Here is a 576,716-nt window from a genome sequence, read left to right as displayed (position 1 = left end):
GAGCAGGCCAGCACGTTTTCCCCGCTTCCTCACAGGTTTCTTACATTTGAGTAGCCCGGTGGTCTGGTGGAATGAATTGTGACAGCTTCCAGTTAAGTGATCCTTTCTAGGACTCTTTGGAGCATAGGATGCAGTTTGCAGTTTATGTACTTTTGCAAAGAGAGTCTGCTTAGGACCCAGTGTATCAGGTAATTTACTGTGTGGTTTTGTTTACCGGGCAGTGTTTGCTTCAGACCCAGTGGAGAAGTTCCTGGTTTCAGTTGCTGCCGATTTGCTGCTCCAGGTCCAACCATGGTTTTGCAGACCTGCTGTGTTTTTTACAGCTTCACGCTTTATCCATCCTACTTACCCTTGTTCCCCATCCCTAATTACCCATGAGAAAATGGTTTGTGTTCTTGAAATGATGTGGCCTGCGTGCTGAAGGCACAAAAATGATGCAGATAGAAAGTGAGTTCTAGATTTTTAACCCACCACCAGTTAAGGCAAAACAGTTCTCACTCTGGGGTGGTCTCTGACTCTGAGGGGTATTGGAAATAATGATGTTGCCAAATATCTGTGATTGTACTCGACTGAAGTAACTCAAGGCAGACTTTCATTGTCCGGAAAGCTCTATGGGACATTCTGAGACTAATCTAAGAAGGGCATTGTAACTAACAGTTATAATCATGGAAAAGTGGAGTGATTGCAACAAGGTCAACCATGTGGACATTAGAGAACATGAGTTCCCTGACTGGGGCTGTTAATCTGGTCCAAACAGGGAGCCCTGGCTGACAGATAAGAACAGAAACATCAGGGGTTCTGTTCACTCTAACAGTCAGCTCTGAGCTAGCTGGTTCAATGTCATATATAATGCATGCGTAAAGAAAGGGTGATTTGGTGACAATATACTGACCTGGAGTTATTCTTAAAAGGACAGCAGGGACAAACATTCGCTTTTGTCTTCAGCCTCTGAGTGCCACCAACCCAATTGGACGAATACAGTTTTCAGTTCAATACATTTATGCTGTCTGTTCAATTGGCCTTCCCTGATAATTTATTCCACAACCCTACCATCATTCACATTCCCCCTCCAAATGTTCCTTTGCATTTTTAAGTTACATCCTGGTATTTGAACCCTTGAGCAGAAATGTGCTTGGATTAACTTTAGGTACATGATGTGCACTGCTTACAAATGCATTCTTCAATGGAAAGATGTAGACAAGTCAGTTATTCATACCATTGGGACAACAAAATGGTTGCTCATTAATCCATGAAGTGTGTCTCAAATCAATGGGGTAGGTAGATGGATTACTTCAGAGTCTCTTAATGACAACATGATAAGCTGCAGTCTTAAGGATGGATTAATAGGAATGATTTCTCACAATCGTCAAGGTTAGAAATTCCCAACAGTGCAGAGTGTCATTAGGAGCAAGTGAAAGAAATATAAATTTAGTTCAAATGATTGATTAGCACACATGTGCAGTGAACCTGAATCACTGAAACACTTGTCATGACAGCTATAAATAAGATAGGAGGTCAGAGAGAAATATGAGGCGAACTTTGCAGAGCGACACATTCCTGTACTGGCTGTTTATTGCTTCGCTAAGCTTGTGTCATACTTTTTTTTTCATTGTAAGCAGTTACAGATCAGATTTACTTGGATTTTACAGCATAAACAACATGGTCTCACCTTTCTGAGGATTTCTGAACAGCTTTAAATGACAATGGTCAGTTGATTAATGTGCAGTCAATTTGGAAATATGTTTTTCGTTTAGTTTATCTGAATTTCACTGAGCATGTATCCAGTTGTTTTACCCGAAGGGGTGGAGCATGTATCTTTTCTTGCAGTCCTTGGAAACCACATAAATTGTGCTATTGCACAGCAGTCATTGCAACATTGCACAATGAATTACGTATCCCTAATAGGTCAGCCTCTGAATCAAAATCGAGATGTGTTCTGAATAGTTGAAGATAATAGAAGCCATCCCATCTTTAAATCTCAGTTCCATGCAAAAATGTAGTTCAAATTTCAGTGGCCTTCCATGCTGTTGCACATCTTCTGCTGGTAAGAAAAAGCTCCTTTGCTTTTCAGAGCATTGAGAGCCCAATTTCTGGTCTCTTAATTCAAACCAAACCCCCATGGAAATGATTAATCCAATGTTATTAACAAGATATAGACTGTATGAAAATAGATGGTGACATCTTGCAAAATGTCCAGATTACAGAGGAGGAAGTGCTGGATGTCTTGAAATGGTTAAAGGTGGATAAATCCCCAGGACCTGATCAGGTGTACCCGAGAACTCTGTGGGAAGCTAGAGAAGTGATTTCTGGGCCTCTTGCTGAGATATTTGTATCATCGATAGTCACAGGTGAGGTGCCGGAAGACTGGAGGTTGGCTAACGTGGTGCCACTGTTTAAGAAGGGAAGTAAGGACAAGCCAGGGAACTATAGACCAGTGAGCCTGACCTCGGTGGTGGGCAAGTTGTTGGAGGGAATCCTGAGGGACAGGATGTACATGTATTTGGAAAGGCAAGGACTGTTTTGGGATAGTCAACATGGCTTTGTGCGTGGGAAATCATGTCTCACAAACTTGATTGAGTTTTTTGAGGAAGCAACAAAGAAGATTGATGAGGGCAGAGCGGTAGATGTGATCTATATGGACTTCAGTAAGGCATTCGACAAGGTTCCCCATGGGAGACTGGTTAGCAAGGTTAGATCTCACGGAATACAGGGAGAGCTACCTATTTGGATACAGAACTGGTAGAAGACAGAGGATGGTGGTGGAGGATTGTTTTTCAGACTGGAGGCCTGTGACCAGTGGAGTGCCACAAGGATCAGTGCTGGGCCCTCTACTTTTTGTCATTTACATAAATGATTTGGATGCGAGCATAAGAGGTACAGCTGGTAAGTTTGCAGATGACACCAAAATTGGAGGTGTAGTGGACAGCAAAGAAGGTTACCTCAGATTACAACAGGATCTGGACCAGATGGGCCAATGGGCTGAGAAGTGGCTGATGGAGTTGAATTCAGATAAATGAAAGGTGTGCATTTTGGGAAAGCAAATCTTAGCAGGACTTATACACTTAATGGTAAGGTCCTAGAGAGTGTTGCTGAACAAAGAGACCTTGGAGTGCAGGTTCATAGCTCCTTGAAGGTGGAGCCGCAGGTAGATAGGATAGTGAAGAAGGCGTTTAGTATGCTTTCCTTTATTGGTCAGAGTATTGAGTACAGGAGTTGGGAGGTCATGTTGCGGCTGTACAGGACATTGGTTTGGCCACTGTTGGAATATTGCGTGCAATTCTGGTCTCCTTCTTATTGGAAAGATGTTGTGAAACTTGAAAAGGTTCAGAAAAGATTTCCAAGAATGTTACCAGGGTTGGAGGATCTGAGCTATGGGGAGAGGCTGAACAGGCTGGGGCTGTTTTCTCTGGAGCGTCGGAGGCTGAGGGGAGACCTTATAGAGGTTTACAAAATTATGAGGGGCATGGATAGAATAAATAGACAAAGTCTTTTCCCTGGGATGGGGGAGTCCAGAACCAGAGGGCATAGGTTTAGGGTGAGAGGGGAAAGATATAAAAGAGACCTAAGGGGCAACTTTTTCACTCAGAGGGTGGTACGTGTATGGAATGAGCTGCCAGAGGATGTGGTGGAGGCTAGTACAATTGCAACATTTAAGAGGCATTTGGATGGGTATATGAATAGGAAGGGTTTGGAGGGATATGGGCCAGGCGCTGGCAGGTGGGACTAGATTGGGTTGGGATATCTGGTCGGCATGGACTGGTTGGACCGAAGGGTCTGTTTCCATGCTCTGCATCTCTATGACTCTATAAGTATTCCACCCAACAATCACAAGGTGATGTTTTAATTACTTACCTAGGAACTTCAGTCATTTATTCTCACCCAACCAGCATTGTCTGTCCAACTTCAACCCCTGTCAACTTGAGATGTGTCACCCAAGTGTTTGCCCTCTTGTCTAATGATGGTATGTTGTCAGAAAAAACCTCAAACTATTCAACTGTTCTCCAACACACTAAATGTTGGCACTCTCACCCAAGTGGGAATGCTGTGGAATCAAGGCCAGTTCCAAAGACTGTGGCATAAAATTAAGACTGACACTTCAATGCAGTCGTGACTTCAATGCACTATCACACAGATGAGATGTCACATCAAAATTCATCCAATCGTGCAAAATGCATTCTTTGAAGACTGTTGTGGCAGCCAATATCATCCTTCACAATACATTCTCCAAAATAAGTTAATATGTCATTAATATGCCATTGATCAGACTTTTCTTAGCACAAATTGGTGTCCCAGAGCAGTCTTCATTTCAGTAAAAGAAATATAAAAGCACAGGGAAGAAGTGAAAAAAAGGATTTTCAGGTCCAGGTATGATGCCAAAACTGAGGGATTATTTTTTGCAGGCTCAGTTGATTGAAACGAAGAATGAGATGTGACTTGACAGAGGGAAACAATACAATGTTTGATCCCCGTTTCAGCCAGAGTAGATTTAACACCTGCCTCTCTGCCCTCCCCATGATGAAAGAGCAGTACTATGGATTACACCTGCCTTCACGCAGAGTACTGATGTCAGGGTCACTTTAGACTTCCCCCAATCATTGCCCAGTCTGTCCTCACCTCTCTGCATCTACCAAGAAAACTCTTGTTCAATATTTCATTACAGTTGACTCAACTTCTGCAACTGTTCTTTTCATTCACAAATTACAAGCCATTCAAGTGCTGCAACTTGCATCCTCGGGCCATGAGACAGCCTATATCTCCTCAGGCAGTTTTTTCAGAAAGCTTCGCTCAAGAAGTATCTTCATCTTTGAGATTGTTATCTCTATCCTCAAGTCCATCCACCCACTGCAAGCAAGCCCTTTCCAACATCCCTGTGCAGAACCTTTACTCCTCCAAACCTAGTCGACTTCTTGTTCCATGCTCCAGTTGCTCCTCCAACTGATACTATTTCAACTACAATACCATCAGTCCCAGAGTGTCTGGGATCCCAAACCAATCCCAGTGATTCCCCAGAGTCAATGGCAGGCAGGCACATACTGGAGAGATTGTGATTAAGAAAGTACTAAAAAAAGGAAAATATCCCAAAAGAAACAATTTTTCTAACATTTCAATTGTGTCTCCAGACTACTGTTTATTTCCACTTCTGGGAGGTCACAAGGTTATCACTTCAACAATCAAATGTCACTGACTGCAGCCTGCTGAACTGCACATACTTCCCTTTCACACAAGCAAAGTTCAGTCAGATGGAAAATCTGCACTGTTTTCGTTTTTCACTTCATCTTCTGATGGCTATTGTGTTACTGTCAAATGCAAGCATTTCAAAAGAATTTCACCCTTTTTCTTTGGACCTGGAATCACAAACATTTACAGAGAACTCAGACAGACATGCGATCATACTCAATTGGTTGGGAACGCTGGACTATCGTGCGACAGATGAAGAGTGTTCTCTTTTGCCTTCATAAGTGAGATGAAACAATGAATGCCAGCTGCATTACAGTGAGGACACCAACCCTGAGTGGTTGTCTTGGCATCTCCAGGAATGTATCTCCTGGACAGTGCTGCAATGAGCCCAGGTGAAGAATCACATGAATATTCAAGTACATTATGTGCCCTTTTTCCTTTTCTTTCAATTTACAGTGGCACGGTGGCACAGTGGTTAGCACTGCTGCCTCACAGCGCCTGAGACCCGGGTTCAATTCCCGCCTCAGGCGACTAACTGTGTGGAGTTTGCACGTTCTCCCCGTGTCTGCGTGGGTTTCCTCCGGGTGCTCCGGTTTCCTCCCACAGTCCAAAGATGTGCAGGCCAGGTGAATTGGTCATGCTAAATTGCCCATAGTGTTAGGTAAGAGGTAGATGTAGATGTAGATGTAGGGGTATGGGTGGGTTACGCTTCGGCGAGGCGGGGTGGACTTGTTGGGCCGAAGGGCCTGTTTCCACACTGTAAGTAATCTAATCTAATCTAATCTAAAAAAAATATTGGAGTTAGGCTAAATGGCATGTATGACTTGATAAGACATTCAGAAGTGGACAGTTGTGTGTTGAAACCACGAAAGCATATGTCCAACCAGAGGTGGAAATCCAAATCACAGCCAGTCCCAATCCTAACCTTCTGTCTGTTCACATCGCATTGTCAAAATGTTTATTGAGTAACAATCGGAGATTCGGATTGATTTTCCTGTTCCAACACAAAAGTTGAAGGGAACTTGTCACGTTTATTGATCACTGCCTTAATCAACCTCAGTGCAGACCATAGATACAACCAGGAACCTTCCATTCTGCAATTCTAAATCACTGACTTTGTTTCGTGTGTTCACTCAGCCACGAGGGAGTCAACCTTGTATTCATTACGATTTCTCTGATTACCTTAGTTTGCGCTACACTTCAGAACAACTTGTCACATCTTGATGCTGTTTAATTGTTGAACTGGAGATGTGCTTCTATGATACATGTTCAGCACACTGCAGACAAAAGTACATTTTAAACACAACGTACTGGGACGTACACAGAATCTGGATTAATCACCCTCCTTCATACACCTCAAAACCATATCGCCAAGAGAAAAGTTTGCTGGAAATGTAGTTCCATCAGAATCTGACAAGGGAAGTCAAAACTAAGTATTTTAGCTGAGCCTCTTTATCAGTGTGCAACCCAGACATTCATTTACTGTAGGTTGCCATCTTTGACAAAGTGAGTTACACTCTCACCTCTCCGTAAAGTTCCACAACAGAAAACATGTCAGTCAGGCTGATACTTCCTTGCATGGCTGAGGGAGTTGCATTGTGAGAGATGTTATGTTTCAAATTAGACATTAAACTGAGGGCCCAGCTGCCCCAGTAAGCACATGTACAGGATTCCCTGACACATTTTAATGAAGATGGGGAGAGTTCTACCAGTACCCTGCCAATATTTATCCCTCAATCAACATCACTGAGTAGCATGTCCAGTAATATATATAGGTACATGGGAACTCACTGTGCAGAAATTAGCTGTTCCGCCTTGTCATGAACGCTGAACTTTCCAAGATGATTATACTTCCAAATGTCCCTTTTCCTTGAAGTGAGAGAGAGAACACTGAATTCCCTACGTTGGCAAAGTGTCATTTTTGTCAAGTTTCACAGAGATTTTTTTCTTGATGATGTCTCGCAAACTTTCTTATACTATCCTATCCAAACTCACTACATTAACTAACAACCATACTTGGATTGTGCCCCTCTCATCTGCTGTGAGCCAATCCTTCCCTTTCCTATAGCTGGAAGTACTTGGTTCCCTGGCATTGTCACCAGTTTTAATAGAAGGAAGTGAGGACTGCAGATAGTGGAGATCAGAGTTGTAAAGTGTGGTGCTGGAAAAGCAGAGCAGGTCAGGCACCATTTTTAATAAGCCATTGTACATCTGGTCAAGCGCTGCCGGTCTGGAGTTGCCCTACAAGATTCATGGTTTTTGCTCAGACCTGGTAGATAAGGGAAAATTTGTGGGCAAAGACATAGAGGTGTTGGTGGATAGGGTGATATAGAATAGAGGACTGGCAAAGGCGGCCGTGAGGCCCGACACTGCCAGCTTGGTCCAAGGTTGCCATCAGTTGAGTGTGGTCTCAACCATTTCGAGGGCATCCATCAGTGTAGGAAGAAGATCACCACTTCACCAAGGAAATTGCCACCATCTTCTCTCTGCTATCTCACACTCACTCAATTTCTGCCCCCACCCAAAACTTATGCTCCAACTTGCTCACTACTCCTTGAAACATCTTTTCTTCCTTTCTCTTCTCCACTCAACTCCCTCATACCACTAGTCCTGCATGGTCTCTGCACTGTCTACTCACTCACCCGCGATACCTCAAAACCCTTCTCCCCAGCTGCATCAGCATGAACAACTGTACCACCCACTTATATCTCACTCAATCCTCTCTTTCTCTCATTCCAGGGGAAAACAGGCCGCAATAGGGACAAAGGAGACAAGGCAGATGGACGGTTGCCTGACATTTGGCTTGTCACTCTGCCCACCCTGAGTGGCTGAATGACCGTTTGCCAAGTTCACTGCTGGCACATGGTGCAGGTGTGAGATTGACTTCGCCTCATAGCATAGAGCAATCTGTCCACCTCCTTGATTAATGACTGCTGACAACCATGACAGGCTTCCTGATTTTTCATAAGAGCAAATTACTACAGATGCTGGAGATCACAGAGGGTCAGACAGCATCTGTGGAGAGAGAGCAAGTTAACATTTAGAATCTAGAAGACTCTTCAGCAGAACTCAAAACATTAGCTTGCTCTCTTTCCATGGATGCTGTCTGACCAGTTGTGATTTCCAGCATGTGTTCTTTGCTGACTTTTTGTCTGTCCTAAATGGCAAGGAAAGACAGAAGCACTGTGAACCTGTTCGCTCTGGCTGTGGCAGCAAACTGCAAACAGGCAAGACAATGTAATCTGAGATGGATAATCGTTTTGTTCAGCAATGATATTGAAGAATGTGTGCCAAGGGCAGTTATATGAGGTGGGCCACAGATCAGCCATGATCTCGTTGAATAGCGGAACAGGCTTGAGGGACTGAATGGTCTTCTCCTATTCACATGTTCCTATTTTCCAATGCTGTCAGCATCCAAGTCGGCACAAAGCAAGTTAGCAGCCCTGCAGTGCCACCTGTGGGCTGGATGACTGTCCCAGTGCGCAAAATGTTCTTGCAGCAGCATTCCAATGATAGTTGCCAGTGCACCCCAAAGTTCAACATTAAAGTGCAAAGCATTGTAAAAGTGGATCAGAGATATGCCATGTTGGTGCTGCATGCATTGGATACCAGTGCCCGTGGATGTACAGCCATTACACAATCAGCATGCCATGAGACATTGGAACCAGGTGTCCATACTGTTAGAAGAAGTGAGTTGCACTTTGGAGCTGGTAGTGTTGAAGCAGAATAGGTGACTCCAAGCAGAACAAGTAATGCCGTTAGCAGACTCCAAGAAGTTTGGGGTCAAGGAAAGCAGTGGAGTAAAAGATTGCACTACCAAAATGTGAGTAGTCACAGAGGCAATCCCATTTTGACAGTCTATGAGAGTGCCCAGGGAGATTTCTTCAGGAGGATAGTAGAGAAATTCCTTGTGCAGGAGACAGAGATTCAACAAGGTTTTATGACCCACAACATCATTGACTTTCAGCTGGGATCTATGTCAATCACACTGGACATTTAAAGTGTAGTCTGCTGGGTATTAACCATAGTTTTTCTGTTCACTCATACTAAACTGATGTTAATCCTGAATCTAAGTTGTATGTCTGGTGTAACTGGTTTGAATAATTAAGTGTCCCTTAATTAATAATTAAGCCATTCAGTGTACCTTTTTAGTCATACAGTATAGACTCATAGAGATGTATATGATGGAAACAGACCCTTTGGTACAACCCGTCCATGCCGACCAGATATCCTAAATTAATCTAGTCCCATTTGTCAGCATTTGGCCCATATCTTCTAAACCCTTCCTGATCACATACTAATTCAAATGCTTCTAAAATATTGTTAATGTCCCGGCCTCCACCACCTTCTCCTACTGTTCATTTTGTTTATTTTGTTCAAGTTTATGTCATAGAAATGTTGTTTGGCATTGCAACTCAATCCTCACAATTCTTCGACACATTGTATTCTTTAATAAACAATGGTTTCTCAAGCCATATTTTAACAAAGGTCCAGCTTGTCCAGTATTATCACAACTGAGGTTGTTCATGGGAATCTATTCTGGCTTGTCAGGACTTTTCGTGACCTTAGGGAAAGGAACACATGTCAAACTGAGCCTTGCCACAATAATTGTTTCACGATAATAAGTTCATCTGAAAAAAATCGGTCTCTCATTACAAGAGTCACAATAATTCAAATGAACTGGGTTGGCTGAAAAGCAGTTTGATCATTTTGACATTGTGAAATGGTCTTGTAAAATGGAAGTCTTTCTATTTCCACCCTGACCAAACTGCTATCTATTTCTGGTGTTTCCCATTTTAATTTCCGCTTTCCAAAATTGCTGCTTTTCCTGTTCTTGTAGATTGTGTTCTGATTATGAAGTCTATCTCTTGAAGGTGAGCAGATGATCTTTTAATAAAAGGGAACTGTCCTGTTTAATGCAGGCTACAGCTGGATTAATTGCCGCTAAGGAAGAAACTGCTGCAATGCGACAACAACATGACACATGTCCGAAGCATGCCTGGCCTGTTTACAGTGTTGACCTCTCTCCTTTTAAAAGACCTCTGATGTCAGGTTTGAATTTTTCCTATCCTAATTTCCAGGAGGGTATCATTAACGAGTTTATTTTAATCAGCCCAGCAGGAGCGTTCCTGTCATCACTTTCACACCTCATTATGGTGAGCTACAGTCCTGCTGTGACATATTGAAAAAAACAAGAGCAGCATATAATTTAGCCTTTTGATCTTCCAATGCACCCTATCCCACAGCATGTGGTCTTCTTATTCAGCATTCTCTTCATACCATTTCCTTCTTATCCAGCTTATATGGTATTTTTCCAGTTAGTCCATGCTACACTGACTGTCCATATATGAGTCTGCACCTGGTGAAGTGATTGCTTCAAATAACTGGAGTTTCTTGAATGAAATGTTCCGATATCATTTAGCCCACAGCAATTCACTTCCAGTGATGCAGGTCACATGGGCATTTTTCGCAGTTGGGCCAAGAAAATTAGCAGAACCTGCATGAAATCTGCTTTTCTTTACAGACTCATAGCTGTGCAATAAAGATGTACATTTATGTAGTATCTGTAGACGCCCCACCACCCTTGAAAGTGGACAAAAGGAAAAGATGCTGAGTCATTATGAGGTATTGGAAAGTGTGGTCAAAGGCACAATTCATGATATGGATTTTGAGAGCTTTAACAAGCAGAGAGGCAGAACGTTTCTCTGGAACGTTCCAAAGTGTTAAACCCAAGATAATTAAAAGATGAGCCTTCAGTGTTTGGCCTGTTGGAAGAAAGATGTACAGACAGCCATTCCCAGAGAGCCAGATTTCTGAGCAGGAGAAATAATGCTGAGGAGAATAAATATTGGACGAAGTTTATTTTGACTCAGCCTCAATTATACTGAACTGCTCAGAAAGATAGATAGATTGTGTACTTTTAGCATTTGACATGTTCGAACACAATTCTGTTGAGTTAGGATATTTTATTGTGTTCAGGGTGCAAGAGTTATTGTTTGGTAAGGTTTTTTTTGTTGCAAGTACTTGCTTTTAACAATGGCAGCACCGGTCCTTAGATTTGACGATGATACGTAATCAGGACTGGCAGTTCCTGCCATAGGTTTTCTGTTGGCCGAACAGGAATTGCTTCTTTTTTAGTTCCTTATAGAGGTTACCACTGAACAGAAACTGACATGGACCAGCCAGGTAAACACTGTGGAGATGAGCCTAGGTCAGAGGAATCCTGCAGCAAGTTACACACCTCCCAACTCCCCAAAACCTGTCCACAATCTATAAGCTTCAAGTCAGGAGTGCAATGAAAAACCCTCCGCTTGGCTGGATAAATGCATTTCCAAGAACACCAACAAAGCTAGATATCATCCAGAGCAGGACATCCAATTACTTACAGATTTACAGATTACTTACAGTGTGGAAACAGGCCCTTTGGCTCAACAAGTCCATACCGACCCGCCGAAGCGCAACCCACCCAGACCCATTTCCCTTCACCTAACACTACGGGCAATTTAGCATAGCCAATTCACCTAACCTGCACGTTTTTGGACTGTGGGAGCACCCGGAGGAAACCCACGCAGACACGGAGAGAATGTGCAAACTCCACACAGTCAGTCGCCTGAGGGGGGAATTGAACCCGGGTCTCTGGCGCTGTGAGGCAGCAGTGTTAACCACTGTGCCACCGTGCAATTGATTGACATTCTGTCCACAAATTAAACATTTACTCCCTCCATCAATGCCACATGGTGGCAGAAGTATATACATAAATGAAATATACTGCAGTGATTTCCCAAAGTTCTTTCAAATGGCACCTTCCAGACATGTGATCCCTATCACCCAGAAGACAAGACAATAGACAATAGATGCAGGAGTAGGCCATTCAGCCCTTCGAGCCTGCACCGCCATTCAATATGATCATGGCTGATCATTCCCAATCAGTATCCTGTTCCAGCCTTATCTCCATAACCCTTGACTCCACTATCTTTAAGAGCTCTATCCAACTCTTTCTTAAATGAATCCAGAGACTGGGCCTCCACTGCCCTCTGGGGCAGAGCATTCCACACAGCCACCACTCTCTGGGTGAAGTAGTTTCTCCTCATCTCTGTCCTAAATGGTCTACCCCGTATTTTTAAGTTGTGTCCTCTGGTTCGGCACTCCCCCATCAGCGGAAATATGTTTCCTCCTGCCAGAGTGTCCAATCCTTTCATAATCCTATACGTTTCAATCAGATCCCCTCTCAGTCTTCTAAACTCAAGGGTATACAAGCCCAGTCGCTTCAGTCTTTCAGCGTAAGGCAATCCTGCCATTTCAGGAATTGACCTCGTGAACCTACGCTGCACTCCCTCAATCGCCAGAATGCCTTTCCTCCAATTTGGAGACCAGAACTGTACACAGTACTCCAGGTGTGGTCTAACCAGGGCCCTGTACAGCTGCAGAAGCACCTCTTTGCTTCTATACTCAATTCCTCTTGTTATGAAGGCCAGCATGCTATTAGCCTTCTTCACGACCTGCTGTACCTGCATGCTTGCCTTCATTGACTGGTGGACAAGAACACCCAGATCTCTCTGAACAGCCCCTTTACCTAATTTAATACCATTGAGGTAGTAATCTGCCTTCCTGTTCTTGCCACCAAAGTGGATAACCAGACATTTATCCATTTATCACAAGGGCAGCAGGTGGATGGGAACACTATCACCTGTAAGATCCCCTTCAAGACAATTCAGTCCTGAGTTGCCACTACATTGCTGTTCCTTCATTGTGGCTGAATCATCATCCTGGGATGCCTCTTGCTCATTGAACTGTCAGTGTTCCTGCAAGAGGTGAACTGCAATGGTTCAAGAAAGTGTCTCACCATTGCCTTCTCAAGGGCTTCTTTAGATAGGGAATAAACGTTGGCCCTGCCAGTTACACCCATATGAAAGAAAACATTGACAAAATGCTCAGCTTTATTCATCAGCTCATGTGTCAACTTCATTTTGACCATCTATCCTCATCCCACACACGACACAAACCAAAGACAGAGTAATTATTTGGAGATGATTCAGTGGCTACTTCTGAATGAGCCTTTACTAACTTCTGGGAGGGATGATAGGTTAAATGGCACTTAGTTCACTTTGATAAATTATGTATGTATACAAAATAAGTATGTCTCTAAAGATCTTTGTCCCAATGTATTAACATCAGGGTGAAGAAAGCTCGACAGTGATGATTACATGAAAGGAAAGGTCACATTTAAACATACCAACAGAGTTATAATGATACATATATAATCTTGCACAAAAGATTAATGAACTATTTGTGCACACAGGCTGGAACACAGTCTGTTTGACACTTATCTGATTATTTATATCTTGGAAACATTCAATGTTAAAATAATAAAGGGAGCACAAGATTTTTTTGTTTCCCGGGGTTGCAAGTATCTACACAACAATTTGATGACAAATGTAAGGACTACGATTTTACCTAGTTACTACATGCAGCAACAATATCCATAAATAAATGAAAAGGCCTTGTCTTAAATATCCCTCACAAGATCTTGCTGAGCCATTTCAGAGGGCAGTTAGGATCAGCTGCATTGCTGTCTCAGTCACATGCAGGCCAGACCAGAGAAGTATGGCAGTTTTCCTTCCCTCAAGAACATCAATTAACCAGGTGGGTTTTTACAACAATTGACAATTGTTTTATGGTTACCATTTGACTTGTAATTACAGAGTTTTAAATAGCAAATTCGACAATCTGCCATGGTGGGATTCAAACCCCAAATAATTATGTGTGTCACAGGATCACTAGTCTAGCAGCAATACCTCTCAGCCACTGCCTACCCCAGAAAAATTTGCTGAACAATAATTAATTGTCTGCAAACACATTGAGATATCTTGACAATGTGTCCTATCTGGTCTCCCAGATTATACACTTTGCAAATCTGGCACTATCCAGAATTCTGTTGCCCATATTTACATTGCAGATTATCCCTGTGCCTGCTGACTTACACTGCTCCTTACCCAGTCATGCCTCTATTTTAAAATTCCTTTAATTGTGTCAAATTCCTCCATGTTGTTGGCCCTTCTCCTTTCTGTCATTTCATTCAGCTTGGCAACCTTCTAATATATCTGCATTCAGACAATTCTGGTTTCTCAAACATCCTGCAATTTAATCATTCCATTGTTGATGCCATTCCTTCAACTGTCCAGGTCCTAAGCTCTGGACCTCCTTCCCTAATACTCCCTATTATGCTTTATTTCCATGAATGCATGTTTTAAAATCAATCTCTTGGACAAAGCATTGGTTATCTGACCTAATAACTCCTTATGTGGTTTGTTGTCATACTTTGTTCAATAATGCTTCTTAGAAGTGCCTTGGGGTGTTTTGTTCCATCATGAAATATTCATGTTGGCAAAGGAAGCTAGGTAAATTCACTTTGCTTCTTTTCTCTGTATGTCCTTATCTTTATATCATGCAATTGAAAGAGGAAGTCTCTATCAACAGGAGAGAATCATGTACTAATTCAAAAGCACACTCATTCCCTGACGTTAATACAATGCAATCAATGAACTAATTTCCAATGTTCTCCTAAGGTGATGGAAAGCCATTCCACTCTCAACTCATTAGAGGAGATCCTTTCAGCTTCACTGTCAGATACCTGTGATTCGTCACAGGTGTACCATTTGTATGTAATGGCAGACAATAAAAGTCATGTGAACACAAGACGTATTTGATTTTCCATGTGGTGACAACAAAACATGCAACATTTAAAACGGGAAAAGTAGTTAAAATGAATATACACTAAATATCAGTTGAACTCTGTTTGTTCTGGAATAGCATGAGTCAGAGCTATTCCAAATTGCTCTGAATTAAATCTTTTACTGACACTAAGAACATACTTGAATTGGATTTCAGATTGTCTGGGCAAACTTTGCAATTTCAGATCCCTTTCAATGACAGCAGTCTATTGTAATTTAGTTACAACAAAAAATTACAGACTGTTAACCTGTTTAATTGACTGTTCTTCAATGAATCCTTCAGGTTGCTTGAATTTTGCAATGTGAAAAATGTGTCAATATTTACGGTTCAGCATAAGTTTAAATTATTAGTTGTGAAGCCAGTTTCGTCAATAAAACAAAACTTACAAGACAGCACCAGTTTTGAAGGCTTTCGACTTCAGACTGAGCCGAAAGAAATTATAGAAGTGTAAATATTGGTCACAGCAACAGCAACAACTTGAATTTATGCACCACCTTTGTCATATCAAATAGAGCCCTGCACCTCACAACTGTGATTCGGCGCCCTGGGGCACTGTTGATGGAGAGTCGGGACGTTTAAAGCAATACACCTTTGCGGACAGCAAAGAAGGTGACGATTTGGCCAGTGTTTTCAAACTAACTCTTGTCGAATAAGCTCTGGAAACTAAATATCTGAAAAATATCAAGCCCACGGCTCAAGATAAATACTAGATGTTCTCATTCATGTTACTCCATCTTTTCATTGCACGTGTTTGAATGATAACCGAGCGAAACGTGCAATAAGTGCTCTGATATGTCCTTGGACATCCAGGAGATGTGACACACAATGGGCAGAAATGAGACACGGGATCCAGGGAACCACTTCTGAAATTCAGCTCAATTGATAGCACCCATGCTGTGCGTGTGTATCTTCAAAACGTCAACCCTAAAAACTCTATCGAGACGATGACAAATATATTAATCAGGGAGTTGAGTAACTTGCCCCACCCCTCTGCCATCTGAAAGGTAGACTACAGTAAATACTTGAACAGATAGAGGCAGTTTGTGGACAGATGGAAATGCTGTGCCTTTATGCACTCCTCGGGCAGAGCAAGAAACCACAAACAGCTGCTAAGCAACGATTGACAGCGGCAGCTGAGAGAATCACTTCTTTCCCTTGGATTTGCAAAGGCAAACCATTAAGTTACGAGATTTCATAACTCCTTGCTTCCTGCCGTTCACACACTGGCTGCAGTTCATTTGAAAACATGATCAGCTTGCTTTGTTTGTGAGCAGCCGGTTCCGCGAGATCAATTTTGCGCAGTGTCAAAATGATAAAAATCCGATGACGATTTGGGTGGCAAAAAAAAACTCACAGAAGTGTTAGAGTTCTCTGTTTCCGATGTATCCCGAACCTCTAAACGGATTTATTTGTATTCACATTTACAATTTCACAAAAACAGTGGAGAGGGAATTAGAGTCCCAAATAATAGGTTCAATCATCAAACTTTGTTTTGAAAAGTGTCCATCTTTTTTTCATCATTTTCTCTTCATTTGTGTGGTTGAACCTATTTTCATAATGCTAAATGAGTGCAAAATTTGCCATTCACCAGCTCAATCAGGGAATATTTCAGGTTGATTTTGTTTTTAAGAAAAAGCTCACATATCATTCATTTGAAAGAAATAGAATCGGGAATGAGACCGTCCATCTCTTCAGTCTGTTCAGCAATTTAATCAGATCATGGCTGACTTTTTGTGTCCTTGACTGCACTTCCTTACCTCAATAAAAATGAAATGGATATCAGAAACAGAAATAGAAATTGCTGGAGAAACTCAGCAGGTCGGGTAACATCTGTGGAGAGAAAGTAGTGTGAATGTTTCAGGTTCATTAACCCTTCTTCAGAAGGTTCAGACCCCTAAACATTAACTCTGATTCCTCTCCACATGCACTGCCAGACCTGCTGTGCTTTCCCAGCAATTTCTGCTATTGAACCTGTACTCAATGATGGATTAAAAATCTCTTCAGCTCAGCCTTGAGTAAATTCAGTGACAGTGCCTCCACTGGTCTCTGTGAAAGATAATTCCAAAAATGAATGTGGCTTGAGGCTGGCCCATCGCCATGAAGTGTTCACAAGAGCTGCCTCCATGCTAAAGGCTGGTCACCTCAGGCAGTGACAGTGTCTTGAGCAAGGACAATCTGTGCCTGAACAATAAGCTGGATGTCCAGGGGTTGCACACCCGATTGGAGCTGACCTCTGGAGCTGCCTCCAATTCTGCAGAGACGATATGTCCATGGACATCAATCTGAGAAACAATGCCCTCACCCTGCCCCTTTCCACGTGCACATCATTTACCTTTGTCCAGAATTTATGACAAAACAATCCAACATAACTTTTAGAAGCTCCTGGAAGGCATATAAATGAGAATAATGAGGTAAAACTCACTATGGTGGTTAATTTATCCTGGGAGTATGACCAGTTCTGTATATTAGGCCTATTTCTAACATGCATTGTTGTTTAAACTAGTGTTAACAAATTGGAATTGTCCTCAATATAATTCACACTAAAATTCCACAAGTTGTTGAGTAGATTACACTGATAAAATTGTTGCTTCCAAGTGGAAACTCCAGTTAAGAGAATCTTTCCCCATTCCATAGCTCAGACTTTCAGAGCAGGAGACTGATTTCAGGAGAAGGACTCTGACTGAAGTGGGTTATGAGGAGTTTTATATGGAGCACCACCAAAAGCATGGATCTGCAGGGTTAATTGGTTAACCTATTTAGTTAATGGGTTAAATGGCCTGTTTCCATGCTCTAAGTCCAATGTAATACCACATATTTTTATGAGATGGACAAAATTTAGAAAACGAGGATGAGAATTAGAGAGGTGAGTGAAGTTCGAAAAATTTCAAATATAAAGTCACTATGTTGAGAACTAGATCTTTGCACTCCAATGATCTGTGGTCAAATATCTTCATTGGTTCAGGCACTCATCCAAAAAAGCCATTCAGTGATCCAAATGCAATTTTTGTACTTTTCATGTATCAGTTAATCTAATTAGTTGGAAGGAGAAATAGGGCTTTTACCTGAACCTGGGTGAGGAAAATCTGCTCCAATGGCCAGTGCTGGACAGTGAGCTTGAGTGATGGTTGGATTCAAACAATACAAGGCTGGAGTGGGACATGTTGCTATCATTATTTCTATTGACAGAAAAGACTTTACATTACATCTCATGAAGCACTTCACACAGAAATAAAAAGTGGGGGGGCACCTTATTTTGATGCCTGGAGCTAGCAGCTCCTCAATGTAATTAATGTATTGGAAGAAGATCCTTTAATATGTAGAGCTTTTAGGTACTCTAATCAGAGATTTCCTCCACTCCCGTTCTCAATGTACATGTGCACTGAAGACACCAGTACAATGATGTTGACTCCAATTACAAGCAGAAGTGTCTTCAATAAAAGAATTCATTCAATTACTGGGAGAAGATTTTCACAAGATGCAGAACCAAACTCTGTTTGTAGTTTTCCATTGCTAGATATATAGATTGTGGTATGGTGATTCTAAATACTTTGGAGGTTTCTGAACATTCCTTCAAGATGAGACGCCCTTCTTTGGCCATTTCTTATCAAATTGCAAGTATTTCAGTATATATCTTGTTCCTGCAACTCAACAACTCATCTTTGGAAAGTCATTGGTTTGGTGAATGAGTTAATTGATCTGTTTCTGCCTGTGATGGAGCTTTGCATAAATAGATCTTAAAACAATGATGTTGTATGAAATCTGATCAGTTGTATTATGGATAAAGTGTCATGGGGGTGTGTGAATATTAATCTGTTGCCTTTTTTAATAGTGGAGCAACAGTAAATGATTCAAGGCCTGTAGCACTGTAAATAAGCAAGCAGCTCTGGAAATGTTTCAGTCATGGCAAGCGATGATCAAAGATTCTCAACTACATCAAACATATGGGTTTTCTTCGACATCGGACCATGATTTTCACCGTTCCACTTTGGGTGGTCACGCCTTTAGCTGACTGAATCCTAAACTCTAGAATTACCTTCATAATTGTCTCCGTACTTCAAATTCTTACTCCTTCCCTTTCAGTTTCTTGAAACCTACATCTATGGCCAAGTGTTTGGTCTTTTGCCTGAAAATCCTTTTCCTTGGTTTGGTGTGAAAATTAGTCTGATAATGCATCTATGAAGCATCTTGAGATGTTTGACTTCGTTAAACGCATTATATAAATGCACGTTTTGTCTCTGGATTTGTTCCATAAGCTTGAATCACTTTACTGACACATTTTAAAATTTTTTGGACAGCTGTTTTTGCTTTCAATCAGTTATCATGGTTTTGGCCTGAACCTACTGTGTGCGACACCCTCCTGTTAGCTAATGCTTTGCAGATTATCTTCACTGTAAATCATGTTCTTGGGTCTGGCAATCCATGCTGGATACCACCAAATGACTGCACAGCAGCTGCATTGATTCATCTCAGCTTCGCTTAAATCACTACTGACCCATGCAAACTGCTCAAACTGAAATATTTAAAACCATGATTTTTGTTCTCATTTGCACTTTGCAAGATAGTTAGCAAACATATTGAACTGACAGCATTTGGCACATCAGTCAGCCTTTAATGCTGTATGCGTTAATGATATCAGGGTCAATAGCTGTAAACAGCCTGGATTAACCTCTCATTAAAAACTTCAAAATACCAGTTTCCATTTTCGCTGTCAACCAAGTTAGCTAGCTCATTCAGAACAGTGCTTCTACTTCTGGAACATTGCCTGATTCAGTACCCTCCCCCTCAGCTCATTTGTTACTTAAATCTTCATCCATGGCTTTGTGACCTCTAGACTTGACAATTCCAATGTTTGCCTGGCCACTTGTTATCTCCCTCTTCACGAAATTCGTCTTCATCCAAGATTATGTGCTCCTACGACATCAAATGATTGGCCTGCGCCGCCCCTTGGTTTGGGAAATCAAAACTTACATTGGATAGGGTCTAGAAATTGACATAAAGCCACATCAAGATCAGATATGACTGGGATTGTTCTTGTTGTCAATTATGTCTCTGAAACTTGCTTTACAGGTTGAGGTGACTAGAGAAGCTATTTGAGTAAAACACTGGTCGTGGCTGGTCATGTAACAATACTGCATCAAGAAGCAATGTCACTGGGCAAGGAAAGAATTACATTCGACCAAACAGTATGACAAAATATAATGCACAGAAAGAATTTCTTGATCATCTGCAGTCCTTACCTGGATAATCTCAAAATGCTTTGTTCCCTTTTTTAATTCCTTTTCATGACACTGTGGGCCAATTCTAACCCTTCTTTCATTGTGTCAGTTTCATCAAGTTTCCTGGGGGGTTTCTCTCTTCAGGGCCGAGCAAAGTTTCTCACTGTATGTTAACCAAACTTGCCTGTGACAATCCACCTCACTCCAGTGCCATCCCTCTCGTTCCATTTTACCATTTATTGTTTCAAGAAAAAGCAAACACTGCCAGAATTTTCTGGGAACGACCAGTCTCCCTGGTGCTGGTGCCATCTTTAAAAGGCCTTTGTTCAGCCAGACAAGTGCAGTCCAAAGCTGCCCTGCACACTTCCTGACATTTTCCACAAACATGACGGAGAAATGCAAATGACCTTTTCACTTTGCAGGTAGAGAGCTGGCAGTTCTGCTGGAGGGGTACTGCAGAGGTTAGATGTCCTGCTCACCCAGAACCAGCAGTGGTGACACCAGCCCATGTCAGCCTGGTTTGAGGTTGCCATCTGGGTCAATTTAATCTCAACCAACTGGATGAATGCACAATAACGTTGGAAGATGGATGTTTACTTTCTTATTACACCAGCATCAGTGTCACGATCGTTTTCCTGATACCTCACACTCAATGATGTCTTTGTTACTGTATCCACAAAGGCTCATGCTCTACCACTGTCATTTTTGGCTGTAACATCATCCCCTACTCACTGTCACCCACCCCAATCCCTGACACCATGAATCCAGCATGCCCTCTGCACTGCCAACTCAACTCACTCAGGACACTTCCTCACCTGCAGCAGAAGTAACAGTTGTGCCACCCACTTCAATCTGTCGTATTACCTGTCTGTCTCTCATTCCAGGAGGAAAACTACAACTACAACAGAAGCCAACTACAACAGAAAGAGTCAAAACAGGTGGTGGACTGTCTGATGTTTCCCTCCTCACCCCATATAAGGAAAGGACCCCAACTCTGACGGATGTGAAAACCTGACCGACCTTGTCCAAGCCACTGGACCAGTATCAGAGCTACTTTTGACTTAGTGTGTTAGGATTCCCTGTCTGAACACTAATTCCCTTGAATTGACTGAGGACTAGAGACAACAATGACAAGCTGCCTGGCTTTGTGTCTCCACTAATCAGCATAGCAATACAACAATACTGTGAGCATCTCTGACTGAGGGGCAAGTTGCCAAAAGGCAAGGTGCCAAAAGGCAAGGCACAGCAAGGATGCCGTGATCATCTACGTTGGCTTAAAATGAGGCAGTGCTCATACAGCAGGTCAACAGCCTGAAGATGCAACCTGGTTCAGTCCATGAGCTGGCTGCATGTCCCACCAGAGTGGCCTTGCTCCAACATTATAATGATAGTTACTGGTTCACTCCAAAATTCAGCACTGAAGTGAAAAAGTGTCCTGCAAGTGGATCAGAGATGTACAGTGAGGGTTCTTAGAAGCTGGCAAACATTCGTCATTGGAACTGGGATGCATATGGTCATTGCCCATGAAATTTGTTCTGAGAAGATGATGTCACATATCCAATGTAGAGATCCTCTGAAGCAATGACGAGCTGAAGTCACCAGGTACCCATTCTGTCGTCCATGTTCAGAGTTCTCCACATCGAGAGATGATCAAACTATTAAAAAACTGCATATCAATCAGGCAAGATCTGCAGTTGTCATTAACAAGCAATAATCCCCCTTAACTCACCAATGCTGATTATCATCACGATGTCCAGAACTTAGTTAGAAGATACAGAGAGATGTCCCTGACATCGAGATTGACCTCGCTGTACTTCTCATGCAATTCTGCCATATTTCTCATCGTAGCCTGTATTATTCTGGCCCCTATATAAAATGCGAGTCAAACCTATCTTATGTGGCTCCCAGTCAAGTATATATGAGTTCATTCAAAATTCTACAGCATGAATGTTAGCATCAGGTCTCATTTTCACTTACAGCCCTGGCTTGCCAACCAACATTGGCTTCTGGTAAAGCAATCCATTGACTTTAAAATTCTCATTCCTGTTTTCATATCTCTGCACAACCTCATCCTCCCTGTTTTCATAACCTCTTCTGGTTCTAAAACTCGCAGATGTCGGTGCTCATCAAATTCTGGCCTATTGAGCATCTTTGATTTTAATTGCTCCATCATAATTGGCAGTATCTTCAGTTGGTGATGCTGCTGCTCCTTTAACAAGATTATGTTGTCTTTGGTTTCTTTTCAGGAGGTCGTAAAGACACAGACTCCAAAATGTCTGGGATTGATCTACATGAAAATGTTTTCAGGTTTTAAAAAAACACTTGTACAATGAAAGGGGAGTGGCCAGCTCTTCAAGCTCAGCTTTACTCTGGTTTGGTTTGGTTTGGTTTTCGCAGTCTGGCTGTTCACAGAAACGAGTCAGTTCGGTTTGAATCTGCTGGTCCAAGAAACACCTACATGAAAGGTGTTCCATGCTGAGTCCCTCTGCCATCTCTCTCTCTCCTGTAAGACCCTGTGTTTGATTTTTCATTTTTTACCAAGGGGTATCTATGGGGATTGTTGCAGGAATTTGGATCAGCATCATTAAGCTGGGATTGTTTGTTGCGTTTTTGGATAGGTTAAGTTATTCGGTATACTGGATTAGTGGTGCTGGTAGAGCACAGCAGTTCAGGCAGCATCCAACGAGCAGCGAAATCAACGTTTCGGGCAAAAGCCCTTCATCAGGAATAAAGGCAGTAAGCCTGAAGCGTGGAGAGATAAGCTAGAGGAGGGTATGGGTGGGGAGAGAGTAGCATAGAGTACAATGGGTGAGTGGGGGAGGAGATGAAGGTGATAGGTCAAGGAGGAGATGGGTGGAGTGGATAGGTGGAAATGAAGATAGGCAGGTCGGACAAGTCCGGACAAGTCAAGGAGACAGTTAGTTTGAAGTTTGAGCTGGAAGTTTGAAACTAGGATGAGGTGGGGGAAGGGGAAATGAGGAAGCTGTTGAAGTCCACATTGATGCCCTGGGGTTGAAGTGTTCCGAGGCGGAAGATGAGGCGTTCTTCCTCCAGGCGTCTGGTGGTGAGGGAGCGGCGGTGAAGGAGGCCCAGGACCTCCATGTCCTCGGCAGAGTGGGAGGGGGAGTTGAAATGTTGGTCCACGGGGCGGTTTGGTTGATTGGTGCGGGTGTCTCGGAGATGTTCCCTAAAGCGCTCTGCTGGGAGGCGCCCAGTCTCCCCAATGTAGAGGAGACCACATCGGGAGCAACGGATACAATAAATGATATTGGTGGATGTGCAGGTGAAACTTTGGATGTGGAAGGCTCCTTTTGGGCCTTGGATAGAGGTGAGGGAGGAGGTGTGGGCACAGGTTTTACAGTTCCTGCGGTGGCAGGGGAAAGTGCCAGAATGGGAGGGTGGGTCGTAGGGGGGTGTGGACCTGACCAGGTAGTCACGGAGGGAACGGTCTTTGCGGAAGGTGGAAAGGGGTGGGGAGGGAAATATATCCCTGGTGGTGGGGTCTTTTTGGAGGTGGCGGAAATGTCGGTGGATGATTTGGTTGATGCGAAAGTTTGTAGGGTGGAAGGTGAGCACCAGGGGCGTTCTGTCCTTGTTACGGTTGGAGGGGTGGGGTCTGAGAATGGGAGGGTGGGTCGTAGGGGGGTGTGGACCTGACCAGGTAGTCACGGAGGGAACGGTCTTTGCGGAAGGTGGAAAGGGGTGGGGAGGGAAATATATCTCTGGTGGTGGGGTCTTTTTGGAGGTGGCGGAAATGTCGGTGGATGATTTGGTTGATGCGAAAGTTTGTAGGGTGGAAGGTGAGCACCAGGGGCGTTCTGTCCTTGTTACGGTTAGAGGGGTGGGGTCTGAGGGCGGAGGTGCGGGATGTGGACGAGATGCGTTGGAGGGCATCTTTAACCACGTGGGAAGGGAATTGCGGTCTCTAAAGAAGGAGGCCATCTGGTGTGTCCTATGACGGAACTGGTCCTCCTGGGAGCAGATACGGCGGAGGTGGAGAAATTGGGAATACGGGATGGCATTTTTGCAAGAGATAGGGTGGGAAGAGGTGAAATCCAGGTAGCTGTGGGAGTCGGTCAGTTTGTAAAAAATGTCGGTGTCAAGTTGGTTGTCATTAATGGAGATGGAGAGGTCCAGGAAGGGGAGCGAGGTGTCAGAGATAGTCCAGGTAAATTTAAGGTCAGGGTGGAATGTGTTGGCGAAGTTGATGAATTGCTCAACCTCCTCGCGGGAGCACGAGATGGCACCAATGCAGTCATCAATGTAGCGGAGGAAGAGGTGGGGAGTGGTGCCGACCTCTTCCTCCGCTACATTGATCACTGCATTGGCGCCACCTCATGCTCCCGTGAGGAGGTTGAGCAATTCATCAACTTCACCAACACATTCCAACCCTGACCTTAAATTTACCTGGACTATCTCTGACACCTCGCTCCCCTTCCTGGACCTCTCCATCTCCATTAATGACAACCAACTTTACACCGACATTTTTTACAAACTGACCGACTCCCATAGCTACCTGGATTACACCTCTTCCCACCCTATCTCTTGCAAAAATGCCATCCCGTATTCCCAATTTCTCCACCTCCGCCGTATCTGCTCCCAGGAGGACCAGTTCCGCCATAGGACACATGAGATGGCCTCCTTCTTTAGAGACCGCAATTCCCTTCCCACATATTTAAAGATGCCCTCCAACGCATCTCGTCCACATCCCGCACCTCCGCCCTCAGACCCCACCCCTCCAACCGTAACAAGGACAGAACGCCCCTGGTGCTCACCTTCCACCCTACAAACTTTCGCATCAACCAAATCATCCACCGACATTTCCGCCACCTCCAAAAAGACCCCACCACCAGGGATATATTTCCCTCCCCACCCCTTTCCGCCTTCCGCAAAGACCGTTCCCTCCGTGACTACCTGGTCAGGTCCACACCCCCCTACGACCCACCCTCCCATTCTGGCACTTTCCCCTGCCACCGCAGGAACTGTAAACCCTGTGCCCACACCTCCTCCCTCACCTCTATCCAAGGCCCAAAAGGAGCCTTCCACATCCATCAAAGTTTCACCTGCACATCCACCAATATCATTTATTGTATCCGTTGCTCCCGATGTGGTCTCCTCTACATTGGGGAGACAGGGCGCCTCCTAGCAGAGCGCTTTAGGGAACATCTCCGAGACACCCGCACCAATCAACCAAACCGCCCCGTGGACCAACATTTCAACTCCCCCTCCCACTCTGCCGAGGACATGGAGGTCCTGGGCCTCCTTCACCGCCGCTCCCTCACCACCAGACGCCTGGAGGAAGAACGCCTCATCTTCCGCCTCGGAACACTTCAACCCCAGGGCATCAATGTGGACTTCAACAGCTTCCTCATTTCCCCTTCCCCCACCTCATCCTAGTTTCAAACTTCCAGCTCAAACTTCAAACTAACTGTCTCCTTGACTTGTCCGGACTTGTCCGACCTGCCTATCTTCTTTTCCACCTATCCACTCCACCCTCTCCTCCTTGACCTATCACCTTCATCTCCTCCCCCACTCACCCATTGTACTCTATGCTACTCTCTCCCCACCCCCACCCTCCTCTAGCTTATCTCTCCACGCTTCAGGCTTACTGCCTTTATTCCTGATGAAGGGCTTTTGCCCGAAACGTCGATTTCGCTGCTCGTTGGATGTTGACTGAACTGCTGTGCTCTTCCAGCACCACTAATCCAGTATTTGGTTTTCAGCATCTGCAGTCATTGTTTTTACCTAAGTTATTCAGTATTCTGTGCTCTTTTGTTTGTGTTTCACTCAGTAACCTTGTACATAAATTCCGTTTTGTTTAAATTAAGTGGTTTGACCAGATGCATCCCTCCTGGAATATCCACTGTACACCTCTTAAAACAACTTGCAAAGATAGGGTCGGGGCTACTTTCTTGAAATGTTGGAGGGGGTCTGGCCTAGTCCATAACAAGCTGGGCAGGTTCTGAGCCTTGGAATGTCCTCCTTGCACTTATCTTCCTCTCAAATTTTACTTGCTTCTTTGAAGACTTTCCTTAAAATCAATCTCTTGCTTTTAGTCATCTGACATCACATTTTTCTGCCATAAAAATGTAAGTTGTTGTTAAGTCCAAAACCGCTTTGGAAAAAGCCAATCCATTTCTGCTGCTTTCTCTTTCTTTAACAATGTAATGACTACCAAGAGGGGGATATCAAAGACTTTCAAGTAGCAGCTGAGTAATCAAAACTTCCCTCAGCAATGAAGATCACAATTCACGTCACAATTTGCCTCTCCAGGAAGTACCTTTAAAGCAACAGATCAAATTAAAAAGCAATTCAATTTGGAAGTGTGTATCAGAGCCAAGACTAAATCTGAAAAATGTCAAGCTTGATCAACAACAGCCATTTGCCATTTTGACCAAGAAAATGTTTCCAGGTGCTTTCTGCATTGGGGGCAATTGATATATAAGTTACTTTCAACCTGCAGTATTGAGGGAAGATTCCATGGAATGATAGCTGCTTGTAAGTTCCTGGCCTTTGGTGAGAAGCCAAAATATCATGGTCAAAAACAGCAGGAAATGTCTGCCTTCTGTAGTATTTTTCATATTTTTGATATTTTGAAAGGGAATGTGCATTTTTTGTCTGAGTTCCCAAATAATTCAATTATCCCGCTTCCAAAACTGAAGAAACAAATGCTTTTTTTGTCAAGGTCAGCATCTTTTGCCCACTCTTAATTGTCCTTGAGAGAATGGTGATGAACTTGCTACTGGAGTTTGACCCAGTGTCAACCAAAGAGCAATGATATATTCCAAGTCAAGTTGATTGGTAACTTGGAAAGGAACTTGGACACTTGCATGCTCCTATTGTCCTTGTCCTTCCAGTTGGCAGAGGTTTCATGTTTGTCAAAGAATTGCTTTCCAGGTCTTTCGATACTTCAATAATTTTGACGAAAAACAGGAACAAAGAAGCATTGCAAAATTAAGAACTTTCCCCAGTAAGCATTACAGGGCATTTTATAAAATAGACCTTAACTGATGAGCTCAGATGAACTTTTTGAAATCTCTCAGCAAATCACATGAGGATACCATTAAATATTATTTTATTCATCGTGAGACCAGTTCATTCCTGTCTCTTGTTGCTTTTAACTTTCAACAAATCCATCATATTTGTTTAGCATTATTCATGCTTATGCGGTGCAATGATTTTCAATTGCATTGCTGCCAAGAGGTTTCCACACAAGCAGTGTACAAGCAAAGGACTTGACAAAGTGAATTCCAGTTGAACGAACTTTGAAATGCAAATCAGCCAGAGTTCCCTGATTGAACCAGATTAACAGCCCTAATCAGGGAACTCAGATTATATGAGGTCCATCTGGCTGACCTTATGGTTTCCATGTTAGCTGGGTATAACATTAAAAGTTTCAATTTGTTTCGGTTCTTAATTGAGGCCATGTTTGCTCGTGGTACAGTGTAGGGTTGTATGTGGTTTATGGAGTTAATCCATAAAATCATTCGCTGTTCAAAAATGAAACTGTTTTATTAAGAAAACTATAATAGGCATCAGGTTGCGGCCACCTGAATTTAGGAATGTTAACCGTTAATTTTAAACATCAAAATCCAGGCTTGAGAAACAAAATAAGGCTTTGTGCTGTATAACACTGTGGATGATTCATTTTGACATATGTTTTCAATAAATGCACCATTTATTATTTGTTTGATCCTAACAAAACAATGATAGAGTAACATAAACAATTTAGCAAATGACAGGAGTCTGGCTGAGCCCCAGAGAGTTTGACTCATTCATTTTGCAAATTTTCCCTTCGTCTTTGCATGAATCGCTTTCATAGTCCAATAGAGGCAATAATCGTTTAAATCAACTTTCCTAGCTTAGATTTAGCACACAACATGAAAACAAAACATCTCCAAAACAAAATTTAAATTTGTAGTCACAGTCAGAAAGTCATAGAGTCAAACAGCACAGAAGAGGTCCTGGAGCCCATTACGTCTGTACCAACTGATCAACATTAATTCCACTTTCCAGCACTTGGCCCATAGCCTTGAATGTTTGTTTATGACATCTCAAGTGCTCACCTACATATATTTTAGAAGTTGTGAGGTTTCTTGCCTATATAATAGACAGAAATATAAGGTAGGAATTCAATCCGAGGATCCCTGTGCAATGCAGAAATCAGTTCTGATCAGTAAATCCCTCAAGGTTGAATTTCTATGTTCAATGTAATGCTGAAGCTTTGTTATTCTTTATAAGAAGCATCTCAGCTGACATCTCGCTGCTTATTTATTTATACTTTGGTTTGTCTGAACCCCGACCTTTTTCTATGGTCACTCTTCTCGTCCCTTTTTATCATTTTATTGTGATTATTGCTCATCTGAAACTTAACCTTGAATTCTCCTGAAGCTCAAAATGTGTTGTCCCTCACATGTTTCATTGTATCATTCTTTAATTTTTATTTCATTTGAAATTAAGGTGCATTTATGATCAACAATTCTATTTCATCACTTCAAAGCTGTGGGACTGTGCTGATTCCTTCAGTGTAAGTTCCTCCTGGAGTCCACAGATTTCTAAATTGAAAGCTTACTGTCGCAAAGTCAATACTTTGGTTGACCTTAACAGTAACTCTCTCAATTCCTCTTTTGCATTTGTGTGTTCTACTTGTCTACCACACTGCCCTGAACAAGGTGAAATTTCCTCCAGTTAAACACATTGAGATTGAGTCCATTACCTTCTACACTGCAGTCCATGTGCTGATGAAACTCTCAACCATCTTTTTATTCCAACCAGTTTTGAGATTCCAATGCTCTACTGAATGGCTTCCCACCTTCCAGACACCATAAATTTATCAAAATGGACTGCCTATACTCTAACCTGCACCATTTCTCATTCATCCATCAGTCCTTACATTGACTGACATTGGTGAACAGTCCAGCAATTACTAGATTGAAAAATTCACATCCTTGAGTTCAAATTCTCACTCTTCCTTACATCTGTTTCTTTTTCTTGCCCTATAATACTCTGTGATTACAAGTCATTCTTAATAAATATTCTAAAGTTTTTGGAGATCAATGTGATGAAGATGCAGCTTAACTGTTGGTCCCTTCCAAAAAAAAAGGAATGCCAAACATTTTTTTAAATTGGAAGAGGAGCATAATGAGAAATGTACTATACATCACATTAAGCTCAGTTACGATGGATATAGATCATTCAGATTGTCCAAAACTGGATGTTACATATGCCTCTTTCAAGTTACGAGAGATCTGGATTCTCACACTGGAGAATAATTGAGAATGCGAAGTGGCCATGGACAGCAGCTAACATCTCATCCAAGTAATGATTCTTGAGGACCGTTGACAAGTAATTTCAATTCAGCAGCATCAGACATAAGCCAATCCTGTGTTTATCTAACATCTACAGATACAACGGCCTTCTTTGAGAGTGGGTATATCACTGGACAAAAGGCCAGAATGTATGAGCCAGACAATGCAGTTTTAAGTTCTTACAAGGACAGTTTGAGAAATATGAAATAAGCAGTTGCATTTATAAAAGCAACCATGAAGTTGTCAGCTTCTCATTACAACATATTCCTTCCAAATTCAGTTTGGATTTTATGTGACTCCAAGGTCCACTTCAACATTGTTGTGAATGAACTGATCTCTGAAATGACCAAGCAAATTAATGAATGAGCCCAAACTGCAAAAGTTGCTCAAGGAGGCACCCACTGCATGAGTACCTTTGTAGTGCAACTGAGGATGGTCAAAAAGTTAATAACACTTACATTCCATGGGGTCAAGCTATGGGGAAAGATTAACTGAACCGGGTTGGATGTTTTCAATTTATAAGGTTCAGGCATAATTTCAAGATATTAAGGGGAGCTGATGTGTTGAATAGAAGCTATTTCCTCCAGTTAGGGAAACCAAATCAGATTTGATTTGATTTATTGTAGTCACATGTACCCAGATACAGTGCAAAGCTTTGTTTTGCGAGTAGTACGTGCTGATCATAGCTAATAAGGACCTACCGATCATTGGGTGCTTAGACAGAGCGAGGCATATAGGCTACACTTGACAGGAGGTGCGCAGAGCAAGATAAACATTAACAAAGTCACCATTATTTAGAGTTAGACAGTCCATTCATTAGTCTAATAACAGCAGACAAAAAGCTGTTCTTGAACCTGTTGCTGCATATGCTCAGTTTCTGTACCCTCTGCCTGACAGAAAAGGTTGTAGGAGAGCATTACCGAGGTGGGAGAGGTCTTTGATGATATTGGCAGCCTTTCAGTGGCAGTGAAAACTGTAAATGGAGTCCATGACTGGGAAGTTGGTTTCCATGATGGTCTGGGCTGTGCACACCACCTTCTGTAGTTTCTTATGGTCCTGAGCAGAATAGTTGCCATGTTAGGCCATTTTGCACTCAGATAGGATGCTTTCTATGGTGCATCTGTAGAGGTGGGTGAGGGTCCTTATGGACATGCCAAATTTCCTAAACCACCTGAGGAAAAAGAGGCATTCCGTGCCTTCTTGACCGTTGGATCTAACCGGGAAGTCCAGGATAGGTTGTTGGTTATTGTCACTCCTAGGAACTTGTTGCTCTCAACCCTGTCCACCTCAACTCCAATGATGTAGATGGGGCATGGCTATCAGGACAAATGACACTGCGCCGCTGGCATGCTGCTTGAACCGAGCATAGAAGGCATTAATCTCACCAGGGGAAGATCTGTTTTGTCCGCTTTCTTGCTCTGTTTCCCTTTGTATTCCATTATGTTGTATAGGCCTTGCACCCGCACAGTGGGTGGGTGTCTCTATGGTTGGCTTTGGGCCTCTAATTTGGTCCGATATTGCCTCGTGGCATCGTCCAACAATAAAAACCAGATTTCAGGAGTGAAATAACCTCTTCACAAACATGGTGGTCGAAATTTGAAACTCTATTCCACAAATGGCAATTAATGTTACATCAATTGTTCATTTTAAAATAAAGATTGATAGATATTTTGTTAGCCAAGGTAGAAAGCAAAGGAATTAGTTCTCAGATCAGCTATAGTTTTCTTAAGTAGTAATACAACTTCAAGTTGTTGCATTCCCTAGAAATCTTTTCTTCTTGTGTTCCCAGAAATGTCAGCTTAAGAAACGATTACCATATCCCAAAATGAATTCATGAAAACCTTCTGGCACGATCACCACAGCTTTGGCCCAAAAAAATTCATTGCAGTTAGTTATAGAACCCAGACCTTTGCATCTGTGATATTGACTAACTTAGCACAGATTGAGGATACAAATCAAGTACTTTGCTGCTGTAGACTGTGCGTTTAGGAACAGCACAATCCAATCACTTTAATCAATTATTAAAGCCACACATGATAAAATGTCAGTGTGTCAAATTTCAGATAGAATGCTAGCAAAGCATTTCCATTGATAGTCTAACTTCCTTCAGTTTCTGAATTTGCTGTTTCAAGATTAGTTGAATCATTTCTGTTTGAGAATCTGAAGTGAATACCTGAAGAGTTTTAGCCCATTTTCCACTCTCTGCACTTCACAAATATTTAAATCACTGAAACATGCATGTGGGCACCTAATGGTGGAGGCTGCTGGCGTCCTCAATAACTGAAGACCCAACACAGAGGCTTGAAGTGAATCTTACAATTTTTTTATTTTGGGACACCTTCAGAATTACTGTAGCACAACATACCACATCAGTGTGAGTTCTGTCTGAATAGCATATATTCCCCAATTCAATCATCTCACAGTTGCCAAGTGGAGACCACAAACCTTCCCTTCAGAATTAAATACCAGTTTCAATGCAGAAGTAAGCTGCTGTTCTGAACAATTTACTAGGATGTTTATCTTTCACAGAAGTTGTTGTCCTCATCCCATTTCTCCACAATTATTTTTTCATGTGTCTTTTATTCAATCACCTATTTAACCTATTCTTCAATATTGATGCAGCAACTGCTGTCATCTGTAATACCACTTTTACAATCCATAGCCTCACAAACTTGTATAACTAAAAAAAACTCCTACTGTCTGTCATAATTCTCTTAGATTTAATCTTGTGTTGATTTCCTCACATTTTTAATGCTTCAACAATGAAAAAGTAGTCTGTTTCTATCTATTCTATTTCATCCTTTCTTAATTTAAGCCCTTCTTTTGCACAGCAATTTACCTGTTCTGTTCTGAGAGAAAGACTGTAGTTGCATATAGTATTTCACCACCTCGAAGTGTCCCAAATCACTTTTAGTCAATTCAGTATGTTTTGAAGCAGAGTCTCTGTTGTCATGTAGGAAATATCAAGACAATTTTTGCTTGACAAGTTCTGGAAAATAACAAAGTGGTAATGACCAAATAACTTCATGATATGGACTGAGGAACTGGAGTAGAGCTCCCCTAGACGTCTTTGAAATAATTTCAATGATCTTTTGCAATCTCATGAGAGGGCACACAAGATCCCCATTTGGCGAGAGGTACGAGGGAGGAGCAAAGGACTTCTGGGAAGGTTTTAAGTGGGTGAGATCTAAATCTGAGACCCTACACCGTACGGCCTCCCTCCCACCCATCTCCTCTAACCTTACTAAGAGTCTGTAAACTAGGTAAGTTTTCAGATTTCTCTTTTTTTTTCTTCTCTTCCTTTATTTAGTTCTGTGCAAGCTTTCAGAGTAGCGGGACATGGATGTTAGGAGAGTTGCATGTTCCTCCTGCAGAATGTGGCAGGTGAGAGACACTTCACATGTCTCTGCCGAATACATCTGCGGGAAGTGCACCCAACTCCAGCTCCTCGAAAACCGAGTTAAGGAACTGGAGCTGGAGCTGGATGAACTACGGATCATCTGGGATGCTGAGGGGGAAATTGAGAGGATGTTCAGGGAGGTGGTCACTCCCCAGACACAAGATAAGGACAGCTGGGTTACTGTCAGGGGGAAAAAAGGGAACCGACGGTCAGAGCAGGGATCCCTATGGCCGTTCCCCTCAGCCATAAGTATGCCATTTTTGATACTGCTGGTGGGGACACCCTACCAGGGGAAAGCCATTGTTGTCAGGTCTCTGGCACTGAGCTTGGCACGTGGCTCAGAAGGGAAGGGAGGAAAATAGAAAAGCGCTAGTGGTAGGGGACTCAATAGTTAGACAGATTGACAGGAGATTTTGTGGTCAAGAACGGGACTCCCGAAAGGTATGTTGCCTCCCTAGTGCCAATGTCGCCGATCAGGTTAACAAGATTCTGAAGGGGGAGGAGCAGCAGCCAGAAATTGTGGTATATGTTGGCACCAATGATATAGCCAGGAAAGGGATTGAGGATCTGAAAAGTGACTACAGAGAGTTAGGATGGAAGCTGAAGAGCAGGACGAGTAGAGTAGTGATCTCAGGTTTGCGACCAGTGCCACAAGATAGTGAGATGAGGAACAGTCAGCGAATGCAGCTTAACACGTGGCTGCAAGGCTGGTACAGGAGCAAGGGCTTCAGATACCTAGACCATTGGGATACCTTCTGGGGAAGGTGGGACCTGTACATGAAGGATGGGTTGGACCTGAACTGGAGGGACACAAATGTCTTGGGTGGGAGATTTGCTCGTGTGATTCGGGAGAGTTTAAACTAGTTTCGCAGGGGGGTGGGAATCAGAGTCACATGTCTGAGAGGAAGTCAGTTGCAGACGGGACAGTGACAGGATATATTGAATCTATCAGGAAGGTTTCTCAAGCGATGAAACAAAGGGACCGGTTAAAGTGTGTCTGCTTTAATGCAAGGAGTGTCTGAAATAAGAGTGACAAACTTAGAGCATGGATCAGTACTTAGGACTACAATGTTGTGGCCATAATGGAGATGTGAGTTTCACAGGGGCAGGAATGGTTGCTTGATGTTCCAGGATTTAGAACATTTAGAAAGAACAGGGAGGGTGGAAAAAGAGGAGGGGGTGTAGCATTGCTAATCAGAGAGTGCATCACAGCTACAGAAACGAAGGTTATTGAGGAAGGTTTGTCTACTGAGTCAGTATGGGTGGAAGTTAGGAACAGCAAGGGAACAGCCACCGCATTGGGGGTTTTCTACAGACCACCTAATAGCAGCAGAGAGATTGAAGATTTCATAGGCGGGCAGATTCTGGAAAAATGCAAAAGTAGCAGGGTTGTTGTTATGGGTGATTTCAACTTTCCCAATATCGATTGGAACCTCCTTAGTGCAGATGGTTTGGATGGAGCTGTTTTTGTCAGGTGTGTTCAGGAGGGTTTCCTTACTCAGTATGTAGACAGGCCATCAAGGGTGGGGCTCGGCAATGAGCCAGGACAAGTGTCAGATTTCACGGTGGGAGAACACTTTGGTGACAGTGATCACAACTGCCTCACATTTACCATAGCCTTGGAGAGTGAAAGGAGCGGTTACCGAGGGAAGATATTTAATTGGAGAAAAGGAAATTATGACGCAATCAGACAGGAGTTTGGGAGTACAGACTGGGAGCAATTGTTTCACAGAAAGGGCACAGCAGACATGTGGAGACTATTTAAGGAGCAGTTGTGGCGAGTGATGCACAAATTTGTTCCTCTGAGTCAGGTAAGAAGGGGTAAGATTAGAAGGAAGAAGGCAGCTTACAGAAGGTGGAGGAAGCAAGGATCTAGCACAGTTTTAGAGGATTACAGGCTTGCTAGAAAGGAGCTCAGAAATGGACTGAGGAGAGCCAAGAGGGCACGAAAAAGGCTTGGCAAGGATTAGGGAGAACCCAAAGGCATTTTACTAATGCATGAGGAATAAGAGAATGATCAGGAAGAAGGTAGGGCCAATCAGGCATAACGGAGGGAACTTGTGCGTGGAGTCTGAGCAGATGGCGAAGCCCTTAAATAGTTTTTTGATTCGGTTTTCACCAAGGAAAGGGAACTTGTTGTAAATGAGAACTTAGAGGATCTGAGGACTTAGAGGACTTAGAGGACCAGATCAAGATTGATGAAGTTGATGTGCGAGAAATTTTGGAAAACATTAAGATTGATAAGTCCCCAGGGCCAGACTAGATTTATCCTAGGCTGCTCCGGGAAGCGAGAAAGGAGGTTGCTAAGCCGCTGGCGAGGATATCTGCCTACTCACTCTTCACAGGAGTCGTACTGGAGGATTGCCCGGAGGAGAATGTTGTTACTCTTTTCAAGAAGCGTGATAGGGAAATCCCTGGCAATTACAGACCAGTCAGTCTTATGTCTGTGGTCAGCAAAGTTTTGGAAAGAATTCTGAGGGATAGGATTTTTGACTATTTGGCAAAGCATAGTGTCATTAAAGGCAGTCAGCATGGTTTTGTGAGGGGCAGGTCATGCCTCACAAATCTTATTAAGTTCATTGAGGAGGTATCAAGACAGGTCGACGACAGTCGAGCAGTGGATGTGGTATATATGGACTTCAGCAAGGCATTTGATAAGGTTCCCCATGGTAGGCTCATTCATAAAGTCAGGAAGTATGGGATACAGGGAGGTTTGGCTGTCTGGATTCAGAATCGGTTGGCTGACAGAAGGCAGAGAGTGGTTGGAGATGGAAAGTATTCTGCCTGGAGGTCAGTGTTGAGTGGGGCCCCGCAGAGCTCTGTTCTTGGGCCTCTGCTCTTTTATAAATGACTTGGATGAGGAGGTTGAGGGGTGGGTTAGTAAATTTGCAGATGACACAAAGGTTGGAGGTGTCGTCGATAATATAGAGGGCTACTGCAGGCTGCAGCGTGATTTCAACAGGATGCAGAGCTGGGCTGAGAAATGGCAGATGGAGTTCAACCTGGATAAATGCGAGGTGATGCATTTCGGAAGGTCGAACCCAAATGCTGAATATAGGATTAAAGACAGGATTCTTGGCAGTGTGGAGGAACAGAGGGATCTGGGTGTGCAAGTACATAGATCCCTCAAAGTTGTCAACCAAGTGGATAGGGTTGTTAAGAAAGCATATGGTGTTTTGGCTTTCATTAACAGGGGGATCCAGTTTAAGAGCAACAAGGTTTTGCTGCAGCTCTGCAAGTCCCTGGTGAGACCACACTTGGAACATTGTGTTCAGTTCTTGTCACCCTACTATAGGAAAGATACAGAGGCTTTGGAGAGGGTACAAAGAAAGTTTACCAGGATGCTGCCTGGACTGGAGGGCTTGCCTTATGAAGAAAGGTTGAATAAGCTCAGACTTTTCTCTCTGGAGAGAAGGAGGAAGAAAGGAGACCTGATTAAGGTGTACAAAATAATGAGAGGAATAGATAGAGTCAATAGCCAGAGACTTTTCCCCAGGGCAGGATTGACTGGTACTAGAAGTCATAGTTTGAAGATATTAGGAGGAAGGTATAAAGGAGACGTCAGAGGTAGGTTCTTTACGCAGAGAGTTGTGAATGCATGGAATGCATTGCCAGGTGTGGTGGTGGAAGCAGAGTCACTGGGGACATTTCAGCGACTGCTGGACATGCACATGGATAGCAGGGAGTTGAGGGGTGCATAAGTTAAGCTCATATATTTTACATTTGGATTAAATCTTGGCACAACATCGTGGGCCAAAGGGCCTGTTCTGTGCTATACTTTTCTATGTTCTATGTTCTATGAACACCTAACCTAGAACAACACCTCCAACAATACATGGAATTTTTTTTTTGCATCGATATTAGCTTCAATTGTTCTGACCGGTTGAGAAGGTTCGACGACTCACCTCTCTTTTAAGCCCCTCTCAATTTGTCAGAAGTTCTGTTATTTCTTATTTTTTATCACATAGCTGATACAATTAAACCCGCTAACTGGATCAAAACTTAGAGAAGAACTAATTCCATGGTTTATCTGTATGAAAAAGAATATATTTTATCATCTCTTACCCTCATAAAGATAATAAATTGTAACATCAAACATGCCGACAAATAAAGAGTTTACAAGGTCGGTTGGAGGGGTGTATTTACAGACAGGAAGAAAATGAAGGTGCAGTTCCAACTCTTAAGAGGTCCCTTGAGTTGTCAGAATGAAAAGACTTACGTCCGACTGTTCAGCTACTTTCATGTTCTTCCATCATGTTGAAGCTGCAGGTGTAATTCCAAATTTCTTTTCATCGGCTAGTTTCTGAGTTTGAGGTAGATTGAGAAATAGAGAGAGAAAGAAGTTTCTGGTAGCCTTGCTGTTATCAGTCTATGTTGCTTGCTCCCTCTTCTTTGTTGCTCAAATCAAGTGAGGTTGAGAATGTGGTGCTGGAAAGGCACTGGTCAGGCAGCATCGGAGGAGCAGGAGAATCGACATTGCTAGCATAAGCCCTTCATCAGGAATGTGGGCAGGGGCGCTGAGAGATAAATGGGAGGGAGGTGGGGTTGGGGGAAAGGTAGCTGAGAATGCTATAGGGAGATGAAAGTGGGTAAGAAGGTGATAGGTCGGAAAGGAGGGTGGAGCGGATGAGAAAGGAAAGGTGATGGACTGGTCAGGAGGGCGGTGCTGAGTTGCAGGCTTAGGACTGAGATAATGTGGGGGGAGGGGAAATGAGGAAAGTGGTGAAATCCACATTGATCCCATGTGGTTGCAGGGTCTCATGGCGGAATGTGAGGCATTCTTCCTCCAGGCATCGGGTGGTAAGGGTTTGGTGATGGAGGAGGTCCAGGACCTTCATGCCCTTGGCGGAGTGGGAGGGGAAGTTGAAGTGTTCTGCCACGGGGCAGTGGGGTTGGTTCATGTGGGTGTCTCAAAGATGTTCTCTGAAATGATCCGCAAGTTGGCGTCTTGTCTCCCTGATGTACAGCACACCACATTGGCTGCAACGGATACAGTAGATTACATTGGTTGAGGTTCAGGTAGGTTTCTGTCAGATATGGAAGGATCATTTTGGGTCTTGGATAGAGGTGAGGGGGGAGGTGCGGGCGCAAGTTTTGTATTTCCTGCAGTGGCAGGGGAAAGTGTGGGGAGTGGGGTGTGGTCTGGTGGGGTGGGGTGAATCTGATGAGGGAGTCACAGATGGAATGGTCCCTCCAGAACACTGATAGGGGTGGGGTCCATTTATGGTGGTGAAAGTGGCGGAGGATAATGTGATGTATGCGGAGGTTGGTGGGCTGGAAGGTGAGGACTGGGGGGGTGTGCCCTTGTTGCATTGGGAGGGGTGGGGTTCCAGGGCGGAGGTGCGGGAAGTGGAGGAAATACGCTGGAGGGCATCGTTGACCACATGGGAAGGGAAGTTGCGACCTTGGAAGGAGGAGGCCATCTGGGATTTTCTAAGGTGGAATTGGTCATCCTGGGAACAGATGCGGCAGAGGTGGAGGTATTGGGGATAAGGGATGGTGTTTTTACAGGAGATAGGATGGAAGGTGTAGTCTCAGTCGCTGTAGGAGTTGGTAGGCTTGCATTCGATGTCCATGGTTAGTCAGTCACCGAGATGGAGGTGGAGAGGTCCAGGAAGGGGAGGGAGGTGTCCGAGATGGTGCCAGTGAATTCAAGGTCAGGATGAAAGATGTTAGTGAAGTTGGTGAACTGTTCAACCTCCTCATGGGAGCACAAGGTAATGCTGATACAGTCATCGATGTAGTGGAGGAACAAGTGGGGTATGATGCCAGTGTAGCTGCAGAAAATGGATTGTTCCACGTACCCGACAAAGAGATAGGCATAACTGGATCCCATGCGGGTGCCCATGGCTACCTCTTTGGTTTGGAGAAAGTGAGAGGATTGGAAGGAGAAGATGTTTAGAGCAAGTCAGCCAGGTGGATGAAGGTGTCAGTGAAAGGTTACTCATTGAAACGGTGTGAGAGGAAGAAACGGAGGGATTGGAGGCCTTCGTTGTGGCAGATGCATGTGTACAGGGACAGGTGAAGATGAAGAGTTGGGGGGCAGGGAAACAAAACTCTTGGAGAAGGTGAATGGCGTGGGTGGTGTCTGAATATCGTTGGGGAGTATCTGGACTAAGAGATGAGTTCAGTGGAACAGGAGCAAGCTGAGACAATGGGTCAACCGAGGAAGTCGGGTTTGTGACTCTTCGGTCGGAGGTAGAATCGGGCAGTGTGGGGTTCATGGATGATGAAGTTGGAGGCTGTGGATGAAGTGATGAGGTTGTGGATGGTCTGGGAGATGATGGTTTGGTGATGGGAAGTGAGATCGTGGTCAAGGGAGCAGTGGAAGAGGTGCCTGCGAGTTGGCGCCTGGCCTCAGCAGTGTAGAGGTTGGTGCACCAAACCACCACATCACCCCCCCAACTCCCGTCTGTCTGCTGGTTTGATGGTGAGGTTGGAGTTGGAGCAGCAGGTGTGGAGGATTGCATATTGTGACGGCGGGAGGTTGGAGTGGGTGAGGGAGGTGGACAGGTTGAGGCGGTTGATGTCACGGCAGCAGTTAGAACTGAAGAGATCAAGTGCGGGTAACAGGCCAGTACTGTGGTGTCCAAGTGGACGGGGTGTGTTGAACGACAGAACCGGTCCTTGGTGGGTAAGTGGGAGCCTTGATTGAAAAATTGGGCCCGGAGGCAGAGAAAGCGGAAGAAATGTTCGAGGTTGCGATGTGTGTCAAACCAGAAGCGTAGAAGGATGAAGGTGAGGCCTTTGCTGAGGACTAAACGTTCATCCTCAGTGACGGTGTGATATGGGGAAATAGTAAAGACACAGCAGGGCTGGGAGTCAGGACCTGGGGTGGGGCTGGAGCTGGGCATGGTGGGGGGGTGGGGGGGCAGAGACAGTCATATGTGTGTGTGTGATTATAGGATCAGGGTGACATCACCAATGGAAGTGATGCTCACAATGGGGACAGAAGTGGGGCCGACAGCAGTGTCCACGGGAGCAAAAGTGATGCAAATAAGGTTTGTTCCAAGTCAAGCACCATTGTCTTTTTCAAAGTGAACACTCCACAAATAAGCTCTCATTTCCAATAATGTGAAGCTATTGCGTCATTGGGGGTAAAAGAAGAGATTCAAATTTCTTGATACCTTGCTTACTTTTACTTGCTCTTGATTAAAAATGGTAATTTCTTTTTTTTATATTATATTTTTATTCAGAAAAAATAGATTTTTAAATATTACAACAAATACAAAACAATGCAATTCAAAACAGTACAAAAATAGTACAAAGCTAAACCCAAATAATAAAAAAAATTCCCCAACCCAACCTCCTATACAAATGTATAAACATATATAGAGAAGTACAAAATTTTAAAAAACCCTAAACTAGCTATTTAACTAAATAAATAAATACCTAACAACAAACAAATAAATTGTAATAACTCAGCCCAGCCAAACAAAACACTCATATATTCACAGTTCCTCCTTCCTGGATATTGGACTCATGAAACACAATTGTTACGGCTATATAAAAGCCCTTGTTCGTGTTGCAGATAAATCTGTGTCCAGGTATTTCAAAAAGGGTTGCCATGTCTTGTAAAAATTCTCAGTTTTGTGGTGTACCATATTTGTGAGAAAATCCAGGGGAATATGCTCCATAACAATCTTCCGCCAACCCAACAGGCCTGGGGGGGTTTCGGATATCCAACCTAGCAAGATATTCTTCCTTGCACAGAACGTAAGAATATTGAAAAGTTTTTTCTTATGCGCTTCTGCAGGAAATACATGGGGTTGGCTCAAAAGTAGAGAAATAGGGTCCTTCTCCAATCCCCCTACACTTAAAATCCACTCCATTGCACCCGCCACAGCACTCCAATATGTTTGAAGCATGTCACAAGACCAAAGACAATGGGTAAGAGTGCCCGTGCAGATCTTGCACTTGGAACGTGCAGAAGATACCCCTGGTTTAAATTTTGACAAACGGTCTGGGGCTAAGTGGACCCTGTGGAGAATCTTCAACTGTTAAGCATGGGTCCTGTTGCAAATTGAAAACATCCTTGCATTCTCCCAATATCCTCCCATGCCTCTGAAGAAGCTTCAACACCCAGCTCCCTTTCCCACATCTTGCAGAGTCGATCAGACTCATCTGAGGTGGCACCCCCCCCCCCCCCCCCCCCCCCCACCACCAATTGGCGATATAAAGTACTGACAGAGAGTGCACTCTTAACCCTTAGAACCCCTCTTTCTATGTCAGATTTGTAGGGATCAGTCAAAAGTGTGGTCTTTTTTTGAATAAAATCCCTAACTTGAAAAAAACGAAAGAGATCTCTATTAGGTAACTCGTACTTCCATACTAACTGATCAAAGGACATCATTACTTCTCCCTCAAATAAATCACCTATGCAAGATTTACCCCTAACTGCCCAACATTTAAATCCTGAATCTATCATACCCGGTTGAAAACCCAGCATACCCACAAACGGTGTAAACAAAGATGTTTTGCCGATATTACCTTCCCTCTGCTGAATTGCCCTCCATGCTTTAACAGTATTGATGACTCTTGGGTTATGGCAATTTTCCCTAACTGCCCTCACCTTGTCCAAAAACAGCAAACTGGTCAGGGGGCACCTTGCCTGGGAGACTTCGATATCTAGCCATATTGAAAGAGGGTCCCCACAAACCCAATCACCCACGTTGGTCAACAGCGAGCTTAATTGGTAATTTTTAATGTCCGGAAGGTCTATTCTCCCCAATCTGTAAGACAACTGCAGTTTGGCTAATTTAATGAGGGGCCGTTTACGATGCCAGATAAAGAAGCTGAACCAACCATTCAGTCTCCTGAGTGTTTGTTTATTGAAAACCATGGGGAGCATCCGTAAAGGGTATAGCAAACGAGGGAGAGTATTCACCTTAATAAGCGCTATCCGACCCAACCACGAGACTGGAAGTGCCTCCTATCTTTGGAGATCTTGTTTAATTTTTTCAAATAATTGAGTAAAATTGGCTTTGAACAGCCAATTCATTGAGTAATGAATTTGCCCAAATTCACAAAACCCCCCTGTGACCACCTAAATGTGAATCTATAGTCACTCTCAAGAGCCAACTCTTTCGTAAGACCACCCATAGACATAGCCTCTGATTTATCTAAATTAATCTTATACGCTGAATAAGCGCCAAACGCGTGAATGCATTGTATTAGGCAAGGCACTGAAACTGCTGGATTTGTCAAGAAAATTAGAATATCGTCTGTATACAGCGAGATCTTATGTAATTTTGACCCTACTTCTGGAGCTGATATATTGAGATCCCCACAAATGGCCTTTGCCAACGGTTCAATCACCAACGTCAAAAGTAATGGTGAAAGGGGACAGCCCTGCCGGCTGCCCCTGGAAATATTAAAATTGCCTGATCGTACCCCGTTGGTAATGACCGCCGCAAGAGGTACACTGTAGAGAACCTTTACCCATCTTATGAAAACTTCGCCCAGATCAAACCGGTCTAGAGTATCGAAAAGGTACGGCCACTCAACTCGGTCAAATGCCGTCTCTGCATCTGAAGAAATCACCAATCCCTGTATTGACTGCTGTTGACATACTTGAATTACGTTAAGCAGCCTCGTAACATTATTGGAGGATGTGTGACCCTTTATGAAGCCCATCTGATCCTCTTTAATAATAGTGGGTAACACAGTCTCCAGCTTTAACACGAGAGCCTTAGAGAGGATCTTAAAGTCCACATTTAAGAGCGAGATGGGCCTGTATGAAGCATAGTCTTCCAGATCCTTCCCTTTTTTAAGGATAAGTGAAATATTGGCCTCTCTCAGAGATGGTGGGAGACAATCATGACTGTATGAACCATTAAACATATTCAGCATCGAGGTAAAAACAATGACTGCAGATGCTGGAAACCAAATTCTGATTAGTGGTGCTGGAAGAGCACAGCAGTTCAGGCAGCATCCAAGTAGCTTCGAAATTGACATTTTGGGCAAAAGCCCATTCCTGATGAAGGGCTTTTGCCCGAAACGTCGATTTCGAAGCTACTTGGATGCTGCCTGAACTGCTGTGCTCTTCCAGCACCACTAATCCAGATATTCAGCATCGAGTCTGACAGTGTACTTACAAATTCCTTATAGAATTCACTGGGAAGTCCATCAGGACTGGGCACCTTTCCACTCTGAAGCTGCCTTACAGCTTCCTGCACTTCTTGCTCTGATAATGGGGCATTGAGAAAGGACTGCTGTTCGGGAGTCACACCCGGGAGTTTCAGATCTCTAAAAAAGAATTCCATTTTGGCCTGCCCCTCCTCACAATTCTCAGACTGATATAACTTAGAGTAGAATCTCTGGAACGCCACATTAATCTTTTTAGAATCACATGTTAGGTTCCCAGACCGTTCCCTAATAGCTGTAATGGTTTGTGGGGCACTTCTCTTTCTGGCAAGGTATGCTAAGTATTTGCCTGGCTTGTCACCATGCTCGTATAACCTTGGCTCCTTCTTTGCCATCTACGTGAGCATGGAATTTAGTGCAGACAGCAGTGCCGTAATCCTGTGTAGTTTGACCAACGAGGGTCTGTCAAAATAGGCCTTCTCGGCTACTTCAAGGAGACGTTGCTGCTCATCCTTCTGCCGCTTCCTACTGGTGGAATATGAAATAACTAACCCCCTAGCATAAGCTTTGGCAGTTTCAACCGATGAGCTATCAACTGAGCCAATGTTGATGTCGAGGAATGCCCAAAATTCCCCAGAGAAATACTCCACAAACTTACTGTCCATGAGAATAAAGGGGTCCATTCGCCAGTATCTTGAATCCACTGTAATATCCTTAATCTTAACCATGAGGTAGACTGGAGCATGATCAGAGATGGCAAAAATACCAATCGTACAAGATGCCACCAGATCCAGGGTTACCGCAGGGGTCAGAAAAAAACAATCCTCGTGTGACATCTATGCGGATTGGAGAAAAACGTGAAATCCCTACCTGTAGGGTGGAGACACCTCCAGACGTCCACCAACCCTAATTCCCCACACAGACCCAATAACTGTTTAGTTTGTGCAGAGGGTATCGAGGGACCTTTAGGCAACCTGTCTACTGTGGGGTCCATGAGGCAGTTAAAATCTCCCCCTATAATGATGTGCCGAGACTTGAAACTTTCCGTTAAACGAGGAGACTAGGACCCGTGGACACAGCCTTAGAATTAGAGGGGGTCATTTCAGAACAGAAATGCGGAGACATTTCTTCAGCCAGAGAGTGGTGGGCCTGTGGAATTCATTGCCGCAGAGTGCAGTGGAAGCCGGGACGCTAAATGTCTTCAAGGCCGAGATTGATAGATTCTTGTTGTCTAGAGGAATTAAGGGCTACGGGGAGAACGCTGGTAAGTGGAGCTGAAATGCACATCAGCCATGATTGAATGGCGGAGTGGACTTGATGGGCCGAATGGCCTTACTTCCACTCCTATGTCTTATGGTCTTATGGTCTAAACTTATCGGTTTAGAAAAAGCATCTACCAAGAATTTAAGAGGATGAGCTGGGGGAACAATAAACTTTTAAAACACCATATTCTTCCCCATTTATCAAGGCTTTAAGAATTACAAACCTCCCGTATGTGTCTTTAACACATGCCAACAATTTAAATGAGAGATTTTTCCTAACCAATAAAGCCACTCCCCTACTTCTGGTATTAAATGATGAAAAATAAACTCGGTCAAAGCCATTCTGCTGTAATTTCAGATGCTCTTTGTCATCCAAATGTGTCTCCTGTAACAAAGCAATATCCACCTTCTCCTTTCTAAGACTCAAGAATACCTTCTTCCTCTTAATTGGTGAGTGACTTCCCTTGATATTCCAGGTACACCATTTAATCTTCTGCAATCACATTTAAATTCCAGAGAGGAGGAACCCAAACCACAAATTGCTGAGCCTTAGTGTCGCATGACCCACCAAATATAAAAACTACATAAACTAAAACCACTCCATTTCACAAACATACAAAATTATTAAAAATAAAAAAAACAAACACCAGAAAACAAACCAACATATAAAGTGCCAATAGCGCTGAGTAGGGGAACTCACCCCCTGCCCGGAGGGGGCAACTACCCATCCCGAACTGCCCATAAATAGGCATCTAACCATCTCAACCTCCTTCACTTCTCCCCCAGCTAGAGCCGCATCGCAAGCACAAGCTAAAAAGAATAAAAACCCCATAGAATATCAATATGAATAAAAAAAATTATTTTCTAAAAAAAGGGGGAGTAAATATCTCATCCATCCTTTGGTGTCTCCTAACTTAGAAATGTAAAATGTATATATTAATTACCGCCAGACATAGTTTCAACCAAATTATAGTCAACAGAGGCAAAAAAAGAGGGAAAAACAAAGCTCCAACCAGATTTCCTCCATTTCTTTTACAGAATGATAAACGCATACCCAAGCAACAATATTTATACAAACTGCAAATGCTTAAATTAGGTTAGTTTGTCCACAAAGTCTCTTGCCTGCTCCAATGTGTTAAAGAGATGCATGGATCTATCCAAGGTGATCCAAAGCACTCCCGGATATCTCAGGAAGTGCTGATTCCCAAGCTCCTACAGTCTTCTCTTGACACCATCATACGATTTTCGTTTCTGGATTACCACAACTGAAAAGTCCTGAAAACATATGATCTTAGACCCCTCGTTAATTAGGGCCTTTGGATCCTTCCCCTGGAGTCTGGAAGCCTCCATGACTCTCTCCTTATCCCGGTAATGATGGAACCACACCAGGAAAGGAAGAGGGCGTTGACCCAGACCCGACCTCCGTGCTGCAACCCGGTGAGCTGTCTCTATCTTCGATCCTCTCATGCCAGCCTCCAAGTCAAGGAATTTCGGAAGCCAATCTTCAACAACTTCTGCAGGCTGCTCACCTTCCTTACCCTCAGGCAGATCGATGATCCGAATGTTTTTTCTCCTGCCCCTGTTTTCAAGACCATCCACTTGGTCATGCAAATTACAAACCTGCATCTTCAGGGCTTGGATCTCATCCTTGAATGAACTGGCATCAGCTTCCACCACTGTGACCCTGTGCTCCACCTCATCCATCCTCTTCTCCAGGTCTCCCAGCTGCTGCTCATGCTTCTGCAGCATGAGAGAGACTGGAGCCAGCCTCTCTTCAATCTGTTTCCCCAGCATCTCGCGAGATTTCAAGAGCTGGTTCACCAGGTCCTGGAGAGTAATCGGCTCCGAGGCTGCTGCAGGCTGAGCTGCAGACCCAGCTTTGGATGCTCCTCCTCCCTCTTTAGGCATTTTTGGACAGTTGAAAATACAGGTAAGTCAATTTTTAAATGTTTCTTGGGGTTCCACAATCTTACCAACACCCCAAGAAATCCTGATGACCTGGGTTGGGCAGGTTAAAGGACTGTCCAGCTCCTGCTGCGATGCGAAGCTCTGCAGTGCGATCTTCTCAGATCGCCGCCATCTTAAATCCCCCAAAAATGGTAATTTCAAGGCAACCAGTTTTGGATATTCCATGTGAGTTGCAGGTGCTTGTCAGGTGATCACACCAACCATCTTATGTCAGCAGCATCCATTATAAAACCATTTTAGTCCACGATAGTCTCAGGCATCAAAGGCAAATGATGAAAGTTGAACATTTTGACCATGATTGTAACAATATCAAGCTGTAACCTAATGTAAATGCACTACAAACTGCTGTTTCAATATTTTACTATGTGAACCCAGAAAGGAAGAATGTTTGTGAATTGTTTTTAATCGGTCTCTTGCATTTGTTACTTCAACATTCCCTACATTTCTTATTCTTGCTGAAATGGTTAGCATTCCATAATCAGAAATCCATGATTGCAGGCCTTAGAGTGCATGGAGCAACAATATTTACCAAGGAATGTAAGTGAACTACTGCTGCATTATGACTCTCTGTGAAGCACTGCATCCTGCCACAGTTGAATGATTGGGCATCGTTGTAGTTTAAATGTGGATCAGCATGACAGATTTAATTGTGACCCTCTAAAACCCAGCCTCATGGATGCCACAAAATCTTGACAGAAGTCAGAGGAAAAAACTGCTGCATGATTCTATGGCGGAATTTTGAGAGTGATAGAAGGGCAGGATCCTTCTGAGGGATTACAGCATCCATTAAACAGAACTTCTGGCCAAAAATTTATGATGTCAGCTTAACCTTTCAAGGTTTTGTTGCTTTCTAATAAGACTGTGGCTCAGTCTTTTGAGACCCATAGTTCACAAGCAGCACAATAATGAGACTGTATGTAATGCCTTGTTGAAACCCTCCACCTTGTCTGTTTGTGTGAAGAATGTGCTTTATATCTTAGCCATAACCTTTCATCCCAATATTAATACACAATTCACACCATGCAACCCTCCATCTTGGAAATTATCTCTATGACTAACACGTCTCGAATGATGTGCAAACCTGTGTTCAACATGTGCAAACTTGTGTGGTATCCTGCAACTGCTATACTTCAGCTAGCATGTGCACTGTCAGCACATCATATCCTCTCACCTGTATGCACCGCTGCACCGCCAGTATCATTGGCAAGTTGTGGATTTGTTTCAAATCTACAAGCCTAGTTCCAAAAGTAATTTGTTGTTGAATGCAAAGAAAAGTACTTTGAAATACAATACAATCATTCTGAGTATTGGATATTCATCCATCCTTGTCAGAATTGGAGTGATGTGGGACTTACAGCATCCAGGAGCTTATGAATCCTTCCACTACATATAAATAATTTCAGATCTTGAAACTATTTTCAGTGACCTCAGGGCTGGCGGATGGAAATTATAGATGTGGTTCTCTGATGAGAAAGGATTGTACTCTGTTCATGCACATGATCATGCTGTTGAACAGATTCTGTTAAGCAACAGCTGAAGATCACATTTTTAAAATACTGACAGGAGTTAACAGGACAATTAATTTTCTCTTACACAAGAGATGAAAGGCAGGACAACCTCCTAAAAAATACAATTGATTTGTGGTCAATTGACACTCTTTAAAAGATTTGTGCGTATGGCGAACAGAAAGTAAAAGCAATATTGTGCAGAACTGATACTAACCTGACCTATCATTCAGGAAATAAACTAGTGCCCCTTGAAGTAAGCACTGAACATATGGCAATGGAGCGGAGGGCTAGTGTTGGGGGGAAAGCAAGACTGCATCTGGAGCAGTGTATAGTATAGGTTGTTATGGATGAGGCCAGACCACTCAAAACATTCTTTTTTTATATAGATATTTTTATTGTAAATTAAACATATTTTGACAAGTTTACAAAAAACCCCAAGTATAAACATTGATATACAATTAAATCTTAAATAAATAATAACCAAAATTTATCAAACAGAAAAAAAAGATACCAAGAAAAAAAACAAAACTCAACTAACTACTAATCTAATGTACAACTAACCAGAGTATATAATTAAGTCTCTTACATTATTCAAAGAAGAGAAAAAAAAACCGACGGATAACACAGAAATTGAGCAGTGAGATAGATGCTCGGAATGTATTAACATCAAATCGTAACAAAATCCGTATTCATGTGGGATTCCTCTCCCAAGGGGCCCCAGACCAGCCAGGTTCGCCATCTCAATTAAATAAAAGCCCTTGTTAGGATGGCCGAAATATCTGTATTTATGTAATTCAAGAAGGGCTGTCATATTTTATGGAATAATGCGGTCTTTTGGTGCACCATATTTGAAAGGAAATCAAGGGAATATATTCCATGATTAATCTGTGCCAATTCAAAAGTCCGGGGGGCCCTTAGCCACCCAGTTTACCAAAATATTTTTCCTTGCACAGAAAGAGAGAATAGAAAATAATCTCTTCCCCTGCATATCCAGGGAGGGTAAGTTCGAAAAGTCCAAAAGGAGAAATACAGGGTCCACTCTAATTTCCGTTCCTAAGATTTCTGTCAGAGCACTTACTACTTTAGTCCAATATCTATGGATCTTATGACAGGTCCATAAGCAATGTACAAGAGTGCCCACCTCTATTTTACATTTGGGACAAATTGGAAATGCTCCTGCCTTAAATTTTGCCAATGGGTCCGATACTATATGGGCCCTATGAAGTATCTTCAACAGAATGGCCTGAGTTCTGTTGCAGATGGTGATTCTCCTGGCATTTTCCCAAATGTCATTCTACACGTCTCTGGAGATTTCCAGCCCCAGATCCTGATCCCATGTTTTAAGCAGATTGTCCATATCTCCCGATACTTCATCATGTAATAAATGATAAATAATGCTGACAGAAGATACCCCTATTGGACATAACACTCTGTGTTCTCTATCTGATTTATAAAGACTATCTAATAACGTAGTCTTCTTCTGTATGTAATCTCGAATTTGGAAGTATCGAAAGAGGTCACCATTAGGTAATCCAAATTTCTGACGCAGCTGTTCAAAAGACATCAGGATCCCTTCTTTAAACAGATCCCTTAAACAGGAGATACCCCTGGATCTCCAGAGTTTGAAAGTGGCATCTGTAAGCCCTGGTTGAAATCCCCATGCTCCCACTATCAGAGTGTAGGGGGATGTTTTATGTGAGTTGCCCTCATTTTGCTGCATTATATTCCAAGCTTTCATTGTGTTTAGAATTATAGGGTTTTTAAATTGATCCGTGATGATTTTCCTCTTGTCTAAAAATAAGATGTTAATAAGTGGGCATTTTACTTGAGAAGCCTCGATGTCCAGCCAGATTGATTGCAGGTCAGACAAGACCCAATCGGCTATGTAACTTCACAGGGAACTTAACTGATATTTCCTAAAATCTGGGAAATCCAATCCTCCCCTTGCCTGTGGAAGCTGTAGCTTCTTCAGCTTTTTGAGGGGCCGTCTATGATTCCAGATAAAGAAACCCAACCAGCCATATAATTTATGTAGTGCCAGCCTCGGCAGCATCACCGGAAGCATTCTCATAGGGTATAGGAGGCGAGGCAGGATATTCATTTTAATTAGTGCTATTCTACCTAGCCAGGAAATTGGAAGGTCTCTCCATTGCTGGAGGTCCTGCCTTATCCTTTCCAGTAAATGCACAAAGTTAGCCTTGTATAACTGACCAAATACTGGGGTAATAAAAATGCCTAAATATAAGAAACCCTCCAGGGACCACCAAAAGGGAAAGTGGGATCTGTCCAATACTAGCAGGGCCACCCATTGGCATAGCCTCTGATTTTGAGAAATTAATTTTATAGCCTGAAAATACACTACATGTATTAATAACTTTGATTAAGCGAGGCACGGACATCAAAGGATTACTGAGAAATAGAAGAACATCATCTGCATAAAGAGTAATTTTATGTTTACCTGTACCAATCCTCGGGGCCGTTATATTAGAGTCAGCCTGTATAGCTTCTGCTAGTGGCTCAATTATTAGCATAAATAGCAATGGCAAAAGTGAACATCCCTGACGGCAGCCCCTATCCACACTGAAGCTATCCGAACATAATCCATTGGTAACCACAACTTTGGGATCACTATACAGTGTTGATACCCATTTGGTAAACACCTTTCCAACGCCAAACCTTTCCAATGTGTAAAACAAATATGACCATTCAACCCTGTTGAATGCCTTTTCCACATCTAATGAGACTACTATTCCTGGTATCTTTCCCTGATGGCAAGCTTGAATCACATTCAAAACCCTTCTAACATTATTGGATGATCTATGGCCCTTAATAAACCTCCTTTATGATGTATGGTAATACCCTTTCTAGCCACAATGCTAATGTTTTAGAAAGGATTTTACAATGTACATTAAGCAAGGATATTGGTCTGTATGACGCGCAATCTTCTGGGTCCTTTCCTTTTTTGAGAATAAGGGAGATATTTGCGTCTTTCAGCGAAGGCGGGAGACATCCCTGACTGTATGAATAGTTATACATGTCCATAAGTGGATCAGCCAATATTCCTGTAAATTATTTGTCGAATTCAGCTTGAAAACCATCTGGGTCAGGCACCTTACCGCTCTGAAGTTGCCTGATTGCATCAGGTATTTCTTGAATTGTTAGGGGAACATTCAAGACTGATACCTGTTCCGGAGTTAGGTCCAGAAAGGTCAGGTTTTTAAAAAATGACTGCATCCTCCTAGTTCTGTATTCGCAATCCTGCGATTTATATAAATCAGAATAAAATTTGCTAAAGATTGCGTTAATCCTTTTATGATCATGAGTCAGAATACCCATACTTTCCTTGAAAGACATGATAGTTTGAGGGGCCTTCTTTATCTTTGCGAGAAATGCAAAGTATCTACCAGGTTTATCGCCAAATTTATAGAACCTTTGTTTTGCAAATAATATTTCCCTCTTAGCTGTTTGGGTAAGCATGGTGTTTAGAGCTATCCCAAGTGCTGTAATCTTTTGTAATTTGATAATAGAAAGTCTGTCAGCATATGCTGTTTCAGCCGCTTTTAAGCGAGCTTCGAGCAGATGCTGTTGTTCTTCCTTTAATTTTTTTCTGGGTCGCTGAGTATGAAATGACCAAACCTCGAGCGTAAGCATTGATGGTCTCCCACATCATTGATGGGTTGCTAGCCGTACCTGAATTAATTTCTAAAAATGTTTTAAATTCTTGAGAGAAGTACTTTACAAATTTACTATCGTTCATCAGAAAGGGGTCAATACGCCAATGCCGGGGGGATGTATCATTATTCCTCACCTTGATTTCCATATATACAGCAGTGTGATCAGAAATTGCTATACTACCTATTTTACAGGATGATATGGAATTTTAAAAAATCGAGGGGGCAAAAAACATATCAATTCTGGTATGACATTTATGTGGATTGGAGTAAAAAGAAAAATCTCTGCCCTGTGGATGAAGGCATCTCCATACATCTACGAGTCCAAATTCTTTGTTCAAATCCACCATTGTCTAGATCTGGGAAATATTCCTGCAGTACTCTTGGGAATCCTATCCATTTCTGGATACATAATACAATTAAAATCTCCCCTTATAATTGTATGACGAGCACCGAGAGCCATCAATTTTGAGAAGGCTTCCGTCATAAATTTAAAAGGGTGTGCCGGGTGGCAATACAAATTTGAGATCCCATATTCCTCTCCATTTATAAGGGCTTTAATTTGAACATATCGTCCAGATTCATCTTTTATCTGATTTAGGATTTTGAAAGGGAAATTCTTCCGAATAAGAACAACAACTCCCCTACGTTTTGAGCTGAAGGAAGAAAAAAAGGCCTGATCAAATCCACTCTGTCGTAATTTCAAGTGTTCTTTATCCAATAAGTGTGTCTCCTGTAGGAGAGCTATATCAACCCTTTCTTTCTTGAGGTTTGATCATATTTCCTTCCTTTTGACTGGTGAATTACTCCCCTTGACATTGCAGGTGCACCACTTAACTGACTGATCAACCATAATCTTCTGGGCAAGTCCGAGACCCCTCGGGAGGGGTAACCCTATCCAGAACATCCCGAGCATAGAGCATATAAAATTCACAAAAATAGAGGTTCTTTAATACACTCACATCAATATATAAAAAAACTATTTCAAAATTTAAAAAAACGTATTTAAATGGAGATTTTCCCCCTTGTTCCCAGGGGGTATCACTTCCTTCAAAAAGTCCATCATATCCTCTCCCAACCAGTGCCCCACCCTTGACCCAGGCACCCCTCGATAGGATGAAGAAAATTCAAATACACTGCACCCTACCGCCACCCACGCCATCCACACCAACACCTGGGTATATTTGGTCATGTTATTACCATGTATAAACATATATAACTATAAAATTACAGCCTCAACAAGTAATAATTAAATATAATAATACAAAATAACAGGGGAAAACAACCCCGCTCCTAAAGACAGTAATAAAATAGGATAAGGTAACCACCTCCCCCCACCAACATTAACTAGACCCCCCCCCCCCACCAGCCTACATATATATATAAAAAATGGGGTCGAAAATCGCTAAGTCGAGAACAAATAAATAAGTCCCTTTCCCCACCCCCCGAAGATAAGTTTAAACAGTAAGGTAAAAAAGGGATTATTTATTTTAAAAAGGAGGGATGTAAACCGGAGTGGGGGGGGGGGAGCAAAACAACATCAATTAACTCTAACAATTTATCTAAAAGAGTCCAAAAATTCCTTGGCCTTTTCCAGCGATCCAAAGCTATACACAGACCCTTCATGGTTAAAGCGTAGCGTCACTGGGTAGCGCAAGGAGTACTGAATATTTAAGTCCCTTAAACACTTCTTCGCTTCGTCAAACGCCTTCCTCTTTTGGACCAGAGCTGGGGAAAAGTCCTGGAATAACATAATCTTGGATCCTTTAGAAATCATTATTTGGGGATCTTTCCCAAGATTTCTGGAAGCTTCTAAGAGCATCTGCCTCTCCTTATAGCTCTGCAACTGGAACAGGACTGGGCGGGGGTGCTAGTTCGAGCCGGGCCCGCATATTGCAACCCGGTAGGCCCATTCCACCCTTACCTGGCCTGATCCAGCCTCCAGATTTAAAAGGTGTGGAAGCCACTGTTCGAGAAATGCTGTAAGCTGGCCTTCCTCTTCCCATTCGGGAAGGCCCAGCAAACGAATATTTTTCGACAACTTCGATTCGCGAGGTCGTCAATGTGATTCTCTAAGGTCCAGACTCACTGTTCGAGAGTCCGGACCTGATCCACTGCCGATTCTGCTATAGTTTCGGAGGTCACGGCCTTTAGCTCCGCCCTTCCGACTCAGCGCTCAATTTCCTTGATGTCTCGGTCGTGCTTTTGTAGCACGGCCGAGAGTGAATCCATCGGCTCCGGGATGCTTCGATGAAGGCGTCGATCTTTGCATCGAGTTTAGAGCTTATTTCCACGAGGCTCACCACTGTAGGTAAGTCCCCCGGGGTGGCTGCGGACGCCTCTGCTGCAGCTGGAGAGAGTGGGGGAGGGGTTCCTGCCTGCTGAGAACTGCGGGCTCCCTTCCCTTTAGTCATTTTTACAAGAGATTAAATTGTTTAAATCCAGTACTGAGCAACTAATTTACATTAAGTAAAAACTATTTTAAATGATTTGGTAGGTGTGGTGGAGGCGGGCGGCCCACTTTGCCCAAGGAGGAGGAGGAGCACTGTAGACTCAGACTTACTGAGTCGCCGCCATCTTGGATCCCCCCACTCAAAACATTCTTAAGCTGCAGCCCAGACTATAACTTAACAATTTTTTTTGCTAAGTGTACAGTGAAAATTACCCGGAGTAAGTTAGCTAGGTTGACCACCGGGTTTTAAAACAGACAAAAAAATGTATTCACTAAATTACACAATGAAATGCAAAGAACAGAATAATGAAGCCCTCCAGAACTCAGTCTATCCAAACTAGACTTAATTATGCTGTCCCGAATATACACATCAGTTCCAATAAACAAACCCCTTCAGCACAGTAATAATGAAACAAAGGCTTACAGGTCGAAGTTAGAAGCACAGAAAGAGAGAGAGTCCAGCAGCCTGTTTCCACACAGCTCCACAGCTGAACTCCCTAACTAGTTCAGGTCTGGACTGCTCAGTAAGAGAGCTGGCCACACCCCCTTGACTTATACAGGTTAATTCTAAAAACATAAAAGCTTTGGCCTAAAGACTCATCTGTTTATGTATAAACGAAAAGGGCTTTCATCTCAGTACCAAACCCAGCTGTTTTGAAGCCATGCCTGTTTACGACCCCTCTGAAAAGAAAACAAGGACACAGGCTGCTTGAGAAAAGAAACAGCTTGTGGGAAAAAAGGACCAGCTTTGTGACAGGGTTACCAAACTTATGGAAGAATGTTAATGCAATAGAAGAATTCAGATAAGGTTTAGTAATACCTGGCATGAATGAATGCCAAATGAGGAAAGGCTAGACAGGCTAGATTTTTATCCTCTGGAGTTTAAAAGAGTCAGAAGTGACTTAACTGACATGTAAGATTCTGAAGAGACTTGATCAGAAAGGAGGCTTTCTCTCTTGGGAGAATCTGGTACTCGGTATCACCATTTAAAACAGGGTTGAGAAAACATTTTTACCTCGGAGGGTGGATAGACTTTGGAATTCCTCAAAAGGCAACTTCTAAATATTTTTTAAGGGAGAGGTAGACAGATTCTTGATTACCAAGAGGATGAAAGATTATCAGGTATGTGTAGGAATGTAGAGCTGAGGTTAAAATGAAATCAGCCACAATGTTCTTGAATGGTGGAGCAGGCTCGAAGGGCCAAGTGGCCTACTCTTTTTCCTTGTTCACGTGTTTATATATCTGTACAAACCCACCTCAGGAAGTGATCATCACAGAGGTGTGTCATATCAGTCACCTTAAATACCACCATGCAACATAGAAACAATCAATCAATCCCAGATGGTGGTTTCTATTTCCGATAGTTTACTGTATGTTTTACAGAGTGTTACAGTAACATACTGGTGCCATAAGGCTTGGCAAAGTTTGACAATTATTATGTCTTACTCAAATTGTTTTAAAACAAAATCAAAGCTTTTGAGCAATATTCTCAGACTGTGCCAAGTGTTTAATGTACTCAATTCATGACATCACTGGGAATTTTCTGCATGAATTCCTGGTAGCAGCAACCCACAACCCCAGCCACAAAAATATGCAAAGTGATGATGTTGTGATTTTGTACATACCTGTACAGTGCTACTGTTATGATTCCAGCTGATATTATTGCAGGATAAGTCAGATTCCAGACTGAAATCTGCTTGATCGATCATGCTTTGTTTTGCTTTGCTTTAGTTTTAACAAGATGAGTGCTCACTGAAATATGAGCACGCTGTATTGCAGGTGTGGTTTTAACAATAAAACTAACATTTACTGAGCAAGAGAAACTAATATAAAATAGGAAAAACCAAACTTTTTATAGATAATATAGTTTTAAAGAGTTTGAAACTCACAATAGAAATATAATCCCATTAATTCAAAAACTTCCCTCAAAATCACTCCTTGTACAGTAGTCAAGCCAATGAAAAGTCTTAATTGTGAATTCAGCAGCCAGTTAGGAACATCTAATGGCCTTTTCTGAAATTTCCATACACAGGAGTTTAAACATTCTTCCATGAAATAAACTCATTAGGGTTTTGATCAAAACACTTCTGGTTTGGGACTGTCACTAAACTTCTCACTCTAAGATACTCTATTTTCACTATGTTCTACGCTTGTCAGGAACACTGTTTCAGACATCAATTTTCATTCATGGATATTTATTGAAGTGTCTAAAACCAAAAACCAGTTTACAAAAAGCTGAAACTTAACAAAAAGAACCCAAAATTTTCTAACAGAAACTGTGATGCACAATTATTTACTTTGTTCAATCATAAACTCTCTGAATGTAAATAAAATTAATGATAATTCTCAAAGCTTTTCCAGCAAGCTGTTTTAAAAGAAATAATCAAAGCTACAGAAACGCCGACAAGGTAATCATTAATTCTCCAAGAACACAAAAAAAATTATAAATCACCCAATCTGCATCTCACGACACTCAGCGTTGGCACTGCCCACAAACACAGTCTTGTGAATAAAAGCTATAAATTGTATACAACTAGACTTCAGCTATATCCTTCTCCACACAACGTTCAGGAATAGAACACTTCTGAGTCAGGTGGTTATGCATTCAAGCTTCGATAGAGATACTCGAAACCAAAAATCAAGACTCGGATGCGTGTACAGGACTGAGGGAGCCCTGCAGTCTGAGGAGCAGGCTTTCAGATAAAATATTAAACTGGGGTCCTGAAAGATCTCTCTGTGCCATGACAACTATTTTAAAGAATTGGTCTTGTCTGTCAACCAACTTAATTGAAACAAATTATCTGGTCATTATTACATTGCTATCTTGTGAGAGTTTGCTGTGTTCAGGTTGGCTGTCATGTCTCCTACATTGCAGTTGTGACTGCACTTTTAAAGTAATTTGTCATCTGTAAAGTTCTTTAAATCGGTAGAACATTCTAAACTTGTGAAAACCATATGGATATCAATATTGTGCTTCTTCCTTTTCAATGAGACTGCCTTGATCTCTTGGATACCTAAGCACAGGTCTGTCTTGCTGATTTTTTTTTCACCTCTTTATTTGCCTTGTCTACTCTCTGATTGTTCTCAACTACATAGATCTTGTCTTTCTTTCCTAACCATTTTCAAACATAGGAGCAGGAATTCTCATGGCTTGTTTTCAGGATACTCAAGGAAATGATGTAAATTTGATGCAATTAAGCTAATCAATGTACAGAAAATCTAACTATTTATTGCATCACCTTATTTGTGACTGTGAAAGTTTTGATTATGGCAGCACCTTCATGGGAAATAGCAATCATAGGGATGCTTCATGATTTAGTATCTTGTGACCATAAGAATGACAGTGATATCTGATCATTTTACTCCTTTTATTGTAGGTCTGCATACATGGATTCAAGTCAGAGTCATCAACTTGTGTAAAAAAATGATTTTTTATATCACTTGTCATCTTCAAAGAACAGACAATCCCAGATCTCTCTCATTGTTACCTCTCACTTCTTGATTTGCATTGTCTTCCTTTCTATTGCTCTCAACCAAGCAGTTTAATTATAAATAACAAACACTGAAATGTCAATCCATTCAAAATGTAAGTTTTGCAATATTCTATCATCTTTTTTGTTGTGACTAACACAAAAATGTGTTAAAGCCAGGTAGCAGGCTGCAAGAATAAATTTGCTTCATCTCATGTAAATTAAATTGAATAGTGGTAAATACTTACCCAGTCAGCAGACTAACTGTGCTGTGGAAAAATCCTGGTTATGGGATGCACTGTAGTCTTAGGGAACCGAGGAACTGCAAGAACTTGGCCTGGAGGAACAAAACCCACATCATATGAATGAGAGTAAAAATGAATTTTATTTTATTATTTTGATGAAGAACAGAAGAGTTCTCCTGAGTGTCCTAGATGCTATTAAGCCCTCAACCTCTTCAAAACAGGTTATCTGGCTGTCTCTTTCACCATGCACATGTTTGTTGCTTTCCATTTCACTGCTGGGGTTTGGTGAACTTGAAACATCCCTTCTCCCTCAGCACTCCAACACCCCGTTTCGCACCCTCCCACCAACCCCGCCACCTCCATTCTTGCATAAATGCTGCGCTCTCCACACTTCACCAGCTCTGATGAAGAGTCATCTAGCGTCTTTCTTACTTTTTAGAAATCTAAAAATAATTCTTGCAATTTTTTAAATAGTACTTGCTAGCTTATTCCCCTATTTCATCTTCCCCACCTGATTTTTTTCCCCCAGTTATTGTCTGTTAGCTTTTAAAGATTTCCCAATCCTCTGATTTCCCAGTGTACACTTTTTCTTTTTGCTTTTATGCTGTCCCTGACTTTGCTTGTCAGCCATGGTTACCTCGTCCTCTCTTTAGCATGAAAATACATCGAAAATACATCACATCTCTCTACTTCTTGATGAATTCCAAATGTTCCCAAGCAGCAAAAGATACCTTACCAATTCTGTATTGCACAACTGTAAAAACCCAGCCTTCCCCACCATATTAACATTGCAGACTTCCGCCATAACTACGAGACACGCAAATTCATTTGTTTTAAGTTGCAAAAACATGTAATCTCTGAAAATTCACAACCCAAAACAAGCAGTAAAATACTTCTATTTATGCAAACATTGGAGTTAGGAGAGTCTATAGCAGCTAAAGAAAGTTTGCTCTCCTGAATCGGAATTCCATTCACAACACTGCAAATAGCTGCCAAAAATTCAAATAGTTATCTTAATTGCTTCACCATGATCAACTGCATGGCATTACATTTCAGCAAAAAGAATTCCAACAATAGGGCACTATTATGACACTGGTATTCTCCACATTTTGAGTACCTCATGGTGAGTTGACTTCTTAAACTGTGCAACCCTCGGGATGTCAGGATACCCACAATACTGTTGCAAACAAAGTCCCAAGATTTTGAATGAAGAGGTCACAGTACAGTTCCAAGTCAGAAAGGTTATGGCTAGGAGAGGAACCTCCAGGTGGTCGAGGGGGTTAATACAACGGTGTCACTGTGCATTTGCTGCCTTTATCGTTCTGGTGGATAAAGGTTGTAGGTTTGGAAGGTACTGTGTTTCACCTATTAAAACAGTGGCTACACTTCAGAAGTTCAACATTGGGAGTGAAGCATCTTTAGATGGTGACACATGTTAAAGGATAGCAGGCCTTTTGTGTTTCTTTCAGAGGGAACTGGATCTCATGAGTTCAGTTGCTTGAGAGGATGGCAGCTTATCGACTGCATTTCCCTCCAGTAATGGTATCCTTGATGCATGACTCCTTCTCTGAACTCCTCGGGGGTCGCGGGCTGTTCAGAGCCCTCCTCTACCACCCTCTCCCCCACCCCCGTATCATCCACCCACTGAACTGCTGTCAGATTTCTATCATGTGAAATCCAATTTGTACTGCACATCCTCTATATTCCCCTTTTTAAAAAAACCCGTGCGAGAACGTTGATAATAAGCATGATTCGGAGATGCCGGTGTTGGACTGGGGTGTACAAAGTTAAAAATCACACAACACCAGGTTATAGTCCAACAGGTTTAATTGGAAGCACACTAGCTTCCGGAGCGACGCTCACAATCACCTGATGAAGGAGCGTCGCTCCGAAAGCTCGTGTGCTTCCAATTAAACCTGTTGGACTATAACCTGGTGTTGTGTGATTTTTAACGTTGATAATAAGGTGGAACAAAGTATGAAAGGAGTATTCCCAGTTAGATCGGTGAAATTGCGACCAAACATTGATGTCCCACTTCCGCCAGTGCCTGATGCTTGTACCAACCGGAACCTGCGAACCATTATTTTCCCCCTGCTGTTTTTGGAGGTGAAAACTACCCTTAGCAGAGGAGCGGTCAAAGGTGGAATGTTTGACGGGTTGCAGGCACGACGGGCCCAATCACCTCCTTCTGCGCCCTGACAATTCTGATTTACATTGGACCGCCGAACGAGAATTTTAAACCGTGAGAAACTGGTCTGGGGGAGCTGATGGTTCACCTCGAGAGTTGGAGGAGACTGCGTGCAGTGTATGTGAATCTCTCGGGCCAAAGTGAGGGCTAGGGTTCTGTCAGTGGCTATTCCCTTTTTCTTCCCACAATTCTCGCCCCTAAACGAATTCTCAAAGAATATTTTCAGCCAAGACCCCCATTGTGCAGATCAGAAATGATTATTGCGTGGCAAGTGAATTGAGGGCAAGCGGAAAGCGGTGTGAAATCAAACCATTTGGTGAGAGTCGGGTGGTTGCCCCTTGACACTGGAAGAGAAGCTTGGCCTTCAGATGGTTGGGGGTGGGGGGGGGGGGGTGGTATGAGTGCGAATAGGGGAAGTTGGACGAGACGAGTGACAATGAGGAGGCGGGGGAGGAAAACCGTCGCCACCTCCCCCTCCTCCCCCACCCCACACTCCGAAAGAAAGCGATCCCGTGTTTCAAATGCACGTGTCGCCATTGACAGGAAGGTGGTATCACTTGACGACTTTCGAAAATCTCGATGGGGCTGAGACCGCGAGCTGAGAAGTGAAAAATTTAAGAAATAACTCTCAGAATTGGTGCGCTGTCCGAAAGAACAGAGAGCTTTGACCGAAAAGAAAAGACCGATTGCTGAGCACTTTGATCCGGTGCCCCTTCCCGGTGTGCGAGATCAATCCGTATTTTGAAAGTTTTCTTTGTATTCCTTTATGGGATGCCGCTGCCCGGACCCAGCATTTATTGCCAGTCCCGAGTTGCACCTTGAGAAGGTGGTGGTGAGCTGCCTTCTTTAACGGCTGCAGTCCATGTGTGGTTAACCAGCAATGCCCCTTAGGGAGGAAGGGAATTCCAGGATATTGACCCAGTGAAACTGAAGGAGCGGCGATATATTTCCAAGTCAGGATAGTAGTGTTCCCCGTGTCTGCTGTTGGAATTCTTCAATTTTCTTGACCAAAGTTGGGAAGCCAGATCTCTCCAAGAGAACCAGCAGTTCACATTTTGGACGAATATGCCAATGTGGATATCCAGTCGGTCTGAGAGAGTCGTGATGTTCACCTCTTGGCGGATTGTGTTTCTTGTCAAAAGTACTTGAAATAAGACGTGGGAGGAGAAACAGGCATTCCGCCCATTGAGTCTGCTCGGCGACTTAATAAGATCATGACTGATCTGATCATCCTCAATTCGACTTTCCTGCCTTTTCCCATACCACTTGATTTTCTTACCAGTTAAAAATCCATCTCAGTTTTGAACATACTAAATGACGAGCCGAGGCAGCTTTCTGTGGGAAAGAATTCCATAGATTCACGAATCCTCTGAGAGAAGAAATCACTCCTGGGCAGCACGGTCCCACCTCGGACGACTGTCTGTGTGGAGTTTGCACATTCTCCCCGTGTCTGCGTGGGTTTCCTCCGGGTGCTCCGGTTTCCTCCCACAGTCCAAAAATGTGCAGGTTAGGTGAATTCGCCATGCTAAATTGCCCATTGTGTTAGGTGAAGGGGTCCACACCGTTTCCACACTGTAAGTAGTCTAATCTGTAAAAGATTTATGTTGTAACTGGATGATCTTTACTCTGGGATTATACCCACAAGGGGAAACAACCTTACCACATCCATCCTGTCAAGCCCACTAAGAATCTTGTGTGTTTCAACAAAGTTACGACCCTAAGACATCGGAGTGGAAGTAACTTCATTTGGCCCATCGAGTCCACTCCGCTATTCAATCATGGCTGATGGACATTTCAATGCCACTTATCTGCACTCTCCCTGTATCCCTCAATTCCTTGCGAGATTAAGAATTTATCAATCTCTGCCTTGAAGACATTTAACGTCCCAGCCTCCACTGTGCTCCATGGCAATGAGTTCCACAGGCCTACCATTCTATGGCTGAAGAAATGTCTCCTCATTTCTGTTTAAAATTGACCCCCTCTAATTCCAAGGCTGTGTCCATGGGTCCGAGTATCCCCGCCTGATGGAAACAAATTCCCAGCATCCACCCTTTCTAAGCCATGCATTATCTTGTGAGTTTCTATTAGATCTCCCCTCAACTTTCTAAACTCTAATGAATACAATTCCAGGATCCTCAGCCGTTCATTGTATGTTAAGCCTACCATTCCAGGAATCATCCGTGTGAATCTCCGCTGGACATGCTCCAGTGCCAGTATGTCCTTCCTGAGTTGTGGGGCCTAAAACTGGGCACAGTATTCTAAAAGGGGCCGAACCAGAGCTTTATAAAGTCTCAGTAGCAAATTGCTGCTTTTGCATTTCAACCCTCTTGAGATAAATGACAACATTACATTTGCTTTTTAACCATGGACTCAAGCTGCAAGTCAACCGTTAGAAAATCCTGGACTAGCACTCCCAGATCCCTTTGTACTTTGGCTTTATGAATTTTCTCACCATTTGGAAAATAGTCAATGCCTGTATTCTTTTTTCCAAAGTGCAAGACCCTGCATTTGCTCACATTGAATTTCATCAGCCATTTCTTAGACCACTCTCCGAAACTGTCTAAATCTTTCTGCAGCCTCCCCACCTCCTCAGAACTGCCTGCCTGTCCACCTAACTTCGTATCATTGGCAAACTTCACCAGAATGCCACCAGCCCCTTCATCCAGATCATTAAATATAAAGTGAACAGCTGCAGCCCCATCAGTGAACCCTGCAGGACACCACTTGTCGCTAGCTGCCATTCTGAAAAAGAACTTTTCATCCCAACTCTCTGCCTTCTGTCAGACAGCCAATCCTCAGTCCATGCCAGCAGCTCACCTTGAACACCATGGGCCCTCACCTTACTCAGCAGCCTCCCGTGTGGCACCTTATCAAAGGCCTTTTGGCAGTCTTGGAAGATAACACCCACTGGGTTTCCCTGGCCTAACCTACTTATTACCTCTTCAAAGAATTCTAACAGGTTTGTCAGGCACGCCCTCCCCTGACAAAATCCATGCTGACTTGTTCTAATCTCACCCTGCACTTCCAAGAATTTAGCAATCTCATCCTTAATGATGGATTCTAGAATTTTACCTACAACCAGGTGAGGCTAATCGGCCTAAAATTTTCTATCGTTTGTCCTGATCCTTTCTTGAGCAAGGGGATACAAAAGTGATTTTCCAATCATCTGAGACTTTCCCTGATTCCAGTGATTTTTGAAAGATTGCAACCAACGTCTCCGCTATTTCTTCAGCCACCTGCCTCAGAACTCAAGGATGTGGCATATTGGGGCCAGGAGATTTATCAATTTTTAGACCTTTTAGCTTTTTTAGCACTTTGTCTTTTGTAATGGCTACTCAACTTTGCCCCTTGACTCACCTTAATTGTTGGAATATTACTCATGTCTTCCACTGTGAAGACTGGCACAAAGTATTTATTAAGTTCTTCAGCTACTTCCTTATCTCCCATCCCAGGCCTTCCTGCATCAATTTGGAGCGGTCCAATTTCTACTTTTGCCTCTCATTTGTTTCTTATTTATTGAAAGAAATTTATACTATCATTTCTAATATTACTGGTTAGCTTACCTTCATTTTTTTTTCGATTTCTTACAGTGTGGAAACAGGCCCTTTGGCCCAACAAGTCCACACTGACCCTCTGAAGAGCAACCCACCCAGACCCATTCCCCTACACCTAACACGATGGGCAATTTAGCATGGCCAATTCATCTAACTGGCACATTTTTGAACTGTGGGAGGAAACCAGAGCACCCGGAGGGAACCCACACAGACACAGGGAGAATGTACAAACTCCACACAGACAGTTGCCTGAGGTGGGAATTGAACCCAGCTCTCTGGCGCTGTGAGGCAGCAGTGCTAACCACTGTGCCACCGTGCAGCACGCTCTCCTTCCTTATTTCTCTCTTTGCTATCCTCTGTTTGTTTTTGTAGTCTTCCCAACCTTCTGATTTGCCAGTGCTCTTGACCACTTTATCGGCTCTCTTGTTTTCTATGATACATTTCCTGACTTTCTTTGTCAGACATGGCTGTCTAATTCCCTGCCACCACCAACCACCGCCCACCCCCCCCCTTATAAAGTCTGGCTCATTACATAACACTAAGTTCAGAATAGCCTGCTCCCTTGTGGGCTCCATCACAAGCTGTACCAAAAAGCCATCCTGTAAGCATTCCATGAATTCCCTTTCTTTAGATCCACCAGCAACATTATTCACCCAGTCCATTTGCTTATTGAAGTCCCCCATGATCACCATGACCTTGCCTTGCTGACATGCCCTAGGAAAAAGTGAGGACTGCAGATGCTGGAGATCAGAGCTGAAAAATGGGTTGCTGTAAAAGCGCAGCAGGTTAGGCAGCAATAAAAGGAGCAGGAGATTCTCCTGCTCCTTTGATGCTGCCTGACCTGCTGCTCTTTTCCAGCAACACATTTTTCATTTCTGACATTCCCTGTCTATTTCCTGGTTCATCTTGCGCCCCTCGTCCTGGACACTGCTGGGAGGTCTGTACATAACTCTCATTATAGTTTTTTTACCTTTGTGGTTCCTCAACTCCACCCACACAGACTCCACATCATCTGACACTATGTCATTCAGTGCCATAGATTTAATTTCATTCTTAACTAACAAAGCAAACCTGCCCCCTCTACCCACCTCCCTGTCTTTTCGATAAGTTATATATCCTTGGATGTTTAACTGCCAGTCCTGAACCCCCTGCAATCACATCTCTGTGATGCAGACCACATCATAATCATTCATGATGATTTGTGTTGTTAATTCATCTACTTTGTTACAAATACTACAAGCATTCAGGTAAAGCACCTTAATGCTGATTTCCTTATCCTCATGATTTCTATTACCACAAGTAGTTTGTCCTAAGACATCCTTCATTTTTGCTTCATTCCTAGTCTGCCTCGAACCTAAAACCTGCAGACAAGCTAACTTGCTGCTTATCTTTCTAATTGGCTTGAAACTCCCTGTTGCTTTCTCTTTCCCTCCCCCACTCCGACTCACAAGTTTAAAGTCCTAGTGACCACCCTATTTATCCTTTTCACCAGAACACTGTTTCCAGATCAGTTCAGGTGGAGATCATCCCATCAGTACAGATCTTCCTGGTTCCGAAACTGATGCCAATGTCCCATGAAATGGAATCCCTCTTTCCTACACCCATCTCTTAGACACGTGTTTACTTCCCTAATTTTCTTATCCCTATGCCAATTAGCACATGGCTCAGGCAGTATTCTAGAGATTATGACCCTCAAGGACCTGTTCTTCAATTTCCTTCCTAGTGCTTGATAATCCCCACCCAGGTTCTCCTTCTTAGCCTTGCCTATGTTGTTTATGTCAACATGGACCACAACAACTGGATCCTCTCCCTCCTGCTCCAATATCTTTTCAAGCTGGTCGGAGATGTCCTGCACCCTGGCACCATGCAGGTAACACACCATGTGGGACTCTTGATTCAGCTCACAAAGGATACTATCTGTCCCCCTAATTATGGAATCCCCTATATTATATAACAAGTACTTGTCTTTTTGCTCACCCCTCTTGAATGGACTTCTGCACCATGGTGCCGTGGTCAGCTGGCTCATCCTGTCCCCAGTCCTTTTCCTCATCCAGACAGGGAGCAAAAATCTCATACCTGTCAGACAAGGTCAAGGGCTGAGGTTCCTCCACTCCTGAACTCAGAATACCCTTACCTGCCTCACTTACAGTCACACCCTGTTTTTCCTGATCACTAACTGAATTTGAATTATTTAATCTAGTGGGTGTGACTGACATTTGCTGCATATTTGACTTAATTCCAGTGAATGCAGGCTCAGCCTACCCAATCTCTCCTCATAAAACAATCCATCCTTACCCGGAATTGACCCAGTAAATATTTTCTCATCTTCCTCCAATACTGGTATATCTTTCCTTAGATTAAACTACCTACCATATATGTAATGGAGGAAAATGTTAAATTATGACTTTGATCAGAAAATTAGAAGCAAAGACTGCTTTCTAAATTAGAAAAGGAATCAGAAATCTCAAGCACAAAGGGACTTGTGAGTCCTGGCTCAGGACTCACTTAAGGCTTAAATGCAAGTTCATTTGGCAGTTAGGAAGACAAATGCTATGTTGGCATTCATTTCAAGAATGCAAGAGCAGAGATCTACTGCTGAGGCTGCAGAAGGCACTGATCAGACCACTTGTGGAACATTGTGAGCCATTTTGAGCCCCATATCTAAGGAAGGATGTCCTGGCATTGGAGGAACCCCAAAGGAGATTTACAAAGATGATCCAAAGGGTGAAGGACTTGTCATGTGAGGAGCAGTTGAGGGCTCTGGGTCTATTGCAGGTAGAGTTTAGAAGAGTAAGCAGGATCTTATTGAAACCTACAGAGTACTGAGAGGCCTGGACAGAATAGATATGGAGAAGACATTTCCATTAATTGGAGAGACAAGAACCCAAGAATACAGTATCAAAGTGAAGGGACAATCCTTCAGAACTGAGACTAGGGGGAATTTCTTCAGCCAGATGGTGGTCAATCTATGAAACTCACTGCTTGAGAAGGCAGTGGAGGCCAAATCATTGAGTGTATTTAGAAAATGATAGACGGGCTCTTGAATAATAAAATGGTCAAGGGTTACAGAGATAAGGCAGAAAAATGGGGTTGAGAAACATGATCGAAAGGTGAAGCAGACTCGATGGGCTGAATGCCCCAATTCTGCTTTTATATCTTCTCATCTTATGGTGGGAACTAACGAGTGCCTTGATAGGTTTTAGCAAGACATCCCTACTTTTAAACTTCATTCCCTATGAAATATGACCAATATTCCATTTTCCTCAAAGTAAAACGCAGAATTGTCAATCCTGGAAATGTGAAACAAAAACAGAAATTGCTGGAGAAACTTAACTGAAGAAGGATCACTGTCTCAAAATGTTCACATGACTTTCTCTCCTCGGACGCTGTCAGATTTGCGCTGTTTCTCCAGCAATTTCTATTTTTATTCCAATTGCTTTCACTATTACATAGAGTCATAGAGATGTACAGCATGGAAACAGACCCTTCGGTCCAAGCCGTCCATGCCGACCAGATATCCCAACCCAATCTGGTCCCACCTGCCAGCACCCGGCCCATATCCCTCCAAACCCTTGCTATTCATATACCCATCCAAATGCCTCTTAAATGTTGCAATTGTACCAGCCACCACCACCTCCTCTGGCAGCTCATTCCATACACGTACCACCCTTTGCGTGAAAAAGTTGCCCTGTAGGTCTCTTTTATATCTTTCCACTCTCACCCTAAACCTATGCCCTCTAGTTCTGGACTCCCCGACACGAGGTAAAAGACTTTGCCTATTTATCCTATCCATGCCCCTCATAATTTTGTAAACCTCTATAAGGTCACCCCTTAGCCTCCGCGCTCCAGGGAAAACAGCCCCAGCCTGTTCAGCCTCTCCCTGTAGCTCAGATCCTCCAACCTTGGCAACATCCTTGTAAATCTTTTCAAGTTTCACAACATCTTTCCAATATGAAGGAGACCAGAATTGCATGCAATATTCCAACAGTGGCCTAACCAATGTCCTGTACAGCCACAACATGACCTCCCAACTCCTGTACTCTATACTCTGACCAATAAAGGAAAGCATACCAAACGCCTTCTTCACTATCTCATCTTCCTGCGACTCCACTTTCAAGGAGCTATGAACCTGCACTCCAAGGTCTCTTTGTTCAGCAACACTCCCTAGGACCTTACCATTAAGTGTATAAGTCCTGCTAAGATTTGCTTTCCCAAAATGCAGCACATTGCATGTGTCTGAATTCAACTCCATCTGCCACATCTCAGCCCATTGGTCCAGATCCTGTTATAATAATCTGAGATAACCATCTTCGCTGTCCACTACACCTCCAATTTTGATGTCATCCACAAACTTACTAACTGTACCTCTTATGCTCCCATCCAAATCATTTTTGTAAATGACAAAAAGTAGAGGACCCAGCACTGATCCTTGTGGCACTCCACTGGTCACAGGCCTCCAGTCTGAAAAACAACCCTCCACCACCACCCTCTGTCTTCTACCTTTGAGCCAGTTCTGTCTCCAAATGGCTAGTTCTCCCTGTATTCCATGAGGTCTAACCTTGCTAACCAGTCTCCCATGGGGAACCTTGTCGAATGCCTTACTGAAGTCCATATGGATCAATCTACTGCTCTGCCCTTATCAATCTTCTTTGTTACTTCATCAAAAAACTTAATCAAGTTTGTGAGACATGATTTCCCACGCACAAAGCCATGTTGACTATCCCGAATTGGTCCTTGCCTTTCCAAATACATGTACATCCTGTCCCTCAGGATTCCCTCCAACAACTTGCCCACCACCGAGGTCAGGCTCACTGATCTATAGTTCCCTGGCTTGTCCTTACCACCCTTCTTAAACAGTGGCATCATGTTAGTCAACCTCCAGTCTTCCGGCACCTCACCTGTGACTATCGATGATACAAATATCTCAGCTAGAGGCCCAGCAATCACTTCTCTAGCTTCCCACAGAGTTCTAGGGTACACCTGATCAGGTCCTGGGGATTTATCCACCTTTAACCATTTCAAGTCATCCAGCACTTCCTCTTCTGTAATCTGGACATTTTGCAAGATGTCACCATCTATTTCCCTGCAGTCTATATCTTCCATATCCTTTTCCACAGTAAATACTGATGCAAAATATTCATTTAGTATCTCCCCCATTTTCTGTGGCTCCACACAAAGGCTGCCTTGCTGATCTTTGAGGGGCCCTATTCTCTACCTCGTTAGCCTCTTGTCCTTAATATATTTGTAAAAACACTTTGGATTCTCCTTAATTCTATTTGCCAAAGCTATCTCATGTCCCCATTTTGCCCTCCTGATTTCCCTCTTAAGTATATTCCTATTTTCTTTATACTCTTCTCAGGATTCACTCGATTTATCCTGTCTATACCTGACATATGCTTCCTTCTTTTTCTGAACCAAACCCTCAATTTCTTTCGTCATCCAGCATTCCCTCTACCTACCAGCTTTCCCTTTCACCCTGACAGGAATATACTTTCTCTGGATTCTTGTTATCTCATTTCTGAAGGCTTTCCATTTTCCAGCCATCCCTTTACCTGCGAACATCTGCCTCCAATCAGCTTTTGAAAGTTCTTGCCTAATACCGTCAAAATTGGCCTTTCTCTAATTTAGAACTTCAACTTTTAGATCTGGTTTATCCTTTTCCATCACTATTTTAAAACAAATAGAATTATGATCGCTGGCCGCAAAATGCTCCCCCACTGACACTCAGTCACCTGCCCTGCCTTATTTCCCAAGAGTAGGTCAAGTTTTGCACCTTCTGTAGTAGGTACATCCACATACTGAATCAGAAAATTGTCTTGTACACACTTAAGAAATTCCTCTCCATCTAAACCTTTAACACTATGGCAGTCCCAGTCAATGTTTGGAAAGTTAAAATCCCCTTCCATAACCACCCTATTATTCTTCCAGATAGCTGAGATCTCCTTATAAGTTTGTTTCTCAATTTCCCTCTGACTATTGCATGTTGAACTTGTGAGCCCTTTTTTTTGTGATTCATGCATGAGGATTTCCAAATCCCTTTCTGCTGCAGCTTTCTGCATTGAAATAATATTCAGCTCCTCTATTCCTCCTGTCACAGAGCGTAACCTCACATTTTCCCACATTGTACTCCATCTGCCAAATCTTTGCCTATTTGCTTAGCCTGTCGATGTGAGGTCTGCAGATTCTTTGTGTCAGCCTTCCCACTTGTTTTCCCACCTATTTTGTTTCATCAGCAAACCTGGTTATAGTATATTAATCTCCCTTACCCAAGTCATGAATACATATTGAAAATAATTTGCCCCGAGCAGTGACTTCTATGGCATTCCACCAGGTTGCTATCCTGAAAACGCTCCCTTTATTTCAATTCTGTCTTCTTTTAGTTAGTCAATCTTCTATTCGTGCTAATATACGCCCCCAACACCATGGGCTCTTAATAAGTAGCCTGTTGCAGATGGAAAACTTGCAACATCCGTGTTAAGCTTCTTTTGAAAAGCACAAAATGCTGCCATGATACAGAAACATCCAGCTTTGCTGTCGCAATGTTACTTTGAAACGGCTTGTTGAGGCTGCTGAACAAGTTCTTACAGAAATCACATCTTGTTCAAGTCGCTGAAGCTTTCGGAGCGCTGTTCCATCCGATGAATGAGCAGTGCTCCGAAAACTAGTGCTTCCGATTCAACCTGTTGGACTATAACTTGGTGTTGTGTGATGTTTAACTTTGTCCACCCCATTCCAACACCGGCATCTCCAAATCATGTCCAAGTCGCGGTCTTCCTTGCTCAGACTTGCCGGGAGACTTTTGTTTTCCGATTGCCTGCTGCAATGAAGGCGCAACCGTCGTATCTTGAGTAGGATTAAAATGTTTGACAGGCCGTGGATTTGAAACGTTAACGCCGTTTTTACCTCGTCTTTGATGCCTGACTTGCTGAGGATTCTTTACGTGATGAGAGAGGTTCTTTTCGTTCAGATGGAATGAGGAAGAAACCAGATTGAAAGACGAAGACGCCTTAAGATGGAAGGAGGGAATTTCTGCTCACTGCGTCCGAGATACAATTAAATTTCAACCTCTTACGAACATGTTGATCTGAAATACTTCTCTGTTCTGTTTGTTGAGAGTTTTACGAGGTTGAGATCAATGGCCAAGACCCCAGAGTCAAGCGGGGCCTGGGGCGAAGGGTTCAACAATTGTATTTCCCAACTGGGCTTCCCCGTGATGTTAGGCTTATTACTTTTTAAATCAAGTTTATTGTATTATGGCACTGGTCGTGGAGTGGAGTGAGGTCTTGGATGGAGATCATTACTCCAGCCGCTTTGAGTCCAAGTACGATTCGACCGGGAAGAGAACGGACGCAATTCTTCAAGTCTTGAAGAGCTTGGCGCTTGGCCACTGAGCGTCACGAGGACTTAGCCCCCGTCGTTTTCCCTCAGTCCATCTGATTGGGAACTGGTTTTTGCTTTCCAGTTTGTTTCTGTGAGACATAATAGACCGGCGACTGAACAAGCACCTTTGTCCAAATGTAAGAAAAACAGCAAGTGCTGGAGAAAGAAACTTACTAAGTCTGGCAGTTTCTGGGGAGAGAGAAACAGATTTTAACATTTCGAGTCTGGTCAGCAGTGGAGCCACAAGTCTCATGACATTAGCTCCGTTTCTCTCTGTCGAAGCTGCCAAACTGGCTGAGTGTCTCCAACATTTTGTTTCTGTTTTGACTCATATTTTCAGCATCCTCAGTTTCTTGTTTCATTTTGATTCAGACGTCAGATGTTTCAGGACTATTTAAACCTTGTACTGCCTGGGCACCCACAGATAGAAGGAGTGAGCTATACTCCTGTAACAATTGCAGTTGATATTTTCTCAACATCTCTCGAAAACACACACCTCCTGCATCTTCGCTGTCCTGACCCTCCCATATACAACTGCGTTCGGGTTGCCCCGTCATGGATTGTCGCGAAAGGTGAGGAAATGGTCAGTAACATTTATCACAGTACTGTATATGATCAGGACAGGTGTCCCAAACAACAGCCCCATTGGCTCAGTATGTATATGAGCTCAGATCCGCTTCGTTCGCCTGGAGAATTCGGTTTCTCTCATTTGGGATAGAATTGAGACTCCCCGAGGTTAGATCAGCTCCCCGCCCGCAAGTTGGAGCAGAGGGCGCCCCCAATAGAAAAAGCCTTGGTCGCAGGCACCCTTTGGCATAAGGTTTTGATTGGTCCGGGCTTGTGGATTCTCATTGTGAACTCACAGAGAGGGAGCAGAGTCTGCCACCAGGAATTTCACATGAGCTCTCAGATTCTTTCTCAGTTGGGGAGATGTTCGTCTGCAGCGAAGAAAAGAAGAACAAAAAAAACTCTGTAATTAATATTTACATTTCGGTGATCGAAAATCCCTTTCATTTCTTTAATCAGAAATTTTCATCGCCGGGTAGCACGAATTTGGATGGGATATTTCCAAGTGTTTTTTTTTCCCTGTATTTTCCCAAATGGTACTATTTCAATCGAATTCGCCGTTGCTCGCTTTATGTAAGTGAGAAGGCGGATAGAGCAGATATACAAAGCTGAAAACAAATAGATTCATCATTATTTTCAATATCCTCTGCAAGTCATCACCACCAAACCCAGCCCCTGCCAAAGACCTGTGCATTCTGGATGAGATAAAGCCTGGGTCCCTCATTGCTCCTTCTGAGGAGAAAGAACAGTTTTTTCGACAACCGATCCATTAGTGTGTGGGGCACCGTCGCAAAACAAAAAGGTTACGGTAGTTGTTCGACACGAATTCAGAAGTATTGACATGGGACGACTTCATCAGCTTCATTAATATTCATACTGCTCTATGCAACCAATGTGGCTTGAAAATGAAAGGAAGCTGGTAATATATCCTCGACCCCCTTATTAGGAAACACGGTGGCAGTTCAAAGTTATTTTTAAATGAGGGAGAAAGGCACTTGACAGATGCCATATATGCAAATCCGGGACTGAAAGCACAAATTATCATCTGCAAACATTGAACAGTAATTCCATCTGGCCCAGCACTAGCCTCTTGGCTCCAAGTCCCATAATGAGTTTTCTGAATTGCGAACTGACAGACATCTTAATCAAGTCAAATCCTCAAAATTAATTCTGATGCGCGATGCAAATGTGTATTTCAGTCCCCTCCCCATTCAGGTCTCCACCTTTTCTGTTTGCTAACTAGTCCAATCATCTGGTAAATATACAGGGTCTTATATTGTAGAAACCCAACCTGCGTCAGAAGTCATCCCGACAGCAAATGTGACTTTAATAATTGATACACGCCTTTAAAAGGCATTTTTCTTTGAAATTACATTATAACGTTGCAAGTCTTTGCATGTTAAAAAAAGGTTCAGAATATACAGTTCTACTGATTCAGTTGTGGGGTCGGGTTGATACAGGTAAATTACATTCTTTCTCTTGGTATTTATTGCAGCGCGAACCGAAAAGCTTGAACGGGGGTGTTGAACAACAAAATACTTTTTCAAAACAATTGTGCATGTTCAAATTTGCTGTCCTCCTTCTCTGCGGAAGGTGGTGATTCCTTGCTGAGAATGGGGTCTCCAAGACAATATCTGACTGAATTGAGCACGAGGCGAAAGTGCTGACCTGCGTGCAAGTGTAGAGGGACTCCTGTTACTCTGGCCCTTAACGTGGGCCCACACATTGAAAGTCCACAATCGGGCGACTGGCTGGACAGGCAATCCGAGGGAAATGAAACAGAAACTGCTGGCCTGACTTGTTCCCCCTTTTGTACTGTACTTGGTAATTTCGCTGAACCACTTGGCTCCTCGATTTACTTAACACTTCTTGGTCATCTCCCGCCGATTCAGTGTTGTTAAACTCGACGGGGTGCGAGTCGTGGGGGTGGGTTGGGGGTGGTGGTTGGGGGGGTGGTGGTGGGGGGGGAGTTGGAGGACATCTGTGTTGGTAATGACCCCTTCCACGGAGCCGGCGGTGCTCATATCTTGCAAAAAGAACACGGTTTCAAAAGTTGTCCGAAACTTTCTCCTGGTAACTGATTTGAAAAGACTCCCTCTTTCGAGTTTAGATAAGGAAACTGTTAAGCGATCCCAATCGGTCAATAAGCAGCGTGGAATGTTACCATTTCGCAGGATTGTGTAAAATACACATTGAATTGGGAAGCCGGCAAACAGACAGGTGCCAGCATTGGTGCTCATGGCTCAGTCAAAAACTGAGCTGGATCGTGGCTTTCTGCAAAATTGTAGACATGCGTTCGTCTTCGATGTAAATAACAGCAAAGGCGGAATAGCTGTTCTCTGACATTAACTGGCAGGTAGCTACTGGTCTTGCAGGAAATGTGACGCTGATTTGTTGCTGTAGTCATTCCAATAAAGAAGATTTACAACGCAGGAACGAGAGAGACCTTGCCTTGTGTGCGCAGTTGTGGTTGCCGACCTTCTCAGTTAAAATATTACCAATCTGAAAACATAAACTATCAGCCAGGCAAATCCCACAGCGTGCAGCAGTGAGGTCACATTCTGACAGTATCCTGATGATGTGTGAGTTGTTCTCAAGTCTGAGGTTATGTCTTTGAGCAGGGCTGCGAATTAGAGCAGATATTTTCGGAGCCGGTACAAACTTGCAAACAATCGAATTTCTTCGATATGAAGCAGCGTGCAAGTGTCGTTTATTACGATCGCACCAGTTCACACCAGAACAAGATATGGACCCGTGTGACTATTTCGAGACATTTAACTGGTATTGGTGACAGAACAGTTAACGTATTTTATGCGTATATTATTTATGTGCTAATATTTATATATGCATAATACAAATAGAATGAAAACAATATAAATAATGACATATTATCTATAATTTGTCCAAAGAAATTATTCGTGTCACCGTGAGCTGTGTCACACCAGCTGCTTATGTTCTCGCCGCTTTTAACACTGCTCTGTACTGTTTGCAGGATCAACTTCTTCGAATGGAATTTGCATTTGGCACAGTTGAACTTACCGACTCAGGATGTCCAACGCAGAAGCCGAGCAGTTCAGGAGGAGCGACGGGTTCGAGGACGGTCAACTGTTCCAGCCATCAGGAAAAGTGCGGTAAGGTGATGAAGAAACTCGCGGAAACGCAGGAAAAGGGTCATTCACACATCCTGTCCCAAAGTCGATGGCAAGTCAACCCTCCCACCAACAAAAGGAATCTTGTTAAATCCCAATACACGGCAGATTCCTTACTGCACATTAATTCGACTTTTTGCTGTGTTGCTTTTGACGTGAACAAACGAAATGCGACGGGTTTAGTTGTCGGGGCTTTGTGCATTTAACATCTACGAGATCAGTCAACTGCTGAATGTACATTATCTACATTGAGTTGCATCCGGCTTGTAGGCCGGGTTGGCATTCTGGCCTGCTTCAGCTCAGAAATGTTTGAAAATCACAAAGAAAAGCGTTATCCCCTATTTTGATCGGTTAATGTAACACTGGTTCGAAAGGTATGATTCTGTTTAGTTTCAGACTGAAATGTTGCTTTTACGCGTCTCTGTGCAACTGAACCTTAAATATTCCCGAGCAGGCTGACCACTAGGATAAAACGGAATCAGAAACTACACTCGTAGCTGTTAACAGGCCAGTTCATAAACAAGCGCCTGGTTATGGAAATGAGGGACGTCCAGACAAAATTACACAGGATTGTAGAATTGTAGGACCAAAGTAGAGACGAAACGAGAAGAAACGATGCACATTATTCTCAAAAATGCATTAACCGTTTCCCATCCAACAGCGTGTCGTGTCAAAAATGCACTGCACATGCTTTGTGCTATAAATCTTTTCAGAACGGGGAATGGACAGAAGCGGGGACGGACACTTTATTTTAGCAAGGCTCCTCATAAATATTAAGGGTCTTTATTTTGAGTAGACACCGAGCTGTCCTGTCGCAATTATCATCAAGAGGGTTGGATTACTAATGTGACTGGATTTACTGGCTGCTGATTTTTCCCCCCCGCAAGCTTCTAATAAATTAAACGGACAGATGTGAGTCCTGGTCGCTTGCAGTCCAGTAAAACACCACTCGTTGAACTGGTGTCAGTTGATAGACCTGGCAAAGACTGCACGGCGCCCAGATGTAATATAATATGTTGCACCAACAAGTAAATCTGCCGGTACATCCGACAATTAAATGCGATGATTACCATGTCAGAATTTTTGTTATACGGTTCGCCTAACAATGAATGCAAAAAGGTTCGGGGCTCCATTCCTAAGAGTTTAATACACCCTGTGTTGACCGGTATAAACTATGTAAAGACCATGACTGCAGATGCTGGAAACCAGATTCTGGATGAGCGGTGCTGGAAGAGCACAGCAGTTCAGGCAGCATCCGAGGAGCAGTAAAATCGACGTCTCGGGCAAAAGCCCTTCATCCGGAATAAAAAAGACCCGATGCAATTTCTCCTGTTGTCGTGAAGCAAGGGAGTATCTTTACTTCGAGGTGTTCTGTAAAATAAAGGACTTGATTATTAATTAAATAGAACAAGCAAGCGCCAGACACTTGGTAATGTAATCGTGTTTTTTATTTGAAATAGTGAATTTTGCGTACTAAATTCTGAGTGCGCTCGGTAAATGTCTCCCTTTAGGTTACAGTAATTGCCAATTTCCACGGTCACCTGAGTTCAGGAATAATGGAGAGAAATCCGCCTCAGTGGAGGTTTATGATTTCTCACGGCAGCTTTTTTTTAATACATAGCAGAGTAAAATCCCAGATCTGATCATGAAATTATGCATTTTCACGACACTGTTTCCCTTTGGCAGCAAGTCATTGACTCTCACCGTCCTTGACTTCACGCACCGCACCAATCCATCAGTGGGTTTGATCCAAATGAGAATTTTAAGGTAGAAAACATGTGCTTCTGCAGGGGCGCGGGGGAGGGTGGGGGTTAGATACGGTCCTGGGTCTGATGGCAAACAGAAGCCAGGGCGCGTGAACATCGGAGGTGAGAGGGGTTTTAGTTTCGAAAAAAAAATGACTGTCTCAAAATAAAAAGCGGTGAGGCGAATATTGCAAGGCCTTGAGGCTGAAAAGCCCGCTGGCAGCGGACATTTTTCTGAAATATATTTCACATTCAAAAGGGGCAAAGACCACGGTCAGGATGCACATCGTTTTACCCCCAGACAGAGGAAGCGGCCGGTCATGTAACACTATGAGTCCGGGACGCTTCAGTTTTCGTTATTCCCGATATCGCTTCCCCCATACATTCTGATGTCGGGGGTGGGGGGGCTTCTGCTGACTGCGTCTGCACAATTTGGTGAACTCCCGAGGAGGCAAAAAGGCAAACATCATCTGCAAGTTTGTGAGCAACACACTAACTAACTGGTTGGGTTGCGGGCTGAGCCGCCGGCAAGAGACTGTTGCCGCAGATGCAGGCTTAGCTGTTGAACGGAACGATGCCGGATGAATGGGAGGACCTGGTAGAAAAGTTCACCCATCAATTCGACAAACCGTGCGGGGCACGGGGCAAGGCGGCTTCCCGATCGGCGGCAGAACGGATACAAAGTGTACCCATGTCAAATCAGGCGTTGAGAATCCATGCAGGAGGGCAGATTAACGAATCGTTTCTCTCATCTGTTATGAAAGCCCACTCCGAGAACTGAGGGGATTTGTCTTTGTGTGTATGTGTATGTATGTGTGTGGCAGGGAAGACGAATGGCTTGAATTGCTCTCAACAGCAACGGACGCTCCGACAAAGTGGTTCTAAAAATACAAAGCCCGAATAGGACACGTCAGACTCTGTCGTTGAGTTGCGGGCTGGAAGACGGAGAAGGAATTCGGTGCAGTTATCAATCTGTTCTGAGGGGAAGCGAGAGTTCTGCACCGATACTCCGACCCAAATCGGAGAGGCAAGAGGTATCACGGTGCTCAGATATGGAAATATACTGCATCGATTTCGTTCTGTGTTTTTACCGACTGTTTGATTACGTGGCTGCATTTCGATATTTAAATCAATCCTGCTTAGAGTGGGAAAACAGTTATATATGGGCACTGGTTTTCAGCATCATATGGGCCTAGGCCGCTCAACGCCAAGCCAAATAATATTTCTAAATACTACAAGGCCGAATAAGTGGGTGTCCCTTCGCCCTTTTTGGGCAAAATTCACCCCAGTGCGCCCCATGATTAAATGCATCCTTCGATTCACTCCTTGAAGGTACCCACGTCTCTTCCGTGCACAATCGCAGCTCTCTGCCTCGTTTAAATCATAGCATAGTCAGCACTGCAACATAGTCAGACTTTGGGGTGAAAGATTGCTGAGGAAGATGGCCTTGGCTCAGGTCTGAGGGCTGAGAACACTGCTGTGAAAGAGCCGATTCTACCTTGCCCTTGGAATACTTTCTTGAACGGCGGTGAAACGAGTAATAGAGCTGGAAATCAGAGGAACACCCAAACGCGGTGTGAAAAAGCAAACATTTATGTGAAAAAACCCTGCTTTTATACGTATAGGTCCAAAGAAAGGGGAATTGATGAGATTCACCAGAATTTCTACCGCAAGAACTCAAATATCAACGAATAATCGAAGGAGAGAAGACGAGAAGTTTTTTTTAAACTCCGCGTTGTTTCCATTTGGACTGCACAGCCTGAAAGGCTAGTGGAAGCAGATTCAAAATAGTTTTCTACAAAGAAAGGCAATGTAGACCTGTAAAGCCGAAATGTTCGCAGAGCTGAAGAGAGTGGGACTAAGTCAACTATTCTTCCAAAGATGGTAAAATGTGTCCGATTGGCCCGCGGCTATGCTCCATATGATTCGACCATGGTGCAGCACTTCATCACTTGTCCAAACTCGAAAAGCCTTTAAGTTTTAGAGCAGGACGACCATGTCCGCAAGACGTTTGGAAGCAGAAGGATTCGCTTGATTCATTGAAACGAACGAACATGTTCTTGATACTTGCTGGCCACGATAAAATGTGACACGTTGCCGCTAAGAATAACTCAAAGCCCGCCGGCATTAGCCGCCATGGAGCGAGGAGCAAGCCGGCTTTCTGCCGCGACGGTCAGCCACTGTTTGCTCATCCCCTCCTGAGCGGCTGGTTTCTGACTCACGCTTGAGTTTTGGTACTTTTTTTTTGCTTCAGAGCATTGCGGAGAGTATAACGAGCACGAGATGGCCACCATTCAGGAATGGCCTCCCTCGTGAACAGCACTTCTCGTTAGTGCTACCTATCAATGTCCCTCCTGAAAGAAAGACTCTGGCGCCTGAATGGCGGGAAGCGAGCCCTCGTGAACCTCCTCACCTGTTTTGACACCTTTTCCCTCTCCCAGCAACCAGGCTGTATCAGCGGAACTAGAGAGGGCTTCTGTACTTTGGAGAACTGACTTGGCGACCTGACAACACTAACAAGGCATTCCTTCCCAACAATTGTCTGGTTAAATTGAGAAACCCAAATGAACAGATTGTATTCTTCAATCATTCCAAAGGTTCAGGAGCATGACATCACCGTTTTGAAGGCGAAACTATTCCCAGCAATTCTCCGCCTCCGAGAATAAACCTTACAGCAGCTGTACATTGTTGACATCTGCACATCAGCCTGGTGAGGAGAGCTTATCTTTCCACATCCGAGGCTCCAGTTGTATGTTTACAACGAGCGTATAATAAACGAAACGAGCTACAATATCATGGTGGTTTGGCCCAGAGTATAAAGTCACACCAAACTTCTCATTCCAAGTGAGATTTGTTGAACTTTGTCCCGTTTAAGCAAAATCGATTGGATTAATGAGGTTGTACACAAAGTTTATGGCAGCACTGGCGTCACTGTGTGTACACAAATCAACCACAAAATGTGATTAACTTATCAGTGGCAAGACGCACGCTGCAAACCAGTGCGATTAAGGCGAGCTCTTCGGCCCTGGCGCTACATTTCTAGTTTAGTTGCCTGAGGCGCAGTTATTCTTACACCAGTTTCAACCGGGGCAAGGTCTCCGACATATACACTAAACAAAACGCAGCCTTGAAATGCTCCGCAGATATCTCTCCTTTTAAAAAAAGGATATTCCCCTCCCCCCACCACCACTTTTGCCGCCTGTACACAGTCCTAATCTGTTTTAGATTCACCGTTGACAAAAATTGTGGGACAGGAATAAGTTGCAAGTTGCAACTAAATTCAAATAGTTGTCTGGAGAAGCATTCAGGTATTTGTGTGGGAGAGAGCTACTGTTGTGGCTGTTGGGATATTGAGCTTCCGAGAGCCGCTCCGACAGCTGCTTACCCGCTTGGCTACAAAGCGTCACCCATCAATCATTTCTGGCAGATGATGGAACCAATCGACGATTTCGCTGCCCGGCAGCTCGGTGGCCAACTGCCTGAAATCACCAATCGACACGCTGGTTGGGATACATAGGCGGGATTTCCTCTGCTTACTTCCCTGGCTTCTACCTCCTCTACACCCCCAACCCCCACTTATCCAGCTCGCTTTATTCCGGACCCGACTACTGTCTGTCCAAATGGACAGCAAAAAGAAACAGACGTCCCATCGAACCGGCCAGGAAAAAGTCTAGTCTTTGGAATTAGCAACTGGGAGTAAGAGGACCTGAGGTGCAAGTCGTTTCAGGTAGAATAAGAAGTTGGAGTCAAGAAAAGAAAAATATTGTCTGTTCAAAAAAGAAATCTGCATGGACCATTTGAAGTCTGCTTTTTGATCGGAATCTTTGCCCCTGGTTGAAACTGGTGCGGGGACAGCAATGGCAGCGACGTCTCTGAAGTCTTTGCAAAACTCATCATCTGGAAATCATAGTACTTTCGGGATCAGGCATTTAGCCGGGACGCCGAACAGTGAGAGTGGAGGTAAGATTGGGGAGAGACCTAACAAGTGCCCAAGTTTCAACTGTCCTTTTGCCAAATTGCCTGAATTATTTTAAACGCCGAATTCCTTGTTTGAAATTCCACAATGATACCGACGCCATTAGAAACTGTTGACACAGTGCTTCGGAATCCATTGACTCGGCTGCTCCCATTCTGCAGCTTCTCCGAACTTGAACGAACGGATTGATTCGGAAAATATATATTCTAAATTAACCTGAGTCGTGAAATTAATTGTGTGGTTGGACGGGAGGGGGTGGTGGTTGGGGCGGAAGCGGGGACGACAGGGTCGCTGTTTGGAGTTAATTCCTTTTGGTTTGGGAGCCAACAATATTTACACCCACGGGAAGTACTGCACATTTAAATCCCAAGTCGTAAACTCTGTTCATTCACCAGAAACATAAAGTTGGCACACCCACGAAATAGCCATTTAAACAACGGTTTGTCTGCACTCCGGGGCAGTTCCTCGATTATTTTGCAGTTAATTTGAATGATTTTCACAACAAACACATCAGAAACACACCCTGGTCACAATCAGGGTAACCCTGTCTATCAATAACTTGCTGTGATTTCAATACACTACGTCTTGTGAGAATGAATTAAGCCCGAGTCACAAGATACAACCATAATCTTAGTTTAAAGATATGAATTCAAGTCTCGAGATAATTAAAAGCTGCGGCCACATTAACGGCAACCTTTGGCACAAGTTCTGGCTCCAGTTAGAATATACTAACCCGAGCTGTACGTTGTTTAAAAACACAGTCGAAACACATTCGAAAATTATGGGAAGTGCTAGAGTGACAAAATAACATTTTACAAGGCACACGAACAGTATTTTTTTCAAACTGGCGCCGGCGTGTAGATGAGAGAAATTGCCAACAATGTCATTTCGGTACGGGCTCCTCACCGATCTGACATGTCAACTCCCGACACACAAGGCGAGACAATCTGACAATGCGGCCACGCGAACGTTGCAATACTTCCGACACAATGAGTAACCTCAATAACTTTAACTCGAAAGTAACACACACTAGTGCTCGCCCTTCCAAAGCGTCCAGGTGACAAAATCAGGGAGAATTTTCAGTGTGCAAGAAGCGAAGGCAGACACTATTAGACGCAGTAGCCCGTCTGTGAACAGTAACACTTCTCATATTCAGGTAATTTGAAGAGACGGACCGGAGTTTATACATTGCAGCAGTCTTAACATAAATATAAATATTTGAATTAATAAGTTAGACTGATCATGTCAAATTACCCCTTCCAAATTACCAAACATGAAACGGCTTTCATCAACAAGATACCATTTTTGAAAAACCATGCATTTAAAAAAACAATATTTTACTCTTGGTTTTACTCAGTGTCCCTTGCTATGGATTACTAGATGTTGAGAAGGTACGGGGGTTATTTTTCAGAAACAGAGCAGACCATACTCTGGGTTCATTGCAAGATTTGCAAATATATGTAAAAGAGAGGGGAAATGTAAAACATTACACATTTTCCCAATCGAAATATTCTCGGGAAGCGGCCTCGGAAACGCCACCAGTGCCGATTATTCTGTGATTTAAAAAAGTGTTTCTGTGTTGTTTTTAACCTTTTAAGAAAATATACGCCAGAAGACCGACCGAAGTTTACAAAACATTTATTTCTTTTGTGTGCTGATCCATGTTACTGTTTGCCACCAAAAGTGAGCAAATCATTGGTGCCAATATCGAAAATGGCGACGTCCTTTAAATGTATTTGTCGAAACGAAGGTTGTAATCTGAGTCATAAATTGCACGTCTAATACAGTGTTTAATACTGATTAAACGAGTTGTCTGCAAATATCGAGGGAAAAAATGGAGAAGCGAGTTTCCAACCTTGTAGACAATGATATTTTTTCCAAAAAATCAATATCAGTGACGAGGTAAAATTGTAGGCCTTGAACAGGTTGGAAGAAGGTGAAAAATATGTCCCAGTCAGTGATAGTTTCGCCCTTGTTCTGGCCTGAGGAAGTTTGTGTCGCGGCGCAGTGAGGAAGGGACAGTAATTTCTCATTCCGTCTGTTGTGTTGCTTACCCCACCCCGGCAGGAGAGAGCGAGCAGCTTCGGCGATGTAAGTCCGACGACTCGGGTTCCGAAGACAGTTCGGCTAAAAAGAAACAGCGGAGGCAGAGGACTCACTTTACCAGCCAACAGCTGCAGGAACTGGAGGCGACTTTCCAGAGGAACCGCTACCCAGACATGTCCACCCGGGAAGAAATAGCAGTGTGGACAAACCTCACCGAGGCCAGGATCAGGGTAAATATTGCAGGTCGGCGAGAGAAAGAAAACGTTCCAATGTTAAATGCAGATTAATTTTTCGACCCCCAAATGAAGAGAACCGGCGCAAATGCGAAGCTGGTTCGAATTTAAGATTTTAAATCTCCTTACTTAATTAACAGCGAGATGCTTTTTTTTAGCTTCGCATCTTGAATGGATAAAATTGTTTTCAAAACAAGGAAACTTTACTCGAATAAAAGTAAATGCGTTTTGGCAGGAATTTCCAACACAAGTGAGCAGCCAGGTAGTAACGGTAACTACCATTTCAGGGACCAGTGTTGTAAAATACAGTCAGTTAAGACAGGAGAGTTCAGGATAGCTCGGACTCTAGTACTCAGATCTCATTCCCGCGAAATGTGTATTTATCTCACTCAGAGGCATTCAGGGGTGGGGATGTCTGGACGCCTTGAATTGCAGATTTGTATCGAACCCGACATCAGGTTCACCTCTAGTTTTCCCGTTCAGTCGGCGAATGAACATAAGATGGTTCCGGCAATCGGAAAGGTGGAACTGCTCGGGCACAAATCAGCCCGGTGTATATTCACGACATGCTGATATGCGGGTTTGCATGTATCTTTGGGCGTATACACAAGTACAATTGCACATTCTCCCACAGAGCATGCAGGACGAGAGGAATCTGAGCGAGTATGTGCACAAATTATTGAAGGTCGAGGAAAAGGGTTAATGAGACATATGGGATCCTCCAGGCTTTATTAAATGTTATTGCTTGTGTTTGTGTTGGAACACTCACTCGTTTTTATAGAGTGTTTTGAGTTCTTGTGTCACAAGTTAGGTTATAAATATACTAGGCAGCAAACCGTCAATCGGAATCCCGCTGCCTACATTATAGAGAAAAAACAAGTTTGGTTTCTCAGATGGACCCTATTTGATGCTACCAGTTTGTTTTGTATATATGTATATATGTAAAAAGAACCACAAACTTGCATTCCATCTTCTCGTCATCCAATACTTGCCAGCTAAGAATTAAACTGTTATACTTTTCGGTTTGGTTAGGTGTGGTTCAAAAATCGCAGGGCGAAATGGAGGAAACGGGAACGCCACCAGCAAGCAGAACTCTGCAAGGGAGGTTTTGGAGCGCCCTTCAATGGGCTTGTGCAGCCCTATGAGGACGTGTACTCCGGCTATTCATACAATAACTGGGCCACCAAAGGACTCGCCACCACCCCGATTTCGGCCAAGAGCTTCTCTTTCTTCAATTCCATGAACGTCAACTCTCTATCGTCGCAAAGCATGTTCTCCACGCCCAGCTCACTGCCTTCAATGACTATGGTCCCTTCCGCTTTACCGGGCTCAAGCTTGAATAATTTGAACAGCCTGGGCAGCCCTTCGTTGAATTCGGCGGTGTCTGCCACTCCCTGCCCTTACGGGTCGAGCTCCAGCCCGTACGTGTACCGGGATAACTGCAACACCAGCTTGGCCAGCCTCAGACTTAGAGCCAAGCATCACTCTTCTACCTTCAGCTATGGGCCCATGCAGAATCCAGCTTCCAATCTCAGTCCCTGTCAATATGCGGTGGATCGGCCGGTATAAAATGGACTTGATATTGTACACCGTCGCTTGAAGGCGGACAATTTGGGAAGGAGTGTGGGGCGGGTGGTGGAGGGGGAATGCCGACTCCAACACACAAAAGTTATGATAGTCGCTCTCTCCCCTTCAGTTTATTAAGACCAAAAGTTTCAGCGACTCGCTGCAAAATGTATCTCTCGAGCGAAAGCACGCTTAGCACTTCTCGACATATCCCACTGAACAAGGTTCTTTACAATCAATCCGTGTGCACTTCGGCTCGTGCAGAAGTAATCTTTGAATTACCCAAATATGGTGAGGAAATGAGTGGTTAAAAATCCGAATCAATTCTCTTTTTTTCCCAGAAAAATAAATTCTGCACAACTTTTAAATTGGCAGATGCTTCAAACAGAATGTTCAAAATATATTTTTACGTAGCTTCTTTCCGAATTTGGCAAATAGAACTCGATATAAGCGTTAATGAGTTAAAGCAGACTGAGGGTGGGTGGAGGGGGCTGTTACTTGCTGCCTGCGAGAAATCCTTCACAGATTCTCGCAAAGGCGAGGACAGTTCCCACTCGCTTTTCCCACCACCATCCATGCCCGCCACCTCCTCTCCCACCCTCATCAGGTTTTCCATCTGGGAGGGCAGATTCTGAAATGATCATTTAGAAAATGGCCAACTTGCCGGTTTCAGTTCATGTCCCTCCGCATCACCACAACAGCCACAAGTATATCACTCTAAGGTGGTTGGCGCCTTTGGTCCAGGCCATCAACCAAAATGTCTTTTTTTTGCCTTGAGAAAGCGTCAGTGGAAATGATCTTTTTTTGGGGGGGAGGGTCTTTCAGTATTGATAGTTTGGAATATATTTTAAAATATGAATAATCTTGTAGTGTTCGATTGTTTCCCTATAAATAGGACAGTACGAAAATGAAACGGAGTCTTCTTTTCTTTACGTTACGATTTAGAGATGCCGGTGTTGGACTGGGGTGTACTAAGTTAAAATTGTTTAACTTTCCTTAAGTTACGTTTGTACACTTTCCTTTAATCGGGATCGTCTTGCTTTTGGAAAGTTTACACTTTGGTTGTGCTGTTTGTACGAGTTTACTTGAGCTCTATATCACGAGTATGCCTGTTGATGAGAGGATTCCCCTCTTATTAAACCAAGAGAGACGCGGAAGAGCAGCAAATGCCGTTTTCTCGCCCCATGAGATTGGGCGGTTCATGGGTCAATGCACAACTGATCAGTAACGGAAGGATTTGCGCCAAGGTTCGAGTGGTTTTCGGTTTGTTGATATTGAACAGGCAGTACCAAATTAAGATTTGTTTCTAAGACTTGTGCCCAATGGAAAACGAACTGGCAGAGAGATTGATGTCCATGTAAATATTAATTGAAAGTGTTGGGCTTCGAGACAATGTAGAGATCAGTCAAGAGTGTCGTCGCTGCATTCCAGCACCTCCCCGCTCCCCTCGGCACCGCCACCCCCCTGAAACGTTTTTAAAGGTTTTGGGACGGTCAAATCGGGCCAGTTTTGTTTGAAGGTCGCTGCTTTGCTTGTTCTTGCCGCGTCTGCAGATAGGGAGGGCGAGACAGTGGAATGAGGCAGGGAGCTCTGTGAGGACAGGTCTAAATCAAAGAGGGGCATGTGAGCCCAACTAGCAGCGGCATGTGTATCTCCCCTGGGCTGGCAGGACTCCTCTCAAAAGTAGGAAACGGGAGACAAGTTCAAAGTTCCTTCGGGGCTGGTGGATAACCACCTCAATCTGATTTGCGGCTAAAATAAATCAAAGTATTGAGAAACACTTTTTAAGCTAAAACGACGACTTCGGCTGCACCCATATCGTGTCAGAAGACGCCAACACTAACTTTTTTTTTGCTGCCGTGTATTTTTAACTCTTTTTCAAACGCCAAAATAAATGGATGGCAGGTCCACTTTACGGTGGGATCACTTTATGAGATTTCCGCTGACTGATTGATAAGTACATCACGGTTCTGAGAGATTTACTGCTCGAAATTGTTTCCATTTAGAGCTTAGACTTTTAATTTTTTTAAAATTCTGTGAATACACCACAAAAAGGCCTAGTAGGATTATTCAACAAATGAACTGTATTAAATCCGTATTCTGCTCAAATCAACCTCTCCCTCTCCCGTTTCTCACACCCCACGACCAACACCAACATAAATCCTCTGTCTGAAATTATTAGTTCGCTTGAATTATTGAAATCGCTTATCGTCTGCGAAGAAGCAGAGAGGTAACAATTCCTTCCAACTATGGTCCGAGAAAGACAACAGGAATGGAGAGTTTGATATTCAATTGTCGGAGTCCCCAGTAACATATGAGATGTTTAAATATATTTTTAAGAGAGAATCATTTCGTTTGAAATTCAGTCACAGTTTATTTTTTGTTTGCATGGAGAACTGCACTCAAATATTGAACCGGATATATGGCATGCTCCAAAACGTCAGCTGCAGAATGGTTGTACCGAGCACGATTGGAATGAAGGCTGGCGTACCTATTCTGGCGATGTTCATCGGAAGGGTAACGGAACGCGCAAGCAGTTTGAGCCAAGTTGCAGTGTTTGTGTGCGCCAAGTTCAAGTTGAGTGTGTGGCTGGAGCGGGAAAATTCGCCGGTGCCGAGTGACCGCGACAGCCCATTCCCTCAATCTCTTAGGACAAGTGGGGGCATAGGAGTACACCGGTCTGTTTTGATCAAATCCACACTCTCTCTCCTGAACATCTTTTCCAAAAACATAATTCGACAGAGAGCACCGTACATTTTACAAACGTATGGAAGCGCCGCGTCACGGTTCCACATGTGTATGACGGTGCCCTGTCGGTTAATTCCTTTTCTTGATGTCAAGTTTTTTTATATAAACCGCCTTCGTACTTTTTACGACTGAAAAGCAAGTTCTCGTTACCCTAACTCAACACGAAGTCCGATTATTTGCCGATGAATATTTATTTAGAGTTGGCCTGCTTCCAACACCCCCCGTCCCCCTCCCAAAATCATGAACCAACAGGCTAGTTGAATTTACCGGTAAATATCAAACGAGGGAGGGACAGTAAAGGGGAAACTCAATTTTCGGACGAATATTGACCAACGCGCTGACGGGTGACTCAATGACAGAAAGCACAGGCAACGCTGCCCCAGCGCCGCTCATAACAAACCGTGACATCATCATTTCGAGATTGACCGCACTCGGGACACCCTGGCGGTACAAAGTTCGCAGCGCACCTTCTTCCAGAGGGGAACAGGAGTCCCATCATGGTGTGAGGCTGCGAACTCAAAACAACCGGGACAAACATGAATGAACGGGGGGGGGAGCGGAAATCAAACAAGCATGCTAATTGGAGTTGCAGCTGCTTCATCCCACCTGACTGTCAAAAATCACAGTGTGGGCATTATGTCCCCTCCCCCACCCTGTCCCCAACTTTCATTCAAGAGAGAAATGCACCCAGAAAAAACGAAGGGTCGCATACTGCAATAAGCGACTGGTGTTGTAAAAGTAGAATTTCCAGAGTCCATTCTCTTTTCTGCGCAGATACTGAGAGCTTGTTAAAAATCAAATTTCCAGCACATTTTGCTCCCGCTGCCGACTTTATTCCCGGTTACAAATGTCAGATGTATGCAGATGACTCCTCGTCACATTAGTATTTCAAAAAAGGCAAGGATTGAGAGTTGGAGAAACAGAAATATGGATCTCTCGAGCTTCTAAGTTGTTCACATGCAACTTGACAGAGATTAAATAAGGGATCAACGCGTGAATTCCCTACTGCCAACTCCATTGTGACTGCAGGCACCGAGCGAACCGTTTGTCACTGTGAACGGAACGAGCCGGAAGCCTCGATCCAACTCTGGCTCGTCATCCCCTTCCTGACTTTCCCGGCGCAGGCAAATCCGCAGCAACGCGGGACGTAAATAAAGTTACACCGCTGCACTGCAAATAAAAAAAACTTCCCGGCGCACATGTTCCCGCATAAGTTTACGTCTTTCAATTTGCATGACAAAACAGTTCCGACTGAGAGTCATGTGCAGTTCGGATTACCTTTCAACCTGAGTCGATGTTCTGTGATTGCTGCAGTTCACTCTCCTGGACAGTGTGTTTTTTTAAAAAACCGAACCTGCTCTGCTTCTCCGTACACCGACGGGGTCTGAAAACTGGATGAGTTTGGCTACATTCACTGCGAGGTGTCATGGGTTTGGATGAACGGTCGGTTGGAGGAGACGGAACACCTTGCATTCTGAAGCCATCAACACATTGCATCCTGTTTCACAAGACGGGAGTGAATTCTTCAAAAGGTGTGCGTGGTGGTGTGGAATTCAGAGTCCACATTGGTTCTATGTTTCAGGGAGCGGGCAACTGGAAGTAACCAACACAGTATTGGACAATTAACAGGAAATGAACACAGTGTCAAAGGCAACTTTAACAAGTTGGAAAAAGTGAATGCTCCCTGCTTTGTATGATTGATTATCAGTTCCCGGAGAATCTTTCCACTCTTGGCCGGTGCTGGACGGAAAATGCATGCAAAAAGAAACACAGCTTCCCTGATCTCAACAAATCTAGTCAACTCAAGGTCGTTTAGACCAGGAACTTAAAAGAACCGTCCCTTTGCAGGTGCCTGTAGTTCATTTGATTGAGCCAGTTCGAGGGCAAGTGAGCGGATCCAGGTACATCATTCGTGAATGGAAAAAAACGAGGGATTATTGCTCAGATCCACTCAGAAACTGACCAGTTCATCCCTCCACTTTGGGACACAAGCATTGTGCAGTCAAGTTTGGAGATTTAGAGTCATAAAGATGTACAGCACTGAAACAGACCATTCGGTCTAAGTTGTCCATGCCAACCAGATATCCGAACCTAATTGAGTCCAATTTGCCAGCACTTGGCCCATACTCCCCTGAACCCTTCCTGTTTATATACAGGGGCGGTACGGTGGCTCAGCAGTTAGCACTGCTGTCTCACAGCACCAGGGACCCCAGTTCAATTCCAATCGACTGGACAACCGTCTGTGTGGAGTTTGCACATTCTCCCAGTGTTCTGGTGGGTTTCCTCCCACAGTCCAAAGATGTGCAGGTTAGGTGAATTGGCTGTGATAAATTTAGGTTGGCTAAATGTAGGTTAGGTGCATTAGTCAAGGGTAAATGGGTCTAGGTGGGTTACTTTTTGGAGGTTCGGTGTAGACTTAGATATCTTAATGTCATAGAATCCCTCCAGTGTGGAAACAGGCTTTTGGCCCAACAAGTCCACACTGACCCCCTCAACAGTAACCCAGATCCATTCCCCTGACTAATGTACCTAACCTATGTATTCCTGAACACTGTGGGCAATTTAGCATGGCCAATTCACCTAACCTGCACATCTTTGGATGATGGGAGTCAACCCATGCAGACACAGGGACAATGTGCAAACTCCACAAAGACAGTCAACCAAGAATTCGGGTCACCCAGGAATCGAACCCGGGTCCCTGCGCTGTGAGGCAGCAGTGCTAACCACTGAGCCACTATGCCACCCCTTGTCAGGCTGAAGGGCCTGTTTCCACACTGTAGGGATTCTATGACCCATCCAGATGCCTTTTAAATGTTGTCATTGTACCAGCCTCCACCACTCCCTCTGACAGCTCATTCCAAACAGACACACAAGGGATTTGTTGATTTATTGACCTTCCTCTCAGTTAATCAAACACTCACCTGCATTATTGTGTCAGGTCTCTTCAAGTCTCTACGCTGATCTGTCATACAATCTTGCCTGCAAAACATAAGTGAAGACGGTTCTTTAAACATTGAGTAAATTAGAAATTAAAGTCGAATTAATTATGTCTAAATCCTTAATAAGTCCTTACACAAGTAAAGGCTTTGATATCAGAGCTGAAAGATTGACACCAGGAGTGGCTATTTCTTAACACCACAGACACAAGGCTGGGGTTAATTTCCATGCAGTAAAGATCTACATAATCCTCTGTCATCTCTTGTTAGGTGCCTCTGTCGCTATCTTCTCCCAACATTTATGTGAATCCTAAAAACTTCCCTTTTTCACAATTCGTTCAGTTGTCTCCCATAGCTTACCATGATTATTTACCATAGTTATCTTCTTTGGTGAAACACCTCAGATTGTCTTTTGCTTTAATGGAATTGTAGGAGAATGCAAGCTGTTGTTGACTGGCAGAGTTAGTTCTTCACCAGACTGTACAGGTTTTTGAAGAGACATATATTTGACAATGTGAATCAATTATCACTTTTGAGATCCGACCGATTGCTGTGCAGCCATTTCCATGCCACAAAGATACTTCAGAGTTCAGTCATTGAGGCATACAGTCATACAGCATGGAATCATACCCTTTGGTCCAATTCATCTGTGCAGACCAGAAATCCCAATCCAATAAAGCCCTATTTGCCAGTATTTGGCTCATACTCCTCCAAAACTTTCCTATTCATGTACTCATCCAGATGCCTTTTAAATGTTGTAGTTGTACACACCTCCACCACTTTTTCTGGCAACTAGTTCCAGACACACACCACCCTTTGCATGAAATAGGTACTGCTCAGATCTTTTTGAAATCTTTCGTGATCACCTTAAAACTATGCCCTCGAGTTTTGGACTCCCCAACCCGAGGAAAAACACCATGGCTATTCACCCTATCCTCGCCACATGATGTTATAAACTTCTGTAAGGTCACCCCTCAACCTCTGACACTCCAGTGAAAAAGAAACAGCCTATTCAGCCTCTTCCTATAATGCAAATCCTTCAGACCTGGCAATATCCTTGTCAATCTTTTCTGCACACTCTCAAGTTTAACAATGTCCTTCCTTTTGAAGGGCGATCAGAATTATAAGCTGTACTCTAAAAGTGGCCTCACCAATGTCCTGTACAGCCCCAACATAACGTCTCACATTTTATACTCAATGTTCTGACCAATAAAGGCAAATCATAAGCATGATATTGCAAATCTGGAAACAGATTTCACAGATTATAATCCCAAAAAGTATCAATGAAACCTTTAAAAAATTCTTGCTGTATATTGAACTGAAGGAAATATCAGAAGTGAGCATAAGGACAGGCTTTCAGAGGCAGAAGCAAACTGGACTCCCTGAGTGTAATTTATAACCATGCAATATAATTAGGTGTTTCAGGGTCTCTGTAGGTTGCTGTTGATCAAGGAAGCCACAGTCATAGAAATGCAATGCGTAAAATACCCTGTGGAAAAAATAATGCAAAGGGGAGGGAAGAAGAAACAGACAAAAATAGGATGAACACACAAGAACCGGGGCCACAGTCAAAGGACCTAGCATAGGCCATTTCAGACCAGGATGAGGTGATATGAGGAGAAATGCCTTCATCCTGAAAATGGTGAGCCTATGGAATTCTCAATCACAGAAAGTGGTTGATGCCAAAATATATAATACGACTTTCAAGAAGGAGCAAGAGTAATTCTTTCGATTAAAGGAATCAAAGGCAATGGGATGAAAGCAAAGTCTGCGTACTGAATCAAATGATGAGCCAAGATCAAATTGAAAGGCAGACCAGGTTCAAAGGACTGAGTAACGTACTCCTATTCCTATTTTCCTTATTTCCACGAGGGAGATCCAACAAGCCACTTATCACTGTACATAACTGTTTCTTGATTAAATTCAGGTTTTTAGTCTTAATTATCCAGAACAAAAAAAAATTCTGAAAGGAGTCACTTAGTAGAAGAAAAGCTTTCTAACATTCTACTGTCTTATGTTCACAGTTTCACTTTAAATAGTGCTCAGGATCAACTGGTCCTTTTCCATGCATTCTTGCAAGTACTTGTCAAGATCACTTCTGAACCATGCGCAAATCCATCTTTTTCCCAAGATTGGTAGACAGCAGTAATTGGAACCTATTCACAATATATATTGAGTTGAGGCAAAAAGGGCAAATAAAAGCAGATGCATGGTTTTATTTTATGTCTTTTAAAGTTGATTTATGTTGTATGCTGCAGGGTCTGACATACATAATTATAATGGTTTAACTCGTCAGGTTTAATATCTCCAAGTCTGTCACACAATGACTTACTATCTACACAGAAAGAAAATTTTGGTTTCACTGAAAAAGCAACAAATGTTTTCAATAGAAAACACAAAAGTATTTTCAAGAATAAATGCATTCCACAATTACCACTGACAAATCTGGATTTTCTATCAGACTTCATGCGAACTATTTTTCATGTGCAAGTCACAACAAACTGGAGTATCTTTTGCTTCCATTTACAACATAAACTGGCATTGGTTGTGTGCAGACTGATCAGAACATAATTTGTTCTAGTTTTAGTTTAAAACTTGAGTATCTCTGATATAAAAAAAATACATTTTGTCAAACACGGTGCTGTCCTCCCAAGTGTTCAAGATAAAACGTGATTCAGTTTTGACAATATTTGTGACAGAATTGTATCCACGCAAAGAATAATGCTGACAGCCAATTTGGGATTGTCAGCCAGTCTCACATTGTGGTGCATTTGTCCACACTGGAAGCCATATGTATTATTAATACACTGGGCCCTGTTCTTTGGAGACAGAAAGAACATGTGCACACTGCATCTGTTTCAATGTAAGACAGCAGTTGACAACCATTCTCTGGTTCATTTCACAGGACACTAATCAAAGTCAATCTGCTTTGTTTAAAATTTAAATGTAGCTTCACAGTAACTTGTCAGTCATAATTAAGTACCCAATGAAGGAGCAGAACTCCGAAAGCTAGTACTTCCAAATAAACCTGTTGGATTATAACTTGGTGTTGTGTAATTTTTAACATCATTAACTGGCGCATTCTTCATAGCAACACCTCTGCAAATTGAAGTCTATTTGCCAACCAATCAACATTGTCCTCTCAACCATTAAAAATTATGTTTTTCCTTTATTTTCATATTTCTTGCAAATTATTCTATGACTGAAAAATGAAAGGCTTTCACAAAATGTATTTTTTTACTCAGCAATTCTTTTAAAACATTGTGAAGTTTCACAGTTCAGTCCCATGGTTCTATTGAAAAGAAAACTTGATGAAACAAATGTGCTTTTCATTAGTTCACCATTTGTTTTACATCCCTAACGGTCATTCAAAGGTTTATGGTGCTACAGTCCATGTGGTGTCAGTACGCCCACAATGCTGTCAGGATTTTCACCAGCAACAGTGAAGGAACTGGCAATATCGTTCCAAGTCAGGATGGTGTGTGATTTAGAGGGGAAGTTGCAATTACTCCCATCCACCTGCTGTTTCCACCCCATTAGAGATTGAAGGTTTACAGCTGCAGTCATAGGACCTGGGTGAGTTAATTCTTAATAGCAGTTGCCATAACTCATCATTGGTCATGAGAAGGTATTTCTGATGGTGAATGGGGAGCTGATCAATTGGGTTGCTTTGTCCTGGATGGTGTTGAACCTTATTCAATCATGTTGGGCACGCTCATCTTGGCAACTGAGAAGTACTCCATCACACTTGTCCCTTGAAGATGGTGGACAGGTTTTGGGAAGTGAGGAGATGAGTTACTTTCTGCAGAACCCTCAGCTTTTGACATTCTTTTGTCATCATTTAAAAAGCCTCATAAAAACAATCAATTTCAGATCATGGGGGTTTCAATGATTATGATGCCTTTTTGTATCAGTTAAAAAAAACACAACATCAAAGTTATATTCCATCTGGTTTACTTGGAAGTACGAGCTTTCAGAACGCTGCTCCTTCAACAGGTAACTAGATGAAGGAGCAGCGCTCTGAAGGCTAGCACTTCCAAATAAACCTATTGGACTACAACCTGTTGTGTGATTTTTAAACTTTATCCATCCAGTCCAACACCAGCACCTCCACATCATTTTTATATCAGGGAAGATGATTAGATTCTCTTTTGTTGTAGATGGTCATTTCCTGATACATATGTAGTGTGAACGCTGCCTGCCACGTATCAGTCAAGCAGGAAATTTCCAAATCTCGCTGAATGTGAATATAGTTTGCTTTATGATCTGAGGAGTTGTAAATGGTACTGAATGTTGTCCAGGCAAGTAAAAATCCCCAATTCTGATTACATGACTGCTTCTGAAAAACTCATTTGATGCACAGTTAAAGAAGTGACTGATCATATTAAATGATATGACAAGATCAGAAACTTACCACTATTTATAATGGCGATTTTGCACATACAAACACTTCCTAAGCTCCTGAACATCAAACATGACACTTTACAACTTTCTATGGCTTTCCAAATGTTGATTAACACATTCAGTTTCTGGTTTTCAAAGTGAGGTCTTGAAGTGGGTCTCAAGAGGTACCCAATTTTATATTTTACCGTATGTTTAAACCTATTAATATTGTATTTTTGTTCCTATTCACATTAATAAAAATGATGATCCACAAATAATCACACTGTCTCCTTTTTTACAGCTTACATACTTATCAGAAGTTTGGAAAATGCCTTCAAATGTGTGTCACAGCAGATCTCCAAACCCTGGTGAGCATTTGAAGAGATTTTTCAACAATGTGTCATTGGTTACTGTGGTTCCTTGCACAAAACAGTTTGGAAGCATGGATAAGTGAGTCACTGGAGCTGTGAAGAGAGATTAAAGAATGGGGATCATTTTCCTTTGAGCAGAGAATATGATTGGGACATTTAAATTCCATTAGTAGATTTATGAGTTGATAGCTAGACTGAGAGGAAGTCCTTTCTCATGCAGGATGATTGAAATCCAGAGGACATAGAATCAAGATGATTGGCAAAAGAATGAGAGGTGAAATGATAAGATTTGTTACATGGTGAGTAATGATCTGGAATGAACTGCCCAGAGAATGTGGATGCATCAGCAACTATGAAAACACACTTGCCTATATCCTTAAATAGAAAGTTAGGGAATGGAAAAAACACAGAGAAGACAAAGGAAATCTCTGTCAAACAGCCATCACAGGAATGATGGATCAAATAGTTTCCTTCCATGCAATTTAATTCAAAGATGGTGAAGGTAATTCCCCAACTGAACTTCTTAAGGAAGTATTTTGGAAATGGGAACACCACTGGAAGATTCAGAGAACTCAAGCAGATCACAAACTGCATGGATAGGTATGTAATACCCTGTAGTACTGTCAGCCAAAATATTTCCTTGTCACAAAATTCTACTATGCTTTTAGTACAATTTTCACGTAAGATTACTGCCAGGTGCAATAAGCCATTCTAGTTGGGGATGTTTTCCAAAAGATAAGTCAAACAAAGCCAGACAAAATTGAACTGAAAGAATCACATCTATGAGCTGATATTCTAGACACCTCCATCATATTCCCTTGTATATGTGTTCTGTTACACAGGCAGGACTGGGCCACAAAGAATGGGTGGCACATTCAGTTGATTAATAGTGGCTTTAGAAATCCTGAATATTAATTTGAAATCCCAAGAAATTTCTTGTTTCAGGTCAAGTATGGTGAAGGTGCTGATTAATTACAATCTACTGGATGCCATGAGTTGATCAATACTTTCTCTTCCACGTGAAGACCAATTCAAACATACATTGATGGTGCAATCAAACATTGAAATAGAGGACTTCACTGTGAATGATGAAGAATGGATGTAGGTTTGCTTGCTGAGTTGGAAGGTTCATTTTCAGATGTTTCATCACCATACAAGGTCACATCTTCAGTAAGCCGCCGAATGAAGCAATGGTGGTGTAGCCCACTTTCTATTTATATGTTTGGGTTTCCTGGGTTGGTGTTGTCATTTTCTGTGGTGACATCATTTCCTATGGTGATGTCATTTCCTGTTCTTTTTTTCCAGGGGGGTGGTAAATGGGATCCAAGTCAATATGTTTGTTGATAGAGTTCTGATTGGAAAGCCATGCTTCTAGGAATTCTTGTGCATGTCTCTGGCTTGTTCTAGGATGGATGTGTTGTCCCAGTCAAAATGGTGTCCTTCCTCATCCATATGTAAGGATACTAGTAAGAGTGGCACCTGTTGTTTTGTGGCTAGTTGATGTTCATGTATCCTGGTGGTTAGGTTTCTGCCTGTTTGTTCAATGTAGTATTTGTTCCAGTTTTTGCAAGGTATTCTGTAGATGACATTAGTTTTACTTGTGTGTATAGGGTCTTTCAAGTTCATTAGCTGCTGTTTTAGTGTGTTAGTGAGTTTATGGGCTATGATGATGCAAAGGGGGGTCTGAATAGTCTGGCAGTCAATTCCGAGATTCTTTGACGTATGGGAGAGTGGCTTGGGTTTCTGGACATGTTTTGTCTGCTTGTTTGGGTTTGTTGCTCAGAAATCAGAAATGAAAGACAACCGACTCACAGAAGAAATCCAGCAAACCATCAGACAGGCAGTCGCACCAACGTTAAGCAGGAAAAAGGAAGGAAACATACTCAAAACACAACAAAGGAAAGCACTGAAAAGACTTAAAAAAGATAAAAACATTGTTGTCCTATCTGCAGACAAAGGACACTTGACAGTCATCTTAAATCAAAGAGACTACATTGAGAAAGCAAATACACTACTTGCAGGTGCACGGACCCAACCCCACAATGAGAGAACCAAATCATAGACCTACTCAAAAAACTTCAGAAATCTGGAGAAATAAATAAGACCCAGCCTCCCAAAAAATGAAACCAGATGAATCCAACACACCACACTTCTATGAATTACCCAAACTTCACAAGCCAGGAGCCCTCCTCAGACTCAGTCTCGCAACCTGGAACACCAATGTACAGATTGGCCAAGGAGCTACACCAAAGACTAAAACACTTAGTAAAAGCCTCACACCACTCCATCCACTCCACCCAAGAATTCCTGAAGACCAAAAACACCAAGGTAGAAGAAGATGAAATAATGGTCTCCTATAATGTAACAGCCCTGTTCACACCTGTCAACATCAACCTGGCCAAGGAAACACTGACTACATTATTAGACGATCCAAAGACACATACACCAAACATTAACAACTTCATCAACAAGGACAGTATCGTCAAGCTTGTGGACCTATGCCCTACCACCCACTGCACCTTCAACAACAAAACCTACAAACAAACCAACGGAACACCCATGGGATCTCAGATATCAGGGTTCTTAGCAGAGGCAGTAATGCAGAGACTCGAACAAACAGCTCTGCCAACCATCCAACCCAAACTTTGGGTCCGCTATGTGGATGACACCTTTGTCATCACTAGAGTCATACAGTCACAGAGATGTACAGCATGGAAACAGACCCTTCGGTCAAAGCTGTCAATGCTGACCAGATTTCCCAACCCAATCTAGTCCCACCTGTCAGCACCCAGCCCATATCCCTCCAAACCCTTCCTATTCATATACCCATCTAAATGCTTCTTAAATGTTGCAATTGTACCAGCCTCCACCACTTCCTCTGGCAGCTCATTCCATACACGCAACCGCCCTCTGCATGAAGAAGTTGCCTCATAGGTATCTTTTATACCTTTCCCCTCTCACCCTAAACCAATGCCCTCTAGTTCTGGACTCCCCGACCCCAGGGAAAAGACTTTGCCTATTTATCCTATCCATGCCCCTCATAATTTTGTAAACCTCTATAAGGTCACCCAAATTACAGTAAACCTTCAAGACCATCTGTACTACCCTTACTGGCATAAGATTCACTAAAGAGGAGGAAAACAAGAACAAACTGCCATTCCTAGATGTTGCAGTACAGTGAACAGCCAATGGGGAACTTCAAACCAGCATCTACCGGAAAACAACACATACAGACCAAATATTGAGCTACAGAAGCAATTATCCCGACATCCACAAACAAAGCTGCATTGGAACATTATTTCAATGAGCCAACACACACTGCAACAGAGAGGAAAATCACCTATATAGTGTAATCAAAAAGAAAGGGTACCCAATGAATACAGCCCGCCGATTTTTGAACTCTAAACCCAGACAAGCAGATAATACACGTCCAGAAACCCTTGCCACTCTCTCTTACATCAAAGACATCTTGGAAGTGACTGCCAGACAACTCAGACCCCTTGGCATCATGGTAGCCCACAAACCCACCAACACACTAAAACAGCAGCTAATTAACTTGAAAGACCCTATACAAACAAGCAAAATTATCATCACAAACTTGATTGATGAGAGCAGAGCAGTAGATATGATCTATATGGACTTCAGTAAGGCATTCAACAGGGAGACTGATTAGCAAGGTTAGATCTCACGGAATTCAGGAAGAATTAGCTATTTGGATACAGAATTGGCTCGAAGGTAGAAGACAGTGGGTGGCGGTGGAAGGTCAATTATATAAATGATTTGGATGTGAGCACAAGAGGTATAGTTATTAAGTTTGCAGATGACACCAAAATTGGCGGTCTAGTGGACAGTGAAGAAGGTTACCTCAGATTACAACAGTATCTTGATCAGATGGGCCAATGGGACGAGAAGTGGCAGATGGACTTTAATTCGGATAAATGCAAGGTGCTGCATTTTGGGGAAACAATTCTTATCAGGACTTATACACTTCATGGTAAGGTCCGAGGGAGTGTTGCTGAACAAAAAGACCTTGGAGTGCAGGTTCATAGCTCCTTGAAAATGGAGTCGCAGGTAGATAGGATAGTGAAGAAGGCGTTCGGTATGCTTTCCTTTATTGGTCAGAATATTGAGTACAGGAGTTGGGAGGTCATGTTGCTGCTGTATGGGACATTGGTTAGGCCACTGTTGGAAGACTGCGTGCAATTCTGGTCTCCTTCCTATTGGAAAGATGTTGTGAAATTTGAAAGGGTTCAGAAAAGATTTACAAGATGGTGCCTTATGAACATCCAACTTCAGAACACTTGTAATGACAAATGCGATCCCTTATAGGGGTGCAATTTTAATTAAGAACACTTCTTATACTTATGAATTGCTGCTTTATACTGACCTGCATTGTGTTCCAACTTGTGTTTAAGTCAATTTGGGAATGCAGTTAGGAATGAAACCCATTCACAACCCTAGGACTGCCTGTATTGACTTTATTTTTTGCTTTGAAAAGGTCCATAGAACCTCACTTCAATGGCTCACCAGACAGATCTCAATACTAGTGTGTTGTCTCCAGTGAAATCATTTTGAACGGTAGTCTTTTTATCATAGAACATAGTACAGGCCCTTTGGCCCTTGATGTTGTGGAACCAATCTAAGGCCCATCTCACCTACACTATTCCATTCTTGTCCATATGCCTATCCAATGACCATTTAAATGTCCTTAAAGTTGGCAAGTCTACTACTGTTGCAGGCAGTGTGTTCCATGCACCTACTATTCACTGAGTAAATAAACTACCTCTAACATCTGTCCTATATCTGTCATCCCTCAATTTAAATCTATGTCCCCTTGTGCTAGCCATCACCATCTGAGGAAAAAGGTCTCACTGCCCAACCTATCTAACCCTCTGATTATCTTATGTGTCTCAATTATGTCACCTCTCAACCTTCTTTTCTCTAAGGAAAACAGTCTCAAGTCCCTCAGCCTTTCCTCATAAAACCTTTCCTCCATATCACGCAACATCCTAGTAAATCTCCTCTGAAGCCTTTTCAAAGCTTCCACATCCTTCCTATAATGTGGTGACCAGAACTGCATGCAATACTTCAAGTGTGGCTGCACCAGAGTTTGTACAGCTGCAGCATCATCTCATGGGTCCAAAACTCAATCCTTCTACCAATAAAGGCTATGGAAGACCGCAAAGACCGTTCCCTCCGTGACTACCTGGTCAGGTCCACGCCCGCTTACAACCCACCCTCCCATGCCACCGCAGGAACTGCAAAACCTACGCTCACACCTCCTCCCTCACATCCGTCCAAAGCCCTAAAGGAGCCTTCCACATCCAAAGTTTTATCTGCACATCCACTAATGTCATTTATTGTAACAGTTGCTCCCGATGCGGTCTCCTCTACATTGGGGAGACTGGACGCCTCCTCGCAGAGCACTTTAGGGAACATCTTCAGGACACCTGCACCAATCAATCACACCGCTCTGTGGCCCAACATTACAACTCCCCCTCCCACTCTGCCGAGGACATGGCGGTCCTGGGCCTCCTTCACCACCACTCCCTCACCACCAGACGCCTGGAGGAAGAACGCCTCATCTTCCGCCTCGGAACACTTCAACCGCAGGGCATCAATGTGGACTTCAACAGCTTCCTCATTTCCCCTTCCCCCTCCTCACCCTAGTTCTGAACTTCCAGCTCAGTAACTGTCCCCTTGACTTGTCCTACCTGCCTATGTTCTTTTACACCTACCCACTCAACCCTCTCCCCGCCCCCGACTTATCACCTTCATCCCCTCCCCCACTCACCTATACTACTCTATGCTACTTTCTCCCCACCCCCACCCTCCTCTAGCTTATCTCTCCACGCTTCAGGCTCTCTGCCTTTATTCCTGATGAAGGGCTTTTGCCCGAAACGTCGATTTTAATGCTCCTCGGATGCTGCCTGAACTGCTGTGCTCTTCCAGCACTACTAATCCAGAATGCCTTCTTAACAACCCCATCAACCCTGGGTGGCAACTTTCAGGAAATTGTGTACACGGATACCGAGATCTCTCAGTTAATCCACACTACCGAGAATCCCACCATTCGCCCAGTACTCTGCGTTCCTGTTACTCCTTCCAAAGTGAATCACCTCACACTTTTCTGCATTAATTTCCATTTGCCACCTCTTGGCCCAGCTCTGCAGCTTATCTATGTCCCTCTGTAACCTGCAACATCCTTCAGCACTATCCGCAACTCCACCGACCTTAGTGTCATCTGCAAATTTGCTAACCCATCCTTCTACACCCTCATTTAGGTCATTTATAAAAATTACAAACAGCAGTGGCCGCAAAACAGATCCTTGCAGTACACCACTAGAAACTGAACTCCAGAATGAATATTTCCCATCAACAATCATCCTCTGTCTTCTTTCAGCTCGCCAATTTCTGATCCAAACCACTAAATCACCTTCAATCCCATGTCTCCTCATTTTGTGCAATAGCCTACCATGAGGAACCTTATCAAAAGCCCGACTGAAATTCATGTACACCACATCAACTGCTTTACCCTCATTCACCTGTTTGGTCACCATCTCAAAGAACTCTAAGTTTTGTGAGGCACGACCTACCCTTCACAAAACCGTGTTGACTATCCCTAATCAACTTATTCCTCTCTAGATGGTTAAAAGTCCTATCTCTTTTAACCTTTTCCAACACTTCACCAAAACCGGAGTAAGGCTCACTGGTCTCTAATTACCAGGGTTGTCTCTGCTCTCATACTTGAACAAGGGGACATTTGCGATTCTCCAGTCTTTTGGCACTATTCCTATAGTCAACAATGACGTAAGGATCAAAGTCAAAGGCTTTGCAATCTCCTCCCTGCCTTCCCAGAGTATCCTCGGATAAATCCCATCCAGCCCTGGGGACTTATCTATTTTCACACTTCCCAGTATTGCTCACACCTCTTCCTTGTGAAACTCAATGCCATCTAGCCTAGTTTTCATTGTTTTTTTCACAATTTCAAATGGTTTCTCTTTTCTTCCTCTTAATTGGACAGATTTATCAGAAATTAAACTGTATTACTTCAGTGAAAGAGGCCTAACAGGGAAGGCAGGTGATCTCAGGGAATGGTTTGGAACATGGGACTGGGATATCATAGCAATTACAGAAACATGGCTCAACAATGGACAGGACTGGTGGCTTAATGTTTCAGGATATAAATGTGAGAGGAAGGATAGAAAGGGGGCCAAGAGAGGAGAGGGAGTGGTATTTTTGATAAGGGATAGTATTACAGTTGTAGTTAAGGAGGATATTCCTAGGAATACATCCAGGCAAGTTATTTGGGTGGAACTGAGAAATAAGAAAGGGATGATCACCTTATTTGGGATTGTATTATTGACCCCCTAATTGTCAGTGGAAAATTGAGAAATAAATATGTAAGGAGATTTCAGTTACCTGTAAGAATAATAGGGTGGTTATGGTCGGGGATTTTAGTGTTCCAAACATAGACTGGTACTGTCATCGTATTAAGGGTTTACAAGAACACTTTCTTAATCAGTATGTGGATGTACCCACGAGAGATGGTGTAAAACTTGACCTATTCTTGGGAAATAAGGCAGAGCAAGTGACCGAGATGTCAGTGGGGAAGCACTTTGGGGCCAGTGACCATAATTCTATTAGTTTTTAAATATCGATGGAAAAGGATAGACCAGATATAAAAGTTGTGTTTCTCAACTGGAGGAAAGCTAATTTTGACGGTATTCAGTAAGAACTTTCAAAAGCTGACTGGATGCAGATGTTCGCAGATAAAGGGATGGCTGGAAAATGGGAAGTCTTCAAAAATGAGAGAATGAGGTTCCAGAGACTGTATATTCCTGTTGGGGTGAAACGAAAGGCTGTTAGGTATAAGGAGTGCGAGATGACTAAAGAAACTGAGGGTTTGGTTCAGAAAAAGAAGGAAGCATGTATAGACAGGAGAGATCAAGTGAATCCTCCGAAGAGAATAAAGGCAGGAGGAGTATACTTAAGAGGGAAATGAGGAGAGAAGAAAGGGGACAAGAGATAGCTTTGGCAAATAGGGCAAAGGAGAATCCAAAGGGCTTTTATAAACACATTAACGCCAAAAGGGTAAATAGGGAGAGAATAGGGCCCCTCAAAGATCAGCAAGGCAGCCTACGTGAGGAGCCGCAGGTGATGGGTGAGATACTAAATGAGCATTTTGTGTCAGTGTTTACAGTGGATAAGGACATGGAAGACATAGAATGTGGAGAAATAGATGGTGACATCTTGAAAAATTTCCATCTCACAGAGGAAGTGGTACTGGAAATCTTGAAACACATAAGAGTGCACAAATCTCCAGGACCTGATCAGGTGTATGCTAGAACGCTGTGGAAAGCTAGAGAAGTGATTGCTGGCTTCTTGCTGAGATATTTGTATCATCGATAGTCACAGGTGAGGTGCCGGAAGACTGGAGGTTGGCTAATGTAGTGCCACTATTTAAGAAGAGAGGTAAGGAAAAGCGAGTGAACCATAGATCGATGAGCCTGGTGTAAGTGGTGGGCAAGCTGTTAGAGGAAATCCTGACAGACAGGATTTACATGTATTTGGAAAGGCAAGGACTGATTAAGGATAGTCAGCATGGCTTTGTGCGTGGGAAATCATGTCTCACAAACTTGATTGAGTTTTTTTTAAGAAGTAACAAAGTGGATTGCTGAGGGCAGAGCGGTGTACATGATCTATATGGACTTCAGTTAAGCGTTCGACAAGGTTCCCCATGGGAGACTGGTTAGCAAGGTTAGATCTCATGGAATACACGGAGAACTGGCCATTTGGATACAGAATTAGCTCGATGGTAGAAGACAGTGGGTAGTGGTGGAGGGTTGCTTTTCAGACTGGAGGCCTGTGACCAGTGGTATGCTGCAAGGATCAGTGCTGGGTCCGTACTTTTCATAATATAAATGATTTGGATGTGAACAGAGGAGGTATAGTTAGGAAGTTTGCAGATGACACCAAAATTGAGGTATAGTAGACAGCAAAGAAGGTTACCTCAGAGTATGATGGGATCTTGATCAGATGTGCCAATGGGCTGAGGAATGGCAGATGGAGTTTAAAACTAGATAATGTGAGGTGCTGCATTTTGGAAAAGCAAATCAGAGCAGGACTTATACACTTAATGGTAAGGTCTGAGGCAGTGTTGCTGAACAAAGAGACCTTGGAGTGCAGGTTCATAGCTTCTTGAAAGTGAAGTTGCAGGTAGATAGGATAGTGAAGGCGGCATTTGGTATGCTTTCCTTTGTTGGTCAGAGTATTGAGTACAGGAGTTGGGAGGCCATGTTGCGCTGTACAGGACATTGGTTAAGCCACTTTTGGAATATTGCATGCAATTGTGGTCTCCTTCCTATCAGAAGGATGTTGTGAAACTTGAAAGGGTTTAGAAAAGAGTTATAAGGATGTTGCCAGGGTTGGAGGATTTGAGCTGCAGGGAGAGGCTGAACAGGCTGGGGCTGTTTTCCCTGGAGTGTTGGAGGCTGAGGGGTGACCTTATAGAGCTTTATAAAATCATGAAAAGCACGGATAGGATAAATTGACAAGGTCTTTTCCCTGGGGTAGGAGGGTTCAGAACTCGAGGGCATAGGGTTAGGGCGAGGGGGGGAAAGATATAAAAGAGACCTCAGGGGCAACTGTTTCCACGCAGAGGTTGGTTGTACATATGGAATGAGCGGCCAGAGGAAGTGTAGGAGGCTGATACAATTACAGAATTTATAAGGCATCTGGATATGTCTATGAATAGATTAGATTAGATTCCCTGCAGTATGGAAACAGGCAATTTGGCCCAACAAGTCCACACTGACCCTCTGAAGAGTAACCCACCCAGACCCATTCCCCTACATTTACCCTGACTAATGTACCTTACACTATGGGCAATTTAGCATGGCCAATTCACCTGATTTGCACATCTTTTGGATTGTGGGAGGAAACTGGAGCACCCAGAGGAAACCCATGCAGATCAAGGGGAGAATGTGCAAACTCCACACAGACAGTCATCCAAGGTGGGAATCAAACCTGGGTCCCTAGTGCTGAGGTGGCAGTGCTAACCACTGAGCCACCATGCTGCCCTATCATGTCACAACATGGTCAGGAAATAATCACCTGTCATTTCTCAGTTTTTTTCATTTCCATTGATTGGTCCAACACCCTTGGTGAGTTAAATATTTTTGAACCAGCTAGGTCATTCGCCAAATTAAAATAAATTATATTTATTGTTATTTCTGTACTACTACACTTCCATTTCTCCACTTACTAAGTTACTGTTTAATCTAACTCTAAATAATGTAATCAGTTGATCACCTTGTGTCTTCCACTGATGAATATTTTTATTCCTTCATTAGCTTCTTTGAAAGTCAAATTGTATCATTAGTCAGTATTGGTCACGAGTGGCTTGTTCCAGTGTCTTCCAATGTTTCAGTTGCTTGCCTTCTCTATTAGAAGAATAAGAGGAGCCTCTCCTCCAGAAATAAAATATTTAAGCTTTCCACGAAAGGTTTACTTTTTTTCAGAAGAAGGTAATACTTTTCTCTTCCAGATAAAATATCCAGAACACGATTTCATTAAAATTGACAAAGAATTCTCTGAACTATCCTGCTTCCTTTTTAAGCAGGTTCCAATGGAACACACTTCACTTGCAGCACTGCTATAGTTTTTCTTTCTGAACTCTCAGCTTTTATTTCGTCAAGTTAGATTGTCTGATTCTCTGTCTGTGGAGTTCACCCTCTCAATTTTCCATTTCCTCTCTTGCTAATTCAAGCTTTTTTTTGGTTTTTATATTTCTCTTGCCCTCTCTTTGCAATTCATTTATTTTCATTTTTTCCTTCAAATAAAGTGGATGAGTTGGACTGAAGGGTCTGTTTCCGTGCTGTACATTTCTATGACCCTGTGACTCTCAGTCTTTCATTTGCAAGTGACTTCGCTAATTCTAACTGTGATAGATCTATTTCATGTGTCTTTCCTTTTAATTCTCAATGTTAGGTAATCACTTTAACTATGTCATTCTTAATAATGTCAATCTGTATTTATTGCATTCAATTTATCTGTTAAGCCTCAGTCAAAGACTTAAAATCATCCATTGTTAAATCTTCTACTTTCAGAAGAGTGCTCGCAACAGTATAAAACTATTTTATACTTTGAACCAATGTAACACATTTCACAAAGTGCCTGTTCCTATGCCCAGTGCCTCCATTTCTTGTAGATTAATAAATCCCTTTTAAATTCTAGGATTTTTGATCCCAGTCAATGCCACCACTTCATTTTGTTCCCACTGGATATTAAGATGAGACAAATCAGATGCCATCGTGAAAATTGTGCTGATTGACCTTAATTTCACTCCAGTTTAATCGTGGAGGTGTGATGCATACTTAGTGAGGCAAGCTGCAAAGAAATGCATGAGATATCTTGCTGGAGCTCATGGAGCGAAGCCCTTCATGCAACTGGCCAAAATTGACATACAGGAGATTTTTCATAAAATTCAGCCATATATACCTTGGCTTCAGTTTCACCAACTGTCTTGGACTCTATTAAATTTGATAAGACTGAAGCCTCTTTAGGGTGATGGAAGCTTCTAATAAAATAATTTATATTTTCAGCCTCATGACAGAGTATCTTCCAGGAAATGGAAATCCTCAAGGAGAAACTACATAACTGGAAGAATGTTGAGTTAAAATTGCAAGTTGGAGGTATGCGCTCCACTGAATTCCCTTTTCACTCACTGTCACTGGATCAGAATTCTGCCTTTCATGAGCCAAACATATATCAAGTCCACCTTCACAACAAAGACCCCCACGACAGTTCAGGAAAGTTGACAAATCCTTTTATCAAAGACAATGAGGTATGCCAGTGACAGACACACTTCAACTGATGATGTAAAAAGAAAATTCATTTTGTTGTCTTTCCAAAGTGTTTGTATGGATGGGATTGAGCATCGGGATCTGCATGGTTTCATTTTGACAGCATGGATTGGGCCTGGTTGTCCATTGTTAGCATATAGTCATATGACAAGACTGAACACCACTCGAATTTTTTAACTGTGGACTGAGATTGAAACTGGGTTGTTGCACTGTAATCTTATATTATTATTTTTATATCTTCAGTGATTTGCATTAATTTACAATAAATGTGTCATTTTACAACAGGGGATGTCCCTTATGCCTCTGCATGTTGCCACAAAATATTCTGTTTGAGGAGAAAGCTGGTTTTTCAGAATGGCAAGCACCTCATCTTGAAAATAAATGGACCAGAAAAACTCTGAAACGAAACCTCATTTTGATAAAATAATGTCGGGAAAATACTTGAAGACAAGAGCAAACATAGAACTGTAAGGTATCTCAATCAGTTCAGGCACAAAGTTAATAATAGCATTGTAAAACCACTTGCTTTCTTGGAGCACTGTTAATGGAGAAAATGGTCACAAGGACCTTAAGTGAAGTACAATCTTACAAAAATAGACACAAATAATCCATAATTATGCAGAGAGGTGTAATAAGGACATTCCACACTTGAAGTCAACGTAACTGAAGACACTGTCACCAATTGTGGAGAAATTAAAAGTGGAGGCACATGACAGGCTTGAATTAGAAGGGTGCAGATTTCCAGGAGGGTTGTGGAGGCAAGAGGAGATGGGAAAGAATGAGACTATTTGTACAGGGAATTGAAAACAAAGATGAGAACTCTAAAATCAAAGTGTTGCTTAATCTGGAGTCCATGTAAACTGGCGAGCATGGGTCTAATAGCAAATGGGATTTGGTATCAGTTCACAGACAGGCAGCAGTGTCTTGGATGTGAAATGTGGAAGACCAAACTTTTCAGCAGCAGCTGAGGGAGGGGCAAAGTCAGACAATGTTACAGATGTAGAAGCAGGTGGTCTTAGTGATTGTAAAAATATACAAAAGACAATGATCTGTGATTATGTTCGTGCTCGGTGACCTTGGAAAAGGAACACACAGTGTCCATCAATGCTCTTGATGCCTTTTGAGAAAGGTGGGCGCTGTGAGAGGTGCAATGTTTTACTTGCCTCTCCAACTCTTTTGATTTAGTCCCTTCCTGTTTCCTTTAACAGGCATCGCATGTAAATATTTAATTGGCTGTCCTGGTGTTTTACTGGTGGCAGTGACGAGTTTGTAAAACACAAAAGAAATGGTGATTTTGGCATTGGGAAGGTGCTCAGTTGTGTGCAGTAACACTTCTGTGTAGATAAAAAACAAACAAGGAACAAATATGGGAGATGGACGTTCAGAAACATTTGAGAATGGATCGTGAAAGCTGAAATCATTGATGGCACAGCCACTAAAAAGTAAATTATGGATTTGGAATGAAGATATCTCCATTTCCAAGGTTGTCCATCACTTATTAAATCCAAAAAAGGAATTCAAGGAAACATCTTTGCACAGAGTGAAACTTGCTGACGCGTTGAGGTTAGCAATGCAAATGCCTTGAAATAAAGCTTGGTGAATACATGGGGGAGATGGAATAGAATAGAATAGTAATTTGTCATTTACAAAAAGATTCAGTGAAAAGCGGTTAAGTCGCCATACTCTGGCACCGATATGAATGACAGAAATGGAATATAAAAAGATATATTAGACATAAGATATGTCAATGTAATGGGGAAAAGTATTGTAAAAGGAAGCCCAGAAATATGACACTGACTGGTTGGATCGAATGGCTGTGTTTTTTTTGTAATCCTGGAAGGGTAATATTTGATCAGGACAAATGGCAAAGTGCTTGCATTGAGAGCCCTCTGCTGGCAGATTTGCTCACTGTACCGTCAGGAGGTTTTGGACCAAAAGTGAACAAGCGCGAAACTTGAAAAGGACACCAGCGTCCCAACAGTAATTCATCAATCTGCAATCTACAGTTACTGTACCTTGTGAATTCTTAAAATTAATCATTATGTAATTTCGGTAAATTTGAGTTGCTGAATGTTTTATATATTATACATATATATATATAAAATATATACACACACATTATATATATATAATTTCATTGAGCTCCTGACACATGGGCATGATTCTGAACATTGACAGCAAACTCAAATCATGGACAGGAAACGTGAAATGACATGATGGAGAAAGCAAAATATGGGGATAGCAAAGAAACAGTATCTTGTAGAGAATCTGTCTTTGCGTTAAAATGAATTTACAATTCTAAATATCTGTAGTCCAAGAAATACTGCTTTTGAAATGTTAATATATTGTGCATCTTGATGAATAAGGAGTTGTAAAACAACGAGAAATTACTGGGATATGGAAATGATGTACATGTACAAATGTAGTATATGCCAGTAATCCCAAGCCCTGGCTGCCAAGTTTCCATGTTCTATTTTATGACTGAGGGAGTACTGGGCTTTTACGTGAGTGAGGTAATAAATTGAGAGCTGATCTGGCTGCTTCAGGTTGATAAGAAGAATTCCCAGAAATGCAGGAAATATTTTCACACAGCTGTTGAATTTGTGATTTCTGGTTCTTTCCAAAGTGACTCTTTGGTTGGTCTTAAGTGACAATCGAAGTCACTGTGATACTGTTTTAAAATTGGTACGTCTCTTGCGTGTCTGCTTTCGGAATACTGACATGTGGAATCATCTGAACTGTAGTTTTTACGGAGGAGAGGCAATCGCAAGAACAGCTTTTAGTGGGATCTGTGTGTTCCACAACGGAGATTACCTTTGACAGTGCGGCTGTCAACTCATTGCAAAGGCATTAAGGTTGACATCATAGAAACAGGGCAGTCGGCCCAACTTGTCGATGATGCTCAGTTTTCACAATTAGTCTAGTCCCATTTGTCTGCGTTTGGTTCATATCCCTCCATACCTATCCTATTCATTTACCGACCCAAATATTTTTTTAAAAGGACAAATCTGTATTCGCTTCCACCACTACCTCTGGCAGCTGATTTCATACACTAAATTACCCTTCGAGACGTTTGTCTATCTGCCCCCTCTCACCATCGACCTGTGCCCGCTCGTTTTACACCTTGTTGGTTATCTGCCACTCATGTTTTTATAGACCCCTATAAGGTCACCCCTCAATATCCAATGCTCCAGGGCAAAGTCCCAGACTATCCTTTTCCTTTCAGTCCATAGCATCCTGGTAAATCTTTTCACTTTCTGGAATTCAAGCAGTACTCCAAACATCTTGTACATCTGCAACAAGACGTCCCCACTCCTATACTCAGTGCCCTGACCAACTAAAGCAAGCATGCCGAAAACCTTCTTCACCACCCTATTTTCCTGTGACTCCGCTTCCAAGGAGCTGTGAATCTGTATCCCTATTTGTCTTCATTGTATCATATTACCTTGGACCCTATGTCAATCCTACCCTGGTTTTACCCAGCAAATACAACACCTTGCATTTGTCTATGTATTACAACTTTGCCAAAGCACTCACCTGTGCTGTTTAATCTACAATTCTACAAAAAGGCATACACAAAACAAAATGTGTGAAATACTCTTTTCAGCAAAATTGGTTGCATTACTTCAGCATAAATGTATTTCTTGGTGAGAAACTGTTCACCTATTTAAAGAAGCAATAAGGGTTCTTCATCACAAAGTGGCTATCTGAACTGATCCAACATGTACCTCTGTTAATTAGGTGCTCATGCCCAAACTAGATCCAAGTACAAGATTGGTTGTATTGTCTCAAGCACCTTTTCAGTGTTGATTAAAACCATTCTTGTCATTTTGCGAGGTGCTGCATTTTGGAAAAGCAAATCAGAGCAGGACTTATACACTTACTGGTAAGTTCCTAGGGTGCATTGCTGAACAAATGCAGGTTCAAAGTTCCTTGAAAGTAGAGTCACATATAGATTGGATAGTGAAGAAGGCATTTGGTATGCTTTCCTTTATTGTTCATAGTGTTGAGTACAGGAGTTGGGAGGTCATGTTGTGGCGATACAGGACATTGGTTAGGCCACTTTTGGAATATTGCATGCAATTTAGGTATTCTTCCTACAGAAGGATGTTGTGAAACTTGAAAGAGTTCAGAAAAGATTAACAAGGATGTTGCCAGGGTTGGAAGATTTGAACTAAAGGGAGAGGGTGAATAGGCTGGGGCTGTTTTCCCTGGAGCTTTGGAGGCTGAGGGGTAACCTTATAGAGGTTTATTAAATCATGAGGAGCATGGAATGGAAAGGATAAATAGACTAGATCCTTTTCCTGGGGTGGGGGAGTCAGAACTAGAGGGCATAGGTTTAGGGTGAGAGGGGAAAGATATAAAAGGGACCTAAGGGGCAACTTTTTCATGCATTGTGGTGCAGGTATGGAATGAGCTGCCAGAGGAAGTGGTGAGGGCTGGTACAATTACAACATTAAAAGGCATCAGGATAGATATATGAATAGGAAGGGTTTGGAGGGATATGGGCCAAGTGCTAGCAAATGGGACTCGATTAGGTTCGGAGAACTGGTCATAATGGATGAGTTGGACCAAAGGGTCTGTCTCCATGCTGTACACCTTTATGACTCTATTGTTAGCCCAGCTTCCTTGCAGACTCTAGAATTTCTTGCAATAATTGGAACTGGCCTTTACATGGCATTCACTGCATTAGTGGCTGAGAATTATCTTGTTATTGTATAGCAACCTGCATTCACATATTGTCAAGACTGAGAAAGTAAGGAGAGTTTCCTGCTGCCAGGCAAAAATGCAAAGAAAAATAAGGCCTTGGCACAGAAGAGACATTGTTCATGTCTATAAATGAACATTCGAAGGGTTCAATGTGGAAATGGCAGCTTGATATATTTGTATCAGGTGTCCTTACTGAGAAGTTTGATTTGATTTTTATTCAAGAGACTGTGTGGTTATCCGTGAACATTGTTAAAGTGAAATCAGAAAGTAGGAATCAGCCACAATTACAACTTTGGTGGATAAAGAAAGTCTTAAAAATTGTCCAAACAGGAGTTTTTCTGTAGCAATAAATGAAATTAAGTTATAATTTTGATTGGTACATTAAGAGATAAGAGTTTCTTGGAACCTGTTTACATATTCACAGGAAATAGTTATCAGATAAAATCTCCCCATGACATCAATGACATTGTTGACACATAGTTGGTAAAAATTTCAGCCATAATTATCTGTCAATCTTGCAGCATGAAGAGCGTATTTACAAAAAGGTGATTGTCTGAAAACATGACTTATTCAACAAATTTGGAGGGATCGACCTGAAGGCAAATATGATTTGGTGAATAAAGCAGTTCTATCTAGAGTTTAGGTTGTTTTCGATATCGACAGAAATGCTGACATGCAAGGGATCAAAAACAAAGCTATCATCATCATCCAGTTTTTACTGAGGCAGTTATTGTCATAATTAGTCATGTTAATAGCGCAAGGGAGAGGTCAAACAAATCAATTCAAATGTAAACAGTTGGCAATAAACATTAAAATAAGAATTTTGAATTTAACAGTCATTGAAATTCACTATGTTGACTGAAGAAATTGATTGGCTGACTTTGTTAAATCAGGAAATTGATCTAGAACCTTGGAGATGAATTAGTCTGGTCAGATGTTGACCAATTGAGAAAAAAACAGAATTGAATTAAATGACAGGATAACGCAGTGGTTTTGAGCTAATTATTTTTAGCTATCAATTGTTAGCTGTGCTCAGTAAATCTTGTTCCTGCTTCTCATTTATCCTCTTGTTGTTTTATACATTTGTTTGTCTGTTAAAAGCCAAACATAACATTGAGCATCATGTTTATTCCCTTTTCATTGCAGGAGGAGAAGGCGGTATTTGATACAAGCTGTTAAAATCATCAGGTGTTCACTAGTCTAAATGTTATCAATGGTAATAGAGTCAATAGCCAGATGGCACCAGATTTAAGGTGTTTGGGCAATAAACCAGAAACCACATGAGCAGGGTTTGGAGAGATATGGCCAGGTGCTGGCAGGTGGGACAAGATTGGGTTGGGATATCTGGTCAGCATGGACAGGTTGGACCTTAGAGTCTGTTTCCATGCTGTCCATATCTATGACTCTGTGACTCTTTGTAAACAGAAGCATTGATTGATGGAGACAGTGGATTTGGTTTATTTGGACTTATAGGTTTTCAACAAAATCTCAACTAAGAGAAGATTGCATGAAATTAAAGCACATGGGATCATGGGTAGTGCATTGAAATGGATAGAAAATTGGTTTGTAGACAGGAATCAAAAAGTAGAAATAAAATGGGTTGTTTCTGAATGGTAGGCAGTGACCTGTGAGTTTCCACAAGGATTGGTACTTGGACCCCAGCTATTCACAGTATTCATTCATGATTTATGTGAGGGAACTAAATGTACTACCCCAGAATTTGCAGATGACAGAGCTGGGTGGTTGGGAAAACTGTGAGGGGGATGCAGCGATGTTGCAGTGTGATTTGTACAGACTGAGTGAATGGGCAAATGCATAGCAGATGGAGCATACTGTGGATAAATATCGGGTCATTCACTTTGGCACCAAAAGTAGGAAGACAGATTATGATTTGAATGGCTGTAAAGTGAGACAGGAAAATGTTCAGTGAGACCTGGGAGTCCTCATGCACCACCCACTAAGTGCTCAGGCACAACAGGCAGTAAAAATGGCAAACTCTTTGTTGATCTTCACAGTGAGACGATTCGAATTCAGGGATAAGGATTTCTTGTTGTAATTATACAGGGCATTGGTTAAGCCACACCTGGAATGATGTGTGCAGTTCTAGTCGGAGGAAGGATGTTCTTTCTGTCAAAGGAGTGCAACAAAGGTTTAACAAATTGATTCTAAAAATCCAGGACTGATACGAAAAGAAATCGAGTCCGTTAAGATTATATTCACTGGATTTCAGAAGAATGAGGGGGGATGGGGATAAGGGGGAGGGAAGGGTGGGAATCTCATAGAAACCTATAAAATCCTAACATGACTGGACAAGTTAGATGTCAGAAGGAGGTTCTGAATGGTGGGGAAGTCCAGAGCTGGGAGTCATAGTTCAAGGATAAGGGGGAAACCTTTTCAGACGGAGATGAAGAGAAATACCTTCACCAAACAGTGATGAGCCTGTGGAATTCACTGTAACAGAAAATGGTTGAGGCAAAACATTATGTGTTTTAACACATCACTCTTGTCGCAAAAAGGATTAAGGGGTTTGAATTCTGGGGTTTGAATTAAGGGGAGGGGGGGTAGAGAATTAGGGCATTGAGTTCAACAATCTGCCATGATTATACTGAATGGTGGAGCAGGCTGAGGAGTCAAGTGACATACTCCTGCTCTGATCTTCTCAGCATCTATGTGCGTGGATAGGGCCCATTTATAACGTTCAATTCCCTTTCCAAGTGAACAGCTCAGCAGCACAACAAGAGTAGCTCAATGGAACAAAAAAAAAGTAATCCTTGCACAATTTATGCTTATTGCATATACATTTCAGTTCAGTGGGTCCTCACTTTCAACAAGCAGGATGGCACTCTTGCCTAGTAAGTCAGGAGTGCATGTAATCATGTAATTTGTCATGCTGTTGTGTTTTCACAGCTGATGCTCGTCCTCCATCCCACACTATCACCTCATGTATGCGTTTGGGCTGACAATCGGCAAGTAACAGTCATGCAATGACCAACTTCAACAAGAGAGAATCTAAGCATCTCCCCTAGGAGGTTAGTGGCATTAACAATGCTCAAATTAGACCATCAACATTCAGTCGGTTTGACCAGGAACTGAAGTACACTAACCATATAAATACTGCAGGTACAAGAACAGCTCAAAGGTGAGGAATTGCGCAGCGACTATCTCATCTCTTGACAACCCAAAGGCTATCCATCTTTACATGGCACAAGGTAGAGATATGATGGAATCCTCTCCACCTGCCTGGCATCAATTCACCACTGCCATAAAGTGGCAGCAACGTGAATATAGGTTGCACAGCAGCAACTCACCACTCCCCTAAGACCTTCCAAACTTAAGACACTACCATGCCTGGAACCACCAGCCTCTTTTTTAATTTGTTCATGGGGTGTGGCTGTCACTGTCGAGGCAAGCCGTCCATCGTTGCACAGTGAGAAACTGAAAGTTAACCACATTGCTGTGGGTGTCACACATTAGGTGAACCAAGTAAGGAAGGCAGTTCCTTGCCAAAAGGACATTTGTGAAACAGATGGGGTTTTTTTTCCTGACATTTGACAACAGTTTCATGGTCATCATGAGACTCTTAATGTCAGATTTTTATTGCATTCAAATTGCATCAACCGCCACAGCAGGATTCAAACTCCTTCATGAGAAGCGTCTCTAAATTAATAGTGATAATACCACCATACCATCTCTTCTCCAAGTCACACAGCATCCTAATCCTTCATTGTCACTGCATTCAATCCTGGAACTCCCTCTCCAGTCGCACTGTGAGTGCACCGACACCCACTTGGACTGCTGTGGTTTGGGAAGTCAGCACAGCACCTCCTGAATCAGGGTGGACAACTCATGGCTGAGTCTGCAATTTGCACAAAGAATTATGAAAATTCCAGTGTGACAAAAATGAAGTAACTTCACATTCATGTCACAAAAAAATCCATGATAGTCAATGACCTGAAGGAGCTTTATACAACTGTTACCCAACAGAATGGATGTCAAGCCAAGAGCATCTTAAAAGGAGGAAACAAGTGTAGAAAAGGAATTGTAGAATTTAGGACCTTAGTAGTTGAAAGCATGGCTGTTGACAGTGGAGTTATTAAATTGAGGATACTCAACAGATCAGAATTGGAGGAACGTTGGAAAACTCGGAGTGTTGGAGGATATGGATGTAAAATGAGGGTATGTTATTGAATACTTTGAAAACACAAAAAGGAACTTAAAAACTAAGGAGCCAAGATAAGTCAATGAGCACAAGTGTACTGGGTGACATCGCTTGCTGCAAAATTATAAATTTTAGATTACATTACATTACCACAGTGTGGAAACAGGCTCTTTGGCCCAACAAGTCCACACTGACCCTCCAAAGAGTAACCCACCCAGACCCATTTGCCTCTAACTAATGCACCTCACACTATGGACAATTCAGCATTGCCAATTCACCTGACCTGCACATCTTTGGACTGTGGGAGGAAACCGGAGCACCTGGAGGAAACCCACGCAGACACACGGGGAATGTGCAAACTCCACACAGATGGTCACCCGAGCTGGAATCAAACCTGGGACCCTGGTGCTGTGAGGCAGCAGTGCTAACCACTGAGCCCCTTGCTGCCCCTATAAGACGAGAGATGCGTCCCAATTTATTGGCGGGGGGGGGGGGGGGGAGGGGGGGGTGGTGAAAGACTTAAGACTGTGCAGGCGAGGAATGAAACAAAGGCAAGGAGTTGCGTTTGAGCAGCAGCTGAAATGAAATGGGTAGAGTGAACAACATTGTGGAGGTGATTGGAGGCAACCAGGTTTTGGAACATGTATATGGTCAGACGCCCAACTTAGAGATAAGCAAGACACCAAATTTCTGAGTGACCTTGGCTTCGCATCAAGGGAGCTTCCATGGTGAGGGATGGATGCAGTGACTAGTTTGGAGGGATTGCATATGAAGACTTGGGACGTACCAGTACTTCCTTGGAAAAAATATTTGCTCTTTTTATCATGTATGTCCCAGAAGCGGTCTGGCAATTTGAGGGGGAGTGGAAGAGTGACTCAAGCATACGTGGATAGCAGTGAATGGTGCTACCCTTGAAGTTCTAAAAGCATCCAAACAGAAATAATCTGCAGTTTTGTTACCTCCTGTACCAGCAGTGCCCATTATTTTAGACTTTCTCCTGATGATTTCAAGGGTTTTGACTTTACTTCCTTCCTTTAATAGTGTTGCCTGCCTGGTGGTGGCAGAGGTCCCAGCTGTCATGGTCTTTGCTGGAATCAATGACCAAGGGAGCACAAAGGAGGAGATTTGGCATAGCCATGATTATTAAGACCAGAATCAGGTTAGGTTTCCAATATATTATGGTTCCAGATAGGATAACCTAAATTGTCAGACTCTCAGGTGAGGTGCAATGAATTGGCTTCTCTTCTTCTCCTCAATCCCCTTGACTGATCATGCAATTTTTGCTATTCTGTGCAGGCCTCTGAAGTTGGTGTGGTTGCAGCTTCTACAGCTGCAAATCAAAACACCACCACACTGCACACTGACTTCCTTGGTCAAAATAAGGTTACTTTTCAGAGAATCCCCTCCCCTGTGAATATCCTTCTCCCCCACCCAAGTGAGCATATACTTTACAAGTAGCTAATTTAATGAGATTTTTCTTAATAAACAAAGAATCGCATAGTTCCAGAAAAAGTAAAAATGCAACATGCATACACTCAGAGGAATGCTCTTCGAACTGTTTGTGAAGAGTGAAAAGTTGAACAATGCAGCTGTTGAGGTGAAGGCTACACTTGACAGCTAAACAGGTGACTTTGAGCTTCTTTGCTTTGTAGGTTGAAAGGAACTCCCTATCCAAACTCCTTTCAGTAGTGGCTGACTGAGAGGATTCAGACTGTTTAAGAGCCTTGTCCCTGGCTTTACCTGCATTGCAGAGGTCTTTTCATGACTTTCTCAATTCGTGCCCTTATTCCACAGAGAAGGGCACCAGGTGCTTACATGCAGACCATGGGTGAATCCAACTTCTAAATTTTTTAAAAACATATCACTGAAAGGGTAAAATGCAATTATGTCTGCAGATGACCTCTTGCCAAGATGGGGTTTGGTGGTCAGCCTCTTATTTTCTCTCACTTATTAGGTTTTCAATTTGTAGATTCCCTGACCCCATACTGGTGTGACTTTGAAGAATTTCTCTCCAGTGGCTGAATTTATATCTGTAGTTATCTTGACTATTGTTCTTTTTCTTGAAAATACATGCTGGAATTAAAATTTGATAGGTTCACAGGTAATCTGGGTTCATAATAAGTGGTCATGACATTAGGAGCTGGACACCACATTAAAGAAGTACAGGTTCAACAGTAATAATCTCTGAATTATTACCTAAAGTGGCAAAGGACAAATCTGGTTTGTACACATTCAAAAATACAGAAAATAAGTCACAACCTCTACAAATTTTTCTCATAAGAACGGACAGGCAATTCTGTAGCTGAAAATGCAATTCTCAAATGAAATTTCAGCTCCCTGGTGCCAGGGTCAGGGATGTCTGAGAGAGATTGCTGGGCATTCTGAAGGGGGAAAGTGAAGACCAAGAAGTGGCATATGTCAGTGTTAACAAGGGTGAAAAGAGAAATGAGGTTCTGCAACAGGAATTGCAAGATTTCAGTGGTGGATTAAAGAGGAGGATTACTGAGGTTGTAATCACCAAATTACTTCCAGTGCCATATGCTACTGGGTTCAGGACAGGAAGAGAAGTTGGTTGAATGCACAGCTGAAGGGATGATACAGAGGGAGGGTTTAGATTTTTGGATTGGGACAGTTTATGGAGTAGGTGAGACCTATGCAAGCTGGACAAATTATTCCTGAACCAGTGTGGGCTTAATATTCTTGCTGTGAAGTTTTCTTGTGCTTTTAGGGAGATTTAAAATAATTTAGCAGAGGGGTGGACACAGAGTAGATGTAGAGTTGGGAACGAGGTGTATTCAGATTTCAAAGGAACAGTAGCACAGTCCAGCAGACAAATAAGACTGGGTGAGGACTAACAGCTAAATTCTATCTATTTTAACGTAAGGAGCCTGACTGGTAAGGTCTGTGAACTTGGAGCATTGATCAGCATGTGGGAATTTGATATTGTTGCAATCACGCAGACAAGGTTGAAGAAAGGACAGGATTGGCAGCTCAACATTCCAGGGTGGACAAGTTTCAGGCGAGATGGGGGCATTGCATTATTGATAAAGATAAGGGAGGACGTCTTAGTAGCGTCTTCAAATGAGTCATCTGGCTGGACCTTATAAGTAAATAAGGGGCAATCACTTTGCTGGGATTATGCTACAGGCCTCTGAACAGTCAGAGGGACAAAGAGGAGCAGATATGCAGCCAAATGGCAGTTAAGTTTCAGAGAAATTGGGTTCCAGGAATAGGGGATTTCAACTTGGTTAACATTAAAAAAGGATTGCCTCGCATGACAGGATGAAATGAAATTTTTAAAGTGGATCCAGCAGAGTTTTTGTGCCAGTATTTAGATAGCCTGACTTAAGATGGGCAATGCTAGAAAAAATCCTGTTTGGAATGTGGGTGAGTAAATGTTTTGGGGATAGTGACTGTAACTCAAAGTTTCAAAATCATCAGACAAAGGGATATGGATAGTGCAGAAATTTAGTATGGAAATTGTCGAAGGCCAATTTTAATATTATGAGACAGGTTCTGGCAAATATAGACTGGGAGCAGCTCATTATAGGTAGGACTGTATTTGGAAAGTCTGTTATGGACCAGACCAAACCCCCTCAAAACATTTCAAGAAAGTAGTCCAGTCCCTAACTTTGCTCATTGTTTTGAGCAGATATTCCAGGAGAGATGCTGCTGATCAAACCATTTAGTTTTAAACAAAAAAATTTTACAAAAAATGAAACACAAACAAAAGAGAACCGAATAATGTAACCTATCTGAAAACCCAACACATTATCCCAACCTAATGATGGTGTTCCAAATACTTGCAACAATCCCCATAAACACCCTTTGGTACAAAAGGTAAAATATCAAACACAGGGTCTAACAGGAGAAAAGCTTGAGAGAGATAGAGTCAACATGAACCTGCTTCTCTTGGGTCTAGCAGCTTCTCAACATTACTGACTGCTTTCAGTAATCAGTCAGACTGCCAAAATGACATCAAACCAGATAAAAAAATGAGCTGGGAGACCGGGCCACTGTCACTGTAAAAGCCTTTTTCCTGAGGCAGTATCTGTTATTTGTCAACAAACTGGCCCGAAAACTCATCTAAGCCTCGACTTTTCAGAACCTGTGTTTTTACGACCTCCTGAAAAACAAAACCTGCTGAAGGAGCAGCATCAGCTCAAGTGGGAGACCTTTAAAAGTAGTACTGAGTGTGTTCGGACAGGTGCGTTTCTCCAAGAGTAAAGGGCTCAGACAGCAAGACCAGGAAAACCTGGATGTCAAAAGGATACTAAGAGCTTGATAAGGAGTAAGACGGAAGCACATGTTACATATACAGCATTAAAAACAATGGAGGCCCTTCAACAACAGAAAGCGTGGAGGGGTGGTGATATTAAAAAAATGAGGGGTGGGGGTGGGGGGGCGGGGAGTGCAAAAAGGGATCACAAAATATTGTTGGTGGATAGAATTAAGAAAACACCCCAAGGCAATGTATAAGTATATTCAGAGTAAGAGGATTACCAAAGAAATAGAACGGACTGTAAGAAACAAAAGAGGCAACCTGTGTGTGGAGCCAGAAGATAAGAGTGAGGTCAGGGAGTTGAGTGTTCACAAAGAAGACATTGTTGTTGGAGATTTCAGTTCAGGTGGTGCAATTCCAGAGTGACTTAAAATTAGTAATAAAGAGGTATTAAATGTTTCAGTGAGCATAAAAGTAGGTCAATTCCCAGATCCTGATCAGATCTAACTCAGGCAGCTACAGGGGGCAAGGGAGGAGATTGCTGGGATGCTGGTAGAGATATTTAATACTGCACTGGCCACAGATGAAGTCCCACATGACTACAGGTTAGCTAATATGCTTCCTTTGTTCAAGGGCAACAGGGATAGATTAGGTAATTACAGACAAGTTAGCCTGACATCAAGGGTAGGGCAATTATTGGGAAAAACATCCGAAGGACAGGAGTAATCACCATTTGGAAAGGTAGGGAGCTCATTTGAATTGAGCTTTTTGAAATGGTGACAAAATATCTTGATGAGGGCAGTCCAGCTGATGTGCTGTACAAGGTTTTCAGCAAGACCTTTGACAAGGTTCCACGTGGAAAGCTGGTCCAAGAGGTAAGAGCCCATAGGATCCAAGAGAAGTTTGTAAAGTGGATTTAAAATTAGCTTCTAAATAGGAAAAATGTGTATCAGTGAAGACTTGTTTCCACGAGAGGAAACCTGTGGCAAGCGGTGTACCACAAGCATCTGTGCTGGGACCCTGTTGTTGTTATTTACATTCATAACTTATACATTCACATCCAAGTTATCATTTAGATGAAAAGAAATATCAGACTAGAGTCTCATATCCATCAGCTGGGAAATTCAGCAAAGCCATAGTGTGAATTGGATTTAAATTAACAGGGATCTGTGAGAGCTAAATGAACAAACTTGAGAAAAATTAAAACAGCTTTGAACTGAAAATATACAGCTTTTATTAAAAATACTCCATGCTGCTTGACTAAAAACTTGAGAGGAGATACAAGTTGTTCTCTCGTTCCAAGTTTCTGCATTTTTACAGAGAAAACGATAGGACTTTTCTCCTTAAGATATATTGACAACTGACAGAAATCATTAGGTGTTTGTCAATCATTATACTAGTAAACTTGAACTTTGATGTGTGTTGCCTATTTGACTTTCCAAAACATCGAGTTATACACTTCATTCCATAATCATGTTTTGGCAATGAGTGTTTTGTTTCGGCTTAAATCTACATTTCAGAATTTACAAAGAACCATCAGAGAAAGTGAAAGTTTGCCAAGGTGAAAGCATTTGCGTACATTCAGCCTGTGTTATGTTTACTGTTTCTGACCTTTTACCACAGTCCCTTCAAACATATTGCTTTATAAAATGAGAGTTGGCCAATTTTCCCATCTTAACTATTCCCCACAATTCCACAAGGACAGATAGAATTTAATGTGATGTATGAGGCAATGCATTTTGCGAGGTCTAAAATGGGAAGGATTTTCACAATCAATGGTCAGTTTCGAGGGACTACTGACCAATGAACACTGGTGTACAAGTCTCTTGATACCTGAAAGTCCCAGCGCAGATGCTTGCCTTCTTTTGCCAGGGTGTAGAATACAGGAACAGAGAAATCTTTTTGCAACTTTGTAGAATACAATAGAACCCCCATATCTGCGGTTTCGGTTTCCATGATTTCAGTTTCCATGTGGCCCAAAAAGATTACATGGAGCATTCCAAAAATAATTCCAGGGGGCTGCCAAGGAGTTCAGTTTCCCAGTTAAATGATAGAGTTCGCTGTTACCCACAATTTCAGACATCCGTGGTAGGTCTTGGAACATATGAACCGCAGATACGGTGGGGTGACATCTGTACTGGTTAGGGTCCAGATGGAATATGGAATACTGTGCGCAGCTCTCGTCACCCTGCTATTGGAAGGAAAGTGATTGCAAAGGAACAGCATGCAGAAGTGATTCATCAGGATGTTGCTTGGCACGTCAAGAATATAAAGGTGCATTTGAACACACTTAAAATGTCAGGGTGTAGTAGACTGTAAACAAAGTGCAGTTACATCGGATTAACATAGGTTGGTATTTGAGGGTCAGCATAAACATGGTGGACTGAAGGGCTTGTTTCTGTACTGCAAGACAACCTTCTTATTCTCCGAAGTACTGTGGTAAACCTTCTCTGAATTGTCTCTAATGCTTTAGTATTCTTCCTGAAATAAAGTGACCAATATTGTTGTGAACAGTACTCTAGATATAATCTTGCCAGTCAAAGAACATGTGCAACCTCATGCAAATCTGTATAGCGAATAACTATCACAGTAACCAAAGGTAGAAACGCAAGTTATGACTAATCAAACAAGGTTTCACTTGGGATTGAACTCGTCCAATATTATCGTCATCAGGCATCACAACAGTACGGCACCAGCTTGAGGCTTCAAACAATAAAATTCCCTCTCTAAACCACTAATTCTCTATCTCTCTCTTCCAATCTATGAAACTCCAATCTAAGCTGGAATCATTAATGTCTGGCCCTCCTTTCATGGCATGGTTAACATTATTACTTTCAAGTTTGTCAATGTGCAAATATGGAGTACTCCAGACTGTCCAGCAAGCTTTCTCAAAGTGGGAAATCATTTAGGTCAGTGGAAGCATTGTTTAAGTTTTGCCTGTGTGGGTTGATCTACTACCTGTCTTCCACATCGCACAAAGAACATGACATTAGTTGCACAAACAGCAGCATGTGGAAACGATTCGCTCATGACTGGCTTAGTGATGTTTGCTAGAAGTGTTTACCATTCATGCACAGCAGCTTATTCTCTGCAATGTAAAGGACAATGTTGAAGCTGATGGCACTTTTTCTCAATTTGCTGGGAGTCTGAAGAACCTGCAGCTCACAACTTTCTCTTCAGAAATAGCTCAAAATGATCGGAGTCAACTTATCAACCAAGAAGTACCTTTTCTGCCTGCAGTATCAAGTGTTGTGACTGAGATATGGTTTTCTTGTGTTTGTCCTGACGAATGCAAGATGAAAAGTGCAAGCCACATAGCTCTTTTCAGCAAGACTGATGTCCTACAGTTCTGTACATTTCCATTCTACTGAAACTTTGTTTTTTAATCTTTAAATAACAGATTGCTTTGAATGTCTGCCAATCTGTTAAAAGAAACAAGGGCCAAACAGAGACAACCTTTTGCACTTAGTGAAGTTAGGCTCTGCAGTGTGCTGCATCAATGGAGATATTTAAGAGGGCACTGGTATCAATAAAGTGCAACAGCGTTGTTCTTGTTGCTAAGTGGTAGTGTCCCTACCTCAGGCAAGGTGGCCAGGGTTCATGTCCCAGCTGCTCCAGATGTGTATTAAAATCTTCGAACATAACTAATTAAAAACTAGAAACAAAGTGTTTGGGTTGTTTGGTGAAAGGAAAGAGTTTTGTATTGGATTGTGTTGCTCGGACATAACGCCGTCCATCTGGGACATGTCACCTCTGCGATTCCGTGACTGTGGTGCAACTCTCGCATTTGCGTCGAGAAATCTTCTGGCCCTCGTTCATTCATAGGGCAAGGGGAAGGGCATTTGAGTGGGCGAAAGGCGCAGTTAAACGCCAGGTTTGCACGGCCATGCGTCCTGCAATAACCGACCAAGCTCGGCCAGCAGGTACCACGAGTTCACTCGAGGTCAACCGTCGCCAGCCCCTTCGGCCCGAACAGACCCTGCTAGCTTTGGGAATCCAATCCCACACGCGAGGCAATCCGGCTCGAACTTCTGAGCACTCTGAAGATTGTTCTCTTCGATTCACTTGTCTTCAGGGGGTGTTCGGTCGCACCACTGAACTTCGAATCCATTTCACAGGGGCACCCGTACTATTTTTAAATCAACACATCACGTGTAAATCATTTTTTTTTAAGATTAGATTACTTACAGGGTGGAAACAGGCCCTTCGGCCCAACAAGTCCACACCGCCCCGCCGAAGCGCAACCCACCCATACCCCTATATCTACCCCTTACCTACACTACGGGCAACTTAGGATGGCCAATTCACCTGACCTGCACATCTTTGGACTGCACATTTTCTTCCGACGCAAATCACATTTTAGTTTAAGTTACATTCAGAACTGCTTTTGCTCTTTAAACACAAGTGAACACGTTCTCTCCCCATCACCCGTATACTTTTTTTGGTCAGTTGAATAAGTCAACTCTCTTTCCCCCCCCATGACTTCACAAAACCCAGACATATATTTTTATTTATTTTTTTCGCTGTTCATGAAGCGCTCTTCCAAACGAACGGCTTCTATCCCCGTCACCCAAACAGCCGTGTTATTTTTATATCGATTAACCGCCCACTTGAGTTTTCCAACTGAGTCATGGAACACGCCAAACCCGCGTGCACACTCAAGGTAAGATGTAGGACATCCAAATTCAATTTCTTACGTTTGTAATTTTAACAACTGCTAACTCTGACCTACCGCTGAGGGGGGGAAAAAAAACCGTCGACGACGCCCGGCAACTGACAACCGGCAATGCACGCCGGAAATTGAAGTCCCCGCGCTGGAAACCGGATGTCGCGCGTGCCGTGACGCCCTCTGGGATCTGTAGTCCAGCCGCCAGCCTCCAGCCTCCAGCTCGCCCGACCCTCCCTTAATGAACTACAATCCCCGTCATCCCTCTTTGTTTATCATTCCCACCGTTCGTCCCACACACCTCCCCCATGCGTGACACACAAAAAAAAGTAGTTTGACAGGATTCCGTCCGTGTCTTGTCTTCCTCCCCTCCGACGTCACCAAACAAACGCGCTTTGCGTCCTTTCTTCGGACTTCGAACCGTGCGTGCGGGGGGGGACACGCGCATTGGTCGCGTTGTGTCCACCTTATTTCGGTCCGGCCTTCGTGCCGGGATTTGACTGGAGAGAGAGCGCGCGCCGGTTTAGGTCCGCCCCGTTATTCCCTCCCCCGTCTCTTCCCTTCCTCTCCCCTCCCCATCCCCCCCCCCCCCCCCAAACAACCCCCATCCCCGTAACCGTCCCGGCTGGGCCCGGCTCGGCGGCGCGAGACAGGCCTGCTTTTAACTCTCGATCGATTGTCATTTCGATCCCGATAATTTTCTTTTCAAGAAGAATATATATATATATATATATCTATCTATCTTACACCACACACAACCGGCGTTATTTTGTTTTGCCCGGCCGCGCGGGTTCGTGGCGGGCGAGAGTTTTTTTTTAAAAAAAAGAAAAGCGGAGAGTGATGAAGAAATTCTTCGACTCCCGGCGGGAGGCGGCGGGCTCGGGTTCGGGAGGAGGAGGCGGCGGCGGCGGAGGAGGAGGAGGTGGAGGAGGCGGCGGCGGCGGCGGCGGCAGCAGCGGCGGGAGCGGCGGCTTGTGCCCCGGCAGCGGCTTCATCGGCCGGGTGTTCAGTGTGGGTCGGCAGCAGGTCACTGTGGAGGAGGTGGTGGCTGAAGGTGAGGTGCGGCCCTGACACACACACACACACACACACACACACTCTGGGGGGTGGGGGAATTCCTGCCTTTTCACCCCCCACCGCGATCCCATTCTCACTGACACTGCAATCACAACCTGACTCATCCCCACAGTTTCAGATCCTGCCGTCCCAGTGTTCCTGATCCTGCCATTCCAGCATTCCCCGCGGTTTCAAAATTACTGATCCAGCCGTCCCAATGCTGGTCCAGCCATCCACCCCAACAGTACAGATCCGGCCATTTCAACGTCCATTCCCACTCTTGCTGTTCCGGCAATCCCAATGCTGGGGCCAGTCATCCCAATATTACAGATCCAGCCATTTCAACGTCCATTCCCACTCTTGCTGTTCCGGCAATCCCAATGCTGGGGCCAGCCATCCCAATATTACAGATCCAGCCATTTCAACGTCCATTCCCACTCTTGCTGTTCCGGCAATCCCAATGCTGGGGCCAGCCATCCCAATATTACAGATCCAGCCATTTCAACGTCCATTCCCACTCTTGCTGTTCCAGCAATCCCAATGCTGGGGGCAGCCATCCCAATATTACAGATCCAGCCATTTCAACGTCCATTCCCACTCCTACTGATCCAGCAATTCTCCTGTTGGTCCAGCCATTTCAACATCCACATTTACTGATCCAGCAATCATACTGCTCGTTCAGCCATCCCAACATGACAGGTCCTGCCATTTCAACATTAGTGATCCAGCATTCCCGCTTATTAATCCATCAAATGCTGCTGTTGCTGGTCCAGCAATCCCAACATTATAGATCCTACCATTTCAACACCAGTGATCTAGCATTCCCACTGCTACTGATCCGGCAATCTCACCTTTGCTGATCCAGCAAATGCTGCTGTTGCTGGTCCAGCAATCTAACATTATGGATCCTGCCACTTCAACATCAGTGATCCAGCTATCCCACTTTTACTGATCCTGCAATACTACTGTTGCTGGTCCAGCAATTCCATAATTAGAGATGCTGCCATTTCAACATGAGTGATCCAGTATTCCCACTGTTACTGTTTCTGCAGATCCAGCAATTTCACCACCAGTTATCCATCAGTTCAAAATTAGTCATCATGCAAGTATAACATGCATTATCTTACATTCCTATTATTTCATATTCAGCAATCTCACTTTATTGATCCAGCGATATCAAGATTACAGATCAACAACAATAGCAGTATTTCTGATCCTGCAATCCGACTATTACAGATCCTGGAATCTCACTGTTACAGATCCTGGAATTTCAACATTAATGATGCAGCATTTTTGCTGTTAGAGATCTCAGCAATACCACAATTGCTGCTCCTGTAACCCTACCTTCCGTTAGTGATTTTACAATCCCACTATTGATGATTCAGCAATCACACTATTCTTGATCCTGTAATCCTGCGATTACTGATCCTACGATCCTAATATTTCTCATGCTACATTCTCATTATTACTACATATTCAACAGTCTCAATGTTACTGATCCTGCATTTTCACTAATAATGATCCAGCTATCCCACTTTTATATATTCTGAAATTTCAACAGAACAGATCTTGCAATTTCAGCATTACTGATCAAGCAATCTCAATGTTAATGATTCAGCAGTTTCAAAATTAATGATGTGCCCATCCCAACTCTGTTCTCTCAATTTTATGTATCCTGCATTCTCAGGACGGAGCAAGCACTCCCAGTATTACTGATTGTGCAATTTTGATAATGATCCAGCAATGCTAATGTTCGTGATCTTGGAATTTGAACAATACAGACACTGCAATTTCAAAATGAATGATGTGCCAATCCCAATACTGTTATCTCAACATTGTGTCATACATTCTCAATAATGATCAAACGCTCCTAATATTACTGATACTGCACTTTTAAGCGTGATGATCCAGCAATGTTCATTTCCTGCATTTCTGTTATCACTGACCCTATATTTCTGAAACTGCTGATTTACATTCCCAATATTACTGATCTTGAAATCCCAGTTTTGAGCTTGGATTCCCACATTACTGATCCTGCAGTCCCAAAACAATATTTTAAATCTCAGTTTTACTGATGCTACAATTCCAGTAATAGTGATCCAGAAATGTCAGAACTCATCCAGCAATTCCAATATTAATGATCCTATAACCCAACACTATTATTGATCAAACCATCCCACTGTTATTAAACAGCAATCTGAAGTTTACTGACCCAATGATCCTAATGTATTGGACATCTCCTAAATGGTCCCAAAATTGCTTCATTAATTGATCATTTTATCAAGAGTAAAGTAATATCAAGAGTAATATTGTTATGACTGCTGGAGAATAATGAGTAATTATGGATGTGCTGTAGGTTTATGAGTAATATGATTGTACTTTTGATCACATTTATACATTGACTGCAGGTCTCAGCAAGCAATGCAGCAATTCCAGTAATCAAAGTAATATTACAAGTAACATAGCAGCTATTGATCTATAATTAACACAATTAGAATTGCTTGATTGTGGCAGTCAGCTCACTGACTATCAGCATTAATTAGATTTCTTGTTCTCAGTCATAGTTCTGCTGAGCTTTGGAGAGTAACGTAATGTTGCATGTGATGCCAACAGCACAGTTTCAATTCTCACACTGGTTGAGGTCACCATGAAAGTCTCACCTTCTCAAGCTTGCCCCTTGCCTGAGGCATGGTGACCCTAAAGTTAAGCCACCACCAGATTTCTCTCTCCAAGGTGAGAGCAACCCTGCTGGGACATTGGCTACTTTACTTTTTCTCACCGATAATCAACAAACTGCTCAATCTCAGCAATAATCTCAAAATGCTCCATCAGTGTTAGTGGAATACTGAATACTGGATAACTATTTAGCTTGCTTGCTCAGTCATCCTGAAATTTGGAAATCACTAACACTTGGTGTGTATTAATGGCATTGGAATTGCTGGATCAGTAATGCTGCAGTAGGGTTCCAGCTGTTTCCTGCCTTGTTGATGTGGTGATGGTAGTGTCAGTTATATGACCGTTTTGGAAGACTGGGGAGCAGATTTACCATATTCTCACCAAACATCTCAATAATAGCATCTTCTAATAAAGTACTTAGAAAGCATATTCCCTCCTCAGTGAGTCATGTTTTATTTTAATTTGCAAATAACAATGCTAAATTTGGGGTGAGTTGAGCATTGTGAACAGATCCTTTTGAGAAATGAAAGTACTTAAATTTATGTAACGTCTTCTTAACCTTTCAAAACTTTCCAATGTACATCTCAGCCTTTACAAGTGCACGGACAGTTTTAAAAAGTACAGCAACTAATTTGCATTTGGCAAGTTCCCTCAAAGCAGCATGTGATGATGATCAGATCATATGTTTTAATATGGTTACCTGAGTGGTCAATATTGTCCAGAACACTGGAGAAAAACGTATTCCTCTTGCTTCAAATAGTGCTTTGGATCTATTATCTTCACTGAAGAGGTTAGATATTATTCTGTAACTGCACCTGTTGTGTCAATCCAGTTTTTATGTTCATGTCCCTCAACTTGAACCTACCACCTTTTCACTCAAAGTCCAGACTACCCAATGAGTTTAGGGTGACACCTTTCTGTAATCATGCAGTGAGATTCATAGCACAGTGTGTTTCTGTCTTCAAGAGGAATTTTCTGTTCATGAATCTTTTTTTCCTTGAACAAAATTATGTTTGTCATCAAAAATGCATGGTTATGTTAACTCTTACAAATTGCCTGTCAGTCAGTTGGTGTTTTGCAATGTTAAAAACAGCTGTGAGACAAGCTCTTCGGACTTGTTCACTCCATGGCCGTGTGCTTGACTTGTGAGGCATGCTGGTTTGTGTGGATCCAGAGCAAAGGTGAAAAACCCTCCCTGCATGAACTTCTCTGAGCTCAGACCCATGAGCAACAATGACCAGAATGGTGAACAATCTGCATGCTGTCTTGATCAGTGATAGGCTTTAACATAATGCATGATGAAGAATAGATAAGGGATATTTTATTCAAAGACTAGCTCTTTGTCTTCTAAAATTGAATTTGCAATTGGAATCCAGTTTCATAATTTGACTCAATAACAGTTTATCAAAATTGACAAAAATTGCAAACCAGCTGTATTTTGATAGTGATTGTGGCTGATTTATCAGAGCCATTTAGAATGTTTCAGAAGTGATTATAAGTCATTAGCATTACAAGCCCTGCCATTTCCCCAGGCCATGTTTCCTGACAATGGCCTCACTAAGTATGAGCAGATTTGTATTCCTTGCAATTCGTATTTTGGCTGACACTGGTACAGGAGGAACCCATTTGCCCCTCATGATTTCCATGGGTTGTCTTCCGGCAAGTTTATTGTATTTTTACGCCAGCCTAAACACCTTCCATCCTGTAACAAAAACAGAAATTACTGGAAACTCTCAACAGGTCTGGCGGCATCTGTGGAGAGAAATCAGAGATAGGTTTCCAGTCCAGTGATCCTTCATCACAACACTCATTCTGTAGTGGTCATTGCTTGTACACTGCATGTGATGCTCATTCCCAGAGGATGTTTATGATCCATACAGTCACATTCATTTTCAGACAAATCTCCAAATCTATTTTTGATGCTTAGGTTTCACTTGCCCCACAGACTCATTCAGTGTTTTTTCCCCCAAAGCTCCTTTGTATCTTGTCCCTCTCAGTATCTTTGGTCAGGGAGTATACAGATTAGTTTGAATGGTATCAGAAAATCTGTTTTGCATTTACATATACACATTTCCACTGAAGTCAAGAGGAAATGTTGAAAGCCACAAAGGATTGAAGAGTCACCAGGTCACATTGGGAGGAAGGAATGACACTGGAAAAAATATTTTCTGATTAACCAATCATTAAGATTTGCCCACTGTGGAATTTGTTTTTATTTTCACTGTTGCTTTTAAATCAGTTGTGTCGGGCTGAATGCAGTATATCAAGAAGTAATGGGAATGCTCAAAATTTGGAATTGGATTGACATATTTTGCGCACCCAGATATCCAGCTACCCAGGAATTGGGTTTACTCAGTGTGCGTTGTTCTTTCCCAAAAGGGGACGCAGTTCATTCTCAGAGAATAAGGTGGCATGGTGACTCAGTGGTTAGCACTGTTGCTTCACAGCGCCAGGGACCCGGGTTCAATTCTAACCTCGGGCGACTGCCTGTGTGGAATTGACACATTGTCCCCGTGTCTGCACGGGTTTCATGTGGGTGCTCCGGTTTCCTCCCACAATCCACAGAAGTACAGATTAGGTGAAATTGCCCATAGTGTTCAAGGATGTGTAGGTTAGGTGCTTTCGTCAGGGGTAAATATAGGATAGGGGAATAGGTCTGGGTGGTGAGGGTCAGTGGGCATTTGTTGGGCCGAAGGGCCTGTTTCCACACTGTCGGAATTCTAATTGTAATTTAGAAGAAGAAAAATCCATATTATTGTACAGGTTATGGGTCAGAATTTTCTAGGTTTGACTGTTATTTGAATGATCTGATGACACTCAGCTCAATGCCTACACTTACAGGTTGAAATCTTTTTCCAGAATTTGAGATCTCAGATGACACCTTCGTGTAGTACTTAGTGAGTGCTGCACCACAGGAAGTGGTTACTTCAAAATTTCAGCTCACAGTGTACAATGTGGGAGCATCTATTCAGATGGCCAGGAAAAACTCCATGTTACTACTTGTAAAAGATGTGGCAATTTGAAGATCTGGATAAGATTCATCTATTACAGGACCATAACAAATAGATGAACTGTCAATTGAGAACACAAAATAGCAAGGGCAGCTATTCAAAAAGATTAGTCTGTCCTGGAGATGTGCGTGACATTATATAAATACGTAGGCAAAAGTGAGGACTGCAGATGCAGGAAACCAGAGTTTAGATTAGAGTGGTGCTGGAAAAGCACAGCAGGTCAGGCAGCATCTGAGGAGCAGGAAAATTGATGTTTCAGGCAAAAGCCCTTCCTAATGAAATGTCAATTTTCGTGCTTCTCGGATGCTGCCTGACCTGCTGTGCTTTTTCAGCACCACTCTTATCTAAATTATATAAAAATGTGTCTTTTTGGAATTGTCTGTGTTTACATTCTAGGTCTGAACGGTTCTTGTAGTGCAGTGGTGGTGCTATTACCTCTGAGCTCGGAGGCCCAGGTTTCAAGTCCCATCTGCTCTGCAGATGTGCGGTGGCATCTCTGAACATGGGAATTCAAATACAATATCTCCCAACATGGTCTGTCAGCATTTGAAAGAGAGACAGGTCATTGATTTGTTTCAGTGATCGATTGATGGTTTGAATTTGTCTGGGAGTGTATTGCATTATGTTGAACAAATGCAGAGTTGCTGACGAGAATTCACATACCTTGGCTTTGTGACATTTTGATTCAGCAGTAGTGTCAGCCTTTGGGAACTTCTTTGTGATCTGGAGGAGACGGTCATGGGCTCAAATCCCTGTCCAGAGATCCGAGCGCGAAATAAAAAGCGAACACGCCTATTGCAGTAACCGAGAGAGTACTGCACTGTCAAAGGTGCTATCTTTGAGATGGCAATCCCCATCTGCCTCCTCAAATAAGATACCTCACAATGCTGTGTTGGAGAGGAGGAGCAGCAATCTTCCTTGGCCTCTATTTATCCGTAAGAGACAAAAAAACTGCAGATGCTGGAATCCAAGGTAGGCAGGCAGGAGGCTGGAAGCACACAACCAGCCAGGCAGCATCCAAGATGGTGAAGTCAATGTTTTGGGTGTAACTCTTCCCCTGAAGAAGGGTTATGCCTGAAACGTTGACTTCTCCCCCTCCTGATGTTGCCTGGCTTGCTGTGTTCTTCCAGCCTCCTGCTTGTCTCCCACAATTTATCCTTTAACCAGCCATAATCAATTTGAATATTGAATTTAAATAGAAATGGTGTGGAGGGATAGAGGGAAAAGGCAGGCGATTGGTGATTGGCAATAGAACTGGTGCAGACACGAAGGCCTGTGTGGGCTCCTTCTGAGCTGTGATTCTAAGGTGATCTGTTGATGGGGGCATTGCAGTTTGAGGGAACAAGCTTTCCATGCAAGACTTCTCAGAGGCCTTCGGTAGCAAAGTACGTTTTGATGCCCTGAGCTTGTGAAATGTGCAGTATGAGTAACAGGTTTTGTCTTTTGAATTTTATTAAAGCAGGTAGTCTGAGACTTCATTTTCAGTGATGATGATAAGTTCCAATTAATTATGCGTCTGATGGTACATTCATAGTTCTGATGTCCTTTGAGACATCAGCAGTGATGATGAGTATTTTTCAGATGTGTCTTGATTAAGATGGACTTTTAATTAAAGTTATTTCTTGGCTTGGCTTCTTCAGTGTTGAACAGAGATACTGATGTCACAAAGATTACCTGCATCAATGGTTTTCATCATCTTCTCAAAGAAGCCAAGTGAAAGAAAAGATTTTAACATGGATAGCTGCAGAAGTGTTTGCAGTCCATTTCCCATTGTTCTTGGCTCATCTTTCCACTTAACATTTTTCAGTCCTTTTTCGTTGCTCCTCTTGAAAGCTTTTATGGTTAAAATCAATATGATTTGCCATGTTGGCAGCACCCAAATGGAAGCATTTGATTGTTATCTTCAGTTGAAATGACCAGGAACTTTCAACCACCAACCTCCAAAAACCACCGAGAGTGAATGAACCATTGCTCCTGTCTTGAATGTGTTGCACGTATCAAGTGAGAAGGTTTGTCAATCCAGTGTCGCTTAGTATTGAGAAACCGGAGGAAGCTGGCAACGATGAAGCATGACTGACCAGATACTGGAGGCTAAAAGACAACAGATATAAAACCACAAGATAGATTTCAATGAAGCACCATCTTTGAGACATTGGCAGGTGGACAGGGGAGCTAGATCTCTTGGTATGGCTCACTTGGTGAACCTGAATCAGAAAATGGAAACAGGTTATATAAAATATCTGATGCTTGTTGAAGTGATATGTTAATAGTATTGTTTTGAGATGGAAGTTGCTTGTTTGAGTTTGCAGTGTGTACAGAAACACTACGCTATTTCCAGTGATGTAAAAAATGAGTAGATGCCCCTCCAGATCCTTGAATTTGGATGTCACCTAAACTTTGGGGCTTCAGTCGGACATTGTTTGAGTGGACCCTTGTTAAAGTCTTCCAGTGGAAAATAACAGCAGTGTGCTCTGTTTTTGGGGGAGGATAAAGAAAGAAACCAAATAGATGGAGAAGATCAATACTGAGATAATTTCTGTCCTCCAAGAATATTACACTCAGCTGCAGACGTGTGAAACATTACCCAGTGCAGAGGTGGCTTTTTCACCAAACCAAAACTTTTGAGGTTGGTCAACCAAATCAGGAAACAAATTTATAGAAATTTGGATGTAAATTCTTTTCGTGATCAATGGCATGTGGTATCACCGATGGGGGTCAGGATTTATGTTGCTAATTGTCCTCAAGAAGATGGTGGCCAATAGCTGTGTTCTGTGCAGTGTAGGCACATGCACAATGCTGTTTGCCAGGGATTGCAATAACTTGACCCAACAACAGGATTATAGTTCCAAGGTAGGGAGGTGTAAGACTTGACGGGGAATTTGTAGTTTTTTTTTGTCTCACTTCATGTCTGCTGTTTTTGGTCCATATGCTTGGAACACACAATTGAGTTGCTTGGCAGCTTAATGAGTTGCTGAAAATTCATCTTTTTGATGGTATACACCTAGTGCTCCTATGAAGGGAATGAATGTTGAAGGTAGTGAATGAGGTGCCAATAAGTTGAGCTGCTTCGTCTGAATTACTTATAAGCTTTTTGAGTGCTATTGGAGGTGTACTTATCGAGGACACCTGACTTGTGCCTAACAGATGGTGGGCAGGCTTTGGGGAGTCAGGATATGAGTTATTCCCAGCCTTCAACCTAACTTTGTATGAATCTCACTGATTCAACTTCTCCTGATCAGTGTTCAGCCCAGGAGATTGGTGAATGGATGATTGTTTGTTATCTTCATGCACAAAGTTAAGAAGTACTGATTTTGCAGAGCAACACATTTTCTTTGTCCAGGCAATCGTTGTTCATTCTAAAACAGAAATGGACTAAATATCATGTTCCCCATGGTCATAAATTTGGAATCATATGTTATCAGAGTGTCTCTCATTAGGGAGAATAGCATCTGCTTACATAGCTTTCTCTTTTTGTGAAGAAACAGATGGGCTTGTAACATGGCAGTGCTTCAAATGTTGTTATTCTATGGCAAAAAAGCAATACTGAGCAGTTGACACCATGAATTCATGGCTCTGATTAAACTGGCCAGGTTTGTACTGTATCTGTATGAATGACTTGTCCTCCACCATCCTTGGTGGTGTTTCAGTTGACCTCGAGGTTCAAGTATCCTGGGTTAGATACTAGGGAAGGGAGACTGATGCATGTGATGGACAAGCTGCATTTTAAAACATTTGAAGGGTTGCATTTTTTTTCCAAGTTGATGAGATAAGACAACCGGGAACAACCTGCTTGAATAGGATGTCATTCTGCGCACCTCTGCAATAAAAACAAAAGTGAAATTGTTCCATAATATCCAGGCTTGAAGAGATCGTGAAACTCTTCTTCCTGTTGCAGTGACAGTCATATCACCAAGCAGCTCCAATGAGTTCTTGAAATGCAGACACCGTCAAGATGAAATCAATGTCTCAGACATTGCCCATGTTTCAGCTTTGTTATCCGCTGATTGAAAGAGATCTGTATTGAGCATCTTGCACACGAAGTTCATGTTCTCAGACAAACCATTATTAATTGCTTCGAAGAGGCCAGTCGTTTTGTTGCCAGGAGAAATGGTGAGGTGATTAACAGCCTACTGCTTTGTGTGCCTCACACACTGCTGGTTTCACAGGTCACTTCCCTGCTCACTGCTGAAAATGATGTATGGGACCACTCCAAGGAGGGAACATTCATAATAGAGTAGGATGATCAGCAGAAACTGAAGCTAATTGAATTAATTCTTTCTCTTGACTTTGTCATTCCCAAAAGCCATTCGCTTTGTCCTTCCCTGTGGAAAAGTTCAGTTCTGCTGCCATCCATCCCCAACCCCCGACATGTTCTTAATTTACATTAGTAATAGTTTCCATGTGAAACATATTGGATTCCCTGCAATGGAACTTCAAGGTTGAGAAGCTGATAAAACCAGTTTCTGCAGATCTACAGCGATTAAGGAATCATTACTCACGCCATCAGTACCCACAGCCAAAGGATCATAAGCGGTCATGTCTGCCACCTCCAGCCAGATGCCTCTAGCAGACACACATTCCTCTCACCTCCCTGTCAGCATTTCACAGTGACTCTTAACTCTACTTTCACTCCACCGATCTGCCAGGCCTGCTGAGTTTCTCCATTTTCTGTTTTTGTTTCAGATCTTCAGCATCCACAATTCTGTGTTTTATTATTGAGATTGTTGGACTGGGGCGTGGCCGATCGCATCCAACTCCTTTAGCATCCTACATGATTTTTGAGCACACGCACAGAAAATTGAAACACAACAATCCGAACTGTCCGGAGCATTTGCTTCAGTGTGGGAAACTGATCTCTGCCTCAATTAATTCTGCTTTTTGTTTTCCTGCAACATCATCACTCTACATCTTATACAGTGCATGGTATTTCACCTATCAACTTGGATTACAACACTGAAGATATTTTTTTTCTTTATTCTTTCATGGGATGTGAGCGTTGCTGAGAAGGCCAGCATTTGTTGTCAATCCCCAATTGTCCTTGAACTGAGGGACTTGCTCGACTGTTTTAAAAGAATGAAAGTGGCATTAGGTTGAAGCAGGGCGAAAGTGAGGATTACAGATGCTGGAGGTCAGAGTCAAGATGAGAACAGTGCTGGAAAAGCACAGCAGGTCAGACAGCATCCGAGGAGCAGGAAAATCGGGGTTTTCGGCAGGAGTCCTTCTTCATTCCTGATGAAGGGCTCTTGCCAGAAACGTTGATTTTCCTGCTCCTCGGATGCTGCCAGACCTGCTGTGCTTTTCCAGCACCACTCTTAATCTTCATTAGGTTGAAGCAGACAGGATGGGCTGAATGGCCTTTTTCTGCACCAAAATACTGATATGAATTCATGATTTCAGAGAACAGTTGAGAGTCAAACACGTTGCTGTGGGTGTGCAGTCACATGTAAGCCAAAACAGCCAAGGCTAACACAGTTCTGTCCCGAAATAACATTAGGAAACCAGATGATAGAACAAGGATGATAATTTCATGATTGCCATTTCTGAGATAAGTTTTCAATTCAAGGTTATTTTTAGATCCACATTGAACTTCAATTCTCGAAGCTGTTGTGGTGAAGTTTGCATCCATGTCCCCAGAGTATGAGCCTGGGCCTTTTCATCATTTGTTCAGGGACTATGCCAGTATGGTCCCCTCATCAAGTTGCTTTATGACCTTGCATACAAGCATGAAGACTGGATACAAACAGGGTGTAGAAATCCAACATACTTTTTCTGCCTTGGTCCAGATAATTGTATAGCATTCTGTTGCTGAGATTAAGTACTTTTCGTTGAGAACCTGGTCTTGTTCACTTTATCTTCTGGCATTGCTTCACTGTCTCTGTCTCTTGGTGAATGTTTCCACCAATGAACCTAATACCCAAAAAAATAGTATGAGTCGCTCTGTAAATTTCTTGATACTGTGATCTGTCTCAAGGTGCGATTCTTCACCCTTGTTAAAGACAGCCTTTTCTGTGCTGGAGGAAATGAATTCAGTAGGTTTAGATACGTTGTGGATGGAATCTGTGCAGTGACTTTTCGTTTTCTACGTTCTATTCATAAACTGCCTCAGGTCTGCTCTTGCAGAGTGGCAACTGTTTGAGCCTGGTGACTTGTTGCTGGCACCAGTGGGATTTACAATTCCTGTGAAGGAGTTTAAGAAAGCAGATTCTTGGCATGCTGTTGTAATTATGTTTCAGGAAACGGGTTTTTAAAATTCCTCATTATTGAGACATGTAAACACGATAAAGGCCGAGTTCCTATCAAAGTTAAGCTGAGGATCGACAATGACAAAAAAACAAAGTTGTAGAGATTTGTTTCGCAGTTTATGTAGGTCATCAAGTCACGTTTTTCTTCTGCACATATCCAGATGCTGTGAAAGGACCTGTCCACAACTGAAACCACTGATCACAAATAAATGATATCTGATGCCTTGTGCTCTAGTTTCTGTTAGGAGGCTAGACAATTAATTAATTGGACCATATGCCCTGCAGCCTTCTGTACTGAGTGTTGAATCCTTGCTCCTGTTTTGAGGCAAACAATGATGGCCCTTGGCCGTCCCTGTTCCTGAGCTGCTCATTGTTGAACATGCTGGTCAATGATGCAACTGTACACTCAGGAAGTTAAAGGATGAAATTGGCATTGGTTCTTGGAAAGGAAAAGACTGAGACTGTGGTGGGAAGGGAGTCTGGCCACGAGGAAGTAATCAGTGTTCACCTTGAGAAGAGAACCTGGTAGGTTGTGAGTCGTATCGCAAGTCAAGGGTTTAAGTTGTAATTCAAGTTGAGGGTTAAAAAGAAAACTGTTCAAATTCTCAGTTCCTTAACTATGCAATGATGAATTTGCAATTTCCTTAACTATGCAGTAATGTTTGTTGCTCATACCCTGTATGACAGATAATTTACCCATAAAAGGGTTCTCTTGCTACTGCCTGCTTTAATTTGACTTCACTGTGGTTCATTGCTTTTGGTCATATTTTCCTGGCTGTATTTCATGTAAAGTTAAACCCTCAAGGTTCCATGTGACAATTAATATTCTCTGCACCTGGATGAGGTTCCCTTTTAATCACTTGCGTTCCAGGCTAGATGCCTTGGTTTCAGTCACACTTCCTTCTCCATCATCGCTTTTTACACTCTGAAATGAATCTTTTCTTTGCTACCTTGGAAGCATTTTTAAAATAACGTTTTTGTATTGTGGACTGGGAACCAAAATTAAAGGTTTAACACATACATTGTCAGGTGTGTGCAGAATCTCTGCAGCCTCATTAACACTCCGCATTGGTCCCCTGTAACATCATTTGACTATGTATAGGCCCAAGCTGAATTGCTGCTGAAACGCACATCCAGTCTTTTGTTACCCTGAAGCTTGACGATACCAACATGTTCCTGTCCACCACACCAACCTCCCTACCCATGAATTTAAGATTATCTGAAACCCTGCCCATTTCCTAATACCGGCCAAATTCTCTTCACCTAATTCCAGATTTTTTTTTGTTTTGTAGCTTAAAACCCTCATTTTTTTTTCATTTTGCCCAATTCGGTATTTGCTTCAAAGTCGTTTGAACATTTGCAAAGATATTGAATGCAGCTTAGAAATAGAAATTGCATGTGGAATTAACTTTGTAATTGAGGAGATGGTGAAGGGGATTTGATTAGATTAGATTTAGATTAGATTACTTACAGTGTGGAAACAGGCCCTTCGGCCCAACAAGTCCACACCGCCCCGCCGAAGCGTAACCCACCCATACCCCTACATCTACATCTACACTACGGGCAATTTAGCATGGCCAATTCACCTGACCTGCACATCTTTGGACTGTGGGAGGAAACCGGAGCACCCGGAGGAAACCCACGCAGACACGGGGAGAACGTGCAAACTCCACACAGTCAGTCGCCTGAGGCGGGAATTGAACCCGGTTCTCTGGCGCTGCGAGGCAGCAGTGCTAACCACTGTGCCACCGTGCCGCCCACAAATAGGCACTTTCGCGCGAGTCATGAAACTCGGGCTCATCCGGGATTGGAACCCGGGATCTCTCGCACATCTGCGTTGACGAAGACCCAAAGCGAGAATCATACCCCTAGACCAACGAGCCACACTGTGTGTGTGTCTGTGTGTCTGTGTGTCTGTGTGTGTGTGTGGTACTGAGATGGTATAATAACTTTTGTTTTTGTTTGTATATTGTGGCTAATACCTGATGTGATTGGAACAAGGTCAGCGGGATGAACCTCACAGAATCTGAGTTTCTTGACTGGGGTTGTTGACCTGTTCCAATCAGGGAGCCCTGGCTGACAGATAAGAACATCAGTGTCTGGGGGCTCTGTTCACTCTTGGAGCCAGCTCTAAGCGAGCTTGATCAGTGTCAAGAGCTCTCCACGTGTAAATAAGGGTGACTTGGTGACTGGCTACTGGCCTCTGTGGAGTTATTTCACCTGATATGGCTGATCTACATTGGCTATTCATTCCATATAACCTCAACTGAATAAAAGCTAAAGGCCAGGTAGGACAGAGCACCAAGACCTTATCAAAGACGCACTGATGATGTCACCTAGTGGGGCGACGAAACATTTGCAGAAAAACACACCAGCTCAGCGAACAAATCCACAACTTCATCCACAACCCGAGCTACAAATCTTCTTGAGAGCTCTAAGAGAACTGTCTGTCTTGTTTTCAAGCCTCTCCCTGATCTTGTCCCGTTGTATGCATGTGATTTCATTCAGCTCTCCAACTGTGTGTTCCTTCAGGTCTGGCTTCTTCTCCATCGCCAGTTGCATCTCTGGAATGCCCACCCTGAGCCTCTTTCCCCTTTTTCTCCTCTTCACTCCAATAAAACCTGCTTTTTCTTCTTTCCTTTTATAGCTTTGTGTCAAAGTTAATTTGATCCTATCCCTGTGAAGTGCTTTGAGATGATTTGCTCCCTAAGTGCAAGTTGTTTTTGCATATTCTGTCGTGCAGTCCTCTCTGGTAGTTGCCTCACTGCTATGCCCTGCAGTCTGGTTGATGAAGGCAAGTAACCAGACTGCTGAAGAAGCTTTTGCTTTTCAGACGATTTCTTGTGTTAACACTGTGTTATGGGTGTAACATGCAAGTGATTTCAAGTGAATTGTTTCAAGGACTGTTTGGAGATTATGTGATTATCAAATTCATACAGAGCTCAGGCCTATTTTGTTTTGAATTACAATTAAGGCATGACACATTTCAGTAATACTATTTTAACACCATTTCATAATGAAGGAAGTATTTTGTTTTCTGAATTCCATCCCTATTCATTGTGTTTACTGCTATATTTGCACAGTAGAACTTGAAAACTTGAATTGTAAATTAATCCACAATTTCGAACAAGGATTTATTGAAATACAGAAAGTCAATGCTATGAGTCATAAAATCAAAGAGGTCTACCACACAGTAAAAGGCCCTTTGGCCCATCGACTCTATGACAGTCAAAAACAAGCTCCTAATTATTCAATCCGGTTTTCTAGCAAAATACCAACCACTGGTCTTTCAAGAAGCCTGCGTCTCATATGATTTATTGGCCACATGTAGATGTTGGGAATTAGTGCAACACAATCCCACAGCCATTATCCCAGGCCCCTCCCTCTAATATCACCTCCATCAGGTTGGTCAGTGTTCCCTTTGGAGAAGTCCAAATGGAATTTGTTGGGTTTTTTTTTTGGACTTTGTGTCTTAAAGCCAAAACTTGGCGGATGATCATCGTATCCACCTATTTTACTTCTGACGTGTAGCATATCTTCTCTTCGAGAGTTATAAAAGCTAAAGCACAGGAAGTAGTTCAGCCCATTTTATCCCAGAGCTAGCCACTGGAGCTGTCTACTTTCACTCTATTCACTAACCTTCCTCGGTGAGCAGCGTGTTTCCTGAATCACAAGATAATGAAGTGGGGTGCTGGTCGATGTGGCCCTGGCCTTTTAGGACGTGCCTAGGGTGGAGGAAACTCATGTCATGTTGCAATGGTGGGTTGGTTGTATTTGCATTGGCATTTGTTGTTTATAAAAGAAACCGGAACTAATATCCAGATCCACCAATTAAGCAAAATTGAGTTGTAATAGCCCCTGAAGGGGAATATGCTCATTCTCTCGTTGGGACAAAGAACAGATTTACACCAAGTTACGGTCAGTCTGTGGAAGGGAATGTGTGCTTCTGCTGTACGGAGGACAGTGGGTGAACCTCTTTGAAGATAAACAGGCTCTGACGTCCTCCTTTGCAAGATGCATACTTAACATAACTACACCTCACTCCATAGCTGCAGTATAAAATCCATGCTGACATTGCAGTTGTACACCAAGGCAGTGCTGAACCCTCAGTTCCTGCTTTGTGAGTGAAATGATAAACTGAGGCCTCGTCTGACCTCTTGGGTCAATGTACAAGATCTCTCAGCACTATTTAACAACAAGAGACCCCCTGGTTTCCTGACCCTAAGCTGAAAAGTGAAGAGAAGATCTGATCATTGATTTTGGACTTTGCTGTGCTTAGATTGCTTGCTAAGTGACATCTGTGACCATGCTTCAGAAATACCTGTTTGACTGGAAGGTCGTTTGCCACATGCTAAGGACATGAAGGACATTTTGTGAGTTCAAATATTTATATCTTTCCTATTCATGTCTTCAGTCAATTTTCATCATTTTTTCAGACTGCTTGTGGAAAATCATGGGCTTTTCAATTAATTTTCACCAGGTCAGTTATTTTGACTCCTGACAGGATCTTTGGTAAGACTCTGTTCGGCATTCTTTGGTCACCGAACCCTGAGCACCTTGTGACTGTCATTCATTTGTTTGGCTGAAAGTGACGAGGGATAGCAGTGTTACTGACTAAAGGATAAACACCAGCTTCTTTTTTGGAAAATATTGCTTAGTTCTTACTTCTCGTCTGTTGGTGAGTTTCAACCCATAACTGAGTGTAATTGCTGGGGGTTGTATGTTGAAACTGTTCATCATAGGACAATAGATGCAGCATTCACTGCAGTTGTGAGGTTGATGAGTGCTATTTCACTGGGCTAGCGTTTCTCTGCAACTTACAAAACCTCACCGTTTGCATTGTTACTGCACTAGATTAGATCTGTGTTGGTTTGTTTCAACTCTGCCTCGCTAACACAAAATGATTGAATACTTTTATCTAACTGGTTGGTGTTCTGCAAGGAATGCTTGTCTTGTTGGTATTAACAGGCACATGTTACTGTTAGTATGAAAAGTTGTTTGGCAGTGCTTGTTCTGCATGTGACACCAAAGCAGCTATAGATTGATGAGTAGCCAGTCTAAATTCTGATTCAACTCTTCCTGGAGCAGTGAGTCAGCATTGCAACCTCCCAGCATTTTGTAGAACTGGCTGAACACAGGTGTGATGTGGCGACACTGAATCACTAGATCTCGCCATTCTGCCCAACCTTATAGGTTTCAGCTATAGTTTGTTTATAGTTAATCATTTGACTAGCGCAGTGTGTCACTAGGGTCATTGTAGCTTTGTTTGACAACGAGCCAATTGGACAAACTAAGGAAGAACTATAGGAAGGTCTAAGAGAATTAAATATTTGTTGAAGTCATGTTCAGAAAAATAGTCACGCCCAGCAATGTTCCAGCGCAGAAAATTGTTTTGGAATGAGTGCGCAGCTTTATTTTCCCTCCTCTTTGCTGGCTGATAAAGAATTTCTGAGTCACCCCAAAGTGCTTCTTTTGTGACTGATGTTGAAAATACGACACCAGTTTGGGGCAACCATGAAGTAAGTTGTAGTGCATGGTCTTTCAGCTTTCTTTCATTCACAGAATTGTATCACATTGGACTGGTGTATCATTACTAACCAGGCAGTTGAGGTTCTTTCTGGCTGAGGTCACAGAATCATTGAGCAGTTACAGTGCAGAATGAAACTCTTTGACCCAGACCCATTGTTTCTTTGCCACCCTTCTTCTGGAGCTAATCCCACTCCCACCCTTTCCCAGTAACCTTCCAAATGTTTTCTCTTTCAGTAATCATCCAACTCCATTTGGAGAGTCCTGACTTAATCTGCCTCCACAACATTCTCAAACAGTTCCTAACCACTCACTGTCTAAACACATTTTGTTTCAAGTCACCGATGGCTTTTTAGGAAATTCACAGCACATCCAAAAGAAGATGAAAAGTTCTGATTCTGAAAATGGGCCAGGGTGGACTCGGTAATTTAAAACACACAACAATCATTTGGCCTAAAATTGCAATGTGAATGAGATGCAATGTTTCTCGTTTCTTAGTTGAAGTCAGTTTTGTGTTGGAGCCTTGCAGACAGATCGGATTGGAGACAGTGATATTGATTCCACAGTTGAGGACTGACAAGTAGCATGTCTCATCTGGATAGTTGCCCAGCTAAAATAGGTCAGTGACTCACACTGAGCAAACTCATGTTTTACGCAGTCCATAGCACTGTTTTTATGGTGCATTTTGTTAAGTGGGAAATTGCCCCAGTGCTTCCAGAAGGAGTGACACAGTGCTGATGAACAGATGTACTGAGCAGAGTGTAGAGAATCAAATGCATTACATTTAGACTGGGCCTTCAGCCTTCTCTTGGCCAGTCTCTCATTTTCTGTTCCCTCTAAACTTGAGTTATACAGTCATAGAGATGTACAGCATGGAAACAGACCCTTCAGTCCAACCAGTCCATGCCGACCAGATATCCCAACCCAATCTCGTCCTTATCTATTTATCCTGTCCATGCCCCTCATAATTTTGTAAACCTCTATAAGGTTACCCCTCAGCCTCCGACGCTCCAGGGAAAACAGCCCAGCCTGTTCAGCCTCTCCCTGCAGCTCAGATCCTCCAACCCTGGCAACATCCTTGCAAATCTTTTCTGAACCCTTTCAAGTTTCACAACATCTTTTCGATAGGAAGGAGACCAGAATTGCATGCAATATTCCAACAGTGGCCGAACCAATGTCCTGTACAGCTGCAACATGACCTCCCAACTCCTGTACTCAATACTCTGACCAATAAAGGAAAGCATACCAAACGCCTTCTTCACTATCCTATCTACCTGCGACTTCACTTTCAAGGAGCTATGAACCTGCACTCCAAGGTCTCTTTGTTCAGCAACACTCCCTAGGACCTTACCATTAAGTGTATAAGTCCTGCCCTGATTTGCTTTCCCAAAATGCAACACCTTGCATTTATCTGAATTAAACTCCATCTGCCACTTCTCAGCACATTGGCCCATCTGGTCCAGATCCTGTTGTAATCTGAGGTAACCATCTTCGCTGTCCACTAGACCTCCAATTTTGGTGTCATTTGCAAACTTACTAACTGTACCTCTTATGCTCGCATCCAAATCATTTATGTAAATGACAAAAAGTAGTGGACCCAGCACCGATCCTTGTGGCACTCCACTGTTCACAGGCCTCCAGTCTGAAAAATAACCCTCCACCACAACCCTGTCTTCTACCTTTGAACCAGTTCTGTATCCAAATGGCTAGTTCTCCCTTTATTCCATGAGATCTAACCTTGCTAATTCAGTCTCCCATGGGGAACCGTGTCGAACGCCTGACTGCAGTCCATATAGATCACATCTACTGCTCTGCCCTCATCAATCCTCTTTGCTTCTTCAAAAAACTCAATCAAGTTTGTGAGACATGCTCTCCCACGCACAAAGCCATGTTGACTATCCCGAATCAGTCCTTGCCTTTCCAAATACATGTACATCCTGTCCCTCAGGATTCCCTCCAACAACGTGCCCACCACCGATGTCAGGCTCACCGGTGTATAGTTCCCTGGCTTGTCTTTACTGCCCTTCTTAAACAGTGGCTGTGTTCTAAACCGAACCAAACCAGTTGAAAACAATCGTCTCTGTATTCAGTTTTTCCATGGCATGCTCATCTCTCTCTCAGAAACCCTCTCCAGCTGAATCACCAAACCTCATCCCTCATCATCAACACAATCCGTCATCCTCAAAGAAGGACCAGTGTAGGATCCTTCATCTCCTGTACGTCAGCTAGCATGCTACTATTGGTTTCTGTGCATCTATTAAGGAGAAGAAGTAACACTTCTTGCTACTGGTTCCTACTGGTGTGAGCTCTTAAAGGCCTGTCCATGGAGAACAGCAGAATCTGTACAGTACAGATCGAGGCTGTTTGGCACATAGAGTCTGCGCTGACACTCCAAAGAGCATCCCACCCAGATACTACCCATCCCCATTGCCCTCCCTTTACCATGGCTAACCCATCTAGCCTGCACATCCCTGGACAGAATGGGGCAATGTAGAATGGGCAGTCCACCTAACTTGCACATCTTTGAACTGTAGGAGGAAACCCACGCAGACATGGAGATAATGTGCAAACTCTACACAAGCAGTTGCCTGATGGTGGAATCGAACCTGGTTCCCTATTGCCATGCGAACCACTGAGCCACCATGCCACCTAGTACCATCAACAGAGGCCTGGGGAGTCATTATGTGTTCAGTGTCATTGTCTTCAGTGATTTTCTTTTTTAGCTGTGTTAATGGGTATTATGCTGAAAGTATAAACATAAGGTATAAAAGCCAGATGCACCTCATCTCCACCCCACCACTATGTTCCCATATCTTAGTCTCCAAAACACAAGTGACCTGGTTCTTGAACCTACTCACGAGCTGAGCATCAACAGCCGTCAGGGTCAAGAGGTCGAACAATATGCAACCCTCCATTCTCAAAGACCAAGCCCTTATCTTGAGGTTCCAGATTCTCGAGTTGCGTAAGATTGGAGGACCAATGTGAGAAAATTGAAATATGCTACCATTCTGTATGCTGTACCATCCCAGTTAATTGAAGAAAGCAAAACTGAAGTGACCTTTATGTGAAGAAGATTTAGTCATGTTCCTCGCCGAGTTCACGCATCCTGTATGCTCTTGCCACTTGTCCTGGAGTGATGCTCGTGCTGTTGCCTCCCTGGCAGGGAGCACTGCCTGGTTATTCAGAGCAGCCTGTCATGTGGCAGAACAAATTGCTGCCTGCTGTCAATGCTGCCCTTGTGATTCATTGTGCCAGTTTGAATTTGGCATCCATACAGCTTTTGCCACTGATCCAGGCTAATGTTGGAAGCAGCATCTGTGGTGTTGTCTGATCTGAATCTGACTGCGTAGAGGATTGGTGCTGGGAATTGTAGTGGGAAATGTCATTGGAAATAAACAGGTTCTGCAACAGACCTTGAGCCCATTCGTGTTTGTGAGGTTGATGCCTTTATAATTTCTGACGTTTAACACATTGACATGCCTTGAATGAAAAAAAAACAAATCACTTGCTTTATATAGTGCTTTTCAGAACAAAATGCAATTTACAGTGAAATGAACTTCTTTGTTTGACCACAGTTGTAGTGGAAATGCTCATGTGATCATGTGCCCAGTACGTACAAGTGAGTGAGCAGGCAAGGTGCAGATGGTTGGAGCTACAGTCAGTTACCTAGTCCAAGGAGTAGATTAGATTAGATTGCTGACAGTGTGGAAACAGGCCCTTCGGCCCAACAAGTCCACACTGACCCGCTGAAGCGCAACCCACCCAGACCCATTCCCCCACACCTAACACTACGGGCAATTTATCATGGCCAATTCACCTAACCTGCACATTTTTGGACTGTGGGAGGAAACCCACGCAGGCACTGGGAGAATGTGCAAACTCCACACAGACAGTTGCCTGAGGTAGGAATTGAACCCGGGTCTCTGGCGCTGTGAGGTGGCAGTGCTAACCACTGAGCCACAGTGCCGCCCACTGTGGAGTTTGTTTAGGGAGAACTTGCTGCAAGTGCTGTACAGGTTTGTCCAACTGGAGTAAGAAAGGGGTGGTAGGGTGAAGGAACCTTGGGTGACGAGATGTGGAACATCTAGTCAAAAGGAAGAAGGAAGATTACTTAATGTTGAGAAGGCAAGGATCAACAGGGCTCTAGAGGGTTACAAGGTAGACAGGAAGGAACTGAAGAATGAACTGAGGAGAGTGAGGAGGAGGCATGAAAAAGCTTTAGCAGGTAGGATTAAGGAAAACACCAAGGCATCTTACACGAACTTAAGGAAGAAGGGAATGGCCACAGTGTGATACGGTTAATCAGGGATAGTGGAGGGAACCTGTGCCTGGAGTTGGAGGAGGCCGGGGAGGTACCTAATGAATACTTTGCTTCAGTATTCACTACTGCCTGGAACCTTGACATTTGTGAGGACAGCGTGAAATAGGCTGATGTGTTCGAACAGGTTGATGTTAACAAGGAAGATGTGGTGAAAATGTTCAAAAATGTAAGGATAAATCAAATCTCTGGGCCAGATGGGATGTACCTAAGATTACTACAGGAAGTAAGGGAAGAGATTGCTGCACATTTGGCAATGGTCTTTGCGCCCTCACTGTCCGTTGGAGTACTGCCAGGTGATCGGTGGGTAGAAAATGTTATTCCCTTGTTGAAGAAAGGGAGTAGGGATAATGCTGGGAAATACAGACTAGTCTGTCTTACATCTGTTGTGGATAAATTATTAAGAGAGGATTCTGTAAAACAGAATTTATGATAACTTGGAAAATAATTGTTTGACTAGAGATAGTCAATATGGTTTTGAGAGAAGCAAGTCATGTTACACAAGCCTTATTGATATACTTGAGGATGTGTCAAAGCACATTGACGATGGTAGAGCAGTGGATGATGTGTGCACTGATTTTATCAAGGCACTTGATGAGGTTCGCCGTTGTAGGCTCATTCAGAAAGTAGTGAGGAGTGGGATATGGGGAAATTTGGCCGTCTGGATACAGAACTGGCTGACCTGTAGAAGACAGAGAGTCATGGTAGATGGAAAGTATTCAGCCCGGTAGCAGGATGGTTAGTGCACAATGGTGGTTCAGCAAAACTATGGCTAGTGGCTTCCACTGGTTTCACCCAGGTTTTAAGACTTTCTTCTGTTTGGACAAGGTGATGGGGCCTTGACTTATTTGGTGTGCAGTGTGTAGACTTGTTGCACACAGGATGGGCAGTCTTTCATAGGGTGTCATAGAGTCATACAGCATGGAAACAGACTCTTCGGTTCAATTCATCCACGCTGACCAAGTAGGAAGCATATTTCCAAAATATTTCCTACTTTCAACCTTTGGATGCTTAAGCATAAAGATTCGGAGTAGGAGTAGGAGTAGGCCCCTCAGCCCCTCAAGCTTTTCCGACCATGCAATAAGATGAGGCTTAATCTGATGACCTCATATTCTCACCATAATCTTACACCACCAGACCTGTCAAGAATCTACCTGGCTGTGTTTAAAAGTATTTGACAGTATTCTGCAATCATAACCCTCAGGATGTTGAAATATTTTGTCATCGACCAGAAACTCAGCTAGACTGGCCACAGTGACTTTCTGACCAGAACAGAGGTTGGTAATTCTCTTGTGAATTCTCCCTTCATGACTCCTCAAAGCTTGTCCGCCATTGACAAGGCAGAACTGAGAAGTGTGATGAATTTCTGACTATTTGCTTGGATTTGCGTATCTTCGAATCCCTCGAGTAGTTCGATACCATCCAAAACAAAGCAAGTTGCTGAATTCGCTCTCCATCTAACCCCTTCAATATTCATTCCCTCCAGCACCAATGCTCAGTAGCAGCATACAAGCTGCACTGCAGCAACTCACCAAGGCTCCTCAGCATGTTCCAAACCTCCCAGCTCTACCACTGAGAAGGGCAATGGCAGCAGCTGGCTGATTCATTTCTGCTCATGCCTTCAGTCCAAAGCACTGAATCCTTCATCAATCCAACAAGGGCTGGGCATTTGGATGAAAAAAGACTGGCCTCTCATACTTGCTTTCATTTACCACAGTGTCAAACAGAGTTTCAGGTGCAGACAAGAGTGTGGTGCTGGAGAAGCACAGCCGGTCAGGCAGCATTCGAGGAGCAGGAAAACTGATCTTTCAGGTTTCAGGTGCGCTTATTACTATATTGAGGAAGCCCACTGTGGTAATGCAGAGCTGGGCTGAGAGGTGGCAAATGGAGTTTAATGTGGACAAGTGTGAGGTGATCCACTTTGGTCGAAGGAACCGGAATGCAAAGTACTGGGCTAATGGTAAGATTCTAGGGAGTGTAGATGAGCAGAGAGATCTCGGTGTCCAGGTACACAGATCCTTGAAAGTTGCCACTTAGGTTGACAGGGTTGTTAAGAAGGCATACAGAGGGATTGAGTTCTGGAACCATGACATTATGCTGCAGCTTTACAAAGCTCTGGTACGGCCACACTTGGAGTATTGTGTACAGTTCTGGTCACCGCATTATAAGAAGGATGTGGAAGCTTTGGAGAGGGAGATTTACTCGGATGTTGCCTGGTATGGAAGGAATGTCTTACGAGGAAAGGCTGAGGGACTTGAGGCTGTTTTCATTAGAGAGAAGAAGGTTGAGAGGTGACTTAATAGAGACATATAAGATAATCAGAGGGTTAGGAAGGATGGACAGGGAGAGCCTTTTTCCAAGTATGGTGATGGCGAGCAGGAGGGAACGTAGCTTGAAATTGAGGGGTGATAGTTATAGGACAGATGTCAGAGGTAGTTTCTTTACTCAGAGAGTAGGAAGGGTATGGAATGCTTTGCCTGCAACGGTAGTAGATTCGCCAAGTTTAAGTACATTTAAGTCGTCATTGGACAAGCATATGGACGTACATGGAATAGTGTAGGTTAGATGGGCTTCAGATTGGTATGACAGGTCAGCACAACATCGAGGGCCGAAGGGCCTGTACTGCGCTGTAAATGTTCTATGTTCTATGTCGTAAGACAATTTCAGTTTTCACATGTTGCTTACGTTTAAGGACAAAATACAGATAAAGATGATTACAGTCCATCCGTCAGGCGAAGCATTTTCAGAATCAAGAAGGTTATAGGTGGAATTACAGATTTTTGAGGGTATTGAAAACTGAGTCTTGATGAGAAATTGTCATCGTGTCAGCAATGCCCCATTTGTGACAGTGTTGGAAGACTTGTTGTAATGATGTTTCTGTTCATTTGTTTCCCAGGTGGTTTTGCTATCGTGTTCCTTGTGAAAACTCATAATGGGGTGAAAAGTGCACTGAAGAGGATGTATGTCAACAATGAACATGATTTGCAGGTCTGCAAGCGAGAGATCCAGATCATGGTGAGTTGCAAATGGTATGACTATGTGGAACCTGACTTTTTAAAATGGCTGCCTACAATTTGCATTTTCACTTAAGGATGGGCTCAGTTAGAAGTCAGGTTGGTCAACCATAGAGGGACTGAGGAGGTAACCTGATGCTCAGGTTGGCAGGTCAAAAGACCTGCCTTGCAGATTTGGCTGTGCCCAGCGTATGAAAATTAGGAAGAAATATTGGAATGTCCCTTCAGCTCTCCCCCACCAATCTCCACCTTTACATGCACCCACCTTCTACATCTGTGCCAATCGCTGCCATCCAACTCATCCCAAAGGCTTTTCAGCAGCCTTGTGCCTCCTTAACTCTGACCTGTGTCTCTCTGCTCTGGCATCTGCTATCCAAACTGACGTTGTCTCCACCATGAGAGACCTGAGAGTTGGAATCTCTCATTGAGCAATCCATTCATAGAAATCATCAAACAAAGAAAAAGAAAAGTCGTTTTGTTTTAATGTTCCAGAATTTCTTCCAAATATTTCAGGGGATGCAGTTTTAAATGCCTTTGACATTTTCAAACACTCCCTTTGACAGGTGTTCATGAAGGTTTTGACAGTTGATTTTGATTGTTCACTTGAGACCTTCCAATGATCTTGGCACTAACAAGTTCATGCTTTATTTGTACACATTGATGCCAACTTGGAACAATCCCACGAAACATGTCTGTAGTCTGCCATTTTCCCTCTCCCTTCCTTAACTGGTGATGTTGCATTTGCAAGTTTACAGTCTGCAGGAATCTTTCGAGGAACTTAGCTTCTTTCTAATGACTTCCTTCAAAACTCGGGGATGCAACTGATCTGGTTCAGGGGATTCATCAACCTTCAGTTGAACTAAACTATCAGGAATTCCCTCCTTACTAGTACTTGTTTTGCTTCGTTTCGTTGCTCAGTTTTACAAGTTCCTTAGGCACCTCATGTTTCTGGTTGGGGTTCTGCATCTTCCTGCATGAAGATGAACCTAAAGAAACTGTTGAGTTTCGCCACCATTTCTGTGTTCGCCACTGTGAGTTCTTCTCTCTCCACTTTAATGATCCCACATTTGCCGAGCTTGTCTTTTCCATTTTACATCACAAAATATGCTTTTACAGTCTGCCTTCATAACTTTTGCTGGCTTGCACTCATAATCTCTTTTCTCTTTCTTGGTCATTCTTTGCTGTGTTTTACCTTGCTCTCAGTCCTCAGGCTTACCACCTTTTCTGGCATCCTTATAAGCCAAATCCTTTGATCTCACGCAGTTTTGAACTGTTTTTGTTTGCCATCCTTGATTTACCTTTTCAATTAGACTTTCATGTCTCACAAGAATGTATGTTTGTTGCAGACCATTTATTACTTCAAATGCCAATCATTGCCAGTCGAAAGATCAAGTCACCATTGCCCTAGAAGATGATAGGGCTACTGTGTCTGTAGAGTGAGTTGACTGGTGATAGTTTGACCGGAGGGCCACCATGCCTCAGACGAGGGGTGGTTTGGGAAGGTTGGACTTCACGGTTACCTCAGCCGGAGCAGGAATTGAACTTGTGCTTTTGGTAGCACTTTGTGTTTCAAACTAACCATCCTGCCAACTGAACTACCCAACCCCCTGGCCATTGCTCATCTACTTCTCTGTGTACTCCCGTTTTGCTGCCCTGGTCTTGCTTGACAGATGCCCCACAGCTGGTTGGAGGAATCTCTATTGGTCTCTGAGATAGCAACCTGACCATATAAGACTAAGAATAAGCTTCAAGAGAGGTGCATTGATTAAAAAATTAATACATTATTAAATGAATAAAATGTTATTGAGTAACTCCATGTCTAGCAAGTATTACGGTAAAATAAATGTTGTTTTCTGTATATTATGGTTTGCTGTTGATGTGGCAGAAAATATTTTAAAAGAATATGAGGGAACCATTGCCCTTTGCTTCTGCAACACCAGGGGTAATGATGCTCTTGACCTTTGTTGTCCACTTGCTTTTTGCCTTCTCCTCTTTTGAAGATGCTGACTCCTGCTCAGCTACTGCTGTTCCAGCAATAACTCTTTGTTCTGTTGACACGTAGCTGTTCTCTAATAAGTAGACACAGACATTCAAAGTTACCCGACTGTATAGCTGACAGGGTGTATCATGACCAAACCACATGCAGTTTGCACATCCAAGCTTTCTACCAGGAAGTTGTTCATGGCATTCAGCCACAGGCATCATGGCTATTTCTACACTTGCCCAACATCATGAACCCAGAGCAAATGCGGTCAGTTCTCGTCGCCCTTCTGTGTTTGTTGATATCAATGCAAATGCCACCTTGTGTGTTATAGAATCACTTCTTTGCAGGTTGTTATTTGGACAGCAATATGATGCCAATAAAAACAAGTCCTGACCTACTTGTGACCAAGCATCCTCTTTGTTGCAGAGGGACCTGGCTGGGCACAAGAATATTGTCGGATATATTGATTCCAGTACGACGGCTGTCGGCTCTGGAGAGGTCTGGGAAGTACTGATCCTGATGGATTTTTGTCGAGGTGAGGACTTTTATCACATTACCTAATGGGGCCTTCAATAATGCAGTGTTTGTGTGTCTTGATTTGTTGAAGTGGTGCGTCAAGATCCTTTGTTTTAATTCCTTCGTGATATCTTCGTACATGTGTGAGTAGTAAGCCTTCACCGCTAACATATGAAAGCTACTGAGGCTGATGGGCTTCATTGCATGATCACCATGTTAGTTTGCCAGCACATAGCACATATGAAAGTTGTGAAATATGAAATAACATTATTTTTCCTGTTTAGTGAAAATTCCATTTTAGTGAAAGGTTGGTTGTGCACACAAAGTCCCAATTTGTTAGGATTTGGTAAAACCTGTCCAATTGACCAAGCTCTTGTTGATCTTACATAACGTTTCCAGAGGTCTCATAATGTGTTTGATGAAATTGCTGTGCTGCACCTTCAGACTTATTGTTACGTTGAAGGCATCAAATAAGTCTCATTTATTATTGGGAGTTGGGCCGGAGTTTTTTTTAGAATTTCTGACATAAGATGTGTGTATCACAACCAAAGTTGAAAAATGTGATGCTGGAAAAACACAGCAGGCCAGGCAGCATCCGAGGAGCATGAGAATCGACGTTTCGGGCATAAGCCCTTTGCTGAAGAAGGGCTTATGCCCAAAACGTCGATTCTCCTGCTCCCCAGATGCTGTCTGGCCAGCTGTGTTTTTCCAGCATCACATTTTTCAACTAAGTCTCCAGCATCTGCAGTCCTCACTTTCTCTTGTATCATGGCCAAAGTCAGCATTTGTTGCCCATCTGTAGTTCATACAACTTGTTCAGCCATTGAAATTGAGGTGAAGAATCAAACACATCGCTGTGCTTCTGGAATCCCATGTAAGCCAAACTGGGTCAGTAGCAGGTTTTCTTCCCTAAAGGACAGCCATGTGCCAGATGGGTTTCAACGGCAATTGATGATAGTTTCACAGTCGCTGATACTGAGAATAGCTTGCTCTAATGGATCTTTTAATATAAGAAAATCAATAATTGAATGCGAGTGTCTGTTACAGTGACCGTGAAACTATTAATGACAGGACCCATCAGCAGGCTCAAGCTTTGACTTCGGTTCTTTGGAATCTTTTGGGTTGCATTGTTGAAATACAAGCTTACAGTAGAGGAGCATAAGCATTCTGGTTTGGACTTAAATCAGCAAGTTTCTTGGCCTCCTATTTGTCAACTATTCGATTTGGAAAGGGGCTAATTCTGGGAAACCTTCCTTTACAATGTGGAGTTTCCTCTGGAAGTAAATGATTGAAAATATTCATTGCAAGATGAGAAGCGCTTCTGAGTTCAGAGTTTTGTTCACTGGTCAAAGCTTCCCTTCATTTCTTGCTTTGTTTGTTCTTGGTGAGATGATTGCTATGCCTTGTCATTTGTTCACTCATTATTGGAAACCTTGGTTCGAGAGGGTGAGTGTTTGGTACTAAACATGTCATCACGTCTTCGCAAGTATTTTATTTTGCTTGTTTGTCTCAGGAAAGAGACCCTGACATGTTGTTCTTCCCTGCGCACTGCTGCCGTGTCTGATTCTACTGTGTTGTACAGAGTCTACAATTACTGAACAAGTAGAAACAAAGGAATTGGACACTACAGATTAAGTCAATAGAGATCAGCGCTCTTTATCCAACAGCAAGTTCAGTGATTTGCAGTGTTGCATAGTCTGCACTTGCTGTTAGTTATTTGTTGGAAAGGGCATTTACATTCTCCAGTGCACCTGGAGGAGAGTTTCTCCTGTGCTTTATTAAGAGCCAGTTGGATTTTCTTTTGGTCAGTGAATATCTTGGTTGGCTTGTGAGTGTAAGGATGTCTGGGACAAGAATAATACAAGGACTTGTGCAAACGAATGATAGATATCCTGGAGCTCAGTTCAAAATGCTGCCATTTCTCACATTTCTGAGCAGGCTCCTCTGCTGGAAGCCACTGGAGGAGAGAATTGCGAAAGTTGCCTACATTTTTAATTATACGATTTCCCTTGCTCCTTTGCCTTGCGGCACATGCAGCTTGCACTGAACAATTCCCAAATATTAGGAAGTGGCTGGGTGCAGAATTGCAGGTACCATCATCCTGTTTGGATTGAGACTTTTTATTTGAGCAGTGAATTGTGATTGCAGGTTACCATGGCTACGGATGTGAAATACCACAATCTGATTTTGATTTTGGAGCTTTCACTCATTAATTAGTGTACTGTTTTCCCAGCAGTGCCTACACCAGATTTCCTCTTTTTCAATTGTCCTTCCTTGCTTTGCATTTATCAATTTTGCAGAACAGAGAGGACAGGAGAGATGCAGTTCCAGTATCGTGATAATCACTGCTTTGAACGTCATGGCACAACAGCTCGCATTGAAGCTCATGACCTAACCTTCCCTCAGCAAGTTACTGAATTTGGGAACACACATTTGGGGAATTTTAGGCCTGTTGTGCCATTCCTTGGACTTGGATTGAACTCCTGCACCATGTGCATCTGCCATGCCTCCAGTTGCTTCAGTTCTCAGCCCTGAGACAATCACCTGTTCAGCTTGCGTTCCTTCCTCTCTTTTCAAGCCACTCTTTTCAGATTTAACTCGATTTGGGTGACCTGTCCAGATGTTTCATTCCTCGGCTGCACATCGCGTTCTCTCGTCAAACCTCTTAGATCGTTGCACCGCACTCGACCTTTTTGTCGTGGTAGTTTCCAAGCTGCCTTGTAAGATGCATCCACTGCATTGGCAAATTGACTGTGGCATCCCACCCAATTAGAAACAACTGCAATAATTCATGCTGTCACTATTGAACCTTTCCATGCACATGAAAAAGGTGTCACACCTGCCCTCCAAGGCTCCAAAAAGTCTTCACAACTGAAGCAGTGATTTATTTGTCCATGTTTTTCTTTTGTGTTCTGTATTCACAACTCGCAATGCTGGCTCTCGACATGAGTGAGACCAAAAGCACATTGGTTGGCTGTTTGCAGTCTTTTTTTTTGATCAATCCATTCATGTGACCCCAAGCTTCCAGTCCCTAACCACTCCAATTCATCACCTTGCATCGCACTCGCATTTCTGTTCTCAGCATGTAGCACAGTTCCAGCAAAACTCAAAGCTTGAGGGGCAGAACCTCACCTTCCGACCTAGCATTTTACAATCTTCAACTGTCATCATGAAGTTTAATAGTGTCAAACCCTGAACTCTGTCCCCTGTTTTTTGAACACGAGCACAGTTTTTTGTTTTTGCTTCGAGCCAGAACTGTTCATTATCCTGTTGTGGACATTTGGTCTGGGCAACTGCTTTGTTTGTTTCCGAGCAGCAGAGTGGCTCAATGGTTAGCATTGCTGCCTCACAGTGCCAGGGACCCAAGTTTGATTCCACCCTCGGGTGACTGACTGTGTGGAGTTTGCGCATTCTCTGCACGTCTGTGTGGATTTCCTCCAGGTGCTCAAGTTTCCTCGCATAGTCCAAAGGTGTGCAGGTTAAGTAGATTGGCCATGCTAAATTGCCCATAGTGTCCATGGATGTGCAGGCTCGGTGAATGAGCCCATGGAAAGGCAGGGATACGGTAGAGGGGGAGGGGGGGGGGGGGGGGGGGGGGGAGGTGGATGGATGGGGGTGGAAAGTTCTTCTGAGGGTAGGTATGGACTCGATGGGCCGAATGGCCTGCTTCACTGTAAGCTTTCTATGACTGCAAGGACTTTTGCATTTTCCTTTTGTTCCTTGACATCTTTGTCATTTCTGTCCAGCTGTCTACATAAACCCAAAATGTCCCTTTTGTTCTTCTTTCCTCACCCTCTTCAAAGTTTAAAACCCCTCATATTTGAAGGTCAGTGGGCATGAGTTTAAGGTGAGGAGCAAGTGGTTCAAAGGAGACCTGTGGAAAAACCTTTTCACCAGAGGGTGGGAGATATATGGAATGTGCTGCCTGAGAATGTGGTGCAGGTAAGTATTCTCGCAACATGTAAGAAGCATCTGGATGAGCACTGAAAATGCCAGGGCATAATAGGTTGTAGATAAAGTGCAGGTAAACGGGATGAGTGTTATTTAGTGTATGTTGCTTGGCATCGACATGATGGACTGAAGGGCCTCTGACAATGAATCTTCAATCCTCACATTTCTGTACTGTTTCAGTTCTGAAAGATTATCGTCCAGGACTTGAAACATTCACCCAGTTTCTCTCTCTCCACACATGCTGCCAGGCCTGTTGAGTTTTCTCCAGCATTTCTGCTTTCATGCCAGGTTTCCAGTGTCCAAAATATTTTGCTTTAATGATGTAAGGGAGACTTCTCTTGTGTATTCACTTCTTTGAAGTGCAATAACAGCTGCCTGGCTTTGCAGGAATACTTGAAGTTGGGTGACTGGGGAAAGAGTGGGCAGCTTTTCTCTCACGTCTAGGCCATGACATCTTGCAAGCGCAAGTTGACTTCTTTTTTTCTCTCTGGAACCTGTTTTTGCTAACAGTGGTAATACTTACAACATAGTTGTATATTCTTGTCAAAGAAGATTTGCAACATGGAAATAAAAGTGGAGAGATTAAAAGTGATTCACTCATCAACCATTTCCCTGAAAGCCACAGGCTCATTTCTACTCCATCCTCGATAGTGTCACTTCGGATCGTTCTCCAGAAAGCTGGTACTGGTTAATGGCTCTTGATTTTGGTGTCGTCACCCTCCAAGATGAGGCTGCTGCTTGTCTTAGAAATGTAGAAAACAGGAACTGAAGCAGGTATTTCAGCCCTTCGAACCGACTTGGCTGCTTGTGGTTGATCTTCCAAAGCAGTTCTCTTTTCCTCCTTTTGCCTCGTACCTTTTGATCCCTTCAGCCTGAAAAATTATACCTGACTCTTCCTTGAAAACATTCAGTGTTTTGGCTTCAACTGCTTTCAGTGGCAGAGAATTCCACAAGCTCACCACTCAGTGGGTGAAGACATTTCTCCTGATCTCAGTCCTAAATGGCCTACCCTGTATCCATAAACTTGGTGTGACCCTTGGTTCTGGACTCCCAGGTCATTGGTATCATCCTCCCTGTGTTTTATCCTGTCTAGTCCTGTTTCTTCAAGATCCCCTCCTTCATTCTGCTACACTGCAGCGAATAATTTCCTAACTGATCCATGATTTGGAGATGCCAGTGTTGGACTGGGTGTACAAAGTTAAAAATTACCCAACATCAGGTTATAGATCAACAGGTTTAATTGGAGGCTAGTGTGCTTCCAGTTAAACCTGTTGGACTATAACCTGGTGTTGGGTAATTTCTCACTGATCCAGTTTCTCTTCATATGTCAGCCCTGCCATCCCAGGAATCAGTCTGATTAACCTTCATAGCACGCCCTCCATAGCTGGCGCATCCTCCCTGAGGCAAGGAAAATAAAACTGCGCACAGTGTACCATTTTGTTGCCAGGTACCAGGGCTCTGTCTGACAGTATAATGTGTGGTCTACTCGTCTCCAATACAATCTCATTGTTTAGCAACCGAATGCACTTTGTGACGTTGCAGCTGCATTCCAATCCTCTTGTGGCTTGTCAAATTGCTTTTCATGTGGCATTCCTCTGGATTGCAAGCTGCACAACAAGATCAGTTTTCAACCAGATTCCATTTAGCAACACCCGCTCTTGTTCTTGCTGCAATACACTGCTGTTACATTTATAGACTTTGGACGCAACCTGGCACATCTTTTTGAGTTTGATTCCTCCTGCAGCCACCTTCCTCTGTGACCTGGAGGGGAATTTGAGTTGTATGACCTGAGCCACTTGTACTTTAGTTTTCAAAATACTGTATCATGCTGGACTTGCTGGACCATGATGTTCTCTTGCAAACTGGTGCTGCAGCAGAAAGAAAGAAAAGAAAGGGTGGTGCTGATGTTGGTTTGGGCGAGGCAGGTCGGGTGAGCAGGGGAAAGCGTGGGCCATAAGGTTATTGACAGTTAGTATCAGAGTTAGTCCCAGGTTGAAGCCTTGCCTCGTTTTCTGACCGTTAGTAAAGTTGCCTGTCGTAACAAACCCTCCCATCGCAATGGCAAGGCTGAAGCAGAAAGATTGCTGTGATGATTCTATTCTTTCTTTCTTTGCATAAACAGGGAAATTTTAATCAGTGGTGCTTTCCCTTCCCCTTTGCTGACTCCTCTCTGACCATCGCATCTTTCTCTCATGAGTTGTCAACGGAATCCAGACATTGGAGACAGTTTGATACATTGCACCTCTTCCAAGTGGATAGCATGTATTCAGGCAAAAAAGTTCTTCAGGATGGGTGACCTTTTAAACAGCACACTAATTCGAGCATTGTGTCAAATAAAAACTGAAAGAACTGTGAATGCCGTAAATCAGAAACAAAAACTAAATTGCTGGAAAAGCTCAGCCGGTCTGGTAGCATCTGTGGAGAGAAATCTGGTCCAGTGACTCTTCCTCAGAACTGATGGTAGCAAGGAAAATGTTAGTTTATGTGCAGAAGGTAGGATAGGGAGAGGGGATAAGGAGTAAATGATCGGTCGGGATAGAGCCCAAAGAGTAGTTGGACAGACAAAGTTACAAATCACACAACACCAGGTTGTAGTCCAACAGGTTTAATTGGAAACACTAGCTTTCAGAGCGCCACTCCTTCATCAGGTGGTTGTCTCCAAATCATGGACAGACAAGAGAATAGATAACAATCTGGCAAAGAAGGTGAACAACTGCTCATGGGGACTGTTAGTGGTTAACAATGGGTTATGTGTAACAGCTGACCATGTGATAACATGGCCTGATTTATGGAGTTGGGGTAAGGACATGGGAGAGTTCAAGCGCTAAAATTGTTGACTTCAATATTGAGTCCAGAAGGCTTTCAAGTTCCCAAGTGGAAGTGTCGTGTCACTTGTCTTGCTGTCACAGCCGAGCTTAATAATAGTATTCCATCTTTACCATTTCTTGCGAGTTTACTATCTTGAGCCTTTTCCCGGTTGCTTTCTTTGAAAGCTAAAAAGCTGCTAAGTTTGTACACTTTCTTGAGCTGAGTGAGGTATGTGGGGATTGTTTTTTGAAGTGGGGGTCTGGTGGACTTTAACAAAGTTGCTGCTCCCATTTTTTTTGTTACAGGAGGCCAAGTTGTGAACCTGATGAACCAGCGATTGCAGACTGGTTTCACTGAGAACGAGGTGTTGCAGATATTCTGTGACACATGTGAAGCAGTAGCAAGGTTGCACCAGTGCAAAACGCCCATCATCCATCGGGATTTGAAGGTGAACAGAACATGCTGCAGGAGACACAACAGTCTTCAGGGCAAATGCATTTTAAAACATGTTGGCCAATGTGCTATTTCTGTTTTGTGCCTGACTGAAGAACATTGAACAAGTGGGACTGATTAAATCAGATTTTTTTTTAAATTTCCTCTGTCCGGAATGCAAGATTTACCAAAGGTGGGGAGAATTAGTTTTGTTCTCCCCTGTGTTACCAAGTGATTTAAATGGTTAAACAGTACCTGACGATTTTGACTGTTTGGTGAAGTGTCAGAAACCGAGTGCTTCTGTACTTGGTAGTACGCAATACTTATCTTGTCATCGTCCCTTGGTGTAATGAATTGTGCCCGAAAAGCGAACTCCTCCCACTGCCGTTAGCGGTGAGTTGGTGAGTACAAAGCAAGCTTCTGTATATGTGTAGTGTGGTTCTACCTCCCACTCTGCCAACTATAATAGACTGTGAGTATGAATCAGTGTCTGGCCTTAGAAAGAGGCAGTGTTCCTCTCTCCATCGCCTACCCCTGTGTTGCCCCAGTATATTGAACCATGAACATGTATTCTGTGACAAGATGAAGCCATACATCTTTCTGTCTCCCCAGTGTGATAAATCATGGGTGCTGCCCTGGTATGTGATATGTTATTTTGGTCTCCTCAAGATTCTAACCCTGAAGCACTGTCTTGACCCATTTTGCAGATGCCTGTTTTTACAGCAAGTACACTTATATTTGGAAAATGGCTGAACTTTGCTGGATTCCAGAGAGGCTGAGTTGCTAAGGGCATGGGCTTCACCAATCCTGTAGTACACAAATCAGGAAGGTTACAGACATGTGCACTGATCTATGGTGCATTGGCAGATGTGAACTAATCAAGGGTTTTTCTTTGTCCTTATTGCTGTTCAGTGACTTTAACTAAACAAGTTGAATAGGGCTGCAATTCCCACTGGCACCCACTGTCTAGACTCAGGTCGTGAGGGTGGTGAGCTGCATTCAGAAAAGACAACAACAGAATTGATGGGGTTTTGATGCAGTAAATGTACGTTGGGTTTATTCTAGAGAGTTGTTTATTTAAAACGTGTGTGTGGCAGCTTGAGGTGCAAAAGCTCAGTGGTGACTTCTACTAACTACGTACAATATTCCTCTTCAGGTTGAAAATATACTGCTTCATGACAAGGGACATTATGTCCTCTGTGATTTTGGAAGTGCAACTAATAAATTCCAGAATCCAAAGGTTGAAGGAGTCAATGCAGTTGAAGATGAAATTAAAAAGTAAGTGTTTGTATTTCATTCCATATACTTCAGCAATGAACTTTGACAATGCTAAGCAACTCAGTGAACATTTGCTGCAGCCATGCAACACCTCAGGTCATGTTCCTGGGTAGGTCACCCACAGATTGAACTCTTCTTCCATCACAGTAAATTTGTCAAGTCAAATTTCTTCATTTCTGGACTTGCAGGGAAGGATACTTAACACACAAGCAAAGTCAAAACACTGCAGATCGTGCAAATCTGAAATGAAAAATAGAAACTGATGGAAATAATCAACAGGTTTGGTGGCATCTGTGGAGAGAGAAACAGAGCTGATGTTTCAAGTCCATTACTTTTCTAAAGGTCATTGAGTTGAATCGTTAACTTGGTTTAGCTTTGTTTCGATTGGCTTAATGCTTTTACCTTGTGATTATATTGGACTCTCAATGCTTTCTCATGAACTGCTATGAAGGAAGGAAATGTCTGCTTGCCTTCTCCAATGAATGAGAGATCAGCACTCAGTGGTGCTTTGCCAGCTCCTCAGCGTGATAGTTTTTCTTGCAAATAGGAATAGGTTCCACTCAAAGGTTCTTCTTTCTAACCATGACTGATTTGAGCATTGCTGACCCTTTCTATAACTACACACAACCTCTTTTCTCGCAATTAGTCAGTCTTCTAATTCTCAAATCTTGCTTGTGATACATTCCAGGGATATTTGTGGTCAGGTCTTTGCCTGGTGTTGATGAAAGACCTCCAGTAGTTATTGGGCAGGTTCTAGTATCTTGTAAGCAGTTAAGTGCATCAGAAGTTGTCCCCACTTCAGAGGACATAATTCTTCTGATCAGATGATTGCAGCTTGTACTTAAACCAAATATGAAATATCACATCAAAATACAGAAGAAATGAATGGCTTCAGTCCAGGACAAACGGAAGTCCTAATGGTGATTTGAATTTGATACTGAATTAGTGTGAAATAGTTACAGATTTGACAGAATGGATTGACACTTGACCTTTCTGTTTGTTATGGATTTTCTGAGATCTTCTATTGTCTGTCCATTCTGCTAATATCCTATCCCCAGAAATGCTCAGGACGTGTCAGTTATAACATGTAAGTCTTGCCACATGTGCCACAGCAAGTCAACAGCTTGGGCTTAAGAATGACCCCCTGTCATAATGGTATTGGTATCTGTGCATGCAATTTCAGCGATGCAACATCCACAGACATGCAAATGTTGGATCTCCTTTTCCCTATATCACTTGTTCCATCAGAATAATCTGTCACTTTTTGAGGTTGTGTTTTTTTTTTGATTGATGGCGTAAACACTCAAGCTCTTTCTGGAGCGTGTCTCCTTGGATGTAAGTTTACTCACTGAGTTGGAAGGTTCGTTTTCAGATGTTTCGTCACCACACTAGGTAACATTACCAGTGAGCCTCCGGTGAAGTGCTGGTGTTTTGTCCTGTTTTCTGTTTGTATGTCTTGGTTTCTTAGGGTGGTTGATATCATAGGGTGGGTGACTAGTTGGTATTCTAGAAGCATGGCATTCTAACCAGAGATCCTTTAATAAACACATCATAGAGTCATAGAGATGTACAGCATGAAAACAGGCCCTTCGGTCCAACCCGTCCATGCCGACCAGATATCCCAAACCAATCTAGTCCCACCTGCCAGCACCTGGCCCATATCCCTCCAAAACCTTCCTAATCATATACCCATCCAAATGCCTCTTAAATGTTGCAATTGCACCAGCTTCCACCACTTTCTCTGGCAGCTCATTCCATACCCGTACCACCCTCTGCGTGAAAATGTTGCCCCTTAGGTCTCTTTCATATCTTTCCCTTCTCACCCTAAATCTATGCCCTCTAGTTCTGGACTCCACGACTCCAGGGGAAAGACTTTGCCTATTTCTCCGATCCATGCCCTTCATAATTTTGTAAACCTCTATAAGGTCACCCCTCAGCCTCCGATGCTGCAGGGAAAACAATCCCAGCCTGTTCAGCCTCTCCCTATAGCTCAAATTCTCTAACTCTGGCAACATCCTTGTAAATCTTTTCTGAACCATTTCAAGTTTCACAACATCTTTCCGATAGGAAGGTGACCAGAATTGAATGCAATATTCCAACAATGGCCTAACCAATGTCCTGTACAGCTGCAACATGACCTCCCAACTCCTGTACTCAATACTCTGACCAATAAAGGAAAGCATGCCAAACGCCTTCTTCACTATCCTATTTACCTGCGACTCCACTTTCAAGGAGCTATGAACTTGCACTCGAAGGTCACTTTGTTTCATTTGGACCCCATTTACCATCCTCTGAGACAAAGAACCAGAAATGATATCACCCACCTGAAGAAACCAAGACATAACTAGAAAGTGGGGCAAAAAGCCAGCGCTTCACTGGAGGCTCACTGATAATATTACTTATTATGGTGATGAAATGTCTGAAAATCAATCTTCCAGCTTAGCGAACAACTTACATCCAGAACCTCAACCTGAGCTACAAATCTTCTCAAAAATCGCTCGTGTCTTTCCTCATTCGAGCTGTGTTTTTGGTTCTGATGAAATACAACAATTGGATTTTCCCAGTGTTTCTCCAAACTCTTCTCCTCCAACAAGGAGTTGGCCTGTAGCCTGACAATGTATGGGTAACACAACCGTCTGAACGTAGACTTGGAGCTGCAGAGGATGTTTCGGTTCTCCTTATTGTACTTTGCCCGGTAAAGACCAAGACACACCTGTCCAGAGCAGCCTGACTCTGAGTGAAACATCGTCAAACATGGATAATCTCAACTTTTTTTTAAACCAAAGAGGTATAGCTCTCTAATGAAACAAAGGGTTGGATTTAATGTGATCATATTTGAACAAGATCCTAATGCAGTATTCTTTTCAAAGAGGCAAAGAGTTAACCTGTTGGAACTCATTAAAGTAGTCAGGTTGTTTCCAACAGTTGGTGTGAAGAAAATGGCTGATATTTAATTTTGGCGATGGGATCTTCTCTGGCTTGAAATTTGGTGGGTGTTGCATGTTGCCTTTGTTGGGAAAGGCTTGCTGGAATTCAGGCATGCATTTGGCTGGTGACCAGAAGTGAGGACAAAGCCAAGATCTGCGGTTGCTGGAAATCTGAAACAAAATCAGAAATTCCTGGAGAACCTCTGATGAAGGGTCACTCCAGTTGAAAAATTGACTCTGCTTTTTCACCACAAATGCTGCCAGACCTGCTGAGTTCCTCCAGCAATGTATGTTTTCATTTCAGATAATGAGGAATCAATAAATCCTGTCCTCCGAGAGCCAAAGGGACTGTTGTCCTGCTGCAAATAATATGTGAAAAGAACAGAAGGCTTACATTTATGTGGAGCATACCACACTGACCAGAAGGTTAGACACTAGACCCCATGTTTGAGTTGTTTTGGACTGGTGATGGCTCTTGTCATACAGGAAACAGCCAGTCTGTGCATAGTAAGTTCCCATGAGTCACAATGTAGTAAATGCTATTAATGTGTCTTTGTGAGGCCTTGTGAGAATTAGGGGATAAATATTGACCAGGGTACCAGGCATAACACCCTGACTGTTCTTTGAAACATATTGAGACCTTTCACTTCTCGTCTGATTGACAACACCTCTGTCAGTGCAGATGCCTCTCATTAATGCAGCAACGTGGCACCCTGGATGTTTGACCTCTCGACCTCGAACCTGGTCACTCTGAGGCAAGAATGTTTCCAACTTGGCCATTGCTGACAGTGTACAACACTTCACATTGAAATTATTTAGAACCGGAGGCATGTATCACGGATGTGTTTGCCCATTTCATGCAAACTGAACTTCAGACGGTGTTTCTAAGAGCTGTACGTTTTGTCGGGTTCTGAAGTGCCTGAAATCAACTTCTGAATTGGAGACCTGTCAGTGATTAATGCTCAGTGCACACAAGCAAGAGCTGGAGCGTTTCCCTCGCTGGACACCATCCTCTTTGCAACAAAGCAATTTTTTAACAAGTCCTAGTATTCAGATTCCCTGAAGTATATATTTTCATTGTTCTCTGTATGATGAATACATAGTTTTTGTATTTAATTTACTGAATTTTAAAAATACGTTCGGAAGTTTGAGTACGCTTCAGCACTTGTGTATTGTGAAATGCCTCCAACTTTGAAGCAATGAACATCTGAGTGTATGATGTCAGATGAAGCAAAGCTTAAGTTTTTAGTTGACTCCCAAGCTGTTTATTTCCTCCCGCCGAGTCGTTAAATTTGGGTAGCATTTAGATCTGTCATAACTATCAAGAGTTTCAGTAATGTATTGAGGATTATCACAAAATCTTTGTGTAACATCCACTGAAATTCGAAACGTTCCCAGCAGAATGGTAGCAGAAGTTCTGTGAGTGAGCTCAGGTCATGTCTGAAGACAGTTATTAGGTTGGAATTGTGAGGCAAAGAATACGTGGTTTTATAATAAAACAAAGAACTGCGGATGCTGGTATTCAGAAACAAACACAAACGAAAATGGGAGAGAAACTCAGCAGGTCTGACAACACCTGTGCAGAGAAAACAAAGTTAATGTTTTGAGTCACTGACCCTGCTTCATGGCTGTTCGCTATGTGTTTGTGACAGTGCTGGGAACCATCTGAGAATTTGAGCCATGCTGTAATTAAGTGCATTGTATTGACAAACTGGTGGAATGCCAGGGATGAATTAAGTGTTGTCTCATTCCCCTCCCTAAATTTTTCAAGAGCATTGTTGTCAATTTGGTTGTGGAACCAAGAGGCAGTGTTGGTCTCAGTCTTGTTTCCTGGAATTCCATAAACATCAGAGGAAGTGATTCTTTCCGAAATGTGCATTTACAGATCACGTCTCCTTGACACAAGGCTTTCTCGCTCTTAACAGCTTTTCTGAGCAAACAGACCATTGTTCATAGAGTTAGTAATGGAGTGGATGCATGTTCTGTGGGTGTGTCTCCAGCTGCAGTCAGAACAACAACCTTCTCCTTTCGGATGTGAACAGCAGCAAGCTGGTTTCGTGAGCTGGTTTCAGGGCCTCGACAAATGTAATGATGCAGACAGAATGCCTTCACGCCACTTCCTATTTTGATTTTTATTGTTCCGAATTCTGTTTCCTATCCCTGATCTCCAAAGGCCACGGGATCTACTTCTTGGGTAGGATGGATGAGGTCCTGCAGGCAAAAGGAGTGAACGCGAAGAAGGAATAGAATCTTGCCTTTTTTTTTCACCACACTTCTGAAAGTTTCCTGCAAGCTAAGACCAGAACACTTCTGTCCTCCGCGATTTATTTTAACAAATCCGTTGCATCTGTGAAAGCAGTTTAGGAGCTGTTCATATGAATGCAAAGAAGAAAATGTCAGCGCCAGTCCAATGTCGGTCCCAACAACATTGTCAGTCCATTTTCCTAAAGTGCTTTCAACGCAGTTGGAGAAGTGAAGGCAAAGGGAAATTGGGCACAGAGGTTGTTTTAGTGTTGCTCTGCCAGAACTCTGATGAAATTCAAACGCATCCGAATAGAATGGAAGGACCCAGTCTTGCAGCCAATTATGATCTCATAGGTGTGGAAGGATAAAAATATCTCCAGACTTGCTAAACAACAGATTCAATATCAACAGTAATTCTCAACATGCGTTCTACAGTGCTTCTTCAAGGAGAAATGGTTTCTGGCTGATGCATTCAAAAGCCTTGACAATAAAAAGATGAAACGGCTCAGCAGCACTTATTTTCATTGAGCTTTCGATTCTGAAGTGCTGGAATATTTGACTATATATGGTCATGCATTCAAAGAAAAATGCTTGTGCTGTGAAACCCTTTGTTCCCAGGCTTCTTGGCAAACAAGAAGTTTGATCGATTTGTACAAAGTGGAATCAGTTCAGTCTGCCTGCATGCCACTCTGAGACGTGATCTGAAAACACAACATCAGATGCTATGTGTATATTGTCAATACACAATTCTACCTCATGAGTACCCTTCATGATCCATCCACCATCCCTAATTCAGTACAATGCTTGTCCAATATCCAGTGTACAATGACTTTGAATTTTCTCCAGCTAAATATTGAGATCATCAAACCAGAACCTGTTCTGAGCCACTGAATCCAGACCTCTCTTGGGCAATGACCTGTGCTCAGACCAGACCCTTGGCAACCTCGTCTTCGTTGTTGGAATGAGCTTCTGACCATATGCGTATTCCCTTGTGTCAAGACCAGCTTTTTCAACATTGTAGCTGCCAAATGTATTAGATTAGATTACTTACAGTGTGGAAACAGGCCCTTCGGCCCAACAAGTCCACACCGCCCCGCCGAAGCGCAACCCACCCATACCCCTACATCTACCCCTTACCTAACACTACGGGCAATTTAGCATGTCCAATCCACCTGACCTGCACATCTTTGGACTGTGGGAGAAAACCGGAGCACCCGGAGGAAACCCACGCAGACACGGGGAGAACGTGCAAACTCCACACAGTCAGTCGCCTGAGGCGGGAATTGAACCCGGGTCTCTGGCGCTGTGAGGCAGCAGTGCTAACCACTGTGCCACCGTGCCGCCTACTATTCTTGCCTCAGCTCAAGACCTGCTGATGTCCCGCACAGGATGCTTCCATTGTTGTCAGGACTCGCAACTTGTCATCTTCTATCTTAATCTTTCATCTTTCAACTGAATCAAAACTTGCTGCCTGCTACTCCCATGCTTACTGGCCCACTTTAGATGCAAAAAAATGTGCCGCTAGAAAAGCGCAGCAGGTCAGGCAGCAGCCAAGGAACAGGAGAATCGACTTTTCAGGCATAAGCCCTTCTTCAGGAATGAGGAGGGTGTGCCAAGCAGGCTAAGATGAAAGGTAGGGAGGAGGGACTTGGGGGAGGGGCTTTGGGAATGCAGTAGGTGGAAGGAGGTTACGGTGAGGGTGATAGGCCGGAGAGGTCGGGAAGAAGATTGCAGGTCAAGAAGGCGGTGCTGAGTCCAATGGTTATGTGACAGACGTGAAAGGATCCCTTGGGGCCTTGGAGGGAAGTAAGGGGGGAGGTGTGGGCGCAAGTTTTGCATTTCTTGCGGTTGCAGGGGAAGGTGCCGGGGGTGGAGATTGGGTTGGTGGGGGGTGTGGACCTGATGAGGGAGTCGCGGAAAGAGTGGTCTTTCCGGAACGCTGATAGGGGAGGGGAGGGAAATATATCCTTGGTGGTAGGGTCTGTTTGGAGGTGGCGGAAATGACGAAGGATGGTATGATGTATCTGGAGGTTGGTGGGGTGGTAGGTGAAGACCAGTGGGGTTCTGTCCTGGTGGCGATTGGAGGGGCGGGGTTCAAGGGCGGAGGAGCGGGAAGTGGAGGAGATGCAGTGGAAAGTATTGTCAACCATGTCTGAGGGGAAATTGCGGTCTTAGATGAATGAGGCCATCTGGGTTGTTTGGTTTTGGAATTGGTCCTCCTGGGAGCAGATGCGGCGGAGGCAAAGGAATTGGGAATATGGAATGGCATTTTTACAGGGGGCAGGGTGGGAGGAGATGTAATCTAGGTAGCTGTGGGAGTCGGTCGGTTAAAAGTAAATGTCGTGTTGAGTCGGTCACCCGAGATAGAAATGGCGATGTCTAGGAAGGGGAGGGAGGGAGGGATCCTTCCATATCCATCACAAATTCACCTGCACCTCCACACACATCATTTAGTGCATCCGCTCACCCGATGTGGCCTGCTCTACATTGGGGAGAAAGACCGCCTACCTGCCGAACATTTCAGGGAACACCTCTGGGACACCCGGACCAACCAACCCAACCGCCCCGTGGCTGAACACTTCAACTCCCCCTCCCACTCCGCCAAGGGCATGCAGGTCCTTGGCTTCCTCCATCGCCAGACCATGGCAACACGACACCTGGAGGAAGAGCGCATCATCTTCCACCTTCCTAGGAACCCTCCAACCACAAGGGATGAATGCGGATTTCTCCAGCTTCCTCATTTCCCCTCCCCCACCTTATCTCAATCCCAACTCTCGGACTCAGCACCACCTTCTTGACCTGCAATCTTCTTCCCGACCTCTCCGCCCCCACCCCCTCTCCGGCCTATCACCCTCACCTTAACCTCCTTCCACCAATCGTATTCCCAACGCCCCTCCCCCAAGTCCCTCCTCCCTACCTTTTATCTTAGCCTGCTTGGCGCACCCTCCTCATTCCTGAAGAAGGGCTTATGCCCAAAACGTCGATTCTCCTGCTCCCCAGATGCTGCCTGACCTGCGCGTTTCCAGCGGCACATTTTTCGATTCTGATCTCCAGCGTCTGCAGTCCTCACTTTCACTTAAGATGCTGGTTGAGTAAATCCATTTTTGAAGAAATTCCATGTTTGCAAATTTGTGGCAGTTGATCTTTCCAGGCTTTTACGAGTTTCTGTGTCTTTTTTCAGTCCTGCAACTGTTTGATATCACGGTGTTTCTCTGCCTGTCAACTTGTTCAGTTTTCACTTGTGTCCCCATTGGCAGCTGAGCCTTCTGCTGGCTTGGAATTTCGTCAGTAAACCTCTCTGTTCTTCTTGAAGACGACACTTTCTAAAGCTCATCTCTTCGACCAAGCTTTTGGTCCTCTGCCCATATATATCTTTACTTAACCCGGTGTTCACTATTGTTTGGTGTCAGTCCTGTTATGTTCCCTGTACTCATGATGTTAAAGGTGTTGTGACCATCCAAGTTGGAGATATCTTGGTTCTGCTAATTTTGATGTGCCCTGAACGTGTGTACATTGGCTCAGAATGGCTGAGAGTGGGAATGGACCTGTAACGAGGCCCAGAGAGTCGAAAGAATTTTGGAGCGTTGTGCCAGATGATGAGTGTGCATGTGCAATCACAGTGATCCATGGTGACATCGATTGACATTTGCTTATGTGCAAGACATTTAAGAGAATTGGGGTTGTGTGAGATTTGCCTCCAAAGAGTGTATGGAAAGGGTTAGCAATCAAACTACAACACACTGAACAAATGAATGACACTGAGAAGAGGGATGGTAAATACAGACTGAAGGTATTCTATCTGAATGCACACAGTGTAAGGAATAAGATAAATGAGCTCCTGACGCAGATAGAAATCAGCAGGTATGATGTGGTGGGCGTTGTGGAAACATGGCTACAAGGGGATCAGGATCGAGTGCTGAATATTCAAGGATATACATCCCATTGAAAAGATAAGCAGTTGGGCAGAGGGGGTTGGGTTGCCTTATGAGTGAGAAATGAAATTAAATCGGTACTAGGAAACGAAGTAGGGTCAGATAATGTAGAATCTATGTGCGTAGAATTGAGGAACCACAAAGTTTAAAATAAAACATTATTACTCCAACTATGTACAAGCCTCCTAATAGTCAGGAGATGGGGCACAAGATACACCAGGAGATAGAAAAAATGTTTTGGAAAGGCAAAGTTACGGTACTCATGGGACATTTCAACATGTCGGTGGACTGGGAAAATCAGGTGATAGTGGATTGCAAGAGAAAAGAATTTGTGAAATGTCTACGAGATGGCTTTTTAGAACAGCTTGTGGTAGAGCCCACTATAAATCGGAAATACTGGATTTAATGTTGTGCAATGAGGCAGACTTGATAAAGGAGCTAAAGGTGAAGGAACCCTTATGAAGTAGTTTTCATAACATGATTGAATTTACTCTGCAATTTGAGAGCAGAAGTTAGAATCAGAGGGAACAGTATTACCGCTGAATAACGGCAACTACAGTAGCATGAGGGAGGAGCTGGATAGAATTGGAGAGGAGCTCAGTCAGTGAAAGAGTGGAACAGCGATGGCAGGAGTTTCTGGGAGTGATTCAGGAGACGCAGCAGAGATTCATCCCAAGGAAAAAGCAGCATGGTGCGGGGAGGATGAGGCATCCATGGCTGACGAGAGAAGTCCAGAATAGCATAAAAGCAAAAGAGAAAGCATATAATGTGGTGAAGGGAGATGAGAAATCAAAGGATCGGGAAGCTTACAAAGACCAACAGAGGGTAACAAAAAAAGAAATCAGGAGGGAGAAGGTGAAATATGAGGTTAAGCTCGCCAGTAATATAGAGGAAGACTGTAAGAGTTTCGTTAGATAACAGCTTTTGAGAAGATTTGTAGCTCAGATTGATCAGGATGTAAGTTAGCTCGCTGGGCTGTAAGGTTTTCAGACATTTCGTCACCATCATCAGTGCGAGTCTTCGGTGAAGTGCTAATGGTATGTCCCACCTCTCTATGAATAGGTCTTGGTTTCTTAATGTGGGTGATGTCATTTCCAGGAAGGTAAATGGGATCCAAATCCCTGTGTTTATTCATGAAGTTTTGGTTAGAATACCATGTCTCTAAGAATTCTCATGCGTGTCTTTGTTTCGCCTGTCCTAGGACGTATGTCAAAGTGGTGTCCTTCTTTATCTGTATGTGTAGAAATTAGTGATAGTGGGTCGTGGCCAGTTGGTGTTCATGTATCCTGGTGGTAAGTTTCCTGCTAGTTTGTCTGATGTCGGTTTTTTTGACAGTTATTGCATGGTATCTTGTAAATGACGTTAGTTTTTCTGGTAGTATCTCATGGATCCTTTGCATTCATTAATTGCTGTTTAAGTGTTAAAAAGAGAGGCAAAAGTGGACATTGAGCCACTGGCCATCACCAAGGAGAAGGTGCTGGAAAAACAGAATGGTCTCAAGGTGATTAAGTCACCTGGACCAGATGGACTACACCCAGAGTTCGAAGGAAGATAGCTGAAGGGATAGTCAAAGCCTTTGTGGTGATCGTTCAGAAATCACTGGAATGAGGAATGGTCCCAGAGGACTGGAAAATTGCTAACTTTAAAAAAAGGAGTACAGCAAAAGATGGAAAATTACAGACCGTTTAGCCCAACCCTTGGTTGTGGGTAAGATCCTGGAATCCATTATAAATGATGAGATTTCAGAATACATGGAAGTGCCTGGTAAAATGGGGCCAAGTCGGCATGGTTTCATCAAGGATAGGTCGTGCCAGACAGATCTGCTGGAATTCTACGAGGAAGTGATGAGCAGATTAGACCAAGGGGAACCAATGGATGTTATCTATCTGGACTTCAAGAAGGTGCCATACAAGAGGCTGTTGAGGAATTTAAGGGCCCATGGTGTGAGAGGCAAGGTGCTGGCATGGATAGAAGTTTGGCTTTCTGGCATAAAGCAAAAAAGTGGGGAGAAAAGGGTCTTTCTCAAGGTGGCAGCTAGTGACCAGTGCTGTTCTGCAAGGCTCCGTATTGGGACCACAACTTGTCACTTTATACATTAATGATCTCCGTGAAGGAACTGAGGGCAAGTCTGGCTAAGTTTGCAGATGATTCAAAGATCGGTGGAGCAACAGGTGGCATTGAGGAGGCCAGGAGTCTGCAGAAGGATTTGGACAGGTTAAGAGAGTGGACAAAGAAGTGACAGATGGAGTACAATATGGGAAATTGTGAGGTCATGCACTTAGGTAGGAAGAATAGACTACTTTCCAAATGGGAAGAAAATTCACAAGTGCAAAGAGACTTGGTGGTTCTCATCCAGGATTCTCTCAAGATAAATTTGCATGTTGAGTCAGTCGTTCGGAAGGCAAGTGCATGATAGCATTTGAGAGGACTTTATAAAAGTAGGGATGTACTTCTGAAGCCCTACAAGGGCTTCAGAGGAGGTTCCCGAGAATGGTCTCAGGAATGAAAGGCTTAACATATGAGGAACATGTAAGGACTCTGGGTTTATATTTGATGGAGTTTAGAAGGATGAGGGGGAATCGAATTGAAACATACAGAATACTGAATGGGTTGGATAGATTAGATGTTGGGAAGATGTTTCCATTGGTAGGAGACACTAGAACCTGAGGGCACAGCCTTAGAGGAAACAGAAGATCTTTGAGAACGGACATAAGGAGAAACTTCTTCGGCCAGGGACTGGGGAATATGTGGAATTCATTGCTGCAGAATGCTGTGGAGGGTCAGGTCATCGAGTATATTTAAACTGAGATAGATAGGTTCTTGAGTATCAAGGGGATCAAGATTATGGGGAGAAAGCGAGAGAATAGACTTGAAAAACTTATCAACCATGACTGAATGATGGACTAGACCCATTGGGCTGAATTGCCTAATTTCTGCTTCTGTGTGTTGTGGTCTTATGATGTTTTTCATGATTTGGCAAAGGTAATGAAGTTGAACATAGCTTAAGAAATTGGATATGAATAATGTAATATTGAAGAACCCAATGGCATTCATTGCAACTCAGCATTATATCATAGAATCACTACAGTGTGGAGGCAGGCTACCAACCATCTGAAGAGCATCTTGTCCAGGCCCACCCCTGTCCCTGTAACTGTGTATTTCCCATGGATAGTCCATCATGCCTGCACGTGCTTGAACACTAGGCAGTTTAGCATGCCAAACTTGCACATCTTTGGAATGTGGGAGGAAACCGGAGCATCTGGGGGAAACCAATGCAGACACAGGAAGAATGTGCAAATTGTACACAGACAGTTGCCTGAGGGTGAAATTGAAGCTCGGTCCCTTGTGCTGTGAGACAGCAATGCGAGCCACTGAGTCACTGTGCCAGCCCAATGTCTCATGCACTGTTGTGGGTCTTCTCAGGTGTTGTTTCGAGACTGTATAAAAGATGACAAAGTTGTTTTCCTTACAGAACTGTTTCAGGCATTCATCTCAACTATTCTTTGTTTCTAGCCTATTAGCTCATATTACATTACCAGACCCTCTCCAGTGAACTTTCCTTTCAAATCCATCATGGGAATCACCCATGAGTGGGACTGGAAAAGCACAGCAGGTCAGACAGCATCTAAGGAACAGTAGAATGGACATTTTGGTCATGAGCCCTTGATCACAGCTGCCTGTCCTGCTGTGCTTTTCCAGCGCCACACTTCTTGACTCTGATCTCCAGCATCTGCAGTCCTCACTTTCACCTCAGAATCACCCATGACTGCACTCTTCAGTTGTTTGATTGTTTTTATAACTCTTTATCGAATACTTTCACACAGAACATAGAACATTACAGGCCCTTAATGTTGCACCGACCTGTGAAATTAATCTGATGCCCATCTAAACTACACCATTCCATTATTATCAATATGTATGTCAAATGCCCATAATGTCAGTGAGTCTACTACTGTTGTAGGCAGGCTGTTCCACGCCCCTACTACTCTCTGAGTAAAGAAATATCTGTCCTAAGTCTATCATGTCTCAACTTAAAGCTATGTCCCCTCGTGTTAGCCTTCACCATCAGAGGAGAAAGGCTCTTACTGTCCACTCTATCTAACCCTCGGATTATCTTCTATGTCTTGATTAAGTCACCTCTCAACCTTCTTCTCTCCATCAAAAACAACCTCAGTTCCCTCAGCCATACCAGACAACATCCTTGTAAATCTCCTCTGAACCCTTTCCAAAGCTTCCACATCCTTCCTATAATGCAGTGACCAGAACTGTACGCATTTCTCCAAGTGCAGCCTTACCAGTGTCTTGCACAGCTGAAGCATGACCCCGTGGCTCCAAAACCCAATCCCCCTACCAATAAACGTCAACACATCATATGCCTTCAGAACAACCCTTTCAACTTGGGTGGCAACTTTCAGGGATTTATCCACCTGGACACCAAGATCTCTCTGTTCATCTACACTGTCAAGAATTTTACCATTGGCCCAGTACTTTGTATTCCTGTTACTTCTTCCGAAGTGAACTACCTCATACTTTTCAGCATTCAACTCCATTTGCCACTTTTCAGCCCAGCGCCGCATCTTATATATGTCCCTCTATAATCCACAATATCCTTCTGCACTATCCACAACTCTGCCTACTTTAGTGTCATCTGCAAATTTACTAATCCATCCTTCTATGCCCACATCCAAATCATTTATAAAAATGGCCTGTCTACATACTGTGTCAGAAAACTCTCCTGCACACAATGAACAAAAATTGACCCATCTAAATTACTTGAACGATAGTATTCCCAGTCAATGCTGGGGAAGTTAAAGTCCCCCATAACAACTACCCTGTTACGCTTGCTCCTGTCAAGTATCATCTTTGTTATCTTTTCCTCTACATTCCTGGAACAATTCAGAGGTTGAGAGGAAACTCCCAACAGGGTGACCTCCTTTCCTGTTTCTAACCTCAGCCCAAACTACCTCAGTGGATGAGTCCTCAAACTTTATCTGAGTTGCGGTCATACTACCCTTGATTAACCATGCCACACCTTTCCCCTCTTTTACCATCTTCTCTGTTCTTGCTGAAAAATCAAAATCCTGGAATCTGCAACAACCATTCCCGTCACTCCTCGAGCCATGTCTCTGAAATGGTCCCGACATTGAAATCCCAGGTACAAACCCATACTGCAAGTTCACCCACTTTATTCTGAATGCTCCTGGCATTGAAGTACACACATTTAAATTCAACATCCTGGTTGTCAGTCCCTCTCGTGACCTTGTAAACGTATTCCAGACTTCACTACCCTCAAACTCCAGTACACTGGAGGTATCATTCAGGTTTCCATGCTGCATTAATTTAACTCATCCGCCCGCCCGCCCGCCCCCCCCCCCCCCCCCCCCCCCCCCCCCCCCGCCACATATTTTTCTCCCCCCAGGATATTGGTACCCCTCTGGTTCAGGTGAAGAGCATCCTATTTGGCAAAAGTGAAGCATGGCTCCAGCCATGTGTTATGCTTCAATTGATCCATGGTAAGATGTGAAATCAAATCTTTAGGCCTTCAGGTCCAACGTTCTGGTGCAGCGATGGTATCATGGGTATGACTCTGTAGTACATTGCCATACTGATCCTGGGACCTAATACAACATGGGGTCTTGTTTGTTTTAATCTCAAGTCTAACTCTTAACCATTGCTTGATTCCTGGGAACCAAATTGTCAGATGTGTCAGTTTAATTGTGATTTTCCCTTCCCCCATTTCATTGCTGTACCAGGAAGATAAAAAAAAAACCTTGTGTTAATGTTTCACTTCTTGCCCCATGAAAGAGTTTTGCATACCATGAATTATTTTGAGATGTTGTCATTGTTCTTTACTGGCAGCCATTACGTCTCCAAAAGAAGAGACATTCTCTTGAACTGCTGTTTGGTTTTGGCTTCACTCGGAGTGTTATAACAACTGGGAATATTTGCTCACAATTCGTCAGGAGGTACACCTCTGAATAAAGGCATTTCAAGCCACATCAGCTGACCTCATGTGTTCCCGATGGCATTGGCCCGAGTTGATCAGATTTATTGACATGAGCTTGAATTTTTTTTCTATTGGCTTACCTGAAAGGCCGCAAGAAAGGCAAATCACTGTGCACTTGAGAGAACCAAAACAAGAAGTTCCAGTCTCAACCCTAAAAAGCAAATATTGGAGAAATCACTCCCACACCTTTGTGTTTTTTTAGGTACACAACTCTGTCCTACCGAGCTCCTGAAATGGTCAACCTTTACTGTGGCAAACCTATTACTACAAAGGCTGATATATGGGTGAGTAAACAGAAGCCTTTGTTGTAGATGTACTGTAAATTAAAGCACTTAGTGTCAGGATATTCTTTCTGAGGCATTTCCCGATTCTGTGCTGTTGATGTAATGGAAATAATTGGCACTGAAAATCTAGAGAATGAAAACACATAACTAGGTTACCAGTAATAGAAACAAGCGAACTTATATTTGTATAGAGCTGTTCAGAATATCAGCATGTCCCAATGGCTGGAGCAACTAATCTCGGCAATTATTTCCATGCCAAAGCATTATTTAAAATTTATTAGAAGCTGAATATCACGTCAAAAGAAAGCAGTAATCTCATTTTACAACATGTTTCCCCTGATTGTTCACACTTCATAATAAGAGGCAATCATTTCAAAATTACACTGTTCAGACCTTGTTGTTCAGACCGATTGACTTGAATTTTCTCCGTGGAGTACCACTAAGCCTGTCTATTTCTCTTTGACTTGCACTTACCTTCCCTCAACATTGCACTTGTCTCCACATGATTGGATATGCCATGTTGTGGCCAAATGAGTGTGATCATCTCACGATGCTGTTTGAAAAAGAGCAGGCGACTTGTCCTGACCAATATGCATGACTTGGCCAATAGCTTTGAAAGGGTCCATTTGATCACAAAGGGCAATGGTGGCTGTGGGGTGTGAATGAAATCATTTCAAGCTCATGTACATTTTTCACTTCGCCTAGCATTCTTTTCAGCTGAATGCTAAAGTATTCATGAGATTATCCAATGACAATGGATTTTCCCTGAATGCTATAGCTGTTGCAGAGTATTTACAGTCAGATTGACAAGCAGCACTTTTGTTAATTCAGTGCGATCTATTGGCATGCTGATCATAATTGACACTTTGAATTTAAGTTTGTATTTTTATATGTCACAAAGTGTGCACAAATTGATTTGAATTGCTCACAGTTCGAAAACAGCCACAGTTGCTTTTGACCTTCTCAGTCACTGGTATGACTAGCTGTGACCTCCATCCCCTCTTGGGAAAGAGCTTTGAAACCCATTCTTGTTTTAATGTGAAGCAATTGTCCACTCTTCCCAGGACACAGTTCTGCAAAATCTCCTACTTTGAGTGGTTGATTTCCACCTTCATACCATGATCAAACAAATGACAAATCTTTGAAGAAAATAATAAAATTTCACATTCCAGAAAATGTGGATGCAAGATCATATATGAATGCTTTCTTGGCTCGAATTACCCAAGATGGGAAGAGCCGCTGGTTGAGTTACCTTGGGGAAAAAGATAACTTTTGCCTTTTTTTTTTGACTTCTTTTGATTGAGACTGGTCATATTCTTCTGTTTTTTTCTTTCAGGCTCTCGGATGTTTACTGTACAAACTTTGCTTTTTTACACTACCGTTTGGAGAAAGCCAGGTTGCAATCTGTGATGGGAGCTTTACAATTCCAGACAACTCCAAATACTCCAGCGAGATGCACTGCCTAATAAGTACACACTGTTACATGATTCAGTTTCTGCTCGGCTCCTTTTGAGAATGATAGTACAATTAAGCTAGAAGGTTAAAAATAGATTTGGATAGATTTACAGTCTGTGTTTTTTGATTGAACAGTTCGTCAAGTGCAGCATCATCAGAAGCTCACATATTGTGCATTTGGCTGGTGTTCTCTTCAAAAATGAAGTGTTGAAATCTAGAAAGTGTTGGATTTTCAAAGATGTTAAAAAGTGCAGAACTCTGCAACTTGTGATGAGACTAAATGATTCGAACTTTCCTTCACTTGTTGTCTTTGCCAGGTTTGGCATTCTAGATGGTTTGTGCCTGTCGTCATTGTCTGGTCAAGTGTTCTGAAGTTGTGAGTGAGTTTCAGGCCTATTACCTTGGCTGTATTTGCAGTCAAGTTGAAGACAACAGTGACACTCTGTGCCTATTGAGGAGTTGCCCTGAGTTTGAGAATGCGTATTGCATATATACTTTTGAACTATTCACAGTGACGTGAATGGCACTTGGGTAATAATTTGAGTCGTCGGTACAGGTGCCCGATGCTTTGCCACAGACTGCCACGAGTGCAATGCATAGAGACAGGAACAGGATTTAATCCAAATGTTGAGCAGCTGCTTCTGTTTATGGCATCATACTGTCCACTTCATTGGGACAAAGCAGATGAATTAATGGATCTTAATCGAAGTTTAATTTTAAACAGAAAATATTATTTCACAAGCATTTCCGAAAATTAGAATTCCACTGATACTTTGAGGCAAAATTAGAAACAACCATTACTGAACTCGTCAAACGCATTTTATCCCGGAGGTTATAAATGGATTAAAACTTGCAAGATTGGTGAAGGTGAAGTAGACTGATGTGCAAGGAGCTGGAAATATCTCACTGCAAGAAACTGATTAAAATAATCCTGTGGGCTGTCATCCTGTTACATCTGTCACGCTCAGTCCCAATAATTTGGATGTGAATGTTCACACAACGTTCTCTGCAGGGTGACGATTTAACACTGCTGTATCTTGAGGACAGAGCTGCAAGTGACGATGAGCCACTTGTTCTGAAACCTTCCAAGGTAAATAGTGGTCAAGTCAAATCCCAGGCTTGACAGCTAATGGGTTTAATTTTTTCAACTGGTTGCTGTGGTGGTTGGCCACTGAAATGTGTTACAAGAGGGCGTACTGTTCTTTATCTCAGGATTGTGGAGGTGGTGGCATGCTGGTCACGTTACTGAATTAGTAATCCAGAACCCAGGGTCATGATCTGGAGACATGAGTTTGAACCTGACTCTGACAGATGGTGAAAGATGAATTCAGTAGAAATCTTTCACAGACAGTTGGCCTCATGGCGATCACATAACCATTGTCAATTATTACCTAACCCACCTGGTTCATTCCTGACCTTGCAGAAATCAAGTCTGCCATCCTTACCTGGTTGGCCCACACGTGACTTCAAATGTGCCTGACTCTGAGTATCCTCTGAGCAATCACAAATGTATAATATGTGCTGGCTCAGTCAGCGAAGCCCAAATCCTGTGAATGAACAAAAACCAATGCTGTTGTTTTGAATGGACCAAGCCAGGAAGGTTTGGATAGAAATCTTCAAGTTCTTCAAACCAAAAAATGTTCTGGATTATGACACAAAAGAGAGCAAAGATACCGTACAAAGCAGCGTGTCTGTATTTTTATATAGAAGGCCTTTAGAAAGATCTTAGCTCAAATGGCAAAATGAAGTTTCAAACTGTTCTCTAATACTGTAAGTTCAGATATGCAATTCTCGAGGAACTTTCCGCCCCACTCAATACTTGAACTTTTTAACTGATGCCTCCCACTTTCTTTTCCATGGACGGTGGAGGCAGTTTGGCCTGAACATTTTTCAGTTCTAACAACTTGAAGATTGCTATCCAAACTTTCCTGGCTTGGTCCATTCACAACAACAGCATTTAAGCTGTCGTGACTGGTTGCCCTGAAGGAAAACTTGATACCCCTGCTTGGAAAAAGTTTTCTCCCTTCTAGACTGAGCAGTCTTTATTCAGTACTGAGACCTCAAACCATCTGCTCTGAAGTCAAAACTAAATGAGTGGCTTCCTGTTGCAAACTCAGCAGTATTGATGTTCCATCCATTAACACGACATCACAAAGGCTTGACTCCAGTTGCATGCTTTGTTGCAGTTGATGCATTTGGGTCACTGCTGCAAATTATTTTCAGATATGCTTCTTCAAAAAAAACCTCCATTTCACCGGTCTGATTAATTTGTCTTTATTTTAAATCCATACCTAAATTGAGTGAAATTTTGACAAGCGCATGTTGCTTGGAACAGAGACAACAAGATGAGAAGAATTAAGTGAAACAACGTTGATGCTTTCTATCTCTGGGCAGTTGTGATATATTTTATTTGGGCTTGTTTCTCAAGAATGATCTCCTTACTGTGTCTGAAAGGTCTCGATGGTTAGAGTTTAAGATATGTGAATAAACATACCAGAGCATTGGAAGTGAAATCTGTCTCTGAATATGCAGCAGTTTTTTGAATTGTGTGGTCAAATACCTTGATGCTTCCTTCATATTGAAGCTGCAGTCATTTTAGTATGAACAATCTACTGATAGTGATTTCCTTTTTTCAGGATTTATGCTCGAGCCAGATCCAGACAAAAGACCTGACATTTACCAGGTGTCGCACTTTGCATTTAAACAAATCGGGAAGGAGTGCCCTGTCCAGAATGTCAGTGTAAGTCCAGAAATAATGAGGCTTTGTCAGGCTGGCCTCGAGGTCAAGAATGTCACATATGTTTTGAGACTTAGACGCACAACTAGAAAGACTGACTGTGTTGTGGGTACATTGTTTCAGCTCCTGTGTACTGAAAGAGAGAACCTTTTACAGATGTGCTTGTGTTCATGTGACAGTTTCCTGATGTTTTCCATGAAAAGAATATTTGAAGAGAGCATTTTTGAATAAGGCAAGACCATCGAAAGAAATAGAATACTTGCAGTTGAAAAGCAAATTCGTGATTGTGCATGAGCTTCTTGCCTTGACATATCCTTGTTAGTAAACCAAATAAAGTGAATTCTGCCAAAGTTTATCAGGATTACCGAGATATTTAAAGTGATTCAGGAAGGTTTTAAAAGGGATTAAGGGGTAACGTTTTCACGCAGAAGGTGGTGTGTATTGGGAGCGAACTGCCAGAGGAAGTGATGGAGGCTGGGACATTACAACATTTCAAAGGGTTGACAAATAGGAAGGGTTGAGAGGGATCTGGGCCAAATGCAGGCAAGTGAGACGACATTCCTGTAGGATATCTAGTCAGCATAGACGAGTTGGACTCAAAGGTCTGTTTCTCTGCTGTACATCTCCATGACTCTCTAAATCCAGTTGGAAAATGTGCAAAACAACTTAAGCCCATATTAAGTGCTAGAAAGATCTGTGGTTCTTCAGTGGGTTCATGAAACCAAATTCATCTGTTGTGCATTCACATTGAACAATTTTCTGTCACTGAACTATCTGAGTCTTGACAGAGCCAGCATAAAAAGATCTATAATATGACTGTTGAGAGTGGAAAGTATATGACATTGTGGAACATAGAGAAACGGAAACTGTGCAAGAAACTTAGCGGGTCTAGCAACATCTGTGGGGAGGAAACAGAGAAAACATTTCAAATCCAGTGACTCTTCTTCAGAACTGGTCACTGTACTCTAAGTGTTAACTCTGTCTTATCTCCACAGATGCTGCCAGACTTGCTGAGTTTGTCCAGCAATTTCTGTTTTTGTGTGTTTCAGATAGCCAACATCCACATTTCTTTGTTTTATTTTGGTGTGACAAGTTGTGTTGAGTCTGTGATGGTTGAGCTGTGGAGAAATCATGTGCATTTGCTTGCGTTTTGAAGTTGATGTAATAATAGCTTTCTTTTACAGAACTCTCCCATTCCAGCCAAGCTTGTTGAGCCAGTAAAAGCCAGTGAAGCTGCAGCTAAGAAGACACAGCCCAAGGCGAGGTTAGCACTTCCACATATCATCTTGCATGTAATTAGGCGGAGGAGGCAATTGCCTGGAATTGCTTCAGTGACTTTGACATAACAGCATCAAGACTTGGATTTTATTTTGTGCTTTTTGGGAAGGGAAAGTGTTTTGAATCCAGGGAGTACAAATGTAACATTGCCAAGCCTTTTGGGTTTCAGTTGGGTTAGCCTTGTTTTTTTGTTGAATGCAATTTTGGTTTGCTTCTGGCTTAAAGGACTAAATGTGCATTGCAGACTTGGCTAACTTCTGTGTATCAGTCTGGACAAGGAGATCTGGGTGTGTGTTTTATTGGTTCAGCACTTAATTTTCACCTGGATTTTTCTCAGTGGGGAGAGCCATTGATACAATGCCCTAATTCAGCTCCCAAGTGGCTCGCAGACTGGTGAATACAGTGACTGTTGCACAGACAATTCCCCAAATCATTCAGTTACGAGTTCATTATTTTTGATTCAAATGGGGAATGCTGGGAACATTTCCTTGTTCAGAAAAGCATGAGAGTGTGGAATTTGGCAGAGGCACAGGGATCCATTAAAAGAGATCTCAATCATCCAATGTTAGAGAAAGGACGAGTCAGTTGTGCTCATAAAATTGGTGGCGGAGATAGTGGATGTAATACCAAACAAGTGGGCTGCTTTGTCTTGGGTGGTGTCAAGCTCCTTGAGTATTGCTGGAGCTGCACTCACCTGGCCAAGTGTGGAGTATTTCATCACTCTTCTGACTTGTGCCTCGTCAATAGTTGACATCATTTGAGGAGTCGGGAAATGAGGTATTCACTCCACGATTTCAAACCTCTGACCTGGTGCTGTAACCATAGTCTTTAAATGATTTGTCCAGTTTATAATCACTCCATTCACTACTGATGCTCAGTAGTAGCAGTGTGTGCTCTCCACAAGATGCAATAAAGAAATTCACCAAAGATCCTGAGTCAGCATCTTCCATCCTCTGAGCTGTCCCACCCAGAAGCACAAGGCAGCAGATACATGGAACACTTTCTGCTGGAAGTTACCCTCCAAGCTACACATCATGCTGAGTTGGAAATATGTTGCTGTTCCTTCACTGTTGTTATGATGTGCAGGTGCCACTGTTGGGCTGGGGTGGGCGAAGTTAAAAATCTCACAACTCCAGGTTATATTCCAGCAGGTGTGGAAGTACAAGCTTTCACAGCTACCTGGCAAAGGAGCAGTGCTCTGAAAACTAGTATTTACAAATACACCTGTTGGACTATAACCCGGCTTTGTGTGACTTTTAACTTTGTTCACTTGTTGGTTGAAATCCTGGAATTGCTTCTCTGATGTCATTATGGCTCTACCTACACCCAATGACTGCAGCAAATAAAGCTCACTGCCAACTTGTCAAGGTCTGCTTGGGCTGGGCAATAAATGCTGGTATTTATTGATATAGTCTTGCTATGGTATAGCAATGCCCATATCGCATGATAATTCATATAAAAAGTGCTGGTGAACCTTTCTGGTTCCCTTCCTACTGTAGTCCTTGCAGAAGCCAGTCATTTGGTGCCTGACCTCTTGTGCTAGATAAGTGTAGTGTCAGTGTTTGGATTTTGTTTTATTAACTCACAGGATGAGGGTGTTGCCGGACAGGCCAACATTTATTCCCCATCCCTAATTGCCAGAGGGCAGTTATGAATTAACTACATTGCTGTGGATCTGGAGTCACATGTATGCCAGACCCAGTAAGGATGGCAGATTTCCTTCCATAGAGGACATAAATGAATCAGATGGATTTTTCCCTGACCATCAACAATGGTTTCATGGTCATCATTAAACTATTAAGTCCAAATTATTGTTTATTTCAAATTCCACCATCTGCCATGGTAGGATTTGAACCCAGTTCCGAAGCATCAGCTGAGTTTCTGGCCTAATAGCCTGGTGATAATACCATGAGGCCTTTGCCTCCCCACGGCAGAGGAGCTCTACTTCAACAGATTGTAAGTGACAAACGGAAATCAATCTTACTAAATGTAAGACAGTTAGGTTTGGTTGCAGGGTAAGCACTTGGAAGGCAGCACCACAGATATACCAATACAACAAAAGGACAAATGGATTCCTTGGTTTTGAGCCCCTAACACTGAATTCAAAAAGAAGGGGACACTGTATATGTACAAAGTCAGTGTGATGCAGACATACAAGTCATTAGTTTGACTGCAGGCTGAGTATTGTTTCGAGTTCTGAACCAGTGGAAATTAGACATGAGAGCTCCAGAACATGTATGGCACTGATTCACCAGGTATTAGCAGCAAGAAGGCTTTTTAAGTGCACAAGACCTTTTCATTTGAACTGAAGATATTGAAGTGAGATGTTCGGAACATTTGGCTTGTTCTTGTGGTCCTTAAAGAATTGTAATGAGCTAAGTAGAGATCGATGTTTGTTTATACTAATTACTGAGATTGTAACCAGATGGCACAAAATTATGGTTAAGAACTGTTTTCTATATAAAGTCCAGATCCCTCTGCCACGTTGTTGATGCAGTATCTATCTTTGAACCTTTTCTAATAGGAATCAATTGCTTGAAAAGTGGAAATATTGAAGCGTACAAATAATGAGAAGCAGAATGGGTCAGATTAGACCACGTTATTCTGATTGTGGTATCAACACAGTTTGGTGATTTTAAAAAGTGGTCTGGTGTATTCTATCGATCCCTGTTCCATGACTGAATATTTCCGCTGTCTGCTCTTCCAAGACTGCAACGTTAAAACGAACGGGTGTAGGAGAGGGAGAGAGAGATGGGTGTGTGTTATAGTGTGATGTTTTCTGGTGTCTTTCCCGTACATGAAACTGTTGTCCTCATTTCACAGACTGACAGACCCAACTCCACCAACTGAGACATCAATAGCTCCTCGCCAAAGGCCGAAGGCTGGGCAGGCTCCAGCCAACCCAGGGATGCTGCCCATTCAGCCTTCTCTGACCCCACGCAAAAGGCCATCGACCCAGGCAGTCGTACCACCAGCAGGTCAGAGACCACTCGTCCATGTTTTTGGCAGCGTGTACCAATTTGACACTTGCTGTTCGTCTCATTAGCCTTGAATAATCAGGTTCAATGCAGCAATTTATGCTTTTTCAATATATTTGACTGACAACTAGAAATCTAATACATAGAGACTGATTAATTTCATAAAAGGCTTATTTTTGATGTAAGCATATTCATGACATTCAAACCTTCCATGTTTTGGGGCCTGTTTATCATTGAGGGTCTGATTCTTTACAGCCGAAAATGTCCGAAGCACAAGATCTCCACTCACTACTGAGCTGTAGATGCCAACAGTGACCTTACATGACTTGGCTTATCTCTCACTGTCAAGCCAGGCGAGAGTTTAGGGAGAGGCCAGAGCGATTTTATGTATCAGCATCTTTGTATTACTGAAATGAACCCCATTGACTACCACAGAATAACGATGGATAAAGAAGACCATTCACTTCATGATAGTTCTCCAGGAAGCCTTAGTAGTTTCCTCATTCATGAAATGTTTCCACAAGTTTCCCTCAATTACTAAATCAATTCCTTAATTTTCTTCATTGTGTGAATGATCTTCTGATGTTTATCCTGATTGTGTCTTTCACTAGTTAGTGTCTGATGCCTTGGACAAAGTCCTGCAACTTTGTTTGAAATATCTTTTCTGATCTCTTTTCTTCATGCTACCTTTCCATCTTTTAAAAATCACTCTGTGTCACAATAGACAATAGACAATAGATGCAGGAGTAGGCCATTCTGCCCTTCGAGCCTGCACCGCCATTCAATATGATCATGGCTGATCATTCCTAATCAGTATCCTGTTCCAGCCTTATCTCCATACCCCTTGACTCCACTATCTTTAAGAGCTCTATCCAATTCTTTCTTAAAAGAATCCAGAGACTGGGCCTCCACTGCCCTCTGGGGCAGAGCATTCCACACAGCCACCACTCTCTGGGTGAAGTAGTTTCTCCTCCTTTGGAGACAAAAATGAAAATGCAGCTTTGTTCTTTCCCTTCAATTGCTGATGATATCTTTATGAATGCTCAACCTTGTAGCTTCTGCCTGTATTCTCTCCATTGCTCAACTTAATCTCATAACTTAATGTCTCAAGCTGGATGCAGCAAAAATACGATCTGGTCTGACCACACCACAGTTTGATTGTGACAACCACTGACTTGCGCTGTGCTGCTTAGATAAAGCAGTTCAGTTCTCTTTCTCCTTCATTTATTGCAGTTTTGTGTTAGGTGGACAAATTGAACGTCACGTTTGCTAGGATTTTTGGGGTTTTTGTCCGAAGTTACTGCAACATCTTTAGTAGGGTCATTTTGTTTCTGCTGCTGTTATTTTGCTTTATCTATTTTCTAATTGCAATTCCCCAGCCATCCTCAAAATGATCACCTTTTCATCAGTATAATCTGCACATTTGGATACCGTGTGTGTTTCGAGCAATTCATTGCCAAAGCAAATTGGGAGGCAGGTCCCAATTACATTCGTCAGCACTTTATCGCTCCAACAGCTTAACCATTCCCAAAGTTTGTTTGGAAGGTACACTTTCTCGAGTTGATCAGATTCCTTTGTGTAGAGCCAGGTCAAATGTCTTTTGGGGTGTCTTACAGTACCACATTATTACGCTACGCACTGTCCAGTTGGGATGTTAACACAATGACAAAGCTCCCCTGCTTCACTTCTTATTGTGACATGAGATGTTTGACATTGACCAGCCCATAACGTCTTAGTTGAAAGGCTGCACGAGAGTTTTGGCCCCAGCAGTGGAATTCCCAGACTGGATTTCCACACTCTGGAATCTCTAGAGTGGGGCTGCAACCCACAACCTTCTGAGTCAAACAAAACTGAAGTCCACTGAGCTGTGAATAATCCTTCAGTTTCACCATGTCAGTTCGAGTTCTTCACCTTCCTTCTGAATGTTGCTTTAATTCAATCAAAAGTCTTCACCTCTGCAAGCCATCACCAGGAGGGAGTGGTCATTCAGAGTGTTAATCATCTCAAGGCATTCTCTTCCATTCTTAAATCTTCTTCTCCTTTTCTGCTCTCCCTCACCTGTCCATCCCCTTTGTGCATCCATGGTTTTTCCAATCTATGTCTCATCTCCTCCAGTTCACAACTCTGTGGGATATCTGCTGTCTTCCAGTCTGGACTTCTGAACACCCCTGATGTTAATAACACTTCTGTCGATGACTGTTCCTTCAGATGCCTGGTTCAAGTCCGGCATTAGCGTTCTAAACCTGTCAACCTCTTTCTGTCTCTCTACTCTGTGAATGAATACCTTTAAGACTTAGAACTTCACTTAAGCCTTTCCTGTCTCTCTTCTGCTTTCTCTTCAGAGTCTCTGCCATTGTTTAACTGTTGACAGCAGAGGGGAATGACTGGTTCTTGCTGCAGCTCTTTAGTCCACAGCAAGGAAAAAATGAGCTGAGCTCTGTTTAGACTTCTTGACACTGGAACACTGAAATCTCTCTGCTTGGCTCTTGTGTCATTGGTATTCTTGAGAAAAGAAGGTTCCCGCATTGCTAACACAGCAACTCAGTAGCAAGTGCCACCTCAGTATTTAAAGTTTCACTACGTTGATGGCCCAACGTCTTGCTGAAGTACATGTTGGGTTCTGGAGGAATGATATTTTGAATATATCTTGCAAATTACCATTGTCACTCATGAAATATATCAAGTGCGCATCTCCGTGACGAAGACCAGAAGGGTTCACCTGTTTATTTGGTTTCTCTGACAGTTTTGCTTCCCTAATAAAAAAAGGATTTGAATGACCGTGTTTTTGTTCTTTTAGAGCAATGAGTCATGTCTGAGTTGAATATTAACAAAGAACAAAAAACAAAGAAAATTTACAGCCCAAGAACAGACCCTTCGGCCCTCCAAGCCTGAACGATCCAAGTCTACTGTTTAAACCTGTCGCCCAATTCCTAAGCATCTGTATCCCTCTGCTCCCCACTGACTCATGCATCTGTCCAGACGCATCTTAAATGAATCTCCCGGGCCTGCCTCTACCACCTCTGCTGGCAACGCGTTCCAGGCACCTGCCACCCTCTGTGTGAAGTACTTGCCGCATGTATCCCCCTTAATCTTTTCACCTCTCACCTTGAAAGCATGACCTCTCGTTATCAAATCCTTCACTCTGGGAAAAAGCTTACCTCTATCTACCCTGTCTTTACCCTTCATGATTTTGTAGACCTCAATTAGGTTCCCCCCTCAATCTCCTTTTTGCAAATGAAAACAATCCTAACCTACTCAACCTCTCTTTATAGCTAGCACCTTCCATACCAGGCAACATCCTCATAAACCTTCTCTGCACCCTCTCCAAGGCGTTCACATCCTTTTGATAATGTGGTGATCAGAATTGTACACAGTATTCTAAATGCGCTCGAACCAATGTCTTGTACAATTTTAACATGACATGCCAGCTCTTATATTCAATACCCAGTCCGATGAAGGCAAGCATACAGTGTGCCTTCTTGACCACTCTATCCACCTGTGCAGCAACCTTCAGGGTACAATGGACCTGCACTCCCAGATTTCTCTACTCATCAACTTTTTCCCAAGGCATTCCCATTCATTGTATCATTCGCTCTCGAATTAAACTTCCCAAAATGCATCACCTGACATTTGCCTGGAAGCTTCTGACTTATTCAGAGTGTAAAATTGCTTTGAACCTGGAGGCAGGGCCAGTTTTGATTCGGCCTTTGTCCAGAGCAGTGTTTGTTAAACCAGCTCAAAAGGTTGGGACAAGAGCACCCACTGACACATTCAAGGAACCCAGTGGGAAAATAAAATGTTCAATGGTTTTAAACAATCACCAGTAACTTCACTGAAGAAGGCAGATCTTCAGTTGTAAATCTGTACGTACAGCTGTTCTCTGAGGATCCACAAACGGCAATTTGGCCCTGGAATCAAGGTAAACAGGAGATTTCACTTGTAGCTGCAAGCAAATAACAGTTTCGAAGAAGAAAAGTATATCCGTCAGCATTAAAAGTAAATCTTTACCTTAAATCCTTGAGCAGGTAACATCACTTCTTCTGGTGGGAGAAAATAATTTTTGAGGACTATTATCTGAGAGTCCTCAGTATTAGACTAGATTCCCTACAGTGTGGAAACAGGCCCTTTGGCCCAACAAGTCCACACCGACCCTCCGAAGAATAACCCACCAGTCCTATTTCCCTCTGACTAATGCACCTAAAACTATGGGCAATTTAGCATGGCCAATTCACCTGACCTGCACATCTTTGGACTGTGGGAGGAAACCGGAGCACCCGGAGGAAACCCACGCAGACACTGGGAGAATGTGCACACCCCACACAGCCTGAGGCTGGAATAGAATCTGGGACCCTGGTGCTGTGAGGCAGCAGTGCTTACCACTGTGCCGCCCCCTGTCTACAATTTCACTGAACGGTTCTTGTTTTAATGTTGTTCAGATATCCTGCCACTTTGCACATGTGGCGACTAATCCTCTGTGATGCTTCCTTCCACTTCCATATGATGAAGTATTGTTTCCCACCATTCCTTAATTATTTGGCGAAGATTCCTTTATCATTGAGTGAAGATTCCTTTATGAAGTTGTGGGCTTCTAATGAGATCAATTATTGATTATGTTTCACGGTTACATCTGGATCTTTCTTTCACCTTGCCCTTTTACTTTCAATCTCAAACCTTGACTGAAGGTTTTCTCTGCCATGGAGTGTTGTCTTATCCTGGTTTCTCTTGCCATTCAGGTGATAATGATCTTCGCTATTGTTATCAGTTGGGTGGTTCCAGAATTTGTTATGCAATTAGCAATTCATGTTCACACCCAGTTATGATGTTGTCATTAATGTTTTCCACCCTTTTCTTTCAGCAATTTAACTTTTGTTTATCTTTTTGCTGACTATGCTGAGTACTTGTATAATTAATCCACGTATCCTTTCCCTGCAAGCTTTGATGGAGTCTTTCTTGGTGAAAGCCTACGTCAGTCTTTATCTTCAAATGTTTTAATGTCCCAACCTAATGATTATTCCTATTTCTCAATCAACATGCATTTCAAATCAGATATTATGACAAGCATTTAATAAGCAGCAAATGGGAACAAGTCAGATCCCATTGATTTTTAAGCAACTCAACCGACCACCAAACATCGCTCAAGTTGTTGGTTGTCAACTCTCATAAAACTTCTTCACTTTTATAAACTACCTCATTAGCCATTCTGTCATGAGGCACCTCAATGATGGCCCCACTCTCCTTTCCTGACAGTACTGGTCGCTGAACTCCAAAACTACACACAGTACTCTGACAAGCATAACCCAAGCTCTTGAACAACACCTTGTTTCATCGTACCGAGTTTTTCCCTGAGCTATGATGTTTGAGTCAGAGTCCTACAGCATGGAGATGGGCACTTTGACCCAAATTGGTCTGTGCCAACTGAAATGTCCATCCACACGAACCTCATTTCCCTGCACTTCACACATACCCTTCTAAACCTTTCCTATCCATGTATTTCCTATCCATGTTGCTCAGTTGGATCACGAAACACTTTGTGAGCTTTTCAAAGCCCACTCTCAGCTCTACTGAATTATTAATTACATGCAGACTTCGTTTGAGCCCTGACCCAACATGGAGTTGCCCACTGATTCTTAGAGGAGAAAGTGAGGACTGCAGATGCTGGAGATCAGAGCTGAAAATGTGTTGCTGGAAAAGCGCAGCAGGTCAGGTAGCATCCAAGGAGCAGGAGAATTGACGTTTCGGGCATGAAACACACACACACACACAAAACCTGCTTTCCCAGCAGCACAGTCTACCTTTGTCTCCACCTCACATCCTCACTCACTGTCTGGGACCTTCACTGATGCTTGAACTGTTGAGTGGCTGATTGAATGTTTTGCAATTAGCTCCCTACCATTTTTAGGCAGAATTGAACTTGGCCACTGAACAACCTTTGAGACTGTATGCTCCAAACGTTAGAATTTGCAGATTATTGGCTTGCCTATTATCATTGACTGCCACAGGAAGCAGATGTCCCCACTGATTTGCTCAGATCTGTAACTTGTGTTTGAAATCCTTCAATCCTTTGTATTTCACTACCCTCTATGGTTGAAGCATTCACAGGAGGGTATTCCATGTCCTGCTGCAGACAGACAAGGCAAGGAATCTGACTGGCTGCAGCTGCACCTCCTGGGGGAACTCACAAATTGACATCAGGCACTTCCTGCCAGTGAATTGACCCATTCAGCTCATTGTTGGACAATACCTTGCTGTCAAACTCTCAGAGTGATTTTACAAGAGGTCTGGGCGCAAGTTATTGGTCTGCCCTGTTTGCACCTGAAAATTACAGAAAGCGAAGGAGGCAGACTGTTCATAAAGAGTGGAGGAGCAACTGTACTGGGTCCAACCGCCATGTTCTCCCAACAGGAAATGAGAACTCTTGGGACAAACAGCATTGCTATTTTGCTGAAATTACTTCAGCTAAGTGCGTACTGAGGCGACTTGGCTAACAATAACATTTATTCCAAAGTGTGTTTGTCCCTTTGAAGCAGCAAAGTTCAGAATCATGCAATGCCGTCAGCATTTCCCAAACTAAGTGCATTTCTTTCTTGCTGTCAAAATATATTAACTTCACTAAATATATTATTGGCATGTGATGTTATTAAATTGAACTGTCAGAAGCAATTTAGCTCTTTTAACTTGTCGTCTATGTCTTTAGCTTCACGGTTTATTGTGTTAAAGATACTGGGATAATTGACTGCTTAGTTTTCTACTTTGGTTCCAGCAATTTCCTTCAAAGCCCAGCCCTTGGTGATTGATGCATATATCCTTGGATTATTGTATATCAGAATGGCACTGATGGTTGATCTTACATTCTCCTATTGTTTGTTATTTTGGCATGTTTTAATTAACAGTCAGGACAGCAAAATAGGATTTTCAGACACCTTGTGTGCTCACAATGTCTCATGACGTATTTAAAAAATATCGCAATGCTGAAATGATGCACACACCTCTCTTCACTCAATTTCCGTTTCCAGTGTACTTTTTCTTGTTTGTTATAAAGTTTGTTGTACAGCACAGAAACAGACCTTTTTGGTCCAATTTGTCCGTGCCAACCAGATATTCTACCTTGATCTAGTCCTGTTTGCAAGCATATGGCTCATATCTCTCGAAACCATTCCTCCTCATATACCCATCCACGTGCACTTTAAATGTTGTAATTGTACCATCCTCCATCACTTCCTCTGGCGGCTCATTCCATACATGCATCACCTTCTTTGTGAAGGGGTTGCCCTTAAGGTCTTTTTTTAAATTTTTCCCCTCTTGGACTCCCTACTTGGGGAGAAGACCTTGTCTATTTGGGCGGCACGGTGGCACAGTGGTTAGCACTGCTGCCTCACAGCGCCTGAGACCCGGGTTCAATTCCCGCCTCAGGCGACTGACTGTGTGGAGTTTGCACATTCTCCCCGTGTCTGCGTGGGTTTCCTCCGGGTGCTCCGGTTTCCTCCCACAGTCCAAAAGATGTGCAGGCCAGGTGAATTGGCCATGCTAAATTGCCCATAGTGTTAGGTAAGGGGTAAATGTAGATGTAGGGGTATGGGTGGGTTACGCTTCGGCGGGGCGGTGTGGACTTGTTGGGCCGAAGGGCCTGTTTCCACACTGTAAGTAATCTAATCTAATTAATCTATTTACCCTATCCGTGCCCTTTGTGATTTTGTAGACTTCTAAAAACTCACCCCTTAGCCTCCTACACTCCAGGGGAAAAATGTCCCAGCTTATCCAGCCTTTCCTCATAACTCAAACTCTCCAGCCTTGGTACCATCCTTGTAAATCTTTTTTGTGTCCTTTCTAGTTTAATATCCTTCCGAGAGCGGAGCGATCACGATTGTATGCAATATTCCAAAAGTGGCCGTACCAATGTTTTGTACAACCAGAACTTAATGTCCCAATTCCTGTACTCATTGCTCTGACAGATGAAGGCAAGCTTGCCAAATGCCACCTTTACCCCAGCTACCTGTGATCTCACTGAGGACCTATGTACCTTCACCCCACCCCTTGTTCCTTCTTTCTTGCATTAAAATGAAACTGTTACTCTTTGTCTTAATTGTATTTCACTGTTGACAAGTACCCCAAAACTTTCAATGTTGATGAGCTCTCTCAGTCTCCCCAATCCTCTTGCAACTTTTAAGACATAGGATCTGCCTGTTAACCATCCGATTTATCTGGTATCACCTATTCCTATTATCATATTGACAGTAGCACAAAGGATTGTCAATTTAATGACAGTGTGGGCCCTCATCCTGCCATGCTCTGGCACCAGCTACTGTTATATCTTCTCATTCCTGAAGAAGGGCTTATGCCTGAAACGTCGATTCTCCTGCTCCTCGGATGCTGCCTGGTCTGCTGTGTTTTTCCAGCACCACATTTTTCAACTCTGGTCTCCAGCTTCTAAGTCCTCACTTTCTCCTCGCTGTTATATCTTCCCCTGGATTTTGGGTGCATCCCTCAACATTTATTTCCACTCATGCATTTGCATTAGTTGGTGAGCTGCCTTGGCTTGTGCAGACTGTGCTCTGCAGTTCCATTTAATTAGTGTTCACTGACTCACTGTCTCCAGAATAGCAAATAATACAGCACTTTGGTACAAAGATGAAGCAGCAGGTCGCGTCATCCTTCAGCTGTCAGGGAATGGGACATCAGTCAGCATATTGTACAGATGGTCGTTCTTTGGCTGTGCTCCAACTCCAGAAGCAACCTCTATCTGAGTGGCTCTCAAAGATTAATAGAATCACAGAGCTATACAGCATGGAAACAGACCCTTCGGTCCAAATCATCCATGCCGACCAGATATCCTAAATTAATCTAGTTTAATTTGTCAGCACATGGCCAGTATCCCTCTAAACCCTTCCTATTCATATACCCATCCAGATGCCTTTTAAATGTTGTAATTGAACCAACCTCTACCACTTCTTCTGGCAGCTCATTCCATGCACATACCACCCTCTACTTGAAAAGGTTGCCCCTTATGTCCTTTTTAAATCTTTCCCCTGGCACCTTACATTTCCCCTTCCTCCCCCCTCACCCTAGTTCTAAACTTCCAGCTCAGTAATTGTCCCCATAACTTGTCCGGACTTGTCCTACCTGCCTATCTCCTTTTCCACCTATCCACTCCACCCTCTCCTCCTTGACCTATCACCTTCATCCCCTCCCCCACTCACCCATTACACTCTATGCTACTTTCTCCCCACCCCCACCCTCCTCTAGCTTATCTCTCCACGCTTCAGGCTCACTGCCTTTACTCTTTATGAAGGGCTTTTGCCCGAAACGTCGATTTCGAAGCTACTTGGATGCTGCCTGAACTGCTGTGCTCTTTCAGCACCACTAATCCAGAATCTAATTTCCAGCATCTGCAGTCGTTGTTTTTACCACCTAAAACTATGCCTAGTTTTGGACACCCCCAGTCTGGGAAAAAGATCTTGACTGTTTATCCTATCCATGCCCCTCATGATTTTATAAACCTCAATGAGGTTAACCCTCAGCCTCTGATGCTCCAGGGAAAAATGTCCAAGCCTATTTAGCCTCTCCCTTTAGCTCAAACCCTCCAACCCTGACAACATCTTTGTTAATTTTCTCTGAACCCTTTCAAGTTTCACAACATCTTTCCTATGGAATGGAGACCAAAATTGAATGTAGTATTCCAAAATTGGCCAAACCAGTGTCCTGTACAGCTGCAAGCACCATTCCCTCTGACGTTACCATTAAGTGTGTAAGTCCTGCCCTGATTTGCCAGACGAAAATGTCGCACCTCATATTTATCATGATTAAACTCCATCTGCCACTCCTTAGCCTATCCAAGAAGGATAGTTGGAGTCCAGAAGTCCATTCAATCCATCATGCCACTGGAAGCCCTTTCAATTGTGAATAAATCCTGTTTAAGATTGTCTCCACTTGTCTTTTGGAAGTTCCCATTGAATCAGCTTATGCTACTCATGCAGACTGTACTTTCCAGATTCCTCTGTGTGGAGTCATCTCTTTCCAATTCTCCTCTTGATTTTTGCCGTTTACTTGAATTCTCTGGCCTCTTACTCCTGAACTCTTTTCTAGTCTTTCCCTGCTTGTTCAATCAATAAGGTGTCAGTAATTGTGAGTAACTCCTTCAAAGTCTTTGCAAAGCATTGTGACGGGAGGGAGTTTGAATGGCATTTTCTGTAAACAGAGAAAATCGACTATGACTCGGCCATTCCATGCTTCCAGCCTCATCCGCCATTCAGTGTGATCAACTCACTTCCCTGTTCCCACGTCATCCCGTTTATCCGAGGATCCCCTTCACCCCAAGAGCAAGAACTGCTTCTTGAAAACATTCAGTGATTTGGCTTCAGCTGCTTTCTGTGGCAGGGTCACCACTCACTGGGTGAAGAATGTTCTCTTTACCTTCGTGCTAAATGTCTTATCCCACATTGTGAGACTGCGACCCCTTGTCGTTGGGACTCCCTGGTCAATGGGAGCATCCTTCCTGCATTTGCCCTGTCCAGTCCTGTTAGAATTTTATAGGTTTTCAGAAGAACCTGTCTCATTCTTCTAAATTCCAGTGTAGGTAGTCCAAACTGCTTTAGTTTCTTTTTGTACGTCCATCCTGGGAATCGATCTGATTTGACACAGCTACCTGTTTGAGATGAATTTTTGAAATCTGACTTTGGCTGAGATGAAGGGTTGAATCAAATTTGTTTGAGGGTATGCAATTTCTGTGAACAGCTCTGTTTCCCAACCTTTCCCTGTGTTTGTCTCCAGGTGTTGTTCTCGGCAGTGGTCACAACACTCAGCCACCAGGCCTCCAGCAGCCTCCGCAACAACCAAGGCCTCAGTTGCAGCAGCCGCAATTGGTGCTGCAACAGAAGCAGCCCCAGGTATCAGCAGCGCAGCAGAAGCAGGCACAGGCTCAACCCCAGCCGCAAGCAGCAGGGCAGCCTCCTCCTGCCCCACAACAAGCAGCTGTCCAACCACAGCTCTTTGTGCAGCAGCCCCCGCTCCTGCAGCAGCAACAGCAACAGATGATGGCTCAACAGGTGAGTGTGACCTGAGTGCGTCCGGACTGGGTGGTTGAATGATGTACTTCAAGAGTGTGATTGTCTTCTTTGTTCTGCACACTCCTCCTTGCTTCAAGCTTTATTATTATTGCAGACATAATTGTGATCCAAAAGTGCAGTCTTTTCCACTGCCTTTGTACTTCTTCCCAAGTGACCAGCAACTATCTGGAAACGGTGCTGAAAATTGAATTGATCCCAACAAATCTGATCATTGTGACTGAGACAGAGATTAAACTGGACCTATATTCTCTGCTTTTAAAAAGAATGATTGGTGACCTTTTTCAAGGGCTTAACTGGGGAATTCTCAAGGGAGTTTTTGGCCTGTGCATAGGGAATCTGAAATATGGAATCACAGTCAGGGTCTGATAAAACTTAGAAAGGTGTTGAATCGTTGAAGGAATTCTTTCCCTAATGGATTGTGGGTGCTTTGCTGTTGAGGTACCTTCAAGATCAAGACAGATGGATTTTTGGGTCCATACAAACAAGGAATGAGAATAGGCCACTCAGCCCTTTAAACTCTGCTCCTCCAGTCACCAGTATCATGGCTGATCTGATTTTGACTTCAATCTTACATTCCCCCACACACTGTAATCTTACATCACCTTGAGAATCAAGTGTCTATTTGTCTTTGCCTCTGCATCCAAAACCTTTTGAGGAAATGAATTTTCCTCATCTCTGTCTCAAATTGGCGACACCTTATTTTAAAACTGTGATCCCTAGTTGTACCATCTCCCACAACTTTCCACCTCGTTTTTACGCGTCCACTTAGGATCTTGCATGTGACATCTGAGTATTCAAAACTCCAAAGGATACAGGTTTAGCCTGTCTAGCCTTTTCTCATAAGGCAAACCAATCATTCCAGCTCTTAGACGAGTAAATCTTCTCTGAATTCCTTCCAAAGCATTGACATTATTTTCTGTAAGTATGTACCTAAAGAAATTTAGGGTCATCAGGGCAATGTAAGGAGGCAAAATTGGTGCAGGTGATTGAGTGACTGGTGCGGCAGGTTCAAGGAGAGAAACAACCAATCCTGCTCCTAATTATTATGTTGATCACCAAAACTCTGGAACCAATACATAATACTGGTGAGAGAAAAACTAACTTTTTCAAAGAAGATAGTCTTGGCTGTTTTCTTTGAGGGTCATCTTTGTTGTCCAGGTTTTACAGCACGCTGGTCACTCTGAAACCTTGCTGGGTATTGCTTTTCGTCCTGTCGCACGAATCTTGCAGATCCTCCTGGTAGGCAGAAGTTGCCTGAGTGTGTCGGAAAAGTTCATTTTTTAGACACTGCTGCTGGAGAAATGTACATGAGCTGCTGAGATCAAAGAATAAGAGAAGCTTGCAGCACATTTAACTCTGTGCTGGCACTTTCCAAGAGTAATTGTACTTTGTTCCATATCCATTCCTTTTCACATTATGTATGGAATCACTTTCCACCAAGCATCTGGTATGCACTGCACTTCAGATTACCTCACAACCTTTAAAATGTACTTCGATGCATACTTGAAATTACTATGCTATGGGTCTAGTGCTGGAAAGTGGGACAAGTGTAGATTTAGTGCAGTTTTGGCAGTGCAGCTTCAATTGGCAACAGGCTTTCTTCTCTCCTGCACGATTCTGCTCTTTTCCGGTGCAGTGTGTCCAAATTCCAACGACTTTCTCCAACTTTACTGACTCTACACCATAACTGAAGTCACTCACCCTGTACACCCCTGTATCCTTTTAAGGACCTTTTACATCTTCACTGTTGTCTAGTTGAAGTCTCACCACAGACTGAGTAAGTTCAAGTGTCATATCCACTTTCTTATCTTAGTCTTTTATTCACAGACCCAGCAGCCCACATGAATTTTAACCTCATCAGTTTGTCCTGCTATGTTGAAAGATTTTCGTATTTGGTTCCAAGTTCTCTGCTCTTCTGTACTTTTCAAAATCATGTCATTTATTGTATGTTGTTCGTTGATGTTAGTCCCTTCAAAGTGTATCACTTCACACCATTCTTCTGTCCATTTTCCTTTCCTGTCTGTCACCCTGAGGCCTGGAACTATCAGCCTTGCTGTGTTCTACTTGATCAAGTTTCATCTCATCTGCAGGTTTTATAATGCTGCTCCCTACACGTGAATCATGATGATGTTTGACAATTTTAAGGAGTAATGGACTGCAAATTTACCCTTGAGGAATCAACTGGTCTCAAAAATATCCACCACCTTCATCCTTTCCTTCCATTCACTGACCAACTTTACTTCCATCTTATCACTTTGCGCTTAATTTGATCGATTCCATTCCCCTTTATGAGCAACCTGTATGGTACTTGTCGAAAACCTGCCAAAAGCCTTCCATACATAAAATCCTCCCTACGGTGATCGCCGTCTCTCTCACTTCACCAGATCATTCAAATTCCAGGAGAATCAAATAAGAGCAACCCACACATCCATGTCTTACTGCTGCATGCAGGCTGAGAAAAGAAACTGGATACATGGCTGCTGGGAGAGACGAACTCCTTGTAGTGTGTCCAGCGAGCCTGGTACCTTCTGTACCACACCTGCATATAGGTTCGGAAGGATTTCCAAGACAAAACTCTCCAAGTATTGCACCAATGGCTGGGGAGTTCCTTCAATTTTTGTTTGCATCAGGCAGAATGCATTTCATCAATTGCTGCTCTGACCTACTGCAGCCTCCTGAACTAATTGCTGGATTTGTACAAGTACATTCTGCAGCTTGCATGATAGTGTCTCTCATCAACCTTTCAGGGGCCAGATGCTTCACTCTTGGCACCACTTCCTGGCTGGGGTATTATGTGTGTGTCAAGATTTCATGAATTGCAATTGCCATTTTAGCTGAAGTTGTTTATAGTACTGATGTATAGTTGTGGATGGTACTCTGAGAAAGTGAGCATTAATGACCTGTGCAATGAGTTGATATTTTTCTGTCTCATTAACATCATTTGAAATATGCCTTTTATATGAATTTTTCTTCCATTTGCTTACTTTATTTCAATTTTACTTTTGTAAAACAAATGAAGCTTTGCCCAGTGTCTGTGTGAGAATTTATGTCTTGTTCATTCAGGCCGTGCTAAATGATCTTCCATACTGAAATTAACAGCCGTGTTGAAGTTGAGAGAATTGTGTGGTTATCCTTTACAGTTCACTTTCTTTGTTCATGTTCAGAGTCATGAGTTTAGTTTTGTCTGTAGTCTTTTGTTTCAGTTTGTTTATTGTTTTGTGGAGTGTTCACATATTGCTGTCAACTTTATTGCAGTGACCGTTCAGTGCATATGCCAGTACTGCAAGTATGATTGCATCAGCTTAATGTTCTACTTATAGAGCGTAAATATATCAGATTTGTTATATGTTTGTATTAATGGATTCGGACCATTTCTTTGGATCTGTTCAGTTGCCTCTGCTGCACATAGATTGGTAGCATACTTATTCAACAAGTAGAAACCTTGGGCAAATTCAGCACATGGTCCAGGCCAATAGTGCTATGCATTTTTAAGTGATTCAACCTTTGAAGGAGATGTGTTTACCAAGTCCAAGTGTGCAGATGAAATTGTTGCAGTTTCCTTGATGGATCTGTGGCACTCATTGGTTGCTTTATTATTAATATTGAGTTAGATGCTACTCTGCATTGTACTTTTACTGTCAGTCAGAGGCTGGGGTTCACTTTGGCTTTGACTATTAAAATCTGGGATCATTCTGCAGTGTGGTTTTGAGAGAGTGCTGCATTATCTGAGATGCCATGTATCAGTTGAGATATTAAACATTCTGGGGTCCACCGCACCCAGGAACTGAACTCAACCAGCTGTATAAATATCGTAGCAGCAGAGTAGGTCAGACGGTGGGAATTTTGAGTTAACTAACTCAACCCTGACCCTGCCATAGCCTTTTTACCATCTCCAAGGCATAAGTCAGAACTGTGATGGAATACTTCCCGCTTGCCTGGATGAGTGCAGCTCCAACGGTACTCAAGGAGCATGACACCATTCAAGACAAAGCAGCCTGCGCAACTGGCACCCCATTGACCATTTTCATCCTTGAGTCACGACCCAACTCTTACCGTAGCAGCAGTGTGTACCATCTAAAAAATGTCCTGCTGCAACTCAGCAAGGCTCCTGAGACAGAATCTTCCAAACCCACTACCATTGAGAAAGACAAGGGCAGGAAACACATGGAACACCTGCACCTGCAAGTTCCCATCTGAGCTACTCACCAGCCTGACTTGGAAATATACTGCTGTTCCTTCAGTGGTGCTGGGTCAAAATCCTGGAAGCCCCTCCCTGACAGCACTGTGGATATAACTGCACCACATGGACGGGAGTGGTTTCGGTCGGTCATTCCCCACCATCACCTAAAGGGAGGTTAGGTATGGGTGAGAGATGCTAGTTTATCCGCTGATACCCTCATTTTCAGAGTTAATACATTGGCAAAAAAGGGTCCCATCAATCATCTTGGATAGAAAGGTCCTACAGCACCGTTTTGAGCTGGAGCAGAACTGGTTGTCCTGTTCAGTTATTACTCTTTGTTCCGATCTCCGAGCTTGGATTATGGGGTCATAATGTGATTTCTATTTGTGGAGCAGCCTCTGTGCAAATTGGCTGCCACATTCCTGACATTACCGCAGTGACTCAACCTGAAAAGCATTTTATGAGCTGTAACATGTCCAGAGCCATCTGATGGTTGTGCACAATGCTCTGTAAATGATAGGACCACAGGAACAGGAGGAGGCCATTCAGCATCTCAGGCCGTACCACTCTTCATTGAGATCATGGCTGATCTGTGACCTAACTCAATCTATCTGCTTTTGTCCCATATCCCTTACTACCTTTGCTTCATAAAATCTTGGCTGTCTTGGATTTAAGATTCACACCTGCTCCAGGGATTCATTGCCTAGCAGATCGTTTGTCTTGTTGTTTTAATTTCAAATACCCTGTTTCTGACAGCATTGCACGGAGCATTTCAAGATTTGTCATTCCGTTGAGGCACTCTGTAACTACAGGCAATTGCACCTTGATCGACTTGCTGCTTAGGTCTGCTTAGCTGATCACTGCCCCAGATTTCCATTGATGTGATACAAGTTGTGATGTACAATGCAGAACCTGTGTTTTGTGTGCTGCACTGTCATGCTTTGGGAATAGTGGAAATCCAGTCATCCAACATGGCTCCTTCATGATTTTTATTTTTAACCATTTATTTTGTTTTACATCACTGTTTTTCTTTGAAGGTTTTATTTTTTCATTATTTTTGGGTCTCTTTTTATTTGCATGTGTCTGTGCCAGTACCACGCCATGCAGCAGGCATTGCAACATCAGATGATGCAGAATTACTATCTCCAGCAACAGCAGCTTGCAACGGCCGTGCAGCAGTTACAGTATGTGAACCAGCAAGCTGCTCCTGCCCAGCCACAACTGCCCTCAGCACTCCCTCAGCATACACCATTACCTCCACAGCAGCAACATAATGCAGCACCACAACCAGCCTCTCAGGAACAGGGAATGGTAAGAGTTTAACCCTTGGAGAAATTATGTTCCTCATCGTTTTTCAAAGGGCCATATTTCTTAAAAGGAAAAGCAGTGAGAAAGAGTGACAATTGTACCCACTAAAAGTGCCTCAGCATCAAACCCAGCACAATTGTGGATTGTAAGGGGAAACTTCTTCAGCCAGAGAGTGGTGAATCGTTGCCATAGAAGGCTGTGGAAGCCAGATCATTGAGTGTATTTAAGACCGAGATAGATAGGTTCTTGATTGTCGAGGGTTACAGGGAGAAAGCGGGAGGATGGGGTTGAGAAACTTATCAGCCATGATTGAATAGCGGAGCAGACTCAATGGGCTGAATGGCCTAATGTCTGCACTTATGTCTCATGTATGCTATTTTGATGTTTTGGGTAAATATCAATCTCCAGACTGCAGGTTATCAACTGAAAACTTAGTTTGCCCCAAACCCTACCGTTACAAATTCCCAGTTTTGACAATGTACCATTTTGTTCCCAGTTGCAAGACACTATTACCTACCACAGACCATTTAATGATGTCCATCTACAACCAAACCTACACGGTGGCACAGTGGTTAGCACTGCTGCCTCACAGCGCCAGTGACCTGGGTTCAATTCCCACCTCAGGCGACTGTCTGTGTGGAGTTTGCACGTTCTCCCAGTGTCTGTGTGGGTTTCCTCCGGGTGCTCCGGTTTCCTACCACAGTCCAAAGATATGCAGGTCAGGTGAATTGGCCATTCTAAATTGCCCGTGAGGTAAGGGGGATGGGTGGGTTGCGCTTCGGCGGGGCGGTGTGGACTTGTTGGGCCGAAGGGCCTGTTTCCACACTGCAAGTAATCTAATCTAAAAAATCTTAAGTCCTGCTCCTGTTTGGGAGCATATCAAGAAAAGATTTTGAAGTGATGTCTAAGCTATGAAGGGAGAAGACAAGTTAGTTCCTTCCATCACAATTGCTTATTTATTCTGTTTGAATGCTTTAGCTTTGCCTTTCCAATTGAATCCAGGCAGTCATCTGTTTAGTCTGTCTGCCACCTCGGCAACAAGGCAAACAGCAGGCTGGTTAGAACTTGGTCATCTTGACATCAAGGCATATTTGCCAGCTGTGACAGCAAGGAGCATTGGCAAAATGGAAGTCAATGGGAATTAGGTTTTAACAGTAAACGCTGGCCTAGCCAGTAAGGCCCACATCCTGTGGATGAATGTTTAAAAAAAAAATGACTGCTTAATGTTCAGCACCACTTGAGATATTTTAGAGATTGTCACAAATCCATATCCACTTGAAACAAAGCCTGGACAATGTCCAGACTTGAGGAGGCAGATGGTAAGTAATATCCATGCTATATGAATGTGAGGCAATAACCAATTTCATCAAGAGAGAATCTGCGCATCTCACTTTGCTATCCAATGGCAAGACCATTGCTAAATTCTCCCTATGCCTGTGATCAGCAAACTAGCAAGGTTTACTATTGACCAGAAACTGAACTGGCCCAGCCATGCAGGTAAGCTACCCACTCAAGCGATTCAGAGACTGCAGTGAGTAACTTAGATCCTGATTCACTAAAACCTGTCCAGCTTTCAAAAGGCATAAGTCAGGATTGTTATGGAATGCACTTGTGTATATATGGCAGGTCGGACAACACTTGAGGAGTTTGACGCCATCTATGACAAAGCAACCCACTTACTTGGCATCACATCCACAAATGTTCACTGCAGCAACTCAGCAAGACTCCTCAGACAGCACTTTGCAAAATCTATGATCCGTATCATCTTGACAGACAATGGCAGCAGATCCACGGGAACACCACTCCCTGCAATACCCGCTCTAAGCCAGTCAGCATCCTGACTTGGAATGCATATTGCTCTTCTCTCCCTTTTTGGTCACCACTTATCATGGCTCCTGCTGACAAGAAATTGATACGTGCATTTGGCTACAGACCAGTATCCCCTCCCATATGCCAGTTTAGGGACCTTTCCCGACTAACTGACCTGGGTTTATAATGTGGTGTCTTGCCTCTGCCCCAGGATGTGACGTGGGACGAGAAGTTCATATATTATGACAGCTTCACAAATGAGGCTACCTAGACCAGTAGTTGTTTGCTAGTGTGTTATTTTGCTCATTTGCAAATGAGCTTGGAGAGTGAGAACAAAATTGAAGTTTACTTTTTGGTTGCATGCACAGGAAGTTGAATATTTCACAACAATGAGCTTCAGATAAGTGAGTGTTTATGTCCACTTGGGGATAACACAGAAGTTTAAATCATGCAGACAAGGAACAAGATGTCCACTTGGCCCTTCAAGTCTGCTCCGTTATTTGATAAGATCGTGGCTAATTCGATTTTCATCCTAAATCTCCATTCCATCTTTCATCCCCCTTGGCAATGAAGAATTTATTTTCTTCTGCCGTACAAATATTTAAAGTTAGAGCACTCACTGCCTTTTAAAGAAGGTAATTTCACAGGCTCTCAAACCACAGAAAACAAAATGTTTCCACATCTCTATCTTAAATGGGCAGCTCCTTATTTTAAAACAATTTAATGATGTGACATGTTTTTGGCCAGTCGATGCAAGTGACACAATGCATTGATTTTTTTTTCTCTCTCTTGATGCCCACTGCAGACCCAAATACAACAACAGCAGCAGCAGCAGCAACCTCAAGTGGCCCCAAACCAGTCTCCAAAAATGGTGTCGGTGTCACTGACTCCTCCATCATCACCGAAGACTCAGCGTTCTGGCCACAGAAGGATCCTCAGTGATGTCACGTACAGTGCAGTGTTCGGTGTTCCAGTCAGTAAATCAACCCAGCTCCTGGCAGCTGCAGCTGCTGAAGCTGGTTTAAACAAATCCAAGTAAGTTCACCTTTATTTATTCAAATTTGAATTTTAACACATGATCATTACATCCTGTCTCGATAAACTTGCAGTGCAGAAACAGGCCTAAGGGCCTACCTGGCTTGTGCTTGTGTTTACTTTCTAGTAGAGTAGCTTACAGCAGTATTTCATCATGCATTCTCTGCTTCTTTCTCCCGCGTGCACTTATTAAACTTTTTCTTCAGTGCCTCTGTGCTAATTCAATGCTTCATCTGCTCACAGTCTGATAGTTTTCACATTTCTACCATCTGGTAAGCTGTACAAAGTGACCATTGTGTCACATCTGGATACACAGTCATGTGTTCGATCCTGCCTTTCAGCTCCACTTGTCACCCACAAAATGTAAGCATCTTATACTCAAGCATGGGAACTTTTTTTTTCTTTAAACTCATCTTCCCTCATCCAGGAATATTGAACCCAGTCATAACTGAGGGCAGTTTCTATTTATTTAGGGATGTGAATGTGACTGGCAGAGCCAGAATTTCTTGGTCATCCCAGTATGCCCTTGAGAAGCTGATGGTGAACTGCTCTCTTGAACCCGCTGTGGGTAATGCACTGTAGGGACACACTCAAGGCTGTTCAAAAAGGCATTCCAGGAATTTGACCCAGGGACACTGAAGGACTGGCACGATCTTTCCAAGTCAGGGTGGTGTGTAGCTTTGGAGCTATTTGCTGGAAGTGGTTTGCCCATATATTTGCTGCCCTTGTTCTTTTGGATGGCAGTGGTTGTTCATGGATTTACCCTAATATATTTGTTGAATTACTGTCCTGCATGTTATGGATTGCGCACACTGCTGACACTGTGTGGTCAGCAGCAGATAGGATGAAAGTACTGTTCAACATTCCCTCCCTCTACCACTGATGCACAGTTCAAGGAGTGTGTACCATTTACACGATGCAGTGCAGAAACTCACCAAATATCTTACAGCAGCACTTTGCAAATCCTTGACCAGTGGAGGGAGAGAATATTGATCATTAACTCATTCACCTTTCATTCTGCTGCTCCTGATGCACAGTGACAACAGTCTGTACTGTTTACAAGATGCATTGGAAAATCAGCAAAGCTCCTGTGATAGCACTTCAGAAATCCGCAACCTCTACCACTCAGAATGCATTTATTATCAATCAGATGTGGCACACTGTGGTGTGCTCAATATTAAGCGGAGCAGTTTGTTTGTTCACAAAGCCAAGCAATTGGAGTCCAACTCATCAAGCTCATTGTAATGCTGCAGAAGATTTTATCCTCCATCAACTAATGTGGTGATATGACGGCTTTAAGAGGGAAACTTTGTCCTGTTTTCTTTTTCGGAAGAAAGGTTGAGACAGAGGTGTGGAGCTGTTTGCTCAAAGTCAATTGAGTAAACAGCTTGAGCTTCTTTTAGAAAGTTGGAAAACGAGAAGCAACCTGAATGGGTGGTGTCAAACTCCCACAGAACCAGAATATTTCAGTTTTAGCTTTCAACAGTTGCTGGAGTCTTGAAGCTGGTTGTGGAAGCTGTTATTCCTCTCTCTGTTCCAGCAAAAAACTGGGGTTCTGTTCCAGCTCTTAGAATTACATGTGAGACAATCTATTTTACTGAATTTGCCTTTGCCAGGGGTGTGTTTATGGGATGTGACTCTGTTGAAACGCTTAATTAATAGTCATTAACATATTATTTCGTTCACCATGTCAACAGAGTTAGGGTCAAACCAATTGTTTTCTTTTAATTTTATTTTGTCCATTTTTTAACTGTGGTGTAAAACTAAACTGTGTTTTGCTGAAAGTCGAGTCATTTGACCAGTTGAATTGCATCTGGAATGCAATGTCTTCAACTTAGCTTTAAAATTAGAAAAACTTTGGGTCTCAACTATCTTCTGAGTATGTTTTGACAGGATTTGCTCTGGCCCATAACAGTAATATCTAATATTTCTGATGCAACAATCTTCCACTCAGGTCAGCTACAACCACTCCCTCAGGATCTCCACGGACCTCTCAGCAGAATGTCTACAATCCTCCTGACGTGTCTACGTGGAATCCTTTTGCCGATGACAATTTCTCCAAACTCACTGCTGAGGAGCTGCTCAACAAGGACTTTGAGAAACTCAAGGACGGTAAGTCAGACTTGGGAGCAGATGTAGTGAGTTAGTGCTGTTGAATTCGTCTTAATCTCTGAAAAAGAAAAATGAATGTCATAAAACAGGAAGGACTTGAAGGAGCAAAGGGACTCCAGACTCAAGAAAAAGCTAAGTTATCGCGGAAAAGAAAATCAGTCTTTCAATGTGCACATTTTGGTTTATGTATGTAGCATTGTCCATTTCAGGGGCATGACCTGTTTGAAACGAAACAAATGGGTTAACTTGTTTTTGTAAAACAGAGAGATATTTCACGTGACCTGACTGAGCATTGAGTGGTGCTTGTTTTAACTCACTGCGGAAGAGGAGTCCTCTCTCTTCACCTTGAAAGGGCAAAAGGAAATGGTGTCAGAGCAATATGCAGGCAAACATAATGGAAAAGCTGTTATATGTCATAGCAGAGTCTGCATTATGTCACCTGCAGAAAGCAGTGATTTATGCTTCACATGTATTTGCATGGAGATGTGCTTCATCAGGCTTAATAGTCATTTGGCTTTGATGCTTGTGCAGAAGCTCCACTGCACAGGTTACTCCTGGTCATGGATACTGTTTGTTCTTTACCGTAGGCTAGCTCATGGGATAATTGCATCCCAGTCATGAGGCAGCTCCACGAATGCAGAAACTGCTGTAAAAACAACAAAGGTTGTTCATATCATTTTCTGATTTCTTCATTCAGTTGCACTGTTGCAGTAAGTTCAAACTTTCAGATGAAGCAGTCCATCTTTTGGAGAAAATCAAGAGTTCCCGCAGCGCTTTCTCAAGATTAAGCTTAACCAAAATGAAAGCCAATCGGTGAATGGTCTTGACAAGCCAAATATTGAGAAAGTGGCCTCCTGTTGAGGACACAAATGCATGCTGTCAGTGGAGAGTGTGCATTTGATCTTTTGCATAATGTGACTGTAGCCATCAGAGATGGGCTTGGAAGAACAACTCCCTTTTGTCACAGAATATTAATCACACTGACTGAGAGTCACCTTGAGAATGCCATTTTTATCTTCTTCAGGCATTGACGAAGAAGTGCCGGAGAATCTCAGCAGTGTCTGTCAAGAGAGAAAGAGAGGTCACATTTTGAGTTCAGCATGACTCTACTTCACAACCTTTATAACATGTCTCCAAAAATAAATGTTACAGTGTGTGCTGACGAAGGATTTGTGCTCTGCAAGATGGGTACAAAGATGTAGATTTTTCAGCCAGCAAGCAAAGTAACAAGGCAAAGAGGTTTGAGGAGAGAGCAGCAGTTAACAGATGAAGGTTGATGGTACCATTGATGCTGAAGCATGTCAGATTTGGAATAATAATGCCCATGTTCTGCGGTGTTCAGCTGGAAATGAATAAAGGTTAAAGCCGAGACTTAGCCATGACATTCTACATTCCTTTCTACTTTTTAGTTGAACTTCAATTTTGTTTTTGTCTCTCTGTCTTTGATTATGTGTTAGTTCGACTCTATTTTCCCTTCTTTGCTTTCATCATTAGTTGAAGCATTGTTGGGAACTTGATTTACAAGTGACAGGGAGCAGCTGGACATCACCTTTGAACCATTTGCTGCCAACACTGATCCTTGGTCTGAACATTTAGTTTACCATATGTTACGATTTCCCGAATGTCTTTTCTTAAAAAAAAATCATCTTTCTCAGTCTTGAGTATGACTGAGTTGACTGAGGGTCTACATCCGCCAGGAGCAGGGAATTCTCAAGATCTGCAGTGCTCAGAGTCAGGACATTTCTGCTGAACCCAGTTCTGAATGGCAGAACCTTTACCTGCAGGCTGTGGCCTCACGTGATGCAGTTTCAAACCAAGTGACACAGCTGCTCGGAGCCAGTGTTGGATATTTGTGCTAGTTTTCCACCTGGTGTTGTTTCATAATCTCCAGGATGATTGTAGTGACTGTTGGGAAACCTGACACCCAATCTGCATCCTGAAAGGAGCCACATGTTCAGTAAATGCTTGGAATTAAGACAGTGCTTTTGGAATAGAGTTTAAATGAAGGACTTTTTGCTTGAGGTATTTCTGTTGCTTAAGGGAGCTTTAGATAATTTCTTATGAACTGAATCTTAAACGTTTTCGAAGCAAAGGCATCAGTTAACACCCTGGCGTTTATCATTTATTGTGGTGATATTGTTTTGCATCAGAAGAAAATTATTTAAGAAGTCATTGCAAAACTTGACCTTGTTCTGAAATTTTCTAGGTAAGGTTGAGAAGACCAGCACATCCACTGAGAGCCTGATCCCAGGGCTTCCAGTAGCTCAGGCACAGTTGCAGACAGATGCTTTTGGAATTGATCCGTTCACAAGTGGTGCAGGTAAGAGGACTAGCCTATCTTTGACGATCTGCTCTCATGACCATAACTTTGGAATTCTGAAAGCGTGCTTTTGTCCTACTGCGCTGGAAATATGCAGTCATGTCTGAAAGCAGTAGGTTATTTTTTGAGAAGGACATAGATGTTGGGAGCCCTTACCCAAGGGTAGTGTAACGACACTGGGTAAACCCTCCTGCTTAATTTAAAACCAGCAACACAGAAAAGATTTATCCTGTGTAATGATCTATAAAAAATCGAGTAGCTGAGATCTATGTAAAGTAAAAATTAACAACTTTATTTATTAAAGTATAACAGAGAATAATTAAGTGACCGCTATTTATAACTTTGTTCTCTCACTATCTTTTAGCTTCCCTTCTATAATACTAGTCCAATAAAACTCCCAATTAAAATTTACAAAACAGCACTTCTTATCTCAAAACTAAGCAGCTATAAGTTCTTGTCTTCGGATCTTCCTGTGTTTCCTTTTCTCCTTGTTAGGAATTTCTGCGTTACAGATTACTGATTGAAAAGGGACTTTTAAGAGAGATATTTTTTCAAGCACTCTCTTAGATGCTAGGACATGGCAGATCTCCTCTCAACTGTTCAATTTCCCCCCAGTCTAAGTCTCCCCCAGTTTCAAGATTGTCAATATACTCAATTTGAACTTAATTGGAAATTGGTATTTTTATCAGGGTATAATTTAAACTGATTGGCCAGATTCGAATTTGTTTTTGTCTCCAGGCAACGAGCTATTCGAGTTGTTCAACCCAATGTTACATATGTTGTTGCCTTATTGAGAATACTTGGTGCTGTGTCTGGTAGTTCTGCTGCTTTTAACTCTCTTAAAGGTACACCCACATCTTCATAACAGTAGTGAAAAAAAAATGATGAAACTGTTTTCACTTGAAATAATGTATGAAGTTCAATGTGTGGCTGAAAGCACAAGCGAAAAACCACATAAGTTGCTCTCCAACTCAGAAAATTTTCTGGAACAGAATGCTTTGTTGCCTAACGTTACAGGGCTAAATTCCCTCCTTGATTTTTCAGCCATACTCCCACTTGTGAGCCACCTGATTGATTCTTCATAGATTCCAAGTGATCCCAAGCTATTGGTGAGGCTGAGGATTTGTGCAAGCACTAATGGGAGTCCACAGAAAGTTCCCAGAAAGAGCTGCACTGAGCTGCTCCTCCTTGTCAGACAATGTCAGTCAGAGGTCAGAAAGAAAGCACAAGCTATCTGTGCAATGGCTTGGATGATGCTTTTTGCTAAACTTTTCCTGTGTGCTTTCAAATGAACAGCAAGTTGCCCGAGTTAGGCACTCCATGTGCCAGCATTTGGAAATCACTGAATGGTACTCTTTGAAGTTGGAACTGAACAATTTTCCGGAAACACCTGAATTAGTTGATTTTGTCAAGTAACTAATGAATGAGTTCATGATATTGAGTCTTCCAGAGCTTCAGTTGAGTTTCCTGCTTTTGTTTATGGTCTGAAATCTTCTCAAGGAAGCTGTGGAAATAATTTCTCATATGATACTAAGAAAACTAAGCTAAACGATCACAGCACCAAAACAGACTTTTGAACCTGCTCACACTTAATGAGTGTTCAGGATCACCCAGTCCTACCACAGAGCTGAAACATCAAGCATTGGTGTTTTGGGCAGAGTGTTCTATTTCTGTGTGATAAATGCAATATGAGATAAATGTGACTTGTTAGGGCAGATGTGAAGCAAATAAATGGTTTGGTGATGTTTAATTGCTTTGTGTTTCCTTCTATCATTTCTTGCTTGTCTTTGTTGCCTCCTGCTGTTATCTGCTTGGTTGGTTCAGCAGGCAAGTCCACAGAGCTGTTTGTTCCAGATGCTTCCATCCCGGCAATCAACGTGCCTGACCCTTTCACTCCTGTTCAAACATCAGAGCAACCAGGTAAAGAGTGCTGATCCTGCTTTTTGATCCCTTCTAGAGATGAGGCAAGTCATTTGGGAGACCTCTTGAACGAATTAGTAAGGTCTTCATCAGCCAAGTTATTGAAAATTATGTAAGTTTTAAATATATTGAGCAGTTAGGTATCTCCACCCTTGATCCTATTAAGAAGCAGCATGGTGGCTCAGTGATTAGCACTGCTGCCTCACAGCACCAGGGACCCAGGTTTGATTCCTGCTTGGACAACTGTCTGTGGAATTTGCACGTTCTCCTTGTGTCTGTGTGGGTTTACTCCAGGTGCTCCGGTTTCCTCCCACAATCCAAAGATGTGCAGGTCAGGTGAATTGGCCATGCTAAATTGTCCATAGTGTTAGGTGCATTACTCAAGGGTAAATATAGGGTAGGGAAATGGGCCAAGGAGGGTTACTGTTCGGAGGGTCAGTGTGGATTTGTTGGGCCGAAGGGCCTGTTTCCATACTGCAGGGAATCTAATCTATTAAGGGGCTGTCATCAATTCAACAATTGTCAGTTGGCTTGGCCTCCCGTTTGTCCTTTGTAGCAATATCTGCACTTAAAACCAGAAGCATTTAAGAATAGGAGTTGGGTTGGCTATTTGTCAAGAGAATCATAGAAATTACTAGAATCCATACAGTATGGAAGCAAAACTGCCATTCAGCCCATCAAGTCCTCACCAACCCTCCAAAGAGTATGCTACCCAAACCCACCTCCCTACCCTATCCTTGTGACCCTGCATTTCTCATGGCAGTTCTGATGGATTGTGGCGGATTTGCCCTTCCTCACAGCCACTTGCCTGTCTTTTCCCCATAACCCTTTCATTTAAGGAATGAATTTCAGCCTTCAGACCTTCCCATGTTTGAACACTTCACTCCTCCTCACGTATGATTCATGCCCCACAGATTTCACTGCATGTTTTCCTTCCCGTTTCTATTAATCTTTTGAAAAAAGAGCAAACAAAGTGTTTATGATTAGGCAAATGTGTGCAGGGAACCCAGGTCAGCTCATATACCCTGCAAATGTCATAATATCTCTGGCCTTTACGCTTGGAATAAACATTCGCGGCTTCACATTCAGAAGTGAAGCCCCATTGTGGTGTTGTAGTTGTAATGGGAGAGTGAGAGCTTCAGCAAGTAACAAGCATTTGACAAGTAAAGCTTTGGGCGAGAAGATGATTCAGTGCATTGATGCACTGGACACCGAAAAACATGACTGCACAGATTTATGATGGCACAGTCTGGCAATATTCTGACGGCTGGTGAAATCAGATTACAGCAAGGTACAAAGATTCAGGTTTTTGATCCTCAGAAGGCCTTTTTTGTAAAATGTGTTTCACCATAACAGTGGGTGTTTCCATAGCTGTGGGTCTTCTTTTATCCCGTCTGTTTTGTTAGATGCAGTGTGATTATACCTGCTGTTAGGAGCACACTCCACAGTGCTAAAAGCAGCAGCCTTGTGCCCACGCTTCCCATCAAACAGCAACATGCTTTAGATGTTTCTTCATGGCAAGGCTGCTGTCTCAGAACAGCATGTTGTTAAAATTGAAGCATCCGAGAGGGCTGATTGTTGTGCCTGTAGTTCGTTACAATAAAGGTGTCAAATTTTGTTGGAAGCTCACGGCTTTTTTGAGTTAGCTACAGTCACTTTTTTTTCCCTCAAGCTGTCCTGGATGTTAGGTTCCAACTTTCCTTGAGAAGGCTCTTGCTGGGAGGATCATCTGGAGACACAGTAGCTGCAAAGGTGGAGCCGCTCACCCACCCCAGCCTCCAAATTTTCCCAAGGGAGGGAACAAGGACTTGAGTCAGCGACTGGGTTTCTGAATGTATTTCATTGAGGAGGTGGGATCCTATCATGCAGACCCCACTTTGCAAATAGCCCTTGAACTGGAATGCAGCAAACCATGAATTTGCAATCAGGCCGTTTTTACACGCCATTTTCTCGTCCCGTTTAATGGAAAAAAAATTAAAAGCAAGGAAGCTTGGGGAGGTGATGGCCTCCTGGTATTATGGCTGGACTGTTAATCCAGAAACCCAAACGTGTTCTGGGTGCCCGGGTTCAAATCCCGCTCACAGCAGATTGTGGATTTTGAATTCGATAAATAAATAAATAAAGCTGGAATTCAGAGTCTGATGATGACCATGAATCCATTGTCAATTGTCAGGAAAAACCCATCTGGTTCACTCATGTCCTTTAGGGAAGGAAACTGCCATCCTTACCAGGTCTGACTCCAGACCCACAGCAAGGTGGTTGACTCTTAACTGCCCTCTGAGTAATGAGGGATGGGCAATAAATGCAGACCTAGCCAGTGATGCCCTCATCCCGGGAATTAATTATATAAACACTGTTGGTTGCAAAAACTACCATTGTAGATATCAAATGAATAATAATTTCCAGACTTCCCAATTGATACAGATTCTCCTGTATTTTCTATTGTTAAGGTCCTGAGTGTTTTTGCTATGCTTTGGATTTCATTTAGCTGAAAATTATGCTTTGCTATAGAGTAAGCTGTTCATCATGTTGATTGCACATCAGACGTGGAAAGTCAATTTCCCTGTGGCTTGAGCTAATATTGTCATCAGCATTGTTGCGATTGATTGTTAAAATGTTCGACATGACCTCATGTTTGTTGAGACGTTTTTTGAAGCTGGTGTTAATTTAAGCTTGCTGTTTACTCCTATTCCCCACCTCCCCCCACCCCTATCTTGAGGTAAAACAGTAGATGTGATTTGTACTGGGAACCTCAATTGTTTGGTTCTGATCCAACTGAGCAAAATTAGTTCAAAGATAAAGCATATTTTTCTTCTCTTGTCAAAATTGTGTTAAAATGTTAAAAATCAGTTTATTTGTATGGATTGCTTGAAACTGCAAGTTGGAGGCAGCCGACATTCCCCTTGACTTGACCTTGTGAAGCTCTGTTGCAGCGCGCTGATAAATGGGCATGACAGACTGTGACTGTTTGTGGATATGTGGTGTTTGTGATCCCTTCTAGTGAAAGCACTCAGTTCTCACTGATTTGCCATGACCTCTTGATGAACAGGAAAATGCAAGGAACACAGATAAATCTGTGACCACAAACTGGCTCATGGCATTGCAATCTAAAGATCTTCTCCAGTGACACAACATTGAATGGGCAATGTTTCTTACAACCCACTGCGCCTATCCAGAATCTTATAGAACAGTTAAGTTATGTCACTGTTGAATCAGTGTTCTGTCTAATTGCTCAGGATTGCATTATTAACTTTGCTATTCTTGACTTTAGTTGCTGGATGGGTTTGTTAATTTTGGTAGCATAGTTGGCAATTGCAGAACAAACATTTTCAAGCACATTGAATTTTTTGAATTAGTTAAATTTTCCTCATAAATTAGCCTGGGCATTTTTTTGTTTTACCCCTTCTGTGGACCCAACATGATAAAAATTTGGATGGGAGTTCAGTGACACTTCAAATCTGCATTCCTTTGCAGCCATTAATCATCACTAAGTGAACAGACCAAAGGTCCTGACTTCACTCCAGAGCATGTGTTCAATTCATGGTGTGATTTATGTATGATTGAACTATTACTCCAGGAGACCAATGCATCAGAAGTTGATGACACTGCAGTCATAAAATATATAAGGTCTCTCCACTTTATAGCAGCAATCATCTAAATTTTGGTCCGGAAGGTAACTCCCAACCAAGTGCCAAAATTGGGTACTTATGCAGACAATCCGTGTATACAGCTGTCTCTGCTGAATTAAGCTTTGTTAGATTGTGAGATGTCCGTGCTTGGCAGAGATGCTTTTTAACTTACATATTATAGTCAAGAGCTCAGTCCCAATCTTGTCATCCACTTCATCCATTTTCTTCATTTGCAGGTAGAATCATTTGTTGTAGTTCCACCATTTGGCTTATATTCTAAATGATGTCTTGCACATTTAAGAACTGTGTGCTCAAGGTATTTGTTTGTGGAGACTGAATAAACTAATACTTTGATTGCATTGCCTAGAATTTCAGGATTTTAACCTTGCCTTTAGGATTACATGCATGATTTCATCTGGTTGCTGTAGAAGCTAAAAACCAATGGTTGCCTTGTTCTGACACAAGCCTTGCACCACCTGAACTCTTAAGTTGTATCTGTTAGTCTCACCAGAAAAGATCAGTACCCTTTTCGCCTTCCCATCACTGTTTTGTTCACTATGAATGTTGTGATTAACAGGGAGTTTGAGTGTATTGCCAGCATTGAAACCTGCATAGAGGTGTGTGCAGAGAGGTTAAATGTGGCTCTGGTTTGTTTTTGCCTCTGAGTTGAAGGATTCGATAACTCATTGAATTTGCTCATAATTTTAAAACTTTCGTTGTGATGTTGGCCTAATTTCTCAGCTAACCACTGTTTTGTACATATTCCATGCTATCAATAATTCAATACATTTGCCATGTAGCTATGTTTCAGCATTTTATCTCTGGTTTCATTGTGTTTCTCTCCTTCGCCTCTTGACACAGAAAAGCTCATTGAAGGTTTGAAGTCTCCTGAGACTTCATTTCTGCTCCCTGACCTTTTACCTCTTGGTGACCCCTTTGGGAGTACTGAGGATAATATCAATGGTAAAAACAAAAATCTGCAGATGCAGTTTTTTTTGGATGTGCATGATCATATTGCAGGAATCTGGAGTATTTTCAGCTGTTACAGATTGATTCCATTCAACCTGAGTGTCAAGAAGTGTGACAAATGATGAGTACATAAAAATTGAATGTACGCGACTAATTTTTCAATGTCCTTCTTGACTTCTGTCTGGTGTTGTGTCTCCCCACTTTGTACAAACACCGGGTCATTCAAAGGCTCTGCGTTTGAGATGGCATTGTGATACATCTTTATCCGCGATGATTATATATGTCAGTGGTGCTGTCCATGAAATGGCCAATTTGGCCACACAACTGCTGTGGGCTCTGTGCATTCTCCCCAGTCAGTTATTTCAAATACCTGTCATCGGTATCAGGGATTGAGGTTGAAAATTCTTTCGGGTCCCATTTGTTACACTTCCACTCAATTACCTCATCCTTTTGTTTCTGCGACTGTGTGTGCGTCCTGTGGTTCTTGTGAGCTTCTCGCCCTGTCCTCCATTTCCATTGTGCAGCTCTGTCCTGTAAAGGGTGGTGACTGTAGTCCAGACTGGACTGAAATAAGACGTGTTAAGTGTTTCGAGGAATACCTGGCTGCAGCAGTGGCGCGTGTGTCAGATCATGCCTGTGTTACACAGGCACTTAGTTGGTGACAGCTTTTGCAGCTGACAAAACTATGACTCTAACTTGTCATTTAACGCAAAAGTGTCCATTGCTGATGAGTTCTGTTGCTCTGTGACTCGATACTCTGCCAGCAAGGTGAAGCAAGTTATTTTTCAGAGCTGTAACATTCATCTCTTGGCCTTCCGTTTCCAATTCATTGGTTTTTCAGTATTCGTTCAAAAATCTACTGCTTAGTCAAAGCACATTGCACAATGCATCCCCAGTTTAAATGTGGAACTGTGGATTTATGAACCACGGCATCTTTTTGCAGATCGTGGCAGAATTCTGATGCACAATTCTAATAATATTAGCAGAGTAAACCTGAGTGAAGTACTTTTATTGTCAGCATTAACTATCCTCTGAGAACTATCAAGAAGGGTTTAGTTGCCGCATCTGCGTTTTTAATAATAGTACAAAGATTAATGAAGCTGTTGTTGAAGAGTGCAAATTATCTGTAATTACCTAAAGCTTAACTAGTTTTCCTTTGGGCTCTGTGGCAGCTTGGCAGTGTTCTTGAGACATCTTAACATTTCCTTTTCTGTGTGCTTGCCTTTTTAATTGTCTGTTTGTGCTTTGGTTAAAAAGGAAAGGCTGAGATAGCGGTGGGAAATCTCATATCTGGATTTGAGCCCTCACAGCCTCAGCGACGGCCTCCAATGCAGGTGGAATCTTTAAGTGTTGTGGCTACAAAGAATGCTTCAGGTTGGTATATCCAGTGCAGTTCATCTCAATGCCTGTTGTCACCACAGCTTGCAATGGTGAATGTTTTATCTGTTGTTTGCCAGTTGGCAAGTCAGCAGTTTGAAAACTAGGCCCAGGCATAGACCAGTCTTGCAGAAACATCCTTCGCACTTTCCTCTCCAAATTTATACTCACCTTTCTACCTTTTAATCTGTCTTCTCTCTCGGTCCTCTTTCTCAGTCTTATGTGGAATTTAGTTTTCTGTCAATAGAAAATAGCACCTTAACGAGCTTTTAGTTCATAGATTTGTGTTGGTCAAAGTAAGGGGAAGATAGCTGAATGCAGCTCTCTCTCATTTCTAAGTCTAGCTTCAGGGTGCACACACATTGAAACTGTGTTAGTGCTACTGTCAGGGAAAAGGGGCAAATGATGCATGATTCGGGAGAAGGATTCAGGAATCATTTACAAGTGGAGAAGGTGTTGGCATGGTGCTGTGATTTGGGTAGGGAAGTTTCACAGGGCAGGCCTGTGAGAGTTATTAAGTGACAAATGGTTTGAATTTTGGAGTGCACATTCCTGAAAAGGTAGTGCATGCAGATTTAGTGGTTAGTCTTCAAAGGGCATCAGACAAATGCTTAAAGAAGAATACATTTGAGGAATATGAGGCAAGAGTTGGGGGAGCTGGGATTAATGGGTATGCTGTTGGAAAGAGCTGGCACAGATTCAATGGACCTATGACCTCCCTCTTGGCTGTACTTCTTGCTAACTCCCAAGAGACATAGCTGTTGGAAGTGTGTTGGGAAGGTGGAGAAAGTTGGTCCTGGAGCAGCCAAGAATGCATATGGGGATCTTTGTCCAGGGGGGGAATGCATCTTTTTCCAGGCAGGACTTCATAACTAAGTGTGCAAGTATTAAACTCTAAATTGATTAGAAGTATCATCATTTTTGAGTGGTAAGATCATCTTTCATTTTGTTTGTTCAGAAAATAAAATAGGAAATATTGATCTTGATTTTTTTTTTACAAGCTTCACTTTGTCAGCTGTACAATTTTGCGTCACTGTTTTTGCATTGCTCCACTGCTGAGTAACATCACAAGAGTTAAATTGGCTGCCCAGTCAATGTCAGACATAAGCATGCATTTAACACTGCGTTTATACTATGTCTGCCCATCCAAAGTCAAGAGCTGTGGCGTTGGTTCCAGACGCACAGGATGAAGTGAGGTTCTCTAGCTTAACTTATACACATTGTGCATGTGTGTGGTTTGAATCCGGAGGAAACCAGTTTGGACATCCACGCTGTGTGAATATGGGAATCAGCAGCATTAAGTTGTTATTTCCAGTTGACTGTGAGCTTCTATGACCGACCCACCCAGGCATTGCACTTGCATGAATCTCAAAGTGGTGTTAAATTGGAGCAATGTCTTTTTTGCTGTGATGTTGAAATTTCAAATTAAAAATATCTTGGATTCTTGATCTGAATGGTACATACAGCATGAGTTGTTATGTTTGCAACACAAACAGTTCAGGATAGCTATCTCTGTATTGAGACATAAGAAAAATGTGATTCGGAAAAGGATTAACTCATCCCAGTTTGTCAGTCTTGGGGAAAGACTCAATTGGGCTCCTGCAGGTCGCATTTCTTTTGTGATCCAAATGTGACCACTTCGTGTCTCTCAATATTCTGAAATTTCCAAGTACAAACAGGTGACAAGCTGGAATGTGTTTTGGTGAAGGGAATTATTGATACAAGCCAGGGGATTCTTTAGTCTGCTGTTGGTTATTTTTCAGTGTTTTTTTTCCACTGAAGTTAGGATATGGGGAAGAAGCAAACTGTAATTATATAGTGCAACCCTACCAACCCCCACACTTCCCCCCCCCCCCCCCCCCCCTGCCCCAGCACGCGTGCGTACACACAAACACTTTCATTTGTGGAGTAACTAACCATTTAATTAACCATTTGCTTTATTTTTTGTTCTTTCTCTTTCTGCTTCTCTGACTTGCATCTGCTACTGCTGAACTTTGAAAAGACTCTCTCACCGGAGAGGACTCCATTCTTGACTATTCTCTCCTCTCTAACCCAGCGACTGAAATTATTGATGAATTTACTCCTGTAATTTCATCTGGTCAGGTTAAGCCAGGTAAGGACACCTAGTCCTGCATTTTATTTCTTCAGAGTTTTGGATTTTCGATCTTGGCACGTTTTATTTCCTCCTGTGGTTTTAATCTCTTCCAGATCTTTTTTAAGAAAGTCACATGCTGTTGCTCGAAGCTGTGGGTGGAATTTATTTTCAGATTTTTGAGCAAATTGCTTAGTTTTGCACAACAGAAACACCCGACAAAATGGAATCTAATGTTTACCGAGTGGTATGGCAGAGAAGGATCTGAGTCTTATATTCTTACCAGGCTTTTAATCAAAACCAGGACTGTGTTGCTATAAACATTCTGTATATCTTGATGACTTTATCTGGTTTTTACAACATACCATTGCAAATCCTATTTATTATTGTTTGGCTTGTATTCAGTACTGTGCTCTTGTAACTTGTTAATGAGCCTTTCAATTTTTCATAAGTTCTGTCTCTTTACTTCAAGTGAAATGATTTCATTCTTAGGAGCAGTTATTTCCAAATAGAGATTGTCATTGTTTGTGAACTTCAATACAGATCCATGTGCTCATGACTACTAAGAATCTCTGCATTGCATTTTCTTTCATTGATCCAGTTTCAGTTTCAATAGTGTTAGCTGAATAGCAGGAACAATTGACAGATGATGACAGAGGCAATGACTCTTTCTTTCTTCTTCCCATACTCCCTTCCAAACACTAAAACTTAATTCAAGTCTTGGGCACTTTCAAGCAAGGTTAAAATATGCTAATTTAAAGGAACTTGGAGTTGCTAACTGTATTTGAGTCTAGAGTGGGAGGGGGAGATAACCAATGAAGAGTATTTTCATTTTCTTTGAACCATGAGTTATCTTCTTCATATCCAGATGGCATCAAGCAGTGTTTTCTTCACCTGCCTGAAGGCTTATTAAATACAAATTTAGATGAAAAATTCTTCGCTTTATTATTATGGCCAAGTTTTTCCTGTGCTTCATTGGGCCTTTCTGGAGAGGGAGCTCTAAACTTTGCAAGTTGCAAGAGTGGTGGTCTGTTAAAGGCAATGTGTTTTCACCCTCTGCTTGGCTTTTCAGTCATGGACATGGTTTTATCGTGAATAATTGACTGACCTTGGTTTGTACTGCAGCAATCACCCAGCAATGTCAAGGAAGGTGATATCATGTCATGTCTCCAGGAACATTGAGTCTCCAGCTGTTCATTTCCTGATTGCACACACCCATTCCAATTGGGTCTGCTATGGCTCCAAGACAAAATGTGCCTTTGTTGCAGTAATGGGCAGCAGGGAATTCATCTGTCTGAAGAAATAAGAGATGCCAGAAATGATTCGGGAAGATTTTGTGAATTTGTCCAAAATTTTGAAGGATTTTGATCGAGTAGATCAAAGAAAAGTGCTTTGACTGGTGGGAATGTTGGCATCCGGAGTGCACAGAAAGCAGAAAGAGGGGAAAGGAACCAGAAGGGTGCTGAGAATTATTATGCATTTCATTGCTGAGGTCAAAAATGAGATGTCAGAAAATATAATGCTGACAGATTTGTCAGTACCGTTTGAAGGAATTTGAGTCAATGATTATAGTATATCAAGGTTGGAGAGCAAGGATTGGTAGGGGAGAAACAGCTAATCGGACTGACTTGAAAGCTCTTTGATGGAGTTGGTACACACTTCGCCAAATGACCTCTCCGTGTGCTGTAACATTGTATGAATCAGTAATTTACCAGGTGTCTCTGTTTTCGTTCCGTTCCCCTTAAACTAATCTGGAAATAGCTTTAATGGCTATGCAAGACTCTGACTGGGAACAGTGTTTGCCAATTCACCCAGAAACTACAGCAGTTTATTCACATAAATGCCAGTTTACTCACCTCCCATTTAAGAGTGTGTCCCTTTGACCTCTGTGTGATCTTTTGTCCTTTCACCAGTTGAAAAGATGATGATTGCTGTATTCTGTCCATGAATTTGAGGCACTATCTTATATTTGTGGAAATGGGGGTCGAGTCTGATCCAGTGCAGTGGTTGTGAAATGCTTGTGCATTTATGAGGTTTAGCAGCTGTGTTGTTCCTTTGCCCTATCTTGTCTCGCCCACAGTTGAAGAACTTCATGTATGGCTTTTTTGCTGCAGAGGTGAGGTGTAATTATTGATATTGTAAGCTTCACAGTTCCTTACAGTGAGTGAGACAGAAATGCAGGAGTAACTGAACAAGTCTGGCAACGCTGGTGTTGAGAGAAACAGAGAAAACATTTCAGTTCAATAAGATTTCAGTTCAGATGAGGGATCACTGGTCTGAAATGTTAGCTGTCTCTTTTTCTCTCACTCTCTAAAAATGTTGCCTGACTGCTGAGTGCTTTGTTTTTCTTTCATGTTCGCAGTGTCTGCAATATTTTGACTGTGTGTGAGTGAGGGAGAGTGTGGAAGCCAGGCAGCCACGTTACACGTTTCCAGATGCATTTCACTTGGACTCTGCTGCTTGCAAATTCCATGTAGAATGTCAGTTTGTGTTGTGAGACAGCACCCATGAGCCATTGGGTGCACACGGGTCCAAGCTCCCTTCATGCTGGGTCATGAAGGACAATACAAAGAGAGGTTCGAAACTTAGAAATCCAGAATATACTTTGATGTTTGGTTTTACAGCTGATAGGACAGTTGAAGGCAGAGGCTTCTCGAATTTGCTAAATGCGAATGCATCATTTAAAAAAGCAGAGTTTTGCTGCCACAGTCTGACCCAGATACTTGATAGGGAACTGGCATCTTTCTTGAATATTTAAAGATGATTTGTCAGTTTAATCCCTGAAGCTGGAATGACTTTATGATTTGAATTGTTTTACTTGAGCACCATTAGTCATAGTGATGTGTAAGGAAACATCATGTGCAAATATTGCATTGCAAACTGCATTTGAACATCTGAAGCATTCAGGGAGTTAGGCATTGACAGACCGAGCCAATTGCGGAGAACGGAGGCTTATGTGTGCAGTTGACCCACATTGTATGTTCTGCATCTTGAGGGGCTGGCCTTTTCTCAAGGAATGTTTTGGGGGGGGGAGGGGGGGGGAGAAACTGTTGGTGAGGGACGTGGTTTGGCAGACTGATGGTGAAGGGGTTGGCGTGTGATCGAGAGTTTTTTTTAATTCGCCGCAGATTTTGATTGATGAAGGCAAGAGGGAAAATAAAAAGTGTCAAAAATGTCAAGTGTCAAATGTCAAAAATGGGGTGGCACGGTGGCTCATGGTTAGCACTGCTGCCTCACTGCGCCAGTGACCCAGGTTTGATTCCAGCCTTGGGCAACTGTCTTTGTGGAGTTTTCTCATTCTCCCAGTGTCTGCTTGGGTTTCCTCTGGATGCTCTGGTTTCCTCCCACTGTCCAAAGATGTGCAGGTCAGGTGGATTGGCCATGCTAAATTGCCCATAGTGCTAGGTGCATTAGTGAGAGGGAAATGGGTCTGGGTGGGTTACTCTTTGGAGGGTTGGTGTGGACTGGTTGGGCCGAAGGGCCTGTTTCCACACTGTAGGGAATCTAATCTAGATTACTGTGGGTGACAGGTCAGAGAAACAGTCCTTCAGAACATTGTATCATTCTAATTTTGGAAAACACGAGGCTTGCAATGCAGAAGTGAGAGCTGCATCTGATGCAGATTGCAGAGCTGGATGGACTCCATTATGTCAAGTTTATATTGTCTACAGCATGTTTGCATGAAGTTTGCCAGAATTTGAAGTATGGATTTCAAGCCGTGAGCCACCAGTTTTGTCATACTTAAACCCTTTCCTTCCTGTTTAATGTCTTTAACTTCCTGATTAATCTTGCCTCTTAACAACCATACCTCCTCCCTTTTACATGCTGCAGAGGATACTAACCTCATCTCAGACTTTGATCTGTCTGTTAAAAATGACAAAGTGGAAGAAGATGAATTTGACCCTATTCCTGTGTTATCAAAAAATTCACAAGGTAAGCTTTGATCGAAACCATGTTCAGTGTTCAAAGTAGAAACATCCTGCTTTATTTCCATTCTTTATGCTTTTCGTTAGACCATCACAGGCCAGAGGAAACAAAATGAAGGTGTCATTCAATCCTGATTATTAATTCCTGTAGATGTCCTTAATAAAGTCCAAGTTATGTCAGTGCTCCAATTTTACTGTAATTTTCATTTCCAGTTCATCGTATTTCCAGTAGTAACTTGGAAGGTTTGAATTGAATGCTTCATTCAAGTTACTGGAAAAAAGTATTTGTGTTAATGTACTGAAACTCACTTCACTGGGTGGCTGAAAATAATATTGATGAGCTGCCAAGGCTGGCCTTTAAACATCGCATGTGGTTTGATGGGACTTTGCTTCTAAATGTTCCCACTCTTCAGCAGTCATTCTCTGCAATGGGTTCTGTGGTCAGGGAGTGAATAGTTTTGTCTCATCTGAAAGACAGAGTAGTTATGAGCATGATGAATTATGTTGAGAAGGTCTTTTTTTTTGAGCTTGGATGTTGACATGATTTCTGAAACTTCTTGACAGTCTTGTTCTCAGTCTTGTCTGAGAATCCTGAATGTGGCAGTGGTGGACAAAGGTCTTGATCTTGAAGTCCTTTCTGCAATTGCCAAATAACTTCTGGCTTCTTTATGCTTCAGTGCAGTTCCTGCATGAAGAATATCTTGTTGGAGTCAAAATGCTGGACTAATGCCTGGGAATAGGTATCCCCAACGAGGAGTGTCTAACCATCTCCCTTGGATATTCAAAGGCATTACCATCATTGCAACCTCCTCCTCTACCAATATGGCTAATACCAATATTACCAATAACCTTCGTTGGGCTAGTCACTTCAGTACTGTGGGTGCAAAAGCAGTTTAGAGGCTGGGAATTCAATGGTGCAGGCTGACAGCACTGCCTGTTTTCGCTGATGGATTACAGCAGTTCTGCAGCTAGTAACCATCTTCCAACTCCCCAGAGCTTGTCACCATCTCCAAAGCACAAGTTGGAGTGTGACAGGTGAGTGCAGGACCAAGCAGCCTGGTACCACATTCACTATATGAAGCATTGCTTCCCCCCACCACCCAGCACAGTAGCAGCAATATGTACCACATATTGGATGCACTGTGGCAACTCAGGAAGGCCCCTTTGACAGGATCTCCAAGCCTGTAACCTATACCACGAGGAAAGACAAGGGCAGCAGATACACAGGAACACTACCATCTGCAACGCCCCCTCTCCAAGCTGCACAGTATTTTGTTTTGGAAATATATTACGATTCCTTCATTGTTGAAGGGATAAAATCCTCAAGACCCATTCCTCACAGCACTGTGACTGTACCTACGCTGCAACCAATGACTGCAGTGGCTCATCACCACCTTCTCAAGGACAGCTTAGTAAAGGTAACAAGTGTAGGCCTTGACAGTGACACTTGTGCCCCATGAAAAGAAGTGAAAAGGAGCATTTGGATTACCAAATTGTTGTGCACCAACTTCTAATTCTGTTTCCAAGAAGGCCCTTGGGTTGACCCATGAGTTAGTCACTGTATCTGAAGTTGATTGGGTGAAGTGTTCAGTGGTATTGAATCCATGTCCACCAAATCACTTGGCTGAAAGACCAGAGTAAAACAGCTTTTGTTGGCCATGTTGCAAGAAAGTTGTTCTGGTAGCTCTCTTGGAATGATGATGATTCTCTTTGGAGTGCCATAAAACAAAAACTTTCTTTTGTCTTCAGTACTTTTTCTGGAACTTCTTTTTGTTCAACAGAGTAAGCTGAAGAATAACAGTGAGTTGCTTTCTGACATATATAGTGAAATAATGGAGTCTTGACAATGGGACTTGTTTGAAGATGTGAATGTTCTGACCAACCATAGACCAAGAATGCTCATAGAATCCTTACAGTGTGGAAACAGGCCCTTCGCTCCAACAAGTCCACACTGACCCTCCGAAAAGTAACCTACCCAGACCAATTCCCCAACATTTAACCTCTGACTAACGCACCCGACCTACACATTCCTGAACACAGTGGACAATTTTGCACAGCCAGTTCACCTAACCTGCACATCTTTGGATTGTGGGAGGAAACGGGAGCACCCAGAGGAAACCCACACAGACAGTTGCCCAAGGTGGGAACCGAATCTGAGTCCTTGGTGCTGTGAGGCAGCAGTGTGAGCCACTGTCCCACCCCAATTCTCGACTTACTCTGAAGGACGAACCAATTCCTTGAACACCCGTTAATGAGCCGTAGCTGAAAAAGGACTACAGGCATCTCTCTCTATTAGAGACAATCAGCAATTTTGCATGAAGGTCGCCATCGCAAATCTGGGATTTGGCAATGAGGCAACTCACTGTTATCTGTCAGCTTACACCGAGTGGACAAAGTGAAATACTAGATAAAAATCCATGACAGCACCATCTCTAACACTTCTCCACGGCTCACCTTAAACGTCTGCAATGTGATTTTATTGTCATGCCTTAACAGCCTCATATTGCACAGAAAATAGTCAGGGGTTGCCAGAAGGAAAGATGTGCCTCAAAGAAAGCAAACGGAAATGTGAATAATGTCAAGTGGCCTTGGATGTCTTAAAGACAAAGCTTAGATGGAATGACTGAGGCATTCTTAAAGATGTAGAAAAAATCATTTGTCTGCAAACAGAATTCCTAACCATTTCTCCATCATAAAACGTCAAGAGTTGCCCCATTTCATGTCCAAGGTAGTTGAAGGAAAAAAGTGCTCCCTGCCTTTTTTGAGGTCAGTTCTCTGAATATGGCTTCAAGCATGAGAAATCTGATTTTTCATCCGACAAACCTTTAACAAGCAACCTTTGACTCATCACAGATCGACTGTGCCCATGCTCTGGCACATGCTGGAGAATTAACAATTGAACTTAGAAGTAAAGATTAGGGAAAACCCTAAGGCTTTCTATAGGTATGTTAGGAATAAAAGAATGACTAGGGAAGGAATAGGTCCAATCAAGGATAGTAATGGGAAGTTGCGTGTGGAGGCTGAAGAGATTGGGGAGGCACTGAATGAATACTTTTCGTCAGTATTCACTCAGGAACAGGACATTGTTGTCGATATGAATACTGAGGCACGAATAAGTAGAATGGATGGCTTTGAGATATGTAGAGAAGAGGTGTTGGAAATTCTGGCAAGGGTGAAAATAGATCAGTCCCCTGGGCCTGATGACATTTATCCTAGGATTCTCTGGGAAGCAAGGGAGGAGATTGCAGAGCCATTGGCCTTGATTTTTGTGTCCTCTTTGTCTACAGGAGTAGTGCCAGAGGACTGGAGGCTAGCAAACGTGGTTCCCTTGTTCAAGAAGGGGAGTAGGGATAATCCTAGTAACTATAGGCCAGTGAGTCTCACTTCTGTTGTGGGCAAAGTCTTAGAGAGAATTGTAAGGGATAGGATTTATGCACATCTGGATAAGAATGATGTGATCAAGGATAGTCAGCATGGTTTTGTGAAGGGCAGGTCGTGCCTCACAAACCTTATTGAATTCTTTGAGAAGGTGACTAAGGAGGTAGATGAGGGGAAAGCGGTAGCTGTGGTATATATGGATTTTAGTGAGGCGTTTGATAAGGTCCCCCATGGTAGGCTACTGCAGAAAATACAGAGATATGGCATTGAGGGTGAGTGGGAGGTTTGGATTAGGAATTGGCTGGCTGGAAGAAGACAGAGGGTAGTAGTTGATGGCAAAGGTTCATCTTGGAGTGCTGTCACTAGCGGTGTTCCGCAAGGATCTGTTTTGGGACCATTGCTGTTTGTCATTTTTATAAATGACCTGGAGGAAGGTTTAGAAGGTTGGGTGAGCAAGTTTGCGGATGATACGAAAGTCGGAGGAGTTGTAGACAGTGAGGAAGGATATGGCAGGTTACAGCGGGATATAGAGAAGCTGCAGAGCTGGGCAGAAAGGTGGCAAATGGAGTTCAATGTAACAAAGTGTGAGGTGATTCACTTTGTTAAGAGTAATAAAAAGATGGATTACTGGGCTAATGGTAGACTACTTGGTAGTGTGGAAGGGCAGAGGGATCTTGGTGTCCATGTACACAGATCTCTGAAAGTTGCCACCCAGGTAAATAGTGCAGTGAAGAAGGCATATGGCGTACTGGCTTTTATTGGAAGAGGAATTGAGTTCCGGAGTCCTGAGGTCATGCTGCAGTTGTATAAGACTCTGGTGCGGCCGCATCTGGAATATTGTGTGCAGTTTTGGTCGCCATACTATAGGAAGGATGTGGAGGCACTGGAATGGGTGCAGTGGAAGTTTACCAGGATGTTGCCTGGTATGGTAGGAAGATCCTATGAGGAAAGGCTGAGGCACTTGGGGTTGTTTTCATTGGAGAAAAGAAGGTTTAGGGGTGACTTGATAGAGGTGTACAAGATGATTCGGGGGTTAGATAGGGTTGACCGTGAGAACCTTTTTCCACGTATGGAGTCAGCTATTACAAGGGGGCATAGCTTTAAATTAAGGGGGGGTAGATATAGGACTGATGTTAGGGGTAGGTTCTTCACTCAGCGAGTCGTAAGCTCATGGAATGCCCTGCCAGTAGCAGTAGTGGACTCTCCCTCTTTATGGGTATTTAAGCGGGCATTGGATAGGCATATGGAGGATAGTGGGTTAGTGGAGGTTAGGTGGGCTTTGATCGGCGCAACATCGAGGGCCGAAGGGCCTGTACTGCGCTGTATTCTTCTATGTTCTAAAGCAGCCACAGTTTTTGCGCTTAGTTTATGCAACAGGAACTCGATGCTTTTTGGTTCACTCAATAAACTGTGCCTTTACGCTAAACTGACTTGATAAACAGAGCTACCTGTTCATCTGCCTCTTGGCTCTTTTGGGAATGTGGAATTGAAGCATTGTGGTATGTTGCAGTCTTCTGATGTCATGCAAGACTGCCTTCATAGTTTACCTGGTTTCTGGGTTTCTCTTCTCATGCACAATACTATAAAATTAATTCACCAAAGGAGCACTTTTATGCAGAAGATAATTTGCGTTGATAAATTCCCCCAGCAGAATGTAGCTCACACAGTCTGCATGTGTCTTGTGTTTTTCCAACTGTGTACCTCAGGTTGCCACAGACGCATGCATCTGAAAACTGGTCCAACCCACAGCAGCCACACCCTCTGCCAAAGGGACAGCAAGGGGAGGCAGATCTAGAATCCATCCCAGTTGGAATGGGGATCCGACCCTCTGCTGTTTGTGGCCAACCAAGTCCAGGTTGCTCTGGCAACAGATGTGTACATTGCTGCTTTCCTGAGAAAGGAAGCAACATTTCAGGAAGAAAAGTCAACTAAATATTTAATAAAACGGCTAGGGCTGTGTGAGGAACATTGTTTTATATTGATTCAATCTCGGTAACCTTTTGGGACAATCCACATGATATTCTCATCATAGCCCATGTCACGAAAGATGCTGTGGCACAGTGCGTGAGGCTGTGGATAGTGGCAGTCAAGCCTTCAGTGCCCTTTCCATGACCTGGCTGACGAGGAATCTCTTATGATCTCACTGCCTGCAATTGGCATATCTTGGAAGAATTTACACCCTGGTAGTTAACCAATTAGGCTGTTACAAACATATCTTCCTTGGCTGTTGGGTCCTAGAGTGGGGCTTGAACCCAGGCCTTCCAACCTCGAGAGTGAGACATCACACATTGTGCTACTGTACCTCTATTTACAAGGGCTATTTTATGTGGATTGTCTCAAAAGGCTGTCAAGATTGAACCAGTGTAAAAGAATGTTCCTCAAATGGCCCTGTGTTTTTTTATTCAATATGTAGTTTACTTTTATTCCTGAAATGTTGCTTTATTTCTTGGGAAAGCTGGGATCTGCCGACATACTTTGATGAATGATTAAGCCTTGAATAGTTGAACACGTCGCACTTTAACTCTTGCACAGAAAACGGAGAAATTCGAGAGTTCAGTCGCTTCATACTATCAGAAAAATGTTATTCGAAAAGAATTGGTGCCAGGCATGTTGAGTGCTGAAAGGATGGCATGTTGCTTCTTGGCTTTATTTCAGTAATTTATCGCAATTTGAAATGAAGTACCACCTCGAAACAAATTCCGTTTCAAGGACTGTGGCCATCTTATAAGGTGTCACCCTTGATTCGGTGGTTATCGTGCTGATACGTGGTCAGTAAGCCAGGCTGACACACTCGTGCAGTCTTGAATGTGTGCTGCACTCTGCAAGCTGTTGGTAACCCATGAAACTAAAACGAAGATAGATTCCGCAACACCATTTGAAAAGGCACACGGTAGATCGCCCAGTGTCCCCTCCAGCATTGTTGCTCAAACATTTTTGCACTCATTGGATTTGGTCCTTCATTCCATTTTTCATTTCATGAGAATTGGCTCCTTGAAAAGTAGGATGCCAAGGTGACCACACTTTACACAGGCTGTAATATGTTTCGGGATGTGCTGGAATCAGAAAAGGTGCTGCATAAATGCAAATCTGCCCTTTCTTCCCAAGTTGTCGTCATGATATGAAGTCCCTTTTTTGCCGGCAAACTTTCCAGCCGAGTTTGATGAATAGCTGGAACACTGCTTAAGTTTGCGAAGTTAATCACAGCAACTAAAATCAAACGTGGCATCCGAAAGCGGGGATGAAAGCTGTGATCACACTGAACTATATGGTTCATGGACAATAACAATCAGTTGAACTGTTTGACCATGTCACTTTAAGGGGAATTCACTTTTCCATATTTTTACGATCAATGCTGCGGTTGAGCTCAATTTCACATCGAACTTGCATTTCTCATCCATTCTCTGCTAAAAACAGTTTCACTGTCAGTGGAGGGTCACTTTTGTGAATCAAGCTTCAGTTTATTCAGAAAAATTATTTGGAAATAATTTTGATGTTAAATGATCAGCACTTGGGTAATTTGTCTTTTTTTTTTATCAACCTTTTCCTGTCTCTTCAGAATCTTCCAAGGTTTAAAAATGATACTGCCTGTAATGTTACGTATATTACAATGTTTGGTCAATATTATGAATTGAAGAATAGAGTTTGGATTGAATGACACCAGCATTTGTATACTTCATGGTCTTATGCTTCTGGAATTGCTGTCATTTATTTCTTTTGTTGCAAATCCCTTTGCCTTTATTTATAATTGGGGTGACCTCTGTAAACTTGTCATTGCTGAAAATAGGATGCATTTACATTGGGATCAAGAGTGTTGCTGGAAAAGCACAGTAGGTCAGGCAGCATCTGAGGAGCAGAAGAATTGGCTTTTCTGGCATATGTCCTTCAAGAATGAGGATTATGGGTCGGGGGAGGGGGTGGGGTTTTGGGGGGGGAAGTAGCTGAGAAAGCAATAGGTGGATGAAGGTGAGGGAGAAGGTGGTAGGTCAAAGAGGAGAGTGATGGACAGATCTGGAGGGTGGCGCTGAGTTGGAGGCTTAGGACTGGGATAATTGGGGGGGAGGGGAAATGAGGAAGCTTTTGAAATCCACATTTATCCCTTGTGGTTGGAGGGTCCCAAGGCGAAATATGAGGTGTTTGTCCACCGCGCGTCGGGTGGATAGGGTTTGGCAGTGGAGGATACCCAGGGCCTGCATGTCTTGGGCGGAGTGGGAATGGGAGTTGGAGTGTTCACCCACGGGGCGGTGGGGTTGGTGGATGCGAGTGTCCCAGAGATGTTCTCTGAAACGATCCGTTCTGTCTCCCCGATGTAAAGGAGACAACACCAAGTGCAACGGATGCAGTAGATGACATTGGTAGAGGCACAGGTAAATCTCTGATGGATGTGGAACAATCCCATGGGACTTCGGACGGAGGTGAGGGGAGTGGTGTGGGCACAGGTTTTGCACTTCCCCTGCGGTGGCAGGGAAAGGTGCCAGGAGTGGGGTGTGGTCTGCTGGGGGGTGTGGACCTGATGAGGGAGTCATGGAGGGAATGGTCTTTCCAGAACGCTGATGGGGTGGGGAGGGCAATATATCCTTGGTGATGGGGTCCGTTTGGAGGGGGCAGAAGTGGCAGAGGATGACGCAATGTATGCGCAGGTTGGTGGGATGGAAGGTGAGGAACAGGCAGGGTTCTGTCCTTGTTGCATTGGGAGGAGTGAGGTTCAAGGGCGGTGGTGTGTGAAGTGGAGAAGATGGGCTAGACGGCATCGTCAACCACATGAGATGGGAAATTGTGACCATGGAACAAGGAGGCCATCTGGGACTTTCTGAGGTGGAATTGGTCATCCTGGGAACAGATGCGACGGAGGCGGAGGAATTGGGAATAAGGGGTGGCGTTTTTACAAGAGCTAGGGTGGGACAAGGTATAATCCAGGTTGCTGTGGGAGTCGGGCTTGTAGTAGATGTCTGTGGTTAGTCGGTTGCCGGAGATGGAGGTGGAGAGGTCCAGGAAGGGGAGGGAGGTGTCTGAGATGGTTCAGGTGAATTTGAGGTCAAGGTGGAAGGTGTTGGTAAAGGGTAGAACTGTTCAACGTCCTCATGGGAGCATGAGGCAATGCCGATACAGTCATCGATGTAGCGGAGGAGCAGGTGGGGGATTGTGCCGATGTAACTGCGGAAGATGGACTGTTCCACGTATCCAACAAAGAGACAGGCATAACTGGTGCCCATGGCTCCCATTTTGGTCTGGAGGAAGTGGGAGGATTGGAAGGAGAAGTTGTTGAGGGTGAGGACCAATTAAGCTTGGTGGATGAAGGTGTCAGTGAAAGGGCACTGGTTGGGACAGCGTGAGAGGAAGAGACGGAGTGCTTGGAGTCTTTTATCATGGCAGATTGATGTGTACAGGGACTGGATATCCATGGTGAAGATGTGGCGTTGGGGGCTGGAGAAATAAAAGTCTGGGAGGAGGTGAAGGGCATGGGTGCATTTACATTGTGACCAGCTCACAGAGAAGAGGTTGCATTGTTGATGTGATGGGTGGTTACTTCAAACAGCAATGCAACAATAAGGACAGAACTTAGAATTCACTTCATGTTGTGAAATTATATCTGCTAAGCTTGCTTCATTTCACCTTTACACATTGAATCCAACTTCAGACTACACTTGGTTTTAACACTACTCATGCAGCATCACATGAAATAAGCTTGTTAGAAATTTTCTTCACCTTTTCCCCCTTATTGTGTATTTTCTGGCATTTTGTTTATCTCATGATGTTAACTCTTTGCATCCTGATGTAAATCAATTTGTCTTGCCCTTCCAGGTGGCCACTCTAGAAACAACAGTGGGAGCTCTGAATCCAGTCTTCCCAACTTAGCTAGGTCTTTACTGCTTGTGGATCAACTGATAGACCTGTAGGATGGCACAGCGTTAAGTTCAGCAGTCCTCTGCATCAACATTTCCATCTCCCACTGGATTTTCCGTGCAACCTGTGACGAGGGCTTTACTAACTGAGGAACTGAGCTACATTTCCATTTTCTTGTCTTATTTACTGTTGTGTCCTATTTAACCAGCATGTCCTTTCTGACATTTTTCCATGATTAAAATAGATTCGTTCTTGACATTTTTGGCAGAACTGCAATGAGGATGAAAGAAAACTGTTGCACTAATTTGAGGTTAGATTGTCACATCTCAAAGCTCCAGATTACTGTGGAACTGCCAATATCAACAGTTTATGTGATAGTTTATGCACATGAGCAGAGTCTGATTGTTTCTAGAAATGATGTGACAAACGTTGACAACTTTGTTGAGTTTTGGAGCATTTGACACTGAAGACTTGTAGGTTTGCATTTCAAAGTTACATTGCCCCTGACTTACATTCATGAGGAAATGGAACCTTTTGACATCAGAAAAAAATTGAAATTAGCATGACTTGAGACATGTCCCAAAGGTAATGTTGGATTTAGGGCATGATTTATTTTCTGGGTGAGGATGGAAAACCCTGGTAATCTGTCTGATGATTGATTGTCTTGATAGTTTGGCACCAGTGAATAAACAAAAACAATATACAGGACTGGGAGCTACATAAGGTCCGAAAGTTGATAAGAAAACGTTTTGTCCTCTAACATACCATTAAATCACTTACTTCAGCTAAAAAAAAGAAACGAGGAATGGACAGAACAGGGAAAGGTCATTCAATCTTTTCACTGTCTCTTTCCTTTACAAGGCTGTCTTTAAAGGTCATTCAAGTTAGATAAGTAAGATTTTTGAACTGAGATGTGTTACTTGAATTATATCTACACTGGACAAGAAGATTTGAGCAATATATGTTGAAAACTCATCAGTGTTACAGTAAAGGCCAATTGTGCAATGACTTGTTTCAGTTTACAGATCACTGTTAAATCAAGCTCTTTCTTTTGGTGAAATTATTAAGCACTGTTAAATAAGCCATTCATCGTCTATCCCTCTCTTTCTCTTCTGTCTGTCTGTGTCTCTCTTGTCCTCATAAACAAAATCTGTACTGTTTGGTTGCAATAGCAAACCCTGAAGTAAGTAGGTATGCGCATCCTTGCACACTTGGAAAGTATTGCAGTCAGCATTTTAAAGCACTGTCTCACTTTGAGGAAATTGAAAACTACTCCTGATGCACTTTTTATTATGGTTCAGAGCTGCCAAAATCAGATTTTACAATGTAGTTGTGGAGGTTAAGATCTGCAGTTCCATGTAATGCTGTGACACTTGGATCCAAATCACTTCTCTGCTGAGTTCATTTCTTGACAGGCAAACTGGAATCTAAAAGAAAGAGGATGAACTGATGTTTCAGTGTGAAATATTCTGAATGCTGTTTTGTTGCCTTCCTGCACACCCTTCGTGTTCATTTGTTTCTGATAGCACATAACTGCTTTGAATCAGATAGTCCTCACACCAGTAACAATGCACAGTGATATGGATCTGCAGTTTGGCTTTTGTGAATTGAAAATTAGATTTCTGGCATTTATTGATGTAGGATTGATTTCAAAGCAATGGGATCCTGTGACTTGTAAAAAGGGAAGTTGAGTTTGCTGTAAATTGAGTGGCTGGAGATGAAGCATTGTCAGAAATTAAGCACAGCTTCAATCACATTGTGAAGACACCCTGTCAGTGATTGCAAGTTTGGCTGCATTATTATCTAAAAGTGACGAGTGTCCTAATCAAAGTTGAAAATGCTACCCAAGGATTGAGATGCAAACTACGAGTCTAATATCATGTAATTTACTCACTTACAGTGCTTCTTTATGAAGAGCTTTGTCCCTCTGCAAAATTTTTCTGGGGTAGCAGGAGGTGGTTTACTCTGAATAGGAATTTCCTACTTTAAGTACACTGGGTATTGTTTTCCAAGGCAGGGAAGGAAAGCTAACTGTTTGACGCTGATGTACATCTTTGCTTCGTTGTTCAAAAAGCATGGTAATGTCAGGGAGGCAGGTGGCAACACGTTCATTCATGGCCTTGAAGGAGCAAAACAATGAATCATACAAGTCAAGCAAAGGCGATTGGGGCTAACTCGATTGTTCTTGGTAAGAGCTGGCACAGCGTCAATGGGCTGAATGGTCTCCTTCAGTTCTGTACTGTTCGAAGATTCAAATCTTTTTGGTGGATCTTTGGTGAACTAATATGTAATGAATGTCCCAATGATTCCATAAGAGTTCCTTCTGGTGGAGAGAGACCGAGACACCAGATTCCCACTTTGCACAGCTACTCTGTTTCGGATCCAAATTGCACGAATTCCTGCTCAGGAACTTGGAGTCTTCCGCATTGCTTCCAGTACTGAACTGTCACCTGACTCTAATTTCTGAAACTTGCAGGATTCATGTGACACCACAACAAAATGGAAATTAGCAGGCAATAAATAGATCTTGGGCAGAATGGATTTTCCCAGTCAACTTATTAAATTTCGAACAAGTTAACCAAAGCATCAAAAGATTGGGTTTGCATCAAAAGATTTAATTGACTCTCTGGAGACAAAAAATATACATTTTTTGGCAATTAGGAGTGTGTTGTTTGCCTGTTTTTGCCGGAAGACTGTATTGTGATTGCTCCTGCTCCCTCATCCAGCTGTAGACCAGGACAAGGGCACATGGGCTCATGGAGTTCCACTGGAGTTGAATCTGAGCGACTGGTACAAATAATAGTGATGTTTCCATCGAGTAGCAGAGAGAGTTTGAATTAAAGGGGATAGCCACTAGTTGGCTACGTTGTGCTCCATCCAGTGGTACATCCAATCGAGCAGATGAGTCTTACATCCACAAAAGATCTATCATAATCAAGGCAATTTGCAGTATTTGTTTACTCAAAGTCATTGTTACACATTAGAAATTGATGGATTGACAATGTATTCCCTGAATGCAAGATAGAATTTCAGAAGGCCATGTTATGAAAGTAGACTTGGGCACTGTAAAAATTGCCCTTGAAACAGTTTGCAATCTAATTTTGCACTTGCATCTTTCAAAAAGGTGCAGGTTTTGTTTTGTTTGATCTTCACCTAATGATTGACTGATGCCCGTGAAGCTAATGTTAATTTCTTGGAAATGATTGCTAAGCCGGACCTGAGGAAATGGATTGATGCAATGTACATGAGGAGCCTATTTTTCAACTTTTGATCTCCCGTTGGGCCTTGATTAACAATTGAGTGTTATGTGAAGTAACTCCGTGAAAGGGAATTACATTGTAGGAGCAGAATCAGGCTGATGCCCAAGGAGTGCGTTGGATTTGATGATTGATTCATACTTACCATCATTAGTAATGGTTAAGTCATGAGATGGAAGTTGATTCTTCAGAGGAAAACTCAATGTTCACCTGGCTTTGACATTTAAATCCTTTTTTTTTGGTTTTAACATTTTACGGGTGAAGGGAAGAATTGGTGTATTTGTTTTAACTGTCTTTCTCCTCTCTGTCAACAACTTTGTGTTCAGGAAAGGAAATGGTTTTAAACCAAGAGATTGGCAGTGGCCAGAAGTTCAGTGAGATGTGTAGCAATGCAGCAATGAGTTTAAGTAATTAGTTATGTTAGTAGTGAGCATTGTGTACGAACTTCCTGTGTGAATCTGAACAGTCCCATTTTCTTCCTGTCGTCTTCAGCTGAGAGTGTTAAATATCTAGGAACTAAAAGAGGAATGAAGAGATCATTGGCTATTTTCAGTGGCATTTTTCAGCTAGTGTAATGCTTCAGCTTGTCATTAAGCTGACTGGGCAAAGAAACTTGGGTTGGAGGCTGTTCAAAGCATGCCTCAGTACCAGAGAAGCAATGTGCATGGATTGATGTTTTCCTAGGTTAATGTAATTATTGGGCTATATTCTGGCGTGTATGATTCATTATTAGTCCCCGATGTAGAGGGTGTGGAATGGTACACAGGGAGTCAACATGTCAAACTTGTTGGTGTCAACCTCCTGATCAGTGTGAACCTTTAGCTGTGAACACCTTTAGCAGTTCAGATTTGTACTGTGGACATGGGAGCTGCATATTCATTGAAGTATGGAAGAAACTTTAATCACTGGAAGAATTCCATTCTGAGTTGAGTTTTCCCAGTGACTGTAACAAGTGTCGACTGTATGGCTATTGGTGTGAGACATTGTTTTCTGCCACTGTGTGCATTCCTCAGATTGTTCTGCAAAATGAGAAATTATTGACAGTTCTGTTTTCCTGGTCAGAATAAAGAAACTGGAATCTTCTTCATTTTTCTGTCGTGACCTCATAGTGACCCTGTTTTATAGTTAGCTGAGAGCAGCGTTAATGGAATTCTGGTATTAATAGTTATTCACTCAGCCTCATTTCAAACAATGAGAAGTTAACCTTGATTGACATGTTCTAAATATGGCAATGGCACTCCAAGCACAATGCTCAAAGCACAGGACAGGTTGAAAGAAGGAGAAATGATGTAACCAGAATGTCATGGTTGGATGTGTCAGGTCTGAATGGTCAGGTGGGGACAAGACCCGACTGTTGTGACAGATATCTCCAACTTTTGCAGGGAAACATACCAACCTCTCCATCAAGCATGCCCTACTCAAGATGTTCGCAAGTCCCTCCTTTGTTTCTTTTTGGAAGACTCATCACCAAATCATCCACTCGACCAATTTTAAAAATTGGTTATAAGCAGTGTCCATCAGGGGCAGTGCAGTAATCAAGTTAATTCAAGTCACCAGAGTCTTACCTGACCAAAGGGCTGCCCTGTCATCAGAGAGAGGCGACTAGTGGTGATTTAATCTGAGGGCCATCACACCTCAGGCAAGAAGAGAGATTGAGAAGGACAGTCGTTCTTGGTAGCCTCAGCCGGTGAAGAAATGGAGCCCACATTGTTGGCATCACACTGCCTCGCAAAACAACTGACAAGCAAACAAAGTTAAGCAGACCCCCAACCCGTGCTGCAGTAACATATCAGGAAGGGGAGGAAAAGAGAGAAGGGATTGAATCAACATGGGATTGGTGGGCGCGATAATGTGCCCCAGGCCTTGCAGTACCTACCTTGCTTCAAGGATCCTCATGTGGATCACTGCAGTGGGGTTGACTCTTAACTGCCTTCTGGGAAATTCGGGGTGGGCAATAAATATTCAACACAATAAATGCCTATAACCAATGAAAGAGCTGAAAACAAAGATCAGGAAGGCTTAAAGACTCTGCTACTCGACAGTAAATACACCCAGTTTTTTTCAGTCTGTGGAAGCAACTGACATTGTTCATGCATAGAGTCATTCTGAGCTGTTTCCTTATACTTTTTCTGAAACGACCCACAGTTGAAGGGACCAATCTTGGCACATCATGACAGATGCAGTCTAATCAAGGGCATGTACAATTAATTCAGTAACCAACTTTAATTTCTGCTGAATGGTTTCATTTGTCTAACCCAGTATCTTGTTTCAGCGTGCTTCTCTGGGCTATGAAACGTGGCTGGTCAGTGCACAATAGAATCTCCACCTCTTATCTCTCATGACCACTTTCAGCACTGTTCCTCATAAGTGATGAACATACTCAACACTTGGCCCACCAACATACATGTCACCACAATAGCTGAGCTTCAATTCCATTTGCTGTTGTCTGAATGACTTTCCTTGCCTCATCTAGATCTCTTTGCATTATGTTGTGCTTCTCTGCTGTCTTTAAATCATGTTCGGATGGGTGTAATTGACAACCTTACCATCATATTCGCAATGCTGCTGTCTAGTTAATTCCTAAAAGCTATAAACTCAAGGCAGCTTGACACTGATTTTTGGGGACACCAAAAGGAACTTGCTTCTCAGCTGAACCATATTGATGAATTCCAATTTGTTTGATTTGGACCAGTTCCAAATTCCATGTATTAAATTAACAATTTGTAAAGTTGCATGTTATCCAAGCTTTCAGCCAATCTTGAGAATGTAATGGCTACCATAGTTATGCTATCCTCTTGTACAGTAGCGTGGTGAGTAGTCACAATTAGCCTTACCTTTTGGGAGCCATGCTGAGTCCAGGTATATCTCATAGAATGTTCTCTTTACCATTCATTATCAAGATCACCTCTTGGATCTGCCTCTTGGGTCCTGTAGTGTTGTGGTCTTTGTTTAGGAAGTCTGGGGATGATGAAGGATCTTCCTGATGTTCTCACCTGACAAATATGACAAAGGCAAATCCATTGCAAATGTCAACATGTTAATAAAGATTATTGTATTATCAGACAAAGTGGGATAAGTAATATGTGCATGTCAGTATATTCAACTTGAATTCCATTTGTGTCATTTTGAAAGACGAGATGAATTTCGTAAGCAGTAACCTGTCTGACTTAGCTTTCCAATATGTCCTTTTTTTTTGTTGTTTGCCTTTCATAGTTCCACTGTGTGTACTGTACTGAATTCCCATAACCTCACTTTCCCGTCCACACCCACATACACCTAACTAAGAGATGACACAGAGATATTCCTGGATTGCAAAGTCTGAATGAATCTTCAGCATCTGATAGACATGTGATGAAACAATTGGAAACATTGCCAGTTCTGTGCAACATTTTCCTCTTCTAGTGACGAATTACATTGTGTTTATTCTCGTTCTAGTGTTCCACCAGTAATAACATTAATTTCAGTATCCCTAGTTTCTGCATGTCATACCTGCAAGACTTCATTTTGGCCTGCCAAAATTGAGTTGACAGGTAAAATTGACTTGGAGAGAAAAACAAAATGTGGTCCCAATGATCTGGTCAAAATTGAGCATTTGTAATTGGGTCAGTATTGTGCAGTGACTGAAATTCTCTCCAGTTCAAGTGACTTGAACCATGCTTTGAGAGATATTGGAAAGGAACTGTTTTTAATGCTCTTTTGTCCTTGCAATGCATTCAGTGAAGTTGGCTTGTCAGATCTCGGGAGCAATTCCTGCACACGGGGATGTGAAGTACTGCTGTGCACCTTACATGGTGACGCACATGGTGGATATTGACTATAAACATCATGAGCAGAACCATTAGTAGCCAAAGATCAGGGGTTCTGCTGACGAGGCGATGAGGCTATTTCAGTCTGCGTTATGTCGGCCAAAGTTGATAGTAATTCATCACCCTCATTGCCACCCTAACAAAGATGAGTGTCTTGCTCCAATTTCACTGGGCAGCAATGGCCAAGGCGGAGCAATCAGTTCAGAGTACCAATCTGGTAGTATCTTGCTGGACTTGCCGTCTGCCAAAGCCTGCTGATGCTAGTAAGATCCACATTGGCTTGGGAATGCAAGCCAATACTCTCAAACTCATATTGCTTTTCTTTGACTCTCTCACCTTGCCATGGGTGCACTGGAAGGAAAGCCAAGGTATTTTGTGTGAAATCTGTCATGCACATAGTAGCAGATTCTGCTGATCTGCTTCTTGCTGGCACACTGCAAAAAACTAAAACCTGCCACAAAAAGAGCTGGCAAGAAGTGGGCCTTGAGTCTATAAATAGTGGTGAAAAAGCCTTTATAAATTTGGTCTTGCTTTGAGAGTAAAAATGACTTTTGACATCAATCTTGATTATAAAATGAAAGATTCCATGAGTGACAATATTCAGACAGCTTCATTCTGTCGCTATTCATTTAGCGTTGATTCTTATTCAGTACCCAGCTTCCAGCCATTTGAAACCAATCTGTACTCACTTATTTTGTTTCAATAATTAATTCAAGTTCCTGCTGTGATTTATTTATGTTCCTTCTAATAACTGCACTCAGCTGCATTTTTCTTGTTCTTGTCAATGTCTTTATTGTAACCTGAAGTCACATTTTTATAACCTGCACTTTATTCCTCATTTGTTTTGCTTACAACAGAAGTAATGTTGTTTTTCTAACTCCAACTGAAATCATGTACATTTGAATTGCCTGTTAAAATGTTTTCTCCAACCTGAGGTTTCACTGGAGGTTCATGTGTTGCAAACCTATGCAACCTCTGCTACTGTAGTTTCAAATCATTGTGGGTTCGCAAGTAGATCTCTTGAAGGTCAGTCTTATCTCCCTTTGCTTTTGTATTTGTATCCAATCAGAATATGCTGTTGTGACTTGTAGTTATTCCAGCTGCAGTATTGTGTGATTCTAGTATACATTGTGTGATGTATGTTGTATGTGCACTCTTCAAAAACCTTTACCAAGGGAGGTGCTCTGGATTAAAATAAAATCATTGGATATTAATTAAAGTAAAGGGTTTATCATGAGCAGCACAAGAAACAAACTCTGTACAGTACTGGGATTGTGGCAGAACCAGGACAGCAATTGTGAAACCCTCTTCAGGAGGCTTTGACTTGGCTGTGAGATTTTAAAATTCAACTACCTATATTATTTCTCTTTCTCTCTCTCTCTCTCTCTCTCTCTCTCTCTCTCCCTCTCTCTCTCTCTCACACTTTCTCTCTGCCTTACCCAGACAATGTGTCAGTGACATGTTTTATTTCTGCTTATCCACATGGATGCTGCTTGTGTATTCTCCAGATCGAGCTTTTAGAATGCACCTTGCTTGTTTGGTTTCCCTTTCTCCTTGAAGAGGTCGTGTTCCTGGTTGAATGTGCAAGTGATCACCCTTCTTGTGGCACCGTTTGGTAAAGCCCTTCTGCGTTCTGTATTTCCAGAATTGGAAGAGGGGCGTAGCCAGGTGACCTGCGAGAACCCCACCCCACCCCACCCCACTCCAAACCACCATGGCCTGCTTGCCAAGGAAAGGTTTTGTTGTAAAAAGAGTCCTGTGCAACTCCCGCTAAAGGAGAGATGCCCCAGCCCCTATTCTCTGCAGTCACAGTACTTATTGGCATGCTTGTTGACATTAAGTAGTGCAGAAGAGTGAATGTTTGAAGCATTACTGAGCAGAGTAAAGCTACAAATCAAAGCAGACTATTTTTGTACAGATTCTAGTGACTAAAAGGGGGATTGCCAATTATGACGTTGTATCTATACTTTACATTGTAATGTATCCAAGTGATCATTTTCCCAATAAATAATGTTTTGATGCATATATCTTAAAATAAGATTTGTATTGTGTCTTCATCTCCATTGCTGAAGATTGGCTGAGAAGTTCTTGTTTTATTTGAAGATATTTAAATCTCCTCCATCATTATTGCCAAGTTATTTTAAACATTGCAGTAGTCCACTGTGAAAGATTACAGGTTTGGATAGTGATAACATATGAATTGTGCAAACTCTCATAAATTTAAGATTTATTTTCCCCCCAACAAATTGAGTTGATGGGAGAATAAAGCAGCAGCTTGTTGGTCCATGATTGGAGGGTGAATTTGTAACACAGTGGTACAGTGAACACCAAGAAATTTCATTTTTAGTCATGAGTCTGGCCAGTCCTCCAGCACAAAGCTCCCCATGGAGAGCACAGCAGCACCTTAATTGATTCGGACAGTATGATCAATAGTAGACACGAATGCTGCACCAGTAAATGATCACAGAAATAGCAGTTTTATCAGGGTTTAAAAAAACGACCCCCAATATCATACCTTGACATTACAATGAAGAGAGAAAGGTGAGGCAAACTGATTCACAGTGCTGTGAGACCTGGCTTCAACCCCCAACCCCACGGATAGATGACCATTTCTTCTATTCAGTTTAAGTGGAGGTGAAGACCCAATGGCATTACCATTAGACTGTTCAACCAGATATCCAGGTTCACATCCCACCGTGGCAGAAGATGGATTTGTATTCAAGGAAAATCTGGATCTAAGAGTCTCATGAGGATCATGAAATAATGGCTAAATGTCAGAAAACCTATCTGCTTCACTAATGACCTTTAGGCAAGGAAATCACCCTTACCTGGTGCAGCCTACATGTAACTCCAAACCCACAGCAATGTGGTTAACTCTTAATGGCCCTTTTGGCAATAAATGTAGGTCTAATCAGCATTATCACATCCTGTGAATAAATACAGAAAACCTTAGTTGGGTATCCATCTGGTTTCTCATGATGGTGGGTCCACAATTCAGTGTTTCCAATGAAGTGCAACTTTGTTCCATGTTGGCATTGGTAGTTGGTCATGTTACACGGGTAACATTACTGGTACTCCCCTTGAGGTGGGTTTAAGCAACGTGGTGTTGTCAAGCAGTTTTGTCAAATCCGACCAGTGTTATTAATGGTCTTGTTGATGCTGATGGACTGAGGCAATGGGAAATCTGAGCAGAGGAGGGAAGCTGAAAATGAGTGCACAACTACAAAGCCCCAGCCCAAATTCGAGTGATGAGTTGGAAATTAATGCACTTGTATTTTAAAAGATAATGAAGAACATTACTTTTAAATGTTGCTGTTGCAAACCCATGCGGTACATTGGTATAGAATCGAGTTTGCAAAAATGAAAATGCATCGAGATGAAAAACCATCAAAAGGTGAGGACAAGAGAAATAAAATGAACAATTTATTGATCAGTTTCTAAACTGTACGAAACTCTACCTGAGCTTTTGTGTAAATGCACCCGGAAGTTGGCAGACATGGCCTTTTAAAGCCTAATGGTCAGTGTGCCCAGGTAAGAACCTTTTTAAGTGCATTTCTGAAACCTTCTGAATGTCAAAAATTAATTCCAGTTGCAGTTGGATAACCTGATGGTTCAGAATCCTGTTCAAACTTATTTTTGTGACATCCGCAATGAGCTTTCAGCCCTAATCTGTTTATTTCTGCAGCAGTTTGATGCAATGCTTCAGCATTTGGTGAGATTTATTTTTGAAAAGTCAGTGTGTGGATTAAATCCGCAATCCAAAAAGATGAAGGGTTTTACACTAAGATGCACAATGTCAGTATTAGTTTACGAATTTGAAATTCTGTCTGCATGTTGCAGACTGTATTATTCATGAGCAGGATGAAGTTTTACAGTGATGGACATAGTGTACAGTATCCAGAAACTGCTTTTGTTTTTCTGTTGCATGTTGAGTATGACTCTGCACGTCTTGTGAACTGGCTGTCAGTCTGTGTGATGCTGTTGAAACCAATTCCATTTGTGTGCTTCCATCGAGTTGCTTGCATTTGCAGAATTAAAATGCCAAGTGAATTTTGTGTGCCCCAAAATGGAAACATTTTTTGTTGACCCACTGTAAACATTGGGCTTAGTGGTAAAATACATCTGAAGCTAAGAAGCGCAGGACTGATGAGACAATATTTTTTTTTTAAATCTGGTTTAAGATTATAATTCTGCAATCTGTATGTATTGCTGTCTTCAGTCTGCCATTATTTCCAGCAGATGCTTGTATTGTTCTAGCTTGGAACAACTCCTGGGAGATCTGCGGTGATATTTCGTTCTCATCTGTATGGTGCCACCCTCAAATATCCAGTTGACTTATCTAAGCAAGCAGTCTGTTACATCATTCATCCAACAACTTAGGCCTAGGTCAACCCCTCTTTGTGCTGTCTTCCAATTGGCTTCCTGTACGAGAGAACACTGCTGTGATCCAGTGGCCAAGAAAATGGCCCTTTTCTCCTCTGTGTATTTTCCTTGTTTGTATTAGATAGATGGAATGAAAACACCAAGTGTAAGAAGCTCAATGTGTGTGCTTGTTGTGCGTTTTGGAATTCGAACATTGGTTGTCTTCAGAACTAGGCAGATTTGCCTCCTGGAAGCACTTTCTCCAGAATCGTATCTTATCCATTAGTGAGGCATGACCTGCAGCTTTGCTAATACCTCCGATGTTTGCATAGCCACTTGTGATGATGCTGCTCCTTTAAAAAGGTTATATTGTCCTTTTTTTTTCAAAACATTTGTCAATGCCAGAGGTTCTGATTTGACCGAGGTTTGCTCTTTGATTATGGCTAACAGATACTGCCTCAGACAAAAGGGTTTTTGAAAATCATTTGTATAATGAAAGGGGTGGCCAGTTCTCCCAGTTCAGGGTATTTTCAGGCTTGGTTTGGTTTTAGCGAGCAATCTGTTTGAAGCTGCTGGTCAAGTTTTAGCTGGGAGCCAGAGAATCAGTTCCATGCTGATCCCACCCAAACTCCTTCCCCTCCCCTATATTTACCCTTGACCAATGCACCTAACAATATGGGAAACTTAGCATGGCTAATTCACCTGACTTGCACATCTTTGGATTGTGGGAGGAATCCAGAGCACCCCAAGGAAACCCACACAGACACTGGAAGAATGTGCAAACTCCACACAGACAGTCACCTGAGGCAGGTATCGAACCCAGGTCCCGAGCGAGGTGAGGTGCTAACCACTGAGACACTGTGCCACCCACGGTATCTGGTCAGCATGGATGAGTTGGACCGAAAGATCTGTTTCTGTGCTGTACAGCTGAATGACTCTATGTTTAATAAATTGCAAGTTCTATGATCAGTAAGAACAGAGAAGATGGTAAAAGAGGGGGAGGTGTGGCATTATTAATCAGGGACAATATTACAGTTGTAGAAAGGACGTAGTATGGGCTGAGGTTAGAAACAGGAAAGGAAAAGTCACCATGTTGGGAGTTTTCTATAGGCCTCCAAATAGTCCCAGAGATATAGAGGAAAGGATTGCAAAGATGATTCTCGATAGGAGTGAGAGAGGCAAGGTAGTTGTCATGGGGGACTTCAACTTTCCAAATATTGACTGGGAACACTACGAGGTCTATAGATGGGTCAGGTTTTGTCCAGTTTGTACAGGAGGGCTTCCTGACACAGTATGTAGACAGGCCAACAAGGAGTGAAGCCACTTTAGCTTTAGTACTGGGTAACGAGCCTGGCCAGGTGTTAGATGTAGAAGTAGGTGAGCACTTTGGAGACAGCGATCACAATTCTGTCAAATTTACGTTAGTGATGGAAAGGGATAGGTGTACTCCACCGAGCAAGGGTTACAGCTGGGGGAAGGGAAACTATGACGCAATTAGGAAAGATTTAGGAAGCGTAAATTGGGGGAGGAAACTGCAGGGGATGAGCACATTAAAAATGTGGAACGTATTCAAAGAAAAGCTCCTGTGTGTCCTAGATAAGTATGTACCTGTTAGACAGGGCGGACGTTATAGGACCCGTGATCTGTGGTTTACTAAGAAAGTGGAATCTATGGTCAAGAAGAGGAAGAAGGCTTATGATAGGGCAAAATGTGAAAACTCAGTGCGCTATAGGGTTGCAAGGAAGCCAGGAAAGACCTAAAAAGAGAGCTCAGAAGAGCTAGGAGGAGACATGAGAAGTTGTTGGTGGATAGGATCAGGGTTAATCCTAAGGCTTTCCATGGCTATGTCAGGAATAAAAGAATGACGAGAGTTAAAGGCTAGTAGTGGGAAGTTGTGGGTGGAGGCAGAGGAGATAGGGGAAACACTAAATAAATATTTTTCAACAGTGTTCAACATAGAAAATGACAATGTTGGCAAGGAAGACACAGAGATACTTTCATCTAGACTAGAAGAAATTGAGGTATTACAGAATGTGAAGATAGACAAGTCCCCTGGGCCAGATGGGATCTATCCTCGGATCCTCTGGGAAGCAAGGGAAGAGATTGCCGAGCCTTTGGCATTGATCTTCAAATCATAATTGTCTGCAGGAATAGTGCCTGAGGCCTGGAGGATAGCAAATGTGGTTCTCTGTTCAAAAAGGGTAGTAGAGACAACGCTGGTAATTACAGACCAGTGAGTCTCACTTCAGTTGTTGGTAAAGTGTTGGAAAAGATTATAAGAGATAGGATTTATAACCATCTAGAAAAGAATAATCTGATCAGGGACAGTCAGCACAGTTTTGTGAAGGGTAGGTCATGCCTAACGAATCATTATTGAGTTTTTTGACAAAGTAACCAAACAGGTAGATGAGAGTAAACCGGTTGATGTGGTGTATCTGGATTTCAGGCGTTCGATAAGGTTCCCCACAGTAGGCTATTATACAAAATGCAGAGGAATGGGATTGTGGGAGACATAGCAGTTTGGATAAGTAATTGGCTTACTGAAAGAAAACAGAGGGTTGTAGTTGATGGAACATGTTCATCTTGGTGTCCAGTTATTAGCAGCATACCGCAAGGGTCACTGTTAGGTCCACTGCTGTTCGTCATTTTTATAAATGACCTGGATGAGGCCATAGAAGGGTGGGTTAGCAAATTTGTGGACGACACGAAGGTAGGTGGAGTTGTGGATAGTGGATGAAGGATGCAGAGCTGGGCTGAGAGGTGGCCAATGGAATTTAATGTGGACAAGTGTGAGGTGATACACTTTGGACAGAGTAATCGGAATGCGGAGTACTGGAGTAATGGTAGGATTCTAGGGAGTGCGGATGAGCAGAGGGATCTCGGTGTCCATGAACACAGATCACTGAAAGTTGCCATCCAGATTGACATGGTTGTTAAGAAGGCATACAGTGTTTTGGCCTTTGTTAATAGAGGGATTGAGTTCCGGAACCAGGAGGTTATGCTGCAGCTGTACAAAGCTCTGGTACGGCCACACTTGGAGTGTTGTGTACAGTTCTGGTCACCGCACTATAAGAAGGATGTTGAAGCTTTGAAAAGGGTGCAGAGGAGATTTACTAAGATGTTGCCTGGTATGGAAGGAATGTCTTATGAGGAAAGGCTGAGGGCCTTGAGGTTGTTCTCGCTACAGAGAAGAAGGTTGAGCGGTGACTTAATAGAGACGTACAAGTTAATCAGAGGGTTAGATAGGGTGGACAGGGAGAGCCTTTTTCCAAGTATGGGGACAGTAAACACAAGGGGACACAGCTTTAAAGTGAGGGGAGATAGGTATAAGACAGATGTCGGAGATAGTTTCTTTACTCAGAGAATAGTAAGAATATGGAATGCATTGCCTGCAATGGTAGTAGATTTGCCAAGTTTAAGTGCATTTAAGTCGTCATTGGACAGGCAAATGGACGTTCATGGAATAGTATCGGTGGGATGGGCTTCAGATTAGTATGACAGGGCGGCACAACATCGAGGGCCGAAGGGCCTGGACTGCGCTGTAATGTTCAATGTTCTATTGTGCAATAGTTGGAGATAGCGGTGGTGAGAGTCAACACAGAAGCATGCATCAAGAATTGGAAGGTTATAATTATTGATTAGATGGGGGGATTCAGAAACTGGAATCTAGCTAAGCCCACGTCTTGTGGCCTTCTCGCACTAAAGTACAGGAAACTCTGTTGTGATCTGAGTGAGCTTTGGCAGTTAACATACAGGAACCAGGTCTGTCTGGTGTTTCATTGGGCCCAAGGTTCCTGCTTAAACTTCTCCATTGTTCAGTGGAACTGGGATCTCAGTTCAAGCTTCTCTCAACTTCCGTAGTCTCCAGAATTCCTTCTGGAATTCTCCTGCTCAGTCAATTATCTTAGAGTACATGCCAAAGCATTTTTGATTGCAGAACGCCCACAAAGCACTTTTTAATCAGCTTGAGAATTCTTGAAATAATCGTGTCTCATCAGTTCTGTACCTTCAGAGTTTTACAGATAATCTCCAACTGAGTCATGTTGCTAGGTACCTTTTCCTCGTGACTGCATGTGTTTGTTATTCATGTGCCTACTCAAATGCCCATTCTGCTTCCACAGATGCAGTGCTTCTTGGTTCCTGTCACTGAGGTATTGTGACAACAGAGTGATCCATGGCACCAAAGGCAGTCTATGTGTTTCTCCCTTTCACAGACCACTGTGTCCTGAATAAAGCAAGGAGGAGTCAGGGGCTGGAATGTGTTTGAAGGCACAAGTGCAGTGTGTGTTGGGGTGTGAAGTCCTCTTCCAGTAGCTTTGAACATGCTGGGATTTGGCTCACAGTGTAGTTAGTTAGTGCTCAATCAGAGGGAAAGGGATGGTGACTGAAGACAGGGACAAGCCTTGAACCAAAGCTTTTAGAAAACTGATATTTGGTATGGGTTCATGCTCTGATGCTGCTGCAGATCATAAGTGAGTCTTCCAGAAGTGGCAGAGTGCAGCTCGGTATGTGGAGAACAGCATCGTGTGTTGCCACCTTCGTTCACAATCCAGCCTCTCGCTCACTCTGTCCCGCTTGCCCTGCCCCTGTCTGCTTGCCGGTCCATTGCTCTGTCCGTCCCAACTGCTCTCTCTGTCCATCTGTGAACATAGGAAGCATTATATTTCCCCAACTAACTTCTGGGTTCAGACGTTGGCGAGTTTGCAATGACCTTCCTCTGGCTGTGGCAGCCCAGATCTTTCACGGTCAGTTGACCCTGATCGCACCATGAGCAGAGTCCGATCAAACCTCTTCACTTGACTGCTGCGATGAGCTAGCAGTGCTTTTTGTGACTCCCAAAACAACGTGCTGTCACTGACATTTCAGTGCACTGTGGGGCCCGGACTCCTGCGTGCTGGTGGTATAAATGCTTGCAGCAGATTGTCTTTGGAAAATATTGGGAATTTATTCATGTTCCTCTGACCTCATGATTCTTCTGTGGGTTCAGTGTTGATCTTGGTGCGCTGAGGGAGCGCCACCCTGCTTTCATTGTGGAATAACCAGCTGTTGTTCTCTTCCCAGGTTTCCCAGCCGATGGAACCAGTTTTCCCACGGAGCAGTTCCTGGCGACTGCGAGCACCACTTCTGAGCTCGGTGAATCCAAAGGGTGTGATAACCTGAGTATGAACTGGCCTGGCCAAGCCCATCTAACCAACTCCAACTCTGTGCACAGCAGCGATGACGAATGCATCGAAGATGGTGGCGACCTGTTGGACAGCAGTGGCCACAGACCTCTCCTGATGGATTCGGAAGAGGACGAGGAGACCGGGAAAGGCCCGAACATGGTCGAAGGACGGCGTGGGCACGTCCGTTCAGCTGCCACAACTCTGTCGGAAGCCCCAGCCAAGGAGACAAGCGAAGGAAGCACGGTCGAGACGGATGTGTTTTCCGCAGCTCCCTTTGGAAGCCCAAGGAGTGCTGAGGTCGGAGAGTGCACCGTCGATGTTTTCACCAAGGCCCCTTTCAAGGCCAAAGTCAGCCCCGCTCGAAATCCAATTGAGGAAGTTGACGTCTTCTCCAGGGCTCCGTTCTCGAAGAAGAAAACTCTGGCAACTTTGCAGGAGACAGTTCCCTACCCGCCGGTCACAAATGCCGGTGAAGAAATGCCCGAGCACACTCAGCTCGGTGGCACGGCCCAGGGTGGCCTTCAGGTCAGCCAGAGTAAGTTCCCTGGTTTCGAAGAGCCGTGCACCGAATCGTCCGGGGGAGTCCAGCATCCTGCCGGAACCTTCAAAGCCAGTGGCCAGCAAGAGTCCAGGGATGTAGCGGCAGCTCACCGATCAATGGAGCCCTTAAAGAATTCTACAGACTTTGCAAACCACCAAATGCACCCACTCCCCGGCACCTTTCTGAGTCAAGAAGGGTTACTGGCGGCTGTGAGCCCTCAGCCCTTCCGACCTCGGGCCCTGGCCAAATACTCACGTCACTACAAGGTGGAGGATGAGCGACAGAACCAGCCAGCCACTCCTGATAAAATGCAGGGAGTGCGAGGAGCTGACAACCCTGCCTCCCTGCACCTCAGGACTTCACAAGCTGACCCCTTTGCTGCAGCGCCTTTTCCCTCTAAATCCCGAAATCCAAAGCCTTAAGGTGCGAGTGAGTGATTTGGCTGAAGCATGGATTTCATATTTGCAGCATCTCACGAGAAACACTTGGCCAGCTAAGGACCATGATGCTCTCTTTATAATCACCTTCACAGAACTGTATCGAACCTGCTAATTTGTCGAAATCTCAGGCCATGGCATTGTGCAAATAATCTTGTATTGCTCTGAAAGACACTAATTGTGGCAGAAAAGATCACCACCTTCAACCTGATCGAGGCACTGAAGGTTGTCAAGCCTCAAGCCGATTCCACATCGTGCCTGTTTTATGGATTCCCGACAAGCATGGTTCACCCAGGCCTCGACAATGTGCAAAGAACATCAAGTGGCTCACGTTTGCAGTTCGCTTGGATATCTCTCTGCATTTTCACACCTCTTCATTGAGGTTGTGTGCTTGATCTTAGCTTCAGCCTCAGTTTAGAAGCTGGGATGACCAAAATCGCACAAGACTCATGTTTCACATTGCACAGTGTTCAGTCCTTCAAGTGATTTGCCTCCTTGTGGACATGATTATCTTTTATACACTGCATTAAATGTGTAAATATAAAGCACTACCATACAACCAAATGTTACTAAGCTGCCTAACTATAAATTGAAGGAGAAAAAATGTAATTTAACAGTGCCTTTTAAAAGCAGACTTGTTTATTTCCAGACGTTGAATTGGGGTACTGTGTGCTTCTCGACATTGACAGTAACACAATTCTGCTGCTATTCTTGACACTGCTGCCCTTCCAGAAGTGTGCAGTGAGGTTTAGAGTGACACTTTGTGCTGTGTAAGTGCTGTTTGATTGCACAATGAACACTAGATCTGAGTGATACAATCATAGATTCCTTCAGTGTTTGCCCATTGATTTGAGACAATGATTGCAACTCTGAGTGTCACCAGAAGTTAGCTGACATCCTTTGTTTGAGTGACTCCCCCGGAGATATCAAGTTCTTGGAATAAACAAAAGAAATACGCTGAGGAGGTTTGAAACAATTAACTTACACCCCAAACTTTCATCCCCAGTAAGAATTTTGCAATTTACCCAGAAGAGGTATATGTTGAGAAATGATTTTTTTTGGCTCAAGTACATGACCACTCCCTTCAACAGTCAGTGTGCTGTCCATCAACAAAGATTATTTTAATTTCCAAACAAATCACAATCACTAAACTACATTTGAAGATGCACGTAGTTTACGGTCAGTGTTAATATGTAAGTGTTCGTGAAACTTTGTGGTGGTCACACCACCCTGCCTTGCAAGCAAGGCAGCAGCTTGTCGTCCAGTACTAGTTCTCAGGTAGTGATGCCTGAAGGAGCTGGGTTTGGAAGTGCATTGGCACTGATGAGAGAAGAAGTTGAATGGCAATGTTGGCAATAATAGTTAAAATGCTGCAAAATAAATTGCCAAATAAGGTATTGGCACAAAGGTTCCCTCCTTAGTTTTTAAAAATTGCAGATCTTTGGAATTTCAATACATTGTTCATGGTCCACGCTATGGATACCAGAAGATATTTCCATTCAAAAGAAAAGCCTCCTTAGTTTGTCTGCAGCTTCCGTTCTCCAGGCTTGACCCGTCATGGATGAAGTCAGGAATTCAACGAAATCGGTGCAGTTGTTTCTGGGGGAAATAAGCTCTCGGATTGCCACTTTGTTTTGACTGATCCAGAGGGTGCAGTGAGGTTTAGAGTGACATTTTGTGCTGTGTTCTCAGTTGCCGTGTGCATGTGGAAAATATGTTGAGTGAGGAGGAAGACAGCAGAGAGATGTACTGCCTTTGATGAATTTCAAACCCAGTCTGAGAAAAACTGTGCCTCTGTTCTGTGGTCACTTTTGCTGGCCTGTTAAATTTGGTAGGATTTCACGAACCAAATGGCAGTTCAAGAACTTGACATATTTATTGGGATCCCATTAAACCTTGCTGTCTTCCCTGTGTGAGCATGGAAATTGTCTTGCCATTGAATTGTCGCAAGTTTCTCATGATGAGACTCCAGCGTCAATGCATTAGGTTCTCTCTTCTCCCCCACCTTCTCCTCCCCAAGGATCTACACTTCAAAACTGGTCATTAGAGAGACCTGAGGGGCAGGAACCTTGTCTAGAACTCTGCTGACCATGCAGGTTCTACTCCTGTCACCTGCTCATGTGGCTTTTCCTGGATTGATATTTGGTCAAGTGGCCTGCGATTTATTGCAAGAGTCAGGAGCCTCTTGGGAAATTTTTCTTGCTTATATATCACACAGTGTTGCATGTGAAAGCTAAGACAAGGATAAAACGTGATTCCAGAAGACGAGTCAGTAGACTGGTACGAATAATGGATTTTCACGAACAGAAACTGTTGGTAACATCCAGACAGTCAGCCAGTATGCACAAAGTACATTGGAACAGGAGCGACCCATTCTGCTCATCCAGCTTGTTTGGCATTCTAATTCGATTCTGGCTGATCTGTATCTGAACTTGAACTACCACGCTGAGTAAGCTCACACTTGATAAAAAGCTATCAGTCCCAGTTTTGAATTTTCAATTCAGCCCCAGCTTCAGCAGCTTTTTTGAACAGAGTTCCAGACTTGTGTGTCAAAGTATTGCATGTCATTACCTTTGAATGAAGTAGCTCTGCATTTGATTTGAGGTTATACCCACTTGTTCTGGACCATCCCACCGAAGGAAATATTTTCCCTCTTTGAGATACCCTTTCGCTCTCCCTGTCAGCTCCAACATTCCAGGGTCCACAAGCCATGCAATTTATCGTCAGCCCATGAATAACCTACTTCTGCCCTGACACACCTTGTGGACTGTGAATAAGATACTTCTGCCCCGACCGTGACAAAGGGAAGACCAGTTCTGATGTTGTGTGTGTCCCTAGAAATGTCAGAACCTCGGTGCAATTTGCAGATAACTGACAGCTCTACCATGTAGGCCCAGCATTTGTGGTTTCCACAAGTTGCCTTTTTATTTTAAGGGAGTCACCAGTTATGAATTGATAAAGGAAACCTGCCACAAGCCTCCTTTGCGAAGTTTCCACAAAGTGGCCACAGGCTGCCTGAAAGCTGTTGTCATCTAGCAGGGCAGGACTGCAAGAGGCAGGAACCTAACTGACATACCAATACTACTTACGATGCTGGCCATCATTTTGCGCACTGTGTTTTCCCTTCATTCTGAGAATAAGATTTTATTGTCTCTGTTTGGCTTTAGCAGTTTGTTCCACCTTTTCTTTTGTCCGAACTGAATCTGAAAGACTTGGGCTGTTTGAACTTCATTGTGCTTCTCCAAGGTCCAAGACAGCAGTGGTTTGAGCAAGTGTTGGACTAAAACAGTTCGACTTTGCAGCGACTTTTCTGGCTCCTATCCATTTGTTCCCCCTGCCCCATCACGTTTTGAATTGGTTTCGGAGATTCTGAATGTACACAGATACTTGGAAACACTCCCCACTTTGGCACAAAAGAAACTGTCAGAGATTGTGCAGATAATGTAGTGTTTTAGCTGAATGGTATGTTTCTGCTCTTTAAATCCAAAGGCCTTGGGTTTGGCTGTCTCAGTGAAAGGTTTTATGCATGTCTTTATGCATGAATGTCTGGCCTGTCTTGATGGATTTTGAGAGCTGTCTGGCACAAATAGAGATGCAGGCACATTCTGGAACTTGCTGCACACCTTTCCAGTATGGACAGTGAGCTGGTTTAACTCATGGCTATGGGATAGAAATTTGCTCAGTTCTGAGGCAAAAGCTGCAGTCTTGCTCCAAATGTTTCACTGGTCATTTTTCAAAAAAATTCACAGCATAGCTTCACACAAGCTCATTTGTTCTGGTTGCATAGCTGAGTGGATTAAGGTTCCACTCTCTTGTGGTGACACACATTTGAATCCCACTCCTGCCTATGTTTTAAAACTCGTTAACCAAAAGAGAGAAGTAACAGAGTTGGAGTGTCATTGTGCAGATAATACCGACTTTGGAAGGCATTTGAGAGTACTGGATCAGTGCTGTTGGAGGTAATGGGGGCATTGAGGGGTTGGAAATCGTTATTCATGGGAGATTGTCAAAATTAAGAGCAACCAAACAAGTCAAAAAGAAAAGGGAACATTTGAGGAATATTTGGCTTGTCTCCCATCAGGGGGTCTCATCTTTGCAAACTACAACAACAATGCGCTTACCAAGTTCCATTTTAAGGTTCAGGCATCTTTGGTTTTTAAGTATAGGTTTCTCCCAGGCAGTAGTAACTTATTTTACAAGTCTCAATTGTTTTGACAACCCATAGTTGTGTGTTGCTGTAGAAATCCTGAGGGCAGCTTGGTTCTCCCGACTGCATTCTCTTCTGCAGATTCATCTGGGCCACTTACAAGTTCACTACCTAAGCATTTTTATTCTCCTTTCCAGATATACCCCAAGTAGAAAACCACCTGTTAATTTGGGAATGATTGACAAATCTTCTTCAATGGTCACTGGTTGTGGGAGAATGGTGCTCTGAGGAATTGTAGCTCTGAAATTGAGGATCATTGAGGCATGAGGCATGGAGGGGAGGGATAAGGTGGCTTTGGTGAGACAGCGTAGATCCTGTCACATGTCTGAACAGTGCACAGGCAACAGAAACCCTGTTCAACAAAAGGAGGCTCAGGTCAGTTTGACATGGTTTATTCATCACCAAATCAGAGGTTTACCAAAGGCAATGAGCTGCAGCCTTGTTTGTTCCATATCATTGTTAACACACATGAGGCTATTAAATAATGTTTTAAAAAGGAGATTGGTCTGGGGGAAAAGAAGATTTGGCTGATGATCTTTTTATTTGGCTGATGGGTTCGACTGCAATGACCTGTTGAAACCAAGTAGGTGCACTTACAGGGTTGATTTTCCAACACTCCAAGCCATGTACCAAACTTCTTGCATTGCCCAACTCTATTCTACCTTTTCAGCAGGATGACATGGGTGTTTTTTTTTCACAATCCTCCAGGCCTCTGACTGTATCTTGCCTCGAGACATCAATCAACTCACTGTCACTCTGATGAGAGCCCTGAGGCTACACCATTTGCAAGACATTATTTTGCTATTTTTATTGAGATGTTTAATTTTTTGATTGAAAAGTAAATCGTCAAATCAATTAGGCAAGTGAATTTAATGTGAATGCATAAAACATTTATGCAGTCCTCACACCGGATAATTTCAAGAGTGAAAAGACAAGTGTTTTTGATGAGTGCAAAATGACAGGATGAGGAGCAAAATGCTGGAAGCAACACTTCAGATTGAACTGTTTATGGATGACATTCCTTTGTGATCTCAGTTGAGTAACTTGTTTCACCGATTAGAACATGTCATATTTGCAGTGTTTACCGGCTCTGCTTTCACGAAATAGTTTACAGCTTCTTAGCTTCATGGATGCACCTTTTGAAAAGCTCATGCTTGCAATGGGGGCAGGGCATCTTTAACCCCATCCCCAATTTCAGTGCATTGTGAACTGGCCCTGCACATGCACTCAAGATTTCTTGTTGCATTGAAATGAATTTTCAGTGCTCTGTGCAAAATATTCATTTGAGTGTTTCCACTTATTGATTACTGCTCGTTTCCCAGTCCAAAGCTGTGCATCTTGCGAGGGTATGATTGGGATCAGCATTGGCAGCCCAATCACTGCTGGTATCCCCTTCAAATGCCACTGTAACCTGAGGTGAATCCAGACTTTGCAGCTGGTGTCACTGGAGATGAGGAAGCACGAGCAGGAACCCTGTCTTTTCTCTTCTCCCACCTGAGGCCCATTGATATTGAAGGCCAATCTTGCTCTTGACCCAGTGCCCAAGCCCAGATGTGTGAATTTAGCACAAGCTGAGCAAGATGACCATTTGGATCACTCTGCTTCCACAACAGGGATTGGACTTTGTTGATTTTCCCCAATGGCTTACACAATGTTTAAGTAAGAAGGATTAAAAATAGAAATTAGTAATAAAATTAGTACATGCTGAAGATATGGGTTGAGTGAACTGACTAAGGTTACACTAAAGTGTGAAGTGGTGAATTGAATCAGATTTGTGCTTATTTTCATTTTTGTGGCCTGATCAGGGGTTGTCGGGTGAAGGAATTTTACTTCTCAATTTATGTTTACTGCTTGACAACATGACTGCTGTTCAAGACTGGATTTCCTTAAAGCAATATAGACAGCAATCATGCATTGAAGAAGTCACCCAAAGAAAGCCCTGGATGGATTTTAAATACTGAATATCATTTGTGTTTCTGCATCTGAACTGGGTTGGATGTATTGACTTTTACCCACACCCCATGCTTGTTCATGTGCCTCTGAGAGAAATAATTAACTTTTTTCCCACTGCAGCTCATTTTAATTGTATTCCGGTGTTCAATAGTGCTGTATATCTCTAGTTTTCGTGAAGAAATTATAAAAAAAGATTTCGAAACATCTGTATTAAAGTGAAGTTGTTGAGAATAAAACGTGTCATGTTTTACTTTTGGTGGATATGGCAAGTTGTTTCTTTCAATGCCTGCTACAACTAATGATTGCATGGTTTGAGAGAATGATTCATCGGTCACTAATTCTCACGCAAATATATTCTGTTACTGATGTTTTATGCATGATGATTGCCAGCCTTGGTCACTTAATGTCACTGCTACCTTGAAACTAGAATGCTGAACTTCTTATTCCTGAGCTTGAACATGTCATCTCATCTGCTGCCATGTAATGATTGGAAAGTGCTGCCCAGTTCATGTCAGAGAGTCATAGAGAGGTAATGCATGGAAACAGCCTCTTCACTCCAACTCATCCAGGCCGACTAGATATCCTACCCCAATCTAGTCCCACTTGCCAGCACCGGGCCCATATCGCTCCAAACCCTCCAAACATTTTTGTAAATCTTTTCTGAACCCTTTGAAGTTTCACAACATCCTTCCAATAGGAAGGAAACCAGAATTGCACGCAATATTCCAAAGGTGGCCAGACCAATGTCTTGTACAGCCGCAACATGACCTCTGAACTCCTGTACTCGGTGCTCTGACCAATAAAGGAAAGCAAACCAAATGCCGCCTTCTCTATCTTATCTACCTGTGACTCCTACTTTCAAGGAGCTATGAACCTGCTCTCCAAGGCCTCTTTGTTCAGTAACACTTTTTAGGACCTTACCATTAAGTGTTTACATCCTGCTCAGATTTGCTTTCCCAAAATCTTGGATCAGAGAGAAAACTAAGCTTGAGTGTGCTCTTTTTGTGTGGCTGGGGCATGAATCAAAATGTTCCCAAGGCATAAATAGAAGACCAGGCTGCTGTCACTAACTGTGCCCTTTTTGCACCATCAGCCACGCACACAAAACAGATGAATCAACTGTTTGTAATAAAACCGACAAATGCATACGCTGGAAACCTAAAACAAAACCAGAAGGTCCTGGAGAAACATCAGAAGGTTTGCCAGCATTGCTGGAGAGAAAGCAGAGTTAACATTTCGGTGATAAAAGTGTCACTGAAACAGATGTGTTGACTTTTTTTCTCGACAGGTGCGGCCAGACATGTTGAGTTTCTCCAGCAATTTCTGTTGTTGAATGAAGTGGCTGTCTGAGGGAACTTAAGCTGGGGAAAAAATTGTTTTCTGAAAATCTGACTGCAGTTCAGATTTAGTGGTATGCAATAATTGTTTAGGATTGATGTCTTTTGTGAAGGTGTTACATAAACGTAAACAGGAGTTGCTGGTAAAGCTCAGCAGATCTGGCAGCATCGGTGAAGAGAAATCAGAGTAAATGTTTTGGGTCCAGTTACCCTTCATCACAACTGATGGTAGCTAGAAAAATGTCAGTTTGTATGCAGAAGATAGGGTGGGGAGCGGGGAGGTAAGGAGTAAACAGTAGGTGCGGATAGAGCTCAAAGAGAGAGAGAACAGTTGGACAGACAAAGGAGTGGTTAATGATCTGGCTAGGAGGATGAATAGCTATTCATGGAGACTATTAGTACCTAACAATAGTATGATTTGGAGATGCTGGTGTTGGACTGGGGTGTACAAAGTTAAAAATCACACAACACCAGGTTATAGTCCAACAGGTTTAATTGGAAGCACATTAGCTTTCAGAGCGTCGCTCCTTCATCAGGTGATAGTGCAATAGATAGTGTGTTTGGCAGTCTATAACAAGGCCTGGTGTATGGGGTAGCGGGCTGCAGCGCCCCCAAGAAGAAAATGAGGCTTTATTCTTCCAACTTGAGCTTTGCTGGAGTCCAGCAGGAGGTTTGAGACAGATGTTAGCCAGGGATCAAGGTGATGTGTTAAAGTGGCAAGCAACTGTCAGTTCAGGGTCTGTATTGCAGGGGCACATAGATGTCATGCAAATCAGTTAGTCAGTCTACTGTTTGTTTCCCTAATATAGAGGAGACCACGTTGCGATCAGTGAATCCAATAGACTGGGTTATGAGAAGTGCAGGTACAGAAGTCCTGCTTCGCCTGGAAGGTTCGTTAGGGCCCTTGGATTCTGAGGAGGGAAATGGGCAAATGTTACACCTTCAGTAGTTGCCGGGAAAGGTGTTGTGGTGGTAGTGTGGGGTGGGGGGGGGGGGAATGGGGGGCGCAGGTGTGAGGAATGAAGGAAATGTGTACCAGGATGTCCTGGAGGGAACGGTCTCTTCCTTGTCCATCTTCCAGGTGCTCCAGTTCAAAGAGTTGGTGTGGAATTGTGTGACCGAATGGCCTGTTTCCACATTGGGGATTCCACCTTTAGCGGTTGACCATCTTCCAGGACAGCCTGGTACACTCTTCCTTCACTCCTATTAACCCCCCGTGGCACCTTCCCCTGCAACTGCCAAAGCAGTGCTTACCACTGAGTCACTGTGCCACCACCTCTCACAATCTGATCTACTGTTTTCACTACTCACAATGTGGCCTCGCCTACATTGGGGAAACCAAGGGTAGACTGGGTGACCATTTCACAGAACATCTACATGCTGCCCGCAATGAAGACCCTGAGCTTTCAGTTGCTTGCCACTTTAACACACCAACCTGTTCCCTGGTCAACATCTCTCTCAGGTTTGCTGCAGTGCCAGGGCAAAGCTCAGCACAAGCTGAAAGAACAACACCTCATTTTCCACTTGGGGACCCTGCAGCTGTCCAGACTCAATATCGAGTTCAATAATTTTAAGGCCTGAACTCTCCCATGTCTTAACATCCTACCCCATGCACCCCAGGCCTTTTATCACATTGTCTGCCATTACATGCTACCTATTGTTAGCCATTAACAGTCTCCAGTAACAGCTACTCACCCTCCTTATCTCTCCCCACCTATTACTTACTCCTTATCCCTTCCCCAACTGCCAACCCTATATTATGCACTTAAACTGACATTTTCTAGCAACCATCAGTAATGAGGAAGGGTCACTGGACCCAAAAGGTTAACTCTGATTTCTCTTCATAGATGCTGCCAGACCAGCTGAGCTCTTCCTGCAACTTTTGTTTTTATTTATGATTTACATCATCTGCAGTTCAATCAGTTTTTATTCCATAAATGCATGTGGTTTATCCCATATGTGATCTGAGAAAAACATTTTACAATAAAGTTCCCATAGTTACCCACCACTTGGTTCATTGAAGTGTTGCTTAAACACAGTTTGAAAAATGACTGTCCTGCAAATGCCTCTCTTTGCTGAGAGAACAGCCTGTGGTCGTCTGAGATAACAGCACCATGTACTTTGATGCTGTTGTAGGATTGAAACTTGGCAAACTAGCCTACTTATGTACCAACAGCTTTGAAAGATTGTAGTTGGATCCCAGCCAGATGTGAAATTATTTCACACCTCTGGCAATAATATCAGGATACATAAAAAGAAATCTAATACAAAAGTAGAAATTAGTGAAGAAATTCAGTGATCTGGTAACACCTGGAGAGAAACAGAATTCATGTTTTTTTATTGATATTTTTATTGAAAATTTAACATGTTTTTACAAGTTTACAAATAAAAAAAAACCATGTATAAACATTGATATACAAGTAAATCTTAAATAATTAATAGCCAAAATCTATCAAACAAGAGATACCGAAAAGAAAAACAAAGACAAAACTCGACTACTACTAATCGAACCGACAACGAACCAGAGTGTATGATTAAATCTCTTACATTATTCAAGAAAAAAAAACAATGGATAACACAGAAATTGAGTAGTAAAGTACATGCTCGGAATGTGTTAACATCGGATTGTAACAGAACCCGTATTCGTTCAGGATTCCTCTCCCAAGGGGCCCCAGACCAGCCAGGGCCGTTGTCTCAATTAGATAAAAACCCTTGATAGAATGGTCGAAATATCTATCTGTATAATTCAAGAAGGGCTGCCATATTTTATGGAATAATTCGGTTTTTTGGTGCACTAGGTTTGTAAGGAAGTCAAAGGGAATATATTCCATGATTATTCTGTGCCAATTCAAAAGTCCAGGAGGGCCCTCAGCCACCCAGTTTACCAAAAATATTTTTCCTTGCACAGAAAGAGAGAATAGAAAATCATTTCTTCCTGTGCACACCCAGGGAAGGTAAGCTTGAAAAGCCCAAAAGAAGCGATACTGGAAGCACTCTAATTTCTGTTCCCAAGATTTCTGTCAGGGCATTTGCTACTTTAGTCCAATATTTACGGATCCTATGACAAGTCCATAAGCAGTGTACAAGAGTGCCCACCTCTGTTTTACATTTGGGACACATTGGAGATGCTCCTGCCTTAAATTTTGCCAATCGGTCCAGTGCCATATGGGGCCAGTGAAGTATCTTCAACTGAATGGCCTGGGTTCTGTTGCAGATGGAGATTTTTCTGGCATTTTCCCAAATGTCATTCCACATGTCTATGGAGATTTCCAGCCCCAGATCCTGATCCCATGTTTTAAGCAGATTGTCCATAGCTCCTGATACTTCATAATGTAATAAATGATAAATAATGCTGACAGAAGATACCCCTATTGGCCATAACACTCTGTGTTCTCTGTCTGATTTATAAAGACTATCTAATAACGTAGTCTTCTTCTGTATGTAATCTCGAATTTGGAAGTATCGAAAGAGGTCACCATTAGGTAACCCAAATTTCTGACGCAGCTGTTCAAAAGACATCAGGATCCCTTCTTTAAACAGATCCCCTAAACAGGAGATACCCCTGGATCTCCAGAGTTTGAAAGTGGCATCTGTAAGCCCTGGTTGAAATCCCCATGCTCCCACTATCGGAGTGTAGGGGGATGTTTTATGTGAGTTGCCCTCATTTTGCTGCATTATATTCCAAGCTTTAATTGTGTTTAGAATTATAGGGCTTTTACATTGATCCGTGATGATTTTCCTCTTGTCTGAAAATAAGATGTTAATAAGTGGGCATTTTACTTGAGAAGCCTCGATGTCCAGCCAGATTGATTGCAGGTCAGACAAGACCCAATTGGCTATGTAACTTCACAGGGAACTTAACTGATATTTCCTAAAATCTGGGAAGTCCAGTCCTCCCCTTGCCTGTGGAAGCTGTAGCTTCTTCAGCTTTTTGAGGGGCCGTCTATGATTCCAGATAAAGAAACCCAACCAGCCATATAATTTATGTAGTGCCAGCCTCGGCAGCAGCACCGGAAGCATTCTCATAGGGTATAGGAGACGAGGCAGGATATTCATTTTAATTAGTGCTATTCTACCCAGCCAGGAAATTGGAAGGTCTCCCCATTGCTGGAGGTCCTGCCTTATCCTTTCCAGTAAATGCACAAAGTTAGCCTTGTATAACTGACCAAATACTGGAGTAATAAAAATGCCTAAATATAAGAAACCCTCCAGGGACCACCAAAAGGGAAAGTGGGATCTGTCCAATACTAGCAGGGCCACCTATTGGCATAGCCTCTGATTTTGAGAAATTAATTTTATAGCCTGAAAATACACTATGTGTATTAATAACTTTGATTAAGCGAGGCACGGAAATCAAAGGATTACTGAGAAATAGAAGAACATCATCTGCGTAAAGAGTAATTTTATGTTTACCTGTACCAATCCTCGGGGCCATTAGATTAGGGTCAGCCTGTATAGCTTCTGCTAGTGGCTCAATTATTAGTATAAATAGCAATGGCAAAAGAGGCCATCTCTGACGGCAGCCCCTACCCACACTGAAGCTATCCGAGCCTAATCCATTGGTAACCACAACTCCTTTGGGATCACTATACAGTGTTGAGACCTATTTGGTAAACACCTTTCCAACACCAAACCTTTCCAATGTGTAAAACAAATATGACCATTCAACCCTGTTGAATGCCTTTTCTGCGTCTAATGAGACTACTATTCCTGGTATCTTTCCCTGATGGCAGGCTTGAATCACATTCAAAACCCTTCTAACATTATTGGATGATCTACGGCCCTTAATAAACCCATCTGATCCTCCTTTATGATGTATGGTAATACCCTTTCTAGCTTCAATGCTAATGTTTTAGAAAGGATTTTACAATATACATTTAGCAAGGATATTGGTCTGTATGACGCGCAATCTTCTGGGTCCTTTCCTTTTTTGAGAATAAGGGAGATATTTGCCTCTTTCAGCGAAGGCGGGAGACATCCCTGACTGTATGAATAGTTATACATGTCCATAAGTGGATCAGCCAATATTCCTGTAAATTCTTTGTCGGATTCAGCTTGAAAGCCATCTGGGTCAGGCGCCTTACCGCTCTGAAGTTACCTGATTGCATCAGGTATTTCTTGGATTGTTAGGGGAACATTCAGAACCGATACCTGATCCAGGGTTAGGTCCAGAAAGGTTAAGTTTTTAAAAAATGACTGCATCCTCCTCGCTCTATCTTCACAATCCTGCGACTTATATAAATCAGAATAAAATTTTCGAAAGATTGCATTCATCCTTTTGTGATCATGAGTCAGAATACCCATACTTTCCTTGACAGACGTGATAGTTTGAGGGGCGTTTTTTATCTTTGCGAGAAATGCGAAGTATCTACCATGTTTATCGCCAAATTCATATAACCTTTGTTTTGCAAATAATATTTCCCTCTTAGCTGTTTGGGTAAGTGTGGTAATCAGAGCTGTCCTAAGGTTCATAATCCTTTGTAATTTGATAATAGGAGGTCTGTCAGTGTATGCTGTTTCAGCTGCTTTTAAGCGAGCTTCAAGCAGACGCTGTTGTTCTCCCTTTAATTTTCTCTGGGTCGCCGAGTATGAAATGATCAAACCTCGCACATAAGCTTTGATGGTCTCCCACATCATTGATGGGTTGCTAGCCGTACCTGAATTAATTTCTAAAAAAGTTTTAAATTCTTGAGAGAAGTACTTTACAAATTTACTATCTTTCATCAGAAAGAGGTCAATACACCAATGCCGGGGGGATGTATCATTATTCCTCACCTTGATTTCCATATATACAGCAGTGTGATCAGAAATTGCTATACTGCCTATTTTACAGGACGATATGGAATTTTAAAAAATTGAGGGGGCAAAAAACATATCGATTCTGGTATGACATTTATGTGGATTGGAGTAAAAAGAAAAATCTCTGCCCTGTGGATGAAGGCATCTCCATACATCTACTAATCCTAATTCTTTGTTCAAATCCACCAATTAGCTAGATCTGGGAAATACTCCTGCAGTACTCTTGGGAATCCTATCTATTTCTGGATCCATAATACAATTAAAATCTCCCCTTATAATTGTATGACAAGCGCCGAGAGCCATCAATTTGGAGAAGGCTTCCATTATAAATTTAAAAGGATGTGCCGGGGGACAATACAGATTTAAGATCCCATATTCCTCTCCATTTATAAGGGCTTTAATTAGAATATATTGTCCAGATTCGTCTTTTATCTGATTTAGGATTTTGAAAGGGAGATTCTTCTGAATAAGGATGACAACTCCCCTACTTTTTGAACTGAAGGAAGAAAAGAAGGCCTGATCAAATCCACCCTGTTGTAATTTCAAGTGTTCTTGATCCAATACATGTGTCTCCTGTAGGAGAGCTATATCAACCCTTTCTTTCTTGAGGCTTGATAATATTTTCTTCCTTTTGATTGGTGAATTACTTCCCTTGACATTCCAGGTGCACCATTTAATCGAACCAGAATCGTCCGGGCAAGTCCGAGACCCCTCACAAGAAGAAACCCTATCCAGAACATCCCGAGCAGAGAACATATAAAATTCACAAAAATAGAGGTTCTTTAATACACTCACATCAATATAATAAAAAACTATTTCTAAATAGAAAAAATATAAAACATATTTAAACAGAGATTTTCCACCTTGTTCCTGGGGGCATCACTTCCTTTCCAAATGCCCATCATATCCTCTCCCAACCAGTGCCCAACCCTTGACCCAGGCAGCCCATGATAGAATAAAGAAAATTGAAATATACTACAGAGCTTGAGTTTCTAGTGAGCACCCTACCCCGACCCACACCAACACCTAGATATATTTGGTAATGTTAATACCATGTATGAACATGTATAACTATAAAATTACAGTCTCAACAAATAATAATTAAATATAGTAATGCAAAATAACAGGGAAAAACAGCCCTGCTCTTAAAGACAGAGATAAAATAGGATAAGACAACCATCTCCCCCCACCTACATTAACTAGACTACCCGGCCTATATACATATCTATTTTTCAAAAAAGAGGGGGAAAATTTCAAAGTGAAGAACAAATAAATAAACCCCTCTCCCCACCCCCTGGAGATAATATTAAACAGTCAGGTTAAAAAAAAGGGATGAACAGGGGTGAGGGGAGGGCAAAACAACATCATTCACCACTCAAATTAAATCTTACAATTTATCTAAGAGAGTCCAGAAATTCCTTGGCCTTCTCCGGCGATCCGAAGTTGGACATAGACCCTTCATGGCTAAAACGTAGCGTCGCTGGGTAGCACAGGGAGTACTGGTTGTTTAAGTTCCTTGAACGCTTCTTCGCTTCGTCAAACGCCTTCCTCTTTCAGACCAAAGCTGGGGAAAAGTCCTGGAATAGCATAATCTTGGATCCTTTGTAAATCATGGCTTGGGGATCTTTCCCAAGATTTCTGGAAGCTTCTAAGGGCATCTGCCTCTCCTTGTAGCTCTGCAGCCGGAACAGGACCGGGCGGAGGCGCTGGTTCGAGCCAGGCCCGCACATTGCAACCCGGTAGGCCCATTCCCCCCTTACCTGGCCTGACCCAGCCTCCAGATTTAAAAGCTGTGGAAGCCACTGCTTGAGGAACGCTGTAAGTTGGCCTTCCTCTTCCCGCTCGGGAAGGCCCAGCAAACGAATATTTTTTCGTGACTTTCTAAGGCCAAGACTCGCTGATCGAGAGTCCGGACCCGACCCACAGCCGATTCTGCGGTAATCTCAAAGGTCGCGTCCTTTAGCTCCGCCCCTCCGACTTGGCACTCGATTTCTTCGATGTCTCGGTCGTGCTACAAAAGCACGACCGAGAGTGAATTCCATCTGTTCCGGGACTCTTCGATGAAGGCGTCGATCTTCACGTCAAGTTTGGAGATTACTTCCACGAGGCTCGCCACCGTAGGTAAGTCCCCCGGGGTGGCTGCGGACGCCTCTGCTGCCGCTGGGGAGGGTGGGGGAGGGGTTCCTGCCTGCTGAGAACTGTGGGCACCTTTCCCTTTAGTCATTTTTGCAGGAGACCAGACTGTTTAAATTTAGTACAGAGCAACTAATTATATTAAATAAAAACTATTTTGAATGATTTGGTGAGTGTGGTGGAGGCGGGTGGCCCACTTTGCCCAAGTCTTGGGAGGAGCACTGTAGACTCAGACTGGCTGTGTCGCTGCCATCTTGGATCCCCCAGAATTCATGTTTAAAGTCCTCTGATTGTTCTTTAGAACTAAGTTCTGAAGAGAACATAGAGTTTGCAAAGGGATATTGCAGGTGATTTCTCGACTCGAGTTTGATGTCGAGTTTTGGCTCCCCCAACTACCACAGGAGATAGTTCACAAGAGACTCGAGATGCAGTGTTTTGTCGAGGAATAAGATGGTGTTATTTTCTGGGTCTGTCGATTGTGAAGGAGCAAAAATGGGCTTTAATATGCTCTTCTTGTCAGATGTGGGAGTTTAAGGAGGGTTTCGGGTTACTGTGGATTATATCTGCAATAAATGCCTTTGGGTTGTGAATCCTATCAGATCTAATGAATCGGTTGGAGAAACAGTTGGAGGCAATGAGGAGGAATTTACAAGAGCAAGGGGATGTGATGGATGGCAGTTATAGGAAGGGGGAAAAGTCACAGATACAGTCACATAGATGGGTTAACTCCAGGAAAGGTGAGAGAGGTAAGCAGTTAGTGCAGGAGTCTTCTGTGGCTGTCCCCATTTCAAACAGGTGTGCTGTTTTGGAAAATGTTGGGGGTGATGGATTCTCAGGGGAAAGAAGCACGAACAGCCAGGTTTCTGGTATTGAGATTGGCTCTAATGCAACGAGGGACACGTCGGCTTCTAAGAGACCAATTGTGTTAGGTGACTCTCTTGTCCGAGGTACAGACGTTTCTGTGGCCAGCAGCAAAAATGGTGTGTAGTTTCCCTGGTGCCAGGATCAAGGACGTCTCGGAGAGGGTGCAGAATGTTCTCAAGGGGGAGAGGGGCCAGCAGGAGGTCATTGTCCACATTGGAACCAACGAGATAGGAAGGGAAAAGGTTGAGATTCTGAAGGGAGATTACAGAGTTAGGCAGGAGTTTGAAAAAGGAGGTCCTCAAGAGTTGTAATATCTGGATTTCTCCCAGTGCTATAAGCTTGTGAGAGCAGGAATAGGAGGATAGAGCAGATGAATGCATGGCTGAGGAGCTGGGTATGGGCGTAGGATTCACATTTTTGGATCATTGAAATCTCTTTTTGGGGTAGAAATGACCTGTACATGAAGAACAGATTACACTGGCAGCATGATTTGCAGGAGAATTTAAACTCGTAAGGTGGGGAGTGGGTGGGACCCAGGGAGATAGTGAGGAAAGAGGAAAGAGATCAATCTGAGACTGGTACAGTTGAGAACAGAAGCGAATCAAACAGTCAGGGCAAGCAGGGACAAAGGAGAGAACAAGGGAGGACTGATAAACTGCATTTACTTCAATGCAAGGGGCCTAACAGGGAAGGCAGATGAACTCAGGGCATGGTTAGGAACATGGGACTGGGATATCATGGCAATTATAGAAACAGGGCTCAGGGATGGACAGGACTGGCAGCTTAATGTTCCAAAATACAAATGTTTCAGGAAGGATAGAAATGGAGGCAAGACAGGAGGGGGAGTGGCGTTTTTAGGGACAGCATTACGACTGTACTGAGGGAGGATATTCCCGGAAATACATCCAGGGAAGTTATTTGGGTGGAACTGAGAAATAAGAAAGGGATGATTACCTTATTGGGATTGTATTATAGATCCCAAAATAGTCAGAGGGAAATTGAGAAACAGATTTGTAAGGAGATCTCAGTAAGAATAATAGAGGGTTATGGTAGGAGATTTTAACTTTCCAAACATAGACTGGGACTGCCATAGTGGAAAAGGTTTAGATGGAGAGGAATTTGTTAAGAGCGTACAGGAACATATTCTGATTCAGTATGTGGATGTACTGACTAGAGAAGGTGTAAAACTTGACCTACTCTTGGGAAATAACGCAGGGCAGGTGACTGAGGTGTCAGTGGGTAAGCACTTTGGGGCCAGCGACCATAATTTTATTAGATTTAAAATAGTGATGGAAAAGGATTAACCAGATCTAAAAGTTGAAGTTCTAAATTGGAGGAAGGCCAATGTTGACAGTATTAGGCAAGAACTTTCAAAAGCTAATTGGGGGCAGATGTTTGCAGGTAATTGGATGGCTGGAAAATTGGAAGCCTTCAGAAATGAGATAACGAGAATCCAGAGAAAATATATTCCTGTCAGGGTGAAAGGGAAGGCTGGTAAGTATAGGGAGTGCTGGATGACGAAAGAAATTGAGGGTTTGGTTAAGAAAAAGAATGAAGCATATGTCAGTTATAGACAGGATTGGTTGAGTGAATCCTTATTACAGAGGAGGAAGTGCTGGATGTCTTGAAATGCATAAAAGTGGATAAATTCCCAGGACTTGATCAAACGTACCCTTTCACTCTGTGGGAAGCTAGGGAAATGATTGCTGGCCCTCTTGCTGAGATACTTGTATCATAAATAGTCACAGGTGAGGCGTCGGAAGACTGGAGGTTGGCTAATGTGGTTTTAAGAAAGGTGGTGAGGACAAGCCAGGGAACTATAGACCAGTGAGCCTGACGTTAGTGTTGGGCAAGTTGTTGGAGGGAATCCTGAGGGACAGGATGTACATGTATTTAGAAAGACAAGGACTGATTAGGGATAAACAACATAGCTTTGTGCATGGGAAATCATGTCTCACAAACTCGATTGAGTTTTTTTGAAGAAGTAACAAAGAGGATTGATGAGGGCAGAGTGGTGGATGTGATCTGTCTGGGCTTCAGTAAGGCGTTCGGCAAGGTTCCCCATGGGAGACTGGTTAGCAAGGTTAGATCTCATGGAATAAAGGGACAATAGCCATTTAGATACAGAACTGGCTCAAATGTAGAAGACAGAGGGTGGTGGTGGACGGTTGTTTTTTGGACTGGAGGCCTGTGACCAGTTGAGTGCCACAAGGATCAGTGCTGTGTCCACTACTTTTCATCATTTATATAAATGGTTTGGATGTGAGAATAAGAGGTATAGTTCGTAAGTTTGCAACTGACACCAAAATTGGAGGTGTCGTGGACAGCGAAGGTTACCTCAGATTACAACAGGATCCTAGAGAGTGTTGCTGAACAAAGAGACCTTGTGCAGTGCAGGTTCATAGCTCCTTGAAAGTGGAGTCGCAGATTGATAGGACAGTGAAGAAGGCATTTGGTATGCTTTCTTTTATTGGTCAGAGTATTGAGTACAGGAGTTAGGAGGTTATGTTGCAGCTATACAGGACATCGGTTAGGCCACTGCTGGAATATTGCATGCAATTCTGATCTCCTTCCTATCGGAAAGATGGAGTGAAACTTCAAAGGGTTCAGAAAAAACTTACAAGGACGTTGCCAAGGTTGGAGGATTTTAGCTGTTGGGAGAGGCTGAACAGGCTGGGGCTGTTTTCCCTGGAGCATCGGAGGCTGAGGAGTGACCTTACAGAGGCTAACAAAATTATGACAGGCATGGATAGGATAAATAGACAAAGTCTTTTCCCTGGGTGGGGGAGTCCTGAACTAGAAGGCATCAGTTTAGGGTGAGAGTGGAAAGATATAAAAAGTGGGATGTGTATGGAATGCGTTGCCAGCTGTGGTGGTGGAAGCAGAGTCATTAGGGGCATTTAAGCGACTGCTGGACATGCACAGGGAGAGCAGTGAGTTGAGGGGTGCATAGGTTAAGTTATTATATTTTACATTAGGATTAAACCTTGGCACAATCAAAGGGCCTGTAGTCTGCTGTACTTTTCTATGTTCTGTGTTCTAAAATAAGGCCCAGATGCAGGAAATGTGAAACAAAAATCAAGAGAAATTATGTTTAATGTTTCCAAACTGTTCTGCAGAAGACTGATTGGACTTAACATTAATTCTGCTTTTTTTCTCTATGTCTGTATTGATACTGCCAGAACTGCTAAGTCTCTCAAGCAATTTTGGTTTCAGATATGAATCACCCAATACCCTATTTTTTTCATGGAAAATGATATCTAGTAATTGTGACAAATGGATATATCTGTGTAAGGAGGATAAAGGAGGGTGTACATTTTAAGTCTGAAGAAGCAAGGAGTTGAGTGGTGATCTTACTGAGGTTTATAAAATCATGAGGGGCATGGATAAAGTGAATGGTGAGGGTCTTTTCTGACAGTGGAAAGTTCAAAACTATGGGACATATCTTTAAGATAAGAGCAGAAAGATTTTAAAAGAACATGAGGGTCAACCTTCTGACACAGAGAGTGGTTCATAGGTGGAATGAACTGCCAGAGAAAGTGGTGGATTCAGGTACTTAGGATGTTTAAAAGACGTTTGAACAAGTTCCTGAACAGAAAAGGTTTGGAGGGATTTGGGTCAGGAGTAGACAGGTGGGACTAATTTGGTTTGAGATGATGTTTGGAATGGACTGATTGGACTGAAGGGTCTCTTTCCATGCTGTATCACTCTGTAACGAAGCCTTGGTCTGCAGTAGCCAAGCTCTGGAGCTGTGCTGCCTCTGGATATGGCCACCTCCTCAGGGTCCTTGTGGCTTGGCCGCGCCCACAGAAACCGCTCTATTCCGCAGCACAGCCGGGCCATCTCGCCACAATGCCTGAGCGTATTTCCCCGAGCCAGCCAAAAGACCCTACATGACTCGAGCTTTTAAAGCTTCTTTGTTTTTCGTTTTGGAATCGCGGGCCGTGCAATTAAAAATGACGGCGAGTGGCTCTGGCGGGACGGCGGGCGCCTTCTGTAGGACAGTCCTGAGTGTGGGAGGTGTGGTTCGGGTCCTTGCGGATGCCTTGATCAAAGATGGCGGCGGTGAAGTTGGGCACTTGTTGGCTCTTGGCTTCAAGGTGAGTCCTGGTGGGTCACTGCTGGGCTTGTAGGTTAGTGGGGTAGATTTGTTGAATGATTTCTGATCACTTGCAGCTTCAAGTGTCTGCCTGTCGCTGCAGCGAGCTCAGGCACAGACCTCCCCACTTCTCTTCCAAATCCACTTGGTTTTCACAGGCCTGGCCAAATGTGCCCTGGTGAGGGATGTTTTCTGGTCAATCACTTCAGGGATATCATTCACACACACACACACACACACACACACCTCTGGGAGGAGGGTGTGGGAATTGAACCCAGACTCCCTGGTTCAGTGGTGGGATGCTCCTGCTCTGCCACAGGAGCTCTCTTGCCCAGCTGAGGGGCACTTTGCACTTGAGCTGCTGCTGTGGGTTGCAACAATGTTTTCCAGTGCATCGCATTATACAAGCACAAGAGCTCTCCTCGTGATGGCTCGCTCGAACATTATACTGCAAAATTAACTTTCGTCAATCAGGGCATTGAGTGTAGAAGTTGGGAAGTTATGTTGTTGTTGTACGAGATGTTGGTGAGGCCGCATTTTGACTACTGTCTTCAGTTTTGGTTACCTTGCTTTCGGAAGGATGTCATTAAATGGAAACAGTGCAGAAGAAATTTACAAGGATGTTGCCAGAGCTCGACAGTCTGTGTTATCGGGAGAGGCTGGACAATCTAGGACTTGTTTCTTCCAAATGTAGGAGGCTAGGGTGGGGTGGGAGTCACATCAAAGTGTATAAGATCATGAGGGGCCTGGATAGGATGAATGAGCTCAGTCTTTTTCCCAGGTTTTGGAATAGAAGGTGAGAGGGCATCAGTTTAAGGTTCTAGGGGGAAGTATAAAAAGGAACCTGAGGGGCAGCTTTTTTTACAAGGGAGTGGTACACATGTGGAATGAGCTGCCAGCGTAAGTGGTTGCCGTGGGTACATTAGCTGCATTTGAAATGCATTTGGGCACATACATGGATCGGAAAGGTTTAGAAGGAGATGGACTAAGTGCAGGGAAATGGGGTTAGCATGGATGGTCAGTTTAGTCGGCATGGACCAGTTTGGGCCGAAGGACCTATCTCCATGCTGGAGAACAGTATTAAGGTAAAATGGGTGCCAGCACAGATGGTCAAAAATTTGGGTTTAGGCAGCTGGTTTTTAAGAAGTGTCTTCAAGCTTCGACACAAAAAGTGTCAGGTTTGGACTACTTCTGGTATCACGTGCTAATGAGTACAGGAGTAGGTGGATAGAATTAATGCATGTGTGGCAGAAGAGTTGGAGCAGGAGGGAAAGCTTTAGATTCCTGGATCGCTGGGTACGTTCTTGGGGAAGGTGGGACTGGTACTAGTGGGATGTGTTGCACCTCAACTGGAACTGGACCAACATCCTCATGAGGATGTTTTTGCTCATACATTTGCCTTCCTTGATCAGACCATTGAGTGGCAGAGTTGGGACGTTACGTTGTGGTTGTATAGGTAAGGCCACTGTTGGAGGACTGTTCTGGTTGCCCTTCTTCTGAAAGGATATTGTTAGATTGGAGAGGGTGCCAAACATGCTGAGTTTTTTCCAGTAATTTCTGTTTTTATTTCTGATTTCCAGCATCTAATGTTCTTTAGGTTTGTGTGTGTGTGCGCGTGTGTGGTGGGTGATGATGCTGTTCCTTTAACAAGGTTATGTTGTCCTTGGCACTTTTTTTCAAAGAGTTCATAAAAGACACAGACTCTTTAAAAAGTCTGGGGACCAGCTTAATGGTTGAGTTTCGTTTTTAGCAATTGTGTCAAAAAAGCTGCTGGACCCATGCGGATCTCTTTCTGACTTCTTTCCTGTTCGACCCTGTGTCTCATTTTTCCTTTTGTGCCAAGGGGTGTTTATGGGGATTGTTGCAAGTATTTGGAACGGGAATATCAAGTTGGGATAGTCTGTTGTCCTTTTGGATAGGTTGTTATTCTGTATTCTGTTCTCTTTTTTGTTTGTGTTTCATTCGGAAATCTTATAAATAAATTCAGTTTGGTTGAAAACGAAGTGGTATGACCTGCTGCATCTCTCCTGGAATATCCACTGGACACATACTTGAAACAACCAGCAAAGTTAGGGTCTGGGCTACTTTCTTAAAATGTTTTGAGGGAGTCTGGCCTGGTTTGTCTCTGTTATTCAAAGGGTCAATTGCTGAAGTAAGGAGTGATGATATCTTAGAAGGTTCTTATGAATCAAACTTCAGGGGCCATCACTTGGCTGGAGGTCCACAAACAATCAGAGAGATAGAGAAATATGGAGGAAAATCTCAACGTATCAAAATAGTAGGTGAGCAGTGGCAGAGGATTTAAACTCTCTTGATATTAACTGTGGGTTAAGGACCAGGCCAGACCTCCTCAAAACACTTCAAGACAGTAGCCCAGACCCTAACTTTGCTCGTTGTTTTGAGCAGGTGTAAAGTGGATAATCCAGGAGAGATGCTACTGGTCAAACCACTTAGTTTCTAACAAAACAGAATTCGTTGATAAAATTACTGAATGAAATACAAACAACAGAATACTGAATAACTTAACGTCTCCAAACACCCAGCAGACTATCCCAACTAAATGATGCTGTTCCAAGTTCCTGCAAAACTTCTTTAAGTCGATCAAGCCAGATATTTTGGATCCTGTGTCTCATAAAAGGCTTCTGGAAAAAAAACCAGGACAACACAACCTTTTTAAGTGAGCGTCATCATCACACTCGTATACAAAGTCTTCGAGGATGCACAATTGTTCAGATATGTCCAGGAGAGCTTTTTCAGCCAGCACGTGAGGGGGTGATGTTGGACCTAATTTTAGGAAATAAACCCAGGCAAGTGGTAGGTGTGAAGCAAAAATAGAAATTGTTGGAATGACTCAGCAGGTCTGCCTGCACGTGTGGATGGAGAACTTGTGAACATTTTGGGGCCAGAGAGCCTCCTTTTATTTGAGATTTTTATCATTCACGTTCTTTGTTTTTTTTTGGTTAAGTGACAGATGTGGCAATGTAGGCGCATTTCATTGGCAGTAACTGTAATTTGGTAAGTTTTAAAGTAATTATAGATGAGGACTGGATAAGGGGCCTGGGTTCGATTCCACCCTCGGGGGACTCTCTGGAGTTTGAACGTTCTCCCTGTGTCTGCATTTCCTCTGGGTTGCTGTGGTTTCCTTCCACAGTCCAAATATGTACAGGTTTGGGTGGGGGGCAGTGGGAGGATGCTCTCGGAGTGTCGGTGTGGAAATGGTGGGCTGAATAGCCTGCTTCCATACTGTAGGGATGCAATGAATCTTCCTGATCTTGATCGGTGGTGCACGATGTTCACAACAGGGCAACAGACCATTTGCTGGAAGCGGTCCAGGCAGTGATTATATCTCAGCTTTGCTTCAGGTTCTTTTGATTGAAAAGGTGGATTTATAGAGACGTGCCCAGGGCCTTCCGCTGCTTTCTGTAGTGCCCGAGTTCAATTGATTTGAAATTAGATTAGATTAGATTAGATTAGATTTTGATTACTTACAGTGTGGAAACAGGCCCTTCGGCCCAACAAGTCCACACCGACCCGCCGAAGCGCAACCCACCCATACCCCTACATCTACCCCTTACTGAACACTACGGGCAATTTAGCATAGCCAATTCACCTGACCTGCACATTTTTGGACTGTGGGAGGAAACTGGAGCACCCGGAGGAAACCCACGCAGACACAGGGAGCGTGTGCAAACTTTATACAGAGAGTCGCCTGAGGTGGGAATTGAACCCGGGTCTCTGGCGCTGTGAGGCAGCAGTGCTAACCACTGTGCCACCGTGCCTGTGAAGCCTGTTGTAAAATTGTATCTTACTGCCAAACCAGCAAGCAAGCGAAAAGGTTTACTTTTGTGTCTTCACGCCTCAGCTTGGACTGCCTGCCTGCTTGATCTTTTGAATGCTTACAAGATTGCTATTTTTCAGAATACACACAGGCCAGCACGCAAGGCGCATGTGTTTGACCAAGAAATGGAGTGGGAATGGCTTGGGATTTCAGAACCTTCTGCAACCATCAACTTCCGTCTCCGTTGCCTGTAAGCCGGTCAGAGTCTCTTTTTTTTCTCTCTTAAAACAGCTTCACTGATAGCAGGGCGAGTGTCTCTAGGAAGGTCAGCATTTATTGCTGATCTCGAAGGTGGTCTTGATCCACCTTCTGAACCGCGGCAATTTTCTCGTGGTTCAATCCAGTTCGTTCGCCGCGATTTCAGAAGGCAGTGTAGAGTCCACCGTATTCATGACAGTCCAGCAGTTTCATGGTCATTGATGGTTCAGTGGTTGGCGCCGCTGCCTCGCAGTGCCAAGGACCTGGATTTGATTCCACCCTCGGGGGACTCTCTGAGTGGAGTTTCCTCCGGGTAGCCTGGTTTCCTCCCGCAGTCCAAAGATTTGCAGGTGAGTTGGATCGGTAGTGCTAAATTGCCTGTACCGTCCTACAGGCTGGGTGGATTCTCCATGGGAATGCAGGGTTCCAGGGACGGGTAGGTCTGGTTTGGATGCTCCTTGAACTGTCAGTGTGGACTCGATGGGCCGAATGGCCTGCTGCCACACTATAGGGATTCTCTGGTTCTATGACCATTCCTAAGACTGAGTTTTCATTTTAGAATTCAGTTAATGAAAATCAACCAAGTGAATTTGAGCTTCTGTCTTTGGACAGTTCATCCAGGCTCCAGATCACTCGTTCAGTTGGCTAGTCACTTTTCATGCAGTCTGTGATGCCCACGTGTTATTGCTGAAAGTAACTGTGAGCGATTTGCTGCACATTTAGACACAGAGTTGAGACGAGGTTTGGTGTTGCTGTTGGTGTGACAGTTGTCCTTGGCAGCATGAGGATGAAACTGAGCACGCTCGTGGGCCCAGTTCTGACCCCCAGCTCACTTCAATGACCAAAAGCTGACTTTTCAACTCAGACTGGAGTGGTCTCTTGAACTTGTGCTGGAGCACAGTTTGTGCATTCAGGAGGGGTGAGAGGGAAAGACAAAGGTCAAGGCCAATTGTGCACTTTTTAGATTTCAAAAATATGCTTTCTTCATAAAAAAAATCTTTACATACAAAAGTAATCACTTAAACAGTTCAGTTCTATGCAGTGGCATATGAAGAAACAAACAAACATTGGAGTTTGACTCTCCAGCAAACAGACCAAAGGTATTTCTTACTTGTACAAGATTATATTTACATATGTGAGGCTTTGATAACCGAAAAGACCCCTGTTTAACTTCAGCAGAAGGACCTCAGACAGCGGTCTTGCCCCACTGCGCCTTGGCAACACTCAGCCAGGGTCAACTCCTTCCTCTGGAAGACTGTGATGATGATGCTCCTCTAACAAGGTTATGCTGTCTTTGGCTTTTTTTTATTATTCAGAGAGGTCCTAAAAGCAGCGATTCAGACACATCGAGGTTTGAAGGGTTTTTGGGACCATTTGATTATAGCTAACAGATACTGCCTCAAGAAAAGGGCTTTCGAGTTCAAAAGAAACACTTGTGCAATGAAAGGGAAGTGGCCAGTTCTCTCAGCTCAGTTTTCTCTGGTTTGCTTTGGGTCTTAGCAGTCTGGTTGTTCACTGAAAGCAGTCAGTCAGTTTTGAGGCTGCTGGTCCAAGAAACAGTAACATGGAAGGTGTTCCATGCTGAATCTGTCTCTCCTGTAAGACCCTGTGTTTGATTTTAGCTTTTTTGCAAAGGGGTGTTTCTTGGAGATTCTTGCAGGAATTTAGAATAGCATCATTCATTTGGGGTAATCTGTCTCTTAGGTTAAGTTATCCCATATTCTGTTCTCTTTTGTTTTTCTGTTTAATTCGGTAATATTGCGAATAAATTCTGTTTTGTTTAAAACAAAGTGGTTTGGCCAGTGGCATTTCTCCTGCAATATTCACTGTACACCTGCTTAAAACAGCGAGCAAAGTTAGAGTCTGGGCTACTTTCTTGAAATGTTTTGAGCGGATCTGGCCTGGTCCTTAACAAAAGCAAGCGCTGAGACGCATCTCCAGCACGATGGGCCGAATGGCCTCCTCCTGAGCTCTAACCTTTTCACTTCCATGAAATACTTGCAGTGAGTGTTAATAATAACTGGTAGCCCTTGGGGTGTCTCAAACTGATTGGCAAGGGAGCTTTCATTACTATGCACGGTTGGTGCTGAATCGTTCTGAGCTTCTGTATCTGAGGGAGTGCTGATTCTGTTCCATTACCACTGCGGCCGGTGTTTCTTTCAAGCTGTTGCCCAGTGAGACCAATGTGGATGTGGATGCAAAGAATGAGGAGCATTAATTATCATTTGCAACTGCTTGGGGTAATGTGCTTTTGTTGTTTAGAGAAAGTGAGAATTCAGCCCCTGCTTCTTCTCCCTGGAAGGTAACCCATGTTTAATCTCCCTCGATTGACACGGTGCTGGGTCCCAGCGCAGAGCTGTGACTCGTGTTGCTCCTGGCTCTCCATGTTGCCTAGACACTGAAACCCAAGCAGCTCACTGAACGTTGCCAATGTAAAACTCGATCAGGTTACATGCAGCCTGATGGCACTGGAGCAGGACCAGCAGGGTTCAAGTAAGCCCCAGAAGGCATTGCCCTTTGAAACAGAGACAGTCTGTTGTGTTCCTGGAGCACTTTGGTGTCCCACTGTCACTGGTACTGATGGTCCGCGTTAACCACCTATCATCAGGTGGAGTGGAGTGGAAGGTAGGTCCTTGTGCAGAGATGGGTGGTGGGATGTGGAATAAGGCTGGAAACTGGCAGTTGGTCACAGAAACTGTGCAGATGCAAAGGGCCAAATTGCCTCATTCTGTATCCTAATAATTATGTGATTCTTGGTTCACTGTTGTCTTTCCAAACCTCTCGACCTATTCTGTGCTTCTCTCTTTATTTGGAGATAATCTATAGAATCTATCATGCTGCTGTTGTTAGGGACCAAGCCAGACCCCCCTCAAACCCCGTGAAGAAGGTAGTCTACACCCTAAGTTTTAAAGGCAGGTGTGGTGCAGCTGGTTAAACTGAACTTATTTAAACACTACAGTTGAAACACGAACAAAAGAAAACGGAATTTGGAGTAACTTAACTATTTTAAAAGCCAGCCAACACGATACAGCAACGTAATGAAGGAGCTGTTCCAATTCCCGTAACATCCCTGTGGGAAAAGATCTGACACCCTGCCAACCCACAAAAGGCCCACAAAAGCAAAATTGGCCAAACTATACTAAAACACTCAGGATGCCTCAGCAGGCTGACAAGCCAAACTAGACAGCACTCAGACAGGGAATACACTTCAAGCATCCACAAACAATTAAGCACCACAGCTATCCCAAAGCCCTGATGGCAGTTTCACAACCCCCAACAATGCCAAAGTCTCACAAAGAACAGGTCAGACAGAGAGGCACCAGCAAGTGCACTACTCCCAGGACAGGACAATGGAAGCACCTCACTGCTTCAGAGGAGACATTAGCGCCTACCTGCGTTGAGCAATGGAACCCATCGATACTGTCAGAATGTTGCTTTGTTTAGAGAATTAGGACATTCCTCTGATAAGTGTTTTCTGATTAGCATCGTTATAATTAGATTACTGCATTTCCAGATACATTGTATTTTATCCCTATTTCTAATTAACCCTATTATACAGGATTATTATAAAAACTGGATTCTTCCTCAACTCGAGGAAGAGCAATTCTAATATACCTGCACAGACGATGAGTGCTGTGTCAGCCTAGTCATTTTCTCTTCCAGCGATATCGCTTGTAATAAACAGCTTGTCACTTTCACCCAATCTGGTTTGTGTGATCTCTGCTTTATTGGGCAAATTTCTCCTACAATCCCATAAACATACCCCTTGTTAATTGGTAAATTCAAACACTGGTTCTTACAGGCAAGAGAGATTTCAGAGAGAGCAGCCAGTCAAGAATCATCTGCTGAAGCTTGGAATCTTTCCCCACCGTATTAGCTTCTCACTGTTACAACTAAAAGAAACTTGGAAAAAAAACCTGAACTGGGAGAACTGACCACTTCCCTACCATTGTGAAACTAGGCCCTTAGCCAGATATTTGGGCACCTCTGTCTTTATGACCTCTCTTTAAAAACTAAAGTTATTATGTCCTTGTTTTTTTTTCAAGTGAAGCATTGTCACCCTGTCCAGTGTTGACAACCTCTTCCTCAGTTTTCTTCAAATCCTCCCTCCATCATGCTCTTACATTTCCTGCTGAGATACTGTCTTTTCCTCAATGCGATTTCTTCCTTCAGTCGCTCTCCAATGCACTTCACTTCATTTTTTTTTCCACTTTTCTTTTTCCTGTACAGCACTTCCTTTCCATTCTTCCCCAAGTCCTCAGTTCAGAGCTGTTTAGCAAATCGATCTGCTCTTCCCATCAAGTCCAGGTCTGTCATCCGCATAAAAGCCACACTCCAAATGGAGCTGGTCGTTATTTAGATGCTTCTTCTTGTCTGGTGTGTGACATTAATTTGGAGGTACCGGTGTCGGACTGGGGTAGACAACGTTAAAAATCACACGACACCAGGTTATAGTCCAACAGGTTTATTTAGAAGCACTTGCTTTTTGAGGCGCTGGCTCTTCTTCAGGTGTTTGTGGAACATGACCGTACGACAGTTAGTGACAGTTGCATTGTGGACTCCCCATCACGCAGCTGTTGTGGCACATCCTCCACAGTTTCCCTTTGAGCAGAGGGTGATGTCTGACTGACGTGTACAAGACCATGAAGAGCAAAGATGGGAAGAAACATGTCCCCTTCGTACAGCTATCAATGGCCAGGAGCCTTAGATTTAACGGTGAAAGGCAGATGGTTTAGCAGGAATTTATAGATTATTTTTCACCCACAGCGCAGTACAGATCTGGAACACTCTGCCCTGAAATGTTGCTAAAAGCAGGAAGTGTTGCAATGTTAAATAATTGTTTAGACGAGGACTTTAGATGCTAAGTGCTGGGAAATGGTTAAGTGCTTGATGACGGGCATGGGCACAATGGGCCAAATGGCCCCTGCCATGTTCTGTGGAACCCTTCGACCTTGTGCCAAGTCAGCTCAACTCCATTATCCGCTGAAACCCCTGCCACTGCTGTTCCACCGATTGCCACAAGGTGGGGCACGAAAACAACTGGTTTGACCGTCTGCTGCTTGAAATCCTGGTTGACTGATCTGTGCAGATTGGGGGGGGCCAGTGCGGGTCTCCCAAAGACTTCGCTGTGTGATGTGCCCTACTCCTTTGTGCCGTTGTGGGGAGAAAGGGAGGCTCGTCGTCTTTCTGAGAGAGTTGGTTAGCTCCGTTGATAATCCATGTGGCTGTCTTTCAGTGAGAAGCATGTTCATTCAGACCCAAGACACGCCAAACCCTAACAGCCTGAAGTTCATCCCTGGATGTACGGTGTTGGAAACGGGCACCATGGAGTTCTCAGCACCCCGAAGTGCCTTCTGTTCTCCTTTGGCCAGGTACAGTATCTCACCAGCTTCCTTTGTCCCTGTAGGTGGTGTGAAAGGTGTTGGGGTGGGGGGGCAAGGAGGTGATGTTCGGAAATAGATAAAGTTGGGGGCATTGCAGGGGAGAGTGGGAGCCAGCTCAGTGCATTCTGCCAATCTCATCCCTCTGGCCCAGCAAACCGGCCCCAGCTTCCCAACAACCAGACAGCGCTGGACTCAGGGTCACCGCCTTGAGGGTCAGACGTCGGTGAGGGGTGAGGGCCCCCTCCTTCACTCAGAGGGTTGTGAATCTTTGGATTCCAAACCCCACCCCAATGTGAGATTTGTGGAGTGTGAGACACAGAGAGAGAGAGATATGGGGAGAGGTCTGTCAGATGGAGTTGAGTCAGAACCCCAGCCAGCCTGTTGTCCCATGTATCACGGGGCCCTGGAGGCTGTGGGGTCCACCCCTGCTCCAATATTTTATGGTCTTCAAGACTTCTCTCACCGAGAGACTCAAGAGTTAGTACGATGCAAGGTTGGGAGGGTCGAAGGTCAGCCACATTCTTGATGGCTTGCGCAGCAGATTGAAGAACTTAGTTTGGGGATGAGAAAATGTTGCTGCAAGACAAAACTTTGGGGTGTTCCTGGGGCTCAGGATGGGAGGAGCTTGATGCTAACCAGTTGGAGATGCATCTGGGGATTGGCCAAGAGGGAAGTGAGAGTTCCCTCTTTTGGGATGTGACGAGACGCACAGACAGGCAGTCTCACCTGTTGGTGTACAGCGGTCCATTGATGACCATGGAGCTCTGTTGTATTCCTTACTTCAGACTGCCACGTGCGTTCTCTTATGGGGTTGGTCGCTCCGTTGGAGGCTGTGGGTGTGGGGGTAAAAGATAAGGTCATGGTTTAGTTTCACACGAAGAAAACAATAGCAACAAACTGCAATTTCTACTGCTCGGTGAGCAAGAGCACCATGGGTCCAAAAATATTGACTCGGGCCAAAGCAGGAAAGGGAAGAGGTGGGTTTCAGGCGTATTTGGAAGGAGAGAAATGAGGCAGAAAGGTTTAAAAAGCAACCTTGGAGTTCAGAATGCAGACGGTTGAAAACAGTCCTATGTTGACTCTATCCTTACTCCTCTGGTTCACTCCCTCCCCACCTACATCCGGGATTCCTCTCATGCCCTGCGCCACATTGACAGCAGGCCCTAACCACCTTCTGTTCACCATGGATGTGCGATCTCTTTGCACCTCCATCCCACACCAAGATGGCTTCTTTCTCGAAAAGAGGCCCGAACAATCTCCATCCACCACCACTCTCCTCCGCCTGGCTGAAATTGTTCTCTCTCTCAACAACTTCTCCTTCAACTGATCCCATTTTCTCCAAATCAAAGGTGTAGCAATGGGTACCCGCATGGGTCCGAGCTATGCCTGCCTTTTCATGGGGTATGTGGAACATTTCTTGTTCCAGGCCTACCTGGGTCCCCTCCCACAACTGCTTTATCGGTACATCAATGTCTATTTCGGTGCGGCTTCATGCTCTCGTCCTGACCTGGAAAAATTCATAAACTTCACTTCCAGTTTCCATCCCTCCATCACCTTCACCTGGTCCATCTCCGATACTTGCCTTCCTTTCCTTGACCTTTCTGTCTCCATTTCCGACAATAGTCTATCCACTAATATCCATTACAAGCCTACTGACTCCCACAGCGATCTGGACTACAGCTCTTCTCACCCTACGTCCTGTAAGGACTCTATCCCTCTCTCTCAGCTCCTTCGCCTCCGCCGCATTTGTTCCAATGAAGCCACTTTCCAAAGTGGTGCTCTTAATCTGTGCTCCTTCTTCTCCAACTGTGGCTTCCCACCGACAGTTGTTGACAGGACTCTAGATAGCGAGCAGTCCATCTCCCGCGCCACCACCCTCACCCCCTCCCTCCCCTCCCAGAACAAGGATAGGGTCCCCCTTGTTCTCACCTTTCACCCCACCAGCCTTCACATGCAAAGAATAATCCTCTGCTACTCCAACACGACGCCACCACGACACACATCTTCCCTTCCCTTCCCTCCCCCTGTCCGCATTCTGCAGAGATTGTTCCCTCCAGGACAACCTAGTGCATTCCTCCATCACACCTAACACCTCTCCCATCACACACGGCACCTTCCCATGCAATCGCAGAAGGTGCAAGACCTGCCCCTTTATCTCCTCCATGCTCACCATCCAAGGCCCCAAACACTCATTTCAGATTAAGCAGTGTTTCACTTGTACTTCTTTGAATTTGATCTATTGCATTTGTTGCTCCCAATGTGGTCTCCTCTATATCGGAGAGACAAATCGCCGACTGGGTGATCGCTTTGCTGAGCACCTTCGGTCTGTACGCAATCAGGTCCCGGACCTTCCCGTGGCTTGCCACTTCAACATACAATCCTGCTCCCATACCCACATGTCTGTCCTTGGCCTGCTGCAATGTTCCAGTGAAGCTCAACGCAAACTGGAGGAGCAGCATCTCACCTTCCAACTAGGCACGTTACAGCCTGCCGGTCTCAACATTGAGTTCAACAACTTCAGATGATTATCCCATCTCAACCCCTCTGAGTCAGTTCGACTCGAAACGTCAGCTCTTTTCTCTCCTTCCAGATGCTGCCAGACCTGAGATTTTCCAGCATTTTCTCTTTTGGGTTGAAAAGAGGCTGGAAGTGGCCGAGGAAGTTGGGGTGGGAATCGGTCAAGGTGGGAGACCTCTGAGATTTGTGTGCACCTCTGAAGTTCACCGCCCCCCCCCCCCCCCCCCCAGCCAGCACGCTCAGACAAACAGAAGTAACCTTGCAGTCAGTTTTAACAATTTCCTGTTTCTTCTCTTTCCCCCTCTCGGCAGGCAGCTCTTCAGGATTGACGGGGTGAAAGGTGTTTTCCTTGGGCCTGATTTTATAACCATCACCAAGGTGAGGAGGAAACATTCCCTCGTGTTCTGAGAGCTGGGTCCAAGTCACCTTGAGCAGAGGTCCTCACAATCAGGAAGGGTTTCCACTGAGTGAGGGAGGTGGCTCCAGCAGGAGGACACATCAGATAACGTGCAAAGGGGGCCAGGAAAAGACTGACCAGGATGTTGCCAGGAATAGAGGGTTTGACTTATAAGGAGAGGCTGAGTAGGCTGGGACTTGTTTCAGTTGCAGGTTGCAAGGTGACCTTATAGAGGTTTATAAAATCATAAGGACCATAGATAAGGCAAACAGCTAAGGTCTCTTCCCCAGGGTAGGGGAGTCCAAAACTTGGGGGCATACTTTTCAGGTGAGAGTCATAGAGATGTACAGCCCTTCAGTCCATGCCGACCAGATATCCCAACCCAATCTAGTCCCACCTGCCAGCACTCGGCCCATATCCCTCCAAACCCTTCCTATTCATATACCCATCCAAATGCCTCTTAAATGGTGCAGTTGTACCAGCCTCCACCACATCCTCTGGCAGCTCATTCCAGACCAGTACCACCCTTCGTGTGGGGCAACATTTTTACACGGAGTGTGGCTGATGTGTGGAATGAACTTCCAGAGGAAGTGGTGGGATGTGGGTGCAGGTGTGACGTATAGAAGACATTTGGATAAGTGCAGGAATGTGAAACGTTTGGCGGGGGATACAGGCCAGGAGCAGGCAAGCGGGATTCGTTTGATTTGAGATTATGGTTGGCGTTGGACCGAAGGGGTCTGTTTCTGTGCTGTATGACTCTGTAACTGTTTCACAGGCAGTGAGTTGCTGTGATCTGGAATGCGTTACATGCAAGGATGGTGGAAGCAGGTTCCCTTGTAACCCTGAAAGGAGAATCAGAGGCATGTTCGCGGGAGAAAATACATGACCAGGTGGTCAGGGCAAAAGGAGAGGGGCTAGTGGACAGCTCCATCAAACAGCTAGTACAGGCACTGTGGGTTGAATGATCTCCCTGCTGTCCTCTGTGACTGTGATGGTGGACAGGGAACTTGGAAGTACTGTAAACCAAGGACGATTTGGAATTCCTCAAGGACACAGACAACTTGGTCGATTAGGCGAATAGGTGGCATTGCAGAAAAATAGGGGGTGCAATTCAAAAAGTGGGTGGAGGAGCAGAAGGACCTTGGTAGGCAAGTGCAGCCATCATTGAAGACAGCACAACTGGTGGAGATAGCAGTTTTGTGAACCATTGTGTTCACGTGAATCAGGGAATGGTGTTCAACAGCTGGGAGATGGTGAAACAAAACCGGAAATGTCTGGCAAAACTCAGCCAATGTGGCAGCATCTGTGCACCAAAAGCAGAGTTAATGCTTTGAGTCCAGTGAGGATTCTTCAGAACTGGTGATGTAAAACTGTTTGGGGGAAAGAATAAAAGGGAAGCTGAGGGACAGTTTTTTTTAAACATAGAGGGTGGTACACATGTGGAATGTGGTGCTAGTGAAAGTGATTCAGGTGGGTACATTAACAACTTTTAAAAGGCATTTGGACAAAGACATGGATAGGAAAGGATTAGAAGGATATTAGGTTAGATTTGATTCCCTACAGTGTGGTAACAGGCCCTTCGGCCCAACATGTCCACACCGACCCTCCGAAGAGTAACCCACCCAGACCCATTTCCCTCTGACTAATGCACCTAACACTACGGGCAATTTAGCATGGCCAGTCCACCTGACCTGCACATCTTTGGACTGTGGGAGGAAACCAGAGCACCCGGAGAAAACCCACACAGACTCGGGGAGAATGTGCAAACTCCACACAGACAGTTGCCCGAGGCTGGAATCAAACCTGGGTCCCTGGTGCTGTGAGGCAGCAGTGCGAACCACTGAGCTACCGTGCCACACAAGTGCAGGGAAATGGATTTTGCATGGATGGACATTTTGGTCAGCATGGACCAGTTTGGGTCAATGGGCTTGTCTCAGTGCTGTAGGACAGTATGAGTCTATGCTTGTTAGACCTTATCTGGAGGATTGTGTCAACCTGTGGATCCCACATTCCAGGAAAAAGATGAACGCATTGGAAAGAGTGCAGAAACAGTTTGCAGTAATGGGTCAAGGGATGAGAAACTTGAGTAATCCAGGGAGATTGGGGAAGTTGGGACTGTCCTCCCTGGAGAGAGGAACACTGAGAGCAGATTTTATTAAGGTTTTCAACATGAGGGGATGGGGAGAAGCTGGTCCCACTGGTAAACAGAACAAGAATGAGAGCAGGGGGCATGGATTTCAAATGAATCCTTTCTCACACTGAGAGTCATTCGGGTCAAGAAAGTCCTGCCTGCAAATGGGATGGGCGCAGGTTCAAGTGAACCTTTCAAGAGGCCAATGGGTGATTCTTTTGGACAGAAATAGATTAGATTAGATTAGATTATTTACAGTGTGGGAACAGGCCCTTCAGCCCAAAAGGTTCACTCCGACCCTCCAAAGAGCGACCCTACATTTACCCCTTCACCTAACACTATGGGCGATTTAGTATGGCCAATTCACCCTAACCTGCACATCTTTGGACTGTGGGAGGAAACCCACACAGACACGGGGATAATGTGCAAACTCCACACAGAGAGTTGCCCAAGGTGGGAATTGAACCCAGGTCCCTGGCGCTGTGAGGCAGCAGTACTAACCACTGTACCACCCACGTGTGCAAGGCGACAGATCAAAAGCAGGAGATTGGCACATGGTCATGATGGAAAGCCTGTCCAGGCATGAGGGGCAGAAAGGCCTCGTTCCATACCGTGACAGTTAAGGAGTCATATGGCTGTTCAACACAGTCCAACTCATCCATGCCGACCAGATATCCGAAATTAATCTCATCCCATTTGCCAGCACTTGGCCCATATCCCTCCAAACCCTTCCTATTCATGTGGTTAGCACTGCTGCCTCACAGCGCTAGAGACCCGGGTTCAAATCCCGCCTCAGGCGACTGACTGTGTGGAGTTTGCACATTCGCCCCGTGTCTGCATGGGTTTCCTTCCACAGTCTAAAGATGTGCAGGTTAGGGTGAATTGGCCATACTAAATTGTCCATAGTGTGAGGTGAAGGGGTAAATGTAGGGGAGTTGGTCTGGGTGGGTTGCTGTTCGGAGGGTCGGTGTGGACTTGTTGGGCTGAAGGGCCTGTTCCACACTAAGTAATCTAATCCTGATGACTTTTAAATGCTGCAATTGTACCAGCCTCCACCACTTCCTCTGGCAGCTCATTCCATGCACGCACCACCCTCTGTGTGAAATGTTGTCCCTTTGGTCCCTTTTAAATCTTTCCTCTCTCACCATAAACCTATGACCTCTTGATTTCGACTCCAACACCCCAGGGAAAAGACTTTGTCTAGTTACCCTATCCAAGCCCCTCGTGATTTTATAAACCTCTATAAGGTCACCCCTCAGCCTCTGACAATCCAGGGAAAACAGCCCCAGCTGATTCAGCCTCTCCCAATCCTGCATGTTAAAACATAATTGGATTTATCATGAGTTATTAACTCCAATTCTCCCTTTAGAGAAGCTACACCGTTCGCGTTGATCAGTTTGGACAGATTGTCAGAGACTGGGGACTGAGCTTTGCGAAAGCTGGGGCAGTCCCGTCCGGATGGGCTGAACGGCCAATGGTGATTGTGTTGTGTGTGTGCGTATCCCCAGGTCGGCGAGGAGGTGGATTGGAAGTTGCTCAAGCCGGACGTGTATGCCGCCATCATGGATTTCTTTGCGTCGGGACTCCCAATCCTGACGGACGACGCTCCGCGCTCCGATACAGGTGGGTGCACGAGCTGGTCAGCTGTGAGGAAACCCCATCCCACCCTCCTGGCGGCAGACAGATAGACAGACACACATGTGGGCGCAGCTGGGAGACCGGTCCTGGCCACTGCCCGGAGGGTAAGCACGGTGGGGGGATAGTGACCGGTGGACAAACAGGACTGCTCCACCCAGCAGCAAGCACCGGCACGACGGGGCGAACGGACCCCCTCTGTGTCCAGTCGCTTTGGCGATCTGGCACGAACCACAGAATGGTCGGGTGGGGGTGGGGCAGTGTGGAACTCTGAAAGGACACAGGCAAATTGGTCTATCGTTGGGGTAGGGTGGCAGATGAGGTTCGCTTGAAGAGAAGTGTGAGGTGATGCACTTGCGTTGAAAGAACTTTGTAATGGCACTGTAATGTAGGGGTACTGGTCTACAGGTAAGTGCAGGAGCAGGGACACCCAGGGGTATACATGCACGTTGAAGGGAACAGGAAAAAGCAGCAAAAGAGGCTGCTTTCCTGTCAAGATTGATGGGACGGTTTTAGTTCCCTCCTGCCTTGGCTGGATGCGTGACACGTCAGGTGTTGTCAAGATGGAATGTGGCGCGGGGGCGCTGAATGGCCTCCTTGTGTTTCCCAGGTGTCCGGGCATCGGTGAGAAATCGGACCTCGGGAAAGGTGTCACAGCTCCCGATCCTCTCGCCGTCTCTGCTTCGATTCTCACAGGTGCCTGACTCAGTTCACTGGGCAGGGGTCTCAGACAGTGGCCCTGACCACAAAGGGGCTGTTGGTGGCTGAATTACATGAAATGTGATTCAGCATAACACCAAGGCCGACTCATCTCAACCAAGGCTTCCCCACTCCAGCATTCCATGATGCAGGGTTTGCCGCACAGTTATAGCGCACTTGGACTGTTCCTGATGCCCAACAACGCGTTCCTCCTTCTCCCCTTTGCACCGTTCGCCTGCCTTCCCGTTCATTTCTCCCTCAGCTCGTTCTTCACCTTCCCACTGTTCACCTGAGTCACAGTTGCGGGTTGCACACTCATGGTGGCTTTCAGGGCCCAGGAACGCCATCCAACCTGTGGGGAGTTTGCACATTCTCCCCGTGTCTGCGTGGGTTTCCTCCGGGTGCTCCGGTTTCCTCCCACAGTCCAAAAATATGCAGGTCAGGTGAATTGGCCATCCTAAATTGCCCGTAGTGTTAGGTAAGGGGTAGATGTAGGGGTATGGGTGGGTTGCGCTTCGGCGGGTCGGTGTGGACTTGTTGGGCCGAAGGGCCTGTTTCCACACTGTAGGGAATCTAACCTCATCTAATCTAACCTTCCTCATCCCCTCTCCCTGATCCTGACCCCCCCCCCTTCTGATGGAGATCGCACACTTCCGCTGGTCCCTTTGGCCAGCTGACTGTCGGGAAACTGAGGTGGGAAAGGTCCAATGGGATGCTTCACTTGGAGGCTTGACAGGGGGTCACAGCATATTGGAACCTTTTCGTACAGTGGCCTTGTGGATTAAAGTTCCCCACGGTGGAATCCTGCGCATTGATTTATTCTGGTGCACTGTGTCACCCCGTGCTATACCTTGTTGCAGGCATGTGGAGCATGCTTTAATTTCAAAATACTGTACCTAATACTCTTCGAAACTCAGCTCCCGGCCCTGAGCCCCCGGAACCTGACTCTCCGAGAAGGGCCAGGCTGCAATAGACTACTCCTGTCCTCTAGAGCTGAAGCATATCTTGTTACGGTGCCCTGGTTCCTCATGAAAATCAGAGAGGCCACCTCTGAGGTCTCGATAAAAGATCGTTCGCGTCTTGTCTCATTCAGGCGATGTTCAGATCAGATCAGATCAGATTAGATTACTTACAGTGTGGAAACAGGCCCTTCGGCCCAACAAGTCCAAACCGACCCACCGAAGCGTATACCACCCAGACCCATACTCCTACATTTACCCCTTCACCTAACACTACGGACAATTTAGCATGGCCAATCCACCTGACCTGCACATTTTTGGATTGTGGGAGGAAACCGGAGCACCCGGAGGAAACCCACGCAGACACGGGGAGAATGTGCAAACTCCACACAGAGAGTCGCCTGAGGCGGGAATTGAACCCAGGTCTCTCGCGCTGTGAGGCAGCAGTGCTAACCACTGTGCCACGCTCCAGATCGACATAGTCAGAGAGGACATATTTTCGTATATTGCGTGTGTTACTTGGCAGCACCCTGATTTTTTTTTAAAATTGTCCCCTTGTTGCTTCCAGCTGCTTCAGAGGATGATGATGAAGTTGTGGCCATCATTAAGGAGCTGTTGGACACCAGGATTCGGTGAGTAGCAGTGGAACATGCCATGCATTTGAAATGTGAGTGTGGGAGGGAATGACGAGTTCTCAATTTCTGTGGCACATGCTTTTCGACATTGTCTCTCACAATGCACAGTCACGGGCAGCTGACCAAGCAGATAGTCCGGTCCAGGTTCTGATCCAACCCGAGATGTGATATGATGTATTCCTGTTGTGGGGGGGAGCGGGGTTTGGGGCATTGGTTGATACATTAATTGCTCAACAGCAGAGTAGAAATCTAAAAGGGATTCTTGATGTGCAAATGAGTCTCACCAGACAGAGACACACCATGTGGAGTGCAGGCAGCCCAGAGGCTCTATCGTCACACTGTTCACCCAGAGATGCAGATCATGTTCTGGAGACCAGGGTTTGAATCCCACCATGGAAGGTGGTGGAATTTAAATTCAGTAACAGTCTGCCTCGTGATGACCATGGAACAGTTGTTTGTTGGAAATAACCCATCTGGTTCAGTAACGTCCTTTCGGGAAGGAAGTCTGCCTTCCTTACCTGGTCTGAATGACGCATCAGTCCAGACTCACAGCAAAGTGGTTGACTCTTCACTGCCCAGAGGGATTGGGCAATGGATGGTGTCCCAGCCAGTGACGCTCGACTCGCTGTGGATGAAGATTTTTTAAAAAGGCACCATGATAACAGGCTACCAGTTCCCCCTGAAAAGGTTCACTTCTGTGTTGCCCTTGACACAGGGTGTTGGTGACCACCTGCACCTCTTGGGGAGATGGAAAAGAGAAATGGGCATTTGTAATCTGTGACTGATCTTACTCACAGGGCTGCACAACGCTGGGTACGTTTCTGACTGCCCGTTTCCATTTTTTTTAAAATCAAAACTGCGTGCGATATGTCAGATCGTGGTTGCAAATCTTCTGTTGATAGTTACTGGGGCATTTGCATTCCCTTCAGGAATATCTTCTGTTCAGGAGAAATGGGGAGGAAGGGGGGGTTTCACCCCATTATCAAAGCTGGAGATGCGGGATAAACTGAGCTGCACCTCTTCCTAAGATTGGACTCCGAACATGAATTCCATGCCCCTGTCTGCAGCCATCCTGGGAAATTGATCTTTTTTTTTTAAACCAGTTACTTCTCATTGCAGTTTCGAAAGGCACAAATTTTAACAAATGTGCAATTCTTAGAATCAACTTTTAATTGAGTTCTGAAATGGCCAAGCAAGCCTCCCAGTTCGAGAGCAGTGAGGGGGGTTCGTCCTGCCAGTGATGCTCACATCTCGTGCAGGAAGAATTTCACCAAGTACAAAGGGTCCGGTTCTCTGTGAGGTAAAATGGAACTTCTCCAGGCTTGACCTCTTTTAGTTTTGAAAAATAAACAAAACTTCAGAGACAACTGTTCCCTTGGTTATGCTTTAAGAAATTGGAGTTGACCCACCAACCAATCAACACTTGTTTCTCGTGCATTATAAATTGTTCCCTTGAGATGGTGTGGTGGCTCAGTGGTGAACATGGCTGCCCCACAGTGGCAGGGACCCAGGTTTGATTCCAGCCTCGGCTGACTGTATCGATGGAGTTTGCACATTCTCCCCGTGTCTGTGTGGGATTCGGCCGGGTGCTCTGGTTTCCTCCCACAGTCCAAAGATGTGCAGGTTGGGTGGAGTGGCCATGCCAAATTGCCCATAGTGCTCAGGGACGTGTCGGCAAGGTGGATGAGCCATGGGGAAATGTGAGATTGTGGGGAAGAGGGTCAAGGGTGTGGTTTTGGTTGGGATGCTCTTCGGAAGGTTGGTGTGAAGAAGTGGAGGCGTCAGTGTGCTTGCTTAACTGTGGCGTCGGTATTGATGGACCAGGATGGACCGCTGATCATACTTACTCCGAGGAATGTGAAGCTCTTGACCATGTCTTTCAGCACCAGTGATGCATACCGGTGGGATCCTGTTGTTCACTCCCCCCCCCACCCACTCACCTTTAATATCACCCACTGCGTATCACCCAGTCTGTACTTGATGGGTCAAACGGCCTGCTCCCACCATATGGGGGATTCTGTGATCCTGAAATATGGCATTAGCGTGTCTGGCTGCATGAGTGCAGGATGAAAAACATTGATAGTGTGGCTGTCTTTTCTCAGCAAAGCTGTGGAGTGTGGCACTTTTGGTATGCGTGGAGAAAAAAATGGAATGGCAACTTCGGGATGACCGACAGAGGTTTGGATCTGGAGAAGGTGTGTAGGCGAGAGAAGAACTTGGTACCTTTTGAGAAAGGCCACTCAGTGGTTAGAAAAGTTGGCTACTCTGGAGAAGTTACTCTGCCAACAGAGGGTTGTTCAAATGACCATTCACTGCCACAGGGAATGTAGTGGATGAATTAAATTCAGGAAAATGTGAATTTACATATGTGGGTGTAGGGGCTGGAAGGTGTGTTGAGGGGGTGAGCTAATTTATTTGTCGGCTGAATGCGTTCATGATCACAGTGGCCAGCAGTAGCCTGGTCAGTGATTTTTTGCAGGTTCCTGAGGTCCATCTTGATGGTTGGTCAATGCAGTGTTCTGGACATTGCGAGTTACTGTCTGATCTGGAGTACTTCTCCAGCCTTGATGGGTCACGGTGACTCTCCTGAGCACAGGTGGCTGTGCACAATCTGTGGAAAAGCTGTTGTTGGGTGAGATGAAAGATGAGAGGGGAGGCTGGGGAGGTGAGCAGCAGGATCCCAACTGTATGCAATCACTGGTGCTGAAAGTGGACGTGGTCGGCAGCTTCACATTCCTCAGAGTAAGTGTCAACAGCATTCCGTCCTGGTCCATCGACACCGATGCCACAGTCAAGAAAGCATGGCAACCCCTCGACTTCCCCAGAAGGCTTGAGGAAATCTGGCAGGTCCACAATGACTCTGACCAATTTATATCAATGCACCATCCCACCCTGGTGCATCACACCCTTGGTGCGGTAACTGCTCTTCCCAAAAGTGCAGGAGAATTACACAGAGTTGTGAACACAGCCCAGTCCATCATGCAAATTGGTCTTCCTTTCACTGACTTCGTAGACACCTCCTGCTGCCTCAGGAAAGCAGCCAACATCATCAAAGACCCCTACTCACCCCAGTTACCATCTCTTCCATTGGGGCAGAAGATACAGAAGTTTGGAAACATGTACCAACAAATTCAAGAACAGCTTCTTCCCCACTGTCATCAGATTTTTGAACAGACCCCCTCATATGTTAGAGCTGATCTTCGGCTGCACCTAGCTCTCCAGCTGTAAAACTGTATTCTGCATTGTGCTTCAGAAAGGTACGGTTTGTCTGGTTAGCACGCAAAATTATATTTTTCCACTGTGTCAGTGTATGTGACAATAACAAATCAAATCAAATCAGAGTGAAGCAGCAAGTTCCCCAGGTGGGAGTTGGTAAAACTGTCACAACACCACATTGTCACGAAAGAGGGGTGGGAGGGGGCACACACAGGTCACGATCCTGTTGCATTCTGTCAGAAATCAGGAATTTTCTGTCTTCGTCCCCTTTCAGCTTGGATCACCTGCGTTGCCACTAGATGGCAGACACACACACGCAATTCCAAACACAGTGGCATCCTTGTTTGAATCTCAGTGAAATCCCATACTGTGTCTGACACAGGTTAACTGTGCTTTCTCTCTCCCTGTACCCCACCCCTCACAGGCCCACAGTTCAAGAGGACGGCGGTGATGTGATCTACAAAGGATTTGAAGACGGAATTGTCAAATTGATGCTGCAGGGTTCGTGCACCAGCTGCCCCAGCTCTGTCGTCACTCTGAAGAGTGGAATTCAGAACATGCTGCAGTTTTACATCCCAGAGGTGGAGGGTGTGGTGCAGGTACTTCCCAGGGGCTTGTCACAGGGGATCACAGGGATCAGTGCTTGGACACCAGCTGTGCACAGCATTGATGCACAGTTTGGATGAGGGAACTAAATGTAATCACGCCAAGTTTGCACACGAAACAAAGATGGGTGCGAGTGTGAGGAGGATGCAAAGTTCCTTCATTCTGAGTTGCACAAGCTGGGCACGTGGGCAAATGCAGGTGAATGTGAGGCAATCCAGTTTGGCAGTGAAAACCGGGAGGTATATTATCATCTGGGTGGTGATAAATCGAGTGAGGGTAATGTGCAATTTACACCATTAGCTGAAAGTAAGTGCACAGATGGCACCGGCAATAAACAGATAATCAGGATGTTGACCTTCTTCACAAAAGGATTTGACTACAAGGGCAGGGCTGTCTTACTGCAGTTATAGGAGGCATTGGTGCAGACCATGCCTGGGAGCAGTATGTGTAGTTCTGGTCTCCTTATCTGCTTATCTCCTTATCTGGTGGAAGAGCACAGCAGTTCAGGCAGCATCCAACGAGCAGCAAAATCGACGTTTCGGGCACCACTAATCCAGTATTTGGTTTTCAGCATCTGCAGTCATTGTTTTTACCTTGTTGATTTTAACCCTACTGCGAATCCTCTTGCAAGGATGCCTGCCTTGAAGAAGTTTTCCTCCTCTCTCTACAAGAATCTCAGGGAGTCCCTCTCCCACTGCAACTCCCAGGTCATTTCCTCTGCTCTGAAGCTCCTTGACTTGTCCGACCTGCCGATCTTCTTTTCCACCTATCCACTCCACCCTCTCCTCCTTGACCTATCAACTTCATCTCCTCCCCCACTCACCCATTGTACTCTATGCTACTCTCTCCCCGCCCCCACCCTCCTCTAGCTTATCTCTCCACGCTTCAGGCTCACTGCCTTTATTCCTGATGAAGGGCTTTTGCCCGAAACGTCGATTTCGCTGCTTGTTGGATGCTGCCTGAACTGCTGTGCTCTTCCAGCACCACTAATCCAGTATTTGGTTTTCAGCATCTGCAGTCATTGTTTTTACCTTTTAAGATTGTCAGTATGCTCAATTCAAAGTGCATTGGAGTTTGGTTTTTTTTTTTGGGGTATAATTTGAACTGATTGGCTTAATTTGAATTTGTTTCGTCACTTCCAGGCAACCAGCTAATTGAGTTGGTCAACCAAGCTTGTGGGATTAAGACTATTAACCTGGTGGTGCAAATTTGCATTCCTATGGATTGACCAGTATTTATCCCTCAACTAACACCAACAAAGCAGATTATCTTGTTACTTCAGTCATTGCGGTTTGTGGAAACTGCCTGTCTGTAAAGTGTACCTTTCTTGTCTTTCTAGAATCCCTTCAACTTCCAAATCCTTGCTCACTAGTCCAAAAACTAATCCTCACCTTCTCCGCCAACCCCTGCTGCCACACACACACAATCTGCACCAGTAAAAGAAAAACAACAGGTGTCCTTTAATCTCTTCCATGCCAGCGACCTTTTTAGTCCATACTCTACTGATTGTGAAAGTGTTGGGGCACTCAACTGTGCTCAAAATTCCTTTCTAGCTCTTAGCAAGGATCTTGAATATGGGCTGAGGCTGTGAAAAGGAAGATAGGTATAACCGCATTTTCTTTTTGTGCTTTGTGCAACCTCAGAACGTTTCGCAGTCAATTAAGGGATTTGGAAGTGTCAGCACTGTTGTCACGCTGTACGTACGAGGGCCAATTTGCACCTAGCCAGCTCCCCACAAACAATGGTGTCTGCTGATCGTGACCAGATCCACTGCTGGTGCTTTGAATTAGAGGACAGTAGAATAACTCCATTGTGAGAATGAAAACAGAAGAGCATTTTGGAAAACTCCAGTCAGCTGGGGCACCTTCCTCAAAGAGAGCCGAACAGAATTGAAATCTCTCTATCGGGGCGAGGTTATGGCCCAATGGAATTATTATGAGACTCTGAATCAAAAGATCCAAGTAACATTCTAGGAACCTGCGTTTGAATCCTGTCACAACTGACAGTGGAATTTGAATTCAATAGAATTCTGGAACTAAGCGTTTAATGTTGACCATGAATCCATTGTCGATAGTTGGAAGAGCCCACCTGGGTCACTCATGTCCTTTGGGGATGGAAACTGTGACCTTACCTGGTCTGAGACAAAACAAAAACTGCAGGTGCTGGAATCCAAAGTGGACAAGCTAGAGGCTGGAAGAACACAGCGAGCCAGGCAGCATCCGGAGGTGGAGAAGGCAATGTTTTGGGTGTGACCCTTCTTCAAGAACTAGTTCAGGAGGAGACCTTACCCGCTCGGGCCTACACGTGACTCCAGACCCCCCCAGTGACATGGGTGACTCTTAACTAGAGATGGGCAATAAATGCTGGCCCAACCCCATGAACGGATTTTAAGGAAACTGCACGTTCTCTTTGTTTCAGAAATGCAGAGGATGACACCAGAGTGGAGTTTGTTGTGTTTACAGTTGGGGTGTACTGTCTCAAGGAAATAGGAGAAAGTGAGGACTGCAGATGCTGGAGATCAGAGCTGAAAAATGTGTTGCTGGAAAAGCGCAGTCGGTCAGGCAGCATCCAAGGAGCAGGAGAATCAACGTTTCGGGCATGAGCCCTTCTTCAGGAATGAGGAGGGTGTGCGAAGCAGGCTAAGATAAAAGGTAGGGAGGAGGGACTTGGGGGAGGGGCGTTGGGAATGCGATAGGTAGAAGGAGGTTAAGGTGAGGGTGATGGGCCAGAGAGGGGGTGTGGGCGGAGAGGTCGGGAAGATGATTGCACGTCAGGAACGCGGTGCTAGGTCCGAGGGTTGGGACTGAGATAAGGTGGGGGGAGGGGAAATGAGGAAGCTGGAGAAATCTGCATTCATCCCTTGTGGCTGGAGGGTTCCTAGGTGGAAGATGAGGCGCTTTTCCTCCAGGCGTCGTGTTGCCATGGTCTGGCGATGGAGGAGGCCAAGGACCTGCATGACCTTGGTGGAGTGGGAGGGGGAGTTATTGTTCAGCCACGGGGCGGTTGGGTTCGTTTAGTTGGTGCGGATGTCCCAGAGATGTTCTCTGAAATGTTCCACAAGTAGGCGGCCTGTCTCCCCATTATAGAGGAGGCCACATCGGGTGCAGTGGATGCAGTAAATGATGTGTGTGGAGGTGCAGGTGAATTTGTGGTGGATATGGAAGGACCCCTTGGGGCCTTGGAGGGAGATGAGGGGGGAGGTGTGGGCGCAAGTTTTGCATTTCTTACGGTTGCAGGGGAAGGTGTCAGGAGTGGAGGTTGGGTTGGTGGGGGGTGTGGACCTGACGAGGGAGTTGCGGAGGGAGGGTAGGGAAATATATCCTTGATGGTGGTGTGTGTTTGGAGGTGGCAGAAATGACAAAGGATGATACGATGTATCTGGAGGTTGGTGAGGTGGTAGGTGAGGAACAGTGGGGTTCTGTCCTGCTGGCGATTGGAGGGGCGGAGTTCAAGGGCGGAGGAGCGACAAGTGGAGGAGATGCGGTGGAAAGTATTGTCAACCATGTCTGAGGGGAAATTGCAGTCTTTGGAGGAGGAGGCCATCTGGGTTGTTCGGTGTTGGAATTGGTCCTCCTGGGAGCAGATACGGCGGAGACAAAGGAATTGGGAATATGGGATGGCGTTTTTCCAGGGGTGGGAGGGTGGGAGGAGGTGTAATCTAGGTAGCTGTGGGAGTCGGTCGGTTGATAGTAAACATCCGTGTTGAGTCGGTTACCCGAGATAGAAATGGAGAGGTCTAGGAAGGGGAGGAAGGAGTCTGCTTGGCACATCCTCCTCATTCCTGAAGAAGGGCTCATGCCCGAAACGTCGATTCTCCTGCTCCTTGGATGCTGCCTGACCTGCTGCGCTTTTCCAGCAACACATTTTTCAGCTCTGTTTTAAGGAAATGCCCATTTCAGTCAGAACAAAAGTTGATAAGCGAACCTTGCTGCCAGGCGAAGGGAGAATCTCCATTATGACTGAGTTTAATGACTTCCTGTTTTCTTGCCAGGTTACAGATGAAGAACTCGAAGCCGACGTTTCGTGAATGTTGGGTGACCACACGGTGATAACCCAACTGTGCTGCCTGTTGGTAAATCCTCATGCACCTTAACAATTTATTGGCACCTCTACTGGCTGCAACGCATTGTGAAACAGAATAATATATGTTGCAATAAAGCATTTAAGCTTGAGTTTTTCAGTTGATTTTGCATGTCTTTGGATGGCTGACTGGCTTTGTGTTGTGCCAGCTATCTGTTAGTGCTCTTGGCCTCTGGCAGTTTTTTCAAAGAACAATTCTCTCTCCTGCCACCCCTTCATATTCGAAGTATGCTTTTGTTCAGTCGTTATGAAGGGGGCGAACCAGGATGTCCTGGTGGTGCACCCAGTTATAGAGTCAGTGAGTCATACAGCTTGGAAGCAGAGTCTTCACACTGACTGTAATCTCAAACTAAATTAATCCCACCTGCCTACACTTGGACCACGTCCCTCCAAACATTTCTTATTCATGAACTTATCCAAATGTCTTTTAAATGTTGTAACTGTATCCACATCCATCACTTCCTCTGGAAGTTCATTCCACACATTAACCACACTCTGTGTAAAAAAACAAAAATTGCCCCAAAGGGTTTTTTAAAATCTTTGTCCTCTCACCTTTAAAATATGCACCATAGTCTTGAAATCCCTCACACTGTGGAAAAGAAATTTTTGCCACTGACTTTATCTATACCCCTCCTGATTTTATAAACCTCAATAAGGTCACCTCTCCATCTCCTGTGCTGCAGTGAAAAAAGTTCCAGCCTATCCAGCCTCTCCTTATAAGTCAAACCTTCTATTCCAGGCAACATCCTGGTCAATCTCTTCTGAAACCTCTCCAGTTTAATAATATCCTTCCTGTTACAGGGTGACCAGAATTGGACAGAATACTCCAGAATAGGCCCCACCAACTTTCTGTAAAACCTCATCGTAATGTCCCAACTCCTGTCCTCTCAGGTCTGAGCAATTAAGTTGCTTCAACCTCCTGAGCCAGATACTGAGGTTTGAATTCCCCCTCCAGGACTCGATGGCTAAGGAAATGACAGCCATGATGCGGCCAAACAGAGTGCCGACTTGTAAATCCTGTCCACTCCCACCTTGCATCATGAGACAGACTCCTGGTTGAGCCATTTCACGTGGAGAAACTTGGGGCCCTTTCCCACCACGATTCATAATTCCAGCAACCATATGCAGACTCCCTGAGTAAAGTGTGACACACTGCTGTTCAACAATGTGCCTTTCCTCGTGCAGTTGAACTGAACAGAGTGAGAAAGACATCCTGCAACGTGGAATATTGACAGGAAAGGAAGTCAAGATCAATCCCACAGTCAGAGAACTCACTTCCAGAGGTGACTTTTCTGTCAGAGTGAAGTTAAAAATTGGAGTTAAGGAATCATACAGATATCTATGGAAGCACATCTTGACTTGTTTACAATCCTACCAAAAATTGATATTCCACTTCTAATTTTGTCAGTACTGTTTGAAAATCAAACAATCATGAGAATTTCTTTCTTATAGAATTCTCAGCTTGGTTCTGACAGTACACAAGCAACAGCCAAGTTTGACGAATGAAGTTAATTGTTCTCCGTCTGATCACCCTGTTGTATCATGTTCAATCTGGATGTGGGACTTCCTGGTATTCCTCCTCAATTTTATGATGCGTTCCGACTCATTTGCATTGAGAAATTAGAGCCATCATAAAGATAAGGAATTTTATAAGTCAACAATGTTCCCTGCCAGGCTTGACTCTGCTTTGGAACTATGGAAACCATGGGTTGAACTTGATTCATTTACAGAAATAACTTAATGAGCAGTGCTATTGCTCATTCGAATAAAGCATTGCTTTTTATTCCTGTTGTTCTACTGGTGTCGTCATAATTTACGTTACAGGTAATGATATCCTGGAACAGAAAGCACTGGGGCTGCTGGTTGACCTGCCTCTGTGCTTGTGATGTTAAAGATATCCTCGCCTAGTTTCACGTAAGCCTGCAGATGAATGCTGGGTGGCTGGCCACATGTACAGGAATTAATGGGATGTGACTCCACCTTTGCAGATTGGAATGAGGTTAGCCTCCGAGAATGTGAATTCCCTGAGAGAGGCTGTTAACCAGGTCTGCTTGATGGGTGGAAACAGGAGTGTTGAATTAGAATTCGAATTAGAATCACAAATACTCAATGAGTATAGTGTGCAGTGAAAAATTTATATGTTGTCACTTATAGCGCCATCTTACCTACAAAGGCGCGTAGTTTCAGCTTCTTTCGTTACAAGATCTTAGAAAATAGAGAAATGTCCAGTGTTGCCAAAATAAAAGTTTAGAACCATGGTCTTCCAAACCAGACCACGCTGGCGCCAAGCATCGAGTCTGCACCGAGCTTCACCCTGAGGATCATGAGCTGAGTCAATGTCAAATCGTCTCCATGTGTAAATAAAGGGTAACATGGTGACAAAATCATAGAATTCCTGCAGCGTGGAAACAGGCCATTTGGCCCAATGAGTCCACACCGACCTTCCGAAGAGTATCCTACCTACACCCATTCCCCTAACACTCTACATTTCCCCTGACTCATGCACCTAGCCTATACACCCCTGAACGTTATAGGGCAATTTAGCTTGGCCAATTCACCTGACCAGCACATCTTTAGGTTGTGGGAGGAAACCCGCACAGACCCGAGGAGAATGGGCAAACTCCACACAGACAATTGCCTGTGGCTGGAATCATAATGGGTGCCTGGTTCTGTGAGGCAACAGTGCGAACCACTCTGCTGCCCAGGGATACTGGCCCTTGTGGAGTTACTTCAGCCTAAAACCCCAGGGTCTGGAGTGAATCATATGCTTTATGTCAGCTGTTGCATGGTTAAATACAGTCCCGTGGTGTGTCTTTTCAGTTGTAGTTTTTTGGACTGGTCGCTTCTGAGCCTTAGCTTTTGTGTGAGTGCCTTGCAAGCTGTGAAAATCAAAAGGTGTGTGAAGTCCAGTGTTGCCTGGACCAGACAACTTGCAATCATTGTGCAAAAACCTCCACTCCCAGATCGTCCACCTTCATTTTCATCATCCACAAGTATACCAGAACTGTGCCCTCAGCCCAGAAAACTCAAAGTGATTCAGCTCAGCAGAGCTGTCTCTCCCAGGAGCAGTTTCTTCTACAGAATCAGGGCTTTGTTTTATTCTGTTGAGCTGACCTGGCTAACGGGAGACTCTCTGACACCCGCACTCTTCCACACGATGCTGGAACCTGTTTCGATGTAAGCCGGGGGAACAGACAAGCAGAAGGTCAAGATTTAGGGCAGGTTGTCAAGGAATACCTCACTTTGCCTCATCCTGGAGCTCAGTATTGGAATGTTTTCATTCCCAAGTTGAAGGAAGGCTGGGCCACATTTGAACAGAGTAGTTAATATACAAATAGAAAAGAAGGCACTGATTCTTTTACAATCTGCACCACACACCGTCTCTAATGCAAATGGTGACCCTCTTGGACATTCAAGGGGATAAACCAAACCGAAGCAGCACATTCCACTCTGAAGTGGGAGAAGTCATTCTCATGTGTTCTGTCAAAATTCCTCGCCCATCTCCAAATTCAGCATGTTTGACATTTGGATTTAAGAGAAGGGATCTCAGAGCTGAAGGTAGAGAGTTTGACCTCTCCAGGTTGTCAGACAACAGCATTGCAGAGGATGTGCCAAATGGAGAGTGTCATTGAAAGGTATTGTTCCCAGCTCATAGTGAAACCTTTTCAGTGCAGAAAGCAGCCATGGTATTGGCCATGCACTTCAGCTCAAAGTCTTCATAACCTGCAGCCCGTACTCCGACTGGCTCAGCACAGTTCCTGACAAACAGCTATGTTTCTGTGCCCTGTTTACCAGGTTTATTTTGAATGAGTTATGATCCTGGGGAGTGTTGCTGATCAAAGAGACCTTGGGATGCAGATTCATAGCTGATTGAAAATGAAGTCGCAGGTAGGCAGTAGTGAAGAAGGCATTTGGTATGTTTGCCTTTCTTAGTCAGTGCACTGAGTATTGGAGTTGGGGAGGGGGGCACATTGCAGCTGTACAAGACATTGGTTAGGTCTTTTGTGGAACACTGCGTTCAGTTCTGATCTCCCTGTTATGGGAAAGATGTTGTGAAACTTGAAAGGGTTCAGAAAGGATGTTGCCAGGGTTGGGCTGTAGGGAGAGGCTGAATAGGCAGGGGCTATTTTCCCCAGAGCGTCGGAGGCTGGGGAATGATCTTATCGAGGTTTAGAAATTCAGCATGGATAGGGTGAATTTCCAAGGTATTTTCCCCATGGTAAGGGAGTCCGAAACTCGAGGACATAGGTTTAGGGTGAGAGGGTAAAGTTTTAAAAGGGACCTAAGGGATATCTTTCTCATGCAGAAGATGGTGCATGTGTGGAATGAGCTGCTAGTGGAAGTGGTGGAGGCTGGGACACCATTTTAAAGGGATCTGATTGGTTATATGAATAGGAAGGGTTTCGAGGGATATTGGCCCAATGCTGGCAAATGGGACTAGATTAATTTAGGCTATCTGGTCAGCATGGACGAGCTAGACCAAAGGGTTTGTTTCTGTGCTGTACAGCTCAATGTGCTGCATTATTTTATCCTCTGCCACATTAGTTAATCGCACTTGAGTAACAGACAATAAAGAGCTCAAACAGGCTCTACTCTATTGAAACATTTCATCGTTTTAAAGCCTCTGAAGACTCACTGAACCTGAAACATTAACTCTATTTCTCATCTCGACAGATACTACAAGAATTGCTGAGTTTCTCCAGCAATTTCAGTTTTTCTTTGGACTGAAGCATGTTCAGTGAACAGTTTTAGATCTCATAGGTGGGAATCTGACAGAGCAACATAGAGAATAGGGTGAGGAGTCGGCCCTTTCTGGCCCTACTACACCATTCATAACGTGTTATTCTTTAATCCCATTATCCCTGAAACATTATCTGACTCCAACACGTTGAATGTTTTCATGATGGCCTTGACTACTTTCTGTGGTTCATCATTCTCTGGGCCAAGAAATTTCTATTCATCTCAGTCCGAAATATATCTTTTGACTTTAACCTATGGTTATGGACGCGTTGGTCTTTGCGAACATCCTTCCTGCATTGACCCTGTCTCTTCCTGTTCAAATGTTATTGCTTTCTTTGAGATTCACTTCCATTCTCTGAACCTGCAGTGAGTTTCGTGCTAACCATTCCAGCCCTTCTTCAGAAGACAACAGATACATGGGATCACTACCACACACTTTTCCCTACAAGCCCCTCACCATCCTGACTTGGAAATATATCGCTGTTCCTTCACTGTCACTGGGTCAAAATCCTGGAATTCCCTCCCCTGAGGGCATTGTGGGTCAACTCACATGGATTGCAGTGGTTCAAGAAGGCAGCTCACTCCCACCTTCTCAAGGGCTACCTAGGAACAGGCAATAAATGCCGACTGCAGCAGCGACGCAGATATCCAATGAGTTAAGAGAAAATGTGCTTCCAACCCATGAATCAGTATGGTAAGCATTTGCTGTGCTGTCATAAGTGACCATCCTGGATCACCTCCTGATATGTGTAAGCTGTCTGTCACCCCAACATCATCTGCTGTCAGTTACAACCGTGGAGTAAACTAGATATTGTTGACCACAAGGGACTTCTCTCATATGGCCAGTGCGCAGTTGCTCTCCACCCAGACTGAACGGCACTGTACGTGCCTGCAGCCAGAGGACAGTTGCACAGCCGTGAGGTTTCACAATCCTTGCGAGGCCAATTCCGTAGCTTTTCAACATAATTATGCAGCAACTATTCAGTTTCACAATCAACCATCAAAACATTCATGGGCCCAATGCAGGTGGAATGTTTATTTAATACCTTCCCGTGAACCATAGTTTTGGGGCAGAATCACAAAAGTGTGGTCAAAGGGCTGAGTTAGGAGCAACTTCAGGGGTGAAGTGAGTCAAAATGGTTTAAGTGTCAAGCTCAATAGCTGGGGTAAATGACAGAGCTCTGAAGGAGAACACTGGGCCTTTTGTGTCTTGCCTGTGTGAAAAGACTGTCCAAAATCAGTTCCACCCCATGGCTGTTAGGTTCATTGTAGGCTTCTTGAAACTGGAGTTGCAGGTAGGTAGGATAGTGAAGAAAGCATTTGATATGCTTTTCTTTATTGGTCAGAGCATGGGAGGTAGGAGGTCATGTTATGGCTCTCCAGGACATTGGTTAGGCCACTTTTGGAATATGGTAAAAACAATGACTGCAGATGCTGAAAACCAAATACTGGATTAGTGGTGCTGGAAGAGCACAGCAGTTCAGGCAGCATCCAACGAGCAGCGAAATCGACGTTTCGGGCAAAAGCCCTTCATCAGGAATAAAATATTGTGTGCAAGTGTGGTATCGGAAGGATGTTGTGAAACTTGAAAGGGATCAGAAAAGATTTACAAGGATGTTGCCAAGGTTGGAGGGTTTGTATGATAGGGAGAGGCTAAATGGGCAGGGGCTGTTTTCCGTGGAGCATCGGAGGCTGAGGGGTGACCTTACAAAAGTTGATAAAATCATGTGGGGCAAGGACAGGGTAAGTAGACAAGGTCTTTTCCCTGGGGTGGGGGAGTCCAGAAGTAGAGGGCATAGGTTTAAAGTGAGAGGGGAAAGACTTAAAAGGGACCTAAGGGGCAACTTTTTCATGCAGAGGGTGGTGCATGTATGGAATGAGCTGCCAGAGGAAGTAGTGGAGGCTGGTACAATGACAACATTTAAAAGGCATCTGAATGGGTATATGAACAGGAAGGGTTTAGAGGGATATGGGCCAAGTCCTGAAAATGGGACTACCTTAATTTCGGATATCTGGTCGGCATGGACGAGTTGGAGCAAGGGTTCTCTTTCTGTGCTGTATATCTCCATGATTCTCTGTTGCCCCAGCTCCATTGTTGAAGTGACCATTGAATCTGTTCCCAAGAGGAATTTGTCTCCCAACTGACAGTGCCCGAGGCAGAGAGAGTGAATACTGATGTATGGAGTAAAACTTTGTATTATTTGGGAATGAATATTGGATACAATTTCTATTCTCCTCAATGGTCAGTATCTGCTGGTGACAGATTTTGCAATGATAGAAAGTACTGGAAAGATGTCAAAGAGTGAAATCAACCAAACAAATTTCACATTGCACTTCAACTAGATATTGCTAAGTGCAGTTCAATTAATCAGTGCAATAATTTGGATTAAAACGTTACCCTTTTACCATAAAACTTTAACATCATCCAAATTTGAAAGCACTGGCCTTCCACCTAAAATGAACCAGATGATATTTACCTTTAAATTAAAATTGTCACCTATGTATGAAATGAGTGAATTTCTCACTGGATCTGAATTGGTTAAATTGGTTGTTATCCTCCCGAAATGTTGTGGACTGAATTCATAAAATTCTCCCTCTTCAATATATTTGCAGCGGAGGAGAAGCATCTCAAAAACTGTCCTCTCATGTATGAAGTTAAAAATCACACAATTTCAGATTGTCGTCCAACCAATAAATAGATTTATTTGGAAGCACTGGCTTTCAGAGCACTGCTCCTTGTGAAGTATAAGGTCATAAGACAGAATTTCAAGCAAAAATATGAGTGTCATGGAGATGTAATTATATATTAAACGAATTTAGATTACCACTTCCAACTTTTAGAATGGGATGTGCTCATTCCATTCTTTAATATGTAAATGCCTTTTCAGTTACATTCTCAAAATAGCTTTAATTTTTCCAACAATAGATATCATCTTAGCTCAGGCAATGCCTTAAAGGTGTGAGGTTAAAGTCTGTCTGTGTCTCAACGTTGAGTTAGACTGGTTCTATTTGTAAAGTGGAATTTACAGAATCTTACATGAATTTATGCAGTTTTTGAACAAATAAATTTCTGCAAATACAAATTCACCCCATAAACTTAAATGTGTGTGGGTGTGAGTGCATGTGAAAGTGTATGTGTGTGTGTGTGATGGAGTATGTGTGAGAGGGTGCGTGCGAGGTTGCATGTGCGTGCGTTCTGGGAGAGGGTCTGCTCTCATACATGATCTTTCACTTAGGAATCGATATTTGCAATCAATGAAAAGTCGTATTTGCAAATTAAAAAAAAAAGTGGGAGTCATATCCAAGGTGGTGGAGGTGGGGGGGGGGGAAGGGAAGGATTTCTTTATGTTTTTGTTCACTGCCACCGAATGCTGGATTCTCTGGAGCACTTTGATTTGGAAGGTTTGCAAGGCAAGGAGGAAGATGCATGCTGAATTGCGGCAGCCTTTTCTCTCTGTCCTCACCCACATCCTGGTGCCACGTCCCCGGGCGGGGCTGTCAATCAGAGGCGGGTAGGCGGGGGCACAGGGCAGGCCCCGCCCCCCCCCCACCCCTCACAGCCTGCCGCACACCAGCGATGAGGGGCGGCGGCCCCGGCCAATCGGGAGCCGCGGCCGGGCGAGGAGGCGGGGGAGCGGGACCAATGGGAAGGCGGCGGCGGTGGCGGGGCGGGGCGCTGCCTCGCGCCGCCCCCCCTGCGGGAGGGGGTGTGTCCGCCCCGTAGCGAGGCCGCTGTCGGCGCCTGACGGAGGGAGTGTGCGAGAGAGGGAGAGAGAGAAGGAAGGAAGGAGAGACTCCAACAGAGAGAGAGAGAGAGAAGGGAGAGCGGACACCATGTGCGGTGAGTTGAGGGATACCCCCTGCCCGGTTACCCCGGTGTCGGTTCCCCCGCCCCCCCCCCCCCCCGGTCGGCACCAAGGCCGGACACAGGGCGCGCTGGGCCCTCGCCCCCCCCCCCCCCCCCGGGCCGCAGCGATCCCAGATCCCCATCCCCAGAGAGATCCCCATCCCCAGAGAGATCCCCATCCCGATCCCCATCCCCAGAGAGATCCCCAGAGAGATCCCCATCCCCAGAGAGATCCCCATCCCGATCCCCATCCCCAGAGAGATCCCCATCCCCAGAGAGATCCCTATCCCCAGAGAGATCCCCATCCCCAGAGAGATCCCTATCCCCAGAGAGATCCCTATCCCCAGAGAGATCCCCATCCCGATCCCCATCCCCAGAGAGATCCCCATCCCCAGAGAGATCCCTATCCCCAGAGAGATCCCTATCCCAGAGAGATCCCTATCCCCAGAGAGATCCCCATCCCGATCCCCATCCCCAGAGAGATCCCCATCCCCAGAGAGATCCCTATCCCAGAGAGATCCCCATCCCCAGAGAGATCCCTATCCCCAGAGAGATCCCCATCCCCAGAGAGATCCCCATCCCCAGAGAGATCCCTATCCCCAGAGAGATCCCTATCCCCAGGGACATCCCCATCCCCAGAGAGATCCCCATCCCGATCCCCATCCCCAGAGAGATCCCCATCCCCAGAGAGATCCCCATCCCCAGAGAGATCCCTATCCCCAGGGACATCCCCATCCCCAGAGAGATCCCCATCCCCAGGGACATCCCCATCCCCAGAGAGATCCCCATCCCCAGGGACATCCCCATCCCCAGAGAGATCCCTATCCCCAGAGAGATCCCCATCCCCAGAGAGATCCCCATCCCCAGAGAGATCCCCATCCCCAGGGACATCCCCATCCCCAGAGAGATCCCCATCCCCAGAGAGATCCCCATCCCCAGAGAGATCCCTATCCCCAGAGAGATCCCTATCCCCAGAGAGATCCCCATCCCAGAGAGATCCCCATCCCCAGAGAGATCCCCATCCCAGAGAGATCCCCATCCCCAGAGAGATCCCTATCCCAGATCCCCATCCCCAGAGAGATCCCCATCCCCAGAGAGATCCCTATCCCCAGAGAGATCCCCATCCCCAGAGAGATCCCCATCCCCAGAGAGATCCCTATCCCAGATCCCCATCCCCAGAGAGATCCCTATCCCCAGAGAGATCCCCATCCCCAGAGAGATCCCTATCCCCAGAGAGATCCCCATCCCCAGAGAGATCCCCATCCCCAGAGAGATCCCTATCCCCAGAGAGATCCCCATCCCCAGAGAGATCCCCATCCCCAGAGAGATCCCCATCCCAGAGAGATCCCCATCCCCAGAGAGATCCCTATCCCAGATCCCCATCCCCAGAGAGATCCCTATCCCAGAGAGATCCCTATCCCAGAGAGATCCCCATCCCCAGAGAGATCCCCATCCCCAGAGAGATCCCTATCCCAGATCCCCATCCCCAGAGAGATCCCTATCCCCAGAGAGATCCCTATCCCCAGAGAGATCCCCATCCCAGAGAGATCCCCATCCCCAGAGAGATCCCCATCCCCAGAGAGATCCCTATACCCAGAGAGATCCCCATCCCCAGAGAGATCCCCATCCCCAGAGAGATCCCTATCCCCAGAGAGATCCCTATCCCAGAGAGATCCCCATCCCCAGAGAGATCCCTATCCCAGAGAGATCCCCATCCCCAGACAGATCCCTATCCCCAGGGACATCCCCATCCCCAGAGAGATCCCCATCCCCAGAGAGATCCCTATCCCCAGAGAGATCCCCATCCCCAGAGAGATCCCCATCCCCAGAGAGATCCCCATCCCCAGAGAGATCCCTATCCCCAGAGAGATCCCCATCCCCAGAGAGATCCCTATCCCCAGAGAGATGCCCATCCCAGAGAGATCCCTATCCCAGAGAGATCCCCATCCCCAGAGAGATCCCTATCCCCAGAGAGATCCCCATCCCCAGAGAGATCCCCATCCCCAGAGAGATCCCTATCCCCAGAGAGATCCCTATCCCCAGAGAGATCCCCATCCCCAGAGAGATCCCTATCCCCAGAGAGATGCCCATCCCAGAGAGATCCCTATCCCAGAGACATCCCCATCCCCAGAGAGATCCCTATCCCAGAGAGATCCCCATCCCCAGAGAGATCCCCATCCCCAGAGAGATCCCCATCCCGATCCCCATCCCCAGAGAGATCCCCATCCCCAGAGAGATCCCTATCCCCAGAGAGATCCCTATCCCAGAGACATCCCCATCCCCAGAGAGATCCCTATCCCAGAGAGATCCCCATCCCCAGAGAGATCCCCAACCCCAGAGAGATCCCCATCCCGATCCCCATCCCCAGAGAGATCCCCATCCCCAGAGAGATCCCTATCCCCAGAGAGATCCCTATCCCCAGAGAGATCCCTATCCCAGAGAGATCCCCATCCCCAGAGAGATCCCTATCCCAGAGAGATCCCCATCCCCAGAGAGATCCCCATCCCCAGAGAGATCCCCATCCCGATCCCCATCCCCAGAGAGATCCCCATCCCCAGAGAGATCCCTATCCCCAGAGAGATCCCCATCCCCAGAGAGATCCCTATCCCCAGAGAGATCCCCATCCCAGAGAGATCCCTATCCCCAGAGAGATCCCTATCCCAGAGACATCCCCATCCCCAGAGAGATCCCTATCCCAGAGAGATCCCCATCCCCAGAGAGATCCCCATCCCCAGAGAGATCCCCATCCCGATCCCCATCCCCAGAGAGATCCCTATCCCAGAGAGATCCCCATCCCAGAGATATCCCCATCCCCAGAGAGATCCCCATCCCCAGAGAGATCCCCATCCCCAGAGAGATCCCTATCCCCAGAGAGATCCCTATCCCAGAGAGATCCCCATCCCAGAGATATCCCCATCCCCAGAGAGATCCCTATCCGAGTGTGATCCCCATCCCCAGAGAGACCCCTATCCGAGTGTGATCCCTATCCCCAGAGAGATCCCTATCCGAGTGTGATCCCCATCCCCAGAGAGATCCCTATCCGAGTGTGATCCCCATCCCCAGAGAGATCCCCATCCCCAGAGAGATCCCCATCCCCAGAGAGATCCCTATCCGAGTGTGATCCCCATCCCCAGAGAGATCCCTATCCGAGTGTGATCCCCATCCCCAGAGAGATCCCTATCCGAGTGTGATCCCCATCCCCAGAGACATCCCTATCCCCAGAGAGATCCCCATCCCCAGAGAGATCCCTATCCGAGTGTGATCCCCATCCCCAGAGAGATCCCCATCCCCAGAGAGATCCCTATCCGAGTGTGATCCCCATCCCCAGAGACATCCCTATCCCCAGAGAGATCCCCATCCCCAGAGAGATCCCTATCCGAGTGTGATCCCCATCCCCAGAGAGATCCCCATCCCCAGAGAGATCCCCATCCCCAGAGAGATCCCTATCCGAGTGTGATCCCCATCCCCAGAGAGATCCCTATCCGAGTGTGATCCCCATCCCCAGAGACATCCCTATCCCAGAGAGATCCCTATCCCAGAGAGATCCCCATCCCCAGAGAGATCCCTATCCCCAGAGAGATCCCCATCCCCAGAGAGATCCCCATCCCCAGAGAGATCCCTATCCCCAGAGAGATCCCCATCCACAGAGAGATCCCCATCCCGATCCCCATCCCCAGAGAGATCCCCATCCCCAGAGAGATCCCCATCCCCAGAGAGATCCCTATCCCAGAGAGATCCCTATCCCAGAGAGATCCCCATCCCAGAGATATCCCCATCCCCAGAGAGATCCCCATCCCCAGAGAGATCCCCATCCCCAGAGAGATCCCTACCCGAGTGTGATCCCCATCCCCAGAGAGATCCCTATCCGAGTGTGATCCCCATCCCCAGAGAGATCCCTATCCGAGTGTGATCCCCATCCCCAGAGAGATCCCCATCCCCAGAGAGATCCCTATCCGAGTGTGATCCCCATCCCCAGAGAGATCCCTATCTGAGTGTGATCCCCATCCCCAGAGAGATCCCTATCCGAGTGTGATCCCCATCCCCAGAGACATCCCCATCCCCAGAGAGATCCCCATCCCCAGAGAGATCCCTATCCCCAGAGAGATCCCTATCCGAGTGTGATCCCCATCCCCAGAGAGATCCCTATCCGAGTGTGATCCCCATCCCCAGAGAGATCCCTATCCGAGTGTGATCCCCATCCCCAGAGAGATCCCTATCCAAGTGTGATCCCCATCCCCAGAGAGATCCCCATCCCCAGAGAGATCCCTATCCCCAGAGAGATCCCTATCCGAGTGTGAACCCCATCCCCAGAGAGATCCCTATCCGAGTGTGATCCCTATCCCAGAGAGATCCCCATCCCCAGAGAGATCCCCATCCCCAGAGAGATCCCTATCCGAGTGTGATCCCCATCCCCAGAGAGATCCCTATCTGAGTGTGATCCCCATCCCCAGAGAGATCCCTATCCGAGTGTGATCCCCATCCCCAGAGACATCCCTATCCCCAGAGAGATCCCCATCCCCAGAGAGATCCCCATCCCCAGAGAGATCCCTATCCCCAGAGAGATCCCTATCCGAGTGTGATCCCCATCCCCAGAGAGATCCCTATCCGAGTGTGATCCCCATCCCCAGAGAGATCCCTATCCGAGTGTGATCCCCATCCCCAGAGAGATCCCTATCCAAGTGTGATCCCCATCCCCAGAGAGATCCCCATCCCCAGAGAGATCCCTATCCCCAGAGAGATCCCTATCCGAGTGTGAACCCCATCCCCAGAGAGATCCCTATCCCAGAGAGATCCCCATCCCCAGAGAGATCCCTATCCCAGAGAGATCCCTATCCCAGAGAGATCCCTATCCCAGAGAGATCCCCATCCCCAGAGAGATCCCTATCCCAGAGAGATCCCCATCCCCAGAGAGATCCCCATCCCCAGAGAGATCCCCATCCCAGAGAGCTCCCCATCCCCAGAGAGCTCCCCATCCCCGGAGAGCTCCCCATCCCCGGAGAGCTCCCCATCCCCGGAGAGCTCCCCATCCCCAGAGAGATACCTATCCCAGAGAGATCCCCATCCCCAGGGACATCCCCATCCCAGAGAGATCCCCATCCCCAGAGAGATCCCCATCCCCAGAGAGATCCCTATCCCCAGAGAGATCCCCATCCCCAGAGAGATCCCTATCCCAGAGAGATCCCTATCCCAGATAGATTCCCATCCCCAGAGAGATCCCCATCCCCAGGGACATCCCTATCCCAGAGTGATCCCCATCCCCAGAGAAATCCCTATCCCCAGAGAGATCCCTATCCCAGAGAGATCCCTATCCCCAGAGAGATCCCTATCCCCAGAGAGATCCCCATCCCCAGAGAGATCCCCATCCCCAGAGAGATCCCTATCCCCAGAGAGATCCCTATCCCAGAGAGATCCCTATCCCCAGGGACATCCCCATCCCCAGGGTGATCCCCATCCCAGAGAGAACACCATCCCCAGAGAGATCCCTATCCCCAGAGAGATCCCCATCCCCAGAGAGATCCCCATCCCCAGAGAGATCCCTATCCCCAGAGAGATCCCTATCCCAGAGAGATCCCCATCCCCAGGGACATCCCCATCCCCAGGGTGATCCCCATCCCAGAGAGATCCCTATCCCCAAAGAGATCCCCATCGGAGTGTGATCCCCATCCCCAGGGTGATCCCCATCCCAGAGAGATCCCTATCCCCAGAGAGATCCCTATCCCAGAGAGATCCCCATCCCCAGGGAGATCCCTATCCCAGAGAGATCCCTATCCCCAGTGTGATCCCCATCCCCAGAGTGATCCCTATCCCAGAGAGATCCCTATCCCAGAGAGATCCCTATCCCAGAGAGATCCCTATCCCCAATGTGATCCCCATCCCCAGAGAGATCCCCATCCGCAGAGAGATCCCTATCCCAGAGAGATCCCTATCCCCAGAGAGATCCCTATCCCCAGAGAGATCCCTATCCCCAGTGTGATCCCCATCCCCAGAGAGATCCCCATCCCCAGGGAGATCTCTATCCCCAGAGAGATCCTTATCCCAGAGAGATCCCCATCCCCAGAGAGATCCCCAACCCCAGAGAGATCCCCATCCCCAGAGAGATCCTTATCCCAGAGAGATCCTTATCCCAGAGAGATCCCCATCCCAGAGAGATCCCCATCCTCAGAGAGATCCTTATCCCAGAGAGATCCCCATCCTCCGAGAGATCCCCATCCTCCGAGAGATCCCCATCCCAGAGAGATCCCCATCCCAGAGAGATCCTTATCCCAGAGAGATCCCCATCCCAGAGAGATCCCTATCCCAGAGAGATCCCCATCCTCAGAGAGATCCCCATCCCCAGAGAGATCCCTATCCCAGAGAGATCCCTATCCTCAGGGAGATCCCCATCCCCAGAGAGATCCCCATCCCAGAGAGATCCCCATCCTCAGAGAGATCCCCATCCCCAGAGAGATCCCTATCCCAGAGAGATCCCTATCCGAGTGTGATCCCCATCCCCAGAGAGATCCCTATCCCCAGAGAGATCCCTATCCTCAGGGAGATCCCTATCCCAGAGAGATCCCTATCCCCAGTGTGATCCCCATCCCCAGGGACATCCCTATCCCAGTGTGATCCCCATCCCCAGGGAGATCCCTATCCCAGAGAGATCCCCATCCCCAGAGAGATCCCTATCCCAGAGAGATCCCCATCCCCAGAGAGATCCCGATCCCCATCCCCATCCCCAGGGACATCCCCATCCCCAGAGAGATCCCTATCCCAGAGTGATCCCCATCCCCAGAGAGATCCCCATCCCCAGGGACATCCCCATCCCCAGAGAGATCCCCATCCCCAGGGACATCCCTATCCCCAGAGAGATCCCTATCCCAGAGAGATCCCCATCCCCAGGGACATCCCTACCCAAGTGTGATCCCTATCCCAGTGTGATCCCTATCCCAGAGTGATCTCTGTCCCCAGGGAGATCCCTATCCCCAGGGTGATCCTTATCCCAGAGTGATCTCTGTCCCCAGGGTGATCCCCATCCCAGGGTGATCCCTATCCCAATGTGATCCCTATTCCAGGGTGATCCCTATCCCAATGTGATCCCTATTCCAGTGTGATCCCTATCCCAGGGCGATCCCTATTCCAGTGTGATCCCTATCCCAAAGTGATCCCTATTCCAGAGTGATCTCTGTACCCAGGGTGATCCCTATCCCAATGTGATCCCTATCCCAGAGTGATTTCTGTCCCCAGGGAGATTCCTATCCCCAGGGTGATCCCTATCCCAATGTGATCCCTATTCCAGTGTGATCCCTATCCCAGGGCGATCCCTATTCCAGGGCGATCACCAGCTTCAACCCCCCTGATCCCAGGTTGATCCCCATTCCAGGTAATATGAGATCTTGCAATCCGATGGCAGGGTGATCTGTATTCCAGTGTGATTGCCATCCTCACAGCGAGATCCTAGGGCTGATTCCCATCCCAGCGTGATCCTCAGTCTCATAATCAGATCTCAGGGTGGTCCCTATTCACAGGTGATTCCCACCCCACCGCAACTCACAACACCATCCCAGGATAATCCCTTACCCAGGTGGTCCCTCACCTCACATCCCAATCCCATGGTGATCCTTATCCTGGGATGGTCCCAGTCTCATAAACTGATCCCAGAGCAATACATACCCCACCCCACATGATCCCCAAACTCACCAGCCCATCTCAGGGTTATCCCGATCCCCAGGTGACCCCCAGCCTCACAAACTGATCTCTGGGTAATCACTATCCTGGGGGATCACCAGTCTCAACCAGATATACAGTCACACAAACCAGTTCCAGAGTGATCTCTATCCTGAGCTAAACCTCAGTCTCACAACTTCATCCCAGGGTTCTCCTTGAGCATTTTGACCCCATTGCATGGTGATTCCCTCCCTACCCACCCACCCCACTTGGGGTGATTCCTCCCAGCATTACCACCCCTGACGATGTGATCCCCAGTCTCTCTTAGGTCCCATTGCTCCCCACTTCCTCCCCCTTCCTTTCCTGGTGTGATTCCCATTCTCACAGCCCCTTCCACCCTCGGGTGATCTATAATTGACACAGGGCTCACTGTAACAGTGGCCACAACTGCACAGTGAATCTGGCTGTGACAGTCTCTGTACCTCTTACAGAGATGCATTTGGGGCTGGTTGTGGTCCCTGCCATCTGTACAATGAGTGAGGCTTGCTGTGATGCTGCGAGTGAGATTAAAGCCGAGACCTCCTGTCTGACTGTGACGTTCACTGTGACTGCTTGCTGTGATGCCTTGGGAGGGCTTGCTGGGTAATCCGGTGCCGGTATGATGCAGTGGTCAGCTTAGTCTGTGATGATGGCTGCAATCCTCCATGTTGATCTCTCTCACATGGTTGGTGCTTCGCCTCATTCCATGGAGGGCCCAGAGAGGGCTTTGTCATGATGCTGGCACATTTGAGTCCTTGGGATTTGATTGATTGATTTGTTGTTGCATGTACTGAAATACAGTGAAAAGCTCTGTTTACGACAGATCATAGATAGTAAGGATGTACAGATCAAAAGGAGTCAAATAGGGGCATGCAGGTTACATTGCACAGGGTGTGCATGGTGCAAGATCAGCATTATTTGAGGCAAGAGAGTCCCTTCATCACTCTCATAACAGCCAGGAAGAAGCTGTTCCTGAACTTGCTGGTGCGTGTCTCAGGCTTCTGTACCCTCTGTCCAATGGAAGAGATTGTAGGAGATTATGTCCAGGGTGCGATGGATCTTTCATGATGTTAAAAAATCACACAACACCAGGTTATAATCCAGCAGGTATATTTGGAAGTATGAGCTTTCGGTGCACTGGTCCTTCATCAGATAGCCTTTACATGGGAGTGAGTTGTGTGAATCGAGTCCGTGGATGAAAGGTTGGCTTCTGTGGTCTGGGCTATGTATGTTGCCTTTTGTAGTTTCTTACAGTTCCAGACAGAGCAGATGCTTTACCAGGCCGTTAAGCGTCCATACAGTTTGCCTTCAATGGTGCATCTATAGACTTTGGTGAGGGTCCTTATGGACATGCTCAATGTCCCGAGCTGCCTCAGTGAGAAGAGGTGTTGTTGTGCCGCCTTGACTGTCACATCTGTGTGGAAAATCCAGAACAGTTATCATCACTCCAAGGAATGTGACATTTTCTATCCTCTCAACCTCAGTTCTATTGATATAGATGGGGGCATGTTTCTCCTCCTTTCTTTCTGAAGTTGACATTGAGAGAGAGGTCATTCTCATTGTACTACATCACCAAACTCTCTATCTCCCTTCTGTATTTTGACTTGGCGTTGTTAGATATCTGAGTCAAGAGTGTAGTGCTGGAAAAGCACAGCAGGTCAGGCAGCATCCGAGAAGCAGGAGAATCGAGATTTCAGGAGAAGCCCTTCATCAGGAATGAGACTGTAAGCTGAGGGGGTGGTGAGACAAATGGGAAGGGGCTGGGGGAAGGTAGTTGAGTCCTCATTTTTTCCTCATTGTTAGATATCTGCCCTCCTACAGTGGTGTCATCAGCAAACTTACAGATGACATTCGTTCGGAGTACAGTCGGGGGCTGAGGATGCATCCTTGGGAAGCTCCAGTGTTGGGTGTTATCACAGAGGAGGTGCAGTTACCTATCTTCACTGTTTGCAGTCTGTGGGTCAGGAAGCTGAGGATCTAGTTGCAGAGGTTCCAGAGTTTTGAGATCAGTCTGGAGGGGGTAATGGTCTTGAGGTCAATGAGCAGGAGTTTGATGTAGATGTCCTTGTTGTTCAGATGTTCCAGGGTGAGTGCAGCACTAGGGCTATGGCACCTTCTGTAACCTGTTACATTGCTGTGTGTCTGGGATTACCTGCAAGAGAGTTTGCATCAGGACTTTGAGTGAACACCAGTAAACTGGATCTGTTTTGAGTGCTCTGTGCGAGTTTCATGCTTCTTAACTTGAACCTTTTAATCCAAGTTTCATTCACTTGGAATTTCAAGTCTCCAATTGCAGTGATGAGATTGGAACTTGTGTCTCCAGGTTATCTGTACACTTCGAGATCACAAGCCCGTGGCAGACTCCAGCCTTCTGTTTCCCTGTTGTGCCACGGCCTTAACACTCAGTGCGATATCAGGATGTAATAATTGTTCTTTCTGATGAGATATGGGCTGTTTGGAAGACCGTAAACTTCCAATTTGCTGTCATGTGTGATGATGCAGACTGTATCGACGCAGGTTCCAGATCATGGGCATTATACAATGCTGTCATTTTTAAAGAACAATACATGCACAAGCAGTACAAGGAAGTGGAACGAAACATAATTCAGTTAGTTATGTCAGTCCTTTGAACATTATGTTCTTAATTGGGTGGGTCCTATTCCATTGAAATATTACAAAAGAAGTTGATATTTCAATATGTTGTGTTCTCTAAAGCCTTTTTTTTTCACCCACATTAACTATTTTCTGTGCCACTGTACTGTTCATAGTGACAGGTAGAAAGCTGTGAAGATGATAGATCATGAAGAGATCGGTTCTAGGTTTTCAGATGGAATGATTTGTGCTCATCTCTGTTCTCAACCCAGTTTCTTCGTTTTTATAATCTGTGTTTCAAAATAGATATCCATTCTTTTTTCAAATGGGGGATGGCCTGCCCTCAACAGGATATCATCTGTCTTTAGGAGAAGGTAAATGGTGCTGGAATGAAGATATATGGAATGCCAGTGAGACACAGCTGAAGCACAGTATATACTTCTGGTTACCACCCTTTGGAATAGTGTAATTGTGTCCAAGAGGGTGCAGTGGAGACTTAGAAGGGTACTTCCTAACCTGGAGAATTTTAGATATCACCAAGGTTAAGACGACAAAGGTGGTCCTTTTTGTAAAAGAGTGTGCTCCCAGTGTCTGCCTCAGCTGCCATAACACACAGTTGATATTTGCTGACAGACACCATCTACTTGGTGACTGAAGGTTACCTAGTTGAAATGTATGAAATAAGGTTAATATTAATAGGAAGGTGCCAATTCTACAAAGTTGCGAAGGCCACACAGCGTGGCATCAATGTTGGCATGGAGATTTCGAGGGGATTCAAGGGGAAGTGATTTCAGGAGGTTGTGAGGTATTTCCAGCTATCAGGCAGTGTGATCGGGTGAATGACATAATTCTAGAATCCATCATTAAGGATGAGGTATCTAAATTCTTGGAAGAGCAGAGTCTGATTAGAACAAGTCAACATGGATTTAGTAAAGGGAGGTCATGCCTGACAAACCTGTTGGAATTTTTTGAAGAGGTAACAAGTAGGTTAGACCAGGGGAACCCAGTGGATGTGGTCTATCTGGACTTTCAAAAGGCCTTTGATAAGGTGCCACACGGGAGACTGCTGAGCAAGGTGAGGGCCCATGGTGTTCGAGGTGAGCTGCTGGGATGGATTGAGGATTGGCTATCTAACAGAAGGCAGAGAGTTGGGATAAAAGGTTCTTTTTCAGAATGGCAGCCGGTGACGAGCGGTGTCCCGCAGGGTTCGGTGCTGGGGCCACAGCTGTTCGCATTATATATTAATGATTTGGATGAGGGAACCGGGGGCATTCTAGCGAAGTTTGCCGATGATACAAAGTTAGGTAGACAGGCAGGTAGTACTGAGGAAGTGGGGAGGCTACAGAAGGATCTAGACAGGTTGGGAGAGTGGTCCAGGAAATGGCTGATGGAATTTAACGTGAGCAAGTGCGAGGTCTTGCACTTTGGCAAAAAGAATATAGGAATGGACTACTTTCTAAATGGTGAGAAACTTAATAAAGCCAAAGCACAAAGGGATCTGGGAGTGCTAGTCGAGGATTCTCTAAAGGTAAACATGCAGGTTGAGTCTGTGATTAAGAAAGCGAATGCAATGTTGTCTCTTATCTCAAGAGGGTTGGAATATAAAAGCAGAGATGTACTACTAAGACTTTATAAAGCTCTGGTTAGGCCCCATTTGGAGTACTGTGTCCAGTTTTGGTCCCCACACCTCAGGAAGGACATACTGGCACTGGAACGTGTCCAGCGGAGATTCACACGGATGATCCCTGGAATGACAGGTCTAGCATATGAGGAACGGCTGAGGATACTGGGGTTGTATTTGTTGGAGTTTAGAAGATTAAGGGGAGATCTAATAGAGACGTACAAAATAATACATGGCTTTGAAAAGGTGGATGCTAGAAAATTGTTTCTGTTAGGCGAGGAGACTAGGACCCGTGGACACAGCCTTAGAATTAGAGGGGGTCATTTCAGAACGGAAATGCGGAGACATTTCTTCAGCCAGAGAGTGGTGGGCCTGTGGAATTCATTGCCACGGAGTGCAGTGGAAGCCGGGACGCTAAATGTCTTCAAGGCCGAGATTGATAGGTTTTTGTTGTCTAGAGGAATTAAGGGCTACGGGGAGAACGCTGGCAAGTGGAGCTGAAATGCGCATCAGCCATGATTGAATGGCGGAGTGGACTCGATGGGCCGAATGGCCTTACTTCCACTCCTATGTCTTATGGTCTTAAACCTCTGAACAATTGGATAGGCACTTCAAGCGCTCTAACTTACAAGGCTGAAAATTCGGTGCAGGAGCATCAGTGGGACTTGGCTGGGCAGCAGTGTGATGGCCAGCAGAGACTAATGATGGACCAAATGGCCTCCTCCCATGTTGTAAATTTGTATTGATTCAGCGAGTTTGACTATTTTTCTGTCTCCATTTCACCGATTCATTAACCAGTGGAAACAGTTTCTTATTCATGTCTCAGAGTGATGATTCATTTCCTTCAGCACATTACATACTGCTTTTGGGTCAAGTTTTGGGTGTAAGTATTGAAATGGGTGTTTCTCTGGAAAGCTTGAAGCATGCTTCATAACTTGGAAGGATGAAAACTTGCTTCCTCATTGAGCTGTTAGGCTGGAGCTCAGAAAGCAATTCTCCCCCTCAGCAAAGGCTGGTCAGATGCAATTGAGGTAGAGTCAGAGTGAATGAAATTACTATGAAAGTCACACTGGGTGCCAATTCGGGTTTGGCACTGAAGTCAACTTCCTTGCAATTAACCAATAAATCAGTCCTCAGTCTTAAACTGATTTGGTAGATAGATTGGAATGTGAATAAAAACTCAAAACGAGAGGAAATTTTAATGATATTGCAAGTAACCTTACAAGTTGAACTCTGTTTGAATCGCACCCCAGTCTCAGCCACTTCGTTCTCACTCTGTATCCAGCCCTTACTCCTCCTGAATTTGCATGATAGTTTATGTTGATCACTGTGTTGTCATTGAGAACTGAAAGACTTGTCCATTTTGTTTATTTACTGTCGTCATTGAGCTCCATCGGATGAATAGTCATCAAGTATCTGGTGACTACTCGCTGTCAAAGAACCCAATGTCAGCATCAAACAATGCTCAATTGAGGGCTGAGCCAAACTGTTCTCCAAAATTGTGCCTTAACTCTTCCAAAGTGTTGGCCACTCCCAGTGGATCAAATCTCAATTTCACAACCGAATTAATGGTAGTCTTGTGCTGTTGGCTCATATCCACTACAAAGCAGGTCAACACTCTTGCCAACCAGCAAACAGTAGAAACCTTCATCTCATTCAAGCGGCCTGCATTGAAGGCACACCTCCAGAGGTGGGAGCATAGAGTACTCATTCATTGTACGATGCAATCCTTGCAAGCAGCTTAATTTGGTACCAACAAACAGGTAAACATTTCCAGGGAGGAGAATGTGAGCACCACAGATGCTGGAGATCAGAATTGAATAGTGTGGTGCTGGATGAAGGGCTTCTGCCCGAAATGTCGATTCTCCTGCTCCTTGGATGTTGCCTGACCAGCTGTGCTTTTCCAGCACCACACTCTTCAAGGTAAACATTTTCAGCCTGAACCAATAGAGTGTTCCCAATGCAAAAATGGCCACTGTGACCACATACATACGTGCATTTTGCACCTGTAAGTCCTGTGGGCATAGTGTTAAATTTTAAATCAGTTGTTAGATTTAGGGAAACACAGAAACACTTATAATCTCTCTGAATTTCTTTGGTTGATGAGTCACTGGTTTACTGAAAAGAAGGCTGATTATTGTTCAGGCAATGTCATGTTACACCTTTGAAAGACTGGACTATTTAACATTAGCCAGTAAAACGTACAAACTGATTGATTGTAATTGTTGCTGTGTTTTTCCAGGATTTTACAACTATTTCAAAATTTAATGGAATTGCTATGGCCTACTTGTTTTCTACTTGGAATGAATTTCAGCGCAATGAATGCAGTGGTTTTGTCACACTGAGTCAGGTGCAGTTCTGTTACCTTTCACACTAGTGCATTGCAATATAAAACCTAGCAGTGGCATTGCTGGTGAACCTACCCATCCAACTGGGGAGCTCAAATCAAATGCAGCAGCATATCCTTTTCTTTCTTCTACTCCTTTTTGGAAGCCATAAATCTTTTCTTCAGGTCCATGTAGAAAACCAATCATTTTCACATTCAGACTTCTAATTATAATTCCTTCATTCTTTGCTGTGACCTTTTCTCTGAGATCCACCCTTTGCTCCCACTGTACATAGAAGGCTGAACAAAGCATTCTAGCTTTGGCAAAAAAAATGTTCATATCACCTTAATTCACAGTACTAAAGACTATAACCAATACAGTATGCTCTGCTATAATGCATTTCCTTCAATGCAAATTAGCTATAATGCGATTGAAGAATTTAGAGCATTATTTGTAGAATGCCAACTTTCCTTACCTGTATTGGCTATAACGCTATTCTGGTCCCATTGGTTTAAATGGTGCTGCCAATACACAATTTTTGCATACCACGGGATCGCGCAGGAATGGAATTATGATGTTATATCAGAACAGACTTTAGGCTGGGATATGACCAATAGGCTGGGTTTCCTTCACCTTCAAAAAGAGAAGTTGGAAGAAGGATGTATTTGAATCATTGATTAAATGTTTTAGGGGGCTCGATTTTTCCACTTGTGAGAAAGAGTTAAACTCGAGCCATCCTGTGGAGCGAATCACCAAAATGTCCAACAAGGAATTTAAAAAGACGTTTCGTCAAAGCATGGCAAGAATTTGGTCTCCGTGACAGGGAATTGTTGAGGTCAGAGTCATGGGTGAAGGCAATTTAGGGAATTACATGAAGGTGAAACAAATTGAGGGCGCGTTCAGGAAGATGAGAAGGAGCATGTGTATTAACATGCAGATGCCGCTGCTAATAAAGGCCATCCTACAAGCCTTCTTAACCACTTAATTGGCCTGTCCCACTGCCTTAGGGACTGGTTGTTGTGCACATCAAGTTTGCTCTGATCCTCATATTTGCAGGGTCCAACTGTTCTTCATGTATTTCCTTGCTTTGTTTATCCTGCCCAAGTGCATCGCCCCACATGTATCTGGAATGAATTTCATTTGCCACTGATCAGCCTATCTGACCAAACCATATATATCCTTGTGTAGTCCAAGGCTGTCCTGCTCACCATTTACCACTCCATCAATTTATATATTGTATGTCAACCCTCCTACATTCAAATCTTAATTTTTCATACCACACACAGCAAGGCTCCCAATACTGATCCCTGCGGAACCCCACTGTACACAGGCTTTCAGTCATAAAAATATCCCTCCATCATCAGCTTCTGCTTCCTTTCACTCGGTTAATTCTGTGTCCAATTTACCATATCTTCTGAGCGTGGCAAAGGCCATTGCAAATTCCAGGCAGCGGGCTTTGGAACTGACTGCCTCCCCCTTTTCCATGGTTAGGTCTGTGTCATTGGAGAGAAAATGTGTGATGTCTGCTGGTGTCTTCCGCAACTTCTGCAGGGGAGAAGCATTGAAAATAGGAGCAGAAGTAGATCGCTCAGCCCAACGAGCCTGCCCTGGCATTCAAGGTGATCATGGCTGAGCATCCAACTCAATACCCTGTTCCCACTTTCTCCCCAATACCTAACAACTACGCCAAACTCCTTCTTGAAAACATTCAATCTTTAGGCTCAGCTGTTTTCTGCAGCAGGCTCACACACGATGGGTGAAGAAATTAGTCCTGATCTCTTAAGAACCAGGAGCACAAGTAAGGCAATTCATCCTCTTGAACCTGCACCATTTAACACAGTCATAGAACATGGAGCATTACAGTGCAGTACAGGCCCTTCGGATCTTGATGTTGCTGTGACCTGTGTAACAATGCTGAAGCCTATCTAACCTACACTATTCCATTCTTGTCCATACGCCTATCCAATGACCATTTCAATGTCCTTAAATTTGGCGAGTCAACTGCTGTTGCAGGCAATACATTCCGCACCCCTACTACTCCGAGTAAGGAAACTACCTCTGACATCTGTTCTATAAAAAATCACCCCTCAATTTAAAGCTATAGCTCCTCGTGCTAGCCATTGTCATCTGAGGGAAAAGGCATGGCTGATCTTGTCACGCTGTCAACTCTACTTTTCTGTTCGCTCCCCATAACCCTTTAACCTCCCCTGACTAATACCCAAACCTTTGGATGGAAGACATAAGAAGTACGTTCAGAGACAAACTGGCCTTTTGACTGACTGCCTTTTTGCACAGCAAGATTCCCATCCCCAGGCCATCCGCCACCAACATGTAATTTGAAATCAAATGTCACTTTTTCTGAAATGCTCCAACAAAGGGGTTGCCAAATTGTCAATTTTGTTAATTGGTCTTCGAAGAGAGACTGCTGGGATACTGGCAGGAAGAGGATGTACATAACAGGGAAAGATGCAGTTTTAACTTGAGTTGAAAAGTGACCCATGATTGTTAATCATTCCCATCCTGACAATCTTCTCCATTTTCTGATGAGGATGCACACCTGAAGTGACAATTATATTTTTAGTCTGATGGTGTTAAAAGCTGAGCTTTATATTTCACTGATTAAATTATATTTTTTCCCTGAAAACTTCAACAGATTTTAGCTCAGTGATACATAAATCCATCCTTTGAGGAAGTTGGAGAATGTAAAAAATTGTAACATTTTTATTTCACCATTTTATGTGAAGAATTGCAGACTCTTAACTAACCTTAAAGCAAAATGGTTGGCCTTCAGAATGTGTAGGCTGTTAAGTCAATCAGTGAACTGTAACATTTGAAAATGTGTCAATGATTTTCTTTTCACCCTGCTTTTTCAGAGTAAAGTGTTGTCACTCCCAACCTCTGCACCAAGATGCACCTCCATCACCAGACAGGAATCCGCTTGTCTCTTCAAAGGTTTGATTAATAAAAGGAAGAGTCTATGTCCAATTGGTGTATTCCCTCTTGAGAGCTTCAGTTTCCATCCCATGTCTCCCAGTGCATCTCACCTGAGAGTCAAGTGTGGACATAAGCACATGTGACATACTCCATTCAGGAGCACTGGTTGCCAGTCATATTTGTGTCTTTCGTCCTCCACTTTTCTCGCGTCACTGATAGCTGGGCTTGGGGGCCAGTCATGCAAACACAACCACACTTGGACAAAAAATAACAATCTGAAAAACCAGGGCAGACCATGAAACATTTCATTTTACTTAAATTTGGATTGTTCTGATTGAGAGTCCAACCCAGGATGTTAAACCTGAGCTATGTCTAAGTGTATAAAATGATTCAAAATGGTGTGACGCCAAGATCGCAGTGATCTACCTTTCATAGCCAAGAACGTGTAATTCCCATACCTACTTCCTGGATACTTAATGATTCCAAAACTGAGAACCAGCCTTTGTTTGGTTCAATGATATGTCATGTGCAGAATTTACTTGTTACCTGAGTTCTTTGTCAGAGTATATCTGCCAGTTTAATAGCAGGATATCAGCATGCCTGACATTCAACAATGTTATGGACCAGACCAAACCCCCCCACAGACTAATTTCATAAAATAGCCTTGACCCTCACTTTTTCTTAATTTAAAGGTAATTGTAAGGTGTTGCATTCCGGATTCAATTTGATTGGTTGAACAGCTCAACTTCAAGCAAAACAAACTTTATTTTTACACTACAGTTAAAATGCAGACAAAATAAAAGAGTTGGCTTCACTGTAACTCCATGGAAATGCTTAACAAATTATAACCACTGCTAATTAACTGTCACACGATAGCAACATCCATAAACACACAGTTGGCAGAACCAAATTCAGCAGAATAGATTGTCTCCCATTCAATTCTAGCAGCACAAAGAGAACCCCAGCTTTTAGCTGCAACAGAGAAAGGAATTAGAGCACCCACATCCAGCTTCAAATGCAAATCCCAACAAATGCAGAAAATCGAATCTGAAAGTCTTGGTTCTATGGGAGTTATACCCATCTAGCTTCTACTGTTGTTCCTACTGAGAAGAAAAACCCAAGGCCTCACAATCTGTATACTTGATTAGCTTTGAGCAGACCACTCTTCACCTCTGTCTCAACCTTTCTTCATTCCAAAAAAGGACAAAATACACCTCTTAAAGTCATAGTGTTGTCAGAGCAACATGTTGGAGGAGGTACGTTGCAAAAAATATTCCTCTTGTGCAGTGCAATAATGATACACCCATTGAATTTTCGTGTACAGGGTGTGCAGCGTTAAGGAGATGAGTTGGCTGATATTGTGGAGGAGATCGGATTCGATATTGATTTTTGTGATCCCACTTACAACAGCCTTGCTGAGTTTTTGTGAGCGTATCGGATGGTATTCCGAGCTCTCAACCAACCCTTGTTTACTTTTGGCAGAAGCAGTACATCACTGCAGAAAGTGACCATTTCAGCTTCCATCTTTACTTCATGTGGTGGCATTTATTGTTCACTTGTACCTGCCTACATGTAGAACAATCCACATTTTCAGTGGCCAAACAGTTGAAGCAATCTGATTGAGTCAGTTCATCGAGCCACTGAGAAAATGTACTGTCCAGGAGGGTGGTGGAGACTGCGATCATCAAATATGTTCAAGGTTGAATCAGGTTGTTGGGTTGGCTGGCAGGAAAGTGGAGCTGGGGTGGTGTTCAAATCAGCGGTGATCTTTTTGAACAGTGGAGCTGTTGTGCATCCAAAGGATCCTGGAGGGTGTCAGGATTTATGGCAGAATTTGAGAAAATGAGCTTGTACCATACATTGTTGAAAAGGCCAATAGTTCCTGTTCAACTCCCCTGAGATGCTGTGTTCAATAATCCTTTCAGATGGTGGGTTTGGTGGCATCACGTGTAGAGAAGTGTCAGCTAGAGCAATCGTGCTACTGCTGCCATTGATGTTGTCAAACCCTGTGTTAAATCTACTGAGCTGTGAAACTATTCTGTGACCTTCCAAATAAAGGATATCAGTCAGGTAGGACCAGATTAAATTCATTTGGTAGAGCTCAGGTGTCCAGACTCTGATATTCATGCCTGTAACAAGTACCTATACTGCAGTCCCTCATCATTCACTGTCAAAAGTTATAGTCCACAGTTGAAGTTATTTCTTGCAAAGTACCTTGCAATGTTTTTGTTAGCAGAGATGCATTATGTGTCGACGTTTTGCGATATTCAATTATTTGATTCAGACGTGGAAGTCCAGCTTCCTATTGACAGCCATTTGGGGACGATGGTGGTGGAATGGCAAAGTCACAGGATTATTTATCCAGATTCCCAGGCTGCTGTGATGGATTCACATCTACTATGATAAATGGTAACATTGCAATCCAATAAAAATCTGGAATTAAAAAACGTCTAATGATGACTATGCAACTTTGGCAGTGATGCCATCATAGCATGAGCAAAGAAATAGCGTATGCATCTTTTGAACTGAGTTTTCAGCTTGAATATTAGCTCGCTAAGAAACAAACCAATCTCCATTTCCTCTGCCTTGACATGAAATAACAACAGCTTTGTTGATGACAGGCCCACTCTGTAAATACTGAGCAAGTCAGCAGGAGAGGTTTCTGACCTTGCAGCCGAACTCCAAACGTGCAGGTATAGTAGACATTAAGCAAGTACAGAGATCATGAAAGGAATAGTGTTGAGCTTCACTGGTAAAATGCAGAGGCAGAGGTCAGAGCTGATTGGGGAATTGATGTGGGAACCAAGAGGAAGCGTGGGGTCAGGTTTCTCGTCATAATGGAGGCGTTCAGCAAAGTGGTCATCTGGTGTCCATTTGCTCTTGATTTATTCCAAGGCCACACAAACCTCTTGTTCCCATTTGATACATGCACCAAAACTACAAAGAAGTCATTGCATGATGTGGGCGCATGTACAGGAACCAGGTCCTATTCCATTTGGGGTCAAAGAGTGGTGCTGGAAAAGCACAGCCAGTCAGGCAGCATCCGAGGAGCAGGAGAATCGATGTTTCAGACAGAAGGTTTTCATCACTTTCTCGTGTTCCATTTGAAGTTTTTGGGTTTAGGTATAAGTGTATTGTTAATGGAAATTGGCAAATGCTGGTGGGGACCACATTCCTGATAGAATGGAATATTTGGATAACAGAGTAAATTGGAGCAGAATCTTGAGATCCCCAGTGAATGCCAGACTATTGTTATTCTTTCAGTTGTTAAGCTGCATTGATTTTTGTACTCTCTGATTTCAAAAGTGCGTTTTTTCACCTTGGCAAAAATCTGTCTTTCCAATTGAGAATGAGAGACTGAAAGGTTCTCTTATGTGTGTTTATGTTGACAGGAATCTTTGCATACCTGAATTACCATGTACCCAGGACAAGGAGGGAGATTCTGGAAACTCTCATCAAGGGGCTTCAGCGTCTCGAGTACCGCGGATATGATTCTGCCGGCAAGTGCACAGATTTTAGTTTGTTGAATTTGTTTTCTTTCTTCAGCAGAATCAGGCCCCGCTAGCTGGGTCAGCCTTGGAGGAGATGGTGATGAGCTGCCTTCTTAAACCATTTCAGTCTTTGTGGTACAATTATATCCTCAGCCCTGTGAGGGAGGGAGTTGTTAAGTTCACCCTAGACCATGTCCTCTCATAATCATGAAACTGAGTAATTGACTGCTTTGAAATGTTGTTATTGCTTGCCGTGTGTCACTAGAGTTCACGCTGGCACTGCCTCACAGTTGTTCTGATCAACTCAGCCTACTATCTCACTTCTGAGACATTTCACATCTGCAAACCCTCTGATCAGAGTACTCCTGGATGATAAATTTCCACATCCATGGAAAGGCATTCCAGGGTGGATGTTTGTAACTTTTAATACTTTTTCGTTTTTGTTTTCTCAATTGTCTTTCCCCTTCCTGTTGATGAAATATTCAAACATTTTGATTGACTTTATTTTTGCAATGAACTGATTACTGCACCATCTGAGCAACCCGGTGGTCTGACTGATCTGAAGTATACTTGAGGGGAACCTGAGAAACAGTGGAAAGGGAGAGAGGACAGAAGTATATCCTCATACCAACCTGAGAGCTTTCCAGATTTGCGAAATCCTGAACAATAATAATGCAGACTGGGCAAAGATGGGAGGAGGGTGTCTCCTCAAATGGTTCAAACCTTAAATCACCTTTTGCTTCTTATTTGGTTCTTCAGCTGCTTCTGAGTTTGTTTCTCTGCCATATTCTGAGCAGTTTTTTTTTGCCTTTTGCCAGGTGTTGGAATCGATGGTGGAAATGACAAGAACTGGGAGAATAATGCACGTCAGATCCATCTGATCAAGAAGAGTGGAAAGGTCAAAGCCTTGGAGGATGAAATTGAAAGTAGGTCTTTTAGCGTGTAGATGGTGTCCGATAATCTCAAACAGTGTTGGCTTGGTCTGTGACAGAAGGGTTTCTGACTATAGTGGTGCACAGTGAAGCATGGCTGTCACACCATCAATGACAAGATTAACTCAAACATTTCAGAGACTAACAAGTGTGATGCCTTACCAATACATCATCAATGGCTTTTGCTTGGCGCCCTTCACCATATATTAGAGGTTTTCCCATTTGTTCCAAAGTGGACCACTCTGCTCTTTGTAATGACACAGTTAAAAATCACACAACATTAGATTATAGCCCAACAGGTTTATCTGGAAGTACTAGCTTTCGGAGCGCTACTCCTTCAGTCATCGTCCACAGGCCAGTTTTGAGGTTATTTCAAACAGTTCTCGTTCATTACCCAAAGTCAAGGACAAAAGACTGTTTGATTGTATCAATTCGACAATACCTTAAAGTTAAAGGAGGAGGAGAAAATGAGGACTACACATGCTGCAAATCAGAGTTGAAAGCGTGGCGCTGGAATACCTGAAATTAAAGGGCAGGCAATAACTGCAAATATTGATGCTCATTCTTCTGCATATTGTCACATGAAAAAAAATGACAAGTGAGAGGTAAAGATGCTTAAGCTGAAACACAGGACACCTTTGACAAGGTATCAAGCTGCATTTGCTTTCACGGTTGCTATTTGCCAGAAAAAAGCTCTGCTCAACCTGGTACTGACCCATCCATGACAGCATCATATCCTGCTGTATAACTGTGTCTGCACTTCAGAAGTACTTCACTGACTGGAAAGAGCTTTGAAATGTCCAATTGTTATGAAAAGCAGGATATAAATGCAAGTCTTTCTTGATTTTTGTCCAAAGCAAAGTGACACCATGAACCACGTTGGCTTAGTTAACTAGTTGCAGCCAGCGTAGCACCTGTACAACCTGCTCTTTGGAAGTACGCAGCCTTCAACTCTCTTTCCTGATTAACAGTGACTCTTGGCAGAAAGCATTGGTGTGTGGATGCCAGATAAGGACCTGATCATTCTCCAGTTTAATGCCCTGCGTGAATTTAATTGGTATTCTGACACACAGAAGAGTGATACACACCCCAGGTATCAAACAACTGCTCGCGACACATCCTGGAGAAGATCAAATTGGAATGAGGTTCAGATATCAAAAACAATTATACAATAAGTATGCTTAAGGGAGGATCTTAGGTAGGTTGTTTCCCCCAAAGCATTTCATTCAAAAACCAGAACAGGGGATATAGACACAATATTTTCATCCATGACAGAGCAAGAAGTGAGAAGAAATTAAGTTGTGACGCAGGGATATCTTTAAGAGATTGAGGCAATCATCTTCTGAGATGATTTGCTTGAGAACCAAACTTACACCCTTAAGTACAAAACTGAGCTGTTTGTCACATAAGTCTCTCAGCAACAAAGCAGCAGTGATTCTCCCACCAGTCAGGAAATGTCCTGCTAAACAGATCAGACTGTTAATTTTAATTTTCGGGGCGTTAAGCAACTGTTTGAATTATGGGAAGGAATGCAAATGAAAGCTTTCAAGCAAATTTCTTGCAGCAAATGATTAAGTCAAAATCTGTGCAGAAATTTGTCCTGTTTATAGCAGTGACCTATACTTGGCTAAACAAGGCTGAAAAGACACTATGCCATGGAAATGCAATGAGTTCAATTGCTTTGTCTGAGATTAATCAGCCTGCTAAGATCTTCCTGCATCTCCATGCCAGGCATGGCCCACATCAGCACCCTTTTCTCATGCATTCCCTTTCAAAATTTGGTTTCTTGTTCCCCCAGTCCTGCTGGATACAAGGCAGAAAGCTTTGATTCCTTGTTCCTCTGAATAAACATGCTGTACTCTGGAGCTATGGATAATTATGCTAGAGGTTCCAATATCCTCTACATCGCACAGCTGACAAGGAACCTTTTCTCTTCCTGCCTGCCATTAATGATATTCACTGTCCATAATTTGTTGTCAACTTACGCAAATCAAAATAACATTTAGACCATGCAGAGTTTATTTTTTCATTATACCCATGGTAGCTTAAGCAATTAGAGAATTTTCCATTATGATGTAATAAAATCGTTTGAAGCACAAACTCTCTCTGAACTGAGCTCAGAAAACACAGCCACCAACCTGGGAAGGCTGAGATGAGAGACATTAGAATCTGAACCCACCTTCGACTGCTTTCAAAGCAATAAATAAATCTCGAAGGAAATGTTCAAGGATCCCTCGGGTCAGATGTTGTCTTCAGCAGTTCCTGAGAAACAGGAGCTAGAGAAGGCCATTTGGCCATTAAGCCTGCTCCACCATTCATTCAGATTGTAGCTGACCTGAATCTGGCCTACGCCACACTTTACTGTCTGTCACTACAAGCCCTTGCCAATCAAATATATTTTCATGTTATCCTTGAATAGATTCAATGGCCCATCCTTCACTGGTGTGCATGGAAGTGGTAGCCAAGGTTGTCACCGTTTGAGACAATTCTTCCTCATCTGCATCTCAGATCAGTGATCCCTTATTTTTAAACTTGATTCTGTACCCCTGTGAAGGGAAGCATCCTGGCAGCATCTGTCCCGTCAAGACCCTCAGTCTTAAATTTTGAACAATGTTGTTTGAAACATCACTAAGTATATCCTGCTTAATCTTTTGCTCATAGAGAACTGTTTCATCCTAGGAATTAGCTAATGAACCTGGTCTGAAACTGTTTTCAAAGCAAGTATTTCGCTCCTGAAATGACCAGATCAAAACTTGTGATCCTTCAGGTGTCATCTCCCCTACAAAGCTGTAACAGAACTTCACTACTTGTATCTTTGGTTCCTCCTGGATTGAAGACCAAGTTTTCCTTGTTGTGCCTGTATGCTAACTCTTCGTGATTCATAAACTGGGATACCCTGATCCCCATATACCAAAGCACTTTGCAGTTTTTCTCCAACTAAGTAATATTGTCTCTCTCTATTCTTAGTGCCAAACTAGAAAACGTGAATTTTTCCACAGAACAAGATGTGTCAAATTTTTGTTCATTCACTTTACCTATCTATACCACTTTTCAGACCTCTTGTTTCTTCCTCATAGCTTGCTCACTTGCTATCTGAGAATAGTCAGGAAATTGCTTGCAATATACTCAATCGCTTCATCCAAGTCATGGATATTGAGAAATGAAGGCGAAATGCTGTGGAGCTGGAAGGAAACACAGAGGAGAAGTCATACCAGATTTGAAACTCTGTTTCTTTCTCCACAGATGCAGATAGACATGCTGAGGTTCTCTAGCTCTTTCTGTCTTTGATTCGAGACATCCATAATATTGCCTCCGTCATGGATTCTGGCCTTTTCCTCATTATGTATGTTTGACCAGTTGGTCCATACAGCTGGACCAGAAGGTCTTGGTTCAAATCCAGCTTTCCCACTAATTTTCTGCCTGGATTCTGATGTCTGAAAGTGGCACAGTTTCTGGAACTAGAAGTCTGTGCTGAGAACTGAACAGACTTCCTAATATTTCTAAAGGTCCGAATTGACACATCTTGAACAGGTTGAAAAATATCTCGAGCGAATGCATCCAGTATATCTGCAGCCACATCCTTTCAGACCCAAAGTGCAGATCATTAGATTGGGGGAAGCAGGGGCTGGTCATCAGCCTTTCAACCCATCAGTTTTCAAAGTATGTTTTTCATTGGGATTCCTCTGTCTTTCCCTTTTGCCTCCTGGTATTGCACATTTTTTGGGTGCTTTTGTTTCTTCTGCCTTGATTGCAGACTCACTTGTTCAAACTGTCTGCCATTTCCATGTTTCTCATCATTCATTCCCCATTCTCACCCTTTGAGAAACTAACATTCACTTTTTGCCAGTTTGTCCTTTCTTGGAGAATCTTTTGCTGTCTTTTTATGTTTTTTGCAATTTTTATTCTATCAGATTCCAACATTTTCATTTTATTTAGTCGTAATTTGCTGGTAACTAAACTTTCCCTCAGTTCTCTGGTTTCTTACTAATCAGCATTACATGTTTTTTTAAAATTTGTTTTTCTGAATGCCTGGTCACATGTTTGATATCTCCCAATTGCCACAACCAAAGCTTTGAGGCTGTAGCTGTAAGGTGATTGACAAAGATGTTGTGATAACCCGCAGTCGATTCTCTGTGCCGTAAATAGTTCACAATGGTTTTGACTATGCCAGTGTTTCATCTTTTGCAGAGCAAGATTCCATTGATTTTGACATTGATTTCGAAGTGCATCTTGGCATTGCGCACACACGTTGGGCAACTCATGGTGTCCCAAGCTCGGTCAACAGTCATCCACAACGATCTGACAAGAACAATGGTATGTTTTGTTTTGTCTGAATTGTTAAGTAGTCTTGACTATGACCTGTTAGTGTGTGAGAGTTAGTGTGATAATGTTGGTAAAGTGGGAAGTCATGATTTTTCTGCTGTGTCTTTCAAGGTAACCCTTGTTATGTTTCTGCATCTTTGTGAGAGAAGAAGGTATGTAGCAATCCAACTTGAGAGGTCACACTTGTTTTTCCTTTATTTTAGACCGTGAAGCAGTGTGGGTTGAAAGAGTGGCACTGGGGAGCATTTCATTCGTAGTGGTCATAATTCAATTTATTTTAATTTTAGCATAATTGTGTGCAGGGATAGAGAGAGAACAGGAGTTAGAGGTCTTAAGTGGGGTAAGGGCAATTTTATTAATGTGAGGAGCATTTTTGTAGAAGTGGACTGTAAACAGCTGTTTGAAAGTAAATTGTGTGGGGCACTGGGAGGCATTCAAAGAGGAGATTCAACACATTCAGAATAAATATTCTGTCACCAAGCCAAAAAAAGGTGGTTTGGCCAAGTTTTGAGTGAGCTGACAGGTTAAAATAAGACAGTAAAGGAAATTTTCCATCAGACATTGAGAATTACTGAAAGCTCGAGATGAGTGTTAGAAGTGGAGGGTGAAGTCAAAATGAAAATTACCAAAGCAGGGAGAGGATATGTAAGAATATTGGCAAACAACATCATGGTGAACTCATGGATATTTCGTCAATACAACAAGGGAATATCTAAATAAAGGACAGAATCCATAACAAACTCAAAAGAACCAGCAGGCAGAAGCTGTTGATATCGTTGTTCAGTTTTTACTGTGCTGTTGATAAGGGCAGAAATAGTTACCCATCCCTAAATACCCTTGAACTGAGTGGCTTGTTAAACCATTTCAGAGGACAGTTAAGAGTCAGCTACGTTACTGTGGGCCTGGAGTCTCATGTAGGCCAGACTGAGTCAGGACAGCAGCTTTCCTTCCCTGAAGGACGTGAGTGAACCAGGTGGTTTTTTTTTGACAATTGATGATGATCGTCATGGTTATCGTTCCTGAGGCTGACTTTGTATTCCAGATTTTGTGAGGGCCTAAATTAGAATTCCACCAGCTACTGTAATGTGATCTGAACTTTTCTGCCCTCAGAGCACCTTCCTGGGTCTCGAGATCATCAGTGACAGTACCATTTTGCTACCAACTTTGTCATTAATGAATGCACTTCACAAATCAGGGAGCAATGCAGACATCGTCTCTGAGGCAGAGGAGTGCAAATTATTGAACATAACAACCGATGAGGGAGAGGAAGTATCATTATTGTACCCTCAGTTGTAGTGCTAGTATCATTGGAAATGCACATCGTTAGCACCAGGGCCAGACTGTTAGAATAAGCCAGGGAGAAAGCAGCATAACATCTCACCATCATTCTCCCTTCCTCACTTGGCACTGGTGTGCTGCTAAAGGATTTTAAAAAGGGAGCAAGAGATCAAACTCAATAAAGACAGGTCATTTGGTTTAACCTTGGAATATGCAAAGTATTGGAACCACTTCTGTCCCTCAGACGGATACACATAGATTAACCAATTAGCAAAGATCTTTTTAAGGATGCTTATGTATGACTGCTTTGATTGAATATTTTTTGAAGAAATAACAGGATTGACGAGGGTGATTCAGTTCAAGTCGTTGTGCAGATTTTGACCAGAGCCCCCCATGGCAGACTAGCTTAAAACAAAAACCCCAAGGGGATCCTGGTGAACTGCAGCTGGGAACCAAATTGTCTCAGTGGCAATAAGCAAAGAGTAATTGTTGGCAGGTGTTGCCAGTTGGAAGGTCACAGGGCGTAGTACTACGTTCTCTGCTTTTTCTTAGACACATTGACAGATTGGACACAAACAGAAGGAGCATGATCAAGAAGATTGCAGATGATATTAAAAGTTGTCCATGTGGTTGATTGTGAGGAGGAGTGTTGGAGACTGCAGCAATGTATCAATAGACTGCTCAGGAGAGCAGGACAGCAGCGAATTCATCCTGGAGAAATGTGAGGTGATGCATTTGAGGAAGGTCAAACTGGCAAAGGAATACACAGTGAATGGGAGAATGCAGAGAAACATAGAGGACATGTGGGATCATGGAGTGAACTTCCACATAGCCCACAAAATAGAAGGACTATTCAGTGCATTTGCTAAGTTGGTACACAAAATCTTTTCCTTTATTAACTGAGACACAGCATATAACAGCAGGGAGGTTGTAAATCATGCGTTAGGTCGCAATTTGAGTACTTTGTACAGTTCTGTTTGCCTCATTATAGACAGGATATAATTGTATTCAATGGTATGACCTTGATGTTAAGGTTCTAGGTAGGGAGTGTTGCTGAACAAAGAGACCTTGGAGTGTAGGTTCATAGTTCCTTTAAAGTGGAGTCATAGGTAGGTAGGACAGTGAAGAAGACATTTGGTATGCTTTCCTTTATTAAACAGAGCATTGAGTATAGGAGTTGGGAGGTCATGTTGCAGCCGTACAGGTTATTATTTCGGCCACTTTTGGAACATTATGTGCATTTCTGGTCTCCCTCCTATCGGAAGGATGTTGTGAAACCTGCAAGGGTTCAGAAAATCATTTTCAAGGATGGTGCCAGGGCTAGAGTGGTTGAGCCAAAGGGATTGGCTAGGGCTGTTTTCCCTGGAGCGTCAGAGGCTGAGGTGTGACCTGATAGAGGTTTATAGAGTCATGAGGTGCATGGATCGGGTAAGTGGACAAGGTCTTTTTCCTGGGGTGGGGCAGTCCAGAACTAGAGGGCATAGGTTTAGGGTGAAAGGGGAAAGATATAAAAGAGGCCTCAGGGGCAACTTTTTCACGCAGAGGGTTGGTGTGTGTATGGAATGAGCTGCCAGAGGAAGTGGTGGAGGCTGATACAATTCCAACATTTAAAAGGCATCTGGATGGGTATATGAATAAGAAGGGTTTAAAAGGATATGGGCCAAATGCTAGCAAATGGAACTAGATTAATGTAGGATATCTGTTCAGTATGGATGAGTTGGACCGAAGAATCTATTTCGATGCTGTACATCTCTATAACTAGCACAGTGAACAGTTGAAACCATGGTAAAGTATAGATCCTAGTGAGCCATTACTACTTACATCCTTCCCTTTGGAGGACAGATTCACATCTCTTGAAAGGCTCAGCAGGTCAGGCAGCATCTGCAGAGAAAGGGTCACTGAGCCTGAATTGTTCACACCAGTTTCCCTCCACAGATGCTGCCAGACTGACTGAGCCTTTCCAACAATTTCTGGTTTTGGTTTCCACTGTCTGCAGTTCTTTCAGTTTTTAGACCAAAATTTGTGCTGTGTCTCAGCTTCTATCTCACCAACCTGCAAACTCAGGCAGTAAATTTTCTTCAATTCCTTCCACTTAAATAGCTTTCTCTCGAATTGAACTCTGTTCAGTGTTTTCTGTGAGTCAAAGAGCCATAGTCATAGAGATGTACAGCACAGAAACAGACCCTTCGGTCCAATTGTCCATACCGACCAGATATCCTAAATTAATCTAGTCCCATTTGCCAGCACTTGGTTCATATCCCCCAAAACCATAATTATTCCGACACTGATCCAAATGTCTTTTAAATGTTGTAATTGTCCTAGCTTCCACCACTTCCTCTGGTGGCTCTTTCCATGCACACACCACCCTCTGTGTGAAAAGGTTGCCCCCAAGTCCCTTTTAAATTTTGCCCTTCTCACCCTAAACCTATATCCTCTAGTTCTGGACTCCCCCACCCTGGGGGAAAAGGCCATCTGTAATTATCCTATCTATGCCCCTTATGATTTTATAAACCTCGAGAATGTCACCCTTGAGCCTCCAATGCCCCAGGTAGTGCAGGCCCAACCTATCCAGCTTCTCCCTATAACTCAAAACCCTCCAACCCTGGCAACATCCTTGTAAATCTTTTCTGAACCTTTCATGTTTCACAACACCCTTCTTGGAGGAGGGAGACCAGGACTGTATGCAGTTTTCCAAAAGTTGCCTAACCACTGTCCAGTACAGCTGCAACATGACCTCCCAACTCCTGTACTCACTGCTCTGACCAATAAAGTCGTGTCCAAATGTCTCCTTCACTATCCTAGCTACCTGTGACTCCACTTTCGAGGAACTATGAATGTGCACTCCAAGTTCTCTTTGTTCAGCAACATTCCCCAGAACCTTAACATTAAGTATCTAAGTCCTGCCCTGATTCCATATAAAATAGATTCATAGATGTTCCCCATTGAGTACTGCAGTTCTCAATGTAATTCATGTTGCCTCGTCATAATTATTTCAAAGTTCTCTTAGTGCTGAGTCCCTGTGTCCTGAACTATAGGTTCCAGGGAGCGCCTTCCCATCTTACACCATAATCCATCAGTTCCTGGTTTTTCTCTGCATTTGTTGAAATAATGAAGTTCACAGAAAAAGCTGTGATTGTGTGATACCTGTATTCTTTCTTTCAGAGTTTGTTGTCATCCACAATGGCATCATTACAAACTACAAGGACCTGAAGAAATTCCTGGTGCGTATGTCGTGCTTTTGTTGCATTTATGGCCTGAAAGAGAAAACAGAAGCATTGAGGAGACTGTTACCAAAAGGGCTGGACATGAGTTCACATGCCACACTGCAGCTATGAAAAATTGAATTAATTAACAGATCTAGAATTAAATGCTGGGCTTATTAACAGTCATTGAATTGCCATATTTTTAAAAACTCATCTGCTTGACTCATAATTTCAAGGGAGGGAATCAGCAATCCTTGCCCAATCCTACTGACATATGACCCAAGAATCACAGCAATGTGGTAAATGCTGACCTGCATTCTAACATGGCAATGTTAGTGTCAGCTCACTGCTGCCTACTCAGGTACAACAAATTCACCGCTGAAAATGTGTTGCTGGAAAAGCGCAGCAGGTCAGGCAGCATCCAAGGAACAGGAGAATCGACGTTTCGGGCATAAGCCCTTCTTCAGGAATCCTGAAGAAGGGCTTATGCCCGAAACGTCGATTCTCCTGCTCCTTGGATGCTGCCTGACCTGCTGCGCTTTTCCAGCAACACATTTTCAGCTCTGATCTCCAGCATCTGCAATCCTCACTTTCTCCTACAACAAATTCACAGTAAAGCTCACATCCCAAGAACAAACAGGAATAAAATAATTCCAGCCCCTGGCTTTGATACAAGGTACCTGCTTGTAATGGGAGAACAATGGTAACTGGCTGTCATTGCCATAGGTGTCACTTGCTACATAACAGACCAGCTTTTTCCCTCCAGAGAGTCTGAATGGTTCCACATCCGACATGATGAACTTGACAAATCACACTCAGCCTTTCTGTTGATTTAATGGGTGACCTTCCCGAGGACCTATCACAACATCCTGGAAGCAACACGACCCTGAACATGCATTGTGGATTGGCCCAACTGAGCCCACGTTTGGAAGTCAGCAGAGGACATTACCCTGTGCTAATTGGTCTTCTGATATGATATGTCGATGTTCTACACCACCACTCTGTCCTTTATGCTGTGTTTATTGACGAAAAATGTAACTCCTGTTCAGGAGCCAGCACAGGCATAATGCACAGTCTGTATTGACGGCAAGACCTGAATTGTTGTTGGTGAGCCTGTGTCAGCTTCTCTTCAGAGAGCTCTGTCTTTCTTACAGGAAAGTAAAGGTTACGAATTTGAATCTGACACTGACACAGAATCCATTGCGAAGCTGGTCAAATACATGTATGATAATCGTGAGAGTGACGACATCAGCTTTGCCACCCTGGTGGAGAGGGTCATTCAGCAACTGGTAATATTTCACCCTGAATTTTTTAATTGGGAAATGAAAGTTTCGCGTTTGTCATAATGTACATTACCCCATCTCAACTTTGTCTCAGTATGAGTCTAACTATCATCTCTGAAGCAGAAGATTGTGAGTGCTTGTCTCACTCCAGAGACAGGGACATGATTTGTATTTAAATTTAACATCAGTGGCAAACTGCCTCCTTCCAAGTGCAGTGTTTTGAAGGAATTATTCCTGCACAAGTGAACCAAAAGGTCACAGGATACATGAATGAAATTCTGGCATCCTTGAATCAAAAATAGCCAATTAGTTGTTCCTCTCAGTGACGTCTAAGAAATGTTGCAATGCTTAAGTCACAGCTCTGCTTTGTGACAAAATAGCAGATAAAATTAATTCATGACCTCTTAAGTGATTTTACGAATCCTGAGGTTGAATAAGGCAACCTGCTCCTTTCCAACTGTTGAACAATGGCTAAACAAAGTCATGGCTCGCAACTTGATCTTTTGGTTTGCTTCTTGTTCAAAGGGTCCAATCACCTCTTTGAACAGCACTCCTGATAATCAATGTTTTTTGACTTCACTTGTGACTGTAATGCAGCTGTTTTGCTTCAAGCTCTTCAGTATGGTGTGACCAGGGAGCTCTTGAAATTGTTGCAGCTACAAGGCAAGATAACATGAGCACTGATTGTCCTGCTCCTTGAACAAGCTGAAAAACACGAATTGAACTTTATATTTTGAAAGCCATGAAAAGGCTAGCGTTGCAGGTGTTTTAGCGCCCACGTGAATTTCTCTGCTATACCTTCAACTTATCATGCAAACACTATCTGTATGTACTTCAAGTCTATGAGCTGTTCACCAGTTGGTTTTTAATCCTATGCAAAGTAGTGAGTCTTTCTCCTTTGTTTTAAAATGGAATCAAGAACAGTTGCAGACTATTTCACCTGATAGAATATTCCCCTCTGTCACTTTGGTTTATTAGTGTTGTGATTGCTGTATCCTTTTGTCATGTGGCATAAAGTTCACACGGTGTCCAAAAACCTTGGCATGAAAGTAGCCAACTTGCGCTGCTGGGGAAAGAAAATCATCGGCTGAATTAAATTCTTTGTTTTCGTTTATTGCAAGTTTGAAGTAGCAATCATTTGAATGCATGGTCTGTGACTTAGTGCTTGGAATTCATCTGATCTTTGTGAGCTATTTGAAATTCCCTTGGGAGGTTTGTAATAAGTTTGGAATCCCTCGATTGAGACACTGCCATGACCTGTTCAAAGAGGTTTCCAGTGTCCCCTGTGTACTTGGGTGCTGCCTTGTCTGTCAGGCAATGAGTACAAAGCATACTTTGTGTTTTATTTTATTTAATGTGCAGCACCACCCGAAACCACCTGCTGAACCCAGTTAACTGCCGGAGAGGGTGTCATCATTTGGGTTTCACCCTTTGAGTGGAATGTTTTGTCAATTTGGAAGAGCAAAGAGGAAAAGTGCAGGGCTGTACAATATTAGGCAGTTGCTGTTTCTGGTTTTGAATGAGTTTGATGTGATGCTTGCTCTCACACTGATATACTTCTGTTTTTAAACCCAGGAAGGTGCTTTTGCTCTGGTCTTGAAGAGTATCCATTATCCAGGTGAAGCAGTTTGCACTAGGTATGTAGATAAGGACATTGTGTCCATGATGTATTTTTCTGTCCATCCTCATGGGACAACTAAGTTTCTGCATGTTACATGTTTATAATTCTAACTCCTGGGGCATGAAGCAGAAGGCACTGAGAGTTGGATGCAGCTTCTTCACTGAATGGAAAGCATTGATTTATGTTTGGCTGGTAAGATGAAATTGATCGGTCACCGGTAAATCCCAGCAGCTTTGCCATTCCTCCTGAAATGACAAAGCTGTGGACCACTGTTTCTCGGTGGGCATTTAAGGATGCCGCAGTCCACAAAAACTTCAGAGCAAGAGGCAAAGTGAAAATGGATCCCTTGCGTTGTTGCGAAAAAAAAATTCTAAGAAAGCAACAGAGGAACTTTTTTTTTCACCTTACTTTTGGAGAGGTTTGAAAAAATGGAAGAAGTCTCCCAAAGTCTTCGAAAGAAGGGTCACACCGGACTCATAATGTTCATTTTCTTTCTCTCTCCACAGTGCCGAGTTTCTCCAGCAATTTCTGCTTTAATTTCAGGATCTTGCTTTTATGCAGGTCTCCCAGTCCATTTGCAATCACGAGCGATAATCAGATGTGTGACTTTGTAGATCGAGGAGCACACTTTATGTATTTTACTTTATAATTCGTCTTGTAAGCAACTGGGCTGGCATTAATGTTCATGTCACTAGTTTTATTGCTTCACTAGATAACGTGGCCCTTGTTGTCTTAAAAAGACCTGAGTCAAATTACGAAGGTGATAATATTGTTGTAGAATGACCATTGGGAACCAGTGAGGTGCAAAACGAGTTCAACATCTGCTCAGTTGTAAATGCAGCAAAGAACGCAACAGTCAGTGGAAGACTATCAAGGGAATAGGCTTGAAGCAGCTGTGGCCTGCATCAATAGTTGGCTCACTCAAATAACCAAAGGATAAAATGTCACAGCAATTGCCTAATTTCAAGCTCAGGTGACCGATCAGTGTGATTTATCACAAACAAGAGAAAATAGCTTGGTTTCTGAAGCAGAACGCGTCACGAATTTGAGTCCGCTTCATGGAGCTTTGCATTAATAGTTCGTACCAAACATGAATATCATGACAAATCCTCTGTGAGCAAGTGGATTAGTAGTGATCAAACACTTACTCTTTAATTCTTTAATGTGAGTGTACAGAGTTTCAGTGCAATTTCAGTTCATTGTCCTTTTTGGTTTTCAGTTGATACAACACATAATAATAAGTAAAACAAATGAGTAGAAACACAGCAGTTATTCTAGATTAACAACCTGTTGACATGTGTGTGGACTTCAAAATGTTCAGGCTCTGGTATAATTTATTATTTTATTTCTTCAGGGAAAGTGGGCAGTACTGGCTGGGCTGGCTTTTGTTATTCATCCTTAGTTGCCCCTTGAGAGGGCGGTTTTGAGTTGCCTTCTTGAACTGCATGTTGTAGGTGTACCCAAAATACCCTGAGGGAGAGAATTCCAGGACCTTGACCTAGTGATACTGAAGGGATATTGTTAAATTTCCAAGTCAGGTTGGTGAGTGGCTACCTGCTGTCCTTGTCTTCCCAGATGGTCGTGGTTGTGAGTTTGGAAATTGTTTTCAGAGAGAAGGAAGCATTTTTGTTAGTTGTTGAGGCATTATCTTCTAATTTCTGTGTCTACTAGCTTATTCCGATTTATACTGTCGTCTTCTGTTGGGTAATACCAGCTTTGATAACTCTTTGAAAGTCAGTCTCTAAAAAGTTACGGTTTGGCTTCTGAAATAATGCATTGACAGTTGGTTTATTAGTGTCATTAGTGGCTGATATAGTCTCTGAACTGGTCAAAGCTCTTACATAAACAACATAAAACTGTTTTTGTATTTGTGTTAAATCTTACTTGTGGGTCCAGTGTTGAGAATGGAAATTATCAAATGAGAGGCAGACAGCTTAGCCTCATTACTGACTTTTCATCCCTTGTGCAGCTTATGTGTTTCATTGAGAGAATGTGACCTCTCTTGCCCACCCTGAGGCTTGAACTGCTGATCTGATTGGCAGTAAAAATGAAATGCTGAGATTTCTGAACAATTGGTTTAGTTTTGAAATGATGGATACTGTAACAAACCTGCAAGAGTCATCTCAATTGCATTTTATCAGTCTTTTTCTGCACATTGCCTAGGGCTTGTCATCTTCTGTCCCCTTTATTGTTTAGTTCCATTATCTTAAGAACAAATGTCACTGTTCAAACCCCTGTACTCGTTATATTCTAAAGCATTACTTGAGGCATTCTAACTAATCGCCATTTTTTATTTAAGTTATTGTTCCCATTAGAGTTACAGAAATACATCTGTACTTAATTAGCCAGGATAACCATGAAAGAGTCTTTGTTTAACTGAACTTTGTGCTCAGTTTTCTTCAGGGTCAACAGTCAACGTTAAGATTCCAATTAAAGCGTTCTATCATTTAAGTAAACTTGCTCTGCATTTAATTCAAAGTTAACAGGATTCATTTAAATGTGCTGAAACTATTTGAAACCCACAGACATTCATTGAGAACTTCAAGAGCCCATTTTGCTGAATTTGTGCCATTTGATGCATCTCTGTTTGGTTTGAATTCGGTTTACATGCCACTTTTAATCAAAATAGTGCACCATGAAGACGGGAAATGCTACATGTTTCTGCAGTCTTGTTTGTTAGCCATGCAAAGTGGTGCTGGTTCCAGTATTAGTGGGCAGCAGGGTGGCACAGTCGTGAGCACTGCTGCCTCACAGCGCCAGAGACCCAGGTTCAATTCCCACCTCTGGCAACTGACTGTGTGGAGTTTGCATATTGTCCCCGTGTCTGCGTGGGTTTCCTCCGGGAGCTCCGGTTTCCTCCCACACTCCAAAAATGTGCAGGTTAGGTGAATTGGCTATGCTAAATTGCCCATAGTGTTAGGTGCAGGGTAAATGTAGGGGAATGGGTGTGGGTGGGTGCTCTTCAGCGGGTCGGTGTGGACTTGTTGGGCCGAAGGGCCTGTTTCCACACTTTAAGTAATCTAATCTAATCTAATCTATTTATGTACACATGAATTGATACACTCTGTATTTCGATATTTATAGGATGCAATTCTTTCATATTGAGGCATGCTTCACCTTATCTCCAGTTGTGTACACTGTTAATGTTGTGACTTTTGTTGGATTGTAATGTTTGTCCTCCCATGGCTGTAGCCAAGACACTTAACTCTTTCAGACTCGAGGACAATCACTGCGTTTCACTGCTGTAGTGCAGTCCTCATCTGAAGTCATGGGTTACGAACTTTCTCATTTGTTTCTCCCCCGGCTCCGCCGCACCCACCCCAAAAGTGCAGTGGATGAATAGCCTACACCTGTTCTTATGTTCTATGTAGTTTTGTCATCAGTAATTGTTCATCTGTTTCTTTTTTTTTCAGGCGGGGAGGCCCTCTACTGATAGGTGTGCGAAGTGAGCACAGATTATCCACTGACCACATCCCTGTGCTATACCGTTCAGGTACAGGAATTGTACTGACATTTACAAGCTATAGTCTTCATCATGTTCCAGAATCCTTTTGAGTAATTCTCCTTATGACATTCTGTGGCCTAATTTAGAGGCCACCTTTGCTCTTTGTACGTGACACATCCTTATTTTTGTTTAAAGAGCTTTATTTGCTTCTTTGGGCCCCTCCTTGATTTCAATACATGTCATACTACATCCTGGCTGTGAGCAAACACCTGGCACATTATATACTTGCAAGATGGATGAGGATAATTGCTGTTTGACCTGCCACCCCTTGTAGAATTCGCAAGACCTTGTTTGCCCGAAGTTGGGAGGTTTGAGGATTGGATGTTGACTTTGGGTGTAGTGGGATTTTCCTATGAGGAGAGGTTGATTCAGTTGGGCCCGTCATCATTGTTGATTTGAAACATACAAGACGCTTAAAAGGTTTGACAGGATCAATGCAGAGAGGTTGTTTGTTTTTACGGATGTAGAAAGCATCATCTCAGATGAAGGGGTCTTCCATTTAAGACAGAGATAAGGAAGGATTTTTTTACTCAGAGGGTAGTGAATCCATGAAATTTTTTTAAAGCAGAGGACTATCAAGGCTGGGTCATCAAGTATCTTCAAGCCTGAGGCAGACAGCTTTTAAATCTGTAAAGGAATCAAGGGTTATGGAAAAAAGGCAGGATAAGTGGAGTTGTGCTTTATCAGACCACCCATGATCTCATTGAAGGGTGGAGCTAATTTGAGGGGCTGAATGGCCTACTTCTGCTCCTACATTTAGTGAGCATTTATGACCCACATCTCAGTATCCAGTCACAGCAGTGTCTCGTAAATTAAATTCAAAGAGAGCGCTATTTTTTAATCAGGGACTAAAAAGCAAGCTCAGAATTGTTGCCGTTTAGGCAAGGTCCATAGGCCCCCATCATACCCGATGTGGCTCTGTTCAAGAGGAATTCCAACCCCACTCCTAATACTTCACTGTGGATGTATATATTTTGTTTTGTTTTTCATTTGACTCTCCAATTCTCTTTTGAAAAACACAAATGGATCTGCTTTCAATGCAGTTCAGAGTTTGACTGCTTGCTGCTGAACAGCATTTTTCCTCATGTCTCGTCCTTTGCCAATTGTCTTCAAGACTTCTGTTTTCAGTACTGCTGTTTCATTTGGGGCACAGTGTTGTACAGCATTGCTTTTGAGTTCCAAGGTAGTTATGTGAGTTTGAGAGACAATCTTCACTGAAGAAGGTCAACTGATGTGAGTGGCCTGGCCTAACAGCAAACTTCCTCAGGGTGACAGGCAAGTCTTTGATGACCTACCATTTTCAAAAAGTGAAGACAGAAAATGAAGAGATGAATTATTCTCTTATCAGTAGCATGTCCTTGCTGCTGGTAATTATCCAAGCCTTCAAACAGGTCACAATCACATTAGACAAGCCAACCAGAGATGATTCACATTCAGTGTTTTGTTTCCTGTTGGAAATGTCAGTGCCAAGCCTCCCTCAGCAATGCAAGGTACTCCGGCAAGAGGCCTCAGTAATACTCTTGCTTGCAAAAATTTAAATTATCTATCAACTGGTTTATTTGTGGTCATGTTTTACTTTGATTCTGTAACTTTGCAATTCCAGCTGATTTTAAGAAGGATGGAAAATCAATGGAATCAGAAAGCAAAGGTTTAGGTCGAGTATTCAACCTTGGTTCACCTTGTATATCTTCTCCTGTTACTTGATGTTGTGAAACTTGCCAATCATCATGGAGGATTCAATGAGCATATTGAGGCATTGGTGCTGCTTCTCTGTTTGATGCCTTTTGTGCACATCTCCTGTCTCACCAAAAAAAATTGTGGCCAACACTTAACAGGTCTGGCTGCCCGAAATCTGCCTGACTTCCTGAGCATTGCTGGCATTTTTACGTTTCCATTTGTCGATCCCGAACACCACCCCGCCTTCCTAATTCGGGCTGATTTGGACAAAGCCCCACCCTTGGAGCTGCAGAGCACAGCTTTGGTGTTCATGTTTGTTTCAGTGCCGAGACATGGAGTTCTGACAAAGATGACCATTGCAATTTGGCATTTGACAGGAAATTCCAAGCTAGCCCTTGGTTTGTTGCAAGTCGAGATTATCATGCCCCATTTCCACTTGGAGGTGGAACTTGGGCTGACGTTTGGAGCTTACATAATATTTTTCCAAAGCCTTTAAGCAGCACAGTGTGTATCCTTTGATGTAAATGGCACAATTGTTTTAAAAAAAAATCAAGGCCAGCACGCAAGTCCTGTAAGCCACATTTCAGCGCAATCCTTAACTGTGTTTTTTAAACTAACGCCCACTGCCCAAATGCTGCTTGACATGGTTTCCAGTGACCCAGACTCGTGCTCTCAAATCCCCAACCCCAAAGGGCTTCATCTCCTGGAAAGCAGCACCAACTTTTGTTGACACTGAACCGAAAAGGAAACATTTGGCTGATCTTGAGTGTATGTCTGTCTTCCTTTCAACTCCTGGACAATCACAATGTAGAATTAGAATGCTGAGAGTGATTGTATTTTGCTTGAAACTCATTATGACATGGTGGAAATTCTCATTTCCTCACTCACTCTTGTCCTGTTATCTGCACTGGGGAGAAGGATGTCTGTTTATTGCTGGTGATCGGCTGTTCGCTTGTTTGGTCTGGATGTAAATCCGATGCATCTTCCCCTGTAATGTGAAGCTGTATATTTGAGTATTTGATGAAATGACTGGAAGAAAAATAAACGAAATGCAGAACATTTTTGAAACGGAGCAAGATTCATGTCCAAAGGAATATGGCTGCCGAGGCAAGAGGAAGGTGTGTGGCTTGTCAGTCTCCTTTGCAAAAGGGTTTGAGGACAGCAATGAAGATGTCTTGCTGAATTGTCGAGTACTTTGGTGAGATCACACCTGAATACTGTATGCAGTTTTTTTCCTCCTCACTGAGGAAGGACAGATTTGCCAGCAAGGGAGTGCATTGAAGGTTCTGGTTTGGAGGGATCGACCAAAGAAGGAAAATTTAGGACACTGGGCCTTTATTCTCTCAAGTTTAGAAGAATGAGAGATGATCTCTCTGAAACTTATAAAATTCCTTTGGGACTCAGCAGTATTGTTTCCCCTTACTGGGAGGTCTCGGATCAGGGCAGCACTCTGAGAACAAAGGGCAAGCCATTTTGGACTGAGAGGAGGAAGATCTTCATTCTAGCTGTGACTCTTCGGAATGATCTATCCCAGGGCGGGGTGGAAGCTCAGTGATTGAGTGCGCTCAATACCGAGATCAATAGATCAAGGGTCTGAGTGACAGTTTAAGCAAGCTAGGACTTTTTTCTTCAGAGCATAGGAGACTGAGGGTGGATCTTCTCAAAGTGAATAAGATCATGCGAGGCATGAACAGGGTGAATGCACTCAGTCTTTTTCCCAGGGTTGGGGAATCAAGGACTAGAGGGTTAAAGTTGGAGGGGAAAGAAGGAAAGGGAACCTGAGGGGCAACATGTTTACACAGAGGGTGATACACATATGGAATGAGCTGCCAGCGGAAATGGTTGAGGTGGGTACATTAACAACTTTCAAATGGCATTTGGACAAAGACACGGGAAGCAAAGGTTTAGAAGCATATGGGCCAAGTGCAGGGAAATGGGTTTAGTGTGGATGGACATTTTGGTTGGCATGGACCAGTTTGGGCCAAAGGGCCTGTCTCCGTGCTGTAGGACTCTATGACTGTATGAATAGATTGTAGATGTCAGAGATATCAGGAGATACATGGGTTGTGTGGAAAAATGGCACTGAGGTAGAAGATCAACTATGATCTAGTGGAATGTTGGAGCAGGCTCAAGAGACCAAATAACCCATGTTCCCAATCAGGGAGAGTGTCTGTTTCAGCTCACATCTTCAGCACTCATAATGCAGAACTTCACCTGCCAGGGGTTCATCTGCTCACTCAGGCTGTTGTGAATAATCCCCTGGGACTGTTTCATCGAATATTAGAGTTATTCCCACTGTCCTGGCCCAGACTTACCCCTCAATTATCATCACCAATCACAGATTTTTCTGATCTGGTCACTGGCAGTGGAAACTTATTGTGTGCAAATTGACTGTTCTGTGTCCTGCTTTAAATGTAGCCACTCTTCAGAAAAACAAGACTATGAAGCATTTTGAGATGTCTCTTAGTCATGGGTTGCATGATATCAATGGAAGCTTTTCTTTACATTGAAAAGTTCAAGTTGTTGTCAACAAAGAACAGAAACTGCAATTGTCTGACTATTGCTTGTGACCTGTTTGGAGGCTGCATTGAGTCTTATTTGACAAAGGCCTTGGAGCAGGGTGCTTACACAGGGGTGAGCAGCAAAGGTGGTCATGGGAAAGTGGGAAGGATTCAAATGTTCTGTTTCATTTCCACTGTCGAGAAATGCAGTCTGGTAAAGAATTGAGGATTTCCTGATGAACGTTACAGGGGGAATGCAAGGATCAGGATTTCTATTATTGTTTGACCCTTTGGCCTGAATTTGTTGATTCTGATGTCCTACACTCAACAGGGAAGGACAAGAAGGGAAACTGCAGCCTTCCTCGTACTGACAGCACCACCTGCTTGTTCCCAGTGGAGGAAAAAGCCGTTGAGTACTACTTTGCATCAGACGCCAGGTAAGCAACAACGGTCCAGTGATCTGGCCAAGCTCTCTTCAGATGTCTGTGGCAGAACTGCAGCACAAAGGGTCAGTGACCTCAGGGGTGGGTCTGTGGACTCCTGAAGTGCAGTGGACAGAGGCATGAGGTTTTGACTAGAATTGTGTTTATCCCTGAGTAAGATTGAGTGGTTTGGGGCTGAAAGTGTACGAGCGGGCTCTGTCTGGTTTCTAGGAAAAGAATACAGGGTTGGGAGAGTGTGAGGAGGTAGTGGTATCCACTGACATGTGAAGCAGCAGACTGTGACCATGTGGAACACTGCAGCCTAATGTATTGTCATGCTCACATCCAACAGTGCTGTGATCGAGCACACCAATCGAGTGATCTTTCTGGAGGACGATGATGTGGCAGCCGTGGTAGACGGACACCTCTCCATCCACCGGATCAAACGCAGAGCCGGTGATCATCCAGCCCGTGCCATCCAGACTCTACAACTGGAGCTTCAGCAAATCATGAAAGGTATGGAGGGCTGGGCTCTGCAGCAGCTGCATCCTGGAACCTTAGTTGGTCCTGCTTCATAGCACGATTCTTTGAAGAAGTTCAATGACACAAGTGGGACAGTGCAGCAGTGGGTTATTTGGCCCATTGTGACTTCACCGACTCTCTGAATGAGCAGTTCCCTTTGTGCTATTCTCCGACCTTCGTCCCATAACCCTGCACATTCTTCCTTTTCAGACTGAAGTCTAATCACATTTTGAATTCTCCTTTTGAACCTGCCCTCCACCACATTGTCCTGCTGCATGTTTCAAACCCTGTGCCACATTGTGTGGGAATGACTTCTTTTATTAATTATTTCAAATCTGGTACACTCTCCTTCTCAATCCTTTCATGAGTGTGAACTGTTTCTCCCTGTTTACCCTGGACTAGACCTTGCATAGTTTTGACTACTTCAACCCCTCAGCATTCTCTTCTTCAGTGAAAACAGCCCATTCTACCTTCATAACTGAAATTCCCCGATCCCAAAGCCATTCTTGGAAAACCTCTTCTTAACCGGGGCCATGAGGCATGAACACAAACAGTGTCCCTCAAAAGGTTGGGGAGCGGCTGTGGTGAGAAAAACAGATAAGGTTTCAGGTCCATGTTGCTGTGCTGGTCCTTGGTGCAAGGATAGCCAGGCATGGCCTCTCAGTGATAGGCCAAGAACAATGAAAGAGCAGCAGTTGAGGATACACCACCGAGGAGAGGAATCTTCTCTCTGTCAGATCCAGCCTGCACCTCCTGTCTGCCTGCGTCTCCTCCTCACTTCCAACATCCTCCTTATCCTCAGGCAGTGGGAAGGGGAACCACATCAGCAGCGCTTGTTGGAGGCCATCTGGGCCTGGGCTGCTGCAAATGTCACCACCTGCACGTGTGGGTGCTGGGGGATTTGGTGGAAAGGACAAACACTTTGCTCAGAGTAACCCAACTGGATCACAGATAGCCTTTAAGGCAGGATACCTGCCACCCTGAGCATGGGACAGTCCGATGTGTGCCTGCACACCTGCCAGCCTTGCATGCCATGTGGTTGTAAAGACATGCAACACACCAGCTGTCCGAGAACGTGGCTCCCACTGCCACCTTCTCGAGGAGAGTTAGGGATGGGCAGCAGACGCTGCTGTTAGTGCATCCATGCTCATCCTCTCAGTGTTTGAGAAAAACTCTGCCAAGTTCAGATGGGTTTTGTGTGCAGCTTTTGGAGCTGACAGAGAAGAAACTCTCATTCCATCAGCCTAGGTTGGAGTTGATCCCAGGTCCAGAGATAAACAGCGAGCATGGAACTGCCTCTCTGGGCTATAATGCTGTAATAAATACCATGTGTCCCGATGGAAAATGATACCATCTGTATCATTTCAATATTTATAAGTTCTGCCAAATTGTATTTCATTTACTTTTCTGATGGAGTAAGTTCACATCTATCAAAGTTCTGTTTCCCTTTCACACTGATTAGGTTTCTGGTTGGCCTGGTTTGTTGGCACATGTACCTGAACGATAAAATCTACTGATCTGTCCTGCTTTCAGGACTGCATAAGCTTTCAGTATTTATGGACAGCTTTCCTCAGGATGTGTACAGAGAACGCCTATCAGGGATCAGTGCACCACACAAAGCGCTTTCCAACCAGATTATTTTAATGCTACACCAGCAGTTTATACCTGAATGGGCTCGTTTAGAGATACTGTCCCTGGAAGCAATTTAATTCCGGTCAGAGCAGTTTCAAATCGAGAAAGGGGCTGTGGAGTGCCTTGCAAGATCGTGGCCTGTCTCAGAAAAACCCAGAATGAAAAGCACCTCGATCAGCGAAAGAGATAACTGCATTAAAAGAAATCAGATCAGTAATGAGACCATAACAGCATCATATACTGATTCTAATTCTCCCAATAATTCAACAGAAAACAAGTGTCCTGACTTGTGATACTTTGGTGACCATGGAGATAGACAGATTGTGTGCACATGATATCGCCAGCTTCAGTTGCTAATCTGGAGGGGCTGGAGACAGACTGAGCCATATGAGTAACTCACTATTCAAATCAGTTTGGGCATATGGTGGTGATAATGTAATGGTGTAATTTTTCTCTCATTTACCGACCCCCTGCATTTTATTAACAGGCAACTTCAGTTCCTTTATGCAGAAAGAAATCTTTGAGCAGCCTGAGTCTGTTCTCAATACTATGAGAGGAAGAGTCAACTTTGATGACTATACAGGTAAGAAAGTTTAAGAGCAGCTTTATATTCAATTTTATATTTCGCTGTGCATGTTTGTGAGCTGTTCATGTGTACTGAGGTGTGAAGTCATGTCAATCATCGGAAAAAGTAAGCCATACAATCCATTGAGTCTGTTTCACCTTGCAACAGGGTCATGGCTGATCTGATTTTGGCCTTAACTCTGATTCGTTGACTGTCCCCCCATACATTTTAACAGCCTTGGAGATCAAAGATCCTTCTAACTTAATGTGGAATGTGAATGATGCAGCCTTCACTGTTCTCTGTGAGTGAGAATCTCAAGGGTTAATGCCACTCCAAGGGAAGGCTTTCACCCTCATATCTATTTTGAAAAGGAGACCCTGTTTCTAGGTGACACCAGGAGAGGAAATATCATCTCAGCATCTTTCCTGTCAAGTCCCCTTAAAACCCACATCTTTTCTTTAAAATCCAACAAACAGAAGGCGAACCTTTTGTCAGCAAACAACCCCAGTATCCCAAGATTCAGCTCAGTGAATCTTTCCATTGCAGGTCCCTTCAGTAAGGAATCGGGACTTCACGTTATACTTCAAGTCTAGTCTCCCAGTGACCTCTTCAGGACGGAGTATTTTTAGACTCCAGCTCTCTCTCAGCACTTTGCCATCAAAACTACTTGGTGTTTGTGTATGCTAGTCTTTTGTGGTTCATATGCGGTGGCCGGCAATCATTGATTTAATTTCAACCAAGTTGTCTGCTTGCTAAGAAAACGGAACTGAAATTGGCCTTGCCTCCCTTCTGTTCGACACTGCACAGAATGCTAATCCTGTGCTGAATGTCCATTTAAAAATTGTGTTATTGTTCCAGGCAACATTCATCATGACACATCCAGACAACTTTTTAAATGATTACGGAGGTGTAAGACAGTTCAGCCTAATTCATTTATTCAGAAAATTCCCAGAGTCTAACCATTGAAACTTGCCATTCGAATGCAACATGTATTGTACAGGATTCAAATCCTTAAGCCTGCTCTGTAATAGAATCAATGCTGATATAGTCAATGTACTTGCCGTTTCCTCAAAAATTTTGACTTGTCTTATGGTTCCACCTGATGGTCATTCTGGACAGGTCATATGCCAGATTAAAATCTGGCACCTTAGAGTTGAAGCTTTATTTTTCATGTTGTTAATTGTTGAGGTCAGGCACAGAACATATTTACAAGACTTCTGAATGTATTATTCAAAAGAAGAACAGGAACTGCATCTCACAAGTCAAGACCTCTTGGGTGGTATATTTCAAAGATCAGAAAGAGACAATGATTCATCCCTTTGCTCCCAGCAACACCCTTTCAGTCCTGAAATCTCAGTGAAGAACTATCTCCATATCTTGTTTTATGCTTAGCTGACAGGGCGATAATTGGTTCCCATCAGTAAGTTGCTGTGCATTCATTGTATGTTGGTACCTTAGTTCATGTCACTTCCCAAGACCCAAACTGAGCTCACTTATTACTCAATGCGAGTTCCTCACCTCATCTCTGTAAAAGCTTTGTCGGATGCATCCCTATCTAACTTTCAGACCCTTCTGCTTCTGGCTTTTTTCTCACCAATTTCAACTCAGATTTCACTTTGGGACCTGTCCCCTCTGCTGACTGTTTGGAGACTGTTAATGTCAGCACATCTGCTGTTTTAAGAACCTGCTTCTGGCTCCCTGTCTCCCTCTCGCTCTCTCTCTCTCTCTCTCGTACTCGCAAAACCCGAGTTGTAAAAGCCACGTCAGGAAACACCTTGATCACCCCAGGTGGCTTCCTAGTTGTTGACCTGAAGTCAGAGTTCAAATTAACTTTCTGACCTTTTAAAAAAAAATCAAATCTTCGCAGAACTGCAAATTGGAAACCATTTTATTCCCCCCACTTTTTGTTCCGTCAAATTTCTCATTTCGTAATACTATGAACCTTCCCAACAGCTTAGGTTAACAAAATCTATCCACCTCCATTTTAAACTAAACAAATGATCCAGCAGGAATTGCAATTTGCAACAGAGATTTTCAAATTGCTGCTACTTTTTACATGTGCAATTGCTTCCTACTTCATCCCTGAGTGTCCTGCCTCTGGTCTTTCGATCATGTCTCCTGGTATGGCATTCCCCAACCCAGTAGAAATTGGTTCTCTCCATCAACCCTATTAATTCCCACAATATCATGACAACTTCAAACAAGTCTTTTAAATTCCAGGAAATTGGACTTTATCATTTCCATTGCAAAGCATCTTGTTTGTGGTTAGATTAGATTAGATTACTTACAGTGTGGAAACAGGCCCTTCGGCCCAACAAGTCCACACCGCCCCGCCAAAGCGCAACCCACCCATACCCCTACATCTACATCTACATCTACATCTACCCCTTACCTAACACTACGGGCAATTTAGCATGGCCAATTCACCTAACCTGCACATCTTTGGACTGTGGGAGGAAACCGGAGCACCCGGAGGAAACCCACGCAGACACGGGGAGAAAGTGCAAACTCCACACAGTCAGTCGCCTGAGGTGGGAATTGAACCAGGATCGCTAGCGCTGTGAGGCAGCAGTGCTAACCACTGTGCCACCGTGCCGCCCTGACACCGTGCTGACAACAATCCTCGGTTTCCCTCTGGCTACTTGGAATATGTCTGCTTGACTCTGATCTCTCAATTCAATACACTGCAGTGGTAATAAAGGGGAAAGTTGCCAGTACAAAAAACAAATTGTGAAGCTTGTTCATTTCTAAGAAAAGGAAAGATGAATCCCTTGGCTGAGAATCTTGATTGCAATTCCCATCAAGAAGGAAACAAAAAATTCCTTGAAAGGACTGCTCAGTGCAAAAGCAAACAGAACAAGCTTCCTTTTACCACTGTTATAGACCAGGCCAGACCCCCTCAAAATATTTTCAGTAGGTAGCCCAGACCCTAATTTTTTCTTATTTTAAAAGTCTATCTGAAGTACCGTGTTACAGATGCGATGCGACTGGTCAAACTACTCTATGTTAAGCAAAGGACAATTTATTTAAACACTGTAATTAAAATACAAACAAAAGAAAGAGGAGTTTAGAATAACTTAACTGTTGGAAAACTTAATCAAATAATAGATCTGGTAACTGATACTCATTGACTGTTGCAATATGGCAACTTCCCGTAAACACCCGTTGGTAAAAAGGCAAATTCAGACACAGATTCTCCCATCTCATTCAGGAGGAAAAAACATCAAGAGAACATTCAGAGGAATTGCAACTAGGAGACATTCGCTGAAGCTTCCAACTCTGTTGAGACCCCAGTAGCTTCTGATGCCAAACCCAGAAATCTAGATCCGTGAAATCTGGCCACACATCCAGGCTGTTAAAAAATGCAAGGCCTTCCAAGCTGTTTAGTCAAGAGGTCACTAGTGGCTAGTTCAGCACCCCTGCCTTACAATCTCTCTTCAAAAAGAAAGGACAAAATAACCTCTCAAAGTGACAGGATTGTCACACCACTTTCAGACATTGGCAGTCCTGCCAGATGCTGCAAGTCGAGCTCAAGATGCAGAGAAGAGCAACAAGATTGAGACAAACCTCAAAGACTTAAGCTGTGTCGTGTGGAATAAAGCCAATTTAGGAATGGTGTGGGTGATGAGGTGAGGGAGATGGCGGTTGTGGTTGGAGAGGAAGGTAAGGGGTTGGGTTGTTTACGGTGTTGAGTGTGATGAACTGGTTAAGGTGAGCCCAGAGTATTGTTTGGTGGCTTACAGACAGACAGAATTTTAATTTCCTGGCGTATAACTTTCAAATGGATATGACAGAAATAAGCTTTATTCCATTGGAATGCCTGACCATTCAGAAGCCAGAAAGATGTTGGGGATGTTAAGATGTAGCTGGATGCCTTTCTAATTGAGTTGAAAGGACTAAAGGCCATCTCAATGGGTTAACTTTCCTTCTGTTCTCTTTGCCTTGGATTTTTTATGTCATTGTTCCAGTTGAGCCCACTGTTGAAGTGCAAGTGAGTGATGAATCTTTCTTTTTCCTTTCACAGTCATTCTGGGTGGCTTACAGGATCACATCAAGGAGATTCTGAGGTGCCGACGTTTAATCCTCATCGCTTGTGGGACAAGTTTTCATGCTGGTGTTGCTGTAGGTTGATTTAGCTGGTACATATTTTCAAATATAGAGATTGACACTGTCACATGTTAGGAATGGCACTTGTCAAAAAGCACAGTGAAAGAAAAATTTGCTATTGCCTTTGTCTCAGTTTTACATTAGAATCCCTACAGCATGGAAACAGACCCTCCGGCCCTACAAGTCCACACCGACCCTCCCACCCAAACCTATTCACCATTACACTATGTTTGCCTGAACATTATGGGAAATTTAGCATGGCCAATTCACCTGACTTGTACGTCTTTGGATTGTCGGAGGAAACTGGAGCACCCAGAGGAAACCCCCACAGACCCGGGGAGAATGTGCAAACTCCACACAGACAGTTGCCCGAGGCTGGAATCAAACCCAGGTCCCTGGCGCTGTGAGGCTGCAGTGCTAACCACTGAGCCACCATACCTCCCTCAGTTAACAGGAGGTGAATTTTGCACTCTGCAGTTTGGAACCTGTCACACACAAACTCGTTCCCCATTGTGTCACTGAGAAAGTAGACCATGTGATCCATTTCTGAGCCACCTTGAATAAAATAGTTTCCATTTCTGTCCTGTGCTGTTGGTTCATTGCAGCTCATGCAGTAGACAACGGTGCAAACTATGTGATCCCTGGGAAAAAAGACTTAGGTTTTTGCAGTCCATTGCTCAGCCTTCACATTGGCCCAAAGTGATAGCAGAATAGAACAAACCTTGAGCAAACATATAGATTTTCTTTGAAGTCACACCTGTCTGTATATCGTTATTATGTATTTAATTATTTGAACCTCTCTTTCCATTTCAATTCACTGGCATTTTCTTCCACTCAGACACCAGTAAGTTGAAAGCTTTCTAAGTTGTGCTTTCTTGTATAAAAGCCCTCCACCCCCACGAATAGTATTCTTGCAACACTGTCCTGGTTTCTTGTTGTCTCATACCCACCCAAATATGGCAAGTTCAGGGTTCCTGTTAATTTGCTTTTGCAAACTTGCCCTGTTGTCACGAACATCTGAGTAACATGTTCCATTGCTCTCCCTTAAACTCTTGATGACCACTCAACCAGTGCTCAGTTCCAATCATTATGACTTGCTGTGAACTTTACCTACATCCACTCCATCTTGTGATCCGTTCCCTTCTTTCAAAATACTCCTTTTTGACCATATTTTATCCTGTGGCCTGACACAATCTCTTCAGCCTAACAGAAGCACTCCTTGCTCCTCTCCAAGTGAACAACGTTGAAAGAATGCAGACAGTATCAAGAAGGATAAGCCGGTGAACCTCAGTGAGTGCTGAGGTTTCTTTTCCTGTCAATGAAATTTCCTGCAATGTCTCACACCTTCAGCCTCATGGGTTATCTGATTTCTCAGCATCCCATAATAACAGCCTTTTAAAGAAACGATGCAAATCCAAAAAAATGTTAATCTGAAAAAGATGGAGGTGACCATTGAGCACACTCCGCATTGACTGGGTTATCTGCCTGTGTCACGCCACTTCTGCTCCAGAGTCAAATATCAGGGGTGGCACGGTGGCTCAGTGGCTAGCACTGCTGCCTCACAGCACTAGGGTCCCAGGTTCGATTCTAGCTTTGGGTGACTCTCTGTGTAGAGTTTGCACATTCTCCCCGTGTCTGCGTGGGTTTCCTCCGGGTGCTCCGGTTTCCTCCCACAATCCAAAAGTGTGCAAGTCAGGTGAATTGACCATGGTAAATTGCCCGTAGTATTAGGATCATTAGTCGGAGGGAAATGGGTTGGGTGGGTGACTCCTCGGAGGGTTGCTGTGGACTTGTTCAGCCAAATGGCCTGTTTCCACACTGTAGGGAACCTAATCTTGGTTTTTGATGTGTGAAGTGAAGCGAAAGCAACAGAGAGTCTGAAACAAGGTTTGTAGTCAAAAGCAATTCCCAGTGGATCACTTACTTTCAACTCATTTTGGTGTTAGTTTGGCGAACTGGTAGCCATGATTTTATTCAGCTGATGCTTTGTTGTGGTATTGAGAGGTACTTCTCTTCAGATGAATCATTAACCTGAGGACCAACTGACTGTTGAAAAACAAAACCTGCAAAATGGTGAGAGAAGCCAGTGCTGTGGCCAGTCCCTGGGATCATCTTGTTGTCTTGCTTGTAGTTTGTCAAGACTCATCATGTGCAGTTGTTCTGTAGTAACAGAGATGGCTTGTCATTGGCTGACAAATCGTTTCTTCTCAGTAAAATACTGTTGTGCTCACTGCTCTTCAAATGACACACAAGGTTCTTTTTTCCCTATCTGCTAACACCAGAGATCAAGGGACAAGGCCATATGATCTATTCTGACAGATAACTGTTCCTTTTGAAACATTGTCGGACCCCGCATGTTTTTGCTGACCCTTTGCTTTGTTTGCTGCAGTGATGGGTCTGTTTTTGTCCACTGGGAATATTGTGACTGCTCCCCAGTCATGTGCGGTTAAACGCTGGCAAGAGCACAACCTGAACAACAAACAAAAGTTGACCAATTAGCTTAAAACCCATCCATTCGTTGCAAACTGCCCTTTCAGTATTTCTGAGGACCAAGTTCTCTGTGTTCACACCCTTACCGAATGACTGTCTAATTAAGCTGATTATTTGACTCATTCTGTGAACCACTGCCGCCTCAGAACAGCTGTCGGGAGGACAACAGTCACTGCGTGCCAAAACGTTTTGGTACTGTTAGCAGTGATTCCTGCTCAGTGCAATCAGAAGCAGAAACAGCAGAAGAGAAACAGGTTTGTTTTCAGTGTGTTCTCTTCGGAGATCAATGGGCAAGACCAGGTGCTGCCTTCAGTGTGTCCTTGTCTTGATGAGTGTTACTTAGAAAACCTTGGGATATATCCCACGTCCCTCCCATATGTATTGCAAGGCCCCATCATGTTTTGTTGCTCTCCATGAGAATCTTCCTGCCATCAGTAATCTCTCCTCACCCCTAGTATTCTAACCTTTCTTCCTTGTGTGCATATGTTGTTTAAATACATCCCAGCTCCTCCTTGCGATAGTAGGTTCTCTATTTTCATTCGTGTCTCGGTGTAGTTTATCCTGAATTCCGTGTGAGGATTTGCCAGTGACTGTTTATGTTTATGATCTCCATATCTGATCTCACCAGGAAACGAAAACATTTTTGTCAATGGTCATTCTGCCATCACTTTAAAGACAGGCAGAGGATTTCTCATCCTTAGACAAAACAAAATACAATGGAACTGGACATATGAAATGAAAAGAAAGTGCCGACAGTACGCAGGAGATATGGCCATAATTGAAGGGTCGTGTTCAACCTGAAATCTTTGCTCCCTTTCTTTCGCTTCATGAGTGTTTGAGTTTTTCTTGCATTTACTGTTTGCACTTCTCTCAAGAAACAGCTGAGAAAATGACTCACGTTGCCAATGTCATGAAGCAGAATATTAACCTGGTCCTTTCGTAATCATTTAGTACTTTTTGTTTGTTAAGACTGACTGTGAATTGAGGAAATGGTTAGTGCTGATTCAGGTGGAATTGAGTGGTAGACTGGCCAAGGGTTCTGAAGCTGGTTTTGTCCCCCTGACCCCCAGAACAACTTGGGAAATATTTCTTAAATACAGGAACTCGAGCACTTACTATGTTTTTCTGTGGGTTTACAGACTCGACAGGTGCTGGAAGAACTTACAGAACTGCCCGTCATGGTTGAACTTGCCAGTGATTTTTTGGACCGAAACACTCCAGTCTTTAGAGATGATGTCTGCTTCTTCCTCAGCCAGTCAGGTACTTCATAATGACAAAAGCTACCGTTACCTGCATGTGTGATTTTTTTTTCTCTAACTTTAAAAACATCACTTCAGTGTAAATTGTTATGTCAGCTTAGTGATGTGAATGCTCCACAGTGACTTGTCAATTCCATCACCAGTTAAACCTCCTTTCAAGTTAATTTTATTCACTGTGAGCAGTGTCAAATCATAGAATGCCATCATAAAGGCCATTTGATCTGTTGTGCCCAGACTAGCTCACTGCAAGAGCAACGCATCTCATCCCAGGTGCCGAGAAAACATTTATCTCCTCATTCTTTTCTCAAAGTCTCAAACTTTTTTGCAGCATAATTTCACATAATCTGATATTTTTCTCAACTTTGGGTTCTAATGGGGAACTGATGGAGAGGTTCCCAGGCTGTTGAATCATATCCTGAATTCTCCTTCCACATCCAACAAGTCGGCAGCCAAAGCTTGCGGTCCAGAAGTAGGGGTGTGACCACTGCACCTCAGGACCTCCTGCATGCACACTCCGGCAGTTCACTGCAAATGAGAACCACTCGCTGATGAAAAATGTTTTCCCTTCTCTCACCATTGCTTCTTTGCCCCATCACCTTAAACGTTTAAATCTTATATCACCTCAAACCATTGAGAAGTAGTTTGTGGCTGTACACCATTTCAACTTGATTCATTCCCAAACTCATGGGGGGTGGGTGCTACAGGTTTGTAAAAGGAGGACAGGAAGAATAAGTTGTTGTGCACTCTCTCCCGTGGCAGTCTTCGCAATATTGACAGCAGCCCAGCAATTAGGTGTTTCTTTAGGGGTGGGCTGTGCACATTTTGGATGCTTGGTGTAATTCCCAATCGTGCCTGTCTTTTTCTGCTTGTGGAGCCTTTCGCACAGACCATGGGTTGAATCTTTTGACCTGTGGGGAAATTTGTACTTCCATTGCAATCAGGCGTTCAACCTGTGCATTTTGGCTCGGATCACAATGGTACACCATGTTGCAGGATGGCCAGGAGCATTGGTATGAGCCAGTTAGAAGGGCTAGCAGGGATGGCAGAATATGATGTAAATCCTGTTGGCAAAGATCACAGGCTGAAATTTTCAAGGTGTTGACAATTCCTGCCCTTGAACTATAACTTGCATGGTGAGTTATTTTACTTGGCAGCATACCATTGTGAGAAACAGTGCGTTGGGATTCTACTGTGTGAAACGTAGCAGACAGCCTCATATATTCCAATAAATCCCCCTGTTGCTGTATTTCAACTTGGGCATCAAACAGGGTGGAATAAATGTGCTAACGTCTCTGTTCTAATCACACTGACAAAGTTGTAAATCAATTGCGTTAAACATTGCTCAGCTAACAGTATCAGGATAGGCCATTCAGCCTCACTTGCGTATTCCGGTCCACGGCTAATCTGCATTTTGACACGATCTACCTGCCTTTGTTCATAACCCTTCCATCAAAATTCTCCGAAGTTCAGGTTTGAAATGTTCATTTCAACCTCAGCCGGTCAAGTTTTTTGGAAGCAGGCGAGTTGAAATTTCCACACCCTTTTTGCTGAGCAGTGCTTTCATTAATCACCCATAATAGACTGGCTCAAAGTGTTCTGGGTTGTCTCAAAAGAGGAATTAATTTCTCTGCACGTCGATGCCTTAATCGTTTTCGTCAGCTTTAATCACCCCACAACCTCCAAAGGCCAATGAAATACATGCCAAACTTATCCAAACCTGTCCTCATACTGGAAGTCTGGCATTGAATCCTGGCATTGTTCTGATAAATCCACCACTTTCAAGGTCAGTTTATCTTGCCTGAGATTGGTGCCCGAAACTGAGTGTAACATTCCAGATGGAAAAGTGAATAGAATTGCTGCCAAGTCCCAACATGATAATTAAATCAGAATTTGACTTCTTGGGTCACTAGGTCAAGAGCCTTGCCCATGACACATAGTGCAAGCGTTGTGTGAAAAATGGATGGAGGGTTTCATTGTGACTGGTTTGACAGCCTCATCTCATGTCTTTGTTAATTTTCAGGGGAAACAGCTGACACTCTGATGGCACTGAGGTACTGCAAGGAGAGGGGGGCCCTGACGGTAGGCATCACAAACACAGTTGGTAGCTCCATCTCTCGAGAAACAGACTGCGGTGTCCACATCAATGCGGGACCAGAAATTGGAGTCGCCAGCACCAAGGTAAGTCGTTAGCGTCAGAACAGTCACTTCCTCATTGTTTCCGTGACTTGGATTTTTAACTGTGATTTCTCTGTTCACCTTGATTTGGGCAATTGGTTTGTCCAGTTATACAATATGCATCTTGGATCAGAGTTTTTACCCTCAGAGGAGTCAAGACCCTCTCTGACTTGCCACCTCACATCTGGAAATAATTATTGGGAAGCCTGTATGCACAAAAACATACAGTGACCCTCTGTGAAAGCTGCCTCTTTCTGCTGGGGCCCTCTGTGCCTCTGGCCAGAGAAGCATTCTTCAGTCATGAAGTGAGGCAGTACTTGACAACCAAGCGTGATATCTGCCTGTGCAGCCCATCCCAGCTGAGCCTGGTCCTCTGCACAGCCAACTCTGCAGTTGTATCCACCCTAGCTGCCTGACTCTGGAAAGTTGAATCGCGGTTTGCCAAACTTGCCTGCTGACAGTTTTGCTGCTAACTTTCGGTTCAGGCTGACCTGCTTTCTTTGTGTCCAAAAACTTTTCACTACTCACTTTCTTTTTTCAATGATGTGAGCTGTGGTACAAGGGTACCCTCAGTTGGTGTGGATGTGCCACATGTCTTCATTCGTGTTTACTTTATCCACAGACAATCCTTAAAGGTGTAGATTTTTAAGGGGCTCCTATCTTAAAGAGACGGAAACTGGTTAAATGTAATATAAATGAGAATGAGAGCAGGGTTCTGGCTTGGTTCCCTGCTTCCTATCCACCTCCCCCAACCACACGCACACACAGTTGCCCCAAGTGAGTAATAGGAGACAGCGTTTTCTTGCCTCTCTCAGAGCTGACAGAGTGTTTGTTTGTGCTGGAATTCTGCTTCTGCTTAGCTCAGATGGTGAGCAATGACGTCAGCAAGGCACACTTCTGTTAGTTAGTTCAATCCACTCCAGGCCTTGATTGTTCCCCTGAGACATTGATGGTGGAAAGCAACTGGAATCTGTCAAGGAGGAGGGATGTCGGGGAGTGGACTGGAGACATCGGTGAGAGTTGATTTGAGGATTTGTAGCTGCATTTTTGCACTCTTCTGAGTTCACAACAGCCCGATCGCTTTTTTTGCAGTATATAAACATGGTACATATCACTTTTACCTCGTGGTAGCTGCAATTTGAGACATGTGTAAAAGAAGTTGAGCAATTCCATTTGTCCCCTTTTACAGCCTATGGCTGATTTCATTCTTGAGCTCTGATTATGGCACTGATCTGGCTGCTGTGATGTGAGTCACTTTAAGGACTTGTGGTTTCTTTTACTGTTCATGTTCATTACGTTCCACGGTTGTGTAATTCAATAGTTTGTCATTGCTGTAATTCCTGAGGCTGCTAGCTGTGTCCCAAGGGTAAGGCAATGAAATCCTGTCATGTAGCCTGCAATCTTTGCCTTGACTGTAAACATGATTTAATAGCACACACAGCCTGTGACTGTGCAAGTGTCAGTGGCTGATCTACTTGATATCACAGCCATAACCCATTTCACCTGGGACGTTACAGTTCCACTGTGGTCAACAATTTCATTGAAGCTGTTCTACGCACTCTGCTTCGGTTGTTGAGTCCTCCTGGCTGGCATGCATTCTGCTGGTGCAGTTATCTTTTTTAAGGTTTACTTTGTGAGGTTCGAGATTGAAACAGAAGATGCTGAGGAGATCAGGCAATCTCTTCTGAGGAAAAGCGAACATAGAATTGTTGCGGTGCAGAAGAAGTACATCGTGCCTGCCCTGAGTCTCTCAGCACTTTAACTTAGGCCTACTCTCTTGCATTTTCCCGGTTGTCTCTATTCAATTAAGTGTCCAATGCTGCTGTTTAGAACATCTCAGTTGAATCTGCATCTGTCTTACTTCCAGACATTCATTCCATACCTTAACCATTCACTGTGTGAAAACATGTTTTTTTGCCTCATACTTCCTTCTTTTGCAAAACACATTAAAACTGTTCTCAATCCATTTCTGAGCAGGGAACAGTTTCTTACTGTACACTTGGTCTGGACCATCATGTTTCCACTTTTCCAGTGTTTCCTTGCATATAAAGTGTGTCGTCCTGGAACCATCCCGGTAAACCTCTTCTGAAGTCTCTCAAATGCATTTCCATCCTACGTATATTGTTGCACTAGAACTGCATAAGCTGGTGTCTCATCCACATCCATCGTAAACTTCTGCTGTTGTAATCTATGTCCCTGTTTATGAAGCCTAGAATATTGTGTACTTGACTCTCTGGTCTCCATCTGTCCTGCCACCTTTCATGACTGACTTACACATCCACCCAGGTCCCTGTGCTCATGCACACCCAGTACACTGTCTCCCCAAATTCTTTGTAGCAAAGTGCAACACCTAACTTTGACTGCATTGAGCCTCATCTGCCACCGAACTGCCCACTCCACCAACTTGTCAATGTATTTTTTTTAACTTCTTCCCTGTCCGCCTCACAGTTCAACCAAAGTTTGAGTTGTCCGCAACACCGAGGTCCAGATCATATATTTATATGTACATCTGTATCAGGAAAAGCAAAGGTCCCAAAACCCGACTCCCAGGGAACTCCATCACAAACCTTCATCCCACCTCAAAAGTACTCGTTAACCATGACATCCATATTTGCCAACCCTCAGCCAGTTTTAAATCCATGTTGCTCCTGTCCCTTTTTATTCCATGATGTATAATTTTCCCCTCATGTCTGTTGTGTGGCATTGTATCAGACATCTTTTGGAAGTCCACTTGACCACAAATACAGAATTAAACTCATCAACCCTCTCCGTTACCTCTTCAGAAACTCCAGCAAGGAACAATTCATCCTTAACAATTCCATGTCTACTCTTTGGAATGAATCCACCTTTTCCCATGTGGTGAATAGTTGTATCTAGACGTTACCCCACACTGAGGTTTCGGGGCCCTGATTTTCCATCGATCAGAAATCATTATGACTCATTTTCTCTTCCAAACCTGCACTACAGAGAAAGGGGACCAAACCTGGAGGGTGGCATGATGTGCTTTGTCAGGGGGCTGCTGTGAACGACACATTCTGAATTTTGGCGACACGCTGCCTTTTTTTAGTCCCAATGTGTAGTTCCAGGAATAAAAACAGCAAGTGCTGGAGAAACCCTCCAGTCTGGCGCTGTCTGTGGGGAGAGGAAAAGAGTTGACATTTCTAGTGCACTACCATCTCCAGAGATGCTGCCAGACCTACTGAATTTTTCTGGCGCCTTCTGTTTTTATTGTAGTTCTACCGCATCTGCTTTAATTCGAATAATCCCAGAGTTTGGGTCCTCTGTGCTGTCAAAAGGTGTCAGATGAGATGAAATCAGTCCTATTTGTACATGATTGACATGTTGAAGTAATCTGACTGCTGTTGATTGCCTTGTAATTTTCCAGAACCCTTGAGTTGGGATTGCTATTTTCTGTGCACTCTTAAACCGCATAGTGGTTACTGAATTTAGCCAATAACTGACTCCCTTTTGTTTTCACCCAGGCATACACCAGCCAGTTTGTTTCTCTTGTGATGTTTGCACTCCTGATGTGTGAAGATAGAATTTCCATGCAGGAGAGGCGAAAGGAAATTATACGAGGTTTGAAGGCATTACCAGGTCAGCATTGGCACTGTTTATCATGTGAAATAAAATCAGATGTAATCTTGTCCAAAAATATTCTTACCGAAATGTAAAATCAAACTACAGGATAATTATTTTTTAAAACCAGAAAGGACAATAATCTGCATTTACAAAGCATCTTTGATAAACCTTTTGTGCTTTGCCCTCTGTGAAATTATAACTCCCCTTCGTTTTTTTGCCAAATCTTTTACATCCGCCCAAGCGTACAGATGAGGTATTGCTTATCTTTTCTTTGTCATGCACTGCCCAGATTTGGCAACTGGAGTCTGTCATTCAGCTTTTTGATCCTGCCCCACCATTCAATATAATCATGGCTGATAGAACACTTCAGGGCTTTTCCCCTACTCTTATCACATAACCCTGTACGCCACTGGTAGTCAGAAGCGATCAATCGCTCCCTTAACTGTATTCAAAGACTAATCTTCCTCAGCCCTCAGGGCTAGAGAGTTCCAAAGATTCACAGTGTATTGCATTCAAGAAAACTCTTGCTCCTCACCTAAGGCCTCAGTGGACGTTTGTGCAGATGGCACAACTTTTGGCTCAAAGGCAAGTGTGCTTCCAACTCAACCAAGACTGACACAAATAAAGTAAGTTTGCAGATCCTGCTTTGCTTTACCTGATTGAATCAGCAGACTTTGCATGTGTTCAACATTTCCTGGAATCATTTCCAGGATGTGTTTATATTTTGTTTGCATCTCAAAATTCAAGGTTTGACATGAAAGCAGTGACCAACAGTTCCTTTCATCCAAGAAGACAACGTCTGAAATAAGACAATGTTCTGTGTCCGAACTGCATTAACACAAGAATAACAATTTCCCATGCTTCCTGTGTACTATCACCGAAGTGCATCGCCGAGACTGAAAAATGATTCCTGTGAGCATGACGAAAAGAATAAAAGTCACACAGTCTAAGGGCCGTATTTCATGGTGCCTAAACAGCTATATCAGGCCCATCTTCATATCCCTTGATTCACTCAGTGGCCAAAAATATACAGTTCTCCAGTGTCACTGGTTGAGGAATATAGAAGCCAAGGCTAATGTCCTGGGAGAAGAGATTCAAATCCCACCATGACCGTGGTAAATTCTGTATTCAATACAATATCTGGAATTAAAAACTACCATGGTGCTGACTGTGTAATCATTGTCACTTGTCATCAAAACCCTACTGGTTCAGTGATCCTCTTCTGCCTTCCGAGCCTGGCCAGCCCTTCAAGTGATTGCACTCCCACTCCCACAGTTGAGTCTAAACTGCCCTCCCAAACGATTGAGCATGCCGCTTGGTTGCCAGCAGTGATTGAAGAAGGCAGCTGATCAGAGCAGTTACATTCGATGGGCACTAACTCTTGGCCACATCCATGTCAGCTGAATGAATGTATTAAAGTCTGCAGTGTGCTCAACAAGCTGAATATAGACAAGTTTGCAATAAGTAAGTGTGAAGATTCTGAACCCTCAGTTCTCTTTATCCTTGCATTGGCCAGTCCCTTATCCTGAGAATATAAATTTCAACACTTTAGCCAGGTGAATCTGCCCCTTGGCACCTCAAGCGCTTTGAGTATTTCACACATTTGAATGAGATCATGTCTCATTCTTGCAATTCCAGGAAATGCAGGATCATTCGGCTCAGTCTGTCCTCACAGCACAGCCTCCTCATCCCGGAAATGAGCTTCTCTGTGGCTCAATATAAAATCATTGACAAAGGGTTGTTTCTGTGGTCAGTCTGTAGGAGAGCAACAGCCACATTAGCACAGTTCAGTGAAGGGAAGATGGCGTGGACGTCTGCCTTCTAGGATCTAGCTTAGTTGCCACACCCTTTGTTCTGTTTACTGTGGAGTGTCTTGTGTGAACAACAGGACCCAGGTAAGGCATCAAGAGGAGGCCTGGCATTCAGAAAACACAGTGTTGATTTTGGAGAGATATGCAGAAATAGCAATTGGAAAATCCCAGACAGAATGAGCAAATGCTGGAAGTGAGCTGTGAGACTATGAACAGCAAATATAGATTTGCATTTCAGGTGGGAATGCTCCATGTGAACTAGTGAGTGGGAGATAAGAGACCCTGGAAAGAACTCACTAAATAGGATGGCAAGGGCAGATTTATCCTCCCTCCATCACTTCTAGTTTCCTGGCCTGCAGAATGTTTGCAGTTTTGTTGTAGGTTCCGAGTGTCCCCATAATGACACTACAGGTAAGTGAGTGCATGTGGCCTCCGTACATGTGCTTCGCCAAATTTCTGGGTTCCAACCTGGTTGAAGTTGCCTGCCTGCGAACAGTCTGTTGCACTGTGAAGGAGCATTGAGGCAGCAAAGTTTTGTCTCAATAATCCGAGGAAAGGTTTTCCTGAATGGTTCTCTAATTTTACTGCACGCTGCAGCCAGACAAATTCTTTCCCCTCTCTCCCTGAAATTTTCAAAGGAATGAAAAGTCAACTTGTCATATTTCCAGGAAGGGATTAACCACAGGAACGACAAATTGAGGAGGCTTAGGAAATGAATGGGAGAAGTCAAATTGTTTGATTTAATCCATGATTTTAACGTCTCTTTCTCTCTTGTCAGACCTCATTAAAGAAATCCTAACTCTGGATGAAGAGATACAGAATTTGGCGAGAGAACTCTACCAGCAGAAATCGGTTCTCATCATGGGCCGTGGCTATCACTATGCCACTTGCCTGGAGGGGGCGCTGGTGAGTTGCATGTGTTTATCCTGATTGGGTTTGGGAAAATCTTCCAATCAGCCCGAATGTTGGTGTACAAGCTTTGCAGCCTTGCTGGCACAGAGCACTGATGCCACTGCACCCAAACTGCAGTTCCCTGTACAAGTGTTGCTTTGCATCTGTGTAATGGAGTTTGACAGATACTAGAGTTTCACACTGCTATCATGAACAAGTTTTCATGGTGGATGGTTGTCAAGGGAGGCCAGACAGCACAGATGGATAATAACTACCCTCTCCTTAATCATCCACATCTGGAACTAGATACTTGGGCCACTCCAGAGAGATTCAATTAAGGTTTTTCTTTCCCCTGCTCGTGTCTGGAAAATTGTCTTTTGAATAGAACACCCTTTCCCTTCAAACAAATTGAATTTTTGCCAGTTATTTTTGCTCAGCTTGCAGGGCATTCCAGATGTTGCTTTTGCCACTGTAACCTGTAATTTAATGCAAAGGGTAAGGGAATGCAAAGGAAGCATCCTTTCGTTTGGCTGTGAACTGCAATTTGTGGTGAAAATGTTTGCAGGACATGCCGCCAGCACAGTACAGTACAACCTCGATTATCTGAACAAGATCTCCAGGTCCCGTAAAAACGGCATTCGGCAACTCAGCATTCAGTTATCCGTTAAACAGCAGTATGGCGTGCTTGGCAGATAACCAGCAGTTATAAATTACTGCTTGTCTGTGATCAGATCAAATATCCCAACAAAATACTCTCTGCCATTTGGATAATCGAGGTTCTACTGTACTGTAACAACAAATGTGACTGACAGAGGAGGAGTAGCGAAGACGCAAACCATCACTTGGACAGAATAAAAGAAATGATCGCACAGGCAGGACAGAAACTCATCCAATGGTTTTTGTGCTAGTTGTTGAACTGGGGCTATCCATTCTGATCCTATCTTCCCTGCCCATTTTCCATCTCCTGTTCATATTCTTCCCAGTGAGGTGCGTTTTTCTCCCCCCTGAGGCTGGCAGGCTTTGTTGGCATTTCTCTAGGATTGTGTGTCTTACACCATGCCTTGGAATTGTTGGGATGTTGCACGCCATGGTTCAGATGAGGTCAGGCTGGGAAAAGCACACTGTGTTCTCAGGCACAGTGAAAGCTGTTCTCCCTCCACGGAGGCTTGTTGTTTAATTTCGGCAGACAAAGAAATGCATCGTCCTGTGGCATCAAAATGAAAGTTACATTGATTCCAAGTGTCTTGGGATGCACGTTGAGTACATTTTGGTGGCCGCCCATTCCTTGGTGTGGGAAAGAGAGAGAGAGAGACAGAGCTTTGGCAGAGTGCTGTTTCTGCCTGCTGCATTGATGTGAAAGCATATTGTTTGAGATTTGCCTTTGGATGTTGAGAGGAGTGGATCTCACAATAAGAGTGGAAATGACATTTGGAACAAAGGAGGAGTTAATCGCACAGGCCATTGTCATTGAGTGAACAGCATGGTGATGGATGATGTATGGGCAGGTGACACATGGGGCATGACCTGGTGGAGACTTGATGGAAGCTCCACGTCTTGAGCAGATTGTCATTTATTTTTGGTGTGCTCTGATCCTCTCTGTAGCCACAAAGCTTGAAAAGAACGGGATACAAGAGGGTGTAACTCAGGAAATAATGATTCCTTTTGCAGCCAGTTTGGCTTGCAGTTGATGGGATTGTGGTGGTGGGGAGGGAAGGTGATACCTGTGTATGTAATGGTCAGCTGTTTGTTATTCTGGGCACCTTGTCCTGCTCAGAGCACAGAATGTGTCAGCAGCCTCACCTACTGTATTCCCCAGCTTGTGCCATCATGACAAATCCTTGCTCTGAACTCGGTCACAAAAAACCCTTGTATCCCTTTGCTCTGTGCTGCTCAATAGCCAGTCTCAAGTGGGGCTTCTGGAAAATGATGCTGGAAAATGGAAATTAAAGCAGAAACTGTTGGGGAAACTCAACAAGTCGAGCAAAAAATGAAAGAGTCATCCTGGACTTGATACTGGACTCGAACCGTTCACTCTGTTGCTCTCTCCATAGACACTGCCTGAGCTGCTGCAGTGGTTCATCCAGTTCCTCGCCCTACCTTGCTGCTTTATTTCAACCATAGGGGATTCCAGCTTAAAGTCTAATTACCACAGACGTAAAAACAAAAGAAACAGAATCAGAAAATGAGCAGTTTGGCCCCTCGAGCATGCCTTACGATTGAACAAGATTGTGATTGTTCTGACGGTGGATATCACTGCAATTCCCCGCCTGTTCCCCTACCTAAACCTTGGACTCCCCTTGGAAATAAAAACCTTGTCAAACACATAGTGCACCACTGAAGTTCTCGTTTGACAGAAGGTTCGACTTTGTAAAAATCCTTGGTGAGGCTGTGCCTTTCTCTGCAAAGAGTTAAGTCAGATACTCAGATTAGAAATGGACCATTCGGCCCACCCAGTCCATGGTGCCATTTACTTCCATTCTTCCGTCTCTCACTCAAATCAACATAGCCCTTTTCCCTCATCTGCTCACTTGGCCACTTCTAAAGTGCAGCAATGCCATTCAGCTGCACCACTCCCAGTCACAGTGAAGGTCACTTTCTCACACTCTTTGGTGAGAGTGTTTCACTGTGAGATTTCTTGGTGACTATCTCAGCTTGCTCTCGATTTTCCCAACAAGCCTACTTTGAAAGACTGCGTTGTTTCAGGTGGCTGTTTCTGATTTTACATCAGAATATGACCGGAAACTCAACTGGACTTGCCACACCAATACAGGTAGAAAAAAAACCTGCAGATGCTGGAATCCAAGGTAGACAAGCAGGAGGCTGGAAGAACACAGCAGGCCAGGCAGCATCAGGAGCAAACAGCCCGGAGGACTCAACATTGAGTTCTCCAATTTCAAGAAACCTCCCTTGGCATCTTCCGCCTCCCTTCCCAGCCCCTTCCATTCCTCTAATCGGCCCTTCCTTTCAGTTACCAAATGGATTCATTCTTCTCATTAACCAACCAAGTCATACCCTCTCCTGTGTTCGCCTATCCCTGTCTCACCATCCCACCATCTACCCACCCCCTTTATCTGCAGCTCCCTTTCCACCCACCCCCAGTCCTGAAGAAGGGTTACACCCCAAGACATTGACTTCTCCACTTCCTGATGCTGCCTTCCAGCTGTCCACATCATAACAGTGGCTACAAGAGCAGGTCAGAGGCTGGGAATACTGTGGTGAGGAACTCCCCTCCTGACTGCCCAAAGCCTGTCCACATGGCACAAGTTGGGAGTATGATGGAATACTCTCCTGTTGCCTGAGTGGGTGCAGCTCCAACAACATCCAAGGGACTTGACACCATTCAGAACAAAGCAGCTCACTTCATTAGCACCACATCTACCACCTTCAACATCCATTCCCTCTACTACTGATGTTCAGTAGCAGTGGTGTGTACCATCTCTAAGATGTACTGCAGACATTCACCAAAGATCCTTAGGCAGTACCTTCCAAATCCACGGCCACTTCTATCTAGAAGGACAAGAGCAGCAGATACATGGGAACACCACCCTCTGCCAGTTTCCCTCCAAGCCAGTCACCATCCTGACTTGGAAATATATCGCCATTCCTTCACTGTCAGTGGATCGATAGCCTGAAATTCCCTACCTGAGTGCATTGTGGGTCAACCCACAGCACATGGACTTCAGCAGTTCAATAAGGAAGCTCACCCCCACTTTCTCAAGTCCCAACTAGGAACAGGCGAATAAATGCCAGTCAGCCAGCAATGCCCAGATCCCACAAAACAATTCTTTTTCTAAAATATCCGTGGTTCAGAAACGGAGAATAAGGTGGGGTTTCCTGCAGAGGTCTTGGAACATAATGGACTGGTTGAGAAAGCTGTTGAGGCAACTCAGTTCAGTACCTCTGGAAGTTCGAGGCATATGATCCCAGAACAAGGACATTGTGGTAAACCTTTGTAAATCGCTGGTTCGGCCCAGGCTGGATTAAGATGTCCAGTTTGTGGCATGGCACGAGGTCAGGGCCTGGGAGAGATGCCTTCTTCTCATGGCACCAGAGTTGAGGACCTTCATTTAGCTGGAGAAACTGTGATAGTTCTCCTTGGAACAGAGAGAGATCAGGGTGATTCAGTAGGGGATTTACAAATAATCAAGTGTTTGACAGTGTAAATGGGGGAAATTGTTTCTGTTGGCAGGGGAATTAGCGAACTGAAGAGACAGATCTAAAATATTTAGCAGAAGTGCCAGGTGAGATCAAGAGATATTTGTTATGACAGGGAGGTTTTATGACCTGGAATGGATTTCCCAAATGGGTTTGTAAAAGAGAATCGAATAAGTAATGAAAAGGGAAAGACATGCAGGGCTGTGACCGAGAGTGAGGGAGTGGAAGTTTAATTGAAAAGCTCTTTCACTGAGCCCAAGCAGGCTGGATGGTTTGAATGGTGGCCGATCAGACAGGAGTGGTGGAGAGCACACAGTTCACGTGGGAGAGCTGGGAGGAGTTCACATTGAACCCATGGGCAGTGACGTTGAGTGAGGCCAGACGTGCATTTTCTGAGTGAATTTCCAGGCTATTTGCTGTGGAGACCCATATTAAAGCAACAGCGACCAAGGAACGCCATTACTGCTATGTGGTTTCAACAGGCGTTACCATAAGTTTTACTGAGACAAGCACGCTTGAAAACGTAGTTGAGTCATTTGAGCCATAAAGTCATCTTCATGTTGCTTCAAATGGAACCAAGGCCAATTGAGAATAATCTGAAAACAGGAAAAAGCTTCCATCAAACACGTCGCGTTGGAAAGTTTCACAGCGGTCCAGGAATTTTTAATTAATCGCAAGTCATCAAGGGTGGAAAGTTGGTTCTCAGCGTTGACCACAAATCTCACCACTTGTTTGGAAAAGCTAAACCAGATCTAAAAGTCCAGATTCTTATCCTTTCTGTGAAGCATCCTCTCTGGTATGTCAATCTTGGTCTAGTAGGGCCGATTTAAAAGCTGCTGTTTACTTTTGAGTCAGTTTCTTAACTTTGGCATTGCCTTATTCCCAATAAAGTTTGCATTTGCATAGTTAAACATGCTGACAATATTCATGTCAAACTATAGTTATCACCCAAGTCAGAGAAGGTGTTATTCAGGTAGTTAGGGCAGTGGTCTGTAGAGAGAGAGAGAGAGAGAGAGAGAGCAATGGGTTTCACAGTCTTTGACTGTGCAGAGGATTGTTGAAAGCAAGTCTTCTCTAAAATAGCTGAACAAAAATGTCTGTGACAGACATACTCTTGGCTGTTGTATGAGGAATATCACAATGGAAGGTACATTCATTTCTCAGCCCTTTCAGTTTTATAAACCAGCAAGGTAATTTGATCGACTGCTTTAATCATGTTTCAGTGACTAACTTGCATTGTTGAGGAATGAAACAGTCTCTGTAGCGGAAAAGGGAACATTTCCAGTGCTTTGTGGAAACCGGATGGGAATGAGACAGAGCGTGAAGCTCTTTGTGAAGTTTGCAATTCCATTCAAGCAGTTGCTAACCAGCAGACAACTGTTCTGCTTTGTTAAAGGATCAGTAATGAGGGGGTATAATCTTAAAGACGAAGGCCAGGAGGTTTAAAGGGGATTTGAGGAAATGATTTTTCTCCCAGAAGGTGGTAGGAGGGTAGTTGAGGCAGGAAGCCTCAGAACCATTAAAAAATACCGAAGTGAGCAATTGACATGTCAGAACATTCAAGGCCAGGAGCTAGAAAGTGAAACACGTGTCAATTTAGAGTGGTTTTGTTGGTGCAGACTGGATGGGCCGAAGGGTGTGTTCCATCCTGTGTGAGTCTGAGAGTGGCTTTATTGTGCGATTGTAATTCTTCAGCCACTGACTGATCGCCAAGCAAATGGGTGCGTTGTTCTGCCCTGAGTTACCTCCACAAAATCCAAAACCATCCATCCCATGGAGTAAGTTGTCCATAGGAAGGCAAGTATCAGGTTGTTGGGCTACAGAAATCAATGAAGAATGTTTTAAGTTATGCACAAACCCCTGGCATGTGCCAGAACGACAGCAAATATGCTGTCAGTGAGTTTGCACCGAAAAAGTGAAGCCTGACAGATTCCAGGGCCTCTGGTTTGTAAATTGAAACAAGGTTTGATGCACTGAAGCAGCTGTTTATAGACAACTGACATAGAGTATTGGCAATATACAGCACGAAAACAGACCGTTCTGGCAGCTCATTTCACACATACCACCCACTGTGTGAAAAAGGTGCCTCTTAGGTCCCTTTTATATCATTCCCCTCTCACCCTAAACCTATGCCCTCTAGTTCTGGACTCCCCCATCCCAGGGACAAGACCTTGTCTACTTACCCAATCCATGCCCCTCATGATTTTATAAACCTCTATAAGGTCACCGCTCAGCATCTAACGTTCCACGGAAAACAGTCCCAGCCAATTCAGCCGCTCCCTGTAGCTCAAGCCCTCCAACTCTGACAGCATCTTTGTAAATCTTTTCTGAGCCCTTTCAAGTTTCACAACATTTTTCTGATAGGAGGGAGACCAGAATTGCATACAATATTCCAAAAGTAGCCTAACCAATGTCCTGTACTCAATGCTGTGACCCATAAAGGAAAGCATACCATCTCTGTACACAGCAACTAACTTCAAACTCTGATTCTTCACCTTCATAAAGAATATTTTCTTTCAGTAAATTTGACCGTCTATCCTGGGTGAGATGAAATTACAGTATTTCCCAAGTAAAGTTCCTTGCTATTTGTGAAGTCTCCTCAGCCTGTGGAAAAATATCTATCCTTTTCAATCCTTCATTTGGCTTTTAGTTGTTTCATCAGATGGAGCTAGTTCTTCAAAATGCACAGTGTAGCAAATTTGGCTCATCTTGTAAACTTGGCATGAGGAAGAAGGAGAAACCAGAGATGTTTTTGAATAAAGTCAAGACACTCTCCATTGGAAGTATTTTAGGATCAACCTGTTCAGAGGTGTTATGACACACCTCTGGAACAGATGAACCCAGCATCCTGGTTCAGAGGTAGGGACACTGGAGGCACGAGCCCCGTCCTCTCCATTGAAAAGGTTGAGCACAGAATAAAGCTGAGTTGTGCTCTTAATGTGGAACAGCCTCCAAACATTGCTAAAGCCCCAGGTTATTTGGATTGGATCGTAGATGGTGATGTCGAAACTGCACTGAAAGATGTCTCCACATTCAGCAAGGGAGGGGAGAAAGTTTAGAATCAAAATAAAATTTTGTCATGGTAACATATAACACATATCACAATTCCATCAAATGCCATTAGTTTGAAAGGACAGTTGTATAAATGTGAAATCTGACAAATATATGCTCATGTTGTGTTGGCAGCGACAGTTTCTTCAAATACTTAACCCCTGGCAGCTGAATGTATTTAATTTTCATTCCCTTGGGAGATGAATAGTTCCATTTGCAAAACAGTATCTGTGATTTATAGGCCATTCCTCGAAAACTAATTGAGGAAAATGAAAAGCAGAGTGTTATTTCCGCAGTGAGCTTTAGCAACAGACAATTAACCTCTTTGCTTGTCGAGATATTGCGCAGTTGAGTGTCCCTTGCCCTTAATTAGCTAAAGCACCATCTGAAAGGAATCTTTTTATCGAGACACAAGAGGTCACAGAGTCTGGCTGTGCTCATAGAGAAAATCAATTGGAGCCATGTGCTGAGGAAGTGAATTATCTGAACCTCACATATTTTGTTCAAAACACATCAATTGTCTTGTCTAAAATCAGCCAAGAATTCATGTTGCAAAACCTCCAAAGTGAGCAGGAGCCCAGCAAAGCAGAGCAGTAGACTCAGACTCAAAGTAGCACAACACTGACCTTCCATTGTCTTCTAACAGCAATTATGTTTTATTGCTGTGAACTTGAGTATTCTGTGGAAATGTGATGAATGCTGACGGAAGTAGCCAAGTCCCCAAAGAATCCTTAAACAGCAATTTGCATGCACTTCTTTAAATCCAGTCTGTTGTTCTTGTTGCTGACAATATGGTTGGCTATGCACTGGGGGCACAAATACCCACTGGATGATCACATCCCTTCAGCCCACAAGCATAACGCCCAACTTCTGGTCTTCTGTCAACTTTAATTGTCTATCTTGCTCTCACACTGACATTTCTATCCTTGGCCTGTTGTGCTTGCTGAAGTGAGGCACAACATCAGCTTCAGGAGCACCACATGCTCTTTCAGTTTGATACTTTGCAGCCGTCTGGACTCCGTGTTGATTTCAGCAATTTCACAGGGTAAATACTGTTGCCCCAATTTGTTGCTGTCCCTTGTCTTGTTTTGTTCATCTTTCAGCCAGCAACACGCCTGCTCTCAGTACATTTACATTGGCTCTGGAGGACTCAAATGTCTGTCATTCAACCTCTGCCGTTTTCTAGCCTATCACAGACCTTGCCCCACACACATCTTTGCTCCAAACCTATCAGGTCAGGTTTCTGAGGAAGGGTCACTGGATCCAAAACATTAACTCTGATTTCTCTCCACAGATGCAGCCAGACTTGCTGGGCTTTGCCAGCTATTTTGTTTTTCTATTTCATTTCCAGCATCCACAGTTCTTATGGTTTTTATTTTCTATAAGATCAAGCCCGTCCATAGTGTGGATTGGGACCCCCCCCTCACCAGATCATGTGCAGAAGTTTTGGGAGTCATGAGCTCTGAGGAAGTGAGGGGACTGTAACAATTTTTAAGACTTGAAATGGGATCACAGAGGGGAAAAAAGTATTCGACTTCTAAGTTTGGTTCTCGTGAAACCTCACAGACCAAATTTTGACTACTCTTTGTCTTGCTACAAGAATGCTGCCTGACGTGCTAAGGTTGTTTCCAGAAATTTCTGTTTTTATTTTGTGTCTCTGGCATCTGTAATGTTTTGCTCTCCAAGAGTTTCTGTTGTGTTTTTTTTTGTGAATTAATTGTCTGGTGGGATTACATCACATTGACTCACAGCCTCTTGAGACACATACAAATCTCTTAAATTGTTTTCACAGAAAATCAAAGAGATCACATATATGCATTCTGAAGGTATCCTAGCAGGTGAGCTGAAACACGGACCCCTGGCCCTGGTCGACAAGCTGATGCCAGTTATCATGGTGATCATGAGGGACCACACATACACCAAGTGCCAAAACGCTCTGCAGCAAGTGGTCGCACGGCAGGTACAAACATCAGATTTTCGATAACGTTCAGTTGTCTCTTTATCAGAGCTGTCGGCCCTTTACTGGTGCATTGTCAGGCTCAAGAATGAGATCTTCAAACCAGACCATTCAGGGTTAATTGTTAAGAGTTAATTGGACATGACAGTGAGCAATTGTGGTAAAGTGGAAACGCTCATGAAAAGCAGGCCTACTGCAAAAATAGCCTGTTTTGATGGGGATGGGCAGAAACTGCCTGACCTTTAGGGTTGTTGGGAACCATCCGCTTGCACAGTCTACATGGGGCCACCTGGACTTTGTTACCACCTACTATTAGAGACATCGAGATGTACAGCATGGAAGCAGACCCTTCGGGTCAACTTGTCCATGCTGACCAGATATCCTAAATTAATCTAGTCCCATTTGCGAGCATTTCGCCCAAATCCCTCTAAATCTTCCCTATTCGCATACCCATCCAGATGCCTTTTAAATGTTGTAATTGGGCCAGCCTCCACCACATCCTCTGGCAGCTCATTCCATACACGTACCACCCTTAATGTGAAAAGGTTGGTCCTTAGGTTCCTTTTGAATCTTTCTCCTCTCACCATAAAACGTATGACCTCTAGATTTGGCCTCGGCGACCCCAGAAAAAGACCCTATCCATGCCCCTCATGTTTTTATAAACCTCTATAAGGTCACCCCTCAGCCTCTGACACTCCAGGGAAAACAACCCCAGCCTATTCAACTTCTCCCTATAGCTCAAATCCTCCAACCCTGCCAATATCCTTGTAAATCTTTTCTGCATTCTTTCAAGTTTCACAACATCCTTCTGATAGGAAGAACACCTGAATTGCATGCAATATTCCAAAAGTGGCCAAACCAATGTCCTGTACAGCCACAATATGACTTCCCAACTGCTATACCCAATGCTCTGACCAATAAAGGTAAGCATACCAAACACACTCTTCACTATCCTGGGAGAAAGTGAGGACTGCAGATGCTGGAGATAAGAGTCAAAGAATGTGGTGCTGGAAAAGCACAGCCAGTCAGGCAGTATCCGAGGGACAGGAGAGTCGACATATCAGGTGTAATCCCTTCATTCCTGATGGAGGGCTTGTGCCTGAAACGTCGGACTCTCCTACTTCTCGGATTCTGCCTGACTGGCTGTGCTTTTCCAGCACCACACGTTAAGCCTCTTCACTATCCTGTCTACCTGGGATTCCACTTTCAAGGAACTATGAACCTGTACTCCAAGGTCTCTTTGTTCAGCAACACGCCCCAGGACTTTACCATTAAGTATATAAATCCTGCTGTGATTTGCCTTTCCAGAATGCAGCACTTCACATTTGCCTATCTGATCACGGTCCTGTTTTACTTTGAGGTAATCTCCACTGTCCACTACACCACCAGTTTTGGTGGACTCTGCAAAACTCACTGACCATAGGTCCTGTATTCACATCTAAATCACTTATATTAATGACAAAAGCAGTGGATCCAGCATCGATCCTTGCAGCACACCACGGGTCACTGGCCTCCAGTCTGAAACACAGCCCTCCACCACCAGCCCTGTCTCCTACTTCAAGCCAATTTTATATCCAAATGGCTAGCTGTCACTGAATTCCTTGTGGTCTAATCTTGCTCATCAGTCTAACACGCGGAACTTTGCTGAAGTCCACTTCGACAATGTCCATTGCTCGGCCTTCATCAAATTTCTTTGTCACTTCTTCAAAATACTCAAATCAAGTTAGTGAGGCACAATTTCCCGCACACAAAGCCATGTTGACTATTCCTAAAAAGTGTTAATCCTGTTCCTCAAAATCTCCTTCATCAGCTCACTCATCACTGACATCAGGCTCAGTGGTCTATAATTCTCTGGCTTTCGAGAGCAGTCTGATTACTGAAGTTATCCTGAAATGGGAATTCAGCATGTAACCTTAGATCCAGAATAGTATTAATATCAGGAGCTCTGTCCCATTTGTGGGATTTTCCCTTTCAGGCTGGATTTGAGAGACCAGGGACATGGAATCTGAGATCAAACTCACAAGTGCCAGCCTTCACCCAGAGTTCCCAATAGACAGAAGACTGAAGCTCACTTGTAGAATATGTCTGAAGTAGTTTCAGCTGACAGATTCACTCATTAATGTGCATATATCGAAAGTAGATTATAAGCTGATAAATTTGCTTTCTACCAAAGCACACGTGCATTCATTTTGATCAGACCTTAAAGAACCCTGCAGTGATTTCAACATTGTCAGTCAGGTAGACCTCATATGAATCGGAGTTGCCTGTCTGGGGCTGTTAACCTGGTCAAATCAGGGAGTGTTAACCTGGTCAAATCAGGGAGCAGTGGCAGACAGACATAAACAGGCTTTCCGAGGTACTGTTACTCTGGTGTCTGACTGTGAATGGGACGCGACTAATGTCAAAGACTGTTCATGTGGAAACAAAGGTAGACTTGATGATGGGATACTGGGGTCTGTGGAGTAATTTCAATGCCAGGAGGCACTTTCACCCTCACATTACACTCAGTCCAGGATACCATCACAGCTGAGCAGTGCCTATTGCCTGCACAGTCATAGTGGATCAGAATGACATCAGTATCATTAGGTTCAGGCCCCATTCCATCTGGGTTTTGGAGCTGTCTCCTTGCCATACCTGTTGTGGAGATCATGGTGCTGTGAAATGGACCCACCTTCATACATTGAAACATAGAGTAAGTTTAGTGGTCCAATTGCATGATATCGCCTTTTGCGATGGGATCCACATCACAAAAATAGGCCAGTCTGCCCAACCCACCCATTCCAGACTTGAGTTCTCTCTCGCCCCTTTTTTGTTTTGTTTGTTCATATCTGCCACTGTAGTACCTGATCCTTTATCTGTCATATACTTCCCGTGCTTCCCCTTAACTGGATCTGGACAATTCCCTATCACCAGTCCTTGTGGTGTTAAGTTGCGCATTCTCTCACGTTATTATCAAAAGCAAGTTTCTCCAGCATGCCCTGTTTGATTACTCAGTGTCAGTCTGATCTTGATAGCTTTGAGTTATGCTCGTACCCACGTGTTAAATTATTCTCTCTGCGTCCACTTTGCCGAACATTTTCATCATGTTCAAGTCCTCTATCCAATCGCACCTCAGCCTTCCAGGGACCCAGCCTGCCTATCCTTTCTTGATGTGTAAACTCCTGCATTTGCAAAGATGATCTGGATGGTTTTTGGAGTCTTGAGTGTAATAACAACATTCCTTCCTCAACCAATGCAATTCCGAAAAGAGAGTACAGAGTGGCCACTCACCTCAATTGAGTTTTATTGGGGATTGAACTTGGAATGAAATGGTAAATGCATTTGCCAACATTCCCAATCTTCTCCTTCAACATCCATTTCCATTTTGGGTAATTTCGGAGATAAATACCGTGTAAGTTAAGGTGGTTTTCTTCTGGAAATCTGCAGACAGTGGACAAAATCTAAGACTGAGGGTGTGTCAAGTCGCACAAAATGGAAACCTGAGAGAAAATGAGGTAATGAGTACAAGACAGTATAATGAATCTTAAACACTGAAAAGCTGTGGGGAGACACAACAGAGCATGTCAGACAATTTGTGTGATACTTGCAAGGAACAAGGGAGGAAAGTTTACGGGTGTGTTGTCCAGACTGGTGTGAGCAAGATCAAAAGCAGCATCAAGGGAGGTTGAAAGTGACAGCATATTGAATTGAAATTTGTTAGAAGGGTGACTGCGTTCACCATGTCGGGGACCTGCTTCACTCAGTTGGCTGGATGGCTGGTTAGAGGTGCAGAGTGATGCCAACAGCGTGGGTTCGATTTCTGCAGCAGATGAGGTGACCTTGAAGGACTCACCTTCTCAACCCCTCCTCTCATCTGAAGCGTAGTAACCCTCAGGTTAAACTACCATCAGTTCTCCCTCTGTAATCAGAGAGCAGCTCTTTGACCTTGTAAAACTGTGACAACTTCACCTTTTACCTTCTCCTTGTCTCAGGGCCGTCCGGTGGTGATTTGTGACAGGGATGATTACGAGACCATCAAGAGTGTAAACCGGGTAATTAAAGTGCCTCACAGTGTGGACTGTCTGCAGGGGATCCTTAGCGTCATCCCACTCCAGCTTCTTTCCTTCCACCTTGCTGTTCTACGAGGATTTGATGTGAGTAAATATTTCAGGTGGGAGAAATTTGGATTTTCTTGCAGCTCATGCTTCCTTCCTCAGAGAGGTGAAGTGGAAGGCATGTGCACAAGCTTCTCAGCAGGTCTGGCAGCATCTGTAAGGAGAGAAAAGAGCTGACGTTTCGAGTCTAACTGACCCTTTGTCAAAGCCAAAAAAAAGGGAGAAGTAGGGAGGTATTTATACTAGGCTGAGAGAAGGTAAGTCGTGGCTCCAGAAGCAAAGGTAGCAATAAAGAGGTGATAATGACAGTGCATAGAGAGACTATAGGGAGATTAGGAGCTGTGAATGACCAAGGCTGAAGCCGGTGCTATGTGACAAAATATGTTGGTAATGGGGGGGTTGGGTGATGTAAAGGCAAAATGGAAAACGGGAGAAGGGTAGCAAAGGGGGAAGAGGAGAGGAAAAAGGTTATAAGAGAGTGGGGAGCAAAAGAAAGAAAGACAATCAAGAAATAAGAGGTACAGAACAATGAAAAATATATTTAAAAAGTATAAATAAAATTAAAAAATAAAATTGTGGAGCAGAATGAAAGCAGAGGGGTCAAGGTGGGATAATCATCTGAAGTTTTAATTTTGACAAAGGGTCAGTTGGACTCGAAACGTCAGCTGTTTTCTCTCCTTACAGATGCTGCCAGACCTGCTGAGATTTTCCAGCATTTTCTCTTTTGGTTTCACATTCCAGCATCTGCAGTAATTTGTTTTTATGCACAAGCTTCTGTGGTCTGGCGAGGTCCACTCACTGCACTTTATGAGCTACTGCTCATGACAGGTTGCTGTCACTGTCGCCTTCAAGTGCAGGAAGCAAGTGGACTTGCTTGGTCTCGCGTGGTGGATGGAAACCATTTTCTGCACCTTTGAGAAAAATCCCTTGTTATGAAAAAGATCTAGTTTATTGCATGTCAGCAGCTTATTGCTAATTAGGAAGGTATCATTGCTCTGTGACAGTCTTTCAGGACCTTGGGTCTCACTTGTTCAAGACTTAAAGGTGTTTAGTCCAGCAGTCCATGTGGTATCATAGTGGGTGGTCATGAGGACAGTGCTCAGTTTTCACCCTTTCAGACGCATATTGAGTAATTTCGGCCAAAAAGTTAACAGCATGCAGTACGCGAAGATCAATGCTGAGAACACTTTCTGATAAACCTGTGATTACTAAGATGTTACATATTTATTCTGAACTAGCTGTTATAAATCAGCTTACCCATACCCAGAAATGTCAGCGAGGAACATGTCAAACATATTTAATATTTATCCATCTCATTGCTGCTATCCAGTTTTCGTGTCTTGAGTTTAAAATGGAGATTGCATACAGTTAGTTCTTCTATAACGTGATTGTTGTGTTCTTGTGCAACTCTGCATTACAGAAACACCGGGCTTTAGAAATAGGGTATAAAGTATTGGTGCTTTAACCACGTTAAGTGCTGTAGAAGTACCGTCCCCAATTTGTCAATCACGTTACAGCGAATTTGTGTTGACGAAATGCGCGTTATAACAGAACAACCTGTATGTGAACTGAAAATAGAAAACTCTCAATATCTACAGTAAGTCACTCAGCATTTGAAGCAGACGGTCTCAGAGTGGGCCATTCTCCTTCATGAGATCTGAGAGTTCTACCAAAAGCTAGGGCCAGACTTCACTTCCATAAACTGATGTGTGTAATTCCAAACCTTTCTGTTTGCCAAAATAAAGTATTCCTGGTTTCCTTGCTTGAAAATAGGTGTTCTAGTGTTCCCTCAACCACAATCTCCAAAATAACCAGATGAGCATGTGTTTGATCTCATTGCACTGAGTCGGAAGCTAATGGGGGAAAAATAGCCACCCTGCTGACTGAAGTAATATCAGTATACTTCTGCTCAGTCATCATGTCATAGAGATGTACAGTACGGAAACAGACCCTTCGGTCCAACCCGTCCATGCCGACCAGATATCCCAACCCAATGTAGTCCCGCCTGCCAGCACCCGGCCCATATCCCTCCAAATCCTTCCTATTCATATCCCCATCCAAATGCCTCTTAAATGGTGCAATTGTACCAGCCTCCACCACTTGCTCTGGCAGCTCATTCCTTACCTGTACCACCCTCTGAGTGAAAAGATTGCCCCTTAGGTCTCTGTTATATCCTTCCCCTCTCACCCTAACCTATGCCCTCTAGTTCTGGACTCCCCTATCCCAGGGAAAAGACTTTGTCTATTTACTCTATCCGTTCCCCTCATAATTTTGTAAACCTCTATATGGTCACCCCTCAGCCTCCGACGCTCCAGGGACAACAGCCCCAGCCTGTTCAGCCTCTCCCTGTAGCCCAGATCCTCCAACCCTGGCAACATCCTTGTAAAACTTTTCTGAACCCTTTCAAGTTTCACAACATCTTTCCGATAGGAAGGAGACCAGAATTGCACGCAATATTCCAACAGTGGCCTAACCAATGTCCTGTTCAGCCGCAACATGACCTCCCAACTCCTGTACTCAATACTCTGTGAAGTGATCTGAGATATTTCATCGATTTATAAATGCCAGTGTTTGGAAACATCAACAGCTTTTGTTCTTCAGCAACAGAAGTTTGAATGCAGCATGAGTCCGAAATGAACAGCTGCTTTTAAATGAACAGTCACATTATTAGGTGAAAGTGAGGACTGCAGATGCTGGAGATCAGAGTTGAGAGTGTGGTGATGGAAAAGCAGAATCATTCCTGATGAAGGGCTCTTGCCCAAAACATCGATTCTCCTGCTCCTCAGATGCTGCTGGCCTGCTGTACTTTTCCAGCACCACACTCGCGACAGGGTCACATCATTAGCCAAGTGTAGCTCGGGGGGATGTGAGCGACATGCAAAGGGAATTGGCTGGATTCCTAACCCCGATTGCCCCGCATCAGCTAATAAAGATAGGTGTGAATATGTAGACGCAGGCATTAGAAACAGTCCTTATCCTTTCAGTGCGCAGGACATCGACTTGCAAGTGAGAAGTGACTGTTTGGGTGAGGTTGCATGTGGAATTGTATGGAGATTGGAACAATCAGGCCAGAAAGCAGGAGAGGTGGAGTGAAACGCAAGTGCAGCAAAGCATCACAGTCAAACAACAGTCACTAATCACCTTGTATTTCCTTCTGAAGGTTGACTGTCCCCGAAACCTGGCGAAATCCGTGACCGTGGAGTGACACAATGTACAGAATCCACAGGAAAGACAGAGGGCCAATGTTTATTTTTTAACCTGAAAAATCTTAACTTTTTTTATATTTTAGAAAGTTTGTAAACCCACTGGGGATAATCTTCCTATTTTACTTTTTAGAGTAGTGCAACTTATGTGGGGCAGTTCTACACATGTAGAGCTGTGCATTATTGAATCATTAGAAAAGGAAATAGAAGGCAAGATTGCTGCACAGTGGGCTGTGACCTTAATGTTTTTTTGTGTTGGGTTTTTGTCTATGTTCAGTGTTTCTTCCGTTTAGGATTAATCTCAAACCAGGGTTTCAAGCTGCTTATCCCTATCTCCATTCCAAATCATTTTAATTTCACTGTACTGTGCAGAAGTGAAGAAGGCTTGTGAGCACAGTGCACTGATCACTGTTTGTAATACAAGTCACTTTTTTCTTTGGACCAATAAATGACCAATCAAGTCTGTGACAAGGGAACACTGTAGTCTGGAGTGGAGTGAAAGGGATTCTGCTGGCATGACAGAAACCAAACCCTGTGCCCATTCTTGAGCAGAAATGTAACACATAAAGACAGAGCCAAAAACTACATTTTAAGCTTTGTTGTGTTGAAAGTTACACTATGTGGGCAAGAGCTGAAAGAGTCACACCAGTTCCTTCACCCACAGGATATTTTGCTATGCAAATGTCTGAAATTTCAGATTTATTTCATTCTCACCTGCTCTCAGGCCTGCTGCCCTCCTGCAAACTGTGCTCAGATTTAACAAGTTCACACAAACAAAACTCATGTTATGAAACATCAAATTTCTCTTTTCGGTCTGCTCACACGACGTGGTGTGTTCCTTGTTACTGGCTTATTTTGAGCAGCTGTGGGGAGTTGACTTTGCTCAGTAATTCTCCTTGTAAATAGTAAATTCACAATAATGTAAAATGACTCCTGAAGCAGTGCACATCAGAGGTTGCTGAGTTTCCTGTAGTTAACCCACACCTGTCTCAATAGGAACGGCAGCAGCAGTTGATGAAGAATACAGGCAATTCACTAAAGTTGCATTTTATCTTTCCATTCGTCCACTCCACCTCAAAATATCTTCACTTCCAAAATGGGGAATGAAGCACGAAACTGCTTAAAACTGACAAATGACAGTTTGATCTTGAGCTGAAACCCTGTTATGTATGTACGATTCATTATTTATGTTGGCTTAATACTTTATACTGTGATTTTTAACTTACTGGGTCCTTGCATGAAGTTGAAGCTTGTGGCACAAAAGGAAATCCATGGATTCCCTTTGGAAATGTGAATCAGAAAAAAAAAATCAGAAAACTTAGAAATTAGATGAAGAAAAACCTTTAAAATCATTTCATGAAAGAAGTTGACTTTGCTCATTCGAAGATAATGTTACTTAACTCCTGACAGAAGCAACAGGGGTGACTGTAACCATGATGAGCTGGTATCAGTCACTCTCTGGCACGAACAGTCTACGCATGTAGTGCACGAAGAAGTATAATTTCCAACGTCAGTTAATTGGACATGCTCCAATCTGCAGGAGAGTAACACTTCTGGCCATCCCGTGGATCCTACCACTCCACGCAACTGGGTTTAAAAGGAAAAACTCACATGTGGAAAAATTGAAGGAAAACTTGCATGCAGAGATGAAGCCTGTTCCTTTCTGCAACTGTTTAGATGAACTGAGTCACATTACGTAATGTGACTCATTTTTAGCTGCTGAGTTGCAAATCAGTTTTGGATCTACTTTTGCGAACTGTGCAACACATGTCTCCAGAGAGCAGTGGAACTGGTCTGGAATGCCACAGAATGTTTTTGTCCTGTCTGAGTTTGGAAGGTCTGAACAAAATTGTCAGATTCAAAGGGTTTTTTTCTCGATCCCTAATCATCCCGTCCCCACCTCCACCCTGTACCTTGATGTCAGTATCTGCCAAGGTTTTTATTCATCTCGTGTTAAGCTTGAAGTTTGATTCCAGCTTCACTGTAATGCAATGAATGAGGAAGTGTAATCTGGGAGAATTTTGATAACTGGAGTATTTAAAGAAGGAATAAATTTTGCTGAGCTCACCAAATGTTGAGTGTTGCTGTGTAAACTTAACTGTGCATATAATTGAGTTTCTGGATTAGTGGTGCTGGAAGAGCACAGCAGTTCAGGCAACATCCGAGGAGCAGTAAAATCGACGTTTCGGGCAAAAGCCCTTCATCAGGAATACAGGCAGAGAGCCTGAAGGGCTTTTGCCCGAAACATCGATTTCGAAGCTCCTTGGATGCTGCCTGAACTGCTGTGCTCTTCCAGCACCACTAATCCAGAATCTGGTTTCCAGCATCTGCAGTCATTATCTTTACCTATATAATTGAGTTTGTCAGCTTCCTCTCACTTGCCACACTTAATGCTTTCCAGCAGCTAATTAGAAGCAGTCTGGGGAATGAAGCACCTTCAAGAGTTCTCCCAAGGGTGACTCATTGAATTTCTGTTCCATTTCCGAAGAATACAGGCAGCCTAATCAAGGTGCAAAATTCCACAATGTCTCACAGAAAGGCTCAGGACAAGTAGCAGTCAGAGGAGCAAGACACTGTGTGCCTGTCAAAGCGATCCTCTGTTCATGCCAAAGACAGTGAAGACCAGACCTGTTAGATAGGCTTCCCTTTTGAAATGTCACTGAAGGGCATTGATGAACTTGCATGAGATGTGGAAGCAAACTGACATCCTTTGGCCCATCAAGTCAGCTCTCGTATTTGATCAAGGCTGTTATGATTCTCAAACCCTTTCCCCTGCCTTCTCCCTGTAACCCTTGATAAACCTTAATAATCAGAAACCTATCCATCTCTGTCTGAAATAAAACTCAGTGACTTGACCTCCATGGTCCTCGGCAGCAATGAGTTCCTCAGATTCACCACCCTCTAGTTGAAGAAATTTCTCCTTATATCAGTTCTAAAGAGTTGTCCCTTCATTCTGAGGCTGTGCCCTTGGGTCCTTGTTTCTTCTCATAGAAACATCTTCTCCATGTCCAGTCTATGTAGGTCCCTCGGTATTTTATAAGTTTCAGTGAGATTCCCTCTCATCATTCAAAACTCTATGGAGTACAGACACAGAATCTTCAACTACTCGTGATATGATAAGCTCTTCAATCCCAGGATTATTCTTGTAAATCTCCTTTGGACACGCTTCAAGGCCAGCGCATCCTTCCTTAGACACAGACCCCAAAACTGCTCACAGTATTCCAAATGCGATCTGACCAGAGCCTTATATAGCCTCAACAGTACAACTCTGCTCTTATACTCTTGCCCTCTCAAAAAGTTTGGGAAGATTACATTTACCTTCCTAACTACCAACTGAATCTGCATGTTAACCTCAAAATAATCCTGAACTAGGACTCCCAAGTCCCTTTGTGCTTCAGATTTCCAAAGCTTTTCCCTGTTAGAAAACAGTCTGTGCCGTTATACTTCCCATCAAAGTGCATGACCTCACTTTCTCAGATTCTCACTTTCTCAAAGTGCTCTGCCAATTCCTTACCTACTGTCCTGGAACTGTCCAAGTCCTTCTGCAGCCTCCCTGCCTCCTCAGCACTGTGTCAGCTGCAAACAAAATAGCAATGTCCTCAGTTCCTTGGTGAAATCATTAATGTGTGACATGAATCTTCTCCACAGGAAAAGCTGAGTGGTAAAACCAATAGAATCCTGCACATGTTGCTGTCTGGGAACAAGACAGGAAACATTGCAAATACTCAGCGTCACTGAGTTACTCTGATCACAAGTCATCATCCTCTGTCAACAATGCCATTTCAGACTTGAGATGCTGTGTGACCTGCTGAGCACTTACAGCATCTTCTGTTCCAGTTGTAGCAAAAGCTGTACTGTTTCTGGTGTTCCTCTTTTTGTGACCAGGTCCCTTTGGGTCAGGCAAGCATTTCGGATGTTGCCTTTCTGTGTTCAAGTTAAAATGTGGATGCGAGCCTTAGGGACAGGCCAGTTACCTGCAGGAGTGTCTTCTTGGGGAAGTGGTTTCACATCGACTCCAGGGAGTTAGCGAGTTATTGAAACACACTGAACAGCACAAACCCTCACTCTTGAATTGCTGCATTCATATCTATACCGACTTTTGTGGGAAGATAGTGGAGCCAGGCTGCTTTGGTGTCCAATTCAAGTACATTCCTGAGGTTGGGCGTGAGTTACAATGTCACCAGAAATTTAAAAATCTAGGGTGTAGGTTTGCTCGCTGAGCTGTAGGTTTGATATCCAGACGTTTCATTACCTGGCTAGGTAACATCATCAGTGGTGACCTCCAAGTGAAGTGAAGCTGTTGTCTTCTGCTTTCACACACAAACGAAGCTGTATCAGAACACTGTTCCAACGAGCCACCACACAGTGTAGCACAGAGGAGAACCACCTATACAACATATTCAAAAAGAACAGATACTCAAAAAATACAGTCCGCAGATTCCTCAAGAACAAACCTAATCTAATCTAAAACCACGACAAGCAGACCAAACACAGCCAGAAACCCTAACCACCTTACCATACATCAAAGAAGTTTCAGAAATGACAGCCAGACTACTAAGACCCCTCGGAATCCCACAAATCCACCAACACTCTCAAACAAAAACTAACAAACTTAAAAGACACAGTACAACCCATGGACAAAACCAATGTCATCTACAAAACTCCATGCAAGGACTGCCACAAACACTACGTAGGACAAACAGGAAGAAAGTTAGCTACCAGGATACACTAACACCAGCTAGCCACAAAAAGACACGACCCTCTCTCCCTCGTAGCCCTGCACACGAATGAAAAAAAACACCAATTCGACTGGGACAACACATCTATCCTGGGACAGGCTAAGCAAAGACATGCCAGAGAATTCCTAGAGGCCTGGCACTCCAACCACAATGCCATAAACAAACACATAGATCGAGATACCATCTATCAACCCCTCAGAAAATGAACAGGAAATGACATCACCAGGAACCCCATCCAGGACAAACATATAAATAGAAAGCAGGAGGTGGTCTGGCCTGACAAAGTCTTCAGTTGAGCAATCTTTACGATACAGCACCATCTTGAAAACGTTGCTCAAGGATAACCCCAAGGCATTCTATGCGTATGTGAGAAACCTGAGAATGACGAGAACGAGGGTAGGTCCGATCAAGGACAGTGGTGGGAGACTGTGTATTGAGTCGGAAGAGATAGGAGAGGTCTTGAACAAGTACTTCTCTTCAGTATTTACGAACGAGAGGGACTGTATTGTTGAAGAGGAGAGTGTGAAACGGACTGATAAGCTAGAAGAGATATCTGTTAGGAAGGAAGATGTGTTGGACATTTTGAACAACTTGAGGATAGACAAGTCCCCCGGGCCTGACGGGATATATCCTAGGATTATGTGGGAAGCAAGAGAGGAAATTGCAGTACCGTTGGCAATGATCTTCTCGTCTTCACTGGCAACGGGGGTGGTACCAGGGGACTGGAGAGTAGCGAATGTTGTGCCCCTGTTCAAAAAAGGGAATAGGGATAACCCCGGGAATTACAGGCCAGTTAGTCTTACTTCTGTGGTAGGCAAAGTAATGGAAAAGGTACTGAGGGATAGGATTTACGAGTATCTGGAACGGCACTGCTTGATTAGGGACAGCCAGCACGGATTTGTGAAGGGTAGGTCTTGCCTTACAAGTCTTATTGAATTCTTCGAGGAGGTGACCAAGCATGTGGATGAGGGTAGAGCAGTGGATGTAGTGTACATGGATTTTAGTAAGGCATTTGATAAGGTTCCCCATGGTAGGCTTATGCGGAAAGTCAGGAGGCATGGGATAGAGGGAAATTTGGCCAATTGGATAGAAAACTGGCTAACCGGTCGAAGTCAGAGAGTGGTAGTAGATGGTAAATATTCAGCATGGAGTCCAGTTACAAGTGGAGTTCCGCAGGGATCAGTTCTGGGTCCTCTGCTGTTTGTAATTTTTATTAATGACTTAGATGAGGGAGTCGAAGGGTGGGTCAGTAAATTTGCAGATGATACAAAGATAGGTGGAGTTGTGGACAGTGAGGAGGGCTGTTGTCGGCTGCAGAGGGACTTAGATATGATGCAGAGCTGGGCTGAGGAGTGGCAGATGGAGTTCAACCCTGCCAAGTGTGAAGTTGTCCATTTTGGAAGAACAAATAAGAATGCGGAATACAGGGTTAATGGTAGGGTTCTTGGTCAGGTGGAGGAACAGAGGGATCTTGGGGTCTATGTACATAGATCTTTGAAGGTTGCCACTCAGGTGGATAGAGTTTGTAAGAAGGCCTATGGAGTATTATCGTTCATTAGCAGAGGGATTGAATTCAAGAGTCGTGAGGTGATGTTGCAGCTGTACAGGACTTTGGTTAGGCCACATTTGGAGTACTGTGTGCAGTTCTGGTCGCCTCACTTTAGGAAAGATGTGGAAGCTTTGGAGAGGGTGCAGAGAAGATTTACCAGGATGTTGCCTGGAATGGAGAGTAGGTCGTACGAGGATAGGTTGAGAGTTCTCGGCCTTTTCTCGTTGGAACGGCGAAGGATGAGGGGTGACTTGATAGAGGTTTATAAGATGATCAGAGGAATAGATAGAGTAGACAGTCAGAAACTTTTTCCCCGGGTACAACAGAGTGTTACAAGGGGACATAAATTTAAGGTGAAGGGTGGAAGGTATAGGGGAGATGTCAGGGGTGGGTTCTTCACCCAGAGAGTGGTGGGGGCATGGAATGCGCTGCCCGTGGGAGTGGTAGAGTCAGATTCATTGGCGACCTTTAAGCGGCATTTGGATAGGTACATGGATGGGTGCTTAATCTAGGATAGAAGTTCGGCACAACATCGTGGGCCGAAGGGCCTGTTCTGTGCTGTATTGTTCTATGTTCTATGTTCTATGTTGCAGCGCTGCCCATTCAAGTGGCTGCAACATTGTGCTGTAGGTTGGCCATGCTTTGTGCAACCCTGTCAGACACTGCACTGGCTGGTCTCGTGGCCATCTGAAACAATCAGGCTTGCTTTTAATGGTGCATTCTGCTTGTGGAGCCAGCCACTGCAGTGACATTTGGGGCTCGCTAACTCGCAAACCTCACCCCGCTCTGTCTGGTGTTGAATTGCAAAATGCACGAAGACTAAAAGTATGAAACGACAATGAAAGTCTGACCACAACTGGCACAGTGAGCCATTGCTTTAGTAGAACACTCACTGTGCTCCATGAGTGGACAGGTCTAAAGATTTACAATGTGTGTGCACTTAAACATTTGAGAAATCATCAAAATGTCTTTACGGCTTGGCTTGTGCATCAGTAAGTTCAACTTACTGAGTGAAACTTACTGAGTCCCACTTTGCAATATGCAATCGCCAAGAAACCCAAACAGGCCAAAAACATTATCCCTGCTGGGTTATGGAGTGACTTTGATAATCCCATTCCTATTTTCAGACATCTGTGCCTCCTGTATACTACCCAACCCCCTCCCAACTGAAGGCCATAACATTAACAGGAAGAAACTAAAGGAATTGTTTATTGTGCACAAAGAGTGAGGTTGATTGCTCCTCTTGTACTGCCCTGGCCCAGTGAATGCTTGGAAAACAGTTCTGTTTCTAAATGTGGTATTTCCTGCACCAGCAGTGAGTCGTATATCGATTCATGTCCAGAAAGTTTCTGTAAAACCGTGTGTTTTGGTGTGCGACATGTGTGCCAGGTGTAAGGAAGCCTTTTGCTGCACTATTGTTGTCTCTTGTATTTCAGCGCCAAGTCCATCTTGCAACACTTCGGAAAGCAACATGGCTGATTGCCTTCCATGTGTCAATGAGATGAATATCAAAGCTGCAACCTCTCCATATTCCACATGTCAATAGGGAAGCGTGCTGGATGAGCACATAATGTTTTGGTGACACCAGTCCTCAAGTTGCGATTGGCATCCTGGGTGAGATAAAGCAGGGCAACAGCACGTGCACAATTTTTGGCTCTTAAGTTACATACGCCTTCCTGCTGTTATGTGAGGCGGTGAGGGGGAAAGTTAATGAATGGATAGATATTTGTATGTACAGCTTTTATATGTACTGTACATGGCTAATAACTGTCCTTGACCTGGATTTGGAATGGGATAACAGCTAATTGTGTTAGGTGTTGAGGATGATTGTAGAAGACGTCGGAATGTGTCTTTCCTGTTGTTTACATTGCACATTGGAAACAAAATGTGAAATCATCAGCACAAGTATAGCCATTGCACACTCCACCTCAGGAACACTAAAATTGACACATACCAGTTGATGTGATGAACAGTGCCGCCAGTGCACTTGGAGGTGCTGTTCCAAGCTTGGAGCTGCAGGGGCAGCATTGAGAGAACTTTTCTGCGCATATAAGTTGTGCTGTAACTCACCTGAGAACACTTGGCACTTGTTGCCTGGGGATTAGCATTTGCATTGCACAGCACCATGAGCATCCCTCGCTCTGATGAGCTGAAAATGTGACATAAATTTATCTCATTAAATTCCAGTGGCAGTGGCTTCCAAAAGCGGATTGGACTGAAGAATATGTTTGGCTGATATATCGGTAATGATGTTGCTGTACAGTGCTTTAACTGGAGTAAAATCTACTTATTGTGTTGTGCATCTGGTGACTTTTTTTCTTTGAATGCTTCATACTGGACAGTCTGTGGTCCTGTATTAAGTCATTCATCACCTTAAAGAGATGAAACTTGATGTGAAGATCGCCTGGGCTTTGAGCCTATCTCCATCAGGGTTGTTAATGCAGAAATGTTTCCAAAGCAATTTCGTGGTCATAATGTTCACTACCTTCTGTTCAGCGATATTTGGTTCCGTGACAGGATTGATAGAACCTAAATGAACTGGCATTGGGACAATAATTTCCAAGTTTGCATGGTCCCTCTTGTCCCTCCTTTTTAACCCTTGGAGAACATGCACAGATGAATAACTTTACTGAAGATTGGGGTGATTGGGGGTGCTGTGTGGACCTTTTTCACTTGTGTTTTGTGTTGCTGCCACTCAAGGTTAAGAGGGCTTATTTTATCTGATTGACACAATCCTCATCGCTTTGTCTCAGTCAGCTCTCTACTTGTTTTTGATTACTTGTCGCGTCAATGATTTATGGCAAATGTGCATCATTAATTTCTCGTCTTTGTATAACTTTTAATAAAAATAAGTTAGATTTTCTTGAAGACTCTGAGAAGTTTCTTTCATGAGTATTGGCAGGTATGCTCCAGTGAAGTCAGTAATTGGTAAATGATTTTCATTTTTCCATGTTCACTGATCTGCCTTTCACCGAGCAGTCAAACTATGGCATGCGTAATTATACATGGAAAAAAAAACAGTTGGCAGGACTCTTGGTAGATCCTGGCCTGCAACTCCCTGTAACGTGGATTCAACATTGAGACCATATTTACTCGATGCAAAGGCCCCATGTGAAGTAAGTTAGAGCTCTCTGAAGCTATATTACAGTTAAGGCTGTCGCTGCAATTATTCAGTAACAGTCGTGGTGCTCACCAAGAGGCAAGATGCAGCTCCAGTACAGTAGGTTCAATGTTTTATTATTTGGTGTGTGCTTTCAGACAAAAGTCATAACAGAGTCATGAAGGTGAAGTTACACCATCAAGTATTCACGAGAATGCATGCACGGATGGAAATTTCACTTCAGGATAAATTGGAGAAGCTACTTTGTTCTCCTTTTGGTTGGGGGTGGGGTGTGGGGTAAGGCCGAGAGTCACTGAGATGTCCAGCGTGGAAACAGACCCTTCGGTCCAACCTGTCCACGCCGACCAGATATCCCAACCCAATCTAGTCCCACCTGCCAGCACCCGGCCCATATCCCTCCAAACCCTTCCTATTCATATACCCATCCAGATGCCTCTTAAATGTTGCAATTGTACCAGCCTCCACCACGTCCTCTGGCAGCTCGTTCCATACCCGTACCACCCTCTGTGTGAAAAAGTTGCCCCTTAGGTCTCTTTTATATCTTTCCTCTCTCAGGAGGTATGTTGGAGGTACTTAAGATCTGGGCACCGTTGATGGAGAGAAACCTTTCCCAGTCCTGCAAGGATCAAGAGTTGAGAGGGCAAACATGTAAAAGAATTAGCAGATGTGACTTCATAGTGTTGGTGCATTGAGTGGTCAGGATCTGGAATGCAGATGTTTCTTTAAACAGGAATACTTAGGATACCGGGGAAAGAGTATGAGAGTGCAGCTACTCGTTTGGAGAGCAGACACAGACATGAAGTTCAGAAGGCATAATCTCAGAATAATAGGACACCAATTTCAGACTGAGAATGAAAAGGAATTTCTTCCCCTCAGAGGGTTGAGAGTCTTTGAAGCACCTTGTCACAGACAGCTATGGTACCAGAGTCCTTGTGTGTATTGAAGGCTGAGATACATTCCTGATCAGCAGGGGAATGAAGGGAAGAGCAGGAAAGTGGGTGTGAGGAATGTCAGACCAACTATGATCCCACTGAATGACAAACCAGGCTCGAGAGGTCAAATAGCCTTCTCTTGTTCCTGTTTTTTTGTAATTGTACGATGGTCCGAAAATCCATTTCTTGAACTGCGAGAATTCTGTAGTGAGTGTATTTTGTTCAGCTATTTGCTTGGCATGGACATGTCCCCACACTATGCCAAAGTGCTTTACAGTACATCCTGAATTTGACAAGTGTGATGACTGTCAAAGTTGGACAGAACACAAAGCGGCACGGTGGCACAGTGGTTAGCACGGTTGCCTCACAGCGCCAGAGACCCGAGTTCAATTCCTGCCTCAGGCGACTGACTGTGTGGAGTTTGCACGTTCTCCCCGTGTCTGCGTGGGTTTCCTCCGGGTGCTCCGGTTTCCTCCCACAGTCCAAAAAAAAACGTGCAGGTCAGGTGAATTGGCCATGCTAAATTGCCCGTAGTGTTAGTGTTAGGGAAGGGGTAAATGTAGGGATATGGGTGGGTTGCGCTTCGGCGGGGCGGTGTGGACTTGTTGGGCCGAAGGGCCTGTTTCCACACTGTAAGTAATCTAATCTAATCTGTAAGTAATCTAATCTAAAAATAGCATCTTCAAACTCCTTGACTGCCTTAGTGATTTGTGCTCCCTGTGGGGAAGCAAAAGACACATCCACACAAGGATACCAGCACACCAAGTTTATTGAACAAAGAGTTACATTGTGGGAAAAAAAACGGAATAGACAAAAAAAAAAATCCCGCCATCAATTTATTTTCTCTACAACAGTGATGTGAGTGGTTTCGGCAAATTTTCACTTGAACCTGGCCCTGAAATGAACCTGCTTCCAACCTTAGTGGTAGATAAGACTGCAGCTCACGCTGGGATGTGGGCTGACTCGCTGGTTGGCTGCCCTGCAGGCTGCTGTCATTCAGCTTTGTAACCCTTGCACACATCTCACAGCCAGTGACTCCAGGACAGAACCTGGCCTGTTTTATCACGTTCCTTCTCCCTTCTCCCTGGAGGCCTCACCTGATTCCCCATTTTGGTATGAATGAGGGAGGGAAGGACGATGATCTACCCAAAACCCAAAGCCATCTTTGCATTGTCAAATGACCCACTGGCAGGGGCAGTGCCCAACCCTCTCCCATTTAAATGACAGATTTGCTTTGACGACTTAAAAGTGTCGCTTTTGTGAGTTCAGCAAAATTTCCTCAGACTGTTGTCTGAGTTGAAGAACGCCCACTGTGTCCCACAGCTTTGGAATCACTGTTGCTGAGCAGGCAATAAAATTCTGATGATTTTCACAGTTCCCAGCTTCCATTTTGGTATAACCGACAGGTTGACTCCTTGTGACAAGGCATGAGACAACACAACACTGGTCAGCACTAATTTCTTGGCTTGCATTTTTCCCTGTAGATGCCACAAACCGTTGTGAAGAGATTGTGTGTACAGGAAGATTACAGGTTACCCTCTTCCCAGCCAGGTCATTCAACCTGAGGAAATCAGCAATGTGCTACAGGTCGGAATTAAGTACAGGTTAAGGATCAACTGCCCAGGCCAGCCGACACCTTGTTTGTAGTCTGTTAAATGAATATCATAGTGATCTTCTTTCCTCAGCCTGCTTTCAATAGAATTACGCTCATTACATACAACTGGAGGATGGGATTACATGGTGTGGGGATGAAAGGCCACAGGAAGTGTGTCAGTGACATCCCTGGACACCAGACAGACTAATCAGTTCTGAAGAAGGGTCACTGCACCAGAAATGTTAACTCTGTCTCTGTCTCTCTCTCTCCACAAACACTGCCAGATCTGCTGAGTTTGCCCAGCAATTTGTTTCTTTTTCAGATTTCCAGCATCTGCAGTTCTTTGTTTGATATTAGACCAGTCCGTTGCTTGTTTTAAATCAGTGTGATTGATCCTTGTTTTCTGCTGAGCGAAGTTAAGAAGGGTTTGCAGGCCCAAAGCAGGTGGACTGAGTTAGGCCACATATCTGCCTTGAATGGTAGAACAGATTCAAAGGATTCAATGGCCTGTTCCTGTCTTTCTGTGTCCTGTGTAGAATGAGACCACTTGCATCCAGCAACCAGGCAAAATGTGAACCAAAAATCCTTTTCCAAAAAGCACATGTACATGTGACAAATGATACACCCGAGTGACTCACATGCCCAGTAAGCTGTCAAATGCTGATGTTGACCAGAGCACATTTCGCCAGTATTGTTTCAATCAGTCTTAATGAGCTGGTGGAATTGTAATCCTTGTTGAAGTCCTTGTGTGTGTTTACTTTTGCATCTCTGAAAGTCAGGCGTTCGTTCAAAACCCGAAGAAAATGTAAACAGAACAAATAGGCAGTAAAGCAATCGTTAACAAGCACAGCTTGATCAACATGCCATAAACAACAATTCTGTACAATAATTTACTGCCCCAATCCACCCCTTAGAAACAGTCCCCACTGTGGATTTGAGACGCTTCAGCCGGGCAGATGCGGAGCATGCAATGAAATGATACAAGATTTCCCCTCGGCTGGTGACCACTCCAAATGATTCAGTTTTTAACTTGGGGTCCATCACCTCTGCTTGTGGGTAAACTGCACAGAATAACGGAAACCCAGGTTCAAATGCATTGAGACAACATTGAATGGAGGTTGTGACTATCCCTTTGGCCTGTATCTCAACCAGCATTGGGAGTTGGTGGGGTTGGGGCTTTGTGTTGGGAGGTGCTCCGAATTGGATGAATCCACAGTTTCCCGAGGGAAATCCTGTCTCAGAACGCTGTGAGTGGGTTCAGTGGGGTGGCAGATCTCCAGAGAAAGTGCAGTGGTTCGGTACCAGATAAGCAGACTACACCAAGTTACCACCCGCCCCACACACGCACACACACACATCCTCCAGCATCACCACCAGTTTTGACCTCCCCAGTCCCAAAACCGCCCAGAAGCGTTGCCTCAATCCCCCCCAAGGCCTACCTTCCCTCATTTGCTGGGCACCATGAACCCAGTATTGGGGCTGCAGTGTGGAGGGCATGTGCACCATGGACTGAATTGCTCACTGGGGATGGAGGGGGGAGAATGGGGTGGGGTGGGGTGGTGGGGGGGGAGGTCCCAGCTGTCTGGGTAACTCAGGACAGGCAATAAACCATGCCTCCTCCTGCTATCCTTCCCTATACCCCCCACCCCCCCACACACACACTCTCAATGGGAACAACTCATTTGGATGGAGCTGAGCTGACCGGGCCAACCGCTCCCTCAGATGCTGCCTGACCTGCTAGGTGTTTTTTCCAGCACCACACTTTTATTTGTGACTCTCTCTCCTGCTCCCCGGACCGGGGTTAAGGGGAACACCGTCACTGCCAACAACAGAGTCGATGACACAGCAGCGAGGAGGGAAGGTGGGGCGGGGGGAGATTTTGCAAGGTTGGGTGGGTGCAGTGTTTCCTGTCGACAGAGCAGGATGGGCCCAATCCCCCTCCTTGCACCCAGACCAGAGTGGTGCTGGAAAAGCGCAGCAGATCAGGCAGCATCGGAGGGAGCAGGAAAATCGAGGTGTCGGGTAAAAGCCCTTGACCAGGAGGTTCCATCCCGACTGAATTCCACTCCCCGTCATAACTTTTCAGATCGAATTTGAAATGAACCTTCCAGGGTCAGTGGGGACCCGAAACGTTAACTCTGCTTTCTCTCTCTCTGTCTCTCCCTTCAGATGCCTCCAGACCTGCTCAAGTCTCCCTCCAGCAATTTCTGATCTTATCGGTTTGGTGTGCGTCCCGTGTTCGACCAGAATGGCCGTAAAACAAAAGGGTGCAAGTTGATCTTGTAAGAGTTTGACGGCCAGCCCTGTTGGGAACTCACTGAAGTGATGCTCAAGCACAAGGCATCACTTGTTCGCTGTCTGATAACGGAACCAAAGGCGGGCAGGTCCCGAAGCTCTCGATCCCCACCGTGGGGCTGAGATGTCTCTCTCTGATTTGCGCCGAGTTGCAGATTCATGGTTTGGTTTGGTTTTTGTCAGTCCCGTCAAAGCGAGTGGACGGACTGAATGTGTTCCACTGACCATCAGAGGTTTGCTTGGTGTGTGTGTGGGGGGGTTGGGGGGTGGGCTCCCCGTACAGTTCCACCAGAAATAAAAAAGCATTGAAGAGCATCCGAGCAGCAGAGGAGGCAGAGAGGTGTGGCCCGTTGGCTGGGCAACTTTGAGCAGTGTTTTGGGGGGTGGGGAGGTGAGAGATTCCTCTGACCGTCTTTGTTAGTTTGCTCGGACAGGTCCCACGCCGGAGAACGAGGAGTGGGACGAGGCCATTCAGCCCCAATCTCCTGTACACCTCTCCCCCCCCCACCCCCTCACATTCCACAGACTAACAACTCTCTCGTGGAACGAAAGGGCTGGAGGAGGTGGGGGAATCCCCTGGTCTCAGAGACAATGTGAAATGGGGAAAATCTCCATTTGCAAATAACGTCTCCTCGTCCTCGACTTCTCTGACTATCTTCTGAGGTTCGGACCTCGTGTTCAAATGCCTGGTTTCAATCCCTGACTCTACCGACCCCTTTTCTGTATGGTTTTGTCCCCCAACCCTGTCTGCCTTAGCATCACGACTGCACATCCCAATACTGAAGGTTTGGGCTTCTTCTCCCGTCCCTGACGGGCACTGAGTTCCAGGGAAATGTTCGCCCCGAACTGCTGCCACACATGTCCCTGCTCACCCCACTCAGTCTAAACCTGCACCTACATCCGCTGGCAGGATGGACAGAGAAAGAGAGAGAGAGAGACTGAAACAGTCGGGAGTGTGGTGCTGGAAAAGCACAGCAGGTCAGGCAGCATCCGAGGAGCAGGAGAATTGAACGTTTCAGGCAAATCAGGGAACAGATTCCTGATCAAGGGGGCTCTTGCCCGAAACGTTAATCCTCCTGCTCCTCGGACGCTGCCTGACCTGCTGTGCTTTTCCAGCAACACTCCAATCTTGACTCTGATCGCCAGCTTCTGCAGTCCCCACTTTCTCCTGGGCACTGACCCTTCGGCCCACCATGTCCATGCCAACCAATGAGCAGCACACTGCACTTATCTCATTTACCTGCACTGAGCTCACACCCCCCCCCCCCCCCCACCCCCCCAAAGCAACACCTTGAAGGGTCCCCAGTAAAAGTAGACGTCAGGGAGTGGGCAGAGGGTGAGGTGAAGCATCTGCAGTCCTCATTTTTACCTGGAGGGAGAGGTGAGTTGCAGCGTGGTCGGTGAAATGAAGCCAATGCAAAAGCAAAAAAAAAAGAAAGGAGGTAAAAAGCAAGTTTGTGAGCAGCACACAGACGGTGTGGTCTGGGGGAGAGAGGGAAGAGCTGTGAGTGTGGGGTGAATGGTGTGGCTCTGCCCTGCAGTGCCGGCAGTCGCCAGCAGATGTCGCGTGCAAATGAAAACAAGAGGCACAGCTGCAGACAATGATGAAAAGCGACCTTCTCAATGTGACCCCCCCCCCCCCCACCCCCGACAGCTTCCAACCTCCCGGCTGCAACCTCTGAGGGAGCCGGCCGTGAGGACGGAAAACCACGCGGGAAGCACCAAGAGTTTGCACGGTCTCTTTTCACTGCAAAACCGAATGAGGCTGGGGGAATGGGGCATGGGATCTCTCTCCACCCACACTCCCTCCCAAACCTACCGAGAGAGAGGCGAGAAGGGGGAGCTGACTTGGGAAAGAAAGGAAATGTTGAGCAAGCTATTTGCAGTTTAGAGACACACACACACACACTGTGTTATTTCAGATGCAGAGATGCATTTGGCCAAGATATGTGCCATTGTAGTGCATTGCCAAGCGAAAGCGTTCTTGTGAAATTATGTCAAGACTATATGCTTTTTTACATCTTTGGCTCCTTTACTGAATAATAATACTTCTGTTTACACAGCACCACTAAGTTTTTTTTCAAAAAATTCGCTCCTGGCATCTGAACATTGTTGGTTGAGTGAGCATTTATTGCCCGAAGGTGGTGCTGAGACACCTTCCTGAACTGCTAGAGACCATCTGCTTTAATGCTCTAAGAGAGGGAATTCCAGGAGTTTGACCCAGGTGGAGGGACAGCGGTATATTTCCAAGTCAGGATGGGGAGTGGCTCAGAGGATGGTGTCCCTATGTATCTGCTGCCCTCGCCCTTTCAGATCGAAGGTGGTCATGGGTTTGGAAGGTGCTTCCTAAGGATCTTTGGCAAATTTCTGGAGTGCATCATGCAAAGTGTCAGTGTTGGGGGTGGGGGTGGATGTGGTACCAGTCAGGCAGGGGCTGCTTGCTCCTGGATGGTGTAGAGCTTCTGAGGTTTTGTTGGAACTGTACCTGTTTCAGGCAAGTGGGGAGTACTCCATCACATTCCTTGCTTGAAGGTGGTGGGCAGGCTTTGGGGAGACAGGAGCTCAGCCCTGCTGCAGTGTTCTTAATGTCTGACCTGTTCTTGTAACTACTGTATTTAGGTGGCTGGTCCAGTTGAGTCTCTGGTAACCCCAGGACGTTGATACTGGGGGATTCAATGATGGTGATCCAATTCAATGTGATGAGCTGGTGGCAAGATTGTCTTTTTTTGGAGATGGTCACTGTCTGGCATTTGTGTGGCGCGAATGTTACTTGCCAGTTGTCAGCCCAAGCCTGGATATTGTCCAGGTCTTGTTGCATTTGAATACGGACTGCTTCAGTATTTGAGCAGTCACAAACAGTGCTGAACACTGGGCAATCATCAGCAAACATTCCCACTTCTGACATAATGATGGAGGGAAGGTCAACAATGAATCAGATATTTGTAGATATTTGGGCTGAGGACATCACCCTGAGGAACTTCTTGCAGAGATGTCCTGGAGCTGAGATGATGGACCTCCAACAACCACAACCCTCTTCCTGTTTGCTAGGAATGACTGCAACCAGTGGAGACTTCCTCCCACCTCCCCCTTCCCCCCAACTCCAATATCCATTGACTCCAGTGTTTTCTACTTTGATGTCAATCTCACCTCCTCTCTGGAATTCAGCTCTTGTGTCCACATGTCAACCAAAGTTGCAATAAGGTCAGGAGCTCTGGCAGAAGCCAATTTGTCAGTAGGTGAGCAGATTATTGCTGAGCAGTACTGCTGTTGTTGACATCGCCGTCACTTTACTGATGGCTGAGAGTAGTCTAATGGTCATTGGCCAAGTTGGATTTGTCCTGCTTTCTGTGTACAGGATATACCTGGGCAATTTTCCACATTGTCAGGGAGATAGCAGTATTGTAGCTGTAGTGGAAGGGGAGCAGCAAGTTCTGAAGCACAAGTCTTCAGTGCTATTGCCGGAATGTTGTCAGGGCCCATGTGTGGCCTATATTGTTGGATTCATGGATGAATATGAATCCCATATCTGTGACCCTCCTCCAACACAGAAAGGAGATGACAACTTATGAACCATTGACTGATCTATCGTACCAAGGCTCCAACCCTTGTTTCTATGCCAACTTCCTTGTCTTTCTGCTTTGTCAATACAATGGCCTGCATGACTCCCCTGAACATTTCTCCTGAAAAGCAAACACCTGTCCATACAGCCTCTTTCAATCAAGACTCTTTGCAGTGCCCTCCGACTTTGATCAGTTCTTTACCCAGACCTCAATCCTCTTTCTCACCTTTCAAGTTTCCAGATTTCAGTTTGGTGTCAGGGAGATGCTGCTGCTCTGACCTGGCACACCTTCTGTCCCACACTCTTGTGGACAACATGTGTTGTGAGCCTAGGCTCTGTAACTAGTTCATCTCAGATCATCGTTGATGAAGGTCAGGGCTGAAATGGATAGATGCAGAAACGTCTCAGAAATGTTAACTTTCCCAACAAAGAGTGACACTCCTCAGGACAAATGCAAGAATACCCCAGATTCCGAACAGTCTCCACAATTTATAACGCAGGAGAAAAGGGTGGGCCAATTGGTTGGCAAGTTGATTCTGATTGGTTGAAGTGTTGCCATGGGGGAATGCAAAGGGTTCCCAGGCTATTCAAAATAAAAAGTGCAAATCTTGAACCGATTTCCATTATTTCCAGAGAGTGGGTCCCGCACATTAACTTTAAGCCACTTCTCCTCACATCAATGAGTGCAGTCGGGGTAGTTCTGCAAGTGCTGTCCATTTATGGTGTTGTTTAATCTTCGGCTCTGATCTGAAGTCAGTCATGAATGTCGGTTCAGTCCAAGCACTGTTTGTAAATTTAACAACTTGGTCAGCCTCCCCGTCCATTAGGAGCATCAGAAAGGCCTGGATTTCCTTTCCCGGTGTATTGTCTTCCTATCGGAATGCGGCCCATGACCAGGAAGCATTCTGAAGAGAAGTGCTACCAATTGTTGATCAACATCAGTTCTTCACGTCACTGGGTTCGAGGGTGTTCCCCCGCGGCACCCCTTGAACTCTGTGTTCTCTTTGGCGGGCTGTCAACGCACATACACACACACACACACACACACATGCGGAGAAATAATATGCCTAAAAATGACCACATTGTCTGTTCAAATGATTCCAGGTAAGGCTGGAAACCTTTCCAAGAGTTTTCACAACATAATCCACTCTTTGCTCCAGAAGGTACCAACAATCTGTCTCCCCGGTAGTAAAATGAGCTCCGTATAATCTGCAAGATCGGGTGCTTTTAATCATGAGATAATACTGTTCAGACAGGGTCTCTGTATTTATCTTCATCCTGTTTGTTTGCTTCATGCAGCAACTTGAGGTGATTTTGCAGCCCTTGTCCGCTTAGTCTGATGGAGCTGACTGCCTTCTCTCCATGGTCCACAATTAACAGGGTCAGACCCGGGTTCAAGTCCCACCTGCACCAGAGGGTGTGTCATAACATCCCTGAACACCGCGAGGGGAAGGAAAAAAAGATAAGGTGGCCAACGATCTCTTTGGCTCGGTTTATCGTTTGCGTTCAAGACCCGTCCGAGACTGTGATGCTAAAGGCCAGTTGAGGTGTCACACCAATAGCCTTCCCTGCAACCTGAAATGGAGGGAGAGGGACAATAACATGAAGGCTTTGGCAGGTGCAGGGTGACAAGGAAGGCAAGATGAGAAGGAACTGCTGTAGTTGTGAAAAGACCAGAGGGGTGCTTTTGTTCTTGTTGCTTCCAGAGGTGAAGTAGTTTGGGAGTTATTAGTTACTCTTTCAATCCCAAGGTGAATCCATGCGGAATGATACATCCTGCTCCCAAACACTTTCCCAATGGGAAACTCTTTTGGATTGAATCTGTCTCTCTCTGTTTTATCTCCAATTCTCCTTTTTTATTTTGCCAGCCTTGCTGATTCCCCACATCGTGGCAGACAGTTGTCCCAGTCCCGAAGAATTCCCGATGAAGTCCGCCAGTTCCCGGGATAGTGGAGCGTTTCCAGGAACCTCACCCATTTCCTGTCAGGTATGCTGTTGCCCCGTGCTCGCTCAGTGGGATCGAGGTGATGGGGGTGGGGGTGGGGGTGGGGGGGGGGAGCACAGGGAAAGTGGGAAGTCTCACTGCCAGTGCCCCCATTCCCCTCAACCCCTGAGGGAGGGCACTGACGGGCGGCGGTGGGGTGAGTGTCAGTGGGAGGTACAAACCTGCGTAGCCCATCCACCTTCCAACCATTGCCCCAGGGAGCAGCACAATCCCAGCAGCTTGAAGAGCTGCTTCCATTGGAAGGTTACCCCCAGGAGAGCAGCACCACCAGTTTGTTTAATTTACCCCTTGCCCTGCAGTTCCCTAACTCCACCCACTGGCCCCAATCTGCCCAGCCAAACCACAACGGTATCTGATACAGGGTTGGAGGAAAGGGGGAGGAGGGCTACAGGAGAGAGAGAGGGAGAGGGGCGGGAAGGTGGAAAACCCCTAAATGGGGCAAGCTGTCCCCATGCAGCTTCTCCTTCCCCCCCCTGCGCCGTGACAATGTCCCCCTGTACCCCCTCCTCCATCCTTGGAGAACAACGACCACCCCCACCATCTCCCTCCACCCCCCCCCCCCCCCCCACACCCCACCCAAGCGACAGAGGCAGCCCGCTGGGAATCGAAGCTACAAGATATCTGCTGTGATGGACAGCGATGCCAAACAGGACACTGCGTTACAAGCCCAGGCCTGTCAGGAGATGTTATGGATCACCTTCAAACTGACACAACCAGCAAGGGATATTGGCGTCCCCTTCCCATCCGTCCGTGTGCAGAGAGAGAAGCAAGAAACTCAACAACCAATCTCCCAGACAGGCTGCTCAAAACCCAATGTGTCGTCCGCCTAGCGGCTTTAGTTGCAGAAAGATAGCAAAAATGTAATAAGGTTATATATAAAATGGTAACTGCCGAATATCAATATATCACACAACGTAAAAGCGACAATTGATGGAGTTGAAGACAACGATGCCAACTTTAACTGGCACAAGTTCAGAAGGATATTGCTGTGTGGATTGGAGCTTGTTTCGCACCCTGCAATATATATATATATATATAATATATATAAAAGACTGACAAAAGGGAAGACAATCTCCATCGGGCCAGCAGGGAGCCTTGACACAGTACCACTTTGGTGGCCTTTCACCATTGGCCACTCAATCCTCAGGTCAGCTGGAGGCTTCAGAAGGAAGGGCGTGGAGGTGGGCGAGATGGTGGAGGGGCACGGCTAGGCGGTGGGCCTGGTGGTGGTGGAGGCAGCGAGGAGGTCGGCGATGGAGCAGGTGATGGTTCAGGCGACGGGGCTGGAGAGGCAGGAGGGCTGAGGTTGGGGTAGTAGATGGGTGGAGGTCCCACGTTCCTCATGTTGTTGTAGATCGGGCAGCTGGCTGGCTTGGCTTCGCTCTTCACCCGAGTGAAGTTAATGCAGCGGCCCTGTAAGGTGGGGTGGGGTCAAAAAAACACACACAGCGGTCACTCTCGCTGGCTGCATGGTTCTGGATTCCTCCCGCTCCATCGAATGTCATGAAACCCTCATGCTGGATGCACAGACACATGCTGAGGTGAATTACAACATCAGGCACCCCCAAGGAGAAAAAACAGGCAATTCCAGAGCTCTGGCCTAGGCTCACAAAGTAGACCAACTGGAAAACTGAGAAGTGGCAGATGGAGTTTAATTCAGATAAATGTGAGGTGCTGCGTTATGGGAAAGCAAATCTTAGCAGGACTTATACACTTAATGGTAAGGTCCTAGGGAGTGTTGCTGAACAAAGAGACCTTGGGAGTGCAGGTTCATAGCTCCTTGAAAGTGGAGTCGCAGGTAGATAGGATAGTGAAGAAGGCGTTTGGTATGCTTTCCTTTATTGGTCAGAGTATTGAGTACAGGAGTTGGGAAGTCATGTTGAAGCTGTGCAGGACATTGGTTAGGCCACTGTTGGAATATTGAGTGCAATTCTGGTCTCCTTCCTATCGGAAGGATGTTGTGGAACTTGAAAGGGTTCAGAAAAGATTTATTAGGAGGTTGCCAGAGTTGGAGGGTTTGAGGTATTGGGAGAGGTTGAATAGGCTGGGGCTGAGGGGTGACCTTATAGAGGTTTATAAAATCATGAGGGGCATGGATAGGATAAATAGACAAAGTCTTTTCCCTGCGGTCGGGGAGTCCAGAACTAGAGGGCATAGGTTTAGGGTGAGAGGGGAAAGATATAAAAGAGACCTAAGGAGCAACTTCTTCACACAGAGGGTGGCACAGGTATGGAATGAGCTGCCAGAGGAAGTGGCCATCCCTAGCCTCATCCCCAATGCCCTCTCGGATCGTGCACTGACCTGACCCCTTCCCAAACCCATCGGGAATGGGCCAGTTATCATAAGTTGGACTCAAGATGTTCACCAAATGAGGCTCAAATAACATGCATTCATCAGAACATGATTGACAAATTGGGGACACTGTTTCTAGTGTGGCACAGTGGCTCAGTGGTTAGTGCTGCTGCCTCACAGCATCAGGGTCCCAGGTTCGATTCCAGCCTGGGATTCCAGTCTCCTGAGGAGACTGTCTGTGTGGAGTTTGCACATTCTCCCCGTGTCTGCGTGGGTTTCCTCCGGGTGTTCCGGTTTCCTCCCACTGTCACAAAGATGTGCAGGTTAGGGTGGATTGGCCATGCTAAATTACTCAAAGTGTTAGGTGCATTAGTCAGAAGGAAATGGCTCTGGGTGGGTTACTCTTCGGAGGGTCGGTGTGGACTGGTTGGGCCGAAGGGCCTGTTTCCACACTGTAGGGAATCTAATTTAAAGCGTGTATCTGATCCCATGACAGTCGTTTCTGGGGAACGCGGTAGTTCCATTCTCATATCGTAAGAAAGTCACTTCAGAGCAGCACCATTTAAGCTAATGGGGTTGGAATCACATTATAACCAGTCCACACTGTTTCAGCTCGTACTACAGAAACAGTGTTCAATTCGTCAATTGTGTTACAGTGAATTTGCATTAATGAAGCGCGCATTGTAGCAGAATGACCTTTAGTTTAGATGGTGCTGCAATTGTGTGATTTTCTGAAACACAGGATGACATGAGAATGGAACTACCATCTGATCGCTGAACTGACTGTAATTCCAAAATAAAGCATCTGAAAGTACTGGCCTCTCCTGCCCGTTTCTGTCCTGCCTGTTGGAGTGAAACACCTTCCCGAGTTACACCAATTGGTTGCCTTCAGTTGGTGGATGAGAAGTGTGCACTGAAAAGAGAAACCTGACCAGAAACCGAACACAGCAATTTCACCAGAAAGTGCACGGCAGCATTCTTTTGTACAAACTACTGTCAGAGCGTTCAGTTTGACTCTTCCAAGATGTCATGCAGTCCCCTGAGGACAGACTGCCAAGTCCTCCTCATCAATATGACCTTTTGAACACTCTGTAAAGGAAAAATTCCCTAAATGTCTCTGCAATTCATTGGGAGTTGTGCAGGGACATGTCTTGTTGTGTGAGCTGGGCCACAATAACATGGATGGTTGGAGAACAATCTTATCACACAGTCAGTTTGTGAAATGTGCTATCCACGTCATTGTCAAGTCCATCAGCAGGGATTAACGTCACATCTCTTGATAACACTTGGGGATCATCCTTCAAGAGGCTAACTCAAGGGTTTCAAAATTGACAAGAGATACAAATAGAATCCGACTGAGATACCTTTGTTTAAAAAAAGGAGATGGCACTCTCTGTCACAAGACAGAGGGGACACCTGCCAAATAGCTCAGAGAAAGGCACAGAAGATTGTCAAATTAGCAAGGGTGCTCCAACACTCACTCATTGGGCCACTCAGTTGATGATCCGTGCAGCCCGTGATGTTCAGCTCATCACAGCCTCAGTGTGATTGTTGAGTCAACCACAACAAAGAACAGATTGAAGGAGTTGTATTTCTACAGTGCCTTTCATGGTCTCTCAAAGAGTTTCCTCCTCACCAATTAAATCCTTCATGATGCGTGACGTGGTGTCAGTTCATCATGTACAGTGCAGTATTTATTGGGAACCTGGGTTATAAAGTATTAGAAAAATGGACTTTGGCTTTCAGCTGTATCACCACCCTGTTTGGAAGAGTGTGTGGTCACAAACAGCAGACTGTGACAATGCTGTGGCTTGAGGAGATATGTCTTGTCCTGGTTTCTGTTAGAGAGAGAGAGAGATACTGGGGCACAGGCGCCAAACAGTCTATGAGAAGAACTGCACCTTGTGGAGCCTTGGGTGTTTTGTCTTTAAAGCTGGAACAATAGAAGCAGCCTGAACGGGTGTGGTCAAGTTCCCACCCACAGAATCAGGGATTTTTAGTTTTTAGTTGCTGTCGGGGTCTTGAAGAAGTGGCAGCTATTTTTCCCTTTCCTGATTCCAGCCAAAAACTGGGGATCCTCTTCCTCAGTGGCTGGATTGCATATGAGACAAGGCCTGTCAACTGAATTTACCTTTTGCTGTGGGTGTGTTTATAGGATACTGCTACATTCCTCCTCCTCCCCACACCCCCCAACCCTCATTGCTGTTTAGGTGTTCAATACTGTACGCTTCTGTTAAGTTTTGAATCAAGTTAGGTGATTCCAGGTTCTTCTTTCTTTTGCTGTATTTTAAGTATAGTGTTTGAATACATTTTGTTTTTGAGATTTTGGAGGACATCATGGTCGAACAAAAAGACAATGAAGAACTGCAGACCAACCGTTTATAGGAAAGCCAAACACACTGACCAGATACTCAACTACATCCCACCCCCCACACAAATGGAGCTGTGAGCCACAACACACTGCAGCACCCCGGAACTACAAGGAGCCAAGGAGAAACACCTATACCACGCATTCAGGGACAATGCTTACCTAATATGCACAGTCTGCCGATTCCTGTGCAACAGACCTGAGCAAAGTTTGGTAGAAGATTTGTGGCTCGGGTGCTCGTTGTTGTGGTTCTGTTTGCCAAGCTGGGAATTTGTCTTGCATTGTGTGCTGTTATGAGTCCTAGTGGTCGCAGTAGTCTGGCTATCAGTTCAGAAATGCTCCTGATGTATGGTAGTGTGGCTAGTCCTTTGGGTAGCGGCATGTCCTCGTTCCGTTGTCTCTCCCTTAGGCATCTGTTGATGAAATTGCGAGGGTATCCGTTTTTGGCGAATACTTTGTATAGGTGTTCCTCTTCCTCTTTTTGTAGTTCTGGTGTGCTGCAGTGTGTTGTGGCCCTTTTGAATAGTGTCCTGATGCAACTTCGTTTGTGTGTGTTGGGGTGGTTGCTTTCATAGTTTAGGACTTGGTCTGTGTGTGTGGCTTTCCTGTAAACCTTTGAGGTGAATGCAAGACAAATTCCCAGCTCGGCGAACAGAACCACAACAGGCCTGAGCAGCGAGTCACCAAATGCCCAGAGACTCTAGTCATCCTACCATACATCAAAGACATTTCAGAGATGACAACCAAACTAGTCTGGCCCCTAGGCATCATGGTAGCCCAGAAACCTACCACCAAACTGAAAAACTATTGATGGATTCAGAGGTCCCTGTACCCACAGCCAGCAGAACAAACAAAATATAGAAAATGTGTTGCTGGAAAAGCGCAGCAGGTCAGGCAGCATCCAAGGAACAGGAGAATCGACGTTTTGGGCATCAGCCCTTCTCCTGTTCCTTGGATGCTGCCTGACCTGCTGCGCTTTTCCAGGAACACATTTGCAGCTCTGATCTCCAGCATCTGCAATCCTCACTCTCTCCTCGAAGATAATATAGAAAATACCCTGCAAGGACTGCAACAAACATTACCTTGGACAAACGGGCAGGAAGCTACACACCAGGATTTATGAGCACCAATTACCAACTATCACTTGTATTCTTACACACAGACAATGAGGGACACCAGTTTGACTGGGACAGTACATCCATCCTGGGACAGGCGAAACAAAGTCACGGACAAAGTCAGGAAATCCGAGAGGTGTGGTATTCAAACCGTACCTCCACCAACAAACACATCGATTTGGACTTCATTTACCAACCTCTCAGAAGGGGAACCGGAAATGACATCACCCCCAACAACAGAGCAAGACACATAAATAGTAAGCAGGACAGAACACCAACACTTCACCAGCATAGTGACGAAACCATGTCTGAGAACAAACCTACCTGCTCAGTGAACAAACTGACAACCTGACATTGTGTTTGCCTGATGTTGAATAGTTTGCCCAATCAAATTGCATCTGGAACATAGCACCTTACATTGAACTTTAAAATCAGAAAACGCTGGAGTCAAAGCTCCTTTCCTAACATACTTTGAGGGGGTCTGGGTTGGTCTGGTCCATAACAAGCAGGACTGCCACTCGCAGTCAGGACTGAGGACTAAGGTTTCGATTGCTCAGAAGGCTATGGAGATCTTGTTGGGCCGAAGGGCCTGTTTCCACACTGGAAGTAATCTAATCTAATCTAATCTAATCTCAGAGAGCAAGATATTTGCCAGGTTGTCTGTCCACTTTAACAGTCTGTTAATGTGCACCGGTAGCCTCTTACTGCCTGCCCTCCTCACTGCTCCAGGCATTTATCACTGAAGGGATGCCTTGTATATCCAGATTGAGCTCACCGTCATGAGAAAGGATAGAGGCACACAGCTTCTAAAACCAACTCCCTGACGGACAACACTGCTCCCGGTCTAAAAAAAAACAACTGCTCACTGCTTCTCTCAGTGGTTTCCCTTTGCTCCAGTGTTCCTCTAACCCTATGAGCTTCACTTCATCTCTCAGCCTTTCAATAATGTCAGCAGTATAACACTCAGCAACCCTCTCTGTTACTTCATGAAAGAACTCCGTCCCAAGTTGCTCAGGTACAATCTGCCTTTTACAGGTCCCTGAGAGCTGGCACAGTTTTCCAACTGACAATTAATGTTGTGCCTGCCTGCACATTCCCCATACTGGAGTTTTCCCATCACCGACAACTGGCCCCCAGTTAGTGGGTTCATCAAGAGGGATAAACATACTCAAACTTATCCTTACCTAACTGCTAACTGCTGATGCATTTGTTCCTGCCAGTATCGGTAAGACTGACCACTGCACAGTCCTTGTGGAGACAGCATCCTGCCTTCACATAAAGTACACCCTTCAGCGTATTTTTTAGCACGTGCTAAATGGGACAGGTCTCGCAACTCAAGACTGGCCATGCGCAAGGTGCTGTGGGCCATCAATAGCAGCAGAACTGTACTTCAGCACAACGTGTAACCTAATGGCCTATCAAATCCCTTGCTCAATCATGACCATCAAGCCAGGAGTCACCCCCTGGTTCAGTGGAGAGTGTAGGAGGGTATGTCAGGAGCAGCACCAGGCATACCCTGTAAAGAGGAGTCAGCTGACAGGCAGATAATCCTCCAATCACAGGAAAGGCTGGACAGACTGGATAGCATAGAACACAAGAGAAGATACTGAGCTGTGTGTGAGAGATTCAATAGACAATAGGTGCAGGAGTAGGCCATTCTGCCCTTCGAGCCTGCACCACCATTCAATATGATCATGGCTGATCATTCCTAATCAGTATCCTGTTCCTGCCTTATCTCCATAACCCTTGATTCCACTATCTTTGAGAGCTCTATCCAACTCTTTCTTAAATGAATCCAGAGACTGGGCCTCTACTGCCCTCTGGGGCAGAGCATTCCACACAGCCACCACTCTCTGGGTGAAGTAGTTTCTCCTCATCTCTGTCCTAAATGGTCTACCCCGTATTTGTAAGCTGTGTCCTCTGGTTCAGCACTCACCCATCAGCGGAAGCATGTTTCCTGCCTCCAGAGTGTCCAATCCTTTCATAATCTTATATGTCTCAATCAGATCCCCTCTCAGTCATCTAAACTCAAGGGTATACAAGCCCAGTTGCTTCAGTCTTTCAGTGTAAGGTAATCCCGCCATTCCAGGAATTGACCTCGTGAACCTACGCTGCACTCCCTCAATAGCCAGAATGTCTTTCCTCAAATTTGGAGACCAGAACTGCACACAGTACTCTAGGTGTGGTCTCACCACGGCCCTGTACAGCTGCAGAAGAACCTCTTTGCTTCTATACTCAATCCCTCTTGTTATGAAAGCCAGCATGCTATTAGCTTTCTTCACTACCTCCTGTACCTGCATGCTTACCTTCATTGACTGGTGTACAAGAACACCCAGATCTCTCTGTACTGCCCCTTTACCTAAATTGATTCAGGTAGTAATCTGCCTTCCTGTTCTTGCCACCAAAGTGGATAACCATACATTTATCCACATTAAACTGCATCTGCCATGCATCTGCCCACTCACCTAACTTGTCCATGTCACCCTGTAATCTCCTAACATCCTCATCACATTTCACCCTGCCACCCAGCTTTGTATCATCAGCAAATTTGCTAATGTTATTACTGATACCATCTTCTATATCATTAACATATATTGTAAAATATATGGTTACTGCCTGCCATTCCGAAATGGAGACGTTTACCCTTTGTTTCCTATCAGCCAACCAATTTTCACTCCAATATAGTACTTTGCCCCCAATACCATGCGCCCTAATTTTACTCACAAACCTCCTGTGTGGGACTTTATCAAAAGCTTTTCTGAAAGTCCAGGTACACTACATCTACTGGATCTCCCTCATCCATCTTCAGAGTTACATGGCAGTGGGAGCTCAGAAAGATGTGTGGAAGAGATTCTTCGAGCAGAAGCAGAATGCTGAGGTGGGTAAAGAAGTCTTTATCAAACGGTCCTTCATAGGATGCAGATGACATAGGAATGTAAGAACCAGAAGGGGGAGTTGGCCCCCTGTCCCCCTTGAGCCTGTTCCACCATTCAATAAGATCACGGCTAATCTTTTCATGGACTCAGCTCCACTTGCCCTCTGAGGATAACCCCCAATTCTTTCTCTGTTCAAAAATCTACCTTTGCCTTAAACACATTCAGAGTCAAGAGTGTGGTGCTGGAAAAGCACAGCTGGTCAGGCAGCATCCGAAGTGCAGGAGAATCGACGATTCGGGCATAAACCCTTCATCATCAGCTCCTCGGACCTGCTGAGCTTTTCCAGCACCACACTCTTCACTCTGATTACCAGCATCTGCAGTCCTCATTTTCTCTTCCTTAAACACATTCAGCGAGGCAGCCTCTACTGCATCACTGGATGGTGATTCCACAGATTCACAACTCTTTCGGTGAAGAAACTCTCCTCAACTCAGTCCTAAATCCACCCCCCACCCCCTGAGTTTGAGGCTGTGCCACCCTTGTTCTAGTTTCATCCCCCAGTGGAAACAACCTCCCTGCTTTTACCATATCTATTCCCTACAGAATTTTACAGGTTTCTATATGATTCCCTCTCATTCCTTGATATTCCGATAATTATAGACCCAGTCTACTCAATCTTACCTCATAAGCCAATTAGAACATAGATCATAGAACATTATGGCACAGTACAGCCCCTTTGACCATCAATGTTGTGCCAACCTGTGAAACCAATCTGTAGCCCCGCTATCCTACACTATTGTTATGAAGGGGTAAGAGATACTATACCTTTAAGAGAGCTGAAGGACTTAGCAAACACACAGAGTGCTGGAGAATTTACAATGTAACTTTGGTCCTGCAGCTATCCATATCTGGGTTGCTATGAGACAAAAATAAATTCAAATTTGGCCAATCAGTTTAAATTATGCCCCAAGATACTAAACTCCAATCAAGTTTGAATTTGGTATTTTGACAATATTAAAACCAATGAAATGATCCTATCCTGCAAGATCAGGAAAAATTGAACAGCTAGGGGGAGAACTGCCAAGTTACCAACACATGTAGACTACCCACAGAATAGCTCTCTCAAAGGTACCTTTGAATTTGAATTCCTGCAGTGTGGAAACATGCCTTTTCACCCAACAAGTCCACACCAACCTTCCAAAGAGTAACCATTCCCCTACTCTATATTTTGGTTAAGGGAATGCACCCAACCTACAAATCCCTGAACATTATGGGCAATTTCCCATGGCCAATTCACCAAACCTGCACATCTTTGGATTGTGGGAGGAAACCAGAGCACCCAGAGAAACCCACATAGACACGGGGAGAATGTGCAAACTCCACACAGACACCAGGATGGACATTTCCTATCAACCATCACCCTCTATCTTCTTTCAGCAAGCCAATTTCTGATCCAAGCTGCTAAATTACCCTCAATTCCAGACCTCCATATTTTGTGCAATAGCCTATCGTAGGGAACCTTATCAAAGGCTTTACTGAAATCCATATATACCACATCAACCGCTTTACCCTCATCCATCTGTTTGGTCACCATCTCAAATAACTCAATAAAGTTTGTGAGGCACAACCTACCTTCACAAAACCACACTGACTGTCCCTAATCAACTTATTCCTTTCCAGATGATTATAAATCCTATCTTTTATTATCCTTTTCCAACATTTTCCCATAACCAAAGTAGGGCTCACTGGTCTATAATTACCAGGGTTGTCTTTACTCCCCTTCTTCAACAAGGGAACAACATTTGCTATCCTCATAATCTGGCACTGTTCCAGTTGACAATGACGACACAAAGATCAAAGCCAAAGATTCTGCAATCTCCTCCCTGGCTTCCCAGAGAATCCTAGGATAAATCCCATCCAGCCCAGGGGATTTATCTATTTTCACACTCTCCAGAATTGCTAACACCTCCTGCTTGTGAACCTCAATCCCACCAGACAGGCCAGACCAGGTTGAGGGACATGGGAGTTTCATGGTAGATCATCAGTGAGACAAGATCTTTATACCCGAGATTTAGTTAGTTGGTTCGATGTCTCTGCATCGTCTGCACAATCACATGATCACTTTTTAATCACTCAGTCATGGGGCGTAGACATCACTAGCTCGGTCAGCATTTGTTACCTATCACCGACTGTGCTAGAGAAGGTGATGGTTGAAGTAACTCCATACAGTCCGGTATCCCATCACCAAGTCACCCTTTCTTTACATGTAGAAAGTCCCAGACTCTGGCATTCCTTGTCAGAGCCAGCTCTCAGACTGAGCTCTGGATTCTATCTGTCATCCAGGGCTCCCTGATTGGACCAGGTTAACAGACCCAATCAGGGAACTCAGATTCTATGACATATAGCTGGCTGACTTCATTTCAAGCACAACAGTAATAAGCTGCTTTGTTGAACCTGTTGCAGGTGTTGCACGTGTTGCAGGCAAACCATAACGCTACTTGGGACAGAGTTTCAGGATTTTAACCCAGTTGTGGTTCCAGGTCAGGATGGTGAGTGGCTGGGAGGGGAACATGCAGGTGGTGGTGTCCCTCTGGAACCTGTGCTCTTGTTCGAGTAGATGGTAGAGCTTGCAGGTTTGGAAGGTGCTGTCAAAAGACCCTTGGGGTGTTGCTGCAGTGCATCATGTAGATGGTACATACTGCTGCCACTGTGCACCAGTGCTGAAAGCAGTGAATGTTGAAAGAGCTGCTTTGTCCTGGTTCAAGTCAAGCTTCTTGAGTGTTCGAGCTACCCCATCCAGGTAAGTGGAGAGTATTCCATCCCACTCCTGACTTGTGTCCTGTAGATGATCGACAGGCTTTGGGGAGTCAGGAGGTGAATAACCAACTGCAGGATTCCTCGTCTCTGACCTCACTTGCAGCCACAGTATTTATGTGCCCAGTTCAGTTTGTTTTCTTGTCACTGGTGGCTACTAGGTCGTTGATTGTGGGATGTTCAGCAACAGGAATTTCCATTGAATGTCACAGGGAGATGGTCGTTGCCTGGATAACACTTGTATAACAAGCCTGGATATAGTCCAGGTCTTGCTGCATCTGGCCACAGGATGCCTCAGTGTCACAGATGGTGGTGACCATTTCAGAATTGTTCCACCATGCCCACATTACTGACCTTAATGTTTTGGACATATCTGTGCATGGCACTGTTATTTCAGCACACTGCTGCTTTTATCTCACAACTGTTTGAAACATTCTCCATGTCATTACCTCCACGGGCACTGCATCCATCCCTTAGCCAATCTTCCTTCTCCCATTGTGGCTCATCCATTATCGTTTCAGCTCAACACGAAGGAGTGACAGATGTGCCCAGAGTATTCAAGACAGAAGATGACACAGGTTTGGAATTGAATAATGAACGTGTCTCTTGAGAGGATGGTGGACACAGGTACTCTCACAACATTTACCACATGTCTGGATGAATACTTAAAATGCCAGGGCTACGGACCGAGTACATGTAAATCAGATTACTACAGTTTGGTATTTTTGGGCAGCATAGGCATGGCGGGCCGAACGGCCTGTTTCTATGCTGTACTCTGTGACTATGACTCTCTAACACAGGTGGTCATCCAAGACAGGGTCCAGATGTCTGCAATGACCACCACCACCAGCTGGAAAGACAAGGGCAGCACATACACGGGAACAGCACCCCCTGCAAAAATACCCTCCAAGTTACACACTTTCCTCCGTCTAGGAGATGTATCGCCTTTCCTTCAAATCGACGGGGTCAAAATCCTGTAATACCCTCCCAAATAGTATTGTGGGTCGACCCACAGGAAGGAGCTCAACACCACCTTCTCAAGAAGCAATTTGTGACCGGCAGTAAACACCAGCAATTCCAACGTGTCGTGAAAGACACAACTTGAGATTCTGGAAACAAAAGGTGCTGGAGATCATAGCGGCTCAGACAGCATCCGTGGAGAGACAGCAAGCTAACGTTTCGAGTCTAGATGACTCTCGGTCAGAGCTGAAGTGAAGCGTGGAGGGGCATAGCATTTGATTCTGGTAAAAGCTGTTTCCAAGCCGGGTAAAACAGAGTTAAAGCCAGTACAGTACAGTACAGTTGGCTGCTGGCCAACAGCTTTGTTGGGGTGGTGCTGGAGTGGAGTTTTCAATGAGTCTCAGTGCAGTGTATGTAGGCAACAGTCAGACAGTAATTAAAGCAAGACCCTGACTGACTGACTGCAGGCAGTTTGATCAACAGAGACAAATCTGCCAGGTCAGCGAGAAACACTGAGGTTCCTTTCCTTTGTCTGAATGGAACTGGGGGGGGGGAGGACCCTGTGCACTCGGCCCACTGAAGGTTCTCTGCTCTGCAGACAGATGCACACACACTGAACCCAAGTGAAAACACCCAGCAGCCACGCAGTCGGAAATGAGAGAGAGCCCAGCTCCACCCCTCAGCGAGCAGATTCCTTTCTGATCCCTGGAGGGTTGAAGGGGGGAGATGGGGGGGGCACAGCCGCGTCGGTGTCGTTGCTCCATCGGGAGACCACCTCACCCACGGAGCAGGGTGACAGTGGTTGGTAGCGTCATCCATTGGGAAGGTGGCCAGTGTTTCCAGCCACCAAGCTGCTGAGGTTGTGTACAGCTGTGCTGCCGCTGTCAGTGCCAATGAAGGAATGTGCCTGAGGGGCTCTTTACACAGGAGGGGGCTCTCACTGCTCAGCACCAGATGCTTCACCTTGAGCTGCGTACCCAGTCGTCCTCATTCTTTCTGAGCTGCTCCGGACATGGGAAATGAAAGCCTCGATCCTGGCACCCTAGACAGGATGAGGCCATTCAGCCCAAAGTGGCTGTGCTGGCTCTGCGTGGAGTGCCTCATCCTTGCTCTTTGTTAGTAACCCTGTAAGTTCCACAACCTCAGTAATTGCTCAAAGTCCTCGTCAATTTATGACTGAGAGCTCCATAACCACCTTTCACAGGTCAACTCTTCCAGCGCCTAGCGTTTCTTATTCTCTCCCCTCATGATCCTAAGCTCTATGATGTCTGCTTCTGTGTGAACCGCCGGTTGTACAATCAATGGGAACCCCCTCAAATCATCTTGAGAGCCTCTACTGGGTCATCTGCAGGCCATTCAGGATGTGTGCACCAACAGGAAAATAAACAGTAACGTTCAGAATGGACTTTGCAGGTCAGCATGAAGGACTTTGACAAGGAGAAATGCAGTGGAGACCACAAACTGGTCAACTTACAGCCACTCTCGCTCATGCTGTAGCAACAGCCCAAGACTCTCAGTCAGTGCATGAGGCAGTGATTGTGAGTTTGCTTGTTTGTCAGAGGAGAGGTCTCCACACGAAGCTGCTGCTGTCTCCAACCCCCAAGATGTGGCTTCCTTTTCAGTGTTGGCAGTTCATCAGGGTGTTGATATCAGGCAGGCCTTTGGAGGTGATGGATGCAACGTTAAAGGTTGATGGTCTACCTGTGCTCATTGACTCCATCCTTTGAGGCGATTTCACAAAGAGGTGACTTCTGAAAGGCGATGAGGGGGGTGGCTGAGGAGGGAATCTCCAAGATCTTGCCAGGCAGCCGCTGGAGTCAAGGTAATGTCTTCAATAAAAGAGCATTGAGTGGAACCAGCACACAGCAATGCCCCTGAAGTCAACAGATCCAGCTCTGCTCAGCGTTACTTCTTCCAGCCTTTTGGAGGAGCTGGGAACATTGGTGACTCCCACAGCCCACCACAAGTCAATTTGGCATCACCACACAAATGGTCTTTGGAAAACCTGCCCTCAAATTTCCTTGCTGTTCCCCTGATTTTCTCCCTCATTCAAAGTGAGGCAGTAGGATCCCGCAATGGGAAAGCCAGGAAGTCTCAATTGATATTGACCAGCCCTGTTGGGGTCCTTCTGCATCTACAGAACAATCCCAGGACAAAGGCCTGGTGTGGGCATGTGACCTCTGGGGTCTCCTTGAGCAAACTGTAGATTATCTGTCAGTCAACGTTTTGGAGGACGGAGACACATATTCAGGGTTTTAGAAAATTGCAAACTTGAAAATCAGAGGCAACAAAACTGGATTCCTGCGATTGATTGCAGGGGAAGTGAAATGTCCCACTGAACACGAAATCACAGCAATAATTCACAGGCACAAATCTGATGGCCAATCAAGCTCAAAATCTCCATTCATAATCTTTCAAAGCATGTGAGGATTATCAGCTGAGTCAGTATTATTGACCATCCCTAGTTGCCCAGAAGGCTGACAAGAGTTAACCAGAGAGTTGTGTGGTCTGGAGTCACGTATAGGCCAGACCAGGTAAGGAGAGCAGATTTCTATCCCTAAAGGGTTTCACTAAACCAGATGGATTTCTTCAGTGATCGATATGAGGCATGATGAAGCGTCACCTGGACTCAAAACGGAACTTGCTCTCTCTCCATGGATGCTACCTGATCCGATGAGATCGCCAGCACTTTTGTTTCAGTATAGATTCCAGCACCTGCAGTAATTTACACCAACATTACAGCGTTTCTTGTCTTTGTGACACCTGCCTTTCCAAAGTAAGAATGGAGTCAACAAGTACAGGTAGACCGTCAACCTTCAACGTTGCATCCATCATTGCTGCTCCAATCTCCAAAGGCCTGCCTGATATCAACACTCTGATGAACTGCCAGCACTGAAAAGGGGTTTGGAGACAACAGCAGCTTCGTGTGGAGACCTTTCCTCTGACAAACAGGCAAACTCACAATCACTGCCTCATGCACTGACTGAGAGTCTTGGGCTGTTCCTACAGCCTGGGTGGAAGCTGTTGTAAGTTGACCACCTAGCGTGACCCTTACCCTTTCTCACACCCTCAGTGAGGCAGAACGAGCGACAAATGGCGAGTCCAGCAGCTGCAAGGTTCGATAACTGGTTTCCCAGCGAAACACCCACCATTGACCTGGTCCTGAGCGACGTCTGCACCTCTCAGAGGGGAAGAGCTTGCTAATCCCAGCCATCTGTTCTGTGGGAGTGCTCCCTTCCTTGGCCTTACATCTCCAAGGCAAGGACACAGTTCATGTGGTTGAAAACATGACAGACTGGGTCAACCCACTCATTCCAGGAGTAACACTTTGACTGTTGAAAGGGGAGACATTCGGGGAGTAGAATATTTGGAAGAATGAAATTTTTGAGTTAGGACCCATCAGTCAAAGCTGTTCAATTTCACCTCTCAAAGGATAAAACCAGATGTCAACCAGAGAACTTAAGTAACAACGCTGTTTAGTTTGGCAACTGTACAAACTTTCTACCCCCATTCTGTCCAAAATATTCATAGTTCTGCTGCAAGAAAATGCACATCCTGCTCATGTGTTTTGCTAACAGCTGCTTTATATCCTTTCCTTGGGCTCAGAATTCTCACTCCTCCCCAAATTCCCTTCCCATTTAAGACAGAGTCTTTACTTCTCTTCTAAGGCAGTCCCTCCATCCCTGGGATCAGCCAAGGGAACCTTCTCTGGACTGCCTCCAATTTCAGTCAACTGTCCTAGGATAAGGGGACCAAAACTGTTCCCAGGCTTCCAGCTGGGATCTGACTTGATCCCAGGATGATCAAGTGCCACCAAATCTCTGTCAGGTTGATCGAAAGTCTCGTTCGGCCCTGACATTCGTCCACTCAGTTGGAGTGGAAGAATGAAACAATCGAGGAGGAATCAGAGTCGAGACCATTCAAGTGTTTGGAGCCAAGCTCCCAGACGTTCATTCCAGGGCTCAGGATCCATTGTTAAAGTGAGACGCAGCTGTCCACGGAAAACAAAAACCAGAAGGTGTCAAGGGCCAACTTAGAAACTGCAGCAACGAATCCAGTGAATGCAGCAGCAACGTCACAAAGACATAGCTTTGTGTGTCTGTGACAGTGTCTGGTCCACACTGCCAAAGGAGCTCATAGGCACTCTCCCACCTCGCTGTTCAAGTGCCATTGCAGAGACTGCAGCACAAGGATTTCGAGCCATCCTGTGGGAGTGCTGCACTGTCCGCAGAGCCAGGGGGAGCTTTTCAAACAGAAGGTCTGTCTGCACTCTCAGGTGAACCTGGAAGATCCCAAGACACAATCCTGAAGGATGGTCATCCCTGGTCAGACAGCACTGACGGAGGGAGATAAACAGGGTCCAGGGCTTGTGTCAGTGACTGAACCCAGACCTGAAAAATTTATTTCATCTCTCTCTCTCCCTCTCTCTCTCCAAACGGACACCACCCGACCTGCTGAGTATTTCCCGGCCTCTATGTTACCTTGCTTTTGTCTTTCTGAGTGATCCTTCGTGTCTGGGTCAACATTTCTTCACTAAGCCACAATATCTGGTATGGATCATGCTGGCATTTGTGGAATCTTCCTGTGCACCAGTTGGTTTCCTGTTTCTCCCCACCCGTGAAAGATGTGTTGTCACTGGAGGAGGAGAGTTTAATTTTCCTAACTTCAATAATGTCAAACTCAGTTCGAGATTATAGTATCACTGATAAAGTCACCATGGACCCAGGGGACTGCTCTCTCCTCACAGATGATGGCTGGTGATTTAACCTGAGGGTCACTATGTCTCTAACTGAGGGGCTGAGGTTAAGAAGATGTGACCTTTGCAGCAACACCAGTGCACCCAGGAATTGAACCCATGCTGTTGGTGTTGGTCTGTATCCCAAACCAGCTGCCTGACCCTCCTCTGTGTGCTGAAAGAGTGGCTACACTCCAAAGACCACCTCACTGACTGTAAACCATCCAGAGGGCATCTTGTCATCAAGGAGGTTGCAACATACACGTAAGCCTTTCCTTTCCAAATCCAAAGTTAATTCGAGCAAGAGTTTAGAATCAGTGAACATTGTGGCCTGCAAGAGATGTTTCAATTCCAGTGGGGCAACAGAACAAGGGAACTACTCCTGGCAAGATCCCACTGACTGGTCAATGTAAAACAGACCAACACCATAGCAGATCTGCTCACGCTGAACGTAGATATCTTCCACACGAGTTCACTTCCTCTGGGGATTGTTTGGCACAGTGCAATGATTGATGGAGATTAAGCCTCCTACGCCAATGGCTGCATAACCTTGAAGTTACAAAGCAGAGGCACAGAGTCCAACAGTTGTGGTGAATGTTTCCACAACACTGCATCAGCCTCAGTTGGAAGAGTGGGTCCAAAGTGGGCTAGCACCCTTCAGGAAGGTTGGAAAGTGAGGACACAGAGCAGAGTGTACATGGAATGTGCTGCCTGAGAGGGTGGGGGTGGTCAGAGACTCTCACAACATTGAAGAAGCAGCTGGATCAGCACTTAAAATAGGCAATACACCAAGTGCAGGGAAATGGGATTAGGGTTGCTTGGTGTTTGTAGGTCAGCATGGACATGGTGGGCCAAAGGGATGAGGGGCTTGATATTAAGGTTGGCCAAGATGGAGCTCCTCCCCTTGGGGGAAGAGAAGGATTGCGAGGAGCTCTGATGGAAGGTGTACAAAATCACAAGGAGAGGTGGGCCAAGTAGGTGGGGAGAAACTGTTCCCACTGACCGAGAAGCAGATGGCACCGATCCAAGGTGATTGGCAAAGGCACCAAGTGTGAGCGATCAGTGGTTAGGATCGGGAGGGCACTGCTTCAAGAGTGTGGTCAAGGCAAATCCAATTGTGACTTTCAGAAGCAAACTGGAGAAGCACCTCGACACAGAGAGAGAGAGAGAGAGAGAGAGAGAGAGAGAAGACCAAGCACAGGTTTACAGTCAACAAATGGCAGGGGAGCAGGTCTAGCTACAGTGGTTTGGCAGAGAGCCAACAGAAACTTGATGAGCCAAATTCCTCCTTCCCTGCTGTCACCCATTCCATGCCACTGTGACGTAGTGAACCCATTCCCTTGCCTCCTCCCACTCCCAGCCGGTCAATGGGGTTTCCACTGGTGTGACCACTGGCATTAGGAGTCTTGAGGTTATAATCATCAGTCCAAGTGGGTGGCTTTCCATGTTTGGAAGTCACTTGAGGACAATGAGAAACAAAGAGGTCATGAACCACTGATGCTTTGCCACTGGATGTCTCGAGCATGCCAAGCCAATGACCTACCAAAGGTACCTGAAGAGTGTGACAGGGGTTTTAATCATATGTGTGGTGTTCCACCCTCATACCCCACACTGGTCCCCTTCAACCTTTCGCAGAACCTTAAACTGTGCCTTCATTCCAGCCGTGGGGACAACCTCGCCTGAGAGATGCCTGGAGGCCGAGTCTTGCAGAGTTTTCTTTTGCCTGAGTGGCTCAGGATTTTGCGGTGAGATTTTCACCGCAAGGCCAAGTGAGATTTCCTGCCATACCTTTTCCGGAACCTTGCTAGCCGTTCGGACACTGCTGGAATATTTGGGAATGGACCAGCATCCCTGGCACTGACACCACCTTTAACAGGCCAGACTGGTACTGGCAGTCTGGAGCTACCCATTCCTGATCGCCAACACTGCAGACAGACCCTGGTCAGGGTGGGTGGGCTGTGGGATGTACTCTACCCCCGGGCCACTGTACCAGCCCAGTTCAGGGGGTTTGCCCCCTGGGTCAGTGCAGCCTATGGAATGCCCCCCACAGTATAAATAGGTGGTCAACTCCCCCTGTCAGTGGTGACTTGCTAATGCCCAGTGACAAGCCCACCACGGTGTTCAGCCAGCACAGGGCAGGCCTGGGTGCACTGTTCTTTGCAGGGGTCAGTGTGGACTCAATGGGCCAAATGGCCTCTTCCGGCTCTGTTGCAATTCTGTGAGATGCGGTGGGATGCTCCCCACTTTGAGATAAGCTTCACTTGGGTTCTCTGACCAATTTCACTGGCACCCCGCTCGTTCAGGCCCCAGCACCAAGGCTGGGCCCCAGCTATCGTTGACGGAGTAGTATCTCTTGGTGATGCCTGAATGGTGCATTCCACCACAACCCGGTAAGAGGTGATGGGTGCACTTCAGCCGTAAGTCTCAATGAGACTCAGTAGACAATCTGCAACTCCCGCTGAAGACAAAAGCTTCACAGGGGGAGAGGTTCCTTTAAGGACTCGGGAATCCAAAGGTGTTAATTCCTGACAACATCAAACAGCAAATCCATGCCAGCGAATGTGTTCCAGATGGGCCCTATTAAAGGCAGACAGGCTGCGTTCTCTCTCTCTCTCTGATTGGCCAATAACCCCTTTCCTGTCCCTGCATTCAAATTGGCCACTTCTTCAAAGCACTGCCCCATGGGCCCTGTCCCGTTAATGTTTTCAATGAACAAAGAAACACACAGCTTGGAGGATCACCCCCCCCACCCACCCCCCCACCAAGTGCTGGCTGATGTTCATTAATTAACTAGTTTGTCTCTCAGGGAAAAGAGTTGGGGGGGGGGGTGAAGATCGTGGTGTGGGGATGTTAATGTCACTGCATTCGTAATGCAAAGGGTCAGGATACTGCCTAGCTCACAGAGTTCAAATTGTAAGTATAAAAAGTGACTAAAACCCAGAAAAATAGAGCCACTCACATTTGACTGTGAGAATTTTCACTGGCTAACTTATCAATGAATAGCCCTCGCTGTGCCTCCAATGAAGATAGACCAAGCCCTCACCTCCCAGCTCTTTGTCTTTGTTTCATCATTTGTAGGGGTTCCCCAGGGGTATGGTAAGAAACAGCAGGTAAGATGCCTCAGAGTGGGACATTAGTGCTAAGACTGTGACAGAGGTAAAGCAGATCTTCAAGCAACAAAGAGAGGGAGCAGAGAGTCATAGCGATCTACAGCACAGAAACAGACCCTTCAGTCCATGCTGACCAGATATCCCAACCTAATCTAGTCCCATCTGCCAGCTCTTGGCCCACAGCACTCTAAACCCTTCCTATTCATATACCCAACCAGTTGCCTTTTTAAATGTTAAAAATTGTACTTGCCTCTACCACTTCCTCTGGCAGCCCGTACCACCCTCTACGTGGAAAGTTTGCCCCTTAGGTCCCTTTTATATCTTTCCCCTCTCACCCTAAACCTATGCCCTCTTGTTCTGGACTTCCCCACCTCAGGGAAAAGACTTTGTCCATTTACCCTGTCCATGCCCCTCACAATTTTATAGACCTCTATAAGGTCACCCCTCAGCCTCTGACGCTCCAGGGAAAACAGCCCCAGCCTGTTCAGCCCCTCCCTGTAGCTCAAACCCTCCAACCCTGGCAACATCCTTGCAAATCCTTTCAGAACCCTTTCAAGTTTCACAACATCCTTCCCATAGGAGGGAGTCAGAGAGTGAGGTGCTGGAAAAGCACAGCAGGTCAGGCAGCATCCGAGGAGCAAGAGAATCGATGTTTCGGGCAAAGGCCCTACATCCTGATGAAGGTCTGATGCCCAAAACGTCGATTCTCCTTCTCCTCGGATGCTGCCTGACCTGCTGTGCTTTTCCAGCGCCACTCTCTCCGAATCTGATCTCCAGCTTCCGTGGCCCTCACTTTCTCCAGCAGCACGGAGCGAGGGCTATGGTATGCTCGGGCCGGTTCTGATAGTAGGTGAGTGGTCGCTCTGATCAGAGTGCTGCAGTGGCTGAGGGGACGCTGGGAGTTAGCACCACCTGCCTTGTCTTGCTGCTTCATTCTCACACAACTGCAGGTCCCCCATCCCTGCCCAGCACACAGCTATGTACTGTTCCTTCAGTTTGTGGAGAATATCTCCTCCAGGTACTGATCAGCTGCTGCTGCTGCCATGGCTCACTCAGCAGCACCTCAGTGTCAATTAGGGGCCGTTGGGATTCACTCTGTTGGAGCTCCGTCCTCCCAGCCTCCCTTTGTATTTGATCACAAGGGTAAACGTGTGGAGTGTATCAGCCTGGGGACCTACTGTCTGGACTCCTGCTCCGCGGGACACAGCAAATCGTGGACAGACAGGTCAAAGTGGACAACTTACAACTGGTACCTCCCAGTACCACCTTCTCAGGAACCTCCAAATCTGAAGACAAGCAAAGAGCAGCCCAAGGCACCAGGTCACTCTCCAGCAGCGTCACCGAGTACAGAGTACCAGGTTCCCGAAGCAATTGCCCTCCTCGGAGCTTGGGCATCGTAGAAGGAGCCCCGCTCCGTGAGGGGGGGGGGGGGGTGGTGGGATCCAACGTTCCCGCTGGCCCCTGATGGCACTCGGCTTCCGAGGTCCATCTGGGAGTACGCAGCAGAGGCGTCACCAGGAACACAGAAGAGGGCAAGTTGAGATGTCAGGAGAGAGAGAGAGAGAGAGAGAGAGAACAGGTCACCCAATCTTCCTCAGCCTCCCCCAATCTCGAGCCCCCAGGCATGTCTGCAGATCACACAACCGACTCATAATCCAGCAAACTGGCACAGAAGCAAGCCTGCCCTCAGGAACTCTCTGAGGAAAGATTCCCCACCACCCCAGTCATCGGGAATGTCCTTCCTGTGTTTACCCTGCCTTGTCCTGTTCGAGTTGTACAGCTTTCTATGAGATTCCCACCTGATCCCCCCCTATTCTGTAAACTCCAGTCAATACTGTATGAACTGATCCAGCCTCTCTTCATGCATTAGTCCTCCTGTCCCAGGAAGCAGTCTGGTAAGCCTTCAGTGCACTCCCTACATCGCCAGGCAACTCTTTGATGCCTTCAGCCCTATGAACGATATCTTACTCCTGCTTGAAAATATTCCATGTTTGCTCTCAGCCACTTTCTCAGCAGCAGAGAATGCCCCCAGGTTTCCCATTCCAGGGCACCAGATCCAGTTTCAATTTCCCTGTCAGAGGTGTGCCTGAGGCAGTTGATTAAAATAGCTGTCGTTGTCAGGGGTGTGCACAACACTCCTGTGGACCTGAAGGCAGGAACACCGAGATTTGTGAAGGATGGGTGTCCCTGCCTTCCATCCTCATCACTGGGAGCATTCCCTCACCTTACTTCCTGTGTCTGAGGTGTTTCCTCTTTTCAGATGTGACTGTAGATTAGATTCCCAACAGTGTGGAAACAGGCCCTTCAACCCAACCAGTCCATACCGACCCTCCGAAGAGTAACCCACCCAGATCCATTTCCCTCTGACCAATGCACCTCACTCTATGGGTAATTTCCCATGGCCAATCCACCTGACCTGCACATCTTTGGACTGTGGGAGGAAACCCACGCAGACACAGGGAGAACGTGCAAACTCTGCACAGTCACCCAAGGCTGGAATCGAACCTGGGTCCCTGGCACTCCAACCATAAGACATGGGAGCAGAAGCAGACGACCATTCGGCCTATCCAGTCCACTTTGCCATTCAATAAGGTCATGTTTGGCCCACTCATCCTCAAAGCCATTTTCCTGCCCTTTCTCCACACCCTTCCTGATGATCTCAGCCTTGAATATCCCCAATAACACTCTGTGGGAAAGAATTCCACCGATCCTCTTGAAAATGACGTCTCTAACCAAGCTTTCTGACCTGGTGGTGAGGATGAAAGTCAGGGACACCCTCCTTCACAAATCTTGGTGTTCCTGCCCTCGGGTACACAAGAGTGTTGTGCAAGTCCCTGACCAAGCTTTCTGACCAACCTGCGGCCAAATCTTGCACAACATGGTTGGCCCTGTAATCTTGCCTATGCCTGCACAGCCTCCTCACCTGTTGTATTCAGTGACATGATGACTGTGTCCAGAGGGCTAACAGGTTGTGACAGCAGATGGAAGCATTGTTCCTCTCAATGCTCCTTTCAGTGCTTAGCTATGGACACCACTCAGTCAAACCACTTTGCGGAAAAGGAATCTATCCATGGGAGTATCGATAACACCACAACAAATCAGAACAGGAGGAGGCTATCAAGTCTGCTTCTCCATTCGATCAGATCATGGCCGATCCATCTTTCCTCATGCATACATTCCTGTCCTTTCCCTGTCATCCCCTGTACTTCCATTCAATCCCATGGAGAGCAGTCTGCGTACCTTCGCTGTGATGTTAACGTGGGGTGGGGTTGAGGAGAACAGATTGTGGTGTCTTCTTGAGATCAGGGCGTGAACTGACAGCATTGTAAACAGTGGCCCCTTTAAGGATAAATCAGAGCCGAGAGAGAACACATTTCCCTCTTCACAAGTTGTTAAAGAGCTGATACCTGATTGGGTGATTCTCTGATGGATTTTTGAATTGAATAAATAGCGGGGGCGAAGGGCAGGGGAGGTGTTTCTGAGGGATACTGTCTGCATTGTTCTGGGAGGGGTGAAAAAGCTAGGGTTAAGATGTGGTATCTGCTCCAGAGGTATTCTGTCAGATCTCTGAACAGTTTGATTGTAAGTATTTTTGGGGAAAAGTGCTGGTGCTTCAGAGAGTTAAAGAACAAACTGGAATTTGGAATGGCCTATGAAATCTAGATGAATAGTTTTGGGGGACAGATTAGCTCCTGCTTTGGTGAATGGATGATCAGTAATTTAACACAACTTGGTTTATAACCAGCTCGAATTCTTGAAGTGCAGAGGATGGCTGAGGTACTAACAATGTGGGGCATTTGTGAACATTTCACTCCAGTTCAGTTCAAATAAATCTAGGCAAGTGCTTTGCAACAAGTCAGGGAATGAGGGTGAAAGTCAGGCTTGGTAAGGAACTGCTTAAACACACAAAACCAACACCACCCCAAAATTAACTCTTTCCAGTTGTGATGGTGAGTTTTTTTTTTGTTTGGCAAGAAACCCAGGAAAAAAAAACCACAGCATTGCTCCCAGTGCACAGAGTGTTTACTGCAGAAGGAGAGGCTACAGAGGTAGGACGGAAATGTGAAACTAAAGCACCAAGTGCTGCAGAGAGAGAGAGAGAGAGAGAAACAAAAGTGAGTGTTTCAGACTGCAATTCCATAAGAACCTGAGTGGAATGGGATTCCAGAAATCCTGTTGGAGTAGATGCCAACTTATGGAACTGCTTGTCCCAAGAAAGAAAGAGCAGTTCGTGGAGAGTGAAATACTTTGGAAATGCAGTCCAAGTGACACAGCAGAGAATTTTGACGTGAGAGTTGGCTTTGAGAGAGGAATGTCCAACAAATGTCCACGGGGTCCTTCAAAGTGAACAAAACCAACTGGAAGCAGCAGTGAAGGTGCTTGTCCAGACTGCTCTTGTGGTGCAGTGGTAGTGTCCCTCCCTCTGAGGCTTGGGCTCCAGTCCCACCTGCTCCAGAATAACACCAAGAGGACTAGGGATGCAAGAAGAGGGGTATACTGCTGAAGCTGTATAAGGCTCTGGTCAGACCACACTTGAAATACTGTGAACAGTTTTTCGGGCCCCGTATCGAAGGAAGGATGTGCTGGCATTGGAGGAGCTGCAGAGGAGGCTTATGGGAACGATCCTGTGGATGAAAGGCTTGTCATATGAGGTGGACTGTGGCTCTGTACTTGATGGAATTTAGCAGGATGGGGACGGGGGATCTGATGGAAACATGTCCATGTCTCCTGGAAGTTTCATTGATTTAGGAGAGACTCTGACCTGAGGGCACAGCGTCAGTGTGAAGGGACAGCCCTTTCAAACTGAGATGAGGGGGAATTTCTTCAGCCAGAGGGTGGGGAATCTGTGGGACTCATTGCCACAGAGGGATGTGGAGGCCAAGTATTTAAGACTGAGATAGACAGGTCCTTTGATTGGGAAGGAGATAAAGGGTTACAGGGAGAAAGCAAGAGAATGGGATCGAGAAACTTATTTGCAATGTTCAAATGGGCCAAATTTCATTCCCTTTGTTAGGGCCTTAACTCTAACTAAGGACATGAGGAAATTTCAGCAGTGCATTGGGGAAATGCCTCTGTCCATCAGTGGATGTGTTTAAAAATCAGTCAGAGATGCTGATCACTTAATGCGGTGCCATACCCCTTCCCCACCACACTTCACCCATGTATAAGATGACAGCACTGTCCTATTGAAGTTCTCCATGATTGCCCTTTTGAGCACAGCAGGATTCTGGGGAAAAATCTTGTGTGGACTCAGAGACTAGCCAATGGGATACAGTAATTAATGAGGTCAGGTTTCCCCCTCGTTTTTGATCAAAAAGCCACCCAGGCCAAGGAGTACTGCAAAGCCCATGTGTAAATACTCTTTCCCCCCCCCCCCCCCCCCCCTCCCCACCAGCCCTTGTACAAGAAGAAAGACCATTCAGTCCACAAATCCATGTTTGCTCACAGTTAGCCCCCCTGCAATGGATTCTCCAATTTCATTTACTTTCCATATGCTACATCCCATAGGATTGGTCCAAGTTACCACCAGGGGTGACTCAAACACAGCAATGTGAGCTGCAGCAAGACATCTTGTGGACGGTACAAACTGCTGCACACTTGGCATGGGCGGTAGAGGGAGTGGATGTTGAAGGTGCTGGATCAGCTGGGACTAGAAAGCTCTCTTGAAACCCTTCCCAGGCTCCCAGTTCTGAGTTGATGCTTCTCAGAAGAGGTTGTACGCAGCCCCTTGAGCCTGAAGCCGTTGGATGGGTGAAGGCATTCTCAACAAGGGCCCATTGTCGAAGGAGACCAGGACTGGGTACCGTATTCTGAGCTACAGCAAGGTTGGCCTAGGCGTTTAGGAGCTGAGGGAAGTAACAACAAATAGAGAAGGGTTTCATTGGTAGTTTACATAGCTTTAAGACCAATAGAAATGGGAACAGGAGGAGGCCATTCGGCCCCTCGAGCCTGCTCAGCCATTTGACAGGATCATGACTGATCCAGCATTCCTTACGTCCACTTTCCTGCCTTTTCCCCGTAGCCCTTGTTTCCCCGACTGATCAAGAATCTCCCTATCGCTGCCTTCAATATCCACAAGGATTCTGTCCCCGACAGCTCTCTGTGCCAAAGAGTTCCAAAGACACTCAGCTCTCTGAGAGAGGAAATTCCTCATCTGAGTGTTGAAGTGGTCCAGTCAGTCTGCTCATGTATGAGGGGAGACTGACACAGACGCACACACACCCCGCCCCTACTGTCGTCTCCAGACTTCACATCGTGTGACAGGATTCACACCACGAGAGGTTGGAATAAATCAGTCAGCAAAAGGCAATAAACCTGACACAGAGCAGGCAATTCTGCACCAATGTTCAAAGCAGTGGAAGTTACAGAAGGAAATTAAATTACCTTTGGGGTTAATAACGACGGGAAGAGGGGGTGGGGAACAGAGGAGAAATTCTGCACTTGCAGCCTCAATCATTTTAAATGTGGCCTCGCAAAACTATTCAGCCTTCCAGCACTGCATTCCAAATCGTTTCGCAAATTTGAGTCTCGGTGAGCATTATTATTAGCCTCCAGCCCCCTCAGCGAAAACAATTCCTTTTGGTTGGATGTTGACTCTCTCCAGTCCAGACCCCACTCTCACTGCCTCTGTCCCTTGTCGATGGTGCAGGAAAAGCTGCCAAACTCCAGCCTTTCCTTCGCTTGGGCAAGCAACCTTTTTCCGTCGCCATGGCAACGGCAGCAGGAATCTGCTGCTCCTGTTAACTCAATCCAGAAAGAACACAGCCTCCACTCCTAACCATCAACACCAGGGCCTGTCACACCAGCAACCATCTCACCGAAAATTCCTCAGTCAACAAACGCTCAACTATCTCACTGGGACTATTTCTCCACCATTTCCCTTTGGGCCGCAAAAGTCAAAGACTTCTGCGTGTGGGACCCTGACTCTATTTTTTAAAGTTTTTTTAATTCACTTGTTCTTTAGTCACCATTTATTACCCCATCCCTTGTGAAGTTACCCCCCCGCCCTTGTGAAGGTGGGGGTGAGCTGCCTCCTTGAGCCGCTGCAGTCCATGTGCTGTGAGTTGACCCACAATGCCCTTAGGGAGGGACTTCCAGGATGGTGACCCACGGGACAGTGAAGGAACAGCAATATATTTCCAAGTCAGGATGGTGAGGGGCTCAGAGGGGACCTTGTACGGGGTACTGTTCCCGTTTATCTGCTGCCCCTTGACCTTCTCGATGGAAGTGGTTGTGGGTTTGGAAGGTGCTGTCTGAGGATCTTTGGTGAATTGCTGCAGTGCGTCTTGTAGATGGTACACGCTGCTGCTACTGAGGGTCGGTGGGGGGGGAGGGAGGGGATGTTTGTGGATGTGGTGCCAGTCAAGTGGGGGCTGCTCTGTCCTGGATGCCGTCAAGGTTAAAAGGTTTTTGTGAAGATATCTCTGCTCATCACAGCCAAGTCAAACCGCAAGAACCTGACAGAGACACAGCCTGAAATGTCGATTCCCCTGCTCCTCAGATGCTATCTGACCTGCTGTGCTTTCCCAGCACCCCACACTCTCCGCAGAAAAGCAGCCAGCTTGCCGAGTCCCACTGTCATGTTGACACTCCCATTGAAGACACCAGGTTGTAAGCTTTGGCCAGACAGAGGGTAACCTTAACTGTGACAACATCGAACTGTGGCAGGGATTTCTGACTATTTGCATGTTAAATGGGGAAAGTTTGATGGAGTTTGGATCACAGGCTACCTCCTAAAAATGTTTAGACCACACTACTTTTTGTCTGATGGAATAAGATTTTCATCTGCAGTCTTGCCATGTGAACCTTCCCATCCATCCCCTTTGAAATTTCAATCCAGTGTCCCTGCCTGCATGGTTCAAAACAAACAGCAAACTCCGATCCTGTGGGGTGGCGGTTACTGGGGATAAAACTTTCATTCAACTGCACTCATGCCAAGGAAGATTTTGTGTTTCAGTTCTTCAAGAGCTTATGGCAGACTTTCCTCATGACGAACGTTGGAAGTTCCTTCTGGGAACTCTTTCTAATCCATGCTTCTCATGACATGTGGTTGTGTTACATTGCTATCTCAGTCATTCTGCCTTCTCTGTCCTCACCCTTCTTTTTTGGGTTGTTCCAATGTAGCTCAGGTGACAGGACACCATGTTTCAATTGTGTAACACCTCTCTCTCTCTCTCTCTCTCTCTCTCTCTCTCTCTCTCTCTCTCTCTCTCAGGAGAGAGACTGACTAAGACCGTGTGTGGGATACAGCATTTTCACAACCAGGGGACACTGGATATGTTCAGGTTTCTTCAGTGCAGGGAAGGCTGAGGGGCTGGGAAGGCTGAGAGAGCTGTAAAAGGTGCTAAGGGTATGAACAGGGGGGATTGGAAGCAGCTGTCTGCTTTGGCTTCCGGGTCAACAATGAGGGGCACAGTTTTAAGGTGAAGGGAAAGAGGTTGGGAGTGAGTTTGACCTAATAATTTTTCACCCAGAAGCCGATAGGAATCTGGAGTGTTGTGGCAGGAAACCTCACAATCTTGTAAAGGGCACGTGGAGGAGCACCTGAAATGTCCGAACATTCGAGGCTGTGGACCAAGTGGGGATAAGCTGGACAGTAGGATGTGCTTAGGTGGGTAGGTGCAGATTTGACGGGCCAAAGAGTCTCTTGTGTGTTGCATGACTCAAACTGGAAAATTGTGACCCGTCCCTCTGCAATTCTGACTGCCACATTTCTCTCTGAGTCCGCTGATGCATTCCAGTCCCGCCCTGGCTCATTCATGCACAGCAAGATCCCACACAGAGGAACGTGACAATGAGTAGACATGTTAATGGCTGAAACACAAAAGCAGTATTTTGCAGTTGTCTTTGTTGGAGAATGAAGATGCTGCAGAGGCTGAGTCAAGGTGAACGCAGCTGAGGCACTTGCTGGACACTGATATCAAGGAGGTGAGATCAGAAAGACTTGAGGGTTGCTAAGTGACCAGTCCTCCTGGGATAGAGGAGGTATCTGAGCAGGATGACTGGAGAACAGCAAATGCTACATCCTTTGCTCTGAAAGAAAAGGTATGACCACAAGCATGTCACATGAACCTCGCTGATGAGAGACCTCTCTTATGGACACCATAATTTGAAACCAAATTCACAGACACTTGGACAAATGTGGATTGGCCAAGAAAAGCCAGCACCCAGATTTGTTAAGGGTTCCTTGTCACAGAGAAAATTGGTGTGATGTACATGGACTTCCAAAAGATGCTCGATGAGGAGCCACATCGATAAGCTCATCAGCAAAACTAAAGACCATGGAATGAAGAGACAGTAGGAGCATGGAAGGGCTTTTGCCCGAAATGTCGATTTTCCTGCTCTTCGGATGCTGTCTGACCTGCTGTGCTTTTCCAGCACCACTACTCTGATCTAAACTCTGGTTTCCAGCATCTGCAGTCCTCACTTTTGCCTAGTGGGAGTATGGAAACCAAGTTGGCAGATTGATCAGGGAACAGGAGTTGGTGTGAAAGATGGTTTCCAATCTGCAAAGAGACAGGCAATGGGTCCACATTGGAACCTCTGCTTTCCTTTCAAAATATGAATGTCAAAGATACCAGTTCAATCTCAGTTGTTGATTTGACACTTTGTAAATTGGAAAGAGGACTCAGAGACAAAGAGAGAGAGAAACAACAGTTGTTGCTGCTGGAGAAACTCAGCAGGTCCGGCAGCATCTGCAGAGAGAAAGCAGTTAACATTTCGGATCCAATGGCACAGGGCTTTGGTTTATTTTCAGAGATTGGGAGAAACACAAGGAGACACAATATGAAGTAAAGGGTGTAATGGGGGAGTGGGAGGGGCAAGAGTAAATCTCTGAAGGTGGAAGAGTTGGGGGAGAAGAAAGGAGTCTGGAATAGGACAGACTAGATGTAGAGAGGGTGATCACCCCCACCCAATTTGGGTGAACCAGGAGTTACAGTTCAGGATATTGGGATAGGATAGAGATGTGGAAAATTCAGAGGGGGAGGGGGGGTCAGCCCTAGACTCATAGAGACGTACAGCTCAGAAACACACCCTACAGTCCAACTCGTCCATGCTGACCAGGTATCCTAACCTAATCTAGTCCCATTTGCCAACATTTGACCCATATCCCTGTAAACCCTTCCTATTCATATACCCATCCAGATGCCTTTTAAATGCTGGAACTGTACCAGCTTCCACCACTTCCTCTGGCAGCTCCTTCCACACACGCACCACCCTCTGTGTGAAAAGGTTGCCCCTTTTCGGTACCTTTTAAGTCTTTGCCCGTCTCCATTTAAACCTGTTGGAATCTGCTCCTACAGAAGGCGGTGGGATTCCATACTCCTTTCCTCTCCCCCAAGAAAAAGACATGATTTGGAGATGCCGGTATTGGACTGGGATGTACAAAGTTAAAAATGACACAACACCATGTTATAGTCCTACGGGTTTAACTGGAAGCACTAGCTATCGGAGCCCTGCAAACAGACATTTGGAAACATTAAAGGTATTGTGGTCAAATATCCAGAAATTGAGGTAGAGGGAATGAGTCACGATTCTGCTGAATGGCACAGCAGGCTCGAAGGGCTGAATGGCCTCCCCTTACGGCAGCTTCTTGTGTTTCTCTGACACAGCTGAGGTTGAGTCAGTCAAAACTGCAAACTGCCCACAGGTACTTGCCTGGAAATGGGACAAACCGCAAGTTGGAAACCACAGAAGGATAAGTGACCTCCTTTTGCTGCAGTTCAATGTTCTGGGAAAGTTGGAACAGGCTGTCAGGCAGAGGGAAGAGTGAGCGAGGATTCCTGGGTGAGGTTTTCAGAGAATAAACTCCGATCGAGCGATCAAACCCCCCCACCACCACCCCCACCCCTGCTGAAGTTATATAGGTAACCGCTGACTAACTTCATATTTTCCACTTAAAGCCTGGACGGGCATGTGTGTTTGAGTTTGTTTTCAGAGCAGTAATTGTGGAGCAAAGTCCTCAATAGTGGTTGGTGTTTCTGACAATTTCCGTGTGCAGAGCTTTACTGAGCTTATGAAAACCAGCTGTTCCCTCTCTCCATTGACATCATCAGTCAACACTGGACTCACATGACTGCTTGGCTTCTACTATTCCAAACTTTCTGCAACTGCCCTTGATTAACAACTTTTTATGGAATCTTTCGTTTCTGTTATTTCCCTCTTCGACCTTCCTCTCTTCTTAATAAAGAAATGTCTCTCTTTGTTTCTTTCTGCGGGGCAGTTTGGAATGCAAATGATAATCTTCCACCAGAGAAGAGTGACCACAGCTCCCCCCATCAAACATAAACACATGACTGACGACAGAGCACAGCCACTTCCTGAGCCCTGATTCGGGAGCTCATTGATGGGAACCACACTCCGAGCTTTGCCAACCCCCGGCTGAGAATTACTCATTCCCCAACCTTACCAACCCCTCCACGTCCTGGACGCTGCTACACAATCAACTGGAGAGAGAGAGAGAGAGCAAGAGAGAGAGAGGTGGTCTTCTGGAATTGGCCCTGTTGTTGTGCATCATCCCAAGCCCAGCTAACCAGTCAGAGTCGTACACTACCTTGTCTCCTGGTTGGGGCCTCATTATTGATACCCGGTCGTAGCCTTTTCGCAGTAGAACCCACAGTGCGTCCAACTTGCCCTGAAAAGACAAAACAAAACTGTGGCCTTAGCGAGGGAAGGGAACTTCCAAATTCTGCAATTTTTCAGCTTCCCGCCATCAACGCTACCCCCTGCAGCCCCGCCCACCCCCACTCCCAACTTTCTCCTGCTTGGTGAAGCTGAGATCTGGAGCCGGAAGCCTCCTTCAGCCTCTTCCCCCGTCCTCCTTCAGACTGCAGGGCAGAGTCCGAGCCCCTCTTGTCGAGAATCAGGGAAGGGATATTTCTACTTGGGGCCAAGGTGAGGACTGCAGAACACAGATTTGAGGTGGTCATAAACAAATCCAACAGGGACTACACTTAGGAAGACCTGTCTTTACCCAGACAACTCACAACCTCAGACAGAAACTCAGGCTAATCACATCGAAGGACTGAAAGGGTATTTTAACAAGTGCACTCGGGCAAATACAGTGGATGTTTTTCAATGCTCTCATTTCATTTTGTCCTTTTTTTTTGAAGAAAAATTGTGAGGCAGAGGTGTAGAGCTGTCTGTAGCAAAGTAAACAATTTGTAAGGCTTTGGCAATTTTTGTTTTAAATGTTGGAACAATGGAAGCAGCCTGGGATGGGGAGTGGGGCCAGCGCCAGCTCTCTCAGACCAGGATTTCGAGTTTCTTTCAGTTTTAGGTTGAGTTTTAAGAAAAAGCCCTTGGGGTCCCAACAGAGTTGGACATTTCAGTGAATGTCTCCCAGCTGTTACTTTCTCTGAATCGTCTCTTGATGTTGTTTTCCTCCTGGATTGGAGAACTGCATGTCAGATTAAGTTTCTGAATTTGTCTTTTGCCTTGCGGTGCGTGTTTGGGATGTTACGATACTGGAACAGTTAATTAGTAACAGGTCATGTATCTGTAATTCTGTTAGGTTTTTCTTTTCCCCAAGAGGTAAGTTATTCCGAGTTATTCCTTGTTTTGTTTGCATTTGAACTACCCTTTTTAAATAAATTCTGCTTTGGTAAACATTGATGAGTTTGATGAGTTGCGTTGTATCTGAAACATGGACCTTCACATCTGATTTTAAAATAAGAAAATATTAAGGTTGAGGCTACCTTCTTCAAATCTGTTGAGGGGTCTGGTCCATAACAAAGGGGTAGGATAAAAGTGTAGAAGGAGCGTTGACCGCACGATAAACAGGAACACAGGACTGCTTATATGTTGCAGGTATTTGAGAACAGCACTGTAAAAGGATGGGAGCAGCACAAAATTCACAAATACTCCCAGATCTTGTCAAGACAGGTCACCGAACAGTGATGTTGTCAGGTGGTATTGAGCTCGACATTTCTGTGTGTTCAAGCTGCTTGGAAATCTCCTCCTCCCATTCTACAGATTCGCACATTTCCCAGTTTAACTGCTGTGCTGTTCATGTTCACCTGAGCTCCAGAATTTCCTTCCTTAATATTCCTCCTTGGCCAAGCTGTTGGTCACCTGCCCTGGAGGTGCCCAATGTTGATTGCATTGAGTCATACAGCACAGGAACAGACCCTTCAGACCAACTGCACTGACCAGATGTCTGAATCTAAACTAGTCCCATTTGCTAACCCTTAGCCCATATCCCCTTCCTATTCATGTCCCTATCCAGATGCCTTTTAAATGTTGTGATTGTACCAGCCTCCACCACTTCCTCTGGCAGCTCATTCCACCCTCAGCATGAAACAGTTACTCCTCAAACTTGTTTCAATCTGTCCCCTCTCACCTTAAACCTACGCTGTTTAGTTTTATATTCCCCTACTCTAGGAAAAAAAATCTTGTCTATGTATCCTACCCAAGCCCCTCATGATTTTATAAACCTCTATAAGGTCACCCCTCAGTCTCCAACGCTCCAGGGAAAACAGTCCCAGCCTGTTCAGCCTCTCACTGTACATCAAATCCTCCATCCCTGGCAACATCCTTGTAAATTTTCTCTGAATTCTTTCAAGTTTCACAACATCCTCCTAAAGCAGGGAGATCAGAGTTGAACACAGTATTCCTACAATGGCCTAAACAATGTCCTGTTCAGCTGTAACATGACCTCCCAACTCCTGGACTCAATGTTCTGACCAATAAAGGAAAGCATACCAAATGCCGCCTTCACTATCCCTGTCTATCTGCAACTCCCACTTTCAAGGTCTCTTTGTTCAGCAACACTTCCCAGGACCTTACCATTAAGTGCATAAGTCCTGCCCTGATTTGCCTTTCCAAAATGCAGCAGCTCAACCTTACCTAAGTTAAACTCCATTTGTCTCTTAGCCCATTGACCCATCTGATCAAGATCCTATTGGAGTCTGAGATAATCTGTCCACTACACTATCTATTTTGGTATCATCTGCAAACTTAGTAACCATACCTCCGATGTTCATATCCAAATAATTTTTATATAAATGATGAAAAGCAGTGGATTCAGTACCGAGCCTGGTGGCACACCACAGGTCACAAGCCTCTAGTCTGTAAAACAACCCTCCATCACCACCATCTGTCTGCTACTTTCAAGCCAATTTTGTATCCAATTGAGTAGCTCTCCATGGATCCCATGAGATCTAACTTTACTAACCAGCCTATCGTGTGGAACCTTGTTGAACACTTTGCTGAAGACCATGTAGACAGCATCCACTGCTCTGCCCTCATCAATCCTCTTTGTCAACTTTACAAAAAAACTCAATCTTTAGTGAGACATGATTTCCCCCACACAAAGCCATGGTGACGATCCCTCATCAGTCCTTGCCTTTCCAAACACATGAATTCCCTCCAACAACTTCCCCATCACCAATGTCCGATTCATCAGACTATAGGTTCCTGGCATTTCCTTACAGCTTTCCTGAAATAATTGCACCACATGAGCTACCCTCCAGTCTTACAGCCCCCCCCCCCCCGTGACAATGGATGATACAAATATCTCAGCCAGGTCTTGGTGGGAGATTCGTACCATTTATGCAAGTGAACACACCCCCTCACCTGTTGGCCCTCCTCTTCACTATTCACCACTCCCGGCTGGAGTGCATTTGTATGGTTATGGGACACTCAGAGTTTCTGTTGAGATGGATGTATGTCAGAAAAGAGGTGCTGATGAAATGTTGGCAACTGGGGAATCTCTGAGTGACAGGAAACAAAACTGAAAGCCATGAAGTCAAATCCTGCATCAAACCCAGTGCTGTGCACAAAGTACCTTTCTCACAATTATTTTCAGTTCTCAAAGAACTCTCTCCTGTTGATTTGCGCTTGGGTTCCTTTTCATTCTTGATTTTTTCCAAGCTTCCGATTACAATTTGTCAGATGCCAGTCAGCCCTCTGTTCCAAGGCTTGTGATGATGATGATTATTTTCCAAAGCCAGCAGTAAGACGTTTGCCAGAGTCAAAGCAGGAACTCTTGTTGACGAGCTGAACAATTCCAGCCCAATGTGCCATCAGCTCAAAGGTCAAACCTCCAGGACTCTGAGAAGAACAGTCAAAGACATCCTAATTGCAAACTGGCCAAGCCTGTTGGGCAATCATCACCAACAAAACAGATTTGTTTTCGATGCATCGTTGTTGATGTTTGACCTTCAAAGTCTGAGTCATTTTAAGAAAGGGGAGGTTCTGCCTGTGGTGGAGTTGGAGAGTGTTGTAATCGGAGTCACTGGATGTTGGAATCTTAGCCAACCAGAAGGTGTTTCAATACAGTTGTCCACATTTCTGCTGGAGGATCTGAAGCCAAGTACTCGATCTTGTATTGTACACCCAACCTGAGCAATAGAACCTGTGTTCATTCACCTGTTGTGAACTGTGCATCCTCGAAAGGTGAGAGATTTGTTTCCCAAGACGTTATTCCCAACGTGAAGACTTGCTGCAATCACAGTAATCTGTCTATGTTCTCTGAATGTCGATTGTTTTTTGGTAGTCTGGTCTTGGGCAGTGAATGTCAACAGCCCAGATGTACCCTTCCAGTGACCCATAATGTTGAAAGGGACAAAGACATCCATCACAGCATGTGGTCCTGTGGGCTTTCTGAATCATTGCCAAGATGGGAATCAAAGGGCGTTTCTGCGTGCAGTTCACAGTCTCTTCATTTATCACCTCGGAATGGATTCTTGCCCATTGTAAACAATCCACCAGTGCCTGGGGCATTGGAACCCAACACACTGTGTGTTCCCTTTCAATCAGACTGGCCCCAACATCAAACCCCTCCACCAAACTTGGCAGTGCTCTGTTTAAGCTTCATCCACACCCCTTGTTCATTTCGCAGCGTCAACCAATCTCTCAATTCCTTTCTGGTCCAAGTGTTTCTCAAGCATCCTGATGTACTGGTAACATTCCCCGTACAAGGAAGGAAATTCCTGATTCTCTGAGTGAAGAGGTTCATCCTGAATTCCACACTGGATTTCTGAGTGCTGACCTTAAGTTGAAGATTTCTCGTTTCGGTCTCTCACAACAAGGCAGCACTGAGAGCACACACACATATACAGACATGCACGTGCACACACACACACGGACACAGGCATACAAACAAATCACCAACCCCTTCTCTTTTAACATTCTATAGCCTTCTGGATTTGGTGTTTAGTGTGACAACCTTTGCTTGTCTTTATTTTATTGATTTTTTTGTTTTGCTTTGCTGGGTTGTTCTTGTATTTTTTTTCCCTCCTTCCTTTCCCGACATATTGCATTCAGGTGTTCACTACAAAACCGTTCATGATTACCTCAGTTGGATCTGGCTGCTGTTTCTCAGTTCTATGAGCACTCTCCTTGGCCGTTGCATGGTGAAGGCATTTGTGATTTATTCCCTCCTGCCCTCCACCCTATCTCAGGGACTCCTTTTTGTTCATTCCTACCCCTCTCCCCTCCTCCTCCTTCAGTACTGACCAAAGATCACCTTCCATTGACTTGGTACCCCTCTCTCTCTCTGTCTGCACACAACGGCCGCTTAGAACCGTGAAATGAAACAACAAAAGAAAGAGACCATTTGGCCCATCTTACTCTTGCCAACTCACAGACAACCAGATGCCCTTTCTAATCCTGTGCTCATGTGCCTAGCCCATAACTCTACAGCTTCCAGCACTAAAGGTGCAGATGCAGGTTTCGGGTTTATGCTGTCAGTTTCAGACACCCACCACCCTGTATGTAAAAACATTCTTCCTCACATCCCCTCTGCCACTCAGCTTGAATTGCTGACCTCAGGTTTTTGAACTGTCTGCTCAGGAAAACAAGTTCCTCCTGCCTCCTCTATCTCTACCCATCACAATGTTGTCCACCTCAACCATGTCACGCCCTCAGCCATCTCTGCTCTCAGGAAAACATCCCCCAAACTCTCCAATCTCTCCTCGTGGCTTCGGTTAGACTCAATATTGCCATGTTTCCTCATTTTAAAGCAGATAGGGTTTCTTCAAAGTACTTGAACATATGAAATGTTTAATGAGAGACTTCCTGTAAAGTCGAAACGCTGCAAATGCTGGTAGATCTGAAATAAAAACAGAAAGTGCTGGAGAAACCCAGGCAGATCTAGCAGCCTCTGGTCTGAGAAAGAGAGTTGACATTTTGAGCACAGTGACTCTTCTTCAATTCCTGCTGAGTTCTTCAGACAGTAAACGTGAGTCCTGTTGATCACTCTCTCACCCCCACACAGAGGCTGCCAGATCTGAGTTCCTGCAGCACTTTCTGCTCTGTTAAAAGATTCCAATTGTCCACCACCCGTGCGGCAACAGACTGGAGTAACCCCCTTCAGTTTCGATCTCAAGTGCAGGACTTGGGTTCTGAAGTTTCTCAACATGAATCTCTCCTTCTCCTCCACACTGTGTGGACCCCTGCATTCACTAGGCGCCTTTGCCCTGAGCAGCCGCTGTGTTGAGTTTGAAGGGATCTTACCTTGATTGGTGAGTACCACTTCCTGGGGGCGTTCATCTGCCGAGCTCTGTTGTTGTTCTGAATCCCCAACTCGGAGAACTCGTACTCTTGCTCCGGCATTTTAACTCTTGCGTTTTTGGCCTTTTCCAACTTGGCACCTTCTTCGGTCGATCCCTTCTCTCCCCAGCGGACCTGCAAAAGTGGGAACACCGGCCTTTGAGAAGCTGCCTGTGGGGCTTGGGTCTCAGCTGGCTGCCTCGGTGGCAAGATGGGTGCCTGTGGCACCACGGCCTGGGCAATGGTGCACGCAAAGGAAGATCCCGTCAGCCAATCCGAGGTGAGTGGGCAATCGGTTCACAATAGATGGGTCAAGCGTGATTTGCGGTGAATGCAGTCAGGCAGAGAGAGAGGTCAAACACCCCCACCCATCTTACTTGGATTTACCTGTGACCCCGTGTGTCCTTCACCGACCAGGATATTCCTGCTCATAACGATTTGGCAAGACGATAGCGAATCTCTTCATGAGAAAGAGGGGACACACGTGGGCCATTCGGCCCCTCAGCTCCATTCCACCGAGACACAGAACAGTACCCTCAGGGTGGCTGAGCAGGTTGGCTTGGGCACCAGAGAGCGGGATGGGAAACATCTCACGGGATTTTACCTGACAATGGGAGGGGAGGAGTGCGGGAGAGGGGGAAGAGAAGAAACAAAGGTGGAGATGGCGAGGGTGAAAGACTCTGAGAGTGTGGGTGTGGGGGCTGGGTGAAAGGTAACTCTGTGTTGAAGCTCCTCCAGGTGGAGGACAGAGGCAGGAGTGTTTTAACAAGCCCACAGAAGTCAGGAAACTCTTTGGGTGAGTGGGAAAGCAGCAGACAAGTGTAGGCAAAACAATGATAAAGAAGTTCCATTTTGGAGAGAAGCCTGACTGTGATATTATTTCCTATAAACACTGCGACAGAAAGAGCTGGTGGCGGCAGTGAGATATTTACTCATTCCTCTGGGGTCTGGCCATTCTCGAATGGTAACCCCATGCGGGGAGATCCACCCTGGGCTAGGGACAGCTCCTCTGCCAGTTATGGTCAGGAGGTCAGCTCATGGCATCAGGATACAGCCCAACTGTTTCAAGGCTTCCCAAGTAACCTTCCGGTTTGGGGGGGGTGGGTAGGATTGGTAATAGTGGGGGGAGCTGGATCAGGAAGGGAAAGCACCCACATAGCTGCTCAGAACACAACAGAGAGCTTAACCAAGTCAATCTCCTGATCTCTGCACGTCACGAGAAAATGCTGGGGCAGTAGACTTTTTATAATGGGTCTCAAGGGGCCGAAGGGCCTGTTCAGTACTGTGTGACTGTCTGACCATTCCATGCTTGTTGGAATGAATGGGATCATACTGTGCGATCCTTTTCTTAAGTCATACACGACCTCGACATAAAATGATTATGATCATCTCCTGAATGACGATCGCTCAAACCATTTGTGTTATCCTCACCACTTGCCACCCATTTGGATTGTTTTGAATAAGCTAATGATTTACCAAAGAGGTATTACCATTTTCCGAAGAGACACAGTGTGCCTCTCCCCCTCCGTTCAGTGTCTATCACCCACCCCCAGATCACCAAAACAAGAGGGCAAGGATTGGAGCAAGGTGGCCTGTACTGAAGGTGGTATTGTGGGTTGGTGACCGAGTCATACAGTAACTACTCCTGGAACTGAAGAAGCTGTCCCTGGGTACCTTTCTCCCTGAGATGGTGTTGCAATTGGCAACTTAGAAACCTTGGCACTGTGCTCAACAAAACCCATTCAGTTCACTTACATTCAGGATTGTCTTCCTACCTCCATTCTTTTGATCCCTCCCACACCTCGACCTCCATAATAGGAGGCGTCCACAGTTGGCCATTTCTTCTTGGGCATGCCTTCAGAATCAGAGTCTTCCTATGAGAGAGAGAGAGAGAGAGAGAGAGAGAGAGTAGGTAGTGAGAGAACATGTGCAAAACAATCCACCTCGTGCTCAGCCAAACCGTGTTTCAATTCTGGCTGGAAATCGGACAACAGGAAATACCTCAGCTCTGAAAGCCATTCCCCCCCCACTCCCACCCCAAAAAAAGACATCCTTCAAGGCTGACCCTGACACAACCCATTGACTTGGAAACCAACAGTGAAAAGAGGCTTTGCAGACATGTGATAGCTTCAGAGAGAGAGAGAGAGAGAGAGATGAACACAGGGCACAGACCCAACAGGATCGAAGTTGTATACAATATATTTTGCTTATGTCTCAGCCTGGCTTGCCTGAAAATATAAAAACAGGAAGAATTCTGATGTCATGGATGTTGAAGCGGGCCAGAGGAGATTGATAACACTTGGTCGATTTTGCAATCACCCTCTCTGTGTTTACAAATGAGGATCACTTCAAAACAGAGTTGCTTCATCAAATTAAATCTTCCTGACTTCAAATGTGCCAGCTAAGCGAGGTTTCTTTATCCCTCTGAGCCCCCATGTTTCTCCATCTGGTCTCTGGGAGATTTCACTTGATCCAGCAGCAGCTCTGTTCCAAAGAAAAGCCTGTGCTTTACTGAACTTGGTCTTGATTCTCCAGCCTCGACACTCTTCCACTTAACTGTACAGGTCCTGGGCACAATGGAAACATAGACTGAATTCCTCCGAGCCAACCGATAGCAGTCTGGCTGAGCCAACACCGTAAGACGCAGGGGCAGAAGAAAGCCATTCGGCCCATTGAGTCAGCTCTACAATTCAATGGCACCATGGCTGATCTAATAACCCTGTACTCTGCTGTCCTGCCTTTTCCCCATAACCCTGGATTCCCTTTAAACATCGACCTGTCTTAACTATGAATGACCCAGCCTTGACAGCCCTCTGCAGCGAACAATCCCACAATATTCACTCCACTCTGAGAGAAGGAATTCCTCCTCATCTCTGCCTTAACACAGAGATTACACCCTCTGGTCCCGGACTCTCCCACAAGGCACGAACAACCACTCCACATCTTCCCTGCCATTCTTCTCGACTCCAATGAGTACAGGCCCAGCCTACACAGCCTCTTGTCATAAGACAGTCCCTCTGTCCCTGGGAGCTTGCAAAGCGAGGTGCTTCTCAGACCCTGAGGGTGCAGCGGAGATTGGCCGAGGTGAACGGGAACACTTGCAATGATGGAAGGTTGGACATGTCCGAGACTCTTGTCCCTGAAGCACAGGAGGATGAGGATGGGTACGATGAGGGGGTCTAACCAGACTGGGGAGGAAGGACACGTTTGTTTGAGGGGTGCATTTCCGAGGTTTAAAGCAGAGATTTATACAGGGGGTTTCAGGGGTGAGGTGGGGTGAGGGGGACACTGAAACTCACTGCCTCAGAGGGTCGTCAAACAGAGAAGCCTTTGCAGATGAACCCGGAATGAATGTTAAGAACACACAGGGTTACTGTCCAAGAGTTGGCATGAACCTGGATAGTTCCCTATAAACACAATGGGCCAACTGGCTTCCTTCCTTCCTGTGCTGTCTTACTGTAAGTGACCCAGAAGAGGTGCCTGAAAAGTATTCTCATTCATCTGAGGAATACCAGCAAGTTTGGCACACAGTTTCCAGTGAAAGCTATCAGGCATCCCAACTTGGATTTGGCACTCTGCTCTGCAGTATTTTCTTCCATTTTCCAAGTGGGGGACCAATTCATACTGGCAGGACTGTGAGCTGCATTATTCATCAACTGAGCTGGAGAAACAAAAGCAGCAGCCACAAGTTAGCTCCAATGGATTGAACCATTTGATATCACAAATAAAAAAAGAGCCCTGAGCTTCTCTGCACTGTTAGCACAACCCTATCGCTGTGGGTCAGAGAATCAGATCAACACCAATAGAGAGCAAATGCAATTTACTACGACATGGGACAAGCATAGAGGCTTGCAATCCTGTACTGAGTTACTTGCCTCCTGACTCCCCAAAGCCTGTCCACCATCGACAAGGCCCAAGTCAGGAGTGGGATGGAATACTCCCCACTTGCCCCTGGATGGGGGCAGCTCCAACAACACTCAAGAAGCTCAACACCATCCAGGACAAAGCAGCCCCCACTTGATTGGCCCCACATCCACAACCTTCAGCATCAACACCCTCCTATCGGAAGGATGTTGTGGAACTTGAAAGGGTTCAGAAAAGATTTACAAGGATGTTGCCTGGGATGGAGGGTTTGAGCTACAGGGAGAGGCTGAATAGGCTGGGGCTGTTTTCCCTGGAGCGTTGGAGGCTGAGGGGTGACCTTAGAGGGCATAGGTTTAGGGTGAGAGCTGCAAGATATAAAAGGGACCTAAGGGGCAACTTAGAGGGTGGTACGTGTGTGGAATGAGCTGCCAGAGGAAGTGCTGGAGGCTGGTACAATTGCAACATTGAAAAGGAGTTTGGATGGGGATATGAATAGGAAGGGTTTTAGAGGGATATGGGCCTCTAAGAGGGATATAAGTGTTGGAAAGTGGGACTAGATTATGTTAGGATATCTGGTCAGCATTGACAAGTTGGACCAAAGGGTCTCTTTCAGTGCTGTACATCACGATGACTATGATCCTGAATACGTTGTCCTGAACCTGGGTGTTGCTGACCTTGGGAAAGCACTGAAAGTGAATGACCCCAGTGGAGGCATTTTGACAGCCGTCTCTGACAAACTCAAAGTATCAGGCATTCCCAGAGGAAGTACCAGTGAAGGAGAAGCTGCAGGTGATCCACCAACACTGACACAGACAACGTAGTCAACCAACACAGAGGCGATGAGATTATTAATCCGGGAAGCTCAACTTGTGTTGTGGTGATCTGGGGTTTGAATCCAACCATGGCACATGGTGGAATTGGAATTCAATAAAGAATCTGGGATTAATGGTCTCATGGTGACCATGAAACCATTGTTGATTATTGGACAGCACATACAACAAACACACACATTCCCTGCCCTCCTCCACACACACACACACACAACAAACAATGCTGGAGTGGTAATACCACTGGCCTAGTAATCCAGGGACCCTCATGTTCTTGGGCATAGCTCTGACGTGCACCATGGCAAATGGTGAGATCTGAACAGTGACCATGTGACCACTGTCACTTGTCAAATCCCATCCGATTCACTCATGTCCTTTAGGGAAGGAAACTGCCATCCTTAGCTGGTCTGGCCTACCCGTGACTCCAGACCCACAGCAAGGTATTTGACTCTTAACTGCCCTCTGAGCAATTAGGGATGGCCCAGCCGCAGCTTGGACGCATTTTTAATAATGAGGAGTCATCCATTGGTGTCTGTTTGGGAGAAACAAGTGGGGATGCTGGGAAATACCAACCACTGATAATGCCAACCATCTATCTGTTACTTCCCCTCACTATGCCCCAAGAGCAACAGGCTTCACTCAACATTGAACACAATCCCTGACAAGCCGACGGTGACATTTTTCTATCGTTCTCGGTGGTCTTCCTCTTGTTGTCTGAGAACACAATTGATTCATGCTGTATCTGGGGGTGTTTTTCCATCCACGAGTCATTACAAAGTACACTAGCCAACGGAGAACAGCTTCTTGTTACCAGTCTGTCTCAGAGGTGGAGATACCAATGTTTCACAGACTGTGCACTGCCTGTGATGATGGGACAGGTAGAATCCCACATGGCATTGAAGAAACACACCAATGTGCACTTGTTATGGGCAGACATACAAGCCTACGGGACAAGTGCTGGACAGTTGGATAAGGAGAGTTTGGTGCAGACTCAATGGGCTGGAAGGCCTTTTCCATGCTGTGAACATCTTTGAGTCTCTGAGCCCTGATTGGTGCTGTTATTACTTCCTAATGTGTGGCACAAGGAAGGGTCCTGCAGACACAGGTCATGTCATGAACAGGAAGGAAAAAAAGAACTAGCTTGCATTTACATAGCACCTTCCACAGCCTCAGGATGTCTCAAAGTGTTTTCCAGCCAGCGAAGCAGAATTGTATCAGAGTCCCTGCTTCAAAAAGAGGAACAGCAGCTGCCAATTTGCTCACAGGAAGGTTTCAGATACAAGAGTGTGCTCAATGTCAGGATAACAAGATGTTTTTTGTGAGGTTGGTTCAGGGCTAAACCCTGGCCATTGAGCCCTCTTCTCTCCCGCAGTGACCAATCAAAGGCCTTGGGTCATCAGTCGCTCCTCCAAGTGGGCGATACTGTATTGTCTCTGGGACACTGAAACAGTGCATCCTTGTCACGTAACAACCGAATAATTGTGTTTTTGTTTACCAGCCAAAGGCAGAAAAATAGTTTTGTGATTGAATCAAAGCTTCCCAAATGTGAAACTGAATGGTAAAGATTGAACTCGCATTGAGAGAGCCCTTTTCCCATTCAGGGATCACCAATAATCTGCCCTGGTCCATCCACATCGATGAAGAAAACACAACATTGAAACTTCCTCAGGAGGCAAAGGAAATGTGGCATTAGCGTAAAGACTCTGACCGATTTTTATAGATGTACCACAGAAACCCTACTCTCTGGATGCATCACGGTTTGCTGTGACAACTGCTCTGCCTTGGACAGTGAGAAATTACCACAATTTGTGAACACAGCCCATACCATCACGTCACGCGAGCCAACCTTCCATCCACTGGCCCCCATCTACACTTCCTGCTGCCACCATTATCAAGGACCCCTCCCACCCCAGTTATCAACTCTTCTAACCCCTTCCATCAGGCAGAAGATACAAAAGCTTAAACACACATACTAACAGGTTCCAGAACAGCTCTTCCCTGCTGCTATTAGAATGCTGAATGGACCTCTCAAATTTTCAATGTCATGTTGACCTTGTTCTCTGTATACCTACACTGCAACTGTAACACTGTGTTCCTCACTCTGTTCAATTACCCTCATGCACTCCGTAAGGTATGATCTGTCTGTATTGCACACAAAACAAAACTTTTCACTGTACTCAGGTACATGCAACAATAATAAATCACATCAGATCAAATCAAAATCTTCCAAATTCTTGACCCAATGAGCAGCACAGATGTGTCAACCAGTGTTCAAGACAAATTGTCACACTCATTGCTGACTGAGGAAGTGATCATTTTTACTCTGAATATTCCCTGCACAGCCATGCACTGTGGCCCCTGCAGAGTGCACAGAGACTGGGGCTTTTCCATTTTGTTCTTCTGTTCAGACACATACCTCCACTAACCCCAAAAGCTGTAATGGGGCTGGGGGTGGAGCAGGAGTTGGGGGATGAGGGAGGGAGGAGGTTGGGGTGGGGGGGGGCGAGCTGACAGTAAAATTGTTGTCCAAACTGGGCAGGGGGCCAGAGTCGAAGCTAGTCCCTGGATGCTAGTCATCTGTGAAGGAGACACCATCCACCTCCCTGCTCTATTCACAAGACATGGAAAAACGTTTGAATAAAAGCAGAATAACTGCAGATGCTGGAAACGGGAAACCATGCACAGACAGTGCTGGAGAAATTCAGTAGGTCTGGCAGCATCTATGGGGGTGTGAGAGAGACAGAGAGAGTTTCCAGTCCAGTCTGACTCCTTTAGATTACTTCTCTCTGTCTCTCCACAGATGCTGCCAGACCTGCTGAGGTTCTCCAGCTCTGTTCAGGTTTGATGTTGAAACATTTCATGGTAACGCGCCAACAATCCTCCCATTTCTTTCAGCTGCTTCCAAGAGGAGTCTAATCAACTGAAGGACCTGATGGACCTTCCAGCAATTGCTGTTGCTCTCTCTGATGGACCATCACTTGGCAGGGTCCCTGACGTTTCCCTGGGAAGTGTGGAGGAGTGAAACTGATTAGCCCCAGGGGGTTCCAACTTGGTGATGGCTCCATTAACATTTGCCTTCAAGAATTCCTTATTCTTTAAGCTCAAATCTCAGAGTTTATGTGTTTAACATATATGGTCATCTGGGAGAGAGTGAGGACTGTTGATGCTGGAGATCAGAGTTAAAAAAATGTGGTGCTGGAAAAGCACAGCTGGTCAGGCAGCATCCGAGGAGCAGGAGAATCGACATTTCAGGCAAAAGCCCTTCATGATATGGTCATCTGTGAAGCTAAATATATGGGCAGGCAGAAGGCCCATTTTTCAACAAGCTGAAGACTTTGGGGATGGACCACATCGAAGAGATGAACCACACTGAGAATTCCAGGTCCGTCCTGTCACATATTTTGCTTCCAGTAATTTCCATATGGAGTTTTGTCTCAGGGTCATATACAATAAGTGGCTGCACTTTTGTAGCTTTGATCACAGATCATCTGAGGCAAGGAGGCTTGCTGTTTGAAACTGCAGGTCTGAAGCTGAAAGATCCAGGCACAACATGAATGGAAATGAACACTCAGGACTCACACGGTGTGTTTCCACATTTGGAATCTGACTGTCCCGTACACCTGACAGGCTGGCCGTGTCACAAATGATCTGATTTTCCTTTCAATTCTTTTTTTGTCTGTTTTGCTTTCCCTCTGCTGGCTGGCCACCAATTTAAAAACAAAATCCTGATCGTTTCAATCAGAAGGGTGAAATGCAGAAAGGCAGCCTTGCAGTTATGACCTTGCCCATTCTCTCTCCATTCATTCAGAACGAATACCTGCTTGCAAAGCTGAAACTATGTCCAATAAAGCAGCCTTATCTCCAACCCACCGATCAGCCAACGGGTTGGATTTTTTCACTCATTAATGTCAACGGAAGGAACATCTTTCGTGTTAGTTGGCAAGATCTTGCTCTTCCTCCACTTCTTCTGAAACAAACTCTGCCTCACCTTGTGCCCCTTCTCTGCATCCTGAAACAGGGGCCCACTCTCGCACTCTCACCTCGGTGCCAGTAGGTTCAGGGGTCAAGCTCCACCCCAAGGACAGAAGCTGAATTGATCCTTCGGTGCAGTACAGGGGTGTGCCACACTGTTGGAGGTGCCATTCTGCACAGGAGCTTTTCAAACAACATGAATGATATCATCACTCTCTTCAAAGGAGAACAGGGGAGTGCTCTTGGCATCCTGGCTAACGGTTAACCTTCAATACAGGCCTCACCTGGCTGACGCGGACACCTAGCTCATTGCTACGATTGGGATCTTTCTGTGCACAAATCGGTTGCGGCATTCCCCATTTTGCAACCTCACGGTAAAGCACTTGGAATACCTTGAAGTTGTGTGAGGTTTTATATAATTCGACGTTCTTGGCTTTGAGAAATCTAGCTTTTCCTACACCTTCAGCTGCTCTGGGTTGTCTCAGCCAGAAATCCCAGAGCCAGCCCTCAAACCACGGGACAGCCTGTCTCAGCTGTAGAGAGTGGCACCCTCTGGGTGTGACTGGGATGAGGAGTTCCCTTTTGCAACATTAAGGAACACAGTGAAGAATTTCACCTGGAATATTAACATCTACCACAAAGCTGTGATCCTCTTGCATGGTGGAGCAGACTCAATGGGCTGAATGGCCTACTTTTGCTCCAATATCTTACAACATTATGATTTTACTGAGAACGAGAAAGGACAGTCACAGACACCAACCTGTCAGGATAACTCCCAGTTTTAATTCCCAGGGGGGGGGGGAGGGGGCGGGGTGGTGCTGTACCACCACGCAGGCAGCCATAGTAAGCAGCTTGTGGAAGACAGAGTGACAGAGAGATCCCTCCTGTCTGTTACTGCAGCAACCTGTGGGGTTCTTCCTGCAGTCAATTCGATAACATTCCATCACTGACTTCAGGAGGAGCAGACAGATAATCAGAGCTAGAGCCTGAAGTTTCAAAAACCCAATTCCCAGATATCTCGGAGCTCAGGTCATCCTGGACATCAACGTGTGCAGAAAGAATCAACCAGGCTACACTCAATAATTTCCCTGCTCTTCATCCATCCTCTCATTGCCGAAAACCCTCTGAGAATGAGGTGAGGCAGGGTGAGGATGAATGCCTCTGCTGAGGGATCTCTCTCTCTCTCTCTCTGTCTCTCTCTCTGTCTCTCCACTTCCCTCAGAGTGCCATGCAATGAAGGACCAGGCGGGATCACCGAACGATCAGAATGAAAACAGGAGAGGATAAGGGGAGACCTGAACCCACAGTGCCTGTGCAGAGTCTTGCAGGGAGCGAAACCTTCCCTGCACTCTCCAATCCCCTCCCATGCTCATTTCCTGTTCCTCTGCAATGTTCCCATTCCAAGTGTGAACTTCCCTCCCATCCGAAAGCCAGTGCAGAATCCCTGCCCACCAACTCTGCAGCATATTGCACTCTGAGTCGCACAGAAACACTCTCCCTGTCCATCTCCACCACCTCCTGGCTCTTCAGTTACCAGCCAGCATGCCAGTAAAAACAACCATTTCCTTTCTATCCTCACAAAACTATGCATGATTTTAAAGGCCTCACCTTCAACTGATTCGAGCAGAAACAAAAAATCCAAGCTCGTTCCAGACCACATCATCCAAATCCCTCATTCTTTGATTCCCCTCCAGATCCTGATCAGATCTAACCCAGACAGCTATAGGGGGCAAAGGAGGAGATTGCTGGGATGCTGGTAGAGATATTTAATACTGCACTGGCCACAGATGAAGTCCCACATGACTACAGGTTAGCTAATATGCTTCCTTTGTTCAAGGGCAACAGGGATAGATTAGGTAATTACAGACAAGTTAGCCTGACATCAACGGGTAGGGCAATTATTGGGAAAATTACATCCGAAGGACAGGAGTAATCACCATTTGGAAAGACAGGGATTGATCAGGGATAGTCAGCACAGATTTCATAGGATTCCTAAAGTATGGAGGCAGGCCGTTCAGCCCATTGAGTTCTCACCGACCCTCTGAAGAATGGGTCAGACCCACGCCCTACCCTATCCCTGTAACCCTGCCTTTCCCATGGCTAAGCCCCCCTGGGAGAAAGTGAGGACTGCAGATGCTGGAGATCAGAGCTGAAAATGTGTTGCTGGAAAAGCGCAGCAGGTCAGGCAGCATCCAGATTCTCCTGCTCCTTGGATGCTGCCTGACCTGCTGCGCTTTTCCAGCAACACATTTTCAGCTCTAAGCCCCCCGAGCCTGCACATCCCTGGACACTGTGGAGTAATTTCCCACGGCCAATACACCGTAACCTGCATATCTTTGGAATGTGGGAGGAAACCGGAGCACCCGGAGGAAACCCACGCAGACACGGGGAGAATGTGCAAACTCCACACAGACAGTCACCCAAGGCTGGAATCTTGGGTGAGCCTTGGGTGACTGACTGAGTGTGTGGAGTTTGCACATTCTCCCCGTGTCTGCGTGGGTTTCCTCCGGGTGCTCCGCTTTCCTCCCGCATTCCAAAGATGTACAGGTCACAGTGGATTTGCCATGGGAAATGTGAGGTTATGGGGAGAGGGTGGGGAACTGAGTCTGGGTGGGCTGCTCTTCAGAGAGTCAGTGTAGACTAAATGGGCCGAATGGCTTTATTCTGCACTGTGGGAATTCTCTGATTCTTAACTGGCCTGTCGTGTCGACACCTTCCTGTCACATTTACAAATAAAAACAAGATAATCTCTACACTTAGTCCAAGATCTTGATACCCCTCCTGTTGCTGTCTTGTAAAGATGTCTTTTGCCCTATGACTGAGAGGACGTGTGTTTTAAACAATACTTGACCCAACTGGGACACATTGTGGTTGAATCCTATGTGTGCTGAGTCAGCTGTTCCTTTCTCATCTCTTCTCTTTGAAACACCTCTTTAAACTCGGAAACAGTAACAAGATCGCTGCCTTAATTATCGCTGTTTAGCCTCACAATTTCGAGACTGAAAGATTTCTCCCACTATTTCTCTTGAACCTCTTCGATTTAATCTAAATCCACTGAGCCCAGCACTCACAACTAACAGCTTGTATGGATCCACACTGTTCTCTTTCTTCTTCATTTTGAATATCAAATTACACTGCGATCCAGCATAATCCAAAGAAATTTATTCACTTTTTTCAGGTCGGTCCTCATATTTGTCCTTGAACTGAGCGGCTTGTTCAGGGAGTTGGGAATCCAGCTGTGGATCTGTCATCCGATGTAACCCAGACTGGGTTTCAGTCAGGCATATTCACCTCTCAGATGGGTTTCTGGAACAATCGATGACAGTTTTATGTTGTCATCGTGACCAAGTACATGAGAACTAGGAGCAGGAGGAGGCCATTCAGCCCCTCCAGCCTGCTCTGCCATTTAACACAAACAAGGCTGATCCCATCTTGGCCCCAACTCCACTTTCCTGCATGCTGCCCTTTCCCCTTCAACCCATAACTCATTGATGGTTTTCCCTGTCTCCTCCTTAAATGTACTCAATCTCCTAGCATTGGCCGTACTCTGAGAGAGTGAAATCCACAGATTCACAGCACTTTGAGAGAAGTCATTCATCCTCACTTCTGTTTGGAATCCGTCCAGGTCCTTATCCTGAAACTCTAATCTCTCGTTCAATCTCTGATTGCCCCACATGAGGGAACATCCTCTCCATTTCATCAATTCCCTTTTGCATCTTGTACACCTCAATTAGATCTCCTTACATCCTTCTTAATTCCACAGTATCGACCCAAACTGCTCAATCCCTCATCCCTCACTTGTGGAATCAATCTGGTGATTTGTGTTTGAAAGATTGAGGAGCTGCCTGGATTCTTTGACAAAGAATGTATGTCCCTGGTGTGGAACGGCCGCTATGAAAGGGTGTTTGTAACCACCCTCTGGGCTAACAGAGAAAAATGGGTGACCCTTGGGTCATATATTAATGCTGCTATGCTTCCGATGCAATGGGAAGCTTGTCAATGACACTGGGTCATTGTCATGTGCACACCTTCCTATTCCAAGAACACAGTTCCCAATGATGCACGTCCATGCCAACAAGTTCCACATCCATCACTATCTGGCAGCTGCCCCAGGCTGACACATATTGACAGGCTGGGGTGTTGTGGACTGCACACACAGCTCCCATTGTTTGCAGAGACAATGGCCTGAATCTCAGCATCTGGGATCGAACTGTCAGTAACTCTGGGCTAAACAGGAGATAGTGAGGACTGCAGATGCTGGAGAAGTCAGAGTTGAGAAAAAGTGTGGCGCTGGAAAAGCCCAGCATCTGAGGAGCAGGAGAATCGACGTTTTGGGCTGTGCTTTTTCTCACACCAATTCTGGGCTAAAGGTGCACAGTGTACCAGACAGCACCAGCACAGTGGCTGTGATCTACCTGTCACCTGAACAGCCTCAAACAGGCAGTGACAGTGGCAGAGCAAGGGCGATGTTTGAGACCATGGGAGCACCTCTTTGCTTTTTGCTCACGAGATAGCTGCTGCAGATCTCAAGGACTTGGAAATTGAGCAAGAGCTGGTCCATTTGGTTTCATGTCTAATGTGCATCTGCCTTCATGAACAATGTCCAATGGGCTGCCCTTTCAGCCTCGCTCCATTCACCCTAAGCTCAATTCCCTGGCCACACAGAATTCCATCCACTTCAATGGAGTAGGTAGGAAGCAATGGGCAGCTCATTTCCCAGCCGGCCTCCCTCTCCTCAAACAGCCAAGGCCTCCAAGTTTAAAATTCTCCACAGGTCCCATTTCTACATCAAAACCAAACTCAGCATCATGATGTATCTCATCTCTCTCTCTCTCTCTGTCCATCACAGCCACCCAGCCAGCTGCTGAATGAAATTTCTGACACCCTCCAGCCAGGGTTTCACTGTTTGACATCACCACAGTGGGGAAGGTGAGAAAAACAGGACTTACCTCATCATCCATGGGAGGTGGAGGGGGCTCTTTGATGATCTGGAGGAGGGGAGGAGAGGGAAGAGGAATTAGAAAGCTGATTGAGATACCAAACATTCTCATTCAAACAGTACCATGAGGGCAATGGGGAACATGGAATGTAAGGGTGAGGGAGACCAAAATCCTCATCACATTGAAGAAGGATAGAGCTGTGCACTTGCCATGCCAAGACATACTACTGTTATGGACCAGGTCAGACCAGATCCCCACCTTAAAACATTTTAAAGAGGTAGCCCAGAGCCTATTTTAATTTTTTTAAAGGCAGATGTAAAATGGATATTCCAGGTGTGATGCAGCTGGTCAAACCACTCACCTTTAAATAAAACAATTTATTTACACAGTACCAATGAAACAGGAACAAAAGAAAAACAGAAATTAGAATTAACAACTTATTTGATAATCCAACTGACTCTGTACTGCAACTTAATTAAGGGACTGTTCCAATCCCTACAACATCCCATAAACACACCCCTTGGCAAATGGTAAAGTCAAACACAGGTTCTTACAGGCTGGAGAGATTTCAGAGAGATAGTTCAGGTATGAAACATCTGTTGAAGCATGGAACCTCTTTTCACTGGAGCTGCTTCTCTCGGTTGCTAGCAGTTTTCCGACTCCTTGCTAAAACTGAACCAAACTGGAAAAGCAAAACCCTGAACTGGGAGGACTGGCCACTCCCCTTCCATTGTTTTGAGTAACCATTTCCAGACATACCGGCACCTCTGCCTTTATGACCCAGTTTGGAAAAACCAAGGACAACATAACCTTACTAAGGGGCAGCATGCTATTGGCCAAGGGCTGGGAAAGGGGATTTGACTTGTGAGGAGGCTGCTTTTGACAAGCACAGACTTGTTGGGCCCAAGCACCTTTTTCTGTGCAGCAGATCTCAATGACTCCGCAAGACAACATGCTTGAAATCACGAGGGGGTTCTATTCAGGAACATCAGAAGAGACAGCTTCCAGTAGCTGTGGAGGTGGAGATTTAAGGTGACCGAGATTAGGAGAGAAGATGTGGATTTGTTTCTGACTGAGAGAGCTCTGATCTGGAACTCACTGCCTGAAAGGGCATGGAGAAGCAGATTAACAGGAACGTTCCAAAGGGAGCTGGGTCAATAAAGCAGGAGAATCCCTGCAGGGATGTGGAGACAGAAGGGGCCACAGCTGATGGGTGGAACAATTTGGATAGCTCATTCAGAGAGCCTGCACAGTCACTAAGGGCCCACCAAAGGGGGTGGCATGGTGACTCAGTGGTTAGCACTGCTGCCTCACAGCACCAAGGTCCCAGGTTCGATTCCAGCCTCAGGTGACTATCTGTGTGGAGTTTGCACATTCTCCCCGTGTCTGTGTGGGTTTCCTCCGGGTGCTCCAGTTTCCTCCCACATTCCAAAGATGTGCAGGTCAGGTGAATTGGCCATGCTAAATTGCCCATAATGTTAGGTGCATTAGTCAGGGGTAAATGGGTCTGGGTGGGTTACTCTTTGGAGGGTCGGTGTGGACTTGCTGGGCTGAAGGGCCTGTTCCCATTCCTGTAGGGAATCCAGTCTAATCAATAACCTCTGAACCAACTGTGAATGTACTCTCCTTTCTTTAAAATGTCTTTCCCAGCTCGTCTGAGTTTCGGAGACAGTTGTCTAGTTTCTAGTTGTCCCTTGAGAAGTTGGAGCTGAGCTTCTGCCTTGAACCACTGCCATCCTTGAGGAGTAGATACATCGAGAGTGCTGTTAGGGAGGGTTATCCAGGATTCTGACCCAGTGACACTGAAGAAACGGTGATATATTTCCAAGTCAGGATGGTGAGGGATGGTGAGGGACTCAGAGGGGAACTTGCAGGGGGTGGTGTTCCCATGTATCTGCTGCCCCTTGTCCTTCTAGATGGAAGTGGTTGTGGGTTTGGAAGGTGCTGTCTGAGGGGCCTTGGTGAATTACTGCAGTGTATCTTGTAGATGGTACACACTGCTGCTACTGAGGGTCGGTGGGGGAGGGAGGGGATGGTGAAGGTAGTGGATGAAATGCCAATCAAGTGGCTGCTCTGTCCTGGATGGTGTTGAGCTTTTTGAGTTTTATTGGAGCTGTAGGATTGAAGTATTCCTCTCCCTCACTCACTATTTTCAATGTGGTTAGGTGTGAGTAAGGTGCAGGACAGTTATTTGATTTCTCTACCCTTCAGTAAAATAATGACTGATCTGACTGTGGCCTCAGCTCTCCATTCTCCCCAGTGACTGATGAGGCATTTCAGGGGGAAGAACTTCGAACAGGACTGGAGTGCATAACTGCAGGAAGAATGTTCCATGTGAGCAGGTAGCCTGGAGCCAGAGATCACAGTCTAAAGGTGACTGAGATATGGAGGGTTGAGATAACTGGACTAGACAGGGATAAACACAGGAAGGATGTTCCTGATGACCAGGAGGCTCATAAGAGTCATAGAGATGTAGAGTCACAGGGGAAACCATATGGGACTGAGATGTCTTCACTCAGAAAGCAGGGAGCCTGTGGAAATCCCTGTCTCAGGAGGCAGATGAGGCTAAAACATGGCAAGTTTTTAAGAAGGAGATGGATATATTTCTGAAGGCTGAAGGGATCAAGGTGTATGGAGAGAAAACGGGAGCCGGGTCTGAGTTGGATAGTGAGTCAAAATGGTCTGGAATGGCAGAGCGGGCTGGAAGGGCTGAATGGCCTCCTCGCGTTCCCATTGTCTGTGTTTCTAGGCGCGAACTGAGTTGTGGAAAGCTGGGTTCACAATGGAGGCATCTGAATTATTCATTCAGAAATACAATCACCCAACCCTCCTCGCACTTTTGGGAATGGAAACATATTGTGTGCTTCCTGCACAGGGAGATGAAATGAAAGATTGCTCAAGATCTTGGACACAGCGTCCCGTCCACTAAATGAGAGGTTTGGGTTCAGCCAAACAATCAATCTGTGTTGTTGGCAGCACTGAAGTTGCCTGTGCAGTGCACAGAGTGTGCCTCCAGTCATAACGTTCCCAAAAACAAGATGAAATCACTTTGATCTGATGCGCAGAAAAGGGTCCTTGCTTGTAACTTGGACTGCCCAGGGCTGTGCAAAGTTTGTTCCGTTTTGGCTGTCCAGCTGATTGAATCCCCGTGGTGTGAGATTACTTACTTTGTCACTTCATGCTGATTAATTTGGCTGCTGCTCCTCCCGTGCTAAGTGTCGCGTGGCTTAAAACAATGAGTTTGCAAGGCTGTGCCTGGATGAATGTTTGACTTACCACAGTACAGCACAGTGGCCAGAACCACCAGAGCAGGACCAGTGCCAGCAACAGGAACAGGATTAAGAGCGCTATCGCCAGAATAGTTCCGTCTGACTGCAACGAGAAACACAGAAGGGACAGTCAGATTAGGAAGTCCTCAACACAGCAAACATGGTAGATCCATGATGAGTTAGCATGGAAAACAGATGCTCTGACACATTGGAACGGCCTGGCTGCTCTGTTTCCATCGAGATTTCTGTCTATTTTTGTTGTTGTCAAATCCCATGTTTGGCCCAAATTTGTCCCTTTGATTTCTCATGCGTTGTAAATATCCTGGAGCCATCACGCAGTCCCTCATGCCTGAAGCAACTCAGTCGGCCAGTTCTTCAGTTCATCCCAATTTCCCAGTTTCCTTCCCCACACAGAAGGGAATGGGATAAGTGAAGTGGGCGAGTGTGAGGAAGGAGCTGGGAGAGTGGGACTAATCATTTCATTTCAGGGATGCACCGCAGCAAAGTCTCCTCACCCAGCACTTACCAAACTCACAACCACTTCCACCCGGAAGGACAAAGGCAGGAGATAAATGGGAACACCATCCCCTCCAGGTTCCAGGGTCGGTGAATGAGGTAAACAGGATTGAGGTAACTGGACTAGACAGGGGTAAACACATGAAGGATGTTCCTGATGACCACGGAGTCCAGAATCCAGGGGTCATGGGGGAAATGATTTGGAGCTAAGATGAGAGGAAATGCGTACACCCAGAGAGTGGGAAGCCTATGGAAATCCTCCCTCTGAGCCACTCATCACCTTGACTTAGAACGTAAAACATTACAGCGCAGTACAGGCGCTTAAGCCCTTGATATTGCGCCGACCTGTGAAACCAATCAGAAGCCCAGCTAACCTACACTATTCCCTTCTCGTCCATATGTTTATCCAGTGACCATTTAAATGTCCTAATGTTGGTGAGTTCACTACTGTTTCAGGCAGGGTATTCCACTTACTACTCAAGAAACAACCTCAGACATCTGTCCTATATCTGTCACCCCTCAATTTAAAGCTGTGTCCCCTTGTGCTCGCCATCACCATCCAAGGAAAAAGGGTCTCACTGCCCACCCTATCACTCTCTGATCATCTTGTATGTCTTCTTCTCTCTAATAAAAACAGCCTCAAGTCCTTCAGCCTTTCCTCATAAGATCTTCCCTCCATAGCAGGCAACATCTTAGTAAATCTCCTCTGAATCCTTTCCAACACTTCCACATACTTCCAATAGTGCGTTGACCAGACTGCACGCAATACTCCAAGTGCGGCCGCACCAGAGTTTTGTACAGCTGCAACGTGACCTCATGGTTCCGAAACTCAATCCCTCTACCAATAAAAACTAACACACTGTATGCCTTCTTAACAACCCTATCAACCTGGGTGGCAACTTTCAGGGATCTATGTACATGGACACCGAGATCTCTCTGTTAATTGACACTACAAGAATTTATACAATGTAACCCAGTATTCTTTATTCCTGTTGCTCTTTCCAAAGTGAATCACCTCACACTTTTCCGAATTAAACTCCATTTGCCACCTCTCAGCCCAGCTCTGCAGCTTATCTATGTCTTTCTGTAACCTACAACATCCTTCCGCACTGTCCACTGACTTAAAACGAGATTAGATTAGATTAGATTCCCTACAGCTTGGAAACAGGCCCTTCGGCCCAACAAGTCCACACCGACCCTCCGAAGAGTAATCCACCCAGACCCATTTCCTGCTGACTAATGCAGTTAACACTATGGGCAATTTGGCATGGCCAATTTACCTAACCTCCACATCTTTGGATTGAGGGAGGAAACTAGAGCACCCGGAGGAAACCCACGCAGACACGGGGAGAATGTGCAAACTCCACACAGACAGTCACCTGAGGCTGAAATTGAACCTGGGTCCCTGGTGCTGTGAGGCAGCAGTGCTAACCACTGTGCCGCCTTTAGTGTCATCCACAAATTTACTAACCCATCCTTCCACGCCCTCATCCAGGTCATTTATAAAAATGACAAACAGCAGTGGCCTCAAAACAGATCCTTGCAGTACACCACAAATAATTGAACTTCAAGATGAACATTTCCCACCAACCACCACCCTCTGTCTTCTTTCAGCTAGCCAACTTCTGATCCAAACGACTAGATTACGCTCAATCCCAGACCTCCATATTTTGTGCAATAGCCTACCGTGGGGAACCTTATCAAAGGCTTTACTGAAATCCTTGTACACCACATCAATCGCTTTACCCTCATCCATCAATTTGGTCACCTTCTCAAAGAACTCAATAAAGTTTGTGAGGCACAACCTACCCTTCACAAAACCACATTGACTATCCCGAATCAACTTATTCCTTTCTAGATGATTATAAATCCTATCTCTTATAATCCTTTTCCAACACTTTACCCACAACCAAAGTAGGGCTCACTGGTCTACAATTACCAGGGTTGTCTTTACTCCCCTTCTTCAACAAGGGAACAACATTTGCTATCCTCATATTCTGGCGCTATTCCAGGCGACAATGATGACACAAAGATCAAAGCCAAAGATTCTGCAATCTCCTCCCTGGCTTCCCAGAGAATCCTCAGATAAAGCCCATCCAGCCCAGGGACTAACCTATTTTCATATGTCTCAGAATTGCTAACACCTCTTCCTTAATTAACCTCAGTCCTGTCTCATCCAATAGCCTGTATCTCAGTATTCTCCTCAACAACATTGCCTTTTGCCAGTGTGAATACTGACAAAAAAATACACATTTAGTGCCTCTCCTATCTCTTCGGACTCCACGGACAACTTCCCACTACTGTCCTTGACTGGCCCTAACCCTCGTCATTCTTTTATTCCTGACATATCTCTAGAATGCTTTAGAATTTTCCTTGATCCTACCTGCCAAAGAGTTCTTATCCCCTCCTGGCTCTACCGAGCTCTCTCATTAGATCTTTCCTAGCTAACCTGTAACTCTCAAGCACCCTAACTGAGCCTTCATGTCTCATCCTAACATAAGCCTTCTTCTTCCTCTTGAAAAGAGATTCAACTTCTTTGGTAAACCATGGTTCCCTCACTCGAGTACTTCCTCCTTGCCTGACAGGTATATACTTATCAAGGACACGCAGTAGCTGTTCCTTGAATAAGCTCCACATATCAAGAGTGTCCATCCCCTGCAGTTTCCTTCCCCATCCTAAATCCTGCCTAATCACATCGTAATTGCCTTTCCCCCAGCTATACCTCTTGCCCTGCGTTATATACCTATCCCTTTCCATCAGTAAGGTAAACATAACTGAATTGCGGTCACTATCACCAAAGTGCTCACCTACCTCCAAATCCAACACCTGGCCGGGCTCATTACCCAGTACCAAATCCAATGTGGCCTTGCCCCTTGTTGGCCTGTCTATATACTGTGCTGAAAATGTGTTGCTGGAAAAGCGCAGCAGGTCAGGCAGCATCCAAGGAGCAGGAGAATCGACATTTCGGGCATGAGCCCTTCTTCAGGAATTGTGCCTGAAACGTCGATTCTCCTGCTCCTTGGATGTTGCCTGACCTGCTGCGCTTTTCCAGCAACATATTTTCAGCTCTGATCTTCAGCATCTGCAGACCTCACTTTCTCCTGTCGATACACTGTGTCAGGAAACCCTCGTGCAAATTGGACAAAAACTGATCCATCTGAGGTACTCAAACTGTAGCGTTTCCAGTCAATATTTGGAAAGTTAAAGACCCCCATAAAAACTGCTCTGTTACTCTCACTCCTATCCAGAATTATCTTGGCTATCCTTTCCTCTACATCTCTGGAACTATTTGGAGGCCTACAGAAAACTCCCAACAGGGTGACCCATACAACCTCTGTAGAGGAGTCCTCAAGTATCCTTTCTGCCACCATAATACTGTTCTTGACTCACAATAATATCCTTGACTTGGAAGTATATCACCATTCCTTCACTGTCTACCTGCAGCTCAGGTGCAGTTGTGATTCAAGAAAGGAGCTCAACACCACCGTCTCAAGGGGCAACTAGGGACAGGCAAATGCCAATGACAACCAGGGATGGGCAATGCATAGTGGCCCAGCCAGTGACACCCCACGTCCAATGAAAACACTATTTCAAAAATAGAGAGAAAGAAAGTCAACATGCCAAACTATCTCCCTGTGAGTTTCTTTCTAATTATTTACTGGCGAGGCCAGCATTTATTGCCCATCCCTAATCGCCCAGTTAAGAGTCAACCACATTGCCATGGGTCTGGAGTCACATGTAGGCCAGACCAGGTAAGGATGGCAGTTTCCTTCCCTCAAGGACATTAGTGAACCAGATGGGGTTTCCCCAAAATTGACCAAGAGGCCAGCTCTCTCATCCAGATTTTGGTGAATTCAAGTTTCACCCATTTGCCCTGTGTGCTGAGAAATATAGCCTGGGGCTCAGGATCGGAACCACAGTGATCAGATGCAACTGCGTCCCTTTAAATGTGTGATTTCATAAAGGTGCCACATGAATGCAAGTCACTGCATGACTTCACAGAAGGTTGATCCATATTGTGTGCATGTCTGTGTGTTCTCTTTTGGAATGGACAGTATAAAGTATGCAGTTATTTTCCTGCTCACTGCCGGTCCACAGAATTGCTCCAGTGTGGAAGCAGGCTATTCAGCCCATCAAATCCACACTGACATTCCAAACAGCAACCCACCCGCACCTAACCTCCTGCTCCTATCCCTGTAACCCTGCATTTCCCTGGGCTAATCTATCTAAGCTGCACGTTTTTGGACCGTGGGAGGAAACCGGAGTACCCGGAGGAAATCCACCCAGACACTGGGAGTTTGCACATCCTCCCACACAGACAGTCACCCAAGGGGTGGAATCGAACCCCGGTCCCTGGTGCTGTGAGGTAGCAGTGCTAACCACTGAGCCAGCCAGTGTGGGTGATTGGGCCCGACCGATCGGCAGGGCAGCTCCATTCCGAGATCCGTGAGGTTCCAGGCCAGATTTGGGAAGAGGAGGAGAGAGTTAAGTATTTTGTTGGAAAGCTGTGCAGTGAAATCCTTGTGGTTTTTGTGTGGGTCTGAAAAATGAACACGTTGGCTGGCTTTGAGACAGGAAGTTTGCAATATACATGCAGAGGATTAAGCTTTCAGAGTAAAACAACTCCTTCGAGTTCAAGGGGTTGGCGCAATTACCGCTTGTGTGCGCGAATTTTATTCTTTAATAATCCACTGCAGCAAATAATGGTTTCATTCCGTGACACTGACGTTCCTTGACTATCCCTGCAAAGAAGTTAGAAAGAAGCTGGGGCCCATGGCCAGATGTGCTGGCCAACTATCTCTCGGGTAATTTCAGATCTATCCCAAAGTCAGGGAATGAAGTTTCCAAAACTGAGAAAACGTTTGCTCGTTTCTCCAGGGACCAACCTCATTCCATTGCTGCACAAGAATTGCTGCATACCCTCAATCCTCCAAGAGGTCTTCTTTATTTTGAGGACTTGGGGAATGGCAAAAGGACTCATTCCTTGGGGGATTTGACGTTTCCTCTCTCCCCCTGCTCTCCTGTCATCTTTCCTCCTTCTGTGGGGGCTGCCAGCGGCCGCTGGGTTTTCCCCTCTCTTTCCCAGTGGAAAGGAAGTGGGAGTAACTCCCACCATGAAAGGGCTCAGCTGTTTTTATTAAAGACAGGGTCAAAATACCTTAACCAAGCAGAAGCCCGGTGCCAACAAACAGGCTGGGTCAGGGGTGGTCCCCACGTGACAGAAACCCAGAACAATGTGTCAGAAACTCCTTTTAATGAACCGGGGGAAGGGGAGGGGAGGGGTGACCTTCACCCTCTGACCCAGCCTCATCCCTGACCCCCTGTCCGCCACCCTGCTCCCTGGCATCGTGACTTCCTGCGAGAACAGTGGCTCCTCACACAAGCGCCAGGAAGTGGGGAGATGGCCCAAGCTCATGGTACCCTGGGGAGTACAGAAACAGGGCTGGTTCCCTGTTTACCCAGGGACCACAGGGTGACACCTCAGCTGATTGGCTATCTCTCAGGCTGCACCAAAACCCTGTGGAGGAAACACCTCACCAGTGCGGTCAGATCTTGGCGAGGGTGTGTGGAAGACCATCTGCCTGGTCTCGGTCTCACCTGCACTGAATGCCTGGTATTTTAGTGAGGAATTGAGTACTGGATGTCTAATTGCAGTTATACAGGCCTTTGGTGAGGCCACACCTTGAGTATTGTTTGCAGATTTGGTCTCCTAGTCTGAGGAAGGCCGTTCTTGCCATTGAGAGAGTCCAGCGAAGGTTCGCCCAGACTGATCTCCAGGAAGGCAGGACTGACACGTGAGGAAAGACAGCATCGACTGGGCTGGTATTCACTGGAATTCAAAAGAATGAGGGGGGGACCTCCGAGGAACATTTACATCCTGATGGGTTTGGTCAGGCTTGATGTGGGAAGAATGTTCCTGATATTGGGGAAGTCCAGAACTGGGGGTCACAGTCTCAGAATAAGGTGTAAACCATTCAGGGCTGAGATGTGGAAGAGCTGCTTCACTCAGAGAGTTGTGAACCTGTGGAATTCTCTCCCACAGGAAGCTGCTGTGGGGCCAATTCTTTAGATATCATCAAGGTGGAGCTGGACGTGGGACTTGCAGATAACCGGATTAAGGGAGAAAGTGGGAGTGGGATACTGAGATTACATGATCAGCCATGGTGGTACTGAATGATGGTGCAGGCTGGAAGGGCCGAATGGCCTACTTCTGCACCTATTTTCTATGTTGAAAGTTGGAGGCGATGATTGTCATCGCAGTTTGGTGTGTTACCTCAGATCCTGGTAAGGATCCTCTGGCTCAGAACTACAAGGCCCGGCCAACAATGGAAACATTAACTCCTTGCTGGCCATGGTGGAACCGTTCAAACCTGCAAACTGAAGGTCCTTCAGGATAAAGAGTCGTGTTTCCCTCAAGCCAAGGGGACGAATTGAACTGGAAAGCACCTTGTGTATTCCTTTCCCAAGTCACACAGGTCAATCCCATCGAAGATTGGGAGGCTCTTCCCAGTAACTCTGACTTCATTGATCCATGGAGTGGAGGTCCCATTTGGCAAGGCCAGCATTATGGCCTGTCCCTCCTTGATCTAGAACTGACTCAGAGTCAGCAACATTGCTGTCCATCTGCAAACGCACAGAGTCCAGAGAGAAGGGTAGATTTCTGGATGTTATCGGAATGATCGCTGTCACGGTCCCTGTGCCTAGGCCTGTTATTCATTGAATTGTCTTTCCAACAGCTGGGATTGTGAAGCCTTGTGCCCAGAGTCCCCCGAGTGACCAGTCCACTGCAAGATGGCCATCTCCTTTTCAATGCGCCAAGTGTGAGAGAATCAGCCATTTAGCCTATCGGCCTTGCTCCACCATTCAATGGGATCACGGCATAGCAGATCGCCCTCAGCTCCACCTCCCTAGAATCCCAAAGGTGTTGGAGCAGGCTATTCGGCCCATCGAATGTGCACCAACCCTCCAAAGAACATCCCCCCACCCCCCCACACCACCCTATTCCTGTAACCCTGCCTTTGCCATGGCTAACCCACACATCCCTGAGCAGTATGGGCAATTTAGCATGGCCAATCCACCCTAACATACACATCTTTGGACTGTGGGAGGAAACCAGAGCACCCGAAGGAAACCCATGCCTACCTACAGAGGGAGAATGTGCAAATTCCACAGGGACAGTGGCCCGAGGCTGGAATCGAACCCGTGTTCCTACCCCTGTGAGACAGCTGTGCTGACCACTGAGTCACCCAATGTTTCCCCGTGCCCCTCGATCCCCCCTGACTGATTAAAAACCCAGCCTTTCTCAGCCTTGAACACACCTAGCAGGCCAGCCTGCTCAGCCCTCTGAGGTAAAGAATGCCACTGGTTCTCCACTGCAACAAAACATCGCTTCTCTGATTCACGATTCCTGTGAGAATAAGCTCATTCTCGTCCCTGACATCCTCCAGTTTGAGAGTCTGGGCTCGAGCCTCATGCCAATGTGTCCTGTCCCAAGCTGCTCAGTTGAAAGGGAGCAGGATCCCCTTTCCTGGTGGACGTTAGCCAACGGCAGGGACCCTTTGCCACTGACCTTCGGAGCAACGTCCAATAGGGAATGAAAATGCTGATCAAAGCACAAACCCCTCCTCTCTCAACTTGATTCACTGCCACATCTCACTGTTTCCCTCTGTCCCTTTTCATATCCAGCAAACGCAGTCTGCTTATTTTAACACTGTTTATTTTTGCTGGCCTCTTGGCAGTCCCTTTAAAAAGGCATTATGTTCGTTTGTGTGTTCTTTAAAAAAATTGAACCGTTCCAGTTGTTTCCAGGAAGCTCAGGGATTACAGACCCACGGGTTTAATGGCTGCCTGACCCTGATGGTTCCACCAGCAGGAACCCTTCCCACATGCGTTCTCCCATCCCGCCACTGACAACTATCGAAATTCTTCCCCACTCAACCTGCACACCTTGGGAGCCAGGCGGACCCAAACCCAGGCCTCCTGGGCCAGAGGGAGGGACACCACCACTGTGCCACAATAGCCCTATGGCTGACCGTGTGTTATTTTGTTCAACTGTAGGCTGTGGGCAATCATTGGTTCAGTGGTGCTGGAAGAGCACAGCAGTTCAGGCAGCATCCAACGAGCAGCGAAATCGATGTTTCGGGCAAAAGCCCTTCATCAGGAATAATTGTCGAGGTCAACATTTGGTGCCCATCCCACATTGGCTGTGGGTCTGGAGTCATGTGTAGGCCAGACCAGGTGAGGATGGAAGATTTCCTTCCCTAAAAGGACACAGTCACCCAGTGATAAGGCGGTCACCTCCCCTTGGCACCCAAGGGTGGCAGAGAGGACACCCTCACCTTGCCCATCATCTGCCAGCCCCCAATGTGCACCTCAGAGATGACATTTGTCACCCTCCTCATTTCAAGGGACTGAAGTGGGGGGAAGGGTTAAAAGCGAAATGTCGCCATGTTGGAAGATTTAAGACAGCAAATAGCTGCTTGAAGACAAGGTGGTTTGTGTGGGGCATCACCACAGAAAAGGCCCCTTGACTGCAGCAAAAGCAATGCAGAGTGTTCAGGCCTTCCTTCAGGTCTACCCTTCCCTTTCCCCCTCCCCCCCCCACTGCACTCCCATCCCTCTGGAAGGAGTGTGACAGGCGCATCGCCCACGTTGCACACACAGCTGACTCACACAGGGGTACAGTCACAACGTTTTGTTTTGTTACAGAGATACCATGTGACTTCTGGTTCTCTTCCTGCCTGGGATTGAAACAGGAGATCGGCAGTGTGGACACACATGTGATTTCAATCACGGAGAGATGCTCAGGCAACACAGAGAGAGAGAGAGAGAGAGAGAGAGGAATGCTGCAGTTCCAACATCAAGCAGGGAGAGACTCTACAGGCACTGTACAGTCAGCAGCTTGGGGCCAGGCATAGTGGCTGTGTGCAATTGAACACAGGCTTTCTCTCTCTCTCTCTCTCTCTGTGTGTTTTATCTCGCTCTCTGTTTTTCATTCTCTCTCTCTCTGTTTTTTTTCTCTTTCTCTCTCTCTGTTCCTCTGTGCTAAGGCAAACAATTTCCCCGTTTGGCCAAGATAAGAAATCCACACTGTAAATGCTGGCTGGAGACACCCTGGTTTGTGATCTGACAGAAGGATTGTTTCACACAGAGTCTTCTCTCTCTCTCGGAACCTCAAGGAAGGTCACTCACTGGCTCTGTACCACTGACATTCAATGATCTGCTACTCTGTGAGACAAGAGTAAGAGCAGGCAGATCCTCCCATAGATAACTCTCTTCGCTTGTGAACTCTCCACCATGAGAAAGCTGCCAAGAGTTCTGCGTGCACCTCTGGTTAACGGTGACTTCCTGAGGCAAACAAATCCTGAAAAGAGTACAATGACTCTGATCTGTACCTGTCCTCACTGCTCTATCCTTTCCCTCAGTATTCCATAAGATTACAGAGAAAAGACAGCGCTGGTGCAGGCCATTCAGCCCCACTGCAGCTCTTTATGCTACACCCTCTCTTCATCTCAGGCTAGAACCTGGATTTTCTTCCTTCCTCCCTCATGGGTTTACCCATCTTCCCCTAGATGTTGCGTCCACCAAAAAAGACCCTGAGCTTCCAGTTGCCTGCCACTCCAACACAGCACCGTGTTCCCTGACTAACATCTCTGTCTCAGGCTTGCTGCAGTGCTCCAGTGAAGGTCAGTGCAAGCTGGCAGAACAACACCTCCTATTCCGCTGGGGGACCCTGCAGCCCTCTGGACTCAATATCGACTCCAATAATTTCAGAGCCTGGACATTCTTTTCTTCCCCGTCCTTGACAGTCACTGTGGACTTTTCTGTACACCTGAAGTGTTCAAGTAAGACCCAAGGACCATGGGACCATAGGAAATGTAGGCCATTCAGCCCCTCAAGCCTGCTCTGCCATTCAATAGGATCATGGCTGATCCAGCATTCCTCACGTCCACTTTCCAGCCCTTTCCCCGTAGCCCTTGTTTCCCTGACTGATCAAGATTCTCCCTGTCTCTGCCTTCAATATCCACAAGGACTCTGTCCCCTAGAGCTCTCTGTGCCAAGGAGTTCCAAAGACACACAAACTTCTGAGAAATAAAATTCCTCCTCATCTCAGTCTGAAATTGATACCCCTTTATTCCGAGACTGTGCCTTCTGCTTGGAGATTCTCCCATCAGGGGAAACATCCTGTCAGCAGTTACCCTGTCAATCCCCTTCACAATCCTGGATGTGACAATGAGATCACCTTTCACCCTTCCTCACCCCAGTGAGTAGAGTCCCAACCTTTGCTAAGAAGTGAATCCCTCCATCTCAGGGATCATCCGTGTCAATATTCTGTGAACTGCCTCCAATGAAACATTATCTTTTGTTAAATAAGGGGGACCAAAACTGCCCACAGTACTCCACATGTGGTCTCCCCAGCACCTTGTACACTTGCAATATGACCTCTACTCTTAAACTGCTTAAACTGCCTTGAAGTGTGGGCGAACCCTTCCTGATTCCCTGCTGCCCCTATGTGCTAGCTTTCCGTGTTTGGTGCACAATTCCCCCCCCCCTCCTCCCCCAAGTCCCTTTGTACTGCAGTTTTCTGCAGGTTTTGCCCATTTCAATAATACTGTTCTTTTGTTGTCCCTTCCAAACTGAAGAACATTACATTTTCCCACACTGAACTCCATTTGCTTACTTTTGGCCATCTTCCATAACCTCATGAACTACAATGACCCCAGAACGAGTGCAAGAGAAACAGAATGAGCCGAATTTGATGTGAGCAGTGGGTTGGATCTTAAACACTAGGAGAGAGGATAGTGCTACAGTCTCTGAGCCGGTGTGTTAACAGGAGGTCCCAGGGTGCTTTCTCCTGCTCTTTCAGGACAACGCTGGGTGATGCCGACTGGCTCCTGGAAAGACTGACTTACTCCACTGTTGTATAGACCTCAACTATTTTTAAACCCAATGACACAAAATCTCACTTGGCACTGAATGCTTCAGGTCTGGTTGGAGATAAACTGTTTAATCTGCTGTTTAGCAAAACACAAGTTTCTCAAAAATGACTAATCACCCACAGAGCCTTTGAATCTAGCTGAGTTGACAAGGGCAGCTGTGGGGGGTGGAAGCAGGACGGGGGGAAGAGGAGAAGGCTGGCTCCTGTTTCTTTTGAAGAGACACTGATTTGAGGGACTGTTTCTGAGAATTTGCAGTGTATTAGGAGGGGAGGGGCAGCATGAACATTGCAATGATTGGAACCCAGATGGTTGTTTTCCTAAGCTGACAGTGAATAATTACACAAAGTAGAGTGCTCGTGCCTTCAGAAGGAAGTTTGAAAACAACACTTCTCTTTGACATGTTGCTTTCAGGAAATTGCATGAACCCTCTGCACTGCTCCATCAGGGGATCAGAGATTCATCAAGGTGTTGAGCTAGGATAAAGGCCAACCAATTCAAACCAGCTTCCTCATGAGTCTGATTCCATTACCTCGCACTTGGACTATCACCTGACCATCACAAGTTCACAATACTTCCTCAATGGGATCGGGCTTCTGCCTCTCTCGCCCTGACAGGCAGTCAACGCCAGATTCCCCACCATACTCTGTGTGAAAAAGATTTCCCTCACATCCCCTCGAAACCTCCTGCCCCTTCCCATCAATCTCCACTCCCAGACCTTCTTCTTGCCTCCCCTGTTTACCCCCTTCATCATTTTCCCCATCTCAGACATGTCCCCTCTCCATCTCCTCTGTTCCAGGGAAAACAACCCGAGTCTGTCCAATTTCTCTTCATCAGTGAAACTCTCAGCACCAGATAACATCCTGGTAAATCTCTGTCTGCCTGCTCTCCAGTGTTATCACATTCCCTGCTGGAATGTGGATTCCACAACTGGACACAGCATTCGAGCTGTGGCAGAACCAACATTTGATACTGTTCCAGTATTAACCCCCTTCTCTTAAACCCTACGCCTCAGTGTCCCAACTGCCTCTTTAACCACTTCATTGACCTGTCCTGGGATGAGACTGATGGAGATGACACACCAAGGTCCCTCTGCTCCTCAGTGTTTCTCTGGGTCTTATGTTTATCCTGTATTCCATTGTCTTCATGCCTGAACCTTAACCCTCAACCTAATCCTTGTCTGCTGCATCACCTGATATGTATTCAGATTGAATTCCATTTGCCACTGATCAGTCCATCTGACCAGTCTCAGGCTGCCCTCCTCAATGTTTACCAGCCCACTGATTATCATCCAACTGTTCACCCTGCTACATTCGAGTAAACCACAAACAGCTGTGGATCCCCACTCAGCACAGACTCCCAGTCACAAAAACAACCCTTGACAATCACCTTCTGCTTCCATGTCCATTCTGGGTCCCATGAGGCAAATTTCTTGGGATCCCATTTTGCTGTCAGTCTCCCATGCAGGACCCAATCTAAAGCCTTGCTGCAGTCCAAGCTGACTATGTTGAAAGCGTTGCCCTCACTGATGTACCTGGTCAGACATGAGCTACCCTTAACAAAAGCATGGTTAATCCCTACCTCTCCAAACACACATTAATTCTAGCACGCAGATTTCCTTCGAATAGCTTCCCCAGTACTTAGGTTCAATTGACTGGTCGGTTATTTCCTGGTTTATCATAGAGTCACGGAGATGTATAGCATGGAAACAGACCATTCAGTCCAGCTGGTTCATGCCAACCAGATGTCCTAAATTAGTCTAGTGCCATGTGCCAGCACCCGGCCCATATCCCTCCAAACCCTTCCTATTCATATACCCACCCAAATGCCTTTTAAATGTTGCAATTGTACCAGCCTCCACCACTTCCTCTAGCAGCTCATTCCATACACATACCACCCTCTGCATGAAAACGTTACCCCTTAGGTCCCTTTTAAATCCTTCCCCTCCCACCTTAAACTTATGCCCTTTCCTCCATTCACGAAAAAGGGTCCCACATTGGCTGTCCTCCAGCCCTGAGCTGCTCCTCATGTGGCCAGAGAGGAATTGAAAATATTTGCAAGCACCCCTTCTGTCGCCTCCCTTGACTCACTCAAGGCCCCAGGATACCTTTCTTCTGGCCCTGTTCGTTTCACTACTTCTCAGTGTTGCTGTGCAGGAGCCGGGTGGACAAAGTTAAAAATGACACGACATCGGGTTGTAGTCCAACAGGTCAGGTGCATTAGCCAGAGGGGAATGGGGTCTGTGTGGGTTACTCTTCAGAGGGTCGGTGTGGACTTGTTGGGCCGAAGGGCCTGTCTCCCTGCTGTAGGGAATCTAATCTAACCTAATTTTGGTTTGTTTGTTACAGTAAAAGCTTGGAATGCAAGAAGTTGCCTTTCGGTTATTTCCATTGGTTGCTGGGCCATGCATGCCTTCCTGAAAATTGTCAGTGTCTCTGGGGATTGTAACAGAAGGAAGCAGCTGTTCCTTCAATGAGCCAAACACAAACACGTTTGAATAATTGCATCCTGCAATATTGCAAGAGAAAAGTCAGAGAGGTCATTCCTTTCTCTATTGTGGCCTTGTTAGACACAAAGAAAGAGCAGACACTGTTTGGGAAGAAGCAGAAGGGACAAACTTGTAACCTTATCTCACTAATTTCCCAGAATAGTAAGGCACTGTTCCCCCATGATCCAGAAATGATAAATAAATCTGACATCAAGAAATGACAAAGTTGATCCTGTGCCTCAGATGGATAACATATTTTCATTTGAGAATTTGGAGTTTTAATGCAAAGGCAGAGGGATTTATGTTTCAGGTCTGTGAAGAGAAGTTGTTTTTCATTCAGAATTCAGAAAGTCATTGGGAATAGTCATCTAAAGATATAATTTCTGAGTAATATATGACACAATTCAGCACCTCTTCGGATACCAGTGGTGTTCACTGGTAATATATTATAATGCTGAGTTTATGACAGAAAAAAAAGCAGATCAGAGATCACGAGGTTATGAGAATCAAGTTTTCAGTTCAATAGAAGGGTTGAGGTCTGAAAGCTGTGAGAGTTTGTGCAGAAGTCTTCAGGTCATCAGAACGGAAAGTGGGTTTAGTCCAGCAGAGCTGGGGAAAATAAAAACTGATAAAACTATCTCAGCAGCAATGAAGTGGGAAGATTCTGCAAGAGAAGAAATTAAACAGTTGTGAACAGAATGATATTTCTCTGGGTTTGAGTATCTGTCAAGGATAATGCTAGGAAAAGGGTTGAAACTTTGTTTTGCTGCTTTGGTTCAGATCTTTTCAAATGGATGTACATACAGTCAGTAGATGTCAAGCTGAAAAAGCACAGCAGGTCAGACAGCATCCAAGGAGCAGGAAAGTCAACATTTTGGGCCAAAACGTTGGATACACACACAGCTTTTTTAATGCTTCATGGAGTAAACCTGTGCTCATGTGTTAAAGAACACTGGCAGGCACATGTGAATATTTTTGGTGACAAACAATTATGGTAACTAAATGCAAGAACCAAACTCTGTCTCGCCAAGGGAAGCTCTGCGATCTGACTTGTCCACTATTTGCTTGAGCTGGGATCATAACAATCTCAGGGAATTCTTTAATGTTGTGTGGGATTTAAGAGGGGAGAACTGTTATTTATGAGGATTTGGGATTTAAAATAGAAGGTTTGGGCAAGGTTAACATCAATTCACAGATTTGTTGGGTCAAATAGCCCTTGCTTCTAAGTATCGTGAGACTAAGAGATCAGATGAGGAAGAGAAAAATCCCATGATTTTATCTCCTCAGATTGTAAAGTGTTGATAGGTTAGGGTGGTTTTACTCACACAGTGGACTGTTGTGATGGTGACAAAACTGGAGATGAAACTCAGACCCTCATTCATGCTGACCTGCAGGAAGACCGCTCTGTAAGAAGACAGACAATTTTCACGTTAAACTCTCATGGACCAAGAAGGAAAACAAACTGCTGAAGAAATGAAAGTGTTCTTGGAATTAGACAGATCACTTTGAAAGCACCCACTGTTTTTGACATGCAATTAGTTGCTGTAATTATTGCAGACAAAGTAGGGACATAAAGAATTGAAACTGGATGGAGACCAGTCCTGGATTCCTTTGCACATTTGATGATAATGACAATTCAGAGGGAACCTCAGATTGTGACAATGAATGATGACACTGCTACCTCCAAGGCACTGAAGAGCTGAATGACTGAACTCCAGCTTTAAGGGAAAAACCATCCCACAGGGTCATCATCTGGCTTTGAGCTGTGCACAGACCAAGACAGTCATTTTTTTCCGATGTTTTCCAGCACCTTTCAGTCCAACAAATGGTGGGAGTGCTGACTCAGATAAATGTGGAAGACCACTTCACTCTATCGTTGGCATGTTCGATCGTGGAAAAGAGTTGAAAATGTCATTCTCTTCTCAACTGTTTAAGCTCTTCACACACATACAGACATGTATGCGCACACGCGCACACACACACACAGCTGCTCTAGAGTAACACTGTGGAAACCACAATCTCTCGGTTCCCCTCCACCTTGTGTCTCAATTCTTTGAAGGGGTTCAGGATGGTTTACGTACAGAGTAACAGATAGATGGGGGAGTGGGGAGTGACAGACTGGAATCTAATCCAGGGATTCGGGATGGTTTCTCTATAGAATAACAGATTCCTGGGAGTGACTTTCAGACCGGAATCTAATCGAGGAGATTAGGGTGATAGATATAGAGAGAGTAACGGATTCCTGGGAATGAGTTACACACTACATCCTAATCGAGGTGTTCAGGTTGGTTCATTTATAGAATAGCAGCTACCCAAGAGTGAATTACAGACTGGAATCTCATCAGGATGGTTTCCGTACAGAATAATGGCGACCTGAGAGTGAGTTTAGAGAGTGGAGTGTAACCCAGCATTAATGACACAGTAACTGAATCTATAGTCATCAACTTGCCAGTGAATTCCTGTGTGATAAGGTCTGTGCAATTGGAGCAGACAGTTTCAAATTGATGGAATGTTTTCTGAACAAATTGAGGTCAAACGTTCTTGGCTCTCTCTTGAGCACTGACTGCAATTACAAATGAAGGCCAGTGGAATGGGTGATAAATTTGACAGGAGTTTGTGATGGAGGCCTGCACACTATGTGAGGGGAAGGGGTCAGTTTCCTTTCTAAGCGCTGCTCCTCCAACACCCTGGTGTAACCCAGCAGCAGCCTGATTCTATCATGGGGTGGACTGGTTAACCACATTGACACCAGTGAGTGCAGTGCTGACACTTCCTACCAGACTCCTGAGGTCTGTTCAGTCTGTGGCACCCACACCTGGCCTGCATGTGACTCCAGACCCACACCAATGTAGTCAACTCTCCACTGGCCTGTGGGACAATCAGAGAAGGACAATATAAACGCCACCCACCCCGCACCACCCCAACTCCCCCGCAATCTCTCCATGTCTCCCATGACCAAATAATGAAGAGATTCACTCGGGGCATATTGACTTCCTTGGCAGATCTCTGAGGAAATTTCCAGACCCTGCCTCCTCAGGATGAAGAACATCTGAAGAGGCTTTGATGGAGGAGAAAAAAAAAATTTGGAGCAAGAAGAGGCTTTTCCTTTCCCTTAGTTTCCCAAGGCAGTGACCAGCCGTCTCCGTGAGCCTATACAACTTTCCTCTCCCAGCTGCCAGCTGTTCCGATTTAACTTCAGAAAGAAAAAAAACCTCCTGGTACTCCATCACCAACCCTGCTAGCTCTTTGGGTTATACTGAAACAGACCAAGGTGCCTTGCTCAATACAAAACAAACAAATCAAAACCAGCTTGGCATCAAATGTCCTCACCCACTCAGATCCCGGAAAAGCATCTCTCCAACCTGAACTCCAGGTTCTGTAAATCCACTCCAATGCAATGCACCTTTGAAGTTCCAACCTGGCTCCAGTTCAATGGAAATAGCATGGAAATATGGGAAAGGTTAAATCCCTGCCAAATCTGAACCTGGAAACATACACACACAGTTCAGACGCTCTCTCTCTCTCTCACATTCACAGGCACGCACGGACACACACACACACACACACACACACACACACACACAGACACACACACACACCCATCTGTTGGGCCGGTCTGGCACTGATACTTGCCTGCTCACCATTCTTCGGTGTTGGCAATGAGCCACTGACTGGGCCAGCCACTACAGTATATGGGTCAGTGTAAGCAGCACTGCCCAGCTTTGGTTTCACTTCACAATCTCAGCCTGAAAGGAAAAGGAAAGGGGTGGGCCTGTCACCCTGCCCAAGTTGGAGGCTGCTGTCTGGTTTCCCCCCAGCCCTAACCCCCAATCTCCCATCCTCATGTCTCGGACATCCCCAGGCACTGCCTGAATCCCCAGGACTTCACTTGGTTGGTAGGCTGTAGTTCTCAGCCTGGGCTCCTGCCCCACAGTCCGGACAATACCCAGTTCTCCAGCACTGGCATGTTGCCCCCCCCTCACAACCACTCCAGAGCGAGGTGTGAGGCGGGAGAGGGGTGCGAGGGTCAGACCCCCACGGTCAAGTCAGACCCAACCCTGGAAAGTTGACCCATCGCTATCTATCCAGGATCACCTTTGACACCAGCCCTTTGGGGATATGTGTATGTGTCTGTGTCTGTGTGCGTGTGTCTCTATGCGTGTGTCTGTGCGTGTGTGTCTGTGCGTGTGTGTCTGTGCGTGTGTGTCTGTGTGCGTGTGTCTGTGCGTTTGTATCTGTGTGTGTGTGTCTGTGCGTGTGTGTCTGTGTGTGTGAGTCTGTGTGTGTGTGTCTGTGCATGTGTATCTGTGTGTGTGTGTGTCTGTGTGCGTGTGTGTCTGTGTGCGTGTGTCTGTGCGTGTGTGTCTGTGTGTGTGTGTGTGTGTGTCTGTGTGTGTGTGTGTCTGTGTGCGTGTGTCTGTGCGTGTGTGTCTGTGTGTGTGTGTCTGTGTGTGTGTGTGTGTGTCTGTGTGTGTGTGTGCATGTTGGGGGGGTTGTTTCAGTGGTATCAGTGGACGTTGGGTAGGGAGTGGGCACAGAGAACAGAGAAGCCTTTGGATGGACTCATGGTGAGTGTGGATAGGGGAGAGAGTGGGCTGTCGGATGTGGATAATGAGGGAGTGAGGCAAGACATTCTCTGGTCAATGCGATTTGAGTCAGGCATTTCTCTCTTCCCTCTCGGGAGCTGGTCATCGCTGGCAAGGTTGGTGTTTGCTGAGCATCCCCATGTTTTTTAATTCATTCATGGGGCAAGGACATTCTGACCATGGACAACCCCTCATTGTCCAGAGGACAGTTGAGAGTCAAACGCATTGCTATGGGTCTGGAGTCACATGTAGGCCAGACCAGGTAAGGATGGCAGATTTCCTTCCTGAAAGGACATGACAAGGATTCGTGGTCGTCATCATTCTCTTTAATTCCAGATTTACATTGAATTCAAATTGCACTGCCTGCTGTAGCAGGATTCAAACCCAGATACCCCATCCCCCCCTCCCCAGAACATGACTTCGGGCTCCAGATTAACAGTCCCATGACAGTACCACTAGGCCATCCCCTCTCTTATTTGCCCTTGAATGGAGTGAAAGTGGCATTCACGAGTTAACCACGTGAGCCTGGAATCACACAGATGTGCAACAGCTTCCCTTCCCTCACAGGCACTTTGAGGTTCCTCGGAATAATCAAGGGAAGGTTCAAGGTCATGATGAGCGACGCCAAACTTCCTTCACTTCCTTGTGACATGAGAGTCCTCTGCCTACTGACTGAGAGGTGTGTGGTGGGAAGGCTGTGTTAACCTGCTGTCTCTCAGTGTTGACACCTTAGCGTTGCACCTTGCTGGGGAACCGATTGCCAACAGGTTAGGACGGAGCCATCCTTCAGCTCCCAGTGCTTTGAACTGATTAGCTTTTCTTACCAATCTCTTCCCCCCATGCCCCAACCCCTACTGAGGTGGTAGAGTCCAACGCTTCAGGAACAGAATCTGAAAGACAGGTCCCATTCTAATGGGTGAACTGAGAGGTTCCAGGCTGAGAGACCCCTCCCCCCTCCATTACACTGCTGAGGGAGCGTGACACTCAGTGAGACAGTCCTGAACTGAAGCCCCCTGCTTTGTACCCAGGAAGGGGGTTGGGGTGTGAAAGATCTGTCAGTGTTAATTTGAAGGAGAGCACAGGAACTCTTCCCCCCCCGGGCCCCTTCACCAGGCAGCTCTGCCATAATCTGGCGATGTGATCCTTGGGTCATGTGTGTTTGTGGGAGCTTGCTGTACAATACTTCCTGGCATGTAGCTCACACACCAACAGTGACATTAAAAGTCACTTTGGGCTGTTTGGTGGTTGCACTGGGAGATTTTCCCATGTCACCATGCGTGGATCGCTGAGGGATTGGGTTTCCAAATTAACATTGGTATTACGGTTGAGGGGTTCTCTGGAAATGCTCTCTCTGGTGGCTGTTTATTGCCTTGTTTATTTCAGGCTTTACAGCACAGGGAGTTGAGACCACAGAGACCTGGACTGTATACTGCCTTGTGTCACCGGCATCTGGCAGCTGCTCGATTTCCAAGGCTGTATCACTCCACTCCTCTGAACATCAACTTCCACTTTGGCATCAGCCCCATGCAAAACACAGGACGCTGCAAAATGTCTTCCTTCTTGTTGCTTGTTACCTTGATCTCTGCACCAAAGTGTAGCTTCATTGGAGGCAGACGATACATGTCTTTGAGTCTCGCTCTCACGAGGACGGAAATTGAACGTTCAGACAGGAGGCTGTGACTTTGTATCTGTGTTTGGCTATGGTATTTTACTGAGAGACCGTGCTCCATTACAGAATGCTGTGCCTGACCAATGGTGCGCCAGCTGCCAAGCATGTGGGATGTGGGCACAGGAAAGGGAGGAAAATAGAGAATCTCAACGTACCCGTCAACTTCCTGTAGCACTGGAGCAGGACAGAGCAAGTAGGTGTCTTCCACCACCAAAGGCTTTTTAGCTGGAAGACACAGAGAGAGAGAGAGAGGGAAAAAAAAACAGACGCAATTGAGCCCCTTTCAGAAATTCACACACACTCTCTTCCTGTTACACAGGCCATCAGTTACCTCTTTGTGAAAACATTCTTGCCCATGAAACATCTCCTGAAGCTCCCCAATGAGACTGCTCATACCTTTGCTGCTCACCGTGACAGCTCTCTTGTACAGAAAGGCACTCTCCACCCTCCTGTAGTTATTCACTGCAATGCTAAATCAGACCAGAAGACCCAGGAGTAGCAGGAGGCCATTCAGCCCCTCAGGTCTGCTCCGCCATTCAGTGAGATCACGGCTGGACTGATTGCCTTTTCCCCATCAACTTGCTGAGTGAGAGAATCTTCCTGCGTTTTCCTGCCTCCCGTTTGATTTAACTCACAGAATCACACTACTCATGTCCTCATCAAAGCGATGCAATGTGTGTGCCCACCATCAATGCTGACAAATAACTGCAGCCACCAGTCCTTTTCTCTTCTCTGAATACTCAGGGTCAGTTCTGTCTGAAAGTGGTGCCCCTTATCTGCATCTTCATCTGCCTCCTCAGTTATCACCTTCAATCAGCCATCATCTCTGCACTGCTCCAATATCTTGGCATCTTAATGTGCACCTTTTCTGTTAACTGCCCCACCGTTAGAGACTGTGCCTTGAGTTGCCTGGGTTCTAAGTTCTGAAATACTCTCCCTGAACCTCTGGGCCTGCCTTTTCTCTTTCTGAAGAATTAAAAACCCTCCCCCTTGATCAGGTTTCTCATCAACCCCTGAGCCATATCTCTTCACCCACCTCGGTGTCAGAGTCTGGCGTGTTAGATTCCTGCAATGCACCTTTAGATATTTGACTCTGCTTCAGGCACCAGTTAAATGCAAATTCACGTTGAAGGTTTCCCTTCTGATTGCGATGTCATTGCAAAGACGGTACCCTTCCCTCCGACAATTCTTTTTCTCTTTCCTGCTGCACACGCAACTCCTGAGTTTGCCCTGGGAGCTTGTGAGAGCCAGGAATTCTCTGTGGTCCTTTCCCGGATGGATCCATGCCCCTTTGGAGAAGGGATGGAGTGAAGACAGCTACCTTTGTGAGTGTGGTCCCCATTTCAGAGGGCTCATACCAAAGTGCTACCTGGTACAGCTTCCTCTGTTAGCAATGGTAAGGCTGAACAGTGATGTCCAACAGTGCAGTCTGTTCCCAGAGGGTCACAGCTAATGGGGCTTAGATACTGGCCCTTTCTCACCTTCTGGGAGCCAGGTTTGTATTTGGCCAAAATGAAGACCTGAAAGATGGCTGTCTCTCCCTGCCTAGGGTGGGTGAGGTGGCTGGGTGAAGGGTGGCTGGGTGGAGGGGGGGCGGGGGGTCGGGGGGGGGGGGGGGCGGTGGTGGGGGTGGGGGGGGTCAGGGGGGGTGGTGGTGGTGGTGGTGGGGGTGGGGGGGGGGTCGGGGGGGTGGTGGGGGTCGGGGGGGTGGTGGTGGTGGGGGTGGGGGGGGTGGGGGGGGTTGGGGGGGGTGGGGGGGGTCGGGGGGGTGGGGGGGGTCAGGGGGGGTGGGGGGGGTGGTGGGGTGGGTGGTGGGGGGGGTGGGGGGGTGGTGGGGTGGATGGGGGGTGGGGGGGGTGGTGGGGTGGGTGGGGGGTGGGGGGGGTGGTGGGGGGTCAGGGGGGGAGGTGGGGGGGTGGGGGGGGTCGGGGGGGAGGTGGGGGGGTCAGGGGGGGGGGAGAGGTGGTGGGGGGGGAGGTGGGGGTAGTGTCCCCATGTTAATTAAAGTTTCAATCCCCCATTCCCATTCCCATTCCCATTGAACAAGGCAACAGCTTCCAGCTGGTGGCTGCCAGGTGACTCATCGGAGCCGTGTAAAACTACTTGACCGAGCTGGGAACACAGGAGGCTGGTGAAAGGGTGTTGCCCAGGGTCCCCATGTCAGCTTGCATCTCTCGGAGCAGGAGGGAAAATCAGCACAAAAGCAGCCGAGGGTAGTTGCTCATCTGAAAATGCCATCCACTCGCCCATGCCTCGTTGTCATTCTTTAATGATGCTTCTGCCTCCTGTAATCTGCTGAACAGAGTGTCACCAGCAGACAGTGAGATAGCTCGACAGAGGTCGGTGTCCTGTCAGCCTTTAGTTACGCATGGAGAGGGAGATGACATTGACCCAGCTCCCTCAGAGCCAGCTCTCAGAGTGACCCTCCTGTTTCTTTTTTTTTTGTAAAAAATCAAACATAGGCCTGAGTGCCATGTCCTCAAAGGTCTGATCAAAATCGTGATGAACTTTATACAGTAGCTATGACCTAATTTCGTATTAGTTGCTAAACATGTTGAAATAATACCACTCCGGAAACTGAGATCCCGTCACCAAGTTGCCCTTTTTTATTACATGTGAAAAGTCCTTGACACTGATCCATCTCCTTTAGAGACAGCTCTTAGTGTCAAAATGTCTGACACTCCTATTTTTTTTTCCAAAGGGAAGGAAACACTCGCGTGGCCAGTCACAAAATGATCCAATCTCCAAAGGGAAGGAAACACTCACGTGGCCAGTCACAACTCCAGGGTGTTGGTGGACACCACATGCTCCCTCTCCAAGGACACCCGGGCCGCCCTCCTGTTTCTACCTGTCAGCCAGGGCTCCCTGATTGGACCAGGTTAATAGCCACAATTGGAGGACTCTGATTCTGTGAGGTGCTGTCAGCTGACTCCACACAGTATGACCCCTTCAATCTCACTGCTCTCTATTCTCCCTTTGGCTCTGCTCATTCAGGTCGTATTCTGAGCTTCCTCGCCATTCCAATGTGATTCTCTGGGAAGGGGGAGCTTCTGGGAACAAGTGTTCCTTTCGCCTGCAGACTGAGGATGAGTTCATTTCATATTCCTCTCCGCACCTGGTCACTGCACAATTCACTGCTGTCAGATCCAACATTTCATTCCCCTCCCCAGTTGACTTTTCAACTCAAAGGGGGAGAGGCAGCTCCCAACAGCCAAGGGTGTCTCATGAGGGTGTGCGCTGGGCAAGAGATCCTCTCTAGGGATCTCAGTATTCGATCAAGACATGCCCCTTGGGAGTAACCAAACCATTACCCCTGAAGGTCTCACCACATTGTATGGATCTACGTAGATAATTATCACCCTGTATCTATCAGCACCATTGTACACAATATTAAACTCACCATCTCCACCAGCAAACTCACCACAGTCACCATATGCATCACCCTATTGTCACAAAGTCAAGGCTTCTGAGTTCTTGATTTGTTTTTCAGTGGGGTCGGAAAACAGCCCAGGGGTCAAACCGGCTGAACTGCTACAGAGATGAAAAGGGTATTGGGAGGTCTTTGCGTTTGTACGTTAACAAATGGGTGCTCAGGCCAAAACTTTGGTGTTTTTGTCAGTAACTTGTGGAGTCAAGGGGGAGTGGCCAGCTCTCCAGCTGATCCAATGAGTTCAGAACTTGGAGTTAGTTTGGTTCAGCAGTGGCTGGTGTGAAGTCAGGCAGGTTTGAGACTGCACCTTCTCTCTCTCTCTCTCTCTCTCTCCTTCTTCACACTTTGAGCTGCTGGCTGTGTTTCATTTTAACTCTGTGTTTAAGGGGTTTGCCTATTGGGACTGTTGTGTATTTTTGGAACAGCACAATGAAGTCTAGTTTGGATAGACTGAGTTCTGTAGGGGTTCCTTATTCTGTTCTTTATGTTTCATTGTGTGATTTTGTGAATAAATTTCTGTCTGTTTTAAAACCTGGTGGTCAACCTCACTAACTGACTCCAGGTAATTTTCACTGTGCACCAACTGAAACAAATTGCAAAGTTATGGTCTGGGGCTGCCTGCTTAACAATGTTTTGAGTGGCCCGGCCGAGTCCATAACACTACATGTATAATCAATATCACTAAATATATCACCACAAAGACCCAGATAGCATCAAAATCACCACAGCCACCATATATATGATGTAATTCATCATCTCCATCATACATACATTTAAGTCACCACACACATTGTCAGAACATCCACATTTACAATGTACACCACCATAATCACTGAATATGTTGTCAAAATCTCCATTGACTCGGCCACATCTTTCATCCAAATAAACATGCAATTTCACCCAAATCACAATGTCAGGAGATGGGGAGGCTTCCCTGACAGCTCCCAGTGAACTTTACACAGCAACATGATGCAGTCACAAGCTTCCACAACTCCAGCTTATACCCATGTCCCATGGCGGGCGAGGGGGTTAGACAGACATGATCAACAAGGTGGTAGTCAGTCACACAGGCACTTTCAATGTGGATGTAGGTGGAAAGGTTTAGAGAGGGAGCTCACGGCCCAGGCTAACAAAATCATGGCTGTGGATGGTAGAGGAATGAGGGGGCACTCAGAAGGCCAGAAATGGGAGGACAGCAGAGCAAATAGAGCTCCCTGGATAATGCAGTGGAGGTCTTCGCCTGTGCTTCAACTGTTGTTACAGTCTGACCGCAGTAGAGTCAGCAAGAGTTGAGGGGGCAGTGTTGCAGGAATTGTTGGACAGGACAATGTCTGTGTGCAGCAGATAGGTGCAGGATGGGGACAATGATCTCCCTGTTGTTGATGGAACCTGTCCAGTTGGGTGCCCTTGGGAGGAAGTGGGGGGAGGGATGTTCTATCCCCTTTCATTCCCACCCCTTCCCCACCTCAGCCTTGGTTGCTGCTCCTGCTTTATTTGGTCCCAAGCAAGAAAAGGGATCCACCACAAATTCTTTTCTCCTTCCCAACCGTGATCTCGTCAAATTGAAGCTGCACCCAGCTAATGTGTTTCAAAGTGGGTTCAGCAGTAGCCCATACCACAGAGGCACTGCGGAATTTCAGAGTGAACACCTTCATTTCAGATAGAAACAGTCAAGGGGAAAAACAGCACCGGGATTTTGTCAAGTTGCAGGCATCAACAGGCAGGACCCTGTCATTTGGAGACGAAAAGGAATTTGCACCTCACATTGCTCTTTTAAAAACCAAGTCAACATGGAGGTAGCCAAACTCTGCCATAGCGACACTCTGACCAATCAGAACCTGCTCTGAGAACGAAGATTGACAGTTAACTGTTCTTGCTGTCTCATAGTGCCAATGATGGCCCAACCAATCAGCACCCTCTTTCTCATCCTGTGTGAAACGGTGTCTCTTTCTTCAATAAAAAAACCAAAAGAACTGCGGGTGCTGGGATTCAGGGACAAGAACAGAAGTTGCCGGAAAAATCTCAGCAGGTCTGGCAGCATCCGTGTGGAGAGAAACCAGAGTTCACGTTTCCGCTCGAGTGAGTTGTGAGGAAGGGTGGCTGGACCCGAAACGTGAACTCTTGATTTCTCTCCACATGGATGCTGCCAGACCTGCTGAGATTTTTCTGGCAACTTCTGTTTGCATCCCTTGCTCCAAGTCTCGTTTTTGGTGTCCTATTTCTGCTGAGTGCATGACCGAAAGCTGGTCTCCCTTGGGCAAGGTTGAAGAGTTTGCAAAGCCACGCCATTTCCTTGCACATGGTTCCTTGTTATTTCAATCAGAGGGGAGTCACCTGAAATGATCTTAATTCCTCACCCCCCAACACCCCCCAAACCATGCCAAAAGTAAGACCTTCCAGGAGGTCATGCGGTATACTTACTGAGGGTCACCGTGTCGTTAATTTTGAAACTGCAGCGTACTTTGTCCACACTACGAGCGTGGGAAAATCCATTCCCCTTCACAACGACCTGGAATGTTTCTGCAGAATAGAAAATGCCAGGTTTAGAGAAGTCCCGGGTGCAAATGAATCGAGTCACTCGATTACCAGTCAGCATGGTGTCACACGTGCCCACTAACCCACGCTGCGTTTAATCCCCAGATCTGGTTGAAGTAGGGACAATGTTCTCTGGGCTACGAACACACCCTGGACCCCACTGTATTGCTGCTGTTAGCTTGGACAGCACAGGGGACCTCCCTGCTCAGGTAACACAACCTCAAGATATTCCAGTGATGAGAAACCGGAATCTCAGCACTGAGCTGATTCACCCAAACCAACCCCAAATGTGTAGTCTTTGGAATGCACCATGGTCTCCTGTCAGAGTTGGTGGATTAAATTACCTCAAGTGTGGCCAATGGTCTGAGCTGTTTTCTATTACAATTCCAAAAAAATTATAAGTCCCTGATGGAAAGCAGCTTTTGGATCACTCGCCTTCCAAATCTTATTCTGCGTTCTCTGTTTTCAATTCACTCATTGCTGTCATCATGTTAGCAAAAGGCAAGGAGTTAGAGTAAAATCCAAGCCCTGACATCATTACTGGTAAGGTTGACTGTGCACAAGGCAGTGAGTATTGTTAGTGATGAGGAGCCTCCGTGTTACACTGCTCCCATCAGGCTTTGAAGACTCCAGGGTCATCTATAAAGACACTCTGCATTATGCACCAGGATGTGTAGCCTCAAGGTTCCTCGACAGCAATGGTCCCCCCAATCACTTCAGGACAGTTGCTGGTTTTGTGGGTGAGAAACCAGTTGGGTTACTTCTCTGGAGCAGAGCAGAGACTGTTGCACAAGCCACAAGTCCTTGCATAAACTGGGACAGTCACAGACCTGTCACTATCCCCAACATCAATGGGAGACAGTAATCTCAGGGGTGGTTCAGTGTCCTGACAGTGCACCATCAATGGGGTAGGCTAGTGGAGTCCTGACTTGGTAAATGTCCCCCACCCCTCTGTGAGACCACCACAACCACCCCCTCCTTCGCAATGCCCACACCCCTGTTGCTTCTGCTTGTCTGCCCTGTGTGTCCCCAGCCTGCAGGTGCTGTGGGTCAGACTGGGCAAGGATGGTACCTTTCCTTCCCTCATGGACGGGAACAAGTTGGTTGGCCCTGGAAACCAAACAATGAACAGTCGCTAGGGGGTCACCACTGGGCTAGCTTCTTCTTGCAGACTCCACCAGAAGGTGATCATTGATCCAGTGGGATGACCACCATGTCACCTCCTCTTCCCCCCCACCCCCCAATACCTATCAGGTTGTAGTTCACCTCTTCCTTTCGCCCATTCCCCACGCTACCGACAGGTCTCTGGCAGATGATACCTACTCCCACCTCTCTGCATTGGCACATGGTTTCGTGCCCACTTCTGGATGAGGCACAATTGCCTCCTGAAACAGGGAGAACCAAAGGCCATCTTCCTCAGTCTTGGTCCGAGCTGCAAACTCTGGCCCCATTTTTTGTCCCATTCCCTGGCTTCAGCACCCAGTCCCTGAGTCTGAGCTGGATTCCTACATCCATATCCTCCTATCATTACAAGCACCAACCTCCATCTGTACTCCATCTCCTGCCTCCTGCCCCCCCACCATGACACCAATATGTTCCTGAAACACTGGACTCTTTTTTTTTGGGGGGGGGGGTTTGTCAATTCCAGTACTCCAATGGAGAGGTTACCTGAGCTCAGCTGTCCTTGTCCTCTCCCATACCATCTCCTCTGGAACAAAGGAATTACTGTTGGGCTGGACGTGGGCTACTATCACAGGGCTGAACGAATCCAACTATCAGGATCCCTGAGCTCAAACCCTGAGCATCCTGGAAGTGAATCCTGCGACAGTGGGCAAGTGGATTAGGAAAGGACGGGGATTTTACCCAAACTCCCTCAGGGTCCCTCGGTTGGAGGCTGGGGGGGGGGGGGGGGGGGTGGCGGGGTGGTGGACAAAGGCAAGGCATCGTCCCTGAGTGTGCACTGTCCCTCGGTGCGCACTGTCCCTCGGTGTGCACTGTCCCTGATGGCGCACTCTCCCTGAGTGTGCACTGTCCCTCGGTGCGCACTGTCCCTCGGTGTGCACTGTCCCTGATGGCGCACTCTCCCTGAGTGTGCACTGTCCCTCGGTGCGCACTGTCCCTCGGTGTGCACTGTCCCTGACGGCGCACTCTCCCTGAGTGTGCACTGTCCCTGAGTGTGCACTGTCCCTAATGCGCACTCTCCCTGAGTGTGCACTGTCCCTCGGTGTGCACTGTCCCTGAGTTTGCACTGTCCCTGACGGCGCACTGTCCCTGAGTGTGCACTGTCCCTGAGTGTGCACTCTCCCTGAGTGTGCACTGTCCCTGAGTGGGCACTCTCCCTGAGTGTGCACTGTCCCTCGGTGTGCACTGTCCCTGAGTTTGCACTGTCCCTGAGTGTGCACTGTCCCTCGGTGTGCACTGTCCCGGAGTGTGCACTCTCCCTGAGTTTGCACTGTCCCTGAGTTTGCACTGTCCCTCAGTGTGCACTGTCCCTGACGGTGCACTCTCCCTGAGTGTGCACTGTCCCTCGGTGTGCACTGTCCCTGAGTGTGCACTGTCCCTGATGGCGCACTCTCCCTGAGTGTGCACTGTCCCCGAGTGTGCACTGTCCCTCGGTGTGCACTGTCCCTGAGTGTGCACTCTCCCTGAGTTTGCACTGTCCCTGAGTGTGCACTGTCCCTGAGTGTGCACTGTCCCTGAGTTTGCACTCTCCCTGAGTGTGCACTGTCCCTGAGTGTGCACTGTCCCTCGGTGTGCACTGTCCCTGAGTGTGCACTGTCCCTGACAGCGCACTGTCCCTGAGTGTGCACTGTCCCTGAGAGTGCACTCTCCCTGAGTGTGCACTGTCCCTGAGTGTGCACTGTCCCTCGGTGTGCACTGTCCCTGAGTGTGCACTCTCCCTGAGTGTGCACTGTCCCTAATGCGCACTCTCCCTGAGTGTGCACTGTCCCTCGGTGTGCACTGTCCCTGAGTTTGCACTGTCCCTAATGCGCACTCTCCCTGAGTGTGCACTGTCCCTGAGTGTGCACTGTCCCTCGGTGTGCACTGTCCCTGAGTGTGCACTGTCCCTGAGTTTGCACTGTCCCTGAGTGTGCACTCTCCCTGAGTGTGCACTGTCCCTGAGTGTGCACTGTCCCTGAGTGTGCACTCTCCCTGAGTGTGCACTGTCCCTGAGTGTGCACTGTCCCTCGGTGTGCACTGTCCCTGAGTGTGCACTCTCCCTGAGTGTGCACTGTCCCTGAGTGTGCACTGTCCCTGAGTGTGCACTCTCCCTGAGTTTGCACTGTCCCTGAGTTTGCACTGTCCCTGAGTGTGCACTCTCCCTGAGTGTGCACTCTCCCTGAGTGTGCACTGTCCCTCGGTGTGCACTGTCCCTGAGTGTGCACTCTCCCTGAGTTTGCACTGTCCCTGAGTTTGCACTGTCCCTCAGTGTGCACTGTCCCTGACGGTGCACTCTCCCTGAGTGTGCACTGTCCCTCGGTGTGCACTGTCCCTGAGTGTGCACTGTCCCTGATGGCGCACTCTCCCTGAGTGTGCATTGTCCCTGAGTGTGCACTGTCCCTGAGTGTGCACTGTCCCTCGGTGTGCACTGTCCCTGAGTGTGCACTGTCCCTGAGTTTGCACTGTCCCTGAGTGTGCACTGTCCCTGAGTTTGCACTGTCCCTGAGTGTGCACTGTCCCTGAGTGTGCACTGTCCCTCGGTGTGCACTGTCCCTGAGTGTGCACTGTCCCTGACAGCGCACTGTCCCTGACGGCGCACTCTCCCTGAGTGTGCACTGTCCCTGAGAGTGCACTCTCCCTGAGTGTGCACTGTCCCTGAGTGTGCACTGTCCCTGAGTGTGCACTGTCCCTCGGTGTGCACTGTCCCTGAGTGTGCACTCTCCCTGAGTGTGCACTGTCCCTGAGAGTGCACTCTCCCTGAGTGTGCACTGTCCCTGAGTGTGCACTGTCCCTGAGTGTGCACTGTCCCTGAGAGTGCACTCTCCCTGAGTGTGCACTGTCCCTGAGTGTGCACTGTCCCTGAGTGTGCACTGTCCCTCGGTGTGCACTGTCCCTGAGTGTGCACTGTCCCTGACAGCGCACTGTCCCTGACGGCGCACTCTCCCTGAGTGTGCACTGTCCCTGAGAGTGCACTCTCCCTGAGAGTGCACTCTCCCTGAGTGTGCACTGTCCCTGAGTGTGCACTGTCCCTCGGTGTGCACTGTCCCTGAGAGTGCACTCTCCCTGAGGGTGCACTGCTTGGAAGATCATGCCTTTGTCCCAGCTCCTTTCTTTACTGTCACAATGACCAGACACTGGGATATGTTCTGCTTGCTGTCGCCCATCATTTACACTTCCACTGTCAAAGCACAGGGGACAGTACACCCGAGAGATCATCATTCCCGAGTTCCCTCTACACTGTGGGATTTCTCAAACTGGAGCAAGAGTCACATTGTGCACTTGAATAAAGCCAGTGCACACCTTTCCAATACCTGAGGCATTTACTTTCAGGGCGTTTATAACATCAACTTGGCTCATTTAATTTGATTTGTGTTGCTTTTTTACCCCTCAGACTGATCTAGACACAAAGCCAAAGAGTCATATAGCACAGAAACAGACCCTTCGGCCCAAACTCAACTAGTCCCAGCTGCCTATTCCTGACCTATGTCCCTCCAAATATTTCTTATTCATGAACTTATCCAAATGTCTTTTACACATTGTAAATGAACCCTCGGCCACCAATTCCTCTGGATGTTCACTCCACAAATAAACCACTCTCTGGGTGAAATAATTGCCCCTCATGTTGTTTTTAAATCTCCCTCCTCTCACCTGACAAGTATACCCCCTCACCTTGAAATCCCCCCACCCCATTGAAAAGACACCTGACATTGCCCCACCCCTGTGATTTTAGAAACCTCGATAAGGTCACCCCTCAGCCTCCTACACTCCAGGGAAAAGAGTCCCAGCCTGTCCAGTCGAAAGTGAGGTAAGATGGAGCAAAGGATGGGTTTCATATGGGGCCTTGAAGATGGAGAAAGAGGCAGGGACATTTCTGGAGGAACTGCCATTGGATTTGGTTGCTGAAGGTGCAGTGAGTGAATTGGAGAAAAGCAGAGATCTGAGACAGTTGGGGAAGGAATGGGCAAAGCTCCACAATGGGACAAGGGCAGCCAAGGGATATGACAATCCAGGGCGGGATGGTAAAAGCGGAACCATTTCTTGAGCAGGAACCAGTGTTGGTGTTGAGCAAGGCCAGAGGCAAAACAGCAGGGGAATGGTGAGGATGATGGCTGGGTTCAGCTGATGGACGCAGTGAACAGAAATGTTGGAGAGGGAAAAACTGAGCACGTGTTCCCTCATTTCCATTTAAGTACTGTACTACATTCTCAAGCAACAGCTGGCCATTGGCAAGATGTACTGCCATTTTGCAGTCAATCCAGCTGGATAGCTTCCATTTCATACAACAGCAGAATCAATCCCAGGGATGGCCTCAGCTCTCTCTCACTTGTCTACAAGCAAGTGTCAGTGAGCAAGTCCTCAAAGGGATACTCCTTTGCTAGACCAGCTTCTGAATGGGTTTGGTGGGATTGGAAGTGACACGTGAGTGTGAGGTAATGTTCCTGACAGCCACTCTTGGGATCCTGCAGTTGGGGGCTGAGGTTTGCTCAGTTCACTCCCTCAGCCGTGGGACCACTGACATTTCCCAGCACTGAGTGGATAAAAGGTCTGGGTCAACCAGAACTCTCAGTTAGATAACGCTCCTTCATACTGTCAAAGCCACCCATCAGTCTCTGCAAGTCCCTCCAACCTTCCCAAGCCTGAGAGATATCTGCACTGGTTGAACTCTGGCCTCTCCCGTCTCCCTGACATTTAGTCGTCTCCCATTGGTAACCGTACCTTCAGCTGCCTGGGCTACAAACAGTGGAAAACTCTCCACCCACCTCCCTGCTATTGGTCCCACCTCACTCTCCTACTTCAAGACAGTCCTCAAAACCTACCCCTTGGAGCAAGCCTCTGATGGGGGGGGTACGACATCCCTGGCTCAATGTGACACCTCTGCTTGACCAGAAGAGTGCTCTGACATTCAAGGCAGCTACGCAAATGCAGGTCCATGTTTGATTCTACAGAGCCGCGTGGACAGTGGGGGGGTAACTCATCCTGAGGCCCAGTGAGCGTGTCAGTCCACATCATCCCAAAGTGAGCAGATCAGCCCCCAATCCCCCTTGAGTCCACACCGAATCTTTCAGAAATCTATCTATCCCACCTCCTTTTCCCTCTCCCCCTTCTCTTTCATGGGATTTCTGTTGTTCCTGCAGAATGGAAACTTTCTGATGGAATGAAACATCACAAAGGGGAGGAACTAAACTGGCTTGGGTCTCCAGAAAGGAGAATATTCAGTGCGTCTGGAGTTGGCTTGTAACTGCTTACCTCCAGCACAGATACTTGATGGTTCTGCAGCCAAAATCTCAATGCAGGATTTCTTCAGGATCTGTTCACCAGGGAGAGAAAAGCAGCAATTAGCAATCCAGCAAAGCGTTCCAGTCTGAAGCCAGGACTCGGGAGGTGCAATTACTCTGAAAGATTAACATCGGCCCAATAGCCTCTCTCTCTCGCTCTCTCTCTCTCTGGAACGAGGGCAGCACAGTGGTTAGCACTGCTGCCTCACAGCGCCACAGACCCGTGTGCTCCAATTTCCTCCCACAGTCCAAAAAATGTGCAGGTTAGGTGAATTGGCCATGCTAAATCACCCGTAGTGTTCGGTGTAGGGGAATGGGTATGGGTGGGTTGCTCTTTGGAGGGTCGGTGTGGACTTGTTGGGCCAAAGACCCTGTTTCCACACTGTAACTAATCTAATCTAATTCTCCGGAATGGTAGGCTTCCAAAGCATCAAGAACAAGCCCGTGTCCAAGACATGAAGAGCTTTTGGAGTTTGCTGACCGTCCAATGACACATTGAGAAATTTCAGACAAGGTCAGAGGCCATTCGTCCCCTCGAACGAGTTCATTCAGATCACATGTGATCCTTTTACACCAGTCTCGTTTCCACACCCTTCAAACATGGAGTCACTGAGGGACACAGCACAGAAACAGGCCCTTTGACCCGACCCATCTATGCCAGCCTAGTTTCTGAAGCTGAACCATTTCACACCAAGCTATTGGCTGGTCCATTTCCCTATCCCATCCATGTGACTGCAGCGGAGCCTGAGAAATGGTTTCCTGTCCCCAGTGACACCAGCTCCCAGACAGTCTGTTCCATCCACACCCCACTCTCTGTACGTGAAGGACAGCCCTTCAAAACTTTCTCCCCATACCCTCTAGCCTTAGACTGGCCCACCCCTGGGGAAAAGACTGTGGCCACTCACCCTATCGCTGCCTGCCGGATTCACAAAATCATTCCACTGACTGAGGAGGCCATTCAGCCCATTGTGTCTACACCCTGCTATCCAAGCGAGCATGGTGACGGTGTGACATTGTCTGGATATTTTGTGAACCGGTCCAAGCACTGCTCTTGAATCTGCTTCGATCACAGTTCCACGCAGACTCTTGCCAGTTGCTGAGGGGAAAACCTTTCGTTCTCACCCTGCACTTGCTTCTTTTGCAAAGCACTCTCAACCCATGCCATCTCGTTGTTGATGCTTTAACAGGCGGGAATAATTTCTCGCTGTTGGTTCAGCCTGTCCCCTCCTTAGCCTTCTCCTCACCAGGGTCCAGCTGCTCCAAGTGTCTGATCCCTGCAAGCATTCTGCCCTGGTCTTGTGGACAATGCTGCTTCCTATACCAGTCACCTCATCATCAGAGGCATGGAGACAGTGAATAGCCCAGAGTAGTGGAGTCCAGAGCTAGAGGTTAAAGGTGAGAGGGGAAAGAAATAAAGAGACCTCAGGGGCAACCTTTTCACACAGAGGGTGGTGTGTATATGGAATGAGCTGCCAGAGGAAGTGGTGGTACAAAGACAACATTTAAAAGGCATCTGGATGGGTATATGAATAGGAAGGGTTTAGAGGGATATGGGCCAGTTACTGGCAGGTGGGACTAGATTAATTTGGGATATTTGGTCAGCATGGATGAGTTGGACCAAAGGGTCTGATTCCGTGCTGTACAACTCAATGTCTCCTGAGCAGTCTGACCCCAACATGATCTCTGACCAAGCTTATCCAAAATCTCTCCACCAGACGGAAGTCTCTCATTCCATCCCCCTATCAATTCCTTACAAAGTCCACTACATCTCACTCAAATCTATATCCTGACAGCTTCAATCCCCTTACTGGGGGAAGGATAGCATCTCGCTGCAGACAGTTTGGGAAGGATCACTCCTGGTTCATTGCAGAGGGGGGAGGCTCGCCTTATTGAGACATTGAGCAGGTTAGGCTTATAGCCACAAGAGGTGAGAAGGAGAAGAGGCGATCAAAGTGAACTGTATACGATATAAAAAGACAATGACACACATTTACACACAATGATGTACAATAACCAGGGGTCACTCACTCCCTGTGACACAGAATGACCTGGGTCACACACCCTGTGACACAGAATGACCAAGGGGTCACTCACACCCAGTGACACAGAATGACCAGGGGTCACTCACACCCTGAGAAACAGAGTGACCTGGGGGTCACACTCCCTGTGACACAGAATGACCTGGGGGTCACACTCCCTGTGACACAGAATGACCAAGGTGTCACTCACACCCTGTGACACAGAATGACCAGGGGTCACTCACACCCTGAAATACAGAGTGACCTGGGGGTCACACTCCTGTGACAAAGAATGACCTGGGGGTCACTCACACCCAGTGACACAGAATGACCTGGGGGTCACTCACACTCTGTGCTACAGAATGACCTGGGGGGTCACAAACCCTGTGACACAGAATGACCTGGGGGTCACACTCCCTGTGACACAGAATGACCTGGGGGTCACTCACTCCCTGTGATACAGAATGACCTGGGGGTCACTCACACCCTGTGATACAGAGTGACCTGGGGGTCACACTCCCTGTGACACAGAATGACCTGGGGGTCACACACCCTGTTATATAGAATGACCTGGGGGTCACCCACTCCCTGTGACACAGAAAGACCTGGGAGTCACTCACTCCCTGTGATACAGAGTGATCTGGGGGTCACACTCCCTGTGACACAGAATGACCTGGGGGTCACTCATTCCCTGTGACACAGAAAGACCTGGGGGTCACTCACTCCCTGTGATACAGAATGACCTGGGGGTTACACACCCTGTGACACAGAATGACCAAGGGGTCACTCACACCCAGTGACACAGAATGACCAGGGGTCACTCACACCCTGAGAAACAGAGTGACCTGGGGGTCACACTCCCTGTGACACAGAATGACCTGGGGGTCACACTCCCTGTGACACAGAATGACCAAGGTGTCACTCACACCCTGTGACACAGAATGACCAGGGGTCACTCACACCCTGAAATACAGAGTGACCTGGGGGTCACACTCCTGTGACAAAGAATGACCTGGGGGTCACTCACACCCAGTGACACAGAATGACCTGGGGGTCACTCACACTCTGTGCTACAGAATGACCTGGGGGGTCACAAACCCTGTGACACAGAATGACCTGGGGGTCACACACCCTGTGATATAGAATGACCTGGGGGTCACACTCCCTGTGACACAGAATGACCTGGGGGTCACACTCCCTGTGACACAGAATGACCTGGGGGTCACTCACTCCCTGTGATACAGAATGACCTGGGGGTCACTCACACCCTGTGATACAGAGTGACCTGGGGGTCACACTCCCTGTGACACAGAATGACCTGGGGGTCACACACCCTGTTATATAGAATGACCTGGGGGTCACCCACTCCCTGTGACACAGAAAGACCTGGGAGTCACTCACTCCCTGTGATACAGAGTGATCTGGGGGTCACACTCCCTGTGACACAGAATGACCTGGGGGTCACTCATTCCCTGTGACACAGAAAGACCTGGGGGTCACTCACTCCCTGTGATACAGAATGACCTGGGGGTTACACACCCTGTGACACAGAATGACCTGGGGGTCACACACCCTGTTATATAGAATGACCTGGGGGTCACTCACTACCTGTGATACAGAATGACCTGGGGGTCACACTCCCTGTGACACAGAATGACCTGGGGGTCACACTCCCTGTGACACAGAATGACCTGGGGGTCACTCACTCCCTGTGATACAGAATGACCAGGGGTCACCCACACCCTGTGATACAGAATGACCTGGGGTCACTCACACCCTGTGATACAGAGTGACCTGGGGGTCACACACCCTGTGATATAGAATAACCTGGGGGTCACTCACTCCCTGTGACACAGAATGACCTGGGGGTCACTCACTCCCTGTGATACAGAATGACCTGGGGGTCACTCACTCCCTGTGACACAGAATGACCTGGGGGTCACTCACTCCCTGTGATACAGAATGACCTGGGGGTCACTCACTCCCTGTGACACAGAATGACCAGGGGTCACCCACACCCTGTGACACAGAATGACCTGGGGGTCACACACCCTGTGATATAGAATAACCTGGGGGTCACTCACTCCCTGTGACACAGAATGACCGGGGGTCACCCACACCCTGTGACACAGAATGACCAGGGGGTCACTTACTCCCTGTGATACAGAATGACCGGGGGTCACTCACACCCAGTGACACAGAATAACCAGGGGTCACCCACACCCTGTGATACAGAATGACCTGGGGGTCACACACCCTGTGACACAGTATGACCTGGGGGTCACACACCCTGTGATATAGAATAACCAGGGGGTCACTCACTCCCTGTGACACAGGGGTCACCCACACCCTGTGATATAGAATGACCGTTCGAGATGATCATTCCAGACCACAATAAGTAGTCTTGTGCAAAATGACCGTGCAACAGGATCTGTCTGCTCTCAGTTTCTGGTGAAAACGATGTGGAATTTCTCACTGTTTTAAGTTGCCTTGCCTGAGGACACAGTGTTCCTTTGGGAATATGAAACCCCACTTTCTTGTCATGCTGAGTTGGAAAGCAGCGACCTTGATGAGCCATCTCCACAGTGGGGCTGACAGTCCTGTAAACAGCTCACTGTTTTCCCCTCAGTTCACCGTCCACTTGGAAACTCTCTCCATCTCCCAGTCAGACTCCAGCTCCCAATGGAGACAGTCCCCAGGTCTCCCCCTGCAAGGAACAGACTCTGTTCCTCACCCCGATCAAAGGGCAGTGCCATTAAATCACGGGGGCAACAAGGCGGCAGAGGAGAGTATGGGCCGATGAGATCAGCCATGAATTCACTGTCTGGTGGAACTGCCACCAAGGGCTTAATGGCCTACCAGTGTCCCCTGCCCTGTGGTCCTCCATGGGCAGGCACACACACATCTGTGTGAACAGTGCCTGGCTCACTCCTGGTCAGCCTGCTCACGATGTGCTGCTGACTGAATTGTGTAACTGGTGCGACAGTCATTGCAAAGCCATTTCTGTGTCCCCTCACAACCCGCGTACAGTACCACCAACAAGTCTGACAGTGTGCAGTGAGCGAGAGCAGCGCTCACTTTCTCTCTGGGCAACAGAGGCTGGGACGCTGCCAAGTCCCCCAAATTGCTGTTGCATAATCGCTGTCAGCAAACCAATCAGGAAAAAGACTGCGGAATCCAATCTGGGTATAAAGCCGGAGCGTGGCTGAGGAATTGAGAGCAGGAGCGTTTTCTGATTTGGTAGAGATGCTGCAAAATAAGTGTCAGCTTCCTTATTGTCCTGCGCTGACCCTGTTTCTCCCCACCCTACCCACACTCCCGCAATCAGCTTCAAACCCTCAGATCCCGAAGCCTTCTCCTCTGCTTCTAACTTTCCCCAGGCAGCTTTCCTTTTTCTGAGCTGGGAAGGGGGGGGGGGGGAGAGCAGCTCGTATTTAATGGGAAGCAGCTGTCTGGAAGTTCCAGCACTGGGTAGCCACGTACACCACTCACCGAGTCGATGATGCCTTGCAGAGCCTCAAAGCCGTCATTTACTGGGAAGACGTGGTCTTTGCTGTCGGCAATTCGAGCCAGCTACAACCAGGGAAGGGGACAGGAAGGTCGAAGGGACAGTGGGGGCAATTAGGGTTGGAGGAGGAGGTCAGAGAAGGGGAGACAAACAAATGATTGTCATCATTATTTCCCAATTATTAAATACATATCAAAACATCAATATTAAATATCTCCTAATCATTGTATCACGTTTATCATTCAATAAAGATGAAAAGTAAGGATGGCACGGTGGCTCAGTGGTTAGCACTCACAACACCAGAGTCCCAGGTTTGATTCCACCCTTGGGCAACTGTCTGTGTGGAGTTTGCACATTCTCCCTGTGTCTGTGTGGGTTTCCTCCAGGTGCTCCGGTTTCTTCCCACAGTCACAAAGGTTGTGCAGGTTGGGGTGGATTGGCCATGGGAAATTACCCAGAGCGTCCAGGGATGTGCTGGGTTGGCCATGGGAAATGCAGGGTTACAGGGAGAGGGTGGGTGGGTGATGGGTCGAACGGCCTCCTTCCACACTGCAGGGATTCGATGAAATATTTCACAAAGAACCGCAGTCTGTTCAGTATCGCCAAGCCCTAGATCTGAGGCTGCTTGCTGACGTTGAGGTGCTCGGGTGTGGCAGCCGTGAAAGTCACCCCAGTTCAATCCCATACTTGCTATTCCTCAGCGTGGTTCACAGGGTAGCTCAGCAACTCCACAAACGGATTCCCAGTACCGTGCCTCTCCCTCTTGCCTGAGTCCTTTGGCCTTCACAAAGGTTTTGTGTTTTGCTTTCGATCTGACAAGCTCAGGCGAGCAGCGAGGACGGCAAAACGGTGTTTCCAACACCGCGCACTGAGTCTCGGGATATATCATCCATGTTGTCCTGTGAGAATAGATTGGACTGGGATTGGGCTGAACGTGTTCCCACAGGGGTTTCCGCAGAGTAGCGGGTGACCTGATCAGAGTGCGTGCAATCCTGAGATGTCAGGATCGTACAGGAAATCTACACCATGTCTCCCCATGTGTCTTCATTCATTCAGGGGTCATGGGGCACACTGGCTGGGTCCTGCATTTATTACCCTGTCCCTAGTTGCCCCTTGAGAAGGTGGGGGTGAGCTGTCTTCTAGAACCGCTGCAGTCCATGTGCTGTGGGCTGACCCACAATGCCCTTAGGGAGGGAATTCCAGGATTCGGACCCAGTGACAGTGGAGGAACGGTGATATATTTCCAAGTCAGGGTGGTGAGTGACTGGGAGGGGAATTAGTAGGGGGTGGTGTTCCCGTGTATCTGCTGCACTTGTCCTTCTCGCTGGAAGTGGTCAGGGTTTGGAAGGTGTTGTCTCAGGATCTTGGGTGAATTTCTGCGGTGCATCTTGTAGATGGTACACACTGCTGGTATCGGTGGGTCAGTCAAGAATTGAGGAGGCATGGTTTTATAAATTTGGGATTGCCCTGACTGGACAGAGATGAGGAGTTTCCTTTTTCTCCTTCTGAAACTCTGGGACTCTCTGCCTCCAAAAGGAATGCAGGCAGGGCCATTGTATAGTTTTAAGACAGAATTCGAAAGTATCTGATGAGGCAGGGAGTCAGAGCAAATTAGATAGGAATCTGGAATTCAAAACCCAAACAGACTAGGCCGGGTTTAATTGAACACCCCATGAGGGTTTGCCTTCTGCTCCTATTCAGTTTGGTTTGTCATGGACCAGGCCAGACCCCCTCAAAACATTATAAAACCCTAATTTGGTTTTTTTTTTTCGGCAGGTGTAAAGTGGATATTCCAGGAGGGATGCAGTTGGCCCAACCACCCAACTTTAAACAACCCAGAATTTATTTTCACACTACAGTTCAAACATGAACAAAAGAAAACTGAATTCAGACTAACTTAACTTCTCTGAAATCCCAACCAATTCTATCACAACTTAACAAAGGTCTTCCAATCCCCGCAACATCCCTTGGCAAACGGTAAGTTCAAACACAGGTTCTTACAGGCCGGAGAGATTTCAGAGAGAAAGCTCAGGTAAGAAACATCTGCTAAAGCATGGAACCTCTTTTCACTGGAGCTGCTTCTCTCACTCCCCAGCAGTTTTCTGACTGCTTGCTAAAACTGAACCAAACTAGATTTTTAAAAACCTGGACTGGGAGAACTGACCACTCCCCTCTCATTGTTCAAAGTAACAATTTCCAGAAAAATCGACACCTCTGCCTTTACAACCCCTCTTGAAAAACACCACCAACAACACAACCCTGTTAAAGGGCAGCATCATCACAGAGAGAAAGGTTCTGTCGAGCCTTTGACGGGATTGTGTGTTTTGACCCCAAACTGAATGCACGAGCCCACTGCTGTCCACAGCAATGTGCCTATCTCCTCTTCCTGCAACTCTCTTTTGAACAGGCAGTCAACATGGTCTTGGAAAACAGCAGGTCACATCCCACAAATGTCATGGACTCCTTGGATAAGGTGACCCAGGCAGTGGATGAGGGTAGTGCTGCGGATATTGTTCATATAGACTTTCAGAAAACATTTGATCCGGTCCACACAGCAGGTTGGTTAGCTAACTGGAAATGGTTGGGATTCATGGGTCCTTGCTAGTATTGGATTGGAAGTTGGCTAAAAGGTAGGCAACAGAGGATTGGTATGGTTGGGCATTTCAGAGATGGGAGACTCGCTGGAAGTGGTGATTCTCAGGGATCAACGTTGCGACCCTGATTTTTTTTCGGCTTTATGTCAACAACTTGGAGATGGGTATTGAGGGCAAAATCTCGAATATTTCAGCTAACACTAAGCCAGGGAGCAGGGTGAACTGTGAGGATGCTGCTGACATTGACATATTAGCCAAATGGGCAGCTGTCTGTCAGGGAGATGTGAGGGAATGTATTTTGGGGGAAGGAACATGGAGAGACAGTACAGGCTCAATGGTCCAACTCTGTGGGCAGGACAGGAGCACAGGGAGCTCAGGTTTCATTTGCATGATTTGCTGAAGGTGGCCAGGCAAGCTGAAACAGTTGGGAAGAAGGTTGGTAGGATCCTGGGGTTTATAAATAGAGGCATAGAGTGTAAAAGCAAAGAAAGTAACACCGCATCTCTCCAAATCATTGTGTTCACTTCTGAGCACCTTATATAAGGAAGGATGCTCCCTCAGTGATTCTTCGTTCAACATTCTCCCACAGTGATTCCTCTCAACATCAATCTCTTAAGACCCCTCAAAATTTTATCTGTTTCAACCAAGTCACCCCTTACTCTTTAAACTCCAATGGATACCAGCCTGTCTGTTTTCTCCTCAGAAACCACACTGTCATCCCAACCTGATAGAGCTTCTCTGAATGACACCTTCAACAGAGAACTGATCTGTTCTGTGGATTCTATCTTTCAACCTCATTGGCCAATTCACTGCAGCCAGCCCTGTTTCCATGCCCACAGGACTGCCTTTTCACAAGTTTTACAGAAATGTCTGGGACCCACTCCTCTGTCCCTCAAACCCAAGGTAAAATTCAATCATCTTGTGATTGCTGCTACCTCGGAATGCTTTCACTGTGAGGTCATGAATTAATCCCATCTCATCCCAGATCTATCCACTCAGCTCCAGAACATGCTCTTATTGAAAACTGTCACAAAACATTCCAGAAACTCCTCTTCACCATCTGTTCATCTGTCCGCATCTGATCTTTCTTGCCGATGTCCTGATGGAAGCCTGCCATGATTATTTCTGAACCAAGCTACAATTATTTTGACTCCACCCTACCGAACAGTTACTGTTCAGGTGACTCTCTGACACGATTGAACTGTTTCCACAGGCTGGTTTCCTGAACTTAGGTCATTCTTCTTTCTGGGGCTAGCATTAATGAACAGAGCCACCCCTCCACCATTTCCCTCTCCTTCTGAAATGTCCCACACCTTTTAATATGCAGTTCCTCATCCCTGTCACCCTGCAGCCATGTCTCTGTCTTTGCTCCTGGATCATTCTTATTCCTTAGATTTCAACTTGCGGCTCACCTAAACTGTTGCAAATGTCACAAACCACACGCGACCAGGTTTTCAACCAACTGATGGATTTGAAATCATATACTTTCTGAGCGCTGCCATGCTTTGTAATTTCATATCAACCTTGGTGTGGTGTGACTTCTGACCTTATCCACCCCAGTCCAACACCAGCCACCTCAAATGCCATGTTTATTCAGACACAGCAGCCTTCGTTTCATCCTGTGATTCATCGAGTATTCTCTCGTCTTATCTTGTGATTGGTATTCCTGCCCCCTGATTGAAGTGAAAAGTTACATTGTCCAAAGGAGAGTCAGATTGTCATGTTTTCGCAGGTTTGATGTTGAGCTAATCAGTGTGGAAGCAACTCAAACGGACCGTTCCAGGGATGAGAAACTCCAGCGACGAGGATAGATTGAAGAGGTTGGGAATGTTCTCCTGGGAGAGGGGAAGGCTGAGAGAGAGATCTGATTGTGGTTTTCACAGTCAGGAGTGGGCTGGACAGAGTAAACTGGGAGAGACCATTCCCACTTGGAAAAGGAACAAGAACGGGAGGGGAATGGATTTAAAGTGAGGTGGAACCGAAGTGAGGGTGATGGGAGATAGACCCTTTCCCACCCAGTGAGGAGTTAGGGTGTGGAGGGCACTGTCTGGTAATGGGCTGGAGGCAGCTTCAGTGCAGGCATTCAAGAGGGGCACGGGGTGGGTATTTGAGGGAGAAATGGTGTGCAGGGAGATGGGGTGAAGGGAGGACATTGGTGCTAGGGAGTAGAACTGGTGCAGGCACATTGGGCCGAATGGCCTCATTCTGCACTGTTACAATCCCGTGATCCAGTCAGCTGCTCAGAATGAGAAGAGTTCCTGTCCTCCAGGCAGAAAGAGCCGATGGAGAGCTATGGAGAGTCGATGCTGAGCTATCTGAGGGTGTAACTCTGCACTACGGAGCAGCAAGTAGTCCTCCTCTTTGGTTTGGCCGAAGAATGAAGGCTGCAGCTTCTCAAAAGCACCGACCTTGGCCATCAAGCCCTGGAACATTAGGAGTCATGCTACTCCTTAGTGACTGGATTGAAGCACCCAACCTTACCGCAGACCCCTCCCAGGCTAACAGACCCTCTCCTCAGCCAAGGTCAGGGGAAATCAGCAGTGGCTCTTTCCAAATGTTAAAGGCACCAAAGGTCAGGGGTCAGGAAGGGGAAAGGGCTGAGGTTGAAAGTCTGGCAACGCAGGTATGATGGGCTGAATAGCCTGCTCCTATTAATTCCCATGTTGGAAGGTGGGACTTTACTAGTCAATGGGATAGTAAGGGGAGCCCATCCTAAACAATCTGCTCCAATACACCAAATATGACATGTTTTTATTCACTCATGGGATGAGGGCCAGCATGTATTGCCCATCCCTAATGGCCCAGAGGGCAGTTAAGAGGCAACCACCTTGCTGTGGGTCTGGAGTCACATGTAGGCCAGACCAGGTCAGGATGGCAGTTTCCTTCCCGAAAGGACATGAGTGAAGCAGATGGGGTTTTCCAACAGTCAACAATGGTCATTATAAGACCCTTCATTCCAGATTTTTTTATTGAATTGAAATTCCACCATCTGCCATAGCAGGATTGAAGCCTGGTTCCCCAGAACATGGCCCGTGTCTCTGGATTAACAGTCCTGTGACAATACCATGAAGCCTTCACCTCCCCTGTATGTCCCCACATGGAGCAGGCAGCAGTGTCTCTGTCAATGCACACTGAGTGAAGCAATGCTGAGTCATGGAGTCATAGAGCTGGACAGCACAGAAACAGACCCTTTGGTCCAATTCGTCCATGCTGACCAGATATCCAAACCTAATGTCATCCCACCTGCCAGCACCCGGCCCATATCCCTCCAAACCCTTCCTATTCATATACCCATCCAAATGCCTTTTAAATGTTGCAATTGTACCAGCGTCCACCACTTCCTCTGGCAGCTCATTCCATACACATACCATCCTCTGCATGAAAAAGTTGCCCCTTTGGTTTCTGTTATATCTTTCCCCTCTCACCCTAAACCTATGCCCTCTAGTTCTGGACTGCCCCACCTCCGGGAAAAGACTTTGTCTATTTACCCTATCCATGCCCCTCATGGTTTTATAAACCACTATAAACCTCTGACGCTCTAAGGAAAACAGCCAGCTCAAACTGGAAGCACTGTGGGCTTTTAATCCACACGACTGGAGACAGGGATCACGTCTGACTTATAGGTTATCCTGGAAAGCGTCGGAACGTACCGTTGGGACACAACCTCCCGTGAAAGGGCAGTGGGTGAAAAGCCAGGGAAAGATGCACAGAGCAGGAGAGTGGGGGAGAGGAGGAGGGGTGTGAACAGACTGAGTGACAGGTACCCCCTCCCCCATCCACTCGCCAGGGCCACGTGGAACCATTTCTCCAAAGATCCCGAATCTGTGTTTGTTCAGTCGGGGAGCTTTCACTGGAGCCCCACATTTGAAAGCTGGCCAAGTTTCAATTCCTTGAATTCAAGGAATCATTGGAATGCCTGCTTCGATTTCCCATCTGCTTTGTGAATTACTCCTTTTGTTTTTTTGAAGCAGAAGCGCAGGTCAGTGGCTGAGCTGCCAATCTGCATTCCCATCAATACCTGGGATCATTGGTTGGCTTGAAACACAGCGTTCGCAGCAGATACCACACAGGAATGTGGAGCTCTGGAAAGGGTGAACAAAGTTGAGCAAAGGTCTAATGTTGGACTGGGTTTTTGTTCGAACACAAGGCAGGGAATGGCCAGTGTCTCAGTCTGTGTGTGCACAGCACTCAGTAACACCAGCCACCTCAATAGGACAACACTGCCCTCCCATCTGCCCATCTGCCCACCTGTAAAACCACTTGGTGCATCTGAGATGGATCATCTCACTGAAGAGTTTGTTTCCAATTCAAGTGAAAGAGCATACTCCAAACCAGTGTTGAATGGAACAAATTATGAGGTGGTTATGGATGGAATGTCTCTCCATCAAAGTGGCAAACCTGATACCGTGAAGGGAAAGTAGGGCCAGGATTACAAACCAAAGATCTTCAACCATCGTGACAGTGTCCAAGCCACACAGAAGCTACAATCTAGGGTCTTCTTTCCCTCTGGTGAAAGGTAAATCCAGCCCAGGTATGATCTGTGTGTACTGCACACAAAACAAAACTTTTCACGGACTCGGGTACATGTAAGAATAATAAATCTTATCACAGTCTTACCACACCATAGGGTTACTGTCTCATGAGTGTGTGTGTGTATGAGAAAGACAGAGAGAAAGAAAGAGAGAGTGGGGCCGGGCAATGACTGCTGCAGGTAGGATTTGAGGGTTACCATCACCTCGGGTGAGTGGAGAGGTGGAGGGGGGAGGGGGGACATGGTCACCTCACCTCAGTTGGACCCACACTGCTCAGAATTAGACTCACACTGTTCAGAATTGGACCCACACTTTTCAGAATTGGACCCACACTGTTCGGAATTGGACCCACACTGTTCAGAATTAGACTCACACTGTTCAGAATTGGACCCACACTTTTCAGAATTGGACCCACACTGTTCGGAATTGGACCCACACTGTTCGGAATTGGACCCACACTGTTCAGAATTAGACTCACACTGTTCAGAATTGGACCCACACTTTTCAGAATTGGACCCACACTGTTCGGAATTGGACCCACACTGTTCAGAATTAGACTCACACTGTTCAGAATAGGACCCACACTTTTCAGAATTGGACCCACACTGTTCAGAATTGGACTCACATTGTTCAGAATTGGACCCACATTGTTCAGAATAGGACCCACACTGTTCAGAATTGGACCCACACTGTTCAGAATTGGACCCACACTGTTCAGAATTGGACTCACATTGTTCAGAATAGGACCCACACTGTTCAGAATTAGACTCACACTGTTCAGAATTGGACCCACACTGTTCAGAATTGGACTCACATTGTTCAGAATTTGACCCACACTGTTCAGAATTGGACTCACATTGTTCAGAATTGGACTGACATTGTTCAGAATAGGACCCACACTGTTCAGAATCGGTCCCACACTGTTCAGAATTGGACCCACACTGTTCAGAATTGGACCCACACTGTTCAGAATAGGACCCACATTGTTCAGAATTGGACTCACACTATTCAGAATTGGACCCACACTGTTCAGAATTGGACCCACACTGTTCAGAATACGACCCACACTGTTCAGAATAGGACCCACACTGTTCAGAATTAGACTCACACTGTTCAGAATTGGACCCACACTGTTCAGAATTGGACTCACATTGTTCAGAATTTGACCCACACTGTTCAGAATTGGACTCACATTGTTCAGAATTGGACTGACATTGTTCAGAATTGGACCCACACTGTTCAGAATTGGACCCACACTGTTCAGAATTGGACCCACAATGTTCAGAATTGGACCCACACTGTTCAGAATAGGACCCACATTGTTCAGAATTGGACTCACACTGTTCAGAATTGGACCCACACTGTTCAGAATTGGACCCACACTGTTCAGAATAGGACCCACACTGTTCAGAATAGGACCCACACTGTTCAGAATTGGACCCACACTGTTCAGAATCGGTCCCACACTGTTCAGAATTGGACCCACACTGTTCAGAATTGGACCCACACTGTTCAGAATAGGACCCACATTGTTCAGAATTGGACTCACACTGTTCAATATTGGACCCACACTGTTCAGAATTGGACCCACACTGTTCAGAATAGGACCCACACTGTTCAGAATAGGACCCACACTGTTCAGACTTAGACCCACACTGTTCAGAATCGGTCCCACACTGTTCAGAATTGGACTCACATTGTTCAGAATAGGACCCACACTGTTCAGAATAGGACCCACACTGTTCAGAATAGGACCCACACTGTTCAGAATTGGACTCACGTTGTTCAGAATAGGACCAACATTTTTCAGAATTGGACCCACACTGTTCAGAATCGGTCCCACACTGTTCAGAATAGGACTCACGTTGTTCAGAATCGGACCCACACTGTTCAGAATCGGACCCACACTGTTCAGAATAGGACCCACACTGTTCAGAATAGGACCCCCACTATTCAGAATTGGACCCACCCTGTTCAGAATTGGACCCACACTGTTCAGAATTGGACCCACACTGTTCAGAATTGGACTCACATTGTTCAGAATTGGACCCACACTGTTCAGAATTGGACCCACACTGTTCAGAATTGGACCCACATTGTTCAGAATTGGACTCACATTGTTCAGAATAGGACCCACACTGTTCAGAATAGGACACACACTGTTCAGAATTGGACCCACACTGTTCAAAATAGGACCCACACTGTTCAGAATTAGACTCACACTGTTCAGAATTGGACCCACACTGTTCAGAATTGGACTCACATTGTTCAGAATTTGACCCACACTGTTCAGAATTGGACTCACATTGTTCAGAATTGGACTGACATTGTTCAGAATAGGACCCACACTGTTCAGAATAGGACCCACACTGTTCAGAATTGGACCCACACTGTTCAGAATTGGACCCACACTGTTCAGAATAGGACCCACACTGTTCAGAATAGGACCCACACTGTTCAGACTTAGACCCACACTGTTCAGAATCGGTCCCACACTGTTCAGAATTGGACTCACGTTGTTCAGAATAGGACCCACACTGTTCAGAATAGGACCCACACTGTTCAGAATAGGACCCACACTGTTCAGAATTGGACCCACACTGTTCAGAATTGGACCCACAGTGTTCAGAATTGGACCCACACTGTTCAGAATAGGACCCACACTGTTCAGAATAGGACCCACACTGTTCAGAATTGGACCCACACTGTTCAGAATTGGACTCACATTGTTCAGAATAGGACCCACACTGTTCAGAATTGGACCCACACTGTTCAGAATTGGACTCACATTGTTCAGAATAGGACCCACACTGTTCAGAATTGGACCCACACTGTTCAGAATTGGACTCACATTGTTCAGAATTTGACCCACACTGTTCAGAATTGGACTCATATTGTTCAGAATTGGACTCACATTGTTCAGAATAGGACCCACACTGTTCAGAACAGGACCCACACTGTTCAGAATTGGACCCAGACTGTTCAGAATTGGACCCACACTGTTCAGAATTGAACTCACACTGTTCAGAATTGGACCCACACTGTTCAGAATTGGACCCACACTGTTCAGAATTGGACTCACATTGTTCAGAATTGGACCCACACTGTTCAGAATTTGACCCACACTGTTCAGAATTGGACTCACACTCTTCAGAATTGGACCCACATTGTTCAGAATTGGACTCACATTGTTCAGAATAGGACCCACACTGTTCAGAATTGGACCCACGCTGTTCAGAATAGGACCCACACTGTTCAGAATTGGACCCACACTGTTCAGAATTGGACCCACACTGTTCAGAATTGGACCCACACTGTTCAGAATTGGACCCACACTGTTCAGAATTGGACCCACACTGTTCAGAATAGGACCACACTGTTCAGAATTGGACTCACATTGTTCAGAATAGGACCCACACTGTTCAGAATAGGACCCACACTGTTCAGAATAGGACCCACACTGTTCAGAATAGGACTCACGTTGTTCAGAATAGGACCCACACTGTTCAGAATAGGACTCACGTTGTTCAGAATTGGACCCACACTGTTCAGAATAGGACCACACTGTTCAGAATTGGACTCACATTGTTCAGAATAGGACCCACACTGTTCAGAATTGGACCCACATTGTTCAGAATTGGACCTACATTGTTCAGAATTGGACCCACACTGTTCAGAATTGGACCCACACTGTTCAGAATTGGACCCACACTGTTCAGAATAGGACCCACACTGTTCAGAATAGGACCCACACTGTTCAGAATAGGACCCACACTGTTCAGAATAGGACTCACACTGTTCAGAATAGGACCCACACTGTTCAGAATTGGACTCACACTGTTCAGAATTGGACCCACACTGTTCAGAATAGGACCCACACTGTTCAGAATTGGACCCACACTGTTCAGAATTGGACCCACACTGTTCAGAATTGGACCCACACTGTTCAGAATAGGACCCACACTGTTCAGAATTGGACCCACACTGTTCAGAATAGGACCCACACTGTTCAGAATTGGACCCACACTGTTCAGAATAGGACCCACATTGTTCAAAATTCGACCCACACTGTTCAGAATAGGACCCACATTGTTCAGAATAGGACCCACACTGTTCAGAATTGGACCCACACTGTTCAGAATAGGACCCACATTGTTCAGAATCGGACCCACACTGTTCAGAATTGGACCCACACTGTTCAGAATTGGACCCACACTGTTTAGAATTGGACCCACACTGTTCAGAATTGGACTCACATTGTTCAGAATTGGACCCACACTGTTCAGAATTGGACCCACACTGTTCAGAATTGGACCCACACTGTTCAGAATAGGACCACACTGTTCAGAATTGGACCCACATTGTTCAGAATTGGACCCACACTGTTCAGAATTGGACTCACGTTGTTCAGAATAGGACCCACACTGTTCAGAATTGGACCCACATTGTTCAGAATTGGACCCACACTGTTCAGAATTGGACTCACGTTGTTCAGAATTGGACCCACACTGTTCAGAATAGGACCCACACTGTTCAGAATAGGACCCACACTGTTCAGAATTGGACCCACACTGTTCAGAATTGGACCCACACTGTTCAGAATTGGACCCACACTGTTCAGAATTGGACCCACACTGTTCAGAATAGGACTCACATTGTTCAGAATCGGTCCCACACTGTTCAGAATTGGACCCACACTGTTCAGAATTGGACCCACACTGTTCAGAATAGGACCACACTGTTCAGAATTGGACTCACATTGTTCAGAATAGGACCCACACTGTTCAGAATAGGACCCACACTGTTCAGAATAGGACCCACACTGTTCAGAATAGGACCCACACTGTTCAGAATAGGACCCACAGGGTTCAGAATAGGACTCACGTTGTTCAGAATAGGACCCACACTGTTCAGAATAGGACTCACGTTGTTCAGAATTGGACCCACACTGTTCAGAATAGGACCCACACTGTTCAGAATTGGACTCACATTGTTCAGAATAGGACCCACACTGTTCAGAATTGGACCCACACTGTTCAGAATAGGACCTACACTGTTCAGAATAGGACCCACACTGTTCAGAATAGGACTCACGTTGTTCAGAATAGGACCCACACTGTTCAGAATAGGACCCACACTGTTCAGAATAGGACCCACACTGTTCAGAATTGGACCCACATTGTTCAGAATAGGACCCACACTGTTCAGAATAGGACCCACACTGTTCAGAATTGGACCCACATTGTTCAGAATTGGATCCACACTGTTCAGAATAGGACCCACACTGTTCAGAATTGGACCCACACTGTTCAGAATTGGACCCACACTATTCAGAATAGGACCCACACTGTTCAGAATAGGACCCACACTGTTCAGAATTGGACCCACTCTGTTCAGAATTGGACCCACTCTGTTCAGAATTGGACCCACACTGTTCAGAATTGGATCCACACTGTTCAGAATAGGACCCACACTGTTCAGAATAGGACTCACATTGTTCAGAATTGGACTCACATTGTTCAGAATAGGACCCATACTGTTCAGAATAGGACCCACACTGTTCAGAATAGGACCCACACTGTTCAGAATTGGACTCACATTGTTCAGAATAGGACCCACAATGTTCAGAATAGGACCCACACTGTTCAGAATTGGACCCACACTGTTCAGAATTGGACCCACACTGTTCAGAATAGGACCCACACTGTTCAGAATTGGACTCACATTGTTCAGAATTGGACTCACATTGTTCAGAATAGGACCCATACTGTTCAGAATAGGACCCACACTGTTCAGAATTGGACCCACATTGTTCAGAATTGGACCCACCCTGTTCAGAATTGGACTCACACTGTTCAGAATTGGACCCACACTGTTCAGAATTGGACCCACATTGTTCAGAATTGGACCCACCCTGTTCAGAATTGGACTCACACTGTTCAGAATTGGACCCACACTGTTCAGAATTGGACCCACACTGTTCAGAATTGGACTCACATTGTTCAGAATAGGACCCACACTGTTCAGAATTGGACCCACACTGTTCAGAATTGGACTCACACTCTTCAGAATTGGACCCACATTGTTCAGAATTGGACTCACATTGTTCAGAATAGGACCCACACGGTTCAGAATTGGACCCACACTGTTCAGAATAGGACCCACACTGTTCAGAATTGGACCCACACTGTTCAGAATTGGACCCACACTGTTCAGAATTGGACTCACACTGTTCAGAATTGGACCCACACTGTTCAGAATAGGACCCACACTGTTCAGAATAGGACCCACACTGTTCAGAATAGGACCCACATTGTTCAGAATTGGACCCACACTGTTCAGAATTGGACCCACACTGTTCAGAATTGGACCCACACTGTTCAGAATTGGACCCACACTGTTCAGAATAGGACCCACACTGTTCAGAATTGGACAAACACTGTTCAGAATTGGACCCACACTGTTCAGAATTGGACACACACTGTTCAGAATAGGACCCACACTGTTCAGAATTGGACCCACCCTGTTCAGAATTGGACCCACACTGTTCAGAATTGGACCCACACTGTTCAGAATAGGACCCACACTGTTCAGAATAGGACCCACACTGTTCAGAATAGGACCCACACTGTTCAGAATTGGACCCACACTGTTCAGAATTGGACCCACACTGTTCAGAATTGGACCCACACTGTTCAGAATAGGACCCACACTGTTCAGAATTGGACCCACACTGTTCGGAATTGGACCCACACTGTTCAGAATTGGACCCACTCTGTTCAGAATTGGACTCACACTGTTCAGAATTGGACCCACACTGTTCAGAATAGGACCCACACTGTTCAGAATAGGACCCACACTGTTCAGAATTGGACTCACACTGTTCAGAATTGGACCCACGTTGTTCAGAATAGGACCCACACTGTTCAGAATAGGACCCACACTGTTCAGAATAGGACCCACACTGTTCAGAATTGGACTCACATTGTTCAGAATAGGACCCACACTGTTCAGAATTGGACCCACACTGTTCAGAATTGGACCCACTCTGTTCAGAATTGTACCCACTCTGTTCAGAATAGGACCCACACTGTTCAGAATTGGACCCACACTGTTCAGAATTGGACCCACTCTGTTCAGAATTGGACTCACACTGTTCAGAATTGGACCCACACTGTTCAGAATAGGACCCACACTGTTCAGAATAGGACCCACACTGTTCAGAATTGGACTCACACTGTTCAGAATTGGACCCACGTTGTTCAGAATAGGACCCACACTGTTCAGAATAGGACCCACACTGTTCAGAATTGGACCCACACTGTTCAGAATTGGACTCACATTGTTCAGAATAGGACCCACACTGTTCAGAATTGGACCCACACTGTTCAGAATTGGACCCACTCTGTTCAGAATTGTACCCACTCTGTTCAGAATTGGACCCACACTGTTCAGAATTGGATCCACACTGTTCAGAATTGGACCCACTCTGTTCAGAATTGTACCCACTCTGTTCAGAATTGGACCCACACTGTTCAGAATTGGACTCACACTGTTCAGAATAGGACCCACACTGTTCAGAATTGGACCCACATTGTTCAGAATAGGACCCACACTGTTCAGAATAGGACCCACACTGTTCAGAATTGGACCCACACTGTTCAGAATTGGACCCACACTGTTCAGAATTGGACCCACACTGTTCAGACTTAGACCCACACTGTTCAGAATTGGACCCACACTGTTCAGAATTGGATCCACACTGTTCAGAATTGGACCCACTCTGTTCAGAATTGTACCCACTCTGTTCAGAATTGGACCCACACTGTTCAGAATTGGACTCACACTGTTCAGAATAGGACCCACACTGTTCAGAATTGGACCCACATTGTTCAGAATAGGACCCACACTGTTCAGAATAGGACCCACACTGTTCAGAATAGGACCCACACTGTTCAGAATTGGACACACACTGTTCAGAATAGGACCCACACTGTTCAGAATTGGACCCACATTGTTCAGAATTGGACTCACATTGTTCAGAATAGGACCCACACTGTTCAGAATTGGACCCATACTGTTCAGAATAGGACCCACACTGTTCAGAATTGGACCCACATTGTTCAGAATTGGACTCACATTGTTCAGAATTGGACCCACACTGTTCAGAATTGGACCCACACTGTTCAGAATTGGACCCACACTGTTCAGAATTGGACCCATACTGTTCAGAATAGGACCCACACTGTTCAGAATAGGACCCATACTGTTCAGAATAGGACCCACACTGTTCAGAATTGGACCCACATTGTTCAGAATTGGACTCACATTGTTCAGAATTGGACCCACACTGTTCAGAATTGGACTCACATTGTTCAGAATAGGACCCACACTGTTCAGAATTGGACCCACATTGTTCAGAATTGGACCCACACTGTTCAGAATTGGACCCACACTGTTCAGAATAGGACCCACACTGTTCAGAATTGGACTCACACTGTTCAGAATTTGACCCACACTGTTCAGAATTGGACTCACACTCTTCAGAATTGGACCCACATTGTTCAGAATTGGACTCACATTGTTCAGAATAGGACCCACACTGTTCAGAATTGGACCCACACTGTTCAGAATTGGACCCACACTGTTCAGAATTGGACCCACACTGTTCAGAATAGGACCCACACTGTTCAGAATTGGACCCACATTGTTCAGAATTGGACCCACACTGTTCAGAATTGGACCCACACTGTTCAGAATAGGACCCACACTGTTCAGAATTGGACCCACACTATTCAGAATTGGACCTACGCTGTTGGCATCAGTCAATGACCAGCCAGCCAATTGAGTGAGTTGAGGAACCCCTACAGCCCCCACCAAGCCTCTGTGTTTTTCTCTGTCTCTCTGTGCTTGCAGTCCACATGCAACAGCCCATATCACTCGCATGGGAACATCGCTCACCCACCTGGGTTTCATTGAAGTCTTTGACACCGACGCAGTAGACCGTCGCTCCCAGACTTCGTGAACGGTCTGCCTGAGGAAGAAAGAAAGGGGGCAGATCATGGGGAAGTCTGAAATGGAACTGGTACATCAGCTGGTGACCAGTTTGACATGGAGCCAGGAGCAATCAAGCTGAATTTATAACACGATTGCTCTCCCCTGCTTAAGGCCAGGACAGTCAGGCATCATACAATTAACCCCTGTCTGTATTCACCACCACCCTTCGCTGAGGTAGGGCAAACAGTGAATTGCTGCAGTGTATCTTGTAGATGGTACACACTGCTGCTCCTGAGCGTCGGTGGTGGAGGGAGTAAATGGTGATGGATGTGGGGCCAATCAAATGGGCTGATTTGTCCTGGATGGTGTCGAGCTTCTTGACCGGTGTTGGAGCTGCCCCCATCCAGGCAAGTAGGAAGTATTCCATCCCACTCCTGAGTTGTGCCTTGTAGATGGTGGACAGGCTTTGGGGAGTCAGGAGGGGAGTTACTTGCTGCAGGATTCCCAGCCTCTGGGTAGTTGCTGCTGAAAACCCACTGGTCTTCTGACTCGTCCACTTCAGTTTCGAGATTGCGTGGGATTGACACAAAGAATTGGAGAGAGAAAGGGAAAGCAGGAGGGCTGACAGAAAGTGAGCACACTCATGACCACAATCATGAAGCTGTTTGTGTTTGGGGCAGGTACAATTAGACTCACTCTTCAATGTACGGAGCATACCGAGACAGCAGAGTTTGCCGAGTATGCCTGTGGGTCTTGTAAACCTTGGAGCTGACCCACCACGAAGCAGTTGCAAGCTCCCGGGCCATCACAAGGGGAAGCTGGTTACCATGCAGAACGCAGTCACTGTATTCAGAAAGGAATCAAACAATATTTCTTTGGAAATGACAGCTGAGCTGCAATGAGTCACAGCAGGATGAGAGCCCTTTGAGTGAATGACTTGATTGTGATATTCTGCCAGGCAGCTTCTTCTCTGGAATGGTCTAACCCACAGTCCTTGCTGGAATGTGCCAAGGCTCACCAAAGGCAGACTCCCCAGGAACTGGGGCTGGCTTCTGTTTCTGTCACCTGGACAAAGTGGGATCCTCTTTGGAGGGTTGGTATGGGCTGAATGGCCTCTGTGCACACTGTCATGATTCTAATGAAACAAGGGTTGCAGATCCTCACGGAAAGGATGAATTGAAGCTCAGGTCATGAGCCACACCACTTGTGGTCAACTACAGCAGAGAATCCTGGGCCAAAAATGAAGATTTGAAAAGCAAAGTGCAACCATGTTGAGTGGAAGTGTTTCCCACAGGTTTCGGGTGGCTCTGCAGTGCATTCATTGTCACACACACTTGAAGCAAATGTTTCTGCATTTACAGGATCCTGTGATGCAGAGGGGGGGCCACATTGCATCACAGTTTTGCCAGTCAGTAGGATTTGACAGTGGGGTCTTACCTCTCTCTCTGCGTAGTAAAAGAGATTCTCCATGAGCTCACCGTCTGTCAGGGCAATGATGACACTGGCAGTCCGGTAACCTGCAATATGAAACAGGACTCGATTACTTCAGGAGACCTTCCTCACTCCTCTCAAAGCAAACAACGCTGGTACAGCGGCAATATGGTCTTTCCCTGCCACCAGTGAGTGGTGAAAAAGACAATGGCCCATGGTGTTTCATATTGGAATGTGAGAGGTCATGCACTTTGATAGGAAGAAATGACATCTCTGTTCTCTCTGAACACTGGAGAAAAGATGTGCAAATTTGCAGCAAGTGCGCAGCATCCAGCAGTTAACTTGCTCTCCCTGACTTGAAACAGTCAGGCAATATGACGGTCAGCAGTGCTGTTCAAAGAGCCTCTCTGTTCACAAACAAACCAATTAACAAGCCCCTCCAGTATGCTCTGCATGATTGATCTGTCTGCGCGTGGGGAGAAAGCAGATGGATGATGGCGGAGCAAGTTCGAAGGGCAGAATGGCCTTCTCCTGCTGCTATTTATCTTTGTCCTTGAGAAAAGGTTCCTGAACATCTCCATTTCAATTTCAGGAGTAGGCTGCAGTCATCTTCTTCTGTAGCCCGGTTCTGAGGTCACTGTTGCTGTGCAGTGCTTTGGCACAGTTTGCCATGTTGGAGGTGCCACATCAGTGCAGGTTGTTGTTATGTGATGTGATTATTGGTGGTTAAGGAGCTGCAAACTGGCACTCCAGTGCAGGACAGTGTTTTGGATCATTCAGATGCAGTGCAGTGATGGTGCCAACAACAGTGATCTGACTCACCTTCAGCACTTGAGTAGTAAATCTGTTCACTGGCCTGCAAAAAATGAGAAGCAGTTAAAAGCTGGGACTCCCACACTCAGTCAAAATCAGATGTTGTTGTTCTGCATGCTGCGTGACACTGAACCCTAATCTACATGAAGACTAAACTCACCCACATTTACTGCCCTACCTTTGTTCCATTATCGTCATTAACTCCTGATTTACTGTAAATCCTCTGTTTCCACAAACCCACAAATCATAAACAAAAATCCACATCCATGGGCAAAGCTCACATATCAGTGATATTTTTAACCATTTTAACCCACTCTTACTGAGCTCCGCACTTGCCAATTTCATCATTCCTGGGGGATACTCAGGAACAGAACCCTTGCAGACACAGTGAGAAATAACTGTGGATCCTGTCCCTCCAAACAGCTCCTGTTCGAGAACACACGGAAAATTCCAACCGCTCCTTATTTCCCTGTTATTTCTCACATCCACCTGGATAGACGCTACATCTTGCAGTTCAAATTCAGCTCTGGCTCTCCTACTTACTCCACTTCAAGCCCAATCCCCACCCCTCACTCCCTCCCTGTCCTCTCAAGAGGTCACAGCGTCCTGAATATTTCATTCCCAGCCCCCTGTAAACCAAGTCTCCATGGTGACTGTCAGATCAGACCCATGCATATGTGTATTCGAGGCTGAGACAGAGAGAGTTTTAATCAGGAAGGGGGAAAAGGGAGGAAAGGGGAGTTGAGGTTGATCAGATCAGCCACAATCTCATTAATGGCAGTGTAGACAGGAGTGGCCTGTGCATGTTCTGAGTTCCTCTGGTCTGAATAACCTGATGCTGCTGTTCTCCAGGATGGGACCAGAGAGCAGAGGCTTGCCCTCAAAGCTGGGTCAGATGGACCACAGTCCATATGGGACCAGAAGACAAGGTGTTTGGAACCTTGCTCTTCACAAACCCAAGCTCCTACATCGGATACATATCCGTGCAGAGACTACGCTGAGCTGTACTGATGTGCAGCAGTGACCAGGGTGGGGGTAGGTGTCAGCGTTGCTCTATATTCCCCTGGTTTTACTCAGTCCCCCACACTGGTCCCACGTTCCCCCTTTCCAAAACCAGCCTGAATGACTGACGGGGAAATTGGCTCGCTCACTCACTCTCCCGCAATGCCCACAACCAGCTTTCCCAACAACGTACCCTCTCGAAGCCCTCATGCATGTAGGTGTCCCCACCAGGCTGTACCATCTGCAGCTCCTCTAGTCCTTTGCGAATTTGTTCCCTGGTGAAACAGAACAGAAACACAAACACAGGGATTGAAAAGAGGTTCAGGGTTTGGCACCATTCTCATCACCTCGAGAGGAATGTTGGCCTTGAGGGATGGATTTCCATCGAGTCTTTCTTTTGGAGATTTTTAACCTGGACTCCCAGGAGGTTACCCATGTCCTTGCTGCAATTATCTGGCCACAGCCTAACCTCAGATATGGCTGGAATTTATTTCTCTGATGTTTGAAGGGAATATGTTCGAAGGACAGCTCAACGATAAACATTCCCAAAGCATGGATTTTGGTGCAGTGCTCTCAAACCACAGTGAGGGTGCATTCATGAAGTAACACCAGGTCAAGCTCTGGGGTGGTACGGTGGTTCAGTGGCTAGCACTGCACCAGGGATCCCGGGTTCAATTCCACCACTGTCTGTGTGGAGTTTGCACATTCACTCCCCCCCCCCTCCCCACCCTGCCCCCCCACCCCCACCCCGTGTACGTGTGGGGGTGCTCCAGTTTCCTCCCACAGTCCAAACACAAGCAGGTCAGGGTGGATCGGCCATGCCACATTGCCCCGTAGTGCCCAAGGGTTGGTCTGGGTGGGATGCTCTTCGGAGGGAGGGTCGATGTGGACCCGATGAGCCAAATGGCCTGCCTCCACGCTTCGGGGATCCAATGATTTAACTTGAAAAATATTAAATTTGAGCTTACGCAGTCCTGCTCTCGCAATTAAAAATATAAGAGCTCAAATGTCAGTCAGAAGATCAAAAAGTTTGAAAACACAAGCTAACAGATTGAAGAGCAGCTTCTTCCACATTCCTGTCAGATTTATAAATGAACCTCTTGTACATTAACATTAATCTTTCCCTGCACCTTCTCTGTCGCTGGAACACTGCATTCTGCATTATCTTCTGTTACCCTGATGTCTTTATTTAAGATATAATTTGTCAGGTTAGCATGAAAAAAACAATACTTTCCACTGTATCTCAGTGCGTGGGACAATAATAAATGAAAATCTAAGCCCCGATCAAATCGACCCAGAGAGAATGCAAACTGTTGTGGACCAGAATGGAAGTTGAAGCTGTGCAAACAAGGCAGTCACCCAGAAATTCAATGCAAACTCTTCAGCTACAGGATGGTGAGAATGTGCAACGTCTGATCATGGGGCAGTGTTCCAAGTGAATGGGGCACGTGGGATCTATCAGCAAGCTCAACAAATGCATGAGGGAGTAGGAACTGAGGGGTTCAGACAGCAGACTTCCATGAGAAAATATGGTTGGAGGCTCAAATCAGGCATAAACGTTGACTTCCATTATCCACTCCCTCCCTTCAGCATTGATGTTCTGGAGCAGCAGGGTGGACTAGCTGCAGGATGGTCTGCAGAAAATCACCAAACATCCTCAGACTCTCCAAGGGAAATTGGGTAATGTCATCTAAGGAAGCTGGATTCAAGAAAGCTCTCAACAATAAATTGCAGGGCTCGGAGTGGGCTGGGGAGGAGGAGGTGGGGAAGATAAAATTGGGGAGGTTTCTGAAGGGACAGCACAGAAACAGCAGGCTAAATGGCGTCCTTTGGGAGTTCCCACATTCCTGTGGGGGGGGGTCACTGGAAGCTTTTTACTCACCTGTCTTCGGTTAAGGTCATGAGTGTTGTCCCTCTGGTTGAGAAGACAATAAAAGACATTCTCAGCTGGGGGCTGGAAAAGAACAAAGAGGCCAGTCATCTCTCTGTCTCTGCTGCCTCACTCTGAGGCAAGGTGTGTGTGTGTGTGTGTGTGTGTGTCTGTCTGTCTGTCTGTGTGTATGTCTGTCTGTCTGTGTGTGTGTATGTCTGTGTGTCTCTGTGTGTGTCTGTGTGTGTCTGTCTGTCTGTCTGTCTGTGTATGTGTGTGTATGTCTGTGTTTCTGTGTCTGTCGATGTGTGTGTCTGTGTCTGTGTGTGTGTGTGTGTATGTCTGTGTTTCTGTGTCTGTCGGTGTGTGTGTGTGTGAAGGTGAGCATGTCTTACCTGATGAACTTGTGAGCTAAATGATCGACAAAGAAGAAAATTTCATTCCAGTGATGTTGAACACTCCCCGACCTGTAAGGACAGATTCAGATACACCCATTAGTCTTCCAGGCACATTCTTAAACTATTTCATTCTGTATCGTCTTTTCTCTTTCAAGGACATTTGAAACTGGTCTGCACAAAATTAACATTTGTCACATCAAGCTTCATCTGTCATCCATTAATCTTCTTTCCATTCAACGTCAAGTGATGGGATTAATTATCCAGGGGAAGACTGAATGTCATCTGGAAACACAGAAAGCAGGAACAGGAGTAGGCCATTCGGCCCCTTGCGGCATGCTCTGCCATTCGATGTGGTCTGATCCTCCACCCTTACTCCCCTGTTCCTGATTTAATCCCTTAGCCCTAAGACCCCTACTCATTCCCCATTGGAAATATTCTCAGTGGCAGAGAATTCCACAGGCTCCCCACTCTCCTGGTGAAGACATTTCTCCTCGGCTCAGTCCAAAGCGGCCTACCCCGTATCCTAAGACTGCGACTCCTGGTTCTGAAATCCCTGCTCATCAGGTACATCTCTCTGTGTTTACCCTCTCTGATCCTGTTGGAATTTGACAGGTTTCCATCAGACTCCCCCACCCATCCTTCTGAAGTCCAGTGACCTTTGGTTGTAGAATCACCAATCCATTGGAACATCACTCTCCTGCCTGATTTAACCGTTCCCTGACCTGTTCCAGGAATATACCTACCAAGAAACATTTGGTCAAGTCCCACATGAAACCTGATCACTTTAGCTTCTGCAGTGGTGGTGGTGGTGAGAGATGAAATACAGTTATGGGTAAGAAACTGGCTGAAGCAAGGCTAACAGGAGTGTACTGATGCACAGTAAAATCAGACTGAGTCAACACAGCCTCGTCATCGGGAGGTCATGGTGAACAGATCTGTTTGAATTCTTTGAGGAGAGAGGGAGTAAGTGAGACCAAGGAGAGCCAATGTGTGTGGTAGACTTGGATTTCCAGAAGGTCTTTGATAAGATGCTGCACAGGAGGCTGCTGGACAAGATCAGAGCCCACGGTGTTAGGGGCAAGGTACTGGCATGGATAGAGGATTGGCTGACTGGCAGAAGGCAGAGAGTGGGGAGAAAGGGGTCTTTCGCTGGAATGGCAGCCAGTGACGACTGGAGTTCCACAGGGGTTCAGTGTTGGGACCACAGCTATTCACGTTCTACATCAACGATCTGGGCAAAGGAGCTGAGAGCATTGATGCTGAGTTTGCAGATGACACAAAGACAGGTAGAGGGACAGGTAGTGTCAAGGAAACAGGGAGGCTGTGGAAGGACTTGGACAGGCTGGGAGACTGCACAAAGATGTGGCAGATGGAATATAATGTGGGAAAATGTGAGGTAGGAAGCATAGAGGTGTAAACTATTTCCTAAACATCAGTGCTAGCCACTGGGCGGCACGGTGCCACAGTTGTTAGCACTGCTGCCTCACAGTGCCAGAGACCCAGGTTCAATTCCCGACTCAGGTGACTGACTGTGTGGAGTTTGCACATTCTCCCCGTGTCTGCGTGGGTTTCCTCCGGTTTCCTCCCACAGTCCAAAGATGTGCAGGTCAGGTGAATTGGCCATGCTAAATTACCCGCAGTGTTAGGTAAAGGGGTAAATGTAGGGATTCCCCTTCGGCAGGTCGGTGTGGACTTGTTGGGCCGAAGGGCCTGTTTCCACACTGTAAGGTAATCTAAATGGTAAAAGGCCTTGGAAATCTGAAACACAAAGAGATTGTTGCCACTTATAGTGTTTGCATGTCACTGAGAGGGGGAGTTCGCCACATTATGGCTGCATGCAGGAACATGTGATGTGAAGTCTCAACCTTATCACACGTCCCCATGCTTCAAGGCAATCAACCCCTTTGCCTTGAGCCAAACGGCCAATTAGCTTTTATTGGTAACTTTAATGACTGACTGGTCCAGTCAATGGTGTAGAGTGTAGCCACAGGGTCTTCAGTATCCATGACAACTCCGTCAACTCTTTTATCCCACATGGTGCCAACTGTCTGGAGTGATGTTACAACACACAGCAACAACATACATTGACAATTTCGTGGCTTCAACGTAATCAAACACCCCAAAGCATTCTTTGCTTGTCTGATCAAACACCAGCCACATCGAGAGAGGTGTCAGCACAGTGACCAGGAATTCAGACAGACAGGTACGTTGGAAGGGTCACCTCAGAGACAGAGAGGCAGCAAGAGATGGGGAGGAATCTTCAGAGATGGGACACGATGAGACCTCAGCTGGAAAACTGTGCACACTTCTGGGCACCACAGTCGGAAGGATGTGACCACACCGGGGAGAGCACAGGGCTCAGGTACTGCTACAAACACAGCAATTCCTGGAAAAATCACCTCGTCTCTGCACAGATGCTGCCAGACTGCTGTGTTTCTCCAGCATGTTCACTTTTGGTCACAGATTTCCCATATCCACTGTTCCGGACAAGAAGCTTCAGTTACGGGGCTAGATCAGAAAGGTTGGTACTGTTGCCCATGGGGAGCAGAAGGCAGAGAGGAAATCTGATCAAACTTCACAAGAACACAAGAGGTGAGGACACAGCAGATGGCTGTACCCTGTTCCTCTTCCTAAATGGGTGGAGAACCACAGCACATGGATTTGAAACCATTTACAAGGTGAGAAGCAACATTTTCAGACCGTGAGTGGTCAGGGTTTGGAATACACTGCCTCCAAGTAGTGATGGACTCAGGGACAATTGTGGCCTTCGAAAGGGGGGCTTTCAAAGATTGGTTACGTAGGAACTATGTTCACAGCTGTGGGGAGAAGGCAGGAAATTGGATGGTTAAAAACAAAACCCCAGAGAGCTACGGATGCTGAAAACCAGATGCAAAAGCAGAAACTGTTGGAAAACCCGAGCAGTTTTGGCAGCGTTTACGTTTCAGGTCCAGTGACCCTTCCCCAGAACTGTGTATGTAAAACCTCCCATGTGCTGAAAGTCAGCATTCTGTGAAAACGTCCAAAGGGAACATTTGATTCAGCCCCATCCAAGGTCAGTGACTGCAAGGGTTTCAGGAGGTCAATGGGGACAGTTCAGGGTCAGCAAAAATCAGTTCCCAGGTCACAGACAGCTGGGGGGGGAGAGAGAGAGAGAGAGAGAGAGAGTGCTGGTTTCTTACAGTCCTGTAGGAAAGAATGAGGGAAGAGCAGGGTAGTATTGCTTGAACAAACTCAGGAAGAAGGTCTCGGAATTAGGAAGCACCTGGGATTGGGAGTCAGGAGTATGAAGAAGTTGTGGGAAACTCAAAAAAAAGGGAAGGTTATTGATTCTGTGTTAGGGGAAGTCATGACATACTCAGAAGGAAACTGTGAGGATGATGTATCAGTGTGGCTGAGAGTGGGATTTGAAATACCTATGAACAATATTTAATGAATGCAAATCTCTGGGTAAACTCAGGGACACACTGGTTTGATGAAACTCACTGTCAGTTTTGCTTGTTAATGACGACTGGAATACAGTTTCAGAGTCCAGATAAATATTAATCCAGGACACGAGTGTGATTGCCTTGAACAGGGACAGGCATTGAGGCAGTCTGTGACAGAATGATTCTTGAGAGGGGGGCTTCAGGGTGACATCAGCAAAGTGAAGAATTGTCATCCCTGGTGACGTTGAATAAATGATGAAGAGCCACATTGTCATTGAGGTTCTCATTAACTGTGTGGGCGGCATAGTGGCACAGTGGTTAGCACTGCTGTCTCACAGCGCCAGAGACCCGGGTTCAATTCCCGCCTCAGGCGACTGACTGTGTGGAGTTTGCATGTTCTCCCCATGTCTGCGTGGGTTTCCTCTGGGTGCTCCGGTTTCCTCCCATAGTCCAAAGATGTGCAGGTCAGGTGAATTGGCCATGCTAAATTGCCCGTAGTGTTAGGTAAGGGGTAGATATAGATGTAGGGGTATGGGTGGGTTACGCTTCGGCGGGGCGGTGTGGACTTGTTGGGCCGAAGGGCCTGTTTCCACACTGTAAGTAATCTAATCTAATCTAATCTAGCAATGCAGGGATTGATGTCAGGTATGTTACTCAGACTGACCAGATTCTGGGTGTTACAAAGTAAGTGTTCCGATTAGGTATTCGGGATTGCATTTCTGGCCCAATGCTGTGAGGGTATGTTTTCCTGTTTGTTTAAAACTGCAGAACCTTGTGGCTTTATTTCCTCAGCAAGTTCCACAGAATATGGTTTTTCTTTAAAAAAAACTCTGCAGGATGGTAGCAGACAGCACTGAGTGAAATACTCCAGAGAGAGTTGGGGTGGTTCTGATCGGCTGGGTTGTGGTGTCTTTCTGCACCACTCAGATTCTAATCTTATCTCAGAACAACGTTCGACAAGTATATTGATGGAAATTCACTGAGGCAGGTTTGTCGGTGCCAGGGGATCCAAAGCTTTGTAACATGCCTACTACAGTTAAAGAGCTGTGAGATTTTAGTCAGAAAGCTGAACAGTCACAAAACACCAGGTCACAATCCAACAGGTTTCTTTGGAAGCACTAGCTTTCAGAGCGCTGCTTCTTCATCAGGTAGCTAGCCGGGCAGGATCATAGGACACAGAATTTATTGTAAAAGATTCTGCCGGACTCGCTACCTGATGAAGAAGCAGCGCTCTGAAAGCTAGTGCTTCCAAAGAAACCTATCCAACTGTAACCACCCCAGTCCTACACTGGCTCCTTCACATCATTTCAGTAAAATTGAGGGTTACACTGATAACTACTTTCAGAACCAGCACCTTCACCCAGGAATGCAATGCAATCTGAGCAAAGCCAACTGCTGCTCTCATTACTGATTGGCTTGTTAAAGAGTATTTAAGACAAAGAAAGATGATTGGGTAACTTAGGATAACTGTGCAATGTTTAGGAGTTGGGGAGGGGAAGCAGGATGTGGTCTGCTTTGAAATGAATTGAACTCAAGGGAACGTATAACAGCTGGTCCAGTGAATGGGTTGTGTTGTGGGTTACTCTGAATGTGACTGGGCAGAGGGAAAGGAGATGGGATAGGGTGTTTTTGCTGAGTGAGCAAAGCTAATCCAAGAGGAGTTTGACATTGAAGATTAGCATTAACCTAGACCAAAGCAGAAGTTGTATTCTATTCCAAGTGCCGTGATGTGTGTAGCAGAAAGTCACTGTGTACAACTAAAGTTAAGCAATAAACAAGCAAACTTCAGAATGGAATGTAGTGCATTTGGGATATTTTTGAAGCAATTTTATGTTGATTGTGAAGAGCTAACTTAGTGTTGCTCCAGGCCATGACCTGTGCAATTGATAAAAGATGAAAACTGAGTTTTGGCCTTCAGAAGACAGGATCTGAAGTGGTTGTCAACATAATGAAACATTTCCAGAAAAGTGCATCTGAAAAGAGGAATTTGGTGCTAATTTGTCGAGGGAGTCCCATCTGAATAGCTCCCAGCTCAGAGACAGCCTGATCTGTTTGTACTGGCATAACCCATCAGCATTGATCTGACATCTCCCTTTCAATGTGGGCTTCCTGCTCATTGTTGCTTCAGTATGGGTCTGTTAACTTTGTCCCAAGTGAGTTTATGTGGGGCAGGGGGAGGTGAAGTACACGTTTGCGCACTTTAGTTGAATCACCACGTCACAATGAGGCTGAGAAGTTGTCAGGAAGGTCACTAGCGAGTGATTTTTGGGAATTGAACCTGGAGGGTGGTTATGAAGGTGTCTGACATGCTCGCCTTCATGGCTCGGAACTTGGACTATAGGAGTTGGGATTTTATCTTGCGCTTGGAGAGGGATGATTAGATTCTGTTCAGTATGGAAACAGGCCATTTGGCCCAACAAGTCCACACTGATCTTCCAAAGACCCATTCTCTACATTTACCCCTGACTAATGCACCTAACACTATGGGCAATTTAGTATGGTCAATCCACCCTAACCTGCACATCTTTGAATTGTGGGAGGAAACTGGAGCACCGGGAGGAAAACCATGCAGATACAGGAAGAATGTGCAAACTCCACACAGACGGTCACCCAAGGCTGGGATTGAACCCAGGTCCTGAGAGCTGTGAGGCAGCCGTGCTACCCACTGAGCCACCATGCCATGTTAGTGAGGCCTGCTCTGGAGTACTGTATGCAGTTCTGGTTTGCTCTGCTACAGGAGGGCTATCATTACATTGGAGACAGTTGTGTGATGTTGCTGGGAATGGAGGGTTGGAGATAGAAAGAGAGGTGGGATAGGCTGCAACTTTCTTCAGTGGAGCATCAGAGGCTGAGGGGTGACCTCAAAGAGGTTTATAAAGTCATGAGAGGGATAGATAAGCTAAAGAGCAACGATCTTTGCCTAAGGTGGGGAATTTCAAGGAGAAAGAGACTTTTTTTAAAACAACATGAGGGGCAATGTTTTATTTTTATCCAGTGGTTTGTGTGTGGAATGAGCTTCCTGAGGAAGTGTTGGATGTGGGTACAGTTACAACATTTAAAACACGTTGGGATAAGGACATGAATAGGAAAGGTTTGGAGGGATATAGGCCAGGAGCAGGCAGGTGGGAATCATTTGGGAATGTGGTCAACATGGACTAGTTGGACCAAAGAGTGTTTCCATGTTGTATGATTCTATAAAGGTCACCTCTGGTGCAATTCAGACCTCACTGGATTCTGAGTTTTAAGTGGGTGGATTTGCGTGTTGAGTTTATAAAATCTTTCATGCAAACAGCTTATGGTATGACCTCACTTTGCCTCTGTGGCTGTTTAACATGCCCCTTGACCTTACTCTGACATGCTGTCCTGGTTTCTCGAGAGGACAAAGGGAAAACTTCCCATCATGCAATTCGTATTTCACTGGGAAGCATTTTAGCTGACATTTGATCCTTATTGAATCCATCTTGGTGACATCTCCACTGGGACAAATAATAAATGCAGTCTACAGCACTAAAAACACAGGAAATGCTGTGTTCATGTGACAAGGTTTTCCCACACCAAACCTCTCTTGTTCGAAATCTCTCAATGACCAGCCAACTATCCCCTTCTTCATTACAAGGTGGAATGACACCTTTGGAATGCAATCCTTTAATTGGTAATGAGCATTTAAGCAAGCAATATGTTCCAATGCTCAGCAACATTGCTTCAACTGCCTTTAGTCGGAGTTGACATTCTGAATGTAGACAGCCTATCAACAACATTCCCAATGCCATTGGAGGAAGGGAATAAGACAAGGTTAAACAAGAGGTCTCATTTTCAGAATTATTCCCCCTCTGACTCGACCAACTGTTTTTCTTCACTTCTGAGATGTGGACATTACTGGATAGCGATCATTTATTGCCCTGGAATTGAATGGCTTGCTGAGCACTCTCAGAGGGAAGTATGGATGTGGGTCTGGAGTCACATGTCAGCCAGACCAGCTGAGGATGGCAGATTTCCATCCCTGAAGGACATGACTGAGCCAGATGGGGTTTTTTTTATCCCCTCCTGACAATCAACAATAGATTCTTGAAGCCAATTTTTAAAAAAAAATTTGAATTGAAGTTCTACCATCTGCTACGGTGGGTTTCAAGCACAGGTCTGCAGAGTGTGAACTGAGGTTCCACTGGAATAGTCTAGCCATTGCCTCCCCTTCCCTTAGCTGCCTGATCTGCTATGTACCCAGGAACAGGTCCCACCACAACATCAGCATGCAGGCAGTGTCGGAGAGTTCGGGGAATTGTACCCTTCCTGCAGGAACAATGAATAAACATAGGACTGGATGTACAACGCTCCAAGTCAGATATCCAGAGTAGGTCTCACATTACTGCACAGGTACTCAAATGTTCTCTCCTTTTCTCTCTCCTTTTTTGAGCTTTTGAAAGAAATGCTTTTACGTGCCACTGAATTTATTTTGCCACCACGAAACTACCTGTGTTCCACTCCTCCTTTTTAACCTCCACCCCTCATTCAGTAACACTGCCTATCCCAGGCAGTACAACGATACCAAAAGGGATGGAGAGATGGAGGGCAGGTCAGAGGGGGAAATAAGACATCTCACCTGACCCTGTGGTGACCACTTCTACCTAAAGGCTTCCATCAAGAGTGTTTCCTTTCACTTGTTCCATCCAGATGTCAGCCCTATCATGCAAAAGCATCTCCCGGACCTGATGCGATCGCTAACTACTGCAAAGTTTGTGAGGATAATTATGGTTCTGGGTCTTGTTTTCCACACTGTAATCTGCCAGTCAATAATGAAGCATTGATTCAGAGTGTTACTTCTCTCTCTGTTTCAAGTCATCAATTCTTCACTTGTCTTTGCACTGCTGAAAGAAACCATCTTCTGCTCCACTTCAATACATCCCCTCTCAGGAACAATCTGGCCTTTCTTTCTTGACCTAGGATGAGAAAGGGGGCTGTTGTTTGGGACTTGAAACTGCAGGTTATATTTCTGGCAGTTGCCATGACAGCAGCTGGACATGGTGTTGTTAATGGGAGCCTTGTTCAAAGACAATACAATCATATAGTGATGTCCTGAGTGTACACACTCTCCATTTGTATTTCTGAAGAGGCCTTCCACTCACCACTGTTGATTGCTGCTGAAGATTTGGAGGCTGCTGTCATTTTTAGAGTCCATAAAAAGCACAAGAGAAGAGGGACAGTTTGCCCTCTGTGGATCCATGGGGGTGTTCTGAACCTCCATGGGTTGGCTTTGTTGAGAAACACCAGGCACCAGAGAGGTGAAAGTGTGTAGCATCATTGTAGTGTTGTGAAAAGCTGTCGAGGTGATTGATCATTTGACTAATCCACAATTCCCTCAGTGCCACTACTGAAGCAACTGAGCAGTTTGCTTTCGATATCCTTCTCTCCTTATTCTTCCATGGGAGGTAGATGCCCAGCATTTATGACCCATCCCTCATTGCCCCTTGAGAAGGTGGGGGTGAGCTCCCTTCTTGAACCTCTGCAGTCCATGTACTGTTGGTACACCCTCAGTGTCCTTCAGGAGAGAGTTCCAAGATTTCCCTTCAGTTAAGGAACGGTGATATATTCCCAAGTCAGGATGGTGAGGGGCTGGGAGGGGAACTTGCAGGGGCTGGTGTTCCCATGTATCTGCTGCCCTTGTACTTCTAGTTGGCAGAGATTGCTTCTATCAGGAATGTTGTGTCTCTACTTCTTGTTGAATGAACGGTAGCTCTCAGACTTGGTCAAAGTGGTGCGCTTTGCGAACAGGACCATTTCCTCTCCTTGCTTTTCTCTCTGTGCCAATATAATGATGGCTCTCCAGTCTGTGTTCTGTCCCATGCCCCAGTATAAATGAGATAGCTGGCACCATTTTCCACAAGTTATAAAGTGTCTCTTCAGATAGGATGCTGATGGCTTGTTCCCTTAGCTGTGTTGTCAGGGTTATTGATTCAACATGTCCACCTCCTCAAGGGTTCCAGAAAACCACTGGCCTGTGTCTAACCTTCTCACAGTCTGACACACACACACACACACACACACACACACACACACACACACACACACACACACACACACACACACACACACACACACACACACACACACACACCCCTCCATGTGTCAAATAACAACAGAGTGATGAAAGGCAGGGCAGAATCCAGCAGACCCTGAGCTGTTAGCATATGTCTGCACATCATCCTCCCTAACCAACCCAGCTGTAGCGTTGAATAGGACTCTCATTCGGGAACATCCACAGTCCCTCTGGACAGAGGATTCTGACTGCTCACTGCCCTCTGAGCTGAGAGATGTTACCTCCGCTCAGTCCCATTGGTGCAGGGACCTGGACCTGGAAGGAGGACGAAGCAGCCCCTCAGCATTGAATGTGCAGCTTTCCCAAGGAGGATGGCACGGTGGCTCAGTGGTTAGCACTGCTGCCTCACAGCGCCAGGGACCTCGGTTCGATTCCAGTCTCCGGTAACTGTCTGCGTGGAGTTTGCATATCCTCCCTGTGTCTGCATAGGTTTCCTCCGGGTGCTATAGTTTCCTCCCACAGTCCAAAGGTGTGCAAATTCGGGGAATTGGTCAGGAAAAATGCAGAGTAATAGGAGAATGGTCTGGATGGGATACCTCTTCGGAGGGTTGGTGTTGGGCCAAATGGCCTGTTTCCACACTGTAGGGATTGTATGATTTTAGACAACAAGCAAATTCAAATGTCCGCCTTCCTTGCATCGGGAATCAGATGGAAGACTGAAGATGCAGTTATGTAGTCCATGCGCAGAATGTATGGTCTCTGTTCTGAAGGATGTAGCAGACATAGGAGAGTAGTAAATGTTCACTAGGCTAATCCCTGGAACTGAAAATGTGTTGCTGGAAAAGCACAGCAGGTCAGGCAGCATCCAAGGAGCAGGAGAATCGACGTTTTGGGCATGAATCTTAACCTACTGTGAATCCTCTTGCAAGGATGCCTTCCTTGAAGAAGCTCTTTTTCTCCCTCTACAAGGATTTCAGTGAGTCCCTCTCTCACTGCACACCCCCAGGTCATCTCCTCTGCCCAAATCACCCTCACCTTAACCTCCTTCCACCTATCACATTTCCAACGCCCCTCCCCCAAATCCCTCCTCCCTACCTTTTATCTTAGCCTGCTTGGCACACCCTCCTCATTCCTGAAGAAGGGCTCATGCCCGAAACGTCGATTCTCCTGCTCCTTGGATGCTGCCTGACTTGCTGCGCTTTTCCAGCAACACATTTTCAGCTCTGATCTCCAGCATCTGCAGTCCTTGCTTTCTCCTAGATAATCCCTGGAACTGTCTGATGACGTGAGATTGATGGAGCGCTGTGTGTGTGTGTGTGTGTGTGTGTGTGTGTGTGTGTGTTACACACCGTATTGAAGCATGATCTCATTCAAATTCCAACGTGTAACATCCACTCAGAATTCTGTCTCCAACAAGACCCTTCCCCTGACTGGGAAAGTGAATGTAAAACCCAGATCAGATGCAAAGTCTCTTGGGATTGAGGGGAGAAGGAATTTTTCTATTCACAGGGTTACAAATCTTCAGGCTTTTCAATCCCAGAAGGTGCTGTGGAAGCTCAGTCACTGATTGGGTTCAAGGCCAGAACTTGACAGGGTTTCTGGAACCTTCTGACATTGAAGATGATCAGCCATTGAGGTCTGCAACACTGAATCGGGCCTTTCAGCCCATCCAATCTGTGCCAGCCAAAAACAGCCACCTCGCTATACCTGTTATAGCGTGGCATTATCGAAACACTTCCTTTTTTTTTAATCCACTTGAATGGCAGGGTAAAATTAATGGGCTGTATGGTCTACTCCTGTTCCTAATTCAGAGGCCCCAGCATAATCTGCAGAGAACACAAGTATGAGGTGGTGCCAGGGAAGAAGGAGAGAAGGTGGGGCTTGGATCAGAGAGAAAGACAAATTGGTTGGATTGAGTCAAAAGCCAAGTGTGTTTCTGACAGTGCAAACAGCAGAAGGAGGCCGCTGTGTCTACAGGAAATGACACACTGATCCCCATGATTTAAACATCAGCTTGAGCCCATGTGCCAGGCTGGCCCTGGGTATCCATACACCATGTGGGGAATGGTGGTTCAAAAAGGCAGTTCACCATTCGCGTGTGCAGGGTAAAGAGAAGTGGTACAGGATTGCTGTGTCAGCCAGACACATTCCTGGACCTGAACCGGACATGTGGAATAGGAAGATCCCAAGGATGGATGGATGGATAGATGACCAACCTAGGAAGGAGTGACATTGCTGCTGCCCTGATCGAGTGCCAGATTCCCATCGCCTCTGTTGATGGATAGTGACCGCACACACGTACACACACACGTACACACGTACACACACGTGTACACACTCGCACACACGTGTACACACTCGCACACACGTGTACACACTCGCACACAGCTGCTACTGCCCAATGCCAAACAGAAATGGAGTGCACTGTTTTCAGAGGGAATTTCAGAGGAAGCAAACACAAGTCAGCTACAACATACAAGATACTGATGGGACTTGGCAGGCTCAATGTGGAACTGTTGCTTCCCTTTTTGTGACAGTCTGGGGTCAGAGCGTGGAATCTCACACTCAGAGGTCTCCCTCTGAAGACAGAGATGAGGAGGAATTTCTACTCTCATAAGGGAGTGAGTCTGTGGAATCTTTCAATCCAAGACAGAATCAAGGGTTATGGGGGAAAAGCAGGAAAATGAAGTTGAGGTAGATAAGAGAGGATGCTTTCCTTTATTGGTCAGACTATTGAGTACAGGAGTTGGGAGGTCATGTTGCGGCTGTACAGGACATTGGTTCGGCCACTGTTGGAATATTGCATCCAATTCTGGTCTCCTTCCGAGCAGAAAGATGTTGTGAAACTTGAAAGGGTTCAGAAAAGATGTACAAGGATTTTGCCAGGGTTGGAGAATGGGGCTGTTTTCCCTGGAGAGTTGGAGGCTGAGGGGTGACCTTATAGAGGTTTACAAAATCATGAGAGGCATGAATAGCATAAATAGTTAAGGTTGTTACCCTGTACCATCTCTAAGCCTCGATCAGATCAGTGAATCGTAAAGCAGACTCCAAGAGCACAATGGCCTAAAGCTGTTCCTCTTGCATCACTGCACAGCATGAATTCAATCCTCTACATGACCACTGAGAACACACATGAAAATTAGCTTCACTCACGCTTTGAAGGTACAGACCCTCTCAGGATTACAACTTTGTGAAGTGGATTGTGGTCAGTTCAGAGCCGCAGAGATGTGAGGGACTGCAAACAACTTGCTTCCTTCAGTTGTCTTTGAACAAATACCCAGTGCAGTGGGTTCCCAGCGAGGGACTGTTCCTGCCTGTCCTCACCCTCCCCCACTGGATGGGTGAATGAGAGTTCTCCTGTAGGCTCCCTCCATGAACTCAGTACCTGTCTGTCTGTCCATCTTCACATAGACTGCCCGACCTATGGAGCACACAGCCAGCCCCATTCTGGCAGATCCACAGCCTCAGTGATAGCTTCCTTCATTCGGGCTTCACCTCTGTCCCACGCTGCTCTCATAACTCTAAGTAGAAGGAGCTGGTCCCTCATCCTTCGGGAACCACACGGTTTTACCCGATTTCAGACCAGGAACGCCGCTCCCATTTTCCGGCTCTCTGAACCGGTCTTGCTGTTTCTTCTGGCTGCACCTTTCCATCTCTCAGACATTGGGCCAAGTGCAGGAAAATGGGATTCGAATACTGAGCTGATGGTTTCTGGTTGGCACAGACTAGATGGGTTGAAGGGCCTTTCATCTGACTGCAGTCTGTTCTGTGAACATCTCCCATTTCCCTTGGACCATTTTATTTTGTTCCCTCTTTATGTCCCTTCCCCTGTGCTTCATCATAGCTGTTGTCCTTTGGTTCCTCCCTCCCCAGCTTGTCTTCCCTCTCTGCAGCTGCCTTCTATTCTACCAGCTCTGGCTCATGACGTCTCCTGGTTCCAGCGACAGGAAACACCGTTTCCTGTTTGACAGACACCCCCTCCTCCTGTTAGGCCTCTCGAGTGTTCTCTTAGGTGAATGGAGAGCATTTCTTACGCTGTTCCCATCTACAATTCATTGTAACTCCATGGCTCCCTGACGTGTCAAGCCTTGTGAAAGTGTTTAACCGCACCAGTTCCTGTTCCTGGGAAGGATTATCATGGGGGTCAGCCAGTGAGACCACAGAGAATCAGAGTTCCCCAACATGGGGCTGTTAACCTGGTCCAATCAGGGAGCCCTGGCTGACAGATAGGAACAGAGGGTCAGGGGTTCTGCTCACTCTGAGAGCTGGCTCTGAGGGAGTTAGGTCATAGAACATAGAACATAGAAAAGTACAGCACAGAACAGGCCCTTTGGCCCATGATATTGTTCCCAGGTTTAATCCTAATGTAAAATATAGGAACTTAACCTACACACCCCTCAATTCTATGTGCATGTCCAGCAGTCACTTAAATGTCCCCAATGACTGTTTCCACCACCACACCTGGCAACACATTCCATACATTCACAACTCTCTGCGTAAAGAACCTACCTCTGACGTCTCCTTTATACCTTCCTCCTAATATCTTCAAACTATGACTCCTCGTACCAGTCAATCCTGCCCTGGGGAAAAGTCTCTGGCTATTGACTGTCATTATTTTGTACACCTCGATCAGGTCTCCTCTCTCTTCCTCATTCTCTCCAGAGAGAAGAGTCCGAGCTTATTCAACCTTTCTTCATAAGGCAGCATCCTGGTAAACCTTCTTTGCACCCTCTCCAAAGCCTCTGCATCTTTCCTATAGTAGGGTGACAAGAACTGGACACAATATTCCAAGCGTGGTCTCACCAGGGACTTGTAGAGCTGCAGCAAAACCTTGTGGCTCTTAAACTCGATCCCCCTGTCAATGAAAGCCAAAATACCATATGCTTTCTTAACAACCCTATCCATTTGGATGGCAACTTTGAGGGATCTATGTACTTGCACACCCAGATCCCTCTGTTCCTCCACACTGCCAAGAATCCTGTCTTTAATCCTATATTCAGCATTTGGGTTCGACCTTCCGAAATGCATCACTTTGCATTTATCCAGGTTGAACTCCATCTGCCATTTCTCAGCCCAGCTCTGCATCCTGTCTATGTCAAGGACTGCCCACCTGTAAATAAAGCGGACCTTGCAAACGTGATACTGGCTTCTCCGGGGGGGGGGGGGGGGGGTATATCACTCATGGTACACAGAAAGTCACAGTGAACTGGTACATTGAGCTAATGAGATGAAATTTCCAAAGATAAATATCAGTTGTCCTCCCCATTCTCCAAAGTCTGCTCCCACGTGTGTGTGTGTGTGTGTGGTGTGTGTGTCAGGAGATTTTCTTCATGTGAAATGGAAAGAATCCATTCCCCCTCCTGGTTGCAGCCCTTCCTAGATTTGAAAAGAGGACCTATATTTACAGCCAGCTCAGCTTTCCCTCGGGAATGCTCCCACCACCAGCTGTGCCTGCTTGCCAGATTTTCTCCTGTCTCTTTGATGTCATTCCACAGTGTACTTCTCTCTTAGTTCATCCATCAAGTTTTCCCTTTAACTTTGCAAGTCCACATCCACTAATCGTCATCCTGTGTGAGACAGGAGACTGCCTGACAGACTTCATCTTAAAGCTGAGAGCCTATACAGTCGCTTTAATCTGACTAGGCCATGGCGATACCCTCTCATCACAGACACGGAGAGAGAGATAGAGGATGGTGGTAGGGAATTTAACTTGAGGGTCACTGTGACTCCAGCAAGGGGAGAGAATCAGGCCCTTTGGCCCAACAAGTCTTATTGAGTACAGGAGTTGGGAGGTCATGTTGCGGCTGTACAGAACATTGGTTAAGCCACAGTTGGAATATTACATGCAGTTCTGGTCTCCTTCCTATCGGAAAGATGTTGTGAAACTTGAAAGGGTTCAGAAATGATTCACAAGGATGTTGCCAGGGTTGGAGGATTTGAGCTACAGGGAGAGGCTGAACAGGCTGGGGCTGTTTTCCCTGGAGCATCGGAGGCTGAGGCATGAGCTTATAGAGGTTTACAAAATTATGAGGGGAATGGATAGGATAAGTAGAGGAGGTCTTTTCCCTGGGGTGGGGGAGTCCAGAACTAGAGGGCATAGTTTAGGGTGAGAGGGAAAAGATATAAAACAGACCAAAGGAGCAACTTTTTCACACACAGGGTGGTACGTGTATGGAATGAGCTGCCAGAGGATGTGGTGGAGACTGGTACAATTACAGCATTTAAGAGGCATTTGGTTGGGGATATGAATAGGAAAGGTTTGAAGGGATATGGGCCGGGTGCTGGCAGATGGAACTAGTTTGGGTTGGGAAATCTGGTCGGCATGGATGGGTTGGACCGAACGGTCTGTTTCCATGCTGTACATCTCTATGACTGTAAGTCCCCATTAAACCTGTGAAGAGAATCCCACCCAGATCCATTCCCCTACTACTCTACATTTACCCCAGAATAATGCACCTAACATACACATCACTGTGGGTAATTTAGCATGGCCAATTCACCAAACCTGCATATCCTTGGACTGTGGGAGGAAGCCCACACAAACACTGGGAGAATGTGCAAACTCCACACAGTCAGTTACCTGAGGCTGGAATCAAACCTTGGTCCCTGGCGCTGGGAGGCAGCAGTGCTAACCACTGAGTCACCGCGCCGCACTGAGCTCACGGAAGATAACCGTGGCCAGTACGGGAATGGAACCCATGTTCTTGGTATCACTCTGTGTTACAAACCAGCCAAAATCACAGAAATGGCAGCCAGCCAGTGTCACCAAGTTACACAGCAACATCCCACAACCCACATATGGACCAGTGACCAGGGGATCAATATTGACCACTGCTCCTGGTCGAATTGTGCTGTGGGATCTTCCTCACCCGTCCTGAACCGGAGAGGGGCAGGACTCCCTCGATGATGCAGCTGCAGTGACAAACCTCTGGCCTGGGATTGGAGACTGCTCTCCTTCGGTTTAATTTGTTCCCACTGGCCGGGTCAGAGTTTATGATCCATCCCTTCTGTCCCAAAGGGCAGTGGGAGTCCACCACATTGGGGTGGTCTGGAGTCACGTGTAGGCCAGACTTCCTTCCCTAAAAGGGACGTTAAAACTTCACCCCACCCCCACCCCCCGTGACTGCCAGTAATGTTTTATTCACAACAGGACCCCCATGACCGGGAAATAAGAAGGAGCCACTCAGGTTCCTCCCCACCCAACCATCCACACTGTCAACTCCCACAGAAAATGCCAAAAATCAGCATGATGTCATTTCCCTGCGTAATGCATCTTGTAGATGGTCTCCACACAGGTAACTCCCATGAAGTGGACAATCCTGTCAACACACACTGTCGCACACTCACACACCAACACTCCTTGTGGAGACATGGCCCACTGAGGAACACAGGAACAGAAGGAGACCATTCAGCCCCTTCAGCCTGTCCCACCAGTCAATGAGAAGAGCTGACGAGGTGGCAGCTGCTTGCCACTAGGATCTCGAGGCTGCTGAGAAATTGGATTCTTTTTCTCCCGAGGAACATACCCTCTAGTTCTAGAATCTCCGACCAGTGGGAATGGTTGATCTTCCTCTCCCCTGTCTTGTCCTGTTAATATCTGTACAGCTTGTTCAGATCACCCTTAACTTTCTCAGGGCTAGTAGAATCTTATTCCCTGAGGTGCAGCTTGGACTCCCTCCAAGGCCAGCATATCCTACCAGGGGCCTGTCTACCGTACTCCAACAGGGGGTATATTTTTCCAAAATCCCACACACTTAAACTTTGCTGCTGCCTGTCTGTGTTAAGTGCTATCAAAAACATTCTGAACAGACAAATACATGACTGGATCCTCCTTGTCCACTCTGTCAAACATGATTTCCCCTTCATTCATTCACGTTAACTCTGTCCAAAAGCAGACACCTCTTTTCCCCATGCCCATTAGGTGCCCCGTTTATAACAGATTCTGGGGTTTTCCCTGCCACTCACATCAGGCCCACAGGTACATTGTTGTCACTTTCAACTCCTTCAACACTTTTTGTTAAACAGTGAGCTTCATTCTGCAACATCCCATACTGTTTCATTGCACTGCCTCCGTACTGCATGGATTAATGGGGCTCAAGTCCTGGATGAGAACTTTGAAACTCAGAACCGTACAGTTCTGTGACTACTGGAGTCACAGCTGATGGATAACTAAGGACCTAAGTTCACCATTCGGGCATGGAAGACCTGGAAAAGTGGTGCTCTGAGAACAACCTAACTCTCAATGCCAGCAAAACCAAGGAACTCATTATTGACATTCGGTGGGATGTTACTCATCACCACCACCACCCCCCCCCCCCGCCCCCCCACACATTAACAGCACAGAGGTGGAACGAGTGGAGAGTGTCAAGCTCCTGGAAGCATCCATAACAAGCTTTCTTGGACTCTTCATGTGGATGCACTGATTACAAAGGCCCAACAATGTCTCTTTTTCCTCAGGCAGCTGAGGAAATTTGGCATGACGGTGAATACCCTTGCCAACTTTTATAGGTGCGCCATATAGAGCATTCTGTTTGGATGTATCACTACATGGTATGGCAACTGTACAATTCAAGATTGGAGACCATTGCAGAGAGTGGTGAACTCGACCCGGACAATCACAAAGGCCAACCTCCCATCTATAGAATCCATCTACCAGGCTCACTGTCAAGGAAAGGCCGCCAGCATTCTCAAAGATCCTATCCCACCTTGGCAATGTTTTTCTCCAACCTCTACCATCGGGGAGAAGGTACAGAAGCACCAGTTGGTTTTGTAACAGTTTCTATCCTTCTGTTGTTAGGATGCTGAATGGACTCACAAACTCTTAACATTTGCCTGTACCTGTGTTTTTGTGTTTGCTGCTGTTGACCTATTATTTACTTACCTATGCTACTTAACTCTGTGATCTGCCTGCATTGCTCACAAGACAAAACTTTTCACTGTGCCTCGGTACACATGACAATAAATTCAATTCAATTCAATTCAGAAATACTGAAAATGGGAGCAGGAGTTGACCATTTGGCCATTTGAACTTGCTCAGCTATTCTCTGTGATTGTGGCTGATACATCCAACTCAGGCTCCCGTTCCCACTTTCTCCCCATACCCTTCAAACCCTTTAGCTCCAAGAACTTGGTCTAACTCCTTCTTGGTAACATTCAATGTTTCAGCCTCAAACTCTTTGAGTGACAGTGAATCCCACAGACTCCCCACTCTCTGGGTGAAGACATTTCTCCACAGCTCAATCCTACCCTGGATCCTCAGACTGTGAGCCCTGGGTCTGGACCTCCCACCCCCTGCTCAGCAGGAACATCCATCCTATGTTTATGCTGTAACAGGACGTTAGTATTTGATCGGTTGTTGTGTATGAGACACCCCCCACACCCCCATTTCTCCTCAACACCAGTGAGTATGGTCCAAACTGATCCAGTCTCCCTTCCTGCCATCCCAGAACTCAGTCTGGTAAACCTTCACTGACATCACCATACATCCTCCCTCAGGTAAGGAGACCAAAACTGCACACAACACTCCAGCTGTGGTCTCAATCATGTCCTGTCCAATTGCAGCAAGGCTTCTATGCTCCTGTACTCGAATCCTCTCACTATGAAGGTCACCTTGTCATTTAACTTCTTCACTGGCTGCTGCACGGTTACCTTCAGTAACTGGTGCATAGAGGCACCCAAGTTTCTGTGCACCAGCCCTTTCCTAATGTATCACCATTCAGGGAATAATCTGCCTGCCTGTTTATGTATTGCCAAGGTGGATCACCTCACACTTACCCACATTTTACTTTGTGGACTGTGTATTTGTAGGGCTTGGAATTGCAATCTCAAAGCAATGTGTTCAACAATTCCTCAGACCAACATCAATCAGTTTTCACCAGAGCAGAACATTTCACCATCTTCCAACATTTGTATATCATCTCATCCCACCAGGCAGAACTGAATCCACAGTGTTGAGAATGGGAGCACAAAGTCAAAGGCAGTTCACAGTGACAGTTTGGGAAGGCTAGGTTCATATAGTAACCAGGTGGTGGGAGTATTTACCAGATGGGAACTGAAACCCACAATCATGCCAATTGGCTAACTCCTGTCAGGAGACTCCATTTGAACCTTCCTCCCTTGGGTCCCAGTCCTGTGTGACCCGGACAGTCCAGATGACACACTCTGACCATGAGCTTGTGTCACAAGGAGGGACATTTCACTGCCTCTCCATCCATCCTTCAAACAGTGGCCTCCATGGGGAAGGGGATGGAGGGGTGGGGAGTCTACCTTTGAGCCCAGTCACCTTACCCAGCAGAGAGAGCAGAGACTGTATCACTGCAAAGGCAGTCAACAGCCTTTCACCTCCCTCCCGTAAAATCTGATGAAGCACCGTGAACATTCTACACAGCCTGACTAATGCAGCACACCAGTGCACTTTCACCAGAAAGCACATGCCATTAAAGACCTGAGGAGTGCAGGCTGTTAAAGCTCTTAGTCACTTTCCCAGCAATATCAAGTTTTGCACTGATCCCTCGGTTGAAATAATGAGATTGCAGTGTTGTAATTCCACACACGAACATCAGACCAGGGGAAGAAAAGAACAGCAACTTCCTCATCTTCCTTCTTTTTCATTTTGTAAGTGCCTGCTTTTTACAACCACACTGAGCAAGGGAACTGCATCATTGGTGGGTGGGAGAAACCAAAGTGACCGAAATCCAGGTGGAAAGGTCGTACGCAGTATTTCTGACCAAATATTGGTGATGTCCCACCTTCAGAAAACTGTGTGAGGTGTGTCACCAATGGACCTGAACAGGGAGATGTGAGGTGACCCACAGACACAAGAACCTACAGGCAAATCAGCAAAAGTCTGGCTGCAGAGAGAGGTTGTCAGAAACATTTGCAAAAAGCATAGGGGAGCTGGAGGAACCTCAGAAGAGAGTGGGACAAACAGAACTTTGGATTTGTGAAGAAGTGTTTGCAAAGTAACCTTTTAGATAGGGAGGGGAGAGTTAGGGTAGAGATTCCCATGAGCTTCAAACAGAAGGGTCTCCGAAGAGAGGACTAACTGTTGTTGTGGTCAAAGCTTGGTTCTTAAATCTAGAATCAGGATCCTCAGGGCTCCACCTTTCCATCAGTGAAAATACTGTGATTGCAAACCTTCACTTCATAAAGTGGTAGCTATCTGATAGCCACAACCCATAGCAGTAATTAGCAGAAATGGCTCCTCTCTGAGTGGTTTCACAGTCATAACTATCTCAAGCCCAGCCAGTGACTCTGTTCTTGTGTGGTCAAGTGCAGACAGGTTGAGAGTTGAAAACTAGTCATTTTGGAAAGGGAACATGGCCAGAGGCTGACATTTTAACCCATCTGAGTTCACCAGAACAACTAAAGAAAGAGTTTAATGGTTTTTCTGATGCACCTCCTGAAATACGCTACAGGGAATGTGTGAAAGAGACAGACTGTGTGCTGGAGGGTCAGAGTTCAGGCTGCTGAAGGCAGAGGTGCACAGTTACTGTCATGACATGACTCAGAAACACCTTGAGATTTGCCCTGAAGGCGAGCAGAAAATGGATGAACCCATACAGGAATACTCAGTGAGAGTGAAAATGATGCCGAATATGGGAGATGTCAGTTATAAAGGAAGCCTGGGACACTTTTCATTGGAACATAGGTAGAGAGGGTTTATAAAATAATGAGGGATGTAGATAGTTAATGGCTGTTATCTTTCCCCTAGGAAGGGGAATTTCAAGATTGGGGGCACATGTTTACGGTGAGAGGAGAGAGATGAAAAAGGCATGATGGCAAATGTTTTATACACAGGGTCATTTATGCATGGAATGAACTTCCTGAGGATGTGGTGGATGTGGGTACAATTGTCAAAAAGATATTTGGATAAGTCCATGAATAGGAAAGCATCAGAGGGATATGGGCCAGGAGCAGGCTGGTGGGACCAGTTTAGTTTGGGATGATGGTCAGCACGGACTAGTTGGGCCGAAGGGTCTGTTTCCATGTCATCTGACTCTGTCTCCTAACTGAGAAGGAGCCCCCCCCCCCCCCCCAAGTTGTGAAGCAATGTATGTCAGAGGGACAGTTGTCAACCTCATGAGCTCCTGCGTTTTCTCCATCTCTTCAAGGTCTTGGCTGACCTTTGATCTCAACTCTGTGTGTCCCATCGATGCCCCCACTCAAATATCCTTTCATTTGTGGAACATTCAAAGATAAGTCCACCTCAGTCCTGGGTACACACAATGACTGAGCTGTCACAGTTTCCTTTGGGGAGAGATTGGAAGAGTAAAGAGAGGTCTCCTCATCTCAGCGTTAAATGATGAACCCCTGAAACTCCAACAAAGGCACCCCTTGTTCCAGGCTGTCCAATCAGGGGAAACAAATCTCTTGCATTCTATCCTGTCCAGCATCCTCAGTTTTCACTGAAACAAATTCTTACTTCCAAAGCTGTGGACAGTCTCGCCCCACTCTGTACAACACCAACCCCCACTGCCCACCCCCACCCCACCCCTTGTCGTGGGTCAATTGTCTGGTTCCAGGAATGAATCTGGTGCACCTTTTGTGACACTGTCTCCAAAGTCACTGCCTCCTTGCTGAGATAAGGTAAGAACAGTTCATCTTGTTTCAGCTTCTCTCCGAAAAGAACCCTCGCACACAGGTGGAGCACTTGTATCTTAATCCTGGGCTCCAATCCCCTTTTCCTAATCACTTGCTGCCTCTGGTCTCTAACCTGGTGTCATAGAGATGTACATCACGGAAACAGACCCTTCGGTCCAACTTGTCCATGCCGACCAGATATCCCAACCCAATCTAGTCCCACCTGCCAGCACCCGGCCCATATCCCTCCAAACCCTTCCTATTCATATACCCATCCAAATGCCTTTTAAATGTTGCAATTGTCCACCACTTCCTCTGGCAGCTCATTCCATACACATACCACCCTCTGAGTGAAAAGGTTGCCCCTTAGGTCTCTTTTATATCTTTCCCCTCTCACCCTAAACCTATACCCTCTAGTTCTGGACTCCCCCACCCCAGGGAAAAGACCTCCTCTATTTATCATATCCATGCCCCTCATAATTTTGTAAACCTCTATAAGGTCACCCCTCAGCCTCCGACGCTCCAGGGAGTACAGCCCCAGCCTGTTCAGCCTCTCCCTGTACTTCAAATCCTCCAACCCTGGCAACATCCTTGTAAATCTTTTCTGAACCCTTTCAAGTTTCACAACATCCTTCCGATAGGAAGGAGACCAGATTTGCACGAAACATTCCAACAGTGGCCTAACCAATGTGGGTTTCTCTTCGGATGTTTTCTGAATCTGTCTGAGCACTCAGCCAACACCTCGAAATCTCTCAGCACTTTGAATTAATGCCAATTTTATTTCCTGTCCACCGAAGGAATTGTACAAACAAATTGATAGTATTTTGTGTTTCAGTGAGTATTACTTGGTCATTGAGCATTTGTAACTGGATGAAAGGTCACCATTGTAAAGTAAAGGAGAAGGAGGTGTGGGCAAGAGATTCTGACCATGTTTTTAAAAGCACAGAAAAGAGTTGATGAGCTGGGTAGTTTCAGGATAGCATATTGTAGAGGACAGAACAGGGTAGGTGAATGTGAAAGCCATGTTGGAGGAAGCGATCAATGATGTGGGAACATTTGTCATGAAGAGATCACAAAGTGGGGTAGGATAAGCCAGGGTTATGGCTGGGTTTGAAAAGGAAGGTTTGAGGGATGTAAGATCAGTTTTGGCACAACCTCTTCCTTGACCTCAGTTAGACTGTGCACTGTTGCAAGCAGAGACCATCGCAGACCAGTGAACATCTGTCATGTATAAACCCATGCCAATAAAACCAATTTACCAAGCCAATAAAATGAGACCACAAAGTATCCAAACAAAAGGAGAGCAAAGTCAGTGCAACTGATTGGATTCAGACACTCTTATTATCACAGTTTGTAACACAGACCCAAATTCAACCCCACTGGACAAGAATTCCAACCTATTCCTCAACTCATCTGCAAAGCTGGACTTCGTATTTCTTTAGCTTTTTTGTTTTTTCCCAAAGAATTTGTTCTTAAGAATTGGTACCTAGGTCCCTTTGTATCTAAGGAAGTGCCAGAAGTGGTGAATGCACAACTTTTTTCACTGTCACTTGTACACAAATGAATACAATCAAGCTCATTCCATTCAAAGGAAATTCTGCACCGTGACTGGTGGTGCCCAGTGTGTGATACAGACTGTGTTGTGTTCTGGTACCAGTGGCATGTGGTGAAATCAGGAACTTGCCAGCCATGTCAACATTGTGCTGTCCACCCCACCTTGCCCAAGCACTGAGGACAGGGTCGCACCTCAATGCCAAAATCTGGGAAAGGTTCTGTAGCTGAGCATGGTGGAGCCCAGAATTCCTGATGAGACACAAAGGTGTGGGGAGTGAGAAGGGATCAGGGAGTGCACTGAAGTAAGTGGCACTGAGAGTAGGTTTTGTGGTCTCTCAGGGTGCGTTTGACCTGTCCCATGAGAACCCACTGAAGACACTGGCATAGCTAGAGATGGGGACATGAGGACCAGTTCCCTTGTTAAGTGTAACTTTGAGAGCCACCACCCTCTCTCTCTCTCTCTCTCTTCAGAAATCCCAACGGGTACCTATTGCAGCCAGCAGCCTCATCTCACTTGGCAAACGGTGAAATAGCTGTTTGAGCTGAGGAGGCATCTTTTCAAAGGGAAAGGGGCCCTCTTCCTTCCATGTCCTTTCTGGTCAACCTGGTCAGATATGTCATGGTACACCTGTGTAGCAGGTGCTCGGGCCACCGAGCATCCAGGCAGGGGCACTACCATAGTACAGGGAGGGTCAGTGTAGACTTAATGGGCTGAATGGCCTGCTTTCACACCGTAGGGATTGTATAACTGGACAGCTCTTTCAGCAAACCAGCATGAACATTATGGGCCCGAAAGGCCTCCTGCTGTGCCTTTGAATCTATCATCATTCTTGGGTTCACATTGTGGGTCAACGCAGGGTTAAAACCAGAGAGATTCAAGGGTATGAGGTGCCAGATCAAACATTCTGCTCTGAGTTGACTGGTATCAAGTTGTTTAGCTCAGCTGGTTGGATGGCTGGTTTATCACACAGGTTTGGTGTTAATGGTGTGGGTTCAATTCCCACTTTGGGTTAAGTTATCTAGAGCTTGGGTGACCCTTAAGTTAAATCCAACAACCAGTCCTCTGTTTATTGCCCTTCCTCTGTCTCTCAATGGAACCATGGTCCCTTTCCCTCTTGCTCCAGCTGGGGATGTTAAACCAGAATTAAACTCGCTGTCTTCACCAACAATGCAGCTCGGACTGGCTCCCAATCTGGAGTGCTTTTTAATCCCAAGTTTTGTTCTTTTTTGGCTCTTCCAAGACTTTGTTTCTCTGGGGAGCACGGTCAGAGTTAAAACTAGGACAAGGAGGTGAAAGATCATAACTTTTGGACAGTTTTCAACAGCTGAAAACATGAACTGACAACACGTTTGTTTCAGACACAGAGCACAACAGAACTGATCTAATGTGGCGAACAGATGTCCAAAGGAGAAAATTTGAAGAAGCAATGTTTTTTTAAAAAAAATATGAATTATGAGATGGATGTTGCCTCAGAGATAACACATGGTCTTCAAACACACAGACTGAGAGCAAAGCTCACTCTACACAGGGTTAAAAAAAAGAATTAAGGATGCAAAATTCTAAAAATCCACACATAACGGAGAGACGATCCTGTGGAAACTGGCCATTTTCCACTGAAAGTTGTGGTGACAGAAAGTTGTGTTGATCACCCCACATCCTGCACTATAAATCTGTCAGTAGGTATCTGATATGGGCTGGGGAAGTGGGAAATGGGGACAGAGTGGGGCTGCTGTCTCTTGCTCTCACTCAGCTGGATTCTAGTTTGAGCTTTAGCTGCCTGGAGACCAACGGTTTGGGGGATCTCGTTCATCTGTTCGCATGGATAGGAAGGGGGCCGTGGAACAGGAGGAGGAGAGGACTCATGTGACAAGCAGAGGGTTACGCTGAGAGTGTTTTGTTTTTGTTAGCTGAATACAAAGAGAGAGAGAGAAAGAAAAAGAGAGGAGAGAGTATCCACATCTGGAGTCTTTTGGGCATGGAGTTAATGCCTGCCAAAGTGAATTGGCTCAAAGTCCCTGAACCAAGATCACTGAAAAGAGAGAGAGACACACACACACAGACAGAGACCGAGACCAAATGAGAGACAGCGAGAGAGAGAGAGAAACACAGACATAGACTGACATAGAGAGGGAATGAGAGACCAGGACAGAGAGTGAGAGAATGAGAGAGACAGACAGAGGGCAAGAGATAGAGAGAGAGAGTGAGAGACAATGTGTGTGTATGAGAGAGAGAGAGAGTTAGAAAGCTAATGTCAATCTGCTATTCCAACCGTGCCCCAAGTTGCTGCTATGTTCAGACAGTGTCCCAGAGGGTCGGTCCCTATAGCATCCCCCCCCCCCCCCCAACTCCCAGCCCCGGGGGGGTGGGGGCTCTGCTACTCACTTGTCCAACACGAAGTAGAGGTCGAAGCCGCCGTAGCACGCAGGGCTGTCCCCGGCCGGCTCACTGCTCCGGGCTCCCAGACAGAGGAAGGTCAGGGCGGCCAGGTACCGCAGGAGCATCGCCCGCTGTTGGTGATGTCCCATCGCCGCTCACAGCCCGGGGGTAGTGGGGGGGAGGAAGGAGGGAGGGAGGCGCTGGGGTACACACAGGGAGAGAGAGAGAGAGCCCCACTCACACACAGACAGCAAAACCCCCAAAACCTGTCAGTAACAGCCCCCCGCCTCTCTGTCTCTGTCTCTCTCTCTCTTTCTCCTCCACTATCTCCTGAATGATCCCAGCACCGAGTCCTTCCAGGTTCCCTTTTCCCGAATTCCAATCCAAATCCAGCTCCTGTCCCTGTACAAAGCACCCCCCCACACACACACACACAGACAGACAAAGGAAGGGGGTGGAGGGGACAGGGAGGAGGGGGGAGGGAGGTACCACACAACACAGAGACAAATGAAATCTCCTGATGCCTTAGTCACTCCGACTGGAGCCAGAGAGAAACCGCACTGATTCCCAGCAAACTCCAACAAAGTTTCAGTTCCTCCGCTCCTCCTTCCCACCGCCACCAAGTGGCTGAGAAAAGGGCCAGGGCTTTCAACAGGAGATACCAATCCCGCCTATTTCCCCCCCCCCCCTCTCTCTGTATCCACCCTCCCGAGGCTTCACCTCACTTGAGGACTCCTGTCTCTGCCTCACACACGCTGCCTCCCTTCGACATCCTCAATCCTCCCTCCCTTCCCCCTCTCCTCTCCCCCTCCCAGCTGGGGGGCCCAACCACACACCATCAAGTCATCTGGTGAGCTGCAAGCCTGAATGCTTGGCTCCCTGGCATTAACTCCACATTCACTGCTCACCCACAGTGACCAGAGTTTTGGGGTTGGGGGGGGACACGACCACTTCATTCCCACAAACATCCTCACCTGTTCCCCAATAAAGTGTGTGACCCCTCTGATAGCATCTGGTGCTTGGAGGCCCTCATGGCTACACCTTAAACCACCCTCCCACACCCACCTGCCCCACCACCAACTTGAACAATCTCCAATGACATACCGAGCCCAGAGGACTTCATCTGGCATGGACTTGTTGTCTTCCCCTCCTTCCCCCCAGCTCCCTCTCTTTCCCCCCACCCCCAAAGTCTTTAATGTGATTTCTCTGTGTTCATGGATGGATTGGGGAAGTCCCCATCCAGCACTTGGGGTTAGATTTTCAATCTGGAGCTAATTCCTGACTTACTGACTGTCGGCACTCCCTGAGCCAGGGGATCCAGAACATAGTCAGGGTTTGGGTGAGGTGGGTGTGGTATGGGCACATCTGTCAGTTTGGGTTAGAAGCAGGGTGGCAAGGGCCATATCACCAGCTGCTGAAGGTCACCATGGTCCAGAATGGGAAGGTGCAATGTTTGTCTCCAGCAGTCTCTGGTCGAAATGGGTAGCCCAGTGCTACCAATGTCAACATGTTGTACTGTGTACAGTTCTGGTCTCCAAATTTGAGGAAAGACATTCTGGCTATTGAGGGAGTGCAGCGTAGGTTCACGAGGTCAATTCCTGGAATGGCAGGATTGCCTTACACGGAAAGACTGAAGCGACTGGGCTTGTATACCCTTGAGTTTAGAAGACTGAGAGGGGATCTGATTGAAACGTATAGGATTATGAAAGGACTGGACACTCTGGCAGGAGGGAACATATTTCCGTTGATGGGGGAGTGCCGAACCAGAGGACACAACTTAAAAATACGGGGTAGACCATTTAGGACAGAGATGAGGAGAAACTACTTCACCCAGAGAGTGGTGGCTGTGTGGAATGCTCTGCCCCAGAGGGCAGTGGAGGCCCAGTCTCTGGATTCTTTTAAGAAAGAATTGGATAGAGCTCTTAAAGATAGTGGAGTCAAGGGGTATGGAGATAAGGCTGGAACAGGATACTGATTAGGAATGATCAGCCATGATCATATTGAATGGCGGTGCAGGCTCGAAGGGCAGAATGGCCTACTCCTGCATCTATTGTCTATTGTCTATTGTTGTGGTATCCATCGTTAGTTCTGCACACTCCAGGATTAGTATGCCTTCAGGGAAACACTCTTTCAGTTGCCCCACTATCAAAGTGATGTGCAGGACTGGTATGAGAGAAAAAAATATCTTCACTCAGTGAGTACTTCAGATCTGGAACACACTACCTGGAAATGTGCTCAGTGCAGCTGCAATCGTGGCACTGGATGATTTTTTAGATAGTGTTACAGACCATACCAAACCCCCTCAAAATAGATGAAGAAAATAGCTAAGACCCTGACCTTTTCTTCTTTTAAAGGTTTGCTTTCCAGGTATAAATCAATTCATCAAACTACCCAACTTTAAGCTGAAAACACTTTATGTTTTTCACCACAGTGAAAATATTGATCAAATTCAAAATAGAAGAAAAGAATACTTAACTGGAACTCTATTAAAATACTTAACAAAATAACATATTCACTATTCCAAATTAACTGTTCCAATATGGTAACATCCCATAAACACACTCTTGGCAAAGACAAATTCAGTAAAACAGACTGTCTCACATGCAATTCTCGCAGCGGGAAGGGAACCCCAGCTTTTAGCTGTAACAGTGAGAGGATTAAAAGCTTCCACATCTGGCTTCAAGACACCAGCAACTGCAGAAATCCTGGTTCTGTGGGAGCTTGATCCCACCCATTCCAGCTGCTTCTATTGTACCAACTTTATCAAAATAAAACCCCAACGTCTCACAAACTGTTTTGCATAATTGGCTTTGGAGTCGACTGCTCATCACCTCTGTCTTAACCTTTCTTCACATTCAAAAAAAAGGACAAAATTTAGCTCTTAAAGCCATGCTATTGTACCGATAGAAATAGTGTGCAGGGAAATGTGATACAGATTTCCACCAGGTGTCAGAATGATGGGCTGAATAGGCTCCTTGAGCACAGTAACAGTTCTATGATGTGCCTGTGTTACTCAGCGTTGGAGGATGTTGGGTTTTCCATCTCATTCTGACAGGGGGATGGTCCTGAGGAAAGTTCAGTGGAGCAGCACCGCATTGAGATTTTCCATCAGCTGATGTCTAAGTCAGAGGCAGAGGCAGGACGTGTCATATGGCCAGTGATGTTGCAACACCTGGGACACCCCATCAGCAATCTGTGGATCTTCCATGTCTGGGTCTTTATCACCTGTGGGGCTGTCACACACACTCACTCCACATGGGGGGTCTGCTTTTTAACCTGAATCCATCTTCAGCAACAATGGACCACAGTGAGGTGACACTAACCTTTGTATGTGAGAAGGACTATGTCCAAATCGGTCTATCAAGCAATCAAGAACTCATTCTTGTTACTGAGACCTTTTGTGAACTGCAATCTAAGGTGGTTAGAAATCCCTCACCACCAAATAACCCTGAGTGCTCGATCTCTACACCTGGCAATGCCTCAGTGTCATTGGTAAATCCTCTGGAGGATGGGCAGGGACTTACCAGTCAGGCATTACAAACCAGTCCATCCTGGATCATCGGGAAATGATACATGTGTTCAACATCACGGGTGCATTCCATGGACTGAACTCCAAGTAATTCTTGGGTGTAATACTGAACACACAAAGGTACATTCAGGATCCTTCTTGTGTTCATCCTAGACGTTCACTGTTGTCCTTTCGGGAAGGAAATCATCTGCCCTTGCCCATTCTGGCCTACATGTGACTCCAGACCCATAGCAATGTGGGTTACTATCACCTGCCCTCTGAAATGGTCTACCAAACCATTCAGTTGAACTAATCGCTACCAAGTCTCAACAAAGAAAGGAAACCGCCAGACCATCCAGCAACGACCTAGGCACCAGGAAAGACAATGGCAGAAACATCCCTGTTGACCCTGCACGGTCCCCCTCACCAACATCTGGGGTCTTGTGCTAAAGTTGGGAGAGCTGTCTTACAGACCTGACTTGGCCATACCTTACAGATCATGTCCCAGACCCCACAATCACCATCCCTGGATATGTCCTGTCCCACCGGCAGGGGGATAGAGTCGGGAAGGAGTTGCCCTGGGAGGCCTCAACATTGACTCCGGACCCCATGAAGTCTCACAGCTCCAGGAAAAACATGAGCAAAGAGAGCTCCTGCTGATTCCCAGGTACGGTCCCTCCCTCAGCTAATGAATGGGTATTCTTCCATGTTGAACAACACTTGGAGGAAGCAGTAAGGATGGCACAGATACAGAATGATGGATTTCCACATCCATCACCGAGAGTGGCTCAGCAGCAGTAATACTGACTGAGCTGCTAGACTGGGTCTACAGCAGCTGGTGAGGGAAACAACAAGAGGGAAAAACAGACCCAAACTCATCCTTCCCAATCTGCCGGCTGCATGATGGTATCGATAACAATGGTCACCACACAGTCCTTGTGGAGACAAGGTCCCATCTTCACAATGAGAATACCGTCCATCGTGTTATGTGGCACAATCACAGTGCTAAATGGGATAGACTTCAAATAGATCCAGCAACTGAAGACTGGGCATTCATGAGGTACTGTGGGCCACCCATAGTCATTCAATCTGCAACCTCATGGCCTGGCATATCCCCAACTCAACCATGACCCCCCATCAAGCCAGAGGATAAACCCTGGCTCAGTGAAGAGGACAGGAGGACCTGTGAAGAGCAGGACCAGGCATAACTGAAGATGAGGTCACAGCCTGGTGAAACAACCAAACAGGACTATTTTTGTGCCAAATAGCATAAACAGCAAATGATAGACAAATGTTATGGACCTGGCCAGAACCCTCTTCAAAACATTTTAAAGTGGTAGGCCGGACCCTAACTTTATAATTTCTTTTTGGTGGGTGTAAAGTGGATATTCCAGGTGTGGTGCAGCTGGTCAAACCACCCACCTTTACACAAAACAGAATTCATTTACACACTACCAATGAAACAGGAACAAAAGAAAATAGAATTTAGAATAACAACTTATTTGATAATCCAACTGACTCTGTACTGCAATTTAATTAAGGAGTTGTTCCAATTCCTGCAACATCCCATAAATACACCCCTTGACAAATGGCAAATTCAACCACAGGTTCTCACAGGCAGGAGAGAGAGTTCAGGTGTGAAACATCTATTGAAGCATCCAACCTCTTTTCACTGGAGCTGCTTCTCTCGGTCCCCAGCAGTTTTTTACCTGCTTGCTAAAACTGAACCAAACCAGAAAACAATTCCTGAAATGGGAGGACTGGCCACTCCCCTTCCATTGTTTTCGATTGGCCGTGTCCAGACATATCGACACCTTTGCCTATACCACCCCTCTTGGGAAACAATTAGGGAAACATATCCTTGTTAAAGGGCCAGCACCTTCACACAATGCTCAGCGATCCCACAACCAACTGATCAGACATAGACTCTGCAGTCCTGCCATATCCAGTCATGATTGAGGTGGACAATTAAACAACACACCTGGAGGAAGAAGCTCCAAAAATATCCCCAACCTCAATGATGGGAGAGCGCAGCATATCAGCAGAGAAGGTAAGGCTGAGCTTTTGCAGGATTCTTCAGCCAAAGGTGCCAAATGGATGATCCATCTCGACCTCCCCCAGTGGTCCCCAGCATCACAGATACCAGTCTTCGGCCGATTCACAAAACTCCATGTAAAATTTAGAAAGAGCTGAAGGCAGTGGATACTGCAAAGGCTATGGGCCTTGACAACATTCCAGCAATAATAGAGTCATAGTTTCCTACAGCACAGAAACAGACCCTTTTGGTCCAACTTTGCTAAACTAAACTAGTCCCATTTACCTGCATTCAGCCCATAATCCCCTCAACGTTTCTTCTACGTTTACCCATCCAAATGTCTTTCCAATTTTCAAACTGTACCTGCTCTGGCAGTTCATTCCACACATGAACCACCTTTCTGTGTGAAAAAGTTGTCCCGAATCCCTTTTAAAATCTTTCTCTTCTCATCTTAAAATAATGCCCTCTAGTTTTGACCTCCCCTACCCTGGTATTCAGCCTCTTGATCTTATAGACGTCTATAAGGTTCCCCCTCAACCCCTTATGCTCCAGTGAAAAAAAGTGCCAGTCTCTCCTTCCATCCCAAACCCTGCACTCCTGGTAACATCCGTGTGAATCTTTCCTGCACTCAGTCCAATTTAGTAATATCCTTGGTGTGGCAGGGTGACCAGTACAGCATTGCAGAGTGGCAAGAGAGAAGATATAGGAGAGGTAAGAGTGAGAGACTTTCCCTTCCACTTTGAATGGTGGTTACAGAGCCACTCCTAGTTCCTTCAGGAGAAAGCTGGGGACAATTCAGAACAGCAGACTCAGCAGTGGAAAAGGGGAGAGACTGAGTATGCAGCCTTGGCAAACTCCAGGGTTCAGGATTAATACTTGCCACTTGTCAGCCCAAACTTGGGTATTGTCCGAGGTGACAGTGAGGAAACCTTTCCTGCCATCTTGGATTGGGATAACGGTCCTGGGCACGCTCCCTACACCATCAGCCTGCCCCTAGGCTGGTTCTCAGTGTGAATGGGAGTGAAACAGAACTGTGTGTGTCAGATGTGGTGCGTTGTAATGTATCACTCACTGACCCCTACTTTACCTCAGAAACTGCTTCAGCTCTCCGACATCTATACTGCAGCCCTTCAGTGAAGCAAGACTCCTCAAGGAGTTTCTGGTTGGAAATATTTATTTTTGGAAAGGGATTTGAGGCTTCCTTTTCAACCGATCATAGAGTCATCCAGTACAGAAACTGAGTAGTCCATGCTGACCAAGTTCCCAAACTAGACTCATGCCACCTGCCTGTGTTTGGTCCATATCCTTCCAAGCCTTTCCTATTCATGGACTTAGATGGCACCTGTAACCACACCCACCATTTTGTGACCACGCTGCCCTTGAAGAGGGTTTTTGTTTCAGACAGAGGAGATGTCAAGACCCAGAGTAAATGTTGTTGCTATTGTATTGTAAAGTGGTTACACTATTTTGTATTAGCTTTGTAATTTCGTCAAAAAAAAAACCCAAAAACTCTTTTTTTTCTTTTTAAAAAGAGTATAGGTGGTGAACTGCCCATTTGGAAAGCCAGTAAACGAAGCAGCTTGTGAAACCTCAGGGTTTTCTTGAAAGTTGCAACAATAGAAATAGCCGAGATGAGCGTGATTTCGAACTTCAGTGATTTTTCCATGTGTCTGTATGATACCTCCTGGTCATCTCATTGTGAAAGGGTGAGTTTAAACTTTCTGTTTTCCATATGGCTTTTCCCAGCATGATTTTCCCCTGGAAACTACCCCCATGGGTGAGTGGCCCATGGTTCCAGTGTTCAATTTCTGTGCAGAGCCGATTGAGGACACTGCAACAACATGAAAGGTATGGGAGACTGAACCCTCTATTTCCCCTTAGACCACACCAGACTCAGGTTTCTGGGTGAATGCGTGGGAGATGGATACATCCAAAAATGGTATACAACTCCAATCTGTATTACAAGAACGAAGATTTTATTTACTATTTTTATAGACAACAAGCCTCCAATCAGCTATAGATAATTTACAATCCCAAGTTTACACATTGATTCACACATCTCTGTACCCAATCAGTTTCACACAATCTGCACCCTAGTTCGGTGTACATATCATCTCATCGCATTTTTACTGCTGAAACATATCATTACATCTTCATGTCTCAAGCTGTTAGGAGGTACTTTGTGATTACAGAAAGCCTACCCTTCGTTTTTCCCTCCTGCTGCCTGTCATATCCATTTTCCCATTCGATTGGATGCCAAAGAGATTGGGAAGAAGAGGTATCCAGCTACACAGAGACAGTGGGACTGCATCTCAGGATGTCCATTGATCAAGGAGTGCTCTGCAAGGTTGGGCAGTTTGAAAACAGACTTGTTTGGTTGTTGCTGGTGCCCATATGTGTGCGGAGCTTGCCAGTTTGAAGTTACAATTTGTGGAATGGATGTGCAGAGGCTGGCATTATCTGCACAGGTAGAAATCCTCATTGATGACTTTCCAACGCAACTGGCTGAAGCTGGGGGAGGCATGGACGAGAAGTGAGTGCAGTCACTGGGTGAGGAGGATCATGATGGGTGGGGGGGTAGAGAGAGAGAGAGAGAGAGAGAGAGAGAAGGGGGACAAGTTCCAGACCAGCACTGAAGAAAGGGAGGGGTTTCATGGCATGGGGACAAGGGAGAATGGGAGCTGGGTAATCAGGGGAGCAATGAAATGGGCTGAGAGAAGGTGTACAGACCAATCTGGGAACCCATTAGCCAGGAGACCACTTGAGATCCAGTAGAAAGTAAAGCTGCAGGCTGAGATAGCATCTGTAATAATAAGTGGATCGAATATGGAGAGGCTGATTGTGTTCAAGTGTGACAGAGTGGGAAAAAGAAACATTGCAAATGAAGGAATGGCTCACTCAGTTCAGCTGGACAGGCAAGAGCTTTGTGGTATCATCTCGAGACTATGAATCCAGAGAGGCAGGTGATGTTTTCGGGACCTCCCTTCCAATCCCATCACGGCAGATGCTGCAAGTTGAATTCAATAATAATCTGGAATGAGCGTTCTCATGATGACCGTGAATTGATTGAATGTTAACCATTGTTAATTGTTGGAAAATCTTATCTCACTCACTAATGTCCTTTAGGGAAGGAAACTGCCATCCTTCTCTGGTCTGGCCTACATGTGACTCCAGACCCACAGCAAGGTGGTTGACTTTAAACTACTCTCTGGGAAATTAGGGATGGCCAAGTCAGTGAAACTCCCATCTCCAGGATAAATCAAAACAGCTTCACAGGTATACACACAGCCTGCTGCTTTTCCAATATCCCAGCATTGATCACACTCTCGGGCAGTGAATTCCAGGGAAGTAATTCCTTCTCAGCTTTGCCACACACGGACGCTGCAACTAATGGCCTCTGGTTCTAGATCGCTCTCCCAAGAGGAAACATCCATTCCAAGTCCCCTCTTCCCAATCCCCTTTAGCAGCTCCTCTCCCATCCATTTTCAATTGCTTTGTCTGGCATCTAGTGGATGCTAAAGGTTACAGCAGTGTCCTGAAAGGCAGAATGGGAACTGAGGAGATAGTTCACTGGGACAGAATTATGGCCAGGCTCTTTGAGTGGGTGTCTGTAAGTTTCAGGTTCTGACTGGAAGGAGCAGTGAATGTCACACCTCCAAAACAGTTCCCGACCTGTGAAGAAGGTTCAAGGTTCTGGAGTAGGGAGAAGAATCCAATCCAGTTTCTGTCCTTCCTTCTCATCAGCTTGAGAGCTTGGGGCTCCCTCTGTAACAGCCTGATCGGTCGACTGATACCGTATGCAATGGTTCATGGAAGGAGATCACTGCCCCCCCTCTGTACAGAGGCTCAGTGGTTAGCCCTGCTGCCTCACAGCACCAGGGATCCAGGTTCGATTCCACCCTCTGGCCAATGTCTGTGTGGGAGTTTGCACATTCTCCCCGTGTTTGCATGGGTTTCCTCCCACAGTCCAAAGATGCTCAGGTTAGGGTGAATTGGCCATGGGAAATTTCCCATAGTGTCCAGGGATGTGTAGGCTAGGAAAGGCAGGGTTACATGGATTAGGTAGGGGCGTGGGTCTGGTCGGCAGGGTCGGTGTGGACTTGAAAGGCCAAATGGCTTGCTTCCACTCTGTTGGGATTCTATGAATTGGGAATTGGCAATAAACCCAGGCCCAGCCAGTGACTCCCACATCACTGTGAGTGAGTACAGGCGAAAGGCTTTAATAACATAGAGAGTGTGGTGAAAGATATCTGAGATGGTGGGGGGAGCTAGGTGGTTGGTGATAATGATCTTGCACACAGTTGTGATGGGGTTAATGCTTGTTTCCCATCAGCTCCACCCATTCTCCAGATAACACCCTCCAGTCCGTGCAGAAAGATGAGAAGTTGTTCCCCAGCTTTCAGAGGGAGCAGGCAAGTCTGTAGCAGCTCCAGGAAGTGGTCCAGATGATGCCTGAACAAAGCCAGTTGTGTTTCCTACAGTCATGCAGTGACCATCTTTGTGTTATCTGTTCTGTAGGGGGTTAACAGTGAGGTATCCTCTCCCACTCGTCACGAGACACAGGAGGCTGAGAAACTGTCATCAAGGTGAGTCCAGGCGGATCCCACATTTTGGAACAGGGTCCGTATGGAAGTGGGGACTCAGTGTGGGACAAGATCAAGCAGCCTCTTTGTAAGACATTGGATCTTTATGCGATCACACCTATAAATGCAAGTGTTCATAAGACAGAGGTTTGGACATTACAGACACCCCTGTACCACAGACAGGGAGGAGCTGGGTAATAATCCAGGCCAGGAAGGTGGGACTGGTACAGGACAGACCAGGTGGGCCGAAGGGCCTCTGGTGTACTGTGAAGTTTGGTGATACCACAAGGTCCCAGGGGTGTTGGAAAAGAGCAGAAACCTGAACAGGCGATCCAGGGCTGGGTTCATTACTCAAAGATGGGTGCTGTAAGATGATGTTAGCTGTCCTTCTGAGGGTAGGGGCAGATGGACGGAGCTCCTCCTGGGCACCTCGGTGTTCCACAGGTCGCACTCTCCAGCGAGTGACCATGGTTCCTGGCTGCTGGTGTGGCTCTGGGCTGGCCTGCTGTCCTTGGATTCACTGATGGTCTGGGAGGATCATTGGCCAGGCTGGTGTTACTGGGGCTGCTGCATAAGGAGCTGCACTCTGGACAGGCTGATGGCTGTTGGGGGAACAGATACCCAGGCACATTCACACACTCTCTGACAGGCACTCACACTCACACACACAGTCACACACACACCCCTAGTGGAGTCAGGTTGGGTCAGGAAGATGTGGGGATTTTGACTGCCCTGTTGTTCTAGGTCAGTGTGACATTTAGTTTAGATTTAGATTACTTAGTGTGGAAACAGGCCCTTCGGCCCAACAAGTCCACACCAACCCGCTGAAGCGCAACGCACCCAGACCCATTCCCCTTCATTTACCCCTTACCTAACACTACGGGCAATTTAGCATGGCCAATTCACCCTAACCTGCACATTTTTGGACTGTGAGAGGAAACTGGAGCACCCGGAGGAAACCCACACAGACACGGGGAATATGTGCCTGAGGTGGGAATTGATCCCAGGTCTCTGGCACTGTGAGGCAGCAGTGCTAACCACCATGCCGTCTACGGTGACATTGGTAAAGAGAATCTCCGGTTGTGATGGCGGTCCCATGCATCTGCTATCGTTGCCCTCCACGGCACCCGATTTGTTGAAAGGGGAAGGGGATAAAACGTTATTGTTTTCTCTGAGACTTCCGATCAGCTTCATTTATGGTGGTGGTGGGGGGGGCGGGGAGGGGGTAAATGGCGAACACTTGGCTGAGTTCTCCCACGCTCATCAACAACACTGTGGCCCTCGCTGGGTAGTTGCTTATGATCAGCCAATCTCTGCCAATCCTCACCCCAGTGACTGACGTTCTGCAGCCTCGGAACATCCTCAGGGTGGGTGTGATCTGATTGTCCCATCCCACATCCGTGTGGAAAAGTGTGGGATCCCCATCCTCCTGTAAGTGGGTGGGATCCAGTGTGAGATCCGTGGAAAACTGGGGGGGAGGTTTGTGGAGTGTGAGCAGTGACCCTCTTGGAGATAAGAGCTTGGAGTTGGTGAGATTGTGTGATAGTGCCACCCAGTGATGGAGCTCTGTAAGTGCAGGTGAATAAGCCTGGCTGTTGTCACTGTCTTCATGTGGATGTTGTGTGTTTGTATTGCATGGTGGACTGTCGCATGACAGTCCAATCACGTGAGCTAGCAATGACACCATTGGCTATCTTTTGAGCAGGAGACAGCTTTGTGTAACCTTCCTGCCTTTTGGTGGACAAACATCTCCAAAATAAAGCTCCAGCTGTTAAATGCTCTGTTCTCCTGCTCCATTGTGGAAAGCATCAATGGACACACACACACACACACACACACACAGACTGTGTATCAGGAATCTGACAGCCAGGCATGTGTTTGGGAACCTCACTGCTTTGACAGTGATTCACTGCCCTGCCTAGCCCTGAGGTTTCCCACAGTTTGTGGTGATCTGGGTGAGGGACTGTGTTTACATGGAATCTCTGCACCTGTCTGATACGGTCGGTCAGCCTGCCAGCTGTGGGCAGGTGCAGGAAATCACCACCCAGGGGACCATGCCCACAATGAACGTGTGCCAAGCTGTGAATTCTCAGACCTGAAGTGGACAGAAGCAAAGAGAGAAATGATGGGGGATATGGTGTGTCTCTGAGAGACAGTGTGAGGGAGCACCCTGCCTTGACTCCATGCCCCTTTTGAAGTCCATTACCACAGCTGGCTTTGTTTTCTTTGGTGAGAGCACCACCCAATGGCTGGGAGAGAGTGATTCAGTTCCAATTTCCTATTCTGGTCCGAGACAGAGAGTGTGTATGTATGTGTTGGTGGGTGGGGCCAAGTGCTGACATCTGATGTTTCCCTGCTGCAAATGAAGATCTGCTTTTTCAGCAGACACCTCGAGACCACTGCAACCAACAGCAGCCCTCCCAGTGCTGACACACAGCCTCCGCACCTTCCCTTCCACACCCTACCTCCACACTGCTTTCTTCCTTCTGCTTTATCTAGGTCTCCTCCTCCACCCCACCCCACTCCCAAAGGCACCCCCTTCCAGGCCTCCCTCCCCCACGTTCTCACCACTCTCTGGGTGAACAGGTTTCTCCTAAGTTCCCACTGGTCCTGGCTGGTCTAAACGTTCGCTGACAGCCACCACTGACCCCTTCAATTCTCCAGTCCGTCTCTGTGGCATTAGGAGTCATTTACTTTGTCAATTCTGCTGTTGTTAAAAAAAGCATGGAAAACAGGAGTAGGCCATTCGGCCCTTCGAGCCTGCTCCACCATTCAGTATGGTCAATACTGAGCATCCAACTCAATCCTCTGTACACGCTTTCTCCCCATTACCCTGTCATCCCTTTTAGTCCCAAGGTCTGGATCATAAATCATGGGATCTACCTCCTCCTTGAAAACATTCCATGTTTTGCCATAAGCTGCTTTCTATGACCGAATCCCCTTGGCTTCCCACTCTCTGGATGAAGACACTTCTCCCCATCCCAATCCTAAATGGTCTAGCCCATATCCTCAGACTGTTCCCCCCTCCCACTGGTTCTGAACCCCCCACCCCCCCCCCCCCCCGCCATTGGGAACACATTGACCCAGTCCAGTCCCATTAGAATGTTATTCTTTGTTAGTAATATTACTCTGATAGCAATGCAATGCATCTTTGTCCTGGAGTATATCAACATCTGTCAAAGGCTGGACAGTAGCTCAATGGTCAGCACATCTGTCTCGCAGCACCAGGAACCTGGGTTTGATTCCACCCTTGAGCCACTGTCAGTGTGGAGTTTGAATCCTCTCCCATATCTGTGTGGGTTTCCTCCCACAGTCCAAAGATGCGCAGGTTAGGGTGGATTAGCCATGGGAAATTCCCCACAGTGTCCTGGGATGTGCAGGTTAGGAGGGTAAGCCACAGGAAAGGCAGGATATGAGTGGTGGATGGGCTGTTCTTCAGACACGATGGGCCAAACGGCCTCTACCGGCACTCTTGGGCTTGTTTAATCTCTGTCATGTTTGTTTAGCCAGGAAACCGGCTCAGCAGCAGCAGATCTTAGTTTGTCACCTGTTCCTTGGTATCACTGTCTCTCTCTCTCACACACACACACACACACACACACACACACACACACACACACACACACACACACACACACACACACACACACACACACACACACACACACACACACACACACACACCCCAAAGAAACTTTTGTCACTTGGAAGAGCATCATTACACTGTCAATGGGAAGTTTTGTTTTTGTGTGCAGTACAGACAGATCATACCACACAAAGATCACAGGATAATTGAACAGAGTGAGAAATACATTGTTCTAACTGCAGAGAAGGGGCACAAAGAGAGAGATCGACATTAAACTTAAAATTTGAGAGATTTGCTCTGAATTGGAATAACAGCGGGGAAGAAGCTGTTCTTGAACCTGTTTGGTGTGTGTGTTTTAGTTTTTGTATCTTCTGCCCGGCAGAAGAGATTGGAAGAGATATAACTGGGGTGGGAGGGGTCTTTATTGATGGTGGCAGTGGGGAGTGTAGATGGAGCCAATGGATGGAAGGTTGGCTTGTGTGATGGACTGAGCTGTGTACACAACTCCATGTAACTTGTTATGGTCCCACACAGAGCACCCGGATAGCATGTTATCAATGGTGTATCTGTAAAAGGTGGTCCTTATGAAGATGCTGAATTTCCTGACCTTCCTGACTGTCACATCAACGTGGATAAGCCAGGACTGATTCTTGGTTATCTTTACTCTGAGGAACTTGATGCTCTTGACCCTCTCTGCCTTAGCTCCCATTGATGTAGGCTGGGGTGTATTCTCCTTCTTACTTCCTGAAGTAAGTTCTTTAGGTTTGCTGACACTCAGGGAGAGATTGTTATCATTAGACCACACCACCAGGCATTTGACCTTGGAGCCGCCTTGGACCTACCAGTAGATGGCCTCCAAGATCTTCAAGATCCCCTCCACCATCACCCAACCCCCAATCCCAACTCCATCCCCTCTGGCCCCTCTCCCACCCCACACACCTCCCCTCTTCACCACCTACCCCCCACCCCCCCTTGCCAGACCCCTGGCCATGTAGGACAACTTGATTGAATTCAGTGTTCAGTGAACATTCCGGACACAGGGCAGGGCCGGAGCACACACTGGATGCTGATGTTCATGAGAAATGATTCCACCCAAAACATTCTTTCACCCTCCCCACATACAGCACGGAAACAGACCCTTCGGTCCAACTGGTCAATGCTGACCAGAATCCCAAACTAAACTAATCCAGCCTGCCTGCTCCTGACCCATATCCCTCCAGACTTTTCTTATTCATGAACTTAATGTCTTTTAAATGTTCTAACTGCACCCACGTCCACCACTTCCTCTGGTAGTTCATTCCACACAAAACCACTCACTGTGTAAACATGTGTTCTTCGTGCCTTTCTTAAATCTTTCTCCTCTCACCTCATCTTGAAATCCCCCACCCTAGGGAAACGACACCTGACATTCACCTTTATCAATTCCCTTCATGACTTTATAACTCTAAAAGGTCACCTCTCAACCTCCGACACTCCAGTTAAAAATGGCCCAGCCTTACATGGTCGCTCAAACCCTCCATTTCTAAGATCCTGGTAAATCTCTTCTGAACCCTCACCGGTTCATAACATCCTTCCTGTAACAGGGTGACCAGAACTGGAGACAGTATTCCAGAAGATGCCTCACCAACGTCCTGTCCAACCTCAATGGGACGTCCCAACTCCTGTGCTCAAAGTTATGAGCAATGAAGTCAAGCGTGCTAAATGCCTGCTTCACCACCCTGTCTCTATGTGACACAAACTTCAAAGAATGATGTACCTGAAGCCTGCCTTGCTGAGAGGCTGCAGCACTTTCTGTATGGTTTTGGTTTTTAACACCAGGAGTGTTGGTGCGGGCACCAGTGAGTGCAGTTTTACATGGGACTCAAAGTGAAGTCAGATGCTGCTGGATTATCTCAATTCAGCGGAGAGGGGCTGGTACTGCAGAAAAACATGCTGTTTTCTCCAAACTGTAGGCAGCAGCTTGTCTCAGTGTGTTACTGTCTGTTTCTTGGCAACTCTGTCTGTCAGTGACACTGATTGTCTTATCTCGGGTCAGACACCCAGCGCCGGGGTGAGTGACCAGTCCACAAATAGCAACAGGCAGCAGTGTTTACACTGGACAGGAAGCAAGGACCTGCCAAAAGTCCGTGTGACAAGTCCGTCCAGCATTGCCCAATCTGTGCACTGTCTGTCTGAGCACTTAGAAGGCACACATTGAACCAGGACAGAAAGGGCTTCAGCTCAGAGTAAGGGGTCCCACCTTGAAGATGGAGATGGGGAGGAATCTCTTCTCTCAGAGGAGAGATTCTTTACTACAGAAGGCTGTTGAGGATGAGAGAGATTGGGGAAAAGGCAGCAAAGTGGACTCTAGGATGATGAGATTAACCAGGATCTCGGTGAGTAGCAGAGCAAACTCGATGGGCCGAATGGCCTATTGCAGCTCCTCTGTCTAATGGGAAGCAGCAGTAAGATGTCAGCCTTAGTCAATGACATATCCGAATGCTGACTATGACTCCACTCTGACTGATGTTACAGACCAAGCAAGACCACCTCAATAAATCTTAAGGTCGCCTAGACTTGAACGGTTCCTTATTTTAAATGGAGATGCAAAGTTCCTGACTCAAACTACTCGATGTTAAGCAAAGCATCATTTATTGAAAACTGATTAGTTAAAGTACAAAGAAAGAAAGAAAGAGGAATTTTAAATAACTTACCTCAACTGGAAACTTAACCAGATACAGTAACTATTAGATTAGATTAGTTACAGTGTGGAAACAGGCCCTTCGGCCCAACAAGTCCACACCGACCCGCCGAAGCGCAACCCACCAGACCCATTCCCCTCTTCACCTAACACTATGGACAATTTAGCGTGGCCAATTCACCCTAACCTGTGGGAGTGCACACGGAGGAAACCCACACAGACACGGGGAGAATGTGCAAACTCCACACAAACTGTTGCCTGAGGCGGGAATTGAACCCGGGTCTTTAGCGGTGCCACGGTGCTGCCCAACCACAGTGCCACCGTGCTGCTCAATTAACTGTCCCAATACAGTAATGACACATACACATACCCCTTGGCAATAAGGGAAAATTCAAAACAGCTTCTCACATGCAGTCCTCCCATCCAGCAGGAAAATACAGCAAGAGAGAATTCAGAGGAAGTTGCAGCTCGGAGATATTCACTGAAGCTTCCAACTCTGTTGAGACCCCGATAACTTCCAATGTTACTGCAAAGCTGAAACCCAGAAATCCTGATCTGTGAGAGCTGACCCCACCAAACCAGGCTGTTAAAGAATGCCCAGGTCTCCTGAGCTGCTAACTCAACTGGTTTCAACCAGGCAGCTTGTCACTTCTGCCTTCCAACCTCTCTCCAAAACAGAACCAAGGCAAAATAAGTTTTTAAAAGTGACAGCATTGTCGCGCCAATCCTTTGCATGATGGGAGATTTCCCAGCAGGGATCGGGTGAGTGAGCTCGAGTGGATCCTTCAATGTGGTCACCAATGACCTGGCTCATCAACTCCACCCTCCCCCCCCCCCCCACCCCCCCCCCAGCCTGTTCCCACCTCTCTCGAGTCCCGTTCCAATTCCACCTTCTCGTGAGGATGTGGAAGGCTGAGGAAGTGAAAAGGGAAGTCCCCCTAGGGAATGTATGAAGAGCAGCCTCTCTCTCTCTCCCCAACCCTCGCCCAGTCACCAGGGGAGAAAGCAGCTGCGGGGGGGGGGGGGGCTGCTTGTTGTCCTGTGCTGTCCTGGCATTACTTCCAGAGTTGTTCCCAGAGCGAGCACCTGATTCTGCTGGGATCTCTATTAAAAGTGAGATAGATTAGATTACATTACAGTGTGGAAACAGGCCCTTCGGCCCAACAAGTCCACACTGACCCACCAAAGCACAACCCACCCATACCCCTACATTTACCCCTTCACCTAACACTACGGGCAATTTAGCACGGCCAATCCACCTGGCCTGCACATCTTTGGAGTGTGGGAGGAAACCGGAGCACCCGGAGGAAACCTCCGCAGACACTGGGAGAATGTGCAAACTCCACACAGTCAGTCGCCTGAGGCGGGAATTGAACCCGGGTCTCTGGCGCTGTGAGGCAGCAGTGCTAACCACTGTGCCGCCCACATCTACAGATGCTGCAGATGCTGCAAATCTGAAATCAAAACAGAAAGTATTTGTGAAATTCAGCAAGTCCAGCAGCATCTGTAAACCCCAGACTTTACCTGATGAAAGAGCAGCGCTCTGAAAGCTTGTGATTATAAATAAACCTGTTGGACCATAACTTGTGACATCTGACAGCATCTGTCTCAAGAGAGCAAGAGTAAGTGTTCCTAGCTCAATGTCATTCCTCCTCCGCAGGATAGAGCCGTATCTTCTCTCTTCATTGACACTGCCTGATGAGTAGAAATTGCTCCAAAATGGGATTGAATCTGGGATAGGGAATCTGATCACATGGGGGGATCACAGACGAACCACAATGGAGACAGGTTCGATGATCCCAGCTGATGTTCCAACCCTGTCCTGGGTGAGAGATTTGCTCGTGTGATTCGGGAGAGTTTAAACTAGTTTTGCAGGTGAGTGGGAATCAGAGCCACATGTCTGAGAGGAAGTCAGTTGCAGACGGGACAGTGACAGGATATATTGAATCTATCTGGAAGGTTTCTCAAGCGATGAAACAAAGGGACCAGTTAAAGTGTGTCTGCTTTCATGCAAGGAGTGTCTGAAATAAGAGTGACAAACTTAGAGCATGGATCAGGACTTAGGACTACAATGTTGTGGCCATAACGGAGATGTGAGTTTCACAGGGGCAGGAATGGTTGCTTGATGTTCCAGGACTTAGAACATTTAGAAAGAACAGGGAGGGTGGAAAAAGAGGAGGGGGTGTAGCATTGCTAATCAGAGAGTGCATCACAGCTACAGAAACGAAGGTTGTTGAGGAAGGTTTGTCTACTGAGTCAGTATGGGTGGAAGTTAGGAACAGCAAGGGAACAGCCACCGCATTGGGGGTTTTCTACAGACCACCTAATAGCAGCAGAGAGATTGAAGATTTCATAGGCGGGCAGATTCTGGAAAAATGCAAAAGTAGCAGGGTTGTTGTTCTGGGTGATTTCAACTTTCCCAATATCGATTGGAACCTCCTTAGTGCAGATGGTTTGGATGGAGCTGTTTTTGTCAGGTGTGTTCAGGAGGGTTTCCTTACTCAGTATGTAGACAGGCCATCAAGGGTGGGGCTCGGCAATGAGCCAGGACAAGTGTCAGATTTCACGGTGGGAGAACACTTTGGTGACAGTGATCACAACTGCCTCACATTTACCATAGCCTTGGAGAGTGAAAGGAGCGGTTACCGAGGGAAGATATTTAATTGGAGAAAAGGAAATTATGACGCAATCAGACAGGAGTTTGGGAGTACAGACTGGGAGCAATTGTTTCACAGAAAGGGCACAGCAGACATGTGGAGACTATTTAAGGAGCAGTTGTGGCGAGTGATGCACAAATTTGTTCCTCGGAGTCAGGTAAGAAGGGGTAAGATTAGAAGGAAGAAGGCAGCTTACAGAAGGTGGAGGAAGCAAGGATCTAGCACAGTTTTAGAGGATTACAGGCTTGCTAGAAAGGAGCTCAGAAATGGACTGAGGAGAGCCAAGAGGGCACGAAAAAGGCTTGGCAAGGATTAGGGAGAACCCAAAGGCATTTTACTAATGCATGAGGAATAAGAGAATGATCAGGAAGAAGGTAGGGCCAATCAGGCATAACGGAGGGAACTTGTGCGTGGAGTCTGAGCAGATGGCGAAGCCCTTAAATAGTTTTTTGATTCGGTTTTCACCAAGGAAAGGGAACTTGTTGTAAATGAGAACTTAGAGGATCTGAGATACAGTCTTGACCAGATCAAGATTGATGAAGTTGATGTGCGAGAAATTTTGGAAAACATTAAGATTGATAAGTCCCCAGGGCCAGACCAGATTTATCCTAGGCTGCTCCGGGAAGCGAGAAAGGAGGTTGCTAAGCCGCTGGTGAGGATATTTGCCTACTCACTCTTCACAGGAGTCGTACTGGAGGATTGCCCGGAGGAGAATGTTGTTACTCTTTTCAAGAAGCGTGATAGGGAAATCCCTGGCAATTACAGACCAGTCAGTCTTATGTCTGTGGTCAGCAAAGTTTTGGAAAGAATTCTGAGGGATAGGGTTTTTGACTATTTGGCAAAGCATAGTGTGATTAAAGGCAGTCAGCATGGTTTTGTGAGGGGCAGGTTATGCCTCACAAATCTTATTAAGTTCATTGAGGAAGTGTCAAGACAGATCGACAGTCGAGCAGTGGATGTGGTATATATGGACTTCAGCAAGGCATTTGATAAGGTTCCCCATGGTAGGCTCATTCATAAAGTCAGGAAGTATGGGATACAGGGAGGTTTGGCTGTCTGGATTCAGAATTGGTTGGCTGACAGAAGGCAGAGAGTGGTTGTAGATGGAAAGTATTCTGCCTGGAGGTCAGTGTTGAGTGGGGCCCCGCAGGGCTCTGTTCTTGGGCCTCTGCTCTTTTATAAATGACTTGGATGAGGAGGTTGAGGGGTGGGTTAGTAAATTTGCAGATGACACGAAGGTTGGAGGTGTCATCGATAATATAGAGGGCTACTGCAGGCTGCAGTGTGATTTCAACAGGATGCAGAGCTGGGCTGAGAAATGGCAGATGGAGTTCAACCTGGATAAATGCAAGGTGATGCATTTCGGAAGGTCGAACCCAAATGCTGAATATAGGATTAAAGACAGGATTCTTGGCAGTGTGGAGGAACAGAGGGATCTGGGTGTGCAAGTACATAGATCCCTCAAAGTTGCCACCCAAGTGGATAGGGTTGTTAAGAAAGCATATGGTGTTTTGGCTTTCATTAACAGGGGGATCCAGTTTAAGAGCCACAAGGTTTTGCTGCAGCTGTACAAGTCCCTGGTGAGACCACACTTGGAATATTGTGTCCAGTTCTGGTCGCCCCACTATAGGAAAGATAGAGGCTTTGGAGAGGGTACAAAGAAGGTTTACCAGGATGCTGCCTGGACTGGAGGGCTTGCCTTATGAAGAAAGGTTGAGTAAGCTCGGACTGTCCTCTCTGGAGAGAAGGAGGAAGACAGGTGACTTATTTGAGATGTACAAGGTAATGAGAGGCATGGTTAGAGTCACCAGCCAGAGACTTTTCCCCAAGGCAGGATTGACTGGTACAAGAAGTCATCGTTTGAAGATATTAGGAGGAAGGTATAAAGGAGACGTCAGAGGTAGGTTCTTTACACAGAGAGTTGTGAATGTATGGGATGCGTTGCCAGCTGTGGTGGTGGAAGCAGAGTCATTGGGGACATTTAAGTGACTGCTGGACATGCACCTGGATAGCAGTGAGTTGAGGGGTGTGTAGGTTAGATTATTTTATTTTAGATTAGGATTAATCCTCAGCACAACATCATGGTCCGAAGGGCATGTTCTGTGCTGTACATTTCTATGTTGTAAGTGCCAGGTGTTAACCTGTGGTGACTGCAGTAGTAAAGTCTGTGTAACTGATGACAGGAGAAGGTTTTATGTAGCTCTCACACCCAGCACAGTGTTGGAGCCCAACAGCCCCACGTGGAGAAAGTGACTGGGGCAAATCAAATAGACTTGAAGAACCATTGGGGTGTGTCTGAGAAACCAAGGCTCAGCCATCCAGCCCATTGAGCTTGCTAAACCTTTGAATACTGGGCTGATAATCTGATCATCTGCTTCAACTTCCCTTCCCCACCAGTGGCCTATGTCATTGACTTTCAGAGAGATGGAAAGTATTCAGAAGAAGATGAGGACCCAAAATGAGCAATACAGAGGAACCTCGATTATCCGATCAACACAGGTAGGGAGTATTTCATTTGGATAATTGAATGTTCGGATAATCAAATGCCAGATAACACCATTTTGCCAAGCATCGGGACCTTGTGATCCTGTTCAGATAATGGAGATTCCTCTGTAGTGGATGAAATTCCCAATCAGCCCCTGGACTGGAACTGGAACATATCCAGGCAAACATTATGAGTTCCTGGGTATGTAAGGGATAACAGCTAACTGGAGGTCCTTTCACACACATCTGGCTCCGATTTCCATCCTATTCAGCAGCAGAGAGATGAAAAATTTCCATTTTGTTAACTGGCCAGATTGGGTGGGGCAGGAAAACAAGACAACTCATCAGACGACGAGTCATCTCAATATGTTTATCCCTCAGCCTCTGATCAGTCATTGTGTTTACCCCTCCCTTGTCAACCCAATAATATTTATCCCTGCACCTCTCCAGCCACCAGCATGTCATTACCTCCATCAGCTGACCAATGGACACAGCTAACCTTTAATGCCAACCTGTCTTTTTAACAAGAACACGATGAAAGTCCAAACTAAATGACTGCAGATGGAAATTCAGTGAGAGTCCTGTGTGAACCCATGGAATGTTACACCTGGATGGAGTCCGGGAAATGTTCAAACAGAAATACCAGAAAGGTACAGGTAACAAGAGGCAGACAACCATTTCCTGCAGATACGTTGGTGTTTTACCCTTCCTGGGAGAGACAGAAATCAGGGGTTCATCCGGAGTTTCAACCCTGATCTGTGTGTATTTAGTGGTGCAACATCCCAGTCTATGGACTACAGTGCAGTGAAGCTCATAGCATTTAGAACAACCAATTAACCCCTGCACTGCAGGTAAAGTGAAGGAAAAAAACACTCTCTCACTCTGAGTGCTAGCAGACAGTCACCGTCGCACAGAATGAGGACAACTTAATTTCAATCAACTTATGTAACCAAGGATCTTAATGTGGACTGTGCAAACTCGAGCATCCAGTACTGTCAATAACTGTAGACCCTGATAATAGCTGCAATGTTTCAATATGTACTCTTCACAAACAAATCAGGGATTGCTCATATTTATTTCAAACTTTTATCTTTTCTTGGATTTAGTTCCTACTCCAGACCTGTGTGTGTGTGTGTGTGTGTGTGTGTGTGTGTGTGTCTGGGATTATTCCTACTTCTGATGTTTAGAAACCAATAAACTCACTCCAATGCAAACTGGAGGAGGCATTGTAATGTTGGCTTTTTTTTTCAAAACTGAATTGATTTGGTTTGTAGAGAAAGAGATCCACAAGGGAGGGGATCTTTTGTGAAGTCACATTGTTGGCACTAACTGAGGGAATCCATCAGTAAAGTTTCTTCTTTGCTGTGTAGTTCCTCAGAGATTCCATGGACAGCAATCATTGCAATGACACATTGGCTCTCACTTTTGCAAGCTGCTACTGCTGCTTTTGTCAGAACTCAGAGGTTCTCACTGCAGGAGACAAAAAAACTCCAGGGATTTACATTAGCAGTTAATCAAAACTGACAGCCAAGTCCATGTCTCTTCACCCAAGAGCTGAGCGGTTTGGGTCATGTTGTCTGGGACAAATTGGGGAACTTCACCCAGGTTCTGGTCATACTTTGGTCATACATAGCTACTTTCCCAAAAGTCTGATGTTATCCTTTCCCTCTGCTGAATGCAGCATGACTCCATATGTACTTTGTGTCATTTTCTACATCCATGACCTGGCCATCTGATGACTCTCTCCTCCCACTGGCTTCCACACCCAATCCTTGCCTACTCTGCTCATGGTTGGAAGACTATTCACCACCTCGCTGATGATCGCTGCTTCACCTCGCTCTCCTGCAACCTGTATTTCATTTGGGCTCTGAAGGTTTGTGCTTGGGTTAAAGTTCAGGCAGGGGGAAGGTGTTTGGTGAAGGGTTTCCCTCCGGGATTTCCAGAAGATTGCCTGTGGTCATGTCACTTTGAAAGTTGGTTGCTCGTGCCTGGTTCAGGGATTGGCCTGATCAAGAATCCGCCCACCAACTTCCTACTGAGTATCTTCAACCTGTCAGCTGATGGCAGACACATGAGCTGAGGGGATAAATGCACTTTCTCGTCAGAAAGTGAGTTACAGTTCTGAAACTTATTGAACGATATCCACTGCAAGTTACCTCCACTGGGATATCAGGGTGTCCCTGTTCGAAGGAACCCACACATCTGGTCCCCAAATTAGAAACTTGCTCTTCAGTTTTTGTTTTATTTTTGAGATGAGAGCATTGCTGCCCAGGCCAGCATTTATTGTCCATCCCAAATTGCTCAGAGGGGAGTTGACCGTCAACCACATTGGTTGTGGGTCTGGAGTCACATGTAGGCCAGACCAGGTAAGAATGGCAGATTCCTTTTCTGAAGGACATTAATGACCCAAATGGGGTTTTCCCAACAATTGCCAATGGATTTGCGGTCATCATTAGACTCTTAATTCCAGATATTATTGAACTGAAATTCCATCATCTGCCATGGCTGGGTTCAAACTTGGGTCTCTGAATTAACGCTCCGGCGATCGTACCACCAGGCCATTTTCTGCCCAATGGACATATTGTCTGTGAAATTTTGAATTCCAGTTGGAATCCCAAGGTTGTTTGACTTCAATTTGCACCTTCCTCCATTTTCTGGCTGGTTTTCCATTCTGTTCCCAAATTGGAATTCTTTCCAGGTTGTCCTGATCACCTCCAACTGTCCTTCAGGGTCATTTCCCCGAACCCTCCTTTCAGTCGCTCACACACTGACTTGGCAGACCTAATTTGTCATACCTTGTGGCCAGTTGTTGTCTGAGTGACCAGTTCACTGTTCATCTTTCCCTGCAGTCTAATCTCACTTATTTCCTGACAGATCCTGCCTCCTGGCAACACGACTGTGTTCAGTATTCCACAAACTGTCATCAGGGGAGACATTTTCTGTTCCATGTTGAAATGGCTCCCTCATGCCGTGTGAAGGTTTTGTCGACTTTTTGGCCAGACGTTTTTGGACACTTGAATATTTCAGCCGTCTCTGAACACACAGACTCCATGACTCCAGATCCCAGGAAGTCTCGTGGCATCAGGTCAAGGAAGAGGGTGGAAGAGACCCTTTGGCCCATCTAGTCTGTACAACCGAAAATGTACTGCGACCGATGCTAGTCTCAGTTTTCCACGCCCCATGACATTTCAAGCGCTCATCGAAATACTTTTGAAAGGTTTTTGATGTTTCCCACCTCAGCCACCCTCCCCAGCTGAGACTCCAGACCCCGAGCACACTTGAAAGGAAAGACTTTTTCAAGTTCCCTCTGAACCTGCTGTCTTTCATTTGAAATCTCTGCTCCCTTGTCATTCACCTTTCCACTGAAGGCAACAGCTGTTCTTTGTTCATCCTATCCTTGCTCCTCATTACCTTACACATCTCAATCTGATCACTCCTCTCCTTTCTCGGTTTCAAATAAAGCAGCTTGAGCTTATCGAGACCCAGCTGCAACACTCCATCCCCTCGGTGGGAGAAGCAGCAGGAGGCCATTCAGCCCATTGAGTCTGCCCCACCATTAAGGCTAATCTAATCATCTTCAATTCCCCCTTCCTGCCTGGTCTCCATTGCCCTTCGGTTCCCCCTCACTGATTACAAATCTCTCTGTCTCAGCCTTGAATAGACTGAATGACCCCCACCCCAACCTCTCCATCCCTCTGCGGGAAAGAATCCCACAGCTTCACTCCCCACAGAGAGAAGAAATTCCTCCTCATCTCCATCTTCAATAGGCCATGGATTGGGTTTACGTGCCCACGTCCCCAGAGAATCTTCCAGATCAAATTCACTGGAATTCCCTCACACAGGAGAACAAAAAAAAATATTGCATTTGTGCAGCAACATGAAGAAACCAAACTGCCAAAGGCTTTGAACAGCTTCAACATTAATTGCAATTTGACACCTAGCCCCGTGAGAAAATGAGGTCAGGTGACGAAAAGCTGACTCTTCAAGAGGAAACAAGAAAGTAAGGTCGAGATGATTGGGAGCTAGATGTCTGGGCAACTGGATGTACCCCTTAGAAAAATGACACGGTCCCAAAGGACCATTCTTCCAGAAAGTGATTGATAGCCAACCCTTTAGTCAAGTAAAACACCACAGCAATAAAAAAAGATGGCTGGAATGCATCACAAACATTTGGTTTTGCTAAATCTGAACAAATGGTCATGAAACAACGTTCAAGCCTCTCTCTCTCTCTCTCTCTGTGTGTGTGTGTGTGTGTGTGTGTGTGTGTGTGTGTAAGGGATGTCCTCTGAATGGTGACTGATACAGAGTTACATAAACATTGCGTCAGAAGTTGGCATTTGAATTTTATCTGTCTACTTGCCAATCACCATTCACATCCAGGTACCTGTTATTCTGTACACAATCTCCCATGCCCACTCTTGACAAAAACATCCATCATATTATATAGATATAAATCTGAGCCCCATGATGAGATTCTAGTCTGTAACTCCCTCCTGGGTATCTATTAATATACATATATAAAGCCTCTGAACCACTTGGTTCGGGTGCAAACTGAGTAATTTCTGGTGGTGAAATGTTCTCTATCAAGCTCATCCACAAGGGGCAGTGAGAAGGGTTGGAAAGTATGTGTACTGAGTCTGAACTGAGCAAATCCCGATATATTCTCCTTCAAATGCACTACAGTCCCCCATCAGAGAACCCAGCTTGTTTCTGGGCTCTACGTTGGCAGAATGTGGGCCTCCCCATGTGAGGAAAGTTTCTCTATCTAAATCTGAGGACCACAGTTTGATTCAGTTACAATTTCTCTGTAACAGAAGCTTGGTTTGAAGATCACTTTACAACTTGATTTCAAAAGATGTGTCACAAAGCTAGTCTCTTTTTTTTCTAAAAGCTGTTCCTTTCCTCAAGGATACTGTGTCCTTGATGTTTTCAAAGGTGTCATAAAACCCTTCTGGCTCTGAGGTGACTCGTTTGGTACAGAGATGAAAAAGGATTTTGAGAGGCCTTTTGTTTCTATGTAAACAGATGAGACTTCAGGTCAAAGTGGCCATGTTTTAGAAGTGACCTGTATAATGAAAGGGGAGAGGTCAGCTCTCTAGCTCAGCAATTCAGTCCAGAACTAGCTCGGAGTTCAGCTGTGGATTGTGTGCTAAACTCTCTCTCCTTCTGCCCTTCTAATTTCAACCTGGAAGCATTTGTTCCATTTTTACTGTTTTTGTTTAAGGGGGTTTGCTTATTGGGACTGTTGTATATATTCAGAACATCACAATTATGTCTAGTTTGGATCGACTGAGTTCTGTCGGGGTTCTTTATTCTGTTCTTTATGTTTCATTGTATAATTTAGTGAATAAATTTTCCGTCTGTTTTAAAACCTGGTGGTCAACCTCACTAACTGACTCCGGGTAATTTTCACTGTACATTTACCAAAACAAATTGCCTGCTTAAGAATGTTTTGAGTGGCCTGGCCTAGTCCAGAACAGAAAGGTCAAAAGATATCAGAACAGAATGAGGCCATTCAACCCATTGAGTCTGCTCCATCATTTGTCAACCCCATTCTCCAGCATTCTCCCCGTAACCATTCCCCTTACACACCAGGAACCTGTCTATCTTGGTCTTAAATACACTCATTGACTTGGCCTCCACATCTCTCTGTGGCAATGAGTCCCACAGATTCCCCACCCTCTGGCTGAAGAAATTCCCCCTTGTCTCAGTTCTAGAGAGTGGTCCCTTCACTCTGAGGCTGTGCCCTCGGATCCCAGTCTCTCCCACTGGTGGAAACATCTTCTCCACCTTCACTCTATCCAGGCCACTCAGTATCGTGTCAGTTTCAACCAGATTCAATGAGGAACACCAGAATGACCTTCAGAATGAATTGCACTCTGTTAAAATAAAGGTTCAAGAACAGGAGTCCTCTAAAAGGCAGAGAATTCCAGCTCCTGCTTTGATTTTGTTGTCCTTTGCAGATCATCGCTGAGGTTGAAGTGACAGATAGTTTGGGCTATTACTGGGATGCTCAGCCTGTTTTGGTCTCATTCGTTCTGTCCATCACTGTCCATCATGGTACTCAGTGTGGAGTAAGAGATTTGAAAGGTGACTGAGTCAATATGGCAGAGCACTCGGTTCCCAAGAGAACAGTCATGAGGGAGTGAGCCTCAATCTCACATTGTCACTGATCACCACAAGGCACCAGTTCCAGACCACTCACTGTCAGTTCCTCAGGACTGGGAGGGTTCACCCCTGGTAAGCAGCATATTACAGTCTCACACACACACACATAAAACCACAAAAAAGTCTGCCTGTGCCTCAGGGCTGTTTCAGTCTGCTTTCAACTGAGCAGAAGTGGGCTGCAGATTGTCCCAATGGGAAGGTTGGGCTGAATGGCCACACCAGGAGCAGGAGGAGGAGGAGGGGAGAATTATTTTTAATCAACCTGTTCAGAGTTTCTATCCCCCTCTCTCACACACACACACACACATTTTCCCTCTGGGGCAGGTGGGGCTTGAGTTTGGGCCTCTCGGTCCAGAGGTAGGGACACTGCCGGTTTGTCAAAATCTTCTGGAAAGTTTGGAAAAGGAACAGTTGGTGGGGCAGGAAGTGAATGTGGGGCTGTTTACACAAGGCTCATTAAGGAGCCCGATTGAGTGAGAAGTGAATCTGGTGGATGTGCACTATCTGCTCGAGAGTGAGAGAGAGAGAGAGAGATAAGGGGGAAATGCGAGGTCACTCAGTGTTAGCCAATTACTGGGAGCAGGCTCTCTCGCTCACTCAGACGTCAGAGAAATGATTTCTGCCAAAAGAAGTTTGGTCAGTGATGTCGTTTTGAATGAGACCCGCGGGGAGAGAGAGAGAGAGAGGATTAAGCTAGCTCCTGAGGTTGACAGTGAGTACAGGTTTGCAGGAACCCAGAGAGAGGGAGAGAAGCTGCAAAGGATGTGGAGAAGTTTGTCCTTTTGGCTGCTGGGCACTGTGTTCAGTCTCACAGCCAGCAGCCCCATAGACACCAGGGCAGACCTGAGCCAAGCACAGAGCACTTACCTGCTGGATGATCAACTCCAGAATGAAGAGACAGCTGACTTCAGCAACCTGCTGGCCAAGATCAAAGCGGACTTCCTCAAATCCCTGAATCTGTCAGCAAGCCCGGGGCTCCCAGGCCAGAGACCACAGCCTCCTGAGTACATGCTGGACCTCTACAACAGGTTCGCCAAAGACAGGACCGCCAGACCGTCCTCCAACGTGATCAGGAGCTTCAAGAGTGAAGGTAAGGCTCTCCCTGAGCCCTGTTCTCCATCGGGGTGCACTTTCAGGAGCTAGCCGGGGGGGAGCAGAGAGGGGAGCCAGGCTGGAGTGGGAGGGGGGGGGGGGGGGAGGTGGTGGGAGAGGGGGTTGGAAAGAGTGGAGAATAGTTCTCCCGTAGTGCCACGGTGGTGGGGTGCAGAGCTCACACTGCCTTCTGTGTGTATGTGTGTGTGTGTATATACGGGTGTGTTTGATTCCAACACCCAACATTTCCAGAGAACGCACTGCTTTTTCCAATGCAACATTCCCAGCGAATGCACTGCTTTTTCCAGTTCAACATTCCCAGAGAATGCAACTGCTCTTTCCAGTTCAACATTCCCCGAGAACGCACTGCTTTTTCCAATGCAACATTCCCAGCGAAGACACTGATCTTTCCACTCCAACATTCCCAGAGAACACACTGCTTTTTCCAATGCAACATTCCCAGCGAATGCACTGCTTTTTCCAGTTCAGCATTCCCAGAGAATGCAACTGCTCTTTCCAATCCAACATTCCCTGAGAATGCAACTGCTTTGTCCAATGCAACATTCCCAGCGAATGCACTGCTTTTTCCAGTTCAGCATTCCCAGAGAATGCAACTGCTCTTTCCAATCCAACATTCCCTGAGAATGCAACTGCTCTTTCCAGTTCAACATTCCCAGAGAACACACTGCTTTTTCCAATCCAATATTCCTACAGAATGCAACTGCTCTTTCCAATCCAACATTCCCAGAGAATGCACTGCTTTTTCCAATGCAACATTTCCTGAGAAAGCAATTGCACACTCCAGTGCAACATTCCCAGGGGACTGGGGAAGGTTTGGGGATGGAAGAGGTTCCAGGTTCCTTTGTCCTCCCAGGGGCTGGTTGTGGGGGTCAGGGTGGCGTTTGGTGTGGGAGTTGCAGGGGAAACCACGTCCCCACAGTAACATGTTGATTCTTTGCGTCAGGGGTCTGTCAGTGAACTGGGACAACTGAAGATAGTGGTCAACAGACAGAAGGAGGGGACCCTCAAAAGATACAGGGTGTTTGATTCCCACCCGCTCACTGAAGGGACATTCACCTAAATCCTGACAAGAGATTTGGGATTAGGGTTAGGGTGAATGAGCCAGGCAGTCTGAGATCCCTCACAGATCTGATTTCTCTGCCATGGAAAAGGGAAGTGTGCATTTGGCAGAGGGAAAGCCGTTGCATTGACATTGAGGGAAGATGGTGGGTGGGGGAATGTCAAGTCCCTGCTGTAAGGGGTAACAGGAGATGGGGAAGCCAGTCACATTATCCCCAGTTACAGACCCTGAACAGTGAGTGAACACAGACACACACACACACACACACACACATCTCTTGAACTGGCAGGTTCCAGGCCATCACGTCAGACGTCACAGCAGTTCAAGCAATGATGTCACTGCACTGTTGAAAAGCAACAGGGAAGTCCCAGGACCAACTCCCATCTATGTGAGATCCCAAGGAGCATAGACCCCTGATCAGCACAGGTATTGCTCTGACCCCGATCGATTATATGTCCATTTACATTTGGGACAGATGTCACTGACCTGATTGAATATGCCACACCCTGTAATAATCTATTTGCCACACTGACCCTCCAATGGATTGACATTCACTTGATTCTCATGCATTCAGTTTTGAATTCTTGCCTCTTACTTTCCTATCATCACCAGCCTGCACGATCTCTGTCACCCTCCCGAACACCTCCAACCCTGCAACATTACCACTCTCGTTCTGTTTCTTACTTGTTGGTGCCTGTGCTCTCGTCCTCCTGATCTTCCTCGTTAAATCTCTCTGTCTCCCTCTACTTCCTCAAGGCATGTCATAAAAGGCTCCTTTCCACCCCAGGATTGCCATCCTAAGATCTCATCTTTATGCTGAATTTCAAATGTTCTGTTTTTCCAGTTTGTGTGAAACATTTTAGCCCAGAGTCAGAGACCTGTACACACGGAAACAGACCCTTCGGCCCAACTGATCCGTGCTGACCAGATATCCTAAATTAATCAACTCCCATTTGCCAGTACTTGGCCCAAAGTCCTCTGAACCCTTCCTTTTCATATACCCCTCCAGATGCCTTTTAAATGTGTTATAGACCAGGCCAAACCTCTCTAAACATTTTAATAAAGTAGCCCAGACGCTAACGTTTCGAGTTGTTTTGAGTGGGTGCAGAGTGGATATTCCAGGAGAGATGTAGCTGGCCCAATCAAACAAAACAGAATTTATTTACACACCACCAAAAGAAAACTGAATTTCGAATAACAACTGTTTGAAATCCTGACCAAGACGAAAATGCAACTTAACAAGTTGTGATTTCCTGCAACATCCCATAAACACACCTCTTTGCAAAAAACAACAGTCCACACCCAGGTTCTTAGAGGAGAGAGAGAAATTGCAGGGAGAGAGAGTCAGCCAGAAAACCACTTGTTGAATCAGCAGCCTTCTCTGACCAGCGCCCTCAAATAGACAACTTTGTTAAAACCAAACCAGGGTAAAACCATGAACTGGGAGAACTGGAAACTCCCCTTTCATTGTCCAAGTGTTCTAAAAGAAAAGTGTTTCCAGACATATGAGAACCTCTGCCTTTACAACCCCTCTTGAAAAATAGTGAGGACGACATAACATGGTTAAAGCAGCAGCATCATCACAAATATTCGAATTGTCCCAGTCTACAGGTCTGAGTCTAGACACAAGGGTTTAGTTCAGAGTGGTGCTGGAAAATCGATGTTTTGGGCAAAAGCCCTTCACCAGGAGTCTCGACACAAGTCCAGCAGAGTTTTACTGATCAGTGCAATGCTCGCCCATTAAGGTAGACAGCAAGGCCATTTTTAGACAATGCTCCTGACTGAACAACAGTGTCAATCTCTGATTTGAATAGGGCCACTTCTACCCTGCCATTGTCATTGGCCTACGTGGATTAGATCTGCTAGCTGACAGACAATAAGGTAATCTATCTGCCTGTCCGATATTTAATGGGGTTAGAGAGAACACAGAAACTCCAGGAAACAACAAATGCTGGAGGTCACAGTGGGTCAGGCAGAGAAAGCAAGCTAACATTTCGAATCTAGGTAACTCTTCATCAGAGGCGTCAGTTGACCTTTGTCGGTCAGAGTATTGAGTACAGGAGTTGGGAGGTCATGTTGCAGCTGTACAGGACATTGGTTAGGCCACTGTTGGAATATTGGGTGCAGTTCTGGTCTCCTTCCTATCAGAAAGATGTTGTGAAACTTGAAAGGGTTCAGAAAAGATCTACAAGGATGTTGCCAGGATTGGAGGATCTGAGCTACAGGGAGATGCTGAACAGGCTGGGGCTGTTTTCCCTGGAGTGTCGGAGGCTGAGTGGTGACTTTATAGAGGTTTACAAAATTGTGAGGGGCATGGATAGGGTAAATAGACAAAGTCTTTTCCCTGGGGTGGGGGAGTCCAGAACTAGAGGGCATAGGTTTAGGGTGAGAGGGGAAAGATATAAAAGAGACCTCAGGGGCAACTTTTTCACACAGAGGGTGGTACGTGTCTGGAATGAGCTGCCAGAGGATGTGGTAGAGGCTGGTACAATTGCAATATTTCAAATGCATCTGGATGGGTATATGAATAGGAAGGGTTTGGAGGGATATGGGCCGGGTGCTGGCAGGTGGGACTAGATTGGGTTGGGATATCTGGTCGGCATGGATGGGTTGGACTGAAGGGTCTGTTTCCATGCTGTACATCTCTATGACTCTATGAATGCATCTTCATCAGACTATTAAACTACACTCAGGCATCTTGTTTCCAGCCAATTGAAATGCCCAGTTCATAGACGCAATCAGAGAAGGAGGCAGGCGTACCCATATTTGCCTGACAAGCCTCTGAGTGAGTCTCACCTTTTGCAGTACCTTTTTGACTAACCATTTCTGTCTGTTCCAGACCTTTCAGTGGGCAACCAAACGGATAGTTTGAGGATCTATCATCTGCTCTTCAATGTATCAGTTCCTCACCATGAGGAAATCACCATGGCTGAACTCCGCCTCTTCACCCTGGTCAACATGGATCAGAGAACATACCAGGGAGTGGAGAGGAAAGTCACCATCTATGAAGTGAACAGTCAGCACGATGAGAGGACAGCGAATGGCTCCGCTCTCAAGAAGTTAGCCGAAAGACAATTACCTGGCAGAGCCAGCAACTGGGAGACGTTTGATCTGACCGAAGCGATCATGAGATGGTCCAAGTCGGACAGTACCACTCACCGGCTTGAGATGCACATCGAAAATGTAGAGACTGAAAAGCAGAATGAGGGAAGCCTGGACATTGACATGAAGCCAGAGACAAACCATATGCCCTTGCTGATTGTCTTTTCTGATGACAGAAACAGCATCAAGAAAGAGGCGATTGAGGAGTTGGAGCAGATGATTGACCATGAGAAAGATGTGGCCTTCCAGAGTTTCAACAGGGAAACCTTCAGCTTGAGTGAAGAAACCTTGCTGCAGAGGCAGTCAAACATGCTCTATGACACTTCCTCCAGGATCCGCAGGAGTGCGAAAGGCAGCTACTGCAAAAGGAGCCCCCTCTACGTTGAGTTTAAGGACATTGGCTGGGACTCCTGGATCATAGCCCCATCAGGGTATGAAGCATATGAGTGCAAAGGCTCCTGCTACTACCCACTGACTGAGCAAGTCACCCCAACTAAGCATGCGATTGTTCAGACACTGGTCAATCTCCGGAACCCCAAAATGGCAGCCAAGGCTTGTTGTGTACCCACTAAACTGGACCCCATCTCCATCCTGTATGTGGATGTTGCAGGTGCAGTCACCTATAAGTTCAAATATGAAGGGATGGTGGTGGCTGAGTGTGGTTGCAGATAGTACAACAGAATCTTGACAAAGTCACTCTAATATATATCAGTCTCCAAAGTATTTAAGAACTATGGTTGTAAATGTGTACATTTTTTTTATCTGCCTATTTAAGATGCTTATTTAAGGACCCATGTACAGCTAAATCCGAGATTTATAATGAACTGTCTGTTAATCGCTTGTTTGAGAGGTCACAGAAACCATTCCTAAAAAAAATGTCTGGGAAAATTTCACAGCTAATTGGCAAAAAGAAGCCCCTGAAAAAGATTGAGAAATCTCTTCCTTTCCTTTCAATCATACTAAAGGTCTTGGAAGCTGTTGTGTCTCTCCTCCACATTGGAGTTGGAATGTCTGCACTGTGACAGACACACCTTGCAATATTTGACTTTCCAAATGTTGTGGCAGGTTTTTAAACATGCTGTTTGCTCAAAATCCAAGAAGTTTCTCTGCTAGAGTGACCTCTTGCATGTAGAGACAGCTGGATCACAGTGCTCCCCACTTTGGCGCTATTCCCTGTTTGCAAGCCTCTGAAAGGCTGAGACACACATGGAGCCCCTGCTTATCTGAAAGGGATGGTCAAGACCAACAGGCCTACGATCCTTGACTGTTTGAATATGACTGGCTGCTGAACCATTTCAGGTTGGGTTGCTCAGATTGGAAGTCACGAATGTTCTAGATATTTCCAAAACAACCTCTTCACGTGTGGTATAACACACCTCCTGAGTAGCTGTGCCTTCTATTTCTACACTACCACCACCCCCCCACACCCACCCCCCGCTACACCACAAGAGTCCAACCTTGATTTGTTCCAGCTCAATCCCTGATGGCGTTGCCCTCAGCAACATTGAATTGAGTCCAGACTTTCCAGGTCAGCTTTCCCAATGAACACAGTGCTGAACTGATGACCAGAGGAAAGTTTGTCTTCGTGACTTGATTGCTGAGGTGAATCATCTCCAGAAACCTCTCAAGGGCTGTGAGCTTAAGAAGATGACATGATGTTTCAGAGAAGATTAGATGTGTAGTATGGGGGAAGATTGGAACAAAGCTATGGTGTTGACTTGAAGAGCCAGTACAGGCACCAATGGGCTGAATATGCTCCTTGTGTACCATAACATTTCTGGGATTGTGTGATTAGGATGTGAGGCTGCGAGGCTGAGGATGTGAGAGAGGTTAGGGAAGGAGTATTGCAGCACAAAGCTATTTCTCCCAATGTTGGACTCAAGGGGGCACTGATTTTCACCCTCTCTTTGATATCCAGAAAGATTGGTGAAATAATCATAAAGAGATGATAGACTGGTAATACTCACTGGGAGCTAAGTACCGTCTGTGTGACTTGTATCACTGTTCCTCATCGTGGATGGCCTGTAGTCTCAGGTACCATTTCTTGGAGAGGGAGATCATGTTGAAAGCAGTTGAAGGAAAATCCCCTTAAAGCTGGATGGTATCATCTCACAATGTAAGGGGGAAAGGTCAGGGACTGCACAGTAGCTGGAAGAGACAACTGGTGAGGAAGATTTAGATGAGTTTTTTCATAGGTGTGTGTCACCAGACCATGTCACTCAATGAGCTTGGGTGATGAGGGATCAGGGTGTTCTCACTAAGGGAGTTTGAGTTGAT

General features: G+C 45.2%; 6 protein-coding genes and 1 long non-coding RNA gene across 24 annotated transcripts; 5 read left to right on the top strand and 2 right to left on the bottom strand.

Annotated features, from left to right (window-relative positions):
* Positions 1-72,555: 72,555 nt before the first annotated feature.
* On the top strand, positions 72,556-84,813 carry LOC140459647 (pituitary homeobox 3-like). Of its 4 annotated transcripts, none has more exons than XM_072553975.1 (4): positions 72,556-72,645; positions 74,178-74,316; positions 82,123-82,331; positions 83,367-84,813. In XM_072553975.1, exons 2-4 carry the CDS (start codon positions 74,193-74,195, stop codon positions 83,901-83,903), a joined length of 870 nt encoding a protein of 289 aa, XP_072410076.1. In that variant the 5' UTR covers positions 72,556-72,645; positions 74,178-74,192; the 3' UTR covers positions 83,904-84,813. The 4 variants fall into 4 exon arrangements, with proteins under 4 accessions (XP_072410076.1, XP_072410077.1, XP_072410075.1 ...); XM_072553976.1 differs by lacking the exon at positions 72,556-72,645 and adding an exon at positions 72,992-73,009; XM_072553974.1 differs by lacking the exon at positions 72,556-72,645 and adding an exon at positions 73,791-73,966.
* A 35,693-nt stretch (positions 84,814-120,506) lies between these two features.
* LOC140459646 (uncharacterized) lies at positions 120,507-124,203 on the bottom strand. Its single transcript, XR_011953841.1, has 2 exons — positions 124,029-124,203; positions 120,507-123,425 (listed from the first exon to the last, which is right to left on the bottom strand). It is a non-coding gene; the product is annotated as an uncharacterized lncRNA (long non-coding RNA).
* A 345-nt stretch (positions 124,204-124,548) lies between these two features.
* On the top strand, positions 124,549-255,536 carry LOC140459645 (AP2-associated protein kinase 1-like). 12 transcript variants are annotated; one of them, XM_072553971.1, is made up of 21 exons: positions 124,549-125,016; positions 149,688-149,806; positions 152,216-152,324; positions 159,370-159,512; positions 160,653-160,774; positions 176,087-176,168; positions 177,505-177,637; positions 180,260-180,363; positions 181,545-181,624; positions 184,462-184,616; positions 195,381-195,655; positions 200,949-201,167; positions 203,779-204,008; positions 205,963-206,120; positions 208,327-208,440; positions 210,265-210,360; positions 214,851-214,952; positions 216,216-216,332; positions 218,338-218,448; positions 222,259-222,360; positions 231,531-240,786. In XM_072553971.1, the coding sequence occupies exons 1-21, from the start codon at positions 124,803-124,805 to the stop codon at positions 231,623-231,625; spliced, it is 2,880 nt and encodes a 959-aa protein (XP_072410072.1). In that variant the 5' UTR covers positions 124,549-124,802; the 3' UTR covers positions 231,626-240,786. The 12 variants fall into 12 exon arrangements, with proteins under 12 accessions (XP_072410072.1, XP_072410062.1, XP_072410061.1 ...); XM_072553961.1 differs by lacking the exons at positions 222,259-222,360; positions 231,531-240,786 and adding an exon at positions 248,059-255,536 and having other exon boundaries at positions 210,268-210,360; XM_072553960.1 differs by lacking the exons at positions 222,259-222,360; positions 231,531-240,786 and adding an exon at positions 248,059-255,536.
* A 13,914-nt stretch (positions 255,537-269,450) lies between these two features.
* On the top strand, positions 269,451-295,919 carry nfu1 (NFU1 iron-sulfur cluster scaffold homolog (S. cerevisiae)). 3 transcript variants are annotated; one of them, XM_072553957.1, is made up of 8 exons: positions 269,455-269,533; positions 273,451-273,560; positions 278,805-278,940; positions 281,781-281,847; positions 285,506-285,620; positions 287,859-287,922; positions 291,566-291,740; positions 295,739-295,919. In XM_072553957.1, exons 1-8 carry the CDS (start codon positions 269,490-269,492, stop codon positions 295,772-295,774), a joined length of 747 nt encoding a protein of 248 aa, XP_072410058.1. In that variant the 5' UTR covers positions 269,455-269,489; the 3' UTR covers positions 295,775-295,919. The 3 variants fall into 3 exon arrangements, with proteins under 3 accessions (XP_072410060.1, XP_072410058.1, XP_072410059.1); XM_072553959.1 differs by lacking the exon at positions 273,451-273,560 and having other exon boundaries at positions 269,451-269,533; XM_072553958.1 differs by lacking the exon at positions 269,455-269,533 and having other exon boundaries at positions 273,451-273,568.
* Positions 295,920-304,254: 8,335 nt separating this feature from the next.
* LOC140459643 (glutamine--fructose-6-phosphate aminotransferase [isomerizing] 1) lies at positions 304,255-383,373 on the top strand. Its single transcript, XM_072553956.1, has 19 exons — positions 304,255-304,408; positions 324,964-325,071; positions 325,881-325,988; positions 330,183-330,308; positions 334,758-334,816; positions 335,953-336,087; positions 337,657-337,718; positions 341,116-341,195; positions 345,717-345,822; positions 346,160-346,323; positions 348,449-348,544; positions 352,551-352,648; positions 356,263-356,383; positions 358,403-358,560; positions 362,040-362,154; positions 364,729-364,856; positions 373,840-374,007; positions 377,976-378,137; positions 381,259-383,373. The coding sequence occupies exons 1-19, from the start codon at positions 304,402-304,404 to the stop codon at positions 381,301-381,303; spliced, it is 2,046 nt and encodes a 681-aa protein (XP_072410057.1). The 5' UTR covers positions 304,255-304,401; the 3' UTR covers positions 381,304-383,373.
* Positions 383,374-392,393: 9,020 nt separating this feature from the next.
* On the bottom strand, positions 392,394-542,082 carry LOC140459642 (anthrax toxin receptor 1-like). Of its 2 annotated transcripts, none has more exons than XM_072553955.1 (18): positions 541,470-542,082; positions 515,492-515,563; positions 515,109-515,180; positions 513,420-513,501; positions 512,234-512,267; positions 511,418-511,497; positions 509,949-510,017; positions 493,842-493,922; positions 488,303-488,363; positions 481,781-481,879; positions 476,085-476,154; positions 471,000-471,078; positions 455,741-455,836; positions 452,474-452,512; positions 440,637-440,735; positions 438,826-438,996; positions 432,920-433,000; positions 392,394-394,004 (listed from the first exon to the last, which is right to left on the bottom strand). In XM_072553955.1, the coding sequence occupies exons 1-18, from the start codon at positions 541,610-541,612 to the stop codon at positions 393,933-393,935; spliced, it is 1,500 nt and encodes a 499-aa protein (XP_072410056.1). In that variant the 5' UTR covers positions 541,613-542,082; the 3' UTR covers positions 392,394-393,932. The 2 variants fall into 2 exon arrangements, with proteins under 2 accessions (XP_072410056.1, XP_072410055.1); XM_072553954.1 differs by lacking the exon at positions 392,394-394,004 and adding an exon at positions 401,655-402,508 and having other exon boundaries at positions 541,470-542,081.
* Positions 542,083-569,926: 27,844 nt separating this feature from the next.
* On the top strand, positions 569,927-575,111 carry bmp10 (bone morphogenetic protein 10). Its single transcript, XM_072554366.1, has 2 exons — positions 569,927-570,254; positions 574,177-575,111. Exons 1-2 carry the CDS (start codon positions 569,927-569,929, stop codon positions 575,109-575,111), a joined length of 1,263 nt encoding a protein of 420 aa, XP_072410467.1.
* Positions 575,112-576,716: the final 1,605 nt, after the last annotated feature.

This window comes from Chiloscyllium punctatum, chromosome 35 (assembly GCF_047496795.1).
Source record: "Chiloscyllium punctatum isolate Juve2018m chromosome 35, sChiPun1.3, whole genome shotgun sequence".
Taxonomy (NCBI): domain Eukaryota; kingdom Metazoa; phylum Chordata; class Chondrichthyes; order Orectolobiformes; family Hemiscylliidae; genus Chiloscyllium; species Chiloscyllium punctatum.
The sequence above is the reverse complement of the archived record's forward strand: the minus strand, read 5'-3'. Positions and strand labels throughout refer to the sequence as shown.

Excerpts from the sequence above, each read along its gene's own strand:
- LOC140459645 (XM_072553960.1), top strand. The coding sequence starts at position 124,803 with ATGAAGAAATTCTTCGACTCCCGGCGGGAGGCGGCGGGCTCGGGTTCG. Across the intron at positions 177,638-180,259 it reads CGAGATGCACTGCCTAATAA|GATTTATGCTCGAGCCAGAT; the intron begins GTACACACTGTT and ends TCCTTTTTTCAG. Across the intron at positions 180,364-181,544 it reads GCCCTGTCCAGAATGTCAGT|AACTCTCCCATTCCAGCCAA; the intron begins GTAAGTCCAGAA and ends TTTCTTTTACAG.
- bmp10 (XM_072554366.1), top strand. The coding sequence starts at position 569,927 with ATGTGGAGAAGTTTGTCCTTTTGGCTGCTGGGCACTGTGTTCAGTCTC. Across the intron at positions 570,255-574,176 it reads CAGGAGCTTCAAGAGTGAAG|ACCTTTCAGTGGGCAACCAA; the intron begins GTAAGGCTCTCC and ends TGTCTGTTCCAG.
- LOC140459643 (XM_072553956.1), top strand. Across the intron at positions 346,324-348,448 it reads GCTTCAGCAAATCATGAAAG|GCAACTTCAGTTCCTTTATG; the intron begins GTATGGAGGGCT and ends TTTTATTAACAG. Across the intron at positions 358,561-362,039 it reads TTGGAGTCGCCAGCACCAAG|GCATACACCAGCCAGTTTGT; the intron begins GTAAGTCGTTAG and ends GTTTTCACCCAG.
- LOC140459642 (XM_072553954.1), bottom strand. The coding sequence starts at position 541,612 with ATGGGACATCACCAACAGCGGGCGATGCTCCTGCGGTACCTGGCCGCC. Across the intron at positions 515,181-515,491 it reads TTAGCTCACAAGTTCATCAG|CCCCCAGCTGAGAATGTCTT; the intron begins GTAAGACATGCT and ends GTTCTTTTCCAG. Across the intron at positions 510,018-511,417 it reads TTTACTACGCAGAGAGAGAG|GCAGACCGTTCACGAAGTCT; the intron begins GTAAGACCCCAC and ends TTTCTTCCTCAG.
- nfu1 (XM_072553957.1), top strand. The coding sequence starts at position 269,490 with ATGGCGGCGGTGAAGTTGGGCACTTGTTGGCTCTTGGCTTCAAG. Across the intron at positions 269,534-273,450 it reads TGTTGGCTCTTGGCTTCAAG|AATACACACAGGCCAGCACG; the intron begins GTGAGTCCTGGT and ends GCTATTTTTCAG. Across the intron at positions 278,941-281,780 it reads TTCTGTTCTCCTTTGGCCAG|GCAGCTCTTCAGGATTGACG; the intron begins GTACAGTATCTC and ends CCCTCTCGGCAG.
- LOC140459647 (XM_072553975.1), top strand. The coding sequence starts at position 74,193 with ATGGAATTTGCATTTGGCACAGTTGAACTTACCGACTCAGGATGTCCA. Across the intron at positions 74,317-82,122 it reads CAGCCATCAGGAAAAGTGCG|GAGAGAGCGAGCAGCTTCGG; the intron begins GTAAGGTGATGA and ends CCACCCCGGCAG. Across the intron at positions 82,332-83,366 it reads TCACCGAGGCCAGGATCAGG|GTGTGGTTCAAAAATCGCAG; the intron begins GTAAATATTGCA and ends CGGTTTGGTTAG.